The sequence below is a fragment of the Podarcis bocagei genome (genome assembly GCF_964188305.1).
Source record: "Podarcis bocagei genome assembly, chromosome: 10".
Lineage (NCBI taxonomy): Eukaryota > Metazoa > Chordata > Lepidosauria > Squamata > Lacertidae > Podarcis > Podarcis bocagei.
The window spans coordinates 24,164,619-24,741,334 of NC_138135.1; the positions used below are offsets into that span (position 1 = coordinate 24,164,619).

Here is a 576,716-nt window from a genome sequence, read left to right on the forward strand (position 1 = left end):
TTTTTCAGACTACTTGTGCACTTCTGTAGAATGAGGACCAGGCAAAACTTTACAACTGGATCCCAGAGTACCCCATATTTATACAGATTTGTCCCAAAAGCTCAAACAGACTCAACACTTGCTATTTATGCACCCATCACCCCGTGGCTTCCAGCTCCATTCCTGAGTTTCACATGTTATGAGCTTAGGAAGCTGCCTAATACTCTCCAGGGTTTCAAAAAGTGGTCACTCAGCCCTGCTTGGGAAATCCAAGGGATTGAACCCAAGACCTTCTCAGGCAAAGCAGATGCTCAACTCTCGGAGATATGGTCCTTCACAGGAAGCTCTGAAGTGTGAGTGTTCAGCTGTATGGGTTTAGAATCTCCATGTGATCAGGAATCCTAGACCCTTCAAACAGAGGGCAGTCCTCTGTAAAGCACACATGTCCCCCTTACATGTGTGACATCAGGTGTGTGGCAGGTGGACATGGCTTGCTGAAAACAGCTTCATGAGTCCAATGGGGAGACCTGCAAAGCCATGTTTCATCCACAGGCCAGAGGTTCTCCATCCCTGATGTAACAGAGCAATCCTACCAGGTCTGGGAAGGCAGAATTGAAGGTGGTAAAAGCACCCAATTCCAAGTGTGATAGGGCTTGTTCCCGCAGAGTGGAAAGGAAGGAGTGTCATTTTCCCCACTCCTTTGAAAAGGAAGCTGTGTCTCCATTGACATATTATTTTGGAATCTGCAAATAACAATATAAATGAGCATCATTTTCTCACCAAGGACAATGGGACTAATACTCCAAAGGATGAGCATATTGTCTCAGAAAGTGCACGTAAGGAAGCTTTGAGTTAAAATGTGAACTGAACTGAATTTCCCCCCATCTATACATTACAGAATCAGAAGTGGATCTGGAAGCTTCCCTGGGACTCCTTCTATTTGTCCCCTCCAACATCAGAATTCTGACATCACAGAAGAACTGGCTGCTGACATTTCTGCACTCACAGATAAGGAGGCTTACAGTGTCAGATCTCCATCTCGAAGAGCAGAACTTTCTCTCTTCTGGCCCTTGGAAAGGAAGATCTGAAAATCCCATGTCCCATGGAACACTCTCCCAGGGACCAGAGGATTGTGTTCTAAGTTGCCTTGATTACGATTTTATCTCTTCTGTTGTTATTTTTGGCTGTTTTCAGCTGCCATTTTTCAATTTTATGGCTTTGTTTTCAATTGGTGCTCCTGCTGTTTTATTTTAATTTTAATTTTCCAGTGTGTTATATATGTATTTGTTGTTGCTATGATTTTATTCTACAGTGCCTCGAGAGATTTAACTGAAGACTGGCATAGACCACATTTATAAGCAACCTAACAATCGAGTACTAGCATACTCTCTGGCAATTCACAAGTGCTCAGAAAACATGCTTGCAGGAGTATAGTTGCCTCTTGAAGTCACTGCTGGGGACCTTCCTGTCCCAAAGGTCTTCTGTGGCTCTTGCCCTTGTCAATGCAGCCATTGCACAAACCAGTGGAGATGCTTCTTCTCCATCTCTCATAATAGTAGAATATGGGGCCATCCAATGAAGATCAGTGCTGGAACACAGCACATTGATGAACCATGGAATATGCTATTGCAATAAGGGAAAGTGCCCATCAACTTGGGTGGCTTCAAAAGAGGACTTGGCAAATTCATTTATGAAGGAGAAGACTATCAAGAGCAACCAACCACAATGGCTATGTTCTGCCTCCACTATCAGAGGCAATATGTCTCTGAATGCTAGCTGCTGGGAATCACAAGTGGGGAGAGAGGCTATTGAGCTCAGGCCCTACTTTTGTGCTTCCCAAACTCATCTGATTGGCCACTGAGAGAGCAGGATGCTGGAGTGGATGTGTTGCTGCCTTTGTATCCCTGGGCTTACATTTCACAGAGTTCCATGGGAAGAGACAGTGTTTTTTTCTTTTAAACAAATGTTTAGGGGTACTCTCATTTTGACTCAATAAAATCACCATTTTATAGTTCAAATCGGGGGAAATAAATACAGTAATGGACAAAAGTATGAAGAACATGCATTACCTCATGTTACACAGCTGACAGCTCACAATCACTTCCACATTGGAAGTGCTAGATTCCAAATCCTACTTCACACATTAAATGCTCACTTCTGTCTGAGACTCGGGAAACACTGGGACAGAAAATGAGGCTGCCATCAGGGGCAGCAATGGAACTGACGATTCACCATGCTATTCAACAGAACTAGAGAATTCACCATGCTAGAGAAGACAGTTTTTGCTTTTTGTTTTAAAAAAGTTTCTTGTCCTGTTAGATTCACAAAATGTTTAGGGGTAGCCCTGCATCCCCCCAGAAAAAAAAGCACTGGGAAGAGACATTGACTGTTAAACCACTGTGAGACTTTCAACTCTGTAAGGAGAATAGGGGTCTCGGCACCCTCAACCAGCTATGGTCCCTGTGATTCCTTGGGGCTTCCCCAAATGACTGTTTAAAGTAGTAGGATACCATTTTAAATGTTTAGTGGTGATGGGTCCTTAGTCATTGGCTCTGGCTCCATCTACTATATGTTTCCCTGCTTTCTAACCTACCAGTCCCAAAGAGCACCAGTCACCACTGCAAAAAAAAGTATCTGCTTCATTCTCTGACAGCTCACATTCCAAAGGCACTGGAGAGCCACTGGCAGACAGAGTAAACAACACTGTGATTTTTTACCCCCTTCTTCCAAGGAGCTCGGGGTTTGTAGGGCAGCAGTTGAAGAAGGAGCAAAAAGGGTTTTCTTGTGTGTGTGTGTTTCTTGTGGCTGATTAGCTGTTTTCCCTGTGTAAAGGTCAGAGGGGGCAGGGTTTCTGTTGAGGCAGGGGATTAGCTGTGGGAGGAGCTTATCAGAGTTTGTAGGGCAGCAGTTGAAGAAGGAGCAAAAAGGGTTTTCTTGTGTGTGTGTGTTTCTTGTGGCTGATTAGCTGTTTTCCCTGTCTAAAGGTCAGAGGGGGCAGGGTTTCTGTTGAGGCAGGGGATTAGCTGTGGGACGAGCTTATCAGAGTTTGTAGGGCAGCAGTTGAAGAAGGAGCAAAAAGGGTTTTCTTGTGTGTGTGTTTCTTGTGGCTGATTATCTGTTTTCCCTGTGTAAAGGTCAGAGGGGTCAGGGTTTCTGTTGAGGCAGGGGATTAGCTGTGGGAGGAGCTTATCAGAGTTTGCAGGGCAGCAGTTGAAGAAGGAGCAAAAAGGGTTTTCTTGTCTGTGTGTGTTTCTTGTGGCTGATTAGCTCTTTTCCCTGTGTAAAGGTCAGAGGGGGCAGGGTTTCTGTTGAGGCAGGGGATTAGCTGTGGGACGAGCTTATCAGAGTTTGTAGGGCAGCAGTTGAAGAAGGAGCAAAAAGGGTTTTCTTGTGTGTGTGTGTTTCTTGTGGCTGATTAGCTGTTTTCCCTGTGTAAAGGTCAGAGGGGGCAGGGTTTCTGTTGAGGCAGGGGATTAGCTGTGGGAGGAGCTTATCAGAGTTTGTAGGGCAGCAGTTGAAGAAGGAGCAAAAAGGGTTTTCTTGTGTGTGTGTTTCTTGTGGCTGATTATATGTTTTCCCTGTGTAAAGGTCAGAGGGGGCAGGGTTTCTGTTGAGGCAGGGGATTAGCTGTGGGAGGAGCTTATCAGAGTTTGCAGGGCAGCAGTTGAAGAAGGAGCAAAAAGGGTTTTCTTGTGTGTGTGTGTTTCTTGTGGCTGATTAGCTCTTTTCCCTGTGTAAAGGTCAGAGGGGGCAGGGTTTCTGTTGAGGCAGGGGATTAGCTGTGGGACGAGCTTATCAGAGTTTGTAGGGCAGCAGTTGAAGAAGGAGCAAAAAGGGTTTTCTTGTGTGTGTGTGTTTCTTGTGGCTGATTAGCTGTTTTCCCTGTGTAAAGGTCAGAGGGGGCAGGGTTTCTGTTGAGGCAGGGGATTAGCTGTGGGAGGAGCTTATCAGAGTTTGTAGGGCAGCAGTTGAAGAAGGAGAAGAAGAAGAAATCCATCTTCTAGATTTAGGGGAGCTAGTCTCAAACGTTTGTTGGGGGAGACCTAGGTTTTTTTTTTTTTGTGTGGGCGAAGTTATTTGTCCTGTCTTCAAGCTTTTTATGATGGAGGACCTCTGTAGCCACCCCCAACAACACGATCTCAAGATGGAAGGGGAGGGAACAGCTGCAGTCGCCTGCGATTCCTGCGCAATGTTTGCCATCTTGCCAAAGGTTGCAGGCAGCTTCACCTGCAGCAATTGCATGTTGATTGCCCTTTTAAAAGACAAAGTCCAGCAACTGGAGGAACGTGTAGCTACGCTCCAAAGAATTAGAGAGCTGGAGCTCTTCTTGGAAGCAACAGAGCACACCGTCCCCACCAAGGAGGAGACAGGGGACTCCCCTGAGAAGGAGGCTAGTTCATCAACACAGGAGCCAGATATATGGAGAAACGTGACTCAAAGAAGTAGGAGGCCCAGGGTTCACTCTGATTGTTTAGAAATACACAATCGCTTTGAGGTCCTCTCCCCTAGCATGGAAGACGAAGAGCAGACTCCATTTGAGGATCTCTCCCTCATTACAGTCGATCAGGTATATGAAGACGAGCAGCAAAGTCAGTCCTCAGGGAATGTGCAGGCGACCTTGGAACGGACAGCTCACGGAAGAACCCCGACCAAACCCAAGAGGAGGCGTGTAGTGGTGATAGGGGATTCCCTACTGAGGGGAACAGAAGCAGTGATCTGTGGGCCTGACAAGATGTCTCGGGAAGTGTGCTGTCTCCCCGGGGCTAAGATCCAAGATGTAACTGAACGACTGCAAGGAATCATAAAACCCACTGACAAATACCCCTTCCTCTTGGTTCATGTGGGAACCAATGACACTGCAAGCAATAGCCTCCAGAAGATCAAAAGAGACTACGAGGCTCTCGGCAGGAAATTGAAGCAACTAAATGCACAAATTGTCATCTCATCTCTCCTCCCAGTTGAACGACGTGGCCCAGGGAGAGAGGGGAAAATAGTGGAAGTGAACAGCTGGCTTCGCAAATGGTGTAAACAGGAACGGTTTGGATTCTTAGATCACGGACTGCAGTTTCTTGAAGATGGACTTCTGGCAAGTGATGGGCTGCACCTCACAACGGTTGGGAGGAATGTTTTTGCCAAAAATCTCAGAAACCTCATCAGGAGGGCTTTAAACTGACTAATGTGGGGGAGGGAGACAGTGCTCCTGAAGGTAGGAGTCTATCAATTAATGAAGATGATCATCCAAATGTCATAGACCAAATGGAGCAAACAGCACGCGGACCTAGTGGTGGGAGGAAAAAATCCTTAAATAAGAGACACGGGGGAATGATTAATGGACTTCAATGTCTGTACACTAATGCGCAAAGCATGGGAAATAAACAAGATGAGCTTGAGCTCTTGGTACAGCAAACTAAATATGACATAATAGGCATCACTGAAACCTGGTGGGATAAGTCCCACGATTGGAATGTAATAATGGGGGGATACAATCTATTTCAGAGAAACAGACCAGACAAGAAAGGAGGAGGAGTGGCGTTATATGTCAGGGATGTGTATACCTGTGAAGAGATCCAAGATTTAGAACCTCAAAGCCAATGTGAGAGCATTTGGGTCAAAATTAAGGGAGAGAAGAATAACAGAGACCTCATTGTGGGAGTTTACTATAGATCCCCAAGCCAAACGGAGGACATAGATGATGCCTTCCTGGAACAGATGGCCAAGCAGGCAAAAGGAAGGGAGATAGTAGTAATGGGGGACTTCAATTACCCGGATATTTGTTGGACGTCAAACTCAGCCAAGAGCATAAGGTCAAACAGATTCCTCACTGGCCTTGCAGACAACTTCATTGTCCAGAAAGTGGGAGAAGCAACAAGAGGAACAGCCATTTTAGATCTGGTCCTAACCAATGTTGATGACCTGGTTAGTGGGGTAGAAGTGGAAGGATCATTAGGCGCGAGTGATCATGCTCTTCTGAAGTTTACTATACAGCGGAAAGGAGCAGCCAAGCATACTAGGACTCAATTTCTTGACTTTAAGAAAGCCGACTTCATAAAACTTAGGGAAGTGCTGGGTAAGATCCCATGGACAGCAATACTAAAAGGAAAGGGAGTTCATGATGGCTGGGAGTTTGTTAAGAGGGAGATAGTAAAAGCACAACGTCAGGCAATACCAATGAGACGGAAACATGGAAGGTGCCTAAAGAAGCCAGGGTGGCTATCTAAAGAACTTTTAACTGAATTAAGATTAAAAAAGGATGTGTACAAAAAATGGAAAAGGGGGGAAACCACCAAAGAGGAATTCAAACAAATAGCCAGCACGTGTAGACACAAAGTCAGAAAAGCTAAAGCACAGAATGAACTCAGGCTTGCTAGAGAGGTTAAAAGCAACAAAAAAGGCTTTTATGGGTATGTTCGTAGCAAAAGGAAGAACAAAGAAACAGTGGGGTCACTCAGAGGAAAAGATGGTGAAATGCAAACAGGGGACACAGAAAGGGCTGAACTCCTCAATGCCTTCTTTGCCTCAGTCTTCTCCGATAAAGAAAACAATGCCCGACCTGAAGAATTTGGAGCAAATGATTCAGCAAAGGAAACACAGCCCAGAATAACTAAGGAGACAGTACAAGAATATTTGGCTAGTTTAGATGTATTCAAGTCTCCAGGGCCAGATGAACTGCATCCAAGAGTATTAAAAGAACTGGCAGATGTGATCTCAGAACCACTGGCAGTCATCTTCGAGAAATCCTGGAGAACAGGCGAAGTCCCGGCAGACTGGAGGAGGGCAAATGTTGTCCCTATTTTCAAAAAGGGGAAAAGAGAGGACCCAAATAATTACCGCCCAGTCAGTCTGACATCAATAGCAGGGAAGATTCTGGAGCAGATCATTAAGCAAACAGTCTGTGAGCACCTAGAAAGGAATGCTGTGATCACCAATAGTCAGCATGGATTTCTGAAAAATAAGTCATGTCAGACTAACCTGATCTCATTTTTTGACAGAATTACAAGCCTGGTAGATGAAGGGAACTCAGTGGATATAGCCTACCTTGATTTCAGTAAGGCATTTGACAAGGTGCCCCATGATATTCTTGTAAAGAAGCTGGTAAAATGCGGTCTTGACTCTGCTACCACTCAGTGGATTTGTAACTGGCTGACTGACCGAACCCAAAGGGTGCTCATCAATGGTTCCTCTTCATCCTGGAGAAGAGTGACTAGTGGGGTGCCACAGGGTTCTGTCTTGGGCCCGGTCTTATTTAACATCTTTATCAACGACTTGGATGATGGACTCAAGGGCATCCTGATCAAATTTGCAGATGACACCAAACTGGGAGGGGTGGCTAACACCCCAGAGGACAGGATCACACTTCAAAACGACCTTGACAGATTAGAGAACTGGGCAAAAACAAACAAGATGAATTTTAACAGGGAGAAATGTAAAGTATTGCACTTGGGCAAAAAAAAATGAGAGGCACAAATACAAGATGGGTGACACCTGGCTTGAGAGCAGTACATGTGAAAAGGATCTAGGAGTCTTGGTTGACCACAAACTTGACATGAGCCAACAGTGTGACGCGGCAGCTAAAAAAGCCAATGCAATTCTGGGCTGCATCAATAGGAGTATAGCATCTAGATCAAGGGAAGTAATAGTGCCACTGTATTCTGCTCTGGTCAGACCACACCTGGAGTACTGTGTCCAGTTCTGGGCACCACAGTTCAAGAAGGACACTGACAAACTGGAACGTGTCCAGAGGAGGGCAAGCAAAATGGTCAAAGGCCTGGAAACGATGCCTTATGAGGAACGGCTAAGGGAGCTGGGCATGTTTAGCCTGGAGAAGAGGAGGTTAAGGGGTGATATGATAGCCATGTTCAAATATATAAAAGGATGTCACATAGAGGAGGGAGAAAGGTTGTTTTCTGCTGCTCCAGAGAAGAGGACACGGAGCAATGGATCCAAACTACAAGAAAGAAGATTCCACCTAAACATTAGGAAGAACTTCCTGACAGTAAGAGCTGTTCGACAGTGGAATTTGCTGCCAAGGAGTGTGGTGGAGTCTCCTACTTTGGAGGTCTTAAGCAGAGGCTTGACAACCATATGTCAGGAGTGCTCTGATGGTGTTTCCTGCTTGGCAGGGGGTTGGACTCGATGGCCCTTGTGGTCTCTTCCAACTCTATGATTCTATTCTATTCTATTCTATTCTATTCTATTCTATTGATCCATCCAAGGGGAAGGGCCATAGCTCAGTGGCAGAACATCTACCTTGCATGCAGAAGGTCCCAGATTCAATCTCAGGTAACTCTATATGGGATCAGAAACATTCCCTGTCTTAAAAAGAAATCTGGAGAGCAGCTGCTAGTCAATGGAGGCAATACAGATGGGCAGGGTACAAATAAATTATTATTATTATTATTATTATTATTATTATTATTATTATTATTATGAGCAAAATGTTGTGTTTTTTATAAGGTTGTCATCTGTTCTGGGACCTTATGGCAAAGACATTAATTGTTAGGAAACGCAATAAAGAGACGCGAGTCCTAGAATATTGATATCACTACTGTGAAGGAATGGGCAGCGGCGTAGCGTGGGTTGTCAGCACCCGGGGCAAGGCAAGTAATTTGCGCCCCCTAACCCGGGGCAAGGCAAGTAATTTGCGCCCCCTAACCCGGGGCAAGGCAAGTAATTTGCGCCCCCTAACCCAGGCCAGGCAAGTAATTTGCGCCCCCTAACCCCTAACCTGCCGCCGCTGCCAGCTTCTCCTTGCTGCTGCCTGGGCTGGTGTGGTTCTCTCCCGCGCTCAGCGCTGTGCTGGGTGGCCACTGCACTGTCCCTCCCCCAGATAGTCCCTCGCTCTCTCTCCACACCATACGCCTGGCACCCACCCCCTCCACAGTGGGCGGCGGATTCTCACAGCCAGCACTGCAGTGAGAGAGAGTGAGTGAGCCAGGTAGGGGCAGAGAGCTGCGAGTGCGAGCGCGCCCCCCCCCCAGATGTTGCGCCCAGTGTGGCCGGCCCCCCCTGCACCCCCCACGCTACGCCACTGGGAATGGGTGAAAATAATGTTTCTGAAAGTTTCCCCGTCATTCCTCAGGTAGGCCAGAGAAGCGATTGGCAGCACTGAGTGACTGCAGAAAACACACATATCTCCTGAAGGCAACTTTCTCGGAGCAGAGCCGAAGCATTTATTTAAAGTATATGTTTATTTCCTTGATAGCCGAAGACAGTCTGGGGGCCTCTTGCGATGGTATCGCAGGGAGGACTGCAAACTCAAATTCCAAATTCCCTTTGATAAGGCTGCCAGACTTGCCTTGCCTGTCGTGGCATATTTATGCAAGAGAATAATTGAAAATGCAGAGTTTATTTCATGGTGCAGGTTGAATGTTTCCAGCCTTACCCCCATCAATCTTTTCCCCCTCCCTGTTCATTTATAAGCTCATCTTTACTTGGCAGCAAAGACTGTCCAAGATTTTATGGGCTGTGGTTCATAAGGCAAACCAGCAAAAAGGAGAAAGAATAGCCACCCCACCCTCCGTCTTACGCTGGTGAAAAGTAATTCCCATGCTGTAGAAATTCAGGCCAAAGAACTGCATGAAGGGGTCTAAAGAACACAGAGTTCCTTTTCCTGAAGCCCTGCTGAGTTCATTTTCCAAGGTGGAGCCTAGATTCTCCACTAGCTCTCTGCAGCAGCCTTACTTTGCACTAATGAAGTTGGCTGGTCTCTGCAAACTCTATTACCCGCCCCCTCCCCACAGTGGAAAATAGTTTGATCAAATTTTGAATTCAGACACTGCCAGACTCCTAATGAAGATGCTATTGGGAACAATGCAGGATGTGAACACCACGTTCCACACCATGCCATACCCTGGGTGGACCCCCTGTGAGCTCCTCAACCCAGCCTCACCATCTCATTCCCCAGAAATAGTTCCTGGTAGCAAGGCAGGAGCTTTGCTGGGGGGGGGGTATAGAGACAACTTGCTAAGAGGCCTCTGTGCAAGGCTTCCTTCCTTCCTAATGCCTAGAATGCTGTCCTGGAAGTAGCAGGAACCCTGAGAAACATAGCATTGACTCCATATTGAGGATTGAGGTACCATGGGAATCTTCAATTTCCCAGGCTCCCCACCTCCCCAAGTATGGGATGATGCCACCGCAGAACTGAAGGCACAAGGAGGAGCAGAGTTAGGAGAGGAAAGGAAGGTTATTTAATCTTGTCCTCTCTAAAAGAGGGCATGTGTTGCGGTGAGACCTGGAGACTGACCTCCTGTGTTGTGGGCGGGTTGGATTGGTTAGCCACAACACCCGATTGGTAGGTCCCTCGATGTTGGGTTCAATCTGGTCAATGGGGCGCAATCTAAACAGATCGAGGGACCTATATAAACCCATGCAAGTGACCCAGAGCTTCCTCTTTCGGCTTGTGCATTCGGAACACCCTCCCACCTCTCCCTAATTTTAGGGCATTGTGAGATTGACCTTGCTATGCTGTCGTATGTCATCGGTCATTGGGACAGGGGCATGGCAGGAATTTCCCCACTTGGCTGATTGGCTGTTGCCATTTGGGTTTCATCTGCCGCGTAGCAAATCGTCACAACTTGTAAGGTTGCGGATAGGCACTGGTTCAGGTGATAGGAATGGGAGAGCAGTCTCACCATCCCTGTGTGAAGGGTATTCCGTTAAAGGAATCCAGGGATTTGATGGTTTGGTCAACCCCCGAGAGGGGGTTGTGCCCGTGCCTGAGTCCAGGGGGCATCTGGGTGGTGAACATAGTCTGTTCCTGCCTTTTCGCCTACCCAGCTTCACCCTTGGCTGATCTATGCTGGTGCCCTGGGTCAGCGCTGGCTGCAAGGGTGCAGGGAGCTAGTCGAACCAGAGCCTATGCAACCACTCACCTTCTGTAATCAATAAAGTTGTGGCCTAAATTCTGCCAAAACCAAAACTAAAATTTGAGTCAAGTGTGAATTTATTTAGGGGGGAGGTCTCTGAATCTGAACATGCAACTTGGAGACACAATGCCCCTGTGACTCAAATAGAAGTGACAGAGCATGTGCATCTCCAGTGTCTATAGAGACATTCATATTCGTCTCATCTCCCCACTACTCCATAAGTACCCAGGGCGCACAGGTCAATTCTATACCTCCCTGCTGCTTTCAGATATCAACCCTGTTACAACATACAATGTTGCCAGATTCTGCACAGTGGTGTGTGCCACAAACTAGATTCAATGAACACTCACATCAGAGTGCTCTCTAAACTGATAGTTATAGTCTTTTATACACTATTTTTTCATGCTCTTTCACATCCATTAATGCTCTTAGCCCTTCTTTTAGATTCTTTTAATTTCCTTTAGATTTTTATAGTTCATTAGATATACCTTCTGTTTCAATACTTTTTAGCTTTCCAAAACGTTTTATAGATTCTAAATGATTGTACTCCACCCTACCTATGCTGGTCTATGAGTGTAATAAGGATTTGATTTATTGACTGATTGATTGATTGATTGATTGATTGATTGATTGACTGACTGATTGAAGAAGTACAGAAGTGTCTCCAGCAGCAAATGCAAGAGTGGCTGTTGCCATCAGGAAGTGGGAAGGAACATTTATCCCCTTTAATGTTAATTTCACTCCCCCCCTTCCAAAAAGCCAAAATGTTACCCCAACTTTGCAGGCTGCAAATGGGCTTGGCAAACTGGGAGGACATTTTGCCCGCTTTAGTTTTATTTTAATGATGATGTTGGCTGCATTGCTGTTTTGTATAAAAAATTTAAAAGAATTGTCTGACTTAAGAACGATCTACAGTTTTCCTTCTCACCACAACTAGCAATTTGTAAAGGCCAGAATTGCCAAAACAGTGTGTGCTGCAGCAGGAAGGTGACATTCACACATTGGAAATAAATTGTATTTCCTGAACAAATGTGTGCTAAGGCTTATTTTCTTTAGTGATATCCTTTTGCTGCTTCGCCAATATTAAGGAAGCAGGAGGCACAGGTGAATGCAAAGCACAATTTGGAAAGGAAAACCCCAGTGCTCTCTTAGCTTTATTTGCACACACATTTGGCCACCTGAAAAATGAAAATAACAATATTGACTTACCTGTTAGGACTGGTGTACTGTTGATGAGATAATGTATGGTTCCATAAACCTGTCTCCAGTGCCCCATATGCTATAAAAAAGCATCATTCAGAGTAGTGGTTTGCATGACCCAGTAAAGAGATAATAACCCGGTAAAATTCAAAATCAGTAACAAGCGCACATTTATTCAAAATATAGTTAAAATTCAACAAAATTAATGAACTTGATCCAGTGCTACCAGCTTTTGAAAGTCTGGTAATCATTTACACATCCAGTGTTCCTTGCTTCTTAGTCATCCCAGGAAATCCCACCCCTCAATGTTGTGGTACCACCAACTTTAGGAAGCACCAATGTAACATACAGTAAGTATTTCAAAATTTGCATCATATAAAGAAGGAGCTGCAAATTTGATGCAAATGAAGAAGAAGAGGAGGAGGAGGAGGAGGAGGAGACTGGATTTGATATCCCACTTTATCACTACCCTAAGGAGTCTCAAGGAACGCGGGTGGCGCTGTGGGTAAAACCTCAGCGCCTAGGACTTGCCGATCGTATGGTCGGCGGTTCGAATCCCCGTGGTGGGGTGAGCTCCCGTCGTTCGGTCCCAGCTCCTGCCCACCTAGCAGTTCGAAAGCACTCTTAAGTGCAAGTAGATAAATAGGTACCGCTTTATAGCGGGAAGGTAAACAGCGTTTCCGTGTGCTGTGCTGGCTCGCCAGAGCAGCTTCGTCACGCTGGCCACGTGACCCGGAAGTGTCTCCGGACAGCGCTGGCCCCCGGCCCCTTAAGTGAGATGGGCGCACAACCCTAGAGTCAGACACGACTGGCCCGTACGGGCAGGGGTACCTTTACCTTTAAGGAGTCTCAAAGCGGCTAACAATCTCCTTTCCCTTCCTCCCCCACAACAAACACTCTTTGAGGCAAGTGGGGCTGAGAGACTTCAGAGAAGTGTGACTAGCCAGCAGCTGCATGTGGAGGAGAGGGGAAGTAAACCCGGTTCCCCAGATTACGAGTCCACCGCTCTTAACCACTACACCACACTGAGAAACCTAGGACCTCTTTGGGGTGATGCATAACTGGCAACCTCCTTGTTTGACGCTTGGTGCTGCAGAATTTTCTTCCAGTCGTCTCCCCTTGCTTTCTTTGCCCTTCAGCAATCTTGATCTGTGCTTGCGGACTGTTTTCTGTCGCAGCCACTATTCCAGAGCCTTTTATTCTCCTGTTGAGAGGCCAGAAGGCTTGCTTATATTAGAAGCAGAGCTGATAAGCAAGCAGAGAGCAGCAATGGCACCCAACCAGGCCACCCACTAAACTGCCCGTGGACAAAGCATCCCTTATCATATGAAGCTTGTCTGTGTCCCCTGCCTCACTCTGCCCTTAAAGGCTGCCAGGCGTCAGGACTAGCAGCAAGACACATAGCACTGATAGCAAGTGGAGAGAGGCAAACTGGAAAACCAGGTCTCTTGCTGGGACCCTGCAAGCATTCAGACTGAGAAACAGGTTAGCTCGCCCATGGGGCACAGAAGGAGTCAAAGCTATGGCGCCATGCCTTAAAAATAAAATAAGAAATTCCAGCCAGACAACATGAGCAGCTTTTTCGATCAATATACTCTGGTTGATATTATAATTGTTTAAATTATAGAAGCAAATGTCTGTGACAGTCTTTGTAAAGATTAAAACACCTTCGACTGTGCAGAAGGTAAGTTTCACTCATTAGCTTCTGAATGGCGAAACATACAGAACTGAATCTGCTTCCATCTCTTCTGAAATGCTGGAGAAGGTAGCAAAGACTGTCTTCTACTAGCAGTTGCTGCAAAAGGCAGGGATTTTCAGGGCAGACAGGTTTGCTCTGCTTGCCATTTGCTCCCAGAAGGGAGGAGATAGTGAAGAAAAAGAAGTCCTGTTGACAGCACGGCTGTTCCTTCACCATCACTTCCCCTCTGGGGGAAACGTGGCTGCTATTCTCCTCCTCCTCCTCCTCCTCCTCCTCCTCCTCCTCCTCCTCCTCGTTTTGACTTCCTCAGTATCTCAGTATTACATTTACAGGAAAGTAAGTCCGAATGAATTCAAATCCAAGCCTTTTTTAAAAAAATGCACATGACAGTCACCGGTGGGTGCAACTGATCATTAGAAGGAAATCAGCAGGTGAGGAGGTGAAGTTCAACTGTTTCCAGCCCTGCTGAGAGCCTCACAGAAAACTGCTGTTCCAAATCTGCTGTTTGTCTTGAGAGGAAAGCTCCCATAGGCGCCAGCGGGAGAGTCTGTCCCAATGCAAATATCATCTTCAGAGGAGAGATTTGTTTTGTCAGGATTTCAGCAGGGAGGAAGTGGTTAAACCTATTCTGCCCACCCACTGCTAAGCACTGTAAAGGTAGGTAAAGGTACCGCTGACCATTAGGTCTACCAGCACACACACACACACACACACACACACACACACACACACACAGTGGTTGCTTGCTTGCTTACTTATGTATTTAAAATGTGCATGCTAAATGCAAATGCAAGTGCAAAGACACATTTGATGTCAAATCTAGTTTGGACCTATGGCAGAATTGCTTCTGAATGAATGCATGCATAGGATCTACTAGTTGCACATCTGCCAGCAGCTGCCTTTGGCTCTTTCTTCTCGCTCTCTCCATCTCTGCAAACAGACCATTCTGCGTGTTCCTTTATTAGTAGGATTATGTATGTCTATTGATATATGCACAGATGGAAGATGTTTAAGACTCTGTGGTCTCTGCAGAGACAATCAAGAAATTTGCTCTCCTACAGTTCAGAAATATATATTATGACAAGTGAGTTAAGCAAAGGCTGTTGGAGTTTGAGAGCCAATGAGTGGTATAATGCTTAGAGTGTTCAAATCCCCACTCAGCCACAAAGTTCACTGGGTGACCCTGGGCCAGTTGCTCACTCTCAGCCCAACCTACCTCACAGGGCTGTTGTGAAGATAAAATGTGGAGAAAGACAATTGTGTGTTCTACCTTGAGATCTAGGGTGGAGCCTTCCTGGAAACACTGCAAGGGATTCTGGGAAAGCAAAATGGTTACCTTCAGTGCTATTTTCTAGGAAAAAAAGGTGCTGGAACTCACCATAAACACCTCTCTTGTTCTCTTATAGTGGCAATGGTGCCCACCTGACAGGTGGCAGAACTGAGTTCTGATGAGTTCTGGATGAAAAAAAACAGTCCTGGTTACATTAAATCAAGAAATGAATTTACTAGCATAACTAGTTTGGTCCCAAAAGGTGTCACCTGGAAACACTGCAAAGGGATTTTGGGTCACACCCTTTAGGGCCAGAGTAGCCATGCTAAGTAAATCAATATTTTGATTTAATATAACCATTTCATTTTGGTTTTAAATGCAAATAGTTCTTCCTGGAGAAGAGACAGTAATTGCTGGGATTACAGCAGAGAGGTGGTGGTGGTGGTGGCAGGGTTAACCCTTTTCTGTCCTGGGTATGAAATCACTCATCCAAAGCTGCTATTTGCATTGGGAGGGAAGCTGCCACTAGCACTAATGGAAGGTTTCCTCCTAATACGAAGAGCAGTTTTGGAGAATTGGTTTTCATTAGGACCACAGGATGGGAGGTCTCCCCACCCCCGCAACACCTGCTGCAATCTCAGTGATTGTCCCCACCCCAGGCAGATGCTATTTGCATTTTTTTTAAAAAAAGTGTCACTGAGTATCACATTTCATTTGACCCTTAGATCACACATTACAGCTCTTTGGGCCATCAGAATGACTTGGGTCAGCCCGGAAACCAAACATCTTTATATAAATAGAAGCTGCTTTCCTCCACCACTGCCCTTTCCCTGAAAAAAGAAAAAAAAAGGTTGCCACAGAGATTGCATTGCAATGCAATGAGATCTTCCATATTATGGGGGACTCACCAGAGACATGTGTTGTTCTGAAACCAATTACCTTGCAAAGCTTTCTCTAGATTGTGTTAAATCATCTTTCCTCGGAAGTTGTGTACAGCACCATATGCTCTCCGGGGTGGGTGGGTGGGTGGGTGTGTTGGGTGGTTCTCAGTGCTTATAACAGGCTTGTGTCAATGAAGCTAAAGTTAGAGGATTTCTTTCTTATAGACAGAACAATGTGAGGCACAAATATCCTTTGGGACAATGACTTATTGATGTGGTGAAAGTCTCAGCTTGCTTGCCCTGTGTAATGTCAAAATGTCCCTGGGAGTTGCTTTTGTAAACAGAAACACACCTTGACAGCCACTTAAAAGATTTCTCCGCTGTCTAAGCATGAGCGCAAGCCCAGTAGCATAGGGGCACTCACAGAGCATCAACAAACACTAAAAGCTGTTGAAATTATGCATTGGCATCAATTTGTTTTGGGTCGTCGCAGGAGGAAACGGCAAGATATTTGATGGCATGAGTATCGGGAAGAAGTCTCCTCCACCTGATGCTCCCCCCACCCAATGGACTACAACTCCCATCAGCCCCAGCCAGAAGAGACATAGTTCACTGGTGATGGGAGTTGCAATCCAGCAACATCGACCAAGGTAGCAGGTCGAGGAAATTTGCCTTGGAATGATACTTGTAAGTACGGAATGTGAAGCAAGCTGGAAAAATAATAATAATAATAATAATAATAATAATAAAATAATAATAAATTTTATTTATATCCCGCCCTCCCCAGCCAAAGCCGGGCTCAGGGCGGCTAACAACAATCAAATAATCAAACAATCAAATAATAACCAACACCCATTTTTAAATGCACATTTTAAAACTCAGGGCCACTACTAAGCAAGCTATTGCTGCGAGGGATGAAGATGCGGCTGGAAGCTACAGAGGAGGCAGCACTGGCACCAGGAGATGGCACTTTCCATTTTGCCTCAGGCGGCAAAATCTTCTGGGCCTGCCTTGGCTTATATTTATGGAAAGTGAATAAAGCCTTCTGTAACCAGACTGTGGTTGCAGGAGTAAAACTCATGCTTGTGGTGTTCACAACATTTTGGGGTGGCTACTAGCACTCTGTGAGAAAAATAATAATGACACAGATTCCATATCCGTCAGAACAACTCTCCACAATAGCTCTATATTCAGAGACAATATAGGGAAGCAGGTGGCGCTGTGAGAATGCGGGTGGCGCTGTGGGTTAAACCACAGAGCCTAGGACTTGCCAATCAGAAGGTCAGCAGTTTGAATCCCTGCAACGGGGTGAGCTCCCATTGCTCGGTCCCTGCTCCTGCCCACCTAGCAGTTCGAAAGCACGTCAAAGTGCAAGTAGATAAATAGGTACCACTCCAGCGGGAAGGTAAACGGTGTTTCCGTGCACTGCTCTGGATTGCGAGAAGCGGCTTAGTCATGCTGGCCACATGACCCGGAAGCTGTACGCCGGCTCCCTCGGCCAATAAAGCAAGATGAACGCTGCAACCCCAGAGTCGGCCACGACTGGACCTAATGGTCAGGGGTCCCTTTACCTTTACCAGAGACAATGTGCCAGGTCCTGGCAACTAGCAACATGGACTGAGTACTGCTATCATATGGTTCAAGATGGCAATTGCTTGACCATGGAGCAAGATGAGGGAGAGAAGGGAGAAGAGAAGGGAGGCTGGGCCATGGAATCAGCTCTGCTGAGAGAACAACCAACTTTTGTCTCTTCCTCTCCTCTCTTCCTCTCCTTGAACAGTTTTCCATAGCAGCTGGCTGTTCCAATAACTAGCATAAGTAAGAACTGGTGCCTGAATTTTCTTCTTTTTTTCTTCATCCCTCTCAATCCCTTTTCCTTTTGTGCCATGTGCCTCTTAGTTTGTAAACCTGAGGTAAAGAGCTGTCTTATCACTGATCTTCCTTAGCTGCTATGAGAACCCTTTGTGGCTGAAAGGTAAGGTTAAAAAGGCTTCAAAGAAATATATACCGAGCTATAAGGATTGTGAATATTTGTGCATTCTTCAGAACCTTTGAGGGTATCTTTGGGGTAACTTTCAAGGACAAAGGTACTCCCTTCACCTTCAGAACACTCAATATCTGACAAGAGAGACACCTCCTTTGAAAGTGTCGTCCAGAAACACTCTCAAAGAGCAGGGGGAAAAGATCCACTGAACTTTATTTCATGCAAGGTAGGTCTGCTTATGTGGAACTCTGTTGTTTTGTTCTGAAATGCCAGCCATCATCAATATTTCAATAGAAGAAAACTGACAGGTTTACGTAAGTCAATATAGCACAGAGAAGCTGTGGCAAGATTTACTTCCAATAAGAGGGAAGCCATGCCGTGTCACACAAGGGACAATTGCCCCCCATCATGCCCTGTTTGTGAGCTCCTGGGGAGTAGCTAGCTGACCACTAATGGAGACAGTGAACTAGGCTCGATGGCCTTTTGGCCAAAAGGCAGTGTGTCTATGACTTTTAAGTCCTAGAGCTTGCTTTGCATAGAGAAGCCTTCCCCAACCAGGTGTTTTCCAGATGCTGCTAACTACATCTCCCATCAGCCTTGACCATTCACCATGCTGCCTGGGGATGATGGGACTTGTAGTCCAAAACATCTGGAGGGCTGCAAGTCGAGGAAGACTGGCATAGGGATTTGGGTGCAGATATTGCTTAAGGACAAAGATGAACAACATCAGCACTGACCCACTGTCAACCCAGCCGGATGGGTGGGGTATAAACAGACTATTTTCAGGTAGGGATGACCTTATTAGCTCTTTTAGCATTCAGTTCGTGTTGGCAGAAAGTGAAGCCTGCCATGCAAACATATTTTCATACTTGTCCCCTGTTCATTCATGGGAGGGAAAACATGAAACACATTAAGAAATCATTATGGACTAGAGCCTTAAGTTGTTTTATTAAAAGGTGTAAATTACAACCAAGTTAGTTATTTCAGGGCAGGTACAATCTGGGGACAGAGACCCACTCTTGCTGTTATAAAATGTAAAAAGTCTGTTTTACACATCATAAGACGGCCAGTCTGCGCAGCATATGGACAGACCATTCTGACATCATGGAACCTCGATAGAACACGTCCTGTGGGATTTCCATGTGGGTCATAAGTCCTGCCCTTAGCATGCAGAGTCAGGCCTTAAGAAGATTGGACTCCAAAGGAGGAAAGGGGTGAGGGTGGGGATTTGGGATGAATCTATACTTTCCAATATACAATAGTAAATCAGGTACTAAATGACATTACTGCCTTTTTATGGCAGACTTCTACAAATGCGGTTAAGGTTATACACTTAAAACACTAAAGTAAAAAATAAAAAAGAAGAAGAATAAAGAGGGCGAATTGGTACGTTTATTTCTTCCTATTGTACAATTAAGCTATAAATAACTTCTGGATAAAACGCCTAGGTGTCAATGAAACTTGTTAACCGATTACATTCGAGGAAGTCCCTTTCCCACGTAGCCCAGCACATCTTCACTATTCCAGTGTCTTCTCCTGTTTCTTGCCTTCTTTTTTCTTTTTCTTGGGCTCTGTTGACACAAGAAAAAATGGAAGTGTTACAAGAGCATCAGAAACAACTCCACAAGGTGCCATAGCTGGACATTTGCTAGGGCCCCAGGATTAGTTAAGGAATCACTGCCCTAACAGTGGTCCCATTGCTCACAAAAGCATCCCAGAAGATCAGATGCAGCCTAAGAGAATGCTCACTTTGCATGCCTTGTTTCCTCCAGGTTCAGGGGCCATCTGCGAGTGCCTCCCAAATCCTGGTGCCAGAAAGGATCAGAAACACAGCCAAAGTCAAAGAAAGAAGAAAGGTTTCTTCCCAAACATCTAGAGTGGCCCTGATCCTACTTGAATTGAACCGAAAGCCTTGCAGAGTCTTCAATTTGGGTCAGGAGGAGGCATGAGAAAGAAAAGCACCAAGGCAGACTCTCCTTGCACCTGCTCCGACCCTGGGGAAATCTAGGGCTGCCTCAACCAGCTCCAGCAAAACCCCAGTTGACTCAAATTAGCCTGAGGAGTTGCAGGATTCAGGAGTCATCCAGAGCCAGTGCACATCCCTGCCAGTTACTAAAGCACACCTTTTTTTTCTAGTGGTATGTTTCACTCTGACAACCAAAACAGAGTTGATTTTAGACTATGAAAATGTGATAATTACATTCACTTAGAGCAGCCCTGGATCAAACTTTGTAATATCTAAAAGCTGTACCTGAACATTTTTTAAAAAAAACCCAGAAATAGTACCTCGGGTTAAGAACTTTGCTTCAGGATGAGAACAGAAATTGTGTGGTGGTGGCGCAGCGGTGGCAGGAGGCCCCATTAGCTAAAGTGGTGCTTCAGGTTAAGAATGGTTTCAGGTTAAGAATGGACCTCCAGAACGAATTAAGTTCTTAACCCGAGGTACCACTGTAGATATTAGGCTGCAGGGGCAATGATCACAAGTGAAAAGTGGGAAAATAAAAAATGGCAGCTGCCAGCCTGATGGGTTTTATCCTACCCCCAAATCACTAGAGAAAAATTTGTCCCTACTTTTGTGGCTTGCAGATGAGGCCATGAAATGGAGGGAGATTTGGATAGAAGATCCTGCTTCCTAGGTTTCTCCACAAGTTGCTGTTCTGAGCATATCTTCTTAGAAAGCAGGAACCCATAAGGTGGCCCATACCCTCCAAGTGCCACAAAATGCTGGGATAGTCATGAAAACCCTTAAGCCATCATGGCTTCTCTCTTAGTCACAGAGAGCCGGCCATTGGGGGGTGGGCAGGGTAGAGGCATTGGGAAAGAGGAAGGAGGGCTTCTTCCTGAAGCCTAGTTAGTGCTTACTAGGCTTTGGGAAGAAGACTGTAGGACCCTGACAGAGCCCTCACGCCTCCGTCCTGAAGGACTTGCTTTTCAACTTCCATTTCCAGGCACATGCTGGAATGCAGCAGAGAGATCTACCCATTGAGCTTCCTCCCCGCAGGGCTTCTCTCAGTCAGGAAAGGAACGGTGGTTGGCCAGTTATGCCTGTGTTTCTCGCTGCCTCCTTCAGTCCCTTCACCAGGCAAGGCAGCCAGCCTTTGTTGACTTCACTCCGTTTCTCTATGCCAGTTAATTCCACTGAACGAGGCAGAGCTTACTTCCAAGTAGACGTGTTTAAGATAGAAAACAAGAGTAAGTTATTCATAGGACAGGGTTGTGCAGGGCTAGGTTTCTTAGGGGAGGTGAAGCAGTTGCTCTCGCCGAGCTCAATGAAATTGAGTAAATATGCAAAGAGTCCTACTGCACACAAACACTGACCTGGGATCAAGTGGGACTTACTTCTGAGTAACCTTATACAGAGGGCGAAGCTCCAGGAGGCAATCTTCCGCATACACGTCATGAAAGTAAACGTTCCTAAACAATAATGAGACCTGATGTCATGGATTGACTGGACACAGAGGAATGGTGGGAGGCACCAGCTGGGGGACCACCAAGGGATGAAGGTTTGGAGCCTGGGGAGTGGTGGCGAGACAACAATAAATGGTCAGAGGCAGAAATCTGAGAGGAGGAGCTGTCAGAATCTGAAGTGGTAACAGGTTTTGTTGAGAAGGGAGTGTCTGGTAGAGAGAAGTCCAGAATCAGAAGCTGCAGCAGGAAAGGACGAACGCCAAGAGATGGAGATGAGTCAGGCTGGTGAAGAAGCCAGAGACAGGTGTGTCAGTGCAGTCTCAGATTGCTTGGGAAAGACCCAGAGAAGGAGATTATTTAGGCAGCTATTGTAAGGTGGGGATCTTCAGCCTCCACAACTCTCCCATAGGGAGAGAAGATGTGCTGTGCTCCAGTCGTATGCAGAGTACTTTGTCTCTGCTAGAAGTAAAGAAAAGCCAGGACTCCATTCCCAAAGTCTTTTTCCTCTCAACTTCATCAGAATCCAGATGGTTCTCCAAAGCAGCCTCTGTGATTTTATCTCCTCCTCCTCCTCCAAATCCTTGTACGGAGGTTGTTTTCATTTCCACATCACAATCTGCTTCCTTCAATTTAGTGATTCCGTGATCCAGTCTTCCCAATGATTCCTCAATTTGGTCTGAAGCTTCTGAGTATTCCTCATTTCCACCTCATATTCATCTTCTTCATCCTCTGGCTCGTTTCTTCATCTTGACCAAACATTGATCTGAACATTTTCGGTTGTTGAGTCATCATCAACTGTTTAACAATACCAATGGTCACTTATTGATCCAAAAGTACCTTTGTCATACTGGATGCTTTTAATGTTCAGGATATCATTAGGCACCCAGTCCACCTTAATCCCGGCCCCCTTAAAATCACAGCTACAATTGTACATTCCTTTCTCATGGCTAATGATGGGCAAAAGGGGTGCCCAACCCTTTAAAACAGTGATACTGATGTAGGATAGAATGCCCCTATTTTCAGCTGAGGAATGTTGGAAGGCATGCCATCCCACACTGCTTCCTCCACAGACGTGTGCTGGCAACGGTGCCAATTTCTGGTGAGATCTCAGGATATCTTGCTGAAATCTCATGAGACCTCACTGGAACCTGCCACCACCACAGAATCCAGGTAAGGGGGGCTTCTGCAGGAGGTGGCAGCAGAGTAGGGTGGCACTTTCCCATTTCACGTCAGGCAGCGTAATGGGATGAGCAGCCCCTGCAAGAAAGCAATAATCTACTCCATAGGTAGCCACGGTGATGGACTATGGATGTTGTGGACTATTACTCCCATCATCCTTTACCATTGGGCATGCTGACTGAGGCTGATGGGATATGTAGTCCACAGCATACCTGGAGCACCACAGTGGTCTACTCCCAATGCATATATTCAATGCCACTTTATAGACACCTAACACACAGGAGGATGTTTCTTAAAATAAAAATTCAAAAAGAATATTCAGGGGCTCAGAAGCAAGGGAGGAGTGATGAGGAATAGTCTCTGGTTCAGGCAGAGGCGTTCTGATCACAAGTGCCAGCTCTACTTGGCATGCGAGATATTATCTCAGGGTCTAGCTTAGAACAAACCGAAAATAGCAGGCAGCTCCTGGAGAAACCAGGTCACGGCTCAGTGGAAAGCAAGAGAAAGGTTTTTACACATACATCTATAAACACAGAGACACCAAGACACCTCCCAGCTTTCCCTCCTTATTTACTGTAGAAACTGGGTTTACTTCCCTGAAAAACTTATTTGACCCTGGTTCCCACCCCCAGTCCCCTTTCTCTGCTCCACATCCTGGCTGTATTTCCCCCCTGTCTGCTAAGGGTATAGATTTTTCTTTCTTCCAGAAGAGAGGCAAAGACAGAGAGATGGCAGATGATGGAGGCCAAGCTACCAAAAGATTTATTGAGGCAAGCCGGTCCAAACATGTTATAGGATCATAGAATTGTAGCATTGTAGAGTTGGAATTTCACTACTTTTATTTAGAAGCATTCATGGTAGTTGTTTTTAAATAATCTGTTGATATTATCTCATTTTGATTTTATAGTGCCTGCTATTTTTAAGTACTATTTTTATTGCTATTTTTTATGCATTTATACCTACTTTTTTGTAAACAACTTAGTTATTAAGCAGTATATAAACCTTGTTAAATAAATAATTTACATAATTTGGAAAATCATATCACACGAAGTGGCAGGCCTACACGGAGTGATCTGAAATTAGGACTAGTTCTAACACTGGGCAAACTGAGATGTCTGGACCAGGAGGCAGTGGGGGCAGCAGCCATAACCTAGCTGTTCCTTCTAACGCTCCACCCACCTACTGCTTCCCAGGAAGTTCCTCTCTCCTAGGACCAAATTAGAAAACTTGTGGCCAAATTAGACAACTGCATGATTTTTTTGCTCAATTTTACACCATAACTAGGGGTTCTAGTTAAACTTAAAAAACTTATGCAAGATGGAAGGCTGGTTTAGGACACAATCCACCATCCCATGATTTTCTCTTGATCAGCCACAGACTAATCTAATTAGCATCCATTTCAGTTTTGGAAGAATGCTGTTCCAGTCTAGGCTACACAGTTGTCATGGACTGGCTGGATGCAGAGAGTGGTGGGAGGCGCCAACTGGGAAACCCCCCAAAGGAACCCCCCAGGGGAAGAAGGCTCAGAGCCAGGGGATTGGTGGTGGGACAATGATAAGTGGTCAGAGGGAGAAGAGGGAGCAGGAGAAAGGTGTCGGGAGCAGAAGAGGCAACAGGGTTTAGTGAGCAGGAAGAGACTGGGGCAGAGAGCAGTCCAGACTCAGAGGCAGAGGCAGACCAAGAGGCAGAGATGAGACAGGCTGGTGAAGAAGCCAGGGAGTCTCCCCCTCCTGCTGTAACCAGCTCCCCTTCCTCCTGGTCTCCCAGAACACAGAGAGATATGAAGATGGAAGTGAAAAGAAAGACAAAATGAAGGAATGTTAAGTTTCTGGGGAAGGAACCAGTGGGAAGGCAGGACCATCAGTCCTCCTCATACCTCCCTCACTGGAGCAAGACCTACTGGGAAGAGTTGCTGTGATCATTAGGCCTGCACTGTTTTGGTTTCTTTGAATATAGAGTTAACTTCACTGGCACCAGGTGTTTTATTGCTAACCTACTCCTGACTCCGGCTCCTCACAACAGTTGATGCCAAAATTCAGGATTATTGCATGCAGTTTGTTTCACAGTATAAGCAGCTATTCTGAATGCGGAGTCCTTCATATTGACTCCTTAATGGAAGATAACAAAACCAGAACAGTCCAATGAATCAAGTTTACAGGGCTTATTGTGCAGGAATTTAAATTCCTCTACAAGTGCACTGATTTCTCCAAATGTATAATAATAATAATAATAATAATTTATTATTTGTACCCCGCCCATCTGGCTGGGTTTCCCCAGCCACTCTGGGCGGCTTCCACAGAAACCAAAAAACACTAAAATATCATACATTAAAAGCTTCCCTGAATAGGGCCGCCTTAAGATGTTTTCTGAATGTCAGGTAGTTGTCCATCACCTTGACATCCGATGGGAGGGCATTCCACAGGGCGGGCGCCACCACCGAAAAGGCCCTCTGCCTGGTTCCCTGTAGCTTCGCTTCTCGCAATGAGGGAACCGCCAGAAGGCCCTCGGCGCTGGACCTCAGTGTCCGGGCAGAACGATGGGGGTGGAGACGCTCCTTCAGGTATACTGGGCCGAAGCCGTTTAGGGCTTTAAAGGTCAACACCAACACTTTGAATTGTGCTCGGAAACGTACTGGGAGCCAATGTAGGTCTTTCAAGACCGGTGTTATGTGGTCTCGGCGGCCGCCCCCAGTCACCAGTCTAGCTGCCGCATTCTGGATTAGTTGTAGTTTCCGAGTCACCTTCAAAGGTAGCCCCACGTAGAGCGCATTGCAGTAGTCCAAGCGGGAGATAACTAGAGCATGCACCACTCTGGCCAGACAGTCAGCGGGCAGGTAGGGTCTCAGCCTGCGTACCAGGTGGAGTTGGTAGACAGCTGCCCTGGATACAGAATTGACCTGCGCCTCCATGGACAGCTGTGAGTCCAAAATGACTCCCAGGCTACGCACCTGGTCCTTCAGGGGCACAGTTACCCCATTCAGGACCAGGGAGTTCTCCACACCAGCCCGCCCCCTGTCCCCCAAAAACAGTACTTCTGTCTTGTCAGGATTCAACTTCAATCCATTAGCCGCCATCCATCCTCCAACCGCCTCCAGGCACTCACACAGGACCTTCACCGCCTTCACTGGTTCTGATTTGAAAGAAAGGTAGAGCTGGGTATCATCTGCATATTGATGGACACCCAGTCCAAACCCCCTGATGATCTCTCCCAGCGGCTTCATATAGATGTTAAAAAGCATGGGGGAGAGGACGGAACCCTGAGGCACCCCACAAGTGAGGGCCCAAGGGTCTGAACACTCATCCCCCACCACCACTTTCTGAACACGGCCCAGGAGAAAGGAGCGAAACCACTGTATAACAGTGCCCCCAGCTCCCAACCCCTCTAGACGGTCCAGAAGGATGTTATGGTCGATTGTATCAAAGGCCGCTGAGAGATCCAGCAGAACTAGGAAACAACTCTCACCTTTGTCCCTAGCTCGCCGGAGATCATCAACCAGTGCGACCAAGGCAGTTTCAGTCCCATGATGAGGCCTGAACCCTGATTGGAAGGGATCCAAATGGTCCGCATCCTCCAGGCGTGCCTGGAGTTGTTCAGCAACCACACGCTCAATCACCTTGCCCAAGAATGGAAGATTTGAAACTGGGCGATAGTTGGCCATACTGGCCGGGTCTAAAGATGGTTTTTTAAGAAGCGGTTTAATAACCGCCTCTTTCAGCGGATCTGGGAATGTTCCCTCACAGAGGGAAGCATTCACCACCCCGCAGAGCCCATCGCCCAGCCCTTCCCGGCTAGCTTTTATAAGCCAGGATGGGCAAGGATCAAGGAGACAGGTGGTTGGTTTCACTCGTCCAAGCAGCCTGTCCACATCCTCGGGGGTAACGGATTGAAATTGATTCCATGCAACTTGACCAGACAGGGCTCTAGCACTCTCCCGCCCCAGCCCTGCTCCCACGGTGGTGTCTAGCTCCTTCCGAATATGAGTGATTTTATCTGCAAAAAACTTTGCAAAATCGTTGCAGGAGATCTTGGGGTCTTTACAAGGCCCCGATGGTAAAGGTGGTTCCGTTAAATTGCGGACCACCTGAAAGAGTCTCCTGCTACTATTTTCTGCAGATGCAATAGAGGCGGCGAAGAAAGTCTTCTTTGCCGTCGCTATCGCCACTTGGTAGGCTCGACGTTGAGCTCTAACCTGTGTCCGGTATGTTTGCTTCGGCAGGTTGGAGCCATGATTCAGCATCATTTGTATGGCTTCCGTGGCTTTTTAGGATGCCATAACAACTCACAGTTGTTAAAACTGAGCCAGCCCCTCCTCTTACAGAGAAAAATAAATTGCGAAAAATAAAGGTAGTGCTTCGACTCTTGTTTTCCATTTGTGGCTTTAAATTGTGGGTTGCTTCTAGTCCTTGGGCACTATCTCTTCAACATAATTTCCTTCCCCCTGCTGCTTTTGTACTAAAGGTTTATATACATAAAGTAAAGGTGATGGCTTAGAAAAGGCCGCCTGCAGCTATTCGGCACTGCTGAGCATTGCTATCAAATTACTAAGAAGTGATGCTAATCCATCACGCCTAGACCCAACAAAATCCACAGGGCTTATTCCTATGTTTGGTTAGGATTGGGGAATTCATTCCCAAGATTTCTTGCTTAACAGGTTTATGAACCGAGCCTAGTGTTGGGATGTTGACTGTTTGCCAGCTGTAATTGAATGACCCCTGGATCCTGGCATATGACAGGTCTCTTCGTATCACCAACATTTATAAACTCTAAGTGCTTCAGTTGGCACTATAAACACGAAGCAGTCACTTAACTCTTGTGGCTTTGCTCAAGGGAACTCGGGCTCTCTGGTTTTACAAGAATGATGAAGCATCTCAAAATATTCCTTCACAATGAGATCGGCTTGGGCAAGGAAAACTGCCCCATTTCATGGTGATGGGCAGGCTGCCAACTTTTCTCTGATATGGCTGCTATGCCTTTAGCAGATGTATGGCAGGCAGAAACTTTGCATGTGCAGCACGCTGACAAATGAAATGGGGAAAGCCTCCCCTGTCGGATGTCTACTTGACCCACATCTCTTCAATTCACAGCCTACAAGAATAATGCTGGAAATCTTAAAGTCCGGGCCATGAGCAGAATACACCAAACAGGTATCCTTTACAGAAAGATCAAGATCTGCACTAGATCCAAACTACACAACTTCACGGTCCCCACAAAGCCTCATGCTGCTCTTTCTACAGCTCTTTTCTGTGTTGCACACTGCTCTGCATTTTCCCACGTCTTTGTGTGTTGTTCCGTTCCATAGTGTGATGGGATGATGAGCTGCTTGTGCGTAAAATCCTAGTCCCTCAGAGTTTGGTCAAGTCCGCAAACCTCTGTCTGTGACGGAGCGCCTTAAGCATGGCTCCGTCAGTCGCTGGCAGATTCCGACAGTGGTTGCTTTCGGAATCGTTTCCAACATAAAAGTTCCTTAACGGAAACACGTCTTCTGGACTCTCGGCGTGACAGTTTCCGGCGAGGAGAGGGTGTCCCTATAGGAGGTCCTGAAACCTCCCCACTGTCTTCGCTGGAAGTGTCTCTGAGCCATCCCTCCTGCTCACTTTCCCTCGGAGCCCCTCCTCTCCCCCTGCTGGTTCCCTCTTCAGCTGCTGAGTCTCTCCCAACCTGTGTGAGCCCTTCCACCTCCTGTCCTTCCGATGGCAGTTCCCTGACACATAGGTTTTGCAAGAAGCGAGGCTGTCGAAAACGTTGCCTGTGAGGCAATGAAAAGTACCATGCTTTTGCTGTTGTTGAAGCACAGTTAAACCTTCTTCTCTTTCTCCTCCTAAATTCTTTTATTACATTTACAACCCGCTCAGCCTCTCAAAGGAGCTTAAGGCAGCAATAGCTTGGAGGCAGAGCTCGTTCCTTGTTACTTTGTGGTCTGATGTGCTTCACGCTATTGGTGGTGGGAAATAAAATACTCAGCAAAAATGATACCAAGACATGGCGTAAGTTGTCATCTGCCTGATAGATGGGAAGAGAGAAAACAGCACATGGCTGCCATTTTCAGCAGCAACCCACCATTTCTTGTCACATAAAGTTCTGTCCTAGAATTCAAGCTCTTTCTGCATTCCCTTCTCCTTTTCATTCCTATATATATATAAAACAACAAATCATAACTGCCAGAACTGAATATACACAGTTCTTCCAGATGAAGACAACCCGTTAGATATTCTCTGCAGATTGAACATGTCCTCTTTCCCAAAGTTTCCCAACAATTTCAAGCTTCTTTCACCTTCTCGTTCTTCCTGAATAACCTTCTGCAGCTTCAAAATCTGATTGCTTTGCCGTTGGAGTCACCATCAGAGCGTCAACATTAGTCTAAACTCCATACCCTCCAACATTTCTCCAATTAAAATGGGGACATCCTAAGAAAAAGTGGGACATTCCAGGATCAAATCAGAAACGAGGATGGCTTCTCTAAATCAGGGATGTCCCTGGAAAATAGGGACACTTGGAGGGTCTGGTATATAGAACTTATAAGTAAATAAATATATGTTGACATAACAGAAAGATGAATGAGCACCACAACAGTTTGGAAGCATAGCAACTGTCTTCCAAAGGTTAAAAAAAGGCTGGAAAGAAATTGAAAAGAAATTTATAGTGATTTGCTAAAGTCTCCAAGAAGGCTTGCTTGCTTCCTTTTATAAAAGGGCAGTATGATTGTGTTGTTGTTTTTTGTCATGCCAGCTGCATTAACCTACTGATAGGATCTGTGTTTTCAACTGGTGGTGCAGCTATGCTTTTATTATTCCACAGGTGTGAGAATTGCCTCTTGAAAATTCCTGTGAGATGCTTACAGAGGACAAAGGATGGAGTGAAGGAGACAAGAAGGAAGGGCGAAATGAAATACAAGAAAGAAAGAAAGAAAGAAAGAAAGAAAGAAAGAAAGAAAGAAAGAAAGAAAGAAAGAAAGAAAAGGAAGGGGGTGTAGAAGCCAGAAAGGAAGGAAGGAAATGATTTACCCATTTAGAATAGTAATGAGAATAAACATTTGCTTATGCTGGATCTTTTTATCACAATAAGCATAATAGCTCCAGGCACTCTTGCTGGTGATGGGCACTCCTGAATGCCAAAATATGCCACTGAAGGAAGATGCAAAGAAAAATATATATGCATTGCTAGTTCACACAAGCAGCACAAAAAGTGTCCCAAACTCTTCCTGAACAGAACCACTTCAGGGTGTCAAATGTGCATGCGTGTTTGATACTGTTGAATGTTCTCCCCACAAAAAAAGCTCCCTGCATATATTCAACTAGCTTAGACAATACTTTTCAACTGTGGGTCCCCATATGTTGTTAGACCACAATTGCTGTCATCCCTGGCTGGGGATGTTTGGAGCTGTGGTCCACCATGACTTGGGGACCCAAGGTTGAAGAGCACTTGTCAAGCAGATGTCCCTTCTCTCTGAAGGAATCCTTTACAACATGCAATGAATTTTTTAGATGGAGAGAGCATTCGGAATATGTCCCCAGTCCTCCCACAGTCAGAAGTGGTAAACTCCAGAATCCTACCACCACCATCCACCTCATTTGACATATTGTGTAAATCAGAAATAATAAATTATTTGCTATTATCATTTATTACATTTGTGAGTTGCTTTATATTGCACAAGGCAACCCAAAGTGACTTACAACCCTCAATCATAAATACATGAGGGGAGAGGATGCATTAAAAACATCCAAGTCACTTTTAAAGATCACAGATAGTTAGGCCAAAGGCCTGGTTATAAAGGAAAGTTTTTGCCAGGCGCCTAAAGGTAATGACGGCACCAGGTGAGCCATCCTAGGGAATGCATTCCACAAATGGAGGGCCACCACTAAAAAGGCCTGTTCTTGGTTGCTTCTTCCATACTCAGATTTTCACACAATTGCCTTTTTCATATATTTTTTTAGAATGTTTTAATCTGATTGTAATGACATTGAGTTTGCCACCCTGGGCTCCTTTGAGATAAGATACAAATTGAATAAATAATAATAATACTTTTTTTTAAAAAAAACCTTTTGAAGCTGAGAAAATCCCTCACTTTTTTGTCTAATTACAGTGGTGCCTCGCAAGACGAAAAGAATCCGTTCTGTGATTCTCTTCGTCTAGCGGTTTTTTCGTCTTGCGAAGCAAGCCCATTGACGGATTAGCGGATTAGCGCTATAGGCGCTATTAGCAGCTTTTAGCGGCTTATCTGCTGATCGGATCAGCTGATAAGCGGCTTAGCGGCTTAGAAAAAGGGGGGAGGGGAAAAAACCAGCAGGAACTCACAAGACATTGTCGTCTTGCGAAGCAAGCCCATAGGAAATTTGTTTTGCGAAGCACCTCCAAAACGGAAAACTCTTTTGTCTAGCGAGTTTTCCATCTTGTGAGGCATTCGTCCTGCGGGGCACCACTGTACTGTGAGCAGCAGCTTATTCTTTTGATTTCTGTAATGCTAATATATACTAAATTTCTGTGAGTCCACCTAATGAACAACATTAAAGACAGAGGGACATAATAATAAATCATGAAGATGCATCTAGAAACACAATAATACCACATGAAGGGAAATGCAGGGCCTCGTTTCCTATTATGGTTGTATTTTTCTAATAGGACTGATGGATGAGTTTTAAACTGATTGCTTGGGTGGGGTTTTTTTGCGTGGACAGGCAGAGTCCCCCCTGTCATGTGGAATAACGACTCAAGACAACGTGCTATGTGGGTAGACCTTGGCTCAGGCATTGGGCGTTCTCCCTCCCCAGTCCCCAGCCGGGGACCTAGGGAGTATCAGGGTTTTCCAGTGTGTGGGGGGGGATGGGCCAGCTCTGGAGAACATATGTTCAAGCAGAGATAGCCACCCCCGTTACGCCGCCGCCACAGGGGAGAGCAATGACGACCTTTCAGCGTACGGTCTAAGCCTCCCTTCAGAAACCCCTTTAACAGGGAACCCTGGTATCACCGCCACAAAGAGGAAGATGGACTAAAGGATTCCGCCCAAGGCCTGATACCGCCAAAGTTGTGACGTTTTGCTACGGGAAAGGCAAAACCTGCCAATGCAGGGAAATTCCTTTCCAGCCCTTTAACAGCGACCTTAACGTAGCAGCGCCCGCATACCTGTGAAGAAAAGTTAACCTGTGAAGAAAAGTTAACCTGCAAAAGAAGGCATTAACTGAGGGTGGGTAGGGTGGGAGAAGCTCTGGAGCCAAGTGAGGATTCCCAGGTAAGATCCTCCCTCTATTGTGTGGGCAGGTAATCCCTCCCCTACCTGGCCTGGTCTCCTTGGCAACGCTTCCCCCAGGTGGGATTGGACAACTGACTGAGGTAGGCGGAGACCTCCAGGTATCCCACCTAAGGGAAGGCAAAGCCAAGCCTATGCTGATGGAGCCGCTCCAGATCCAGGGGCTGCGCGTGTCCACGCAAAGGGCGCCCCCCGTTTTAAGCGGGGAATGGTCATTGCAATTAAGTGTTAGACCTGAATTCTTCTTTCACTTACCAAAATCATAATTTGGGTGCTTTTACAGGGATATTGAAGGGATGGAACTCTTTCACCTCAAGGATCAGGTAAACCAACTAAAAAAAAAAATCAGCCAAACTCCTCATTGTTAAGATGAGGCTGGCTTTTATATTTTCACCTTTGGATGTCTGAAGTATAGAATATGTAACTGTATCCAAGGAAGCTCTAAGACATTTTGCTGTCTGAATAGAAACAGTAAATGTTGCTCCCTCCCCAAATCAAGGTATAAAGAAACCAAGGCCAGTCAAGTTGTTTTGGTATGTGAGGCAGATAACCTTACAAGTACCTCTTCTTGGGAATAAAAATATTGCAGTTGCAATGGCAACTAGTATACACTACTATACACCAAGACTCACAACTTAAATACCAGTTTGCTGCTCTTTCATCTTTAAAAGCAGCTGCCCTCCATTCCTGTTTCCTGAGGCCTTCTTATGATGGCCCCCCTATTGCAAGAAGGTCTTAAGAAACAGGAGGAAAACCTCATTTCCCATTCCCCAAAGTCTTAGAACTTCTTGCAGTGACAGTTCCCTGAGGCAAAAAAAGGCCCCTATTAAAGGTAATAGGGACACGGGTAGTGCTGTGGGTTAAACCACAGAGCCTAGGACTTGCCGTCAGAAGATTGGCAGTTCAAATCCCCACAACGGAGTAAGTTCCCATTGCTCGGTCCCTGCTCCTGCCAACCTAGTAGTTCGAAAGCACGTCAAAGTGCAAGTAGATAAATAGGTACCACTCTGGCGAGAAGGTAAACGGCGTTTACGTGCGCTGCTCTGGTTCGCCAGAAGCGGCTTAGTCATGCTGGCCCCATGACCCGGAAGATGTACGCCAGCTCCCTCGGCCAATAAAGCGAGATGAGTGCCGCAACCCCAGAGTCGGCCACAACTGGACCTAATGGTCAGGAGTCCCTTTGCCTTTTAAAGGTAAATGAAAGAGATGTGGGGACAAAATGCCTGAAATAGCTAGCAAGGGATGTGTGGACAAGAAGCAAGCAGAAAACTAGATTTAAGAAAGACAAATCTGAGGGGGTTTGAGGAGCCACTTTAAAATGTTGGCAGGGGGGTATGGCCTGTAGCACATAGGTGAGCTATCCCCAGGCCTTTTTTCAGCTGGAACTCACTGGAACTCAGTTCTGGCACCTATCAGGTGGGCGCCATTGCCATTCTAAGAGAACAAGGAAGGCATTCATGGTGAATTCCAGCAGCTCTTTTTCTAGAAAAAGAACACTGGCCCTCTCTGATGTAATGTGCATAGTTCTCCTAAAATACAAACTGGAAATGGTCCTTCTTAAAGTGCAGTCCTATACAGCGAAATGGCCATGTGCCTTACTTTACAAAGGTCAATCCTCCATTTGACGGTCTGTCAGTCCTCTATTTTGAATGTGCCCCCCCCCTTTTAAAAAAGGGTTGTCCAGTGTTCAGTGTAAATACAGGGTGAGTCTTTTAAAAGAGGCCCCTTGGAACATGTGTACTCTGTATCCATGGGGCCTCTTTTAAAGGACTCACCCTGTATAAGGAAGGAAGAACAGCAAGGAACCTGAAGCTGCCCATTAGCAGTTAGCTTCTGAATGGCAGATTTAGCAAGTACCCCGAGAACCTGGTCACATTCGTTGCCTATAGCAATGATTAATGAATGTGCAGCAATACATATGTTAGCACATTTTCTGCATATAAGTTATACACATTTTATGCAAATCTGGATAATCTTGGGCTGAGTTTGAGCTGAGCAAACTTAATACAGAGCAACTTGGCTCCTCTCATTTTACAGGGCTGAACTGAGTGGCTGTGGGTGGCTGAGAAGACCCATTCTACTGAGATTCCCTGGGAGAGTTCAAAGAAAGAAAGAAAAAAGATCTTCCTCCTTTTCAGCCCACTAGATGAGCTCTCTCATAGATTTGGTAATTCAGCCAAGATACTCGTAGGGTCACCCTTCACAAGAGGCACTTTCAGGTGCTCTCCGTCTCCAAACTCCTATTAACAAGTCTCTGCAAATGATCAAGATGAGTGGTTCTCTCCCTGTGACTGTTTACAGCTGACGTTTGTGGGTACTATTTTTTTAAAAAACAAGCATCTTTGTTTAAATGTGGGCTGCTTCATCTTTGGAACCCTGGTGGAAAGACACTTGTCAGGAAACAGCAGCACCTGCTGGCAGAAGGCGGCACTGCAGGCCACAGCAGTAGCAACACCCGGTCGACACAAGCTGCGAAAAAGAGGGACACCTAGGGGTGGAATTAGGACCAGAGACATGGCAACGTGTGATGAGTTGCCCATTCAGCTGCTCCCCTTCCATGGAAAAGCCTTTCAAGGGTTATCAGTCTAGATGGACTCTAACAAGCGTCAAGCAGCAGCCATAGAAGGAGATCTCAGGGAAGCAGCAGTCACCAGAAAAGAACTCCCAGGATACAGCTTGAAGCCCCACAATAAAGCACATCATTGTTGGTCAAGGTCTGGTCACTGCCTAGATGGGAGACCACCAGGGGACTCTGCCTTGAGTTCCAAGGAAGAAAGATGAGCCATAAATGCAATTAATGAATTAAGAATTGATGCTTCAGCTGAGATTCCTGCATTGCAGGTTCCCCAGAATGATGTCTTCTAAAAGTCAGATAGTTGTTTATCTCCTTGACATCTGATGGGAGGGTGTTCCACAGGGCAGGCGCCACTACCAAGAAGGCCCTCTGCCTGGTTCCCTGTAACTTCTCTTCTAGCAGGGAGGGAGCCGCCAGAAGGCCCTCAGCGCTGGACCCCAGTGTCCAGGCTGAACGATGGTGGTGGAGAAGCTGGACTCGCCTTCCACTCTCTGTACACAACTGTACATCTGGAAGGAGGTGCTTGCATGGACACCCCTTTCAGGCATCAATGAAAGCGTCGAACACAAAGGTTGCAGCCCATCACTGTCCCCACCCTGTGTTTATTGCCTTTGTCAGTGGAATATCTGGAATATCTAGAAGGGCTCTCCTATACTGGTGGTTTTAAAAAACCTCATGAGCAGACCCCCATTAACACTCTGTATCCAAGGGAATTTTTTAAAAATTAAATTTTAGGTGGTACTTATTAATTTAACAATAGTGATACCTTTTTTGCTTTGTGGCATCGTAACTATGTTCCAGTGTTTGTGAGACACTAATAGATCTGAAACTACCATTTGCTGACTTTCTGGAACACATTTCTTACAGCAAACAGACCAGATGATTACAGTGGACGCTCAGGTTGCGAACGTGATCTGTGTGGGATGCACATTAGCAACCCGCAGTGTTCACCACCTGCAGCGGCGCGTCTGTGTACGCACGGGTTGCAATTTGGAACTTCTGCACATGTGCAAAGCACATGTCTCAAAGCGGGCTCTAGAGAAAGCCCATCTATAGGCTTCGTTAGTGATGTTAGTTAAGTAAGGGGCAGCTGCAAAATTAGGCCAAGCTTTTAAACATCTATACGTCTCCGGGAGTAGGGCGCCTTCTTGTTGTAATTCGATATCATAAAGTCTCCGAGTGATAATAGCTTTTGCCTTGTTCAGAGTTCCAATAAAAAGATTTTCAGGGTTTAGGCCAATTTGTTTGATCTTGTTAGTTATTTGCATAAGCCAAGGAGGGTAGGGAACTACAAAGCACATGTGCGACCACCGAAACCCGGAAGTAACCTGTTCCGGTACTTCCTGGTTTCAGCAGGTTTGTAATCCAAAAAATCGCAACCTGAAGCGTCTGTAACATGAGGTATGACTATATATGGTATAGAAGCATTCAACACATTCTCTTAATTACTATATTTCAACTTTTTAAAAACAAAAGCAAAAGCAAAACAAAACTTTACTGCCACCACATCTGTGTAAAACCACCTTGTGTTGCATAATATACCGGTAATTGCCATTCTACTGTTTGCAGTATTGGCAATAATATCAAATTCTGCACCACTGCGGTGCTGCTCTAAATCTATTGGCATGCAGACTATAAATTGAGCTACCAATGTTAATTGCAAGGAAACAATGTTTTATTTATTTAACTTTTAATTTTATTTATTAGATTGGTATAGCACCCTTCTTCCAAAGATCACAGGGCAGCTCACAACACAAAAATACAAAATGAGAACACAAAATACATGATAAAAAATAACAAAAACCAACCAATGACCCCTCTCCCGCAAACACTTTAAAAGGACACAGAATGTTAATCAGTCAAAGCCAAAGGTCTGGTTAAACAGAAACACTTTTGCCTGGCAGCTAAAAATAAATAATGAAGGCACCAGGTCATCCTCCCTGGGGAGAGTGTTCCACAGATAGGGAGCCACTGAAGGAAAGGCTCATTCTTGTGTTTACACCCTCTGGACCACTCCTGGAGGAGGCACATGGAGAAGGGCCTTAGGTGATGGTTGCAGGGTCCAGGTGGGTTCTTATGGAAAGAGGTTGTGCTTAAGGTATTGTGGTCCTGAGCCATTTCAGTCTTTATATATCAAAACTAGCACTTTGAATTGGGCCTGGAAACTAACTGGCAGCCAGTGCAGTTGAGCAAAGATCAGTGTAAATTCGCCCCGGTGAGCGAATTTCCCAAACCATCTTCAGAGGTCTTCTTATCCTCTCTATCTAGAGCAAATGTTTTGCATGCAGAAGATCCCAGATTCCCTCTCCAGCATCGCCAGGTATGGCTGGGGATGTCACTGGTCAGAAACCCCAGAGAGTTAGTTGGTATAATCAGTGTAAACGATACTGAGTTAGATGGATTGATAGTCCGACTCAGTAGAAGACAGCTTCCTATGTTCCTATGTTTTTTTTGTGTGTGGCTCACATGTCAACACTGAACAGGAATCATTGATCTTCACACAGCACATAGTCCAACTATGGCTTTCGCTCCCGTGGGATGTAATGACGGACACCAACTTAGAATCATAGAATCATAGAGTTGGAAGAGACCACAAGGGCCATCGAGTCCAACCCCCTGCCAAGCAGGAAACACCATCAGAGCACTCCTGACATATGGTTGTCAAGCCTCTGCTTAAAGACCTCCAAAGTAGGAGACTCCACCACACTCCTTGGCAGCAAATTCCACTGTTGAACAGCTCTTACTGTCAGGAAGTTCTTCCTAATGTTTAGGTGGAATCTTCTTTCTTGTAGTTTGGATCCATTGCTCCGTGTCCGCTTCTCTGGAGCAGCAGAAAACAACCTTTCTCCCTCCTCTATGTGACATCCTTTTATATATTTGAACATGGCTATCATATCACCCCTTAACCTCCTCTTCTCCAAGCTAAACATGCCCAGCTCCCTTAGCCGTTCCTCATAAGGCATCGTTTCCAGGCCTTTGACCATTTTGCTTGCCCTCCTCTGGACACGTTCCAGTTTGTCAGTGTCCTTCTTGAACTGTGGTGCCCAGAACTGGACACAGTACTCCAGGTGAGGTCTGACCAGAGCAGAATACAGTGGCACTATTACTTCCCTTGATCTAGATGCTATACTCCTATTGATGCAGCCCAGAATTGCATTGGCTTTTTTAGCTGCCGCGTCACACTGTTGGCTCATGTCAAGTTTGTGGTCAACCAAGACTCCTAGATCCTTTTCACATGTACTGCTCTCAAGCCAGGTGTCCCCCATCTTGTATTTGTGCCTCTCATTTTTTTTGCCCAAGTGCAATACTTTACATTTCTCCCTGTTAAAATTCATCTTGTTTGTTTTGGCCCAGTTCTCTAATCTGTCAAGGTCATTTTGAAGTGTGATCCTGTCCTCTGGGGTGTTAGCCACCCCTCCCAGTTTGGTGTCATCTGCAAATTTGATCAGGATGCCCTTGAGTCCATCATCCAAGGCGTTGATAAAGATGTTGAATAAGACCGGGCCCAAGACAGAACCCTGTGGCACCCCACTAGTCACTCTTCTCCAGGATGAAGAGGAACCATTGATGAGCACCCTTTGGGTTCGGTCAGTCAGCCAGTTACAAATCCACTGAGTGGTAGCATAGTCAAGACCGCATTTTTGGATGGCCTTAAAGGAGGATCAGGCAAATTAATTGAGGATATAGCTATCAGTGGCTACTAGGCACTATATCTATGCCATATCTTTTCTATCAGAGATAGCACACCTCTTAAAGCCAGCTGCTGGGAATTGCAATGTTGTACTCATGTCCTGCTTGTGGGCTTCCTACAGGCATCTGGTTGGACCACTGCAAGAACAGGATGCTGGACTAGTTGGACCATTCGCCCAATCCAGCAGGCTATATACATATATATAGAATCATAGAATTGTAGAGTTGGAACGGCCTACAAGGGTCGTTTAGTCCAACCCCATGCTATGCAGGAATCTTTTGCCCAAGGTGGGGCTTGAACCCACAACCCTGTGATTAAGAATCTCATGCTCTACCAACTGAACTATGTTCCCTCAATGTACAGCTAAAGAACAGTGGTGGGTATTTTCTAGCTTCTACTCTTGGTTTGCATGGAGTCGTCATGATTCCTTCCCCCACTCTTCCTCAAATCTTCTGCAGTACAGAGACAAAACGTCAGCATGAAGTCTTCCCTGAAGGTAAAATGTTTGAGACACACAGCTTTAAAGGGCTCCTGCCTCCTTTGTTTTCTATCCTGCATCCGTCTCATTATCCAAAGCAAGTAAACCAAAAGAAAACTGCGATATTTGATTAGGCTCTCCTGTTTTTCAGGTGGCAGCAGGAACTCTGAACCAGTAAACAAGCATCCATGCAGCGCACCTTTTGTGATGGGCACACAATTCCTTGTCTTAGACACAGTGGTACATTTCACAGCTTCAGTTCCTGCTATCAGTTCCCCTGTGCACACAGCACTTGTTACAGCTGCAGAGTTCATTAAAAGACCCAATTAATTAGAACTTCTCCTTTTTTAAAAAACAACCTTATTTATCTGGGATTGACACAGGTATGCCTGTGAGCATGCAGATCTCTGTGTTCTGGGGCTTACATGGTAAATTATTCCTTCACATTTTTCACTTTTCTGAAGCTGTCCAAAATCCTGATCATCAGCAGCAGCAGCAGCATCATAAACATCATTACAGTAATAAGTGTCTAACAATATCTGGGCATTGTATATTACAGTTAAACGGCAAACAGAAACGTGTTCCTGGCTGCAGAGTCAAAGTCGAAAATCAACCACTAGGAAGGGTAAGGAAGTAGACATGGTTTAGAAAGAAGGAATCCAATGAAAGGAAAAGTAGAGGTGGAGGGGAGGATTCCAAACCATAAACTAGAACTGCTTCAGTGTTTATAGAAGTTTCAGGGCAGAATAAATAGGTTTTTAATTTAAAAGACAAGAAGGGGAAGGACAGATAATGCCCTTCTTATTATAAGATCACCCTAAATATAGCTCAAGTGTAAACCAAGCACACAGATTTATCTTATCAGAACATTTGTCATTTGGGGACCTACAAAACAAAAAGAATCTTTCCACAACTTTTTTCAACAGCTTGCCTTTCTTCTTAGACCTTGACAAAATGGCTTAGTTTTATCTTTACAGCAACACTCCCTATCCTTCACAGCCAAAGGAGGTGTTCCCTTTCTTAACTTATTTATGTATTAAATACCTCTCAATTGTAACAAAACCTCTAAGTGTTTTATGGTGGCAAACCTTACTCTCAGTCAATTGTCTATAAATCCTAGATCTCCTTTATCAGTAGTTTCTTTCAGACAATATAAGATGCATTGACAAGATCTATTCTAAAGGAATGCCATAGCCAGTCATTTCATTGGTAGTCTTTAGTTCGACCTGGCTAGAGGGTGATGCAACAATGGAAGCTGCAGCAAGGGGTGCTGAAGGATTCTGTCAAAAACAGAAATGGCAGAGGAAGATGCCAATGTAAAGAGATGGCTTGATTCCATCTTTTGGTTCCATCCTTCCTCTTTCAGACTGATGCGTACCAATACATCTGATTGAGGTTTCATGCTTTGTGGGTGGTAGTTAATGAAACCATGCAAGGGTAAGGTAAAGGGACCCCTGACCATTAGGTCCAGTTGTGGCCGACTCTGGGGTTGCGGCGCTCATCTCACTTTATTGGCCGAGGGAGCCAGCGTACAGCTTCCAGGGCATGTGGCCAGCATGACTAAACTGCTTCTGGTGAACCAGAGCAGCACATGGAAACGCCGTTTACCTTCCTGCCAGAGCAGTACCTATTTATCTACTTGTACTTTGATGTGCTTTCGAACTGCTAGGTTGGCAGGAGCAGGGACCGAGCAACGGGAGCTCACCCCATCGTGGGGATTTGAACTGCTGACCTCCTGATCGGCAAGTCCAAGGCTCTGTGGTTTAACCCACAGCGCCACCCGCGTCCCTCCATGCAAGGGTACCATGAAGTTATCAGCCAATTTTTGCAAGTGTGGGGTGTAGGAAAAAATAGGGGAAATTAAGCAAGTAGTAACATCTGAGACAAATAGCTCCAGTTCTGCCAGTTGAATATGAGGCATTGTCCCTGGAGAACACAGTGCAGGACTTTCTGTCTGTTCCACTGAGGAATCGTTGGCCTGGACTAATCAGAAAAGTCTTCTCTTGAAGATTGAATGGTTGCATGATGGCTTTGTGGACATGTTCATTGTTTTGCACTCGGTAAAACTGGGTTGTCCATTTCCCTTTTGTGGCCTGAGTTTTTGTTCCTGCTTACACAGTCTGCAAAACTCTAGTCAGCTCTCAAACAGGCCTGTGCCCCCTGCTTACCTGTCCTTTTAACTAGAGATGTTGAAGACTGAATCTAGGGCTAGCTGTACTGCAAGCCACTCAGCTATAGCCCTTCCCTGCCAAGGCAAGAGTTCAAAGAGACCAAGATGGAATGATGGGAAAGGCTCTACATCAATGATTTTCGAATGTGTGTTACCTTGAGGTTTAGGTTTGGTAAGCTTCCCACAGGGCTTTGAGATGGTGACCGTCTTCTGGCAGTCTGCATTGTGTAGGGCTCGCTTGAGGTTCCCAGTTCGAGTCTTCAAGGCAGTGTTTAGGTCACACTCTCCCCATGCCTGGAACTGGTATTTACACTCCGCTGCAAAAAAGATAAAAATATAAAAAAAGTGAGCACATAATATTTTATTATCAGCAGTTGAAAGGTAAGAAAGGTAAGAACAGAATACTTGAACATCCTTGTATGTAGGGTAGCTTCCTTCCCAAACAGGGCAAAAATGGTATTGCATTTTGTTGCAATTACTGTTGCTAATATTTATGTTAGGTCATCTAGGACCAACCTCTTTTATACCAGGCATAACAAGGGAGCCTTTAGCCCTCCAGATGTTGCTGGACTGTAGGGCCACACTCTGAGGCCACATTTACACCATGCATTTAAACGCCTAGGATACCACTTTAAATAGTCATGGCTTCCCCCCCTAAAGAATTCTGGGAGCTGTAGTTCATTAAGGGTTCTGAGAGTTGTTAGGGAAACTATATTCGCCTCACGAGAGCTATAATTCCCAAAGGAGCTTCGCAATCAATCCATCTTCCCAGGGGACTTTAGTTTTTTTAAGCCAAAATCTGCATTACAGAATTTGGAGGAGTGCAAAATCCAAAGGGTAACTGTGTTTCACTCCGCACATTGGTCTGGGGAGCCACAGAACTTCTCAAGTCACACACACACACAAATGCAAAAAGTGAATTCCTCATGCCCAGAATTTTTCAACATGATCATGAAACCAAATGAATTATCTGTCTGCCCACCTGTCTGCCTTTACTTATGTTTTACTACAGAAAATTGCCTTGTGGGATATTGCATTTTCACTAGGTTTTCCTTTCACCCTGCATCAGAAAAATAAACGCTCCACAAATCTTAATCCTAATGAAAAAGAAATGCCTAATTTAGTAGGATGATATGCTCAAATCTCCAGCAAATGAAGGCAACAGAATGTTGCTCCTAATTACTTTTCACCATTGCTTTATCATTTAACTGTCTCATCAAACTGACTTCCTGTTGCTCAAAATTTCCTGTTCTCCCAAAGACTTTGATGAGCTAATTAACCTACTCAGTCTGACATGGCCATCTTAAAAAAATAAAATCACTCTGATTCTTTTTTGAACTTTTGGAGAAATGAATGGAGCTTGAAAACTCACTTTTGTCCTATGACGTCTCCACAGCTTCCTTTTTCTGATATGTCATCACATGGTGGCCACTTTGTGGCCGGCGCCCACGGCGCTTCCTCAAAATTCCAAAGGCGCCCTCTGGCTCAGAAATATTGGCAATGCCTAATCTAACAAATGGTTCAAGGTATGTACTCATACTTAGCCTAATGGTTAATCTCAACCCTGTAAACATTACCTCCAAATTGCTTCTTCCAGTTGCAGGGGATCTTACACCTTTGCGTCTTCATTGTTTGCTTACAATCAACTCCAGTCCGGGTGCCCTCACGGGTCCCTAAACCACAGTCTCCGCTGGTAGGGACACAAACACTCCACTGCCATTCTCCACAGTCAGATTTTTTCACCTTCTTCTCTGGAAAGAACCACAAGGAACACAACTCAGAAGAAAATAAAGGTCAGGGTGCACCTAAAGTAATTCGTGTGGACTGACTGCTTGGGACAGGAGGTGACTGCAGTGGTGTAGCGTGGATTGCCAGCAACCATGGCCGCGCCAGGTGGAGGGGGAGGAAATGGATGGAGTACACATAGGCATTCAACTGCCTAACAGCATTTGCATCACCCAGCGATCACAGCAGCAGAGATAAGAAAAGAAGAGTTGTTCCATTGTCTGGAGAGGTCACTTCCTGGTTTGCATGGAGAAGTTGTTTTCAACAGAGCCTAGCAACGGAAGCATGGAGCTGTATTAAGGCAACACTGAGTGTCAAAACTTTGCACCCCTAACAATTTTGTGCCTGGGGCAGCTGCCCCTGTGCTATGCCACTGGGTAACTGCATCCTTGCTGTACTCTACTGAATACAAACCTTGAGGCAAGTTTGAGATTCCCCTGCTTAACCACTTATATATGATCAAACTGTCTAAGATCAGAGCTAGTTCTTTGCTAAAATTAACTGATCTTGGGGTTCAGCAACCCTTTCTTTCTCAAAAGTTTTCCCCTCCCTCACGTTGCGATGCAGCCATTCTAAGACCTTCCTGAGTCAGACAGTTTTGAAGATATGATGCTATATTTCTTCCTTGCTGTAAGCCAACGACTCCAGGGATGTCAGATTCTGCTGCATTCAATTCCTCCATTGCCATTTACAATGAAACACAGCATCAGCAACTTGTCACTTCAGCAAGTCCCCAGTCACTTTGTCAAAAAAAAGTTAATGGTTTCTTTGTATTTCATAACAAAGCACAAAGTACTTGACATTCTCACATCAGTTGAATCTGTCCCCTAGGAGAAGAGAGAGTTGAGGAGCCTGCCCAATAAAACCCTAATATTTGCCATAAGGTTTTGAATGAGGCACAAGGCAAATTTTGAAAGAGGCACAGGACCTGAAAAGCCTGAGTAGTTTTCCTGTCCTTCGGATGAATCCTGAGAACCAAACAAGACATTTTCATCCCATAGCATAAGTAATATGACCAAATGATGACCACTACCGTGAATAGAGACATGTGACTCAATTTGCAGTGGGCTCAACCAAAGTTACTTAATTTGGGCTCATTTCAATCTAGGCATGAATTAAGCTGGCCTCGATTCTGAGCTAATGAGAAATCACTCTCCTGATGATGTCATCAGAGGGTGACCACTCCTTGAGGTCTCCCAAATCCCATTTCCTATGAGCCCCACACTTAAAATGAAACAAAACCCTGGTGGTGGCAAGGCCTCACAATGGCAATGCCTTACTATCAGAACTTTGATATCCAAGTAAGATCTACAGGATGCATGGGAAACTGCATGCCCTATGGATCCTTGTGCCTTGGTTGCTGTGATGGCACTCCTGAAAGTGTCATGCAAACCCTATGGAAAGGCTTCCCCCAGCAGAGCTGAAGTTTGAACATAGGTTTATGGGGGGGAATTCAGGCCAAAGTACCAACAAATATTCATGAGGATTTTATTTATATATAAAAGAAAATTGCAAATGGTTGCAGAAATAGTTCTCAGTAGTGGTGCCCTCCCTGTGGAACACCCTTCCTTCTGATGTCAAGGAGATAAATACCTATAGAACTTTTAGAAGACATCTGAAGGCAGCCCTGTATCAGGAGGGTTTTAATGCTTGATGTTTTGATGATGTTTTTAGATATGTTGTAAGCCGCCCAGAGTGAATGGGGAAACCCAGCCAGATGGGCAGGGTATTATTATTATTAAGAACTTAATTTAAGATTGGGAAAATGAGAAACCTGGAGGGATGAAATGGACAAATTTGTCCATATTTTCTTCATACATAGGAGTGGGGTGGCAGTCCAGCACTCTAGCCCGAGACCACAATTGCTGTCCATCCATCATCTCCTGTGATGTAGTAGTGCACCTACAAAGTGTTTTAGGTGACTGATAAAGGTTAAGGTAAAGGGACCCCTGACCATTAGGTCCAGTCGTGGCCGACTCTGGGGTTGCGGCGCTCATCTCGCTTTATTGGCCAAGGGAGCTGGCGTACAGCTTCTGGATCATGTGGCCAGCATGACTAAGCCTCTTCTGGTGAACCAGAGCAGCGCAGGGAAATGCCATTCACCCTCCCGCCGGAGCGGTACCTATTTATCTACTTGCACTTTGACGTGCTTTCAAACTGCTAGGTTGGCAGGAGCAGGGACCGAGCAATGGGAGCTCACCCTGTTGCGGGGATTCGAACTGCCGACCTTCTGATTGGCAAGTCCTAGGCTGTGTGGTTTAACCCACAGCACCACTCGCATCCCCAGATGACTGATATGCCCCTCCCAAAAAAAGTGGTGGTGTTAATGACAATGGGCAGGATTCACCTTAGTGAAATCAGAGGAATCTTGCACACAGAATTCTGCAGTAGGACATTCTTCTTCCCCTCGTCTCCCCTAAACTGGCTTGGGGGGAACAGGAGAACCCCAGAATAGGATGTGGAGGGAAGCATATCATTCCATCTGACAAGCTGAAATGCTTGTGATGATGGAACGACCAACATAGCAAGATGTTGAATTCTTCCTCCCAACATTTCCCCAACTAGTCAAGGTGGAGAAAAGGGGAGGGGGGAGAAAACACTTTGTATACCAACACATGTATAAAACAGACAAGGAAAGTGAAAACTTCCCAACTTTTTGAAATTACTCGTAATAAGCAATAGCATCCTTACCTGGTTTTTCTTTTTTCCCTGCCTCGGTAGTGCTCACGGCTGCTAGCAGGAAAATAAACGCGAAGAGGACAGCTGTAAATACACGACTCTGTTCTTGCCGTTTCTGCATTCTGGGAATAAAGAGGCGGGTAATATATCAGAAGGCAATACATGGTATATGCAGACAGTATATAGGTAAGATGCTCCAGAGCGACTAAATAAACCACTGTTTGTACTTATGGTGTACTGCTAATGGAATAAAGCACATTCATGTGCAAGGAGATCAAGGATCTTATTAGGAAGCTAGAAGATGAGCTCCAAGTAATGTCCCCCAGATTGGATATATAGTCAAAGGTTCTTCTAGTGACCTGGGAGGCCTTGTGGTGGCGGCGGCAGCAGCGGCCTAGCAGGCCTTGCACCAGCGGCAGCAGTGGCAGGAGGTGGCAACAGAAGCACAACATTGTTGGCAGGAGGCTGAGCGTGAAGCCCAAGGCTGTGTAGCTTCAATGGTCAGGAGACATTTGTCATTGATGCTGTGCCGCTCTCAGCTCCACCCTCAGCCCCCTCATTATTGGGGGTGCTGAGCCCCCCTATAAAATTTATTGAGAGGACTGAAGACACACCTCAGCCCCTAGGAGTTGGCACCTGTGGCTTTCGTAATTCCAGGACTGTCCCTGGAAAATAGGGACACTTGGAGGGTATGTGGTTTTCTCATTATAGGTAAAGGTAAAGGGACCCCTTACCATTAGGTCCAGTCACGGACTACTCTGGGGTTGTGGTGCTCATCTTGCTTTATTGGCCGAGGGAGCCGGCGTACAGCTTCCAGGTCATGTGGCCAGCATGACTAAGCCACTTCTGGCGAACCAGAGCAGCACACAGAAACGCCATTTACCTTCCCGCCAGAGTGGTACCTATTTATCTATTTGCACTTTGACATGTTTTTGAACTGCTAGGTTGGCAGGAGCAGGGACCGAGCAATGGGAGCTCACCCCGTCGTGGGGATTCAAACTGCCGACCTTCTGATCGGCAAGTCCTAGGCTCTGTGGTTTAACCCACAGTGCCACCCGCGTCCCATTTTCTCATTATGGATTGGCATAAATGGCTGCAAATTGATTTGGGTCCACTCAAGCCTCTCTGTAGTGATCTGTCACTACCTCAGCCCAATCCAGATCCAGCACAAATGGTTAAAATGAACAGTTCAGTTCAGTTTGGGATTTAGACAAATTGGTTGTACAGCCCTACTGAAGAATGTTGAAACACTGTGAATATTAAGGTTGTTGTTGCTGCTGCTGCTGTTATTGTATGTGTATTAAGGAGAGAAAAAGAATGATTACTTTGGCTGCATCAAATATGCTGATTTTTCCAAGAATATAAGAATTGTCAAAAAAATTGGCCCTGCCTGACTTATGGCATACTCCCCCCCCCCCAACTTTATAGAAGCTTCAGAACAATATGAAGAGGTTCAAAACAACTGCCCCCCAAATCACTAGAAGTGGGATCCATTTTTTTCAGCATTTATGAACACTTATTATGAACAAGCTAAGTAGTTACTGAGTCCTAAGCAAAACAGTTTTTAAAAAAGCTTTTAAAACACAATGTTAATGCATCAATAATAAACAGCAATTTATAATACCAGCAAAACCCCCAAAGCAATAATCTAAGAGCAAATATAAGGTGATTCTAGAGCACGGTCCTGTGTATGTAGCATGAAAAGCCTATTTGCAAATGGGGGGGGGGACTGAATTTCTTAAAAAGAAGGTGCTTTTGATTTTAAATTGTCTCTTTTGCATTCTGTTCTGCCTAAAAGCCTTAACCCATGAGAAGCTCAAAGGCATTTTTAGCTGTTTGTGTTGAAACAGCCGCATGCTATTCAGTTATCAGCTTTTATGCTAACCATGGCATCTGGATTCCACAGCATTTCTGTTGCTGCAGTTCCCCCTTCTCCGATTTTTGCTGTGGTGAATGTGGGCAGACCACATTATCTGGTTGCAAGGCAAAACCCACATTTTTGGTATTAAGTCGCACTGAACTCAATAGGACTTTCCTCTGAGAAGATGTGTGCTGCTTGGGCATGATGGGACTTGTAGTCTTAAACATCCAGAGGGCACCAGCTTGGTCAGTTAGTGTAGAATTAGGGGGCAGGTTGAGATATAATCTTCTTCATCCTTTTTTCTAATGCTGTTTTGCCACTGATAGTGCCCACTTCTCCAATATGCCTTTATTTCCACTGGCCAAAAGATAAGCTCAGCCTTTCCCAATCTGCTGCTGCCTTCGTGCTCTTGGGTGCCCAGTTCCCACATACCCAGCAGCCAAAGGAAGCAATGGTCAGGGATAAGTCCAACAATACCCAGAGGGAACCAGGTTGAGGAAGGCTTGAGAGTGCTTAGCACTCCCCAACGGATTTCTATAGAAACTTTATAAAGAAAATGGTGGCAGGAAAAGAGAAATGATCAGCCTATCAAGAGTTATTAGAGTTGCATCAAGGAGATGATAAGAATAAATAAATTAATGGAACAATTAGTAATGGGAGGTCACAAGTTTCAGTGGTTTTCTTATTTACAACTAGTAGATAGATTTAAGTTGGATTAAAATATGGGCATGGAACAAAGTAAGATGGATTTTGAGATGCAATTGTGTAACGATGATGAACATGTTATATCAAAAATGTATAAACACTGGCTGAAATTTGAAATGGAAGAGGAACAAGTTAAAGAATGCATGATTATATGGGCACATCTTTTGCATACAGATACTGTATGGGACGCGGGTGGCGCTGTGGTCTAAACCACAGAGCCTAGCAACAGGGTGAGCTCCCATTGCTCGGTCCCTGCTCCTGCCAACCTAGCAGTTCGAAAGCACATTAAAGTGCAAGTAGATAAATATGTACCACTCTGGTGGGAAGGTAAACGGTGTTTCCATGCGCTGCTCTGGTTCGCCAGAAGCGGCTTAGTCATGCTGGCCACATGACCTGGAAGCTGTACGCCAGCTCCCTCAGCCAATAAAGTGAGATGAGTGCCGCAACCCCAGAGTCGTTCGTGAAATGGTCAGGGGTCCCTTTACCTTTACCTTTACCTTTATAGATACTGTAGCTGACAGAGAATCAGAAATCTTTTTTTCTTTTCAAAGAAAAAAAAAGGGAAAAAATTGTGTTTGAGTAAACACAATTAACAAAAGAATAAGTATAAAAACTATAAAGATGAGGATAGACGGATAAGAGACAATAACAATTAATACAGAAATACCATATGAAGATACCTGAAAGCAAGCAGGGGGAGTCAATATGGGGGGGGCAGAAGAGGAGGTTGAGGGAGGTTGGGAGGGGGGGCAAAATTGGGGGAATGTATATTATTGAGTTTGATGATCTGATATGTTGCAATATGATAAAAATGTAAAACCTAATAAAAATTATTTAAAAACAAAATCTTTTTCTTTTCATTTCTTCTTTCTTCTTTATTTTCTCTTTTTCAGTTTTTATGTTAACTTTAGTACATTGTTTTTTCTTTCCTTTTAAAGATTTAATAATAATAAAACCTTTCATTTGAAAGAGAGAGTACTCCCTTAATACTATGCTATGCAGGGGTGGCCCCCGATGCACCTACAGAAAAGGGGATATGCATCATCAAAAGAAAGAACAAAAGACAGCAGAGATTTGAATACAATTTACATATACTAATGTACAGTATATGTATAGATTCAAATTTAGAAACTGAACCAAGAAACAGTCCTCTACCCCAAGAATGCATAACCTGCAGTTCTCCAGATGTTGCTGTACTACAACTCCCATCATCCCTTTCCATTGGCCTTGCCTGCTGGCACTGATGGGCAGAGGACTCTGACAACATCTGGAGATCCACAGGTGCCCCATCTCTTCTCTACCCACCCTCCAACTGCCCACCCTATGGAGATGGGGGCAACTGGAGGACAGTGCACTCCCAAATAAATTTTATGCAGACTGATATGGGGGAACTGACTTTCATCGCTCTGATTTCAGCACAAGACAAAAGCAGTGCATAAACGAGCCTCCAGTCTTCAAAAGCAAAGGCTTTAAGTTCATATTGAAAAGAAAGTAAAAGGACTCTGTCTCTAATCCGACAAGGGAAGAAGCAATTCTCACCATGAAATGTGTTTGAAAATGTCATTTGGCACTTTTAAGTGTCTCCTGCTGGTTGCCTTCTCGCTGAAAAGTCACATAATTGCTATTGATGTGCACTACTGTGAAGGGAAGCCCAGTATCGGGAGAATAAAGTGCTAACTTCTTCGGTGTTAGAGGACATATTTTAATACATAAAGATGTTGATTGCAATAAAGCTAATTGTATGGCCATGAGATGATGATGTAACAGCATCTCTGAAAAGCCCCATTATGACACTATAGTAATCTGTGAAGAAGAATCCGTTATGTACACTCCATTCCCCAAGCACCATTTGACAAATCTTGCATGAGGGGTCACCAACGTGGGCACAAATGTACCCACTGGTACCTCCTACGTTGCCCATGAAAGGTTTCTGTAAATATTTGCTCAAGAATCCGCAATGCATGAGGGACTATTTGTTCTTCCTGCTCACTGCTTGTTTGCACTTGCTTTGCCTCTCAGGCACTGAACATGCCCTATCAAACATGCCCACGTTTCATTAGATGCCAGGATTGGACACCCACTCTTCCATCTGTTCTGAATTCAGGAAAGGTGTGAAAAGTCACCCTCCTTGCAGGATTGGCATTGGCTATCAAACTGTTACTGGGCCAAGTTCAAGGTGCTGTTACTTACATATGCAGCCCTATGTGGCAGCTAGAGTGGTGACTGGGAGCGGCCACCGAGACCATATGACGCCAGCCCTGAAAGACCTACATTGGCTCCCAGTATGTCCCCAAGCCCAATTCAAAGTGTTGGTGCTGACATTTAAAGCCCTAAATGGCCTCGGTCCTGTATACCTGAAGGAGCATCTCCACCTTTATTGTTCAGCCCGGACACGGAGGTCCAGCTCCAAGGGCCTTCTGGCAGTTCGCTCCCAGTGAGAAGTGAGGTTGCCCATGTGCCCACTGGGTCAAAAAGACTGATTCCCCCTATATTCCATGCTTTCTAGATTTTGTGTTCCCACCTGGGAAATGGTGAATCACTCTACTTCCAGCCCATAGCATTTTCCCTTCACCCTTTAGTCCATTCCATACCTTTTGACTCATTTATTTGTGGCATTAAAAGAAAAGGTTTTTTTGTAGGAAATCACATTTAAATGCTCATTAAAAATATTTTAAAATGCATTCTTTCTCAGAGCAGGCATTGATATTTCTCTCTCTCAAAATACTTGTTTTCAAGTATACTTTTTCTACCTTTCTTCCCCCCCAAAAATATGACCTTTGCATTGGAGTGTTTGGGAAGTGCAAAGCTAGAAGGCAACTAAGTTCCGATTCACACATTAGTCCAGGGGCTTATGGAGCAAGTCACTTCAGACTGGAATGGACAAAGATCAAAGTCTTTTAGCCCACCCACACATCAACAATATCCAGATTTTGTCCGCAACAGGGAGAGGCAATTACAGAGTCCAATGATTGCTTCCATTCACTCCGTATATATGCAAGACCTGGGGATGAATGGTGTCAATGGCTCGAGTCTTGAGGAAAGTTCAGCCACCTTCCGATATATCCACATTAGACTGTGAAACCAGGCATGCCTCTTATGATAAATCTCATTTCAAGGTGAGACGATCCCATATTGGACCCTAAGGCATATGTTCCGCTCTTCAATTGTTTGGCAGCGAAAAAGTAGCCTCGCATAGTGCTGCATTTGGGAGCAGCCCTCTGCTGAATTTCCCACAAAGATGGATATTCCCTGCAATGGAGAAAGGCAATATATTCACCCCAACCTCCACTGCATCCAGTCTCGTGATAGTGTTGACACACCTGTTCATGGTCATCATTCTTGCAATCTGTTGCTGAAGAATAAATTTGCCCCTATGGATAAGGCAAGTGGGTTGCATGTTCCCTGGCATTGAGATGCTCACTCATGTGCATCCCACTGAAAGTCATGTGACGCAGGGGAATGGCACCTGCAGCTAGATGCACATTTAAATGCACCACATTACTTCCAGTGGGATAGGCTTTTGAGTGAGTACCTTAATGCCAAGAAGAATTGGCTTAGTTACCACAGTGTTTCCTCTTACGCTTTGATGCCCACCTGCTTGTGAGCTTCTTGCATCATTTACCTAAGTGTTGTAACATATTGCACAAAGGAGAGAGATTATTTCAATGCAGGGAGATGCACAGAACTCCTGCACTAGCCCAACATGACTTCACAGCAACAAACCATCCCTTTTTTTTTGCTGCGGAGAAGAGAAAGGGATGGTGTGCTGTGCCAAAAAGACATCCTGGGTCTTTTGCTTTTGTTTTTGGTCAACTAGCCTCCATGGGAAAAGAAACTGCATCCATAAATTATCAACAGGGAGGGAAAAATTGGGTGAAGTTCTCATTGGTGGATGTAAGCTTTGCCTTGCTTTTAAGTTGCTGGTTGCAAGTGCTTATAAATATCTCTGAGAGCATGAAGAGCTGCTGGTAGTCAGAGTCCAATAATGGACTAGATCAGGGATGAGGAGCCTACAAACGCCCCCCCCCCAATATGGACTACAACTTTCATCATCCTTATTGCCATGCCATCTGGTGCTGATGGGAGTTGGAGTCCAAAACACCTGAAGAGCCAAAGGTTCCCCCTTCCTGGGCTAGATAGATACTTGTAGTTTGATCTCCCTAAGAAGGATTCACCTACTATGGAATTATTGTTGTTGTTGTTATTATTATTATTATTATTATTATTATTATTATTATTATTATTATTATTATTAATACCCCACCCAACAGATAATAATGATAATAATAAAAAGCGATAGAACATAAAACATTAGAAACATAAAACATAAAACATTAGAACATAAAACATTAGAAACTATCCTTCTAAAAGTCAGATAGTTGTTTATTTCCTTGACATCTGATAGGAGGGTGTTCCACAGGGTGGGCACCACTACTGAGAAGGCCCTCTGGTTCCCTGTAGCTTTGCTTCTCGCAATGAGGGAACCGCCAGAAGGCCCTCAGAGCTGGACCTCAGTGTCCGGGCTGAACGATGGGGGATGGAGATGCTCCTTCAGGTATACTGGGCCGAGGCTGTTTAGGAAGTCGCAGAAACCTCCAATCCTGATTTGTAACATTTTGTTGCCAAAGCATTATGGGAACACTGCAGATAGTGAAGCTGCTCAGCCCTGACCTCACTCTTCTCTGAACCATTTCAGAGAGTCCTCCCAAGAGTTGTTGCTTTCACTTTGGGAAGGGCGAAGCAGGAAGCAGTTCCTATGTCTCTTGATGATCTCTTTAGGAAGGGGAGACGTCTGCTTGTACGGCTTCACTCATCCTCGCGTGACAAACTTCATCTGCTTAGATAATTCCCTCTTGTGCCCGATTGCTAGAAGTACGGTGGGTAATTAGCAGGTATGAAACAAAAACACAACTAAGCAACACATGAACTGCAAGCTGCCAGTCGTGTTTATCATTTACACAGTGCTAATGATGTAAAAGGAAACTGTAAAGGCAATTCTTTAAAAAGCGGGAGGACTCTTGGCAAAACCTGTTTCTGGGGAATGATGCTCTTGGGGTCGTTTTCATGATCCAGGAACAGCAGCTTTAGCTATTCATCAACGTTTGTTAGGATGTGTTTAAATTTAATTCAAAATAATAATGCATGGGTTGGTGGGAAAAGCTGCCAGAACCACAATTTGATAGCTCAGGATGATCAAGTACAAATGTTTTTAATGGAAGGTCTGTTGTATTCACATGCTGCCAGAGGTTTTAACGTCCAGCCACTACTAATTCCACTTTTTCTCACAATAGGTCATTAGGAGGTGATCATTCAGGATAATTAAGTCATTCTGTGCTAGAGTAGTACAGGAAAACAGGTTGTGCTTCTACTTTAGACCTAAAGGGCTTTCTCTGCTGGACACAACTGTTTCAGGGAATGCATCCTTAAACCAGTAGGGGGAGCTGGAGTTTTCTGAAAAGGGGTTTCTTTGGACCCTCAGAGCCCATTATGGCAGTGTGGCTGTGATTTGTCAAAAGGAGGGCCTGAGTCTATTCTGAGTGCTGCTTCCCATCTCTTCCTCAGCAAGTTGTAAGAACAAAACTTTCGTTGTTGTTGGTATGAGGCCCAGCATAGCTTATCTAGTGGTGGCTAACTTTGCTCTCACAAAACTTCCAACATTTTACAATGAAAACAGGGACATTCCTATGCAGGAGAAAGGCTGAGGGCAAGATCTGGAAGCTATTGCACAAAGGTCCATATGACAAAATACAAGCAAGGCAGGCCACAGGCTAGGATGGGGATGGGGACTATTTTTCTGCCCAATGGCCACATTCCTTCATGGGCAACTTTCTGAGGACCACATGCTACGAGTGGGTGGAGCCAGAGGCAAAAGGGAGCAGAGCCATTGATGGGAATTTCATCTTCATACAGTAGGCAACTTTCTGCATGTTCACAGTCCTCTTTATCCTACATCCAGATGAGCAAGAGTTTTTAGTGTTCAGTGACACATTCCAGCCAGGCCAGAACACTCAGATGTTGTTTGGGGAGCATGGTTGAAATAAAAACACAGCATTGAATTCCTGCGCCTACAAACTTTGAGAGCTCAAGTAAGAGTGGTAGGAGACATGGGAGTAGTGAAAGGTGGGGAATTCAATCCACATTGAAAGGAGGAGCTACCCAATTCCCACTTTTTGGAAGAATGTGAGAACCAAAACATAGTTATCTTCAAAATTCACACTTATCTGAATTTTGCGATGAAGTTATCCAGCCAAGTAATGTGTACAGAAATGCATATAGTAGAGTCAGGTGTGTGCAAAAATGCATACTTTGTAGAAAATAACATGCGGAAATGCATTATAATGCAGTAAATTGCTTTGCAAAAAATGTGTGTGTTGGGCAAAATTGCATACAAATATAAATATTAGGAGACATTTGCACTAAAATGCTGATGATTTTTCATTAAAAAGAAAATCAAAAAGTGATGTAGAAATGTGAAGAACTGAACTTAAGATTGGAAAAATGAGAAACCAAGAGAAGTCAAATTGGTCACATTCACCCATCACCACACGGGAATGTTGTGGTTGTGGGTTGTCTGTGCACAGAGATGTACACTAAGGTAGATTAATGTGGTAGGGACTTCAAGTCAGTAATAGCCTGTCAAATTAAGCCATGGCGTGGGGGGGCACACATCACACATCTCTTAGAACAGGTGGTCCCATTGGGTTCCGGAGGGTTTTAGTCAATTGATTGGTTATATTAATTATTACATTGATTCATTTTAACACAAGGCTTTTGAAAAACCACAGGTGACAGGAAACACATTGGGAGAGGCATCCCCCACCCCATCTTCTTCCACACATGAAGGAATGTCTTTCTAAGATGGGTCTGACATTTTAGCACCCTCTGAAAGCTAAATGCACCCATGGGTTTATGGCAGAAAATCATAAGAAACCTGAAGGTGCTAACTGGAACACTGGAAACGAGCCCCAACCAGAAATTAGCAGTGGGACCACATAACACCAATCCTGAAAGACCTACATTGGCTCCCAGTACATTTTTGAACACAATTCAAAGTGTTGGTGCTGACCTTTAAAGCCCTAAACTGCCTTGGTCCTGTATAGCTGAAGGAGCGTCTCCACCCCCATCGTTCTACCCGGACACTGAGGTCCAGCGCTGAGGGCCTTCTGGCGGGGCCCTCCCTGGAAGAAGCGAGGTTACAGGGAACCAGGCAGAGGGCCTTCTCAGCAGTGGCACCCACCCTGTGGAATACCCTCCAGTCAGATGTCAAGGAGACAAGTAACTATGCAGCCTTTAGAAGACATCTGAAGGCAGCCCTGTATAAGGAAGTTTTTAATGTATTATTATTATTATTATTATTATTATTATTATTATTATTATTATTATTATTATTATATTTGCTGGAAGCTGCCTGGAGTGGCTGGGGCAACCCAGTCAGATGGGCGGGCTACAAATAATAAAATTATTATCATTATTAGTGGGCCTTAGCAGGACCCTGAAAGCTGCCTGTGGGTTCCAATGTCCTGAATCCTAGGATTTTTGAAAGAGATCTCTTATTGCTACCTAACTGTTAAGAAGATATGCATTTTTCCCTATTTTCTGTCTGGTTCAACAGAATATATTTAGAGAAGTGTATGTTGGAAAGGACCCTGAGCCCTGGAGGTTTGGGCAACTGGCACTCTCCCTCTCTAACCATCCTTTCCCTCCACCCCATCAAGTAATACAGTTCCTATCTCCAGAAAAGGGTGGCTAGTTCAGTTACAGAAAGGTTTGATCTGTGTGAAATAAAGAATCCCACAAAGGCACATTCTGTTCTTTCATCCCTGCTTGGCCTAATTGGTTCATGCAGCTAATCAAATATTTCATTATCCCGGATAAATATTCTCCTTTTGTTCTGCTCCTGTTTCTGAAATAGATGGATTCACAATGCCAATGCAGGGCTGAACGATTCCGTGTAAGGGCTGAAGCCAATGCTCTTAAATGTGTTTTGGATACATTTCCATTTAAATGTAAAATCAATGTGAAAGAACGACTCCTCGACTAAGCACCAAGTTAAGGTAGAGGGATATAAAAGGGTCGATTGCCCCAAAGCAAGGAAATGTCTAGTCTAAAACAAGTCCTTGTTGAGAATATAGGAACTGTAAGACAGGGCCTTTCTCGGAATAGCTTTATGACAATTCAAATGTAGAATTGTTTATTAATTGATGAAAGTGTTGTAAATCATGCATAATACACACACACCGAGAGAGAGAGAGAGGTCTCCCTCCATTTTCTCACCATTCTGCTGTCTGCATTGCCTTCCCTCCCCATCACTTCATCCGAACATTATGACAGTATGGCAGGGCCAGAGGCATTACTTTTGCTTTAAGCAAACATTTGCCTATAGCATCTTCTTTACACTTGGACCACTGAGATGCCAGGAAGCACTTGGAAGCAACCCCTGCTCTGATTTGTACCACCTTGCACAGAAATTGTTTGAATTCAATCAGAGAGAGAAAGAGATGGTCACAGATATAGGGTGGTCACCAGTGCTAGTCCTACTCAGAGAAGACCCATTAAAATAAATGGACTTGAGTCATGCCTACTAATTTCAATGGATCTGCTATGAGTAGGACTAATACTAGGTGCAACTAATAATCCTGAACCTTCTCTCTCCTTGCCCCTAACCTGTTGTTCTACCTGCTGAAGGAGGAAAGTCCATGATTTGGTTGGGGGGGGGGAAGGCTCTGCTTCTTCAAAGAGTCCTTCTTATCCCTCAAAGTCTCACTGAGGCCATTAGAGAAGGGTTTAGATGAGGAAATGGAGCTCAGCTTCCTCACTGGGCCATCTCTCCTGCTGCCTTCTTCCTCAAGCTGAGGCTTTTCAGCTAGATGCACAGCTTGTAGTTCCTCCACAAAATCCACGGACACTCTCCTCTTCCCTCCTCACACCAAGTGTCTTCTCTCTATTGTTGTTGTTTGGTCATTTAGTCGTGTGCGACCCTTCATGACCCCATGGACCAGAGGCACTCCTGTCTTGTCTTCTCTCTATAATACCTCTTGATTCCATTCTGCCTCCCAGTTTTTCTCATCTACCTCTGAGACTTGGCTTCTAGATGAAGTCACTCCTGTCCGGGGTGTCCATGTGACATCAGATTTGGGTAGCTGTGATTGGACCACATGCAGTCCTTGCAGCAGCAATGAAGGGGGGTCGGCTAAACCAAAGAGTGCGAGCTGAGGGTTAATTTGTTCTAAAAGTTTTAATGCAGTCAGTAGATACAGTGACAGGAGTCACACAGGGATTCTTCCAGAGAGCACTGGATGAAAACATGGGTCTAGAGGAGCCAACTGGTAGGGGGCAAGGTCCCTTCAGGCCCCCCTAAAATATTTGAGGAGGATGCCCCCCCCAAAACAAACTTGATGGGCATTGCCATTTAAATGGTGTGCATGTGCCACATCATGTGATCAATTATTTGGGATGCCCCCCCCATTTTATTCAAGTTGACATCCCTGCATGGGCCATAATGAGGACAGGGCATGTTGCATGCTTAGCAGTTGCATGGAGCAAAATGAATTTCCTCCAGCCTTGGTTTATTTTGTATAGAAGGGGCAGCAGATTCATTCTGTTAGAAGCCTATCCTGGTATGTTCTGCTGCCTTATATAGGACTTGGTCTGTAAACTATTAGGTACAGCATTTTTGCCGCTACAGTTTTGTTCAGCCCTGTTTAGGGAAGCTTTTAATGTTTGATGTATTATAGTATTTTAATATTCTTTTGGAAGCTGCCCAGAGTGGCTGGGGAAGCCCAGCCAGATGGGTGGGGTATAAATAATAAATTATTATTATTATTATTATTATTATTATTATTATTATTATTATTATTATTAGTTTGACAGGTCCTGAGTTTTCTGGATTCAGTCTGTTTTCTTCAGCTGCTTCTGCTAACATGCCTAACCTGTGGCCAGAAGGGATGGCAGGAGAATCATCAGGGAGTTAGGGTTGCCATGGTGGAAAATCCCAGGCCCAACAAGGACCATACGGTCTGACTCTGTTCAAGGCAGTTTTACATATTTAGAGCAGCAACGGGGAACCTTTTGGCCCTCCAAATGTTTTTTGGCTCCAACTTCCACTTGCCAAACAACATCTGAAGGGCCATACACCCTCCCATCCCTGGTTTAGAGTTCATGGAGCAAGTGCCAGCTTCTGAAAAGGGGCAAAAAAATAAGACCACCACTCTTTATTGATAATGCACAAGAGAACCAGATAAAAGGAAGAGTGCTTCAGAGCAGTTTAAAGGGGTGAGTGGAGCTCACAAGACAGTTAAAGAGGAAGTGAGAAATAAAATGAGAGAACCAGCAGTTAATAAGAGCTCAGTAGCCGGAGCCACGAAAGCGTGAGATGGATAATGAGAAGGAAGAGGCTGCCTCAGACAACTGTGCTGTCAAGTTGCTTCTCCAGAGGAGCATGAGGGACAAGCATTACTGAGAAGTAATGGTTCATTTCACCATCGATCCCTGGTGGAGGAAAAGGAAATAAAATGCAAGGGAAATAGGCATGAGGTAATCAGCAGAAGTCATTTGAGTTAGCGGAGTTTATGAGAAGCCCTGAAATGAGAACCTAGGATTTCTTCTAGCAGAACAGGGCTTCTCTCTCCCTCCCTCCCCCTTTTTAGAATATGTCTATTCTAAAAACAACAACATTTATTTGGAAACAAAAATACCCTGCCTTATTGTGCATAGAAAGCCCAAGGACCACATTCTCTTGTGCATAGGAACATAATGTGAGCCTGTTGGATCAGGCCAATGTGCCAGCTTGTTCAGCATCCTGCAATAAACAACTATTTTACTTTTAAAAGTCATCTGAAGGCAGCCCTCTTTAGGGAAGTTTTTAATGTTTGAAGCTGTACTGTTTTTAATATTCAGTTGGAAGCCGCCCAGAGTGGCTGGGGAAACCCAGCCAGATGGGCGGGGTATAAATAATAAATTATTATTATTATTATTATTATTATTATTATTATTATTATTATTATTATTATTATTATTACTCAGAGTAGGCACCCAGGTGCCCACAAGAGCACTCGCCACTCCTGTGGTTTCTAAAACTGGCATTCAGAAGCAGTACTGCCTCTGACCATGATGGGGGAGCATAGCCATCCTGGCTTGTAGCCATCCTTGTCCTCATACTTTCTTTTCTCTGTCCTGAATCTTCATTGTGAGCAGCCTTCCAGCAGCCAAGACAAAAGTTGGGCAGGGCATGTAGCTCTTACCTTTTGTATCTACATTTCAGCCATGCAAGGACCAGAGAGGTTTGTGTACACATCCATCCATCAATCTGAGGAAGAGGCTTTATTGCAGTTGAAAGACATTGTCTAGCCAGGCAAAAGCTGTTGAGGAGGGTGCACAGCATCAGTGAGGGGTTGTTTGTGGGGAGGTATATAGCCTGGGCAGAGTCCTGAGGGCCGGATGGGGAGACCTAGGGGGCTGCATTCAGCTCCTGGGCCTGAGGTTCCCCACTCCTGGTAACAACAACAACAACAACAACAACAACAACAACAACAACAACAACAACAAAGAACATTTCTATCTGTCACTTCTTTTTCCGTCTCCAGCTTTAACTAGATGCATTTGTTCCAAGTCAGAACTCCTAGCAGACCAGAGAGTTAATAAAACAGAACATTACCCCCTCGTGTCACACACTTGTCCATTCAGAGCCGCTGCCTCACCCTATCTCTTTACATTTATGTTAGCCTCTGATGTCTGCTGAAAGAGAACTCTACCCCGGCATTCACCTTTTCTCAAATGTAGAACATGCCATCCCATAAAACATCACCTTAATCATGACAACTGCATTTCCAAACATGGAACTGGGCATTTAATGTCTAATTGAAAGGTTCATGGGTGTTCCAATGAACCTACAAAATTAGCAAGAAGCAAAGGACTCGCAGCTTGGTGAAAGAGTGCCTGCTTCGCAATTCAGGTTCAACCTCTGTCACCTGTATATATCAAGCAGAAGGTGATGGGGGGAAACTCCAAACTGTGACTCCAGAAAGCTCCTGCCTGCCAGAGCAGTCAATACTGGACTAGATGGGCAAATAATCTGACGTGCTATAAGGCAGCTCTCTATACTTTGATGAGAACTTAATCATTTCAGCATCAACCACTGCATGATTATCTGCAATGGGGAGGCATGAATGGAGCTGTCCCTGGTACTGAAGTGAAGTATGCATGGAGGAATCTGCAGGATGTGAACTGTGGAAGACCCTAGCTGTTGCACTCTGCGCTCCCTGAATTCCCTATCTCCTGTGTCTCTGTTGAGCAAAGAATGCTGTGGTGGTTTTCTTCATTGAACCATTCATTTATTCGGTGTCTATTTGTTGTTTTATTGTTTTATTTTGTGAAGTACTTTGAAATCTCATGAATAGTGGTGTAATTAAAACATACAAACAAATAATAAAGCACATTAAATGGAGCCAAATAAATCCAGCAACATTTGTTTATTTAAAGCATCTAGATGCTGCCTCTCATTAAAACAATATGAAGGTAGTATTCAACAGAAGTACCACCTTAGAGACACCCATAAAGGGACTCCATCAAAATCTCCTTACCCATGCTGGAGTTACACATATAATGGCACTACCAACATTTGCCAGTTATGGGGGAGAAGAACTCTGAATATGCTTTTCCTTCATTATATGACCATAGGCACTAGTGAAGCATGCTGGAATGAAACATAGATGCCAACTATAAGCTCTGATGATGCTCCAAAGTGCATGACTCCCATGCATGACTGCTGCTGCTTGTGGGCTTCCCATAGGTATTTGGTTAGCCCAAGAACAGGATGAGATTAGATAGGCCACTGGTCTGATTCAGCAGGAATTTCTTATGTGCTAATGAAGCGAGCCCTGTTGAGTTCAATGGGACTTACTTCTGAGTAAGTGCTTATAAGATGGGCAGCTCTGATTTTGAAAATCCTCCCATGCTCTCTTCCACCAGTCGGTCACTTTCATCATCCATCACTTTCTTTCCTCTTCCATATCCAAATGAATGGCAACACATGTGGCATAATAACTGTGTAAGAGTGTGTAAAAGTGTGAGATAATGTGGAGATATTCTCACTGGTGTGCATTTTAAAGAAAGAATGCATGAAAGACTCATTTTGTGTCAGTTGCTTTTAGAATCCATATCCTGGAGGTGCAAAGTCCTGTTATCTTAACTGATTTATTTTTGACAGCTTTCAGGCATCCACGTGTCCAGCCTTCTTGCAAATGCTTTACCCTCCACTGCAGGGTTGGGGTCCCCTGCTGATGGCTCTCAGGCAGTGGCTGATATGATCCCTCAACTTGTCACCCCAAATTATCCTTTTCCTTTCTTTCTTTCTTTCTACCTCCCCCATACAGAGCTCTGCCAAAGCACGGCTTGATCTTTCCCCTTTTAGTCCTAACTGTGCCTCGGGATTCTTTGTTTAATTTTTATCTGTGAGTCACTTATTCCTACACTATTTTTGCTAACATTCCCGTCCCTGAAGCCCTTCTGAGAATAGCTACTGTAAACAAGCAGATAATAAATATATATTCTTTTCTATTAAAATTTCCCATGCTACTACTTAAAACAAATTAAATGCAAATAAAGCTGCAGGAAAGCACAAAATTGCCACTATTATTATTATCGTTATTATTATTATTATTATTATTATTATTATTATTATTATTATTAACAAAAAAAGAAGACTTATGATAATTGCTAGTAATTTAAATATCACTTCTAACAGTAGCAAAGTGCTTAATCAGAAGCAGGGCTCAACAAAGCATATCACTAGTGGCAGGAAGCAACTTCTAATGGGTTCTTGGTGAACAGATAGCAATTTGTTTGTACCTCACAGACTCATCGGAGAATATAGTTCTTTCTTCCTCCCCCCTTTCCTTTTGTTTAAAAATGGCAAGATAGGAGATTCTAATTCAATCTAATTGATGCTTTTGAATTGTGGTGCTGGAGGAGACTCTTGAGAGTCCCATGGACTGCAAGAAGATCAAACCTATCAATTCTTAAGGAAATCAGCCCTGAGTGCTCACTGGAAGGACAGAACCTGAAGCTGAGGCTCCAATACTTTAGCCACCTCATGAGAAGAGAAGACTCCCTGGAAAAGACCCTGATGTTGGGAAAGATGGAGGGCACAAGGAGAAGGGGACGACAGAGGACGAGATGGTTGGACAGTGTTCTCAAAGCTACCAGCATGAGTTTGACGAAACTGCGGGAGGCAGTGGAAGACAGGAGTGCCTGGCGTGTTCTGATCCATGGGGTCACGAAGAGTCGGACACGACCAAACGACTAAACAACAACAATTCAATCCTAAGAAGCTCTTTCAGATAGTAAGAGTGGTTTTAAGCAGAGGTTGGATGGCCCTGTGTCATGGATGCTTTAGCTGAGATTCCTGCATTGCAGGGGGTTGGACTAGATGTGGTCCCTTCCAATTATTCCTCATCACAATTTTCAACCAAAAAAATCTAAATTGGAAAATACCGTATTTTTCACTCTATAACACGCATCTGACCATAACACGCATGTAGTTTTTAGAGGAGGAAAACGAGGAAAAAATATTCTAAATGAAACAGTGGATGTATGATTTTTATGGTTCATGCTGTGGCCACAGACATGTGATCTGACAGTGAGTTTGGGGTAGCCCAATGCAAAAATCCTGAGGATCCATGTGGATCCGTGCTTTGTAACCACGTTTTAAGTGGGGAGGGAAGGAAAAGAACTCAAGGGACAAGGAGCTTTTCCGCGGGGAGGAGGGAGGGAAAGAGCACTGTTGCTTTAAAGGTATACTTAAGGTATTTGCCCTGTGCCTGGGGTTTTTTTTCCATTTAACAGTTTGCAGCCTTTTCCTTCCGCTCCTTGTTTTGAGGCGGAATAGATTTGAGCAAGTGAGGAGGACTTGGATTGCAGGGGATTCGCCATTAGCTGTGTAAAAGTGCTCCTCCTTGCAGCCTGAATGATAAGCAGCCACCAGCAGCAATAGAATGGAGCACAAAAAAGCGGTAGGGGCACTAGGACCCAGACAATGCTCAAATCTATCCTGCCTGAAAACAAGCTGCTCCATCCCAGCCGATCAGCTGAGACGCGGGGATTTGCAAAGTTTTCCCCTCTCCCTCATTCCCTCCCCAGCCTTTTTCTTTACTTCCTGGTTTTCACTGCGCTGGCTCAGAGCTCGAGGTTGGTTTTATTTTGCTGCTGGTTGCTTAAATTTTATCTTTCCTGCCATCTCTCTGCAGCCTCATTGCTCTGTTTAGAGAGCGCGCAGACCTTTGCTAGCGTCTGTCCCTCCTCCCGTGTAAGCGGCTGCTGCCGGCTTTGCTGCTATGGCTCTCCTTCCCTCCCTCCTTCCTGGCTCCAGGTCACTTTAAAGAAAGCAAAGTGAGAGCCTCGTAGAGTGTGTAAGTGGCTCCCGCTTTGCCTGACTGATGGCAGCCATGGCTCTGATCCGTGCATTTGCTCCTTAACACGCACAGGCATTTCCCCTTACTTTCTTGGAGCAAAAAAGTGTGTGTTTTGGAGCGAAATTTACGGTAACTGGTACAGGCCTACAGGGATCTGCACCCCAGTCTCTGCGGGTCAAATCCACCACCCTTTTTCTGTATTTAAGACTGAATCTGCACTGGGATTTTCAAAGGCACAACTCTTCAGTGCTCCATTGTTTTCTTTATTATTACTTAAATTCATGTTTGCATAATCTGTCATTTGAGCCATCACAATTATATATAGCCAGCAAATATTCAGTTCACAGCTTCAAAGTGATGAAGCCACAATTCAGATGATAATGAAAAACAAAACCCCTCCCACTTCCTTGAATAGAGCTCATAACGCTCAGAGTCCATTCCAGTCACTGGGAGTTCTGCATTGACTTCCCTGATGAATTATATTCAGGTCAGTGGATACGAAACGAACAATACAAAGTCAATGAGAAACTCCCTTTGATTGGTATGAAGTCTTTAATATACAGCTGTGCATTGATTTTGTACGGTTTTGTATTTTGCTTTGTCTGCAGCTAATGGGATGGAGAAATGTAATTGCAATTTTTTGGTTGTTGTTTCTAGAAAATGGAAAATGACTCCTGGTTCGGGTGCTGTGCTGCATGCAGAAGGTTTTGGTGCACCATCTGAAATGAAATTGACTCCAGGCAAGTGGGGAAATTAGTGCTACCCCACTTGCCCTTAAAAAAAAAAATCTAAAACACAAGTAGCAAATGTGATGCCATCCAAATATTGTCAGACCACAATCAGTCTCATCCAGCATGGTTAATGGCCAGGGATGATAGGGGTTGTAGCCCAACAACGTATCTGGTGGGCAGCATGTTGGCTACCCGTGGATTACAACATGCCTAGGGTGAGATTTGCTTCCCTCCTCTGCATTGATAAAAATCGAATGAAAGAACCATGAGGGAGGTGCAGGATTGTTTAGGGTGAGTGTCCACGTGCCTCTTTTATACTGTGAACTATGTGCAGGGAACTCAAGCCTGTAGCCTCTGAGCTACTTGATGGGTTCGTCCACACTTCGGCTTGTGCTGTGCCTAGAAAGCATGGGTCCAAGCAGTTTTTCAATTGACCTGCACCTTCTAGGCATGGGTCCAAGCAGTTTTCCCCTTGCCCCACTCATTGCCAAGCAATAGATCAGAAGAAACTAGAGGAAACCCGATTTGCTATTTACTCTAGCTGAGTGCTAGGCTTGTTCCACTTCCTTCTTGAGTGTTTTGTGTTGGAATGTGGCTGGAATGTGTCCTTGAGCTGTGATAATACCTCTTTCTTGCCTGAAAGGAGAGGTCTGTTTTTGTGCTTTGATGTAAAGCCCACCCTGACTTTTGCATGGCTGGGATGTAGCTTACCTGTAAAGGTAAGAGTTACACCCACTAAACCATTACATCTGCAGCACAATAGGTCAAACGTAAGGTCTACTAGTGAAGTCCTAAACATGTCTACTTAGAAGTGAGCCCCGCTGTGTTCAGAGGGAGTTGCCCTCATAGATGTAAGGCAAAGATTGGAAAGTGTTCCAAATCAGCATGTATGCATATTTTAAAAATCAGTGTAAACAAGGCTTCAATTCTGTTGCATAAATTGTGGAATTTATCTGGTATACCCAGAGGAATGGAACCCTACCCTAGATTTGATTTGTTCATTAAGTCTCCTATATTCATGGTCTATTCCCTTGACTGTCTTGAAAAACACAATGTTATTAGAAAGCTGTTTAAGATGGACACATATGACCTTTCACCTCTGCCCTCTATTAATCTTTCCACAGATATGCAAGCTGCTTCGATCCATCCTGGAAATTGTTTCCCCTTTTGGAATATATATATATAGAAGAAACACTCAAGATATGGGCTGGGGGGAAGGGGAACAACTATAAAGAAACGAGAGAGAAAATTAATTCATCGAAAACAAATGCACTGTTGCAAATGACTTCTGTTTTTCAGCCCACCATGTGATTGTAATTACAGAGGCACAGAGCTGGCTTTTCAGTCACTTTCTGGGTAAGTAATTTGTTTTCAAAGAACTGGACATCTGCAGAAGAGACTCACTTGCACATTGCAAAAGGAGGAAGCAATTGCAATAGTTCCCCCATATGTTGATTAGTCATGTTAAAATCGCTCCAAGGATCTTTCTCAGTCCTGTGCATAGGGTATCAAACTAAGCTGGGTCACTCATGACATAAGGAGGTGACGTGTGTGACAATCCTGGAGGATTGTTCTGGCCTAGGCTGACACTACCACCCACCTTGCCAGTGCTGAGCTCAGGCATAGGCAAAATCAGCCCTCCAGATATTTTGGGACTACAATTCCCATCATCCCTAGCTAACAGGACCAGTGGTCAGGGATGATGGGAGTTGTAGTTCCAAAACATCTGGAGGGCTGATTTTGCCCATTAGACAGATCCCATCCCAAGACACAGCTTCAGCTACATACGCACTGCAGTGCACATTTGAATGGTTCTATGACTTTTACCCCCCCAAAAAAAGCTACCATTGTGCTAAATGGGGTGTAACTAGCTGCTCCAGCCCCGGAGTGATGGGGGCGGGGCGATCCACCCACAGGGGTGCCACATGGGGGCGTCGTAGCGATCTGTCCAGGGGCGCAGTGTGGCAAGCTGCCCATGGAGTCTGCCTGACAGGTGCAAGTCCCATGCTGCCATTTCGAACAATGCAGGGGCCTGAGCCACCACATCACTCCTAGGAGAGACGTGTGGCTCGGGTGCACTGCAGACCAGACCCGGGGTGGTCTGCACCCCCTGCACCCGGCTTCCTATGCCCCCTGTGTGCTAGATCATATTACAGACAAATCTCACTTTGCGGAGGGAGGGATATTGTGATCCTAAATAGATGAGATGAGGAGGAGCTGTAATCAGATCTGCTGCCGTTTTAATTTTTAGCACAGACCAAAGACTGGGGTTGTGGGGAAGGAAGCATTTTGGATTGGGACCCAAGCATGGATAGAAGAGCTGTGAATATAAATCAAGAAATAGTGTGCATGTGGGTGGGTGAATGGATGTGGAGACTGAGATTACGCAAGCAGAAGCCTAGGGTAGATTGCAGTATATTATTACGCAGGTAGAAACCTAGGGTGCCTAGGCAGGGAGGAAGGGCTGGCAATCTAAAACTACATAAATCACACAACTCTAACATGCTTTATTTTTTCAGCCCTTTGACGTGAACTTCCTCCCCTTGTAATTATCCTTCTATATGACACCTTGTTTAGTCCCTGCTGATTTCTCTGCCCTCTTCCCCCACCTGGCTGTTAGTATAAATAGACATTATTTTTGATGGGATTTGTTAATGAGTCAATCAGCAGTTTATGCCTCCTTCAGGTGAGGGAATTCTATCCTGATAGGAGTGTGTTTGAGAAAGAGGGTGTGGGAGGTGGAAACAAACACAGTGGGAGCTTTGCAAAAAAGCACATGTAAGAAAATATTATAGCCCAAGGAAACTAGGCTTTTTTGCACAAGATATAGGCTTATGTTATCTATTCTCTGGTGGGGGAACAAATAAGCTTGCTTCCTTTTTCTTGCTTGTCAAGATGTTGTTTCTTACTATTTGCAGTAAACAGTCAGCAGTTTAGCTAGACAGAAAGGCAGATTCTGCTCTGGAATCAAAGAATCACAGAATTATAGCAATGGAAGGGAAACAAGGGACCATGCATATTCCAGCCTGAGAACAATATTAAAAGGAGTGGGAAAATTCGTGTGATGATCTGAAGACAGAGTATGCATCCATATATCCCTCCATACACCCTTAGATCTGCTCTGTATCTCCCCTTTACTAGTGCAAGACAAGTGAGGATGCAGACAATGTTTTCCTTGGGCACCTTCTCTTAAAGAATAGTCTATCAATATCAATAGCCTTTGGTTACCGCCCTACCTAGGCTGTGCCATTGGGTAAATATGTCTCTGTTTAGGCGAGCCTTCTGCAGGTAGGCAATTCTGACTGACTCTTGGGTATACAATTCTTCATAGGGTAGAGCCTATTTAACTCTCTCTCTCTCTCTCCTGGGATATGTGTGCATGGATTGTTTTTGAATTGCTTTGAATTGCTTTTGATGATTTTGAGTGTAAGTTTGGTGTGTATAAAATATAGATATTATGTGGGCCACAGACAGCAGGAAACTCTTCAAACAGATTCATAGCCAGTCTTCTTTCCACTGGTCGCTCCATTATGAGATACATTATGTGGGAGTCTCTTAAATTGAAAGGGATTTCTGAGTCAATATGATTCATTGGTTAAATGGGGCAGGGGGAGATCTCCTGCTTCACTCAACCAGCGGTATAATGAAAGCTGCCACTTCTCTTGCCCCTAGGTTGCCAGACCATAATTACGTGCCAAAATACCATACAGTATTTTCAGGATGAAGAAACTGGCAAAGATAGAAAGTGTTCTCTTGGCAGCGGTTCCCTGTGGGGTCATGTCAACAAACAATCATTTGCTCGCTTCCACAGGCCTCCCATTCTTCCAGCCAGACCATTCAGGACAACTCCAGATCAAGATCTGTCACAAAGCTCACCTTCAAAAGACCCCCTTATTATCAAGAGCCCAGGCGCCAGCAGTTGGGAGTCCCCTGTCCAGCTGAGAACCTGCATTCACAATTTCAACTCAAAATATTGTAAAGGAGCACATATTAATAATTTTAGTCTGGGCATAACAACAGGGCACTGTTTGGGCTACAACCCTTGCAAGCATCGCCTGCTGGTCCTTAAACTGTGGCCTGATTGGGGGGGGAGCTTGCAAGACCAATGGGGGGAGCAATGCATGACATCCAGATGTTGGGAGCAGCTGTGGGTGGAGACAAATGCGGTAGCTATGTTACTTTGACCTTCCTTCCCCTCTGTGGCAGAAGGAGGAGGTGAAGGAGCTAGTCACTGAAGCAGTGACACAGTTGTGTCTGTGCTTCACCTCCACACTTTTTGGACATTGGGGGGGTGGCACCTACCCTAAAAATATAAGGGGGTGGCAAAGGGGCTAGGCTCCCTGGAGCTGGTGCCCCCTGGTTAAGCTACTGGTCTTAAGGGCATCTTCAAATCTGCCATGTAGGAATATGTCATAATCTGTAAAAGACAGGTGAACAAGAATAGTTTCCCACCATAACTAGAGAGCCGTTGCAATGAAAGTGACCCCCACCCAAAGCAACAGGACATTTGTGGTATTAAAAAATATAGCATGATTATAGCAGGAAGCTGCAAGACCTGCACTGACTGGAAATGAAGCAGCAGAGCCACTCGTGAACTTTTGAAAGTGCAAACTGTATCGAAAAGGGGAATCATGTACAACCAACGCAAGCACAGATCATCATTACAAATGCACAATAAAATGAAAGCGTACAGGGGTCCTCTGCCTTTGGGAACAGTTGCAGTTCTCAAGCATATAGCTCTCTATATGCAGCTCTGTATCGGGTGTTTATATACAAGCTGCAACAAGATTAATTACATGCTAGCTTTCTCATTCCACGCGGAGGACCCTTGCTATCACTCTCTGCTAGGCAAGCATTCCAGCTTACAGGTTCCCCAGTTCCACTTTACTGCAGTGAATGCGCAAACTCAATTGGACAAGGAAATGGATCCCACTTGAGGGTGAATGGGTGGGTATTGCAAGGATCAGAAGGCCTCCTTCTCTGTGTATTGTTTCAGCACAGAATAACAACACTGGGAAACAACAGAGGAGGAACATCCAGCTAGGTGGACTCCCCATTCCCTGCCTATCATTCCCTATGGTATCTGCAGAATTTACTGGTACCCAAATGGCATAGAATGATTTCTTGCTACGGTAGTCAGTTTGAGATTTGTGGCAACTGCCTGTGTCCTCCTATGCCCAGAGATCATGAACAGTGTTTATTGCCAGTTTGTGTGTTTCGGTTTGGCATATGGTTTTGTGCATCACCCCAAAGGAATCTTGCGAAACCATGCCGTGGAAAGGAAACGGCTGGCCTCTTTGACAAAATTAGGTTAAAAAGTCACAGTGGGTTTGCTGTGTTTTGCACGGTGAAGGATGTTGACTGCAAAACTCCAGCTCCCAGAGTCTTCTCTCTTGCTTTCTCTCTCTTATTAAGTGCACACATTTCATTGTATATGAAATATGCTGTTGTGTTCAAGCAGTCGCCGTTTCTTATCAGGAGTCCTTGTGATTAATTCAGTGAACTTCTTTCTCTCTGCCAGCACAATGCATCACAGCCCTCTGCTGGAACATGCTAGAGCTACTCAACGCAAGAGAGTTTTCTGGTTCTGGTCGAGAGTACAAAAGCACTTCCCGCCTGCCTTTTGCGGTGTGAGACAACCTGTGACAGAAGATGGCTTTGTGTAAGATCCAAATTGCCTATCTAGTATAGCAGGAATGACTTAGGCACCAGTGCAAGCTGTCTTATTTGGGGTGCACACGGCATATCTATCCCTTGATTCTAGCCAGTGTGGAAGAATACTTTGAGGAACTGAGTGATTCCAGATCAGTCCATTGTATGCTTTCTGCAGAAATGAAGTGAACAAAGCCTCTCTGAGAAGAGTTGCTAGGGGGTGAGTACTGATTGGGTCCTGTACACATGTGAAATCTAAGGCTGCAGTTCCAACCGTGCTTGCCTGGGAGCAACCCTCATTGGGTTCAGTGGGGCTTAAAGCTGCCCAACACTACAGATAGAAGGTTTAAGGTGAATCTTGTGACCGGTGTGCACACCCAGTAAAAACCATCATTCACTCTCATATATGATTCTGCCCCCGCCCCCATCATTATACTTTTAATTTTCCAGCTGGCATTTGAGTTGCCAAGCTGACACCTGCTTTAGTGACTCTCAGGAAAATCTGCTCTCCCCTTGTCTGTTTTTTAAATAACAACAACAACAACCAGACAGAGGGCCTTCTCGGTAGTGGCGCCCGCCCTGTGGAACGCCCTCCCATCAGATGTCAAAGAGATAAACAACTACCTGACATTCAGAAGACATCTTAAGGCAGCCCTGTTCAGGGAAGGTTTTAATATCTAACGCTGTACTGTTTTTAACACTTGATTGGGAGCCGCCCAGAGTGGCTGGGGAAACTCAGCCAGATGGGTGGGGTATAAATAGTAAATTATTATTATTATTATTATTATTATTATTATTATTATTATTATTATTATTTCTTATTACATTTATGTTAAACTGCTTTGAGCATTTGTCTGAAAGGGAAAGGTAGGGTATAACTAATGGAGCAAATAAAAAGAAACTTTAAAAACTATATCCGTTGTGCTGTCACACAAAAGCCTGCTTATCACAACTTATTTAGTTATTAAATTTGTATCCCATCCTTCCTCCCAAAGGCGCCCAGGGTGGCAAAGACTTTTACATGGAAAAACAAAATACAATGCAAGGTTGTAGGAGTGGGAACGCCAGTGTTCAAATTCCCACTTGGCTATGAAACTCGCTGGGTCTATCACAAGCTCTCAGCCTAACCTACCTCACAGGGTGGTTTGGAGGGATAAAATGGATAGGTTAGAGAGCCATATTTGCCACCTTGGACTCTTCAGAGGAAAAGCAGGATATAAGCGGAATGATAAATGAATAAATGCACTCTGTGCTGTAAAATTTTGTTGCAGGCCTTATTTGTGGCCAGTGGAGTTGTAGCCCTTGTGTTGTAGCCCAGCTCTTGAGCCCTGGCTCTTTATTCCTTGGTCAAGACTCAGGGCACCTATAGATTTAACCCTTTGCTCACAGGGAGAAATCTCCAATTGGCATCATCTTCCTTCCGTGTGTGTAGGTAGAAATTTAGCCATGTTAAGGGAAAGGAATCCTGAGAGCCACACAGATATGTATTATTATGCTAGCAGTTCTAGCAAAGGAGCTTTCCTGGAAAACAAACCTCAGTATAAATATAAATCTCAACCATCTGTAGAAGCAGCTTGGGGTGAGACCTGAAAAGTCATACAGAGGTACCAAAGAAAGCCATTGGTATTGGTGTGTGTATGTGCTTGTGTGTGTGTTGCAAAGCCTGAATGCTGAAAAGCAATTCTTTCCCCAGTCCCCCAACTTGGAGTTAGCGGCACATTAATCACAGTTGCAGTTTGCAGAGAAGTATAAATCGCACACAGCTGAGGCTTCGCTGATAACTGAACGTTGCTGTTTTAACTCAATCTGGAAGAAAAAAAACCCTGAAAAAACCCACAGAACCTCTGGTGGTGTCCATTCATCCTCTTGCTCAGCAAACACCTCCTGTTTGCAGCTTGGAGGATACTCAGTTCTGCTGCAGGACAAAATTGAGAGCAGTGGGAGAGCATGAGCAGATCTGCAGAAGAACCTTGGAATGTCCCCAAGAGTTTAAAAAGGCAGGTAGCATCAGGCAAATCTGTTGCTATACACATACAAAGACACACAGACACACAGACACACACACACACACACACACACACACACACACACACACAGCAGCACTATATAGAATAAGAATCAACTTATTTGGATAAATATAGCTGCAATCCTGCATATATAGTTCCCATATATAGCTCTATTGAACTCAGTGGCCCTTACTTCTGACTGCATAAGTTCAACTTGCCAAACAGCTTGAGCCCCTCAGCCTGCTGAAATGGAGGCTTTCCCTTTAAGCAATGCAAACCATCTTGCAAGGAAGGGCTGCTATTGAAAAGGCTAGTCAGAAGTAGGGAGCCCATCAAAGAAAAGGAAAGATGTGTCCAGTGCTATTTTTCTAGAAAAAGAGGTACCGGAACTCACCACCGCCTTGTTCTCTCATAATGGTAATGGCACCCACCTGAGAGGTGCCGGAACTGAGTTCCAGTGAGTTCTGGTTGGAAAAAAGCCCTGGATGTGTCTCATCTCTACATCAATGTTTCCCAGACTTTTCCCCTCATTTACTATTTGAAAATTGCTGGTGGTCTTGGCAGACCACTTACTGCTTTTCTGTCTGTTGTAGCAATTGTAATATGCTGTGCCAGATGCTATACGGTTTTTTAAATTGTATTTTTGTTCCTTCTTTTATTTTAATTGCATTACAATTTTCATTCTGTGGGAGAAAAATTAAAATAGAATTCCAAATCAATATGAATATTTAATATGGACAATCCCATGTACCACCTGAATGAAGCTTACAGACAACTGGTGGTCCACAGACCGTAGTTTACGAACCTCCATTCTGCATTCTTATTTTCCTTATTCCTTCTTACTTCCTCCATGCTAATCTCAGGTACTCTGGCAGATGAAGCCATTGCTCCTTCTTGTGGGGAATCCTGAAGATGTGCACCTTGGGATTCCCCCTCCACAACACCAAGGTAAGTAAATGGGCCACTGGAGCAGAGGGAGAAGAAAGCAGCCTTGATAGCCAGGCATTCACAGGATCCAAGCATATGGGGTCCAGTTCATCTCATTCCTGTTTGCAATACCTTTATTAGGTCAACCAAAAATATCACGTCGTTGTGGATGTCCTTATTCAAACACACATAATACCTGTTGGGATGTGAGCACACAATCACATCTGAAGGCAGCCCTGTTTAGGGAAGCTTTTAATATCTGAAGGACTACTGTATTTTAATATTTTGTTGGAAGCCGCCCAGAGTGGCTGGGCAAACCCAGGCAGATGGGTGGGGTATAAATAAATAAATAATAATAATAAAAATAATAATAATTATTATTATTATTATTATTATTATTATTATTATTATTATCCTTTTGATGTAGCAAATGAATCCATGTACAAGTGAGTATAGATCATGGATGTGTCTACTGTTGGAAGTGCAACACTGGTTTGAAATTCAAGGGTTAATTCTGTTAGTGTTCAAGGCAACTAAGCAAAAGTGGGAGGTGTTGCTTGGCAACCAAGCAGAGTGGCATGATCTTCCCTGAGGGAGCACATGCTCTGACTGACTTTTGCAGTTCTGAAGGAGGTCTTCCTTCCATGTGCAAGGCCTGAACGAAGAGAGGCAAATCCTCTCCGCTTGTTTCTCCTCAAATTATATACTGTTTTTGTTCAGTTTGCTTACTCGAGTGTTATCAGGATTTGTTTTCTCTCTGGACTCTGTCTGCATTATTTAAGGGACTTTGCTAACACATGTGTATTGATGAAATCAGAGCACAAAGGACTCCTGATGCAACTGTGTGCACATCAAGATGCCTCTTTGGAATGTCATTCTCAGCATGGGTATGCTCTGTGCTGGTGTTTACAGTGGTACCTCGGGTTAAGAACTTAATTCATTCCGGAAGTCCGTTCTTAACCTGAAACTGTTCTTAACCTGAAGCACCACTTTAGCTAATGGGGCCTCCTGCTGCCGCTGTGCCGCCGCCGCGCGATTTCTGCTCTCATCCTGAAGCAAAGTTCTTAACCCGACGTACTATTTCTGGCTTAGCGGAGTCTGTAACCTGAAGCATATGTAACCCGAGGTACCACTGTATTAGTAAACTGTAGGGAGAAGTATGGCAATTGGTGGATAAAGTGTCCACTCCAACATTAACTGCAGAGATTTCCCAAGTTAAAATGGATAGCATACAGGGTTCTGGGGCAGAGGGAACCTATGGAGCAAGGGGAAATCTACTAATCCACAGAGTTTCTGTGTGAGTAGCATACCGGGTTCTGGCTACACACATTGCTTCTCCCTACATCTTTATCCTCCCTGCTACAGTGAAACCAAATATTAAACCTTCTGCCTTTCCGGTTACTTCCTGAAACCAAGTCACTATCGGGGGACACAGGCTGAGTGTTGTGCTAATTCTGCTATTGCTGATCTCGCAAAAAGAGAAAGAGAGAGAGAGACAATAGGGCATTTCAAACATCATGGCTTGATATTGTGCGGAATGGGATGGCAGCCAAGGAATCAGGACATCTGGTAATGCAGCCATCGTGCAGAAGTCCTTGGGGACTGGGAGAGAGTCTTAATTAAAACAAGGAGCTCTTCTCTTTTTGCATTAACCTATTGTTATCTTCGCTGAAAGACCAGACTCATTCAATCCCTCTCCTTCCTCTCTGACATTGTTTCATTACCCTCTCTCGGCAGCAAGGCTTAAATTGATATCAAGTCCATTTCATCTGGTGTGCAGATCAAGTGAATGGGTGAGAGCACTGGTTTATTAGGAGAGAGGGGGTTTCCAGCTGAGTAGATACCAAATGGACCATTGACGATGGGACTAGCATGATGCTCCCTTCTCTTCTGCACTGTTTGAGAGTGGTATGAAGGTATATGCTTACCACTGGGTTCTGGTGTACCAAAAAGTATTATAATTATAATCACCCCTCTACCCAGGAGTTCCAGCAATCATGAACACTGTATCTTCACAACAGCTTTCTCAGGTAAAAAGTTATTTTCCCAAGGATAGCCTTCATTAATGAATTTGGACCCAGCTTCAATTTTTAAATCTTCTTCTGTGAGTTTCTGCTTTATTGCTGCATTCTTCATTTTCGGTGTTCAAAACTCTCTCTCTCTCTCTCTCTCTCTCTCTCTCTCTCTCTCTCTCTCTCTCTCTCCAGCAGTGTTCTTGAGTATCCAGATGTTGTCATACTACAACTCCCATCATCCCCAACCACTTGGCTAAGCTTGCTAGGGGATGATGGAAGTTGCAGTCCAATAACATCTGATGGGACTCCAAGGTTGAAGAGCACTGCTCCACAACTTCCAGTTACAAAATGCAGCTTTAATTAGTATAGTTTAGGTTAGGATTCTAGTTCAGAATGTGCTTTTCTGAGTGCTCTGCTCCACTCACCCACCCACATGTGTCACTGTGAGAATAGCTACGTTCCAGCCCATGCCTTATTATTTATTCCCTTGCTAAAGCTTATTTCACCTATATGGAAAGTTATGTGCCGAACACTACATTGTCTAGCCTGCCTCTCCTCGCACATCAAGGTGTTCTATGACTCTCAGTGGGTGATTGCCTCTGTCTAAAAATAAATGGTGTTATGATTAGTTTTCACTTGTATGTTGATTTAATTAAATTCTGCCATCATAACATGCACTGGGGTGCAACGGTGTCATCCTCATGTTATTAAAAAGGGCCATCTTTGGTTTTTTTCTGAACTCCGTTTCTTTCCTCCTTTCTCAGTGGTTTCATTTTTGATTGAAACTGTTTTCAAGTCAGGATCAGCTGCAATAAAATAAACCTACAGAACCCAAAAATGGGGGAGGGAAAAAGAGAGCAACAGCTGGAAGTCAAAATTGTGGCCAAAATTGTCAAATGGCTTATTTTTCAGCAGACAAAAAGATTTCAACAGAATTATTGCTGTTGCACATTTTCAAAGTGCGACTAGCTTGCACCACTACTTTATTTATTACATTAATATTCCACTATTTTCTCCAAGGAGCTTGAGGTAGAATACAAGGTTCTCCCCTTCCTCATTTAATCCCTACAGCAACCCTGTGAGGTAGATTAGGCTGAGGGACTATGAAACATCAAAGATCGCCCAGTGGGATTCATGACTGAGTGGAGATTTGAACTCTGGTCTCCCAGGTCCTAGTCTGACACTCTAATCCCTACATGACTCACTCTATCTATCTATCTATCTATCTATCTATTTATCTATCATCTATCTATTTGCACCTAATGAAATATAGAGCAGTTTGCAGCTTTTTTTTTTACTAGCCATACATTTTAATCATTGTTTAGTATTGTTGTTTTTTTAAAATGATGTTCTATATTTTAGCATTCTCTGCTACCTTGAAACTGTTGGAAAACACAAAGGTATATAAGTGTGTGTGTGTGTGTGTGTGTGTGTGTGTGTGTGTGTACCCTTTCCTAGAAGTTGACCCACTGAATTCAATGAAATTTACTTCTAAGTTGACATGCATATGCAATCCTATGCATATTCTACTTGGGATAAATTCCCAGTGGACACAGTGAGGCTGACTTTTGTGTAAACGCAAATAAGATTGTGCTAATTCCTTAATGATGTTAGAGAACAACCCAAAAATTATCATGCTTGGTGTGGTGAGGCAAGACTTCATAGGAAGTTCGGATGCACAGGATTCACATGACCCTGTTCTCGTGTCGTTATAGCATCCTCAAGACAACAGTGACAAGAGGATAGGAAGTCCCAAATCAAAGACTTGGAATGTATGAAAGCAAACAAACAGGACATCCCCACCCTAAGCGGCATAAAGTCACCAGTTTTACTGTCTCAAATGTACAATCTGTGTACAAAATACACAGAGGGGCAGAGGGAAGCATGATCATAAAATGATAAAAATATCAATTGTCTGATTTATACCCATATATGCTATCAACTTGTTGTCACATGAAAATACAATTCACAAAGGTGCATATGTTGATCGTGTTAAATCGTGAAGGTCAGTCAGCCCACTCTTTTCATAAAGGAAATTATTCATGAGTAGATATACTCAAATAAGGCATCACTGCTCATGCAGCCATTACCTGAGTGAATTTACCAAGGAAGTTATCTGCTAGTTTCTATGAACAGGAATCTTCCAGACCAGCCTCCCTCAGCCAGTGTGGTGTAGTGGTTAAGAGCTGTAGTCTTGCAATCTAGGGAACCGGGTTCGCGTCCCCGCTCCTCCACATGCAGCTGCTGGGTGACCTTGGGCTAGTCACACTTCTCTGAAGTCTCTCAGCCCCACTCACCTCACAGAGTGTTTGTTGTGGGGGAGGAAGGGAAAGGAGAATGTTAGCCACTTTGAGACTCCTTCAGGTAGTGATAAAGCGGGATATCAAATCCAAACTCTTCTTCTTCTTCTTCTTCAACCTAGTTCTCTTCAGGTGTTTTGGCCATCAATCTCAACCGGCATGACCAATGTTCAAGGATGAAAGGAGTTGTGGTCCAAAATATCTGTAGGGGAACCAGCTGAGGAAGGCTGCATTGGAGTGAATTAGAAAGTTCTTCAATCTACTAGATACAAACTTCTAGTCTGTATCTCCTATTTTGAGTTCTTACAACTGTATCTGTAAAAAGTGACTCAATACTTGTGAAAAAGAAAGGGGTGGAGAGGGAAAATGTAGTTAATTATAACCTCTGTTTTAACTTGTCCTTGGACACAGCATCATGTCACGAGGGATCCCCGCAAAAGCAAGAAACAGGCACATGTTTCTTGTCTCACATGTAAAAAGGGGGAAAGGGGGCAACGAGTTTGGCATGATGTATGAAATCCAGTCATACCTCTTGTTACGTTTGCTTCAGGTTAAATCTTTTCAGGTTGTGTCCCGCGACGACCTGGAAGTACCAGGTTACTTCCAGGTTTCGCCACTCGCGCATGCACAGATGCTCAAAATGATGTCATGCGCATGCGCAGAAGTGGCAAATCGTGACCTGCGCATGCACAGATGCACAGACGCGGGTTGCGTTCTGCTCATGTTGCGAACGGGGCTCCGGAACAGATCCCATTCGCAACCAGAGTACTACTGTATTAGATAAGATGGATCATAGAATCATATAACCTTAGAGTTGGAAGGGACCCCAAGGGACCCCAAGGTTCATTTAGTCCAGCCCCCTGCAATGCAGGAATCTCAGCTAAAGCATCCATGACACATGACCATCAAACCTCTGCTGAAAAACCTCCAAGGAAGGAGAGCCCACAACCTCCCCAGGGAGCCCATTCCCCTGTCAAACAGCTCTTACTGTTCCAAGGTTCTTCCTGATGTTTAGTCAGAATCTCCTTTCTTGTATCTTGAAGCCATTGGTTCAAGTCCTAGCCTCCAGAGCAGGAGAAAACAAGCATGTTCCCTCTTCCATGTGGCAGCCCTTAAGATATTTGAAGATGACTATTTTTTAAAAAAATCCAAAAGTACATTGAATGTCCATTAAAAAAAAAAAGTATGCCCAAAGGAAAACTGGGCAGAAATAATCGAGAGCAGCAGGTATCAAAGGAAGGCCTGCCAAATACCTGACTTACTCTTGTGCTGAATAAATCTACCACAGAGCTTTCCCCACTGCATGTGTGTGGTGTGGAAGATGCACACTGCATTAGGAGGCAGCAACAGAAAATAGAGAGAAAAGCCAGAGTGGAAGATAAGAGATGTTTTGGCGACATCTTGCCTTATCTGTCCTCTCCCTGAGAAAGCTGTTACAGAAGGGACATGAACAAACAAGGTTTGCTCTGGAGCTGTGTGCTCTTAAAAGTTGTCTCTTTATTTGTGGGCAGAGAAAGGAGGGGCAGAGAATTGAGATTGGTCCCTTAGGGCAAATGGGGCACTGCCCCACCAAACTCAGTCTTGATCCCCAAGCCCACCAGCCTCCTTGCTCACATCCAGATCAGTAGGTGCCCCTGACTCTTCACTTCCTCTTCCTTAGTCTTCCTGAGTGTTGTCCTTGCCGAACTGGGCAGGGAACAGGATGGGGACAAAACTAGAATTAGTCCACATTCCCACAATACATTTAAAGTGCAAGCATGCCACTTTAAATAGTCGGAGCTTTCCCAAAAGAATGCCAGAAACTGTTCAGGGTGTTGAGAGTTGTTTAAAAAGGTAAATGACCCCTGACAATTAAGTCCAGTCATGAACGACTCTGGGGTTGCAGCACTCATCTTGCTTTACTGGCAGAGGGAGCCAACGTTTGTCCGCTCCACAGACAGTTTTTCGGGGTCATGTGGCCAGCATGACTAAACCGCTTCTGGTGAAACCAAAGCAGCGCACAGAAATGCCATTTACCTTCCCGCCGGAGTGGTACCTATTTATCTACTTGCACTTTGACGTGCTTTCGAACTGCTAGGTTCAAGAGTTGTTAGAGGGCTCCAATTCACTTCTGAGAGTTACAATTCCCTGTGAAGAGGGATTCATACTGAAAACAGCTCTGGAAATTGTAGCTCTGGGAGGGGAATAGAGGCCTCCCATTCTTGATCTAGTTCATTATTGTCTACACTAACTGGCAGGAGCTCTCCAGGATTTCCAAACCCTCCCTGGAGAAGCTGGGGATTGAACCTGAGATCTTCTGCATGCAAAACAGATGCTTCTCCACTGAGCTATGGCCCTTCCCACAGGTAGAAGTTGCAGCAGGAAATAAAATCCTGTATGCATTTTGGTGGGGGAGCTGGGGAAGAACCTCTTAACAAATCACTGTTTGGATCCAAATGACAAAATCATCTCTGAAGTATGGAATTCAGGCCTGGCAAATTGAAAGCACCCTTCAAATGTTCATTTCTGCAATCAAAGAAGCAATCAAAGAATTCAAAGCGGTGTGTAAGCAGGGGAACTCTTTATGTGAACTCAGCCATCATCCAGCCCTGTCATTTAAATATGTTTCTCCTCCACAAGAGGCACAAAGCTGCTTCTCTGGAGTGTGTGCTAGGAGAAGAGCGAGGGTAGCGTTTCTGCAGGTAATTAGCCCCGGCTGCTAATCACATCAGCCAAAGATGATGAGCAAATTAAAACTTCAGCCAAGCAGTTAGTCTGAAGGTTTCCTTCTGAGTCCCAGAGCAGCAGAGCTGGTTACCGTGAATCTCTGAGCTGTAAATCCAAGCAATGGAAGGAGATCAGGGCTACGTTCCCACGGGAATTGAAAGGCTGGCTGTAGATCCAGGCTGACAACATCTAATCACCAAAAGGAACTGGTGGACCTCTTGCTCCATCTGCTTGCCAAAGGCCCCAGGATGTGAACAGCCAATGCAGAGATTTGAACTTCAGACCAGTTGTTGAAATCCAGCCCAATGAAATGAGAGCCGAAGGGTCAATTTTTTTTTTAATTTTTTTTTTTTACTTTTATTGTCATTGCCCCCTCTCGGGGACAACGAAATTACTTGGCTGCTCCATCCACCCAGGTAGGGCACTCCACACAAAATCAAAACAACTATAAAAACACTAATTAAAACAATACAGTATAATACAGCAAGGAAGATTAGATGACTTTCAAAGTCCAGGCTTCCCATTCAGGGCTGAGATCGCTCTGGGGAAGAAGCTGTTCTTAAGACAGCTCGTTCTTGTCTTCATCGTCCTGTATCTCCGTCCCGATGGCAGGAGCTCGAAGAGACAGTGACCAGGATGCGATGGATCTTTTACTATGTCCAGTGCCTTCCTATGGCACCTTGTGGCATAAATCTGCTCTAAGGTGGAGAGTGGGCAGCCAACAATGCTCTCTGCTGCCTTAACAACTCTGCACAACCCCAACCTGTCCCGGGTAGTACAGCTTCCGTACCACACACATAAGCCATAAGTGAGCACGCTCTCAATGGCACAGTGATAGAAGGCAAGCAGCAGTTTCTGCGGAAGATGGTTTTTCCTTAGAATTCTCAAAAAGTACAGTACAATTAAATGTGATGTCAAACTGGTGCGACTGCAGTGAACGTGTCTCCCTTTTCTTCTTCTGAGACCCCATCTTCACTCTGCATCAAAGGCATCCTACCACTTTAAACAGTCATGGCTTCCCCCAAAGAACCCTGGGGAGTGTAGTTTGCTAAGGTTGCTGCGTGTTATCAGGAAATCCTGATTCCTCTCACAGAGCTACAATTCCCAGAGTTCCCTGGGAAGAGGGATTGATCATTTAAACCACTCTGGGAGGGGAATAGTGCAGATGGGGCCATAGTAACGGCCATGGTGGGGGGCTGATCTAGATTTGGACTACAGTGTGGGAGAAAGGAGGTTTAACTCTGCACACACACACACCAACCCTGATAAAAATTATCGTTCTATTAACTGTGTAGTGCTGGTGGAAGCTTCACTGCTGGGGCAGGTAACAGCAGCTTTGGTGAAAGAGCTACTTTCATCAGGACCACAGTGTTGGGAAGAGCTCACCAGCACAATGTTGCCCTTCTCCCTACCATCCCCCAGATGCTCTTTGACATTCGAGGTACAGGGATGGAGGAGAAATGTGCTTCAGTTTGCATTTAAAGACAAGCCTAATTCATGCTTTCCCAAACAAGACACAAACTAACATTCACACTGCTCTGAATGTTGCAATGCAATTCTCCAGTCAAATATTGTATACCCAAAATGCACAAAGTGTGCATTTAAGTGCATATATTCATGAAAATGCATTCTACTAGGGGAAATTGCTTTGCAAAAATGTGTTTGCGGGGGGGGGGGTTACACACAAATTCTAATTAATTTTCATGAGGGCTTTTTTAAAAAGAAAAAAGAAAACTGATGTGAAAATGTGAAAAACTGAACCTAAGATTGGGAAAATGAGAGGCTACGAGAGACCAAAACTGAGATTTGCATATCATAGCATGCATACTGTTATTGACTTTAAATTGTTTAAACTGTTTTAAAAGTTGCATTGTTTTGAAGTTGTAACCCACCCTGGGAAGGGCAGGTAAGAAATCAAATAAATGGTCCTCATAAGGATGATTAATAATAATGCTTTATTCAGCTCTCCTTTGAGAATCAGGCATTTCCTTAATGAAGGAGGAGGAGAACAAGTCTTTGGCAATGGAAAGAGGAAGGGACCGAGTAAAGGGCAAGAGTTTAATTTAGCTTCATCTTCTTGCAGATAAACATTTACGTTGGTCTAAAGGCCACTGGAGAAGTTAACTGCGCCCATTCTGCGTCAAAGATGTGGGATTTCTGCCACCTGCTTCCAGCTCTGTTACGCGGGCTGTCCTATCCCTTTTCCTCCCCCAACTATTTATGGATTCCTCTTCCCTTTGCAAGCTGGGCTTGTAAGCAGCTTTCTGCCAAAACAAGCTCTGATGATTAAGCTAACTACTTCACAAGGCTCAAGGCTTATACCTCCCCTATTTACTGTTCCAGAAATAACTCAGGAAAAATAAAAGCAGATCTAAAAACCTCAAATATGCAGAGGAATATTGGGAAGGTGTTGGAAGAGCCAGGTACCCTCTCCAGATCATGTTGAAGAAATGTGATGTCAGAGGAGCGGAGGGTGGTCTGTTAGGGCAGATGGGGCAGTGCTCCACCAGGCTCAGTCTGGTCTCAATCAGCTCTCAATGACCCAGTGGCATAGTGTGGGTTGCTAGTGCCCGGGGCTGTGCAGGTGGGAGGCAGGAAAATGAACAGAGTACGCATGCGCATTCGACTGCCTAACTGTGTCTACATCACCCAGGAGACTGCAGCCGCAGAGATAAGAAAAGAAGAGTTGTTTCGCTGTTTGGAGAGGTCACTTCCTGGTTCACATGGAGAAGATGTTTCCCACAGAGTCCATCGATGGAGGCGCACAGCTGTATTGGGGCAGCACCGGGCATTGAAATGTTGTGCCACCTATCCATTTTGCACTCCGGGCAACTGCCCCTGTAATGGCCATGTTATGCCACTGCACCGACCTGTCTTACTTACAACCAGTCTAAAGTGTGACACTGCCTATCAGTGGGGCTCCACACCAGATTCAGCTGAGGCCCAAGCTAAATCGGGCCTATTCAGAGGGATTCAGGACTTGGTCAAGTTGGGCTGAGACAGCCATGGATCACTCCCAAGAGAAGGTGGGAACCTGACACTGTCTCTCTTTCCTGTCTGATGCCCTGTTCCTGAAGCAGCACCCTGCAGGATCCATGCCTCCATACAACAGCTGTTTCACAGAGGTATCAATCCTGCAAGGATTGTTATCCTTCACAAGCCAGTTCCCTGCACAGCTTCCAAAGGAACACCCCATATAGAATTGAACCCCTGCCCATACACTCTTGACTGGCGGGGATGAAGAAGACACAATTTCTCCTTCTTCCACCTGCCATTGGATGTGTAATAACAATAATCATAATATTTGTACCCCTTCCATCCAGTTGGGTGCCCCCAGCCACTCTAGGCAGCTTCTAGCATTTACGAAAACATAATAAAATATTATGTTTAATTAACTTTATATAGAGAGTGAGAGAACTAATTAAACATTAACCCCACCCCAAAAGTAATACAGGACTGGATCCAGGATGTGGTGGTTGGTTCCTGGGTTGCTCTTGCACGAATGGACAGGAATGGATTGACAAGGGGGAAATCCCCACATGCCATCCCATTCTAGATGTTCCCCTACCATCAGGAACAGTTTTGAGCTGTGCTGGATTTAGGGCGGTGTGGGCAGTTCCCCTGCATAGGGCACTGACCCAAGGGGGCACAAAATTCAGAAGATCCAAAATTGATGAGTTCCATTGAGAAGATTTTCAAGCGACATATTACAAAAGTCCACCCCTAGATTTGTGGGGAGTGGGGCTTAAGGGGGCCATAAGAACCTGTCTTGTTCTGAGTCACACCCTTGGTCCATCTTGCTCAGTATCGTCTACACTGACTGGGAGCAGCTGTCCAGGGGTTCAGACAGGACTCCCTCCCAAACTAGAGAGGTCATGGATTGAACACAGGACCTGCTGTATCTGCAAGCAAATACTCTGCTACTGAGCTGCAGCCCTGGAAACAGAAATGCCCTGTTCCCTATGTGGAAGAAGAGTTTGCTTCCAAGACTTCTCTATCCAGGATCCTCAGACCCTCCAAGTGTCGTTATTTTCCAGGGATGTCCCTGATTTAGAGAAGCCGTCCCAGTTTCTGATTTGATCCTGGAATGTCTAGGATGTCCCTATTTTCACTGGAGAAATGTTAAGGGGTATGGAGTTATCTGACTTCTGAGCTGTCTGAAGGCAATCCTGTATGGGGATGTTTTTTCTAATGTTTAATATTTTATTATGTGCTGTTATTTATAGTTAGAGAGATGATAGATGATAGATGATAGATGATAGATAGATAGATAGATAGATAGATAGATGATAGATAGATAGATAGATAGATAGATAATGATAGATAGATAGATGATAGTTATATGATAGGTAGATAGATAGATAGATAGATAGATAGATAGATGATAGATAGATAGATAGAGATAGATAGATAGAGATAGATAGATAGATATAGATAGATAGATAGATAGATAGATGATAGATAGAGAGAGAGAGAGAGAGAGAGAGATAGATAGATAGATAGATAGATAGATAGATAGATAGATAGATAGATAGATAGATGTTGGAATCTGCCCAGAGTGGCTGGGGCAACCCAATAAGGTGTGTGGGGTATAAATAATAAAATTATCATTATGGAATGGGACATCCCTATTTTCATCAGAGAAATGTTGGAGGGCATCCTTCCCTGTAAACAGAGATAAGACTTTTCCTGTAAGAAGAGCCTCAGGAGCTGCGGCCTCACATAGTTGGACCCTGTCAGGGCAGCATATAAGAGCATTCTGCACTGCACACTGAGCTCAACACACATTCTGTTGCCATTAGCTTCCATATATTCTACATTTTCTTACAGATGCACGGAGGCATCTGCCTAGAAGAAGGGAAAGGGCACGAACTTTTCCCTTGGTGCGGCATCAAGGCCTCCTGGGAGCTTCCCAGTCACCAAACGCATTCAACAAACAACCGTCTCCCTGCAGTAATAGCCCCACGCTTGAATGGTGCCACAATAAATCAGCATTCTGCGCACATTACAATACATGGTCTCCCTGCAGTGTGCTGCACCCTGCTCTCTGCAGCTCACTTTCGATTCCATCAGAAGGCACCGTCTCCCTTCCAGAAGATGCCCAGTATTCTAGCCACCAACCAAATAAGAGAAAAGGATCAACATTACCATCCACTTCAGAGTAAGTACATATACATATTTTTTGCAAAACAGTCATAACTCGGACTGTCAGCTCCCTGAAGAAAACATAAACCCTCAAAGGCTGTTGGGGATGTTGAATCCCTGTCCCTGACCTCCACATGTTGATCAGCTCTGAGTTCACAAAGCTGGCAGGCATAAAAGCTGCGGACAAGCAGGCTTTGTGTACACAGAGCTGATCAAGGCTTGGAGGTCAGGGGGAGATGACAGAACACCCCGTGTCCACCTTTGCGCACTCTGTCAACACATTCCAAACATGTGTAAAGGGCTTTAGCTGATGAGTCATGTGCATTTTAATTGATTAGTCAACTAATCCGTCCAATTTGCATATGAACCACGCAACCATTCTGAAGGAAATAAAGCAAATCTCTATAAAATGAAATGACAAGTAATGGGAAATGCAGCATTTAGTTCTTATACCGCAGCCAGGATTTCAAACAAATTAACTGGTTCACATCTGCAGAGCCTTAGTTTTGTGCAGGAGACACTTTCCTTTTCCTTCTACTTCAAAGATTCCCCCTTAAGACCCTGGAAGGTAAGGTGAAGGTAAAGGACCCCTGGATGCAGAGAAATGCCGTTTACCTTCCCACCGCAGTGGTACCTATTTATCTACTTGCACTGGCATGCTTTCGAACTGCTAGATTTGAACTGCAGGAACTAGGACAGAGCAACAGGAACTCACCCCATCACAGGGATTCAAACCGCTGACCTTCCAATTTGCAAGCCCAAGAGGCTCAGTGGTTTAGACCACAGCGCCACCTCCAGTTGATGTAGACCATTCGTCTGAGTCCTTATAAAGCAGATAACTATATTTATACCTTTCCCCCCCACCACGGGAGGTCTGAATGATGGCAACATGAGAACAGCGGTGGCTCCTCCCCTCTCTGGGGAGGCACACCTGGTGCCATCTTTACATATCTTTCAGCGCCAGGCAGAAATATTCATTTGGCTTTTAACTACATAGGGGCTTTTGGCGAGGCCGATTTTGTGAAATGCTGGGTTTAGTGTGTGTGTGTGTGTGTGTGTGTGTGTGTGTGTGTTTCCTTAAAATATTGTAAGTCACATTCAGTTGCCATGGCAAAAAAGGGACTAGTAAATTAATAATAATAATAATAATAATAATAATAATAATAATAATAATAATAATAATGTGCTCTTTCCTGACTAGCATCATTCATCACACATATTTCTTTCTTGTGACAGAAGAATGCCAAAGTATGTATTTACTGTGTGTCCTCACTGGGGGAAATGCTCATGTACTTTTAACCAGCGCACCACCCAGGGGGAGGGAGAGCTATGCTTAAACCTGTACCCATTGTAGTGATTGACCCTCTTGACTATCATAACCTTTCTTGAGCACAAGTTGAATCATCTAAATGCTTATCTTTCTGTTTTCAACTTTAGAGACTTTCCTTCCTGCTTGGATCCTACACATAGCAGAAGAAGCACTTTTCATAAGCACTCAAAAGTGCTTAGTTTACCCCAATAATCTTTGCCACAAGCCAGTAAAGTAGGCCAGAGTGCTTATCCTGCATATTACGGTTGGGGGAGGAGTTGGGGCTGAGAGACAGTGGGTGAGTTCCCTACCCAGCAAGTTTATAGCTAAGCGAGGACTGGTGATTTTTAGCATAGGTAAGTGGTGTCCCCCAAATGTTTCACAGCTCACATCACTGGCCATGTTGGCTGGAGCTGACTGGAGATGGGGATCAAGCAGTGTCTAGAGGGTGCTGCATTTGCTAGCCTGGTATAGCTTGTCACACCATTTCCTACGTTTCTCAAACAACATGGCAGGTATCCCCTAGGCGAGAGGCGGGGAACCTTTGTCTGAGAGCGGCATTCCCATATGGAGTACTTTCTGTGGGTTGTTTGTCAGTAGTGGGTGAGGCTAAGGATTAAGGGGGGTGGGGCAAGAGCACATTTGGGTGCATTGCAGCCATGTCAAAGTTTTCTACTTCTTCTTCTTCTTCTTTGGCGATCACTCATAGCCAAGTAAGATTGTCTTCCATAAACACGGTTTTAAAAGTGAGTAGGTAAGTGACTGTGGAGGCCAGTTCTGGATCCACACGGCCTTCCACAGTGAGGACATAGGTTTCTGGGTTGGAGTTGATCATGGTGAGGGTTTGCCAAGCGTGCCTTCCTCTTAGCGTGTTTCTCCCTTTCGTCCTGAGTTCAAGCATCTTCAAAACCCATGACACCTTTGGTAAAGGCTGTTCTCCAATTGGAGTGTTTGCAGACCAGTGTTTCCCAGTTGTTGGTCTTTATACTACATTTTTTTAGATTTGCCTTCAAAGGGTCTTTGAACCTCTTTTGTTGACCACCAGCATTGCGCTTACCATTTTTAAATTCAGAATAGAGTAGTTGCTTTGGAAGACGATAATCAGGCATCCACACAACATGACCAGTCTAACAAAGTTGATGTTGAAGAATCGTTGCTTTGACACTGGTGATCTTTCCTTCTTCCAGTACACTGGCATTAGTTCACCTGTCTTTCCAGGTGATGTGTAAAATTTTTCGGAGACACCGTTGATGGAATCTTTCAAGGAGTCGGAGATGGCATTATAAGTGGTCCATGTTTCACAATCATACATAGTACAATAGCTTTCTTGTCAGGGAACTGCCATCAGAGGCGAGAGGAGAGGTAAGACGCTCCAATGATGCAGGGGAGGGAACTAGCAAGGAGAAAGAGAGAGCTTCTGCTGGGAAAGGAAATCCAGGGGACACCAGGGAGGAAGGAGAGGCGGAGAGTACTGCGGAGAGGAGGCTCCGAGACTCTTCCAGTGAAATCAGCGGAGAGAGCACTGGACCTCCGCTTGGCACGCCCACGCTGCGCAGAAGGCTTCCGCGCAGAGAATCTAGGAGGAGACTGGGCGTCAAAGAATTTCTATGTTGGAGGAAGTTTAGGAGACGCCCACTCACGGATTCTGCCAGTGACTAAGACAGTCGCGTTGCAAGGGCTGTCAAACCAGGGAAAGTTTTAGCTATACGACTACCTTGGAGCAGTTTGCAGTTTACGCACAAGCAACCCCAATTCCCATTACATTTGTAAACAAGCATTTTGGTTTCCCTGTGAATGCCCTGCATTGCAGCCATGTCAAAGCATTCTACATCACAACCACAACCACACACCTCCCCATTCAAACTAGCAAAAGGCATTGTTTCAGTTCAAGACACATTTTGGCTGGGGAAAAGGAGAAGAAGGTTAGTGAGGGGCATGACCTGGAGAGAGGGTGTGATTTATGAAGAGTCTTAAAGGATAGATATAGAGGCATGGGGGGGGGGATATTTGGCCTGTTGCTCTGGGAGGGGAATAGGGATCTCCAGCAACTCTCAGCACCCTTAACAAAGTAAACATCCCAGAATTCTTTGGGGAAAGCCACTAGTGTTTGAAGTGGTTTCATACTGCTTTAAATGGATGGTGCGAATGTGGCTACTGTGAATGGGATGCAAGCCAAATCACACACACACACCCCACCATCCCTAATCTCCACTTGAAGAAATGAGATCTGTTAGCATTGTCGAGGAAGGACTATCCATCACTCGGGAGCAGACTTGAAGAGTTGGGCCGCCGAAACATGGCACATGGCTACACAAATGAATCACGGCTCTATTAAGTCGCCAAATGTAATCCTGACAGAGACGGCAAGGGCTTAACGTTCTCTCTCCCTGATCTCTTCCCCCTTCGTCTCCTCCCTCCATCTCCCCCCCCCTTTTTTTTTTTTTGCTTTGATTCTTTTGACACCCAATTTCTTGGAGAGTTACTCTAGGTTACATTGTGCCACCTCTAATGGAATTCAAAGCTTTAATTCAGAAAGTGGCCACTCTTGACCTCCAACCCCATTGCCACCCACTCTGCCACCCCCTTCTTTCTCCGTCACCATGGCAATGAATAGCGAGTGGGGGAAAATGGGAGCAAGTGAAGTCTAAAGCTTTTCACACCAAAAAAAAAACAAAAAACAAAAAAAAACAGAGAGAAAGATGAATGAAACTCATTCATCACTGAGTGAGAGACCCAGAGAGAAGTACGACTGGAAAAGCAAATCGTAAGAGAGGGGAAGGGGGAGAAAGAGATGGAGGGAGGGGAAAGGGGGGAAGAGAACACGGGAAAGAAAAAGATGACTTCATGCAGGAAGTTATGTGATCTGAGAAAGAAAATAAAAGGACATACTGGTAAGAATGCAATCCTCTTTATAAATTAAGGGCTTCATTCAACAACAAATCAAGAAGATGAGGCAACTTGCCCAAATTTTTTTTGCAGGGAGGGGTTGTTTGCATGAGTATGTCATAAACCCAATTGAGCATTTGGGATGCTCAAATTCGTGCCATGCCAAAATCTCAATTTTTTCAGACGTTTTCCACCCCTCCAAAACAGATCATTATTTCCCATGGCGCTTTAGAATTTCCTCCAAATTTCTGTGGCTGCAAGTGTTCTCAGCTTATCAGTGCAAGGTAGCACATTTTTTTCTTCCCAATAAATACTTGCCCCACACTTTGGTTTTTTTTAAATGATATTTATTAAGGTTTCAAAGAAAAGAATTACATGAATTTAAAAAAGAAGAAAAAGAAACACAAAAATAAAAATAAAAGAAAAAATACAAAATACAAAAAAGAAGATAAAAAACACTTTAAAAAAATACATCAGTCTTTCCATACCTTACATTCATTTCCTTGTTTCCCTGACCTCCTCACGCCTCCCTTTTTTGTATTCCAATTCAGTTAATTAATTCAGCAATTTCTTTCCCTCTTTGTTTTTATCTTAGTCCTTTAACAGAATATATTATAACTTTGGATTCTCACCTGTTAACAATCCATTTTTACATACACCTTTCTAACATTGCTGCTTAAACCACTTAACTTCATTCTGACATCAATTCCTCCAAATTTCTGTGGCTGCAAGTGTTCTCAGCTTATCAGTGCAAGGTAGCACATTTTTTTCTTCCCAATAAATACTTGCCCCACACTTTGCAGCCTCGCCAGCTGCCCATGCTTCCTGATCTGAAAAATCCCCACGAGAGTTCTCTCATGACGCCACCCCCTGGGCTTTCATTGCAGCACAGGCACCTGGGAAGGCTGCATTACATGAACTGCTGATGAGGTGATTTGCAGAATGAAAGAAAGGACTCTCACAAACACCCTTTTGCCACCTTGGGTAAGTCAGGTAAGCATACGGAAGGGGGAAGGAAATAATTCCTCATTTTGATGGAGAGAAAATTCCAAGTGGAAATTTATTCCACCATTCCAATGAATGGGGAAGAATGTGGACACAGAAATCCCTACTATAACTCTTCCTGTCACTGGGATTGCGTAAGCACAAATTTGGCTTTTTTATAGATAAATAAATAACCAGAAATAAATCTTTAAAAGTACAATTGGACATTACTGGTAATAATTATTTCTCCAAACTTTTAAATTTAGATGTCTAGTTTACTGGTGCTGTCCATTCTTCTTCTTTGGCGATCACTTGTAGCCAAGTAAGATTGTTTTCCACAAATATGGTCTTAACTTTGAGTCTGTAAGTGACTGTGGAAGCCAATTCTGGATCCACACCTCCTTCCACAGTGGGGACATAAGTTTCCGGGTGGGAGTTCATCACAGTGAGGGTTTGCCAAACTTGCCTCCCTCTTAGCTCATTTCTCCCTTTTGCCCTGAGTTTGGCTTCTTCAAAGTCCAAGACACCTTTGTTAAAGGCTGTTCTCCAGCTGACTTGTAGGCCAATGTTTCCCAGTTATCCGTGCTTAAACTACATTTTTAAAGATTTGCCTTGAGAACATCTTTAAGCCTCTTTTGTTATCCACTGGTATTTCACAGGTTGTGCTGTTAGAATTCTAGCCTGTAATAGTTACACGTGACTCAGAGTAACAGGGCTGAAATCCCACCCATCCTCTTTGCTGCCTCATTCATAAGAAATGGAAAAAAAACAACTACCTGACTTTTAGAAAACATCTGAAGGCAGCTCTGTTTTGGGAAGTTTTTAATGACTGATGTTTTAATGTATGGTATTTTTAATCTTTTGTTGGAAGCTGCCCAGAGTGGCTGAGGAAGGAAGGAAGGAAGGAAGGAAGGAAGGAAGGAAGGAAGGAAGGAAGGAAGGAAGGAAGGAAGGAAGGAAGGATAGCATTATTATTATTATTATTATTATTATTATTATTATTATTATTATGTGCTAGGGGAGTCTTTTTTCAATTTGGATGAGCAAGCACTAGATTCCAGATAGCGGGTTCACCATGTGTGAACAGAGTTCTGACATCTCCTGTTAACCCACACAAACTCCATAAAACACCATTATGGGATGATGTGGCATCGCTGTAACAGGGACTTCTGGGTTTTTAAAAAAGGCAATTCTCAGTGCCAGCTACAGAGTTATCTCCCCTACCACCAAAGCACTCATCAGAGCAATATTAGTGCCATGATTCTACAGGGATTGTTAGTAAAAAAATAAAATAAAATAAAAAGCCACCGTGAAGAGGAGCAACTATATCTGGTGAGCTTCTGGGGGTTTTACAGGGCTTTGCACATCTGCACTTCATGACGTTTCCTAAAATACCATTGCATTCACACTCAAGTGAATGTTCCCTTTCGTTGTAAAAGCAGATATGTGCACTGGTGCAGGGAGCCCCCTGTCCACCCCCTTTACACACATAAGCATGCTGATTAGCAGGACATGGGGGGGGGGCAACAAAAATCATAACTTATAGCAGATCTAGATCTAGATCTCCCAAGAGTTGTTATAATAGCAAATGGGGATGGGTGAATCTAACCATTGCGGGTTCTCTCATTTTTCCAATCTTGACTTTAGTTCCAGTTTGTGATTTTTTTTAAAAAAAGTTTTCCTGAACGTTCATCATCATTTCATTGCAAATTTATCCTAATATACACATTTAGTATGCAATTTTCCCTAATATAATGCATTTTTGTACATACCGTATTACTTGGCTGGAGAACTATTACAAAATTTAGAGAAGTGCTCGTTTCAAACGATGGCTGTGTTTTGTTTCAAATATTCAGTCACCCACCCAGCAGCACTTAAGAAAGTGCAGGTACAAAGACAGGACTCAAAACTATTAAAGATCCAAGTGGAAATTTATATCTTTGAAAATCTACAGCAGAAACTGTTCACGGTCCAGTTTCTTCTCCACAAGTTCTTCCTTAAGTGTTCTCTTTTTGTGTTTCTTTATAAGCAAGATAATTGGATTGGAATGGACTTAGCAGACAGATTTTTTTCCCCTGTACTGAACAGACTAACTTAAGCAGCTTTTAGGTAGAATGCTGTGAACGGACACTGGATTAGTGCTGTCTGTCATCATAATGTGAATTTTATTTTTACAAAAACATTTAAAGATTTTCTTATAACTGCCAAACCTCCATTGGGATAACCTAACATTGCAACTCCTAGACTGGAGGGATGGTTGGGGCTTGGAATCAGGTCTCTATTGAGGGCCACATCAGGAATTTAGCATGAAGTTGAAAAATGCACACAACACCCACAGAGCACAATTCATCAAGTAATGCAACCCTCCTTGAAATTAAGCTGGTAAGCATGGACAATTCTTGATAAACATATAGGCCTGGCATCCTTGGCCACGCAGTGCCAGAGCATTCATCAGTAATGTAGGAGTAACACCTATAATGTCATGGCTTGTGGCGTATTGGTAAAACAGAGGGATTGAACTATTCAGAAAAAGTGCTTGCACAAAAGGTCTTAGACTGGGATGAAAGGGTAAAAGAACTGCCCTTCCAGCTCCATCACTGAAATCACCTGCCAGAGTATCACTGGTCATTTTCTGAGTTGGTGAGTCTCATTTGATAACAACAAGGAACTGAGCCTTTCGTGTCATCAAACCATTCCTTTGAAGTATTCTGCCAACAGATATTCAGCAGGCATGTTCTGTTGCAACTGATTAAACAACTGCTGAAAACTTTTCTATCCCATCAGGCTTACACAAGCAAGTAAGAATACATCTCTCCACAACAGTTATCTGTTTATGGTCTTAACCTTTTTTGTATATGGTTTCTATTGTACCTGTTTTATGTGAAGTCGTTGTGAAATGCTTTGTGAATTTACGGTACATACATATTTTTAGAAGTAAATATAAAATAAATGAGATACACTAGCTTGATTTAATTATAATATCACCTGAGCACTTCTCTCTCTCTCTCTCTCTCTCTCTCTCTCTCTCTCTCTCTCTCTCTCTGAAACACTTCACAAATTTGTGTGCCATCCCTGCTCAGGGGCAATGCTAATTTTCTCTGTATCGTTCCAATTTTAGTATATGTGCTGCTGAAGTGAGCACAGCACTTAGCTCTCTTGGAACGCTTCTTCAATAACTGTCCATCTTAAAAAGCTAAATGTTTTCTCAGTTTTGCCTTGTAAGGCTATGCAGTGAAGGCACGCTTGTTTGAGAAATTAGCTTTTGTCATACTGGACTTGTGGGTTCTTTTATTATGAACTTCCCATCAGCCTCAGCCAATGTGGACAATAGTGAGGGATGAGGGGAGCTGTAGCCTAATAACATCTGGAGGACCAAAGATTCTCCACCACTTTTCTAGATTCAGGGAGAAAGAATCTTAAATTTTAAGATAACTGGATATGACATAATATCAATAATGAAATAAGGATAGTTTTCCCAATCTGGTGTAGAAAAGGACAGATCTGTCAATTTTGGTATCTCATTTTTCCATTCTTAAATTTCATTTCCACATTTCCGTGTCAGGTAGTGTTTCTTAAACAAAGTCCTCATGAAAATTCATCAGCATTCCAGGGTGAATTTCTCCTAATATACACAATTCTGCATGCCCTCTTCACCAATATATAGATTTTTTATGCAAATTTTACCCTGGTTAATGTATTTTTGCACACATTACTTCGCTGCAAAAATGCATTGCAAAATTCAGGAAAGTGTGAATTTTGAAAGAGCACATGCTTTTTTCAAGAAGTACCAACTAAGTAAGTTCACCTTTAAATGATCCGAATTTCTTCCTCCATCCCTGGCTTGGTGCTTTCCAGATGCGTTTGGACTCCAACTCACAGCAACCCCAGTCAACATGGCCAAATGCTGGCCATGCTGGGAGTTGGTTCAGTATCATCTGGAAGGCCACAGGTTCCTGTTCTAAGACTTCATAGTGCTGCATGTTGGGCTCCATGATTTTATAATAATTACTTAACACATTAGTGAACAATGAAGGGGGGGAAAGATGATGCGATAAAGGTTCATAAATGTGCCATGAAGGGTATCCTAACTGAGTTATGAAACCAGCACTTGCCTCCTAGCAAGCAGAGATGGTATTGAAAATTAGAACTTATGCAGTCAAAGAAAGAAATTAAAAAAAGAAAAGGTCCCCTTCTAAAAAGAAATTGGATATCCAGCCCAAGTGATGCTGATGGAAAGGAGCAATGTTGGCAGGCAAAATGTAAATTGGAGATTTAAGAGAAGCCTAGTAGCAAATTTGAAGAACGAGGAGGCAAATGCAGGCCGACAAGTCATAAGGATTTCTTTAAGTACACCAGAAATAAGATGCCTTGTGGGAGAGATGGTGGGCCGAGAAGACTGGGAAGCTATGGAGGGGCAATCAAAGGGGATAAAGAGATCGTCCAGAAACTAAATCATTGCTTTGCTGCAGCTTTTTCTGCAGATCACAAGGAAGAAATGCAGAACCTTCAGGGTCAGGCAGGTATGCAAGCCATGAAGCAGCTGGTATGATGCAGCAGCAGTCAAGATTTCATAGGATTTGACAAGATGACTTGCATTATTGCAAATTGGCTTTATGGAATCACCTAGTCCAGTGACGGCCAAATTTGGCCCTCCAGCTATTTAGGGACTACAATTCCCATCATCCCTGACCACTGGTCCTGTTAGCTAGGGATGATGGGAGTTGTAGTCCCAAAACAGCTGGAGAGCCAAGTTTGGCCATCACTGACCTAGTCAATAAAAATGGGCAAATTTCCCTTTTCACACCACCATGAGAATCACTCCTTCATTTTTCAGGTGTGCTAACTTAGCAAATCTGGGTTTTGAACACAAACCCTCTTCAGGAATTCGGAACCCAGGAATAGCGAAGGGGCTTCTGAGACACTGATGGTGGAGAGCTATGGATTTATTCGGATTATCCCCAACCCACCAACTGGACTTCAACACAATGAAGGATCAAGGCTGAGATTCCCCTGGAGTGAGTCCTGCCAGTTTATTATTATTATTATTATTATTATTATTATTATTATTATTATTATTGATTGTTATTATTGTGTTTCATTTATGAATCACCTTTCACCTACCAGTAAGTCTTGAGGCACTTCACAGGCACGTAAGAAAAACCACGAAACTTAAGTTTAGAAACAATATAAAAGACAACTAAAGATTAATAGCAGAAACTGCATTCCAAATGCCTTGCCCAACATATTTTGACTCTCAAGAGTCTTTGTCAGTGGAATATTTGGACAGCTTCTCCTTCTGCACAAGGAGTGTTATAACACACTGAAAATGCACAGAAATGTAAAACCATACAAGATTATCCAGTTATTATTGAATATCCTATTGGCCATCAGCCAGATACTGTACTCTTGCATATATATGTTAAATAAATATATTAAGTTTCCTTAGGCCTAGTTGGGGTTTTTTTGTATTTAGTGTGTGAAGGATTGTGTTCTCCAGCACCAGCTTGATGAAGCTAAGCTGGTCTGGATCTGGCCAATGTGTGGATGAGATTCCTTGATGGGGGAAGAGGTGGAATACAAATGTAATAAATAAATCAGAAGTACCGTACTGTAACCCATTCTTAGCACAGAAAGGTTGCTAAGAATGGGGGAAGAATGGTAGGTAAGAATGAACAATGCTGGCCATTCAGTAGCAGTCAATGCACATTACAACTGTTAAGAGCCACTGTCTGGACTTGATGGTTGTCAGGGCATCAGGAGCAGAGGCACAGGGGAGAGAGGAGATGGAGAGCGAAGAGGAGGGATCTGAGGGCAGCGTAGGGGAGTGTGGCAGTGACCCGAGAGATTCCATGAGCTTCTCCAGCGAATCAGAAGATTCCCAGAAGGAGGCGCCGATGGTCAGGGCAAGGGGGGTCCCAGGGGGGACACACCAAAAACGGGGGGCCAGCGGGGACTCCCAAAGCAGCAGCTGGAGATCAGGACCAGCTTCCCCACCAGAGCATAGTGGGGGGGAAGAGTCCCAGGTGTCAGGGGCAGCGTCTCCTCCAGCAGGAAGAGAAGATGAGTCGGGACTGACCACGCCTCTGTCGGAGAGTGGGGGAACGGAGGGGAGGTCAGGTCCAGCTAGCCTCACCGAAGGGGGAAGCAGTGACAGGAGCAGTGTAACGGTCAGGAGGAAGGTTGTCGGCTGGGCGCGCGTGCCAAGTTCAAATGTACAGGCGCGCGGGACAGCAGAAAACCCGGATGGGGAACCAGGTCCTAAAGCCCGCCGGAGGCAGGGGGAAGACTCAGGGGACTCCTCAGCATCAGAGGAGTCCAGGAAGGGCGAGACCCCAGCTGACAGGCGGACCCAGAGGAGGAAAGAGCAAAGGAAGAGGTGGAGCAAGGCTAGAGTCTTAAACTGGTGTCTGGGGGGAGGAGACTCAGACGGAGCTTCAGCGGTCTAGAGTTTCAGACGTAGAGCTGCGCGCTGCTGATGTGAAAGACAAACTGAACTTCAATAAAGACTTTTGTATATAATAACGAACTGGCGTTGGTCCTTTGTGAGCTGGGACCTCGGGCAGCTCTGACAATGGTTTTCCTTTTTGCCTTGATTCTTCCCCCCCCCCCAATGTGCGGCATGTACTACATTTCAAGCCTTCAGACGGAGCCAGTGTTGTTTGCTGATTTTTGCACAGCACCTAGAGAATTTTCAAAGCTCTGTAAATAATGCATAACTACAACTTGCTGGACAGCCAAGTGATTTGTCTGTTGTCGGGCCAGCTTGTGTAGGGAAGAAAAAAATGATTAACTCCGCCACCGATCACAATAAGCTAATCCGGCCAGAGAAGGCAGTAATTGATCATTTGGCCAGACATCCAGATGTACTGCATGTTGAACTTGTCGCATGGCCAGGACTAATTTCAACCACATGAACATCTCGCCACAGCAGTGTGCAGGCAATGCAAAGCTATGCAGTTGATTGAAATGATTAAAGATGGTCACATGGGGACCAACCACCTTCATGGGTTGGGGTCAAGGGTCAGCATGAACAGGCCCTTGCCAAGGATCAGTACCCCAACAAGGGGTCTACTGACAAGAGTCCCCTGGACCTTCTCTTGCTCTTCACCATTGCAACCTGCATGTTCGTATGCACCTCCCTCTGGCCCAGAGAGAATGAGCTCGCAAAGGATAGCAGTGGCGAGGAAGAGGAAGAGTAGCTGTCATTGTGTGCTTCCTCACTGGCTCCGCTGGGCAAGCAAGCAGGTGTTAGGAATGAGGAAGTAGAGTAGCAGCAGCAGCAGCTCCCAAGAACAGCAAGATGCTGGTAGAGTTTTCCAGACCAAAGGCGGCATTCTCTCATGGTCAACATTCTGGAGGCCTCAGGGCCATGGTGAGTGTGGCCAGAGGCAAAAGTGGATAGGCTTACATATAAATGTGGGTGGGGCAGTGGATATGACTCTTATCTTTGTAGACTAAGCAAATACCAGCCATGCAAAACCCAGAGGGTTTGGCTCAGATGCCCACACACATCCAGGCAAGCAGAAGGCAGGGTCATGACTCAAGGCCACATTCCGGCCAGGAAAAGGCAGTCAAAGAGGTTGCAGAGCAGGACTGGTGAGGGAGATGGCTGAGAGGCAGATAGGGAGGCCTGCCTCTAGGCCTGAGCTTACCTACCCCTGGGGTAGAACCACCGGAGGGGGAGCAACTGCAGATGTCCTGTGGAAGCCCCTCCCCTTAAAAAAAAGAAACTTGGTGCTTGCACTCACCCCCTGAAGTGGCAGGCCAAATCAACTAAAGTCAACTGAAAGTCAACTGAAATGGCCTATATATAGTCACATATTTCGGGATCCTAAATTACCAATACTGCCCTTGAGGCTGACAAGTATTGCCTAATGCTGCCTGTAATGTTCATTCTGTAAATACCCACAGCAGAGTTATTTTCTGCTTCCATGGATGGAAAGAACTACCCTGAGTTACAGTAATTAACCAACTCAATGGAAGCATCATGGGACCAGCCCAACTCTCAAAAGTCGGTGGAGTTTCCGGCAAACAGCAGCCTCAAACCTCTTCAGACGAATAACCACAAAAGTGCTCGGGAAATCCAAACTCTGTCAAAGAAACGTTGGCTTTCCTCAAAGTGATCCTCAGGTAAAATAGTTGCAGATCACGGCCAAGAGGATTTGGGAATAAATGGAGAAAGTCATCCCAATGAACTGGCAACTTTCTTTAAAATGCATCTCTGCTGCTCAATTGCAACAGCTCTACAGTGACTTCTGGCTACCACCAAGACAACCATAATTCTAATATGCCAGATATAAGAATATCTGGATCTCTTTGACATACACATTCCAGAGGCAAGGCAGAACAGGGTGGAATGAGCTTTGAAATATGACTGAGCTATTATCTTAAATTGTCCTTTCTGCTAAGTGTGGTAGACAGTGTATCCCTGTAATTTAATTATAATGATAGGGCATACTCCAGCCAAAGTTAAGCACTGTTAAGGCTCATCTATTTCAATGGGAGAATTAGAAGTATGTGCTTAAATCTCCTCCACTAAAATTAATGGGATTTAGGCCATGTCCCAGCATTACATTTAGCCACAACAATATAGCTTGTTCCTGTGCAAAGTCATCTGGATGCTCACCTGGAACATCTATGCTCATACAAATCTATGGCACGGCTCTTTTTCATACCAGCTCTGCCTATCCTGAGAACAGGAGAGGGCTGGCATAGGATGTAACTGCAGCTTGGACTTCCTCTAGTCTGGTTCTAAGAGATCTCCATTGGCTTCCACTATGTTTCTGAGTGTTTAAAGTCCCAAACAGCTTCAGCCCTGTCTATCTGAAGGAGCATCTCCACCCTTATCATTCAGCCCAGACACAAAGTTCCAGCTCCGAGGACCTTCTGGTGGTTCCTTCACTGTGAGAAGTGAGGTTACAGGGAACCAGGCAGAGGGCCTTCTCTGTAGTCACACCCGCGCTATGGATCGCCCTCCAGTCAGATGTCAAGGAAATAAACATCTGTCTAACTTTTAGAAGACATCTGAAGGCAGCCCTGTACAAGGAGGTTTTTAATGTTTGAGGTTTTTGTGTTTAAATATTTTGTTGGAAGCCACCCAGAGTGGCTGGGGCAACCCAGTCAAATGGGCAGTATATAAATAATAAAATTATTGTTATTAGTGTGACCTCAGCCTAGGACTTGCTGATCAGAAGGTTGGCGGTTCGAATCCCCATGACCGGGTGAGCTCCCGTTCCTCGGTCCCTGATCCTGCCAACCCAGCAGTTCGAAAGCTCGTCAAAGTGCAAGTAGATAAATAGGTACCGCTCTGGCGGGAAGGTAAATGGCATTTCCGTGTGCTGCTCTGGTTTGCCAGAAGCGGCTTAGTCATGCTGGCCACATGACCCGGAAGCCAATAAAGTGAGATGAGCTCCACAACCCCAGAGTCAGTCACGACTGGACCTAATGGTCAGGGGTCCCTTTACCTTTACCTTTAACTAAGATGTTGGTCCAACAAGCAGCTCCTACCACACCCCCGGTACGCTGGACTTGGATATTTTTAAAAGGGGAAGGGAGGAAACTCACTACAAAGTAGCACACATACACACATAGTCTTACATATACATACTATGCCAGGGAGCTGCTGGTTTGGATTAAGGATTTGTTTCCATAGAAAAGTAAGTATGCTTAGACCAGTGGAGATCATTATGGTGCCCCCCAGGACTCCAATTCCCATCAGCCCTAGCCAGCATGGCCAACAGTTAGTGTTGCTTGGAAGTTGTAGTGCAACAACACCGCTAGCTTACATGTTGAACTCTGGTGAGGGAAATTCCACACACACACACCTGTTTTTCTTTTGTGTGGGTATGTGCCAGTGCATGGGGTTAGAGCTGTTTTGGACCCACCCAATATCTTTTGGGAGGTTCCCCCACAATGTTGAGGGGCTGGAGGAGGGCAGGTTTGGAGATAACAACAACAACAACAACAACAACTTTTATTTATATCCCGCCCTGGCCAGCCGAAGTCGGGCTCAGGGCGGCTAACATCAGATATATAACATTGGTATAATAATAATTAAATAATTAAATTACCTCCTAAAAACAGGTCAAAATCAAATTGAAGTCTAATTAGATGGCTTTTCACAGGGTTAGGGTTGGGAACAGTAAGTGCTCACCGGGCCAACTGTTTACGCTGATCTTGTATGGGCCTGTGAGACTGCTGGGAGGCCTCTTTCATATTAGTTCTTATACAAAAAGAAAAGAGGAGTCAGGCTGAGCCCCGATCAAAGGCCTGGCGGAACAACTCCGTCTTGCAGGCCCTGCAGAAAGATGTCAGATCCCACAGGGCCCTGATCTCTTGTGGCAGAGCATTCCACCAGGTTGGGACCAAGGTCAAAAATGCCCTGGCCCTGGTCGAGGCCGGCCTAATCTCTCGGGATGAGGCCCGGGATCTCCAAGGTGTTATTATTTGCAGACCGTAAGGTCCTCCGTTGGGCATACCAGAAGAGGCAGTCCCATAGGTATGAGGGTCCTAGGCTATATAGGGCTTTAAAGGTTTAAACCAGCCCCTTAAACCTGATCCTGTACTCCACTGAGAGCCAGTGCAGCTGGTATAGCACTGGATGAATGTGATCCCGTGGCGAAGATCCCGTAAGGGTCTTCTCGAGTTGAGTGTGGTGTGGCTTCAGTGGCCAGCTCCTCTTCCTCCTGCCATGGTAGGAGAAGTCACCGGCCATTGTAGCCAAGTTGCATTCAGCTCCGCACTTGGCCTCTTCCCGATGATGCGACAATGCACACATGATGTCACGTGTGTGTGTGGTGTGTTGCACGTGTGATGTCACACATGCAACGCCAGGCCCCCACAATATCCATCGCAAGCTGATGCCTCTGGTGTGTGTAAAGCAGCTTTTCAACAATCTTGCATTTCGTCTAGAAATAAATGGTGCTACATCTAACGGAAATGCTGATGCAATTGGAGGGAAATTTAATGAAGAAAACCCATGACCCTTGACTGAAATGTACTCTGATTTGGGAGGGAAACCGCTGGTCGGATTTTCTTTCCTTTTTCTACCCTTGCCTTGGTTCTCACTGTAGGCTCAGCTGCACCCAGGCGATTTGTTAGTGGAAGTGCCAGAGACTCTCACACAAAACAAAAACACCATTGTGACCTCCGGGAACAGAGCAATCCAAACAAACAAGTGAGTCAGGTGACCCAGGCCACTGGGAGACAATCAAGGCATCTCAGAGGCCTTCCTTCAGTAACAGCAAGGATTCCTAGCAAGAGGATGGAGAAGCAGGTTGGCTTAAAAAAATAAATCATTCTCTCCTGACAGCAGAAAGCTAACGGCATGAGGTTGTGGTGTCCATGGTACCAATTGCAAATCTCACGGGTGCAAACTGTGGAAGGACACTTTAGAGTGAGTGACTTGGGCACATCAACAGCTTGAGATCCAAGCCCAGAAGTAGGCATATTTGTTCCTCATCAGGAAACCCATATAAGCACACTGATACCCTGATCAAGCTTTATGTTATGACATCAAGGGTATGGTTGTTTAACACAGCATTGAACAAGGCACTGTGACAACTAAAAAGTAATTAAAAGGCAGCTGAAATTTACAGAAGCCTGAAAAGTACCTTGAACATGACCCTATGTTGGTGTTTTTAGTTTTTTTTAAGCTGACAAACACTATAGATGAAGGTGACTCCAAGCCAAGAAAATTGTAGGCAGTTGATGGATTCCTTACAGATTGTTGGCTTTTACCTACTAGGCAATCATCAAAATAAAGATATTGAGAGATCAGTGATGGGCATATTCTGTTGTTACTGATGATAGGCCTTATCTGAGCTTAATAGAAGACCGAAATGTTCCCTGAATCAATTTGAAAAGGCTATTGACCTGCTTTCTGCCAGAATCCCTCTTTACTGTAAACATATGACTGACCCCAAGAGAAATAGTTTTCACAAGCTGCCTGACACTCAATACAGTGGTACCTCGGGTTACGAACTTAATTCATTCTGGAGGTCTGTTCTTAACCCAAAACCATTCTTAACCTAAGGCACATTTCTGCTAATGGGGCCTCCCGCGGCTGCCATGCCGCTGGCGCATGATTTCCATTCCCATCCTGGGGCAAAGTTCTCAACCTGAGGTACTACTTCTGGGTTAGCGGAGTTTGTAACTCAAAGTGTTTGTAATCCGAAGCGTTTGTAACCTGAGGTGCCACTGTAGTCACAATGGTACAGATACACAAACACACTACAGTTATCACTATTAGAGGCAAGGTTTGCATTTGTCAACATTTCCTAGATGCCTGTCTACAAAAAGAAATCAGTCATCAAGTTTGTAAACATTCGCATCAAATCTCAGACTGCATGACTACTGTGTACAACTGCTACACTAAGGGACTGCTTTGCAACCCGCTTTGAGGTCATTGTTTTTTTGTAATCAAGTGGTGCATGAAATTTTGTGAAATGAATATGCAGACAAAAAACACCCAAGAAGCAGCTCAAGATTTATGTATTGATTCATTTCATAGTAGTATTGTACGTAGACATTTCCGTTGCCACAGAAAGCTTTGGTCAAACCTCACTATTAATGACAACAATCACATGGGGGTACATGATCATATATAATTCCAGGGCGTCCGTTCCTTCCTTATTTCCTTCTGTACATCCATCCATCCTTCATTCCTTTCTTTCCTTGGAAAAAAATAACCCAACGCTGTCACAGCTACGATCACATTATGGTCACAGCTGCAATTACGCCAGCCTGCAGCACACTTAGAAATGTCAACGATGCATTCTACGTGCAGCCAAAACCAGGGCACAGTACAAAATGCATGTGTTGGATAAAACCGCATATATCAAATGTGCGTCCACCACACAATGGCCTGAGTATATAGTACTAAATATAGATAAAACCTTAATAAGTAGCAAGAAATCTGAATCCCACACCGAGGGGAGTGGGAGGAACTTGACTGACAAGACTTGATATTTGGGAGGTACACTCAGAGATGCTGAGAGTCTAGCCCAGGGGTCAGCAAACTTTTTCAGCAGGGGGCCAGTCCACTGTCTTTCAGACCTTGTGGGGGGCCAGAGTATATTTTGGAGGGGGGGATGAACAAATTCCTATGCCCCACAAATAACTCAGAGATGCATTTTAAATAAAAGCACACATTCTACTCATGTAAAAACACACTGATTCCTGGACCGTCCGCTGGCCGGATTTAGAAGGTGATTGGACTGGATCCGGGACCCGAGCCTTAGTTTGCCTACCCATAATCTAGCCCTTTCCCTATGCTCTGGCTCAAACAAAGAGCATGGAAGAAGCCAAACTACCTGAGATATTTGTATCCACCTTGTCCTTTAGGCCCAGCGCCTAGGGGTGTCACAACTCCAGCTGAGAGATACGCCACTTTCCAAAGCCAGTATTGATAACACATCCTCCAGAACCACTTTTGAATTAGTTCCCACCTACCCACCCAAGAAATCCACTGGAGATATCCAACTGTTGTATATATTTGGAACCTCTTTGCGCTGATCCTGTTCTGAAATACAAAATGAAGCCAGCATGCAAAAAAGAGCTATTTTGCTTACTTCAAAAGTTACATGCACAAAAGGTGTGATTGCACTACACCAAATGCATGGCATTTCTTTGTGCCATTAACTATGTCTGGCCTTCCAGATGTTGTTGGGCAACTTTCATCCTCCCTCACCACTGGCCATCCTTGCTGGGGCAGATGGGCTGCACAACCCTATCATAAACTGTTTTTCTGATGCCCTCAGCTGAAGTGTATTGATATATCCGCTAGTAATATCTAGGGAATTTTTTTTTATTTTCAACATCAGATTATTATTATTTGATGTTGCTGTTTTGTTTTATTTTTATAGGTGTTTGATTTTATTGTTTCTTGGAGAACTGCCCCAGAAATTGGTACTGAAAGGTGGCATATACATTTGTGAAATAGGTAAAAGGTCAATGCGGAGGGACACCATGCCATCAAAAACTGAGGTCAACAATGGCGCTTAAGAGCACAGTGGAAGATCAGATAAAACCAAGGTGGCTGGGTGATGGAAAGAGAAAGGCACGCCGTGCTCAAGCTGGAGAGCGGCTGAGAGAAAACCAGGAAACTGAATGATCATGAGGGCTACTAGTTCCCTGTGGACAAGGAAGATAAAATCCCAGGCAATTGCACAAAAGATATGGGTCAAGCACTAGCAAGGCACCTGAATCCCACGAGGAATTATGTGCATGAGCATGTTAGGTTACAGTGTCCTGGTTTCATACCAGATCACATATTGATTGCTGTATGCTTTTCTTGGAGATAAAAAGTCACAAAATGAATCCCATGCATGCAACATATATTTCTGCTAATAACATATTGCCAATCCATTAATTGAAACTATATTCTCCAGCAGAAAATACTTGCCTACCTTTAGAGGAAATAATGATAACCTTACCAGAAAGATATGCTTCTTTCTCTCCTTTGGTTTAAGCAGAGAAGCAGATTCACATTTTGGAAAATATGATTTTGAAGGGCAAGGATATTTGACCATTGGAACCAAGGCATATTAGACTATTCAGATGAATTACGCTTGGGTGATACCATTTTAGAACGAAGGGCAGGACTACAGTTTGAATGCTCCCTCACATAAAAACGTATCTTTCCACAGAAGTCTGGAACATTGAGAACAGTAGGATAGTACACTTCTCCATGATATTCCCATTGAAGGAGAATTTGGATGTTTTGGAGCATTCATTTGTATCATACCAATCTTATTTTCTGAAACTGGACAGTCCTATGAAATATGCCATGTTCTTTACATTTAAGTGTAGATACAGTTTTATTGAAAATGAGGAAAGAAATCCACAGTTTCTCCAGAAAAATGCTAGACTTCCTTCTTCAGGGTTTTGTAGTGGGGGAAGTGAACAGCCATCTTTTATTAACACACTAAGGTTGGAATAACTTGTCGGCCATTTCCATTCTACTTCTGAAATGTTCATTCCACTGAACATGGAAGGGACAGTGGGATCATAATGACAGATCCACTGTGTGCAGGTTCCCGGGCAGATTTTTCCTGTGACTGGGAGTCCTGCAGGATAGGTCAGGGTCCAGGCTGGTCACTGCAACACACCCCACCCCAGCTGTGTGTTTGTGATACACACAGTGGATGTCTGCAAAGACCTATGATCCTAAACAATGGTGGTTTTACACACAAAACACAAAATCAGCTGGAGTTTTCCATTTCATTACACAAACTTATCTCTAATAAGCTCGACAATCTTCATAAGCTCACAGCAGCTTTGGACAATACAATCAAGTCACTTGTGATACCGCTTCCCCATTTGGCTGACGGCACTTGTCTGCCAGGCTGGACAAATCATCAGTGTTGCAAATGTATTTGTTCTCCCGCAAGTCCACTCTATTCTGTTAGAAACACACATTTCTAGCTGCATTTTCTTTTAAAATGCTCTTTTAAAAATACATCTTATACTTAAAAAGAAATGCTGATCACTGTATTGGCACATTCTAGAAGTGCAAAATACGGCGAACAACTAAAGTCTGATCTGCACAAGCCCCAGAAGTGTAGATTGGGTTAGTTTGCATCAGAATTAAGGATGGGCAAATATGTCAGTTTTGTTTTCCATCAGTTCTCCCCACCCCCACCTCATCTTAGGTTCAGTTATTCACATTTGCACTTCATTTTAGGACACATTTCTCCCAATCTACATAATTTTATATACTATTTTGCTTATTATATATATTTGTTGCAAGCAATCTCATGCAGTTTTGCAATTTTGAAAGCAATTTCCCCATATATAATGCATTTTCAATTGTTATTTTCAGTAACGTAAGTGTTCTGGTACAGTCCGGTCGATTACTTGGCTGGGGAACTGCAAGGCAAAATTCAGAGAAGCGCAAATTTTGCAGGATGGCTCTGTTTCAGTTCTTGTACTTTGGAAAGTATGGACAGTGGCATCGCAACGGGGGGCGGTACGCCGCTGGTTCCATGTTTGTGGGGGAGATAAGAAATCACCCCGTGGGGGCTCACGGCAGCACGAGCAGCCATCGCGCCACTGCAGACACCTTTGGAGGATCCTCCGTTCGCAGCTGTGGCCGCGAACAGAGGATCCTGGCACTGGCAGCAATCCGCTAAGTACAGCGCATGTGCGCTGTCGCGCACATGTGCTGTATGTAGCGACGCTGCACATGCACTGTGTAGCGGTTTGCCCCCGGTGCCGCTCCAGCACCGTACAGATGGTGCCAGGGTCCCTCCTTCGCCGCTGCAGCCACGAACGGGGCTGTAGCGGCGACGGAGGGATCCCACTACCATCCATATGGCGCTGGAGCGGTGCCAGCAGCAAACCACTACACAGTGCATGTGCGGCGGCGCTACGTATGGCGCATGCGTCATATGTAGCGACGCCACACATGCACCCTACATCGTGATGCCCGCCCTGGGTGTCATGACGCCTTCCTTTGCCCCTGAGTATGGATTAGGTAAATTCATTGTTACTTGGAAACTGAATTAAATTCCCTCCATCCTTAATCAGAATCCACATAGGCTAAATCCCTTAAGCAATCCTCTTTGCTTGTAATGTCTGGAAAGTCTCACAGTGTCTGAGAAGGATCTTATGTACAACATTATACATCTTTTTCTGTTCAATTGGCTAGTATGTTAATGGGTCTGGTGAAGCAATAAAACTTCCAGCACATCTGCAAAGCTAAGCAGGGTCTAGTATAGTTTCAAACTGGATGGGGACCGTATGCTTTGCAGAGAGTTGGACTAGATGACCCTCCCAACTCTACAATTCTATGATACTGCACATTACTTAATGCCGAGTAGGATATACCTTAGTGCCTTTGGAATAATATTTGTTGAGGAGTATGAAGCTCAACACTGGTTCACACAGAGCTAATAATTTTAGAAGATCATGATGTTTTCTGCAGAAAAAAGAATTCTCCCTCACTCTTAGCTGCCCTCACAAAATTGACCTTAAAATGTAACTGTAGATACTCCACAAAATAAATGCAAAACTAATAATCACCTGTTAGTAATTTAATCAATGTAATTCTCATTGGGGTGACATGTTTTTCAAGGAAAGGAAATCTCAGGATTCATCTTCCTATTAAAGGGCAGTGTTTGACCCTAATCAGTTGCCATTGCACTGAGGACAGCCCCTGACTCCATCATTGCTTCTTGTCTTCCTTGAGTGCATCCTCTGTCCATAGAAAAGTCCAGACAGAAACTCAATACTTTCCTCTCTATTTCCCTCCGCTTCCTCAAAGCTTTTTAATATTTATCCATATTGATCCACCATAATTTCAGAGTGATGTTATTACCAAATAGCTAAATGGAGCTCTCTGCTGTTTCATCAAATCCACACTTAGCTGAGATCATGGAACTTGTTCCATTATCCTATTAGCCTTCAGGGGTAATTCCCCAGGGGGTCCACTGAATCTTCTTCGCTTCTCATGTGTCTGGCAGAGAAAGAAAACAGCTTGTAGGGTCAGCCACAGATGAAAGTAGGGAGAGAGGGCATTTCCTTCCACCACCTTCGGACACCTCAAGTGGAGAAATCAACTCCTCTGAGTTTTATGGAAGCAAAGGTGGGAAGGAAGCCTTCCTGTGCGCTAAATTCAGAGGCAGCCAATATGGCGCTCTTCAAATGTTGGGCTCCAAACTCCCATCAGACGCAGCCAGCATGCTCAGGAATGGTAACAGTTGTGATCTAGCAACATCTATAGGGTACTGCATTGGCTAACCCTGTGCTAACTCTCCTTATTTTTTGCACATATTGAAGATGCAAGCCTTCTAGTTTTGAGATTTATTTGTTTTTTTTAAGTTTGCTGTGTGCTTCATTGTCCAGGGGTCTTCTTTCCACACCAGCACTTCTTTCAACATTTCCTAAATTGAATCTTACAAAGTGTCTAGATGGATTTTGAAATATACTCTGAGAGAATTCTCAGTTTCATAGAGTTTATTCCAGTTTGTAATAGAAACAGTCAGTCACTGGGTGTGTCTGTCAGTGCTTGTGTGTGTCTGGACCCTCCCAGACCCTAGGGTATATATCCTTTGTTCACACCCCAGGTCACACCTGATAGGCTGATTCAAACTTCCCTTCTGGGCCAGACTGGACAGCTCCAACGGCCAGTCAGATTACTATAATCTAAAATCCTACCTGCCTATTATTCTGGGATTGAAGCTCCAGACATAACAGATTTCTCACATGGCAGCAGTGGGTTGATAGTGGAATTAGGGCACCACTGAATTTTCACGCAGTTCAGATTTTCACTGTGAGAGGAAAATCTGTTTCTACCTCCCCACCCCTGTGTGCGTGTGCTTCCCCAGATCTCTTCACAGCCACTGATTCTGAAAAGGTTCAGAAAATGGCAACCAAAGCCATCAAGGGTTGCAGCATTTGGGGCTTGTAAGTTTAGAGAAAAAGCATCTAATAGGCGGTATGATAGAAGTGCATACAATTATGCAAACTGGGGAGAAAATGGACACATCCTCTAGCACTAGAACCTGCTGACATCCATGAAGCTGAACACTGGACAATTCAGGACAGAGAAAACAAAGAACTTCTTCGCCTAGCACATAGTTAAACTATGGCCTTTGCTCCCACAGCGATGGCCACCAACTTGGATGGTTTTAAAAGAGGTTTACAAACATTCATGGAAGAGTAGGCTATCAAAAGCTCCGAGCCACAATGGCTACATTCTCATTCCAGGGCTGAAGGTAGTATGCTTCGGAATACTGGTTGCTGAACACTATAGGAGGGGAGAGAGTTTTTGCACTCAGGTCATGCTTGTGGGCTTCCAATAGACAGCTGGCTTGTCACTGTGAGAACAGGATTCTGGACTAAGTGCGCCACTGACTTGATTCAGCAGGCTCTTCTTGTGTTCTTAAAATAAAACAAAGCATGCAAGCAAGCAAGAATAGGTGTGTTCAGGCTTTTATCTTTCCCACAGCAACATATCGATGGTACATTTTTCAAAAATCACTATTTCCATTACACCTTTGGCCTAATTCTTCAGTCCTCATTCTCAGCTGAACCAAAGCATAACAGTACAATCCTATGCATGCCTCCTCAGAGATCGGAATGTTAGAGAACTTTGATGAAAATGGAAACAGGAGCGGAAATTGCCATTGTTTGCTTATTGTCCCATGTCTAGAACAGAACTCCATCCAGTGAATACAATCAGTGTTGGATGTTGTTGTTGCTTTCAGTGCACAAATGATATGCAATTGGTTATGTTTTTCTGCATTTGCATTGTGTTTCTTTTGAGTTGAAATGGATATGGGGTGGAACTACATAATGACAACATAATTTTCGCCACAGTGGACAGCAAGACAAATAACGTAGACAAACTGCAACAGAACGGAAGCAGGCCTGCATGTGATGAAAACAGTGTGGAACAAAAAACAATGAATTCTTGCAACCCTGCACAGAGGTGAACCCCACTGAGCACAATGGGACTTACTTCAGCTAATTGGGTATAGGATTGCAGCCAAGCAGAGCAAAACTAATTTTCCTTTATGCCAAGGGTGGAGGAGATCTACTGATATAGCTAGTGCCAAATCTATTGACCTGCTGTTTTGTAATGCTCAGAGCAGGAGGCAAGAGGCAGCATTTTCTCTCTCCCCCCCCCCCGCCCCCATTAAATGCAGTCAAAGGCAACTAACTATGCCAGCCACAGGGTTAGCATACAGTTTGACCACTATAGTTTGGGGAAGCAAAAGAGCTGGAGATGTGGGACATACCCCTGGCCCCCAAGCCCAACAGCACTTTTGCAGTATCTATGTCAGTGGAGCCAAGGCACGTCCAACAGTGTAACACTTGTCCCACCAACATATCTCTCCCATTCTTTCAGCCTCCAGGGGAGGACAGCATTTCCCCCTGATTATTTGTAATTCAATTTTATGCCCTTCATCCCTGGCTAACATCATCTCTCCCTCCCTTCCCTTTGTTACCCTACTTCCTTTCTAAATTTTGGCAACCTTCTTTTTCACTTACATTACCCTGAAAAGTGTAATGTGGTGAAGGGAGGGACAACTGAGTGCCCATTTGGGGGGATATAATACCATAGCAATACAGACAGTAGACTCTCGCATAGCAGAGTGACAAAGTGAGATTTGCACTGCCCAATGAACCAATGATTGCCTCGGCTCTCACCTTTTTATCACCATCACTTTAACCCAGAAGCAGTTGAAATGGTATCATCCAGATGTTATTGGACAACAACTCCCATCATTCCTGACCACTACCTACTCTGGCTGGGGCTGATGGGAATTCTAGTCCAACAACATCTGGAGCCACCACATTGGCTCCCCTTGTTGGCCAACAACAATCCAAGTGTCTTGCCCCTGGATCCCAGTAACATTTAACTAAAGCAGAAGTGTAATGTAAGATCAGTTCAGAATATGACACTCCATGTCATTGATTATCACTGGTGTCAATGATGTCATGTCATACCTTGTGTTAACTGTGACCATAGTAGGGTTCACTTGAACAGCCTCTGTACACTTTCATGTGCATTGGCCAAAGCCAAAATGGGCTGCAGTTAGTGTCACTGTGAAAGAGCTGTCCATGCGCATAGCAAGGTGCCCTTGAAATGTTTTAAACTGCAACTCCCATCCATGTTGTCTGGGGTTGGTAGGAGTTATAGTCCAAATTTTTGGACGGCATCAGATGGACAAAGGCTGATGTATGGCGAGAGATGGAAAAGAAGTGGAGAAGGGGCAGATGCCTTAGCTTTAAACTATAGTTAAATCCAAATTCTCAGATCCCATTGCATACAATTTTAAAACACCAGGCCAGATTTAAATATAAGTGAAGACTAGTGGGTCAGTATTTTTTAAGGAAAACTGGATTTAGATATTTAATTTTAATAAAAGCTACTGCAGCCTGGAAACCAAGAGTGGTGGCAGGAATGTTGCCCAGGTGGTCTTTAAAAATTGATTTTAAGATTAGGGTTTGGCAAGGGCAGGCTGGGGTATCTAGAGCAGCCAGATCTAATTCCAACCCATCTTGGTCTACTGTTGCATCATCATTTATTATTCACAGTTCAGATAGCTGATCTCCCAGAGGAAGAGTTCTCTTTAATTAGCATCAGCACCACAGGGTGAATGGTCATTTGACTGATTTTGCTTGGCAACGAAACTTTAGGACACCTACCACTATTCTAAAATGCAGTTAAGGAAACATTTAAAAATAAGTACACAACTAGTTTTGCCATAGGGTGGCATCTACTTGAGCTGACTTTATCCTGACTTTATCATGATTGTATGATCATATATCATCACAAAATCATGATTATATTATTATATGGCCTGCTTAAAATCCTTTAACTTCACCATCATTAGGAACCTCATTGAACCCCTTGCCAGAACAGATGATATCCTGTTGCACTCAGGTTTTTGCTTGTGGGTGGGCTTCCCTTAGGCATCTGGTAGGTCAATGTGAGGACAGAGTGCTGGGTCAGGTGGGTGTTGGGCCTGATCCAGCAGGACTTTTCTCAAGTTGTTTAAATCTCTATGCACCACACACAACAAGAATGGGGAGCCTGTGCCACCCCAACCCCATGAGAGGTTGTTGGACTCTTATGATCATCCTCAACCATTGGTCTGACTGAGGCTGATAGGAGTTGAAGTCAAGCAAGTTCTGAAGAGCCAAGGGCTCCCCATTCTTGGCACAGAGGGTTCAATTGAGTCCTGGGTTCATATCCTGACTGTGTGGCTTTAGTTAAGCCATCATCTTTCAGCCTAGTTCTCTTCACAAGCTAGTGGGGAGAATAAAATGGAACAGCACCGCATATGGAAGACTGGAAATCCAAAAAGCCCAACGTTAATGAGGCCATGGAAGACTGTGTGATTGCTGCCCCTCCATTCCTTGGACCTTCTTCTCATCCTATCCTCACACTTTCTATGGAACAATATAAAATTTCCATTTCCTATAGCAGGTGAAAAGGAAGTACGTCAGATGCCCAGTCTCCTGCTGCTTTGCTAACACTACAGGTGAAATTGGGTTCCCTGTGTTGCAATTGAACAATCAAACTGCCAGTGAATAGTTTGAAAGTACAGTTTAGTAAGATGGCAACCATGTTGCACCTCAGTAAGCCTGGGTCTGGTCAGTGTCACTGGGACACTGTCTAGACTTCCTTGGGTGCCACCTTAGCTTCCATAGAAAAAAGTTAAGATATAAAATTTAAAAACGCAATCACACACATATACACACTACCCTAAGTTCTTTCAAGCTTGGGAAGCGGATGTGGCATGGAGAAAAAAGCAGCTTTTAAAAACATCCCATTCGTGACAGTTGCATTGTATAAACATCCTTGTAAAACTCCCGCTAAATTAGATTCTTGAAAATAGGGTTGCAGAAGCAGCTTTTTGCTGCTTTTTTATGCTAGAAAACCTCACTTGGCATCCAACCATCTGCAGTCTTGTCCCCGTCAGCCTCTAAATGTCATTTCATCCAATGGAGCGGAAGGAAAAGTGACCAACACTAGCTGGTACCGATGAGAGTATATGGAAAGCTCCACCCCTCTGCTTATGGCTGGGTACAAGAGCGCACACTCTCCACGGGTAGAGATGTGGAGGAACAGGTTCTTCTGCACGTCACTCAGCTCTCCTTCATCCCATCTCAATACACCAGCAGGGCTCAAACAACAGGAGGAATCCAAGGGGAACAATTGGGCCCTCGTTCCACTTCTAACACTTCTCTTACAGCCTGTTAATGCAGAAGATACCAGAGAGAAAAGCCCAGGAAAAGTCCCCACACATTTTGCCCCTTGTAATTTGCTCAGAGTCGACCCAAACTGGTTCGCCTGGTCAGTGCATCATCATGCCACCCATCTAGGACCCAATAAATTCATGAATGGTGCTCATATTATCTGCACTCAGTGTGAACTTCTGCTGGGGAATACCAAACACTGCTATTGTTACACAGAAGGAACAGCACCCTCGCTCTGTTGGAAAACACAAAACACACATCCAGAAGCCACTCCAAAGTCCCCCATCAACTTTCTTCAATCCATGGAAACATTGGAAGTTAAGGATGTCTGTTGCTGAGCATCCACCCCCGTTTACACTGAAAAGAGGGGGGAAGAGAGATCAAGCAGTTGCCTTTGCAAACCAAATCCACTTGTACTTACTTTGAGTTGCAAAATCTCCCGTCTCTGTTAAACAGTCTTCAATCCCCCGTGAGGACTTCTGAGCTTTCACTACACCTTCACTCGGCAAATGCAGCACTTTCCCGCTTCTCTCTCTTTTTCTCCCCTTCTCGAAAATTATTGACTCCTTTTCTTCCTTTGCCCCTTTTCCAATGTCCCTCTGCTCCTCCTCCTCTTCTTCTCAGTTTACCCTCTTCCTCTTTCAATTTCCCCCCCAGAATTTCTCTACTCAAGGCAGGGAACCTGATCCTTGCTTTGACTATAGAAAGAGCAGACTGTGAGTGACTGAGTGAGCGAGAGAAAAGAAAGGGAAGGAGGGGGGGAGAGCAGAGCACAGTTCCCTCATGTGATCTGACTGGGAAGCTTATTAAAAGCAGGTCACTCAAGGGGCAGTCTCTCCCACCAAGACCGATGGAAAGGCAGGAAGCAGGGGGGGGGGGGAATCGGAGAGGAACTCTCCATCAGGAATGACATCTTTTTCAAGGGGCTTCAGTCAGTGCAGAGGGAAAGTAAGAGGATACTATTCAGTTCCTCAGAAACTTCAGATGCAGGAAGCACCCAATCAGTTTGTAAGCTTTTGCGCAACCAGTGAGTATCAACCCTTTTTGCTCAGTCCGTAGCAAAAAGTCAGCACTTTTTCACAACAGCTGGCCGAGGTGCATTTTGCCAAAGCTCATCAGAGCTGGAAACAGCTTGAACAAACAGTCTACGCAGGTGAACACTGCAATTTTAGTCACATACACGAACAAAGGATCACAACAGCTACATCTGTAAACAAGGGCCCAGTGCCAACAATTAGGGATAAGTGATTCTGCCAATTTCAGATTTCCTCAGCTTCTCATTTTTTCAGATACAGTGGTACCTCGGGTTACATACGCTTCAGGTTACATACGCTTCAGGTTACAGACTCCGCTAACTCCGAAATAGTACCTCAGGTTAAGAATTTTGCTTCAGGATGAGAACAGAAATCGTGCTCCGGTGGCGCGGCAGCAGCAGGAGGCCCCATTAGCTAAAGTGGTGCTTCAGGTTAAGAACAGTTTCAGCTTAAGTACGGACCTCCAGAACGAAATAGGTACTTAACCCGAGGTACCACTATATTAAGTTCTGCTCTCCACATTTCCACATCACTTGGTGTTTTTTGAAGTCCTCATGAAAAACCGCCAGCATTTTTCAGTGAATTTCTCCTCATATACAATTTCCGCCAGGCACCAGGCGAACCTTCCTGTGGAGAGCATTCCACTAATGGGGAGCCACTACAGAAAAGGCCTGTTTCCATGTTGCTACCATCTGGACCTTGTGTGGAGGAGACACACGAAGAAGGGCCTTAGATGATGAATGCAGCAGAGTCTGGGATAGGGAGAGGCAGTCCTTGAGGTATTGCAATCCTGATCCATCAAAGGCTTTAAAGGTCCAAATCAGCACTTTCAATTGGGCCTGGAAGCTAATTGGTGCAGTAGGGCCAGGATTGGTGTGATATGCTCAAACCATCTTGACCCAGGGAGCAAGCTGGCCAGCTGAAGCTTCCAAACCAACTTCAGAGGCAGCCCTATGTATAATGTGTTGCAGTAATCCAACCTAGAGGTTACCAGAGCATAGATGACAGGAGTTAAGCCATCCCTGTCCAGATAGGGGTGTAGCTGGGCCACCAGCCGAAGCTGATGGAAGGCACTCTGTGCCACCAAGGCCACCTGAGCCTCAAGCAAGAGCAGATGATTCAGGAGTACCCCAACCCACATACCTGCCCCTTCAGAGGGAATTATGATATGCCTTATAATATGGCAAATGAAGACAATTGACAACATGCATCTGGGGTGCAAGGTTCAGACATGTACTAAGCATTATTCTTAGCCTTGAAAGGCCTCGTCCACAAGACTTGAGTCCCATTTTGCCCTGCAAACATCCCACCCACCCTTGGGTTAGGGTCTCACTGTCACTGAGCTTTTTGAGTCGCTGGTTGACAGGGCCGAAAAGGATATTTCTTCTTTCCAACCTCAACTGGCCTCTGGTTGGTGCATTTTCCACCTTTCCCTCAGTGAAATACAGCTTAGTTGTATTAGGCATTGGCTGGTTTGGTAAGAACCATGGGTGGAAAGGGCATAGGGCAGGAAATACTAAATAGTAAGCTTGGGTTAGGGCCTCTGCTTGGCAGGAATCTCTCACCCTGGTCACCCAGTGAGATCCTGGAGGCTTGGCTCGCACCACAACAGAACTCGATTCTCAGAGACTCCCAGGGAAGGGGCTATGCACTTCCCAGCCCCAGCAGAACAACTGTTCCTTACCCAACTGCCATGCCAACCTCAATAACGATTTGGCCTGATTATCACTCAACACCTGATGTTCTGTCTCAGTTTATTTCACCACCCCTAAGAGACCACATAATACGCCTGCTTGGGCAAGCAGGTGGACCAGTGAAGCCAAACCTCCTTGAGAAAAAGTGTTTGTTCGCCGGTGATGGCAAAAAGCAAAACATTCCTCTGCTTAGGTTTTGATTCTTGCCCTCAGGGCTTCCTTCAAGCTCTTCAGTTTCAGATGGATTATGTATAAAGGCGGTGTTTTTAAGGAGAGGGTGGGGGAGGAGAGGTAAGCGATAAAAGTTGCCGAAGTCAAATCCCTACTTTCAAATAGACTGAGAAAACAGCCTGCAAGGAAAAGGGGATCAGAATCGGTCAAGAATAAGGCATGCTGGGAAATCTCCATAGACTATGAAGCCTGAGCCTTCCTGAGGCAGTTCATTGAGTAAAAGGGAAGGTATGATGGAGTTCCTTTGAAGAAGGATAGAAAAAGCTAGCATAAGTGTTCATCTGAAATCTGCTACTTTCTTTCAAACATCTCCAGTAGGCTAGTCCTCCAAGGGGTGAGGTAGGTACCCAAAAATATCTGTGGAAGGGAACATAAGAGGAGCCTTGCTGGATTAGGCCAAAGGCCCTGCACTCTGGTCCAATCAGATGCCCAGATAAAAGTCATAAGCAGAACCTGACTACAATACAACTCCCCTCTCCTAGGGTTGCCATATTTCAAAAAGTAAAAACCAGGACATCCCAAGCTTTTTTTAGCCAAAGTGATTTTTGGTTTACTTGCCAAAGATCCAGGACAAACCTCCGCCTTAAGGAAATTCCCCCTTGACGTCACTTCTACCTTTGAAATCCCGGTAATATCCGGGAAAATCTGGACGTATGGGCAGCCCTACTCTCCACATACAATGCCCAGCAAGTGGGATTCAGAGACATGCTGTTTCTGACAGTGGAGATGGAACATAGCCATCATGGCTGCTGGAAAATTGATTGCCTTACCCTCCAGGAATGCGACTTAATCCTCTTTTAAAGCCGTCCAATATGACATCTTGTGGGGTGCATGTTTCCCCTCAGAACTGAAGATGTTGGCACACTTGCAATTATTCTCGTAAAAACATAAGTGTTCTCCTTTAATAAATGCCCAAGTGTGGGATTAAGGAATATGATTCCAAAGAACTTCACCCGTTTCGAGACAGGTATGAATGTGTCTATTATGAGGCATATAATATACCACCTTAATCTGATGTCTCAGATGCAGCCTAGTTTGGGAGGGGGCTCATATATAATTTTGAATGCCTTTCATCAGGAACCACCATCTATGGCGAGGTACTTATGGTAAGTACATAGCATCATCAATTGCCCTCTGTTCTGTGGCTACAGAAGTAAGAGGGAGCTTGCAGTCTCTAGCCAGGTGTCAAAGAGATGCTGGGAACTTTCCCCCCACCCCATTCCATTAAGACTCATAGAACTGTAGTGTTGGAAGGGACCTTAAGGGTCATCTAGTCTAGCCCTCTGGAATCACAGCTAACACGCATCATAAATAAGATCTGAGGCCTGTTGGGATTTCTGCGCACTCCACCTCATTTCATCAATAAGTATGTTTCCTAGATCACTGCACTACTGAAAGTATGCATTGAAATGACATTCCTTATGTCATAAGGAGGTACATAAATCATCTCAACAATCCTTCTTTGGGGATGGTTTACTTATTGCATTTATAGTCCACCTTCTTCTCCAAACTGCTCCCCCTCCCCATTTAACCCCCACAAGGACCCTTCAAGGGAGGCTACTCTGAGAGACATGATCACACCTCAAGGACACTTTCCAGCTAGGTAAAACTCTCAAGGAGGATGTGAAGCAGTGCCAGAAGGCTGCATGGCTAGGGAGGATGTGGGGTGAGTCCCATGGGCCGGGTTAAGAAACTTGGAGGGCCACATTCAGCTTTGGGCATTAAGTTACTCATACCAGCTCCACTCTGACTGGCAGTCAAGTTTCTAGTCGTAGAGGAGATGCTACAGAAGAAACCCGGGTCATTCTGCATGTCCTTCTACCACTGATCTATGGATGGCCCTTCTGGTATTTATACCCAAGTGGTATGTACTAATCTTGGATCCTAAAACAATAGGCAAGTAGGATCCTAGAAAGCAACAACTGATTGGCTTGCAGGGAAAGACCAATCAGGCTCCAGGAGGGAAGCAGAATCAGCCAATCAGACGGGACTCCTTGTGTAAATAATATATATAAAAGCCTGAGGTTTGAGGGGCAATTCAATCACTGTTTTACAAGCTACAATAACGAGCATGAAATCACTACAGGACTCTGAGTATATTTCACCAAGCATATCTCTCTCTCTCTCTCTCTCTCTCTCTCTCTCTCTCTCTCTCTCTCTCTCTCTCTCTCTCTCACACACACACACACACACACACATCTTATTTGATCTGTCTGAAAGGCTTACTAAGTGGAATAGGGCCACACCACACCAACAAAAGTTTTCTCTCTTTCTCAAAGCAAACAAAATTGCACACATGGCTCCATCAGCAGGTCAACTCATCTTGATCTTATCCCTTTGTTCCAGATGGCCCAGAAATATCAATTTCTTTCTTTCATCCACGCCAGCCTTTAGCCTCTGCAAGCATGATAAAGCTGGGGGGGAGAGAGCAACCCCATTCCAGGAAAACAAGAGAGAGAGAGCACACATGACCATTTTAAAGATTTACCCCCACCTTCTCCTCCACTGTTGTTTTCAGAGTTATTGAGCTGCCAAGCGTCAGCTGTGAGTGCCCACAGCTGCCACCTCATCTACCATGATCAGATTTCCATTAGCGATCCTGAATTATTTAGCTGAAATATCGAGCATGGGGCTTGAGCTGCTTTCGGTCTACCTTTCATAACATGCCTGTGCCATGACAGGAATCTCTTCTTAGAAATTAGTCAGCCTCTGGGGCTTGAGGGGCAGGCGGGTAAGCTGATGGAGGAACCTATGGAGGTTTAAACAGAATTGAGCGCACAGCCACCCACCATACTATTTCAGATCCTGCACGGCAGAGACTGGCACAGGCTGTGGTCTAAAGGCAGATGAGGTGACCAGCTTCCTAAGCTAAGCAGGTCTGGGTCTGGTCAGTGCCCGGATGGGAGACTGTGTGGCAATCACATGTACCCAGCTTTGGGTTCCATGATGGAAGAAAGGTGGAAGCAGGAAAACAGGCCCAGAAAGACTACCTGGGAAAAGCAAAAGTCTTTCTATGGGCACATCCACTTTCAGATGTGCTTGCAATCCTCAGTAAAGAAATGGGATGGTCTCTTTTGCAGATGCACTTCTCTGACATTTTGCAGACAAAAGGCCAAAACTCAGTTAAGTGATCCGAAAAGCATTCTTTCCCCGGTTGATAAGATTTTCATTTTGCGTGAACCATTAACATCAAATAACTTCTGCACATGTGACTAGAAAATAGCTGGCTTTGTAATTTTGAACCTGGAGTCAGCACCAGCTGGTACTGTACGAGAGAAAGAAAAAGTGACCTGTAAGGTAGCAGCTTTTCTGTGTCATTCTCAAAAATAAGTTTAAAGTGTTTCAGTCTTTACAACCCGCAATGGGGTGACATCATTTAGCTGCTTCAGGATAGCCTTGTATGGTCCTCCTTTTTGTTTGTGGTGATTCTTTTTTCTGTTCTACTTGCAATACTTTACATGGGACAAATTTCCTGCTCTCTGGGCTTTGAACTCAGAGACTTACAAGGAAGCAGATACAAGCTTCAGTTGGGTTGCCCCGAGTTCCTGATTCAACAGCAATTGGAGCAAGAAGCAGCTGCCTAGGTCACCTTGCCCTCAGCACCCAGGCTTGCTCCAAGTGACCTTTGTCTCTACAATGACATCAACTCTACTTAACCATTTTCAAAGTAAGTCTTGCTTGCCAGGAGCATTGAAAATTGCCTTATCCCAAGCCAGATCATTGGTCCACATAGCTGAGTATGGTCTACATTGAGTGACAGCAGCTCTCCAGGATTTCAGATATTCCCATTCTTCCTTGGAGCTGCTGAGGATCCACCTTGGGACCTTCTGTAGGCAAAGCAGATGCTCAGCCTCTGAGCTGCAGTCCTCCCTCAGGTATCCTGGACCCAAGCCACCTTTCAAAGGCAGTCATCCAAACTGTGATGTTTATCCCTGACCTAAGTTATGAGAAGGAGCAGGGTTCTGTAGATATCAAATTCCCACGTGCCTCTTTCCTCTTCACTGTTTACAGTGATCCATGAAGAAGTCTTGGATGTTACGCTGCAGCCTTCCGCTCTCCTGATCAGCAATTCTCAGGCTATTTCTCACAAGTGGGACAGGAACAATACAACTTCTTGAGATGACGGCTCCATTAAGGTGGCATAAATTAGGCATAAATCGCACTATTGTCTAACCATTGTTGGCAGCAACAATGCTGCAATATTTGTGTTTCAGGATTAATACTGGATATACCTTCAAAGGCTGTAATGCCATTAAACATATTTGTATTGTATTGTACCTTCAAAGGCAGCGTAATATTTAATAACAAACTCCTGCTATTAATTTCATCCTATTTAGTCATTGCTGGTTCTCTTGCACTTAAACGTAATGCCTGTTGCTCTGGGAGTAAAGGAGCCTGAGTTCCTGCTTTTCCAGCTGAAATGCAGTCGTGCTTTTATGCAAAGGCTGCATCTGCAAATGGCACATAGTGTGTGTGTTTTGTGTTTTAATTGTAGACTTGGAAGGGACCACTAGGGTCATCTAGTCCAACCCCCTGCAGTGCAGGAATCTTTTGCCCAACGTGGGGCTCAAACCCATGACCTTGAAATTAAGAGTCTCTTGCTCCACCAACTGCTATATCAAAATTTATATACGCCATTTGTCCGTAATAAAACTTCTAAGCAGTTTACAAGTAATATTAAAATTATCAATAAAAACAAGTATGCATAAAGGTATATATGTTAATGAAAATAACACAAAAAATGCATTATAGTGGGGGAAATTGCTTGCAGAAATGTGTATATTGGGAGAAATTTTCTGATGGAGGCTTCTTTAATAATAATAATAATAATAATAATAATAATAATAATAATAATAATAATGGATTTTCAAACAGATGTGGAAATGTGGAGGACGGAATTGAAGGCTGGAAGAATGAGAAACTAAGAGAAACTGAGGAGGCCCCAAATGTTGTTGCTCTTTGAGCAGATGGAAAAGCCTTGCAGTCCCACTGCTCTCCTGATGGAATAGCTGCTGCAGTTGAAAGGTGAGGGCAGAGCCTGATGGAACTGGTCTATACTGGAAATGAGAGGTATTTTCTGGCCTCGCTGGGAGGTGTTTCATCAAACTCCATTCAGAGAACTTCATCACGTCACCGTGACCTTGAAGATACCAGAACAGCAATGAATTCCTCAATGCTCGAATATGTGTGTTTTGCAATATAACACTTTCCAGCTGATGAATATAGGACTGGTCCCCAGAGTGGTTAGCATTACACCTTTTGAACATTTCCTCTTAAGAGGATGCACAGGAAGAGTGAGAGAAACAAGAGCTAAACACTCTGAGCAACTGATCTGCTCTTCCAGAGAGAGAGGGATCAGACTTTCAGCTTCTGTTGGAATTTAAAAGTGCTCCAAGCTGCATCCCCTCTCTCTTGATTTTCATGTAGTGACTCAGTCAATTACAGATAAGATTTCCAGGAGGAAAGCATTTATTCTGTACCATAAGCTTAAAAAACAACAACACACAGCACAAGAAGCAACACAATGTATTATGGTTCAAGAGTGCGCGCGCACGCACACACACACACACACACACACACACACACACGAGAGATGAGAAAAATGGGGTCCTGGAAAGCAGGGTGATTACAAGCTGCTCAAGAGAGGCAGCTTATGCTCTTTGTCAAGAGCATAAGATGAGCCTGCTGGATTCTGGACATGGCCCTTCTAGTCCAGAATCCTATTTTCACAGCAGCCAACCAGATGCCTATAGGAAGCATACAAGCAAGACCTTGAGTGCAACTGCACTCTGCCCACCAAGTGGTACTTTGAGATTCCCAGCCACTGGTATATACCACCTCTGACAGTGGAGGTAGAACATAGCCAACACCTTTTGTAACCCATAATTGAATATTTGTATTATTTAACTTGGGGAAGGACTTGCAAGCTGCGCAGTAAGCAAACAAGGAGTGTATTACAGCTCCATCTGAATGAGCTGCTGGTCAGAGGAGACAGTACTGGTCTGATTGGGCAAACAGTTTGAGCTGGTAAGAACATAAAAGCATCAGAAGAGCTGGATCAGGCCCATGGCCCATCTAGTTCAGCATCCTGTTCTAACACTTGCCAACCAGATTCCTGTGCGAAGCCCACAAGCAGTGTTAGAATTCCTGTTCCATGACTGCAGTCACGGGATTTTTGTCTATCACATGACGGTATATGTTTTGACTCCACAGAGTGGGAAGTGATGGAAACAGGATGTTTGTGTTACTGTGTTCCGTGAAGTGGGACTATTGTCCTTTGTTCTTTTTCTCTTTGCTGTCTGATGCTAGAGAGAGAGGGAGCCATGTTGCAGTGCTCTCTGTGTGTTTATATGTAAATAAAGTAGATTAGCCAAAATGCTGAGTTGCTGAGGTCTGTCATACAAGTTGCGCAAACTCTGGGGATACCTAAGTGTGCCAGTGTCAGTTGGCATCGGTCGCTGTGATGTTCGGTCTGAAGAAAGCTAATGAAGCTCCTGAACAATCTACCAGGAAGGAGGGAACATGCCAGTCAGGCATGTGTCTCTGCCAGAGTCCTACTCGAGTGTAGGCTGAGCTCCTGACAAGCAGCACTCACCCGTCTTTTGGCTTCCAGCAACTGGTATTCAGAAGCATTGCTGGCTCTAACTCTGGAAGCAGAGCAGAGCAGTGATGGCTAGTAGCCACTGATAGCTTTAATTCCCACGAATCTGTTGTATCCTCTTTCAGTGACATCCAAGTTGTCATTACTGCTGTGTCTTTCTTGCTGAAGTACAGATGGAGGAATTTGCCCATTGCTCTTCCTCTTGGGACCCAAAATGGGGCTGAAAGAAGAAGTACATGAAATGCAGCTTCATCTGCCCTCACTCACATCAGTTGGATAGGCTATGTGAGTCAATGACATCATCCTGTTCACTATGTGATTTCCTGATTGGCTGGGATCACCTTATAGAAAAAATAAACCCTTCACAGAAAATGGTGCTGAAACAACAGCACAGTGCAGAACATTGACTATTTAAAAATGGATGGGAAATGCAAGAGATTAGAAGGGACAACATAGGATAGCAGCAGAGGAAAAGGTGGATAACTTTTTGCAACCAAGGGGCTGGATCCTTAGGTTACCCAACCCCCATGGACCATTTTGACAGGTGATGTGTTTTTCCTTACCTGTGCAGCTTGAAATCGAACCACATGTGCAAAGGCACAGGGCTGGTGATCAGTTGACTGCGAACCCCACTTTGGGTAGAAAGCCAAATCGCTACCTGCCCCATTTTAGAGTGTTCAAAACATTTCAGCTGTATTGTCACAGATATCCCTGTAACAACCCTGCAAGGTAAGTATTATTATCCCCATGTTGATGATATAAAGGGCTGAAGCTGAGAGAAAGTATCTTGCCTAAAGCCATCTGTTGAGTTCATACCAGAGGCAATATTTGGACTGGGAACATTCAGATCTGTTGCTCAGCCTTTCAGCCAACTGCTTTACACTGACTCTTATTTACACTGGGCTCCTTAGAGAGTTTCTTCTACTAGCACCGTCTTCTGCACAAATCTCTCATTGTTCATCAGAAACAGCAGAGCAATCTCACGACAGGAGAAGAAAAGCAGTTGTTCCCTAAAATATAGCACTCACCTGCTTCGGGAGGTAGAGTGGAGACTAGATTTTGCTTTGAGCCAAGAATGACAGTGGGAAGAGATCACATCCTGCTTTATGCCAGTGGCTCTCAAACTTTATTATACTGAAAATCAACATTCATTTCTCTGTGGACCACCACATTTCCATACCTTACGATAATCACATGTGGGAGCAATTGAAAGGTCCCTTACCTGAACCTGCTGCTTGATGCTGCCTGTTTGGTTCAATTTGTCCTGATAAGCCAGGGATGGGGAATTGGATTGGGTTGGTGGGCCAGAATCTAACCTCCCCCAAAGCCTGTTGGCTGTTTTGACAGATAGGTAGCTTGACCATCTGTCAATCACCATGGCTCATACTGATTGGTGGGGCTTGGAAACCCTACTTTTGGCAGGGAGCCACATCTTTACCTTTATAGCAGGTAGAGGTATAGTGATCACAGCTTGTGGGGAAATGACCCCATGGACCAAATTATGCCTAGAGGTCAGTGTTTTCCCACCACCGTGATAAGAATTTCTTCCTCTTCAACATCCTGGTGGAATGTGCTGCCCTTCCTACTGCAGACTTTCCGCGGAAAACTTCCGGGTACCTGGTCCAAATGCTTCCTGCCCTACAACTGGCTTTTTCTCCATCTGGTTCCGTGGATCATGCTAGCCTTCTTCGTCATTTTGCAAAGGAGTGTCCTGCCTCATGAGAAGTTCAAGGGAACTGGCTGGTATAAGTTATACAAGAAATGCGAGCCCCATCAAAGAAGTGGAAAGGAGAAGTAGTACAACAGAAAAGATGAACACCTGAAGAAGCAAGAGAATTATAACACTAATACAGGATCTGCCAAACTGGTACCATTCAGATATTTTGGACTACAAGTCCCATCAGCCACAGCTTCCTGCTGGAACAATTGTTTATAGAGTCACATCCTGCAAACTGTGGCCTGTTGTTAGACATGACAGTTTCAGGTATAGGTAAAAAAGGTAAAGGACCCCTGGACAGTTAAGTCCAGTCAAAGGCGACTATAGGATTGTGGCACTCATCTCACTTTCAGGCCGAGGGAGCCAGCGTTTGCAACAGACAGATTTCAGGGTCATGTGGCCCACATGACCAAACTGCTTTTGGTGCAAAGGAACACTGTGATGGAAACCAGAGCGCACAGAAACGCCATTTACCTTCCTGCCACAGTGGTACCTGTTTATCTACTTGCACTGGCATGCTTTTGAACTGCTAGGTTGGCAGGAGCTGGGACAAAGCAATGGGAGCCCACCCCGTTGTGTGGATTCGAACTGCCAACCTTCTAATCTGCAAACCCAAGAGGCTCAGTGGTTTAGACCATGGCTTGGTGACAGTGTATAGGGTCATATTTTTAACTGTTGCATGGCTATCTTTGCAAAGTGCAACTAATGTTCCAGAACTAATTGATGGTTTTGTTAAGATGGATCACTCATCATTATTACACAAGACTTCTTGTTTTCCTGGAGCAAGGTGAGCATTGACCTGTTTATGTAAACAAGTCAATCACCATCTTTCTTCAAGGAAACAGCCAGCCTCATATAACAATTAGGGACTGTTTTGGTTGACTTGGTCTGTGTGCTCAGCAAATTCTTTTGAGTTCCTAATCATTCGTACCTGCCTGAAGCACTCATCTTTTCCTGTTGAGAGGGGAAAGCAATCACTTGACAGCATTCTACTTCGTGATTTATTTTTTATACAATTCTGCAAGAGTCTCCAAGATAGAAAGTGTATCTTTTAAAAAATTAACATTTCTATTTTTGTTCTTTCCACTCCAGTTGAGAACCTCTGTTTGTGAACTCAGTGATCAAGTTGGCTTTGTATGCATTGGGAATTGAAGACAAAAATAGGAAAGAAAATACTTTTCCACTTACAGGAGAGAGAGAAAACAACCTCTGCAGACTTTTCTCTCAACTCATCCATTCCATCTGAACTCCAGTTCTGGATTAAAGCACAGCATTGCCACTCTCCCCCTGCCCTCCACAGCTTTTCTCTGCCAGCTGGCAGCCCCTCGATACACATCTCAGGGATACGCTGCAGTGTGGTCAGATGGCATGAATGAGCCCTTTGTGATATTATTGCAGCACTTGGAACAGATGTGAGGTTGAATGATATGATATCAACAAGTTCTGGGGCTCTGGATGGTCATAAAATCTTAACTGGAGACATATTTTGTTGTTCTCCTTTTCAGCTTGCATCTTTCATTGTGGGACTGAAAAATGTTCTAAAAAGAAAATGGGGAAGGTTCAAAACTTCCTTTCCAGCAGTATCACTAGGGATGTGCCAGTTGTAATTCAGGAACCGTTTATAAAACATGCCCTATCCTCTCTTCCCCTCATGTGTGATGACATAAGAAGAGCCCTGATGAATCAGACCAAAGGACCGTCTAGTCCAGCATTTCTGTTCTCACAGTGGCCATCCCAGATGCTTATGGAAAGCCTACAAACAGAGCCTGAGTGCAACAGCTCTTTCTTCACCCATTATTCCTAGCTGCTGGAATAGCTCAGTCAATAGAACATGAAGCTCTTAATCTCAGGGTCATGGGTTCAAGCCCCATGTTGGGCAAAAGATTCCTGTATTGCAGGGGGTTGGACTTAGATTACCCTTGTGGTCCCTTCCAGCTCTACTGTCCTATGATCTTATGATGAACTGTGATCCAAAGGCATACTGCCTCCAACAGCGGAGGAAAAACATGGCCATCATAATTAGTAGCCATTGACAGGCTTAGTCTCCATGAATTTATCTAATCCTCTTTTAATGCCATCCCAATTGGTGACCAGCACTACATGTTATGGGGACAAATTCCACGGTTTAACTATGCACTCTGCAAAGAAGTCCTTTTGATATTCTCAAAGTACTCAATGCTCCCCAGTAGCTCACAATGATTACTGGACTGAAGTTGCCTGCTCCAGGACCATCAGGAATTATGAGGAATTCTCAGTTCCTGGTGTTCTTACAGTGAATTCATACCAACATACAAGAAGGCACTCCAGCAGCCCTCTGGCAGTGCTTCCATGTGACAGCCATTTAGATACAGTGGTACCTCGGGTTACATACGCTTCAGGTTACAGACTCCACTAACCCAGAAATAGTATCTCGGGTTAAGAGCTTTGCTTCAGGATGAGAACAGAAATCGTGTTCCAGCGGCGTGGCAGCAGCAGGAGGCCCCATTAGCTAAAGTGGTGCTTCAGGTTAAGAACAGTTTCAGGTTAAGAACAGACCTCCGTCTGCCCCTAGGTCCTTTTCACATGTACTACTGGCAACCCAGGAGTCACAAATCTTATATTTGATGCATTCTGAATGCATCCTGCACAATGAAATTCATGACAATCTGGATTTGAAAACAGCTCAGAGCCAGAGCATTATAATTAATAGGATGGACAAACAATGCCTTGCTGAGCTTCATCCCCCGCAGTCGGTAATAAAACAGAGGGTCAAAGACATAAATCTGGCTTCTATTATCGATCAGAGCACATTGCCACTCAGCTAGGCATAATGACAGTCTCATAAAACACTATTCATTCCCATATAAAATTGTCCCTTCTGTAACACAGAATGATGATATTGATAAGTTCTGCGTGCCGGGCATTAGATATTGCACCCATAACATAATAGTTTTAATAGCATTCAAGGCAATAAATTCGATGTGACGACAGAGCAATGCAGGAACCAAGCGCCTGCAAGGAACAGCGAAGCCAAGAAAACAAAGCATGGCTGTCCTTTGTTGTTAAAGACGTCAGGTGAGTCCTCCTGGATCAGCATCTTGTTCTCACAGTGGCCCACTGGATGAGTTGCTCCACAAATTAATTTTGAAGGAAATTGCATTTCAATACCCCAGCTAACCAGGCTGTTTCTGTTTTACAGCCATGTTTCTGAAACACTGGGCCAGGGCTAGGGACAAGGGAGAAATCTGACTCTGTTTGCATTTACAGGCTGACCTACCTGATTTCCAAAGCAATAGGTGAACAGAAATACAGACACTTTTTGAAATCCACATTTCTCTGAATTTTGTATTGTGGATCTCCAGCCAAGGGGAAAATATTTTTATTTTATTTATTAAATTTATATACCACCCTTCAACATAAGATCTCACAGTGGTACACAGAATGCATATACTGGGGTAAAGAGTGCATAAGCGTGCATATATTGGTGAAAATAGCATGAAATGCATTATATTAGGAGGAATTACTTTGCAAAAATTGATATATTATGTGAAATTGTATTAGAAAGATGCATATACTAGGATAAATTCACAGATGAGTTTTCATGAGGACTTTTTAAAAATAAAAATAAATAAATGCAGATTGCAAAATGGCATCCATGTTCTCACAGTGGCCTTGGTTCAATGTCTCCCTTTCCTTGATCTGCCATTTTGAAATACAAATCCTTTCTGTAGGTCCATTGAATTACTAATGTGGATGTCAAACAAAGAGCACTTTGTGTTTTAAGGGAGGCTTCCTTTTTGGCCTAGAAAAGCATCCTTTTCCAGGCCAGGTTAGTGACTTGGAAACACCAGGGCAAGGCTGGTGGTCCTGATTAGCCCAACACAAGCTGTGATTGGGCTTAGGAAGGGATGGTAACTCAGCTTTCGAAAAGCATCCAGCCATATGTCACTCTTTTGGGCATGAGACCATCTTACTGTTTTATCATCTAGATCAAACTCCGCTGACCTGGTGCGCTTCAGATCTTTTGGACCCCAATTCCCATCAGCCCCAGTCAGCACATGACCAGAAGCCATGGAGTTCAGTGCTGTGGGCCCACTGTTGCAGAGCTCCCTCCTGAGTGAGGTTAGACAGACCCCTTCCCTGTTGAACTTCAGAGGCTTTGCAAAGGTTCTAAGATACATTTTGGTTATTCTTATCCTTTGTAAGCTTTTTTTAAAAAAATGTACAATGACAGGAGTAACTATGAAGTTAGTATTATCAACACGCCCACATTAATTGACAAAACATGAAAAAACCACCGTAACCATTATTTTTTTTTCCAAAAGAGAATCACATTTATTGTGATCTATTGATAACATGAAATATTGTTGCCCCCGCCGTACTGTAGAATGGGACAGCCGTTTTAAGAGTTACAATGGAACCAAAATGCAACAAAGACAATCTAGGATTAGCCACATTTCACATCATCGGGTCCTGACCAGGCCAGTTTTGTAGATGGCTATACTTTACAATCAGCCTTCCCCAACCTGGTGCCCTCTGGAGCTTTTAGCCCAGCGATTTGCATCTGTCCCAATCAACTTAGCTATGCTGGCTGGGCCTGATGGGAGTTGTGGGCCAAAACAGCACCAGATTGTGGAAGGCCAAGATAAATCCTACTCGTCCAAGAAGTATATTCCTCTTATAAGAGCATTGTCATCCAAATACACCAGCTTTGTAAAAACAAATTAAACTTAATTCATATTGTTTACATTAAAGTGGGTTTCCAGCCCCACACACGAATAAGGAGTCTTTCCCAAACCTTTCAAAGACTTCAGCAGTTGCTAAGGGCCAAGTCACATCTGATGGTTTGAACTTGGGTGTCCATATGTGAGTACAAAATGCATGTCAAGTAAGGAGGGTGCATATGTGCGATTTAAAAAAGTGCCAGTGGTCTTTCGGCTGATCTCTGGTTATTTGTGTGCATTTTAAAGAGAAATGCTACCAAAAAGGGGGGGGGGGTATGCATGCAACCTTCATTTTGTTTGATGAGGCACACAGATTTGGGCTTCCAGACTCAAGTACGACATTTAAATGAGACTCAACTCTGAGAGATGGGATTTAAAGGGAAGGGAGGGGGCATTCTTAAACAAATGGATATCTCCTTGGGTATCTCTTTCTGGGTAAGACTGCATTCTGTGTGTGCTGAGCAGGTCATGTGAAGATCCTACCATGGTCAAGTGATGCAATTGTACAGTTCTCTTATGGGAAGATTGGATAGTCCCCTAGCAAATGACCAAAGTCAACTGAGCTATGTCATGAAACCTGTTTGCCATAGACAAACCTTCTTCACTTACACACACAATCCTGCCACCTGCCCAGTGTTCTAGTGAACCGACCATGAGACATATGGAAAGGTTTAATATCTAATGGATGAGAACACCCAGTACACTTCAACTACAAAACAGATGTTACAGCAGGGATGGAGACCTCCATGTTATTGGATTCCAGCCAGCATAGGCATTGCTGGCTCCCAGTACGTTTCTGAGCACAATTCAAAATGTTGGTGCTGATCTTTAAAGCCCTAAATGGCCTCGGTCCTGTATACCTGAAGGAGTGTCTCCACCCCCATCATCCAGCCCGGACACAGAGGTCCAGCTCCAAGGGCCTTCTGGCAATTCCCTCGCTGTAAGACGTGAGGTTACAGGGAACCAGGCAGAGGGCCTTCTCGGTAATGGCGCCTGCCCTGTGGAACGCCCTCCCAGCAGATGTCAAGGCAATAAACAACTACAGTATTTTTCACTCCATAAGATGCAGTTTTTCCCTCCTAAAAAGTAAGGGGAAATGTATGTGCATCTTATGGAGCAAATGCAGGCGGAAGGCAGGCAGGAAAAGCCCCCAAGTCAGTCCCTTCTCCCTCCTTGGGGAAAAGCCCCCAAGAGCCACGCACCCTTAAAGAGCGCGCGGCTCTTGCTGGCTTTTGCGGGAGGTGGGGGAAGTGACGGGCTACCCTTCTCCCTCCTGGGGGGAAACCTGCAAGCGCCGCACACACGCTCCACGTGGCTCATGAAAGGGAGTGCTGAGCAGAGCCTGGGATGCATACAGGCTCTGCTCAGCGCTCCCTTTAAATTTTTTTTTTCTTGCATTCGCCCTCTAAAAACTGTCTTATGGTCGGGTGCGTCTTATGGAACGAAAAATATGTTTTGCTTTTAAAAGACAACTGAAGGCAGCCCTGTTTAGGGAAGTTTTGTCTGACACTGTATTGTTTTTACTATTTGGTTGGAAGCGGCCCAGAGTGGCTGGGGAAACCCAGCCAGATGGGTGGGGTATAAATAATAAATTATTATTATTATTAATAGTTAGGGATGAATGGAGGTGTGGTCCAATAGCATCTAGAAAATCACAGATTCCTTTGACCACCATTATGAGAGGAGAGAGATTCATCTATGCAACTGGCTGCTGACTCTTCTCTGGACCAGAAGATGGACCTTTCTATTCCTGCTGACATCTGAGACTGGCCTTATCTTCCTCTGCAGTGCTTCTCAAAGGAGTTTATCCCACTGTATATTAAGCTTGGGAGTTTAAAGTAAAATCCTGTGGAAGGAGAGTACACCTTTAAGAAGATGCAGGTGTGAGGAAAATCTCCGACTGACTCAGTGTGTCATGTTTTCCTTGGACTGCATGCATATATCTTGCTCCTTTTGCAACACAGACATGGGCATGACTAGTGGGCATGCATCCATGACTTGAAGCAGTATCACACACTGCCGGTTCAGTGCTTTAGCACTATGCCAGATGTTCAGGTGGCTGCACTGGAATAAAAATGAGCTTTTTAAAGCTTTCTGCCCAACATTTCACCATATGGCTTGTGTCACATGCTCTGCTGGATTCGGAGTAGAGATCGGATGTGCTCAGCCAGTAAATCCAAGCGCTATCAAAAAGTTGCATGGACACACCAGCACAGTGAAGTACAGACTGGGGGAGAAAATGGACAGCCAAGTGAGAAAGCCAGTGTGATGAAGTGAACAGAGCACACTCCTTAACTCAAACCAGGCAGACTGGTTTGAATCCCTGCTTAACCCCAAACAGAGATGGATTTAGGGGAGCATGACCAGTTTGGTCACACTGGGTGAGGAAGAAGAGAAGAGAAGAGTTTGGATTTGATATCCCGCCTTTTACTCCCTTTAAGGAGTCTCAAAGCGGCTAACATTCTCCTTTCCCTTCCTCCCCCACAACAAACACTCTGTGAGGTGAGTGGGGCTGAGAGACTTCAGAGAAGTGTGACTGGCCCAAGGTCACCCAGCAGCTGCATGTGGAGGAGCGGAGACACGAACTCGGTTCCCCAGATTACGAGACTACCGCTCTTAACCACTACACCACACTGGCTCTCAAGAGGTGAGGAGCCTCAGAGGTGCCACAGGAGATGCTGCAACTATTATTTTGAATGGAGTGCGGGAGGCACCAAATTTTGGCATCACACAGAGCCACTGAAAAATGAGACCTTAAGATCCTCCACTGCCCCAAAACTAACTGGACGACTTTAGGTCCTGTGCATGGGTTGTTGAGAGCCTTAATAGGAATAAATCAGACCACACATGTTGCTCTGAACTCATGATTCAATAGTTTGATTCAGAAATATCTGAATCAAGTGTTTTAATGAGTTGTCCATCTTTCTTTTCACTGTTGCTTGTGTTATGATGTTGATATGTTTGATATACATCACTCTGAGTTAACTTTGGACGAAGAGGGATCAACAAATATCTTAAACAATAGTTAGTCCTGAATATGCCACACAGCTCATTTTAATAAGATCCATGCTCCCCACCACATTTCCATTCATTGGGAAGGGGTTGGTAAAATTCTTTCACCACAAAGGCAGTCGCCATGGTCCTCTAGCTCCCAGTGTACAGGCATGTTGCTTCTTAACCATAAACTGTGTTTGCCTAATGCTGTGTTCCATCATACTTCTGTGGAACAAGACCTGACTACAATACTGCTGGATAGTGGGGTTCCTTACAGGCCGTGGCTCTGCTGAAATAAACACAACAGAATCTCAGCCCTAACCTCTCTCCTCCTTGGAGGGAAAAGAGAGATGCAAACACCCTTGGCTGCTTTTAAGCTATTTCAGGAACATAATAGCAGTTCTATCTAGCTCACAGTTGATATGCCGGCTGCCAGTTGCTGACATGTTGCTTTTGCAAAGTGCCTCCGGACACCTTGAATATTAAAAGGCACGATTAAATGCCAATTTCTGATCCAGCTCCCATGCTGGATGTTGTTTCCGCTACACAGTGACTGCCCCTGACTGAGCTCCCAGTGGGTGGGTGTGGGTCTCCCGGAGGAGGAAGGTGGCCTTTGCAAAGGAAGAACAATGCTACCATTCTGACACTAACATCCTTTTCTATCTGTAGTGGAAGGGTGGGGGGGGCAAATGTCCTGAACTGGATGCACAGGCTGAACTGAGAGAGGCTGAGATCAAGCTGGAGTCTGGCTATGGGAAATCAAAACCACAGTGGAATTGAAAGCCAACCCCCTATGAGCTACAGCAGCCCTAAGATATTTTTCGTTAACTCCACCTTGATATCCTACAGAAGCACATAGCTTTAATGGCTCATGGGGAGTACCTCGTACCAATGGAGCCTCTTGCTACCATTTTAAACTTGCTAAATTAAGCAAACGCCTTGCTGTCTTGCTTCATTTGTTGTAGCTGCATCAGAGAGTTTACTGTCAAATACTGAGTATATACAGCATTGTGCCAATACAATTGGTGCTATGGCAAGCAAACCACATTCAGAATACTATGGTGTTCTGCCCAGTCTTCATTCTTTCATTTGGGACAGAAGCTAGAATGGCCACATAAATAGATGGGGACAGTTCTTTGTAAGACCACCATAAGAGAAAAGATCAGAAAGATCCAGGGAGCGCAGCTCAGCTGGTGTCTGCCCCAAGGTTTTGTGGACAATAGGTTCATCTGCACTGGGATTATGTCAACCCAAGCCTTGGGGAATGGCCCTGAAATGGGAGCGGGTCCAATGCTGGAGTAAAATACTCTGATGGGTATTTTTGTTGTTATTGTTATTATTTCTGTGTCTCCCCTCGATCCGCAGATCTCAAGCTGGTTCACAACATAATTTTGTTCAGTGAAATTGTGAGAGGATTTATGGGCAGTCACACTGCAAGAGATACAACTATTATTGCCAGCAGCAAAATCATCCCGAATTCATCCTAGGGTTGGGCTTTGCTTTTTTTCTGATCAGAATTGGCCATGGGGGGGGGGGAATCAGGCTGAAATGTTCTGCTTCTGTGGCAATTAACACCATATGCTTCATGTAAAAACGGGGCAAGGCAGCTGTTGGGTTTATTATTATGGTAATATCCTAGAGACAGGAAATATAGCATGAGGGCATCATTTCAGGCCTCATCACAAAGTTCTTACCTTAGAGAAAGCAGCAGAGGCAAAGCAACTGCATACCACTTGTCCCATAATTATTGGGAACGTTGTTGTTTTTAACTTCTGTATGTCTGAATGCATACAGCAGTTGATATTCTACACCATAAGGGAATTTTAGGCTGCAGTCCTGAACACACTTCCCTACTGAATTAGGAGAGACTTGAGCAAACACACTTAGCACTGCAGTGTCAATATGTGTATATTTTGTGGGAGAGAGTGTGTGTGAATGAGAGAGAACAAGAGAGAGGGAGATTTATGTGACTTTCCTCCCTTTCTTGTTGCCACCAAGCCAAGTTTTGACAGCAAATGTTTTCAGTTTAGTTTCAAGTAGTCATTAAAAGCAAAAGCTGAAGTTCATTAATCAAATACTCTGCATGGCTATTTATTTTTCTCTGATCTCTTGCAGCCTAAAAATGTTTTCTCAAGTACCCAAATGTGGCTAATTCCAGACAAGATTCAGGGACAAAGCATGGCCAGCTTGTTGTGGTCAGCAAAGAGGGAGCTGAGATGTCTTGCTAGAATGACCCCCAAAGTGACTATGATGAGCACAGTTTCTCAAGGAAATTCAGCATATCCATAGGTTGTGATCAGATTTTGCCAAAAACAAACTCTGAAGCAAATTTGTGGAGTTTCCTCCTAAGACCAAACATCTGGGAAATTTTGCAGAATGCCAAAGGAATTTGAGTAAGAGTAGCATACTCTTTGAGACAAGTCTACAACCTGACCTAGTTCTGTCAGGTCCACCCTTACATTGTAGCCTTTGTGCGCTCTCAAATTCATAATACATTTTGTGATGGGTTTGGAAACAGCTCTGGTGCGTATTCAATATGGCAACGATCTGGCAATGCAATCTCTGAAGGACAATGAGGTGAGAACTTATTATTTAGAGGTGCAGCCTTTCCAAGGAAACCCAGGGCTCACCTCAAAGCGTTGCCTTCCTCCCGAGCAGCCATGAAGATTTAGCACACCGATAAGCAAACACCACTTTACTGAGGTGCAACTGTGGAAACTGAAGAGGAAGGAATGTGGAAAGCAAGCGTGAAGAAGGAAAAATGTTGGGTCAACATAAGGAAATTCAAAAGGTTCATGGCAAGGAGTCATAGTTGGAAAATGTTTGGTGGGATTATGGATATCTGTGTTACTTTGTTTCTTCCCCTGCACTCTTCCTTCCTTCCTTCTTCTTTTTCCAAGTAATTTCTACAGAGGAACACGAGAGATGTTCATGCTACTTGCTGAGAGCAGTAATAGTAAGTTTCCTTGGCCCATGGATTCCACAGACCTTTGAGTCTCCTTCTACTACCCCGCAGGCTAACATCTGGGAACATGAGAGTTCCGTGGCAAGTCTCCGTAGCCCTTAGAAATTGGTGGCATCTTCTCAGATATTTTGCATGAGAGCGAGAGATGCATGGATTCCATTAGCTCCTTCCTCACATGACACCCGAGAACGCCTCAGGCGCAGCCTCATGATCTCCTAGGGTTTTCTCTCTCACACACACCACAAATATCACACTGCAGTCTCTAGGTCCTCGTGGGGAACCACTTGGTGGTTCTGATGACTCTCCAAATACGAGGCTAGATCTGGGTCCCCAGCCTTCTGCGCCCTGTCTCGAGGTGTCCTACCCTACAATGAGAGAGAGACAGACAGACAAAGAGAAGAGGGGCTTAGAAATAGCCTGGGGAACAACACAACACTGAGCAGCATCAAACCAAACAGATGCTTGGTTTGTTTGGCTACAACAAATGCATTACCCTCTGATGTGAATAACTGAAATTAGAATAGTATCCTGTGTAGCCCTATTGACAGCCCCATTGTTGTTGTTTTTTGTAATGGTGGGCAGACAGGTAGTTAGATGAGTCATCACACAGAGCAACCCACCAGATGTCTTTGGTTTGATTGGTCACAAAGGTGTGCACTTGGTTTAAAGCAACGGTAGTCCCTGTAAAGAAACTGATTAGCTAAGAGACCGTAGTCTCAATCGTACTTACTTGGAAGTAAATTAATTATAATGAATGTCTGTGAGGGCCTTTCCTGAAACAGTTTGTAAATGAATGAATAGATAAATAAATAAAGAAAATGTTCACTTGGCACTTCCCAAATAAGCTTTTGCCGTTTCTCTGGCTGAGTTGGATGCATCTTGGTTTCACTTGTCCACAGCATTGTTGAAATGGGTTTGTTTGGTTTGGTTACCTTGGAATCCGTTTTCCTCAATGACGCTCCTGCCTCCACCAATAACTGGCAGATGCCACGGTGGCGCTGGCAGGCTGCCTTGTGCAGTGCCGTCTCACCCCTGTGTGTGTACAACAGAGAAAACTATCAATAAGAATCACTCTTTTTTTGCAATTAATCACTTTTACCAGGGCACCCTTATAAGTACTGCTGACACAGACACTTTTTAAAGTCTTGATCTCTGGCTCCTTGGTGCTGTCAATTGTGTTCATGGATTTATTTTTATTATTATTATTAGCATGCTGAAAGCAATGTACTGAATGCTAAGTTGCTGTCCAGACTAAAGCTCCAGTTTGAACCAGCTACAAGAATGCTCCCCCCCGCCCTGTTCATTGAATTCCCTAACAGTAGTGAGCTTCCCCCTTTCCTGCCTCTGAGTTACCCCTCTCCCCCCCACATCCTCTGGCCAGTCTGTTTGGCTTCTGCCTAGGGGTTGTGCTCTTTAATTTTTTTTTTGAAAAACACTTTAAATCTGGAATCATTTATATCACACAGTTCTTTGCCTTTAGGGACTGAGTGACACACTCCAACTCGAGCACTCCTTTCACACCATCCTGGAAAAAAAGATATGCATTATGTTGAAACCTCAGTGCTCCAATTTAAATTAATATCAAAAGGCAACTTCAAGGCCATGTCTCTGCTTGGACTTGAATCAAAGGCTTTAGCAGCGCCTGCAAATGCAAAATTGTAATTCTCATAGGCTGTCTAATGGACAGGTTATTTGAGTCCCCATATTGGAACCTTTGCAGGTACAGAAGGGAATAAATTGTGCCTTTCCTTTTCAAAGGCAGAGAGATGCTGGCATAAGCTAAGCAGAACCAAAGTCTATTAGCTATCTTTGCATTGCTTGGAAGGATTGGAGCTCTAGAGTTCTTGGGAGTGCTTTTTCTCCTACTCTTCCCTTTCTTTTCTTCCTAGGCTGTTACAGCAGCCATCAAAAAGACACCAGAGGGCATTAATTAATCTAGTACCACATTTGAGCTAAGCACTTTGTGTTTAATAGGAGGGATGACTGATGGCACTTAAGAACAGGATTATTGGCTCCCAGAATTCCTGATGAGTTTTACAAGGGTGTGATTAACTTGTTGGGAATGGGCTTTTTGATGTTTCATAAACTGGATTCTGCAATAGGCAGGTGGATTGATTTCGTATCAGATACAAACAGGTTCAGAATATAATGCAACAAGTTTCAGATAAGAAGATGCAAATGCAGAGATTTTGATAGTCACAAAATAACACCCGAGGTAAAAACCCAACACCAGCAATGCTTTTTCCATTTTTCAAATTCGTGTTTCATCAAAGCGTATTCTGAGACAAATTTTCACTTAACTTCAATGCTAGCTCTATAAAACAAACACACAAAAAACTATATTATACCCTTTTCTTTTCTTCAGACAATGAGTGCAGTGAGGAGAAACCAGATATTATTTCCAGAACATTTCTACTAAAACGACTAGGATAATGTTAGCAGAAAACACTGGGGGGGTGGGAGAATTAAGACATGACTAATGTCACATACACAAATTCATAGCTGCATTAACTAATCTGGAGTAACTTCTACTCCCTGGCTTCTGTCTCCTTTTCTGTTTTCATCCCCCACACCCAATTTCTTCCACAGAACTCAAGACAGCATACGCAGGGTTCCTGGGCAACCTCCCATCTAGGCTGTGACCATAGACATACTTTCTTTACTTCAGCAAGGCTGTTGCGTCATTTGGCTTTCATCTACATATGGGGACCAATGACTGTTATGGATTGGAGGGATGGAGGGAATGGTGTCTGTAACATCTGAAGGGCACCACACTGATTTCATTTATTTATTACATTTTATATACAGTGGTACCTCGGTTTAAGAACAGCCCTGTTTACGAATTATTCGGTTTACGAACTCCGCAAAACCGAAAGTAGTGTCCCGGTTTGCAAACTTTACCTTGGTCTAAGAACAGAATCTGAACGGTGGGAAGCCTCATTAGGCAAAGCGAGCCTTGGTTTAAGAACGGTTTCAGATTGAGAACGGACTTCTAGAATGGATTAAGTTCATAAACTGAGGCACCACTGTACTGCCTTTCCCCTCCAAGGAGCACAAGGTGGTGTACATTGCTCTCCCCTCCCCATTTGTTTCCCCATAACAACCCTGTGAGGTAGGTTAGACTGGAGACAGTGGTTGGCCCAAGGTCACCCAGTGAGCTTCATGGCTGAGTGGACACGGACACGGAGACGGAGCAATGGATCCAAACTACAAGAAAGAAGATTCCACCTAAACATTAGGAAGAACTTCCTGACAGTAAGAGCTGTTCGACAGTGGAATTTGCTGCCAAGGAGTGTGGTGGAGTCTCCTTCTTTGGAGGTCTTTAAGCAGAGGCTTGACAACCATATGTCAGGAGTGCTCTGATGGTGTTTCCTGCTTGGCAGGGGGTTGGACTCGATGGCCCTTGTGGTCTCTTCCAACTCTATGATTCTATGAGGTTTGGACCCTGGTTTACCAGTTACTAGTCCAACACTCTAACCATTACACTGCACTGGCTTGCCTGCCCTAGATTAGAATCTCCATTTCAGTATATACTACAAAAGAGAGGGGAATAGTACATCTATCTTTTCAGTGTCTACTCTCTGTGTTTTCTATGCATTAACCACCGGAATTCGCAGTACAAGAGGGAAGTTAGAGGAAGCTAGCGAAAAAGATCTGCATCGATCAATGTGAAGCTTGCCCCTTTATCTACATATGCTTTGCGGTTTAGGAAAGACATTATTATGCAACTGGAAAGAAACAGCAGGAAGTCACTGCTTTTTGGGTTATTTTAAGAGGTGCTTGGTTAAAAAAATAAAGGAGACCAATGGACACACCTAAAAGTGAGTTGGAATGAAACCAATGAAATAGAAGAGCCAAGTGGTCAGGACTTACGTTTCACTGTCTGTCATATCCACTAACTCAGAAGGACCTGTCAAAGGAAACAAGGTAAATCACATGGCAATCCTCAAGTTCATCAACACAAAATGGATTCCAATTCAGGGGCATGCTGAGGATTTTCACTTCCTTCCCCTTTAGATGGTACATATCAATACACTAAGTGGAAATATATTATTATTATTATTATTATTATTATTATTATTATTATTATTATTATTATTAATACCCCACCCATCTGGCTGGGTTTATGGGTGGCTCCCAACAGAATATTAAAAACATGATAAAAGATCAAACATTAAAAACTTCCCTAAACAGGGCTGCTTTCAGATGTCTTCTAAAAGTCAGATAGTTGTTTATTTCCTTGACATCTGATGGGAAGGCATTCCACAGGGTGAGCATTACTACCAAGAAGGCCCTCTGCCTGGTTCCCTGTAATCTCACTTCTTTCAGGGAGGGAACTGCCAGAAGGCACTCGGACCTGGACCTCAGTGTCCGGGCTGAACAATGGGGGTAGAGACACTCCTTCAGGTATACTGGGCCGAGGCCATTTAGGGCTTTAAAGGTCAGCACCAAGACTTTGAATTGTGCCCAGAAACATACTGGGAGCCAATGTAGGTCTTTCAAGACCAGTGTTATGTGGTCTCGGCGGCCACTCCCAGTACAAGGAAATACAATGCAGAGTGTTAAAATTCATTGGTGTTTGGTGCCTATTGAGGCTAGTAGGGTGGGAGGAAGACAAACAGTAGATCAAGCCAGAGCCAGTGGCAGGTAGGGCCAGCTAATGCTAGTTTGCACCCTTTCTCTTCCTGCCAAGTTCTACAAGAGCAACCCTAAGACAAAGGAGAAGGCAGATGATGGTTAATGTCACCCTTTAAAGTAGTTGTAGCTATGAAGGCAGGCAGGTGGGGAGTGACCGAGGGCAGACAGAGGTCAGTGGGGCAGTGTTCCATTCACCTTCAGTTACTAACCTCCATTGATAAAATTCTAATTTTGAATCTGGGAGAAATTTAGTATGTCTTTAAGGTGAAGAAGACAAATGTAGAAATTTTAAGAGGATGGAGCTTAGGGATGGGGAGTCAGCCTTGATTTTTAGCCCAGTGCCCTTTACTTGTTTATTATTTAGTATGATTGTTTCTTGTTTCGTCGCTGTCATTTATAAAGTGTCTAAAATTGTTAAGCACCAAGCAGAAAGTTAAAACAGAGAAAGAAAACAACAACCCACCTAGGGGTTTGCCAACGAAAGATAAAGATACAATATGGTGGGGCTTGGGGAGGAAATCAAATGGAAAGAAGAGTTAATTAGTTCATCCAGTGGAAATTATTCAGTACTAAAGTCCACTGAGTTAAATAGAGCTCACTCCCAAGTCATAGCTGTCAACATTTTCCCTTTTTTAAGGGAAATTCCCTTATTCTGAATAGGATTCCTCACAAGAAAAGGGAAAAGTTGACAGCTATGTCCCAAGTACAGATGCATAAATGTGATATATTTAAAGGAGGTTTGAAGCACACGCACACAGCCCTGACTGTAGTTTATCTCTGACAGAGCTATAACTCCCAGCATGCTTAGCTAACCACAGTTCCCAGGATTCTTTGGGGTGAGGAGGTGCTTAAAATGTATAGTGTGCATACAACCTAAATGTGCATGGGATTTCAGCCTTTTTTCTCAAATGCCTGCCTCTCCAGCAACCATCTCATGCCCCCCTCTCTGATTCCTCCCCTTTTCTGGACCTCGCTTTCTTATATATATCAATCTCCCCTTTGCTGCCAGACGACCATTCCAAATCCTCCTCTGGCTCAGGACAAAAGCCGCACAGATGTGGGAAAGGCTGGCACTGGGGAAAGCTAGTGGCACTGTCATCCTGCCACAGCAGGGAGCTGGCTGCTTTTACCCAGGGACAAGGAGCAAAGGAAAGGGGGGGGAGCGGGGCGGGAAGGCAAGGAGAAAGGGAGTGCCAACTAACCCAATGGAAATCCGGAAGGGAAATGCATGAGTGAGATTTCTATCAAGGAAAACAGCAGGGAGGGATGGGGAAATAAAAACAAAACGGGGAAAGAGAAAGAGAGAAATATGCAGGGAGGTGGAGAAGTAAAGAAAAGGATCAGGGAATTAAAGGAAGAATGGCGAGGGGAATCTCGCCTGAAAAGAGCTCAGAAGGGGAAAGCAACAGGAGGGTGCCCTGTGGGGACCACTGTCTGTCCTTAACAGCTCCAATTGTCAGCCCATCTCAAATTCATAATTCTTTCCCCTTTATCCTGCCTTTAGCTGCACCACACACACAAACACACACACTGGTGGTTTCCCAGGAAGCAAAGCACGTCAAAATCCCTATGGTGCTGTGTGTATGTGGGCCAAGAAGGTGGGGCGAAGTTGTGGAAAATCAGGCATCTGCCCCCTCACAAGGAGACAAAAGAGGAAGCTAAAGGTTCCCATTTCAGCCAGATTTCCAAACAACATGGCACCCATAAATGCAATCCCCTCCTTCCCAATCAACCCTCTTTCTTAACACAGACAACATTAAGCCTCTGTCTTCCAACCAAGAATAATGCAGTTACTCAGACCCTCTCCACATGCACTCCAAGCTACGGGAGATGCATTTCTCCATGGCGATATCCCATCCATCTATGTCATGTGTGAATACGCAATCCCATGGGTGGGAGCTGGCAGGTGGCGGAGAACCATACAATTGATTCTGCTTATGTGGCTGCACTAATAATGAGGGCTGTGTGTTTGATCTGGAGGAACCTCAATACTCAAACCAAACTGAGGAGATTCATATGGTTCCCCAGTCATCTAGCAACTTGCAAGAGAAACTAAGCAATGGAAGGATCCCAGGGCTGTGTTTATCAACATGCTACTTTGTATGTTGTTGTCAAAAAGCATCTCCCAGGCTGCAAAGAGCCCTGCACGGCTGCAAGTGAGCCCAGAGTTTTCCTTTAAAAAGTTCATTGGAAAGGAAGTCCAAGCAGATGCCATTGAGCACCTCACTAATAGAAGATAAATGCAACCTCCCCATCCCCTATTATTTTTTTCCCCTTGAAGCTCTGGTCACTCATCCCATGTTCTTCAGAGGCATGTACTGAGGCCACCACTCTCAAATGGTTGAAATAGACCTGCTGCTAAGGTCATCAAAGCACCACATCAGAATGTATGGCTATCTACTGAAGAAGTGCCAATATGCTTCAGCCTTTCCAAAGGGATCATACAAAACCAGTTGGCCAGAGACTTTATCCCTATTCATGCATCAGTTGCATGAAGAGAGAGTAAGATTGTGCTGATTGCTCTCCTTCCAGTGTCCCAGGCCTGCAGGCAACATCGGTGACACTCTTTCTCAGTGCCGTGTTAGTTCATCATGTTGTTATTGAACAAATAAGGTTTGTGGTGAGACACAAACCAACACATGTTTGCATCACTGGCAATAATGGTTCTACAATACCACTACCAAGCATCTGAAAAGCTATTGTCTGTGCACTTTGCCAGTGGAAGGGCTAGACAGAGTGATTTTTTACACACGTGCCTTCCAACCAGGTAATTGATCAGAGCCAATAAGGCCCCTTGAATGTGAAGAGCTTGGCACCCACCCCCTCACTCACCGTGGTCTAGGATGTACTTCACAATCTCGCCGTGCCCAGTTTTGGCTGCGTGGTGAAGCAAGGAACAGTGGTCAGGTCCCTGGATTAACAGATTAGCTCCTTTTTTGCAGCAGTCTATGAACTGGAATAAAAATGCATAGAGAAAAGTCTAAGTAATGCAAAGTTGTGGTTTCCTTTTGCAGATGTGGTGTTAAACAAATTGCATTGCTAAAACAGAAATAGCTGTTAGGCAAATGTTTGCTGGGCTTCCCGATTTAGCTCTGAGCAATGGAGAAATAAGCAAGTATCTTTAACAGCATTTCATGAACAGATACGCCTTACAATGTAATATAAAATAGGTTGGACAATGGCCTATCAACTTTTTGTTAAATTTGTTTGTAACTGAGGTGAGGAACCTCTGGTCTGTTGGCCTATTTGGTCCCACCATGTCTCTCCATTTGGTCCACCAGGCCATTTTGGACAAGCCACCACTCACCTGTCCTGCACCAGGGATCATATATGATGTCTGGTATGGAACAGGTAAAGTTCCAGCTGTGCTGAAAAGGGGTTTGCAGGCACCACTGATCACCTGATGGGTAGCACCTGCAAAAGCCTTTGCAATGAACTTTGAAGCCCTGCCCATCAGCTGATTGTTGGGGCTTCAACACGCAGCACAGGGCTCTCTGAATAAGCCAACAATCAGATGAAGCCCCAATAACCTTCAGCATAAGAGCCCATCCTCCCTAGGCCAGTGAAAGTCCTGAGAACTGGTTTGCATGTGATGGTCATAGAAAACTGCTGCACACATTAGCTGTCACTGTGACGAGTGAGTTGCACGCATACCAGGCAGATAGGAGCAATTGAGGAGGGCATGGAGATAGGCTTGTGAGAAATGTGGGATGGAGAGAGTCCTGGGAGCTGCTTAGAGAGGCCTGGTAGGTCTATATTTCGTCCTGCTTGTGAGCCTTCCATAGGTATCTCCTTGGGCACTGTGAGAACAGGATGCAGGACTTGATTCTTATATTACGTTCTTCACTAAAATGTGTCTCCCAGGCCATTTCACAAGCTTCACAAAGAGAACATTTTAAAGCACTGTAAAGGTAAAGGTAAAGGGACCCCTGACCATTAGGTCCAGTCGTGACCAACTCTGGGGTTGCGCGCTCATCTCGCTCTATAGACCAAGGGAGCCGGTGTTTGTCCACAGACAGCTTCCAGGTCATGTGGCCAGCATGACTAAGCTGCTTCTGGTGAACCAGAGCAGCACACGGAAACGCCGTTTACCTTCCCGCCAGAGTGGTACCTATTTATCTACTTGCACTTTGATGTGCTTTCGAACTGCTAGGTTGGCAGGGACTGAGCAACGGGAGCTCACCCCGTCGCAGGGATTTGAACCGCTGACTTTCTGATCAGCAAGTCCTAGGCTCTGTGGTTTAACCCACAGCGCCACCCACTGAGCCAGCTCCAATTCATGGATTGCTATTAGCCAGAAGCAATAACTTCTCATGGCACAGCCCACCTCAAATTCTTGTGTGAACGAATAAAAATCCTAGTCTGTGGTCAGAAAGCACATAAAATATCCAAGCTAAGCAGATTTGGATCTGTTTAGGAGCATCACTTTCTGTTCCATGACGGGCAAAATGTGGGATATAAATGTAAGAGAATCAATAACACGGCATAATGTCATTTATGGCAGTGATCCCTTGATCAGAAAAAAAATGTAACCTCTGAAATGTGCCTTAGTAATTGAAAAACAGGTGATGCAATGACAGACATAAGCAGCATAATGACAGGAGTTGGGGAGGGGGGAAAACCCTCCCCTTTCTACCCCGGCAGGAGAGATATAGGAGAGGATTGGCATTCCTGGAACCTGCTTAATATCTGAACTGCATTCACAGCAAATACTGAAATTGCAATGAAGTGCAAAGGAGAGCAGAAACTAATGTACTATTAGACTGGCCATACATCAAATCATAAGATGATAGACTGTGGTGCCTGTTACTTACATGGGTAGCTACTTGCATCTGCACTGAACTATGTGTTTAGGAGTGTTTGGATGTTGTAGTATTGCTAAGACTAGTCTCTTGGGGAAGTTGTGAGTGTTTAGCATTTAATAGCAGTTCTTCAGCTTATAAAGTAACTCAGCATGCTTGAGGGTGGGTGTGTTGTGCAGGATAAGGCCTTGTAGGTATTACTTTATTTCATCGGAGGCATGAAAGATTTCCAGATATGATTGGACACATTTTTGTTCCAACAAGCTTTTCCAACAGAATGAATAGGTTTCTATCATGGATAGCCACTTGCTATTTTTTCTGAGCTGCTGATCTTTTCTGTTCTGTTTTAAACTGTTTTCTAGCTTCTTTTGCTACATTTTGTACATTGCCTTGAGATGACTGTGGAAGGTGCTTAAAACTTACTTATGTACATACTTTCACTCAATGAGATCTCTTGTTCTAGAAGTGATTCTAGTTGGCATTTGGTGATCAGATACGCATCCATTTGGAGTTTGAAGAAGGATAACAAATTATCCTGGCCTCAGTTATCCACGCTTTGATAACCTCCAGGCTAGACTACTGTAATGCACTATATGTGACACTGCCTTTGAAGACTGGACTCATTTTGGACTCACAGCTGTCCATGGAGGCGCAGGTCAATTCTGTATCCAGGGCAGCTGTCTACCAACTCCACCTGGTACGCAGGCTGAGACCGTACCTGCCCGCGGACTGTCTCGCCAGAGTGGTGCATGGTCTAGTTATCTCCCGCTTGGACTACTGCAATGCGCTCTACGTGGAGCTACCTTTGAAGATGAAACTACAACTAATCCAGAATGTGGCAGCTAGACTGGTGACTGGGGGCGGCCACCGATACCACATAACACCGGTCTTGAAAGACCTACATTGGCTCCCAGTACGTTTCCGAGCAAAATTCAAAGTGCTGGTGCTGACCTTTAAAGCCCTAAACGGCCTCGGCCCAGTATACCTGAAGGAGCGTCTCCACCCCCATCGTTCTGCCCGGACACTGAGGTCCAGCGCCGAGGGCCTTCTGGCGGTTCCCTCATTTCGAGAAGCAAAGCTACAGGGAACCAGGCAGAGGGCCTTCTCGGTAGTGGCACCCACCCTGTGGAACGCCCTCCCATCAGATGTCAAAGTGATAAACAACTACCTGACATTCAGAAGACATCTTAAGACCCTGATCAGGGAAGTTTTTAATGTGTGATATTTTAGTGTATTTCTGGTTTCTATGGAAGCCGCCCAGAGTGGCTGGGGAAATAAATTATTATTATTATTATTATTATTATTATTATTATTATTATTATTATTATTATTATTATTATTATTACTGTTCAGAAATGTTAAGTTAATGCAGAATGGGAATGGCCATTATGAAAAGACTGTGCCTGGACTATGATAACTGCACTCACTCCCAATGCATTTCTGGGCCCAGTTCAAAGTGCTGTTTTGACCTTTCATAGCTTAGGGTCAAAGCACCCATATATAGTGGTACCTCGGTTCTCGGACATAATCCGTTCTGGAAGAACGTTCGACTTCCGAAACATTCAAAAACCGAGGCACAAAGGGCTGGCTGCAAATTCAATTGGAAAAAAATTGAAAAACACGCAGCGGAAACTGTTCGGCTTTCGAGGCACATTCAAAAATGGAAGCAATTACTTCTGGGTTTTCGGCATTCAAAAACCAAAACGTTTGGCTTCCGAGATGCACGAAAACCAAGGTACCACTGTTATGAAGTTCTTGACTAGAGGGTCTCCTGCTAGTGCCCCCATCATCTAAGGCAGCCTTTGCCAACCTGGTGCCCTCCAGATATTTTGGACTACAACTCCCATCAAGCCAAGCCAGTTTGACAAAGGCTGATCTAAGGTGAGGCTTTATGGCCATGGTGCTCCAGTTCTCCTCTCCAGTGAGGTTTGCCTGGTGCCCATCTTAATGTCCTGGTTTAATTTTCCAAATATTTAGATGCAAATGTAAGCTAGCCCACCAGCCATTTTAATCCTGTCCATAGATTCCTTGGCTTTCGGGGGTTGTTCTATTTCTCCATGTTTACATTTTTAGTTATTTTTTATCCCTTTTTTGGTTGATCATCCTTGAGATATAAAAACTTGTATTAAATAAATGAATGGTAATAATAACAACCATGTAAGGGGTATAGGGAATATCAATGACTTCTTTTACTTACTTTTAGAAAATCACCAGCTATTACTGACTGTAAAAGTGCTGCAAAGAACAAAAAGAGAACATTAGCATTAATAATCATTCTTGACACAAATGCAGTCATGTTGCCTGATTCTGATAATTAATACAAAATAAGAGGCTCGCCCCAAAGGCCTTATATTCTACAGGCATGACCTTTCCAGGCCTTTGTTATGCATTGCAACTTAGATTTAAGAGCATTTTCACACCTGAAACTTAAATTAACACATATTTGCAAATGTAAAAACAACAACAACAACATCTTGTTCCATATTCTATTCTGCATCAAAAAGCATCACATGTCGTACAAGCTGCATATGAACTTCCAAAAGATCCTCTCTCTCTTTTCTCTCACTTGTGAAAAATGGCAGCTCTGGATTTGGTGTGGTGCGGGCAGTTCTCCTGCACATGGCATTGAGCCGAGGGGGTGAAAATTCGAGAGGAGCGATAATTAAGAAGATCCATTTGGGGGCACCAAATTTTGGCCTTGCGCAAGATGGCATATTACAGAAGATTGCCAAAGTCTGGCCATGAAAATCGTCTCATCACATTGGCCCCTGTTTCACACATTATGTAACACCAAACCCATATTTGCCCCTGAGTGCAAGGAGTTGTTGAAATTACCAGAACTCTGGTGAATGTACCTGTATAACCCGAATATTTTCAAATATCCACTTGCCGCATAAATACTTTACATATTTAGGAGTACACCAACCAATGTAACACATTAAAAGGTGCTTAGTGACATGCTTAACCAGTAAGGGATTCTTACAGAAGGCTTCAATTCAAGGAGGGCCATAGCTCAGTTGTGGCACATCTGCTTTCCCAGCAGGAGGTTCCAGGTTCAATCCCCGGCATCTCCAGGTAGGGCTGAGAATATTGCCTGCCCCAAACCTTGGAGAGCTGCTGCCTGTCAGTGTGGACAGCACTGAGCTAGATGGAGCAACAGTGTCTCCGAAAATTTTTGCACAGCACCTGGGAAGACAGGCGAAATAATGCCAGTGTACTGGAAGAAGCAAAGATCTCCAGTGTCAAAGCGATGATTCTTCAACATCAACTTTATTGGACTGGTCATGTTGTGAGCATGCCTGATTAACGCCTTCCAAAGCAACTACTTTATTCCGAACTTTTAAAAGCATAATGCTGGTGGTCAAGAAGGCAAATCTTTAAAAATGTAGTATAAACACCAACAACAGGGAAACACTGGCCTGAAAGCACTCCAATTGGAGAACAGCCTTTACCAAAGGTGTCATGGGCTTTGAAGGCTCTCAAACTCAGGACAAAAGGGAGAAACGCACTAAGAGGAAGGCATGCTTAGCAAACCCTGACCGTGATCAATTCCCGCCCGGAAACCTATGTCCCCATTGTAGAAGGACGTATGGATCCAGAATTGGCCTCCGCAGTCACTTAACGACTCAAAATTAAGACCATGATCATGGAAGACAATCTTACTCGGCAACGAGAGAAGAAGAAGAAGAAGAAGAAGAAGAAGAAGAAGAAGAAGAAGAAGAAGAAGAAGAAGAAGAAGAAGAAGAAAGGGTCTGACTCAGTATAAGGCAGCTTCCTGTCTTTCTAAGAAACCATATCCGTATATAAAGGATGTTAAGCCAATCAGTTATTTGTTTGTTTGTTTGAATTTATAGCAAGAGTGGGGAACCTTTTCACCCTCAAGAGCCACATTCCCTCATGTGCAACCTCTCAAGCACCACATGCCAGTGGTGGGCGGGGCCACTGCAAAAAGTGGGTGGAGCCACAGGTGCGACTCTTACCATGGTACAGTAAAAGTCAGGTGTTCCTACATACAGCCACACTTCATGCTCCTCTCTCTTCATGCTCTATCCAGGCAAGAAAGAGGCACCATCATAATTCAATGGTATATTCCAGCCAGGAGAAAACCAATTGAGGAGGGTTCAGAGCAGGAAAATTGAGGAGGGGAGCATGGGAACATGGCTTGAGAATAGTCATGGGAGCCAGATGGAGAGGGTTGAGGGCTGCATTTGAACTCTGGGACTGAGGAGCCCTAACCCTGATTTATAGTTGGCCCATCACCATGCAGTTTCCAGGTGGGTTACATTCAAGGTCAACACTAAGTCATCACTTAGACCAGTGTTCCCCAACCTTGGGCCTCCAGCTGTTTTTGGACTACAACTCCCATCATCCCTCGCTAGCAAGACCAGTGGTCAAGGATGATGGGAATTGTAGTCCAAAAACAGCTAGAGGCCCAAGGTTGGGGAACACTGACTTAGACCATATCAAACAGCAAGCAGAAACTCTGCAGAAGGAGTTATGCTCTGCAAAAATATGCATCTTGAGCAGCCAGTGATGGGGTGAGACACAACTTAGCAGGGAGGGCATATCACAACCCAGAGGCCATCACAGTGAAGGCCCTCTCATGCACCACAACCCAATGAATGTCAAAGGTCAACTGTAAAAATGCAAATTTCAGAGGCTTATCAGTTCACCTATTGCTTAAAGAGGTATAGTTCTGATGGATTTGCCTTTAGATGAGAATTGAAATTATTTTGGTTCCCCCAAATATCACCTTTGCCTAGTGCAGAAACGGAACTGACTCTAGCACCACCATATTCCTGACTAGAAACCCTCGCCTTGACTGGAGTGTGAAAAACGAAGAAGTGCAAGCAAATTGGCAGAGAATTTTCTCTGTGCAGCACTGGGCTGGCACCTCCGTGGAGAGAATTCCACAAGGAGCTCATTATTACTCCAGGAATAACACCACAAATGTGTAAAAGGGAGAGGGAGAAAGAAAGAAAGAAATCACTGCAGGAAGAACTGAAGGACGCAAGCAAAGAAACTAAGCAGTGTTGCTCACTCAGAGAGCCTATGTTTGCGATACAAGATTCAAATGCTTCTTGCATCAGACTTTTGTGTAAGAGTCTCAGGAACATTTCCTCACTTCATCTCCCATGTGCAGCACAGGAAAATGTAACATCCAAACCAAAAGGGTTATAAAACAAACAATAAAACTACAGTAACTCTTAAGGCAGGTTTCATGACAACTTATTTACAGGTTTTCCGAAAAGCACCCAGCAGCTCTATTAACTGGGACACGTGTGTTGCTTTGCTGGGTATTGTGGGGTTGTTTGTTTCTTTCTAAAGGGGCAGATAAATGAATAAAAAGGGTGGGAGAATCTTTTCCTGTTCAGCAGATACTATACCTCCAGCAGGTTCAGCCAAGCAACTTATTCAAGTCTACTTGTGGAAACTCTAATTCCAAAATTATTTATTGCTGCTTTATAAGATAAAGGGACCTCTGATAGTTAAGTCCAGTCACGAATAACTCTGGGGTTGTGGCGCTCATCTCGCTTTACAGGCCAAGGGAGCCGGTGTTTGTCTGCAGACTGTTTTTCCAGGACATGTGGCCAGCATGACTAAACCACTTCTGGTGCAATGGAACACCAGCACCAGAGTAGTTCATGGAAATGCCATTTACCTTCCCGCTGGAGTGGTACCTATTTATCTACTTGCACTTTGACGTGCTTTCAAACTGCTAGGTTGGCAGGAGCTTGGACCGAGCAACGGGAGCTCACCCCGTCACGGGGATTCGAACCCCCAACCTTTTGATCAGCAAGCCCAAGAGGCTCAGTGGTTTAGACCACATCACCACCCACGTCTTAAAACATAACTCAATAAGATGTGTGGGGTATAAAAAGTAAAATTATCATTGTGGAATGGGACATCCCTATTTTCATTGGAAAAATGTTGGAGGGCATGTAAAACTGGTATAGCATGGTGGTTAAGAGACTGAGATGTGCATCACAAGAGCTCCAGTTCTACTTTTGCCTTTGCCAGATAGTCTACTAGATAGTCTTAAGCAAGCTCTTCTCCTCCAGCCTCAGTCTGCCTATCAGCTGTATGGGGAACAACAATACTTCATTTACCTGAAAGGATAGTTGTAAGGATTTCAACTGAGCAATGCATGTAGAGTGTTTTGAACTTTTGAAATCACTATACTGATGTTAAGTATTATTTATTAGCGCGTTTATTTATGACGTATTGTATTGCTAAATTTTTATAAATTGTTATCTATTAAGACATTGCTAGGAGACCTCAAAGCAACAATTCACATGCAACCTGTTTTCTCACACTGGAAGCACGGATCCATAAATCCATAAAACTCAGCTTGCATTGTTAGCCTTCATTATTTCTATTTTTGTCTGTGCAGTTCCGAAGGAGGGATGGAGCTGTCAATACATTGGGATTTTAAAACCCAAATGAAAATTTCTCATATAAACAATAATAGAGCTATTCATCCATTACAAGCATCCCTGGAAGTGTTAACTTTACTCCCTCTGCTGGCCATGAACAAAAACATCTCGTCCCTGTATAGAATATTCTACTTGCTTTTCAGCAACATTAAGGGGCGAACTGGACACTACGGTGGGGAAATGGCCCTAAGTGGTAGAAGGCAAGCTCCAATAGAAGGGTGTGGAAGCAGTTTGAAGGGTAGGGTATGAGGGGGATACTGAACATCACACACAGAGAGAAGAAGAAGAAGAAGAAGAAGAAGAAGAAGAAGAAGAAGAAGAAGAAGAAGAAGAAGAAGAAGAATAGTAGTAGTAGTTTGGATTTGATATCCCGCTTTATCACTACCTGAAGGAGTCTCAAAGCGGCTCACATTCTCCTTTCCTTTTTTTTAATAAATATTTTATTAAGTTTCACAATAAAAAAAGTGTACAAAGACAAAGAAAAAACGAAGTCACAGAAAACAATACAATACAAAAATGCAAACATTAAACACATCAAATAAAGAAAAAAGAAAAAAAGAAATAAAAACACATATATTAACAAAAAACAAAAATTTCCCTCTTTCTTAATTTCTCATCTTCAATTAACTTATTTTCCCAACTTCCTCACATCTCCCATTCTTGTATCCCTTTTTAAAAATCAATTCAGCAAATTCATATCCTATTAATTTATCTGTTGTTAATCCAATCTTACATTTTACTTTGTTGCTAAAGCCCCTGCAGTTCATTTCAATGTCCTTAACATTCATAAATTTTGCAATATTTCTGCAAATAAATTTTAAATTTCTTCCAATCTTCCTCCACCGTCTCCTCTCCCTGGTCTCGGATTCTGCCAGTCATCTCCATCTCCTTTCCCTTCCTCCCCCACAACCAACACTCTGTGAGGTGAGTGGGGCTGAGAGACTTCAAAGAAGTGTGACTAGCCCAAGGTCACCCAGCAGCTGCATGTGGAGGAGTGGAGACGCGAACCCGGTTCACCAAATTATGAGTCTATCGCTCTTAACCACTACATCACATATACAAACACACACACCTGAAAAGTATTCTCAGTCCGTGGCTGTGGGTATGCATGTTGGTGTGTGATGCCCGCAAGAATTTCTCCAGTTTTTCGATGCACCCCAGACCTCCCTAGAAGTTGCTGGTCCCTGCTTTAGAATACTGATTGCCAGATAGGGTGGCTATGTGTCCTATTCTACAGGGGGCAGTCATCTTTTTGTATGGATTCCCTTATTAAAGGGCTGCCCAATCCAGGCAGTGGTGGAGATTAATACTCTGTCACCAGGATGCAGAGAGCAGGTGGAGGCATGGCTGGTGCATGTCCCAGGGCATGGCACGCCGCCCGCAGGGGCGTGGCGCGCATCCTGGGGGCGTGGTGCGCCACCTGCGGGGGCAGAGGGGGCAGCCATGATGGCACTCCACTGGGATCGCACTGCTGGGGGTGGTGTGCTCCCCCTGCCCCCCTCTTCCTTCGCCAGTGAGTCCAGGTCCAGCTTAAAAAGAAATAACTTTAAGAAGAGAGAGCAGGGGCCTTGAAGGTGCCCATCAGTACTTAACCCCTGGGCAGAAGACTGAACAGGCAACCCAGCTGCCCTGCCACGGTCTCTTCCGCTATGTTGAGATGCCCTGCGCGTACTCTATAGAGATGTAATACGTGTATACATATAAATGAGCACCTGTGAGTTTTATGCAAATTAGAGTCCTCTTTTCTGGTGATACCATTCCTTTTCATTGGGAAAGTGAGTGGCCGAGTGTTGGGAGGGACCCCCGAGACTCACCTAGTCCAACCCCCCTGCAATGCAGGAATCTCAGCTAAAGCATCCGTGACAGATGGCCACCCAACCTCTGCTTTAAAAATCTCCAAGGAAGGAGAGTCCACAACCTCCCGAGGGAGGCCGTTCATTATTCAGAATAGTGGTTTGCATGACCGACTAAAGAAGATAACAACACAATGAAATTCAAAACAGTGACCCTAAATTGCACATTTATTTGCAATTCAATTAAAAGTGTTTGGCCTAAACAATTCAACAAAATTGGTGGAGTTGATACCAGCTTTTTCAAAGGTCATTTACACCCTGCCCCCCCCCCGTCTCTTCACTTGCCTTGGAGCACTGCCCCCAGGTAATCTCATTGCCCCTCACCCACCCCCCTGGGTTCTAAACTATGTGAGCATGGTTGCAACTCAGGCTTCAAACCGTTGAAAATTGGCTTGGCTCTCAGCTCTAGGAAAAAAAGAATCTGGCTGGCACTATCAGTGTGCAATTATGGGCGAAAGGAGGCCTTTAAATATGCATTTATTCAGAGGGCGACAAGTGTTGCTGCCTCACAATACAGAGCATGAATTATGCACACGTTTTATCATGCCATAAAGTATCTCCAGGCCTTGAAGATGTCACCAAGCATTATTCCATTCAACAAACACGGAGACCAAGTCATTATTTTCTTGACTTTTCCCTAAGATGAGCATTTGCAGCAAGAAATAGAAGTGCTTTAGTGCTCTTTGATTGGGTAAGTGGATTTGCTATACACAGACACAGACACACACACACACACACACACACACACACACACACAGTCCACAGAAAACCTTGTGTGACTGACAAAAGTGCAGACCTAAGGCTTCTACCCATCTAACAAACTGGCAAAATACAACGCTGGCAACACGGCGCATTTCCCTGGGCTGGCTAGATCATCAATAGACCTCCATTCTTCTAGCAGGGAGAAGCCGGGAGGATGAAAGAGGTAACTTGCTTTTCTATGCATTTTTAAACCTTTGTGGTCTTTGCTGAAGCTGCCAGTGTAAAAAAAAAAAAACCCCAAACCCCCCTGTCAATTAGGTAAACCTTGCACAATCGGCATTGTTAAGAAACAGACTCTCTCTTTCAGAAATGTTGGGACACTGGCAACAGATGTTGGACTGAAAGAATAAGTTCTGTTCACTGTAATTTACAACAAGCCAATGCCCTAGAGCTGCTGCTGTTTGTTTATTTTTTAAAAAAACATTTAAGCATTGCATAGCTCCGGAAAAGTGTTCTCTCAGTTACCTATTTGGCTGGTAGCTCTAGCACAGCTTTCCCTTCTCATTTTTTGCCAATCAGTCTACAAAAGCCACCCTAAACTGCAGTAATTTCATTTCAACATAGCACTGCAGAGGAGACTCTAAAACTGCAATGAAAGCATACATGGTGGCTACAAGATGTGGCTCTCATAGTCCCCATAAATATTTCCACTTCATATGTGAGCATGTACTAAACTGGAAGTCGACAACCTTTTTGGACCAGTGGGCACGTTTTGAATTTTGAGAGTACGCTGCAGGCACCAGTCATAAAATGGCTGTCATGGGGTGTGAGGAATAACACAAAATAAGAAACAACCACCCGCAACCATCAGACAGGTCTTGCTGGTCCTGATTGTGGAAATCACACAATACTGATCACACACAAATAGTGATTCTGCTACTAATAGCAACAGGGAGCATTCTGTTGGATTTCAAGCCTTATCAGAGGAACTGGCCACTCTCCAGGCACCCGGCTTGATCTCCTTGTTGACCTCCCTGTCTGCGTTTCCTGGCAGGATACAGGCTAGGTCACGATCGGCAATCCTCCTCAAGCGTGAGAAGAACACACCACTCTTCCCTGCTCCCTGCTCCCCCCAGGGAGGGGAAAGAGATAGGCAGAAATGTATTTACATGCCTTTATTTCTGTCTTTGCAGCATTACCAGGTTTCTCTTACGCACAGCAACCCAGGTCATGTGGGCGGGGAGGGGGGGTTGCAGTGATTTTTAGGAAGTCATTAGTCTGCACCAGGCGTCCTATTGGGAAGACCCAGTTCTCTGAGTGCATGTTCTGGAAGTTGGGCAATAGGGGCAGTACAGGATTCCTTTTGGTGTACCGACCTCCCCGCTGCACCAAGGATTCCCTGCCCGAGCTGCTTCAGGTCGTGGCGGATGTTCTCCTGGAGACACCTAGCCTGGTCGTCCTAGGGGATTTTAACATCCACGCCGACACGACCTTACAAGGGGCCGCTCGGGACTTCGTGGAAAGCATGGCCTCCATGGGGCTGTCCCTGAATAAGTTGGGCCCAACTCATAGTCATGGACATGCCTTAGACCTGGTATTCACCTCTAGCGACGTGGGTGATCTGACACTAAGTAAAAATGAAACCAAAGAAGTGCCATGGTCAGATCACTTCCTGGTGCAACTGGACTTCTCCGCGACCCTTCCCCTCTGCAGGGAGGTGGGACCAATTCGGATGGTCCGCCCCCGCCACTTAATGGATCCAAATGGTTTCCAGAGAGTGGTAGGGGATGCTTTATCCCATGTTGATGGCCTTTCAGCTGATTCCCTGGTGGCCCGCTGGAATGCGGAGTTAACCAGGGCTATCGACTGTCTGGCTCCGAAGCGCCCTCTCTGATTGCATGGAGCCCGGACAGCCCCGTGGTTTTCTTCGGAGCTGAGGGCGATGAAACAATCGCTGAGACGGCTAGAGCGTCGGTGGCAGAAAACTCACTCCGAATCTGACCGGACACAGGTTAGAGCTCAACGTCGAGCCTACCAAGTGGCGATAGCGACGGCGAAGAAGACTTTCTTCACCGCCTCTATTGCATCTGCAGAAAATAGTAGCAGGAGACTCTTTCAGGTGGTCCGCAATTTAACGGAACCACCTTTACCATCGGGGCCTTGTAAAGACCCCAAGATCTCCTGCAACGATTTTGCAAAGTTTTTTGCAGATAAAATCACTCATATTCGGAAGGAGCTAGACACCACCGTGGGAGCAGGGCTGGGGCGGGAGAGTGCTGGAGCCCTGTCTGGTCAAGTTGCATGGAATCAATTTCAATCCGTTACCCCCGAGGATGTGGACAGGCTGCTTGGACGAGTGAAACCAACCACCTGTCTCCTTGATCCTTGCCCATCCTGGCTAATAAAAGCTAGCCGGGAAGGGCTGGGCGATGGGCTCTGCGGGGTGGTGAATGCTTCCCTCTGTGAGGGAACATTCCCAGATCCGCTGAAAGAGGCGGTCATTAAACCGCTTCTTAAAAAACCATCTTTAGACCCGGCCAGTATGGCCAACTATCGCCCAGTCTCAAATCTTCCATTCTTGGGCAAGGTGATTGAGCGTGTGGTTGCTGAACAACTCCAGGCACGCCTGGAGGATGCGGACCATTTGGATCCCTTCCAATCAGGGTTCAGGCCTCATCATGGGACTGAAACTGCCTTGGTCGCACTGGTTGATGATCTCCGGCGAGCTAGGGACAAAGGTGAGAGTTGTTTCCTAGTTCTGCTGGACCTCTCAGCGGCCTTTGATACAATCGACCATAACATCCTTCTGGACCGTCTAGAGGGGTTGGGAGCTGGGGGCACTGTTATACAGTGGTTTCGCTCCTTTCTCCTGGGCCGTGTTCAGAAAGTGGTGGTGGGGGATGAGTGTTCAGACCCTTGGGCCCTCACTTGTGGGGTGCCTCAGGGTTCCGTCCTCTCCCCCATGCTTTTTAACATCTATATGAAGCCGCTGGGAGAGATCATCAGGGGGTTTGGACTGGGTGTCCATCAATATGCAGATGATACCCAGCTCTACCTTTCTTTCAAATCAGAACCAGTGAAGGCGGTGAAGGTCCTGTGTGAGTATCTGGAGGCGGTTGGAGGATGGATGGCGGCTAATGGATTGAAGTTGAATCCTGACAAGACAGAAGTACTGTTTTTGGGGGACAGGAGGCGGGCAGGTGTGGAGGACTCCCTGGTCCTGAATGGGGTAACTGTGCCCCTGAAGGACCAGGTGCGTAGCCTGGGAGTCATTTTGGACTCACAGCTGTCCATGGAGGCACAGGTCAATTCTGTATCCAGGGCAGCTGTCTACCAACTCCACCTGGTACGCAGGCTGAGACCCTACCTGCCCGCTGACTGTCTGGCCAGAGTGGTGCATGCTCTAGTTATCTCCCGCTTGGACTACTGCAATGCGCTCTACGTGGGGCTACCTTTGAAGGTGACTCGGAAACTACAGCTAATCCAGAATGCGGCAGCTAGACTGGTGACTGGGGGCGGCCGCCGAGACCACATAACACCGGTCTTGAAAGACCTACATTGGCTCCCAGTACGTTTCCGAGCACAATTCAAAGTGTTGGTGTTGACCTTTAAAGCCCTAAACGGCTTCGGCCCAGTATACCTGAAGGAGCGTCTCCACCCCCATCGTTCTGCCCGGACACTGAGGTCCAGCGCCGAGGGCCTTCTGGCGGTTCCCTCATTGCGAGAAGCGAAGCTACAGGGAACCAGGCAGAGGGCCTTTTCGGTGGTGGCGCCCGCCCTGTGGAATGCCCTCCCATCGGATGTCAAGGTGATGGACAACTACCTGACATTCAGAAAACATCTTAAGGCGGCCCTATTCAGGGAAGCTTTTAATGTATGATATTTTAGTGTTTTTGGTTTCTGTGGAAGCCGCCCAGAGTGGCTGGGGAGGCCCAGCCAGATGGGCGGGGTACAAATAATAAATTATTATTATTATTATTATTATTATTATTACAGAGAAACACGTCTGCTCACTTCAGACACCAACAGCAGAGAGACAAACTCCACTTCCTGTACTTCCTGTACAGGTCAAATGACACTCTGAGCTAACATCCGGTGCTCAGCACAGTGAATAGACTGCCCCTTTGTTCTCACGGTACAGTCCCAAACATTCCCATAATGTTTTGCTTTCCAGCCAGCTGCAGCTCGCTGCTGCATTGCTCCTTTTCCGTAACACATTCCTTGGTACCAGGGAAAATATACAAGGTGGCCATAGCACATTCATTTCACATAAATTGCTTAGAAGGTACCTGCCTTTCTTACTCCATAACTTCATTTCTATGAGAGCTAGAATCATAGAATTGTAGTGTTGGAAGGGACCCTGAGGATCATCGAGTTCAACCCCCTGACATGTAGGAATAGGCAGCCGTCCCATTCAGGATTCAAACCTGCAACCTTGGTGTTATCAGCATCATGCTGTAACCAACTGAGCTATGCAGGCTGAGATACTTGCTCCTTCTTTTTAAATGAAAGCTCAGGGTCTTGGGAAGCTGTCCAGAGCACCAGTGAATGCCTTTTTGGGAACCACAGTGCTTGTGGGCACCATGTTGGTGACCCCAATTTGCTTAAGGTAGGTGACACAGATTAAACTAACCAAATATTAAACTAACCAAAACTAAACTAACCCAGAGGGGTCAGTTTATCAGTTCTGGGGTTGTAGTGCAGTGTCTTAAAACATTATCATTTAAATCTGAGGTCAAAAGTTCTAATTCCGCAGTATGTCACATTCTTGTTCCTGTTGTTCACTTTCAATAGTGAGCATTCTTAATATAGGCTGGATCTAGACTTATCAAAGAAGTGTTTCAGTTAAATGCGTTGCAAACTTTGCGTGAGAAATCGGGTTGACAAAAACCAAACTCCACAGCGCCGCCTGGTGTCACAGTGCTAGAATGCATAAACAATGCATATAAAGCATTCTTTCTTTGCCAATGTAGCTGAGTCCAAAGCCTTAAACTTTATTTTAAAGCTTTACTTTAAAAGTTTCTATTTTTAAAATTAACGGATACTTTTAGTGGAAATGTTTGCAAATGAATGCAACTCGTAACATTCATAGGCATACCTTGAACTGATAAAAGGCAGGGACACTTTGTGGGAACTACAATTTATAACCTCTTGATATAAGCCATTGTTTTGAGACAGTGCCTCAAATAACATTTCTATTCTTAGAAATAGCAATGTCTTAAAGCCATCACACTACAGTTGCAGACCTGATAAATGGAGCATTTCCTTTATTCCTGTAGTCTTCATTCAACAAGGATAGATGAAAGAAAGTCTCTCCCCACCCCAATTCCTCTCCCTCTCTCTTGTTAGATGAACAGTAGCAAGCCAGAAAGTGTTTAAAATGGGGGAGGGGGCAGGACAAAAAGGGAGGGCTTACAATGGTGCAGTCCCATACATGCATAGGCAAACTTAAGCCTCATTTAGTTCAATGGAGCTTACTACCAAGTAAGCGAGTATAAGATTGCAGCCCAGACAGAGCATAGTTATACCACATCTTCCCCCAAGTGGAATGTTTTATTTGTTTTGTTAATTTTTGCTCAGCCTTTTTACACACAGAACACAAAGTGGCTTATATAAAACCAGAATAATTCAAGCAAAGTAAATATAGTACCTTACATCTAAAAAAGAAATGAAAATGCAGGAAGAATTTGTGCATATGTTTATTCTATTTTTTTTTTTAAGATTTTTTTTCTGTGCATTCAAATGAATGGGGAACGATGCTGGGCATTGTTGAAGGTGCCAAGAGCAATCCCTAGCATCTCCAGATAGGGCTGGTAAAGACATCCTGGAGAGCTGCTACCAGTCAGTGCAGACAGTACTGGACTAGATGAGCCAACTTGCAAAGTAGAGATGAGGGCCAATTCAACACTATGTTGCTTAGGTGTACACCTAGCAATTTAATGTGTGAATGACATGTATCAATACAGATGAGTACCACCTGAGTACCAGGATTGGCTGTTGCTTCCCGTAAACCTGTGCAGAGGGTTACAGAGCCTACAGAACATGTGAAAAGGTCCTCATTGTGAAGGTGTAGAGTGACAGTTTTGTTGTCTAACTCAAGGATGGGGAACCAGTCGTGCTCGATTTGTTGTTGGACTACAACTCCCATCATCCCTCTATTTTTTGTTGGACTACAACTCCCATCATCCCTCACTGTGCTTCCTGGGGCTGATGGGAGTTGGAGTCCAACACCAGTACCTGGAGGGCCACAGGTTTCTTTTCTTAGCCCTGGTCTAAGAAAAGCTGTGAGCAACCAGAGCGCCAGACTCGCTGGCTTCTCCAGTGTATTCTGTAAGACAACCATTTAAAGAAGAAGAAAACTAACCCAATGACAAGTTGATGCCACTTTTGGAAGCGATGAAAAGGGAGAAAATAGTTGTCAAGCTGAAAGAAAGATGGGGGTTGGGGAGGGATTACGGGAGCAGGAAGATGAAGGAGATGTGTGAGTGGAGAGAGTACGATTTTGGCTGGCTATCCCATGCACTTCATTAAAACACTGTTATGCTGGCAAGGGGAGACGAGCAATTGAGTAATGGCACATTTAAAAGCAAACACAGAGTGAAAGGCTAATCAAGGCTTCGTATGCAAATGCTTTCACTCCTAATTGCAAGAACTGCTGGCCCGCTCAGAATGCATTTGACTGGAGACTGAGATTCCTCCTTTCTCCTTTGTCTGAAGGGCTTCTTGACCGTCTTTGGTTCTAATAGAATACTTAGAAGTGAGAAATGCAAAAAACAAGCAGCCTTAATGTTTTTAGATGCAGAGAAAGCATTTGATAATGTCTCCTGTTTAAAGTTTTGGAATATATGAGCTGTGGAGAAACTTTTATAAAAGGAGTTAAGGCAATGTATACAGAACCATCAGCAAAATGATAGTAAATAACGTATTGACTGAGAACTGTAAGATAACTAAAGGCACTAAACAAGGTTGTCCGCTGTCACCTTTATTGTTTATATTAGTTTTAGAAGTTTTGAAGCAAAGAATAAGAGGTAATCAAGAAACTGAAGGAATAAGGGTGGGACAGAGACAATACAAATTAAAAGCATTTGTAGATGATGTGGTGATATCTGTAGAAGAACCAACAGAGTTAATTCCAAAAGCATTAGAAGAGATAGAAAAAGATGGAGAAATAGCAAGTCTTAAAATTAATAAAGATAAAACCTGGTAAAAAAGATAAATGATGAGAGTGAAAATAAACTACAAAATATATCAGGTCTAAAAATTGAAAAGAAGGTTAAGTATTTAGGTGTATGGTTAACAGATTACAGCTGTATAAAGATAACTATCTGAAAACATGGGAGGATATTAAAAGAAATTTGCAAATATGGGATAGAATGAAATATAGGATAGAACTTTCGTTGCTAGGGAGAGTGTCGACCATAAAGATGAATGTACTACCAAGAATGTTATTTTTGTTTCAATCAATACCGGTGATCAGCAAGACAGTTTGCTTCAACAAATGGCAAAAAGGTATTTCTAACTATATCTGACAAGGGGAAAACCTGAGAATACAATATAAAATACTGATAGACACGAAAGAAAGAGGAGGTTTCTCCCTACCGGATATGAGATTATATTATGAAGCATCTTGTTTGTGCTGGTTGAAGGAATGGTTGCTACTGAAGAATCCACATATTTTAGATTTGGAAAGTCATGATAATATTTTTGGTTGGCATGCTTATTTGTGGTATGAAAAGGCAAAAGTACATAAAGTCTTCACAAACCATATAATTAGGGGGGAAATGTATAGAATATGGGATAAATACAAAAACTTATTGGAGATAAAACACAACTTTGGCTTTCACCTTTGGAAGCCATAGTGGTGAAAAAGAAAAATATGATGGAAAGTTGGGCGACTTATAGAAATTTGCTAAGAGAGGAGAGTAGAGAACTTAAATTAAAAGAGTTTAAATTAAAAGAGTTTAAGGATTTATCTTGGGAATTATAGGATTAGAACTACCCAAACAGTATAGAAATTTATTTATGTATGCGACTACAGCTGCAAGAATGTTATTTGCCCAAAAGTGGGAGGATGAAGAGGTCCCGGCGAAAGAAGATTGGATACAGAAACTAATGGAGTATGCAGAAATGGCAAAACTTACAGGAAGAATAAGAAATCAAGACAACAATCTTTTTAGAAAGGAATGGAAGTAGTTTATTGAGTATTTACAAACTGTAAATAGATCAAGACATTGGCAGGATTATTATAAAAACCTGCAGCTTTAAAGATATAGATGAGATATAGATGAGAATAGACAATTAAAAAGAATAAGTGAAGGCAATTTGGAGTATGCAGGAAAGGACAAAAATGTAAGGAACCTCAGAAAGAGGGGAAAGGGAGTCGAAACTGAAAATGTTAAAACTGTTAAAACTATGATTAAATAATTGATGTAATGTATATAAACGAAAATGATAAATAAAAATTTAAAGAAGAAAAAGAACAAACTGCTGGCCCACTCAGAATGCTTTTGACTGGAGACTGAGATTCCTTCTTTTTCCTTTGTCTGAAGGACTGCCTGACCCTCCTTTGTTTTGCTGTGCTCATTCAGTGGGACTGCCTTTATATGGGGCTACTAACCATGGAGGACGTGGGTGGCACTGTGGGTTAAACCACAGAGCCTGGGGCTTGCCGATCAGAAGGTCGGCGGTTTGAATCCCCACGACGGGATGAGCTCCCATTGCTCGGTCCCTGCTCCTGGCAACCTAGCAGTTCGAAAGCACATTAAAGTGCAAGTAGATAAATAGGTACCGCTCCGGTGGGAAGGTAAACAGTGTTTCTGTGAGCTGCTCTGGTTCACCAGAAGCAGCTTAGTCATGCTGGCCACATGACCCGGAAGCTGTACGCCGGCTCCCTCGGCCAATAAAGCGAGATGAGCGCCGCAACCCCAGAGTCGGTGACGACTGGACCTAATGTTCAGGGGTCCCTTTACCTTTACCTTTACTAACCATGGAAGCTATTTACAAGAGATTCCCTGTGTGACTTCGAGCTTCTTGCAAGCCAGGGCACCTCCAGATGACCTGTTTATTAAGCATTCATCCTGATTTGTTTGCAGAGAAATCAAATGGCACTGACTATTTAATGAGCATTCATTCCGATTTGTTTGTGAAGATAGGGTGGCATCAAAGCAAATATCACCCCACACTTCTCAGTGCCATTTCCCATCACTTTCCTTATTGCAAAAGATCAGATCTTTGGGAGGAGCAGGTTTCTTCCGCAAGATCTCCCCGTCAACTACAACTGCACAACCTGAATTTGCCAGGCTGTCTCCCACAAGTGCCATATAAGAACGCAGGATCAGAATTATAACCCAAATTCCGGCATCACAGAATAAGACAAAAACTGGGAAGAGGCATTGTCTTCAAGTAGGCTTGGAAACAGATTGCCACTCAACACTTTCAGATCCGCCTGACCCTGCATCATTCTTCCCAGAATTGCAGATTTTGCTATGAAGGAGGCTCAGAAAATAAGCCACAAACCATCTGCCTGTCCCGTTCAGCTTCTCTCACCAGCTCCCTTGGGCTGTGTGGCACTTCACTCACCTGTTCAGAATTCCCACACATCCCACAGGGCAGCCCTTGCTTAAACCGAGAGTTTGACACTTGTTTCTTTGTCAGCAAAGCCTCTACGGGAATTGCAGTCCGTGCAATAGGTTTGTCTTGTCTTCCCTCCCCCCCCCCTCAATGCCTCTGACAAGGGGAAGCTGTAGCCTGAATGCAAGTCAGCTATCAGTTCTGACGGCTAAGTAAATGCTAGTCAGGGCTGCATGGCTTGACTTGTACAAACTGCAGGATGAAAGACTTGCCCCACAGAGTTGTCTGCTGAGAAGTTTGAGGGCACTGATTTGGTGTGAAAAGCCACGCAGCAAAGTGGCTAAGGATCGCCAGCCTTTGGGACCTTCCTCTTGCTAATCTTACAAATTCAACTCCATTGCAATGTCTGTAATATACCCAGGCCAAGATTTTATTTATTTCATAAAATTTACATACCTCTTTATTTGATTTTATATTTTTGAAAAGGCAAAGTGGTTTACAAACAAGATAAAACAATTAAATTATCATTTTTAAAAAACAAAACAAAACACCAACAAGCCTGCTTTTAACAACAATTTAAAATACTTCTGAAAAACTGATGCAAAAACTTTGTGAGGCTGGAGAGAGAGAGAGAGAGAGAGAGAGAGAGAGAGAGAGAGAGAGAGAGAGAGAGAGAGACTTTTATGGTTAACTGGTAGTCATTCATCCAGCACAGGAACGAGGACTCTACAGGACAAACTGTACCTGCCTCATTCCGTAATATATGGCTGTGTTAACATTCTCCTTCATATTGATATTGGCAACTTTCAGTCTATCTCCACTTCAGTGCTTTCACAAACTTTGCTAACATGGTTTACATCCGAACAATGCCTTTGCATTGACAAAAAGTGGGGGGGGGGGGCGAGATGTTCGGTTTGTAACTTTTTCAGTAAAAAAAAAGGGGGGAGAAACTACAATACAATACTAGAAAAACAACAACCTCATGTTAAATATTTTATTGCTTTTCCCATATTAGAAGCAAAAGCGGGAGCGGGGGGGGGGGACAGGCCCTCTTCCCTGCCACCTCCAAAAAACAAGGGGGGCGGGGGGCAGGTTGGGGAGAAGCCTCAAAATGTTGATGTTTCTGCGAGAAAGGATCATAAGAAAATTCTCCTCTTTGCCTGGCCTTTAAGGAGGATTTTAAAACCAAACCACACCGGGGTCCCTACGGTTTTCATTGTCTCAGAGATTGCCTTGAGTGTTGCTTTTTTTCTTAAATTCCCTGTAAGAGTAATATATCCAAACCAAAATAAGTCCCGAAAAGAAAGGAGAAAGAGTGCCCTGAAGTCTCAGCCACACTAATTAAAATGTGGTGTTCAAGCTTTGTTGTTAAGTGCCTGGTGCAACATGAGTTATAAATGCAGTCTAGAAACAATTAAAGTTTGCCTTACTGATTAAGATTCATATTCACTGCTCAATCAACTAAAGTTTTAATGGTTTCATCTGCGGATTAAAGCTTGCAACTATAGGGGAAGGGGCACAGCTCAGCATTGGGGCATCCGCCTTGCATGAATAGGATCCCAGGTTCCATTCCTGTTACCTCCAAGTAGGAAAAAGATTCCTCAAATCTGGAGAGTCGTTGTCATTCAGTGTAGACAATGATGAGCTAGATCAGTCAATGGTCTAACTTGGCATAAGGCACATTCTTGTTCACAGCCTCCAATAGCAGATCCAATGAGTTTGTTTATTTACATTTCTAACCCACTTTTCTTCCATTATTCAACGCAAGGCAGCATACCTGTGATTCCCTGACGGTTTCACATTCTGGTGCTGACCAGACCTGCTCAGCTTCAGGAGAGCAGTGGCCTCATGTGCTAATGCAGGGGTCAGCAAACTTTTTCAGCAGGGGGCCGGTCCACTGTCCCTTGTGGGGGGCCAGACTATATTCTTTTTTGGGGGGAGGTGAACGAATTCCTATGCCCCATAGGAATTCCCAGAGATATAATAACCCAGAGATGCATTTTAAATAAAAGGGCACATTCTACTCATGTAAAAACACACTGATTCCTGGACCATCCGCAGGCCGGATTTAGAAGGCGATTGGGCCGAATCCGGCCCCTGGGCTTAGTTTGCCTACCTATGTGCTAATGCTTTTGGGAGACATCTTGCTAGCTACTATTGGAAACAAAATGCTAGACTAGCTTTGGTTTGAAAATGAGTGTTCTTACATTCTTGGACATGTGTTGCCTAACCAGCAATGCTCTGCTCCTCTCTGCCATACCCCCAACAGAGATCTGGGGAGCCATGAATCCCCCCCAAAAAACAACTATTCCATAAGCCAAAAGAGAGCCTCAGCTTGCTGGGACTACCATTTAAGCACAAAGGAAGATGCCATTCCCTGAGTGGTCCTATTGGTCCACCTAGCTGAGGGTTCTTCACAGCCAGGGTTTCTGACAGAAGTCTCTTCCATCCTACCTGGAGATGCTGGGGATTGACCTAGGACCCTCTGCATGCAAAGCAGTTGTTGTGCCACTGAGCTATGACCAGTGCCAGATTTAGGGTGGTGTGAGCGGTTCTGCTACGCAGGGTGCCGAGGTGCAGGGGTGCAAAACTGAGAAGATCCATAATTGAGAAGATTCATTGAGGGACGCCAAATGTTGACATCACACAGGGAACCACATCACGAAAGATTACCAAAGTCTGTCCCTGCTATGACCTTTCTGCAAGGAGAAGGGAATGCAATGAGCGATGGCAGAAACAAATCTTTTGTATTTCTTGACTGCCCCCGTGACAGCACATCATCACTAAGCCTGAGAAAACACAACCCAGGGAGCACATCAGCCTGCTTCAGGCTAGCATAGTGAGGAGCCAGGGAGCATCATCCCCAAAGATGATCCAGGACACAGGGTTTGACCTTGGAGTACAGAGGAGGCAGCAAAATGCTTTGCCCATCCAAGTCTGCTGCTTTGCTGGAGGGGACAGCTGGGAAAACACGTAGGACTGCTGCAACCAGCCCCCATTTGCCAAGTGAAGCCATCACTGCGACATTGGGGCAAAGCCTAGGCAGAGCTAAGTTCCAAGGCGATTCCTCTCCTGGTGGATGACAGACAGTATTTATTTATTTTTTTATATAAAATTTTTATTTGGTTTTCTGGTTTTATAAAGACAAAACATACACAAAGAAAAGACAAAAGACAAAAACATGTATAAAATCAGCAAATCCCCGTTTCATAAACTTGTTCCCTGACTTCCCCCCACCTCCCCTCGTGCATCCCAGTTTCAAGATTATATCAGCAAGTTGGTATTTCTCCTCTTAACAATCTTATTCATCTTGTTACCTTTTTTATAATAAAAATTAATTTTCCTAAGTTGGACTTAAGTTCTCTTCCATCGATTTTCATTTTAACTTAATTAAGAGTCATATTAACCGAACCTAGAAGTCTTAAGAGTTTTTAAGAGTCTCTTCTTCCCTCCCTCCCCTCCCCGGTTTTGTCCCTTCCCAATAAAGATCCAGATTCGAGATTCTCAGCCTGGGTTCCTCACGTCCGAGGCTTTCAAATCCCTTTCAGTCCCTCTCCGCCTGTCCTGTTGGTAGTCCTTTATGTCAGTCGTCAGATCTGGGAAAAGTTCTTTCACCATCAAAGTGTGTCCTCTTCCCACAAGGGGGTTCAAAAGTAACTGCTGGAGAATTTCCACAAAGCCTATCTCTTCACGATCAAAGTCCAAACTGAGGCCCCAGTCGTATTTCTTTATTTTAGTTTTCTGTATTCCATTTTGTCCCGGGGCCTCCTCCTTCTTCTTCTGTGTCTTTCGCCGAGTTGTAGTAGATATGTTCCCAGCATTTCCTTGCTTGTGTTCCGCAGATGTCAGCTTTTGGTTGTTGCTTCCCAGGATTACTTCTTCTTTTTCTTGTTGTTTAGTCTCTTCCAGCTCTGTAGGTATTGTTTCCCATTCAGCTGTGGATTCTTTCTCATTGAGGTCCTCAATACTAAGAGCAGAGTTGCCTGTTCCCAAGGTCATAGTCTCAAGTTGTTTATTCATGGCCAAGCTCTGTTCTTGTAAGATTCCCACCAATTGAAACATCCTTTCGATTTCCACTAATAACTTTCCTTCCACAGCCATTGTATCCATTGTAGTTTCACAGAATTCCCCCTAGGGGGAATCTGGTTACTTATTAGCCTTTTCACCAACAATCCTTTAACTGATTATTATTACTTTGTTTCCAACAGCTTTAGCTCAATTATAACTCATCTTAGTCCAGAGGGATCTTAGATGACAAATTTTCCACTTAAAATCGGCCGTTTGACAGCTTTGACAGCTGTCAAACTCCGCAGCTCTTACACAGGCGCCAAGGCAGGACGTTCCCGGGCCCGGGAGGGGGGGTTGTTTAAAGCAAAAAGAAGGTTCCCAAAACTCCACTCTCCAGCCCAAAATTTCCCTTAGTTAAATCTCGGAAGTTAATGTCCTTTTTAACTCACCCCACCAGGGGTAGGCTCTCCAGCTTAGCTCTTGCGCCGTTGCTTAGATCGTCTGCAAGGGGGGGGTGCGGACTTCCTTTTAGACACCCCCCGCTCGTCTCCAATTCAAGGTAGAATTTTTATAAAGTCCCAATCCGTCTTACTCACGGGCGATTCTTTCGGTCCAAATTTTCAAGGAAGGAAGTCAGCGCTCTCTGGTTATGGCTCGCGGCTTCGCTCCACCGAGGTAGCGATCGACTCTCAGTGCCACGCCACCCCCGTATCCCCTCCGCAGCCTTTAAAAAGGCTCTTTGCGAATCAGGGGGGGCGCTTAAGGCACCCGCCGAGTCTTCAGTCCGCAGGCTTCCGCGCCTGCAGTTTTTAAGGGTCCCCGCGTCGCCGGCGCGGCAAAGACCCATCCTCAGTGGAGCCGATTCCCTCCGGAGCTCGGAGGGAATCCGCCATTTCCAGATTGCGTCAACCCGGAAGCTTCAGGCTAGCATAGTGAGGAGCCAGGGAGCATCATCCCCAAAGATGATCCAGGACACAGGGTTTGACCTTGGAGTACAGAGGAGGCAGCAAAATGCTTTGCCCATCCAAGTCTGCTGCTTTGCTGGAGGGGACAGCTGGGAAAACACGTAGGACTGCTGCAACCAGCCCCCATTTGCCAAGTGAAGCCATCACTGCGACATTGGGGCAAAGCCTAGGCAGAGCTAAGTTCCAAGGCGATTCCTCTCCTGGTGGATGACAGACAGTATTTACAAGCATCGGAACTAAATGTTCTGACCCTGCTGCATCATAAAAGGCTCTCGCCTGTAACCATTCTTCTACCCTGTAATACATTTCTCAATCAGCTATTTCACTGTCATTAAACAGAAGCTTTTAATGTCCTTGGTATGATAGGTGAAGAGTGCTTGCGGCTTTGATTCTCCATTTCAAAGTAAGCTCATAAATGCTTTTATGGTTCTGGAGTGGTTAGGGATATTGATCAAACTGTAGAGCTGGTCCCCTGTCACAGAGGCACAGGTGGTAAATGGAACATGAGAGGAATTTGTGCAAAGGAGGGAAACAGGGAAGGCAGAAAGGAAAGGGAGATGGTAGGGGCAGATACTGGAGATTAAAGCCGAGAAGATCCATAAGGAAGCACTTCATATGCTGCCTGACACTCAATTAATAGATAAAATGACAGGGTAATACGATAATGTAAAGAAAACCTATAAGCCTGGCTAATAAATCACTGCCCATTGACAAATAGCATGATACTGGTACCCAGGACAACCTATTAAAATGTAATGTTTCCTCTGAAGCATGGGAATAAGAGGCAATGGAGTCAGGGTTTGGCAAGGATCAAATGCAACATAATAAACATATCACTCAGCCGTGGCCGAACGGGAGGGAATAGCGTGTGCTCTCTTGACATTGTGAAATGACATTTCAAAGGCTGGAAGGAAGGAGAACTTTCTCTGCTCGGAAACTGGGCCACAGCTCATCAAGAGCTTCTCCTGTGTAAGACGCATTGAAACGAACACATTGCTACCTGTGCAGTATCAGTTATGATTTCCCATCTTATTAGCGGACCTTGGGTTCAGTCTTGCAACAGTAGGAAACCATACAGAAAGTCCCAGGGTCAGCTAAAGCAGGGTGAAGAGCCTGTGGTCCTCCAGGTGTTGCTGACTCCAACTACCATCATCTCTGACCATGCTGGCGGGGATGAGGATGAAGGAAGACTGGTTCCCCCACCCTTGTGTTAAAGGGTCCAAGACAGCAGGACGAAAACAAACATGGGAATCTTAGGAATCTGTTGTTTGTTGGAACAGGCAGTCATGAGTTATTCAGGCCAATGAAGAATCTGAAGTATCTGAAGAAGTGTGCATGCAGATGAAAGCTCATACCAATAACAAACGTAGTTGGTCTCTAAGCTGCTACTGGAAGGATTTTTTTTATTTTGTTTCGACTACAGCAGACCAGCACGGCTACCTACCTGTAATTGGGCCAATGGGTGTGTCCTTGTTGTTCCATTCCCAAGACCCAAACATCTATCTTTATTTGCCCAGTGAGAATGAGCTCAGAGGCAACCTCTTTTTTAATTCTAACTCCATGGGCTGTATCCAGTGCTGCCATTCCATTTGCACCAGAGATGTATACATGCAGGGAAAAACTTAGTGCTTTTTCCCTCTTGCCTGCAGCTCCCCATGCACCCTCAAAATCTGCTCCAGAGAGGAGAGAATGAAGTCTCACTGCATGAGCAGAAAGCTCAGGTAAAGTCCTATGTCTTTTGCACCTGGTTCTGGTTTGTAGAGACACTGGGGATTTACTAAACAAACCAAATAGATCTTAGACTCCTGAAGTATGCTCATCCCTGCCTTACAAGGCATTGTGTGGATTAGTAGAAATCACTTCTGAATATCCTAGGTAGACAAATGCCAAATATTATGCTCACCCAACTTTCCCCATTCAGACCAAGGGCTAGCAGTCACTTCTCATCCAATTAACCTGAGCAAAATTCATATTTATCAAGCTGAGTTTGCAATAGGATAATTAACAACAACACGCAAACAAATAAAATAGATTCTCACCTTGATCTTCTGAAGAAACCGGAGACCTGGAAGTAAACCAACAAAGACCCATCAGTCTTTTTTTGGTAAGATGAAAAGGAAAACAAATGAAATTCAGTGCACTTTCAGGGATTTCTGCAGCAGCACTTAGTAAAGCAGAGTTTGGCTGATGCTAAATACTTCTACAGGTTATGTTATGTTCAGCTCCTAACAATTGCTGAAATTCAGATCCCGCTTCATTCCATCTTTGCATCAGAATGAGCCTCATGAAACATCCACCTAGTTCTGCATCACTGTGATTTTGGAAAAAGGAGTACTTTATTATTATTATTTGAAAATATAAGGAGAAGAATGAAGGGTGTAAACAGGTACAGCTGGAGGGATAAACTGCTGTCGTCTCTCTTCCCCTGGGTCTTCGGGCTGCCCCCCAATGATGAGCCTGGTTACTGATCTCTAAGACCTGCCTTGAAATATCTGCCTCCCCAAGGAACAAGCTATTGCCACCCATTATCTCAACCTCATGTGTGCAGTCAGTTTCTATCTTCAGCAGTCTCAAGTCAGAGAAAAAAAATAACGGGGGAAATTGCTTCTGTGGATCAGGTCAGAGGTGAATTGATAACCAAAGGTCCATCAAAATCCAGCAGTGGCTCCACTGAGATTTTCTAGCCAAGCTGAATGCAGAGCGAACGTTCTGCGGCCAGATTTTCCAACACTTTACTTTTCTCTTCAAAGTAACTGCTGGTGTGCATCACAGACATGATCAGGGAGAAGAACAGTAGCTTAGTGGAAAGGGCAGGGGCAGGGCAGTGGTAAGGGAAGTATTGCTTAGGTGCATTGCTGGGAGTACTGGGTTGGCTCCGACAGTGTGCCCCTGTAACAAAGCTACACTGCCTTCCCCAGCTAAGAAGCATTGATTATGCTGTCAGGAAGGCAACTCTGTGGCACCTGCCCCATAATGCCAGTCATGCTCCAGGAACACATGCTTTTCCTCCCAAAGGTCTCAGAGTCAGTCCTTGGAAAATCCAGTCTAAAAGCACCAGGAAGCAGGTGATGGGAAAGACCTCTATCTGAGGTAAAAAGGTAAAGGACCCCTGGGTGGTTAAGTCCAGTCAAAGGCAACTATGGGGTTGTGGCGCTCATCTCACTTTCAGGCCAAGGGAGCCGGTGTTTGTCCACAGACAGCTTTCCAGGTCATGTGGCCAGCATGACTAAACCACTTCTGGAGCAATGAAACACCATGACAGAAACCAGAGTGCATGGAAATGCTGTTTACCTTCTCACCATAGCAGTACGTATTTATCTACTTGCACTGGTGTGCTTTCAAACTGCTAGGTTGGCAGGAGCTGGGACAGAGCAACGAGAGCTCACCACCATTGTGCAGATTCGATCTGCCGACCTTCTGATTGGCAAGCCCAAGAGGCTCCGTGGTTTAGACCACAGCACCACCTGCATCAGGTCTACCTGAGACCTGTGGCCATCAAGGTGTTGCTGGGCTACAGCTCCAATCAGCCCACCAACATTGGGAGGGGTACAGATTCCTTACCCTGTTTTCTCAATTTAATTCCCCTCCCATGAAGCTACTATTAGCTACCGTTTTCGGTGGGGAGGAATAGGTACCAAATCAGCTAGAGACATCTTTTTGTTAAAGCCCCACCTCTACCATTCCTTTAGCTGTGTTCCCTGGGAGAAGCAGGCGAAGGGGAACGCATGTTACACAAGTGCTTATGAGATCAACTTTTCCACCAGCCCCCTACAGTTTAGTGCCCCTTGTAGCCATTCAACGGCAGAAGGGACAGCTAACCAACGGCAATTGCAATTACCGGGATCCAGAACGGAACAGCATACAATAATCCATTTTGCAGCCATAACTGAGCATTTACTTTAGCATCCTTTTTGTCTCGCTAGCATTTCTATCACAGCAAGACAGGTAGAGGTAATTAGCTCTGCATCTGAAAAGACCAAAAGACGGGGGGGGGGATCACCATGGCAAGTGCTGCTAAGAAAATTATAAAGTTTATACTCCTGCTATTATGGTGTGCACCTGTTGGGACCAGGCCAAGAATAAGGCATAAGATAGATGCAAAACTACAGAGTAGGAGGGGGGGAGAGAAGGTATTGACAGCTGGATCTCCAGGTGGGGGTCACTAAAATGTGAGGTTTGAGTTGGAAAATGGATAAACTCAAACCTAAAATGGGGCAAGCGGTAAGATGGGGAATATGATTTTGAGGAGATATGGAAATTGTTTGTAGAATTTGTACTGTTAAAACAGAAAAGGGTCAAACGAGCGCAAGAGGTATTGAAATTTTGGCAGGTTGGATAGTTACAATGGAATGGTCTCGGGGTGGGGTGCATATTTTTATTCTTATTTCATTTATTCTTATTGCTTTGTCAAAAAAAATTTTTTTTTTAATGGAGCAAGCAGGAGTCAGTAGAAAATGGTAGAAGGCTTGGCTCCTTTTATTTGTTAACCCTGACCAATCCAAAGACATGACTACCAGCTTCTTTCTAGGCTTGGTTTGCCATATTTTGAAGAGAGAGAAAAGAGGACACATTTGTCGACTTCTATTTTTAACTCTGGATCACTACGACGACTCTACCCATGAAAAACAGGGCATGTCCTCGAAAAAGAGGACATATGGCAACCCTATCTGGGCCCAATGCAAGGTGCTGTCAAAAGCCAAAGTCAAGCGCAGGTCAGCAATAGAAAGCACATTGTTTGTGCCGAATGGACCTGGGGCTTTGTGCCTTCTTCCTAAGGCCCACTGACTGAAGGCCAACAGTGGCCAAGGGAGCTTAGCATTAAAGGAAAACTCTGTGCCAGTCAGACTGTTCCTGGTGTTTTCAGTCTTCTGGAGGCTTGTCGCTTGAGGAAGGCGGCAGTGTAGGCATGCCTTTGTATGGGAAGGAAGGGATTTGCAACCTTGTGAGCTCAGTCTATGGGATTTGAGGTTTCATGGAAATTCAACCAGCCTCCTCCAGGCACAGTCTACAGAAATTCCGGCAACCGGGTGTATTATTCATAAAGACAAAAGCCTCCAGAGAAACGTCAAGCCGATGTAAAGCAGCTATTTTTACCAATAACCCTGCAACTGAAACCCTCTGCCACCCACAGCATCTGAAAGAAAAGCCTTTAAGAATCTAAAAGGCTGAACAACAATACTTTTATAGCACTGCCATGGAGTTTTATGGCCTTTCTCTTCTTTGCCACTCGAGTAATTCATTTTACACATACCCACTAACTCCTTCTGATAAGCACTTCTGCCAGTTAGCTGGCCAAGAAAAAAAGAGGGGGCTGAATGTTGTTTCTCTTTTTAAAACAAAACACCTCACTCTCTCTGGTTCCAATGAACTCACTAGTTGTTCCTCTGCAATGGATAGAACATGAAAGCTATTTTTTAAAGGTTATATACATCCAGTCCATTAAAGAGAGACAAAAGTAGTTTGAGAGAGGTTTCATATCTGATGGTATGCAGTTCACACCCATTTTGTTTTCCCATGCACACGTTCACTTAAAGAGGTATTTTAGGGTTTTGAAACAATAAAATCTCCTCCCCCCCCCAAAAAAAAGCAGCAGTCCTTCTTTCAAACCACCTTCAGACATTCAAAAACAAATAGCAGCAGAGCATCTGTCTCCAGCATAGGATAGGCTAATCTGTCAACTCTGGTTTCCCTAGTTCTTTTCCAATCTAAGTCCAGTTCTTCAGGATGCATTTATTTTTTATTTTTAAAGGGGCCTCATCTGCCTCTGACAGTTCTGAGTCTTCCTAAACGGCCTCATCCAGGTCCAGCTCTGAGGGCCTTCTGTTGGTTCCCTCCCTGTGAGAAGTGAGGTTACAGTGAACCAGACAGAGGGCCTTCTCGGTAGTGGCGCCCACCCTGTAGAACGCCTTCCCATCAGATGTCAAGGAAATCAACAACTATCTGACTTTTATAAGACATCTGAAGGCAGCCCTGTTTAGGGACGTTTTTAATGTTTGATGTTTTGTCATGTTTTAATTATGGAGCCGCCCAGAGTTGCTGGGGAAACCCAGCCAGATGGGTGGGGTATAAATATTATTATTATTCCTCTTCTCAGAGCTCTGACCCTTGCCTTGTGGATGGCACAGAACCACACAAATTGCTAACCCCTTCCTCTAGATATTTCTCAGGCTCCCTTGCCTCCTCTACACATCCCTCGGAGTCTTGCTGGTCCCTGATGCCTGTGTAGTTCCCTCTCCCAATTCCATGTTATTCTCACAGCAACTCTGTGAGGTACGCTAGGCTGAGAGACTGTGATTGGCCCAAGGTCACCCAGTAGACATATAAACTATGTGCACTGTATGTATAGTACCTATAAAAGAGCCGTATCCCACACTGTGCTATATTTCTGCAGTATACTTCTATAACTATGGGATACATCCAACTAAATTCCACTCAGTGCAGATCCATTGAAAAATGAATGGATGTGGCTAACTTAGGCCTGCTCATTCCAATGGGTTTACTCTGAGTAGAACTTGGTTGGCTCCATTTGCATTTCCACACAGTTATATACATATTGCTGCAGGTTCCTGTCAATGTGATGATTACTTTAGGAAAGCAATAATATTGTATGTGTGTATTGGATATATAAGCGTGCATAAAATATCGCACAAGAATAATTCATGTTTTAGCAGAACCAAGGGATGGGGGTGGGGAATCAAAGGAGTGAGGTGGGAATTAGAAAGAGATCTCTGTGGATCTATGAGTTTGAGAATCTCATTAAATTCCCATTCCTAGTCGCCATCTGCACATTCAACCATTCTTGTTAATAGTCTGGTGCATTTTTTAAAATCTCTGCATTGTACTAGTCCTGTTCAACCTCCTGGCCCGTGCTTTTCCCTGGCAGGCAGGGTTAGACTCATTGGCCCTGTCTCATTTGTCACATTCCTGGTGGCCTAACTCTGCCACCTTCCAGTGGATTGAGGGTGAACTTCTTTGGTGGGCAGATTTCCATGGTAGGGCAGGGTCCCTGCACAATTTAGAATCCTGATTGCGTAACATCCCAAATCTTTAAAAGGACGGGTAGCAGTTCTGGTGGTACCTCCTCCCCTCTGCAGCTCGGGTTATATCCACCATTGGTTCAAGATTATTATTATTTTTGCCACTTCTGTCTGCTGCAAAGTTTCAGCCAAGTTCAGGAAGCGATTACACAAGCTGCTATCCTCAATGTTCTACTGCCACCTAGAGGGTTTCTCTTTTTTTAATGTATTTTTATTAAAGATTTTCTTGGTTTACAAAATGGTTGTTGTTTCTAGATTTTGCTGATTTATTTTTTGTAACCTGATTTGAGGTTTTTAAAAATGAAATGACATTTATGAACTAAATAAACAAACAAAAAATTTACTTCAGCCTCCCTCAACACTGGGTCCCCAGATGTTGGACCTCCAACTCCCATCATCCCCAGTTAGCAATACCAATGGTCAGGGAATGATGGGAGTTGTAGTTCAGAAACATCTGGAGACCCAAGGATGAGGAAAACCAGTTGACACTGACTGGCAGCCGTTTTCTGGAGTTTCAGATGGGGCAAATAGTCCTAGTCCAAAATGGAGATGTGGGTGGTGGTGGTTTGAATCTGGAATCTTCTACATGCAAAGTAGATGCTATGCCCATCCCTGAGGTATCCTAGACCCAAGCCATTTGTTTCTTTCAAAGCCAGAACTTTGCATTGTACCCCAGATCAGAGTTGTGAGAAGAACTCCACAGAGATCAGATTCCCACGGGTCTATTTCCCTCTTCATTATTCAGACAGAAACTCATTGCACAAATGTTTATGACCCTGAAATTTGTTCGCACTTTTCCTTTATGTCTCTCTGACCATTTCACTTGAACAGAATACTAAACAGAAAAGGGGAAAGAAAGAAGAAAGAAAGAAAGAAAGAAAGAAAGAAAGAAAGAAAGAAAGAAAGAAAGAAAGAAAGAGATATCGCGAGTGAAGTTTGCGAATGCTTTTGAAGAAACCACCTATTCTTATCTGGTCAAGGCAAGTACTCAGACCCGGATGGAGGGGAGAAAATAATTCACATTATTGTGAGGAATGGGAAAGGCCTCATATGTCTATCTTCTCTGCCAACATCGAGTTTGTATCCTAAAATGTATTCCAACATTTTTTAAAGTCTTATACTTCACTGTCAAAATGTTTTTTTGTTTGCCTTTGCTTTAGTCACTGGCAATATTCGAAGAGCATTTAAAATCTAAATTGCAGCAAAACATTTTTGTGCCAGGGCCAGTGATGTTCTTAGCCAATCTGCTTGAAATCAGTCCCAAAGAAAGGTTAGGAGCTTAGTTGTTCATTTCAGAGACGGAAGGAGGGAAGGGGAAAAGGAAAGGAATGGAGGTGGCGCTAGTCAACAACAAGCTTGTTTGGAAGATGCCAATTTGTAAGCTCCTGGCATGTGGGTGCATTTTGTGTGTCACTACCTGCCAGAGCAATTTGTCAGCAGGGCAAATTTCCTCCACGATGCGTCAGGTGCAGAGATGCTACAAAAACATAATTAAGAGTCTCTGCTTCCAAGATTCGGAGGAGGGGGAAAGAGCAATCTTGCTTCCACTTCACGGAATTTGAATTATATAAAAAACATTATTCACTGAGAATAGGAATGGGAGAGGATGGCAGCAATTCAACACTTTATAGTATACTCTTTTTTCACCACCACATCTGGACAGCACCCAAAAATGTTCCTGTTCTCACCAGAAGCAGCTGTGTGCCATCTACCCCTGACCTCAAACACCAGGAGGGCTAGAGGGCCAAATGCAAGGAAAATGTCATTCGCCTAGGTTTAATTAATGCAGACAGAATTTTGGTTTGGTGTTTTGCCCAAGGACGATGGCAGGAAATGACAAGCAGCCCAACATCAGTTGAAATTAGGCAAACTCAGTTTGGTTGGAGGAGTCCTTCCCAGATGTAGGGCATATGGCTGCATCCCGATCCCATTCGCACAACCAAACTGGCATGTTTCGAATTTAGATCGCAAGGAGCACACATTGTGGCAAAGCTGTCATTGCTGTTGCTCAACAAGACTCTTGCTAGCATATTAATTTGTTCACTTTCAGTATTTATACCCAGCCTGCTAACCAAAGTTCTTGTGATAGTTTGCAATATATTTAAAATACAATAAAACAGGCCCATGTTACTTGGGTATACTTAAGTTTTCCCTCACTCATCTGATGTTCCAATGACCACTCTTACAGACCCTTCCAGAGACGTCCCTGTCTTAGAGAAGCTGTCCCAGTTTATGATTTGATCCCAGAATGTCCCGCTTTTCCCTAGGACAGGCGTCTGCAACCTTTAAGACAAAAAGAGCCACTTGGACCCATTTCCGGAAAAAAAACAAAAACTGGGAGCCACAAAACTCGTCATTATAAAAATAACTTTTTTGTCACTTTTTTATTATTTCTTTGTTTGACCCCTCAGAATTACTCCTCCTCATAGAAATAAACATTAAATTAACAAGTTCCCTTTTTTGGTGTGTGTGTTCACTCCCCTTCAAAACAGTGACCAGCGTACATGCCCCCTTTCAATGCAGTGACCAGCGTACATGCCCCTTGCATGGGCCCCCATGCGACGTCACAGCCAGTACAGCGCCTGCCACAGTGGGGAGTGTCGGGGCGCACAATGCGCCTCCTCCCCTCGCTAGTATCCGCCCCGGAGCCACGGCAAAGGTGTAAAAGAGCCACATGCGGCTCCGGAGCCGCAGGTTGCAGACCCCTGCCCTAGGATGTCCCTATTTTCATTGGAGAAATGTTGGAAGGTATGGAGTTATCTGACCTCTGAGCCATTTGAAGGCAATTCTGTTTAGCGAAGTTTTTTGGTGCATTTATGTTTTATTATGTTATTATATATGTTTGAAGCTGCCCAGAGTGCTGGGGCAACCCAATAAGTTGTGTGGCATATAAATAGTAAAATTATCATTATGAAATGGGATGTACCCATTTTCATCAGAAAAATGTTGGAGGGTATGCTCTTACTTACTAATTATTGACACTTATAACCCACAAAAACAACACTGTGAGATAGGTTAGGCTGTGAGTTAGTGACACAAGGTCACTCAGTGGAGATTTGAACTCTGGACTCCCAGGTCCTGGTCCAACCCTCTAATTACTACACTGCCTCCTGTCTTCTCAATGGCAGCCAACTTTGGCAGTCATATGTTAAGTCCTTCACAGGCCAGGACTTCCTGGCCAGGCTACTGCTGACACCTGTCAGAGCCCCTGCCCCTGGTGGCAGATGCAGTAAATGCTGAGGGAACAAATGCGTGAGAATCCTGCCCCAGTCCTCACATATTTCAGTCCTCATTTACCACAGTTCTACATCACTATCAAGAGGAGAAGAAAGGATGCTTAAATCAGGATTGAGGAGCCAAAAGTCTTGAATACCTTCTATTTTAAAAAACCAAGTCAATTTCAGCAATCAGTTTGGACAAAAAATGTATAAATTGTACACCAGATATAAATTAGAAAAACTCCCATGTGTCTCAAGATCAAGACATGCATCATGTAAATGTGGCCTTCACAAAACAAAGTCTGAAGTCTGACCACATAGGAGAGAGGGAACATTTTTTTTATTGTATATGTGAATAAACCAGCAGGTCATTCTAAAATTTGCCAAATAAAGCAATAAATTTAAAAATCAGCTGCTGAAGAGGTAGTCTGGAGCCATGGTCAGATTCTAGACAGTCAGGCTAGGGTCAGAGTTAAAATCCCCATGGTCTTCTCAACCTAGCCAACTTCAAAGGGGTGTTCTGCAGATTTATTTTATTTATAAGCTATTTAAACAGTTTGCATGCTGCCGAAATGCAATCATCTCTACATGGTGTACAAGAAGCACAATGCAGAGAGGTGAACGCGGATGCCAATCTGAGCTCCCCGAAGGAAAGGTGGGGTGGAAATGAAATTGTGCTAAAGGTAAAAATTGTGCAGAAATTGTGATGCAAGACAAACAGAAGGAAAGAGAGTGTGGTGCAATTGCTTTCATTCTATGCGCTTCCTTCTTCTGCCTCCATGTTATAATTCTGAACCAGGAGGGCAAGAATGTACATGGGCCAAAAAAGGGGTGAAAATGCAAGTAAATTTGGGACTCTAGATTAATGTACCATCTTAAGAACCATCACTAGCTGTTCTTCACAGAGTGCACTCCTGTCTTTCTTGTCCGTTACAAAAACTGTCATGGATGAGCCTACAGTTACAGTGGCACCTCAGGTTAAGTACTTAATTCATTCCGGAGGTCCGTTCTTAACCTGAAACTGTTCTTAACCTGAAGCACCACTTTAGCTAATGGGGCCTCCCACTGCTGCCCCACCACCGCCACACGATTTCTGTTCTCATCCTGAAGCAAAGTTCTTAACCCAAGATAATATTTCTGGGATAGCGGAGTCTGTAACCTGAAGTGTATGCAACCTGAAGCGTATGTAACCCGAGGTACCACTGTATTCAAGTTGCTCTGGAATGCTGCTAAGGGTCAGGGAATGGATTCTCTTTCTCTCTCCCCCCCCCCCCTTTTGTCTTCCCTTCAGAGAAGCTTCATTTATGGCCAGCTAGAATTTGAAAGTGTTGCTGTTTAGATTTATAGCTCAGGCATTCCAGAGGCCCCCAGCCCTGGGTCTTGGAGTTGTGATGTGCTTTGCCCACATGATCCAAGAAAGGTCAGGACAGCCTGGTGAGTGTTTCAAAAATAAATTTCCAAGATACACAGAGAGCACCATAAAGATTTGACATGGCCAATTTAAGCAGACCTAAAATGCTTCTTGTGACAAGTGTGTGTGTGTGCGCGCACGCACGCGCGCACGCGCGCACGCATATAGTTATGTACGGTGGTACTCTTAGTTTTTTAACAGAGTGCATTCCGGAAGTCTGTTCGACTTCCAAACCATTCAGAAACCAAGGTGCGGCTTCCAATTGGCTGCAGAAGCATCCTGCAGCCAATCGGAAGCCACGCCGGACACTCAGTGTCCAAGGCAAAGTTTGCAAACTGAAACAGCTACTTCCGAGTTCCAAGTTGTTCATGAACTAAGCTGTTCGAAAACCAAGGTACAACTGCATGTGTATAAGCATTCTCCCAAAGGTGTCCCACAAGACAGCAGATAGAGGTTATTCCTAAGGGTTTGTTCCCGAAGCCTTTATCCCAATTGAGTATAGCTGCAAAGCAGTGGAGGTTTAACACCAAAGTTTTCCTTCTCCTAGGTGGGATACCTTCCCAGATTGATGAGCCCCATCTGCCCCTCATTTCCCTCTGCAGAATGTACAGAAACAGCCTTCCTGACCATTGAACCCATTATTGGTCTCTTCCGCAAAGTCCCTAACTCACTGAGGGTTGAAGACTCATCGTCTACCCTTGCCTGGTTTAGCCACCCAGTCAAACTGTTTCCTGGGATGTGGCCGCTGTCACATGCTAGATCTGAGTGAGATCTGAGTGTAGGGTGGGGACCAAGGGGGGACATGTCCCCCACCAGAGGTACTGCCCTTCACCTAACATGCCATACATACACCAATGGTCTGACTCAATATATAAAGCAGCTTCGTACATTCTCTTCTTCCTCGTTCAAATGTTGCAACATTCCCTAGACTTTGCGGTTCAGATATGCCCTGGCTTAGTTTGAATCAAGGGTGCACAACGTAGATTTAAAAGAAACAAAAAAGATGAAAAAGTATGAGGCAGATTGAGAGAAAGCAGAGAATGCAGAGCACATCAGAACAGTGTATCGAAAACGCATTGTAAAAGAGCAGGTAAAATTGCCTTTGGTGGTGGTTGCAATGCAGCGTCAAGCAGAGAAATGCAGAGGGCTCTTACTGCGGCATGTGCGTCTTGCTGGCCTCCTTTTGTTTCTCAGGTACCTCGTAGTGAGGGGACATCTTCCCCAGGCCGCTGTCGCTCAGCATGCGCTTTCGAACAGCAGGATTCCACCGATCTGATATTCTGAGAAAAAGATTTCCAAATGGAAAACACCATTATTCTCAGATGGGAGTTTTTGCTTTATTTTTGGGTGGGGTGGGGAGCGGGGGGGTGGGGTAGTGCTGCTCGGTTCACCTTTTCAAATGTGAACCTACTTAATTAGCACTTCAGGAACCCACACGCTAACTGAAACACGGCTAAATTCGTGCTTCTCCAAATGTTGAAATTCTGTGCTCATGCCAAAAACAATGCATTGGGGGGGTGGAGGTGTAAAGTCATGCCTCGTATTGTGTTTGCTTCAGGTTGAGCATTTTCAGGTTGCATCCCGCGGAGACTCGGAAGTACCGGAAAGGGTTACTTCTGGGTTTCATCGCTCGCGCATGCGCAGATGCTCAAAATGACATCACACGCATGTGCAGAAGTGGCGAATTGCGACCCGCGCATGTGCAGACGCAGGTTGCGTTCTGCTCAGGTTGTGAACGGGGCTCCAGAACAGATCCCATTCGCAACCAGAGGTACCAATGTATTAGTGCACACAAATCAGTAAACTGAATGCAAAAATACATAAATTAGGGATTTTTTTCTAACAGGTGAAGTTGCAAGCCAGCCTTGGTATATTAGGGAAAATTTACATGCTGACTTTTTAGTGAACTGCTTTTAAGTTTGTTTTGTTTTGTTTTGTTTTACAATCAAGCAGCAATTGCAAACTGCAGCAGACATGGGGCAAACAGAAGACGGGCTAAATGAGAGACTGAGAAAATTTCACTCCCACCTCTAAAGTGGGTGCATATTTTTCCCCACCCCTTCCTTGCTCCAGAAGACAGCTCAGGAGCTTGTCACTTCCAAAGGGAGAGGATGAGGGGATCACATGCTAAGACAGCAAAGTGAGGGTTTAATAAGCCAATTCTTCCTCTTTACTGGTTTGCAAGCTTCCTCTTTTCCTATGTGCAATGTGGGCATTAGCAAATCATCCGCTGAAGGAACAGTATTTTTATTTTGGTGTGTGTGTGTGTGTGTGTGTGTGTGTGTGTGTGTGTGTGCAGCCTGATTGGCCTAGGAACCCGCCTGCCTTTTGCCTGCTTCACATTGTTCAGTTCATTCAGCATTCCTGCAGTGGTGTGGATGGTGCTTGTTGCAGCATGAAGCATGGACAGGGAAGGAAAGAATGGGTGAAGAGATAATGAGGGAAATGAGGTGTTATTGGGTAGAGGACACCCTTCGGAGATCTGCCAGTACTTTGTGTTTGGGGTGACATGGAGGCATCCTCGAGGGCTGGCATGCACACCTAAGATGATTGCTCAGTACCCCGGCAAGGAAGGTGTTTGTTTACTGCTCCACATCCTTTGCTGGAGAGCTCCTGTCTGAGGCTGGAACATGTGCCCAGGAAGGCTTGAGAGATGCTTCCCTACCAGAATGAGTTAAACCCTCACCTGCCTGTACTTCTTGAATTTAGTTGAAGCTGGGTTAATTGGGTTGAAGTTGGTTTGCTGCTTCTCCAACTTGTTCTATTTCGAATAAATATAACTCTAATTCCAGTACTGTCTCTGAGGCTCCTTTGCAGGTGTGGGGGCAAACTGAAACTGTCTGATTCATCCATATTACTATTCCCAGAAGATGATCATTCCATGCCTTGCTTCTCTGCAGAGTTGATTATTCACAACTCTTCTCATACTCTTGCATGTTTCCTTAACCATTATTTTCACCTGCCAATCTTATAAGGTTGCAAGAGGGCTCTTCAGCTGAACTCCTGATACTCCTGCCATCTGGGTTGTCACTCATGTACTATTTCAGACACAACACTGATGAAATGCAATTAAGATTTGTTGTGAAAATCTAAAAGGCATTTCTTACAATGCACAAGAATCTTCAGTTTGAAGTAGATAAGACAGATGTTTCATTGTACCTTCTTCTTTTTTTCTGAACTGTGACCATTTCTGGTGAAGAAACCTCTAAGCAAAATAAACAAATAAATTCCCAGGATGCCTTTAGGAAAGTAGCACCAATCAAACAGGTTCTAAATTCTTTGAAGCAGTTTGCATAAAATTGCATAAAACTAATGTTCCTTTATTTAGTCTAAGTCAGAGGAGCAAAAATTCAGAAGTCACTGGCAGTTAAAACCATCAGGACCAATAACTGGTATCTGGGTAACCTGAAGCAAGCAGGATGCCTAATTCCCATGTAGGCTGAGTCCTTGCATCTCTCAAAGGAGCAAACATTAGTCACACATCTCTGGTTTGAAATTTAGCCTGTATGAACACTTTCTCCCTTTTTGTACTCTTCACAATGATGAATGCATGAAACTGTCCTCTGGAGCAGCTCCCATTATACAAAGGAAAGATATGTACAGAGACTTCCAGATCCCACTTCATGCTGGGGGGAAAGAAGAAATTTACCCAGAGGCCTGCTCCACTACCAGATCAGGCATTCCTGGAGGCGTCTCTGCAGGCTGCGTTGCCACCATTTCTGGGTCCAGAATAAAAATCTCGTCCTGCGAAATTTCAGTCACGAAGTGCAAATGTTCCTGCAGCAACAGCATGAGAGTGAATGATTAATCCATAGTTTGTGCACAATGAACTCAATGGAATTCAATTTCTAGACATAAAGAAAGTGTTCGCCATGATTAGCAGGTCATGGCCATTACGTGGAAGGGAACTGAAAATCCTTCCCATACAAAAGCTTTCCTTGTAGATAGAAAATACAGAAGGAAACTTATTCATGCAATGCATAATTAAACGATGGCACTCACTCCCACAGGAGACAGTGATGGCCACCGATACTTTAAAACAGGATTAGACAAATTAATGGAGGAAAAGTCCTATTGATCAGCTACGTTGGCTACACTCTGCCATCATGATCAGGGGCAGTAATGCTTTTGGATGCAAGTTGCTGGAAACTGCAGGAAGGAGAGAATGCTCTTGTGGTTGGGGGCTATATAGAGGTTTCCCACAAGCATCTGACTGGATACTGTGAAAACAGGATGTTGGAACTGATGGGTCGCTGGCCTGATCCAGCAGGCTCTTCTTATGTCCTTAGATAACCAAGCATGTGTGTCCAAACACCACACAAAGAAGTCCATTAAGGGGACAGCACCAGAAATGTCTTTTATTTCCCAACACACCATATAATGCAAAAACAAACAACCAAAGCCACCCCTGGATCTTGTGCATGGTGAATGGCTGGCCTTAAGGAGGAGTCAATATGCACAGAGATTTCAACTGACCACCACAAGCTGGGTGCTTTTACTGAAAGACTTGAACCAATGGCTTCAAGTTACAAGAAAGGAGATTCCAACAAAGCATCAGGAAAAAAACTTTCTGACAGTAAGAGCTGTTTGACAGTGGAATAGTCTCCCTCGGGAGGTTGTGGCCTCTCCTTCCTTGGAGGTTTTTAAGCAGAGGTTGGGTGGTCACCTGTCATAAATGCTTTAGCTGAGATTCCTGAATGACTCTTGGGGTCCCTCCCAACTCTCTACAGTTCTATGATTCCATGACTCTTGCAAACAGTGGAGAGTGGGTTGGAACTGGGCCATTGGTACATAGTGTTAGACTCACTGGGTGGCTATAAGTCACCATCTCAGCGGGGACAGCTGCCCATTGGGACTGGCTGGGCAGAAAGCAGGGAGACCAAAATCAGGTGAAGCCAGCACTAATGTCAGGCAGAGCCAACTAATTCTAGTTTTGTCTCCATCCTACTCCCTGGATGTTCACACTGTGACTAAGGAGGAGGAAGATGATTGGCAGTGCTACTGCCAGGATTGCATGTAAGTAAGAAGACAGGCTGGTTGAGTCTGGCTGAGCAGAGGCTGAGGTTAGTGGGGCAGTGCCCCATTTGCTCCTTCTCCCAGTTTCAATTCCCTCCTATAAAATGAAGCAGGCGACCATAAAATATTGTTATGGGGCTGAAAAAATGCTAAAGGGAAATGATTGGGGAATAGGTTCTGTTGAATTCAATGGGATTTATTTCCAAGTATACACACATTGTGGATGTGGGTGGCGCTGTGGTCTAAACCACAAAGCCTCTTGGGCTTGCTGATCAGAAGGTTGGCGGTTCAAATCCCCACAATGGGGTGAGCTCCCGTTGCTCGGTCCCTGCTCCTGGCAACCTAGCAGCTCGAAAAAACATCAAAGTGCAAGTAGATAAATAGGTACCACTCCGGCGGGAAGGTAAACAGCATTTCTGTGCGCTGCTCTGGTTCACCAGAAGTGGCTTAGTCATGCTGGCCACATCACCCGGAAAAACTGTCTGTGGACAAACATCAGTTCCCTCGGCCAGTAAAGCGAGATGAGTGCTGCAACCCCAGAGTCGTTCGCAACTGGACTTAACGGTCAAGGGTCCCTTTACCTTTACCTTTATACACACATCACATTGAGCTCCACACATTCTATAGGACTGCAGCAGAAATATATACAGTAGATGGGATGCTGGAATGGATGGACCATTGGTCTGATGCAATAGGGCTCTGCTCATAGTCCCAGAAAGCATCAAACACACCTTTAGTTAGTTTGTTGCAGCTGCACAGCCAATAAATGTTGTTTTGTTTTTTAGAAAAGGAAGCCTAAACAGAATTACTACTGCTGTTTGCGAAACTTCCAGTAAGTGCTAAACATGCACACAAAGTGCTACATTTCTGACAAATGTCGGTACCATTAGTTTGATGTGCTTTTAAAGCATGGAGATGTATTTTGTACTGGCTTGTAACATTATCATAATTTCCAGAGTTATCTTATCTCCCATGCAGTGGATTAGGATTTCAGGCAGACTGTAAACAGCAAAAGGAGATAAACGCAGAGATTTACTTTTTAAAATGCAGCTGTCCCGAGCACAGAAAGATAAGCAAGAAAGGAGACGAAAGTTGTGCTATTAGACATCAAACTGGGTTTGAGCCAGGAAGACAGAGCAGATCCTTTTTGCCTCTGAATGTTCTTTTGACTTTGGCTGTCTCCTGCCAGTTCACACAGGGTGTTTTATTTAATTCATACTCTACTGAATGCAAGAGTCTCCGATATTTTTGAATTTGAGGTTCCAACATTTAAACCACCGGCTCAAGTTTTCTCTGAGATTTGGAGTCCTGGGTTGCAAAAAAATGTGCAGCACATCCTAGAATTTTAATTCAGCATTGCTTAGAATCATAGAATTGTAGAGTTGAAAGAGACCCCACGGTTCATCTAGTCCAACCCCTGAAGTGAAGGAATCACAGCTAAAGTGTCCCCGACAGATGGCCATCCAACCTCTGTTTAAAAACTTCCAGGGTAGGAGAGTCCATCTCCTTCTGAGGTCACTGAACATCACAGATCAATCGTATCCTATAGATGGACACTTGATCATCTGCCCCAATTCTGCAACTGATAAACAATTAGATATAACAAGATGTTGCTATTTGGTTATTGTCCTGTTATCTGAAGTATAATGGTAAATCCAATCCTGTACCTTCTGACATAATCTTTTAAAGCAGTTCCTTTGCCAACCTAGTGCCTTCCAGATGTTTCAGACTCCAGATGTTTTTGACTGGGCTGGCTGGGACTAGTGGGAGTACAAAATACAATCAGAGCACTACGTTGGCAAGGATTGCTTTAAGGGGAATGAAAGGAAGAAAAGGTGCTGTGGCATACCTGAGATCTGTCGATGCGGTAAAAGCGATCGGCCGAAGTTGCTGGAAATAAGAAGGAAATAACTACATTAAAGAAAAGGTCTGGAGGAAAAATGTTCTTAAAGCTTGCTATTTCTTCTTCTTCTAAAAGTTCAGCAAAAATCTTAGCGGTAAAAACTCTTACATACCAAAACAACAACAACCCAGCACCCAACTATTCTATTTTGATGCTTCAACCATGCTATTCATTTATTTTATTTATTAAATTTATGCAACACCCTTCATCCGAAGGCTTACAGTATAAAGTGCTGGCAAAGTACATGTGCACGTAAAGCTCACTGAGACCCTGGGGTGTTTGATCTTGCAGCCTTTGTCTGTTATATAATCATACAGCCTATAATAAGCATGAATAGGATTACCCTGTAACATGTGACCATGTGTTGTTTGTGCGTGTGATTTAAGACATTTGATGGACAGATGGTATATTAGCAATCATGTGTAGAATGGACCTGCATTTCAGTTACGCATTTTATTTTGAAACTTTGTAAGACCAGCATGGGAAATAAATAAGTAGACAAATAAGGCAAGGAAATAGTGTTGCAATACTCTTGTTTGATAATAACATATTTCCAAAATGGCAGGATTTTCCCAGGGGTTCCCCCTTGTCTCTTCTGGGGTAGGGGGGAGAAATGTATTACCAAGTGACATCTCAGCTAGCAGGTGCTACAGGACACCAGCCGTACTCTCCATAATTAACATTACACACATCGTCAACAACAACTGATCGTCTTGATGGTGGATGATAATGGAATACACACATGTATTGATTTAACAGACAGTAGATTCAAGATTCATTTTAAGGACAGCTAGAAAAGCTTCAGTTATCAGAGGCTTCTCTAGGGGAATGTGACAGGTATGGTCACACTGGGTTCAGAGCTTCTGGATGCTGGAGCAGGATCTACCACTATTGCTGTATTTATTTATTTATTTATTCATTCATTCATTCATTCATTCATACAGACATACATACCCCACCCATCTGGCTGGGTTTCCCCAGCTACTCTGGGCGGCTCCCAACAGAATAAAAATAAATAAATAAATAAATGTGATAAAACATCAAACATTAAAAACTTCCCTAAACAGGGCTGCCTTCAGATGTCAGATAATTGTTTATTTCCTTGACGGGAGGGTGTTCCACAGGGTGGGTGCCACTACCGAGAAGGCCCTGTGCCTGGTTCCCTGTAGCTTCACTTCTTGCAGTGAGGGAACCACCCGAAGGCGCTCAGCCCTGGATCTCAGTGTCTGGGCTGAACGGAATGGGAGACAAGAGGCAGGGGGCACTGGATTTTGGCGCCACACAGGGTGCCACTGAAATTTGAGACACCAAGGTCCGCCACTACAGTTACCCTTGGCAAAACTCTGAAATGTGAGTGTCTAAGTAGATTCCTCAGACTGTGTATACACGATACCAGTAAAGCACATTCATTTCCTAAAAGAATTCTGGGCACTGTAGTTTGTTAAGGCTTGCTGGAAATTGTAACTCTGTGAGGGGTAAACTACAGTGTCCAGATTTCTTTTGAGAGAAAGAATGTGTTCAGAATGTGCTTTAAAGGTTTAGTGTATAAACAGCCTACGTCCTCTTTGATGCAAGGATGAATGAAACCATCTTCTGCACTTACCATCTAGGAAGCACCATCTAGGAGAAAGCCTCTGAACCGACAATGCTCTTGGGAAAGAGGTTTCCTGGTCCTGGATAGAACAAGAGGAGGAGGGAGGAAAAAATTAAGAAATAATGAGGAGGAGGAGGAGTTGTTCTTCATTTTTGGCCATCACTGCAAAGGACAACTTATAGGTAAAACAGAAAGGCCCCAAGAAGCTCAGAGACAAAGACAGACATTGTGGAGGCAATGGTGATAGGAGAAGAAGAGTTTGGATTTGATATTCCACTTTATCACTACCCGAAGGAGTCTCAAAGCAGCTAACATTCTCCTTTCCCTTCCTCCCCCACAACAAACACTCTGTGAGGTGAGTGGGGCTGAGAGACTTCAAGGAAGTGTGACTAGCCCAAGGTCACCCAGCAGCTGCATGTGGAGGAGCGGAGACGCGAACCCGGTTCACCAGATTACAAGTCTATCGCTCTTAACCACTACACCACTCTGGCTCCCAGTGTGGAGGGGATTGAGGGTTGTGGACAAATGCCACTACGTGTGCTTAAAGGATTCAGAAGATAATTCACAGGCCACACAGAAGGAGGGACTCAAGCAAGGGAGAGAGATGGCACCATAAACATGTTCAGGCAATTAGTTAATTAAATACAGTACTAGATCTGAAAGGCAATTTGCTCCCTACCACCACCAATGCTCCATGATTGTTACAGTCAAATCCCCAGAATTAGCTACCTTGTCAACTCCCCTCCCACTTATTTATTTAATGCAGAGAAGTGTGTCCCCTTGGGCAAAGAACAGTTTTTCCGAGTCTTAATATATTTCCGTAACACTGCACCATTCGCATAGTTGCAAATAATATGAAATATATCAACGTCGGGCAATAAGAATTTCTTCCTCCTTCTGAGTTAGAAGGTTAATGGGAGCGAGTCTTGACTCACAGGATGGATTGGACTGAGTTTGCTAGGCCTGGTGCAAAGGTGAGGAAAACACACTTAAGACACTTATCCATCACATTTAACACTGAGTAATATAGCGTATCGCAGATATCAGTTATCTTGTGGGGATGCTGCAATAGCAGTTTTATTTTATCATAAATCCTGCCACTGAAATGTTGGTGCAGATATGGTTATTAACTGCATTTAACCTAAAAGTTATTTTCAAGGTGATAGCTGGAGGGATTGCTTTGTCTAACAACATGTTTCCTACAAAGTCCTGTTGATATTGCAGAGTTAGCTTTCAAATAAACATGCTTAGGATTGCATGTGAAAAATGGCTTTACTTCAAGTAAACACAGAGTTCTGGTGATGGGGAAGCAGTGGCGGGGTCAGCAAACTTTTTCAGCCGGTCCACTGTCCCTTAGACCTTGTGGGGGGGGCCAGATTATTTTTGGGGGGGGGGGATGAACGAATTCCTATGCTCCACAAATAATCCAGAGATGCATTTTAAATAAAAGGACACATTCTACTCATGTAAAAACATGCTGATTCCTGGACCGTCTGTGGGCCAGATTTAGAAGGCGATTGGGCTGGATCTGGCCCCTGGGCCTTAGTTTGCCTACCCATGCTCTGGGTGCTGCCTAAGGTATGGTCCAGCAACAGCTACAATACAGTGGTACCTCAAATTACAGACGCTTCAGGTTACATACGCTTCAGGTTACAGACTCCGTTAACCCAGAAATAGTACCTCGGGTTAAGAACTTTGCTTCAGGATGAGAACAGAAATCCTGCTCTGGTGGCACAGCAGCAGTGGGAGGCCCCATTAGCTAAAGTGGTGCTTCAGGTTAAGAACAGTTTCAGGTTAAGAATGGACGCCAGGAACGAATTAAGTATTTAACCCGAGGTACCACTGTATTAAACTTTTGCAAATATTGCTTTATTGTGAATTTAAATGCTTAATCAGGATTGTATATGGAAAGTGAGCTCCCACGTGCCTATCTGCCAGGTGATAGTGGCAACAGCCACTAGGGACACTTCCATGTGGGAAACAGTACAGAAAGGGAAAGGCTCGTGGGAAAAGCACATACTTTGCTTGCAAAATGTGCCAGGTTAAACCCCTCGCATTTCCAGGTAGGAAATGAGGGGCTCCTGTCTGAAACTCTGGAGAGCTGGTGCCAATCTGTGTAGCTAATACTGACCCAGTCTCAGCACCAATCAGTTTCCCAGAGAAAGAGCTTCCATGGAATCTCCTAAGCAACACTTTCCAAAGGAATCACCTCACACATTCAGGTGTGAGCCACTGAGTGACATGCATGCATGAATGAACTCCTCGGGGTAGATTCACATGACTGAAAAATTGCCCCCGGCTGGACAATAAAATCAATGAGTGAGCCAAACAGCCATGCATTTGTCAGATTATTATTTTCCCCAATTGGTTTTTAGGCTGCAATGACGATTACACCCACACACTTTCATTGCAGATTGAAAATCTATCTGGACATGCCATGCCATGACGGATGGTTGCTCAGCCAATTGTACGATACCTGGAGCTTGCCACACAGCCAGGCCAATTTTCAGTAGTGAGAATCACTCCTATGGGTATTTTTGAACTTTTGTGATGGAGTATACCGGGCTATTGTGAATCGATATGAGAATAATTGCATATAAGCTGAGCAGTCAGTAACCGGGGCAATAATGTATTGGCAGTGTCATAAGAACATACCTAGAGGAGCAGACCAAAGGCTCATCCAGCCCTGTGTCCTCTTCTCACTGTGGTCAACTAGATCCCTGTGGGAAGCTTGGCAGCCAGATACAAGCACAACAGCACTCTCCCATGTTTGTGCTCCACGGAAACTGATGTTAAGAGGCATACAGCCTTCAGCAGTGGAGCAATTATACAGCATCATGGCTAGCCATTGATGTCATTGGTCAAATCTTCTGAGTTATGTTAAATGGGTGTTTAGTTTTAAAATACAGCCTCTAAAATGTGCACCGAGGAAAGTAAACAAATGTGGAGCACTAGCCTGTCCCATGTTGTTGTTGTTTAAACATTGCAGCCTGCTAGAGGCTCTTAGCACCATGGCCAAAAATATGCAACTGAACTGTAAATACCATCTGGATTGTGGTCGACTCCAAAAAAACAACTGTTCTTGGCTCATGCATTCTTGGTGTGCAAGAAGCCAGCCCTCTCTGCCTGGGCAATTTCTAAAACCATACTGTTACAACAATTAGGGTTTAATTCATTGAAAGACTCCATCTCTAATTTCTCACGACCAAGCTGATGCTCATTAGCTTGGCATGAGATTTCTGCTGGTGGTTAATGGCCTTTACGTTGGTCCCATGAGAAGCTGCAAGATTCGTCTTATTAGCTGCTGCCTCCGGGCTTGTTTTAAGTCGTCTATCTATCATCCACTTCCCTCCTTCGTTATGCAGGATGGAGAAGTAAATGATGCTCCCGACACCCTTCTCATACAAGCTCCCAAGAGATTCAAAGATATGGCAAACCCAGAAGCCAAGCCTGACTTGTGCTGCTTTTGCAAGAACTATTTCTATCACATAAATCCTCCATCCACTTCACACACCAGAATCAACCAAAGCATGGCTTCTCCTTCCTATGTTTAGGCATGAACCCTGCTCTGAGTGCGAGTTTCAGAGAGTTTACTTTCTATGGAAAACAGCAAGCCCTGGGGAATTATGGCGAATTTGTAATACCTTAATTAATTGATTTAACCACGAACCTCACTTGGTGAGTGTCAACAGGATTATAGCTAAACCATGTCCAGTGTAAAAGAGGAGGATGATAGCAGCATGCACATCTATGCAGTTTGCAGAAGTACCAATTTTAGGGGGGGTGTTAAGGGGGCAACCCCTGCCATCCCCAAAAATAAAATGGTCCAATAAGGACTGAGCATGCTCAGCTGCCTCAGCACACTGAAAGTCTGGAGAGGGGCGGGGAAGAAAACTGCAGGTGGGACAGGACAGATTCTTCCGGAAGACAGAATTTTTCGCTGGCTGGGGCACTGGGCAGCAAACCTCCATCTGACAGCATTTTGCTGTAGACCCAAGCAGTAATTGTTCTTGCAGCACAGGAATTCTCAGTTAATCCTAAAAATTGTGATGTGATGGGCACCAAAGGACAGAAAGGAGGAAGCTCCAGGGTACATTGTACAACTGAAAGTGGTGGAAATAAACCACAGGATAGACCCTGCAATATTCGATGCATCCCACATTGCAGACAGAAAGGTTCAGCTATGGCTGCACTTTAATCTGAGAGGCATCCTTTGGAATCTCTTCCAGGATTCTGGGACACAGCACCTCTCCATCCCTAGCCACATTTTTGGGGCACCCCAAAAAACTGCATTGATTGCTGGCGCAGTGGTGCCAGCCTCACACCTAGACCTGCTGGCTCTGCTGCAGAAAAGAGTGCAGTTGTTGCTTGGCTGATCTACTAATTAACTTGAGTGCAGACACTGCTTTAGGTAAAAGATGCAGAGAATGAGAAATATGTGAGAAACACTGACTTTGATAACTCTGCTGAAGATCGTTTGACAAGAAGAGAGGAGGGGAGATTCCTGGGCGCAGCTGCACAGCCAATGCAGCCTTCGCTTTTGGCAGTCATCCACTCGGAGACGGAATCTATTGACTCTCTCCCTGTAACTTTGTAGAAGGCAACCCAAACACAGCAGATGAACCAGAGGGAGGTGGAGCTCTCACTTACATGAGGGTGGGTGTCTATGTATTAAACATACTGCAGCAAGCTACACACAGAAAAAGGAAGGGAACACAAATCAGCATCTGGAGGCAAGTTTCTCATTTGCAGCTGGGTTCATGGTGATGCTATCTGCTGACTCTCCCCATTCCAAACTCCAGGGAGCCCCAGGAATGAAATGTACTTTGTTTATGAGATCTAAAAGTGCCCCAGACACCTTATTAGTGAGACAGGAAGATAGTTCTATTAACTAAAAGGTACTGTCCGCGCAGGTACTGTCCGCCTTTCTCTCTATAATTCATAACAGGTTGATAACAAGACAATGCTGCTTTGGGTTGAGAGCTCAAAGAGATGCTCAGAGAATACATAAATAACTCCCTGGGAAATTGAAGAGAATCTAGGAGTCCATTCAAAATGAGTAATAATCAAGTACTGATAATGCACTAGAGGATTCGAAGAGGCTTACTTGCGGAACTGGGTGGGGGATTCATTGATATACATCAGGGGTGGGGAACTAGATCTGCCTGGGAGGCCAAATCATGATTTTCTCAACCCTTTGTGGGCCACATTTGACAGGTGGGGAGAGCCACTTACTTATCACCTGACATCGCAATGATGTCAGGTGACCTTCTTTGCTCCCAGGGGTCTTCAGAAGCCCTTTTCAAAGCACTACACTGAGAAGCACTTTGCAGGTGGGGGGAAAAGCTTGACTTCTGTCCAAGCCAATCTGATTGGTACAGGTGGAGACATCCATCACCAGAGGGAAGGCAATGTGGCAGTTCATATTTTACCAACCACAAAACTTGGAAAGCACCAAAAACAGGGAAGAGGAGAGGAAGCAACTCCATATGCTTGAAACAAGATTTTTTCCAAGCCCAACACATTTCAGAACAGGGCCTTTCCTCTGTAGCACTTCTTAACAGCAGTCCTCATCAAAAGCAAAGAACTCTGCAGTGAATCCAACAATAATTCCCTTGCTGTTGATGAGAATTGCTGTTCAAAAGCCCCTCAAGGAAGGATTTGTTCCGAAATGTACAGGTCCTGGAAGAAATCTCATTTCAAGCATCTGCAATGACTTCATTGTCCCGCCCCCCTCCAGTTCATATTTTACATTATCCCTCTCCACAATGTGGATTAAAAAGAGACTGGAACCATTTCAGTGGCAAACAGTCAAAGACGATGACCCTCACCTATGAAATGCTAGCTGCAAGGAAGAGTGTCAAGGCTCCAGGTTAGTTGCAACAGAAGTATAGTCCTGACACATAAGAGATGAGATTATAAACCCATTTCTGGACTGTAGAATTTCAGGTTGCTGGTGGGGGGTCATAATTAAAAACTTTTATGCACCATGAAAATCTATGGTGTTAGGGGAAACACGAGTCTGGAACCTTTGTCCTGATATTCACTTCTCACTGCAGATGGGGGTCATATAAGTACTACAGTTGTTATTGTAATTATATGTATGTTTTAAACAGATGTTATCTATGTATATAATTTTAATTTTATTAATGTTTAATTTTTTAACGGTTCCCCCTCCCCAAAGTTTTTAGTGATTCTTGTTTCTTTCTTCAAGTTTCCTTGAATCCCACAAGGGAAAAGGTGGGAGGGGTATAAACAAATACATAATAATAATTAAATACTACAGTATATATTATACTGTTTCTCTCTGGTCGGGGACAGAGGGTGGCGCTTGGGGGGGAATTGCCATCGCGCCACTCCTTGGTGTGTGGAGTACCTCAGGGTGCGATACTCTCCCCGATGCTTTTCAACATCTTTATGCGCCCCCTCGCCCAGCTTGTCCGGAGTTTTGGGCTGGGTTGCCATCAGTATGCCGATGACACCCAACTCTATCTGTTGATGGGTGGCCATCCTGACTCGGCCCCAGACACACTGACCAGCTGTTTGGAAGCTGTGGCTGGATGGTTACGTGGGAGCCGGTTGAAGCTAAATCCTTCAAAGACAGAGGTCCTGTGGCTGGGACGGGGCAATATGGGATTGGGGGGGCAACTCCCATCTCTTGCGGGGGCGCAATTAATGCCAGCACCTTCCGTTAAGAGTTTGGGTGTAATCTTCGACACCTCCCTTTCCATGGAGGCGCAGATTGCAGCTATAACAAAGGCTGCATTTTTCCATCTCCGCCAAGCTAAGCAGTTGACTCCTTACCTCTCTCGCCCTGACCTAGCCACTGTGATCCACGCGACGGTCACCTCCAGACTGGATTATTGTAACTTGCTCTACGTGGGGCTGCCCTTGAGACTTGAGACTGACCCAGAAACTCCAGCGGGTGCAGAATGCTGCAGCGAGACTCCTTACGAGGTCTTCGCTGCGAGATCACATTCACCCGGTGCTATACCAGCTGCACTGGCTCCCGGTGGAGTACAGGATCAGGTTTAAGGTGCTGGTTTTAACCTTTAAAGCCCTATACAGCCTAGGACCCTCGTACCTACGGGACCGCCTCTCCTGGTATGCCCCACAGAGAAACTTACGGTCTTCAAATAATAACATCTTGAAGGTCCCAGGCCACAGAGAAGTTAGGCTGGCCTCAACTAGAGCCAGGGCTTTTTCGGCTGTGGCTCCGATCTGGTGGAACACTCTGTCACAAGAGACCAGGGCCCTGTGGGACTTGACATCTTTCCGCAGGGCCTGCAAGACAGAGCTGTTCCACCAGGCCTTTGGCCAGGGCACAGCCTGACTCCCTCCCTCGGCAATCTTCGCGAAGCTCTGGCCCAATGGTTGCCAGTGGCTTGAATTAATTAATTTTATAATGAATGATTTTAGAGTGTTGTTTATGCTGTACTTTTGTACTGTTTTATTGTTGTTAGCCGCCCTGAGCCCGGCTTCGGCTGGGGAGGGCGGGATATAAATAAAATTTATTATTATTATTGTTATTACTTTTTTATGAAGGGACACTCAGTAAAAAAAAAAGCAGTTTCCTTGTGTTACTGAGGGTCCTTGGAAGAACAGTTTTCACTGTTTTGTTTTTAAACTGTAGTAATTCACACTGGGGCTTGCTGGTGAACAGCAGGTAATATATTAAATCATGATGGTGGTGGTGGTAACGATAATACCTATTCCATGCAAATATTTAATGTACCTATTTTTTGGAAATGAAACACTCTGAAAGAAATGATCCATTACTAACTTCACCTTTTATTGATTTTTCACGCTTTGGAAAGAGCAGCAAAGACTGGCCTGAGACCATCCCGACTGATCTTAATGGCATGAGCCCTTATTCTACATGAGAAAATTCAAAAATGTAGAACACCTCTCTCTCTCTTTATAAGGTAGGTCCCCTTGCTGGTGCTATACTTTATTAAACTCTTCATTTTAGCGTGTGCACAAGCATGCTGGGGAAAATGATGTGGAAAGTGCATGAGGGTGATAACAAGAGAATATTCCTTAAGGCGAAACAAGATTAAAAATGCAACTCCATGAATCAGACGAGATTATATTTAAAATGCATGCTGGAGGATGAACCTTCAAAAACAGATTGTAAATGCAAACAGAAACTGCTGCAGGTGATCTTTGCATGAACTGAAAATATTATATAAAAAGGAAGCGAATGTGGCTTTGCCCTCTCTCAAGAGTCATGTCCTCTTTTGCTAGGAATTATAGGTCAAGACTTGCCAGGAAAATATAGAGGACTATTCATGTATGCCACAACAGCAGCTAGGATATTACTAGCCCAAAAATGGAAAGAAGACAAGATACCAACTAAAGAAGAATGGCAAGAAAAACTGATGGACTATGCTGAAATGGCGAAGCTAGCTGGAAAACTTAGAGACAAAGACAATAGAGACTTTTAAAAAGACTGGGAACCATTTATGTTGTACCTGGTAGTGGACTCTCTGTGTTGTTGAACTTACAGATTGTAAATCCTAGAGGGAGAAAGATCAAAACAATGAATGGTTAGTCCCAAAACCAGCCTCAGCCTCCATCGTTTTCCAAACATCCTTGCTAACTTGTTGCCATATACAAACTTCTTCATTTATTAAAATGTTGTGTAGGCTCCTATGATGTAAGTAATGGGCCCCTATATAAGGTGCCTACATTCTGCTATTTATAATTTGTAGTAGTTTGCATCATATATTTACACCTATTATTATTTCATGTTATAGCAAGTTTCTAGAGACTAGATTATGAGTCTTTGTAAACTGTGTTTCTAAAGGAACTTTTGTTATTGCCAAATGCCAATGTGTTTGCAATACTAAGTTTTTTATGAATAAAAAATCATTTTAAGTTAGAACTTAATAATTATTTCACTATTAATATACTTCTTCTTAATTGTATTTCACAATAAATATACTTCTGCTTAATTGAATTTCAGTTCAACAATTACTTTGATAAAATACAGTACATATTTTGTTATGTGCAAATGGCTTTAGATACCCATGAGGTCCATAAATTACCATATAGCATATATTCAGCAACAAAAAACAGCGACAATTTGTTGTCGACAAAGGACAGCTGGACATATAAAGGGCCCCATTACCTTCAGTAGCTTAGGGCCTCATGAAACCTAAATCCGGCCCTGAATACCTGTGTACATGTATGTGATTTGCAGCAACTTACCTCCTCTAGGCGATCCACATACATGCGACAGGTCTCCAAATCACAGTCTCCTCTGACAACTATCATTCCCAGAGGAATAGCTACAGGAATAATAATAATAATAATAATAATAATAATAATAATAATAATAACAACTACAACACATTGCAAAACAAAGAAATCACAGTACTGTGCAATCTTTTTAGAAGCACAATCCTATACAACAAGGCTCGTTTGACCTGTGGTCCTCCAGATATTGGTGGACTACAACTCCCATCATCCCTGAAAATTGATCATGCTTACTGAGTTGGAGTCCAACAACACCTGGAGGGTTATAGGTTTGCCTACGGTGTGCCTGGTGCACACCAACCTAGAAAGCCAATGGGTTTTACTCCAAGGAAACATGTACTGGATTGCAGTTATACTTTAAAACAGACGTATCTCAACTGTGGTCACCTCAGCATAGTTAATAATAAAAAATCAGGATTCATTCAGAAAATCTAGTTAAGGCTGTTCACGACAACATAAAGTGACATTACTATATTTCACATTATTCCCACAGAGAGAGAAAGTAGAAATTTTCATGCTACATACACCATTGTTCATTGGAGCAGACTTTCATGAATTTTAGTAAGGTAAAGAGCATGGGGAATCAAAGTAAAGCAATTTATTTATTCTTTTTTTAAAAATATTTTTTTATTTTGATAAAGTAATAATAATAAATAAATAAGAATAAAATGTGCACCCCACCTCTGAGACCATTCCATTTTAATTATCCAGGCTCTCAAAATTTCAAAACCTCTTGCAATGTTTTGACCTCTTTCCGTTTTAACAGTAGAAATTCTACAAACACCCTCCATATCTCCTCAAAATCATTTCTCCTGCGTATTCCCCATCTTACCCTAATAGTGTGTGTTAATTTATCATTAATAGCTAATATCCCGCACCTCTTTATACCACTCTTCCATTTTATATTCACCTTGCCCCTTCCACTTCCTAGCTATAATAACTCATGCAGCTGTCAATAAATTTGTGAGCAAATCCAGTAAAGCAATTCAAAACACTATGGAAACGCTGGTTTTCATTAACATCTGGTCATTTATCCCCATTTGTAAAAAAGCAAAAATCACAGAAAAGAAATTGTATGTGTCCTGGTCTTCTAGGAGCTTTGGACACAATCCACCAGGAGGTTCTCCTGTTCAATCCCCACTGAACTGAATCAGAGCTGTGTAGGAGCAGGGAACCTGTGACCCTGCAGATGTTGCTGGACTACAAGTCCCATCACCGCTCACTATTGGTCCTGCAGGCTGGGGCTGATGGGAACTGGAGTTCAATAATATCTGGAGGGCTGCAGTTGTCCATCCCTAGTGTAGAACCACAGTGGTTCTTGCATAGCTCCCATTCAGTGTGCAGTAGAATTTCTTAGTGAATTATGCCCTTTGCCCTAATCCTGCTAATCCTTCCACCTTTGCAAGAGTGTGTATGAGCATGGACTTCTCTACCCAGCAGCACTGACAACAGTGCTGAAACAGTTAAAGAATAAACTAACCCAGGCATCATTGGCACTGTATTTTTGTAGTGCACAGAAACTGAATAACAACAACTCTATTTCAAAAATACATACTCAGTGCATTTCAAATACATGGGAGAGCTTTAAATTCCTCAAACAGATGAAAAACCTTCAAGATTACATATTGATGCATCATTAAACAATTTAGTTTTCTTCTATCGAACTCATCACAAACTGCTTGTGGTTGATCATATTATGAGCTCTAAGCTGGCTGCAATGGCTTAAGAATTAAAGGACTGTTTCTGACATTCATTTCTGCCATGCTGGAAATTAATGAATAGTCTGCAGTTGGCACTTTGTTTAATGCAGAGCTTTTAAAAGCATAAGAAGCAACAGCAGGCTAAGATTTTCCCCCATGTATTTTCACTCTGTTTACCTTTCCATACATCTCATGGGAGCTTTAATTTAGCTCCTGTGCCAGTGCTCAGAATACAAGGCAGGTGGGACCTGGCCCCCTTCTCTTGTAACCCATAGCTATAATATTTGGAAGGCAGTTGAATGGGAAAATGAATGATTTGAAGAAAATGAGAAGGAAACAGTGTATGAAGCTTCTGTATGTCATTAAAAGCCCCCTACCTTTCCCCCAATAAATCAAGTGTTGCACAATGCTACTTTAAGCAACAAGGATACTCTTCTCAACATTAATCAGTGCAGCCCTCCTAATGTGGAAGTACTTTGTCCTATTCATGTGAAAGGGGGGAAATACCCAGGTAATAGACCACTGGCATCAAGATGTGTTAAATGCAGTCCATGGGTGAGATGCTCCAGAGAGACTTTTCAGAAGATGCCTATCAAGTTAGATCTGCAGACACTAGCCACTACTGACACTATCAAAACAAGTGACCAAGCCCTCCTTGTGCCTCCCACTTCTCTTCCATTAACTGGGCAGGAACTCAACTGCAGGTACATAAATATTGGGATGGGTTTTTTTTAAAGCAAAATTAACAAACAACTGCAGTGGCATAAGATTTCATGGACTACAGCCCACTTCATCAGAAGCATTAAGGAAAATCCTCATTTGCCAAGTATCTATACACACATTTACAGAAGAAAATATTAAAATATAAGCAGTGTATCCACAAAGACCATGAAATGCAATAACTCATTTCATGCATTATCCTCCAGGTGATCATTATCATCCAGCTCTTTTGCCTGGCTAGAACGTCCACTTGAACTATAACAATGCTTCTTGCATGTCTGAATGAAGAGATGCTAACTGTAGAAGCCACTTACTTTTGCGTGGCTGGACTGTACAAAGGTGAGCATCAGTGTCACATCCATTGCCCTGCACACCAATGGCACAAGACCCTTGAAATTAGGGAATACAGACCCCAGTTTGAAAAAGGTTCTCTTCATCCCTGTTCTTAGTGCAAATGTCAGAAGTTTTCGAAAGTAACATCAAGGCACTGAAATGGACATGGCTGTCAAACTTTGCTTCTTTGACAGAGTAAAGTCTGCTTGCATACTATTATTGGTTAGCTTATCATGCCATAAAAAAGAAGTATTTGAAGAACTATGATTTAAGGGCTTGCTGGGATCTCGTTTTGATGCTTCCTCATTAGCTGCTGGTTTCTATCTTTTTACAACAATAACCAGTACATCACTGCTGTTTCTGTAAGTGGGCTAAGAGAGAGCTGGTTCATAAATTCTCGTGCTATTTTCTTCTATTAAACTTTTCAGCACGGGGGAAATGAGTGTGTTTTTATCAGAAGCAAGAGCTCCATTTCGCCTACCGAAATATTACGCCGAAACAAAGCAGTCATTCCATTTTTGGCCGAGTGCTGTTGACAGGGGCTACTTAATTCTGAGCACGGTGACATCACATCGCTCGTGCCTTCGGTAATCTGGACAAACTCCAGGTTTAAATGAGCCCTTGGCAAAGTGCTCACTGGTAGAAAATACACACACACACACACTAGCAGCCGCTAGTAGGCTTATGTGGTGGTGGGATGAAGTGCTCTGTGAGTTCTAGGAACTGCCAATTTAATTTCCCATAATGCTCCTGGTGCATCATCATCCTGGGTCCTTGTGGGGAACGTAAATCACAGCTCCCAACTGACTGGTACTTCTACAATACACTTTTAAAGAAGGAAAGGGACACTGTGGCCCCAATAGCTGCCAGAGAATGCATACTGGTTTTGTGCCATCCTGGAACTGCATCACTGGGGAGAATGAGGAGAAAACACAGGTCAGCAGTTGGCAATGCATTCATCATGGCATATGGTTAGACCTAAGCACAGAAACACTCCTTTGGGTCAACCAGACTGGCATAGAAACTAGGAGGTTTGTCTTCTTCTGCCTTCTGGAAAATCCAGAGCAGTAGCTTTCCTTGCTGAACATCAGGCTCCAGCTTCTAGATGTGGTGCACTGGCTTTACAGACTCTGAGCTAGAGGTCAGAGTCAGACCCTCTAGATCTATATTTGGGCACAGCTGCTTGACTCAGCCTGGCCTTGCTAGTAGCATACAACTGGCAGTTACTATGTGATGCCAGGATGGGGAACCTGTGGCCCTCCAAATGTTGTCAGTGTACAGGTCCCATCATCCCTGTTCATTGGCCATACCTGTGGAGAGCCACAGGTTCCCCATTCCTGGTGAAAATGCTACAATTAAAATAAATTATGCAAATTGAGCCTATTTGTATAGACTGGATTATTTCATGCAACTGCCTCCAGAATTCAAGTCACCCAGGACTTCCGAGGAGGAAAGGATTTGACACTTGGAAGATACAACAGCAAAGTCTTCTATGGATAAGTAGCCAAAGGGATGAATGAAGCCCCTTCTATCTGGTGAATTAAACTCATTCTCAAGTGCTTTTTCAATTTCTGATGTTCACCCACACATTTTTGAGTACCTGTGTTCAGCCATTAAGACAATAAGTCTCATTTAAAAATTAGAAATTTAAGATTTTTGTTACTTTCTCCACTAATTCATTTTGCTCCCCTTTGATGTAACATTCACCTATATGGAGATTTTGGAAGTCATTCCAAAATTACTCACCGGGTGGAAACTGTTGCATCAGAAGAATGCTTACCATTAAAGAACAAATGAACTAAGCAATTTGGTTGGACAAATTCATCTTTGAGGAATGATTTGGTTACACTGAAGGAACTTGGATTGGATTACCTCACCTCTCAAGCACACACACACACACACACACACACACACTTACTGTCCTAAGTGAATACCTGTACCTCTTATAAGAATATTATTCCATTCTATCACCAAAGTGCTCTTATGGGAGACAGAAAGAACTAAAATAAAATAGTGGAGTGAGTAACAAAAATGGGGTAAAATAAGGTAAAAAAATATGGTTGTTTCAATATTACAAAGGAAAATATGGAATCATTTAATTTCTTGGAAGGATTTCAAAAATGAGTTGTCTACCTCCAGTGGAGCCCAGATTAATCTTCTCTGAACAGCATGTATGACGAGTTGGATGCAGGAGTAAAAAAAATTCAATTTCAGATGAGGCCACTGATAGAATCAAATTGGTATTTCAAGCAAACAAGAAGAGCAAAATTTATTTACTCTGAGTTTGGATGATCCAGGTTATTACGCTGGTGTCGAAGTATTTGATGCTCCATCATGAAGACATGTCTCAGGCAAAAATCTTAATAGCTTTCCTGCAGGGCTCCCAAAGGGATAATAAAATGGCTCATTCTTAAACGGGTTTCTATGTTATGATTTTCATCATTTACTTAGGCAAGTAAATGATGAAGGTAGGCAAGATTGAAAGGGGAACATTGGGAAAGAGTCATGACCCACACATTTGGAGACTGATCTACAGCTTTTTCCACAAAAGAGAGACATCCACAATAAGCTGAACTGGACATCCTAGTAAACCATGACTTAATGTAGGGGAAGCCAAAGTGATGCCCTCCAGGTGTTGCTGAACTACAACTCCAATTATCTCATCAGCATTGGTCATGATGGCTTATGCTGATGGAAACTGAAGTGCAACAACATCTAGAGGGCCCCACATTGCTTATTCCTGTTTTAACATGATGGGAGAAGCCATAGCAAATCAAAGGCTCATGGTCTCCTCACCCTTCTCACTCCTCCTGTGGCACATAAACAAGGAGATGAAGCTTTCACTTCCATTTTTTATTAACCACGGTTTAGCATTACACATGAACCCTAAACTGTGATTAATCTTAACTGTGGTTTGTTAAACTAAGCTGTCTTCATAACTCTTAGTTTGAAGTGGGCTGGTTTAAAACAAACTACAGATAAGGTGAATCATAGTTTGCCAGGTTCAAATGAAACAAGCTGTTTTCTTCAAAAACTGAAGACTTCCAATACCTTCACCACTGGAGAAGGGAGCATGAGTGGGTAAGTCAAAGGCTATTTATTGTTAGATTTATATCCTGCCTTTCCTCCAAGGACCTCAAAATGATATGCATGGTTCTTCTGCTCTCTATTTTTCTCCTACCCTCACAACAGCCTTGTGAGGTACGCTAGACTGAGAGACTGTTGCTGGGCCAAAGCCACCCAGTGAGTTTCATGGCCCAGTGGGGATTTGAAGCCTAGTCTCCCATGTCTTAGTCCATTGCTTCCACTGGCTATAGTGGTGCCTCGCAAAACGAAAATAATCCGTTCTGTGATTCTCTTTGTCTAGCGGTTTTTTCGTCTTGCGAAGCAAGCCCATTGAAGGATTAGCGGATTAGTGCTATTAGCGGCTTTTAGCGGCTTTTAGCGGCTTATATGCTGATCGGATCAGCTGATAAGCGGCTTAGCGGCTTAGAAAAAGGGGGGAAAGGGAAAAAAACCAGCAGGAACTCGCAAGACATTGTCGTCTTGTGAAGCAAGCCAATAGGAAATTCGTTTTGCAAAGCACCTCCAAAACAGAAAACTCTTTCGTCTAGCGAGTTTTCCGTCTTGCGAGGCATTCGTCTTGCGGGGCACCGCTGTATTTTCCTTATCTTCTCCACAGAGCTGATGATCACAGCTAGGACAGAAAGCAAGTCTACAGTCCCCAAATGTCTTCTTCCATGTCCCTCCAATAAACAAAGGTTTATCATGATGTCCAAACTGCCCCGTTGTGTTGGAGGTACTGTCGTGCACCACGCCACAACATTACAAAGGTGAATCACCTCTGCTGTTGCAATCTGGCAATATTTTTCCTCAGGCAAATGATTTTCCTCAATGAAGAGTTCTGCTCAGCACCATCCAAGACATCTCTCCCACCACAAACCAGGCAGTCGACATTAGCTAGCATAATTTCAATAATTAATATGCTTTCTCCCCACAAACCCTAACAATTATCTTCATGAAGAATGTTTGGCAAACCCATGACGAAGGCTTTAATTTTCTGGGTGGAAATATGTAGCAAGAGCTGGCACTAGTCTTGTTAGAAGAACCTGTGTTCCCATTATTGAGACCATCATCTTTCAACTCTGGGAAAGAGTACCAGTGAACAGTGAAAAGGGTGTGGGGGGGTGTGGGGGGGTATGTGTGTGGTGTGTGTTGGGTGTGTGTGTCTGGGAGCATAAAACTGTCTAAACAGAATAACCATATTCCTACAAGAAGATAAGCAAACCAATTAGAAGATTTGCCATCCAGTAATTACCAGGGAATCCCATATTGTACAAAAAGGAAGCTGCAGCTTTGTTACATAACAAACAGCCGTCCTTGTAATTGAATATGAATAATGAGCCAGATGCATGAACAAGACTCTATTAAACTGTTATCGCAAGCAGCCACATCCTGCACTGATTAATGACTCCGTGCATGTCACCAAGGAAAAGGACTTCATTTTAAGGTGTTGCCGTCAACAGCACCGCCAGATTGGCTGACCTCTCCCTTGGACTTCTGTACCATTGATTGAACGTGACCATTAATTGCTACAGTACTTTCTCCCAGAAATTGTGTATTGTTTTTCTCAGCGTAGCTGTGAAGTTTGAGGCTGATAAGGTCTTAACTGAGAATCAGGAAAATTAATGGGAATCTTCTCCATGACTACAAGGGTATTTGCATGAGGCCCTTAAGGTATAAGACATTTGTATCGTTCATATGCCAGAATGAAGTGTGTGATTCAGCCTTTCGCCATTCCATGCAGACTTGCCAGATGTCTCAAGAAAGTGCACCAGCAGGGAATGATGGCAATACCTATAAGGTATGGGTTTCTTCCAAACAAGTGGCCTGCTTGCTCTGAAAAGAGGAGTTGCTACTTTTGCCTTATCCACCACAGCTAACCATTGCCACACCAGATCTCTATCTTCAGGGCTTTTCTTGATTCCCTGTTTGCTCAACCATTACAGTCATACCTCATGTTACGTTTGCTTCATGTTACTTTTTTCAGGTTGTATCCCACGGTGACCCAAAGTACTGGAAAGGGTTACTTCTGGGTTTCACCACTCGCGCATGCGCAGAAGTGCTAAATCACGCTTCGCACACGCACACAAGCACCAAATTGCACCGCACACCTGCGCAGATACGGCACTTCAGGTTGCAGGCTTTTCATGTTGCGAACGGGCCTCTGGAACGGATCTCATTTGCAACCAGAGGTACCACTGTATACCTATAATGGTCACATCTGCTTTGGAGATTGCTTCTTGCAACAAAGGACTAAACGTCATAGAGAGATCAGCTGGTTTCTGTTTATAGGAAGCGTCCAACTACAGGAGCAGCATTTTAAAAGAAAATGTGCTGGTAAACACAAGGGAAGTCCCAACTGCCTCTTTCAAAATGGCCAAGCTATAGGTTTGGAGGGCAGGAGATGCTATAAAGGCACACAAACCTTCTGGCCCAATGTTTTCCCTCATAAAAGCCACCTTGCCAGGCATCAGGAATGCACTCGGCTTCTGTGGAGCACAAAGCAAAGAAGGCAGGACATGACAGCAAATGGCTGTTGACTAAGCCCAGCCAAAACATGTCAGCCCGATATCAAAAGGCTACCTATATACATAGGAGAACACATGAATGCGGTTATACTAATCAGCCATATGTTTATATATATATACTTACAAGCTTCCCGAAGCTTTTCCTTGTCATAATGCAGTCCCTCATAATCCTGTAAACTAATTCTGTTCACTCTGATCCTCAGGCGCTCTAAGACGGCATGGGGACTGCAAGGAAAAGCGAGAGAAATGTTAGGCAGAGTCACAGCTAACATCCAGAAGAGAGAATCTGATTTTTCTAGGATGAGCTGCAAGAGGAAGAGAGGAAGATGAGAGAGGAAGAACAGAAGCCAAAAAGCAAAAAATAAATAAAAAATAAAAAAATTGAATCCCCACGAGCACTGAGCTGCCAATCTCAAAACACGAGCTTTCTGCAAATAAAACAGTTCACCCTTTGATTCAATGGAACAGCATTCCTTGAAGGTCACAGGGGTCAACAAGTCCTTTTGAGAAAGTCAGAAAAGTTTCTGTTACAAATCTGGCGTGCACCTGCTGGGTTTTTTTCCATTAAAATTTTGAAATCTGCCCAGCTGTAGATTAGGACTTCCTACAGAGGACCTTCTGTGGGAGACCCAGCTGTCTAAGATGAGGAGGAAGGCTACCTGAGAGGCCCTTCTCTAAAGTAGTTCTCAAGTTGGGAAAAGCTTTTCCCCAGAGAGGTTTGTCGGATTATTATTTAATTAATTAAATTTATTAGACACCTTCCCTCACCACAGGCAGCTCAAGGCATCTTTACAAAAATAAAACCAACCAACCAATGAATAAAAAAAAGACCACCCTATACATTCATTAAAACTAAGGAGGGAAATAAATAAGGAAAACATTTACCGTAAATGAAAATATTGAAAAACCCCTTTTGTTGTTGTTGTCTTTTCTGAATCAGGAGACAACCTTTCCATTTCGCCAAGCTTTTAGCTACAATTTTGATTTTGCTGACTGTTCTCAACTTGATTTTATATTTTAATGGATTTATTTTATACACACACACACACACACACACACACACAAACACACACGGCCCTAAGAATATAATTTAACAATGGCATAACAGTTCCTATAAATGAATGAATGGACAAATGAATGCAATTGCTGTGCTTTTAGCAGTCCTCAATATGATGAACCCAGCACAAATGAGCTTCACTTGAACTTGTTTAAGATGCTAGCTCACACCTGCAAGCAGCTCCTCTTAGCAGCTTAGCACAACACACCTGACCCAATTTCTCTAGACAAAGTGACAGGCATAAAATGAACTCCAGATACTTTAGGAAACATTCTAGATTTGCTATTGAATAAAAAGACATTCAAAGTTCACCCCTGCCAATAACTGTTTGAAGCGAACAGCACATACATTCCAATGAATGATTAGCAAACAGTTTAATAAGGAATTTATTATAAGCAAAAGTCTCATCAGTGCTGACTCCAGGTTTTGGAGGTACCTTAGACAAGACATCCTCCCTGATCGAGTCTACCTTCTCACTGAAACAGATCCAAGTGGCTTTTGAGCAATCAAGCAGTGTATAATTTTTATATAATAATATCTGACCATGCCAACCCTCAGTAACTTAAATCCATTCATATCAATGGGTCTACTACTCTGATTCAATTAGCTATCACTCTGTAATGCAATAGCTACGTTTATACTCTGGGCAATGGTTTTATCACAGGGGAGGGTAATGTACATTGTTTTGCTCACTTCAATATGTGCTACACTTTGGGGGTGGTGTCTGTTTATTCTGCCCTCATGGCACCACTGCAAATAAGCTAGAGGAATGTTTCTCAAAAGAACCAGTTGGATGCAAAGCAAACAAAGAATGGTATATAACCATTTTTATTTGTTAGTTAGTTAGTTGGTTAGTTTGTTTGTTACATTTATACCTTTCTCCAAGGAAATCAAGGTTACATGGTGTTCCCTTCCACATTTTACCCTCACAACAACCCTGTGAGGTAGGTTAGATTGAGAGGCAGTGACTTGCTCAAGGTCACCCAGTGAACTTCTTTTCTGAGTGGAGATTTGAACTCTAGTCTCCTACTGCACAGTCCAACACTCTAACCACTGCTCCACACTGGCCATTTTCCTTGCCTTCTCCACAGAGGTGATGTCAGCGGTTGGGAACAGAAAGCATGCCTATAGTCCTTAAATGACTTCTATGGGATTTTGGTTTTTTTTAAAAAAAATGGGCTTAACATTTATTAATATTGGTCTCAGGGCAGGTTGTGACATGTGGCTCTTTGTTATTTTATGCATCCAGCTTCAACAACAACAAAACAGCACTTTCCTTTCAAAAAGTAAACTTACACCGTATGAATTATTGCATCATTATTCCTTAGCTTAAAATCTACCAGACCTTTTGGACCTAAGGCGATATATTTTCACTGACCTCTGGAGTCTATGGAGAAGGCAATTAGCAAATATCTCTGAGGAAGCTGAATTTGTTCCTTGGTTGATTGCTATAAACAGGTCTGTCACCTCTGGACAAATTTGAAAAACCTAGAAACAACCTGAGCGCAAACTCCCTATTAAAGCAGCACCTAAAGGCAGAGACTGTCTGGTCTTGGAAGTGACAGGAAGTAACAGTCAGTAACTACGGGTTAAGACCATGAACTGAAAATACATATATAATATATAATTTTCTCGTTGTTGTTCATTGCAGCAAGCAACGAGGAAGACAACACATTTCTGAGCTTCAGAGGTTATGCTGGAATTTTAAAGGATTCTAAGAATAGCGAACCAAACCAGCTGAAATAATTACGGTTTTCACATTGCTCTGGACAGACAATAATTCCCCAGTGCTAAATAGCAGCTGCCATGCTGCCCAGGTGCCCTCAGATGTCAAAAAAAACCCCCTCTCTCTATGCAAGGCAAGCTGTCATGATTCGTCTGAGACAGAAAGCTGCACCCATAACTTCCTGAGCAGCTTCAGGGGACAGCTGTCTGCTTTAGCTGGCATTCGGACATCTCATCTAACAGGGTAGGATCTACCTGCTGCTTCTTTTGTTTTTGTAGGTAGATCTGGAGATTCAGAACTCTGGGAATAGAGGAGAAAGCAGCAGGCGAATAACAGCAGGCTGCAAGCCAGGTGATTCAGCCCCTTTCTTGACTCAGGCATTTATTTAACATTCAAAAAGAAGTTGACTGAGAAATTAAGATCAATATGATGGATGGTGCCAGTGCCCTCTAAAGTCGCAGAAGGTGGGAAAATCAGGGAGGGGGCGTAAATTAAATATTGACAAGACTTTTAAAGAATTATATGGGCTACATTTTTTATTTTACTTGTGTTGACCTGCGGTTGTTGCTTTGGGTGGTGACTGCGTGGTTTTGTGTGGTTTCTCATTAGATGGTACAATATGAGATAAGGTATAAAAACACATTTTTATATGGAAAGGTGATTTTAAAAATGCCAGAGAGCAGATAACGAAATGAACCAAGTCCTCAGACTTCAATCAGCACAAGTATTTAATTGAATAGTCCATGTCTGAAGAAAGAGAATGTATTCCAGCAACGTTGCAGTGAAAAACTGAAAGACTAATAGACACAGAACAAAATAAGAAATGGCAGCTTCCTCAGTGCTTTAGAAATTGTCTCTCTCTTCCCCTTCAGACAAGCACCTTGTCACCACTATCTGGATATGTTGGCGTAAGAACAAGATACAGAGATGAGTACCCTATTCTTTTAAGTTTTGAATGCTGCCTAGGCCATTTGGATAACTAGTTGTTGTTGTTCCTCAGAAGACCTGAGGAAACTCATATATAATATCAAATATAAAGCTTACATTTAATTTTGCAACTGTATCTTTAGGGAAAGGATGTCCACAATAATACTGAAGAATCCATTTTTTACAACTTCCAGCATTTTTAAGACAGGGATTATATTGGCCGATCTAATTCTAACATCTTTGTTTTGAAATCATTGGCCACTTCTTGCAGAGCTGCCATTTATTTTATACAGCACTCAAGTTGAGTGAAGATTTTCTGTGGTCCCTTTCAGCCTTATCCACATCCTTTAGAAAGCTGCTGGGAATCAAATTGAGTGGGGAAGAGTGTTCTTAAACCCAGGTCCTGCTTGTGGACTTCTCATGGGCATCTAAGTTGACCCCTGTGGGAGCAGGATACTGGATGATGATGGGTCTTTGGCCTCAACCAGTTCTTCTCATGTCTTTTTCTGTGTCCACCAGTACTGGACAAACAAATCCAGAAACTAGGTTTACGAGATGTTGCACGAATGCAGTTCACTGTAGACTTTGCAGTGATTTCTCAGTCATAAATTACAAATCAATGTGGGCATTTCTGAGACCAGAAAATCTCTGGGAAATGCAATAGCTATGTATTCATATAAGAGGTTCTGTTTCATTGCCTCCTAAGAAACATGTTAGCAAAAATGACAGTCATTTGTATTAGGCAGTGCTAATGACACTGAACGCTGTTGGAATTCTCACTTGTATGCCAAAAACCCTGCCACAGAGTTGGGTTTCCAAAGTGGTGGAATGATAGATGGGAGACATGAATGGGGTGGTCTCTACCTATATGGATAAGTCACAGAACCAGAACCTGACCAAAGATGGAAGACTACCAAAGACTTTTTTCGAACTAACTGACAATATGGATTTGATTGATCTATGGAGGACGAGAAATCCCCTAGGTAAAGAAGGAACTTTCTTTTCTGAGGCCCATCTGTCATGGACAAGAATCGACCAAATCTGGACAACTAGAGGTCTGGCACCTAAGACCACAAGAGTAGAAATCTGCCCAAAGACATGCTCCGACCATAACGCTATGAAAATAGAAATGAGATTTACTACTGCCGATTCCTTCAGATGGAAAATGAATGACAACCTGCTAAGAGATCAAGAGATTGTAAAGAAGGCCCAAAAAACTTTAAAGGACTACTTTGAAATTAACCTCAACACCTCGGTGGAAAAAAGAATAATCTGGGACGCAAGTAAAGCTGTTATGAGAGGGTTTCTGATACAACAAAATACGATCAAGAAAAAACTTTGGAATGGGAAAAAGGATAAGATATTAGAGAAGATAACAGCCGGAGAGAAAAAATTAAGACTGAATCCAAAATCAAAAGAGACTTTAAGAGAAATTAAATTTCACCAGTCACAATATATGAAACTGATCAACCAAGAAGTGGAATGGAAAATTAAACAAATGAACCAAAGATCTTTTGAATCTGCGAATAAATGTGGGAAGCTGTTAGCTTGGCAGTTGAAAAAGAGACAAAAATTAAACTATGTTACCAATCTAGAAGTGGAAGGAAAAAATATTCAGAAACCAGGAGAAATTAGAAAGTGCTTCCAGAAATATTTCAAAAAACTGTACACCCAAGGGCCTGAGGAAGTGGCTGAGATAGAACAATTTCTGAAAGATAATGGCCTACCAGAATTATCTCAAGAGAAGAGATCACTCTTGAATTGTAAAATAACACAACAGGAAATTGAGGTTGCCATACAGAACATGCAGTTAGGCAAATCCCCAGGCCCTGATGGACTTACCTCCAAGTACTACAGGATGTTAAAGGACTACTTGACACAACCATTAGTGGAGGTTTGCAACCAGATTATGGGGGGAGGGAGGGCACCCGATACGTGGAAAGAAGCATTCATCACTCTGATACCTAAAGTGGAAACTGAAAAGACTCAACTTAAGAATTACCGTCCCATCTCACTCCTGAATGTGGATTACAAAATATTTGCAGACATTTTGGCAAATAGATTTAAAAAGGTTTTAAATGAAGTAATTCATAAGGACCAAGCAGGCTTTCTCCCTGGTAGACATTTGTTTGATAACACCAGGAACATTATTGATATTCTGGAACTTTTACAAACAAACATTAACACTAAAGCAGTGTTAATTTTTATTGATGCGGAGAAAGCCTTTGACAATATTTCTTGGAAATTTATGAAGAGAAACTTGGAAGGGATGGGAGTGGGAAGGGGGTTTGAGAACGGAATAGAAGCAATCTATTCCGAACAAAAAGCTAAGTTGATAGTGAACAATGTGGTGACAGAAGAACTTCAGATTGAAAAAGGAACACGCCAGGGGTGCCCCCTGTCCCCTTTATTGTTTATTTCAGTCCTGGAGGTTTTGCTGAACATGATAAGGAAGGATCGGCAGGTACAAGGAATACGGGTCGGAGTGAAACAATATAAACTGAAAGCATTTGCAGATGACTTGGTTTTAACATTACAGGAGCCAGAATCTAGTACAAAAAGAGTTTTAGAACTGATACAGAAATTTGGTCGGGTGGCGGGTTTCAAGTTGAACAAACAAAAAACTAAGGTGTTAGGGGAAAATTTGACAGCTACTGAAACAGAAGAGTTTCAGAAGGAAACAGAACTAAACATTGTTAAAAAAGTGAAATACCTGGGGGTTAATCTCTCTTCCAAGAACCTGAACCTATTTAAAGATAATTACGAGAAATGCTGGTTAGAAGTTAAAAAAGATTTAGAAATTTGGTCAAGACTGAAGTTATCCTTGTTAGGCCGAATTGCAGCTATAAAAATGAACGTTTTGCCAAAGATGTTGTTTTTGTTTCAGGCCTTACAGATTGTGGACAGAGTGGAATGTTTTGGAAAGTGGCAGAAGGATATCTCTAAATTTGTCTGGCAGGGCAAAAAGCCCCGAATAAAGTTTAAAATACTAACTGATGCAAAGGAGAGAGGGGGATTTGCCCTGCCGGACTTAAGGATATATTACGAAGCTGCAGCCTTCTGCTGGATGAGAGATTGGATTTTGTTGGAAAACACTGATGTCCTGGATCTGGAAGGCTTTAATAACTCGTTAGGTTGGCATGCGTATTTGTGGTATGACAAGGCAAAAACACATGGAATGTTTAAAAACCATATTGTCAGGAGAGCAATATTTATGGTCTGGAAAAAATACAAAGACTTATTAGAAAGCAAAACTCCGAGGTGGGTATCACCAATAGAGGCCAAGGCTCGGAAAAAACCCAATATGGAGGCCGGATGGCCGAAATATTGGGAAATAATAGAGAACATTGGAGACAATTGGAGGTTGCAGAGCTTTGAAAGGTTAAAGGGTAAGGTGCAAGATTGGTTTCACTATGCCCAAATTAATGAGGTTTTTAAGCTAGATAAAAAAACAGGATTCCAGGTGGAAAAATCGAAACTTGAGACAGAATTGTTAGAACCAAAGACCAAGCTATTATCGAGAATGTATAACTTGCTGCTTAAATGGAACACTCAGGACGAGACAGTTAAATCAGCCATGATAAAATGGGCTCAGGACATTGGTTATAACATCATGTCTGAGGACTGGGAAAGGTTATGGACCACCGGCATGAAGTTTACGGCATGTAATGCCTTGAAAGAAAACATTATGAAAATGGTATACAGGTGGTACATGACCCCAGTCAAGCTTGCTAAGATTTACCATTTGTCCGATAATAAATGCTGGAAATGTAAGGAGGCTGAAGGGACATTCTTTCACCTCTGGTGGACCTGCCCAAGAGTGAAGGCCTTCTGGGAAATGATATATAACGAGTTAAAAAAGGTGTTTAAATACACTTTCCCTAAGAAACCGGAGGCATTCCTCCTGGGCATTGTCGGCCAGAAGGTGTCAAAGAAGGATAGAACTCTTTTCATGTACGCTACTACTGCAGCAAGGATTCTTATCGCTAAGCATTGGAAGACTCAAGATTTGCCCACACTGGAGGACTGGCAGACGCAACTGATGAACTACATGGAACTAGCCGAGATGACTGCAAGGATCCGAGATCTGGGAGAAGAAGCTATGGAGGAGGATTGGAAAAAATTTAAGGACTATTTGCAAAAGTATTATAAGTTATATGAATCTTAAGACGCCGTATGATTTGGAATGTTAGCCCCAGCAACAAAAGTGGTTTATATAAGAAATTGGATAATTTTTATGAAAGAATTAAGGTTTAAATGGGTAAAAATGACAATATGCTATATTTTAAGAGTAAATGGAAAACAAGAGATTTAAACTTAAACTGCAATTGAAAGTAAAAAAGAAACACATGAAACAAGGTTATAATTTGCTGATAAATTTTATTGTTAAGAATGCATTATGCGGGAGATGTGGGGAAGTCCGATAGAATTCTGAAATAAGTTGATGAAATGGTTGAGATTCTCTGTCTTTTTTCTTTCTTTTTACTGTTTATGTTCTTTCTTTTCTATCTGTAATTTGGAAAAAACGCAATAAAAATTATTATAAAAAAAAACAAAGTGGTGGAATGATAAATTCACAGTAACTTTCTGCCCAGCATGAAGCCTAGATGTATGTATTCTGGCCGTCAGCATCAGTAACCAATGAGCCAAATGAACTCTTGCACAAATGGGTTTGTACACAAGCAAAGCTGCGAACTCTAAAAATTCTTCCCAAGCATGTTTTCCTCTATGCCATGGATATTTTTCATTTATGTATCCGTTTCAGTCACTGTGGTCCCACTTTGCATATTAACAATTCCCAAGGCAATTTGCAAATAAGAACAAAAAAAAAACATGCACTGACAAAAGATCAAAATTTACAATTAATGATACAGATTGTAGCAAATAACTAACTCCCCTTATCTGGGGAGGGGGGAATGGAGCCATAGAAATCCCCTGAAAAAGGGAAGTCCAAAATTTTGGGGCTGCAACAGAAAAGGCCCTGAATTGTGGCCCTTTTAGCAGATTCTTGCTGGCAAGATCTGCGGTGGAGCACATTTGGAGGAAGCATATACACAGAGAATCAAATCCAATCCATTTAAGTCCATAATTGAAATTGGCCTTGAAACAGAGTAGTAGCTGGTACAGTTCTTTTTCAGACATCATGTTTAGGATCCTATAAAAGACTCTGAACCAAGCTCCAAAGGAGAGAAAAAAGATCAGAGCAGCAGCAGATACCTCACATCTGGAGGCTAAATGTGGCCCTCTAGGCTTCTCTATCTGGCCCTTAGGGATTTCCAGAATCAGAGACCTCTTCCCAAACCACACCCATCTACATCCCTGCTCAGTTGCCAGCCTTGAGTTTTTAACTGTGGCAATGCTTCTTGTTTGCCCAGCTAGAGAGGGGTGTCTGCACAGAAACATCTGGATTCAACTGCACCAGTCTCTTTTGCCTTTGGCACCACTTAGAAGATTGTCCATGAGGATATGTGGACCTTGGGCTGAAAACACTTCTCCACCCATGGACAAGAGGACTAGAAGCCACAATGGAATGTAGGATGCTCCCTTATACAAAGCAAGACCATTGGCCAGCTCACGTTTCATGCACTCCATGGTTTGGGGCAGGTGACATGTTGATGCTGCAGATTAAACCTGGGACCTGCATGCTAAGCAGATGTTCTGCCACTGAACTAGAGTCCACATCTAAAGGCATCTGGCCAAAGAAGATACTCATGCCACTCCATAGTACAACAATGAGGACTTTGTAGCCCTTGAGATGAGGCTGGATTACCAATTCCTATCAGCCTCAGCCAACATGGGATGATGAAAGTTGTAATCCAACAACATTTGGAGGGCCGCAGAGTCCCAATGTCCTCACCCTGCAAACAAGACTCAGAGTCAGAGTTTCCAGCTAAGGAGGTTCTAGGCTCTGAGCCTATTGCTGGAGAAAATGAGATCACTGGGCTTCACAGCCAAGGGTCAACAGAACAACCTCTCATACCTCCAGGGCCTTTAAGGCTGGAACCTGGACCCTCATGGGTGCCTTCCATTGAACCTGAAGAACCAATTGCCTCATCACCAGTCCACTGGTGCAGGAAGTACACCATGTACGCATGAGGCTATAGAACAGAGGAGTGCCCATCTTCCAGTCAGAGGACTGACCCTATAAGAATCTGAAGTTACCCACAATGGGGAAGAGCATGGGAGAGGTAGTCTGGGGGCAGAGGCTGAAAAAGGCTCAGGTTGCTCTCAAACTTTATTATAGCATTTGGAGCTCATTTGGAGCTATCCATAGTTCTGAAACTCCTGCTCTGCCTTGCTTCATGGGATTTAGAAAAGGGCAGGACAGCCATAGATCCAGGAGATGGTATTGGAGGGATGAAGAGGAAGCCCACAATGGACCTGAAGTCCCTTCTCCCAATGTCTAGGGCTAAAGGATATGAAATCTATAGCAGGCCAACACCCCTGAAGTCCATCTCCCTTCAGGTGCTAGCTTCCTCTCATGTCCACATGGGGAAATGTACCCAGACACACCGCTCTGACAATATGACACACACCTGTGTTGAAGCTGTGTGACTCTAACACTGCCTGGTTAATTATCCAGACCCTGTGGAAATACTGCTGCTGTAGCAGCATTTGGAATGTGTATTTCTGCCTCCACTGACATGCAAAAAGAAAAAAATGAGAGAATCCAGGCTAGCGGTTGAACCCAGAGCACTCATCTGACATCTAAACAACATTTCAGCCACAGCAGCAGTTTGATTCAGCTGGATGAAAACTTTTAATTAAAAACACACCCTTATTCTACTTCCAATTATTTACAAGTCTTGTGAACCATATCTTATCCTTCAAGTGTCTGCGTAAAGTCAGACAAGGGAGGAATTCAGTCACAGATTTCTGACAGATTTTTTAAAAAGGAAAGAAAACAGTCTACATCACATCCCATTGAAATTCTAACTTAGCTGGTATGATTCAGTGAGAAATCTGCCTCCATTTAAAAACAAAAATCCCCTGAAATTAAACTTCAGAAAATGCACATCTCCCCTGGGCCATGTTTGCAGTGACAGATTAATGAATTACCTATCTTCTGGAGAAGAAATAAACATGCAAAACTAATTAAATCCCCTTGCCTTTAGAACAATAGGGAGAAGGAAAACAGTGGCCACAAAAGAAAAATAATTAACCTTGCTACTGAGATTTCGTTGTCAGAGCTTAGAAGTGATACATTAAAAATGAGGCTCTCTTTGACAATGCTTTACTCATTCAAAACATAAATAGATGCCATCAGAGGAGAGAGAAAAGAGTTTTGGGGCATCTTAAAGACAATGGCTCACGTCTCCAAAAGGGTACGGGAGAATGTGATGCTAACAACCAATACCAAGATGAAGGTCTATCAGACTTGTGTGTTGAGCACACTGTCCTATGGAAGTGAGTCGTAGGCAACTTGTAACTGCCAGGAGCAACTCCGCAACACCTTCCTCGTGTGTTGCATCCAAAAGATTTGGGGCATCACATGGCAGGACAGTCTCTCAAACAAAGATGTGCTCTCCCAAGCCCACATTCCCAATATGTTTGCACTCCTTTCTCAGTGATATCTATGCTGGCTTGGTCATGTCCACAAAATGGAAGGTGGTAGGATTCCCAAGGAGCTGGCTTCAGGCACCAGGCCCATTGGCAGACCAACTCTATGTCACAAAGATGTCTCCAAATGTCTCTCCCGTACCAGTCTCTGCAACCACAGCAGGCACAGTAACTCTCCAATGGTTTGACCCCCAAAGGCACACTCTTCCGTTGTCTCCTGAGACACAGTGTAGACATACAGAATACTTGGCCAAAGTTTCCCCACAGACTCCCTCTATTTAAATTACAGCAATTATTTACACATTTAGTCACATATCTGCTTCCTATTCATATAAAATAGCCAATTTTATGAAAATATCTGTCATCTATTGGGGTGATCCTCCCCTATCCGGCAGCCAGTAAACTGGCACCCTAACAGGGATACCCAAAATCCCATGAAATACAGCAGCTACGGTCTGTGACATTTCAGCGCAAAGCTCCAGCATATAAAAACTAATCAGAGATAGCATTCAATATAGCATTAACCATCAGTAGCACCATCCACAGGCTTTTACTGACCCCAAAATCAACTCTGTTGGCACTGAGTGACTGGCAAGGAATGCAAACACCTGAGCACATGTTCATTTGGGTGGCAAGTTAAGTCACAGCAGATGAGCATGCAATGCCTTCCGACAAATCCATGCAGGTGTGTCTAATGCCACAGAGTCAGAGACAACACATCACAGACTAATAGTGTACCAGCAACAGTTCTTTTCCTCCAATATGTCTCCAGGGGATTTACTTGGAGCAGGATTTACTTGGTGCAGTGCTTAGAGTGTTGGACTAGGACCTGGGAGACCAGGGTTCAAATCCCCATTCGGCCATGAAGGTCGTTGGGTGACTTAGGACCTCTTTACCTAACCTACCTCCCCACAAGGTTTTTGTGGGCATCAAATGAGGTGGAGAACCATATACACTATTTTGAGCTCCTTGGAGAAAACAGTAGGATATAAATGCAACAAATGCAAATGAATTTTCATGTGCTTAACTTCCCCCTTGAATTAATTTATTTTGTAGCAATGAGGCCCATGGAACGTACCCCCAAACAGCTACAAGGGAGACCGGTTCCTTCATGTTCAGTGTATTTAGCATATTTTGTTAATGTCCTAATAATATTATGAGTGAGGATTTGTACCTAGCAAAAATAGCACCACTCATGACCAAGAGGGAGTTATCAATAGGCTTGGGGAAATGTTTTTGTTTAAATCTAGCGAGGTTTTCCTAGTAGCTATTGAGAGTCTTATCTTCTATTAATTTGTCTAATCCTCATTGCAAACCATCCCAGTTGGTGGCAATCATTGCCTCTTGGGGGAGTGAATTCCATAGCTTAACTATACACTGTGTAAATATGTCCTTTTTTTAGTGTGGCTTGACACCAAAACAGCCCATCAAGGACTGAATATGCTCAGTAACTATGGAATGGTGGCTGAATGTTGAAGGTTGGGGAATGGGGAATGAAAATACAGGGGTACCTCAGGTTACAAACACCTCAGGTTACAAACACTTCGGGTTACAGACTTGGCTAACCTGGAAGTAGTACCTCAGATTAAGAACTTTACCTCAGGATGAGAACAGAAATCATGTGCCGGCAGCGCAGCGACAGCAGGAGGCCCCATTAGCTAAAGTGGTACCTCAGGTTAAGAACGATTTCAGGTTAAGAACGGAGCTACAGAACGAATTAAGTTCATAACCAGAGGTAACACTGTATTCAAAAAGGGCTGGCTGGCTGGCTGCCTGCCTGGAACCGTCCACACTGCAATATTTTGTTATGGTTTCAACTTGCTAAGTACAATCAATTCACCTTCAATACATTAGCCAATGTGTATGTATGTTGTGCTTGTCTGGCAATTATTCCTGGTCTCCATAGGTTCCCTTACTGCAGAATTCTCCATAGGATCAGGTATGAATGAATAAACATTTTGAGAGTTCCACAGATAACAAAAAATCAGGTTTCAGATGGGCTGGTATACAGTTGCAGATCGTACTGATTTCAGCTAGGCAGAGAAGGCAGCTAAGTGTTTGTTTTTTGTGTTCATATGAATAATTAGTATTGGGTACTTCAGATACTAGCAGTAATAGCCTTTCTTGGGTCTGTCTTTTGAGATGTAAATGGCATTAAAATCTCCAGCTCCCACAACATTTTATATGGATCAGAAACAGCCCATTACTGTTTCCTGCCCAGAATGTCAATAAAAGAAAATATGTCTTTGATTACTGTTTTATTAGGAAATAATTAACACTCTGAGAAAGTACAGGAATGTTGATGAATGCAGCAAGGTGCTGTTTGTGTGGGCAGCAATGATGAATAAGGTAATTCTGATGTTAGCCAAATATTTACAAAAGCCAGCAGATTGAGCTTTCTCTCTGCAGGCAAATGGCCATATAAAATGAATGTGGTTTGAATGCCAACTCAAAATCTTCAATACAATTTCAGAGAAGGTCACACCATTTAATGATGTAGAACACTGGCTAACAATTTGTAGACTTCACAATCCAAAATTCAAGACCATTTCCATAAGATAAATGGACCAAAATATTTGAAGGTTATTTTCAGCCAGCCACTCATATTCCTCAAAAACCAATTCAGCCACGTCATTCCAACAGGATTTCAGAAACAACACGCATTGCCAAGCTGAAGGAGAACATTTGAATCTCAAAGCAACTAGCATCCCAAATCCAATTTCTGTAGTTCCCCTTGGGTTTGTGCTTTAATTTATCAGACATGCTAATTGTCAGTCATTGTGCAGCTGCCTGATTAATCTATTCTTTTCAGATCTGGAGATACAGAATAGCTTTGACTAACAAATTAGCTGAGGTCCCTTTGTAAAAATTGCCACTTTCTTCAAGTCTTGACCTGACGTATAAAAATTAACTGAGACGCTGAAAATGTTAGAGAAGCTGAGCAGAGAGGTCAAGTGGATCTGAAATCGTTGCAAAGCTAGGAAACAACATGACGCTGGTAAGCACATTGCAGGGGGAGCGAGCACCGTATTCATGCACCTACTTCCCATCTCTATGTTGATAGCTATGTGGCAGCATTCTGATAGCCAGTGTGGAGCAGTGGTTAGACTGTTGGACTAGGACAGTGTTTCCCAAACTTGGGTCTCCAGCTGTTTTTGGACTACAACTCCCATCATCCTTAGCTAGCAGCACCAGTGGTCAGGGATGATGGGAACTGTAGTCCAAAAACAGCTGGAGACCCAAGTTTGGGAAACACTGGATGGGGACCTGAGAGACCAGGCTTCAAAGCATCACTCAACTATGAAGCTCAGTTGGGCTGGTCGCTCACTCTCAGCATAACCTGCTTCATAGGGTTGTTGTGAGAATAAAATGGGGAGGAAAGGACCTATGTACTCCACCATGAGCTCCTTGGAGGAAAAGTGGAATATAAGTTCAAAAAATAATATTATTTTGTTTTGCGGTGGTGTTATTGTACATTATTTGATATTTCATTGCATTATTCAATCTGTATTGTGTGTCACCTAAATGACAAAAGTTATATATTTTGGGAGCGAATTCCATAGGTTAATCATGTACTGTGTGACAAAGTTCTCTTTGTCCTCACTTTAAGCATGTCTTGAGGACCTAGAGAGGGGGTGATGTCTAGTTACATGTAAATATGACCCTGGCTTACAGATCTCCCTCCAGAAGTCAGGAAACTAGGGCTGGTTGTTCCTCGAGGCCTTTGTTGAAAGAGCCAAAAAGAAAGAAAAAGAAAATCAGGGAACAACCACCAAGTATTTAACTGCCCCACCAGCCAAATTGTGTGTAGGAATATGAAAAGGTAGTCAAGTTGCAATTCTGCCAGGCTCTACCCATAATCCCCAAGTTTCTCCTCAGCTCTGTCCCTGGCCTGCCGGATGCTCTCTGAGCTATGCCACAGACCCACCAGATTTTCCCCCATTATTGAGCTTTTTTTGAAAATACAAATTATGAAGCATAACAAAACAGATGCAAAGGGTGCGTAGTAACATAGCCAGTTTAAGACACCTCAATTACTACTTGTGTTGATAAACACTTTCCTTCTTCTTTAAGTTTCATTTACAAGGATTTTAGTTTTTAGAGTTTCGAGATTAAAAGAGAAAATACATAACTCAGAAGGTCCAAAGTCTAAAGCATATCAGGGATGGAGGCAGAAGACAAGCATTATCCTACAGGAATGTCAGGCAGTGCTCTAGCTCTGCTTAGAGGGCAAGTATTTTCAGTGACCTTACCACCACATGACCTCTGCCCAATTAAAACTCCTCTTTTGCACACTAGGAACTGCCTCATCGGACATGCTAGGTTTGGATGAAAGTGCTTCAGGGTGATGGAAGGATGAGCACATAACAAACCATGCAGGGTGGGAAGAGGTGGAGCAAGGAGAAGCGGAGGGCATTTCAAAGAAGGGAGAGAAAAGAGGAGTACTCACATGGCGAAGGAATCAGGGGGAGCTGAAACTCTCCTCAGGTCAGCAGAGGGCACTTTAGGGATGCTATAGGCAGCAGGAAATGTGCAGCCAAGAGAGGATCAGCACAACGGCATGGACAGACAGGGAAAAAGCCCAGAGAGAGAGAGAGAGAGACATACAACAACATTTAAACAGAAACAAAAGGAAGGCATCATGTTGAGGCAAAATGGAGGTGTGTGCTAAGCTGCAAGGCAGCACAACCATCAATGGAAAAGCCAATGGGAGGTATCAGCAAGCGCAATGGAGGAAAATGGCGTCTGGTTATGGGGCATGGTGGAACTCTGAGGCAACAAGGCAGGTAGCTGTCAATGGCAGGGTTAAGAATATAAGACTGTAAGGTGAGTCCTGCTGGATCATCCATTCCAACTTTCTATTCTCATAGTGGCCAAACAGATGCCCATGGGAAGCCCACAAGCAGAGCCTGAGGGCAACAGTGCTCTCCCCCAGCAACTGGTTTTCAGAGGTAGACTGCCTCCAATATTGGAGGCAAAGCATAACCAATGGTTTGGTACCTTGGCTGGGCTTCATGAGGTTCCTATGGTTTGAGCCCTGCAGCACTACAAGACCTTGGAGTATGAAAGACCTTGGAGTACAAAGACCTTGGAGTAGAAAGAGGGGTAACAGTTCTTCATCCTAAGAGGATGTATGCAACCATCTTTGGAGAGAGACAAGCACATCATTGCCACAAACTCCCCCAACCTCTCTCACTTGTCCACCCCACTTCAGTGGTTCCTTTCCCTTCCCCCTCATCCCTACAACACGTTTTGAATTTCTGAGGCAATCAGCTCCATGCTTTGGGCCAACCATGAACTGTTTCCATGAAGATGAGTCAAACAAGACACGGGCTCAAAAACACTTGGCCCAGATGGCATCTGAATGAGGGGTGGGGCTGCCAATGGAGCCACTGACGTGCATAAAAATGTCCACATGAAAATACATTGTGATGGCCTTCACACAGCACCTCTTCACCCTGGCTTTGGAGATGCATATTTTTAGGACTCACCTTATTTCTGTGATTTGGGGTGTTTAAAACTGTTTTTAATATTGTGTACTGTTGTGACTTAATAGTAATGCTATGTTTTGTTGTAACCTTAGGGTGAATTGTGTTGTTGTTGTTGTTGTTGTTAGATCAATAGCCCAAGTAAGAAATTGTGAGTCCACAATTGGGTCCACAGAATGGTCTGAAGGCATCACAGTCCCTGAAACTAAGCAGGTCTGGAAAAGCCAGTGGGAGATCCTTTCTGAACCCCTGGTTCTCTGGCCTGAGATCTCTGGAGTTCTGTGGTTAACAGTTTTTTAATAGTTCAAGTTTCGAAACGGCATTTCATCACACAGAATATCCCCCCCCAAAAAAAAATGCAAACCGAAAGAAAAAAATACAGAGGAAGCTGTTGTCCCTCATTGACTGTGTTACAGAGAAACCCATTTCAACTTTGTCTTTGGATCATAAAGTGCATGATGGGAAACTGGATGCTGATTATATAGCACTTTTCTCTTCAAAGTGACATTCAGATTACATATCAGGCCAGGTTCTCCAATCTGCCGGCACTGCAGCGTTGTCACTATCAAGTCAATTCCCTCTCTTTCATTTATCATCAGTAGGATGGGTATTCTTCGCCCTCCCCTCCGTCTATTAGAGATTCTGGAACTGGAGTTTAGCTGGCAATTCTGTTAATGATGCATGAGGCGGACTGAAACGCAGCTCATTCTTCTAAAGCAAAATTGACTCTCTCCCAGATTAACTTCAGTAAAACTTTGCCACCGAATTTAACAAGCGTGACTCAGAAGACAAATGGACAAAAGATAAGAGCCATAAACAAACATGATATCTCTTTGTTCACATCTATACCTCCTATTTCTCCCCTATCTGGAGACAAACAATATTGACACTGCACATTGGTGGCGCTTAAACTTTTATCCTAAGTTGCACCTTACCTTCTGCCTCTGAAAGAATTTCCCATCATTCTTATTTATATCCTTGTAAACATAGCTTTTGGCAACAACAGATGCTGACTCAGTGCAGTTGCAGAGAGCAGAGAGGTCCTAGTTTACCAAACCTTTAGCCACAGGAGGACTAGAAAGGAAGTTTGGTGTAGTGGTTGCAGGGGTGAATGAAGGCGTCGTGACACCTGGGGCTGCAAACTGCTATGTATGGCGCATGTGTGGTGTCACTACTTACAGCGCATGTGCCGTACGTAGCGATGCCGCATATGCGCTGTACATAGTAGTTTGCCGGCAGCGCCGCTCCAGCACCGTACGGACAGTGCCGGGATCCTCTGCTCGTGCCATCTGTACAGTGCTTGAGCGGTGCCAGTGGCAAACCGCTATGTACAGCACATGTGCGGCATCGTTATGTACAGCACATGCGTGTGACGCTGCACATGCGACACTGCACATGCGCTGTACATAGTGGTTTGCTGCCAGTGCCGGGATCCTCTGCTTGCAGCTGCGAATGGAGGGAGGATCCTCCGCATGCGGCGGCAGTGTGATGGCTGCTCATGCTGTCGCGAGCCCCCGCAGAGTGCCTTCTTGTCACCCTCCCACCCCGACATGGCACCTGGGCCACACTGCCGTTGCGACACCACTGAGTGGTTGTAGCATCTGATTAGACCCGGGAGACAACAGCTCAAACCTCCACTCAGCCATGAACCTGATCTTGGGCCAGTCACTTACTCTCAGCTTAGCCTACCTCACAGGGCTGTGATGATAAAATGGGGAGCAGGGGAACTATGCATGCCACCTTGAACTCCTTGGAGGAAAGGTGGGAAAGAAATGCAGTAAATAAATACATGAAATGCAAGATTTTTCCTGAAGTTGGGGAGGGAAAATTCTGGGGTAGAGCTAGAGCTATATTTCCCCCCATAATGTGAATACTGGCTCCCAGCTGCTGCACAGTCCCCTCCCCCACATGCCCAATCTAAAGCATGTGGAGAGATCAATTTGTGTGTACATGGTGTCCCCTGCTCAAATATATAGTAGCTCCAGGCTTTGTGTCCATCAATAAACAGCAGAGATGGCTGCCCTGGAGTAGCAGAATTCTAGGGGCCCTATCTCCTAAGATGGAAATCCCTAAACACACACACACACACACACACACACACACACACGTCAGATCCTTGAAACATCAGGGTCTGAGATGGACAATAGTATCCTTCCATACAAGTCGGTGGGGCAAAACTTAAAGGGGGGGAGGGGATGGCAGGATTTGACAATACCTATTGCAGAAACATGCTTGTGAGCCTGAACCAACCCTTTCCCCGTTTAAAAATGCACTTAGGCAGCCCACCCTTTGTGGGTTTTGCAGTAAGGGACACATCAGTGAACATGTGGGATTTGCATTGGCTGTGCAATAAACTATGGCTATACAAACTATGCTCCTTGCTGCTGCGAATCCTGCTGGCCAGCCGCACAACTCAGCAGCTTCAAAGGGAGAAGAGAATTCCCATGGCTCAGCCACTCTGCCCTTCTGTACTTTGGCTTGCTCTGAGCCAAAGAAGTAGCCACTGTTAAGACTTCCTGCTGCAAGTTTTGAAAGAGAGGTGGACAAAGTACAGACTTTTCTTGGAGGATGTAGGCCACCTCTGGTGGCAAGATCCAGGTGACAAATCCAGCCACTGAGGAACACATCGCCTGCTTCTGCTGCTGTGGTGGCAACAGTGGCTGCAATGCACTCCCTAGAGGTCAGACCTACCACCGCCTTGGCACCTCAACCCCCATGCTGCCTCCACAGTGGAATCTCAGCGAACAGGAGACACTGCTGCTCCTTCACCCCTAGGGAGGAAATGGTGGGGCTGCCCTCTGGGGCTTCCTGGGCTCCGCACCCACCTTTGATTCCCAGTTCAACCGTTGGGTAAGGTTGATTTGATTCCTCTCTCCTTTGTTCCCGATGTAGATATTCACTCTTCCTGGCCGGGGAGAGGCACCATTTTGTGGTTCACATCAGGTACCAAAGCACCTTGGGTCAGCACTGCCACTACCAAATTTAAGCTGTCTAGCTGTCTAGTGCCAACCTAGCAGTTCGAAAGCAAGTAGATAAATAGGTACCATTCCGGTGGTGCAAGTAGATAAATAGGTACCACTCTGGCGGGAAGGTAAATGGAGTTTCTATGCGCTGCTCTGGTTTGCCAGTAGCGGCTTAGTCATGCTGGCCACATGACTGTATGCTGGCTCCCTCGGCCTATAGAGCAAGATGAGCACGCAACCCCAGAGTCGTCCACGACTGGACCTAACAGTCAGGGGTACCTTTGCCTTAACCTAGCTGTCATAGAAGTGAGTCGCTATGCACAAAAGGACAATACAGCCTTCGACAGAGCACAGAAAGCTCCATGCAAACAGGAACTGCTGCCCCATCACCTTCAATGGCAGATGATACCCCAAGCATGCAGCCCCACTGAAACATGCACTCCCATTCAGCATTTGGAATGCTTCCTGATATTAAAGAAAATGGGGCGATTTCCAGCCATGCAGAGCACCCATAGTCCTGGAATACGCCCAGAGTAGAAGGATGCTGTTATGTAACTTGGAAGGGTCTGTCATCATCAACATCAAAAAGATAAAGCCAGCAGGAAGCATGCAAATTCACTCAACATATATTAAATGTGGACACTGTTTGCCAATTTAACCAAACATTCTGTAAATATTATCCCAGACTTTTAAAGTTTAAACTCATTTGCTCTAGCAATGTTTGCATGTGTTTCATATTCGCTTCCTGCAAAGAATTTGGGGGAGGAACGAAGAGGGATGTTTGCCGAAGGAAAACGTTTTAAGCAAATATTGTAGGCTGTAGAAAATAGTTTTCAGCTCCGTACAGCATAGCGACACTTCCTATCAACTAGTTTCATCTTGCATACTGTGCAATGGAGGCAAGCCTCAGCCCAATCCACAGATCGCCTAAACAGGATTATTTATTCTAATTTAGCCCACAAGTCAGGGCCAAAACTGGTTCAAACCCAGATGCTTCCGTTTTATTAGTTTGTGGGATCATAGCTGCTTTTTTTTCTCATCAGTGCATAAGAAGCAAGCAAACATTAATAAGATGTGTGTTCTTCAGTCAATATTCTTGCTTCTGTTGACGTGCTCAAAGCTCCCCATCCCCAGAATATTCCTTCATTTAGGACAGATGTGATGACCTACTCCAGTTAAAGTTACAGTGGTACCTCGGGTTACAGACACTTCAGGTTACAGACTCTGCTAACCCTGAAAATAGTACCTCTGGTTAAGAACTTTACCTCAGGATGAGAACACAAATCATGCGGCAGCAGCACAGCAGCAGCGGGAGGCCCCATTAGCTAAAGTGGTACCTCAGGTTAAGAACAGTTTCAGGCTAAGAACAGACCTCCAGAATGAATTAAGTTCTTAACCTGAGGTACCACTGTACTTCTGAGCACATTCATATGGCAGCTTCCTGTCCTCCAACTTGGACATTGGAGTTGATGGTACGTGGCTTCCTTGGTAAACAGAACCCTAAGGACCAAAGTAGATATCTTGGGGCCACTCACTATTCAGGAACCCACCCATTCAATATATGATTTGAAAAAGGGGAAGGGGTTTTGCTTTAACAATTTGAAAGACTGTTTTGGGGGCTGCTTTCTCTCACAAACTGGCCTTACCATGACATTTGCCATTGTTATGTGTCCCGCTGCCATCCAAAGTCTACTCAGCTCTTAAGTAGGCCCAAGTGGCAGCCTCATGATGGCGCATAGATGGGCTGTGAAGACTTTTTTTGTTTCACTGCCTCTTCAGTTAGCCCTCCCCACTTTCTTCTGTTTCCGCTCTATCTTGTGAAGTTTTCATTCTGTTCTCATTTTATATTAGGTTTATTATTATTATTAGGAGGAGTAGGAGGAAGAGAAGTATGTTATGGACCCTTTAATTAACGCCATAAACCACAAAAGTATGTGAGAGAGGAGCACTTAGCCTGACTCTCCGCCCTTCCGGTGTCCACCTATCGAATCTGGGGAATGATTTTTGGTTAGCTAGTGTCATTAGAAACATCTGGGATTGGTTGCAGCTTTGAGGGTATTGGCGGCGAGCCTTTAGCTCGGGTGGCGGTTAGGCATTGGAATAATGTGTTGCGCTGTGTGGAAGTGCTAGGTGTGGCCATCGCCTATGCCTTCAATTTTTAGGGGTATTCCGTTAAAGGAATCTGGGGGTCGTGTATTCCGTCCGATGCCTGCTTGGCGGGAGGCCTTGGCACGACCCTCGGTGACAGCAGGGGTGAGCCTATAGTCGTATCAGCATCGACAGGCTCCACCTACTGGTGAAGAACCCAATTGTTTCGATCCAATGCCTAAGCCAATACCTTTTCAAATGCTGTAACCAATAAAGTTGTGGCCTTTCTCTAGCCCATTAACCTTATATCACGTGTCCTTGTGTCTTCATTTCACTTCACCGGGGTCGGGTCCTCGAACCACAAAGACTCTCCTCCACGAAGGGGAGGGGAGGGGTTGTGGTCGGGGCTCGAGCTCCGGCTAGCAGGGGGCGTGGCCCCCTGCTGCCCACTCACCTGGCTGGCGCTCACGCCCCCCCGGTGGCCATCCAACCGGGGGCCACGGTGGGGGCGTGTTCAGCAGCATTTTGCTGCAGCGCCAGCCTTCGCCCGGCCTCATTCTTCCTGCCTTCGCCCCTCACGAGTCACCCACCCTCCACTCCCTTTAGTTAGGGCTCAGGTTTTTCGGCCTTGCTATGGACCTTAGGTTGGTCGCCCTGGTTGGCTGGGGGGCCTGGTAGGAGTTTTTCCATTTGGCACTAGGCTAATTGGTTTTTTCGCCTACCTCGTAGCAATCGTCACAACTTTTTCTTTTTTGTGGTATTGGGGGTAGGTTAGGCATTGGAATAATGTGTTGCGCTGTGTGGAAGTGCTAGGTGTGGCCATCGCCTATGCCTTCAATTTTTAGGGGTATTCCGTTAAAGGAATCTGGGGGTCGTGTATTCCGTCCGATGCCTGCTTGGCGGGAGGCCTTGGCACGACCCTCGGTGACAGCAGGGGTGAGCCTATAGTCGTATCAGCATCGACAGGCTCCACCTACTGGTGAAGAACCCAATTGTTTCGATCCAATGCCTAAGCCAATACCTTTTCAAATGCTGTAACCAATAAAGTTGTGGCCTTTCTCTAGCCCATTAACCTTATATCACGTGTCCTTGTGTCTTCATTTCACTTCACCGGGGTCGGGTCCTCGAACCACAAACTGGCCTTACCATGACATTTGCCATTGTTATGTGTCCCGCTGCCATCCAAAGTCTACTCAGCTCTTAAGTAGGCCCAAGTGGCAGCCTCATGATGGCGCATAGATGGGCTGTGAAGACTTTTTTTGTTTCACTGCCTCTTCAGTTAGCCCTCCCCACTTTCTTCTGTTTCCGCTCTATCTTGTGAAGTTTTCATTCTGTTCTCATTTTATATTAGGTTTATTATTATTATTAGGAGGAGTAGGAGGAAGAGAAGTATGTTATGGACCCTTTAATTAACGCCATAAACCACAAAAGTATGTGAGAGAGGAGCACTTAGCCTGACTCTCCGCCCTTCCCTTGGCACAGTCATTTGTGAGGCATTTCCTTGACTTTGTTAAAAGAATTTTAAGGTCTCAAATACAAAATAAATACCGGTATTCATAAATGCACACATATCTAAATATATGAACCATGTGCCTGAAATAGTATGGGAGAGCAATTCTGGAGCCATTCTGACTCTCCCAATGACCTCAAATATTCCTCTGCAGTAAGGGAAGCAAATGGGGAAAGCCTTCCCATTGTCTTTTTACTTGCAAATCCTGTCTTTAAGGTGTATTTGTGTATGAATAGGGTGGGCCTGTGACCTGGATTCAGGAACTAAAGTATTAACCATCACAAAAGAATGGCCAGGCTGCCCAGGTAATGCAATCAGTGACCATTATCAGGTATCCTGGCAAACAGGATTTCTGCTCGAGACCGCCTCCTCTGCTGTAGACCGCTTCCTTCTGTGATGTATGTATGATGTTTTAGGGGGGTGGTCTTGGGCTACAGGGTGGGCAATTTCAAAAGTCTATATAAGAGCTTGCGCACCATTGTTCAGGGTTCTGCTCCCTCCTGCGTGTGGTGAGTGGGGAGCCTGTTGCAACAGTTCCTTGAATAAAGATCAGGCTTACTCACCACTTTGCTTTTCAATTTACTCTGGTTAGCTTTTGTTATTTCTCCTACCAATAGGGAACCCACTTAAGGACTCTATGTGAGCTCTGAAATAACCCATAAGGGGAAAGGAGCAGGGTTTTTTTTTCCTTATAACAACTTCCATACAGGAAGCAAACCTGTAAGGGAGAAAGTGTCTGAGGCAATAGACTGAAGAGAGGTAAATTCAAGGTCACTTCCCCCCCCTTTAAGTAAGGCCCACTCTGCCTCTTGTGTTATGTATGTGAATGGGGAGGGCATGTGAGGGGGGTGAGGTATCTGCTACCTAGAGTGGCCACTTACACACCACCAAATAACTAAAAAGAGGGCATAAAAGGACAATTTGCAAAGGATTTGTGTATGCAGTGGTACCTCAGGTTAAGTGCTTAATTTGTTCCGGAGGTCCGTTCTTAACCTGAAACTGCTCTTAACCTGAAGCACTACTTTAGCTAACGGGGCCTGCTGCTGCTGCCGCGCCGCCAGAGCACAATTTCTGTTCTCATCCTGAAGCAAAGTTCTTAACCCAAGGTACTATTTCTGGGTTAGTGGAGTCTGTAACCTGAAGCGTATGTAACCTGAAGTGTATGTAACCCAAGGTACCACTGTACTAATTTATACATCTAGATGCACATTCAGAAAATAATTGCCATAATTTAAATGCATCTGAACATAGTGGGGAAGGTTGTGACCATGGATGCTCAGCCTGCTGTCTAGGTGCTACCTATGGTTGGGCCACTCCAAGGCCCCTGGTTACTCTCCCTTCTTAGGGTTCTTTCTCAGACTTAGATGGGACAGCTCTTCACATAGAGGACTCCTTCAATCTATCTTCAGATAGATGGACGCCCTCTGTAAAGTAGGACAAAAGTAAGGAAGAAATGGTAAGGCAATAGGACCATCTGCAGTCCAGTGTCCAGCACTCTAGGAAGGACATGGCTGCAAGGGTTTACAGAAGTCAGCATCTTTAGAAGCAAAGTGACTGCAGAGAGAAAGAGAGCTGGTGGAAATTGGAGTCTCCTCTTGGTCTTCAGGGGACTCTATGCCTAGGTCCCTTAGCTGATGCCTGATCTTATCTCTTTCTCACACATAACCCCTCTCTCTCTTTTTTGCTGGGTTGTTTTCTGGAGATGAATTGACATAGAAGAGAGAAGGCAGATGATATAGGCCTTAACATTCCCACGCCGTAGCACAAGGGTAAGGAATCTTCTTCAGTCTGAAGGTCACAGCCTTCCAAGGGCCAGAGGCAAAACAAATGTAGATGTTAGCCTTCAATGGTAGGCTAGTTTCTACAGACACTCATGTTCCCCTCTCTGCCTTCCAATCCAGGCAAGCAAAGGTCATTATCAGAGTTCAAGGACACATTTCAGTCAGGCAAGAACATTTAAGGAGGGCGCAACACTGGGCTGACAAAGGGTGTGGCCCGGGAAGAGTCCCAAGGCAGCGGCGTAGCGTGGGTTGTCAGCTCCCGGGGCAAGGCAAGTAATTTGCGCCCCCTAACCCCTAACCTGCCGCCGCTGCCAGCTTCTTCTTGCTGCTGCCTGGGCTGGTCTGGTGTGGTTCTCTCCCGCGCTCAGCGCTGCGCTGGGCGGCCGCTGCACTGTCCCTCCCCCAGATAGTCCCTCGCTCTCTCTCTGCACCGCACACCTGGCACCCACCCCCTCCACAGTGGGCGGCAACCCAGCGGCTCGGATCGGATTCGCACAGCCAGCACTGCAGTGAGAGAGAGAGAGTGAGCCAGGTAGGGGCAGAGAGCTGTGAGTGCAAGCGCGCCCCCCCCCCAGATGTTGTGCCCAGTGCGGCCGGCCCCCCCTGCACCCCCCACGCTATGCCACTGTCCCAAGGGCCAGGTAGGAGGACCTGGAGGTTCTCCAGTTCTGTTGTAGTGCATGAACTGAAGCATGGGGTCTTTTCTCCAATACATATTTGGTCACTTCTTGCAGGAAGTAAAGCTGTGCAGACAACATAGTATTTTGGGGCACTGAATGTGTTAAAAACCCACATAAATAAAATAAATGAAAATCAAATCCAGTCACAACCCATTCGGTAATGATATTTTCAGAAGGAGCCAAAAAGACCACACACAATTATCATCTTGAGACAGATTCTTATTTCCTAGCCCATAATTTAAATCAGTTCCCTTCACTGAAAACAAGCAGAGAGGGGGAGAGAAATGAATAGCTGCCAATATTGTTGAAGAGCTCATCTGTGTTTCAGGGGCAAAAAAGGGATGGTGTGAAGAGGCTCTGTTAAACAAGGGCATTCAACTACTAGGATTCCATATCTGGTGACAACAATCCTGATATTGGCTTTGTGTTGTTGTTGTTTTTAAAAAGGTGGGAACTGACTATTGTTGGTTCTGATCGTCTTCAGGAGCAAACCTGATCTTGTACACTGGCACTAAGCTTCTGAAAATTGTAGAAGGGCCTGTTTGTTCATGGATGGAATAGCACATTCAGGTCTAGTAACTATAAAAAAAGAATTGCATAATGTTTGATTAAAGGTAAAGGGACCCCTGACCATTAGGTCCAGTCGTGACCGACTCTGGGGTTGCGGCGCTCATCTTGCTTTCTTGGCCGAGGGAGCCGGCGTACAGCTTCCGGGTCATGTGGCCAGCATGACTAAGCCGCTTCTGGCGAACCAGAGCAGCGCAAAGAAACACCATTTACCTTCCCGCTGGAGCGGTACCTATTTATCTACTTGCACTTTGACATGCTTTCGAACTGCTAGGTTGGCAGGAGCAGGGACCGAGCAACGGGAGCTCACCCTGTTGCGGGGATTCGAATCACCGACCTTCTGATCGGCAAGTCCTAGGCTCTGTGGTTTAACCCACAGCGCCACCCACGTCCCTATAATGTTTGATAAGTAACATACAATCCACTTTTCTACAAAAAAATGGGGGGCTACGTGGGCCCTTTTTTTGGAGTATGCGTACTGTCACATTTTTACAAGTATCCTGACCCTCCTCATAACAATACAGGAGACAAAGTCAAAGTTTCTCCTCCACCATCTGCAATATAGGAATGATATTGATTTGCCCTAGAAGGTTGTGTTCTACACATTATGAGGTTATGTGAACTACCTTGAATCCTCTAATACAATACATAAATGCTATGTGCTACCAATTTAAAAGTTTCTGATGTTGGAACTGTGGGAGTAATAGCCCTTTGGATGAAAAATAAACTTTGTTCCCACAAGGAACACAAGGGGAAAGCTCGCAGTCATTTGGTAAGGGGAGGGAAGATATTGTAGGGGAAACATTTCAAAACCCAGTGAGTTTTCCTATATTAGGGAAATGTCACCAAATGCCTGGGCAAGATAATATTCGGTGAAGGGTTTTTTTTAAGGAAAGGGAAATGTTGGAGGGGATGGGTTGTTCATTTCAGCTTAGATTGAGAGTCTTGCACTGAGGGTTGGATTAACTTCAGGCTAACAATGTCACAGAGTGAAGGCTCTGCGAGGGTGAAATTATCTGGAAAGGATACTATGAGAAAAGTGTGCTGTGCTTCATTAAAACTCACCAGTAAATGTTCCATGAACAAGTGGCTGGAAGGCTAGGGTGATGGTATTGTCCTGAGTTATTCTGACATTTAAAGTACTGGCAGCCAGTACTGAATTGCAGGGGAGGGAAGGGTTGTTATTATATATTGAGAGTAAGAAAAGGGTTCCTGCTCCTCTGGCTGTATAGCTGTCTTTGCATGCTAAGCACAAACAAAGGTGGGGTATGCGGTGAAAGGAGGAGGTATGTCATATCATTTGGACAGGTGCAGAATGACAGGATGTCGTTTGGCATAGTTCGGCCAAAGTCTTTGATCCATCACTGACTTGGCTCAACTTTGCCATTTCCCTTTCCCCAAGATGCACATGGAGCTAACTCACTCATTGAGCATAGGCATCGATGTCCTCCTCTTGCTTTTCTGCACCATATTGGCCTGATTCCTCAGGGCGATTCGGATCAGTGAGGGAGCCAGCCGGCAAGGCTCCCCGTCCACTTGCATGGGGATGGACTTGTACGTCAGCAACGTCACTTCCCGGCATTGGTGTAACCTTTCTCCGTGGCCTCCCACTTGGAGAGCAGCCTTAGCAACAGAAAGAGAAAAAAGAGAAAAAGAGGGGAGGAATCAGTTCAATTTGTCAAATCTAGCTAAAATGTACTGTTATTTGCAAGACCCTATGAGCTCCAGGATTGCTTTCAGCAGGTGATTCAGTACCTACCAACTTTGAGAAATTTGATTCGGTTTGCATTTAAAGGCCAATCTACCTTATTCACATTTTTGGAAACAAATGTGCAAACTGAAACCCAGCCATGCTTTGAAATTTGCAATTCTCCAAATTGTGCAGTGCAGTTCTGCAGCCACGGAATGTGCACAAAAATACATATAATAAGGTGAAAGATTATGAGGGTGATGGTACTCGATCCCTGTCCGAGGCTTACTAGAATCTGCCTTTCCTTGGTGAACACAGGTCTTTTTAAAGTCCCAAATGGTTCTTTTAGGGTGGATGGTGGCTATTTATGAGCTGTCTGCTCTTGGCTTTTTTGCTTCTGCCTTTCCTCAAGACAATAAACATGCGCCAATAGGAGTGCAAATAGTAGCTTGAGGGAGGGCAATTTTCATTGGGACCACGGTGGTGCGTGGAAAGGGTTAAACTCCCTGTGCCTACCCACCAAGGGTCCTGATTGGGGCTCCTCATGGTCACTAATTCCAATTAAAATGGATAAAAGCAATGTTTAATGCCACATGAAGTTTAACCCTTGAAGTCACACACCAACAACATTTGCAAGCTTCAGAGTTTGACTTGCTGTGCTTTTTAAAAGGCACTTGGGAGCAATAAAGGTATATGGGTGGGGGAGACAGTTAGCAATAGGTAGGGGAAGGTTGATGCCCTGGAGAACTGATTGTTCCTTGCTCTTCTAGTCCCCCTCTCCTTGCAGAATGAATAATCAGGAAGGAAGGAAGGAAGGGCAAGACGTGGGAGGAGGCAATAATTATGGCATCAGATATTAAGATAGCAACAAAGTCCCTCCTGCAAGCCATTTTTTCAGGTGTAGAAGGAAGGGGTGTTCACCCATCCTTCACTGTTCCCTCAAATGGCAAACCAGGAGTGAGGAAGATTCACTCTACATACTCAGTTATAGTTGGAAACCTGCCATTTGGTTTATTCTCTGTGAGTTAGCTCTTGCTCTGGTTGACTTATAGACAGGAGGCAATCGATGAAAAAGACTCACCAAGGAGGCCATGGTGAACCCAATGACCTCAATGTAACCATCATCATGCCGCTGTGGTTCAAATTCTCTGTGATCTCCTGGATTCCCCCAGGGCATTGTGCCAGCACAATACCTGAACAGAAAAACATAAGGAGAGCTCAGCTGGTTCAAAGTAAAAGCCTGTTTAGTTCAGCTTCCAACCAGATGCCCATGGAAAGCTCACAAGCATGAATGTGAGAGGTTGAGGATACATGGGATTTGAGCAAACACTGAACATCTGGCCCACTTGGCTTTTAGCAACAAAACCAAGCATAGGTCTTCTACAAATATCTTTCAGATAGGATAAGGTTTCAGAAGGAACACCTCTGCTTTATACCAGAGTTGTATCATGCAGACCAGGGTGGTCAATTCTCCATTTGCAGTGCTGGTGCTGGTTGCACACTCATACTTATCCCACAGTTAGCTGTTTGAATAAGGTCTGAGAGAGTAAGGCAAAGAGGAAACTCATCTTTATTTTCAATGCTCCATATGGTCAGTCCTCCCCACCACCTCTTTGGTTTCAACTCTTCACATCACCAAAGTACAACAATTTCTCAAAAAGTGAGTAAGGTCCTCCAAGTGAGGAAAGAGGACAATGGGAGGCTGTTCCCTCCCTTCCTTTGGTTTATTCCAATTATGTCTTCCAATTCAGTGTGAGAGAGATTAAGAGGGGGGATAGAACTGTAACAACTGCCCTTTCAGGTAATTGCTAGAGATCTAATCCTAGATCTATGGGGTAACTGTCTATTTTTCAAAAATGGTTTCCCCTCCTAGGGTTCCCTCACCTTGTCACAAGTCCTCCCAGGACAAGTCCTTACCTGGGTATGTTTAAAAACACTATACATTGGAATTTCAGCTCCTGAATCTTTGGGGTCAGGTCTGTGCCATCACACTGCCAAAGAGAGTGAGAGAGAGCACACAAGTATGTATTAAGGTTTATTATAAAATAAACACCTGTGGATTTATTTCAATGAGATCTTGGGACTTAAAAAAACAACAACATGTAAGGCCACATCACACAAGAAGCCCAGATGAAACAAAGAGGAACAAGCCCACACTGTATTTATTTTTGCTATGTTCCCCTGGCAAAAGCAAGTACTCCAGATATGTTCATGTGGTTTGATCCAAGTGCCATTACATCTAGTGGGAAATACACTGGGGTACACACTGGAAAAATAAACATGGTAGGAGGGAAGGTTGGTGTAAGCCAGAAAGCACACTTGCTGAAATAATTTTATTGCACCCACTTTCTTTCCTTCCTTCCTTCTTCCTTTTTTTGTTTCAGTTAAAGGCATGGAAGTCTTGTTCCGTCTTAAAACTGACAACACTGGAACAATAAATCTGTGTAACAATAAATCTAGGTACCAGCCCAGATTCCGAAGATTCACTAAGTATAAGTGAAACTAATTTCCACTTGTCTTCACGAAACGTATGCAGCTTTACAATCAAGATGAAACTTGTCTCATCTTGTTTTACCAGCCAAATCTCCAACACGTCCTTAAAAAGCATAGTTCCCCTTTTTATACTCACCACAACTTTCACATGCTTGGATAAATCTCTGGAGCTTCTCTGAAGGAAGTCTGAAAAGGCTGCCTAAATTATACAGAAAAGCGGACGGGGGACAGAAGTGTGATATAATAATTTCATCTGAATTTCATTTTTGTTGCTTCAAGGATCTGGGTGAAAACAAGGCCTTGTTAAGTGAAGTTGCCCCACAGAAAGAGGCTGAGTTTCAGGGCACAGTTAAGTGCTGAAGTTGCTCTCAGTGAATACAACATTTGTAATTGGCAAAGTTTCCTCAAATCAGAAAGCGACATGGAATAGGAGCCCAAAATACTCCAAAAGGTTAACCAGTGAACTTTTGGAGGCACAGGGATGGAAACTGCCAATTACCCAATTTCATTATGATGTCAGGTGACTTCAAAGGGGCTCAAGATTGAGCCTGAAGATTGAGCCAATTGGTTGGTGTCCCAAAGAATAGTGGTGATGATCCTCAATAATTAAAGCAATAAAACAAGCAATAAACTGTTCCCCCCCCCCAAAAAAATAAACAAAATTTGGATTCTGGAAAATGCGTTTCAACTCACCCCAGCATAAAACATTTTATTTCGAAAGCGGCTGTTGAATTTTTCAGGATTTGCTTCTGTGATAAAGAAGAAGAAGAAAACAGCAGAATACAAGGAGTCTTTACTAAGTCAATTAAACAGTACGCTGCCCTTGATGGTTCAGTTCCTTATTTTCCTTCTGGCAGGCAAACAGCTGAGTTTCTGGCCATTGCTGGCTGCTGACTAAAGAGGCGGGGTGAAATGGATGCATCTTTGTTTTCTGTGTTCCCTAGATAAGGGAGTCAAAAGGAACCGATGAACTGTATATCAGTCTATTATGGAAAAGGAGGGGAAATGCCCATCTTTTTCCTTTCTTTCAAGAAACCATTGTGTGCTGACTGGTGAGGTGAGATGGCCTTATGCACAACTGAGAAGTGTTAATTTGGATTAATAAATGACATGTAATTCCATTATTAATGGAAGACCTACCCTTTCGCTTCTAAGAAAAAGGAGAAAAGAGTATTGATGCATATATAAGAAAAACTGCTCCTTTCCCCTTATGGGGTACCCAAGAGCCCATACAGAGTCCTTATGTAGCTTCTCTATTGGTAGGAGAAAATAACAGAGGCCAACCAGAGACTATTGAGAAGCAAAGCCCTGTTGCGACTGTTTAATAAAGATCAGGCTTACTAGCTGCTTTGCTTCTCAATATTCTCTGGTAGGCCTCTGTTATTTTCTCCTACCAATTGAGAACCTACATAAGGACTATACGGTCTTCTTGGGTACCCCAGAAGGGAAAAGGAGCAGTTTTTCTTATAACAACGCCTTATGCTTTTATATTCTATTTTGTGTTTTAATATCATATCTTTATGTTGTGAACCACTCTCAAATCTGCAGATCATTGTTGAAAAGCGGCACTTAAGTACGCTCAGGGCTTGTCCACAAGTCTACTTCTCCAGTGCCAAGAAAGCACAAGTCTGAGCAGTTTTCTGCTCGGACTCACACTTTTGAGGCACACACCCTTGCCACACTCCTTTCCCAGGAGAAAGCTGCTCTTTAGTGCTAAATTGGAGCAAACATCAATCTGGAGAAAACCAAATTGCCATTTGCTCTGACTGAACACTAAGGAGCAGTTTCCCCCCCGGGGAGGGGGAGCAAGAGGATAAGCCTTCAATTAAACAAACAACCCTCCTTACTTATTAGAAAACAGCATCTGACTGAAACACACAGAGACACCAAAAGGAAGTCCACAAACAATAAGGACACTAAAGCAAACTCCCAGAGGGTCCCCCACACTAACATTACGTATAAAAATTCATTTTATTATAAATTTTAAGGGGTGGGAAAAAATCTTTCTGGCCAAATTACTCACCTCCAAGCCTACAGCGTGCTTTTCCCCAAAGTGGTTTCACTCTCCTCTAAAAGTGTGTGTGTGTCTGTGTGTGCACACACAGAAACACACATACATGCACACACTGGCATCCCTGGAATAATGTCCATTCATTCTTTATAGCGCAATATGACTTCATGATTAAATAATGCTTCTGCTAAGTGAGAAAGTAGCTCAGGACCTCATCCCTACTATATAGTCCCAGGCACATTTGGCATGCACGCCAGCACATGTGCACATGGAAATGAGCACGCAGCTGTCATCACTTCATTCCTTTGCCCTTCCATGGCCCTTCATTATTATGCTTACTGCTCACAGTCATCTTAAACACGATAAAATATGCATTCGCTCTTTCCGTCAGGCATTCAGATCTTTATTTAGCCTGGCATTAGGATGTTTTTTTTTAAAATGGGGGGGGGGGACACATTTTTGCATGGCTTTGTGATAACATGAAAAGGAGGACAAGTATGCTTGTAGTTAAATCAGCCACATGCCAAACAAAGCAACTGAACAACAACTTGAGTATCAGCAGTGTGATTTCCTAGCATACAGACATCTATCATAATGACTGACCATTAGTGCTTGGCTGGGTTGTGCTGTATGGAACTACATGAGTATTAAGAGCAATGTTTCAAAACAGACAGGAGTACTTTGTTCACATGAACAAAGACAAATATTATTATGCACTTTAGTAGGGACTGTTCTGGAGTGCCAGTCTTGCATGTCCTGTGTCTTCACAATATACCCCCAACCTTTTCATAGCATGGTGTATCATTTTTAGAAGAATCAGACAAGGACAGCCCAGATTTTTGCTCTACTTCCTGGGCAAAATGTAATCCTTTTTACAAAAGAAGATCGGTAGGATTTCCAATAGTTTATTGGCAGGGGCCCTATTTCTTTGACATTGCATAGCAGGCAGACATTTATCAGGTGAAACTTTTTGCAGCAGCAGTAAAGATCACCATGCAAGGAAAAAGATTCATCTACTAAACATCTACCTTCTGTGTAGCTGGTAAGGGTACATTTATTGATTGGTTTTATTGCTCACCCCATAACAGAGAACCTTTATGCTGTGTGCAATATGTTAAAATAAAAACAACTTCAAAACAAAGCATAATAGCTAAACCACATGAGAGAGGAGAAAAACCCAGTGTCAGCGTGACTCATTGTATAAAATAATATAAAGTTACCTTGAAGAGTTAAAAGCAGCCCAAACCCCCAACTACATGAGCCCTGCCAGAAAGGAGTTGGCAATCCTTAAGGAAGAGGTGGAGCTAGGTCTCCTCTGAGATTTTTCTCATGAATAAGCAGCTTAGAGGTATAGACTCTTAGGTCACCTCCAGATTTTGCAGGAGGGATTCAAATGCATACCACAAATTTAAGTTTAGACTATTAAAGTAGATTGGAGCAATATGGCACAACGAATCGACTTCCTGCTTTAAAAGACAGATTGTTTTGCAGGTAGGAAAGTGATGGTTATGCACTAAAAATGTAGGATAATGAGAGGTTTATGGGAAGACATTTAGCCTTCCCACAAACAGATCCAAATGCAAACATTGCATGCATCATGTAATCCCTGCACACACAAAAACCAGCTGATTGATAAGAAGCTTGTGTGGAGAAACCTTCAGCTCTTAAAGAGAGACCTAAATCATCTCCTGTTTTCCTTTAACTCAAGGCTTGGGCACCCCGCAAGTCCAATATGGCCAATGGGGTCAAGGATTATGGGAGCTGAGGTCCAAGAACATTGAGAGGGCCACAGGTTCATCATCCCTGCTTTAACTCCTCTATTGTATTCTGAGGGATAGGAACAGTCTCCACCTCAAGCTCATCCCACACTGTACTGCAGTGGAAGAAGCCACACCTGTTGCAGCTCTGCCTGCTATATAAGGTAAAGCACCTCTTTGAGGAAGGCTTTCACAACCCATTCATTTTCCACCCTGGTGCTCAGGAAGAGAAGATATTGTTTTTGTTCTCTCACCTCGAGATTCATGGAATTCCAGTGTAACGTGAGCATCAAATCCCAGGCTGAAGTAATTATTGAAAACACTGAGGGGAAGCTGCAATGATAAGACAAGGGGAACAAGGGAAATGCTGTGTGTGAAAAGAAAAATTAAGAATATTCAATGCCAAATGTTAGGACACTTTGGGCAAGACTGCCTTGTTCTTTGTTCCACTAACCCAATATTTTATGATCTGACTGCCAGCAGCTCTGCAAGAAGTATTATTTTCCCAGCTACAGCATTTAATAATAATAATAATAATAATAATAATAATAATAATAACTGAACCTGGGTTCTTCTGCACATGCTCTACCACTCAGCGACAGTCCCCCATATGAAGTGGAAGGAGACAAAGGAGGACTTTGTAAAAGGAGCACAAAAAGGTCACCTGCAGCATGTAGGACCTTTCTCTTAAGCAATTCAGATTTCTTCTCTGGAAATGCCTCCTGCTACAGGTGAAGCTTGTAAGAACAGCAGTTCACCTCAAGTTTACAAGACTGGCTTAGAAGGTCTGCCTGGTCCAGAGCACCATTGAAGTTGCTACTGAACTGTTGCTAATTAGTGGCGCTCATTAGCCAAGCTGCAGAGGCAGTAAAGAATACCGTTTCACTGCAACAGCTCACAGGTGCCTGAATTGGGACTGTTGCCATCATCAGCCTAGGAACTGGTGGGCCCCTGTCCACTGGACTCAAAAGTTTAGTTCTTTTGATTTTACTTCTTTTAAATGATCAAATGCTGCTAACAGATAGGGGTTATTTCGTGATCATTGGCTGACTCTAGTTCTGCCTTTCTAGAAACAGTAAACAACCATGTAAATAATTGCAATTATTTAAGCCAGAAACCTACTGTAAATTCTTCACATTCCTGAACAGCATTCCCCTGTCATCCTGCATGAACCCTGATTTTCTTCTTTCGGTTTATTCCGGTAGAGGAAGATCTCACACTAACCTTCCGTGCTCCATCTTCTAGTTCATCTTGGGGCAAATCAGGATTTCTCTCCACCTGGAGGTTCCACCGGTCCAGTTGGACAATGGTCCCATCTTCTACATGGCAGAGAATTTTTGCAACAGGCTCATCTGTGTATCCCTAGAAATAAGAGATATTCACAGTCCAATGTCAACAACTGGCATTTGTTCATATTAGATGATGTATTGCAGAGATCTAACCATACCGGATCATCAGTGTTATTCAAAGATTGTTTGTGAACTTCATATTCCAACCACTTTTCAAGAGGCAGTGAGAGAGAGATTGGGGGGGGGTATTACTCCCAGAAATTCCCAAACATTAGACCAAAAGGAGATTAATAATAATAATAATAATAATAATAATAATAATAATAATAATAATAATAATATTTATACCCCGCCCATCTGGCTGAGTTTTCCCCGCCACTCTGGGCGGCTCCCAATCGAGTGTTTAAAACAATACAGCATTAAATATTAAAAACTTCCCTAAACAGGGCTGCCATCAGATGTCTTTTAAAAATAGGATAGCTGCTTATTTCCTTGACATCTGATGGGAGGGCATTCCACAGGGCATGCGCCACTACCGAAAATGCCCTCTGTCTGGTTCCCTGTAACCTCACTTCTCACAATGAGGGAACCACCAGAAGGCCCTCGGTGCTGGATCTCAGAGTCCGGGCTGAATGACGGGGGGTGGAGACACTCCTTCAGGTATACAGAACCGAGGCTGTTTAGGGCTTGAAAGGTCAGCACCAACACTTTGAATTGTGCTTGGAAATGTACTGCGAGCCAATGCAGATCACTCAGGACCGGTGCTATGTGGTCCCGACGGCCACTCCCAATCACCAGTCTAGCTGTCGCATTCTGGATTAATTGCCGTTTCCGGGTCACCTTCAAAGGTAGCCCCACATAGAGTGCAGTGCAGTAGTCCAAGTGGGAGATAACTAGATCATGCACCACTCTGGCAAGACAGTCCGCAGGTAGGTGGGGTCTCAGCCTGTGTACCAGATGGAGCTGGTAAACAGCTACCCTGGACACAAAATTAACCTGCACCTCCATGGACAGCTGAGAGTCCAAAATGACTCCCAGCTGCACACCTGGTCCTTCAGGGGCACAGTTCCCACATTCAGGACCAGGGAGTCCCCCACACCCGCCCACCCCGTGGCCCCCCAAAACAGTACTTCTGTCTTGTCAGGATTCAACCTCAATCTGTTAGCTGCCATCCATCCTCCAACCACCTCCAGGCACTCACACAGGACATTCACCACCTTCACTGGTTCTGATTTAAAAGAGAGGTAGAGCTGGGTGTCATCTGCATACTGATGAACACCCAGCCCGCACCCCCTGATGATCTCTCTCAGCAGCTTCATATAGATATTAAAAGCATGGGGGAGAGGATAGAACCCTGAGGCACCCCACAAGTGAGAGCCCAGGGGTCTAAACACTCATCCCCCAACACCACTTTCTGGACAAGGCCCAGAAGAAAGGAGTGGAACCATGTATAACAGTGCCCCCAGCTCCCAGCCCCTCAAGACGGTCCAGAAGGATGTTATGGTCAATGGTGTCAAAAGCCACTGAGAGATCCAGCAGAACTAGGAAACAACTCTCACCTTTGTCCCTAAGCCCACCAGAGATCATCAACCAGTGCAACCAAGGCAGTTTCAGACCCATGGTGAGGCCTGAATCCCGACTGGAAGGGATCCAAATGGTCCGCAACCTCCAGGTATGCTTGGAGTTGTTCAGCAACCACCCGCTCAATCACCTTGCCCAAGAATGGTGGATTTGAGACTGGGTGATAGTTGGCCATATTGCCCGGGTCTAAATATATTTTTTTTAAGAAGCGGTTTAAAGCCAGCAGGGAAGCAGTTGAAGAAGGAGCAAAAAGGGTTTTCTCTTGTGTGTTTGTGTTTCTTTGTGGCTGATTAGCTGTTCTCCCTGTGCAAAGGTCAGAGGGGGCAGGGTTTCTGTTGAGGAAGGTGATTAGCTGTGGGAGGAGCTTATCAGAGCCAGCAGGGAAGCAGTTGAAGAAGGAGCAAAAAGGGTTTTCTCTTGTGTGTTTGTGTTTCTTTGTGGCTGATTAGCTGTTCTCCCTGTGCAAAGGTCAGAGGGGGCAGGGTTTCTGTTGAGGAAGGTGATTAGCTGTGGGAGGAGCTTATCAGAGCCAGCAGGGAAGCAGTTGAAGAAGGAGCAAAAAGGGTTTTCTCTTGTGTGTTTGTGTTTCTTTGTGGCTGATTAGCTGTTCTCAGTTTGATCCATCTTTTAGATTTAGGAGAGCTAGTCTCAAACGTTTGTTGGGGGAGACCTAGGTTTTTTTGTGGGGGGAGTTATTTGTCCTGTCTTCACCCTTTTTATGATGGAGGCCCGCCGTAGCCACCCCCAACGACACATTCTCAAGATGGAGGGGGAGGGAACAGCTGCTGTCGCCTGCGGTTCCTGCGCAATGTTTGCCATCTTGCCAAAGGTTGCAGGCAGCTTTACCTGCAGCAATTGCATGTTGATTGCACTCTTAAAAGACAAAGTCCAGCAACTGGAGGAACGTGTAGCTACGCTTCAAAGAATTAGAGAGCTGGATCTCTTCTTGGAAGCAACAGACCACACCGTCTCCATCAAAGAGGAGACAGGGGACTCCCCTGAGAAGGAGGCTAGTTCACCAACACAGGAGCCAGATATATGGAGAAACGTGACTCAAAGAAGTAGGAGGCCCAGGGTTCGTTCTGATTGTTTAGAAATACACAATCGCTTTGAGGTCCTCTCCCCTAGCATGGAAGACGAAGAGCAGACTCCATTTGAGGATCTCTCCCTCATTTCAGTCGATCAGGTAAATGAAGACGAGCAGCAAAGTCAGTCCTCAGGGAATGTGCAGGCGACCTTGGAACAGACAGCTCATGGAAGAACCCCGACCAAACCTAAGAGGAGGCGTGTAGTGGTGATAGGGGATTCCCTACTGAGGGGAACAGAAGCAGTGATTTGTGGGCCTGACAAGATGTCTCGGGAAGTGTGCTGTCTCCCCGGGGCTAAGATCCAAGATGTAACTGAACGACTGCAAGGAATCATAAAACCCACTGACAAATACCCCTTCCTCTTGGTTCATGTGGGAACCAATGACACTGCAAGCAATAGCCTCCAGAAGATCAAAAGAGACTACGAGGCTCTCGGCAGGAAATTGAAGCAACTAAATGCACAAATTGTCATCTCATCTCTCCTCCCAGTTGAACGACGTGGCCCAGGGAGAGAGGGAAAAATAGTGGAAGTGAACAGCTGGCTTCGCAGATGGTGTAAACAGGAACGGTTTGGATTCTTAGATCACGGACTGCAGTTTCTTGAAGATGGACTTCTGGCAAGCGATGGGCTGCACCTCACAACGGTTGGGAGAAATGTTTTTGCCAAAAATCTCAGAAACCTCATCAGGAGGGCTTTAAACTGACTAATGTGGGGGAGGGAGACAGTGCTCCTGAAGGTAGGAGTCTATCAATTGATGAAGATGATCATCCAAATGTCATAGACCAAATGGAGCAAACAGCACGCAGACCTAGTGGTGGGAGGAAAAAATCCTTAAATAAGAGACACGGGGGAATGATTAATGGACTTCAATGTCTGTACACTAATGCGCAAAGCATGGGAAATAAACAAGATGAGCTTGAGCTCTTGGTACAGCAAACTAAATATGACATAATAGGCATCACTGAAACCTGGTGGGATAAGTCCCATGATTGGAATGTAATAATGGGGGGATACAATCTATTTCAGAGAAACAGACCAGACAAGAAAGGAGGAGGAGTGGCGTTATATGTCAGGGATGTGTATACCTGTGAAGAGATCCAAGATTCAGAACCTCAAAGCCAAAGTGAGAGCATTTGGGTCAAAATTAAGGGAGAGAAGAATAACAGGGACCTCATTGTGGGAGTTTACTATAGATCCCCAAACCAAACGGAGGACATAGATGATGCCTTCCTGGAACAGATGGCCAAGCATGCAAAAGGAAGGGAGATAGTAGTGATGGGGGACTTCAATTACCCGGATATTTGTTGGATGTCAAACTCAGCCAAGAGCATAAGGTCAAACAGATTCCTCACTGGCCTTGCAGACAACTTCATTGTCCAGAAAGTGGGAGAAGCAACAAGAGGAACAGCCATTTTAGATCTGGTCCTAACCAATGTTGATGATCTGGTTAGTGGGGTAGAAGTGGAAGGATCATTAGGCGCGAGTGATCATGCTCTTCTGAAGTTTACTATACAGCGGAAAGGAGCAGCCAAGCATACTAGGACTCAATTTCTTGACTTTAAGAAAGCTGACTTCATAAAACTTAGGGAAGTGCTGGGTGGGATCCCATGGACAGTAATACTAAAAGGAAAGGGAGTTCATGATGGCTGGGAGTTTGTTAAGAGGGAGATACTAAAAGCACAACATCAGGCAATACCAATGAGACGGAAACGTGGAAGGTGCCTAAAGAAGCCAGGGTGGCTATCTAAAGAACTTTTAACTGGGTTAAGATTAAAAAAGGATGTGTACAAAAAATGGAAAAGGGGGGAAACCACCAAAGAGGAATTCAAACAAATAGCCAGCACGTGTAGACACAAAGTCAGAAAAGCTAAAGCACAGAATGAACTCAGGCTTGCTAGAGAGGTTAAAAGCAACAAAAAAGGCTTCTATGGGTATGTTCGTAGCAAAAGGAAGAACAAAGAAACAGTGGGGTCACTCAGAGGAGAAGATGGTGAAATGCAAACAGGGGACACAGAAAGGGCTGAACTTCTCAATGCCTTCTTTGCCTCAGTCTTCTCCGATAAGGAAAACAATGCCCGACCTGAAGAATTTGGAGCAAATGATTCAGCAAAGGAAACACAGCCCAGAATAACTAAGGAGATAGTACAAGAATACTTGGCCAGTTTAGATGTATTCAAGTCTCCAGGGCCAGATGAACTGCATCCAAGAGTATTAAAAGAACTGGCAGATGTGATCTCAGAACCACTGGCAGTCATCTTTGAGAATTCCTGGAGAACAGGCGAAGTCCCGGCAGACTGGAGGAGGGCAAATGTTGTCCCTGTTTTCAAAAAGGGGAAAAGAGAGGACCCAAATAATTACCGCCCAGTCAGTCTGACATCAATACCAGGGAAGATTCTGGAGCAGATCATTAAGCAAACAGTCTGTGCGCACCTAGAAAGGAATGCTGTGATCACCAATAGTCAGCATGGATTTCTGAAAAATAAGTCATGTCAGACTAACCTGATCTCGTTTTTTGACAGAATTACAAGCCTGGTAGATGAAGGGAATGCAGTGGATGTAGCCTACCTTGATTTCAGCAAGGCATTTGACAAGGTGCCCCATGATATTCTTGTAAAGAAACTGGTAAAATGCGGTCTTGACTATGCTACCACTCAGTGGATTTGTAACTGGCTGACTGACCGATCCCAAAGAGTGCTCATCAATGGTTCCTCTTCATCATGGAGAAGAGTGACTAGTGGGGTGCCACAGGGTTCTGTCTTGGGCCCGGTCTTATTCAACATCTTTATCAACGACTTGGATGATGGACTCAAGGGCATCCTGATCAAATTTGCAGATGACACCAAACTGGGAGGGGTGGCTAACACCCCAGAGGACAGGATCACACTTCAAAACGACCTTGACAGATTAGAGAACTGGGCCAAAACAAACAAGATGAATTTTAACAGGGAGAAATGTAAAGTATTGCACTTGGGCAAAAAAAATGAGAGGCACAAATACAAGATGGGGGACACCTGGCTTGAGAGCAGTACATGTGAAAAGGATCTAGGAGTCTTGGTTGACCACAAACTTGACATGAGCCAACAGTGTGACGCGGCAGCTAAAAAAGCCAATGCAATTCTGGGCTGCATCAATAGGAGTATAGCATCTAGATCAAGGGAAGTAATAGTGCCACTGTATTCTGCTCTGGTCAGACCTCACCTGGAGTACTGTGTCCAGTTCTGGGCACCACAGTTCAAGAAGGACACTGACAAACTGGAACGTGTCCAGAGGAGGGCAACCAAAATGGTCAAAGGCCTGGAAACGATGCCTTATGAGGAACGGCTAAGGGAGCTGGGCATGTTTAGCCTGGAGAAGTGGAGGTTAAGGGGTGATATGATAGCCATGTTCAAATATATAAAAGGATGTCACATAGAGGAGGGAGAAAGGTTGTTTTCTGCTGCTCAAGAGAAGCGGACACGGAGCAATGGATTTAAACTACAAGAAAGAAGATTCCACCTAAACATTCGGAAGAACTTCCTGACAGTAAGAGCTGTTCGACAGTGGAATTTGCTGCCAAGGAGTGTGGTGGAGTCTCCAACTTTGGAGGTCTTTAAGCAGAGGCTTGACAGCCATATGTCAGGAGTGCTCTGATGGTGTTTCCTGCTTGGCAGGGGGTTGGACTCGATGGCCCTTGTGGTCTCTTCCAACTCTATGATTCTATGATTCTATGATTCTAATGACCGCCTCTTTCCGCGGGTCTGGGGATGATTAAGAATGATATAAAACCGAGTGATAGGCCAAGTTCTCAGGCTCAAACTAGATGAGTTATTTAGTGTTGCTGGCTTGTTTTCGTTTTTTTGTTTTGGAATAAAAAACAAACTTGAAGCACTGTGACTGGGAGCAGATATGAGGTCGGGGTGCCTATTTAACCCTTTTGCTTCCAGCTATTTGTCTGATAACACATAACACCTAAGTTGTTTTCCCTTAAAGGTTTGGAAATAAAATCAGTTAGTGGGGAATGTCTTCTGTCCATAGAGGTAGGGGTGAGCGAGAAATTCACTTCAGTTTGCATTTTATTGCAAACTTAGCTAATTTGCACATCTTAAAACAATAAATTAACCAAAATGCAGCTATCCTTTGAAATGCCTTCTTTTCTCAATGCTACAATGCAGTTCTGTACACAAAAAAGAATGTGTGCAAACATGTGCGTTTTAGGGGAAATTGCACTTAAAATGCATATAAAAAAACTCTTTAATAATGATGGTGGTGATATTAGTGAAAACAACATAGAAAAATTCATTATATGTGAGGAAATAGCAAGGGAAAGGGGAAATTAAGCAGCCCTTTCTCTTCCATGCTTCACATATCTCTTGAAAGTGGTACCCAAGCAAAGAAATGTGTACTTTGTATCCATCAAGGAATCGTCTACTGGGTTTGATGATGGAGAAGCCTGCCACCTCCTAAAGGGAATATTCAGACACCTCTTTAGCTTCTCCTGCTTCAACTTGATCTCACACCTTTCAGATGACAGCCAGTGAATGTCTGATAAAATATTTTGAGGCATAACATGCAATCCGCTTACCCCTCCCCAGTTGAGGGTGCGAGCCAGGTCATTCCCGGTGCCAAGTGGAAGTACAGCAACAGGAGGCTGGGGGTTCAGCTGCAGCTCATCCAGGATGGAGAGGATCCAGCCCACCTAAACATCAAATATTACAGGAAAGGAAATGATATCATAGGCTATGGGGCGGCGAAGACACACTACTTGGGATTCTCCAAATACATATCCCATCCATTCTCTAGTCTGTGCAATTTTATTTCTGCTGGTGTGTGGTTTATACTATGAATTTAAAGAATCCAAAAACCAGGATATCCCACTCTCAGCCTAACCCACATCACAGGAGTATTAACGGGGATAAAAGGTCGAGAGAAACACGTACCCTGCCTTGATTTCCCAGCAGGTACATTGAGGTACAAATGTAATAAATCAGTACAAACAAATTATTTCACTCATGTCTCCTCCCTGTGCCATGGCCCTTACCCAAATCACCCACAAACACTACCATTCACAAATAGTTTCCTCTCCACCAAGAGGAAGACATGCAAGTTTTCCTGCATGTTTTCCCTGTCACAGCTAATAGCAGCTTGGGGAGGGCTTTAAGTTTGGGGAGGAAATCAATCAGGGGCAGAAGTTGGGACAGCAGCACCCCCATAAGAATATAATAAGGCCCTACTGAATTAGGGCAAAGGCCCCATCTATAGCCCGGCATCCTGTTCTCACAATGGCCAACGCTCTCTCCCTCTCCCTGCTCCTAAATTCCTTTAGGGTTCATCTCCCTTTCACCCTCCATGTTGTACTACAGCCCCAGTCCAAATTCTCCACTTGTTCTCAGCAGGCTGCATTTTGAGAAATAAAGCTTTGGGGGTTTCAGCTGAGTTTTTTTAAAAAATAAAGTATATTATTATGGATCCTAAATGCTCTGCATGATCTTTAGAAAATTGGATAAGACACCCTCCGAATTGTTCCGAATCAGAAGGCTGCCTGAAAGAGTCTAGAATACAGATTGCCTGAAGTTGACGATGTTGCATTTTATTGCCAGAAGAGGAAAAGTTAACAATTGGGCAGGTACACTGGAAAATCTCCCACTTTCTGTTTCTTTCAATAATGCAAAGTAATATCTGGTCTCATTGAATATTCACTAAATCCATTTGAGCAAGATTTTCATTTCTAGATTTAATGGCTTTTGGAACAACGAGACGTTAATTTGTTTCTAACATAACCTCAGCATAGATAAGTCATGTGTCTCTCATATTAATGAGAAGATGCTGCCCCCATTAGCTCAAAATGTGAAATGGAAGGAATGTGGAAACAACAAACCCAAAGCCAGCGTTTTAAAATACAGCTGTGTGCATCACATATCTCAAGCTGTACAAGATCTCAGGGATCTCTGCATGTAGAATCAGACAGTGGGGCCTTTGTGATGTGTGGTTTCATTTATGCACACGCATGGGCTGAGCATAAGATGCAAGATTCACAGCATTAACACTCCAACAGAACTTGCTCTCTTGCTCAGGGAGACGGGGAGTGGGGCAAAGCCATAACTTTGAATTCAGCTCAGGGAACAGGTCAAACATCTGCCTCTTTTCCCTGCCTAGTTCAAGACTGCCAGTTATTTGTTCTCCTTCACGGAATCTAATGCAGGCATAGGCAAACTCAGCCCTCCAGACGTTTTGGGACTACAACACCCATCATCCCTGACCACTGGTCCTGTTAGCTAGGGATGATGGGAGTTGTAGGCCAAAAACATCTGGAGGGCCGAGTTTGCCTATGCCTGCTCTAATGACACTTCCTCCAGCTAGGGATGGCTGGCTCCCGCTTCTGCCCATCTTCAGTTAGTCATTTCTGTTGTCAGCCAGTCACCTGCTATCTTTACTTATGCAGCCGGATACTTTACAGACTTGGCTGCAGCCATTGGCTTAATAAAGAGACTGGTTCGACCAGTTTAGCAGCCCCTTCCTCCCTTCTTGCAGACATAAATCATAAGCTTAGAGGAGATCCCAAAGATGACATCCAGACTGACATCCCCCAATACTATAACTATGACAGAGGCAGATGCAGAAGATGATCTCCCATCTGCCAGAAATGTCTTCTATAGCAAAGAAGAGCAGACATATACTGTACAGCATTCCAAGGCCTGGTTCACACATTGCTTGATTTATTGACACTTTATTCCTGCATGCTGAGGCAAGCTTCACACATGCATGATTTTACACTCCATAGCTGTAGCACGGCGACTTGTTTGCATGGATGGACCATCTCAGGTATAACAACCCAAACTTCTCATTTCCCAGCACCTAACAAAATGCTCTCCATTGGAGTCATATAACGCTGTCACTGTTCATATACGGTAATAAAGAATAGAGAAGTCAAGTCATGTGCATGGATATGTGAATTGACCCTTAATGACCAGCAGCTGCCTGCATGAAGTAACTTCACTATGAAGCCTTCTGCTATTTTCTGTCCATGCTGCTGCACCCATGAGGAACAAGGCACACATCAGAAGCTAATTTATACCACGTCAGACTATTCGCTCCTCAACATCATCGCCACTTTTTTTTCTTAGCTGGTGTGTGCTGTATGTCAGTGTTGCTGTGACCCCTTTCATGCATTAGGCTCACAGCAATTTCCCTCCTTTGCTTATTACAAAAAAAAAAAGTTGTGGGACTTACCGTTCCATCCCCACCACAGGCCAGGATTCGAAGATTTGGCATTTTTCTGTACAATTCAAGCCTATAAAAAGAAAACGAGCATGAAGAAAAAAAAAAGCTTATGAGATGATTCAACCTAGGGGCTATTAGTTGGCAGACCCTGCTCTGAAAAAGCAAGGAGAGATATGCCAACAAGCAACTGTAAGCAAGTGAACTTCCCAGGTACGACAATAAGGCCAGGGGTCAACAGGTGTGGGCAGGTCAGTTAGAGCAGCTGACAGAGAACGATGAGACTAGGACATTCCAATAAGTATAGCATAAAATAAGTGGGGTCCACCAAATGGACTCTCTGTTGGTTTCTGTTTATGCCACTGTGCAGTGCTCTTGGAGTCACAAGACTCTGTTTTGCATTCCAGAGATTCCAGGCTGTTGGAAGTCTCACGGAAGACAGGAGACGGATGTGATGTTACTGGTTTCCTCTTCCTTTGTTGTTCGGTTGCTCTCTGCTTTCACAGAGAGAGCATGTATATTTCTTTTCTGTCTGTGTAGTTAGAAATAAAACCTAACAATGTAGCTCAAACTTCTTGTCCCTTCTGCTGCTTTGATACTCTGCTGAATGGGGAAAGTGGCTGGAGCCTTATAAAAGGCTCAGGTCGTTAATCGTCGGAGGAGGAGATTCCGAAGGCTCGACCAGAGGAGTAGCTCGGTCATAGCAGAGATTCCGACACTCTCTCCCTGACCCCCCCCCCCAGGCTCAACATGGGAAAAGGGAAGCAACATCACAGGACAAATGAGATGGATGGGTAGGACTCCAACAGCATTCAGCATGGATAGGAGAAAGGGCACCATTTCACCTAGGAGCTTCAATCAAAATGCCAAAACTTTATTAACTCTGGAGGGAAACAGAGGCAATAATTAAGCCCATACCCAGAAACTGTGTGGTACAGGTGGCCTAGTGGAGTGGAGTGAATCATTACAGAATATTACAGGCATAAATAAGGGCAGACTAATATGTTAAGTTTTTTATTATTATTTGACTGAGTGAAAAATTAGATAAACATTATTTTTATTATTAAATGATTAGTTTTCTTATCTCATCTTTCTTCCATCATAGAAGTCAAGGCAGCATTCACCAGGTTCGTTCTTGGCCTCCCATCCAGATGCAGAAAGTCTTACACCTGCTTAGCTATGTTGCTGTATCACATATCTTCAAACTTAGGGTTGCCATACGTCCAGAATTTCCCAGACATACCTGAAATACTGCTATCGGAAGCAGTGTCCGGATGGAAATTGATAAAAATGTCTGGGGAAATCTGGACATATCCATGTCGGCAGTGTCATCTTTGGCAATTTTCCTTTAAAACAGCTCAACAACTGTTGTGTCCAGATTTTCACTGTTTGAAATATGGCAACCCTATTCAAACTACATGTGTGGCTTTGTGAAACGTGGCACAATTTCTGCCAGTGATCCTCTTGGCTATATCAATCCTATTTGCTTCTTTTATATATTTAACATCCACACACAAAGCAGTCCACAATTGAAAGTGCTATGAAAGCAGCACCTTATAGGAGGTCTAGTAACTATCAGAGAGCACCACCTTGTGGCATTGAAAAATATGGTCTGCATTTCAGATAATGAAAAGTTGCAACACGGAAGTTTACCATTAGTTAGTTTCTCCCTGCAAGAAGTCTGATTTGTGTAAAATTCATGCTCAATTCACATGCACCAAGATGCAGTTGCTGACTTGTCTCACAGAAGTTGTGTCTGCCATTCACTTGTGGGGTAAATAAATGCACTTCCGTGCAGCTGCTAAGCTACGTATAAGCTAAACAAGCTATACCTTAGGGCCCTACTCTCTTGGGAGGCCCCCCAAAAAATTAAAGGGGAAAAAACCAGGATGTACATTTCCAAAATATAAGATAAAAAACATAAAATAAAAGTTTTGTTATTGCCAAATGCCAATGTGTTTGCATTATTAAGTCTGTTATGGATAAAAATCATTTTAAGTTAGCACTTAATAATTATTTCACTATTAATATACTTCTTCTTAATTGTAGTTCACTATTAATATACTTCTGCTCAATTGTGTTTCAGTTCAACAATTACTTTGATAAAATACATATTTTGTTTTGTGCAAATGGCTTTAGATACCTATTAGGTCCATAAATTACCATATAGCATATATTCAACACAAAATTGATGATTTTAGCTTATGAATTTTATTGTTTAATGTCTTGATTTGTACATTGGGGTACTTTTGTAGCTCTGTTTAGAGTACTGTTTAGAGTAATGTTTTGATAATATAAATGTTTTAAGTCTTTTGTATCAATTCAGTATATTTTGTTTTAATTGTCAAATGATTCTGTGTACATTGCGGCAGCCTTTGGCTATGTGCAATAAAACTGACTGACTGACTGAACACAAAAAAGGGCCCCATTACCTTCAGTAGCTTAGGGGCTCATCAAACCTAAATCCAGCCCTGCTCAGATCTCTCTCTTTGACCTAAAGTTCAGCCCAATTCTGATCCTCTAATACACAATCTCAGTATTGAATTATATAGAAGAATTGTGGAACACATATTCTGTTGTCATTTTCAGGTATGCAAAGTCAGAACGCATCATGTTGCATGCTCCTCTTCCAACTTATTTGCATTCCACAGAATGCTTATGAAGCACACCTGTCGCCAGCTATATATCCATGCACTGGATTTATCCTAAATCCTAGCTTTATCTGGTTAGGTTGTAGGTTGCTGGTAAGAAGCCAAGCATTTCAGCAGAGATGCTCTTGTTATAGAACTCTCTCCCCAGGGACTGACTGTGACAGAGACAAAGGGAGTTTAACTTCCCTTCTTTTCATAAATTCTTCTGGACCACCTTGTGAAAGATGTGCTTATTCCAGCCAATATCTCTTAATGGTTGCTTCAAAATGCCCATCATATAGAGGTACCCTTCAAAATACCTGTGCTAATGCTTTAAAAAGTGCAGAACAGCAAACCACATCAAACATCTCGGAACTTACGCATCTCTTGGTCCTTCCTGAGAGAGGTCAAAGACCTGACGTGGGTTCAAGTACCACATGAACATCTGGAGAACCTTAGTACCCTGTCAAGAAAGAGGAAAAGAAAAGAGTCAACTTCTCTGAAGCACAGTTCTTGAATCCCTGGGCAAATGCTGCAGCAATATTATTATTTTTAAAAAAGAATTCTGAATTCAGGCCAGTAAAATGTTCTCTTAATAGCCTGAGACAACTGCTGGGGCAGCTCCTTCTCTATCTTCCCCTGCTTAAAAAAGACCTGCATGTGCATAAGAACCTAAGATGAGGTTTTGGGTCAGCCCAAAAGATCCCAGACACAGAGATCCAACACCGAGGGCCTTCTGGTGGCTCCCTCACTGCAAGAAGTGAAGTTACATACAGGGAACCAGGCAGAGGGCCTTCTCAGTAGTGGCACCCGCCCTGTGGAATACCCTCCCATCAGATGTCAAGGAGATGAGCAATTATATAACATTTAGGAAACATCTGAAGGCAGTCGTGTATAGGGAAACTTTTTAAGGTTTAATGCTTTACTGTGTTTTTTTATATATATGCTAGAAGCCGCCCAGAGTGGCTGGGGCAACCCAACCAGATGGGTGGGGTACAATTAATAAATCATTATTATAACTATTATTATTATTACTTGTGCTATCAGCTCCCAGTTGGACTGAGAGGACTCTGTCACTCTACATTTTATATAATGCATTTGTTTTAATATTTTAACGCTGCAAACTGCCTCAGGTGCCTTGGCAGAAAGGCAGCATACGAAGCCAACCGATCAATAAAATGCATTACCGAAAGCCAAATCCTCCACTCCAGAAGCATTTAATTCAAGATGGAAGCATTTATTTCTTTTTTGAAATCAATTCATTTTATACCCACGCCTTTGACAAAGACGCAACATGCACAAAGTAGCCAATGTGTTCGGTGTTCCGTGTTTACCTGATTCCCTCCACTTTTTGGATTCACAAATACAAGCAACGGTTTCATGAGTGGGGAAGAAATGGGTTTTACCACAAAAGGACGGCCTTTGTTCTCCTAGAAGAAAGAAAATTAAAATGTGACAGAAGACACTGGAGTGTGCTTTAAGCGATGAGCATGTTGACTTGGGATGCCATGGGAGAAGGAAGATCACAGGTTCTTCCATCCCTGAATTAGATATGAAAAATTACCAGTGAGAGACACCAGATAATTCAAGATTTACGAAAGAGCTGTGGGTGATAGCTTGCATGTTCTAAATATGTTCACAAAAAGCTACACATGTGCCATCATGTTAATAGCAACATTGAAGACATAACATTCAAGGGAAGAGATGGACTTAAGTCTTTCAAACTATGAGTCTGTCCTCCATGAGGACATGAAGGCAGTTGCCAAGGGAGAATGGACTCTCCCAGTATCACTTTATGTGACTGAAGAAAGGCAGATGGGTGAACGTTTGGTTTCCTGACCCCAAACAGAGTGCTGTATGGGTTATATACACACTCCTTCCACCATCTTGATTGACAGTGGTAGCGGTCAAGACTACAACTACTTACTTGACATGATCTTCTTCCTTCTTCAATAGTTCTCCACTGTGATACCAATGGATCCTTTCAAATGACACTATTCACCCCAATCGGCAAAAGTTATGTGTTGCCCTATTTGTGCCAATGTCTTCTTACTCTTAGACCATATTTACAATATAAAATTTCATTGTCATATCATCCCCTCAGGGAACTTGAGCAATGTAGTTGTGAAGGGGCGGGAGAGAAAGATTAGTCTTCTCTAAAAGAGAATTCTAACAGAGAACTCGCCAGCCTCCAATCCCCCTGTTTCTTTGTGGGATTCCATAACAAACTAGAATTTATCCTCTTGGATTTCATTATCAGTCCTGTAACTGCACACTCAAAAGGAAGAGGGACAAGAATAATTACTTCAGCTGTTACAGTTTATAATAAAATATATCTGGCCTGGGAACAGTGGAGACTGAAAACACTCTCCATTGACTGACAGGATTATGACATCAAGAGTTTACATTTCAGAGAACCTCCTAGCTTTTTCGGATACCTCTACCTGTCAGGCCCCCCAGATAGTTCTAGGAACCCCAGCTAATGTCAGACCCTTAAAGTGTGCATTAAAGATTTACCTCATTGCTCCTTTTGCTGGCTTTCCTCTTGAAAGACGTCCTCTTCTTCCGCCTGGTCGAATTTTTCAGTGAATTCTGTATATATGTTTTTTTTAAGGGGGGAGGGAGGAGAAGGGGAAGAGTATTTAAAAAGAACAAACTGAAAAGGAAAGTATCCCTATAAGAAACACCTCTGTGGCAGTACCTTTGGAGAATGATAACACCACACATGCGTGGGTTGAAAAAGACATGCGCCTCATGCTTTGACACTGTCACACCACCGGTTATGGAGAAAGCCACACACTGACTGAGACCACCAGACTGGTACTTTCAGAACTGGAGACTTTCCAAGGCTGCGAGGGAGAAGAATACTAGATGCTCCCATAGACTCACATAACAGCACATGTTGTACCTGCCAACCCTCCCAATTCAGGTAGGAGACGCCCGTTTTCCTTCCGGGGCTCCAGTCTCCCGCCCAATCAGGTTCGTCTCCTAATGTGGAGACCATCTGTGTAAAAAGGTGAAGCAGAATAAGATAAAACGAGCTGAGCTTCATGGGATTTATTGGTGTAGTTATTCATTCCTTTCCAAGCTACGCCACTCCCACTTTACTGTGCGCTCCCTTCCAAAGAAGCCTCGTGTGATGTTACTTTTTCTCTCCCTCCTTTGCTTCTGTTTCCTTCTCTCTCTTTTTCCCTTCAGATGTCCTCTACTCTGGGTCAATGAAAGGACTGCACACAGATGAAGGTGACGGCTGGCTGGTGAAGGACCCTGTGGGACAGACAGGGGAAGGGAAGGACCCCCAGGCAGGATGGGAGATGGGGAGAAGAAAGAGAAGCTCCCAGGTGAGAGCTGCGAGGGTCCACATTTTTTCTGTGTGAGACAAGGTTTGAGACCTACCTGTGAGATCAAAGAAGAGTCACAACAGCAGCACTGCCACCATACAAATATATGGTTAAAAATATCAATGATTAAGATGTGGATCCCAAAATACAACATTTGGGTTGAAGGAGAGCCCCAGGTCTGAAAGGTTGATGGGTACTGCTCTATTTGAAGGGATATATGAAGACAACCTTCTGTTGGAAGGGATTCCTGTATCTGAAGAGCTGTCTGGCTGGAGTCCAGTTTAAAGATAATCATAAGAAAGAAAAGTGAGGGTCTTGAAGCTTCCTCTGGTCAGCAAGTTGAAAAGCCACATAAGTCACCTAGTCAGAAGCTTCCTGCCTATGGTGGAAATGTATTGGGTGGGATTCAACTGATGAGCTCTGACAGTGGGAGGCAGACTTTGGCGACAGCAATGGGCTTTCCCCGCCTTTCCTCCTCCCGCATGTCCCGTGTTCTTGTGACACTGTAATAGATTAACATTGCATTGCAGGTGCATTTCAGGATGAAAACACTCAATGATGACTTTCCTATGCTTGTTTTACTTGAGGGAAATGTGCAAAAGAAATACACAGAAAATTATGAATATTGTAAACATGTCTGATTTTCCCCAAATGCTTGCTATTGCTGTTACAAAACCCAAGTCGTGAATTTGGGTTTAACCCAATTTCTTACCAACAAAAATGCAGCAAAACTAAGTACCTAGACAAGTTTTATTTTTAAAAAACCAAGTATGGAAGTGAGCAAGGCTCAGCCTCATCCATCTCCACGCAACGAGTGATCGCCAAAGAAAGAAGCATACACCCTGCTTTTCTCAACCCTTGTAGGTGAAATATTTAGGTGCTCTAAATATCCCAGAAATTCATGCTAGGTAAGAAAGATTATGAAAATTGCAAAGAAAAGCTAACTTTTCTTGCTTTTCTAGGTCACACAAACCTTGCCAGAAGCACTCTTGCTCTCTAAGTCAGGCTAACTGGATGCCACTTAAAATTTGATTTTTTTTATATCATGTGTTCTTAAAACTATAAGATGTGCATTCATTACTCAGAAGAAAATGGGCATGCAGATTCTGTACTCATTCATCAGACTGCCTGGGATCTGTCTACGTGCTGTTTAGTTAATTGTTTCCTTCCCCTTCTCTCCGGGACACATATATTTTTTCACTAGTCAGGCATAATGGCAGGAGTATCTTGCATGCTGGAATATGGTCCTCTCGTTCACCGTGTGTGTGTGTGTGTGTGTGTGTGTGTCTATGTGTGTACATCTTTGCACATCCATAAGCATACATAGAACAAATGGATTCATGTGCCCATGTTTTTCTATCTCAGGATTCCTTAATATTTTAATCACAATTTATGGGAAATGCCTCTGCATTTAACAGAAAGAAATACCATTTCAGATTATAGCAGGAAGGCTGGAAGGAAGTGTTGTATTTGAGAGGCCTGATTAAACCCAAGAGTATGTGTCATAAATATTATTTTATGCATTGCCTGGAAGAATCAGAAAATAATAATTTTAAAACCCTGCATGCCAAAGGTACAAATCTCTTTTCATAGGAGATAGAAAGGCGGGAAGTGATTACTTGGCTTGTGCAGATAATTACCCACACAGGCCAAATACCGTATTTTTCGCTCTATAGGACGCACTTTTTCCCCTTCAAAAATGAAGGGGAAATGTGTGTGCGTCCTATGGAGCGAAGACACCATAGCCCCGCGACCCTCTCCCAGCTGGAGAGGTGTTGCGCGGCTATGGCAGGAACCTCTACAGCCCCGTGTCACCTCTCCAGCCGGGAGAGCGCACGCGGGGCTAAAGCAGCCTCCCGCGACCCTCTCCCAGCTGGAGAGGTGACACGCAGCTACGGCAGGAGCCTCTATAGCAGCGCGTCACCTCCCCAGCCGGGAGAGCGCGCGCGGGGCTAAAGCAGCCTCCCGCGACCCTCTCCCAGCTGGAGAGGTGACACGCAGCTATGGCAGGAGCCTCTATAGCAGCGCGTCACCTCCCCAGCCGGGAGAGCGCGCGCGGGGCTAAAGCAGCCTCCCGCGACCCTCTCCCAGCTGGAGAGGTGACACGCAGCTATGGCAGGAGCCTCTATAGCCGCGCGTCACTTCCCCAGCCGGGAGAGCGTGCGCGGGGCTAAAGCAGCCCCCCGCGACTCTCTCCCGGCTGGAGAGGTGACGCGCGGCTATGGCAGGAGCCTCTCCGCTGCGCCTTTCCGCTGCTCCCTGACCTGCTCTTTGGGGCAGGTGGTGGGCTTCCCCCCCCCCCGCCAGCCCCAAAGAACAGGTCGAAAGGAACCTGAAGCCTGGAGAGCGAGAGGGGTCAGTGCACACCGACCCCTCTCGCTCTCCAGGCTTCCAAGGTAGCCGCCTGAACGCACCTTAAACGGCACCTTGTTTTAGAGCGGGAAAACAAGAGGGGGAAAGTTCTCCCCCTCTCTGTGCAGCGCCTCCTGCAGCTTCACTGAAGGGGCGCTGGGCAGAGAGGGGGAGAATTTTTTTTTCTTGTTCTCCCCCCTCTAAAACAAAGTGCGTCCTATTGTCCGGTGCGTCCTATGGTGCGAAAAATACGGTAATCATCTTTTTTTTTTCTTTTAGGCAAAGGTTGAAATATATTGGCATGCATATTTATTTTATTTTAGTAGACATGTGTATGCTGTTTTTCTAGGCAAAGCCAGTCCAAAAAAGCTTACAGCAATAAAAAGCACATTTATTTAAACAATCAACTTTACTTAAAAAAAAAGGATAAAACAAATTCCAAAAAAATATAATAAAACCAGCCTAGGCCAAGGTAATAATTTATAGTGGGGTTGTAAAGCTGAAGTGAGTAAGAGGACCAATTTCACTTTCTAATAGAAATCTAGTGGTCACAATGACTTTGACTAACATTTCATTTCTGTTTCAGAGTTTTATAAATTCCTCTTCTCATGGCCAGCCATCCACTGCAAGTGTTCTACTTCTTTGGATATATTTAAGGTGCAGAAAACACTGCCAAGGCAGGCCAGGATGGTTGCTTTGAAAGAGACTCCGTTGTTAAAGTCCCTTTCATGATGACCACCCACCTTTTATCCCCCCAGTGCAAAGTGCCAAATGGTCTGTGTTCCAAATCTCGCCAGGCACAGGAAGTGAATCATAGCCACTGGTTATTGTTTTTCTTTGCTTTTTGGATTAAAAAGTTAAAGATCAGAAGAAGACATACAATGTTCCTGTTGGGTCATTTATGACCTCGTGTACACAGAAGACTGCACTAAAGAGAGTAAACTAGCAGAGACATCCAAAGATGTCGGCCATCTTGTGTAGCGGAATCTGCTTGTGCAATGGCACTTCTGGTTTATTTTCTCCAACCTCTGCTGTTCCCATTTCAAATGTCCTCAAAATATGTTCCAGGTGGTCGCCCAGCCCTCTGGAGCTGATTTTGTGGGCATGCAGAAGGAAAGGAAAGGAAGGAGAAGCCCCATTTTGCAAGCAGAAGCCCACTCATACTACATTGGAGCTCGCCCAATTTCTTCAGGTCAAAGTTCACCAAACCATCTTTCCCTTGACAATCAAAGGTACCATTTCCAAATGTATATACACAAGTTACCAGGGGAGGAGGTGGAAACACCCCTCACTTTCCAGAGAGAACTAAATGCTTAAGCATTCAGAAACACCCACCAGATAGTAGAGGAGAGAATGAATGGAGGGACCAATGGAGGGACAGAGTAGGGACAGGGTTGGCCCTACCATTAGGCAGAGTGAGGAGGCTGCCTCAGATGGCATATGCTTTGGGGCAGGAAGCAGTGGTGAGGAGTTGGAGGGCAGGGCTGAGTGTGCTACATGGCCCCCTAAACAGGAGGGTGCTGTTCTATCACCAGTTTCAACTCTCAGTCTTGGCAGATGAATGGGCAGCAGGGAGCCATCTTATCCTTTGCCTCAGACGGCAAAAGTCCTTGGTCCAGTCCTAAATAGAGAGCTGAGCAAATGCAGCCCTGAACCAACAGCCTCAGAACCTTTAAAGGTACAGGCAGGATCTCCAGGATGCAATCTGGCAAATCTAACTCTATTCCAGGAGCGGGAAACTGGATCCATCCTTATCTCCCCCTAAACACACCGTGGTCCAAATATGACATGTGGGTGGAGCCACACACATGTCACTCACCTGATGCCACAATGAAGTCATAGATTCATTGCCTTCATTGTGGAGGGGGTAACAACGCTCAGATTTTTGGGCATTGAATTACAAGAGGATCTGTCCTGGAGTGTCAACACAAGGGGGCTTCTGAAGAAGGCGCAGCAGAGACTGTACTTTTTGAGAATACTAAGGAAAAACCATCTTCCGCAGAAACTGCTGCTTGCCTTCTATCACTGTGCCATTGAGAGCGTGCTTACTTATGGCTTATGTGTGTGGTATGGAAGCTGTACTACCCAGGACAGGATGGGGTTGTGCAGGGTTGTTAAGGCAGCAGAGAGCATTGTTGGCTGCCCACTCTCCACCTTAGAGCAGATTTATGCCACAAGGTGCCATAGGAAGGCACTGGACATAGTAAAAGATCCATCGCATCCTGGTCACTGTCTCTTCGAGCTCTTGCCATCGGGACGGAGATACAGGACGATGAAGACAAGAATGAGCCATCTTAAGAACAGCTTCTTCTCCAGAGCGATCTCGGCCCTGAATGGGAAGCCCGGACTTTGAAAGTCATCTAATCTCCCTTGCTGTATTATACTGTATTGTTTAATTAGTGTTTTTATGGAGCAGTCAAGTAATTTCATTGTCCCCGAAGGAGGCAATGACAATAAAGATATTATTATTATTATTATTATTATTATTATTATTATTACCCCTCTTTCTTTTCTTAATATTAGGCTTGCAACCACCCACTGGCCAGCTGCATCTTAACCTGTCCTATGACCAAATGGGGGAGCCTGGTGGTACTAATTCAGCCCATGGGCTGGAGGTTCCTTACCCCTCCAGCTACATTCAGACAGGGAAGAAGGATAGAAGAATTTCATTATTGCTTCCAACAATGACCCCACGAAGCCTAGTATTCTAGTTCTCCACAATCCAAAACAATATGGTGAAGGAATCCTCCCAAAGGAGTAACTGGAAAGACTGGATAATGGCTTATAACACTTATGAGTGCAGAAGGTGGTGGGTTTGTGGACGAAAGGAAGTGAAGCATACCTGTCTGGCAAACTATTAGGTGTTTAAGCCAAGCGAGCCAACCAGCAGTGTCAAAACAGACATTGGCATGCAGTTACCTGAGGTTTCTTCACCTTAATGATCCAGGTGGGAGGTACGATAACAGCCGCATGAGCTCCGAGGGAACATGGCTCTTCAATGTGCTGCAGCATGAAGCAGGTAACCTTATTGTGAAACTTGAGAAAGGAAAAGAGAGGCACCAATGAAACAGGGAGAGAGGTGTGAGAGAGAAAATAATGTTGTAAAACAGGGCTGAGAAGAAGAGGAGGAGGAGGAGGAGGAGGAGTTTGGATTTGGTATCCCACTTTATCACTACCCTAAGGAGTCTCAAAGCGACTAACGATCTCCTTTCCCTTCCTCCCCCACAACAAACACTCTGTGAGGTGAGTGAGGCTGAGAGACTTCAGAGAGAAGTGTGACTAACCCAAGCTCACCCAGCAGTTGCATGTGGAGGAGCAGGGAATCGAACCTGGTTCACCAGATTACGAGTCCACTGCTCTTAACCACTACACCACACTGGCATAGATCTTTCGGACCCAGCAGGCCAGATATTCATCTCTCCATGTAAGAGCCAGCATGGTGTAGTGGTTAAGAGCGGTAGTCTCGCAATCTGGGGAACCGGGTTCGCGTCTCCGCTCCTCCACATGATCTTGGGCCAGTCACACTTCTCTGAAGTCTCTCAGCCCCACTCACCTCACAGAGTGTTTGTTGTGGGGGAGGAAGGGAAAGGAGAATGTTAGCCGCTTTGAGACTCCTTAAAGGGAATGAAAAGTGGGATATCAAATCCAAACTCTTCTACACTTCTTCCATCCCCACAAGCCAATTTTCACAGGCAGGTGGGACATTCATCTGACACCATCATGGCATTAGATGATTGGTGCCTGTCCAAGTCCCTTGAACAGGGCTTCCAAAACACCTGACAACCAGCTGGCTGCCAGGCGCTTGGGAACTGCTGCGCAAAAGGATCTGCCAGCTGCTTGGCTCAGGAACCACTAAGCACAGGGATTGCAAAGCAATATATACCGGGGGGGGACACACCTATAAAAATGAGGTGCTTTTTCTTTAAATGAATGCTTTTATGCTCTTCTGTGTACGCTCAATATTTTGCATTTCCCCTTTTCTGACTCTCTTGCCAGGTTTTTTTGTATGCTGTATCAATAAACAATCATCTTAATGGATCAAAGGAAGGAAATAAAAGGAAAAATAATGCCCTATTAGTGCCATGAGTTCAAGAAAAAGGAGACGTTCTTCAGTATGTTTGTGGGAGAGGAATGCAGCACGTCCACCTCTCACAGTACAGATACCTGGCATTTTAAGGAGAGCCAAGAGGAAAAATAACAAAATAAGCCAGGTAGAGCCTGCCCGCAGGATCTTTTCTTATTAAAGATTCTGCCTGTGCAATCAAAGCAGAACCATCCAAGCCATGCTGGCGAGACGGTCACAAGCACTCACACAGTTCACTAGGCAAAAGTCACTTACTGCCTGCTTGCACCAGGAGCAGCTGATGGCCACAATCTCTTTACTGTGGAAGGAGAATTTTTGCTGAAAGCCCTGTAACGACAAGGTGAGTTTATCACATCCATCACCTAACAATCACATTGCACAGCTGTCCTGCCTCCCCCCCAAAAAAAACACACGTTTGTTGTGTACTGTGTGCATGGTAACATTTTGTTTTGTTTTCCTTACAAGTGAGACTACAGGGGAGTATCTTCCTCTTTTGTCAACCAGACCTTGATTAAATTGTGGTAGGACCACCAAGGGGCAGATAAAATAGGCAGGCTGCAAAGGAGACAGCAGATCTGGCCTCCCAGGAGCATGTCACAGCTGTTGCTACAGTAGCAGCTGCAGTAGCAGCAACAGCAAGGCATTCCCTGAAGGTCAGATCTTCTATCCCTGTGGAACCTGCTGCCTGAGGTACTTGCCTCAGCTCGCCTTATGAGTGGACCGGCCCTGCTTTTTAAATGGTGCAATGGAGGTATAAGAGAATCCATTTCTGGGGAAACTTCATTCAATGGGCAATTCACCCATAATGTTAATGAGACTTAAATCTAGATGTCCAGTCTCTGGTATTGTTCTTCTAAGCCCTGAAGCCTTCAGGATTTTTTTGCAGGGGAAGTCTCCAGCACAGCATCCTCAGTTATCTCCCCCAACCTTGGAGACGCAGGGCATGCAAATTTCTAACCCTTTTTGGCTGCATCTGAACTCCTTGCATACTTTGTGCAAAGCAGAAATAAGAAGGTAAGATGAGCCCTGCTGGATCAGGCCAATGGCCTGTCAAGTCAAGCATCCTTTTCTTGCAGTGGCCAACCAGATGCCTGTGGGAAACCCACAAGTAGGACCCAAGCACAAGACCACTTTCCCCTTCTGTGACTTCCAGCAACTGGTATTCAGAGGCATCACTGCCTCTAACCTTGGATGCAGAGCCTAGTCATCACAGCTAGTAGCCACTGGTGGCCTTCTCCTCCATGAATTTGTCTAGTCCTCTTTTAGAGTCATCCACGTTGATGGCCATCGCTGCATCCTGTGCAAGCAAGTTCCATACTTTGACTATGCGCTGCGTGAAGTACATCCTTTCATCTGTCTTGAATCTTTCTGTATTCACCAACATTGGATGTACACGAGTCCCAGTGCTTTGAGAGAGGGAGAAAAGCATTTCTCTATTCGCTTTCTCCATGCCATGCGTACATTTATAGCATGTCGCCTCTTGCCTTCTCTCTAAACTAAAAAGTCTCAAACTCAAATTCTGTCTATATAAAGAACCAAGAAGAGGGAATGGAGGGAAGTCGTGAGGTCTAAAGAACCTCAAAGGTAAGGTTTTGAAAAAGATATTTGTGAATTTGGGGGTGGGAGGGGGAAGTACTATTGTGATTAAATGTGGAATTCAATTGTGAAAATTGTGGAATTCAATTGTGAAAATAAATTGTGAAAATAAAAAAATATTTTCAAACTCTGCAACCTTTCCTCAGGGGGGAGTCTCTCCATCCCATTAATCATTTTGGTTGCCCTTTTCTGAAGCTTCTCTAGGTCTATGGATGATAACACTGTGAAATGGTAAGAGCAGGAGCACAGAGGATCACTTGTTGATTTGGGGACATGAGCAAATGTCCAAGTATTCTGCCCTCTTTAACCAGAGGACCTGCTTTATTTGCAAGCAACAATAATCAAAACTTGGACCTCGTACATGCTCTTTGGAACCCAGCTACAGCCTCTGCCCAAATCCTCCCCATTTTTCAACACAGGTGTGGGGAACTGGATCTGGCTACTAGACTGGAGCCTTATCTGCCCCATCCCTGTGGGGATAGTTTGACCACTGGGTAAAGCCTCCCATATGTCAATCACCTGACATCAGATGTCAGGTGACCCGCTTTGCCCACACAGACTCAATGCCAGGACTTGATTGACAGCACCTCCTACTCCCACCCCTTGGATCCAGTCACATCCTTACTTGCCCCATACCTGACATAATATATGGCACTAGGTGGAAGACAGAGGGGCAACGCCTTGGCAAAGTGGCCCACTAACTGGAGGTATCTTATGCCCGGTTCGACAGCATCTGAATACCTTCTGCCTTTACCAAACTCCTGCCTGACACACACATATATAATAGGAAATTGTTTCTTAGGGATGCAGTGAAGAGCCAGGCTTCAAAAACTGCAGGAACTTTATAATTGGTTCACGTCTTCCGGGGGCGGCGCGAAACTGTAATGGCGGTCCTCTTCGAGCTCTGAAGAGGGGCTCCGCGGAAAAGGGTCGTTCGCTGCGGCATAGCGACGACCCATCAAGATAAACCACGGGTAGAGTGAGCCCATGGCCGTGGGACTCGGCGGGCACCAGAAGCTGCTCCGAAAGCACAGAAGGGACCCCGTAAGGAGACCCGGAGTGAAGGAGGGGTAGCGGTGCTGTGAGTTCATCGCTCTTTCCGCGGAAGCGAAGCCGCGCGGCTGTTACAGATGAGCGCTGATCCTTCTTCCTAAAATCAACGCTAAACTGCAAGCAACATACCCGTGAGTAAAGGGGTTTAAAATTTGGCAAAAGAAATTTGGTTAATTTGGCTGAAAGCGGGAGACGAGAAAAGGGAAGTCCGTCTTCCGACATTGCTGACAAGATCAAAGCAAAGCTTTTAGAAACGGAAGCATTTGAAACGGGACTTTGGGAAGCTTAAACTTTTTCGTGCCATAAAATCTGCTTATTTTATTGAGCTGAAGGTGGAAATGGACTTTGACTAAAAGAAGCAGCAAATGGTGACTTTCCTCCTATCTTTTTTCTCCTTTGGGCTGCATTTTTAAAGAGCCAGATTGTCGGGCTGCCAGAGAGAGAGACTGTGTCAAGCTGCGGAAACAGTTGCAAACTGTGCTAGAAAGTAACTGTTACATTTGAGCAGAAAAGACTGAGTGGGATACTGTTACAAGCACCTTTCGTGAAACTTTGTCGACTTATAAAAGGTGCTTTGGGAAACCTTGAGTTTATGAAGGGACTTTTGGATTAACGAATTTACTGTTCTGAAACAATTTGGAACTTTAATGGCGGATTACTTCCTTCTTTGTCTTTGAAACCGGGTGGTACTCCCCCTACAGGGCTTTCGGATTATAAAATCCTGGGAACTGACTTTTGTTTTGAATTCCATCTCACTGGTTGTTTACTCCTGAATTTGTCTTTCCCATGGAACAATAGACAATTTGACCTTGAACATTGACAGATGTGTAATGAGTGGTGCAGGGAGAACAAGAGCGTCTAAAGCAAAGGAAACTAAAGAGGCTAAGGAAAAAGAAAAGGAAAAGGAAAGAAGACCAGCACAATTTGTACAAACAACATTGACCCAAGGACGCCGTTCGTCGGTTCCAGCTGTACTGGTGTCTCATAGAGAACAAGGGGAAATAACTGAGAAGTCCACTGAGGAAGAGATGGCAGCAGGTGGGTCAGATACACTACTAAAACAAATATTGGAGCAACTATCAAGTTTAAATCAGAAGGTGGACGATCAGTCTGTGAAGATAGATAAAGCAACTTCCTCGATCCAAAAACTGACTGACCAAGTTTCCCAGCACACGCAAGCCATAGAGAAATTGCAAGGAGCAACAGCGGAAAATCGAGAACTAGCTGGAGAAGCAATCCAGAAAGTGGGAGTCCTACAAAAAGAGGTTGAAGAAATAAAAGGAGAAGTTAGGCCCCTGCACAAACAGGTGGGTGAACAACAAGTCTATCTGTCAATGGTGGAACTGAAAAATCGTGAGAGCAACATTAAATTGAGAGGTATTCCGGAACTCGAGCAAGGAGATTTGATTGGATACTTAACACAGGAATTCTCGAAGTTCTGGGGTTTAAAGGAAGACACAGATTTTAGGATTGTCTCGGCATATAGATTGGGAAGACTGGTAAGGAAGGACAGATCCAGAGACTGTTTGATAATTTTAAGAACAAAGGAAGAGAGAGACAAGATCCTAGGCCTTCACTTCAAAAAAGCAATTGAAATACAAGACAAAAGGGTGGAAATTTACAGAGATATCCCGAGGCAGCTGCTGGACCTTAGAGCCACCTATACAGAATTAGCAAAATTGCTGAGACACAACGCAATCCCCTATAGGTGGGAGTTTCCACAGGGATTATCCTTCACCTACAAAGAAAGGAAGGTTAAAATAAGAACACCTGAAGATAACCAAAGGTTCCTTCACGACCACGGAGAAGATCTCCAAAAAGGAGCGGATTGGCTTCCAGTTTTACCAGCACCAGCACCGCCCGGAAGTGGGCCAACGCCTATACCTTCGGGATCTGAACAAAAGGAAGACACCCCATCTTAAGAACTTCTTAAATAGAACAGGATGTCTCTGCAGCTACTTAGTTGGAACATAAATGGCGGGAATTCTCCGGAAAAAAGGAGAAGGATATTTCATATCCTAAAAAAAGAACAATTGGATGTAATATGCTTGCAAGAAACACATGTGACTAGGCTCCACAGGAAAGTATTAATCAATAAGAGACTTGGCCAAGAATTTATCTCATCAGATAAAGTTAAAAAAAGAGGTGTTGTAATTTATGCAAAGGAGAACCTGTCGCCAAAATTTTTATTTAAAGATGATCATGGAAGAATCCTCGCAATTGAAATCCAAACACAAGGGGAAAAGATTTTGATATTAGGAATCTACGCGCCAAATGATGGAAAATCAGAATTCTACAAGAAGCTGCATGAGACAATGATGGACTATTTGGACTATGCTAATATTATTGTGATGGGAGATATGAATGGGGTGGTGTCTACAAATATGGACAAATCCCAAAATCAAAACTTAACAACAGACGGCAGACTCCCTAAAACTTTCTTTGAAATGACAGACAATATGGACTTGATTGACATTTGGAGGACAAGGAACCCCTTGGGTAAAGAAGGAACTTTCTTTTCTGTGGCCCACTTGTCATGGACACGAATCGACCAAATTTGGATATCTAGAGGGCTGGCTCCGAAAACGAGAAAAGTGGAAATCTGCCCAAAAACCTGCTCCGACCATAATGCCATAAAAATGGAACTGAGACTTTTCCCAACTGGATCCTTCAGATGGAGAATGAATGACACCTTGTTAAGAGATCAAGAGATTGTGAAGAAGGCCCAAAAAACATTAAAGGACTACTTTGAAATAAATTTGAACACTACGGTGGAGAAAAGAACAATCTGGGACGCAAGTAAAGCTGTAATGAGAGGGTTTCTGATTCAACAGAATGCGATAAAAAGAAAATATTGGAATGGAAAAAAAGAAAAAATTTTAGAGAAAATAAGTGAAGGAGAGAAAAAATTGAGAATCAAACCGAAGTCTAAAGAGGTGCTAAGAGAGATCAAATTTCATCAAGCACAATATTCGAAACTGATCAATCAAGAGATTGAGTGGAAAATCAAACAAATGAAGCAGAGATCGTTTGAATCAGCAAATAAATGTGGAAAGTTGTTGGCTTGGCAGTTGAAAAAAAGACAAAAGTTAAATACGGTTACAAATCTGGAGATTCAAGGAAAAATAGTTCAGAAACCAGAAGAAATAAGAAAGTGCTTCCACAGATATTTCAAAGAGCTCTACGCACAGGGGCCTCAGAAAGAATCGGAAATGGACCAATTTTTGGAAACAAATGGACTACCTAAAATAAGTCAAGATAAAAGATCAATTCTTAACAGCAAAATAACTCAACAGGAAATTGAAGGTGCCATCCAAAACATGCAGCTGGGCAAATCTCCAGGCCCGGACGGACTCACCTCCAAATATTATAAAACTTTGAAGGATTTCTTGATACAACCGTTGTTGGAGGTTTGTAACCAGATCATGGAGGGGAGGAAGGCACCGGAAACGTGGAAAGAAGCATTTATCACATTGATTCCCAAGTCAGAAAGGGAAAAGACTCAGCTTAAGAACTACCGTCCCATCTCACTCCTGAATGTGGATTACAAAATTTTTGCAGACATTTTAGCAAGTAGACTTAAAAATGTATTAAATGAAGTAATTCACAAGGACCAAGCAGGCTTTCTCCCTGGTAGACACATGTCGGACAATACCAGGAACATTATTGATATATTGGAGCTGCTGCGAATTAGAAATACAAGGGCTGCTTTAATCTTTATTGATGCGGAGAAAGCATTTGACAACATTTCTTGGATGTTTATGAAGAAGAACTTGAAAGGGATGGGAGTGGGACGGGGGTTTGAAAATGGATTAGAAGCAATTTACTCAGAACAAAAAGCTAAATTGATAGTGAACAATGTGGTATCGGAGGAACTTCAAATTGAAAAAGGGACACGACAGGGGTGCCCTTTATCCCCTCTGCTATTTATTTCTGTTCTGGAGGTATTGCTGAATATGATTAGGGAGGACCAGCTGGTGCAAGGTATAGAGGTCGGAGCGAAACAATACAAACTGAAAGCCTTTGCAGATGACCTAGTCTTGACAGTACAGGAGCCAGTATCTAGCACAAAAAGAGTTTTGGAACTTATTTTGGAGTTTGGTCGGGTGGCGGGATTTAAGTTAAACAAACAAAAAACTAAGGTTTTGGTTAAAAATCTGACACCTACAGAGATAGAGGGGTATCAGAAAGAGACAGAGCTAAGTGTGGTTAAAAAAGTGAAATACCTGGGGGTATACTTGTCCACTAAAAATTTAAACCTTTTCAAAGATAACTATGAAAAATGTTGGTTGGAAATTAAAAAAGATTTGGATATTTGGTCAAGATTGAAACTTACCTTGTCAGGCCGAATCGCAGCTATAAAGATGTGTGTTTTGCCTAAAATGCTATTCTTATTTCAGACCCTTCAGGTCGTGGACAGAATGGAATGTTTTGGAAAATGGCAGAAGGATATTTCTAAGTTTGTCTGGCAGGGCAAAAAGCCCCGAATAAAATTTAAAATACTAACCGACTCAAAAGAAAGAGGGGGGTTTGCCCTGCCGGACCTAAGGTTGTACTATGAAGCTGCAGCCTTCTGCTGGTTGAAGGATTGGTTCTTGTTGGAAAACACCGATGTCCTAGATCTGGAAGGGTTTGATAATGTGTATGGCTGGCATGCATACTTGTGGTATGACAAGGCGAAGGTTCATAAATTGTTCAAAAACCATATTGTCAGAAAATCAATTTTTGCCGTCTGGATGAAGTACAAGGATTTATTAGAAAGCAAGACCCCGAGGTGGCTATCACCTGTGGAAGCCAAGATTTCTAAAAAAAAGCCCAATATGGAGGCCTACTGGCCAAAATATTGGGAACTGATTGAAAGAGTTGGAGATAACTGGAAGCTCCAAAGCCAGGACAAATTAAAAGGTAAGGTGCGAGATTGGTTACATTATGCTCAAATTCAAGAGGTATTCAAAATGGACAAAAAAGTGGGTTTCCAGTTGGAGAAATCGAAACTGGAGACGGAGTTGTTAGAACCAAAGACTAAGGTACTTTCGAGGATGTATGACTTGCTGCTTAAATGGAACACACAGGATGAGACAGTTAAATCTGCTATGATAAAATGGGCACAGGATGTGGGACACAACATTATGTCTGAGGACTGGGAAAGGTTATGGAACACCGGTATGAAATTCACGGCATGTAGTGCCTTGAAAGAGAACATTATGAAAATGGTATACCGGTGGTACATGACCCCAGTCAAGTTGGCTAAAATATATCATCTTTCTGATAATAAGTGTTGGAAATGCAAGGAGGCAGAAGGGACATTCTTTCACCTCTGGTGGACCTGCCCGAAAGTAAAGGCCTTCTGGGAAATGATACATAATGAGCTGAAAAAGGTATTTAGATATACCTTCTCTAAGAAACCAGAGGCCTTTCTCTTGGGCATGGTGGACCGGAAGGTGCCAAAGAAGGACAGAACCTTGTTTATGTATGCAACCACAGCAGCTAGGATTCTCATCGCTAAGTTCTGGAAAACACCAGATTTACCCACACTGGAGGACTGGCAGACGCAGTTGATGGACTACATGGAGTTGGCAGAAATGACTGGCAGAATCCGAGATCTGAGCGAAGAAACAATGGAGGAGGACTGGAAAAAATTTAAGGACTATTTGCAAAAACATTATAAGTTGTTTGAATGTTAAGATAGCGCACGATTAAGAAATGTCATGTTTCCGCAATTTATTTTAAGCAAATGATAAAGTAAGTATTGATAGAAAAAACGAGAAATATTTGAAACAAATTATTATGTTTATTGAATGTCAAAACTAAATTATAAATTTTTGAAACTGGTAACATAATACATTTAAAGGTATAATAAGATGGGAAACAAGATAACAAATTGCTGAAATGGCTAGAACAATGAATGCAATGCTGAGAGGATGTGAGGAGGTCCAAAAGTGAATTGCTGAAAGATGCTAAGGAAAGTTTCATAATATTTTTTCTTGTTTTTATTTTTCCTTATATATATATATAAAAAATGTTTCTTGTATGTTGCCATGTAAACAAATTTGTTAATCTATGAAAAGAAACGCAATAAAAAAAATCTTTATATAATTGGTTCACGTAGAAAGATAAAGAGATATGTTATTGGGGTATTTTTTTGAAGTGGGGGAAGAAAGAATAAGAAAGATGGTGAAATTATCTTGCTTCACAAAAAAGTAATAATTCAAAACAGGCTGAGAGGACTGGGTGATGCGAGAGGCAGAGATGCTGCTTGGAGATAATGGGACTCTGATTCTTTTCCACAGTTCTTGCAAATTGATTTTATTTTTTTTCTAATTCACTAAACTTGAGAACCGGGGCTGTAATGAACGTGGAAAGATGAGCTTGGCATTTAAGCAGATTTGAAAAGCCTCAAATTGATAACAATTTTGAATATCATATTGTTTAATTGCTCGAGGGGCTGAAGGCTTTATTAAGGCTTCCAGCTCTTGAACCATGTAAGTCTCTCATAATCTTGAGATTTGAGTCTGCAAGGCTCTTCCTGCGTTGCCAGTGCACAATATCAGAACACTGTGCAATCAGACTTATTATCTTTCATACTATTTCATGTTTACTAATGCTCTACCAAATGATTGTACTGTGTGCATCAGCCTTCCCTAAGATGGTGCTTTGGACTACAAAACCTATCAGTCCCAGCCAGTACAGGTGAAGAGGGATTTAGAGTAAATCCAGGGATCTTGGTGCATAGCGGTGGAATCATGTGCATGCCCTTTTCATGTGCTTCAAGCAGGCACAATGCATGCATGTGTGTGTGAAGAAGGGGCCAACTCTTCCCCCAGTCTACTCATATCCCATAGAATAGTCTTACCCCAACCTGGTGCTCTTTGGATGTTTCAGACTACATCTCCCATCAACCCCCAAAGCCCCAGCCATCATTGCCTATGGCCAGGGATGTTGGGAATCGTAGTCCAAAACACTCAAACAGCACCAGGTTGGGGGGAAGGCTGGTGTATGTGTGTGTATTGCTATTTATCACACCCAGAGATCACCTGACAATGAAGGGCAAAATAGAAACTATATATGATGGAAATGAACTAAAGGTGTTGGAAGCTACAGCAAATGTTACATGCTTCCTTTCTGAAATCAATTGTGTTTTAAAAAAAACTGGAGGGGGGAGTGGAATATGGGACAGAGCAAGTCCATGGAACCATTAAGGAAAAGAACAAGGGAGAAGCTCTAACCCTTAAAATGAATTGATGTTATGTCAAGGAGCATGGCCAACTAGAGCCAGTGTGGTGTAGTGGTTAAGAGCAGTAGTCACGTAATCTGGGGAACTGGGTTCGCGTCTCCGCTCCTCCATATGCAGCTGCTGGGTGACCTTGGGCCAGTCACACTTCTTTGAAGTCTCTCAGCCCCACTCACCTCACAGAGTGTTTGTTGTGGGGGAGGAAGGGAAAGGAGAATGTTAGCCGCTTTGAGACTCCTGAGGGGAGTGAAAGGCGGGATATCAAATCCAAACTCTTCTTCTTCTTCTTCTTCTTCTAAATGATACGCAAAGCTTTAAATGCTGTAGATATTAGTCAGGGCCGGTCCTGTCATTGGACAGAGTGAGGCAATTGCCTCAGGTGGCAGAAACTGAGGAGAACAGCAGAAAACACCTTGGCTGTTCTTCCTGAGTCACTCCCCTCCGTCAGAGTCCACAGCTATGTGCCCCAGGCCTGTCATACACCCTGTTTGCGGACCTCAGATTCACTAAGGAATAAGATTCAACAGGCAATATGTTACTGGGACAAGTTCAAGGTCTTGCTATAAGGCCCAGAACAACTGAGGACCAAGTTATTTCTGGGAATGCCTTACCTTGTATACCCCCTGCCCAGTCACTTCAATCCTCAGGAGGGACACCTTAGTTTCACATGCTCCCAAGGTTCAGCTTTTGTCCATCAAGATCGGTGCATTTTAGCACCTTCCTCCTGGAATGTGCTTCCAATGAACATCAGGTAGGCACCTACGGTACTGACATTTAGGCACCTGCTTAAAATGCATCTGTCACCCAGAGATTTATTTATTTTTGGTCAATAAAATAAATTGCCAATCTGATCGGCCTATGTATATGGACTCTGGGGTGTGTGGTGGCAGGCAGGATTCATCTTCAAGCAGCAAGATGAATTGTGCTGGTCCCGACATTATCCTTACCTTTCCACACTGCTTGCACTTCCCCTCCTGCCGCCGCCTGTGTACCCAGTGATGTCGGACAAAGTTCTGCAGGGGGAGGCAGTGGAAGCAAGGAATAAAATTAATACAAGAAAACACAGCCCAGCATCCGGTGCAGAACTTTGCATTCCAAAGCCACCATTCACATATGGCAGCCTAGAGATCGCCGCTGGCATTGCTGGGAGGCAATTCAGAAAGGAAGGGATAGGAGCTGTCAGCTGCTCTGAAGCACACATAAGAGAGAGATGTTCCATAACAGAAAATAAAATAAGGCATTTTGGCTTTTGGTATTCAAAGCAGTATTCCTCCACATCCCATTTTTTAAAAATGTAAGTTGTGTCACACACACAATTTATAATAATAATAATAATTTTACTATTTATATCCATTCTCCAACCACCTTCAGACACTCACACAGGTCCTTCACTACCTTCCATAGTTCTGATTTGAAAGAGAGGTAGAGCTGGGTATCATCCTCATGCTGGTGAACATGCAGCCCAAACCCCCTGATGATCTCTCCCAGTAACCTCATATAGATGTTGAAAAGCATTGGGGAGAGTATGGAGTCCTAAAGCACCCCACAAGCGAGAACCCAGGAGTCTGAACACTCATCCCTCAACACCACTTTCTGGACACAGCCCAGGAGAAAGGAGCAGAACCACTGCATAACAGTGCCCCCAGCTCCCAGCTCTTCCAGATGGTCCAGAAAGATGTCATGGTCATTAGTTAAAGGCCGCTGAGAGATCCAGCAGGACCAGGAAACAGCTTTCACCTCGGTCCCTAGCCCACCAGCGATCATCGACCAGTGCAACCAAGGCAATTTCAGTTTGATCCTTTCACATGGTTTTGCATGTAGTGTGGTGGGGTTTTTTATGCATTGTGATTTACTGTTATTTCTATTGGTTATAGTTTAGCAATCATTTATTGTAACTGTTAAGAGCAAATTTCTGTTTATTATTTACTGATACTTTGTGAGTTAATTTTATTGTGCACTGTTATATTCGAATATATTGTTGAATATTACTTTACTTGATATAAGTTGTTTAATTTAAAGTTATTTTTTATGACTTTGTCGCATTGGATCCGATTATTATAAGATGTGTGATCTTTGTTGTATATTCTGTTGTTGTAAATCGCCTTGCACATAGTAATATAGAAAGGTGGCATACAAATTAAAAGTAAAATTAAATGATTTATTTTTTTAAGGCTATGTCTGCACCAGATGGTTTCTGAAGGATTTGGTCCTGCTCCCTGAATTATCTACTAGCTATTTATGCTCCATGGTTATTCATCTTCCTAAGCCTAATCTACATTCTTGACTCCATCTTTCAAGGCTCGCCCACACTCCTGCTTATCCCATGCCTAGAAAATAGGAGTCCAAGTGGTTTTGCCTTTGTCTCAGCACTTTCCCCTGGAGAACACACACTGTAGCACTAAATCGAAATGACCGACAAACTGCGGGAAACCCAATCAATGTTTGCTCCAATTCAATGGTCAACCATGGGTTTTCCTGGGAGAAAGCAGATAGGCAAATGGAAGTGTGAATGAGCTCTAAGACTACATATGCACTAAGCCATGCTGCTGTCAATCAATCTGCAATGCGCTTCTCTTTTCAGAATGAGCCCAGTTTCTCATGAAGCAGGTATCAGGAGCAAATGATACACAACTAGTGTATCTAGTATTCTGGGATGAATTCCCCATCCTGGAGAGTGCTTATGAAACACGGTGATCCCGTGGTCTTCTTCTCCCCTCCCCAGTGGACAACTGAAGCAGCTTCTTCAAGGCTCTGCTCAAGCAATTTGGGACATTATCTGATGGGGGGGGGAGAGAGATGCTGTGTTGGCCAGCAGGCAATAGCTTTTTCTACCTGCCTTGCTTTACCCTCCAGCCCTAGAAGCCTTCATAAGGGAGCTGTTTCCAGAGGAAGAACTGTGAGGGGAAGGAGACACTGTTTGCCACCAGGGCGTGGTTGGTTTCTCACCTGTGTTGCCCCACCTGCAGCCTGAGGAACCTTCAAAGAGGGAGTTGCTGCCAGAGGCATTATATGTATGTGTATTTTAATGAGCCAAATAAAATGAAAATTATGAGTCAAGGAGATGTGGAGAGTGTGCATTAGCTTAACAGTGCTTAGTTTATTTTTTGGTTGCTATTGTCTTCATGTTGTTTATTTTGTTTTATAGATTATAAATGCTGCATTGATTTGTTAATCATATAATGACTTCTGCTTTAAAGCCACTGTTCGGCTTATTATTCAGTTGTTGTTGCTTTGTTAACAGTGTTTTACACATCGTATCTGTTTCACTGATGATTTGTTAATTATTCTGTATGATTTGCGCTGTATTTGTGATGCTCTATTATGTTTTATTATATCATTATTATTTGTTCTTCGTAAGCTGCTTTGGGGTTCACTCGAATGAAAAGTGGCAGAGAAATATAATAAATCGAAATCAAATCAAGGTCTAAGACTTCTCCCAGACAGCAAGCAAAACTGCCTTTTAAAGTGGTTTGGGGGAGGGGGGAGCCTGAAGAAGCCCATTTGAACCATGCCAAGTGCACCTTTGACATTGTGTTTTCATTCTTCTGCTGTGCTTCCCCAGTCTCCTTTCTTCAACCCCACCAAATATCTCCACCTCCCATGTGGCTTTCCTAAAGTCCTGCATGTCACAAGAGATGAAGGAGAGGATGCACAGCAGAAATAGGGAGGCGAAAGGCAGCAATTGCCTGCTGTTTTTAGGATTTAAAGGCATATGAGACCAGGGCCCTGCAGGATCTGATTTCTTTCCGCAGGGCCTGTAAGACAGAATTGTTCAGCTTGGCTTTTGGCTTGGAATTAACTTGATCCCCTCCCCCTCTTTCTTTTTTCCTTTTTCCTTCTGTGATGGAACTCCTACTTGGGGACTTCCCTGGCTTTTTTCTGGCCCATGTAGGACTGGTCTGGATAGTTAGCCTTGGTGAAGACGATGTTTTCATCCCCAAAAAAGTTTTTGAGTTTCTGCTGAAATGAGGCTGCATTTTAATGTTGTATTTTAATCTTGTTTTTTAAGTTGTATTTCAATCTATTGTTTTATATCTGGTGTTAGCCACCCTGAGCCCAGTCTTGGCTGGGGAGGGAGGGGTATAAATAAAATTGTTATTATTATTATTATTAACACTTTCTGGTTTTCAGCCTGGAAGGCTGAGCACCAGGAAAAACTGAAAAGCAGAGAAGCAGTTTCCAAAGCTCCACTGGATCTGAAAGTATCCCTCCGCACACACACACACCCCCCAAGAACGAAGCAGTTGCTTATAGGCCACAATCCTGCAAAGAGACTCATAGGTAACATTCACAAACCACTAACCTCTCTGGGAGATCTAGAACCGCCTTCTCGGAAAGTTGGCTTGCAACGAAAGTTAATCTGCCAGGTGGGAAGCAAGAAGACAGGAGTAATAATGGCAGGCCTATCCCCATGATGAAACAGGCCACCCCTCCAAAGCACCAAAAGAGGTGGTAAAGGGCTGTAACTTAGTTGTAGAGCATCCACTTTGAATGCAGAAAGCCCTAGCTTTGATCCCTAGCGACATCTTCCAGTAGGGCTGCATGAAACCCTTTAGAACCTCTTCCAGATATTGTAGACAGTACTGAGCTAGGTGGACCGGTGGTCTGCCTTCCTAGGCCACTTCCTATGTTCCTATAGTTCCAGGCTCAGTATAGTACAAACTCAGTATAGTACAACGTATAGTACAAACTCAGTATAGTACAAACTCAGTATAGTACAACGTGGACTAGATGGTCCACGTTGGATGGCAATGGATCTCTAGGACTGGGCAGCTGACTGGCGGGAGTACAGGTGATAAGCTTTTTCTGGACCTGGTCCTTGGAGCAGGGGCCTAGTGCCACCACGAAACAGCTGCCCCATTTACTTGCAAGCCACAAGGTGCCTTAGCCAATCCAGCAGGATTGCTGGAGGAATCCTTCGGACCACCTGCCCAGCAGCTGCCAAAATCTAGCAAAGGTGTGCAGTCGTGTGTGCGCAGAGCAATACGTTTGGCACCAGCTTGGCTGCAGGAGTTGCAGGAAGGAGGCGTACAAGATGCCATCCCATCGTCTGAGGGATTCTACTCTGGATTTCTGTGGGGTTCACTCCTTTGCCATTTCTTCTGCCGAAGATATCTCACAAGGAAGCAGAAGTTTAGGATCAGAGCCTTCCTTCTCCAAGATGGGCTACCTTCCCACACTGGTCAGCCCCATTGGTCCCTCACTTCTCTCTACGGCATGTACAGAAACCACCTTCCTGGCTGCTGGGCCCACTATTGGTCTTCTCAACTCTACCAGAGCCTGTCTTCACATGCAAAGGAAGTCCCTAAGTCACCAACAGTTGGAGACCCGTCAGCTACTCTCACCTGGTTGAGCCAGCCAGATGAAGCCATTGTCCATGGTTTGGCTGCTGTCACATGCTTACAGCTTCTAGGAGCCACAGGTGAGAGCTGAGTGCAGGGTAGGGACCAATGGTGAACAAACTATCCCAGAAGGAGGATGACGTATTCCCTACCAGAGGTACTTCTCCTCCCCAAACACCTCATACCCTCCACTGCTCCAGAATTTCAGGCTGGGGTCTTTCCCAGCCCTACCTGGAGATGCTGGGGACTGAACCTGGGACTTTCTGGATACAAAGCAGATGCTCTACCTCTGATTCTTGCCCCCTTCTCTTTAAATGCTCATCATTACAGTTCATGCTTCCCCCCCCCCCCAAAAAAAAAAACCAACAACTCTTAAACATGTCATGCTTTGCATTATGGACAATAAAAACAGCACATCTGCACATCATAAGACAGGACTAAATGCATCTAACGAGGGCTATTGTTAGTTTGCTAGCTAAGTTTTTATGCTGAGGCATTTAACAATTCATAAATCATTTCGTGAACAACATTCATCCCCTCTTGACAGTGACAGATGTGCATATATAGTGTCAGAATTCAAACGCTAATGTCAGCAAAATGCCTGGAAAACCAACATAAAACTCAGGCTTCTGAGGTACTTGTGTCTCTTACAGTGGCATATTGAGCATACTGCTGGAAATCATTAGAAATACACATTCTTCCGAAGCATATAGTAGAGAGGAAAATTGTAGTTTCTGGTGGGAGCCTCTATTATGATATGAGTATGTTGTACATCCTGTATGACACCAAAGCAAGAACTAGATATTGCAAATCAGAGTTGTTGTACAGCTCCCATCATCTCTCACCATTGGTCATGCTGGCTGGGGCTGATGGAAGTTGGAGTCCAATGACATTGCAGGGGTTGGACTAGATGATCCTCAAGGTCCCTTCCAACTCTATAATTCTATGACTCTATGACATCTGGAAGGACACAGTCTCTCCACCTTCAGTTGTTCATCCTGTGTGACAGCCCACCCCGTGGGAGCAAAGTCTGGGTCTAACCCTGTTTCTGAAACCCTGAAGCCTAGAGAGTCACTTTTGCTTGCTTGTTTGTTTCTTAAAATGAAAGTTGAGATTCTGTGACCCAGCAAAAAATACAAGTACTCTTGACCTACATATGGCCTGGAGAATGCATGTCAGCGCGCCCCACTCCAAGCCGTTAAGCCGCCTCAAATGCTACCATTAAGCTTTTGACCCTTCTATAGATCTTGCCAAGATAGGAAAGCTATCTAAATTGTAATCATATTGTTTAAAATTCAGCCTAGATGCTGGGCACTGGGCCAGGCAATGGATTAGCCGCTGCCACAAGATAAAGTTTGAGGCAGATTTATATGCCGGATTGACCTTGGGGTTTCTTTCCTTTATAAACTAACTAACCTGGCTATTTCAGAATCTTTTGTGTCTGGAGGCATGTGGCTCTCCACTAGATGTCATCAGTACTGAACTTGTAGGAAGAAATGATTATAATTCCCTGTAAAGGTCAGCAAGAAAATTCAACCAGCATTTCATTTCAGAACCTGCTGTTCTGCTACCCTCTAATGCTTCCCCTGCTCTGCACAGTAACAGAAAAAAGAAGTCATGTGTATTTTGATGTTACACACATATCCGCCAGTTTTGATTTATGCATCAGATTAGGGCCACATTCACATCATACATTTAAGGCAGGGCCATACCATTTTAAACAGCTATGGCTTCCCCCAAAGAATTCTGGGAGTTGTAGTCTGTTAAGGGTGCTAGGAGTTGTCAGGACTGGAGACTCTTATTTCCCTCCCAGATACGGTTGGCATGTATCCTCTTTTTCCAGGACATGCCCTCCTTTTCAGGATTAAAATTTCTGTCTGGGCAATTTTTTTAATTTGGCAAAATGCCTGGGTTTTTTGGTTTGGTTTTTTGTTTACAGTAACCCAAGAAAAACAAAATAGTGCATTAAACTCAGATCTAAGGCACCCGGCTAAGGTAGTTAGCAGCAGAGAGTCACAACAGAGCAGCATCTTAAATTAGCTTCATACTGTAAAAATCCCTTCTCTTGTGGCTGAACTAAAATGACACTGACTCTGCTACAAGATGTTGGAGAAGAAGTCTGGGAGGGCAAGAGTAAACATTCCCCTGCCCTTAAGGAGAGTCCATATGTACATGTTAAACAGTTTAATTGTTCTGTGCACACTTACGTTCACAAAGATGTGAACATGAGCCCAAATACTTACAGATTACTTACAGAAACATTGTAAAATTAATGAATGTTAGAATGATGTTGGATAGAAATTAAGTGGTTTCCAGCTGTAATGCTTTAAGGGAATATGAAAAAAGGGTTATAAATAGGTAAAAATTTAATGCTATTATTTTTAAGATTAAGATTAGGATAATTAAAGAGGGTAAGGATTTGCTGAATCAACAGATGGAAGTGGAATACAAAAAAGGGAGGTATAAGGAGGTTCGGGAAACAAGCTAAAGGAAAACAAGTAATGGAAAATCTGTGTGTGTGTGTTTTAAACTATTTTTATTTTGTATTTTTGTTATTTTTTATGTTTATATCTTTTTTATTTTGTTGTTATACTTTAAAAAATCTTAATAAACATCTTATATAAAAAAAGAACATGAGCCCAAATACTTTCATGTGGCAAGTGAGTGAACAATATGTATTTATTCTTATTCTTATTCTTATTTTGTTGAAAGTTAAGAACACTGCTACTAGCAATATATCACAGCTTCTATATCCTACATATAGTAGAGGTATTTAAAACGATAGTCGTCATAGCGATCCATAGTTAAAAGTAGAAGTTGGCAAATGTGTCCTCTTTTTTGCTCTTCAAAATATGGCTACCCTACTCCCAGAGCTACAATTTACAGAGTAGTTTAACAAACCAATCCCTTTTCCCAGAGAACTCTGGTGTTTTAGATGAATGGTGTGGATGTGGCCAAAGTCATCTCCAGACCACAAAAGCTTCTGCTACAGTAAATGTGTTAAGGTGCAGCAGAATGAATATACAATAAGGGTCCCTGTGTATCAAACAAAAAGAGCAAACAGACCTTGAAAAATGAAAATATTCTTGTAATGTACTCCTGAAAAGGACAAATATGACAATGAAAAATAGCATTGAAACTAAAAACCAGTTGTTCCATAGCATTATTTTTCATAGTTCTAGTATTATTAATGTTTATTGCGGGGGTTGTAAATTACAAGTACATTTTCATATTGGTGGGTCTTTATGCTGATTGTGTTTAAAATGCCAGGGGTCTCTTTGCTCTCGGTGCAAGAAAGTAATACAGATACACCCCTTTGGATTCATATGATTCCTTATGAAATGGCTTTCCTACATGGATACCAATCCGCTTCCTCCTGGACTCAGAAAAGGAAGCACGCCTGACCAAAAAGAAAAACCACCCCAAAGAAAATCTAACTCTTGCATAATCTGTCCATCCCGATTCTACCCAGTAAGGATTTCTGGGTAACACAAAAACATGAAGATGTAAAATAATATCAGAGATGATTGGGCAGTAGAAAAGCCAATCATTTAATTTGTGGAACAAGCTTCCATAAGCAGGAGCCTAATTCATCACATTGCATTCAGTGCATTCCTGAACAACAAAAACTTTCAGGTAACAAATGATGCAGGTTCCTAGAGACATTGCTTTCCTCTGCAAACCAGTATGGTTGCTCTTCTAGAATTCATCACAACTAAAAGATTCTTCACATTTTCTTTTCTTTTCTTTTTGCAGGAATAGGGGTAGTTTATGATGGATGGAGAATTATTGCTATGGTGAAAAGACCTGGCATTAGCCTTACAGGTCGAAATGTCCTATATAGTAATATTATGCAAGTAAATAACAGGGACCTTTGCCTAAGCTTGTTCCCTGGCACAAATATCCCAGCAGGTGGCACCATCTTACCTTATCTAACTGCTCCATGCATGCATTGTGGACAACAATCTTACAAGCAGCACATTTTCTTCGAAGAGCTGATTTCTGAAATATATATAGTACCCATATGCTCATCAATATAGGAGAAGATAATATGGTGTGAACATTTTTCTTGCTCTTCCACGCTCCCTCCCACTTTTATTCTTGTCATACATTCAAGATTTTCTGCTCCTGGTTGACAGTATGCAATTGGACAATGTGCATTGTTGTCAAAATAATAAAACTTCTACCCTGTCTATTCGCTTCCAAAGGCGACTTGCTCAGTAGTTAGGAAAGAAACATGTGGGTTATAAATAAAAGTACTCGTAAACACTGAATTGCCAAGATGTTTGGACTGAATAGTAAAAGGTTTCAATTGGTGGTTAGAAAGCAGCTTACTCAAAGAGAGTATACAGGCAGGAGTAGCTTGGGAAATGGGACGGAGCAGCTACAATAGCTATCCAACAGGTTGGTCTCTGTTGCTTAATAGGAGTGAGAAGGGAAGAGGCAAAGTGGTGGGGAGGTCAGTGCAGTGCAAATACACCAGCAGAGCCAATCTGGCATTCCTGCTGGTGTGTTTGCACTGTTCTGGCATCCCCACTCGCAAAACCACACCCACCTGCCCATCAGCTGGCGTCTCTGGGGTTCCGTCTTACTGGCTGCTGATTCACCAGCATGTTCCTTGGAGAGGATGCCTTGTCAAAGCAGCCCCTTTCAGCCAGCAAGAGTGATTCCCGCACAGCTGGGTGCTGCTTCCCAAGCTTGTAATCCAAAGCATCATGTTGAAGGAGGTGGTGTTATACAAACAGTTTCCTACTGTATGTGCAGGGATCATGCAGATCATACATAAAACAATTGTGCCGTTATTCCTCTGTGCATTGGGGGAACACATACAGAAGGGAGCAGGGTCAATACAGCAAGCTTTGCCCTGTCCCCCAACTATACACATTCCCTGAATACTTAAATGGATGTACCAATCCATCCCTCAGTCTGTTCACACACCTAAGGCCATATGAAAAATGTGGGTAGAAATTATGGGAGAAAAGGGAACACTTACAGAGAACTTGACCTGGCAGCTCTCCTCCCCCAGGTAGCACAGGTCCCCAGAAACGTTCGTCTCTAGCCAGAGATGTTCGCCATTCACTGCATTTTCCTGAGAAAATGAAAATGTTTTTTCATTCATTCAGTTAGCTACTCAGAGGGATGGGGAAAACCAACCTTCTCTATAGTCATTATCAGTAATGTTTAATAGCAAGAAGACCCAAGGTAAACATTTAAGGAGCTGCCTTCAAATTATAGACCAGATTCTCCCTGATACAGGGTTTTGCAAAGCAAATCTATGCGTGCTTACCTGGAAGAAAGCCCTCTTGGACTCAATTGTTCTTACTTCTGGATAACATTGAAAAGCATATTAAAATACAGGAGTCTCCCTTACTTTATCAAGATCAGCTGTAAGTCTGGTGCAGTTTGGGGATTTTTTGATATTTGCTTGATCATTTATTACATTTTTCAATCTGCTTTTCAAAATGCAAAAAAGCTGCAGTGACAACCAAAAAGCACACTTCTTCTTTTTTTTACAAAAATATAAAACATTCAAGGCACATTGAAAGCCATATTTCATCCACAAGGGTGAAAGCTAAGTTCCATACACAAGGTTCATGTCTGGACTTTACCAGTGTAGCAAAAGCCCAGTGTTCTTTTATTTAACATATTCCCCACTTCTCTTTATGAAGCATAACTTTAGAACTATCAACAGATAGTTCCCTCTGCCCAACATCCTTTGACACATTCATATTGCATATTTCAATTTCTCAATGGTCCCGTCCCCCCCCCCGCTAAACAGAATTTCATTTTCCCACTTCATTCTCAGGGCACCGCAGAGTATCTTTAGGATTGTCCTCTGCATGAGGTTAAATTTACTTCTTGTTGCCAGGTGGCCAGGGGCAACATGTGCTTTTTTCTTTCCAGTAAATATTTCTTCTGCACTTTGCAGCCATGATGCACCATGATGTCTTCCTCCAGGCTTTAATTGAAGCATAGACACCTGTGAAGGCTGCAGAGCCTTTGGGTGAGATGGTGTGTTGAATGAAGGAAGGAAGATTCACAAACACCCCTTGAGCATATCAAAGGTAAGTAAGGTAATTGTGACAAAAATCCTGCACCCATCTATGAGAATTTCACCCAACATTTGATTCATTTTGATTAGGTTTGAATGCAATTGTTTTCCTCATCAACTGATGGAAAATGGTGGTAGTAGTAGTAGTAGTAGTAATAGTAGTGGTAGTAGTAGTAGAAGAGGAGGAGGAGGAGGAGGAGGAGGAGGAGGAGGAGATTTTTTAGCACAGCACTAGTTATAATATATATATATATATATATATATATATATATATATATATATATATATATATATATATGCTTTCGTAGATTTTCACGGGTACAGGAATGCAGGTTTTGGTGTCTTCGGGTGTCTTCCCGTGTAAGAGTTGGGGTGTCTAGGCGACGTTTCGACGAGGTCTCACTCGTCATCTTCAGGCTGGTGCTTTCGGCTTCTTGTTACTAGAACAGAGCAGGGTCTCAGTGTTTGAGTTCCTATAAATACTGTTGAGGGGGTGTGGTGTATAGCCTCCAACGTTCTGGGCAGAGAGGAAGTTCCCAGGTTAATGTGCCTTTTCTTCTTTTGTTCATTAATTACTTGAGGGATATCTTGAGTGATTACTTGAGTGATATTCTGAGTACCACTTAGGAGGGTCATTAGGTGTGGATTAGTTGCTAAAGCTTTCGTGTCTTGACCTCTTGACCTTGTAAAGAGTTTTTCTGAGAAGATGGCTGTACTGCACTTAGTTGTGCTCTGGCTTGGCTTCGTGTATAGGGGCGAGCTGTGGTTTTGTGCCCTGTGCCAGCCAAATCCGTGTAGGGATTGCAGGGGGGTGCAGCATCCGGAGGTGCCACTATGGTTTGGCTACTGGATGGTGTCTGTAATTTATCTGTGGAGAGGGTCTGGGTTTGGGTCTGGTGTGGTTGATTGGAGATGGCGTTCTGTGTGCCTCTGGTTCTGGTGTCGGTTTTTGTGGGGAGGGCTAATTTCCAGATGTCTGGCAGGCGGGACGTGTCGTCACGCTTGTTCATGTTGTGAGGGTGTTTCTCTATCTCGATGGCTTCCATGATTATTCTCTTGTGGTGATGTTCCATGTTAAAGAGCAATTTGGAATCTGCAAAATTAATTTCGTGTCCTGTTTCTTTCATGTGTTGGTAAAGAGAGGAAGTTTTTTCTTCTTTTTTGACGGCATTCTTGTGTTCTGCGATACGTGCATTTATTCGTCTGTTTGTTTGTCCAATGTACGTGGCTGGGCAGACTTTGCAGGGTATTTCATAGACCCCTTGGTTTTCTAACTGGATTTTATCTTTTGGGTTTCTGAGGATATTGGCTATTTTTTGGTTGGTGCAAAAGGCTGTTTTGATATTGTGTTTATGGAGGATTTTGCTAATTTTATCTGTAGTGCCCTTGATATAAGGAAGGAGGGCCATGCCATTGTTTTCTTCTGTGTCTTGGTTTTTGGGGGGTGTTTCTTTTTGGATTAGCTTCGTAACCCTGTTTTGCTGGTATCCGTTGGCGAAGCCAAGCCAGAGCACAACTAGTGCAGTACAGCCATCTTCTCAGAAAAACTCTTTACAAGGTCAAGAGGTCAAGACACGAAAGCTTTAGCAACTAATCCACACCTAATGACCCTCCTAAGTGGTACTCAGAATATCACTCAAGTAATCACTCAAGATATCCCTCAAGTAATTAATGAACAAAAGAAGAAAAGGCACATTAACCTAGGAACTTCCTCTCTGCCCAGAACGTTGGAGGCTATACACCACACCCCCTCAACAGTATTTATAGGAACTCAAACACTGAGATCCTGCTCTGTTCTAGTAACAAGAAGCCGAAAGCACCAGCCTGAAGATGACGAGTGAGACCTCGTCGAAACGTCGCCTAGACACCCCAACTCTTACACGGGAAGACACCCGAAGACACCAAAACCTACATATATATATATATATATATACACATCAATCATTCCAGCATTCATGGGCTCACTTTCTGTTTGTCCCACTCTGCATCCCATAAGGCCCAGAGAGCATCATTGCCTGTCCTGCTCAAAGAGAAGGAAGACACCAACCAATTGTGCTAGTCATAAGGAATGTATCAAATATGCCTACTAGTTTTTATCTGATAACTATCCATTACTTGCTTTTAGGACCACAAAATGGGACACGGGTGGCCCTGTGGGTAAAAGCCTCAGCGCCTAGGACTTGCCGATCGAAAGGTCAGCGGTTCGAATCCCCGCGGCGGGGTGCGCTCCCGTCGCTCGGTCCCAGCGCCTGCCAACCTAGCAGTTCGAAAGCACCCCCAGGTGCAAGTAGATAAATAGGGACCGCTTACTGGCAGGAAGGTAAACGGCGTTTCCGTGTGCTGCTCTGGTGCTGGTTCGCCAGAGCAGCTTCGTCACGCTGGCCACGTGACCCGGAAGTGTCTGCGGACAGCGCTGGCTCCCAGCCTCTAGAGTGAGATGAGCGCACAACCCTAGAGTCTGTCAAGACTGGCCTGTACGGGCAGGGGTACCTTTACCTTTACCTAGGACCACAAAACCCACTATTTATAATAAAACTCAAGAGAAAAGAGACATTTTCGTTCAAGCTTTCCCATCTTTGCATACCCAAAAGGCAGATCAGAAAGCATGAAATGCCAAAACCATGTATAAAATCTGAATGTAGGGTTGAATTCATGGGTAGACATTATTTGCCAAAGGCATTACATGGTACTTTTTTGAAATGTGCTGTGGGAATTGCTAATGGTCAGAAGCAGTTAAGGCTTTCGTTCTTCACATCTGACAGGTTGCGCCTCCAGCAAGTCTGTGCTTCAAGATTTTTGTGTGCATCTATAGACTGGCCTTCCCCACCTTGGTGCCCTCCAGACATTTTGGACCATCCTTGCTAGAACGTTTGGATTTTTAGTCCCAAACATCTGGAGGGCATCAGGCTAGAGAAGGATGATCTATACATGGTGGCTTCTGGATTCTTTTTGGCTGGTGAGGGAGAAGGTGCCTACACTGTGTCTCTGAAGAACATCCCATGGTCACCTGAGCTTTCTTTGGAACCTTGGTCCCAGGGTATGGTCTGAAGGCACATGAAGCCACCACAAAGCCACCTGGGTCAATGGCAGGATGGGTGACCACCTTGGAATTACATGTTCCCAGGTAGGTTCCAAGATTGGGGGGGAAAGTGATCTATAACTAACTAATATTAAGCTGAGGATATTTATTTTCAAACAATCATAACCCAGAATAATAATAATGCAGCTTAAAGGGGATTCCAGCTTCCTTCCTGCCATAATACCAGCTTAATTTCAAACAAAAAAAATATGATGTTCTGCTTTAAGCAAAGAGAATCCAGAACTGCAACATGATACAAAATGCATTGATCACGCCTAATAGTTTGGCTTCTGCACTGCAAAAAAAAAAGTCACGAGCAATATTGTTGCTTTCCAACCAGATGGCGTCCAACAGCAGATTACTTTCAATTAACTGTGCAGCTTTGTGTCTTTCTAAACCATTTTCAATATACTGATAGTTTCAGTGTGCTGAAAGAGGAATTTATCTTACTATAAAAGTAGCTCATTAAAGAAATGGAGCAGACTAGTGAGGAAAAGGACAAATTCTTACTCCATTTCAGCAAATCCTTTTACTTGCTCTGTGGAGTAGCTTTTTCCAGAACAACATTATTTAAACTATATATAGTTGGTCAGAAAAACGTATAGCAACCAGGCCATCAAATCTATATTTTAAAGAGAAGATTTAAAACAATATTTACTTTGAAAAGAGTCTATCTGCCTTTCCTTATTCTAGTGCACATCGTTTCTTCATTACATCCCTAGCTAGATTTTTTTCTAAAGGTAAGAATGGCCTATTTCTACAATCCAGTTGGGAAGACATCTCGTTTCTCTTCATGCAGGCGTCCTTGAAAAGGTGAGAGCACTGGATTCTCAATTGCCCTTGTAAATTACACCACCATTCCCAAGAGGGGAAACGTAAAAGGGTGCTTCGTCAAGAGCCTATTATGTTGGTCCTCCGCAGTCAAATATAGCTTCCTAGGCCACTGAAGGTACAATTTAAATTGTGCTATTTTTTTCAGCCAACAGACCTATCAATGCTTAAACTTAGAAACTGCCATATTTCCTTATGTCCTGTCATGATCCCTGTGATCAGCCAAGAGTGACCTCTCAGTCAGAATATCCATTGTAATATTCACCTGAATGGCAAAGAAAGACAGCAGAGAGAGGCAAGTTTATCTTTACTACTTCCACCAATTGACATCCAGGAGGGATGTTACAGTTGCCCCCTATCTGAATAAGCTATATTCCCCAGATATATAGCTTTCTTCTTTAAAAACAGCCTCTGGTCTTTGTAGAACCCAAGATCATGAAGCTGAGCCTGTGAGCAGGGTTCTCTTCATTCATTTTGGGATAAGCCAGACTGTTCCAGACTTTTAAAATTTATATTTATCTCACCTTCCCTCCCAGAAGTTCAGTCTGGAACACCTCCCCATTCCCCATTTTATGCTAAGAGCAATGCTGTGAGGTAGGTCAGGTTGAGAGATGGCAATGGGCCCAAGGGTACCTAGGGAGCTTCATGGTGGAGTGAAGATTTAAACACTGGTATTCCAGGTCTTAGTTCAACACACTGTAACAATTACATCACATGGATGCTCTCGCTCTCATTTTAGTTAATGAATGAGGTCACAGCAATTACTGACGTTTAGGAAAGAAGATCTACACAATTAGACAAAGGCAATGTGTGCACTCCCATTTATTCTGTATTCAGTTCACTCTCACTGCTGGTTTGGAAAACGGTGTACAGTGGATGCTCGGGTTGCGAACGTGATCCGTGTGGGATGCACGTTCGCAATCTGCAGTGTCCACAAGCCACAGTGGCACGTCTGCGGACACACGGGTTGCGGTTCAGCGCTTCTGCATATGCGCAAAGCGTGATTTAGCTGAAACCCGGAAGTAACCCGTTCCGGTACTTCCGGGTTTCAGCGGTCCGTAACCTGAAAAAAATGCAACCTGAAGTGTCTGTAACCCGAGGTATGACTGTACACACTATGTTAGACCCAATCCATATCCTGTATCTGTCCTGTAATTTATTATGAAGTACTACTTTTTCATGTCTTTCCTGCTTTGATCTGAACAGAGTAAAAGAATGACCTAACTTTAAGCCGGTCAAATGCCCTCCAATGTTTTGGGAGAGCAAATTGGCGTGCACGCCCTACACCATTCCACCACTCCTGTCGTTCGCCTGCTCACTCGCGCCCACCTCCGCTACTGCCCACCCACTCACCCCATCCCTCAAGCACCCACTCACTGCCATCTGTCTACTCCCTCCCTCACCGTCCCCCCTCCTGACCACTTGCCAGCTGCCATTTCCCACCAACCCATCACCTCTGCCACTGCCGCCTTGGCCAACACTATCATGGCCTCAGGAGAAGCCACTGCAGCCTTGGGGGAGGCTGGCACATCCTCAGTTGAAGCCAGTGTGGCCAGCCCAACCGACACCAACACCAGTGTAATTCCAGAAGCCAGCTTCCAGAAGTGTTGTGACGGAACGAGGAAGAAGAGTGGCAACGTGTGGGAGCAATCTAGGTCTGCTTCTGTTTTTTGGCCCTGCACCCTGGTGTGAGCCAATTGACTCGCACCACAGGGCAGGATGTAAAAACGCCCATCTTTTGGTCCTGTGCATTTGTCAGTCCAAGGTGTCCTGCTTAAAATGAGACACCTGTGCAATATGTAATGTGTGAAAATTCAAAGGGAATGTTACAGGGACACACCCTTTGCCCACAGAAGATTAATGTTGGTTCGTTTTAAGTCTTTTGTGAGGGTCTTCCTTGATGGAGAAGTGATTGCCAATAGAAAAAAAATTAGGTATCTGGGATCTTAAAGTAGCTGTGACTGGACAAAAGCTGCCCCTACCTGGCTCCCAAATGCAAAGGTATCAGGAAAGAAAGGAGACTAACTCAGCTATTATACCCTGTCTACATAAAGAAGACATTCTAGAGGTTTCCTGCCATGCAACGCTCTTCAATCATTCAAACACCAACCTACAGTTATTTGAACTCTGTCTACTAGAAATGTCAACCAAGCTATTATTTGAGCCAAGGACATAACAGTACTAAATATCCAGAACAAAAAAGAAACACCTACACTCCATTCTAGTGCCATTCTGAGCTCCTTCACTGGGCCGTTGGTGATGGCAATGTTGAGGTTTTGAACAGGAGCCAAATGCTGAAGGCCGGATCTGGAAATTGCTTTCCTGCAAGAAGAAAAAAGAAGGAAGCTGTATAACTGAAGCTATAATTCCAGATTATTTCATTTTACCCTTATTAATCTATACATAGGAAACCAAGGAATGTACAGTTGAATAATTCATTGTTCCACAAACAGTGTAGGTAATGACTCTTCCATGGATTCTGTGTAATAATAATATTTTATTTATTTATACCCCGCCCATCTGGCTGGGCTTCCCCAGCCACTCTGGGCGGCTTCCAACAAAATATTAAAATACAGTAATCCATCAAACATTAAAAGCTTCCCTAAACAGGGCTGCCTTCAGGTGTCTTCTAAAAGTCTGGTAGTTGTTGTTCTCTTTGACATCTGGTGGGAGGACGTTCCACAGGGCAGGTGACACTACCGAGAAGGCCCTCTGCCTGGTTCCCTGTAACTTGGCTTCTCACAGTGAGGGAACCACCAGAAGGCCCTCAGGGCTGGACCTCAGTGTCGAGGTAGAACGATGGGGGGGGGGCGTCTTCCTTCTGGATAGGCTGCACAGGATTGCACTGCTCAACCCTTTCCATACATTCAATATCTGTGAATGGTGGTTGGGTGGGGGGTGGAGAGCTGCTGGTGTACTAATGGATCTGTGATCTGGACCTGCTTCCATCCACTCTGGGAAAATCCCAGATCAATCCAAATTGGCCTGATTTGCTCTGGGATCTTTGATATGTCCAATGCCAGTGCACATCCTCTACAGACACAATAGCAGTGTTTCAGGGAAATGGAATAATGATTCATTTCATAACTACCATTCAGTAAAGTAAAACATTCAATTAAAAGAAAAACATTTCAGCCAAGAGCAAGAAACTAAAAATAGTTACAATAACTATGAACAAACAATATAGCAATATACAATGAACAATTATAACACAATGTGTGTATTTAAATATAAAGATACACAGAGACACATCTTCTCTATTTTCTGCAATAGGCTTTAGCTAGGCTGATGTTCTGGCTCACCCACAATATGAACCTGAAACATTTTCTACTTCTCTTGGCTTAAAAGAGATAAATGTGACTTCCTGAAAATGCTACAAATGCTGTTGGGTGGAGCGTCACCCAAAGGCACTTCCAACATAGCTAGGATGGAAAGCCAAACAATCCCAAGGCCAGTAACTGCAGCCTCGACCTCTAACCTCTCTAGTGGACATTCAGCATGTTCACATTACTCATGCCAAGGCTCTCTGTATCCCTGCACCCATCCTGTTCTATTTATGTATTGCAATGATGCAAATGCCTGTCGCCTGTTTCTTCTTCTCTTTCTGTACTTCTAACTCAGGCGTTGCCAACATGAAACTCTGATGATGCTGTTGGACTCCAACTCCTTTCCAAGCCCCAGCCAACACAGCCGATGGTCCGGGATGATGGGAGCTGTAGTCCAACAACATCTGGAAGGCAAGATGCTGGCGATTCTGATCTAGAATATGTAGTTGACAGTCTTGTACTGCTAGTGGAAGCCCATGCAAGGACTTCTCCTAGCGCAACCAGGCTTCCCTCATCCCATCCCACCCCACCATCCTCTACCTGCACCCCCAAATGGGCTCAGTCAGGAGAACCTTCAGAACAGGGGAGGAGAGACCTTGTTCCATCAGGAAAGCAGAAAGCCTTGCGCTGATGGAGCTATCTCCTTAGGCCTGTGCTGAATCCCTCCCACTGTGCCCAAGCAGAATTAATGTGTACAGTGGTGCCCCGCAAGACGAAATTAATTCGTTCCGCAATTTTTGCCATCTAACGAATTTTTCTTCTTGCGAAGCACGGTTTAAACGGTTTAACAAAGTCGCAAGACGTTTTCGTCTTGCGAAGCAAGCCCATAGGGGAATTCGTCTTGCGAGGCAAATCGCGAATGAAAAAACCTTTCGTCTAGCGAGTTTTTTGTCTTGCGAGGCATTCGTCTTGCGGGGCACCACTGTACTTGATGCGCACAGTACAAAATGCCCTTCTCTCCACTGTTGAAACAATTCTTTAAGTCCAGCTGCGCAAGACGGGTCCTTCACTGTCTAATAACAACGTTGCCTTCCCATTACAATGGATTGGTTTGAATTATCTTTTGGGTTACAAGTAACTGGGAAATCAAGACACAATCTCTGAGATTGCACTCACCAAGAGAGGGCAGACAGAGCCAATTTATACATTATGAATTGGCCCTGAAATGTGCCACTAACACATGAGGAGTGTACAGAGAAGGCAGAAGTAATAGCAGCAGCTTCTGTGAGCAGAAATTCCCTGACCCTTCATGTGCCCCATGCATGGAAGGGGTTTTCCATGCGCAGAACACTATGCGCACAACCAGAATGGACCAGCAAACAGTTACATCAACAGTTAATTTACAGTTAATTAACAGTTACCGTTAATTTTTGCACTTATCCAAACTGATTCTTCCTGTGTTCATTGGACCATTTTAAACAAGCAGGGGGAGAGGATACCCGCCCAACATATTTCTCTCCTCATCGCTGGCCCAGGACAATTTGCTGCCTGAAGCGGAGTCTAAAAGGCACCCCCACTACCACCATGGCAAATATTTTAAAACAAGGTCTGGGAACATTTTTCAGTCCAAAGGTTACATTGCCTCATGAGCAGCCTTTCAGAGTCCACACAGCACTCTCCTTCCAGGCAAGCAAGACAGTTAAAGGACACTCTCCAGCCAGGTAAAAAGGAGTGTGCAGAATCAGGCCAGTGAGGGGTGTGACAGGAGTGTGTCCTAGGCTGAGACCTGTGGGCCAGGTGGCAAGGCCTGGGAGGCTACATTTGACTCCCAAATCTAAGGTTTCCCAACCCTGCTTTAAAAGGTCTTGCCACACCCTGCACCTTCTACCTAACTTATGGGGCACGAAAGGTGATACAGCTGGTAGCCATTTTAGGCATGTCCAATCGATGCTTGACCACTGATGCCCAGGTCCTTTGGGACCCAGAAGAGTGGGAATGGGGGCAGAAAGGGGTGGGGCGGGAGCTGAATAGGGTGGGATGGGGTGGGCTTATGCATGCCCTGTCAATGCGTGTAGGGGCCCGGAACAAAACCCCCTTACAAAATGGTCGCTGCCTGTATATAAATATATCTACAAATAAATAAACTCTCCCTTTTCTTTCATGGTGCCAATGGAAGCAGATTTCATCCACTTGCTGTGCAAAAGCCCGATCCTTCTCTTCTTTGCTTTCTTGTTTTGAACAACCAAGGTCAAACATACCTAATGTCTCTTAATGGGGACATTTGACTCCCTCTCAGTTCCATTTCTTTAAAACAGGGGTGACGAACACAGTGCCCTCAAGACAGCTTTGCTGGACTACAAGTCCCCTCATGCCTGATCATTGCTCATGCTGGCTAGGACCAATGGCATACCCTCCAATATTTCTCCCATGAAAACAGTGACGTCCCATTCCATAATGATAATGTTACTATTTACACCCCACACATCTTATTGGGTTGCCCCAGCCACACAGGGCAGCTTCCAACATATATAAAAACATAATAAAACATTAAACATTAAGGGGGGGACCCTTCCCTATACAGGATTGCTTTCAGACAGCTCGGAAGTCAGATAACTCCATACCATCCAACATTTCTCCAATGAAAATAAGGACATCATAAGGAAAAGTGGAGACGTGGGTGGCGCTGTGGGTTAAATCACAGAGCCTAGGGCTTGCCAATCAGAAGGTCGGCAGTTTGAATCCCCGCGATGGGGTGAGCTCCCGTTGCTCGGTCTCTGCTCCTGCCAACCTAACAGTTTAAAAGCACATCAAAGTGCAAGTAGATAAACAGGTACCGCTCCGGCGGGAAGCTAAACGGTGTTTCTGTGCACTGCTCTGGTTTGCCAGAAGCGGCTTAGTCATGCTGGCCACATGACCCGGAAGCTGTACACCGGCTCCCTCAGCCTGTAAAGCGAGATGAGCACCGCATCCCCAGAGTCGGCAACGACTGGACCTAATGGCCGGGGGTCCCCTTACCTTACCCTTAAGGAAAAGTGGGACATTCCAGGATCAAATCAGAAACCAGGATGGCTTCTCTAAATCAGGGATGTCCCTGAAAAATAGGGTCTGAGGTGGGAATTGTAGTCCACCATTAATTCTGGAGTTTATATAATTTGGTATTTGAATGGTTGGTATTAGGAATTGTATTATAATTTGGCATTGATATAATGCGGCTATTACTGGATTATTGTAATTGAAAACTAATAAAAATTATAATTTAAAAAAAACAACAGCATTCTTTCTGGAGAGCATCATGTTGGCTACCCTTGGTCTAGATTAAAACGTTAGCTGCCACTTTGACAAACAAGCAAACGAAAAGGCTAATAAGCAGTACTTCTGTCTTGGCAACACAAAGCAATGCAGCAGAACTTGTGATTGACAGACATAACCCCATTCCAACTGTATGTCATAAGGCCTAAGCATTCTAACAGTGCCTCCCCGCCCCCCAAAGAAAAACAAACAGGTTTTCTTTCACAATAGCATTCCAGTAATACAATAGCTATTTACAAATGGCCATCTGTCAAGGCTTCTTTAGCTGTGATTCCTGCTTTGCAGGGTCTTGGACTAGGTGGTCCTTGGGATCTCTTCCAATCCGACAATTCTGTGAAATTGTATAAATCTCTCAAACTAGGTAGCACTAAAGGTCAGGAGTTCCAGGGCATGCACGAAAAGCCAGATTGAGAGAGAAAGAGGCACTCGTTAAATAACACATTTCCAAATATATTTCTTTGCCACCTCATTATCATCCAGCTGGCTTTCTGTACTACAGTATGTCGGAGAAATGTCTGCTTTATTAGCAATGTTCTAGCACACCAGCCCAGTAGAGACATCACCTTGCCAACAAAGGTCCGTATAGTTAAAGCTATGGTTTTCCCAGTAGTGATGTATGGAAGTGAGAGCTGGACCATAAAGAAGGCTGATCACCGAAGAATTGATGCTTTTGAATTATGGTGCTGGAAGAGAGTCTTGAGAGTCCCATGGACTGCAAGAAGATCAAACCTACCCATTCTGAAGGAAATCAGCCCTGAATGCTCACTGGAAGGACAGGTCCTGAAGCTGAGGCTCCAATACTTTGGCCACCAGAGAAGACTCCCTGGAAAAGACCCTGATGTTGGGAAAGATTGAGGGCACAAGGAGAAGGGGATGACAGAGGACGAGATGGTTGGATAGTGTTCGTGAAGCTACCAGCATGAGTTTGACCAAACTGCAGGAGGCAGTGGAAGACAGGATTGCCTGGCATGCTCTGGTCCATGGGGTCATGAAGAGTCAGACATGACTAAACGACTAAACAACAACAAAGCACACCAGCCCACTTTGGATGAAACAATAAACTATAGCTGGTCATTATGAGAATCCTTTGGATCAATTCATGGGTGGGCTTGCTACTTGCTCTCCCTTCTCCTCTTCCTCTCATAATGGAAGCAAATGTAAAATTTCTGGTTATGGTTTGGCGCAAGTATTTTTCCCTTTTCATCCAAATACAGGAAACTATGGTTTGTACAAACCATAGTTAAATAACATACCAGGATGGAAACCCTCCACCTGTTGCCATTAGGGAGAGTTTGAATGTGCCTTTCCTCCCTCTGTGACAATAATGACTATATTAGGGCTGTAACCCTTGATCAATTTTAGAGTAATTGACTACAAAACTTTTAAACTGACTAACAGGTCATGCCTGATTAATGAAGCAACTTACATACTTACAGAAATTGCAGGTGCCTGCACTATCTTAGAAGAGGCATTCCCCATGTACATATGTCATCTAAAAATATTCAGAACTATTGTTTTAGTTCTTTAAAAGTAGATGCAGAGTTAATCAAACAACTAAAACTAATTTAATTAGATGACTAAAAATCACCCTTAATTGGGTGAAACCATTACTATATATTGATTGCAGTAAGCCTTTAAGAAAAATCAATTACTCAATTCCAACCCCCATCATTCCTGGCTGTTGGCCTTGTTGGCTGTGACTGATGGAAGTACTGTAGTATCTAGACAGGTTCCCCACTCCCTGTTCTAAAGTGAGTTGCATTCAATTCTATTAATTAGCAGCCCTAGGGGACTGAGTAACAGAAGGAAAATGATAAATAATAAAAGTGAATAATTAGCAAGGTAAATTCTGCAGCCAATATCATTCCCAGAATCACTGTTAAAAGAATTACTGTGGCTGCATTATTTGCCACAGCTCATCCAAAATCAAATCCTGAACTGGATTTCACGGGCATCCAAATGTCTACCCAGCCTCCAACAATAAGCTATCAATGAACCGTGGCCAGCTAAGGTAAACATGTCTGATGAATGGCTACAGGTGGTCCTATGTCACACCTCAGATACAATTTCAGGTCAGGATTAGAAGTGGGTGAACTTCTTGTAACAATACCTCAACACTGGCTGAGACCTCTTGAAAGGTGATCTAGTGATGATGTACTTTCCAAGAGCACACTTGGCTATGTTTCTCCAGAAACAACTTACGTAAATCTGCCAGGTAAGGATTTATGGTTCTGAATCAGGAGGTAAACAATGCTGGACTGTTATGGAAACATTTCTAAATCAATTTGTACTTTAAGACTTCCGGCTGAGATATGGGTTGCATGACAGCCTCAACATAACAAAACAAAAAGGCTCCTTCAAATCCATTGCTTTTCAGGCTACAGATTTGGGGATGGGCTCAGCAGCACTGCAGGAGTAAGAAGTAAGAAGTAAAAGAAGTAAGAAATTTGATTCTGAACTGATTTTAGAATTTACTTCAATTAATTGACTGTGGCTTTATGTAAACTCTGCTATTTTTACTATTGTTAGCCGCTCTGAGCCCAGCTTTGGCTGGGGAGAGCGGGATATAAATAAATTATTATTATTATTATTATTATTATTATTATTATTATTATTATTATTATTATGTTGAATTTGCCAGTGTTACCCTCATGCTGACATCTTCTTGAAAGAAACATTGGAGGGTGAAAATTCTGCTACCCCCCAAGTCCCCTGTTTCAGAGCGTGTGTGTGTGTGTGTGTGTGTGTGTATCGCAGAATAACTTCTGGATTGGGAGTAATCTGGTGATTGCCAAATGTCCAAGAGCACTCTGCTTGCCCTAGCCTAAGAGTAGCCAATGCTATATCATCAGACTACAATTCCCATCAGCCCTGACCATTGGCCATGTTAGATGGGGCTAATATTTGATGTCCAACAAAATCTGGAGTGCACCGTGTTCGCTACCCCTGCCCTAGCTTACAACAGCATGTTCCTGATATGTTGCTTCCTCTTGTGTCTCGACCTCTGTTCTAATGATGAGTGGACTGGATCTAGCCTACTTGAGGGAGTTCTTCTCCTTATGGGAGATCACTCATAGATCCTTTTTAAAGGAACCACAGGGGAAGCTTGCTCTATGATCCTGTGCCACAAGAGGTGTCATCTGGGATGGGGAAGGAGAAACAAAGAGAAGGACTTTGGATCACCAATTTTATGGGATACTTTCATGAAGAATCCTCAGACCTGAACTTTAGAAGCCTTTTTTCCTTACATGACTTCTGTTGTTGACTAATTTATAGACTTCTATTTTTATACAGTTATTAATAGTGAATGTGAACCAAAAAAAAAAGCCTCGAGAAAGCCAGGATATAAATATACTGGTGACTGCTCTGGAGGTCAGATGTGGTCCTTGAGGACTTCAGCACATGAAGCAGTTGAACTTGAGGAAGGAAAGAGGACAACATGGTGAATACCAGTTTTGCTTGCATCTGGATCAAGATACAATGGTTTAAGCTCTACTTACAACCCACGATCAAACCATGGTTTGCAGTCCTACCTTGCACTCTACTTACATTTGAACCCACTACATCTTTCTGGTTTAAGAAACCCCAGAAGCACTGAATTAAGGTGCAAGAGAAGAGAAGAAAAAAAGAGAGAGCACGCAGACACTGTACTCATTTTTAGTTGGGGGGGGGGGAATGTGATCTGTTGTACAAAGATAATTTCATCTGAACTGGGCCAATATCACCTCCATGATGGATGAGTTGCTGCTTTCAAACTGCTGGGTGGGCAGAAGCTCGGACAGAGCAACTGGGAGCTGTCATGGATTCTTTAGTTGAGACTCCTGCATTGCAGGGGGTTGAGCTAGATGACCCTCAGGATTCTATGGTTTTAGTGGATCTGCTCTGAGTAAAGTTTAGTTGAATACTTGCCATGTTCTACCCCCAGTGTCAGAGGTAATACACAGTGGCGTAGCGTGGGTTGTCAGCACCCAGGGCAAGGCAAGTAATTTGCGCCCCCTAACCCGTGGATTTGCGCCCCCTAACCCGTGGATTTGCGCCCCCTAACCCTAAACCCCAGATGTTGCGCCCGGTGTGGCCGGCCCCCCCTGCACCCCCCCACGCTACGCCACTGGTAATACACCTCTTAAAGCAGCTGCTGGAAGTTGCAAATGGAGATGCATCATATTGGTCTGCTGTGAAAAGCAGACTCAGCAAATTCCACCGTCATCTGTTCACCTTTGTCTTTGCATAGAATTACAGTGTGAGAGAGATCTGACATTCTACATTCATACAACTGAGAAACCAATAAAAGAAAAACTAGCCCATGAGTAGGCAAACTAAGGCCCGGGGACTGGATCCAGCCCAGTCGCCTTCTAAATCCGGCCCGCGGACAGTCCGGGAATCAGCGTATTTTTACATGAGTAGAATGTGTCCTTTTATTTAAAATGCATCTCTGGGTTATTTGTGGGGCAGAGGAATTTGTTCATTTCCCCCCAAAAAATATAGTCCAGCCCCCCACAAGGTCTGAGGGCCCCTGCTGAAAATGTTTGCTGACCCCTGAACTAGCCAGTCATTGTGAACAAAAACTGAACATCACAGGCAACAACTGCCATTTTAACGGTCTTGCTACATTCCTTAACTTCACATGCCCTTCAACATTTCTCTGACAAAAAATAGGAACATCCTATTCCATACCCTCCAACATTTCTCTGGCGATTTTCACTGACAAATTACTCAGAGCTCAACTTGTTACATCACAGGATCCACTGTTGATTCAATAAGGGCAGAGCTTGATTCTCTACCCTAAGCCTTGTTTTGATCAACCCTCTCCTAACACTCTGGGCATGTAGGAAATCCCATATAGCAACCCTCAAGGGAACTGCTTTGCATACAGAGCTGTGCCTGAGTCTCTAAGAGGCATAAAATGCAATTAGCCAACAGCATTAATCTCATTAAAATATCTCCCCGGGGCATTAGTACTACCTATTTCAAAAAAGGAAAGAGTGTCTATTGCCCAGGTATTGAACGCGTTTAGCAGACTACAATCCCTTTTGCTCATCTTGCACAGTTCAGTCCAGTATCGAAGCTGGGTGCAAATGCACCCTCTTATTGGCCCCCTAACATCTTCCCTTTGAAAACTGTAGTTTCTCAGCTCAGCACTCAGAAGACTGACAAGAGGTTTGCCCATTAAGATGTTTAAAATAATCTATCAAACTGCAATACTGATGTCCAGGGCAGAATTCTGGCTCATTTCTGCATACATAGAGGTTGTAAAGCATAGAATCAGACACATTGTGCCTCTTCCATATGTTGTTGGAAACCAGCTCCCATCGGCCCCAGCTAGCATCATAATAATAATACAGTGGTGCCCCGCAAGACGAATGCCTCACAAGACGGAAAACTCGCTAGACGAAAGAGTTTTCCGTTTTGGAGGTGCTTCGCAAAACGAATCTGCTATGGGCTTGCTTCGCAAGACGAGAATGTCTTGCGAGTTCCTGTGGGTTTTTTTCCCTTCCCCCCTTTTTTTCTAAGCCGCTAAGCCACTTATCAGCTGATCCGATAAGCTGATAAGCCGCTAAAAGCTGCTAATAGCGCTAATAGCGCTAATCCGCTAATCCGTCAATGGGCTTGCTTCGCAAGACGAAAAAACCGCTAGACGAAGAGAATCACAGAACGGATTCTTTTCGTCTTGCGAGGCACCACTGTAATAATAATAATAATAATTTTCTATTTGTACCCCGCCTTGCCCGGCTGGAGCCGGGCTCAGAGCGGCTAACATCATATAAATAATACAATATGCATAAAAACAAGCAATCAATCTACAATCCTCAAAAGCAGTTAATACTTGCCAGGACCAACTGTTTCCACTGATATTATAAGGACCTGAGAGCGGGCTGGGAAACCTCCTTCATGCTTGTTCTTATACAAAGAGAAAATGAGTCAGACTGAACCCTGACCAAAGGCCTGGCGGAACGGCTCCGTCTTGCAGGCTCTGCGGAAGGATATCAAATCTCCCAGGGCCCTGGTCTCTTGTGAGAGAGCGTTCCACCAAGCCGGGGCCAGTACAGAAAAGGCCCTGGCTCTGGTCATCTCCCTGGGGCCCGGAATCTTTAGGGTGTTGATATTTGCAAACCATAAGGTCCTATGTGGGACATACCAGGAGAGGCGGTCCCATAGGTACGAGGGTCCTAGGCTGTATAGGGCTTTAAAGGTTAAAGCCAGCACCTTAAACCTGACCCTGTACTCCACCAGTGCAGCTGGTATAGCACTGAGTGAATGTGATCCCGTGGTGAGGACCCCGTAAGGAGTCTCATCACGGCATTCTGCACCCTTTGGAGTTTCTGGGTCGGTTTCAAGGGCAGCCCCATGTAGAGTGAGTTACAATAATCAAGCCTGGAGGTGACCGTCGCAAGGATCACAGTGGTGAGGTCAGGGTGAGAGAGGTAAGGGACCAACTGCTTAGCTTGGTGGAGATGGAAAAATGCCACCTTTGTTATAGCTGTAACCTGTGCCTCCATAGAAAAGGAGGCATCGAAGATTACATCCAAACTCTTGACGGAAGGCGTTGGCACTAATTGCAAGGGATGGGAGTTGGTCCCCCAATCGCATATTGTCTCGACCCAGCCAAAGGACCTCAGTTTTCGAAGGATTTAACTTCAACTGGCTCCTATGCAGCCATCCAGCCATGATGGTCCCTGATGGCCAGGAAGGGTGGGAGCTGTAGTTCACCAACATCTGGAGAACACCATCTTGACTAGCCATGTACATGTCTCCCTCCTCTTGCAATGGAATGATTGATTTAACTAATAGCCGAGGTAAGAAAATAGATTTTCAGAAAGCACATGACTATTCCCTGATATTTTTTCTCAATCTGCTAAATGGGGGGAAAGGATAGTGCTTCTGTTGTTGTTGTTGTTGTTGTTGTTGTTGTTGTTGTTGTTGTTTCAGTAGCATAATCCTTCCTATCTTTTCTTCACCTGTGCTTTTCTTTCCAAAGGATACAATGAAGGGGACATGCAAGCACTCACTATCTGGGGCTAAGTAGAAAGAACTCTGGGTGGAGTATGAAATGCAAATCCTTTAATGAAGGATGCTTCCCTACCTACATTGTAGACATCAGCATTCCTAATACTGCCTCATCTTCCTTAAAAAAACAAAACAAGACCATTTGGTCAATCCTCCATGGATAACATCAATTTAAATTAACTGAAATCCCATGAAGTCTCTTTGTGAAACTGATATAAATAAAAACTTACCTAAGAGGCACTTTGCCTTGATATTTGCTTTTTATAGTCCCCCTTTCCTCCAAGGAGTTTGAGGTGGCATTTTTGGATCTTCCCTTCTCCATGTTTTCGTCACAAAAACCCTGCTATATAGGCTAGGCTGAGAGATGGTGACCTGCCCAAAGTCACCCAACAAGCTTCACGGCTGAGTGGGGATTCAAAGTCACCCAGTCAGCATTATGCCTGTGCAGAAATCTGAATTCTGACCTTCCCAGTCCTACACTACTCACTATACCACACTGCCTAACCTAAATGCCTATTACATTTGTCTTTTCTGTCCATAAACCAGTGTTTTCCCATGCAACCAAGTGTCCTACCATTTATGTAGGAAATGTTGTTTGAAAGCCAGAAGCTCCCCAATCTAATACCACCATAAGACCCATCCATATTTGAGAGATAGGGCTGGTTGCCATGACAACCGTAGCCATTTTCACAGCAAGATAACATCATTAGACCTAAAGAGACTACAAGCATTACAGCTATCTATCTATACACAGAGAGGGGGGGAGGATTGCAGACCCACCAGGGAAATCCCTGATTTAGAAAAGCCATCCCGGTTTCTGATTTGATCACAGAATGTCCCTATTTTCATTGGAGGAATGTTGGAGGGTATGGAGTTATCCGACCCCTGAGCCATCTGAAGGCAACCCTGTGTAGGGAAGTTTTTAAACAAATTGTTTAATGTTTTATTATGTTTTTATATATGTTGGAAGCTGCCCAGAGTGGCTGGGGTAACCCAATAAGATGTGTGGGGTATAAATAGTAAAATTATCATTATGGAAAGGGATGTCCCTATTTTCATCAGAGAAATGTTGGCAGATATGACATTGTAAAGGCCATTCAGAGAACTATCTTACATGGCCTAGTAGTAGTGGTACCCTCCATCTCAATGTTTCCCAACCTGATGCTCTTCAGCAGCTTTAGACTCCACCTCACGCGAAGCTCAGCCAGCACAGCAGAATACTGGCTGGAGTTGACAGGAATTGTGATCCAAAAGGGAGACTGCACACCAGATTAGAGGCACCAGGTCTAGTCTGGCCAGCAGTGCTCTCTGAGGTACCTCCCAGCACTGCGATGTCAGAGCCGCTTAACTGAGTAGTAAGGCTTTTCAATCACCTCACATTGCATTTCAGGAACATAGGAAACTGCCTTATATGGAGTCAGACTGCATCGTTCCATCTAACTCAGTATCCCATTGCCCTGGACAAACAGAAAAGCCTTGGGCTGTATGGGGAAAGGGCTTCAGAGGGTAGGGAAGTGAGAAGAAGGAAGGGTGTATTGGAAATACCTTTTGAAAATACCAGCAAGTAACATCCTCAGATGCCACATTTAAACCCCAGAAATTGTCACCAAAAGGCATTTTGCATGCCAAAAATGTGATTAGATGATATAAATAACAGAGAGGCAGCATGCAACTTCCAGAGTACTGCCCTGCCTTGGGCACCTGGAGCTGCTTCCGAGCTTTAATAGAATCGGGAGATGCTCTACTCATTATATGCACACATAAACTCCAATAATCCCATCCAGCGAAGCTTGAGATACAGGCGTCATTCTGTGCATCAAAGACACCAGACAGAACTGCAAAATGCACTTGACAGATAATAATACCGTTCCTTCACACTAGGAAAACATTAACTTATTGCCCTTAGCGGAAAAACAAACAGCTGGTTGTCATGAGGCTTATTTTGATTAATTGTGTGTGTGTGTGTGTGTGTTAAATGAAGATTTCAATGTATGTACATTTACTATTCATTTGAATAAAATTGTCTTGTTTAAATTCATCTTGCGCTAACAAGGAACGAACCTGCTTTATTCCAAGTATGGGCGTTCTGGTGTCATTGTGGAGGATATTCTTTCAATTTGGATAAGAATTCACCTCCTACAGCACCTTACATATATCAAGCATCCTCATATTTTTAAAGGGGGGCGATTAAGCAGTGAGTCAAATTCTGGCATGAAACTCCATGTGTAGGCAAAATGGCACTGACATAATGTGCTCAGTTACAGCGCTTTCCAACACTGGCTAGGATATTAGCATCTGCTTCCTGAGTCTGGCTTTTGATCGGGCCAACATATTGTTTTCTATCTATAAAGCTCAAAGCAGAATTATTTATCCTCACTTTCAGAGTGAGTCAGTTGCAGAATCAGCATCAAATCCAGGGGCTTTGAAGCTCCCTCAGAACTGCATTCTGTGTAGCTCCGGCTGCAAATCTTATGTACACTTAACCTGGGAGTAAGTCTTACTGAACACGGGGGGACTTAGTTCTGAGCAAACACACATAGGGTTGCACTGTTGCTACCAGGAAATGGGAAAGATCCTTTGCCTGAGATCCTAGACAGTTGCTGCTACTGTGCTCAGAGAAGGCAATACTGGATTAGGTGGGCCAAAGGTATAACACAGGTTTATATGCTAGACATCAAGGCAGAGGAACCTCGGGTCCGGGGGATGCCTGTGGCCTTCAAGGCCTCACTACTTCGCCCTCAGAAGTCTTCCCTGGTCTCATCCTTTCTGGCCCTGTTTGCACTCTCCTTGGGTGCTTCTGCCTGGCTGGAATGTTGGATAGGAACAATACAAGGATGCTTTGGGGTGAAAATCTGGATCGAACTACCCTTCCTAGCCTTATTAGTTTTCAATTTTTTTAGAAAAAAAAATCCAATATATGCCACATTGTATCAATACCAGATTACCCCACACATTTTTTCATTAACATTAAAAAGTAATCAAAAAGAACAGATTTTTACCCTCCCCCCAAATCCCCAGACTTCCCTCCCTCCCCTCTTCTGGTTCTTTAGATAAACCAAATTATCTTAAATTTCAGATTCCTTTACTCAATTTTCCAACTATGCACTAAACAATAAAATTTGTGGTATGCAGCACAGATATTTTAAACATTCAGACCACTTCATACATTACACATCTATGGTTTCATGCTATTTCCCCTTTTAAAATTATCCTAACTATTGCTTTTTGCAAGCACTTAATCCATGTCTGCTGATGCCCCAATTCATTTACAACCGCTGGCCCCTAAATAAAAACAATTTTCCTGATTGTTACCCATTCTTTTTTTTCTTACTTTGGCATATTTAAATCTCCTCCAAAAGAGGCTCCCCATTAGGACAATTCCCCATTTCAGGCCTCCTTCCTTCCAAATTTCTCTTTCAGATCCACTCTCCCTGTTCTGTCAGCAGGAAACCAGAAGTCCCCCTCACCTTATGGTTTCTTAAATGACTGGCTTTGATTCAGAAGGTTCCACGGAGAGAAAATCCCCATTATGACATTCTGGATTCCAAAATAAGAGTATATATCCGTCTTGGCTCAAACACAAGTCAAGCTCAGAAATGATAGAAGCAGGAGCATATTCCAGCAGACTCTAGAAGCACCACAAAGATTAAACAAGGAATGGATTTTGAATCTGGACACAGAGCTAATGTTTTCTCGCATGTGTACCTGCCACCTGAAAGGCAGACAAAGGCTTTCATAAAAGGTTGAGGACTAAATTCCCTCCCCATTTGCTAATTCCCTCCTCATTTGATTTTTATCATTTGTCCATTCTTTCTCACTTCGTCCTAACAAGGTTGTTTTCATTCCAGAGATAAACTGACTGATAAGCATGGCTCACAACAGATTGCTTGGCATTATGTAGACCAGGAATGAGGAACCTGTAGTGCTTTTGGTGTTATCTGACCTACAACTACCATCAGCCCTAGCCAGAACAGCCTATTTTCAGGAATGATAGGAGTTGTAGCCCAACAACAATGGTTATTCATCCACCTTGCATGTAAAGGTAAAGGGACCCCAACCATTATGTCCAGTCACGGACGACTCTGGGCTCATCTTGCTTTATTGGCCGAGGGAGCCGGCGTACAGCTTCCGGGTCATATGGCCAGCATGACTAAGCCACTTCTGGCAAACCAGAGCAGCACACGGAAACGCCGTTTACCTTCCTGCCAGAGCTGTACCTATTTATCTACTTACACTTGACGTGCTTTCGAACTGCTAGGTTGACAGGAGCAGGGACCGAGCAATGGGAGCTCACCCCATCACGGGGATTTGAACTGCTGACCTTCTGATCGGCAAGCCCTAGGCTCTGTGGTTTAACCCACAGCGCCACCCATGTCCCTCTTACCTCCCAAATTCAATCCCCAGCATCTTCAACTAGGGCTAGAAGAGACTCCCTGTCAGAAATCCAGATAGCTTTGGCCTGACTCAGTATAAAACAGCTTCTTACATAATTAGAAGAGGAAAATCCTTGTTGATCTACTGCAAATCACTCAGAGATGTACAACTACACCTGGACGAGGCAACTGGTCCATAAATTTTCAGTCTGCAGAGAGAGTGGAGGGGTTCATGCTGGTTTAAAGCTTTCAGCTTCCTTCTCTACCCCTCAGCAAAAAAAAATCATCATGACCAACTTCAACATCCCAGCAGTTTCTCTTTCATTCTGACTACCAGGAATAGATTGTTTCCAAACAGTCCTCAGCAGGGAACACGTAAAGTTGTTAAGAAATATGCTTCTGAGGATGTCAGCCAGTACTCTGCAATCAGTTGCCGTATTTGCTTACAAATTCCTGACAAGTTCCATCCCCAACCCCCATGGTAAGAGGAATAGCTTCAGATTCCTGATTGCGTGGGAAATGATCGAAAGGGACCTTATACATGCATGAAGAAGTACCATGCCTTGCAGGCCTTCCCCCTCCAGAAGGTTTTTACTGCTGAGATTTCATCCAGTGAAGGAAGCAACACTCTCTGAAAATGGAACATCACCTTAACAGATCAGTGTGGCAAGAAAAAAAGCTTTGAATGCAAGCGCTGTCCCCCATCCACCCAAGTAACAAGGTCATGTTTTGGGGGAAAGAGTTGACTAGGTGTCAAAGGAGCCTGTTGGTCAGTAATCACAGAGTTCAAAGTTGAAGTTTACTCCTTATTAGCAAAAACATGATCTCCACAAACTTGGCTGAATGTCAGGCCTAATGTTGGGTGCTTCTGCCTGGCTGGAATGTGGGACAGGAACCATACAAGGATGCTCTAGGGTGAAAATCTGGATCGAACTATCCTTCCTTGTTTCTGAAACAATTTGCTTTGATTCAGAAGGTTCCACAGAAAGAAAATCCCCATTATGACAGCTCTTTCCTAGTGGTTTTACTCCAGTTTCTGAGTGAATCTCCTCACAACCGTCTAAGTCCTCTCCTCTCCAGGACTTTTCCCAAGCAATCAGAGACTGCATGCAGCCAACCTCTCCTCTACCCCTTTCATGCCTCTTCTGGTGCTACGGAGACAAGGAGGGAGGGGACCTTGTCGCAGCAGGAGGGGGTGCCCACTAATTCTAGTTTTTCCTACCTTCTTCCCTGTTGAATTCTGTAAATGCAACACTGAGTCTGAGGAAGATGAGAGCAAGTGCCATCCACTCAACCACCTGTAAGAATGCAGGCAGATGGGGGCTGGCTGAGGGCAGTCTGAGGTTGGTGAGGCAGGATCTCATTTTCCTTACTGGACTAGACTCCACTGCTGGGTGTTCTTACACCAGTTCCTATCGCTCAGTTCAACCCACCTCGCAGGGTTGTTCTGAAGGTAAATTGCGGGGGGAGAGAGAGACTTATGTACACCACTGCAAGCTGCTTGGGGAAAAGGTGTGATAAAAATATAATAGCTTGTTTATATAGTGTGACCAATTCAAGTCTTCCCACATTCATGTTTCGCAGCTAACTCATATTGCAGTTGGCGTGTTGCTATATAAAGGACCATATTAAGGTCTTGCCTGTGTTTAAATGAGCCTTAGCTCTTGCTCTGTCTCCTGCAGGCTTCGGACCAGAAATCTGAAGGATTGATGGCACTGCAGTGCCTGGCAATTCTATCACAAATATGCTCAAAAAACTCAGTTTCTAAATGCAACCAACATTTGTAAGCCAGCCCCAGCGTAGGAAGGGCTGACAGCCATTGTGCTCCTATTGCTTTGTGTACTCCAAAGCGCATTGTTAGAGATAAAATAAGGGTGGTTATTAGCAGATTTATCATTTTTACTCAGCACGAGCAAAGTTATTGTTTCTAAAGAAAGTGCCTTCCTGTAAGAATAGGGGGAAGATAAGAAGCACACTGAACTGGGTTATCGTTGTGTAGGGAAGCCTGTAAATATAATGGTTCTCTGCTCAAGCTCTCTGCACAAAAGGGTTATCAAGGCACCCCCAGGATTATCTTGATTTACTAACATCTCCATTCCCGAGAGAGCACATGTTCCGTTCTTTCTCCCTGATCGAGCCCAGAGCTGCTTCTTTTTTCAGCCTGAGCTCAGCTCTGGCACCTCTCAGGTGGCGCCATTGCCATTCTAAGAGAACAAGGGAGAAGTTTGTGATGAGTTCTGGCACTTCTTTTTCTAGGAAAATAGGACTGATCAAGCCACAACTGTCAGTCGGAACAACTGTGGGGAAGGGCCATGGTTCAGTTGCTTTGCCTGCAGGAAGTCCCAGCCTAGGTTCAATTCCTAGAATCTCCATGGAACACTGGAAAAGACTCCTCGCCTGTAATCCTGGATTGTAGCTCAGTAGACAAGACTGAACTAGAAGGACCAACAGCCTGATGTGGTATAAGCCAGCTTCCTACATCACTATGTTCCCATTTAACCTCAAAAATAAATACAGTGGTACCTCAGGTTAAGTACTTAATTCATTCCGGAGGTCCGTTCTTAACCTGAAACTGTTCTTAACCTGAAGCACCACTTTAGCTAATGGGGCCTCCTGCTGCCGCCGTGCCGCCGGAGCACGATTTCTGTTCTCAACCTGAAGCAAAGTACTTAACCTGAGGTACTATTTCTGGGTTAGCGGAGTCTGTAACCTGAAGTGTATGTAACCTGAAGCGTATGTAACCTGAGGTACCCCTCTAAATACATACATACATACATACATACATACATACATACATACATACAGTATCTGCTAACAGATTACTGGAGGAACAACACCTTCTTTTAACTGACCAAGAGGATTCTGAAATAGATAACACATTAACAGTGCCATCCATGCACACCTGCTCATACATGCTGAGTTTGCTTGTAGGATTGTAACTTAATCAGCTAAACATCAAAACCCTAATCATCATCATTTTACCACATGAAAAGAAAAACTATAAAATACCTATCTCCCCATGTTGTTTGTTTGCTCTTGTAAAGAGAAGTTGAGCAAGGTACCAAAATGCTACCAGATAAACAAAGGACATCTAAACTTCAAAAGCTGTTTTAATTGCGTTTCCATGGCAATAAGGGCTTAGCTCCTTAACACAAATGACTTTAATGATTAGGTGCTTGAAGCTGCACAAAAAGGAGAGAGGAAAGGGCATAAATTACAAGCTATTTGGTGATGTATCATTTAGGACATGCCCTCTTAGAGATGGGCTAAAATACACACACAGCTTTGAACTTCAGCAGACAGATCCTGCTGTGTCAAAACAGAGGAGAACTGCAGATGTATTTTTATCCGGAGCAAAACTAAGTTTGCTAACTCTGGGGATGTTCTCTGCCCCCCCCCCCCAATAGAAGTATGTTGCCATTTCCATAGGAAGAAGAGTGAGAGAATAGAAATGGTTAAGGGCTGTAGCACAATGGTAGAGCATTTGCTTTGTATACAGAAGGGCCCCGGTTCAATCCTGCGTATCTCTGGGTAGGGCTGGGAGAGACACTTCCGCTTGAAACCTTGGAGAGAGGCTGCCAGTCAGTGTAGACAATACTGAACTAGATGGACCAATGGTTTGCCTCAGTATCATGCGGCTTCCTGTGCTCTCATGTGGATTAAATTAAAAAGATGCCTGCTCTTCTCTAAGTTCCAGGGGCAATGCTACAGAGTTAAGTTTGCTTTTGTACGAAAGAATAAGGGTGGATCTACACACAGAGGGGGAAACCCTATAAATAAGTCAGAAATTAAACTGTTATGACAAAAGAAAAAAACGCTATGTAAAATCACATAGAAATTTTCTTTGCTCTCCAGCACCACCTGGTGTTGCATGTTTATAACGCATTCAAAACACTGTTTTTTGACTAATGTATCTGAGTCCTAAGCGAGCACTAGAGATCTATGGTGTTCTTGTAATATTTAGGCCTGAGCAGAGCATAGTGGAGCTGTGACCCTTTCAGCAAGCAGCACAGCCAATATCCTCCATCAGATTTCCAGACAGCTCCTGCTTAAGTCTCCACACACACACCAGTTTTTGCTACCACTTCTCTGTCTCTCAAACCTGGCTTCAAACTGTTCCTTTGCCCCATTCCAGTAGCTGGTGGGCTTTGTTCAGGGTTCATACGCTTTTAATAGTGAACGAAGATGCAATTTCATCAGGTGTGGCTGCATAGCTCACAGTGTGCAGACATGATGAATCAAATCTGGGGACGATGTTGCTCCCCCCCCCCCCAACTTCCTTGTGGAACAGAAGCGACTGAATTCTAAATAAGCTCCTGTTAACAGCTTAGAACAATGGCTGCCTGCCAGACCACGAATGTAATGTACCTGGTGAGGCACTGTTAAAGGAAATGGAAGTTCAAAGACTCTTGGCATGTAGCTTTCCGAAGGAGAAATCAGCATTCAGTGAGCACACATCTCTGCCAGAGATAGGTGCACCTGTTTCAGAAATATGAAACCTGTTTGCTCACAATGAGAGCAAGCTGCAAGTTTACCTGCCAAAAGTACCATGTTTGGTGGGCCAGAGAGAAATGAACACACTTTGCAGATGTATTAGAAAAGGATTGGCAACTCTTACAGCCCTGTGATTGCAAGAGGGGAGTTGGAAAGGAGGGAGTTATTGGAACCCGGAGGACTGTGGGATATTACTTTGATGGCCTAGCAAATCTCCTGTTGTTAAGGAGATTGTTCTCAACAGTAAATAACCAGAGGCTGTTTTACCTTCCCCTCTCCCTGCAATGATCATGTCCTTCAAACAGTCTGCAAGTGGGCTAGTGGGGACCCAGAGAAAGGGCAGAGAGGGGGCAGAACTGGGTTTTTGTTTGGTATCAGAAGATCTTAGGGTTTGTGTTGTCTCCTTAAAGACTGCATGTGTGAGGAGTGTTTACAGCGGTGAGCCTCCACATACACTCAATCTGTATAAATATATATTGATACATCGCTATAAAATTTTTATTAAAGTTGTTGTTGTTGTTTGTTTGTTTTATACTGTTTTGATTTGTAGATTTCCCTTAGTACAGTGGTACCTCTGGTTAAGAACTTAATTCATTCCAGAGGTCCGTTCTTAACCTGAAACTGTTCTTAACCTGAAGTACCACTTTAGCTAATGGGGCCTCCCACTGCCACTGCACCACCGCCACACAATTTCGGTTCTCATCCTGAGGTAAAGCTCTTAAACCGAGGTACTACTTCTGGGTTGGCAGAGTCTGTAACCTGAAGCATTTGTAACCCGAGGTACCACTGTATAAGCAAATATTCCTGGTACTGAAAGTTTAACATACAGAAATTGTTGAAATATCTACATTTCCCTATGTGTATAGACCACTGGTACCAAAACCTATGGGAAACTGCCCTATTACAAAAGTTAATAAACTTAAACTAGCATGGGGACAAGCAAAGGAGTATGCCTTCACCCTGGTATGGTTCCCCTTTATCACATACACAGCACAACAGGAAAACGGCCTATCCCACCCAATAGCATACAAATCAAGATGGCTAACCTGACCCAACAACCTCCCCTCCGCCAACAAACATACAAACAAGTAAGCCACACAGCAATCAACTGAATGAAACCAACCAAGTTTGGGACCCGCTAATCTTTCTCATTGTCAGTCTTTGCCCCCAACCACAAGACATCTGTGGCAAAAATGTCTCTCACTAAATGTTGACAAACTGTGAAAAAGACTATGAATTTAAAGTGGAGACAATAGATGTACCTTTTCCTATTTATCTGTTTTGTAACACAAAAAACCTTAAGGAAAACCAACTCTTAAAAAGAAAAGCAGTGTTTTCCCCCCTTTTTGCTTACCTCAACTGTGGAAACTGATGACATGCATCACTCCTCCTGCTAATATAGCACCTAGTTGTGGGTTTAAATTATCCTTCAACAAACCCCACACCCTGCTTTGAGCCCTTGGGGTGGGGGGCATGACTGCCCCATGCTTCAATCCCAGAAATACAGGCAGAGGTTGGTGGAAATATCAATTACTATACTTTTGTTAGGTGCTCCAAAGTCGGTCTAATGTTGCAATTTGATACTAATTGGCCAATTAGTTTAAATATAACATGAAGCATTAAGGAATGCTTTAAAAAGTGAAAATAGCTACATGTACCAAGAGGAGAATTGCACAACTATGATTGCTTTAAAAAGCCATCTTGGGATAGCTCTGAACTCATGCAGAGCCAATTAAGTGTAGCCTCTGGCCATGTGGGGAGCTGAGCACTGGAAGACTTTGGCATCTTCTCATGAATTTTGTCAAAGTGGGAAATGCAATAACACCTGGCTTGCTGCATGACTAGAGATGGCCAGTTCTGTGTACATCATTGCCTTAAAACTAGCACAACGATAGGATATCCATCTTCCAATATCTGAAGAGCTGCCATGTAGCTGATGCTGCAAAATTGCTTTTTGCTGCTCCAGAGGATACGACTCGAACCAGTGGAACAAAATTACAAGAAAAAGGATTTAGACTATTAGGAAGAACTTCCTGACAAAGCAAGCAGTGGAACAGATTGCCTCAGAAGGTACTCTCCTTCGTTAGAAGTTTTTAACCTATCAGGTATGCTGTACCAATGGATTTCCTGCACCAGCAAGGGGGTTGAGGGAAATTAATCTGAGTCCTCCTCCAACTCTATGATTCTGTTATTCCCTCCCCTCCCCCCCCCCCCGGAACTCTGAGAGCAGAGAACCCCTGGCACCCATTCAAAACAATGGTTCCTACAAATTCTTGTAGGGAAGATGCTATAGATAAACATATCTGGTTTTGTGCTGTTGCCATCATTGTCCAACCAGCTCTTTGCAGCAATGGAGACAGGTCCAGTCAGGGAATGTTGGGCAGCTGAGAACTCATCCAGTCCAAGTGAGCAGTCCATGAAGCAGCAGGGAGCTGCTGGGCAGACATTGGAAAGAGACATGTGGACCTATTGCCTGGTTCAGGGGACAGCAGACTGGTCTCTAGCACCTTACAGAACTGGGTTGCAAGGAATCGGATCCAAAGTAAACCCTTTTATCCATGGCTGCAGGAAGACTCTTTGTTTTGACCTGCCATCGAAACTCTGCAGACTTGCTTCTGGAAAGGGCATCTGCTTTGCATGCAGAAGACCCCAAGTTTAATCCCTGGTGTCTCCAGCTATGGCTGGGAAAGAATCCTGCTTGAAATGTTTGAGAGCTGCTGCCAGGCAGTATGGACAATTCTGCACTAGATGGACCTGACTCATGTTCCTGCATTCTGCCAACACTCAGGATTCTTGCTGGGTTTATGCTCCTGTGGCACAAAGACTCTTGGTTCTGCTTGACCTGAGCCCTTTGCCATTCCTGACACTGTGAAGGTGAATCCAGAGGTCACCAGTAGCCTTACAATTACAAGTCCCTACACCAATGGCAGCCAAGGACTTTGAGTAAGTAACCATGGGCTCTGTTCGCTGTCATTTCCGCAATAGCTCTTTGCAGATCTCATCCACAATTCTCTTGATTGCTCACTGAATTATTTAAGGTCACACTTTTGTCCAAAGGATCTCATTTCTAAGAGTTTATACATAGTTGACAAGCAATTAATAGATGGCTTTAATAAAGGTTTAACCAGTTGCAATGCATAGTTCAGGGCCTTGCTATGAGCCGTTATCATTGCTTATTGCCACATGATGCAATCATTTGTAGCATACAAGTAGTACAGAATTATTTTGGTTTCAAATTGTCAAAAGCACAAACATCCGCAAACTGTTACGGAGCCATGGGGATTGCAGTGTGCATTAGATCTGTGGATGGCATCAAAAATTAAATTTTCAGAAGTATAGATAAGGTCGGGACTGATCCAACAGCCACACCTGCCCAATATATTAAAAGCAGCATCCTGCTAAACAGTCACAGCTTCCCCCAAAGAGTAATTGGAAACAGCAGTTTGTTAAGGTTGCTTAGTTGTTAGGAAGCCCCTATTCTACACACAGAGCTACAATTCTCAGAGTACCATTCCACCACCCCTCATCCAAATTCCCCATATGCTATTTGCTGCATTTCATTGAGAAGTAGGGTCCCAAACAGGGACTGCATTCTCATGAGAGCACCAATGTGGTGCAGTGAGGTCCTGAACACCAGCCTACCTGGCAGCAAGTCAGTATGTCAATTCCAAAGTCCAAAGGTCAGGAAACATAGTCCATGGCTCATCTAAGTAGGCCAAATCTGAGGTTCATCTGTTAGGATACAGTCCAGAGTCAAACCCAAAGCACAGTCCCATAGCGGTCCATAAGCATCCAAGTCAAGGTCCATCAACCTGGGCAGTTGAGCAGACACAGCACCTCCCCTCTGCTTCCCTTTTGTACTTTGCATGCTGATTGAAGCATCTGGGCTTGATGAATCATAGAATCATAGAATCATAGAGTTGGAAGAGACCACAAGGGCCATCGAGTCCAACCCCCTGCCAACACATGTGACCCTCACCTGTTCTGAGCCTACTCCAGCTGAGGAATCACACACCTTCTCCCAGAGCTGGCAAGGCCCACCTGGCCAGCTAGGGAGCTTGGCTGTGGGCCCTTGCCTGCCTCAGCCTCCTAGAGTGCTGCTCTCTTTGCCTCAGAGCCTGCCATATTTTTTGGAGACAGGGGGCCCCTCTAGCTCTAGTGAAGGGTCCTGCTGCTTTGGTTCTTGTGCACTGACCTCCATCCCCTTGCCATCCTCTATCACCTTGTGAGTCCTTCCCCTTTGCTCCAATCCCAGTCCCAGCTACACCCCTTTTCTGGATCCTCTTTCTCCTCTTCCTCCTCCTCTCCATCATCCTGCCAGTCCATGACAAGCAGTTACAGCAGAGGGACGCACACTCAAAGTCCCCCTTGTCTCTCAGTGTAACCTACCTCACGGGGTGTCATGATGAGAGGAATGGGAGGGAGAGAAACTAATATTCTACCCTGAGCAACTTGAAGGAAGTGTGGGATTTAAAATATATATGATGCACATCATTTTAAATGCAACACACTGGGTGTTCAGGGGGGAGTTGAGCCCTCTTATCAAAACTTCCACATGAGAAAGAGCAAGCACAAATTCTATCAAACACTCCTCCCCCCCACACACACTTTATAATTCAAATAGTGCTCTTGACCCCCATTATGTCCACTGGATTCTGTGTTCCATTTATATATTGACTTCCTCAGAGAGGTCCATGAAAAAGCCACCGTGTTTATCTATTAGGCCATTTATGGGGAAGGAACATATGGACTGAATGTAGAAGGTTCCAGCCTCAATTCCTGGCATCTCTAGGGAGGGCTGGAAAGGATTTCTGTCTGAAGCCCTGGAGAGCTACTGCCTGTATGTGTAGACAATGGGCACATTCCCACTATCCATTTAAAGAACTATGATAGCACTTTAAACACTCATGGCTTCCCCCAAAGAATTCTGGGAACTGCGGAAACATTAAGGGTACTGAGAGTACTTAGGTGATGCCTATTCCCCTCACAGATCTTCAGCTCCCAGAGGGACCTAACAGTAAACCACTCCCTACATACAGCTTGTATATATTACAAGTTTACTCTGGGTGAATGCTAAGGATGGGTGAAGGTGTCAATTTTTTATTTCTCGTTTTTCCAGTCTTAGGTTCACTTTGTCACATCTCCACATCAGTCTGCATCACTATTTTTTAATTTACCTTGAAAATTCATCAGCAAATGTCTCCAGATATACGGATGTTTGCCTGCAATTTAATTTTGCCTAATACATGCATTTCTGCAGAGCAATTTCCCCAAACATAATGCATCTTATATATATGATGCATTAGATCTTAGATATATGTTAAATGTTCATAAGTGTACCAACCAAACACACAGATAGATCAGCACAGGAAGACCAACCTGGAACCATTTTTTATTCCCAAACTGACCAAATGTTTTCTCTGCAAGGTCAAAGGAAAATGGAAAAGCCTCCCCATTGTCTTTTCCTTCACAAAACCTGTCTTAAGGGTATGTCTGTGTTTGAATAGGGTGTGAGCCTGTGACATGGCCCAGGACTTACAAAAGACTGGCCAGGCTCCCCAGGCAATCCAATCTAGTAAGCAGGGTATCCAATCAAGTAACCTGCCAGACAGGAGATAAACAACGACAGGAGGAAAACAATATTCAAATTTCTATTTTAGACCGCCTTTTTCTCTGATGTAGATATGATGTATCTGAGGGATGGTCTTAGGTCACACCCCTTCTGTGATGTATGTATGATGTTTCTGGAGGTGGTTTTGATCTACAAGGTGGCAATTTCAAAATGTCTATATAAGGCCTTGCGCACTATTGTTGTAGGTTCCTCCCCCTTTCTGTGTGTGAGGGGAGCACCCTGTTGCAACAGATCAATAAAGATCAAGCTTACTAGCTGCTTTGCTTCTCAATGTTCTCTGGTTGGCCTCTGTTATTTTCTCCTACCAATAGGGAACCCACGTAAGGACTCTATATGGGCTCTTGGATACCCCATAAGGGAAAAAGGGCAGAGATTTTGTTTACAACAGTAAGTGAGTCTTCAAATGTGAACGGAATCCCATTTCTCTCCCATCACTGGTAAAAACATAAGGAGAGCCTGCAGGATCATCAGGGCGGTGGCCTTTCTAGTCCAGCAGCCTGTTCACACAGTGACCGGTGGGAAACCTGCAAGCAGGACCTCAGCCCAAGAGATTCTCCCCTCCTGTGGTTTACAGCAGCTGGTATTCAGAAACATTGTTGTCTCCAAATGTGGAGGCAGAGCAGAGTCATCATGGCTAGTAGTCACTGATCATTTTATCTTTCATTAATTTTCCCAGTCCGTTTTAAAAGCCATTCAAGCTGGTAGCCATCACTGCCTACTCTGGGAGCAAGTTCCAGAAATTAACTACATGCTATTCTTTTTTCTTTCCTGAATCTTCCAGGACAGGGTTGGTAAATGCAGAGTAGGGTGGTGGTTGTTTTTTAAGCTTTGAACTGCTGTCTGACCTGAAGCACCTCTTTAACAAGGACACCTGGGAATCAGCAACAGGGCTGTTGAATAAACTGCATGTTCTCAGGTCAAGCTGTGCTGCTTTGAAGAAAAGCAAATGCTTACTGATAGCATTTAGGGACTGCCCTCGGTATCACCAATGCTGTTTTTCTTTTTAAAGCTGAGGAGTTGCAGGGTGGGGGCTTAGATCCAAATTACTTCCAACCAGACCCTCCCCAGATTGATGCAGACAATTCAAAACATGGGGGGAAACGTGTTTTTAACAGCATGGAATAAATCCAATTTAGTTTGCGTTTAAAGGTTAACCTACTTAATTTACACTTTGTGAAATACAAACTGAATAACAGCCACCCTTCGAAATTCACATTTCTCAGAATTTTTCAGTATACCTCTCAAGCCAAGTAATGTGTACAAAAATGCACATAGCAGGGCAAGGTGTGCATACAAAAAAATGCATTATACATGGGGAAATTGCTTTGCAAAAATGTGGAGATTGCGCAAAATTGAATACAGAAATGCCCTTATTGGGAGAAATTCGCAGTAAAATGCTGGTGAATTTGAATGCAGTGTGGTTTGGGGGGGGTTAATGCAAGGTGACCTGGGACTGTGGAGAACTGAACTTAAGATAGGATAAATGAGGAAAAGAAAGAAGCCAAAACTGCCAGATTTTCCCATCCGTACTTGAGATACTTGACCAGCCTCATCCTTCTTGTCGTTTAGTCGTTTAGTCATGTCCGACTTTCGTGACCCCATGGACCAGAGCACGCTAGGCACTCCTGTCTTCCACTGCCTCCCACAATTTGGTCAAACTCATGCTGGTAGCTTCGAGAACACAGCCTCATCCTACTGAGTTTTTATTCTCAGTTATAGCAGTAATCCCCACCAGCAGTTACAGGAGAATTCCCTGCCTAGGATTTCCAGGTTCTCTCATGGCTATTGTTTGAGAGCACACATCATGTTAGTAATTTTCCAGTCATCAGGAGCAGCTGCTGTTTGTCAGGATATATCACATAGCCTCATCAGTACTTCAGCTATTTCACACTTTATTCTCTGTGGAAGCTTCGTATAAAGATCACCCAGTCCTATTGATTTACTGCCTTGGAGCATCTCAGGTTACTCTGTAGGATATTTCCAGTTCTTATAAAACCCTTTATTACTGAAACGGAAAGGAGAAAACAACAGCCAACAGCCATCGCCAACTTCTACAGTAGACCATCCCTAGCCAAGTTGCTCAAAGGCCAGAATAAACTTCCTCCTAAACATGGTCAACAATGGAGCCCAGAGAGCACCACCTGAGAGCACTCTTGGCAAGCACCTATTTCAGCCACCAAAAAGCTCCTTTTTTATAGAGCCTACCAGATTGTGGAGAAGAAAGATGCACAGAGTCAGGGTAGGAACTAGAGCAATGCACAGCCAGAATGCAATACTTAAAGAAAACCAACAGCATGTGTGATTGCAGGAATCTCCCCTAAAGGCCTGTACCACAAATTGACCTGATTTGGTAAGGATGCAAACTCAAAATTACCGTCCTTCATTTTCTCACTCTACTTAAGATTTCAGTGACACATTGTGAAGTAGCGCTTAGAATGGTGGAACAGAGAGAACCAGTGGGATATGGATATCTCTGGATACAAATTCTACAGAAAGGATAAAGAAGGACATCATGGAGTCAGTGTCACTCTGCACATCAAAGAGAGCACTGAGTCCAGCAAGTTAAAAATCCCCAAAGGGGCAGATTCCCCCAAAGAATTATTGTGAGTGATGATACTGGATCCCAAGAGTAATTTCATACTGGAGATGTGCTAGCATTTCCCAGATCAAAATGCTCAGGGAGATCTTGAGATGAAGAATAAAACCAAAAGAGGAAACATCATAGTAATGGGTGACTTCAACTATTCTCACATAGGTTGGCTACATGTGCATTCCAGAAACTTCTAGATACCCCAAATGACTGTGCCCTTGAGCAACCCAACCAGAGAGGCAGCAATCCTGGACTTAGCATTTACTTTCACAAAAACAATCTAGCAACACATGTAATGGTTTAAAAGAAAGAGGTTGATCAGTATACATCACCTCTGAGCAGACGGCACAGTTTAGTAATGTTGTAAATAAACGAGCAAATGAACAAAATGAAAAGCAATGGATCCTGCGGATTTGCACAAATTCTGGAAATCATGTCTCACAATGCACATATTTCAGACAGCTATTTCTGAATTCACTGCCCAAAGATGTACTCTAAGAGGTAAAAGGTAAAAAATAAAGGACCCCTGGACAGTTAAGCCCAGTCAAAGGTAACTATGGGGTTGCGGCACTCATCTTGGTTTCAGGCCGAGTGAGCTGGTGTTGTCCGCAGACAGCTTTCCGGGTCATGACAAAACCTCTTCTGGCGCAACGGGATGCCAGGATAGAAGCCAGAGTGCATGGAAACGTCATTTGTCTTCCCGCCACATTTCCTGCCATATTTCTCTACTGGCACTGGTGTGCTTTTGAACTGCTAGGTTGGCAGGAGCTGGGACAGAGCAACGGGAGCTCACCCCATCCCGGGGATTTGAACCGCCAACCTTCTGATCGGCAAGCCCAAGAGGCTCAGTGGTTTAGACCACAGCGCCACCCACGTTCCTTTGTACTCTATGAATACAAAGGAAGCTGTACTCTACCAGAGCAGACTATTGGGTTCATCTAGTCCAGATACTGTCTACTCTGCCTGGCAGCTGCCCTCTAGGAGTTAAGATAGGGATCTTTTCCATCATCTGTTACCTGAGTTGTTTGCTCCCTGGGGATGCCAGAGATTGAACCAGGGACCATTTACATGCAAAGCCACAGGTGAAACTGGGCATAGAACTGATTGCATGAATTCAACTAGCATGTACAGATTTTGTTATGCAAACTGTAGTGACAGGAAAACCGGATTAGCCTCTCATCCATAGTGAGAAGTTGAGCTCCTCTGGATGTGGTCCCAACAAAAACTGCATCTCTGAAGCCCCTATTTGGATTCCAAGGGAGCTCCCATTGGCATCTGTAGTTGAGTGACAGCTCCACCTCTGCTTCTGCAACCAGCTCTGGGTGGGGAAATACCTTCTAAACACTGATGGTCCACTGCTGCTTCAGCTGGAAGGTGCCATTTTCCATTTTGCAGCAGAAACAAAGCACAGAATGACTAGCAGCCCCTGGAATGAGGGCTCATGGCAGAGGTGTGCATGGTGAGAAAATTGAATAGCAAGGTGCTTTTCTCCCTCCCTCATAGTACTAGAACTTGGTGCCATCCAACCAAGTTCAATGTTGGAAGAATCAGGACAGGCAAAAGGAAGGACTTTTCACACAGGACATGTGGAGGTAGTAAAGGTTACCAACTTGGATGCTTTTTTAAAAGTAGACAAATTAATGGAGGAGAAGGCTATCAATGACTACTAGCTATGGTGGCCATATTCCACCTCCACTGTCAGAGGCAATATGTCTCTCAATGCTTGTTGCTGGAAACCACAAGAGAGGAGCATCCTGTGGGCATCTTGTTGGTCACTGTGAGAACAGGTTGCTGGACTAGATGGTTTATTGACCTGATTCAACAAGCTCTTCTTGTGCTCTTTAAGTAATTCACACAAAACTCTCTCACAGAAAGAAGAATCTCAAAGCAGAACTCAATTTTTGACAACTCCTCCTTTAGCTCTGTAGCTAAAGTGTTTCTGCTCTATAATTCTCTCATAGGTGAGATTTATTTCTTAACAGCAGCCGCCCCACAAAACAGAGAGTGTTTGTGATGCTCTCCCTGCAATTCTTCTTAAGTGCTTTCAAGCTTGTCACTTTCTTGTGAGCACTCAAATACCATTCTGATGGGTGGGCTAAAGTAGAGGAAACACCAAACATGTTTTCTTTGGGAAAGCTCTCATGGAGAAGATTGGCTAATGATACACTGCACAGCAATGGTACCCATGAGATGAGAGATACCGGTACATAGGAAGTTCTCAGGGCCAATGCTGAAACTGCTCTCAAAACAGATGGAATTCTTCTAACGATTTGTTTCCTCTCAGAATATGCATGGTATTTTGTTACTTCCTCTATAGCTTTGCCAAAATACAGAGAGGGACAGCCTACACATTTCCAGAGAGCAGGGCAGAGAGAGGCATATAAAAAGGGGGTGGGGGAATTTTGTCAGAGAGAATGTTGAAAAGCCTTGAAAGGGTTTCCCCTGCTCCTCCCCCCCCCTTTTTTACCGAAGGTGGTTTCGAATGTAAGGTTTCCTTTTATTGTTCAGATCTCCATGTAATTGTAGCTTTCCAGGTGGAGCATTAGCTCGAAAAAGCAACAAGCGTAATCAGTGAGAATTTAAAGAACAGCTGGATTTTAAACAGAACCGAATGAATGTCAAGTGATTTGGGGCACTTGACTTCATTTAGGAAAGAGGCATATTCTATTGGCCATTATAGGGTCGGCAAGATCAGCAGCGATGCTTCTAGATGGAGTGTGTTGTGGGTGTCATGTGTGCTGACAGACAAGCCTGAAAGAACTGTGCTGCTCCCTTCCAATTGCTACATTATCTCAGTCAGTTATCTGGATCCTTGCACAGCCTTCTTGATATAGGACATTTCTATTCTGCCCCAGAATACAAAGTTCTCTGGACAGCTTGCATGAGTAGCAGCCAGCATAGTGGGGGGTGGAGATACCTACCTGGATCTTCTATCAGGTCTCTGCTGCTTACAGGTGGGAGGGGTGAGGTGTTAGCAAGGTTAGTGCAGGACAAACGCATCAGCTGAGCTAATCCAGCGCTCCTGCGGAGACACTTTCACCCTGTCGCCCTCCTACTGCAAGTAAGCAGGAGTGATTCACTTACTGGTAAGTCCATCCCACCACCAGACCATCCAACTTTTTCTGGTCAGGATGTGCATCTTCCGGGACATGCTCCTGGGTGTCATGTGACCCTCACTTCACTCTTGCCCCTCCCCCAAAGCACTTTTTCCATGGGTGTGAGAGTGCAAGAGATCGTGGCAGCCAAAATGGCCACCAAGATCTCGCACAAAAAAACATGGGTTGTAGTGCTTTTCCTGGGCCACTTGCAAAGTATGCATCATGCCATCCTCCACTGACTTACAACAGATAACAATGAAACAAAGCACAAAGCAAGACGCAGTGCTACAAAACCAAAGCAACATAAAGAGAACTAAAATCATAGAATCCTAGAGTTGGAAGAGACCACAAGGGCCATCGAGTCCAACCCCCTGCCAAGCAGGAAACAAACGTCACATGCCCCAAAGTTAAAACAGAGGTTTAAAAAGGAAAGGTCCAGTTTAAAATGCCCAAGTGAACAAATTCCTTCACCTGGTGTAAAAGCACACCACAAATATACACAAGGCAAAATTCCCTGGGAAGCCTATTTTTTAAGTGGGTTGCCACTACCAAAAAGGCCCTCTCTCCCTGGTGGTCGCTAGTCTAAAGCAGTAGTTGCTGTTTCCCCTTGAAATAGTGCCTTTACATCTAGGTATATGTTCATTCCTTGTTACCCTTTCTTCTCTCTCTCTCACCATCTTCTGTTTCTACACACACACACACACACACACACACACACACAGCATGCACATACATATTTTAAATTTAAATTGTAAGTCTCTTAGAGGCAGGAACCTTTTGTTAACATTATTTTGTAAACTGCCAAGTATATTGATGCTCCTATAAATTATAATAATAACATGGTGGCATTTGGATGCAAACATGGGTGTTGTGTCCAAGAAAGGGGGAACACAGCACAAAGAAGAAACTGATGTTGCTCTGAACAGAGGCAGATTTAGGGCAGCACAACCAGTTCTGCTGAACTGGGTGCCAAGCCTAGGGGATGCTGCAGGGTGCCACGACTATGACATAGTGAATTGAGCAGAACGGAGGGTGAGAGGCATGGGGCACCAAATTTTGGGCTGGCATAGGTTGTCACTGAAATTTGCAAGACCAAAGTCTTTGGCAGACTCTAACCTTGGGTTGCCAGAGCACATGGCAATCAATGGCCCAGCCACTGTGCGCACACCTAATTAGAAAGGGGCACTGCTGACCTCAGGAAAGTCAAAGCAGCTTGTATTGTGACCAAGGCCTCAAACTCATTGCTTCTTATCAATGTTACCTTATCAATCATCTTAAAGAGCTGCTTCTGTTAAAAAGAGAAGGACACTGGAGAACTAGCCAAACTCCAGCTAAAGAGGAAGAGGCAGAGAAACAGAGACAAAATTCCCAAATAACTGGAGAGGCAGCAAGAAGCAGGATGGTAACATGTTAGTCTCTCTAGCTACAGGTAAGATTTGTGTCACTTTGCAGAAGCACAGGAGGCAGGGAAAACACCAGGAAGACATTATAATCATGGGCTATTAAAAGTTTATAAAAGATTGGAAAGAACACAAAGTCCCAGTTCCCATCACTTACTTATCCTGATCCAGAAACCAGCTATGGATATAACACATAGGATATTATGAGACAGGCAAAGGGTTTCCCTTGCTTAACCCCATTTCACTGCTTGGCACAGTGTGTCCCTTTCTCCACTGAGATGCTGACCTTTCATGCAGGGGTGGGGAGGATATAGAAGCTTCCTATGTGCAATAGAGGGGATATGAGCTTTTAAGGTATGCGTTCCTCTCGAAGAAATTAAATTTAAAACTTTTAAGGCATAGGTGAGCATGGGTACTCAACCAGGATACCAAATATTTCCTTAGAATGTTAACGGATGACCCTTTCCTAAGACATCCTTTTATTCAATACGCCTTTTCGTTTTGAATGGTTCTGGCAACCGTACAAGTCAGTAACCTAATGGAAAGAGATAAGAAGCTGCAAAAAAAAAAAAAAAACCCACACATAAACACACTTACCGGCACTCCAAAGGACTTGATATGGCAAACCTGCTGTCACTCTGCTTCTTTTCATTTTTGTGGAAAAGATTGAAGCACCCCACATTCATATCCAAGCCACAGTCCAAAAAAACCCCCCAAGCCTACAAAAACACTCTCTCTTAACAGAAGGCGAGCCAAAGGCTTAGGGCTTTGTGGTATTCCGTTTCTCCTCGTCCACTTCAACCCCCCCACACACACCCCAAAAAAGAAAGGTTATGAACTAGCAAGCACAATGTAAACAAGAGCAAAGCTCAATGTCCACAAAACTCTTACAAGGAAGGCACAGGAGCATTTGAGGCCAGCCTTTGAAAGAAGCAGGATGCAAGGTGATCAGGGTGAGGAAGGAGTCTCTTTAAATGATGCATGTCCAACCAGTAAGCATTGCATGTATACAACTGTCAGTCACAGTCCTTCACTTGGAAAGTAGATTAAAATAGCAGGTGGTGGCGATGGAACCTGATCTGCTGTCAAGAAGGGGGAAGCTAACCAGGATATATACCTTTTGTTCTTTCCTCCACATCCTATTTCATGCAAACCACCACCACCCCATCAAAATTGAAAGGTTGTCCAAGTGATAAACACATGCCACAGTCTGACTGATCTGGTGATGACTGGTAAACGTGGATCCTGCTTTTTGTATATTCCATGCCAGGGCATCCATTCCATCAAAACAATGCGCATCAGAAAGTAACGCCAGGAAACTATGACCAAGTGAAATGTAGCCTGCGAAAACAGGACAGCAGGAGCAGAGGGGCTCTCAAAATTAGGGATAGCTCAGTTGGTTAGAGCGTGGTGCTGATAATGCCAAGGTTGCAGGTTTGATCCCCGTATGGGAAAGCTGCATATTCCTGCATTGCAGGAGTGTGGCCTAGATTATTCTTAACGTCCCTTCCAACTGTACAATTCTATGAAACACATGTAGGTATACAGAGAATTTGGATATTCTCATCAGAACATGTCTTTCTTTGTCATTCCTTTGACGTTTCTCCGGCAAAGGAATTCCAAACTTAAATGGAAACTTCATTTTAACAGAAAGCTGCACACACACACACACACACACACACACACACAGTAAATTAAAAGCACATGTACACATAAAGAATCCTTGGCCCTGTAGTTTACCCACAGAGAGAGAAAGAGAGGTATAATTTCCAGCATCCTTAAAAAACTACAATTGGGGAGGATAGAACTAGCTTTCAATGCATGGTGTGTGCTTGATTTTGCTCATTGCCAAGTTGCTTCGCTGGTCTCAATCTCCCAACAGAATTTACAGTGTTACTGAGAGTCAAGTAACACCCGCAGCACAGTTTGACTTAATAATCTTCCATGCTTCCCAAGGGTCTCAGGTACTGATGTGAAGAAATTCTTCTAGCAAAACTCTTTATTCATTCCCTTTCAATTCATCGAGCGTTTTGTCTGCACAGATCAGGGCCAGCCCAAGATATTTTGGCACCTGAGGTGAACCACAAAATGGCACTGCCCTCCCTGCGAGGGAAGAAGGGGTGCGTGAAGAGGGTGGGCCGGCACTGCTCAAGATTCAGGGTAAGGAGTTGAGAGTCACAACTTCTTTACCTAGAAACTCCCATCATCATGTATAGCCTGGCATAGTTTAACCCAGCATGAAACATACACCCGAGAGTCAGTGAGTTTCTGGCCTTCTCCGGGCTCAGAAAAAGGCTACAGTTTGGCGGTCCAGATCAAACAGAAGCAGATTAAGGTCCAAAGGGCCAGAAGTAGATGCTGTGGTTAAAAATGGGTCGGCAATCATGTTCTGGATCAAGCAACCACAAAGCTATTCACAAACTTCTCTTGGTAATGTGACTACACTCAGTAGTTGACACATATGTTAAGCCTTTATAGGGCCTGGCAGCTCCTGGTTGGCCCAGGACACAATTCAAGTCAGTCCTGGAGCCTAGGTGGCCCCCTGGCACTGCAGCAGTCATGCAGAAGGGGGCAGGCAGAGCTTTGGTCTGCACCCTCACTGCTCTGGCAGAACCTACAGGGACAGTCCCAGACTTACAGAAATCATCCTGGTTTCTGATTTGACCCTGGAATGTCCCGCTTTTCCTTAGGGCGTCCCTATTTTCATCAGAGAAATGTTGGAGGGTATGGAGTTATCCAACCCCCAAGCCATCTGAAGGGAGCCTTGTATAGGAAAGTTTTTTAATGTTTAATGTTTTATTATGTTTTATTTGTATTGGAAGCACCCAGGGAAGCTGGAGCAACCCAGTCAGGATATAAATACAGTGAACTCTAGGGTTGCGAACATGATCTGTGCAGGATGCACATTCGCAACCCGCAGCGTTCGCAACCTGCAGCAGTGCGTCTGCACAAGTTGCAATTTGGCGCGTCTGCGCGCACGTGCGACCTCCGAAACCTGGAAGTAACCCATTCCGGTACTTCCGGGTTTTGGCGGGTCCGTTACCTGAAAAAACGCAACCTGAAGCATCTGTAACCCGAGGTATGACTGTAGTCAAATTGTTGTTGTTGTTGAATAGGACGTCTCTATTTTCACTGAATAAATGTTGGAGGGTATGTTACTGAGCTATGGCCCTTCTGAGAACAGGAAGCAAACTCTCACACTAAAAGCAGTGAGTTTAGAGGGGGGATTGTTGCGACTGCTGATAAGGGTTTTTTTGGATTTAAAACTGGTGCTGAACAAGAGACGCAAAAGCGCGATGGCAATATCCCTTCCATCGCTCTTCACAGTCAAGAAAAATGGCGGAGATTTGAAAAGTCGACGGGAGGAAATTAAAATTGGGAAAAAGTCACAGCAACATTGTGCAGGGATTGGTTAAATTAGCAATCATCTCTGGCAATCAATAATAGCAGAGACATAGAGAGAGATACGGTTTTTGCGCCTCTTCGGATCCGTGTTCCCCTACCTCTGCCACCCCCCTCAACCCCCTTCTCGTTCTCCTCTGAGCACCTGCCTCCTTTGCTTTGCTCATATTGTCATTAGCTTCATGGATAATTGATAGCTGAGCCCGTCCAGCCGATGCTAAGAAAAGAATGGCAAGGAGGGTAGACACGCGCCTGCTATAAATAGACTCACAACATGGTGAGCCTGTCCCAGCTTCTCCCCCTGGGTCCTAGCGCCAGCTTCTTTTCGATAGCCGCGGTGGAGGGGAAGAGCGAGGTCTATGTGCCGCGAGATGTACCAGCCAGAGGTTAAGAGTTTACATTCTTTACAGATTCTATAAATATAGATGAACCTAAAAATACCCTCCTCAATTAAATTTTAAAGGCTAGCTTTGCAGGTGCACTAAAAATAAGAATAAGCTTTACCCCCCTTTTTAAGAGCAAATATGAGAGTCAAAGCACTCCAGGAGCTCTCCTTGGTTTAAATAGCACGATGGGAGAGAGGCTTCACCAGCAACATGACAGGGTGCAATTGGGGTTGAGGGGTCTGGCTGGAGGGTCCTATTCTAAGCAGGGCGTTGCGCTTAGATCGAAGGGTGGGGAGCTTTTCCCCCCAGTCATAGAATAATAGAGTTGGAAGGGACACAGAGGGCCATCTAATTCAAAGGCTCCCAAACTTATTTGGCCTCCCACCCCCTTTTCAGAAAATAATTACTTAGCGCCCCCCTGGAAATCTACTTTCTTTAAGTGAACAAAGAGAAATATGGGAGCAAACAGAAAGTGCACTGGCCAAATAGGCAGGCAAGCTGCAATCCACTTCTGGGACCTGGGTGAAGCTGAAAAGGATTCACTCAAACCCAGGAAAACCCCTCACCTCCAGTATGACTGCAGGATCCAGGGGGGGCATTGTCAGTGTCCTGCAAGGCGCCTGAGCTGACTGAAAGCGTCACAGCAGATGAAACGTGTACAGTTTTTCATTTTTCTTCTTCTCTTCTTTATTTAAGACTAGGGAAATGGTGCGGACCATAACTGGGATAAAGATTGGCTTGACTTCTAAGACCGGGAATGTATCTGAGCATTTCTCAGTTCTGTAAAGTGTGGCCCTTGCTCTTGAGAAGGACCCCGTATCTTGAACACCTCCATCCCACTCAGAAATATAACAGGGAGAAGCTTTTTCCCTTCGCTGCATTGCCCTCTTGAAAACTGGGTTCTTTAACTTTAGACTAGACATTAATCCTATCATGGAACTATTAAAAGTACAGAGCAATTCCAAGAAAAGAGGGCAACCCTAGAGCCAAGCCGCAGATTAAAGGGAAGGGGAAACTAAGGGAAGGTGTTCGCACTTTTTCCCCTGTTGCTCTTTCTTTACAAAGATGCTTGGGGAGGGAAATACAGGCAGGTAGGCTTGCTGGTTAATGCATAACACACATGTGCCCACCTCAAGCCCTGCCCTAATCTTGTGCCTTGTTGCATTTTTTGGCAGTGGCAGTGGAAATGTTTTATGGCAGATTCAAACAGTTTTACCACAGTCTGGTTCAGTGATATATCTGATCCACTTCCCCTTGGGGAGGAGTTGCGGTGGACCGTGTGGCCACTGACTCCCCTTCAGGGGTGGGGGACTTAGTCCCCCCCCCCATTGCCTGGGGGATCCCGGCCATGTCAGAGCCCGGCCAGCCAATCCGCTGGCCGGGGGGGGCATGGCCGGGACCAATTAAGCAGAGGCGCGAGCCGGAGGGCGTCCTCTTTGGCTCGCTTCCTCCATTACCCACCCTCCCTCCCTAATTTTGCAGGTTTTAGGCACTGGCCTTGCTATGGACCTCAGTTGGTCTCCGTTGAGGGGCCTGGTAGGAATTTTCCCACTTGGCAAATTGGCACTGGCCATTTGGTTTTCGCCTACCTTGTAGCAATCATCACAACTTTGTTAGGGTTGCAGGTAGGCATTGCCTGACCTTGTGATAGGGGAGGGGAGGTGTGGCCATCACCTGCCCCTCCAAGCTTAAGGGTATTCTGTTAAAGGAATCCGGGGGTGTTGATCTTGTCTGAAGCCCGGGGCTGGGCTAGGGCCATGACACGACCCCGATGGGAACACCAGGAGGAGCTCGAGTTGGTATGCATCAACAGCGCTCCCCCTTCCGGTGGTTTGCCCTTACCGGACTTCCTGCGCATCGGGCAGGAGTCAGATAAAGTCGGGTCCATTCAATGCCTAAGCCAATACCGCTCACATTCTGTAATCAATAATTTGTGTCCAAAATTTGCCCAATAACATTAACCTAATATCTGTGTCCTTGTGTGTGTTATGTCTCAATGAGGGGGTGGCTTTAGGGTCTCAACACGTAAACTCTTTGCTTTTGGACAATAGCCTGTTGCTGCATTCATCTCAAGAAGGAGTTGAGCTCCCTAGACAAGCTGATATATACACCAGCTTTTTGTATTTAGGGTGGCCACTTACTCATCATCCCATCTCTCCCCCCGCAAAAAAAAGGCAAAAGATATTGCAGTTTTGCAAAACATTTCCATATGCAAATCAGGGGTGGATCTACTATGAAACTAATGAAGCTTAAGCTTCAGGGCCCCCAATCCCAGAGGGACCCCAGAAAAACCTTCAGTCCACATTGATTGAAAATGTTGGGTCTGGTCCAAACTGGGTCCAATTTGATTCGCATGACACAAATTGAATAACTTCTTGTTGTATATATTTCAATGAAGGTTGAGAGCCAGCAGCACAGATGGAGACAGAGCACAGCCATTGTGGCTAGTAGCCACTGGTAGCTTTATCCTCCGTGAATTTGTCTAATCCTCTTTCAAAGCAAAGTTGGTGGCTTGTTTCTAATCACCACGGCAATGCAAAACCCAAAGCAAGAGATTGCTTGCATTATGTGCATTATAATAGGGTTGCCATATTTCAAAAAGCAAAAACCAGGACATCCCAAAAGTTGTTCAGCTTGTTTTAGGAAAACCTCAAAATTGTTGAGCTAATTATAATTACAGCCCTAATTATAAGGCAGGAAACTCACAGCGCAGGGGAGATAAGGCACTCTGGACAAACACAGAGGTGCTATGGTCTTTATTGCTTCACATATTCCTAGGCTAAGGCAAACTCCATAGACAGCTTTCCCTAACCTGGTGCCTTTCCTCACACACACACCCCACCCCGCCCTCTGACTGGGGTGGATGGTAGATGTAGTCCCTAACATGTGTAGGGCACCAGTTTGGGGAATGTTTCCTTAAACCAAAGAAACTAGACAGCCCACATCCAAAGTGGAAGAAAAGAATCCACATTTCTAAAAGCAATTCAGTGTCAGAGGGAGCAGGGAAGAGAGAAAGGGACCATTTAAAGCTTTGTCTTGTGTTTTGCAAGTGAAAGAAATGAATGCCACAATGAAAGCTTTAAATATTTAATGCTTTAAAAACCAAACAGGATAAAAAATCCCCCAAACATAGCCTTGCAATACCGGGTTGCTCTTGAGCAAAACAAATGGGTTTATTTACTGACAGCTATGCTAATAAGCAATAAGCAAAGCCCATTAGAGATGAAATGACACAGGTTCATCTTACAGGATAGTGGAGCAGAGAGATAAGGCAGAAAACGCTTGACCTTCTTTGTCTTTGCTCATCCTCTTATGGAAGGTGGTTTAAAGCAAAATTAAAAAGAGCAGGAGTGGGGAGGCGGCAGTTCGCAGTGGCTCCCTGTTTCCGACTGCCCTGTTTATGCCAAGAGAAACTGAATGGCATCCCCATTTGCACCCTTACTCTGGTTCATGGGATGTAAAAGCTGTGGCCTCCAAAAGTTCAACATTCATGTGGCCTTTCCCCCTGTCCCTTCAGGAATGTCTCCACCTCCATCATTCTGCCCAGACACTGAGATCAAGCGCCGAGGGCCTTCTGGCAGTTCCCTCGCTGCGAGAAGCCAAGTTACAGGGAACCAGGCAGAGGGACTTCTCGGTAGTGGCACCCACCCTGTGGAACGCCCTCCCACCAGATGTCAAAGAGAAAAATAACTACCAAACTGTGTATCTGAAGAAGTGTGCATGCACACGAAAGCTCATACCAAGAACTAACTTAGTTGGTCTTTAAGGTGCTACTGGAAGGAATTTTTTTATTTTACCAAACTTTTAGAAGACATCTGAAGGCAGCCCTGTTTAGGGAACCTTTTAATGTTTAATAGGTTATTGTATTTTAGTGTTCTGTTGGAAGCCGCCCAGAGTGGCTGGAGAAACCCAGCCAGATTGGTGGGGTATAAATAATAAATTATTATTATTATATTATTATAGGGAGTGCAAACCTGTGGCCCTGCAGATGTTGTTGGACTACAATTCCCACCATCCCCAGCCAGTGAGGCCCATTAATCAGGGTGATGGGGATGGTAGTCCAACAATACATGGAGGGCCATAGGTCCCCTATCCCTAAAGACAGAGGAAAAGGAACCATGTGAAGGACATGAGCACAAAGCAAGCTAACACTGTCAACTTTTTCTCTGACAGGGTCCAGTCAGTGGCAGGGTGGGAGGAAACTAAGCAGATACATCTTTCCTCATCATTGCATCTCTTCACCGAGAAGAGCTTCACCTCCTGGGTTTCTGTTTATTTTATAACCTCTTCAAAGCCTTGCTGAGGGATGGATAACTACAATGCTAACAGAAGATGCTCCGATTAGGAATGGGGATCTTCCATAAGAACGCAAGGTGAGCTCTGCTAGAGTAGACCAAAGGCCTGTCTGGTCCACCATTCTGCTCTCACAGTGGCCAACCTCTGGGAAGCCAACGAAAAGAACATGAGCAAAATAGTCATCTCTCACCAGATCCTTCTGAGCTTGAGCTCCCATCAGCTCCAGCCAGCATGGCTAGTGGATAACTGAAGAGACGGATGAGCTCTTCAAGTGACTAATAAATCCACTTCCTCTAGGTTAGTATCAACCATAATTATGCTTTGGTGATGCCTTGTATCAGCTCAGTCTCTCTACATCAGTGTCAACTGTCACTAGGAATGGAGATACCAGATGTAGAATTTCTCACATTTGTTGCCTTGGTGCACTCAGATGCAAGGCATGATGGGGATGATGTCCCAGATTGCTTTTCCCCTCGAATTGCACACTAATAGATGTGTAACCCTTAGAGAAAGGCTCTTAGCTCAGTTGGTAGAGCATCTGCTGTGAATGAAGAAGGCCCCAAGTACAATCCCCAGTTAGGGCTAGGAAAGACTCATGGCCTGATACCCTGGAGAGCTGTTGCCAGACACTGATGGTCAGTTCCTGGTTGGCCAGTTGGTCTGATTTGGTTTAAAGGCAGCTTCATGTGTTCCTATGTAACTGCAAAGGGAAAAACCTCTGTCACTACCCAAGAGATTATTTCACACAGGTGGCCCTGTGTCTTACTTACAAAGGACATTGGAAGTTGCCCTCTATTTTAAGGGCCACCGGGTTTAAGTCTAGCTGAAAGAACACTAAGAAGGGCAAGCAAAGATCTTGAAATTGCTCATCAAGAGGTAGCAGTTGGACAGCAGACTGAAAAGGTACAGAGGTCACCTGCCTTCCCTAACATACTGAGATGGATTGTATTTTTTTAAATCATGTTAATGATTTCTAGATTTGCAACTCTGCATATAAACTAGTAATAATAATAATAATAATAATAATAATTTTTTATTTATACCCCGCCCTCCCCAGCCAAGGCCGGGCTCAGAGCGGCTTACAAGCAATAATAAAAACAAGATGAGTGATTACAACTTAAAAACAAAAATAAAATACAACATTAAAATAATGGAACATTAAAATATTAAAATGGAGCCTCATTGCAGGAGAAGGAAAAGAAAAAAGAAAAAGGGGGCGGAGGGAATCAAATTGGCTCCAATCCAAAGGCCAGGCGGAACAACTCTGTCTTACAGGCCCTGCGGAAAGAGATCAGATCCTGCAGGGCCCTGGTCTCATGAGACAGAGCGTTCCACCAAGTTGGGGCCAGTGCTGAAAAGGCCCTGGCTCTGGTTGAAGCCAATCTAACTTCCTTAGGGCCTGGGACCACTAGGGTGTTGTTATTTATGGACCTTGAGGCTCTCCGTGGGGCATACCAGGCGAGGCGGTCCCGTAGGTACGAGGGTCCTAGGCCGTGAAGGGCTTTAAAGGTCAAAAGCAGCACCTTAAATCTGACCCTGTACTCCACCGGGAGCCAGTGCAGCTTGAAAAGCACTGGATGAATATGCTCCCATGGCAGAGACCCTGTGAGGAGCCTCGCTGCAGCATTCTGTACCCGCTGGAGTTTCTGGGACAGCTTCAAGGGCAGCCCCGCGTAGAGCGAGTTACAGTAGTCAAGCCTGGAGATGACTGTTGCATGGATCACTGTGGCCAGGTCGGGGCGGGAAAGGTAAGGGACCAACTGCTTGGTGCGGCGAAGGTGGAAAAATGTCGCCTTGGCTGTTGCTGTGACTTGCGCCTCCATGGAAAGGGAGGCGTCAAGGATTACACCCAAACTCTTAACGGAAGGCAATGGCACTAATTGGGCCCCCGCAAGAGAAGGGAGTTGGTCCCTCATCCCCATGCTATCCCGACCTAGCCATAGGACCTCTGTCTTCGAAGGATTTAGTTTCAATCGGCTCCCACGAAACCATCCAGCCACAGCTTCCAAGCATCTGGTCAGTGTGTAAGGGGCCGAGTTGGTGTGGCCATCCATCAGTAGATAGAGCTGAGTGTCATCAGCATATTGATGACAGCCCAGCCCAAAGCTCCGGATAATCTGGGCAAGAGGGCGCATAAAGATGTTAAAAAGCATTGGGGAGAGAATTGCGCCCTGCGGCACTCCACACACCAAGGAGTGGCGTGACGACATTTCCCTCCCTAGTGCCACCCTCTGTCCCCGACCAGAGATAAAAGAGCACAACCAGTTACGGGCTATGCCCTGTATCCCCACGTCTGCAAGGCGATGGTCCAGAAGATCATGATCGACCATGTCAAAGGCTGCTGACAAATCTAAAAGGATCAGCAGTCCTGACCCGCCTCGATCCAGTTGTCTACGAATATCATCTGTTAGGGCAACCAGAGCCGTCTCCGTCCCAAAACCAGGACGGAAACCGGACTGAAATGGATCTAATGCCGATGTTTCCTCCAGAAACCTACCAAGCTGTTCAGCAACCGCTCTCTCAATTACCTTACCCAGGTATGGAAGATTTGAAACTGGGCGGTAATTGGATAGGTCTAAGGGATCTAATGAAGTTTTCTTTAAGAGTGGACGCACCACTGCTTCCTTCAGTTCCCCTGGGAATGTCCCCGTGTCAAGGGACAAATTGATAATTTCAACCAGGGGGGTCCGCGCAACATCTGGACACTCCCTAATCAGCCAAGACGGGCACGGATCAAGGAGGCAGGTGGTGGGCCTACCAACTTGGAGGAATCTATCCACATCAGTAGGGAGTATCCGATCGAAATGGTCCAACACTGGACCTGAAGTCAGTCGAGGGGCCTCCAGTTCAGTCACTGTGTCTAAATTGGCAGGGAGGTCACGGCGGAGCAACAGGACTTTCTCCGCAAAAAAGCTCGCGAATGCCTCACAGCTGTGGGTCGAATTTGTGGTTAAATTTGGTTGTCCTCCTAAGGACGTTATTGACCTAATTATTCTAAAAAGTTGTGCCGGGCGAGAGCTAGCGGATGCAATGGAAGCTGCAAAGTAAGATTTCTTAGCAGCTTTCATAGCCATCTCATAGGCTTTCATAAGCGTCCTATAAGATGTTCTTGAGGCTCCGTCACGAGTCCGTCGCCATACTCGCTCTAGCCGTCTGAGATCCTGCTTCATTTTCCGGAGCTCCTCAGTAAACCAAGGGGCCCGGTTTCGACGGGGTCGCAGAGGGCGCTTAGGCGCGATCTCATCAATGGCTGCCAAGAGCCGGTTATTCCAGTCCTCAACAAGGTCATCTAATGAGTCGCCAGGAGGAGCAGGGTTCCGCAAGGCTTGTCGGAATCTATCAGGATCCATCAGTTTTCGCGGACGAGCCCAAATAGGTTCGCCACCCGAGCCGGGGAGGAGCGGGAAGTCAATCTTGGCTTTTAAAGCGTAGTGATCAGACCATGGCACTTTCACAGCAGGGAGCATGATCACATCTATGCCAGCCCCAAAGATCAGATCCAACGTGTGGCCTGCTTGATGAGTGGGGCCCAAAACAAACTGGGAGAGCCCTAGTGTTGCCATGGAAGTCACTAGGTCTAGAGCCTGTGAGGAGGGAGCGGCATCGGCATGGACGTTGAAGTCTCCCAAAACCAGTAGGTTTGGGAACTCCAAGGCCCAGCCCGCCACCACCTCCAGCAGATCTGACAGGGTGGCTGCAGATGTGCTGGGTGGTCGGTACACCAGCCAGACAGCCAAGCTCTCCTTGGTGCCCCACACGAGACCAACACATTCAATGCCAGAGATCGCCGGTGATGGCAGAGCTCTGAAAGAGCAATCCTCCCGGAATAACAATGCTACTCCTCCCCCCCGACCTACAGTCCGCGATTGATGGAGAACAGAGAAACCTGGGGGTGTTATCTCATGTAGGGAGACTACTTCGCCTTCCCGTACCCAGGTCTCCGTCACGCAAGCCAGGTCAATCCCCTGCGAGACAAAAAAGTCACGCATGGTGGCAGTTTTGTTGCCTATGGACCTGGCATTGCACAGCACCAATGACGGAGGTGTGTAATCCTTGTTTTCCCTACCCTCATCCCTTGGGATGGGGCGTAGATTGGAAGGGGTTCGAGGATCACTGCATCTCGAAACCCTTCGCCGATAGAGATATCTAGCCCTACCGCCATTCCTCCCTAGCCCTTCAATTGTGGAAATCCTAGATCCCATACTAGCCTCCCCAATAGATGGGTAACATCCCCTCAATAACAAGTCATCCTTGGGCCAGGACTCCTGGGTCAAAATGGTATGGGAAAGAGGTGGAGGTCTGATAGGGTAAGTATCCCTAGAAGATAAAACCCAACCAACCGCACCCCAAGCGGGGGGGACAGTCCCATGGTGTTTCATTAACTGTCAATCTCCCTCTCCCTCCTGGGTTAATTGGAGGATTGTTGGTTCTATCTGTGGCTGTGGAAGTATTAATGAGGTATGTGTTATAAAATGTGGATCACTGGCCAACAAAGAGCCAGATTCGAATTCGGAAGATCTGTCCATCCTGTCTTGCCAGGAGTACAGTAGAGAAGGCTGATCATTCTGATAAGTTTTTGGAACATTAGGCAAAGGTCCAGATGTAGAGTTGGTGCTGGATATCTCCAGATTGTCAGCAACATAGAATTCTTTAGGTGTTGTTGCCATAGAAATGTCGGAGGTGCCAAATTCCTCATCTAATTTGGTGTCGTTTGAAAAGGGAACAGGGAGTTGCACTGATGTCTTTCTATGGGATAAAGAGCTATTGGACGTCTTTAAATATTGTGCTCTAGGCTCTACTGTCCTTATATTTTGGGTAGAAATCTCAGTCTTTATACTCATTAGCCTCTTCTTCAGGTCTTGTAATTCTAGGCTTACAGAGTTCTTTTCTTCCTTCGGGCAATTAGTATTTCTAGTGTTGAGCTTGGTTTCCTTTATCCGCATTAGCTTTGACTCTATGCAAGGGACCAATTGCCTCCTTGTTTCGTCTTTAAATACCCTCACTGGGCGGAGAGAGTGGGACCACCATAGAGTATCCTTTATCTCCATGAGTCGAGATGGGAGGGTTGATGACCTAAAGGTCATAAATAGGCGCATGGTGTTTCTCAAGGTAGGCAGGAAGTGGAAATTTTCTAGATCTACATTTCGGTAATGGTAATTCAAGAGCTGAGACAAGGACATAGTAATTTGTCTGCGGTTCATCCACCTATGAGTGTATCGGTGAATCTCAAGCATTATCTGGTTCGTTTGCAAGACTTGACAGGACCTCACTTCATCCATAGTTTGAGTTGGTGAGTTGATAACAGAGTCATTTCTTATCATCCCTTGGGCATTTAAAGGGGAGGAACTAGTATCCAATTGTTTCTCAATGTTAACTATTCTGGTGAGGATTTCATCCAGTCTTTGGAGAACCAGAACCATAGTATCTGCAGACAACATGCAAATCTCTTGGTAGGGGTGCGTATCCCGAATTGGTTGAAAGCAGGCTCCTCTGCCTTCTAGAGGCATGGGTGGGTCAGCGTTAGGAGTGGGAGGAATCCCTCCTGCTCCTGTTCTTGCCCTCTTGGACGGATTAGCTTTCTCTGGGAGGAGGAGGGTCGGGTCATTGAGATCCTCCTTAAGGGGGGGTGAGGTTCCCCCAACGTTGTTACTCAGTATATGCAGTATATGTGTTACTTAGTATATGCAGTTCAATGCCCTCTTTCGTCCTCTTTTTCAGAGATGAGTTAAGTGGCTACCCTATTTTTCATAGACAGAAATGCATGAGGTTGCATTGATTTGCTTATGGGGAAAAAGCAAGAGCAACAAACAAAGACTAATTAAGGAAATTGCTCAAGTGCCCTAAAGCCCAGGTTGGAGAAAGTGTCATTTGATGGGTCCTCCTCGTACTGCTTGCAGGAAAAACCCAGTTATTTTCCATGCTGTGCTGATCTCACCAAAAACTATACTTAATCTTCTTTGTCCTTCCCTTGTCCTCAGAGCAAATATATATATGACTAAGTAGTTAGGCTTTTATAATGTTATTTTCAAATATCGGTTTCAGAAATTAAGTGCATCATTGTGGTGAAAAGCACGGGCTGAGATTCCTGAACAATGGTGTTTAGAAACAAAACAGGTTTGGCAAGGTAAGAGTGCACAGGGGTGCTAAGCGGGCGTCGAGGGTGCGCTTGAGAGCCCTTCTGACAGAAATGCACACAAATTTCATTATTTTATGTGACAGTCACATCTAGGAGCAGAGGAAGCCGAGTCAGACCATTGGGTCCATCTAGCTGTCAATGAAGGCCGAAAGTGGCTTTCCAGAGTCTGAGACAGGAGACATTCCCAGCCCTATCTTGAGATGCTGGGGATCAAACCCTGGGGCCTTCAGTATGCAAGTCAGATGCTCTCCCCACTCAGCAAGACCTCTTCTCCAAGGTATGAGCCGTTTATCATTTTAGGTTGCCACCGTGCCACGGAAAAACTCTTCCTCTAGAAATTATGGAGTGTTAAGATGACAGCTCTCAAACCCAGCTGCTTTGTAATATGGGGGACCAAGATCGACACCAGAGATGTATCCTGGCAGCTAGCTGCCAAGGACAGGCATGTACTGATGCCAGGCTTAGTGCAGACTCTTACCATGCAGTATGATCTTCAGAAGATTTAGGGGGCACACCAGTTCAGAACATTACATTTTTAATTCCCCCCTAGATTTTTAAATCTTTCCGCAAATGGGAAACTAACACATCAAGGAGTAGACAAGTACAAAACCTTTCTCCCTGGATGATTTTGTTGTGTTTGCTTTCCCCTGCAGGTAGTTGTAGCTAATGTCTACTTGGATCAACGTCTACTTTAAGCACCTATTCTTTTTTTTTAAAAAAAAAAAAAAGCTTTTAATTTTCCCATGCTTGAATCATAGGGTAGCTACTTACACGCTGTCCATTTAAAAAACACATCACTACAAAAGAGGTCACGAATTTGCCAGTATGCATATGCTAATTAAAATACATATCGGCATACACATGCTAATTAATATATACAGACGTGCTTTCAGAAAAAGGTCTTCCCATAAGCATCTGTTTTGGCCTCTGCGAGAACAGAGTGCTGGACTGGATGGGCCTGATCCAGCAGGGCTCTTCCTGTGTAATCACAGTGATTTATATAGAGATACCATGCCTCTCTCCATAGTGAGGAAGACAGTGGTTACGTGACCTGTGTGTGGCTGCTCAGGCTGCTGCCCAGGTGCTCAGTATTAGTGGGCAACTCCAAGGCCACTGCTCTTGGCCTTGGAGGAAGAGTGGCAGTGCAGTGGTAGAGACCTGATGTGCCTGCAGAATGGCCCAAGCTCAATCCTCAGCATCTCTAAGTAGGGGTGGACATGCCCACTGCCAGTCGGTGGTAGAAAACGCTGAGCTAGATGGATCAGTGGTCTGACTTAGTGTAAGGCAACTTCCTACGTTCTCCTTTCTCGTGGCTCTTTAAACTGGACTGTGACTGGGCAGCCCTTCAAACAGAGGCGGGTCCTCTGTAAAGTCGGGCATGCGGCCAGCCTACTAAGCTGTGCAGATGCTTTTCAAACACTCTTCTTGTTGGGTTTCTACTGCTGCTGATTAGAGGCAGCTGCTGTAGACGAGGTCACTCTGTTGGCTCATCTAGTCCAGGACTCTGATTGGCACGGATACTCCAGGGTCTTAAACAGAGGGCTTCCCCCATAACTTCCTACCTGTCTCTAACAACTAAAGATGCCAGGATTGAACCTGAGGACTTCTGTGTCATGATGCTGTCAGGCAAGGAATATCCACAGTGAGACGCAAACCCTTTATTGTCGAAAGTATGGTTACAAGTTAGGGAACAGCATGTCCATCAGTCCTACATCTCTCAGCTGCTCCTGATGAGGCAGTTGCAGCAACAGAGAGGCCCTGACCTCAGTTTATGTATCTCCTCCACTGAGATACAGGCAAGCAGATGCAGACTACGCCTGCATGAAACCTGTTTCTGCTCCTCCCTCTTCAACCCTCTACTGGTCCTGGGAGACAGTGGAGCAGGCGAGGTGGGGGCAGGAGGAGGAGGTGTGGAAACCCTTGACTCTACACCAGCCTGACCCATATTGCACCTGTTCTCCACCCTCCGGTCCTGCAGCTTTCCTGCCTCTGACTCTTGTCTCCTGGCTGTTACAGGCTCCCCCAGATCACTGACCACTTCTTCCAAGTCAGTCTCCAATCCCATTTCTCCCAATGCCCACACATCTAGCCACTACTCCTCAGTGCCCAGCCAGTGCCCAGTCCTGGACACACTGCATGCATCCTACTCCCTGAGCTATGGTCTCTTCCCCACCCTGCCCCACATTATAGATGGTGTTTGTTTACACCATGTTATGCCTGTTATTTATACTTTAATGTAAGCCCCTTTGGATAACCATTTGGAAGGGCAGAGGGCAATTTTATGGAACCAATACATTTACGTAGAGTTTTGGAGAGGTACCCAGAAGCAACCGGACCTCATTTTACTTCCCTCCGCACACAAAAAAATAAAATATGAGAGAAGCATTATTTCCTGTATTGAAGACAGACTGTGCAGCAACCTCTCCTTCAACAGTGAAGAGTCAGAGATGAAGCTAGGAAAAGGTCAGGACTGTTTCCTTTAATGTTGGGGGTTTGTGTTAAACTAGCTCACTCCGCATTTGCCTCTCCCCAAATCCCCACTGAGGCTGAACCAGTTGCCATAGGAACCCTAATCTTTATCTGCTTTGCCTGTTAAATGATCTGGTATCAGCACCATCCTTTTTGAATCTTCTTGCATTCCTCTCTTCCAACCTTCTTCCTCCCGCAGGAACTGAACAGAGGGGAATGACTCTCTCTCTCTCTCTCTCTCTCTCTCTCTCTCTCTCTCTCTCTCTCTCTCTCTCCTTGCTTCCCATTTCCTCAGTAGCCCTCACTGGGCAATGAAGTGTGTTCAATTTGTGTGCTGTGAGGGTTTTGCTGATGTGGAGAGGGTCGACAGGTCAGGCAGGAACAGAAAGGTTGGCTGTTTGGGAAGCAATCTGCATCGCAGTGGAGGACGTGCAAGGTTTTCCTGAGCATGTCATGTCAGTTTTCCAGGTAGAGGCAGTCAGTCACTTTCGATCACAGTTGCCTCTGAGCACTGCAGCCAAGTCAAATTGTTCAATGTAAAATTAGCAATTGTATTGTTAACGGGGGGGGGGGGAGAGAGAGAGAGAGAGAGAGAGAGAGAGAGAGAGAGAGAGAGAGAGAGAGAGAGAGAGAGAGGAGCACCGAAGCATGATTCAGAATAAGTCTAAAAGGGTAAACCAAGAGAAATAAATATCAAGCTTTCCTAGAAATGTCAGAGAGATGTTCAAGAGAAATGTGTTTATGCAATAGCACAGGTACCTGTGAATTCTAGTCTTTGTTTTACATTTCTGGGAATCCCCAAAATAATGTTTGATAGGCGTAACCTAGAGATTAAAAATATGCCCTGACAAATAGTGAGCATCTTAAATCATCTGTCTCTTTCCCGAATCAAAACGCAGTTAGCTCATCATGGAGCATGCTAAAGCCTTCCATCAATCTGGTTATCTCTGCCAATCAAGTGAGGTGCAAACAAAGTGCTATCTCCAGCAATCACTCAGCCACAAACCGAAGATAGTAAGGAAATAAGTGCATGTGCATAAAGTAAGAAAGTGCTATTTTAAACTACATTGCTTCTTCGTAAGGTTGTACTTGCAGACGGCTTCTTTGCACCCACTATCTAGTCTTAGCAGCTTCCTTCTGCAAATCCTAGTCATCTGCTTTATTGTTTGACATCATGTTCTTATTGCCCTTTTAACTCTTAAGGTTTATTTAAGGTCTTTAGGTTGCAAAATGGATGGATGGACGTCAAAAGAGATCCGTCAGTTTCAGGAGTGACTTATCATCTAAAATAAATAATTCAGAGCAGGAAATTCAACAGGAACATCAGCAATTTGCACTGCGTTCTTTTCTTTGCATTGGCCAAACGCACACCAATAGTCTCCTCTCTTGTTAAAGAAGACTCTGAGGCCTTAACCATCATGGACACTTAACACACATTTAAGCAGCATCCTTAACTAGACCCCAGATTGAATGTCCATCAGTCCTTATAGAACAATGTCCCAGAAACTTCACACAAGGAAGTGTCAAGTCTAGAGCTGTAGGCAGTCTGTTGGTAGGGTGGCCATGTGTCCAACTTTACAGAGGACAGTCACCTCTTTGAAGGCATCCTTTATTTGAAGTGCTGTCCAGTTTCAAAATAAAGAACCCTAGTAAGGGAGAGCAGGAGGGGTCCAGAAACTCCCCATCAGCAGTGAGCACCTAAATAGCAGTCCAAGCGGGCACACAGCTCACCTGGCCACAGTATCCTATGCTACGGTGAGATATAGACATTTCTATTTAAGTTATAGGGACACGGGTGGCGCTGTGGGTAAAAGCCTCAGTGCCTAGGACTTGCCAATCGAAAGGTCGGCGGTTCGAATCCCCGCGGCGGGGTGCACTCCCGTCGCTCGGTCCCAGCACCTGCCAACCTAGCAGTTTGAAAGCACCCCTGGGTGCAAGTAGATAAATAGGGACTGCTTACTGGCGGGAAGGTAAACGGCGTTCCGTGTGCTGCGCTGGCTCGCCAGATGCAGCTTGTCACGCTGGCCACGTGACCCAGAAGTGTCTGCGGACAGCACTGGCTCCCAGCCTCTAGAGTGAGATGAGCGCACAACCCTAGAGTCTGTCAAGACTGGCCCGTACGGGCAGGGGTACCTTTTACCTTTACCTTTATTTAAGTTATAGCAATTACTTCCAAATTTGTGTCTACACATATAAATCAGCACATATAAATCTTATGCAGATCTAGGTCCTCTTATTCTGATGAATTTCATTTCATTATTTTTTTGTGATAGGTGTGTGGTCACTCAATCTGTTGGATGTAATCCTAGCTGCCTTGATAAATAGATAAGGAAGCAGGTGGTTCTAGCCAGAAAGGGACAGAGAGGGCCAATCAAACAGAGAGCAGTCTGGGGAGACCTAACCCAGCAGAGACGTGTGGGCTTCTGGCACAACGCCTAACAGACTTGTGTGGCAGTCCAAACCCCAACAAGGAGCTCAGTGGTATGGCATCTGCCTTGCATGCAGAACGTCCCAGGTTCAATCCCTGGTATCTCCGGGGAGAGACTCCTACCTGGAACTCTGGAGAGGTGCTGCCAGTCAGTGTAGACAATATTGAACTAGATGGAGCAGTGATCTGATCCAGTGATAAGGGAGCTTCTTGTGTACCTAACAAAATGGCAGGGCTACCACCGCACCCACAGCCCTGGGATGGAAGGAGAGGCCAGGAAAAAACACTGTGCCAGCTCCCAAATCTAGCCCAGTGCCATTACGTGACAGTGGTGGACAGGATCCGACAGATCCCACATCAACTCATCCCCCTCCCAGAAATACCCTGTTTTGAGGTTTTCCACAGTTTGTCACCTGAGTAGTGGCACCAAGCTTGGTGCAAAGAGGAGGGGAGAGTGCATTGCAGAGTAAGTATATAGTTCAAGCTTCTAATCAGGCTACAAGTCAGTAAGAAGCAGACCAAACTGAAGAACTGGAGCAAGCAAGATCAAGAATAGCCCACCACAGGGAATAGTGCTCTGTCCTGATTTAATGCCCCTGAGAACATGGGAGCACACATCCCAGAAAAAAGGAACCAAAATTCAAATAACAAAATCTGTTTCACTTAAGAAATCAGCAACCAACAGGAGAACAAGTTCTTAGAATGATGGGTCCTTTCCATAAATAAAGGGTCAAAGGTAGCATTTCCCCATACAAACTATTTTCAACCCTCTGGTTTCTGAATACCCCTCTATTGCTTCACACACACACACACACACACACACACACACACACACACACACACTTTTCCCTTTGTCCCTCTCTTCTCCTCATTTGTTCCCCTTCTTTCCGTCCTTCCTCTAGTCATTCTCCCTTCCTTTTCTCTCCCCCCATTCCCCTTCCTTTTTTTCCTTCTGTGATGTCTTCTGTCTTATATACCCTCAGTTCTTATCACCACTATTTGTTTTACTTAAATACCCCTCAAAAAATTCTGTTTCAAATAAAGAAATCACACAGCAACTAGACACGAAACATATGAATAGCAACGGCTCTGTATGCTTTCAATGTGTAGGTCATAACCATAACTACCATTAAAAACATTTATGTAGCATCAACAGATCTCTTGAGTGCATTAGAGTTCAAGTTATTTTTCTTCCTTCTTGATTTTGCAGTGAAAACAAATTGAATACAAATAATGGCCACTTCAGTATGTTATTCATACTCCCATTTAAGAAACAAAATGCTTTATGGCACTTGTGTTTCTTTCATCACAGCACAGGCATGACTATCTTTTTACGCAGGAGCTGAGGACCCCTGCAACTTTATTTTTCTAAAAAATATTGAATATTTTCAATAGTTATTACTTGAAAGTTTCGAAAGGATGACAGGAACCACTGATGGGAGCATAGCTTTCAGATGCATCAAAACCACCACTCTAGCTCTGAACTACAGACCTTTGGCTTTTGCCTGCTCAAAAGAGCAGGACTTGTTGCTTCCTCCAACTCAAACTACAGTAACTGACCACTGGTCTCCTTGAAATACACATGTAGAGGACTGTATACACTTACAGAGCCACCCAAAGATCCAGCCTTGCCCATGTTATTTATTATCTGATATTATTTTGTCTTTACCTCTCTGTTTTCACACATGAAAGCATGTATCCTAAAAATACAAAAAAAGAGAAGACACTGAAATAATTTGGGTCCAGACAGAAGCTTCACTCTTGGTCTTTCCTCGGCCCTCGGCCCTCGCCCCTCTCTTTCATCATTATCAGAATATTTTTCTTTTCATCACAAACTCTGGAATCCCTACCTACATTGATTCCCCGCTGGTTCAGACAGCCAGAAATCTCCCAGATTACTGACATTCTGTACCAAATCTTCTCCATGTTGATTTGGCAGGGATTTCTTTATCCCCCAAACAGCCTTGAAATCCTTTGATATAATGCAGATTCCATTCCGAGGCATTGCAAATAAATAGTATACATAAATAAATAAATCATGTGCTGATATTTAGGGCAGTTTATTTCCACTGCTGTTCTCCCCTTGGGGTCCCACACAGACACACAAATTCAGCTGTGTAGTTTTACAGAGAAATGCATTAAAAAAAAAAATTCAGCTGATTTCACCTAGGTCCCATATCAAAATGGCACTGAGTCAAGTAGGAGGAACAAATGGCAAATAATGGCATGCTTTCTGAAAGGAGGAGGTGGTGATAGGGAAACAGTGGGCAATTTGATATTTATTATTTTGTTATTCGGCTTTTGTTGAATTTCTACCCAAGAACATTCACCTGCATTTCTTCTTGTTGCTACATAGGATAATGCATGACTGTGACTTTGGATTGAGTAAGTAGAGCATTTTTAACTTACTTCAGAGTGTGGTCTGTTTCACTGCATGAAGGCAGAAAGGGGAGCCAGCTGCTTCCAGCAGCTGGAACATATTACAAGAAAGTTAATAACCTCTTCCTATCTTCTTTAATCCGCCTAACAGTGGGATTTAAACTCTGCTACAGAGGCTCTTTATGTCATGTATGGACTAGCTGAGATTCCTGCATTGCAAGATGTTGAACTAGATGACCCTTAGGGTCTCTTCCAGCTCTCCAAGTCTATGATTTTATGTGCTGGCCCCATGGTTTTAAAACAGTTTTTCCCCTTTGTTAGCTAACACATGGGTCAGTAGAGGATTAAATATACAGTGGTACCTCAGGTTAAGTACTTAATTCGTTCCGGAGGTCCGTACTTAACCTGAAACTGTTCTTAACCTGAAGCACCCCTTAGCTAATGGGGCCTCCTGCTGCTGCCGTGCCGCCAGAGCACAATTTCTGTTCTCATCCTGAAGCAAAGTTCTTAACCTGAAGCAATATTTCTGGGTTAGCGGAGTCTGTAACCTGAAGAGTATGTAACCTGAAGCGTATGTAACCCAAGGTACCACTGTAATTAATATACCCTCTTAGCAATACCCTCTCTCTGTATTCTCTTCAGTCTCTCTTTTCTCTCTCTCTCAAAAAAAAATCTCATTCTCCAAGTCTTTCCAGCCAACTCTCCTCAGAAAACCTTTCCAGAATTTCCTCAGGGAAACTTTCATTCCCCTCCAGCACTTCCTAAAGGCTTGATAGGGATGTGCACTCCAGGTGTCTCATAGGACTGTACAGGGTGAGATCTTCAGAAATAACACTCATTCCTGGCACATTTAGTCTTTACCTTACCCACAAGGGCTCTTGCAGCCACATCCTAGCCATCTTTACCGAGAAGTGCATCCCAGTGATTTCTAGCAGGACTTGGTCCCTGGCAAGCATGCATCAGACTCCTTTCTTAAATGTTTGCACCACATGCTGTTGAATTGGCTCATTTCCCCTCCCCATCCTGCCCCCCTAAGATGCCTTTCCTTTGCACATGATCAAGCCTGAACATATATACCTGTCAAAAAGGTAAAAACTGGTCTTCATTATCATCAGCTGCATGCACTTGCCAACAGCCGTGGTACTTTTGCTAAGTTTTGTAGTAATCACACTCGGTGCTGTTTTTAGCATGCAACGTGGTGATTAGCCACCAACGGTACCTTGCCGCTGATTTTGTAATATGCAAATGAGCCCCAAGAGAGCAGCTCTTCTGTTCCGCCCCCTCATTATGCCATCAGCCTCTCAATGACTCAGACTTCTTACATCTTCACTTTTCTGGTTCATTACCTCCAACACAATTCTATTACATCTCCACACATTCTAATGCATAACCTATACGTTTGTATCAGCGCGCCTTCTCCCTCTGGTTATTTTTCCTTCCACAGCATCCTGACCTTACACTTCCCACTCTTGCTTTATCAGATGCTAGGCTTTGGGAGGACTGTGAAAGTGGAGCGTTTGATTCATGCTGCAGCATGATGCGCAATTTAGTCCTCCCTACTGTCCCCTACACACAGAGAGAGAGCCAGCAGTGTGGCAGCTTCTTCCCTGTGGTATAATCCCACAGTGCTCAGGTGGTGTGTATGTGTGTGAGAGAGAGAGAATAATGTGACTGTGTGGGTGAGGCCAACCATGGGAACCTTTCCCACAAAACCAACCAGCACTCCCTGCCAGCCATGGTGATGGGAGGAGGGCTCCATTTGCTTCAGGGCTCTTTCTTCCTTGACAGTTCGGCCTCCTCCTCAAGGTGGTGAGCCAAGGCAATGTAGTGGTTAATGTGTCAGTCTGGGACCAGGAGAGCAGGGTTCTAATGGCCATTCACTGGGTAGCCTTGGGCTTGTCACAGACTCTCAGCCTAACATAGGGTTGTTGTGAGGATAAAATAGAGTGGGGGAGAATTGTGAGCGCTGTGGTCTAAACCACTGAGCCTCTTGGACTTGCCGATTGGAAGGTTGGCCGTTTGAATCTGGACAACAGGGTGAGCTCCTGATGCTCTGTCCCAGCTTCTGCCAACCTAGCAGTTCGAAAGCACACAAGTGCAAGCAGATAAATAGGTACCACTGTGCCAGGAAGGTAAACGGTGTTTCCGTGTGCTCTGGCTTCCGTCACGGTGTTCCATTGTACCAGAAGCGGTTCAGTCATGCTGGCCACATGACCCTGAAAGCTGTCTGTGGACAAACACCGTCTCCCTTGGCCTGAAGCGAGATGAGCGTTGCAACCCCATAGTTGCCTTTGACTGGACTTAACTGTCCAGGGGTCCTTAACCTTAACCTTTACTTTGCCTTGCGCCCCTTAGAGGAAAGATGGAATACAAATACTACTACTACTACTACTACTACTACTACTACTACTACTATGCTTTTAATCAGCTTTATCTACATTACAAAGATTTCTGCAAACATGACAAGAAGGCTGGCAACATTAACCCTGTCATGTGGGAAACCCTTGCAGACAACCACAGTGCTTGTAGACAGGCAGACAAGTCATGTATCCATAGCAGTGAACAGAGGAGGAATGACCGCTGGAAGGAGTGCGGAGAAACGCCCTGGTGCACCTGCAGCAGCACAACCTGATGCCTCCATCTGCCCCAGATGCAACAAGACAGGTCTCTCCCACATCTGTCTTTACAGCCACAGCAGGCGCTGCAATCCTTCCAACAGTTTGACCCCACCCCCAAAGGCGCATTCCTCCATTGTCTCCCAAGACAGACAGATGCCAGCAACATTTCATCTTGTAAGTTGCTAGAATACCTTTTTTTGTAATTCTACAACAAGAACAACAATGAAAGTTTTTATTAGTAGTGTTATTGTTACAGAGTTAGGACAGGAGAGTAGACGGGAAATTTGCTTCCTGGGTTCCTGACACTGCCCTGCTGTGTGGATTTTGGTGCAGGAGGGAATCCCTAGGGGTTCCTCACAGGGTCCCCTCCCCTTCCTGCAGACAGGACTGTCCCACAGTGTGAAATCTAGAGGTTACAAAAATGAGCTTAGAAACAAGTCCCTGTGCCTGGGCTTCGAATCGATGGTCCAATGGCCTCAGCCAGCTCTGACACTCACACCCCTGTTGAGTTCCACCTCATTCCTGGCTCACAACACCCTCTGCTAACCCCTACAGCAGGCCTATCTTTAGCAGTGGTCGGGTCCACTTGAATTAGGGTGTGCAACGAAAGGATGAAACCAGAGAACTCATTTCAGTGTCTGGAATCAAAGATGGCCTCTGCTCTCTCAAGGTGAAAGATCAGTTCATTAACTGTGCTGCAGCTGTGTAGCTCTTTTAAGATCTTCTGCTCGGTTGAATAGCTCCCTGTAAGTCATTGTGCTCTAGAGGACAGTGGTGTGTGTATGGGGGGGCAGTATGAGGATGCTGGTTTTGTTCTGACCTTTGCTGCAGCAGGCTAGGCACACAACTTTAGCGAAACAAAATACACAGCATGAGAGGAGGAGCTTTGCCAATGAAACACACATCGACTCAGAGATACCACACTTAATGAGGCTGGATGCAGAATGGAAAAGGGGATTTTTTTGCCAGGTTTTATGCTTGAAACCAGTTGAGGGCCGTGAAATAGTCAGCGTGAAATATTAATCAAATACTGTCTTATCTAACAGCTCTGGTTTCGTCAGGAGCTGCTCCTCAGCCTTAACCGTACCATGGAGGAAAACAATGAGTGAATCTGAATCCTACATCCCATCATTCCTGGCAAAAGGAAGCAGGAAGAGGCAGCTGGCAGGTTTTGTTCACAGTGTCTGTTTAATGCCACTTGGCTGTACTTTGAACCAGTTGGTTCAATCCTTCTGACCTTCCTGTATCTGTGGGTACATACTTTTTACTAACTGGTAATATAGAGGCCTGCTTTGCACTTCACACCATGTCTTAGTTCTTGGCTTACAGAAGGGATAGGGAACCTGTGTAGGGAACCAAATGCTGTCGGACTCCGTCAGCATGGCCAGGGATCCTGGGAGCTACACTTTTCACAGGATTCAGATCTGCCTGCCATCATGTCCAATTTTGCCCTCATTAACAGGAATATGAGTTCAGGCCATGATTTCCTATGCTTCCTCTGCCTAGCCACATGGATCCCCAGGAAGAAGCTTGTTGTCCCTTGCTAATTGCTTCCTTGCAGAAATCCCTGCCAAGTGAGAAGGGACACTTGGGCCACACATTTCCGGCCTGAAGGACAGAACGAACCAGTCCCTGCTACAGGGACATCTGTACCAGGCTGCTGGCATGGGAAGTACTCCAAGATGAAAAGCCTTCCCTATTCCAAGAGTCCAAGATATTAATCCACGCCAGATTTTGCAACTTTGTCCATGTCGGTATATTCACATCATATGAGCATGTTCCATAAAAAATCCTTGCAAAGTATTGACCTGTTCACCAACCAAATCTGCTGCAAACTTGAGATCAAACATGGTTTAAGACAGAGTGTTTTGCCCAGTATATATTTTTTAAAACCCTCTTCCAGCTAGTACAATGAGTAAGAATGGGGCAGTTTTGGGGTATTTGAATTAAGCACTAGGGCAGTGAGAGATTATACTTTCTTGGGCTGCAGATGGTGACAGCAGCCAAGAAATTAAAAGACACCTGCTTCTTGGGATAAAAGCAATGACAAACCTAAACAGCATCTTAAAAAGCAGAGACATCACCTTTCCGACAAAGGTCCATATAGTTAAAGCTTTCCCAGTAGTGATGTATGGAAGTGAGAGCTGGACCATAAAGAAGGCTGATCGCCAAAGAATTGATGTTTTTGAATTATGGTGCTGGAGGAGATTCTTGAGAGTCCCATAGACTGCAAGAAGATCAAACGTATCCATTCTGAAGGAAATCAGCCCTGAGTGCTCACTGGAAGGACAGATTGTGAAGCTGAGGCTCCAATACTTTGGCCACCTCATGAGAAGAGAAGACTCCCTGGAAAAGACCCTGATGTTGGGAAAGATTGAGGGCACAAAAAGAAGGGGATGACAGAGGACGAGATGGTTGGACAGTGTTCTCGAAGCTACAAACATGAGCCTGACCAAACTGTGGGAGGCAGTGGAAGACAGGAGTGCCTGGCATGCTCTGGTCCATGGGGTCACAAAGAGTCGGACACAACTAAATGACTAAACAACAACAAAAATGTTCAGTTGAACATTAGGAGGAACATCCTGATGCTAAGAGAAGTTCAACAATGGAACCTTAGTAATATTAGTAGTCCAATTAGCTGAGTGTTGTCAACACTGACTGCCAGCTCTCTAGGGTTTCAGGAAAGGGGCATTCCCAGCCCTATCTGGAGATACTGGCAATTGAACCAGGAACCTTCCGTGTATAAGACAGATGCCCTACCACAGAGCCATGGGTGATAGGCTCTCCCTTCCTGAAGCTCTTCCCCCACTGGGGATGCTCATGCAGCAAGCAGGCAGTTGGCTAGAAGGGTTTCAAGTCCCTCTCCAAGATTATGATAGGGGAAAGGGATGTGGTAGAAGAAGCTTGATTGGTTTTAGGGACAGCATTGAGTGGTGCAGGTGAAAATCACCAGTTCTTCAAATGAAAATGACATCAAGTCCAGATGGGACACACATCTTGAGAAAGTGCAAACTCTTCAGCCTGTATCATCCTCCGCTCTATATAAAATCCTTTACTTCTAGGACTGGGAACATGTGGCAATCCAGATGTTCTTGGGCTATAACTCCCATCATCCCCATGTTGGCTGGGGCTGTCCAGAACATCTGGAAGATACAAGACTGGGGGAGGCTGCTCTAGGAGATATTACATCCTGTACTTTTGGTATGGTGGGGGGGACTGTGGCCCTCCAGATGTTGATGGACTACAACTCCCATCAGCCCCAGGTAACATGGCTGATGGGCTGGGATGACAGAAGTTACAGATGAATATGTCTCTAAAGATTTCCTCACAAGTTAGCACTATCTAGCTGGAGCTTTGCTTTTCATTCACAGTCAAGTGTGTATAGTCATGAAAGCCAAGGATGCAGTTTGTCTACTATTTTTAAACGTGTCTCATTGTTTGTCATTTTTTTTCCAGTTTTCTTTCTGCTCCATTTCTGCTTTGAGTGTTTTGTTTCATTTCTTTTCCATCCCATGGGACCTATGATTATTATGAAATTAAAAAACATACCAGCTGCAAGCTGTGAATGAAATGTGTTATGAGCTTGATCCCTCTTAAATTGTGAAAGAGAAAAGATGTGGCATTCCTTTAAAAATAAAAACTGCAAGAAGGATCTCTCGTAAACAAAAACAAGTAAAATTGCTGAAGGGGTCCTCAGTGGGAAAACACAACTTGCCCCATGTTTTTGAGTGCCCATTCAAGATGACGGTTCAGAATCAATATTACCACCTTAGCTCACTGTTCTGTACGAGTGGGGGAAGGCTGGTTTGCTTTAATCATAGAGCTGTAGAGTTTGAGGGGGTTCCAAGGGTCATCTAGTCCAACCCCCTGCAATGCATGAATCACAGCTATAGAATCCTTGACAGATGACCATCCAACCTCTGTTTAAAAACCTCCAATAAAGGAGAATCCACCAGTTTTCAAGCTTTAATCCCTAAAGCAAATGTATTTAAAACAAATGAAATATTTTTACATCCTGCCTTTCTTATAAAATAATCAAAGGCAGACCACTGTATTTTAATATTTGTTGGAAGCTGCCCAGACCGGCTAGGGAAACCCAGCCAGATGGGTGGGGTATAAATAATAAAATTATTATTATTATTATTATTATTATTATTATTATTATTATTATTATTATTATTATTATTAACAAATCAGTTAAAATCAACTCCACAGCCAGCAAAGAATCAAATCAAAAATAGGGAGGGGGGCAGAGCAGGTAAAAAGCAACACAGACCCATAAAACCCCCAGCAGACTGAAAAAGAGAACGGACTGAGAGTGAAAAATCTAGGATGGGGCTCAGTCTAAAGACTGCACAAAAGAGACACCCAAGGTGTGTGGTACCTCAAGCCATACACACTCTGGGTTTGGTGGGATTTTAATTTGAATAACATAAGCAAGATTTAAATATGACGTCACTCACCAAGTCTGCCTAGTCTGACAAAGCTCATTTATTTCTGCAGGAAACATTCGGCTTTGAGGCTTCACTCATCACATCGTGGTGAGTTTGTTGTCACTTCAAAGGGAAGGACTGGAACCATTGGGTTCAAATGACCAGAATAGGGATTTGAACAAAAGCATTCCTGATGATGCAAGCTGTTCGATAGTGGAAGGTGGTGGATTATCTTTCATTAGAGGTCTACCAATTAGGGATCCTAGATGGCGTCGTTAGTGGAAACATCGATTTGAGCTCCGCGTCAGTTGGGCGGTTTTTATTAGTTTTTATTAGTTTTATCAGTTTTTTATTAGCTTTTACCAATTCTAGTATTTTATCATTCGGTATTTTTTTCTTAATTATTATAATCACAAAGTTTAAGCTAAAAGTTTTAGAGAAAGCCCTGGAAAGTCTCGGAGAAAGCCTTAATTAGCTCCAGCTCAACTCAATCTACCAATTACTTATGTATGTGTCAGGGACTGGCATGGCTCTGAGGAGTTGGGGGCAGAGGTGGGGGGGCAGAGGATGACCATGGGAAAGCAGGCAGCAAAAATGGAGGGGGGGGTGCCTCCTGCGAGGCAAGAACCTGGACTGGAGGAAGAGGAAGTGAGCAGTCAGAGATGGGGGAGGAGGCACAGGAGCTGTGGTTGGAAGAAGGGGAAGAGGAGAAGCAGTCAGAGACAGAAGAGGAAGCGCAGGGTGCACCAGGAACAGAGGAAGAGATAGCACAGGGGCAGGCAGCAGTATAATCCCCTCCATCCCCTCCTCTGCTGTCCCCCAGGACCAGGAGGGGTTTAAACTTGCAGGCACAGCAACAGCTTCAGTGAAGGAGAAGTTGCAGACTGCTTTTGTGCGTCCTGCCAGTTGAGGGTACAGTGGTACCTCTGGTTAAGTACTTAATTCATTCTGAAGGTCCGTTCTTAACCTGAAACTGTTCTTAACCTAAAGCACCACTTTAGTTAATAGGGCCTCCTGCTGCCACCGCGCCACCGGTGCACGATTTCTGTTCTCATCCTGAATCAAAGTTCTTAACCTGAGGTACTATTTCTGGGTTAGCGGAGTCTGTAACCTGAAGCAGTCCCGCTCAGAACACAAGCCTGGGGAGGGGATGCCAATTGCTAAGTCGCCAAAAGCCTCTGTGTGTGTTCTGTGTACCTTAGGAGCTACTGTAAGTGCATGCCTTATCAATAAAGAATTACATTACCAGCTGTTTATCCTCCTTGAGCTGGGTATGCTATGGACAGCATGTGTGCGTGACGGAGTCTCTTTATATGCTATCTGTTCTATGTATTTGAGAGAGGAGCTCACCTTTCTCCAGTGGTCTGGGTTACCCCTCCACATCATCTTCCTATAGCTGCAAATCAGTCACAGGTTTAATCACAGGGCATTCACATTAGAAAGATGGCCATGCACACAAACACAAACTCCCTTTCTTAAATTAGCCACAGTAGCTCCACACTGGATTCCAAGTTATACCTGGACTGGCTTTGAGAAGCAGCACTGCTATGTACTAAATCCTTCCCTTAAAATAATGTTCCATAAGTTCATTAGCACCAAAACCTATACCAGGCCTTTGGCCCTTAACTATCTGTAGCCTTTTAGAAGTGTGTGGGATGTTTTTAGTGTATTTCTTTTTCTTCTTGGTTTTAATGTATCTATGGGTGGGGGGTTGTCAGGTTGGTTGGTTGTAAGTTGCTTTGGGTTGTCCTGGGCAACATAAAGTGGCTTACTAATTTAATTAATTTATTATTATTGTTGTTGTTGTTGTTGTTGTTGTTGTTGTTGTTGTTGTTGTTGTTGTTATTGCTCACTACATTATATAACTGTGATAGCTGACAGTCAAATGAAATGTGCTCTCAGGGAAGCATAGTTATGAGCAGAATGGAACAAATCTAGCACACACACACACAAAAATTCAGCCCGTAACAATTACACCCCCCAAAATTAATTTCACGGTTACTTTTTGAAAAGCTATGTTTCATAGCTTTGAGGCCATAGCAGAGAAATATGGTGGATTTTTACTTTTATTTTTTGTTACTAGTGCAAACAGGATCCAAGTCTTTTATCACTGTATATTTCTAGAGAACGTTAAAGTACTTCAAAACAAAAAACCAAAGGTAGCTGTAGTACCAAAGCTAGCTCTTGCTCCAACAGAGATGAAGAGAGAAATATAAATGAATTCCAATGTATTTAAAGAGTCCTGCTATTCTCTGACACTACGCTGAATACTATTTTCATTAAACAACTAGCAAAAATGTGCCACTCATTGAAAGGAGTTATGATAAAACTGGGAGGGCAGCTCAGAGGCTTATAGATGCTCTGGGCAAACCCAACCAGTCCCATGAACACTTTGTTTTCTCTTGCCAAACTAACAGGAAGCACAACAGGAAGTTGTAGCTCAGGATCCTAGTCCATGTGGCCTAGGATCTGGAAATGGTACCCTGATCCCAATATCTGTTGGTGATTGGTGGTCTGATTCCAAGAGTTGATCAGTTCAATCGTTTTTATTATTATTACTCTTTTATATATTTCCATTTATTAATTGCCTTCCACACATGACTCAAGGCAACATACTGATTGCATGGAAAACAGATAAAAACCAGTTTAAAGCAATGCAGAACAAAGATTTTTAAAAATTACATGAAAAGGACAAGAAAGACTTTAAAAGAAAATGGGAACCATTTACAACATATATGAAGAGGCAACATAAAGAAATGGACTCATTGGCAGGGTTTGAGTAAACAATCACAACTGTACACAACAAAAAATAAGACTATATGTATTGAGGAAAATTTGGGGAAACAATACACAGGGTGAACAATATGGAAATAAAACAAAATGGGAGTATGAGGGAAGTCCAGGGGAGGAGGGTCAAAATATGAAAAATGGTTAAAGATATATTGTTAGAAGAAGTATACATGGAAAAATCAATATATATTTTTTTATAAAAAAAACCACACCCAACAATACAAAATGGATAGCCATGGCAGAGACCTATTCCTCCAGCTGGGAAAACTTGTCACAACAAAACATCCCCAAGTGTTTCCAGAAAGTGCAGATAGCTGGTGCCTGTCATATGTCGACAGGAATGCTGTTCCACAGAACAGGAACACACCCACACTAAAAGCCCTGCTCTGAATTATTGTAGAGTGGGCTTCTGAGATCTTTGGAACTTGCAGGAGAAACTCTCCAGTAGACCACAGGAACCTACTGAATATATAACAGATAAGGAGGTTTCAAGAAATCTTGAGCATCATCTTCACATGAAAGTACCATGACATTGAGAATCTGTTGAGTCCTTTGATGTTTACTGACCCATGCTCTAGTAAAGCTTCCCTACACAGTTTTCCTCAACACTACACACATTTCAAGTGAGGAAATGACAGATTCTTCCCAACTCCAGTAAGCAGCCTGCAGTCGACATATTTTGAAACTATAACCCAATCAAATTCCCACAGAGAGTAGGGTCCCATCCAGAGGAAATTAGCCAAATTCCAAATCATAGCAAATTAAATCTGTGGGACTCAAGCTAGTTTCGTGACTGGCACCCCACTGATTTTAACAGGGCTTGGGGGTGTGACTAACTTTCTCTGGATCGGGGCCAGAGCCCTTGCACACACACAGAAAAGACAGCAGAGCATTTTAACTACAGAAAATGAATTAGATGGATCTGGGCCAGAGGCTTTTTGCTCAAGAATCACGGGAGAGCATTTCAAATACAGAAAAGGAATGCGAAACTCTCCCACCTCCTTCTGTTCCAAGGGTGCTTGGCTTTCCATCGATCCAGCATCCCAGGAGGCTTGGCAGTCCCCAGAACTGGCTGCCCATTGCTGTCCTTCCCTTTCTGCATCATTTCCTCCTCATCCCAGTTGTCAGCATTTGCCATGAAGCCCCTGAAATGTCAGTGTGGTGTGAAAGCAACACACACTCAAGACCTTCCTCCCATTAGCCAAGAGTACAGAACAAAGGGTGATTGGAAAGAAGACTCACATTGTGTCGAGGGGGGAGTGTCTTCACTTCCTTTCCTTGAGTTTAAATTTAGGTCTAATGTGAGTAGGAATCGCCCTTTATTAGGACAAAAACTTGTGTGTGATTGGTTTTCCCCATCATCAGCTTGAGACACTGCTTGGTTACCAAGAGTGAGAAGTGGAAAAGTTGAAAGAGCTGGGCATGTTTAGCCTGGAGAAGAGACAACTACATATAATAATAGCCAACTTCAAATATTTGAAGGGCTACCACAATGGAGCAAATAGTTGTTATTCCATAGGACAGGTCCTGAGCCAGTGTATCTAAATTGCATCAGAAAGGATGTAGGCTAAACATTAGGAAGAGCTTCCTGATGGCCAATCTTTATGCTCTGTTCAACAACAGAGCAGACTGCCTTAGAGAAATGGTGGAACCTCCTTATTTAGAGGTTTTTAAGCAGTGGTTATGTTGACACCTGTTCAGGATACTTTAGCAGTGGGTCTCCTGCATAGGCAGGAGGTTGGGCTACATGACATTTGGTGTGCCTTCCAACTCAAATGTATATAAATCCATAGCATAGAACTGAAGTTGCTTAGAGGCACTTGAGCATGTAACAATTAAATTTGATTAATAAATTGATGATGATGATGATGATGATTTCTAATTCTTATTCTTCTGATACCTTTTCCCAGGTTGACTTGAACCAAAAGCTCAAATCTAAGCCAATATGCTTGATGGCATTTCTCCCTTGCTCCTTAGAGAGGATTCAGAAATTAATTCCATAGGACAGCTGGACTAGATATGTCTTCCAGACATCTCAAATTGAATATTGCAAGGCTTGATCTAATCTGTCCACCCCAAAACTTTCTTTCCTACCCTATCAGTTATCCAGTATGTGCAACTGTCAGAAATACTGTTATCAATCCATTCTCTCAGGCACGCAGTTCATTTATGACCAGAAGCTAAAGGCAGGATCACCAGTCCAATAGGCAGTCAAGAGTGATGCTAAGCAGGGACCAAGCAGCTATTTATACAAGAGGAAGAAAATGACCTAGTACCGACCGGAAGTCCCCGGTCAGTGCCAGCGCTTAATGGCGGTCCTACCTCCGAGCTCCGGAGAAGGACTGCTTCGCAAGTTTGGGTCTTACCCGCTACGGCGAGCGGGGGACCCCTAAAATCTCAGGCGCTGAAGCCTGAGAACAAGGAGACTCGGTGGGCACCTTTGCGCCCCCCGGTACCGTGAAAGAGCCTTTTTAAAGGCTACGGATCGACATCGGGAGTGAGCGCGGTGCTGAGAGTCGTTACCCAGCCTGCGAAGTGAAGCCGCGTCGCCATAAGCGGAGAGCGCCGATTCCTTCCTGAAAAGAAAACTTGGACGGAATTCCCGTGAGTAGGAGCTGAAAAACAATCGGGACCCTTTAAATTCTGAAAATTGAGCTAAAAGCGGGGAGATTAAATCAAGGAAGTCTGCCTCCCCCGACTGCATGAAAGTGAAAGCAACGGAACTTTAAACTTGCATCCGTTGAAACCCGCTCCTTAATTAATTAAACCGGACATTCAGACCTTAGATCTCCCCTCTAGCTAGCAGGGCAGAGGGGAGGTGAATGAGACTTTAATAACTGCATGATTTACCTGAAGTAAAAATCCTCCGCTGTCTCATCTACTGAAAGTAAGAAACGGTCTGCCTTTTTAGAACAATAGGACACTGAACTGACTTTTTCCTGCAAAAGTGATACTGTGATACAAAGTTTACACAGTGACTGGCTACAGTATATTACAAGAAGAAACAGTATAAACTGGAAAACTGTGGCAATTTGTAGTTACAAGCTTCTAGTAACATTGACTTTGACTGTGTTAATCTCTCTTTTTTACATCTTTGGACATTCTCCTTTGTTTTTGTACTTGGATACTTTACTTTATGGCCATTTTGATTTGCTCCCCCTAGAGGGTAAAGTAAAGTTCGGCACGGCCTAGGACAGTGGAATTTTCCAACGGGGAATAGCTCCCGTGGGAAACGACCTTGACATGAGTGGCGCACAAGAAGAGATAGTCACAAGAGCCAAGATCAGGCAACAACAACAACAACAGCTGCAACAGCAACAGACAAAGAAAAGAGGCTCAATTTCAGCTGCAACTGCAGGGCCAGCAGGAACAACAGAACAAGAAAAAGGAGCAGCTGCCTCTATGGAAGCTGTGACAGACGCTCTGCTCAAGATAAATCAAACTTTGGAGTCTTTGACAAAACAGACTTCAGAAAATACACAAAAATTAACAGAAATATCGGTAAGACTAAACCAGAACACAGAATCTATAAATAAATTGGTGGAGGAAAACGCTACCACACGTAAAATTGCCAAAGATGCCAAAGCTACTGCTGGAGAGACGCAAGAGAAATTAGAGCCGATTGCTAAGAAGGTTTATGAGCACGACGCAACTTTGGCCTTGTGGGAGTTACAGAGGAAAGAGAGAAATTTGAAATTAAGATCGATTCCGGAGAATGAGAGAGACAACCTTGCGGAATACCTGACACGGGAGTTTGTGGATTGCTGGGATTTGGAGGAAGACGAATTTAAAATTACAACAGCTTTTAGACTGGGTAAAAAGCAGGACAGAAAGACCCCGAGAGACTGCCTGATTACATTTAGATCTAAGGAGGAAAGAGACAAAATATTAGGACTACATTTTGAAAAGGCTCTGCAAATTGGCAACTCAGCCGCACAGATCTTTAAAGACATCCCAAAATATATTTTGGATCTAAGAAACTTTTACAAGGACTTGGCTCTTTTGTTAAAGAAAAATTCCATCCGTTTTAGGTGGGAATTTCCACAAGGACTGTCATTTGACTACAAGGCAAAGAAGGTGAAAATAAAGACAATTCAAGATAAAGACAAATTTTTGGCAAGAAATCAGGAGGACCTGCAGAAGGGGACTGTGGACGTACTTGCAGAACAGAGGAGAGCACTAGATATCCTGAATCTCTCGATTGGACAAAAACCACCACCATCAGAAGAAGAGCAACAACTCGGAGCTGTTGGAGGAGCTTTAGGAAAATAACAAGATGGCTCTGCAATTCCTTAGTTGGAATTGTAATGGGCTCAATGGGCCTTTGAAGAGAAGACAAGTATTTCATATATTGAATAGAGAACAATTGGATTTGATATGCCTACAAGAAACTCATATAACTAGAGCCCACAGGAGACTACTCACAAACAAAAGGCTAGGACAAGAATTTGTTTCATCAGATAAAGTTAAGAAAAGAGGAGTTGTAATATATGTGAAAGAGAAATGGGCTCCAAAAATGATATTCAAAGATGAACAAGGGAGATACTTGGCAGTGGAGATACAAGTACAAGGAGAAAAATTCTTAGTTGTTGGAATCTACGCACCAAATGAAGGCAAATCTGACTTCTTTAAGAGACTTCATGAAACCTTGACGGACTATCTGGATTACAATATGATAATTATGGGAGACATGAATGGCGTGGTCTCCACTAATATGGACAAGGCACAAAGACTAACAGTTAGTAAGGAAGGGAGACTTCCTAAGACTTTTTTTGAAATGACGGAAAACATGGACTTGATAGATATTTGGAGAACAAGGAACCCTCTGGAGAGAGAGGGAACCTTTTTCTCTCAAGCAATGATGACCTAGACCAGAATTGACCAAATTTGGATCACTAGTGGTATGGCCCCAAAGATTAAGAAAGTGGAAATCTGCCCAAAAACTTGCTCCGACCATAATGCCGTGAGGATGGAGATGAAACTTACAATAACTGGTCAATTTAGATGGAGAATGAATGACACCCTCTTTCGAGACAAGGAAATCCTCACGAAGGCCCAAAAGACTTTAAAAGACTATTTTGAAATAAATCTGAGGGCCGACGTGGAGAAAAGAGTGATCTGGGACGCAAGTAAAGCGGTGATGAGAGGATTCTTGATTCAACAAAATTCAATAAAGAGGAAAAAACAAAATGAGAAAAAAGAAAAGATTTTGGAAAAGATAAAGGAAGGAGAGAGAAAATTAAGAACAAAACCAAAGTCCCAGGAGATTTTAAGAGAGATCAAGCTATATCAAACACAATATATGGAATTGATGAACCAAGAGATTGAATGGAAGATAAAACAAATGAAGCAAAAGACCTTTGAATCAGCAAATAAATGCGGTAAACTTCTGGCATGGCAACTGAAGAAAAGGCAGAAATTAAATACAGTTACAAGCCTAGAGGTGGATGGAAAAAATATATCTAAACCTAATGAAATTAGAAATTGTTTCTTGAGTTACTTTAAAAAACTTTACACTCAAGGCCCGCAAAATGAAGAAGATATAGACAAATTCCTTGATAAATATGGACTACAAATAATCTCTCATCAAAGCAAGATGGATTTGAACCAGAGAATTTCAGAACAAGAGATAGAGGCTGCCATTCAGAATATGCAATTGGGCAAATCTCCAGGACCAGATGGACTGACTTCCAGATACTACAAATCGCTGAAGGAATGGTTGATTCAACCACTAAAAGAAGTTTGCAACGAGATTCTTGAGGGAAAAAAGGCACCTGAATCGTGGAAAGAAGCATATATTTCACTCATACCAAAGTCAGAGACTGAAAAGACACAACTTAAGAACTACCGCCCAATATCATTACTTAATGTGGATTACAAAATCTTTGCAGACATTTTGGCAAAAAGACTTAAAAGAGTGTTGATGGAGAAGATTCATAGGGACCAAGCAGGTTTTCTCCCTAAAAGGCATCTAGCAGACAATGTAAGGAATGTAATAGACATTTTGGAAAAGCTAGAGGTGAACATAAACACTAAAGCAGTATTGATTTTTGTGGACGCGGAGAAAGCCTTTGACAATATTTCTTGGAGTTTTATGATAAAGAATCTTCATGGAATGGGGGTAGGTCAAGGTTTTGAGAATGGTATGGCTGCAATATATTCTGAACAAAAAGCTAAATTGATTGTAAATAACGTAGTGACGGAGGAACTTAAGATAGAAAAAGGAACACGACAGGGGTGCCCAATTTCCCCATTACTTTTTATTTCAGTTCTGGAGGTGTTGCTGAACATGATAAGGAATGACCAGCAGGTTAAAGGAGTGCAGGTCGGAGCTAAACATTACAAGTTAAGAGCGTTTGCAGATGACCTAGTATTGACTTTGCAAGAGCCAAACACTAGTACGAAAAAGGTCTTAGAAATAATACAACAGTTTGGCCAGGTAGCTGGATTTAAGTTGAATAAACAAAAAACCAAAGTTTTAGGAAAAAACTTAACAGATACAGAAAAGGAGAAATTCCAAGAGGAGACAGGGTTGACAGTGGTCAAGAAGGTGAAATACCTAGGGGTTTATTTGACATCTAAAAATGTGAATTTGTATAAAGACAATTATGAAAAATGTTGGTCAGAAATTAAAAAAGATCTAGAAATATGGTCAAATTTGAAATTGTCAATGTTAGGCCGAATTGCTGTGATTAAAATGAATGTATTGCCTAGAATGTTATTTTTGTTCCAGACCTTGCAGATTCTGGATAAGATGGAATGTTTTAAGAGGTGGCAGAAAGATATTTCGAAATTTGTCTGGCAGGGCAAAAAGCCCAGAATCAAATTTAAAATATTGACAGATGCTAAAGAAAGAGGGGGTTTTGCCCTGCCGGACTTGAAATTGTACTATGAGGCAGCAGCATTTTGCTGGCTGAAAGAATGGATGCTCCTCGAAAATACAGACATCTTAGATCTGGAAGGTTTTAATAATTCTTTTGGTTGGCATGCATATCTATGGTATGATAAAGTCAACAGTGCCTTTAAGAATCACATTGTTAGAAAAGCATTGTTCAATGTTTGGATAAGATACAAAGATCTGTTGGAAAACAAAACCCCTAGATGGGTCTCACCAGTGGAGGCCAAGGCAGTGAAGAAACTCAATATGGAGGTCGGATGGCCGAAGTATTGGGAAATCTTGGAACAAGATGGAGATAAGTTCAAATTGCAAAGTCATGAGAAATTGAAACATAAGGTACAAAATTGGTTTCAATATCATCAAATAATGGAATTTTTCAAACAGGACAGGAAAATTGGCTTCCAGATGGAAAAATCAAAACTAGAAACTGAATTGTTAGAACCCAGTACTAAGAATTTATCTAGAATGTATAACTTGTTGCTGAAATGGAATACACAGGATGAAACAGTCAAATCAGCTATGATTAAGTGGGCACAGGATGTCGGTCACAACATCATGTCAGATGACTGGGAATGGTTATGGAACACCGGTATCAAATTTACGGCATGTAATGCCTTAAAGGAAAATATTATGAAAATGGTATACAGGTGGTACATGACCCCAGTCAAGCTGGCAAAAATTTATCATCTGCCCGATAACAAATGTTGGAAATGTAAAGAGACTGAAGGTACCTTCTACCACCTTTGGTGGACATGCCCGAAGATTAAGGCTTTCTGGGAAATGATCTATAATGAAATGAAAAAGGTACTTAAATGTACTTTTTCTAAAAAAACCAGAGGCCTTTCTCCTGGGCATTGTCGGCCAATTGGTGTCAAAGAGGGATAGAACTTTCTTTATGTATGCTACCACAGCAGCAAGAATACTTATCGCGAAGTATTGGAAGACACAAGATCTACCCACTCTGGAAGAATGGCAGATGAAAGTGATGGACTACATGACATTGGCCGAGATGACAGGCAGAATCCGTGATCAACGAACAGAGACGGTGGAAGAAGAGTGGAGAAAATTTAAAAGCTATCTTAAGGACTATTATAAACTTAATGAATGTTAAAGTGTTCTGGTTTCCAGAAACAAAGGGATACAGTGACACAAGGTCAGAATATAGAGAGGACTAAGATGACAGAGGTCGAGAGTAACAGTTGGGAGTTGCTATAAAAATATGGACACTGGGATGCAGAAAGGGGGGGTATGGGGAAGTCTGAGAAAAGAGGTTTAGGAAAATAGGTGATGAAACTATACATGTATGTTTGTTTGTTTTTTAAGTGTTTGTTTGTTGTTTAAAACTTTGTAAAACCAATAAAAATTTTATAAAAAAAAAAGAAAGAAAATGACCTAGTAGAGCAGGAACCATAGAAAGGAGGATCAGCCTCTTGAAGAAGTTCAGCACTGGAAATCAAGGACAGAGGCAGGTAGGATGCTGTGCTGAAATACCAGGTGAAACAGACAAGCCCATGAAGAGGAGGGAGCTCTGCTGGGAAATGCTCATCTCTCCACGGTGGACAAGAAAAGAAGCATGTATCTGGAGATTTGGAAGAAAACTGTTTGAGCTCCCTTTGCTGCAGCAGTGGGAAACCTTTATCAGCCCAACGGCCCTAGTCCCTTGGGGGGGACGGACACATGACAGAGATGGGGGCGGCAGAGGCAAAAGTGGATGGAGCAATATATATAAATTTTACCGTTGTGCTCATTTCTACACACACATTCACACCACTATCAAAACCCCATTCAAGCAAGCAAGAAGCAACGTCACAGTTCAAGTGTGCATTCCAGCCAGGCACAAACACCCAAGGAGAGTGGAAAGTTGTATCAGTGAGGGGGGTAGCCAGAGAAGAGGTGGGGTAACCCTTAGGAGAGTCCCATGGGGCAGGTAGAGAGGGCTAGAGGGCCACATTTGGCCCCTAGACCTGAGGTTTTCCACTACAGCTATGCTCTAACATACATGACACATAGTGAGATAATCCTCAAATTCCAATCATCTGAGGCACATAAAAAAGTCCACATGGGATTAATGAATTTGAGTTGGATGGTTAACTGTGAAAAATAATTTCAGGGACACATGGTTCACATATAACAGGGATAGAGAACCTGTGGTTTTCCAAATGTTGGTGGGCTCCAACTCGCATCATCCCCATACAGCATGGCCAACTCTTCAGGGCAATGGGAGCTGTAGTTCAACAACATCTGGAAGGCCACAGGTTCCCCATTGTTGTAGTATATGAACGACAGGTCAACCAGACATCATTGACCAAATTCACAGAACTTCCTTTTGAACTGGGTAGAAATAAAAAAAAAACATGCAAGCCAAAGTAAGAAATATTGGGCAACGATCAGAATTCATGGTGGACCATGTTGTCAACCCATGAAGTAGACAGTGCTTGATCCGATGGACTATCTGATCTGATGTAGGACATCCTCCTTTGTGCTATTTGGACGTTTCTACTTCAGGTATCAAAAAGGTTCACTGCTCAGAGAAGGCTAAGTATGCAGCTGTTGAAATAAATATGTCTTGGATCAAGCCAATGCCAAGTCTAGTCCAGTATCCTATTCTCCCATGTCCAACCAGATGGTTCTGGAGAGCCTGCAAGCAGGACCTGAGTGCAACAGTCACATCCCCCCATGGGATTCCCGGGAACCAGTATTCTGCCTCTGACGGTGGAGATAGAGCATAGCCATTGTGGCTAGTAGCCATTGATGTAGCCTTATCCTTTTCATTTCACTGAACTGTCCACAGCTAATATATAGTATATGTTTTCTCTTGATGGATAGGGCCCCACAGATCAGATCTGTTTTTCTTCCACTTGCTGCCCTTAGTGGTACCCAGACTCTGCCACCTGAGGCAGACACCCTCCCTTGACTCATTCTAAGGCTACCTCTGTGAGTAGGTTAGTTGCTGGATTCGACAGCTCACACCTGACCTTTTATCATAGTATTTTTCACCGCCTGGGTAGCTTTTACGGGGAGGGAGTGAAAAGAGGGACTAATTGGCCTGCGTACCACTGACATGGGAAATCAAAGGCGCAGCTGGAAACAGAGTTGGCTCTTTCATGAAACACAGTGATAGTCTTCCCAGGAGTGCAGCAATCCTCTCCTGCGATGCTCAACACCAGTTCAAGCTGCTTGGTAAGGGAAAATTCCACATCCTGTTCCATTTTCCAGCTGGGAATTTGGATGTGTGTCAGTTTAATTTCACATTTGTATTGTTGCCATCCTGAGTGTTTGAGGCAGATAACAACCAAAAGATTTCAAATTATTTATTTTTTAATTAAATGTCCAATGATGTTTTATGTTAAGATATAGCACATCACAGGGCCATAGGGCCCCTACGTTTTTTTCATGTGTGGACATATTCTGCAACGTGTCACTGATGCAATAGTAAGGTAAAAAGGTAAAGGACCCCGGACGGTTAAGTCCAGTCAAAGGCGACTATGGGGTTGTGGTGCTCATCTCGCTTTCAGGCTGAGGGAGCTGGCGTTTGTCCACAGACAGCTTTCTGGGTCATGTTGCCAGCATGACTAAACTGCTACTGGCACAACAGAACACCATGACGGAAACCAGAGCTCATGGAAATGCCGTTTACCTTCCCGCCACACCATGACCTAGTTATCCACTTGCATTGGTGTGCTTTTGAACTGCTAGGTTGGCAGGAGCTGGGACAGAGCAACAGGAGCTCATCCAGTCGCAGGGATTCAAACCGCCAACCTTCTGACTGGCAATCCCAAGAGGCTCAGTGGTTTAGACCACAGTGCCACCCGCATCCCAGGATACAATAGTACTGCAGTAGTGGTGGATTTATACTTGGCAATCCAGATGTCAATCCACTCTGGTAGCTGTTTGCAATGCTTTCCCAATAGTATTGCATTATTGCTGTGTGGTGGGCCATAACAAAGGAAGGACAAAAAATAAACATTTGTGGTATAAAAAGTGACAGGATTTCAGCAGGAAGCTATGGCATCAATTGGAAACAAAGCAGCGTGACAGCCCCGAAATTTTGTAAGTGCAAAAGAACACTGAAATCGGGATCACATGTAGCTGTCCTGATATCATCATGAAAACAAATACTCGTGAATGTGCAATAAAAATGGATGTCTAAGGGTGTCTATAAAATAAATCCACCAACTAAATCTGATCACTGGAACTTTGTATATTCCAAGAATGAATAAATATGCTTTGTGTATTCCAAGACTTTTTTTTTTTTTGCCAAAATGGTTTTTCTTATCAAGTTGATAGTAGTACATGAAATCCTCATATTCCTCAGAATTTAAGAAAGAGGTATGAGGGCAAAGAAGTCAGGATTACATCCCACAAGATTCTGGTGGCATTCAGACCTAATGCCAAACTACAGTGCTGGTGCTGCTTGTCCCTGCCTTTCCAGCGCAGGAGGGGGACCACCCCTGCCATGACCACTCCTCCGCTCCAGTAGACGAGATGGGATATATTCACTGTATGTCAAAGAGCAAAGTGTCAAGCCTAATGAGCACAACAGCTCATGCACAGTAAGTCGTACCCCATGAATCAGTTGCTGACACTGAAAGCCCCTACCTCCCCACAACCGTCAATGTCCCCTCCTCTCCAGGGCTTTTCCCAAGTCTGTTTCAGCCCCCTTCTGGTCCTGGGAGATGGGGGAGAGGAGCTTGTTGCAGCAGGAGAAGGATACAGTCATGACTCTTCACCAGCCTGAATCATCTCTGCTTCTTTGGCCCCCTCCTCCCACTCACCGACTTTGACTTCTGCCTGATTTTGGACTTCTGTCTGCCACAGGCTCTCCCAGCTTACGAAGCCCTGCTACCTCTTCAGTTCCCGACACCTTCTCTTCCAAGTCTTCTCCCTCTTCTCCCTGTGACCACTCATCATCATCCCACCACCACTCCCTGGGCTCTGAGCCTTCTTCTCTTGATGGTTCCCCAGCTGGTTCCTCCCACCATTCCTCTACGTTCAACCAGCCCACGGACATCTTATTTCACACATGTGACATCTCACCAAGGTAGGGTACAGAACATAAAATAAACAACCCATACAGCAATCCACCAGACAATGAAACACATCACCAAAAGGCATAAATGGTGTCAAATAAGAAACTTAAAGCCCGTAACATGCCATAAATATTTCAAATAAAGATACCTCCAAACCAGTCAGACATGAGCTATTTCCCCAGACATTCTTATGACAGCTAGAGGATTTTTGTATTTGTCTCTTCATAAGGCAGTGGGCAGGGAACCATTTCTGCCTGAGAGCTGTTCTGGGCACCTTCAGGAGAAAACATGCCGGGAAAGGGCAGAGCCAGAGACAAAAGTGGGCAGAACAACAAATGCAATTTTTTACAGGCAACTAGTTTCTTCACTGCTGGAGGAGACTCTTGAGAGTCCCATGGACTGCAAGAAGATCAAACGTATCCATTCTTAAGGAAATCAGCCCTGAGTGCTCACTGGAAGGACAGATCCTGAAGCTGAGACTCCAATACTTTGGCCACCTCATGAGAAGAGAAGACTCCCTGGAAAAGACCCTGATGTTGGGAAAGATGGAGGGCACAAGGAGAAGGGGATGACAGAGGACGAGATGGTTGGACAGTGTTCTCGAAGCTACCAGCATGAGTTTGACCCAACTGCGGCAGGCAGTGGAAGACAGGAGTGCCTGGTGTACTCTGGTCCATGGGGTCACAAAGAGTGGGACACGACTAAATGACTAAACAACAACAATGAAGTTTCTTCACGCTCTCTCACTCATGCACCTCTGTTCTCTCATCTATTATTCAAGTTCAAAAGAACCCATTCCAGGACTTCCGGGTTAGCGCGATCGGCAAATGGTGGATTCCCTCCGAGCTCCGGAGGGAATCGGCTTCGTAGAAGATGGGTCCTGCTGTGGCGACGACGCGGGGACCCTCAGAAACCACAGGCGCGGAATCCTGTGGACCTGGTAACTCGGCAGGCACCATTTGCGACCAGCGAAGAAGCCTTTTTAAAGGCTTCAGAGCCGGTGACGGAGAGCGGCGTGGTGCTGTGAGTGGATCGCTTCTTCTACGGAGTGAAGCCGCGAGCCATGGCCGGAGAGCGCTGACTTCTTCCTTGAACATTTGGGCTGCAAAAGTAACAACCTGTGAGTAATACGGAAATTGGACTTAAAATTTCTATTTTAAATTCGGCATGACCGGGGGATGCGTTAAAAGGAAGTCCGCTCCCCGTTTTGCAGACAATTTAAAGCAAGAATTGGATAACCTAGGTCGAGAGACCACTTCTCTCTTTGTGAGATAAAAGTTATTAATTCCACGATTTGGCACTATAAGTACTTTGCTGGAGGATAAGAACTGATTTTAAGGAGCTGAGATGCAACCCCCCGGGATCCGGGAGTGATCCGCAAGAGAGCCTGTTGAGAAGGTATAAAGAGTTTGACAGCTGTCAAACGAGCTGTCAAAGTTACAAGAATTGGCCTTCTGCTGTTTCTGCTGGTTATTTTTGATACATTTAACGTGAAACTGTTGAAAATAAAGGAAAAATAAGAACAAAGTAATCAGACTGTTGGAGAAGAATATTAAGTAACCAGAACCCCTCTAGAGGGGGTTCTGAGACATTACAATGGCTGCAGATGGAAAATTACAGGCCGAGCTGGAAAAGATGTTCTTTCTCATGGGAAAATTACAAGACCAGAGTGCAGCTATGGCTACAGATGTTTTGACTTTGAAATTGAAAGTAAATAATTTTGTTGATGGTCCCAAGGACTTGACTCAAGAAAACCCTGCAGTCGAACAGAAAGAGATATGTGCAGACTTAAAGGAGTGGGAAGGAGGAGCTGAAATGTTGCAGGTGAAAAAAGACAACCAGCGGCCTGTAAGAATGGATTACAAAGAAAACAAGACCTGGATGATGAAAATTTGGTTTGAACTTGAGAATGAAGATTGGAGGAATCTCCCCATGGGGAGATTGGAAGACCTATGGATTATAAATTTGATTAAGGTGAAAATTGGAGCTTTTGGGACATTTGGGACATTTGGACTTAAAAGGAACAAGAAACACGATTTGGGCTCCACTTTTGAATACGGAGGTCTGGTTGGAAGAAATATAGACCCCATTGGGTCAGAGCTTCTCCGAGATTCGATGTCTACTATAAAAGACTACCAACAAAACCGGCAGAGAGGGACTGAAAGAGACTTAAGGGCCTCGGACGTGAGAAATCCGGGCTGAGAGTTGACAGATTGATGGGCATTTGTTGAGGATCGAGACCGGGAAAGGGGGGGGCGAGAGTTTGGGAATCCAAAGGGTGTTTAAATATATGCTGTTTTTTGTTACTTTCTTTTGTAAATAATATAAAAATTGGGTAATTTGTGGAAGGGGAATGGGGTCGTCCTTAGAAAAGTATGTTAAGGATGGGTATTTTGGTTTAAACTGAGGTTTATAAGTTAAATTTGGTCAACTAAGAAGAAACAAGTAAAATATTAATAAGGTAAAAGAGGGAGGTAAGAACTTGCTGAGTAAACTATTGAAGTTGGAATGCAGGAGGGGGAGGTGTGAGGAAGTCCAGGAAAGTGGTTAAGAAATTAGGGATTTGAAATTATATGTGTTTGTATTTGTGTTTGTATGTTTGTGTTGTGTATTGTTTGTGTGTGAGTAAACTTTGAAAACTCAATAAAAATTTTATAAAAAAACCAAAAACAAAAGAACCCATTCCAGTCCTTCAAGGAAGGTGTAGAGCAGGGATCACCAGAGATAGGGTGGGGCTGAGGAGGGGAGAATCCTGAGGGACACATTTTGCCCCTGGGGCCCAAGGTTCCTCATCCCTGTTGAAAAGGAACTACATTCACCTTTGGTTTATGGTTGTGCTGTTGTTTTCCCTCAAAACCTGCATTTCATCATCAAAATTTGTAACGATATCCAAGACTTGGGAAGCACCGTAATAAGTACCGCTGAGACGATAACATAAAACAGCAGCCCAGAGTCATAAAGAACATCCCCACCACAGCAGTCGAAGTTCAGGGCAGGGCATCAAGCCATCACTCTCTAAACCTTCGTCTGTCTCTTGTTAACTGCTAACTGGATAGCAAAGCTTTGAAGGCCAATGATGAGGCGGCTGCAGCCGGCTGGCACTTATTTCCTCTCTCATTCTGAGATGGGCCATCAACCACTTTTATGGGTGCAACTGTCCTGAGTTCATCAAGACCTCTGGTGCCTACGCAGAGCGTGATCAGTTTCTTTCACCTTGAGTAAATGTGCTGTGTCTGCTCCCAAAGCCCTTCTGCTTCTGCATTGGCCAAGTGAGAGTTCCCCTGTCATAGCACAGTATTCAAAATATTATAAATGGGTAAAAGCTTAATGGTAAGGATTTGCTGAACTAACAAATTGAAGTGGAATACAAAGAAGGGAGGTATGAGGTCTGGGGAAATAAGCGTAAGGAAGATATATTATGGAAAATTATTTGTTTTTTAACTGTTTTTATGTTGTATTTTTTATTTTTTTCATTGTTATATTTTAAAAAACTTTAATAAATATCTTTTTAAAAAACAAAAACAAAATATATCTCCCTTATAATATTTCCCCATATATTTATAAACAACAGATGACCACCTCAATAATGTAGACTTCTCGGTAATCTTTCCATTCAGCATTTTTTGTTCTCAAACAATGCCCCCCCCCCAAAAAAAGAAAAAGAAAGAAAGCTGACTCATTCCTCTAATGCAGGCTATTCCGTGATTCATTTTTTAACACTTTGATTCCTGTGTGGCTCACTTTGCCCAGTAAGCTGCCTCACTCCAAGGAGGGGGAGGAAAGCAAGCACAGGCTTTAGAGGTAAAAATCTAAAATGAAACAAAAAAAATGCACCAATTGGGCTGCTTCCAGAGGACCTTTCATTGAACATTCTTATTTGTCTGTAGGGAGAGTAGATGGTGTTGCATCAATGAAAGTGTTATTTTCCTGAAACTTTCCTTATTGCAAGTGGGTTTATTGTGCAAGACCTCCCAATTGACTGCCATTGTGCAACCTGAATTTGCTGGCATGTGATTGAATCCAACCCGAAAAATAAAAGTCTGGAAGCGCTCTTGGTTCCAGACCACTCAGTAACATATCTCACAATAACTAAGAAGGGAAAGGAATATTGTTAAGAGCAAACCTTGAGCCTGGAAAAACAGGACAAGTCACCAAAATGTCACACGGCCCCTCGGGGGCTTTGCATTTTCAGATTCCAAACCTGCAAGAGAAGGACGCCAGTGACTCATTCCTGAAATGAGGGTCTGGGGGTGGCCTTGGCCAAGCACCTTCTTGGAAACCCCTTTCTATCTCAACGGGAGGACAACAGCAGTGCTCTGAGTCAGCGCTGGGTGGCTAAGGAGCTGCCATATAAATTTCATACAATGCCTCTGGCAAAGCATTGTGGGAAATAAAAATGGCAGGCAAGCCAGGATGCTGGAGGTCCTGTAGCTGCCTAAAGGTGCTGATGCTGGGCCTGATTGTAGGAAACAATAAAAAATGGATATGTATGTATCATGAGAAAGAATGGTCACCACTTGAACATCTGAGTGTCAAAGAGACAGCCTTCCTAATTTGTTCAGAAACTGGACTAACAATCTGAAGCCAAACTAGAAGCAGACCTTAAGCTAAAGTCTACATATGTTTTTTTCTTCCATTTTTAATGGGAGGTTTTCAAGTGCCATCATCTGAGAATGAGTAATTTCTTCCTGTAAGGCACTTGTACAAATCATACTAAGTACAGTTTTATCATTCCAGACAGCATTCTGAGGATTTTCAGAATGCTCAGACCTTTTATAGAATTTTTTTTTCTTAATGTAATATTTAACCTGCATTTTGAAGATTCGCATCACGTCTCCTTGGGGTCAGATAACAAAATGGCACAGCTACCTCCCCATTTACTGCACCTGAGAGCTCCTGGAGCCTTGTGCCTCATCTCCACCTGTTCAACTGAACCTGTGACTTGCTGAGCCCAAACTCCAGTAGGGTAAACTTGGGACAAGCTTTGCTGGCATCAAGGCTAACAGAATTTAAGAAGAACAAAAAATGTTTCTGTCCCAAGTGTGATGCTCCAATCAAAGGCTGTCTTCAGTTTTAAAGAACAGTTAATGGTCTGTTTACTTCCATACCAGGCCATATAACAGGCAAACTATAACTTATAAGAAATACAGCAGACCTATGTTGACTCTCTCCCAATGACCACAGTACATAATAAAAATATTTATACCTTGCCCATCTGGCTAGGTTGCCCTAGCCACTCTACAGTAATCCCAGTTTGTTTAGGCAATACTATCCAGTTATGTAGAATGTGGACAAGTGTTTTAATTTGGGCTTTAGCTCCTCATTTGTTTTAATTGTTTTTGGAACATTTTAAATCACTGCTTTCAGCTGTTTTTACCAATAATTTCATTCTTTTTGCAAACTGCTTAGAGGGTTTTTTTTAAACACACACACACCAAGTGGCACATACATTTTATGAAATAAATAAACATTATGTAGCTCTGTCACTCATCTAAGGGGAGAGCCAGTTTGAGTGATAGAATTATCACCATCATTATATTATCTGTTTATTATCCTGCCCTTCCCAGAAGCCCAGAAAAAACAGCAATATGAATAGGAAAGGAGAGAATAGACTCATCCATGAAAGGAGTGGAAAAAACGCCAAACTGGGATCCATGAATCACGCATGCAAACCATCCCTTCTATGTGTGACTTGGCTGTTTTAAAAGAAGCTCGAAGACAGCTAGTGGAAAACAATGAGCAGCATTTTTTAAGAAACCATAATGTGCATCTTCTGCACTTCACTTAGTTGTTCTTTTTTTGGAACCCCTGTTTTTTGTATGAAAACAGGAGCCTTATTTTTGTAGAAGAAAGGTCATCTGTTCCAGCTGCTTATTCCCTCTGTAACTCTCTCTTCATGATACCAGTGGTGTTCCCACAGCAACCAATTGTGATGTCATAAATAGGATTATAATTCTGAGGTGGAAGCCTAAGGAGAATTAGCTTCTGTTTATTGTATTTCTTTCTTAAGTCCAGAGCAGCTGTCACAACTGATCAACCGCCGGCCCATCAACAAGCAACTCTGGCTGCAGGCAGTGGCCAATATACCTATGAATCCATAAATAAAATTTTATACAAAAAGAACAGAAAACAGTCTAGACCTCAATCAATTCTGCAAAGCTACACCATGTAGAAATTTCAACTCCTGCAAGCAAGTGCTTACAGCCCAAAGCATATCAACCGATGCTTGAATTCACAGATCAGCTGAAACTGAGATTCACGTTCCAATTCAGATGCAGCTAATCAAATCCATCCTCCAACATCCGTAGGGAATTCTACAGAAATATTAAGTGTACATCAGTGACTGACCAAGCCTAATTGAAGGTCCACTCACACAACACTCTTAGCATGTTGTTATATTGGTTACCTGTCTCGTGTTGAGTGCTCAAGTCCACAGCCAGTCAGTCATGCTCTACCATGTCCCCTAGCTGTCAGGATTGAGCTACTGGCAGGCGACAGGAGCCAGGGGTTGAGCTAGAAGTCAGAAAAGTGAGGAAAGGAGCAGAAACACACCTGCCCAGGAGGGCAGACTGAGTCAGTTCAGAATTTGAGAGTGCAGTCACATCCACACCATATGTGTGGTGTAGTGGTTAAGAGCGGTAGACTCGTAATCTGGGGAACCGGGTTCATGTCTCTGCTCCTCCACATGCAGCTGCTGGGTGACCTTGTCACACTTCTCTGAAGTCTCTCAGCCCCACTCACCTCACAGAGTGTTTCTTGTGGGAGAGGAAGGGAATTGTTAGCCGTTTTGAGACTCCTTCGGGTAGTGATAAAGCGGGATATCAAATCCAAACTCCCCTTCTTCTTCTTCTTCTTCTTAAAGTGCATGGCTTCAAACAGAGAATCCTAGGAGCTGCTGTTTATTCATCACAGAGCTAAATTCCCAGTTTGAATCTTCAGCCTGAGAAAACATTCTGTGAGAAAACATGCTAAAGGAACTCATCCCCTCAGAAAACTGAGCACCAGCAAGTTTGGACAATGCCATTGGTCTCTGACTCTGCTGGGTCTCGACCAGTGCTTTTTTTTCCCCCTTAAAAAAATGTTTAGGGGTCCTCTCATTTTGACTCAAGAAAATCACCATTTTATAGTTCAGATTGGGGAAAATAAATACAGTAAATGGATAAAAGTACAAAGATTCACAAAATGTTTAGGGGTATGTGTATCCCCAGAAAAAAAGCACTGGCCTCGACACATTTTCTTAATGAATCTCACCCTAGGGGTTTTTTTTGGGGGGGGGGGGTAAGAGAGTGCACAATTTGAAATGTTTGTGATTGCCCGAACTCTACAGACTCATGAGCAGCGTTCTGCTGAAATTTTCTGGTATTATCCTTCAAGAGGGCATAATTTGGAATCTAAATGTGGGGGGAAATCAGAGAAAATAGCTTTCAAGAGTATGATAATTTTTAATGAGGAGGAGATATGAGAATAAAGTCCAAATTGACTCCATGCATTGATTGGAAAAATAATTGCTTGGCATATTTTTGATATATTTTGGTCTTTGTCTGGATTCCATTGTCTTAGATGATGTCAAATGCCTGCACCATGGGTCATTGTCTAATTTTTATCCTTTTCCTTTTCTTTAAAAAAAAATCCTCCTGGGTGGGCTGGATCTAGACACGTCAAAGAAACGTTTCAGTTAAACGTGTTGTAAACTCATACAGGGAAATCCAGTTGGGAAAGGCGGGACTCCACATCACCATCTGGTGTCACAGTGTTATATTGCATATACAACGCATATAAAATGCTTTTTATTTACCAATCTAGCCGAGTCCCTGGAAGCACATTTTCATCCATTTTAAAGAGTTTATAGCATAATTTTATCTATGCAAGCTATTTATTTAAGTCTGAGAGGGAGCATTTGCATCAATGGGATTATACCACCAGCATTAGTGTTAACCAAAAGAACTACACAGGACTTCAACCGCTCACCCTCTCTTGCTGTTGCTAGCAATAGAACCGTAAGCTATTAAAATTAGCTATTAAAATAGGAGAAAGCAATAATACGAGCAGGGAGAGGGGGACTCAACTGTATGCCGATGATATAGCTTCACCATTAACAAAGCCTCCGCAATCATTAGAGGAATTTTTGAAAAGCTCATATGGACTGCTAGCAGGATACTGATTGAATAAAGGGAAGAGAGAAATCATAGGCATAAATGTGTCAGCAGGCTCTAGAAAGCAAATTAAAGATAGATTTGTTTGTAAGTGGGTGGAAAAGCCTGTAGGATAGTTGGGTATAAAAATAACCAGATACAGTATGAGATTTGTATGCAATTAACTAAGTGTGCGGCATTATATAATTTGAATCTCTGCTTCAAGAATGGCAAAATTTCTGTTTCTTGCGGTGGTTCTTTCTTTTGCAATCTGCATTTCTTTCCTTTAATATTTGATTTGATTTTGAGCTTGAAAGTTATATTTTGTCACTCAACAGTTATATCCAATTCCACAATACTAATCTTGCGGTGGTTCTGAGGTCAAAATAATACTAGTCATGGCTTTCGCTGAAGAACTCTGGGAGATATAGTTTGTTGAGGGGGTTGCAAGTTGTTAGGAGGAGACACTTACTTCCATTGCATGGCTACAATTCTCAGAGGAGTGTAGCAATCAATCCCTCTTCACAGGGAAATATGGGAGAAGCTATGAGTGTTCAAAGTGCTATCTTAGTGCTTTAAGTGTATGGTGTGACTGTGGCCTAAATTTCTTACTTCAACATTTACCAACAAAGATATCCAAATCAGCAAATGGGACCAGTTTGTTTTTCAAATTCATGTGGGAAAATATAAAGCCAAGACTCAAAGCAAAACTTCTGCATAATGAACAGCAACAGCAAAAGTGGTCTCTAGATTCCAAATCTGAGTTTAAGACACAAATTGTATATACTGGATTTGGATTAGATAATTGATCCAAACTCTTCTGTATCCCAGTCTCTGCTGAGCATAATAAAAGCTCCACTGCTCACTGCATTATAGTGGGGGGAAATAGTAGTTCCAGAATAATCAGATTAGAATTACAAAATTTGTTAAGAATCTGGGGTCTATATAAATGGTTACTGAACCCAAGCCTGTCTCCTTTAGAATCTATGATGTAAAGGCTTTGAAATCTGGAGAAATAATTATTTCTTCAGGTTTAAAGACTTGGCATATCAGGAGAGAGTGCAGCTAGGTCAGTGGTGGCCAAACTCGGGCCTCCAGATGCTTTGAGACTACAACTCCCACCATCCCTAGCTAACAGAACCAGTGGTCAGGGATGATGGGGATTGTAGTCCCAAAACATACAGAGGGCCGAGTTTGGCCACCACTGAGCTAGGTCAGTGATAGCCAACATGGTGCCCAGCAGATGTTGTTGGAAGAATTTCCATCAGCCATTGTTGTTGTTTAGTCGTTTAGTCGTGTCCGACTCTTCGTGACCCCATGGACCAGAGCACGCCAGGCACTCCTGTCTTCCACTGCCTCCCGCAGTTTGGTCAAACTCATGCTGGTAGCTTCGGCAACACTGTCCAACCATCTCGTCCTCTGTCGTCCCCTTCTCCTTGTGCCCTCCATCTTTCCCAACATCAGGGTCTTTTCCAGGGAGTCTTCTCTTCTCATGAGGTGGCCAAAGTATTGGAGCCTCAGCTTCACGATCTGTCCTTCCAGTGAGCACTCAGGGCTGATTTCCTTAAGAATGGATGCGTTTGATCTTCTTGCAGTCCATGGGACTCTCAAGAGTCTCCTCCAGCACCATAACTCAAAAGCATCAATTCTTCGGCGATCAGCCTTCTTTATGGTCCAGCTCTCACTTCCATACATCACTACTGGGAAGACCATGGCTTTAGCCCAACAAATTTTGAAAGGCACCTCGTTGTCTACCCATGAGTTAGGTATTTTTAGCCCCTAGACTTCGTGTTCTTTCTGGGAGGAGGGATTTAGACCTCCATGTTAATTACGTACATCTGTTGTGGAACCTGCAAGCAATTCCATGCTTTACAACTGCTTCCACATCGCTGGTATGTTAACGCACAACATCAACACAACATTTTGCCACCCCCGAGAACATTTTAGATGTTTGCCAACCCTGATAAAAAGAAAAGAAATATCCCAATCATGTATTGTTTTGCCAAAGTAATCCAACCCTTTACGCCAGGGGGGTGGATTCCATGGAGATATCCCATCCACCCAGCTCTCCTAATCTCCCACTGGTACAAAAAAACCCGCATATGGTATATCACTTCAGTGATAATAAATGAAATCAATAAAAATTACCCACCCACATGATGGAAATGTCAAAAAATGAAAGGGGATTTTTAAATCACATGCTATGGGAATGCAAGGTGGGAGGGGAGTAAGGTTCTGGGAAACATGAAAAGCATAATATCATCACCATACCGTGGAATTATTCACTGTGTGTGGCAATGCCAGTGGGGAGGAAATAAGCATTATTTTGTAATTATGTGCTTGGTCATTTACATATAAATTAAACAGTAAGGCAGTGAGAGAAAAAACTTGCTTTATCACCCTTGCTTAATAAGAAGAGTTCCAGAAATCCTATTTTTTTAACCCTGCCTTGTCAGAGAGCTGTACATCAGCAGTTGTACCCTTTTTCATACAAGTAGCATTTGTAGTCTAATAAGTTGTGTGTGCGCGCTTGCGCACAGCCAATTGAGCATTGTATATAACTCACAATGACTCATGTTGCAATCATGCCCTTTTTCATAGTCCACATATGTGCAGCCTCTTCGAATTATGTGCAGCTTCTTGAAATAATGCTACTATCTGAGCCCCTCTGAATCACACTCCTAGAAGCTTCTCAGACTTGTGGATCAGCTGCTCTCTTGTGGCTGTGCATAAGGATATCAGAAGCACTGGGAAGGGGGGCTTAAGCTTCTATATACTGCATCGTGCTACTAGAGGGGGAATGCACCAGCAATTAAGTTTAATAAACCTGAAATGAGCTTGCTCAGCACAGATGTTTATTAACAACTAAAATCACTTTTTTAAAAAAACCCAAGATGTGTTCAAATTTATCAATCTGTGCTGCATCATATGTAGCTAAACAAAACATTTTTAAAAAATAAAAAATTGTTTGCAGATGGCTATTACATTCCAAAATTCTAAATATTACAACCAGCTGATTGGTCAAAGCTATACCAGTATTTTAAAGCTTTTATAAACACTGTGTGTGTGTGTGTGTGTGTGTGTGTGTGTGTGTGTATCAGCTCTGTGCAGAGACCAAATAACAAGGAGAATCAGGATGATTAGAGGTCTCCTGTCTTCCCAAGCCAGTTTGGGACACTCACAAAGCCTGGCCTCAATCAATATTTCACAAACCAGGAAATAGGAATGTTAAAAGCTCACATGCTATAGCAGCCCATGTGATGGGCTGAGCTACCCTCACAACGCCAGTGTCATTGCAGGTTACCTGGACAGCATGGAGCAGGTGGGACAAGGCAGCAACGACGTCAGGACTCTGGAGGTTGAACCCATCTGGCGCTCCTGCAAGTGTGTCCACACAGCTCCAACCATGCCGCCACCTGCCGCATCGCAGTCCTAACCAAGTAAGCTGAAGTAATTCAGGAGGAAAGGTCTGAGACTCCATGCCATGATGGCCACACTACCTTCAGGATCAGAAGCACCATGACTGAATAAAAGTCACCAAGACACAACAAGGCCTTTTGTTGGTTGGCCTCTGTGCGAAACAAAATTCTGGACCAGATGGCCCTTTGTTCTGATTTATCAGGTTCTTATGTTTTAGGAAACCATACAATCTCAAAAAGAGATTTTAGGACAGACAGAGATAGGGCAAACAGAGAATCAAGTAATCTGAGAAAGGATGCCAGACCATTGACCTGATCCAGCCCACTCTTCTGACGTTCTTAATCATCCTAAGGCTCTAGAGCAGCGGTTCTCAACCTGTGGGTCCCCATATGTTGTTGGACTACAACTCCCATCATCCCTGAGCTCTGGCCTTGCTAGCTAGGGGTGATGGGAGTTGTAGTTCAACATCATCTGAGGACCCACAGGTTGAGAAAGGCTGCTCTAGAGCATTTTCCCCCAAACCTGGGTCTCAACTGTTTTTGGATTACAATTCCCATCATCCCTGACCACTGATCCTATTAGCTAGAGACGATGAGAGCTGTACTCCAAAACAGCTGGAGACTCAAGATTGGGAAACCCTGCTCTAGGGAATATCAGATTCCTGGACACTTACCAATCTGACCCTACCTACCCATGACACTGACTGAGATTGGACTGGTTGGTGATCAGCAACATCTCAATATTAAGATTTGTTGATTGCATTATGTTCTTTGATGCCATTTATTCCATAGAACCACAGTTATGTCTGAAAGGCTCTTGTAAGCCAATTCTTGCCCAGTATTTTCTAAGCATTTTAGTATTTTTCAGGAAATCAAAAGACAAGGGAAAAAACCCTTCCAAAAATCTTTTACACAAATCCAAACAAAAATCTATATGCATTTTGGAGGATTTCTCCTAATATATGCGTTTATGTACATAATTTGTTGTGCATTTCTGCAAGCAATTTCTCATAATGTAGACTTGCACATCCCTTTTCACAAATATGTGCAGACTTTTGTGTTGGAGAACTGCGTCACTTAAAGCCAGAGAGATGTGAAGTTTGAAGGACAGCTATGTCTCTCTTGGCTTGTTGGTTCAGGAAGTGTGAATTAGGTAGGTTTGCTTGTAAATGTGAACTGAATCCATTTTCTGCCTATGTGGGAGTCATATTTCCATGCTCTGCTCCCACACAACTGTGAACTACATCTGATTGACACAGCTAGGCAGATGGGGTCAGATACATGGGTGCTGTTTCTATGGGAAAGATCCATGTGACCAGGCCCACCTACATACACCGAGATGCATCCCCAGCTGTGGTTGGAACAGATGGTGGAAACATATCTGCACAGGGAAGACGTTGCTCTGCCCTGGTGAGTTCGACTGGGATAGCCATAGTGCTGCCGCCTTCCATATGTTTGCTGAACTACAATTCCCATCAGCACCAGCAGCATTGCCAATGGTCAGGGATGCTGGGAGTTGGAGCCCAGCAACATCCAGAGGGCACTACCTTGATTACGCTGGAGTAGATTACTTTCCCCCTCAAATAAGTCACAGAAGATTCTCCACTCATCTCCTTTTGCCACAATAGGTTCAGGATTTCAAAGAACCCGAGAAGAAATGACACACCTGCCATCAAATATTACGTGCCATAAGGTTAAGAATTCCCAACTGGCTCTTTCAATTCATTTAAATGGACCCATTAGTCTAAGTAACAACCAACTTAGGCTCATTTAAGTCACGTCCCAAGAGAACTGCTCTCTCTCCTGGGATCTAGGTGTCAGGAGCAATAAAAGGAATCTCAACAATGATTGTTTGACAAAGGCAAAACCTGAAAGCAGAAACTGTTATATACTTCTCTATATATACAGTAATAATGAATGCCCAGTGCTGTACGTGGGGTCAAGGGAAGTCCCTGTCTCCAGCATAATTGAGCCACCCCAATCAGCATTGAAATGGGAACATTTTAGCCACTGTATGCTCCAAAGCTTAACATTTAGGAACACAGAAAACTCAAGGTGCTTCTGTTACATGCTGTGAAACTTCACAGAAAACACAACTTAAGTCACTCTGAAAGAGGGCGTACTGCTGTGTTTTTATGTTTTGTTGGAAGCCACCCCGAGTGGCTGGGGCAACCTAGTCTGATGGGCAGGATACAAATAATATGGACGTGACAGTACAAAGGTACTGTGGTCTTGAGATGTTTATAGGTCAAAAACCAGCACTTTTAATTGGGCCTGGAAACTAATTGGTAGTCAGCGCAATCAGGCCAGGATCAGTGATATATGCTCAAACTATCTTGCTCCAGTGAGCAACCTGTTTGCTGAATTCTGCACCAGTTGAAGTTTCCAAACCAGGCAAGTCTTTAGCATATGCACCACCAGGGTGGAAAGATCCGCCCAGCACCCCCAAATTTAGTTGTGAGTGCCGTTGTTGAGTCTGACAAGCACCACCGCTGGCGAGGCACAGCACGTCTTTGGTAAATGAACGCACAAAATCAAAAGTTCTTTAGTGAAACAGTAGGTATACATTTCAGTAATACTTAGGTATATATGTATTTTGTTTTTCTAGCTTGATCAAAATTATTATTTCATAACAGGTAGATAGTTAAGAGCTTAGGCAGCTTCAGTGGTGGGCACCTGGCACCCTCCGAATTCAGTCCCTGGGTTCCCCACACCCCTTGCACCCCCAGGTAAAGACGGCCCTGTTCCAAATTCTTTAGAAGCAGCCCCATGTATAACAAATTGCAGTAATCTAACCTAGAGGTTACCAGAGCAGAAGTTAGGCTACCCCTGTCCAGATAGGGGCACAGCTAGGCCAACAGCTGAAGCTGATGGAAGGCACTCCAGGCCACTGAGGCCAAATAGCAGCAAAGGATCCCAAAGTTCTCCTCAAGCAAGTACCAGTAATTTCAGAGGGAGTGGAACCCCATCAAGAGCAGGGAACCTCCCATCGATCCAGTCTAGGCAACCACCCACCAACGGTACCTCAGTCTAATCTGGACTGAGCTTCAGTTTGGTGGTTCTCATCCTGTCCATTACCCCTAAGTTACAATATCATGTAATTACCATTGCTGGAAAACAACCTCAAACATTGCAAGATGCACATTCACATGTGCGACTTGTAGGTTTCATCAGAAATGTGGTAGGTTTTTCGGCTCAGCAGTTGGAAGTGACAAAAAGCACAATATTTCTGTTTGTGTGTGTGTGTTTTCAAATTTCAGGAACAAGTCTAATCCCCCCAATCATTTCTCTATCTAAAACAGATCCTTATGCAAGCTCTTTAGTACACTACAGAAGGTTCTTACTCTGTATAGAATTAATCCTTGAAAACAAACCTATTACCTCCTTGTTTTATTATTATCCACTTATCAGTGTAACTCTGTCACTGAATAGCTAAATACTGACATCTTCTATTGTGCCTGTGTGTGTTTAAATGCTGCGCTGAAGAAAGATGGTGAAATCATCTCACTACCTGCCATTGATTTACCACCACCCTCTTATTTATGGGGTTTTTTCCACACAATTAAGGCAGTTCATATGCTTACAAGTAGTAAATTCTGTTCATTGTGTACAGCTTTGATATGAAAAGATGCTTGAGCTGTCTTGTAATAGGCCCAACATCTCCATCAAAGCAAATCAGATTTCTAATACCTAACTATGGCTTTTGTTAAGTTTCAAACCAAAATCATAAAATATAGCTTTGCTCAGTCTCTTGTAGTTGGTTACAGTGGTACCTCAGGTTACATACCCTTCATGTTACATACGCTTCAGGTTACACACTCCGCTAAGCCAGAAATAGTACCTCGGGTTAAGCACTTTGCTTCAGGATGAGAACAGAAATTGTGCAGCGGCGGTGCAGCAGCAGGCACTATCAGGAATCCTGGATGGGCTCTGCCATCACATTTGCACTGTGCTGACCTCATCAGTGCTGTGCTCCCTCTCATCCAGTTGGATGGAGTTTCAGGGGAGCAATGCAGTCCTACTGCCATGCCCATTTATGCTATATAAGTAAGGGAGCGAGTGATGCTGTGGTCTAAAACCACTGAGCCTCTTGAGCCTGCCAGTCAGAAGGTTGGTGGTTAGAATCCCCATGACAGGGTGAGCTCCTATTGCTCTGTCCCAGCTCCTACCAGCCTAGCAGTTTGAAAGCACAGCACCACTGCAGCAGGAAAGTAAACAGCATTTCTGTGCACTCTGGCTTCCATCCAGAAGCAGTTTAGTCACATGACCCGGGAAGCTGTCTGTGGACAAACACCGGCTCCTTTGGCCTGGAGTGACAACCTCATAGTCACCTTTGACTGGACTTAATTGTCCAGGGGTTTTACAAAGAATAAATGGTTTGGGGGGAAAGGAGGTGGCAGCTTGCAGTTGAGAGTCAGTTGTTTATTCTGATAGTTGATTCTTTGAGAATGTGGAAGTGTGGTGACTTCAAGGAGATGCTGTCTGGAGGAGTTTGTGAAGACAGGCAAGCTGGTGTCCATCCTTATGCACTGCTATGAAGGAGTTTTGAAAACAAAAAGGACTAAACCCTCTCTTGGGTTCAAGGGAGAAAAAACACATTGCATTTGTGTGTGCATGTGTGTGTGTGTGTGTGTGTGTGTGTGTGTGTAATACTTGTTGTTTAACTCTTGTCAACCTGACAAGTAAAGATTTATCTTCAAGTCTTGTGTAAGACGTCTATTTTATCACAAATAGCCAACACATTATTCTTGACCTTTGGCCAAGCTGGTTGGAACCAATGGGAGTTGGGGCCCAATGATATCTGAAGGGCTACAGAGTCCTCACTCATGATCTATAGTCAAATGCCTCATCCAGGGCTGGCCATAGAATAAATAGCATCCTATTTGAAAAGCCAACTTGTACGACTTAGCAAGTAGGTCCTACTGCTCCCGTGAGATGCCCTACAAGCAGTTCATCGATGACACCCAAGTGAGCGATGTCTTCCCAAATGTCTGGGCAGCACTACAAATTCTCCTGACACTTCGTGTTGGAACAGCCAATGAGGAGCATAGCTTCTCAAAGTTGAATATCATCAAAATGTGCTTGTGATCAACTCTGGTGGACAAGAGGCTCCCATCATTCCTATCCACCAAGAGCAACATTGTTTGAAACCTTGATCTCTCAGTACTGTAATACAGTTTGCACAAGCCAAAGCTCACAAAGCAGTGGAAGCACACTATAACAATACAGGTGTTTTTTCTGGTAGGGGACAACTCAATGAAGATGTCAACCCATTGTGCAACAGCTGTGAATTCCATGTTTGGAATAATTAGGCAAGGGATTGAAAAGAAGAACTGCCAATATAATAATGCTGTTATACAAATCACTGGTGTGACCAGGCTTGCATACTGTTCTGGTTGTCATACCCAAAATAGGATACTACAAACATTAAAAACATAGATGAAAATCCTGCTAAGTGTGATCCAATTTTGCTGCCACCCTGCATGTCTTTGCTGATGTACCAGCTAAGTGCTATTTGTCATTTTAGACAAGGTAGATTGACAGGCTTGACAAAATTTGCTTTGGAATGGAAGACTTTTTATTAATTATTGGAATCAAAGACATCATTCCTTATCAGTTCAACAGGGTATTCTGGATCTGTTATATTGTCTTTATATGCAATTTGCACAGGGTGTTTGTATTTTGAAAGTAATAAAAGTGACAATAACATCAACAATCCAGTTTTGAAATGGGACCTCTTACAGCTTTTTTGTAAATTTCATTAGTATTATGTTTGCTGTGTTTATGGTGCTGATTTTTATCTTGAACAAATGATTTTAAGAAAAACTCAAACACACTTTAAAGCTAATCATGGAAATTAAATTCTTTTTTTACCTAAACAATGTGTAGAACTTGCACAGGCAGGGGGAGGTTAAAGCCACTGCTCTTCTGTCCACCCAATTTCACTCACTCAACACCAAGCCACTAAACTCAGACTGGTACCCCTTTCAGCTTGGCATCCGAAGCAGAGCCTAGCTCACCAACCCCTAAGGCTAGTCCTCAACTCATGTAGCCAACAGCAGCATCTAAGGACAGAAGAGAGTATTACTTTCTTAACACAAGAAGCAAATGAATAGTGACACCTAGTGACAGAACGCTGCATTAGTTCTCCTAAAACTAAGGATGGAACTGTGCACATTATTGGGGATATGGGATTGGAACTGAAAATGGTATCCCTAGGTCAGGTTCTCCCCAGATGTACCATAACGTACGTCGATACATCATGTCACTACATCCTTGGGATAGCTCAGGCGGTAGCATCCGAGACTCAATCTCAGGGGGTTGTGGGTTCATACCCCAAGTTGGGCAAAGGATTCCTGAATTGCAGGGGGTTGGACTAGATGACCCTCATGGTCCCTTCCAACTCTACAATTCTATGATCATTATAGGAGCATCGGAAGTTGCCTGATACCGAGCCAGACCATCGGTCCATCTATCTCAGTATCATCAACATTGACTGCCAGCTGGGTTTCAGGCAGGGACACTCCCACCTGTACCTGGTGACACTGGGGATTGAGCCTGGGACCTTTTGCATCCAAGGCATAAGCTCAGCCACTGAGCTCTGGCCCTTTACCATTTCCTCACCCATCATTTCACACTAATGCCAGTGGTGCAGTTTTGGACACTGGACTTAATGTTTCATTGGAAGCCCTCTTACATAATAAAACTTATTCATTCACTTGTTCAAAACATGGTAAGCCAGACCCTTCTGTTCATCCTGGAGGTAGGACTAGTGTCATGGACTCGAAATCATCAGATGGAATGTCCTCCTACAACAGTAGCTGAAGAGAAAACAACAGATCTACTTACCAGTACTTCCCATGTGGATCCTCTGGCACTAGAACCCACGTCATGTCCCTGGAATTCCAATGAGATATCTCTGCCACTTAACTGTTGATCAGACCACATACTCTTAATAGAATCAGGGAAAACTCCAGGGGCTTTCCCTCCAAGAAGTTCATGCAGGCTGAAAGCAGATCGCCTAGAGAAGGCATCCCCAAACTCAGCCCTCCAGATGTTTTGGGACTCCCATCATCCCTAGCTAACAGGACCAGTGGCCAGGGATGATGGGAATTGTAGTCCCAAAACATTTGGAGGGCCAAGTTTGCCTATGCCTGGCCTGGAGGAAACCAACAGCTGCAGAAAAATGCACTGTCCTTTTAACAGAAGAGAGACAGCACTCTGAGGATGGAACTTTCATCTTGACTACCTAGTCCAGATGATGAAGCTCTGCCAGTTGCTCCAAAACAAGGCTAAGACAACTTGTTTTTTTCTGCCAGTCTAAAGTCCTGATCTTGCCTTATATTGTGTTCCCATAATGTCTCAGAACTTTGCCTGCTGGTTTCCATCATGCTCAAGTCATCTTGGACCCCCTGTAGTGAACACCACAATGGAAAGCAGACTTCTTCCCACAAAGTCGTACCCTGATACCATCACTGATGCATTTGAGGGCCCTTGACTTCTGCCCCAAAGTTCTGCCTAATGGCACCCACTGACCTTTGCTTCCTACCGACAGGGGAAATACCCTCATGGCATCACGTTATCATATTTAGGGTATATCTGGGGGGAATTCCACTTGGGGATGCCATTTTCAGAATAAACGTAGAGCAGGCAGAGAAGAGCTTTTAGCGAAGTGCAGTTGTGAATGGGGTAACACTCAAGGCAGCAGTTGATGGTGTGAGAGGAAGTGTTACAAGCACATCAATGCCCTCATTTTCATCTGGGAAATGTTGGAGGGCATGAGATAGCTGATTGACTTTTATTAGCTTGAAGGATTCTCTTGGCAAGCCAAAGAGCAAGTAAAAAGATCAGAGATGGAGGTAGCAAGGAATGCAGGCAGTTGATGACACCCCTGGTTGCTGGCACACCATCAGTTAATTCCAATTAGCCAGAGGAAGGACAAGTGGTTTGGGAAATTAATTTCTACCATTTGGCTCTCTTCCGTTAAAAAGAGTATAAAAGACGCCCAAGGATTCTACTGCAGTGACTCAGTTTGCTTGGTGCCCATTGTTTGTGAGAGTACTACTCCAATTCAATACAAAAATCAGATATCGAGAACAAGCGTTAAGCACAGTAATTCCTAACAAATTAAGGAGGAAGGAGTGGGAGAAGGGGAGAGACTATACTAGGGTTGCCATATTGCAAAAAGTGAAAATCCAGACAGCTATTTTTGAAGATTTTCCTGGACATTTCACCAGTTTCCACCCAGACAACGCTTGTGGGTGCAGTATTCCAGATACGTATGACAACACGAGACTATACTGATGTCTGCTGAACTCTAAAGCTACAGGTAAATGGGATTTCCCCATATCCCATCAAAATTAAGTAATATTTGGCCATTCTTATAATAAAAAAGCAAGCTCATTGGTGGAACAGATTCTCTTCTTTAGATTAGGCTCCTCTTGTGCCTTTCCTTTGATTAGGATGAAAATGGGCAGCTTGAAAAAATCAATAAATAAGATTTTTTTAAAAAAACTTGGACATCTCTCATCCATGCCTCTTGTGTAATTTCTCTTGTCCCACATCACATGGGAAGCTTGTGGTCAGATCTCCTGGTCTAATTTTTTAATACTCTGGCAGTACCCATTGGAGTTCCTGGTTTAGTTTGAGGCTGTGGCAAAACAGGAGGAGATTTAACACTTCCCTCTCATTCCATGACTCCAGACCAAACTGTCCCACTCTGGAGTTGATATTAGCCAATGTTTTGCCCTCTGTGGCAAATAGAAGTTGTTGAGGCAATGAGTTGGCGTGGGGAAATAGGTTAAACCTCTGCCCCCCCACACACACACCATGGCCTTTTTTTGGTGAGGGAGGGGGGTTGGCTGTTCTTAGAAGACACTCACGTTGGGAGATCCAAACCATGGACTTTTCCTCCCATGGAGCTTGTTCTTTGACCATCAAGCATGATGATCTTAAAGCATGGCTGGGAAATGAGATGCCTTTCATATGTTGTGGACTAAATTTTCCATCATCCCTGAACATTGATCATGTTGGTTGGAGGTTATGGGACCTGGAGTCCCAAACACCTGAAGAGCATCAAGCCCATTATAGCTGTCTTTAATTTAATGCTACGTAAGCGAAGAAGCTGTTTCTCAGAGCTTAAGATCCAGGTGGCTTATTTATTATTTAAAATATTTATGACCCACTTTTCTTCTCTCTCCCCCCACCCCCACAAAAAATAAATAAATCTGGGCATGTGGGAGTAAGAAAGAACCTTACTTCTGAGTAGACGTGTATAGGGTTGCGCTGTAAATGAATATAGCAAATGCAAGAAAGCCACAAATTCAACTCGTTATAACAAAACCAGAAGCTTCTTGTACAAGAAGCTTCTTGTAAAAGCAAAGCAGAATTTAGAAGGGAATTCCAAAGAAATGCAACCCCTGTTGTGAGGGTGGAAATCCTTTCACAGAAAATATCCCAGGAGAATTATCTTGGAAGAAAAAGAACATTGGACTATATTTCCCCCGAGGAAGATTTTAATCAAAGCATGTTGGGCTTTTTATTCTGCAATAATAGACCAATTCTGAACAGCTTGAGGCTCACCTCTCTTTCTGTATCTGCGGTGATGAAGGCCTACATCTTAACCCTAGTGATGTCAGTTTGTGAGGCCATAATGGATCGGGCAACTCCAGGCCAAAGCAGCACCTGGAGTTGTTCATAGAGTGGAATGGGGATCCACCTCGGATTCTCCTGGGGCACCTGCACATTTTTTATCTTCCTCCATCCAAAGGCAAAAGGTGGTCTTCTAAACCAGAAAGAGAGGGGAGGCAAGTTCTATCTTTTCTCACACTCCAGGAAATTGAATTTACCATAGGACCATACCAATGAAAGGATGGGCTGTGCAGATCAGGGAGGCTTAGGGTGGTCAGGTGCAAGAGAGTTCCTGCATCCTTAATAATCATGCAGAAGAGCAAATTTCAGCAAGTAGAGCTTGTTGTGTAAGCAATAGCTGTGGAACTCCCTGTTTTGCAAGAGTCTAGTCCTCTTTTGTATCTGGCTACCCTAGATACAAAAGAGGACTGCGGGTGGAGCTGTGCGTTAAACCACAGAGCCTAGGACTTGCCGATCAGAAGGTTGGTGGTTCAAATCCCCGCGACGGGGTGAGCTCCTGTTGCTCCATCCCTGCTCCTGCCAACCTAGCAGTTCAAAAGCACGTCAAAGTGCAAGTAGATAAATAGGTACCGCTCTGGCGGGAAGGTAAACGGCATTTCCGTGCACTGCTCTGGTTCGCCAGAAGTGGTTTAGTCATGCTGGCCACATGACCTGGAAGCTGTATGCCGGCTCCCTCAGCCAATAAGGTGAGATGAGCGCCACAACCCCAGAGTCGGTCACGACTGGACGTAATGGTCAGGGGTCCCTTTACCTTTACCTTACCCTAGATAAAGCTCAGTTCTCAATGGCTGCCCATTGGGTTCTATTGGCTAAAATGAACCAGCTGTAGTCTGGTGTGCAGCTGGAGGGATTCAGGAGAAATTTGTCCGAAACCTCTGCCCCAGGCACTGTGACTCGTCCTTCTGCTATTCATCTTAAAGGTGGACATCTCACAAGGTGTGCCACTTATATGGGGCAAAAGGATCTACTCTCATACAAGTGTGGGAAACCAAACAACTCCGGTTGTTGCTCAGGTGCAATGCCCATCAGCCCCAGCAAGCATGATAGATGGTCAGAGATGATCAGAGCTGCAGCTCAGCAACAGCTAGCAGGGGTCAGCAACCTTTTCCAGCCATGGGCTGGGTCCACTGTCCCTCAGACCTTGTGGGGGGGCCGGACTGTATTTTGGAAAAAATAATGAACAAATTCCTAACCCAGAGATGCATTTTAAATAAAAGGACACTTTCTACTCATGTAAAAACACACTGATTCCTGCCCGGACCGTCAATGGGCTGGACTGAGAAGGCAAATGGGCCGCATCCGGCCCCCAGGGCTCAGGTTGCCTACCCCTGAGCTAGAGAGCCAAAGGCTCCCCATACAGGCTCTGAAGGCAACATTAACAGAGACCAGAAGACAAAACTGCATGCTCTCTAAGAAAATTGGTCCGCTCATGGGGGGGGGGGTGAAGTGGCTGCCTCATGTGGCAGATGAGGAAGAGGCGGCACCACACCTGCCCCACTGCTTCTGCCACTGGAAGAATGCTCCCTCTTGCAGGGAGCATTCTGGCACACGGCATCTCCACTCATCTCCCCTGCCCCTTAGACAGAGAAGACAAGCGTCAAGGCCTAGTGGAATGCTCCCCCTCTTGCCAAGTTCAGCCAGAGCGGGGGAGTTTCAGCGCAAAGTGGAAATAGAGGGCGCCTCCGGTGGCAAAATGGGATGGGCTGCTGCTAAAGTTCATCACACTTAGGCCCACTCCCATTAATAATAATAATAACAATAATAACAATAATAATAATAATAATAATAATAATAATAATAATAATAATAATAATAAATAAATAATAATAATAATAATATTTTATTTATATCCTGCCCTCCCCAGCCAAAGCAGGGCTCAGAGCGGCTAACAACAATAAAAGTAACACAGCATTCTAAAATCAATTCATTTTAAAATCAATTCAAACTCAAATTAATGGCAACCATTGGGCTAGAGTTCTTTGAGGATTACCAAAGGAGGGGGTCAGACTGTGCCTTGGCCAAAGGCCTGGTGGAACAGCTCTGTCTTGCAGGCCCTGCAGAAAGATGTCAAGTCTTGCAGGACCCTAGTCTCTTGTCACAGAGTGTTCCACCAGATCGGGGCCACAGCCAAAAAAGCCCTGGCTCTGGTTGAGGCCAGCCTAACCTCTCCGTGGCCCGGGACCTCCAAGACTAGGCACCACCCGTGACACCAACACCTTGTCCCAAGTAGGTTTAGCTAGTCAGACAGTGAACCAGGTAGCTATTGCAGTTATAATCCCACTCTCTTTTTCAGCTCCAAAAGGTCCGAGAACTTGCTTAGAGGGTTTTCTCTCCTCCTGTATGATTTATGCAGTCGTGATATGGACAGGGCAGAGCACAACTGCAAAGCAAGCTGCACCATATTAAAGCTGCCAGCCAGAGACAGATGTAATTGTTAGCATGATGGCAACCTGAAGCAGGATAAATTATGCAGCGATACATATTCAGGACACACAGTTATGCGTACATAAATATGAATGGCCACCGTTGAAAGGAAAACATGAATAATTTAAAGAATAGGCATTCACCAAAAGGGAGGAGGGGTACTAGCAAAACAATTGATGATGATGATGTATTTTCTTATTCATCCATAAAAGCACCAATTTGTCAAACGTGAAGAGACCTTTCCACATAGCAAGAATCATATCTGATATTGAAACAAAAATATTTAGCCCACAACTTATTTCCCTATTATTTAATTCTATTATGCTAGACATTGCACAGAACAGAGATTTGGCATTGTACTTTCAAAAAGCGTTTGATAAACAACCTCCCCTAAACTCCCTGCATAAGCTTGGCAGTAATGGACTAAGAGGAGAAGTGTACTTTGTGCGTCAGTAACTGGTTAAGAAGCAGAAACTAGGAATAAATGGAGAGGGACGTAGAAAGTCAGCTCCTCCAACAAATCATACTTGGACTTGCGCTTTTTAATTTGTTAATGATCTAGAGTTAAGGGTGAACAGTGATGCAGTCAAATTTGCTGATGGCACCAAATTGTTCAGGATGCTTAAAACAAATAGGGATTATTAAAATCCTCAAAGGGATCTTTCCAAATTGGGTGAATGGGCAGTAAAATGGCAAATGCAATTCAGTGTAAGGAAGCGTAAAGTGAGGCACACTGGGGCAAAATGGCCACTGGAGCAAAAGTTGGCTTCGTTGTTGTTTAGTTGTTTAGTCATTTTCCGACTCTTCGTGACCCCATGGACCAGAGCACGCCAGGCACTCCTGTCTTCCACTGCCTCCCGCAGTTTGGTCAAACTCATGCTGGTAGCTTCGACAACACTGTCCAACCATCTCGTCCTCTGTCGTCCCCTTCTCCTTGTGCCCTCCATCTTTCCCAACATCAGGGTCCTTTCCAGGGAGTCTTCTCTTCTCATGAGTTGGCCAAAGTATTGGAGCCTCAGCTTCAGGATCAGCACTCAGGGCTGATTTTCTTAAGAATGGATAGGTTTGGTCTTCTTGCAGTCCGTGGGACTCTCAAGAGTCTCCTCCAGCACCATAGTTCAAAAGCATCAATTCTTCGGTGATCAGCCTTCTTTATGGTCCAGCTCTCACTTCCATACATCACTACTGGGAAAACCATAGCTTTAACTTTACGGACTTTTGTTGGCAAGGTGATGTCTCTGAAGACAACTAAACAAATTAATGGAGAATAAGGCTGTCAAGCTACCAGTGGCTTTCAGCCATGATGGCTAGGGTTCTACCTCAAATGTTGAGGGCAGTATGGCTCTGAATACCTGTTACTGGAAATCACAGGTACAGAGGCTGCTCTTGCTTGTGGGTTTTGCATGGGCATCTGGTTGGCCACTGTGAACAGGATGTCAGACTAAGAGGGGGCTATGGGCCAATTCAGCTGGGCTTTTCATATGGAATCTTCACAGGAATAAAGCCCAGGGGTTCCTGCCAAGGGAGAGGAGAGGGGCCTGGTTTGGATAGATCTCTCACCGTATTTCCATCTCATGCCAGTTCTTGCTTTTCCCCAAAGTGCTCCATTTCACTCCATTTATGGGCAGATCTTTAAGAAGCATGTAGGTACGTGGAAGTTGCTTTTGGAAGGAGGTTTATTTGATTTTAAAACATTCTTCTACCCTAACTCTCCACATTTCCTGAAGCAGCTTACAAAAACCATCATAATAAGTCATATCACATTAAAAAAAAAAAACCAGCAACGGAATCAAATATTAAATCATCAGAATCACAATTCAAGCAGCGCCATTTGATGGCTTTTAATTAGAGCTTCCAACCAATTCGACAACTGTAGAGGTTTAATCATTTGCCTTTTAATTAATCAATTAAATACAAATTGATCTGCATAGTCACCAAACCCTCGGTATGCAGGCCTTTTCGAGGTGCTGGCAGAGGTTTGACATAACTTGCTGTTTAATACACCCAAAGGGCCATCCTTAATATTTGCTTTATTATCCCCTATTGCAGTAACATACCTGGACCAAAATACACTCAAAATTAAACAGGTGTGCCCTCAACTTGAAGCTCTGCTGATTAAAATGTGACCTCAATGATTCGCCAACAAAAACTAAAACTGCCAATTAAAGCATGCAGCCCTACATTTGATGACACAGATTCAAAAAGCAAGCCTAACAAAGGCTTCCTAAATCTCATCAAGCACATTGGCAAACCTCCTCCAGTCATTAATTTTAGAAATTCTCTCCTTCTCTCCATACACAATCAAGAGTTTACCCTTTTCTTATCAGGAATGGACAATTGGTTGCCAACAGAGAGGCCTTGGATAAACTTTATCTGGACTCCAGAAGCCCTAATCAATTTTAACCGAGGTGTGCTTTTAAAGTTACTCTTAGTGTAATGTCCAAGGACAGAATCAATGAAACTATTTTATATGTGTTTTATTATACTGCTATATCATACACCAGGGTGGGGAACCTGTGGTCCTCCAGATCTTGCTGGACTACAACTCCAATCATCCTCAGCACTGGCTATGTTAGTTGGGACTGATGGGAGTTGGAGTTGACCAACATCTGGAGGACCACATGTTCCCCACCCCAGTCAAACACAGTCAGGAAAAGCAAGGAACCACTGCTGGTCTGCCTTTCTTGGGTTCTCCCACCACACCCAATATATCTGTTTCTCAGCCTCCCCAATTAATGACTCCATGACATCTGAGCATGTGCTCCTCAGACCTAGTTGCAACTAAGTAAGGCCAATTTGATTACAGTGGTGCCTCGCAAGACGAAATTAATCCGTTCCGCGAGTCTCTTCGTCTAGCGGTTTTTTCATCTTGCGAAGCAACCCTATTAGCGGATTAGCGCTATTAGCGGTTTAGCGGCTATTAAAGGCTTAGTGGCTATTAAAGGCTTAGCGGATTAGCGGCTAAAAGGCTATTAGCGGCTTAGCGGCTTAGAAAAAGGGGGGAAGCGGGGGGAAATCGGAACACTCGCAAAACATTTTCGTCTTGCAAAGCAAGCCCATGGGGAAAATCGTCTTGCGAAGCAGCTCAAAAACGGAAAACCCTTTCGTCTAGCGGGTTTTCTGTCTTGCGAGGCATTCGTCTTGCAGGGTGCCACTGTACAGCCAGACCATTTGTTTTGAGGTCAAATTATTTCATTCTGAGTGCCCATTCAATTTCCCATACACTAGTCCTAAGACAACAGAAATATATTTGGGGTCATTCAATTTTCCACACACACATCTTGGTCATGCTTGATATGCAGGTATGAAAGCACAGAAATTGAGAAGAAGAAAAACATAAACACAGTTTCTTACTGCAACAGGCTTGCAGATATGAGATGTGATGAAAAAATTACCTTACCTATATCATATGTATTCTATATCAGTAAGTTTATACTTTAGCCCAGCTCCTCAAACTGACACTATCCAAATGTTTCATACTATACCTGCCATCATCCCCAGCTATTGGCTCTGCTGACTAGGGCTCATGGGAACTGTAGTCCAAAACTTCTGGAGGACAACCAGGTTGGGAAAGACTGGCCTACCCCACTTGGTCTACACCCCAAGGCCAAAAAATATCCCACAAAATGGTAGTTATTTGAGATTCACCTCAGCCTTAGCTAATTTACTGAGAATTACCACAGGGCATTTGTAATCAGTGCAGCAAAAACCTTAGTTGGAACTGGTCATTCTGAAGAATAGTTGCCCACCAGTCAAAGCTGACCTGTCCCATGGCAGCTGCTGGCAGCTTGTAAATGACTCAGTGGAGACAGTTCTTGTGATAATGAATATTTTATCCTTGGCATATTTCATTGCAGGTGCCATTCCAGCATCAGGAGGGCAGTTATATGAGGAGCCACAGAAGATTCACCCTCTAAGGCCTACATCATCCTGGATCTAGACCTGATCTTCTCTACCCTCCTTTTCCTTACAAGACTTGCTATGAATTCCAAAACATCTCAGAAAGTGCCAGAACCTTGGGGAACCATGACTCTGGCAAATAATGTAGTTAAACTTCTTGTGTTACTCCTGCTCAAACACAACAAAACAAAACCTTCTTGGTCCAAACCCACACAAGAGCAGTTCTAGCAGCCTTCCGAGTTGACACAGCAAGCAAGCAAAGATGGCTGGGTGGGAGCACTGGGGGAAATGGAAACTCTCCCTTCCTCAACTTGCTTTGTGTTTTTAATATCTGGGAAAGCCTTAGTCTGACCATCACTGAGTCATGACTGGGCTGCATAGAAGATGCCAGTCAATTAGCAAATTGGAAGCAGTGCATAATGGCACATCGACGCAATAGATTCCCAGCTGTACCTTCCAAACAGTCAACATCAATCAAGGCTCAACACTGTCCAGAGTCCCTGACTGGGCTTTGTGCCAAACCATACTACTGTCTTTCCTGTCAGCATTGCCTATTTGATTAGGGGCGCCTTAAAAGCCAAGTATCCTGTTCTCTCCCAATATGGCAGTGTATCAGATTACACAAAGCCTACAGTAACTCAAAGCACAAGTGGGTCCCCCATCCAATCTACCAACACTCCCGCTTTCAATGAAGTATGCCAAATATTGAGAATTATCCTGCCTCCCCTTTTGAAAACCCTCAAGAGCCCATAGCCCAAGAGGCATGTCTCTTACACAAACACTCACCCAGAAGAGCAGAGTCAAAGCTCCATTGCAGTCCAAACAAACAGAGCAAGATTGAAGCACAGGGAATCAGCTCAGGTTCAAAGCATGACCCAGGGGCAAAGTGAAGCAATAGTCAAGGCCACAGGGTGTCCAAGCAAGGTGCAGCTCACTAAGGAGTGGGTAAGACTAAGCCTGGGAACAAGGAGCTAGAGACCTTTGTAGCTTCCACAGACTGGTAGGTTCAAGAGGCAAACCTTATATACGGGCTTCCTAACCACAGCTGCTAGTAGTGAAAACATTTCAGGGACTGTTCATTCAGAAGAGATCACTTTCTCAGGAGTTCTTACTCTGGGTCCATAGACACATGCTATGTGGTTGCTTTTTGGTTTGGACTTCTGGTGTTCTCAAGGTCTGGTAAGCGACTCCACTTCCTCTGGCTGCTCCAAGGTTTTTTCAGCATGTCTCTCATCAGAGGGACTCTCAAGGCATGAGGATGCTCAGCAGCTGTTTGAGGAGACCCTGCCTGCTGCTCCAAGGTCTTCAACCACTGGGATGTCTCCTTTGTCCTCTGGTTTCCTTCAGGCATCTGGTTAGCCTCTGTGAGAACAGGGTGCAGGACTAGATGGGCCATTGGCCTGATCCAGCAAGCTGTTCTTACGTGTCTGTTACCAGGTCAGGGCTAGGCATGACACCCCCGGCCTTTGTTTACTTTTATCATACAGCTGGTAAAGGCTATTATGAGCTATTAGTTAAGCTTTTAAGACCAGAACAACACAGCAACATTAAAAGGCATGGAAGCTCATAATTGCAATGATTGACCTTGCCAAACCTGAACTGCTAAACCAAAATGAGTTTCTTTTACAAACTGATTGAGAGGAGCTGTGCCTAATATAATTTGTTAGATGGCTGAGATCTCAAGGGTCTTAAAAGAACCCCTTGCCAGGCCCTTTACCCCTACAGTTAAGCAGGATACATTTTCACAGAACCAGGAATGGCTGGAGACATTTTGCTGCCTGAGGCAATGTGAGACACCTCACTGTCACCCCCATTTCATGTCATAGAGCTAAGGTGATTGGCAGTTGAGTCTCATTCCAATACTAGCAGTGGGAATAGCTGACCACAATCAGTGATGAATAGAGTGTGAGTTAATAATACAGTGGTACCTCAGGTTAAGTACTTAATTAGTTCCGGAGGTCCATTCTTAACCTGAAACTGTTCTTAACCTAAAGCACCACTTTAGCGAATGGGGCCTCCTGCTGCTGCCGTGCCGCTGGAGCACAATTTCTGTTCTCATCCTGAAACAAAGTTCTTAACCCGAGGTACTATTTCTGGGTTAGCAGAGTCTGTAACCTGAAGCATATGTAACCCGAGGTACCACTGTACCCTAATCCTTGGTCCAAATAACATGAACTTTGTGGTCTCATTAGGGAGGCCTTAGTAGCCTTAAGGAAACCCCACCCTTTAGATCAGCATTTACCAACCTGGTGCCCCCAAGCTGTTTTGAATTACTATTCTCATCAGTCCCAGCTAACACTGATGTCTAATGCTGGTGCTAATGGGAGCACAGGCACGCTGGCTGGGGCTGATGAGAGCTGTAGCCAAAAGCATCTGGGAGGCACCAGGACAGCTGCTTTAGAAGCTATTTACTTTATTTACTTCAATATGTAGGAAACCAGCCCTGTTGCATTTGCAGGAGGTGGGGTGGGGTGGGTGATTCTGCTCAATTCTACTCAGTGGCAACCTGGACATGCCCTTTCATCACCACTTAAGGATCAGGCTTGTAGTTTCAAAGCTCTTTGGGTCTAGTTTTACTGCTGGCAGCCCAGGTAACAGCTGTGGCCTGGAATGCTTCTCTCAGCAGCTTCAGGTGATTTTCCTTCCAGAAGACAAAAGATCTGCCTGATGTCATTCATGCCTCAGTGACTTTCTGATTCTACTGCTGCAATGCATGCACCTTCCCTTGAAGGCAGTCGAGAAACTTCACCTGGCCCAAAACATTCTGATAGGTATAAGCTGCTAAGATCATATAATACAGTTCTGCTTGGTGCAATATTCAGACAGAATCTAAGTGCATGGGGTAAGCAGATCATGGAGGTCAATATCTGGCCGGTAGACTTCCCTCCTCCATGTACTGAGTATTCCAAGATTTTAGTTATATCCACAGGGATGAACTGTGACTGTAGTGTTAGATGGGAAGATTTGTTTTTTAACAGGAGCCCATCCAGATGCACGGAGGTTTTTTCACCACTGAATTCTGCAACGTGTCATTGGTGCAATAATAGTGGATTAATGGTGGATTTATATTGGACCAGCCACACATTCCACTTTCTTAGCTGTTCCATGATGCCTTCCCAACATTATCCTTTTATTGCCATCTGGAGGGACACTTGCATGATGGCACAACAGATATTTTGTTATTAAGTGGTTCATAAATGATTTTAAACAAACAACCCCAGTTAAAAACAACACACACACCCGAACATTTGCGGTATATAAAGGCTACAAGATTTCATTGGGAAGTTATGGGATGCACACTGATTGGAAACAAAACAGTATGCCCACCTGGAAACTTTTGCAAGCAAAACGGTATTGAAAGCAAGATGGCATATAACTACCAACATCATGAAGAAAAAGGATGGGGCCCCAGGACTATCTGATTCCTCATGTTAACTCATCTAAACTAATTCCATCTGCCTTTAGATAACTGTTCTAAAAGCCACATTGAGTTTTAAAATCATTTCAAGAGCCTCTGATCGTCCTGAATTTTGTCTGAAAGGGTTTTTCCCCTCCAGCCAGGAGTCAGATTTATGAATAGTCAACTTTGATAATGTCTATAGTGATGGCTCTTTATGACAGGGAGTCGTGATTGCTGCTGAATTTCCCTGTTGGTCTGGTAGCACAAGATTCTGTATCCCTGTTGCTATAATACCACCCCATTATGGAACGTGAAAAGGTTTTGCCAAACCAGAATAAATGATGCAAATTGTAAGACTTTCTGAATCAATTGCATAAAATAAAAAGCAGGATGCAAATGTGCTCAGTTTGCATGCCCCTTAAAAGCTGCAGATTTCAGCTGCTCCTGGAAAAGAATCATTTGAGGACTGAATATGACTGTTGCTGCTATGGTTATTATTGGCATGGAGGTCATGCAGCCATTGACTGGTGGATTTAAATGTCCCATAGGTGTTGGTAACTTAGCAGGCTTATTTTACGGGGTTTTATACAGCTCTCCGGCAGGGCTCTTAGTAAAGGCCTGCAACTGAGCTTCTCCTCTTTCAGGGAAGGATGGGGGAGTCAATACTAGAGGATGGGCTGTATTTAAGGGTACTGGGTCCATTTAATTCACAGAGGCTGAATACAAACACATCCAGGATGTACCTCGACTGTAATTATGACACTGCAAGGAAAGGAGCAGAGAGATGTAAACACATCATTAAATGCAAAACCCTTTGAGCTGCTTTGCAAACATCCACTTAGCATAGACTCAATACAGTGTGCGACTACAGGCAACACAATACACTTAATTGATTTCAATCTACCAGGCACAACACACCTTTTGCTTCAATGGAAAGTGGCTACAATGCACTTTCTAAATCAAATGCTTTGATTGTCTTTCACTGAGCATCGAGATGATCTGCCTCTTTATACTTGCACCAGTACAGACTCATTGGGGAATTAATTACTCTGATTATGCGACATGCTACATTGGCTCAAACAGCAAGCTTGTTTGCATCCAAACTATACTGTTTAGCAGGGCTGGAATATATGCCTCCCGGGACCAATCAGGTACATTAGAAGAGCTGCTACACAAATAGTTGCAAATAGTTCTTTGCAATGAACCTGGAAGTGGATAGTAACTAAGTAAACCAGTGTGGCATAGCAGCTAGAGTGCTGGACTGGGACCTGGGAGATCAGGGTTCAAATCCCTGCTCAGCCATGAAACTTACTGGGAGACCTTGAGCTAGTCACTGCCTCTCCGCCTAACAGACCTCACAAGGTTGTTGAGACAATAAAATGGGGAGGAAGAAAACCATGTATGCCACCACAACTAACAAATATGATATATAAATAAATGAAGGATTTGAAAACCTGCCCGGCCGCAATCAGCAAGGCAGCCCTCAAACTCACAAACAAGGATCCCCCATAGTTGCAGATGAAATGGAGCAGAGGTGAATATTCATGAAAGCGACTGATGTGTCAGGAATTTATATTTTCTTTTGATTACATCTGTGCGTTTTAAAAACAGTCATTACGAATACTGTATTTACAAACGAGATGGATGTGTCATGAATTGGTGTTTTCTTTTGACAATATCTGTATATTTTAAATATAGTTTTACAAAAGGGAGAGGGTGGGGAGGGGAAATGGAATAGAACTCCACACGCTGGAAAGGCTCCACAGTAAGTCAGCAGTATGAGCCTTGAGAGTGCAAGGAGCTCCTAAGGGTAGACATGACATGTTGCAGGATCAGTGCCACATTTTGAAAAATGGGAGGGTGGAGCATATTCTGGACCTCATGGAAAGAAAATGGTTTCTTCTCTCTGCCTCCTATTGAACCAAAAAGACAGAACCATGCAGAGCAGTACATGCAAAAAAACAAACAAAACAAAACAAAAACCATGAAGAACTACTGCTTACTCTACCCAAGATCTTTCGCTCCTAATTTAAGCTTAATTCTAGTTATCCCAGATGCAGATAAGAACATGGACCACCACTTCTCTCCTGCACTGCAGTCAGGAAATGGTCACTGCATTTGTGGACCAATCAAGAGATGGTATTAAATGTTTCTTTGCATTTAATATGCAGGTTTGGTTTTGTAAACCCAAGTTGCATCATCTGATGGGTGGGTGTGTTTACAGCCATAAGGATCACAGCAGGTGTGGTGGGTGGGATTTAACTATTTCCTCCCCTAACTGCTGTCTTGATTGAAGTCCCTTCTGCTGAAATTAATATTTTGCTTAGAGGTGAAATCTCCTGTTGGTGGTGGCATTGAGGGTTTCCTCCCAGGTACAAATCGCACTTATTTCCTTCATAAGTCTAGCAGGAAAGGAAATGGTTAAATCCCACCTGCTTCAATCCCTGTAATTATCAGGGGGTGGGTTTCCCTAGCTTATGCTACTTGCATTTTTTTTTAAAAAAAAAATAATCCTTGCAAGTTACATCCAAATACAGATTTAACATCATATCTAGTTGGGCTTCTAACGGCACACCATTGGTTGTTAAGCTATATGTTGACCCTTAGGGGACCTATCTTGTTTCGGGCAACCACTCTGTAGCTTTCTTAACCATGGAGATCTCAGACCCTCCCAGTGTCCCTATTTTCCAGGGATGTCCCTGATTTAGAGAAGCTGTTCCGGTTTCTGATTTGATCCTGGAATGTCCCACTTTTCCTTAGGATGTCCCTGTTTTCATTGAAGAAATGTTGGAGGGTATGGAGTTATCTGACCCCTGAGCCTTCTGAAGTCAATTCTCTATAGGGAAGGTTTTTTAAAAAAATAATAATAATGTTTTATTATGTTTTTATGTATGTTGGAAGCTACCCAGAGTGGCTGGGTCAACCCGGTAAAATGTGTGTAGTAAAATTATTATTATGGAATGAGACATCCCTATTTTTATCAGAGAAATGTTGGAGGGTATGAGATCTGCTGCTGTAGGCAGTACTGAGCTAGATCTGACTCAGTTCTGGTGTGACTTCCTTCTTTCCTAACAGCTGCACTGGCTTCCTTTTCATTGCGGGATGGAGGAGGGCAATTGTTGGTTATCATCTTTAAAGCCCTAAATGTCTTGGACCCGGGATCCCTTAAGGGTAAATGAGCCTGCCTGTCCTTTAGGATAAATGCAAGAAAGGAATTTCCCCCTTTCTTGCACTCAGAGTGGTATAGATGGGTAGCTAATTAGCTCTGAATGCTTTCCCCCACCTCCTCTGCCCGAGCACCACTGCTGAGCTGGAATGCCTCCCACAAATCCCTTTTTTTTCCTTTCCTCTTTATTATTTTTGCAATTAATACCTTTAAAAGGGTGGTGCTGTGATGTGGTTACAAATGCAAATCACTATGTAGAAGGCAGGAAGTTCTATTTGGATTAAGCCACAAAGGCTGCCTTACATCAGAGCACAACAGCAGTTACTCAAGCCACCTGGACAAGTTTCAAGAGGTAGTGTGTGTTTGCGTGTTTGTGTGTGTTCAGTGCTGACAGCTAACACATTCATCTGTATTCATGGGTTTGTATTGAGCAGGAGAGGCTCTCACTGCACTCCGGTGATTGTAGAGGACTCGGGAGGAACAGCTGGGAGCGGCCCTCCAGCATCTGCTCCCTGGTGTGGTTGCTCACTCTGTCTAATGGTAGGACCGGCCCCAGTCTTGGGAGGCAACAGGAGCTGCTAGGAATGTTACCTGTCCCTGCATAGCCCAGCACAAGGTTCCATCCCTTGGTCGTGCTATGTGTGCTATATATGCACATCTCTCTCTCTCTCTCTCTCTAAGCACTGAACCGCCAAACAGGTTTGGGGGCTGGAGCCTGCTGAGCTCGGGCTCATACTAAGCCCTGACAAATGAGGAAGGAGTGTGCAAGCCTCCTTCGCACTTCTTAATGACAAGTCTCTTTTGCTTTCCTTCTCCGCTACCTCTGCCCACTTTCCACTCACTGCCGAAGTTATTAAGCTCCATTGCAGGAGTCTGGGTTATTTTGCAGAGAAGGCTTTTCTCAATAATGGAAGCCATAAATGCAGATGAATGGTGTGCATTAGCTGTCAACACTGAACACACACGCACAGGGCGCCTCCGAGCCAACCGTTTGAAACTTGTCAAGGTGCCTCGAGGAACTGCTGCGGTGCTCTTGCGTAAACCAACCTTTGTGGCTAATCCCAATTGAGCTTCCTGCCTCATTGTGCAGTTATTTACATTTGTAAATCCATCACAGCAGCACCCTTTTTAAGGCAGTAATTGTGAAGAAGAAGAAAAATGAGGAGGATAAGAAAAGGGAAAAATTGGATTTGTGGGAGGCATTGCAGTTCAGCAGTGGTGTTTTGGCACAGGAGGTGGGGAGAAAGCGTTCAGATCTAGGTATTTACTGAGACTCTTTGCTATAAATGCCGGAAAGGGGGAATTCCTCATGGGATAAACTTGTTTCAAAAGGCACTAAGATGTGCAAATCAAGAGGTGCAGAAAAGCATTCAGCTTTCTTTTGCATGCTGGCAAGTCAAACAGAATTAATGACATACCTCAGGAAGTTGTTATTTAAAGGTTATTGTAAATGCCTTCTGTGCTTAAAGATATGGAATTCACTGCATGCCCACACACAAGGAAAGACAAACAACTTCTGCTATTCTGCCCCCCCTCTATATATATATACCCTGCACTAACACATATTTCAAACATCTTTCATTCTCTCTGCTAGTGTGGGTTTGCCTCCATCCAGATGATCTCATTGGCATAAGAGCTCTGATGCATGAACAGAACATATGGGCCCATGAAGAGAGAGGCAGAGAGGAGAGAATACTGAATCTGAAACTTCCATATAGTTACTATGGTTAACAGAATTTCCAGATTAAGCTGCTGACTACCTCTGAATACCAGGTGCAAGGTTGTCGTACCAGAAAGCCAGTCAGTGAATCCAGTGGCTGTAGCAGCCTTCTCCAGCCTATTGCCCTCCAGTTGTTTTCAACTATAATTCCCATCAACCCTAGCCAGCATGGTCAATGGTCAGGGATGATAGTGATTGTAGTCCTACAACATCTGGAGAGCCACAGGCCTGGGAAAGCTAGATTTTCTATCACAGAAATCTGAATCCAGATGTTATCTTCTTCAGCCATGGTTTAATTGTATACTATTCAGCAAGTCAGCAGTTTAATCTTGAAGACAGGATACCATGGTTTCTCATGAGGTGAACGGACTATGGTGAGCCTGAGGCTCACACTCTTCCTCTCCTCTGTCCATTCTCTCTTATGCAGTAGAGAAGCAGGCCAGAATGATCTGCTTCCAATTTTAAACTAATCACAGTTCCTTGTGATGTGCAAACCCAAGGAACTGTGGTTTTTTGAAACTATGGTTAGTGAGAACAAGCTAGCATCTGAAACCACTATAATTATGCCCTTTTCTCACAACTTATAGCTTAAACAAACCCCCCTTTCTTGTCAAGAATTGGTTTATTTAAAATCAGGAGAAACAGTTTCTTTTTCTTCTTTTTATGGGCATGAGAGAGGAAGGGAGGGAAATGGAGAGGTCGTGCATCTCAGGCTTGCTGTGGCTTGTTCACATTGTGAGAAGGCATAGTTCCCTATTATTTCTGAACTAACCCACTGTTTCTCAACTTCATTCCATCCTATGCAGAGTTCAAATAGTAGCCTCTTGCCTCCTGTCTTGTGAGTTTCCCCTTTCTACCCTATGTGACCAAGGACACAACTCACCAAGGAGGAGCAAAGTCCCTAAATAACTTCAGGATAAAGCATATCATACTCCTTCTGAGTTAAGAGGTTGGACAACCTTGCCGTTAGAAAAACCTTGAGGATTATAGATTATAGGGCAGAGGGGTAGGTCCATGTCATGGAATGGTTAGACAGAGGAATGGTGGGAGGAACCAGCTGGGGAATCACCAAGGGAAGAAGGCTCAGAGCCCAGGGAGTAGTGGTGGGATGTCAGTGAGTTGGAAGAGGGAGAAAATTGGGAAGAGGAGGTGTCAGAAATTGAAGAGATAACAGGTTTCAGTGAGTTAAGAGAGAGTCTGTGGCAGAAGAAAGTCCAGAATTAGAGACAGAAGCTGAAACAGAAGAATGGGATGAGGGAGGCCAAGAGGCAGAGATGAGTCAGGCAAAGTCATGGGTGTCTCCCTCTGCTGCTGAAACAAGCTCTTCTCTCCCCATTGTCTCTCAGAACCAGAAGAGGCATGAAAAGGGCAGAGAAGAGTCTCTGATTGAGGAGGGGGTGGGGACTTTCAGTCTCAGCAACAGATTTTCATGGAGGAAAACCACCGGTAATGAGCTGCTGTGCTCATTAGGCCTAACACTCAACCAAGTCTGTGGAGGTTGTGTTTTTGGAGTTAACTCCATCTTTGAACTGTATGATTACTGACCAGTACACTCCTGTGACAGTCCATTATTACCTTCTTGTCCTGCTTACTGGCTTACTCCAGGGGTGGGAAACCTTATCCAGCACGATTCCCTTCTTGAAATCCTGCTGGAGGCCACGTAATGGGTGGCGCCTGAGGCTAAAGTGGGGAGAGTGGTGAATGGAAATTTCGCCTCTGTATACAATGGTCATTTCTATAAACACTCAACACACGCCTCCCTTTCCTCCATCCAGGACAGCAAGAAGCATAATCGGAGCTCAAGGATACATTCTGGACAGGCAAAGGACTCAAGGAGGCTGCAAGGCAGGTCCAGTGAGGGTTGTGACCTGGAGAGGAAGGTTGTAGCTACAGAGGGTGTGGCTTGTCACCCATTCCTGAAAACAGGATGCCAGACTATTTCAGTAGTCCAGTTGGACAATGCTTTTATGACGATGTATATTCTTTCCCATGCTTCAAAATGTGGTAAATTGGCTTTGTTTCAAGCTCTTCTGCTTTTTCTACAGATTGGGAGTCTGAACACCTCTCCCAGAGCCCTACCCTGATGGTGCTACTGATCTTGATGATCCATTAGCCTGACTTAGCAGAGCTTCACTTACGCACAAGCTGAGCAAAAGGCAAATGGGGTTTTTACCCCCCAGGAGTGCAGAAGAGCATAGCCACCTCTGAAATGAAGAAAGTTCCAGGAACACACACACACACACACACACCAATACATTTCATAGCATCAGAGGGCGGTAAGTTTTCATTAATATTTTTTATCTATTAAAGATAGAAAAGCAAAATTCAATAAAATGCGTGCAGCAGTCTGCACTCTCCAGCCCCACTGATGCAAATGCAGAAATCAACTAATTGCCTGTGGTTCTGCATTAGGCACTTCTACCTGGATCATTATCAAACCCACCTGTAGAACTCGCCATCTCTGACTGCTGCAGGCCGCTACTAAGAAGCCTGGCATTAACTTCCATGTTTCAAAACTGTTGGAAAAGGGGAGCAGGCAGGCAGCGAGCGGCAACAGAAATGTTTCAGGGATGGTTGTGGCCACTGAATGTATTGTTTTGCGTCACTGACTAAGGTCAGCGGGGAATGAATCACTCCAGGTTTTGCACTCATCAGCTAGGCTGTCATCTCTTGTTTACAAAGTCAAAAGAGCCAGTCCATGTGTGTCAAGTGGTCTGCTGATGCTACCTTTCAGAAAGCAACAGATCTCTCTCTGCAAGCATTTCAAAGCAGGCTGTTTGAAAACCATCTCCACACACAAGCTTACAGCTTTGAAATCCCATCCTTGTACCTCCAGCAGGTGCAGAAGCTGGCCAAAATGACTAGTCAACACAAACTTGGAAATCTCCTCTCATTTCACCTACATGGGAGGCGAGATAATCAAAACAGTTATTCTGCCAGCATTGGCTAGGCAAGGCTCCATTATCTCAGGGGTGGATAACCTTTCTCAGCTCAGGGGCCACATTCCCTTCTAGGCAATCTTCCGGAGGCCACACACAAGTGCTGGGTAGGACCAGAGGCAAAGGTAGGTGGATCAATGAAAGTAAATTTACCCTTATGCAATAGGCTAGTTTCTACACCCTCTCTCTATCCAAGGAAGCAAGAGATATTATCTGAGTTCAGGAACACATTCCAGCCAGTCAAAGACCTTCAATAAGGGTGTGAAGCAAAGCTAGTAGGAAGTGTAGAGATGCGAGGAAGTGTCTGTCTGAGGAGAGTCCTGATGGCCAGATAAGGAGGGTTAGAAGACCACATTTTAGTCCCTGGGCCTGCAGTTTCCGACACCTGATTTATCTAACCCGGAACACAAAATTCTTTCGGCAACTGAACACAGAGTTATGTTCAGAGAGGCAACTGAACACAGAGTTGTGTTCAGAGAGGACCAGGTGAAAGGGAACAGAACTTGCATATTCCTTGGGCTACCCCAGTGAAAAATAGCAATCCATCCAAACCAGGCACCTAATTTTATGTGCATCGTTCCATTTATTTCATTGAAACTATCACATACTTGCACTCGTTTACAAAATGGGGGTACCAAGGTTTCTGAATTCCTCTTCTCCTTTGAAATTAGCACAGCATATTTAGATGCCCAGAGAATCCCTGGGTGTGTTTAAGCTTTATGCTTATGTTTGTCTGTATTCCCCAGGATGCTCTCTACAGGGAGCTGGCTTCAGGCACCAGCCACGTTGGCAGACCAGCTCCGCGTTGCAAAGAAGTCTGCAAACATGACATGAAGGCTGGCAACATCAATCCTGCTGTGTAGGAATCCCTTGCATATAACTGCGGTGCCGGGAGACAGACAGGTCATGCATCCATGGCAGTGACCAGAGGAGGAATGACTGCTGGGAGGAGTGTAGAGAGAAGAAACACCATGGTGCACTTGTAACAGCAAAACCAGACACTTTCATCTGCCCCAACTGCGACCAAACATGTCTCTCCTGTATCAGTCTCTACAACAACCACAGCAGGCACTGCAACCTTCTGACAGCTTGACTTCACCCCCAAAGGCACACTCCTCCATTGTCTCCTGAGACAGACAGATGCCAGTCAATCATCTGTATTCACTCAACTCATCTCTATGGCATATTTGGTAGGATCACCATGATGCTACCTTCATAGAGTGTGATGCCCCAAGTTATTCAGGGGCCTTTATCTCACTCTTGAACTAATTTTGGTTATTTTTAATTAGAAATTGCTAAGAGACGTTTTCTCAAAATAACTGGCCGTGTCCTTACACAAGCATTTACTGTCATACAGCACTGGAGCCTGAGGCTCATGTCATAATTTACACAAGATACTGATATTTCACAGAGTTAACCCCATAGCATAAACCAAAGCTAACGCTTAGACAAAATTGCTCAGATATTGAAGCTGGGACCTAGAGACTTGTTTGAGAAGACTGCAGGGGAAATCATAAAAGTAGAGCCAAACATTTACCAAAAACTTTAATTTAGCTTGTCTCTAACTTCAGGTTTCAGAGGGCCAGATTAAACAAATCACAACTTACAAATTAAAATGAGATGGCGTGATTTTTATTTTGGGCAAGGTAAAAGAAATACTCCTGAAGGAAAACAAGGAAGTGATGGAAAATATTTTGCTGGCAACTTGGATATTAGTTGCTGGGGTTGATCAAGAAATGGGAAATAGCTATTTGGCAGAGGGTGCTTATACATAAGATCATAGATGCTCAAAGATTATGGGAAGATGTAGCAAAATCCCAAAGAAATGTATTAGAATCTTGGTATGAGTTTATAAAATACTGGAATGACAAATCTCAACATAATACTTTTATGGTAGCACTATTAGAGATAATTTAATTTGAACCAATACATATTATGTAAGCTAAAATCTAGAAACCCTTAAATTTATAAAACATATTTTTTCTTTATCACACTCTGACGGTTGTGTTAACCCTGAGAAACAGAATGTATCTGGGGTGCAATAGGCTTTTTTCTCTTTTCTTTTCCTTAAAGTATGTCTATATTGTAGTTTGGATTTTTGTGTTAACTTCCAGAATATTAATAAGCATCAGCAATGCAATGTTTGTCTTTTCCTCCTTTTACCATTTGCTGAAGTATGTTTGGCAGAATCGTAACAATATTTTATTATTTTTTAAAAAACGAAATGAAAAATACAGCTGCATTAAAGTAAAAGAAGTAGGCACACAATGTAACCATCCACACAGCTGGGCAAATACTAACACTTACATAATGGTTCATAACTGATGTGAGGATTTCTTCTTCAAAAGATTCCTGAAGCCTTGGACAGGCTACCCAAAATTGTTCTCTGTTGCTTTTCCAAGGAAACATTTTCATCCCCACCCCACCCCCACCAATAAAGCAACAGGTAGATTCAGTTGTCTTCTTTTAATTGTTTCTATTTTTAAAACTGGGGATCAAAAACTTCCAGAATAACTCCACTTCCCTGGCAGACAGCACTTCTGAACCCACTCTGGATAATCCTGAAGTTCCTGATCGCAAACAGACCTTTTTAAACCCTCACCATCTTTTCTGAGGCACTGCTGTCTGTTTGGAGAGGGATTGTAAACAAGATCAGGATTTCTTTTTTAGCACAAGCCAGATTGGTTAGAGGAGGGGGGAAACCAGTAGACAATTATGATGCTACCCTCACCCTAATCCCTGGCATTGCTTGCAACATTATTCTGGCAGCGTGACTCCCACATCCTGCTGTTACAGTGCTACCTACACATACATTCGAGCATAACAAATTGGCGTTACTGCATAACGTTAACTCTTTAGCAGCTAACTTATATATCACTTGTCTCCTAATATATACAGACGCAGCTATAGATTTTATAATATTTTCTCACACATGTAATCCCAAAGGGAATTGCTACGGTATCACATACATGATGCTATCAATGTCTAACATATAATGCTGTCAACAAAGATTAGGTCTACATGTAGGAATGTGAAGTCCTTTGCGGTACCACTCCAAGTGCCAATACAAATACATCAGTTGCCTTCCTCCCCACCCCCAGCTCTGGAAAAAAATAATGCAACATTTGGGGCAGCAGCTGTTTTGCTGCCGTGTGTGCATAAACTGACCTGACACAGAAACACACATTATGCGCGACACAGAATTCCTGGTGCACTGATTTCAACCATAAGATTATCTCTCTCCAGGCAAGGCTGCCCACATACCATGTAGCTTTCAGAGGAGGGGGGGAAGGGGGGTAAAACCTCATGAAACCGCATGCCTCCAAAACAACCATCAGAATCCTCAAAGCTTTCTATCCTCTCCTACAAGAACGTTACAGCAGTAGGTCCTGACTTATTGCAAGGTTGAAATCTATCATCCTGAAGCTTCCCTCTGCATAAAATCATGCCATTAAAACTCTGAATTAGCACAACTGAAGTAAATAGCCCCTCGCTGGTCTCATGTTCACAGTCAGGTAGATGAGAATTTCCAAACTGGGTGTGAAACCTGCCACCCAGATCGAAGGAGCAGTGGGGCAGGGGGTAAAAGTGAGCTAAGGGCAATGACCTCGTCTACATTAAGTAATGACAAGTATACACTAAATTCACTTGCACTTAAGGTATCTATCTCCCTGAGAGATTACAAGGGAAACTTGGAAGATTGGAGCTAGACAAGACTTTCCCTATCACTCTGTCCTAGGGAACTTCTGACGATGGGTACATTATGAGGCTCAAGGAGACTCAGCCACAGACACACGTGTATGCCCCTTCTCACGTGGGAGAAAGCGCACCCGGAATGACACTCCTGCTTTGCCTCCTTCACCCACCTGTAGGACACCTGTTTCCTGAAGGTTAAACTCTTCAGCTTCTCTTCCAAGGATTCTTCCTTCTGAGCGGTTAGTGCGGGCTCTTCCGGGTCCTCTGTTCCCGCGGCTGCACTCCTAGGGTCCCCGCCACCTTCAGCTCCCCGGCAAGCGTTGCTGCTGCCTCCCGCAGCCCCCTTCTCCTCGCCGGCTGTGGAAGGCGGGTTCATCGCGGTGCTGAACGGACAGCAACCCGCGAGGAAAGCGGAGGAGAAGGCGAGGGGAGTTTTGCGGTCAAGGGCTGCCGGGGACTGGGGTGAGAAGGGTGCTTCCCTCCCTGCCTGCCTCTGCTTCTGCCGGAGCGGGGCTCCCCTCAGCGAGCCACTGGTCCAGGCGGCTGCAAATGGCAGCACCTTCCCGCAGCATCCATCGGCGGCCGCACTGGCTGCAGCGGGGCATTGTGGGAAACTCCCTACCTCCCGCCTCCGCTCTGGCCAATCAGAGCCTCCTCCCCTCCTGCTGCTCCTCCCGCCACGCCCGCTCGAAAAGGACAGCAGGAGCAGCTGCACCTTAAAACCTGGCCAGACTCCTCTGTTTTGTGTGTGCGTGCCGGATGGGGGTGGGGGGTGGGGGGGGAAGAGTTGGGGCGGGGCTACAGACGGACGCCCCGTTTTGTGCAGCATCCAGAAGCGTTTGGACTGGAGGGATGGAGGGGCATAAGTTGCGTGGACGTCTCCAGTGTGTTAGGATGAGGTGGAGTGCTTTTTAATTTTTATTATTTAGCAGTCCTTCTCGGGGGGAGAAAACTGGAAGCATCAGCGCAGTGGAGAGTGAAGGGTGTTGAGAGCCCGTTAGGTAGCAGGAATAAAGAGCGTGAGAAAGCGCTTGCTGAAGATTTTGGACAGCGGCGTATATGTTGCCAGCGGTCCTCCAGCAAGGGTGAAACCATCACGCGTTATTAAGCCCAGAAGCAACTTTCCTGCTGGAACAAGAGCTTACTTAAGCCATTAGATTCGCTTGAGGGCGGCAGGGGTGGGAAGATAGCCTATTAGCAAACCCATAGCCCTCTTTCCACCAGTGCAGAATCACCACTGAGTACAATACCAATGTGTGTGTGTGTGTGTGTGTGTGTGTGTGTGTGTGTGTGTGTGTGTAATCCATAGCAGTGTCAATGAACCTTCATGTGTACCTGCTGGGAGCAACCATCCCTTTCAGCAAAAGCTCAGTAGCACTAATGCACATAAGGCATGATGAGAAGCAAAGTTATTTAGGCAGTCTTGATGAGATCTGGTATTCCACCCTCTGGCTAGTTCCAGCTTCACCCCTGCCTTGGGGATACATGGCTGTCAGAGGCAGAGTGGTGGACCTAAATCCCTTTTTAACGGAAGCTACTATTCCACATTACAAGCACTCAACCAGCCACCAATACAATCCACATAGAATGATGGTAATGGAAGGGAACTTGAAGCCCTTATAGTGTAACCTCCTGTCAGAGCTCTAAGTCACCTTTTCTTTTAGCCAAGTGAGAAAATAGATAGGATGGAGACTAAATTACACTGGAACCTGCATGGTGTCTTGCATGGAGACTCTACAGATTGTGAACAATATTGCATATATTTTGGAATTACCCCATATTTCAAACTTTCTGCAAGGTCTGATCAGGGAAACAAGTGGTTATTTATTGCATTAGAACCAAAAGGACTTTATGAGTGATTTTTTGAAGGGAATTATTAATGATGATTTGGAACGGGTTATTAATTCAAATGCTCGATTTTTAGTAGAGACCAAAGAGGAATGGTTATGTGAATATTTGGAACTGGCCAAATTGATGGATATAAGAAGACTAAAGCCAATGAATACAGTCAAGAAGGAACAGAGGTGCTTGAATGATTATTTAGAAAGATAAGGTTCTAATGTAAAAAATTGGCTGTGTCTAGAATTTCCTCGTGAATGGAAAAGGGGAAACATACATATCTATATATTAAGATGAAAATAATACTGAAATACAGATAAAATATGAAATGTGAAAGGAAGTGTTGTGAGAGTGATGGAAGTCTATTATTATTACTATTATTTTGTAAAATAGTGTTTATTGTATTAAAATATTATACTTTTCTTTATTCTTTTACTGTCTACTTTTCTTTGCATTTTTTTCTTCTCTATTTTTTTCTTTCTTTATATTATTCTTTGATATCGATGTATTTACTTGGTATCGATGTATTTACTTTGAGAGAGAGACCGACCAGTCAAGCTTCTAAGATAATGAGCAGGTGATTTCAGAGATCAAATTGAGCTTGTGCATTATGACAAGAACCTTGACTTGGTAACATATGTTAGTTAAAGTGTCACATGCTTTAGCCATCAGAACTCTAGCTGCTGCATTCTGCTCCAGCTGAAGTTTCGAGACTATGTCCAAGCATGGTCCCACATACAAGGGCATTGCAGTAGCCTAGTCTTGAGGTTACCAATCCCTAGACTACAGTGGCCAAGAGATCCCGATCTATATATGGCTGCAGTGGGCATACCAGCCAAAGCTGGTAAAAGGCACTCTTAACCACAGCTGTGTTGGACTGCTAATAAACATGTATCCAGGAGTACTCCAAATGTACTTGAGGTACCTAGGCCTCTGCTATTGGTAAGAAAATAAACAAAGAGAGAAAAAGCACAAGTTTTTATATAGCAAAATGTTTGTATTTTTGTTTTGCTGGCTTTAATATTCTTGAATTCTTTAAAAAAAATGTTCTAAGCTTTAATAAACTTAAGCAAATCAATGCTCTAAGAAACACAATCCTTCCTGCAATAAATTTATTTTTAAAAATAAAACTAGGTTATTAATCTAGCATATAACCTGCACCATTTGCTAAATTCGCCTTCTCTCTTTCTCTCCCCCCCCCCCCAGTCAATAAAAATATATTAGGGAGAGGTAGGTCAGAGCATCCATGCTGGCCTAAATCCTCTCTCACGCAGGATTTATTTATGCATTAATCTCCTTTAATTTTCACCCCACCCCCTGCCTGCTTTTAGTGCAAAATAAAACATGCAGTTTTAAAGAGTCATCACTCAATGCAAAGATTTTAGACACAGATGGATTGGCATTTCATTAGATCTGCCCTAGGCCTGCTGGACATCTATCTGCAAGGGGGTGGATATCCACTGGTCAAAGGTGGTCCTCAAATATACCTGAGATAAATGCATGCAACACTGAGCATTGGCTGAACTGCAGTCATTTTTCAGCTTTACAAGCTCTCCCAATACCCCACAAATCTTGTAAACAAAACACAATGATTAGTTCAGTGTTTTCTATGAAGCAAAAGGCAAGTCCATGACTGTGAGACACATTACTGCTTTTGATCTCTTACCATTTGGAGGTAACACTGGACAATAGGCTGTCAGCATGAAAAGGAAGCTAGAAGTACTCCAAGCATTGAAGCATGGTGTTTGGGTTAAAGCAGGTGACTGCTGTAAATACATGTGGAGGAAAATAAACAGCACAATGATAGGAGATGCCTTTTCTTTAGGAAAATATTTATTTGCAAGGAAACAGATAAAGCAATACATATTTTCACTGTACTCAGCTACTTTAAAAAAAAGAACTTAGTTTGCTGCTTGGTTTAAAACCTGTCTGCTAAATAAAAGGTTCTTTACACACACAAAACTCTTACCCAACCCACCCACCCTCCCACCTGTTTGAAATATGAATGATCACATGTGGACACACCTAAAAGAGCAGTGCATGTAGAAAAAGTATAAATACAAAAAGAAAAGGCATTTAACATAGTAAAAACAACACAACAAAGAACATTAACAGTTTAAGTAAAAAAAGGGGGGATATTATTGTAATTTACCCAAACTTTCTGAACTCTTCTCATGCTTTTTGCTAAATTCCCATATTTTATAAAGACAATTCCATTTAAATGCAGACTAGCAAAAAAACTATATTTGCCTATTCACATAGCTGCACGAGTACTGGAAATGAAAATATTTGGGCAGAAGGAGGCTGACTTAGATGGCCTAGTGTAACAGTTGCGGCTCCTCTATGGCTACATAGAGTAGTTGCAATCCTGCACCCAGTGAATATATGCCTTGACCCACTGCATTTTGTGGATCCGAATGCATGGAACTTACAGAACTGCAACTTTTATGTTAGGCAATAAATCTAAGCTATATCGTCTTGTAACACATTCTGGTATTTAAGCCAATGGGAAATGCTTGCTTGGATGAGATCTGCGTGTGTAAATTTGAGTTTCCATGCACACTAAATCTGGCTGAATGTATTTAGATTTATGGTGCAAAGTGAGGTAAGTGGTATCTTCTTTGGTGGAAGCCCTGTTCAAGATCATCTGCCATGATTGGTCATGCTCCTTTAATAAACCACCTCCAGGTTTTCAACCTAGAGATGTATGAAGACAGACTCTTTGGAATTAAGAGGAGAAATCCACCCTATGGGGCAGATGCTTGGGGCTTGCTCAAGGAATGCACCTCCTTCTCTCCCCCAGCCACAGCGCCTAGGTTCTTTGAAAACTTCCAGATTCCACAGAGTTTGCCAGCAGTTTCGGGGCACTGGTGCAATGCACTGGGAATCCAAATTTCGAACAGAAATCCATGGAGAAACCCATCGCACCCATAATCCTATTCTCAGCACAACCTCCTCTAGCAGTTTAGAATAGGGCCTGCTGCTCAGCACATCACAAAAAACTGAGGTGTAAAAGTTTAGCAGTCTGTGTGCTAGGCCATCTAAGTTACAGCCCTGAAAAGGCATTTGGAACTGGAATACAGAGAAACACGAATGACACCCAAGATAAAGGGTGGAAATGCTGTTTGAATGTTACAAGTCTGAAAATCAAGAGATACACTGCTGAAGATAGATCACCAATGTTCTTGGGGATTAGACATCAAATAAGTTGCACGTGTTTCTACATACATAACGGACAAGAATGTCCCCATCACGGCTAATGCTACAAAATTAAGATATATCATCATTTGATTGAATCAAACCAAATATGCCTGTGTGGTGCATGACTACTATAGAACCGTAAATAGTCCTCACCAGTTATGACCAGACAGCTCTGCCAACATGCCTATACAACATCACAGATGAGTGCTCAAAAACTCACCTCTGTACCAAAATCCTACAACATGAAGTTCAGGTGTGTGTAAATAAAACTTAAAAGAGAGATGCACATTCACTCTGTTCCCTGCTAATTCCTATATTGCCTCCTTATTCTCTTATATTGATACCTACAAAATAATGGAAACAATGGTAGAGGAAGCCATTAAACCAGAGAAAGGGGAAGAAAGTTATGAATTAAGGCTGGTTTCCTCAACCTTGTGCCCTCTAGAGGCAATTGCCACAGCCCATTTAGCTTGGCCAATAGAGATGATGTAAGTGATAATCCAACAGCACTGGGAGGGCACCTGCTTGAAGGGGGCTGAAAGAAGGACCAGTGAGACAAGCTTTTCTTTTTAACAACACCTGCCTTAGTAGGGTGGATTTTAAAGTGTCTTCCCTCTTGGGAAAACTGAGGTTCTGCCAGAAACTTAGCACTGGTTCCTCAGTTATCAAGGTGGTTTAGGGTGGTGAACCAAGATACTATGGGGAGATGATTGTGCTTTGTGTCCAAGAAGTCACACACAACTGCCTGAAACATCAGGAGAGCACCAGAATGATGAACACAAAATTGAGCTAGACAGACATATAGACTGAGCTGGTATGAGGCGCCTTCCTGTCCCACACTCTGATCTTGTCCTGCAATCTAGTATCGTAGAACAGCATACAGGTGGGTCACACCAAATTCATGGTTATATTGAAGCCCATCAGTTTTGGTCAACACTCCATATCAACTAAGTGTGCACCCTGAAAATGTGCTTCAGCATTTTCTGCAATGGCCATAGCTTTTAGACATATCCAGTTGCAGGATGGAACTGTCTATTTTGGCTAGAAGCTGCATCTGAATGCGGGCAGGTAGATAGTGTGAATTGTCCCACTGGATCTCTCCTGTCCCTGTGGTTGGGTTGCTCAGATCCAGCCCTCAGTCTTACGGGATTCTCTTCATAGATAAGTGGTTCCCCAGAGGTCCTGGGTACATCTAAAAGTTGCCTCCCCAGGGTCCTGTGCAAGTTTTCAGCATTTCCTCAGAGAACTAGTTAATGTGAACAATGCTTACATTCTCAAACTCAGGTATTTCTTGAAAACCAGATGGGGAATGGTACCCATAGGCTTTCCAGTTTACAGGCTAACCATTTTGTGTGTAGACCCTGTGACCCCTCCAGAAGATGTTCAACTGCAAATCCAATCACCTCTGATGATGTTGATGGTGGGTGATGGGAGTCCAATGACATTTATAGGACCACACAGGCACATGATGATCACCTCTCTTATATCACCACATCGAACCATTCTCAAGAGAGAAGACTGGGTGCTTGTGTGGCAAACTGGACTTGAACATCTAAACCTGTGAATTCTAGTGTGGTCATTTGAATATTTCTAGCCAGCCGCAAAGCTCTGCATCAGAGATCCCCATTTTGCCAAAACAGCAACTAAAACATACAAGTAGAATCTGTAAATTTTGCATAGAAAAATATCAAAGGGAACGAATTGTACACTTGTATCATTTATGTGATCCAGGATATAAATTGTGACTTACGTTCCTAAATAGATTATTTTGTTACTTTTTGATATAGGACTAGAGTGCTGGTGTTCCATCAGGTGAAATAATTAGCAATGGAAGGGTGATTGTGCTGCTGTTGTGCATGATCACTGTGATAATTCTATAGGCACTTAAGCCTTAATTGAGTTATTACAGTCTGCACTTTCATTATTTCCCCCTTTGATCTCACTGTTTAGTTTTCCTCTCTACATACCAAAATACATTAGTTAAGGTGGTAGTCAACTAAGTTTTACTCAGAATAGGCCTGTTGAAAATAATGAACATGACTAAGTTAAGACCATTCATTTCAATGTGTCTACTCTGAGTAAGGCTTAGTTAACAACTAAGCCACATTCTTTATGATGGCACAAGATTATTGTTGTCTTGGGGACTATTAGGAAAGAAGAAATCTAAGTAGATGGTGAAAACTGTCAACATGTTCAAATAATTTAAGATAAATAGCTGGTTTTTAATTTAAGTTACATTTATTTTAAAAGACGTTCAACACAAATTTCACAGGACCTTGTTTCTGATGGATTTCTCTTTTCCTTTTTTCATTTCGCAAGAAATCAGATTTGGATCCGGAAGCCCTGGCTTTGAACTCCTGCTTGCAAAGACATCCAGAAGAACTCCACTAGTAAGTAAATATGAACTTAGGGAAGGGCTGCATCTCAGTGGTACAGCATCTGGTCTGCAAGCAGAAGGTCTGAGGTCCAATCCTTGGCATCTCCAGGTAGAGTTGGGACTATCTCCTGCCCAAAATCCTGGAGAGTCACTGCCTGTCAGTAAATGCAATACTGAGCTAATTGGACCAATTGTCTGACTCCATATAAGGCAGCTTCCTATGTTTTGTAACTTTGGAAAAACAATCTCCTCCCCCCTTTAGTCACTATATCAGTGGCCTACTGTTTCACCTTCAAAAAATACAAGGGGGAAAATGGCCTCTTTCCAATTAGCAATTAGAGGAGAATTATTTTTGTCACTGAGTGGGGAAAAGAATGCTAAATATACAGAGTCTTATGCTTTGTGTGCAGTGGTGGGAGTTTGCACAATGGACTTGTGACATGAGAGATCCCAAGTTCTTCGTGGATATCCTTCCTGATGTGGCAAATTAATGTTACTCACTCACTTGACTGACAGCCAAACAGCGTCTAGACAGCATGTACTCCTCAAAATTGAAGGTTCAAACAAAAAGAAAAGAAAAGAAAACCCCATGGATGGAATAATTCCTAAAAGGGGAACTTAGGCATTTTAAAATTTGACATTTAACCCAGATTTATCATCAAGAATTGGACGATGTTGCTAAGAATAGCTGAAGAATAATAAAGAAGGGGGTGGGGAGCACATCTTCAGCTTGGAGTAAAATGGAAAACCAACAATTTGCATCAGCTGAAATCTGGCTCGGAAGCATTTGCTTCAACATTAAATTGCACGGTAAAAATAGCAGATATAAAGGGAAAGCTAGCGCAGAATCGAAGCATATGCACAAATAAAACACACCATCTACATGCTAGTCAATGATTATGCAATATTAAGAAGCGTCACTGACCGAAGCGTGACTTCCATAAATATAGAGTTTACAATAATGCCCCTTTCTTTTATAAGCCCACCCATCAGCTTTCTTTTAAAAAAAGAAGTATAATTGCTACAAGTATGTGGGATCAATGACAGATGATGTCATGGAGTTCAATACACAGTGTGAAATAACCACTGCTTAATGTTTGCATGTATAGCTGTTCTTGAGAAACCCTGCAGGACAGCAGCCAAGGGCATCGTCTTCAATTGCCCAAACAGGCAGCTAAAATTTTAGCAGAGGCCCTTGGCGGGTGGGGAAACCATTGTTCTACAGCAGGTGTAGGGCTGTTGCTTCCATCAGCCCCAGCTAGCATGGCCAATGGCCAAGGAAGTGGAGTTGCAGTTCTGCAAAATCTGGCAGGTTCTGCACACCTTTTGCACTGTTAAGATATCCATCTATGCAACTGCTTCCAATATTAATTTAAGATGGTGACTGGTATGGAAAGTGACACACAAATGTAGCCAACAATCCTCACCACAAGTTATTCAGGAAAGGGTGGCAGATGTTTGCTGAATTTTCCGGAGACAGAATCGGCCCCTGGCACTCAGGAGAGGACGTTGCGGTCATTTTAGCTTGCCATAGCAGAGAACAAGTAGAACATGAGATTTAAACCTTTGTTGGTTTTCATCACGACGTCTGCTTTAAGTGAGTGCATGCACAATGGAACAGAAAGCGTAATAGGGCACAAAGAGGCCAGGGTAGTGGGTGAGGACATTGCATTGCATCAATTTTTAAGTTGAATGTCAGGAGCCTAAAACAAGTTATAGATTTTTTTTTCAAAAGTCACCCAGAGCATTTGAGGGATTTCATGTCCTTTGCTTGTCATTCCGGCTGCCAGCTGATATCATGAGGCAACTAATAAATACTATTTACAACAGGAGGGGTGGCAGGGATGGCAGAGGAATCTGAGTCGCCTGGGGACCTCTCGCCTGTATGAGAAACGGGTACAAATTGGTTTCTCCAAGCAGATTTGGTTCAGGCTGGCTCCATTTTCTCATGCAGACCAGACAAGAAAGAGACTAACTGAATTTTGTCTGTTTTCTTCATGAAGACAGATGCAAGCAAAGGAATCAGTGACTGCTTTGTATTTCCAGCATACAATTGGTACATGCTCATAGAAGGGAATGGAAAATGCTGTAAGGGGGAATGAAGGCAATGTAGCTTTTGCTACTGAACATGGGTATCTTTGGTTAATAAGGTAGCATCAAGAAAATGAGTTATTGCATGACCAGGCTACAAGACATGGAAACATGTGGATCTGACCGATTCCTATCAATTTTGCCCTCATTTTATAGGAAGGGACAAGTTTGTAGTCCTCGTGGAGGGAGGAAAAAGGTTTAAGGCAATGCTGGCTACAAGATTTGAGACAGTGCGATCCTACAGATGTCTACACACAAGTAAGTTCCATGTTTAATGAAGCTCGCTCCTAGATAAGAGAATATAGAACTGCAACTGGTTAGGGTAGAAGACTCAATCTAGCACATGCACCAATGTTGCATGAGGGATCCTACACTTAGAGCTTGCATTGAGAGAAAAGTTCCCATTCCTCACATATAGCTTAGTTCTCAGTGACGAACACAATTGGAAGTTTTCGAGAACAAGCATCATAAATTTTTGCCAGACCTCTGTTAACCTATCAATTCCTGCCCATTTTCACCACTAAGGTAAAAAATCAAAAGGAAGTGCCTTCTTTGTGGTGGCATTTCTATTGCAAAACAGGGGCAGGGGATGCAGAAATGGTCCAGGACAAATTATCAGGAAAGCGTAAGAGACATGTTTGCTACACCATGGTGACATTTCCCTGTAAAAAGGATTTGAAGAGTTTGGATTTGATATCCCACTTTATCACTACCTGAAGGAGTCTCAAAGTGGCTAACATTCTCCTTTCCCTTCCTCCCCTACAACAAACACTCTGTGAGGTGAGTGGGGCCGAGAGACTTCAGAGAGGTGTGACTAGCCCAAGGTCACCCAGCAGCTGCATGTGGAGGAGCGGGGAAGCGAACCCGGTTCACCAGATTACGAGTCCACTGCTCTTACCAATACACCACACTGGCTTTTATAAAGGAATAAAATGATGGTGTTAAGAGTCACCTAATCAGGGGAGGCTGCTCTTGGATGAATTCAGAAAACCCTCTATAAGTCATTAAACCACTTTTGCACATTTTGTTACCCTTTAAGAGACCCGAAAGAAGGCATCTAGTCATTTTTGCGGTGATGGTGAGGACTGCTTAAGTTATCCCTTCTGCACCTCCACTCAGAGGCATGCCTACTCCCACCATCTTCCAACAAGCTCTCCTTCCATTCTTCCCCTTGGTTGTAGAAGCAGAAAGGCAAACTGAGTAGTGTGAGTCGGAGGCTGGGGGTGGGGAGAGGAGGGGAGAAAAGAACATGGACTACGGAGACCAAAGCCACTTCTTCCCAATCCAGTGCAGAAAATCAACCAGGCACTTTCCTCGTGGCCTCTGGATTTACTGACAGAGACAAGTTCCTCAGACCTTTGGTTGGAAGAAAGAGAAAGGGTGGGAGGGAATCCCTTTTTTATTTTCATCTCAAGATGTAGCGTTAACTCTTCTGTCAATTTCGACAATCTTCAGAGTTTCGTTTGCATCCAGCTCTGAGTTGACTCTGTAAAGCAAAGGTAGGAAAAGAAGTGGCAGTACAGTCATACCACATGTTATGTTTGCTTCATGTTACGTTCAGGTTACGTCCCGCGGCAACCCAGAAGTACCAGAAAGGGTTCCTTCTGGGTTTCGCCGCTCGCACATGCACAGAAGCGCAAAATGACGTCGTGCGCATGTGCAGACGCAGCGAATTGCAATCCGCGCATGCACAGACGTGCCGCTGCAGGTTTGCTCTTTTCATGTTGCGAACGGGCCTCTGAAATGGATCTCGTTTGCAACCAGAGGTACCACTGTACTACAAAACGGCAACCAAAATCGCAGTGCAGGCTACTTTCTCCATTGCTCTTATCAGCAGCCGTGGCAATTTACACAATGCAAGCATGTGCTCTGCTGCACAGCAGAAAGATCTGTGGCAGCCTTCCTGCCAGCCTCGCTCCCTGAAACCATTTTGAACAGGAGATGCCAAGATCTGGCACCTGGGACCTTCTGAATGCAAAGAATGCCGCACGATCCGGGGCTGCAACGCTTAGTCATTTACTTGGTTAGATGAATCCCCGAAAAATGGAAAAGGTATCTCTAATTAATCAGGCAGTGTTTTTCATTTTTTAAAAAATAAAAATGCACAACTATTTTTAATGCATTATTTTTAATACCAGTGCCACCTCTAAGATTCCCACCTGCACAAGAGAAAAGGAAAGAGCCCATCTTCTCCTAAGAGATGCCTGCAATTGTGAATACATCATTGAAAACAGAGGTAGCCACCCAATGTTCTCCAAAAGTTGCTGGACCACAACTGCCACCGTCCCTGGCCATTACCCATTCCTGTGGGGGCTGATGGGAACTGGAGTCCAACAACATCTGGAGAGAGCTCTATGTTGGCTACCCCAATCCAGCCCAGCTCCTACTCAGTACAAGAAAGCCACAGCCAGAACATTCCCAACAGGTGACTGTCCAGCCTCTGCAAGGGGACCTCACCATGCCTTTCCATTGCTGAACAGTGTTTACCCTTAAGAAGTTTCTTCTCGTGTTCAGCTGAAATCCACCCTCTGATTAACTAAAGCCCATTCAACAGGCATCATCTGGACAAGGGCTGTGGCTCAGTCATAGAACATCTGCTTTGCATGCAGAAGGTCCCAGGTTCAATCCCTGGCACTTCCAGGAAAGACTTCATGTCTGAAATTCAGGAGTGTTGCTGCCAGTCAGTGTAGGGAATACTGAGTTAGATGGGCCACTGCTCAATGGTCTGACTTGGTATGAGGCAAATTCTGCAATAAGCTTTTGAGAGCTCATCCAGAACAGTAAAAGGTTAAAAAGGGGGCTTTGGGAGATATGGGTCCTGTCCTCCCCACACCCTCATACACTGTCATAGGACCAGTAATCACACCATTCAAAGTTGGAGTTTACTCCTTATTAGCAAAAACACAATTTCCACAGACTTGGCTGAGGATCAGGCCTAATGAGCACAGCAGCTCATTCCTGGTGGTCTTCCTCCATGAAAATCAGTTGCTGAGACTGAAAGTCCCCACTTCCTCACAGCCGTCTAGATCCCCTCCTCTCCAGGGCTTTCCCCAAGGAATCAGAGACTGCGCCTGCATGAAGCCTAACGCTGCTCTGCCCATTTCAGCCCTCTTCTGGTTCTGGGAGATGGGGGGTGGAGAGAAGCTTGTGGCACCATGACTCTGCTCCAGCCTGATTTGTTTCTGCCTCTTGGCCTACCTCCTCTCTTGCTTCCACTTCTGCCTCTTCTTCTTATTCTCTGCCAGAAACTCTTCCTGCTCATTAAACCCTGCTAGGTCTTCAGCTTCTGACACCTCCTCTTCCCAGTCTCCTCCCCCTGACCACTCATTCTGGTACCATAACCACTCCCTGGGCTCTAAGACTTCTTCCTGTGGAAGTTCCCTAGCTGGTTCCTCCTACCATTCCTCTGTGTCCAACCAGCCCATGCCCTCCACTGCCTTGCCACCCACTCACCTGTGCTGCTGAAACTCCACCAGCAATGACTTCTCTAGCCTCGTTTCGTTGGCTATCATGATCTCTGTGACTTGGTCGTGCGGTGACCTGGACATGGATTCCGAAGGCAGAGCTGAGTGCTTGGAGGCCTCCAGGTGCCTGTCCCAGCTGTTGCTGCGATCTGAGAAGTGCTGTTCCTCCAGCGGGTGAGGAGGCCCCTCATAAGTCAGAAGACTCCTTGACCTCACTGTACAGAAACAGGTAGGAGGGAGAGGGGATGAAGAACAGAAACCATTTTGGGCACAAAATGCAATGCAAATCCCCTTATGTCAGATCTAGCTCCTTAGGGCAGAGGCAAATCATAGCTCCCTCTCCTTTTGGAAACTGAATATCTGCAGAACCACGAGAGAGATGCTCACTCACCTATAGAGGCTGTATATGACTCTGGGATGGAATGCTGGGATGGCAGCACTGCCTTTGTGATGGAGGACGTGGGACCGTAACTTTGGGAAAAGCTGCCAAAAATTATTGCGAAGCATAAAACTACCACCTGGCGGGGGGCGGGGGGAGGAAGGAAAGACACAGAGACTCAGTTACACTTGAGCCAACGAACAGAAATAAAGTCTTACAGCTCGAACATCAAATACAGAGCAATATCAAAACCAAGAAAATGATGTGTGGTTCAGAGGTGATTTCCTTCCCCAGGCTGCATTAATCATGAGACAGGATGCTTGAAACTAGGAGCGCAGATGCAATCCCGATTCAGCTCCACAGAAGGAGAGACGTTCCACATTAGTATGGCAATGCTGGAAGCTCTGCAGCCATTCCGCTCAGCCGAGCTACTTACTCGCAAAACTCAAAAAGGTAGGAAATCCATCTTGGCTAGACTAGGCTGTGACATGAATTTCAATGTTGTTTCATAACATCACAGTGGGCACTTCCCAGGCTCCTCGCGACTCAACAGGCACACACAACCATGAGTTTAAAAAGCAGCCTGACAGGACATGTTGGAAGAGGGAAAGCTCAGGCAGGAAGGGGAGAATTAATAGGAGCTCAAAGTGGGGGCTTGACTGGTAGATGAAGGGACAGCTGCTTAAAAAACAAAAACAACACCAAATTGCCCCTGTTGGATTCATACAGCAAGGACGGGGGGAGAGAAGCACATTTCAGTTTTCGCCTGCCAAATAAAGCCAGCCTAGAAGCAAACGACACAGGTCTCTGGGGACAATATGACTTTGCAATGCTGCCGAGGGAATTGCATGGTTGAATGCTCACTGGCCAAAGAAAGCTAGCACATCAGGAAGAAGCACTTTTTAGCTTGAGATGAGAAGTGCAGGGGGTTTTTTATGTTAGGCAGAACATGTCATATTGGGGAGAAAGAAAAGCATACAGGAGATCTGAGATGGTTATTTTGGGCCTAGCCCACTGTGCAAAAGTTAAAAAATTGCATTTCTTGCTCTACACACTTCCGCCTTTGGCATAGCCCACCGCTCGCATGTGGCCCCTGGGCTGAAAAAGGTTCCCTGCCCCTGCGCCCCACCATGATGCTGTTCCAGCTAAACAATGTGACCCATCGATGGCCCAGGGAGGGACCTAAGGAGAAAAGGAATAGGCAGGACTCACCATGAGGCAGGTCCCCGTTTGCGTGCCGGCAGCTTTGCACGAGCGAGACACTTTGCCAGCCACCATGGCTTGGAGCCTCTGCAGTTGCTGCAGGAGTGTTCTGAAAGATGGAGAGCGGCAGAAATCAACATGTGTTGGTCTGGGATTCTGCATTTCATGCATCACTCTTATTCTTTGCCCTTTGTCATATTCATACAACACTTCTTGATTTGTTGGGCCTGCCAATGAAGAGGCACACGCCCAGAATACATAGAGGACTGTTTCTTCTTCTGGGGCGCTAGATCGGTTGAACCTGTACAGAGCAGAGGGCTCCTCCAGACAACCTGTTCATTGAGCATTCATTCCTACTACCTTGCACAAAGCTTACATGGAGGTTAACCTATGTCCGGCCTTTCTTGAGCATGCATCCCGATTAGTTTGGGATTAGGTTGCAAGAGAAGGAAGATCCATCCTGATCTGGTCACAGGGTGTTTGTAAGATCGTAGGAGGAGCTTGCTGGATCAGGCCTATGGCCCACAGCATCCTGTTTCCACAGTGGCCAGCCTGATGCCTTTGAAAACCCGTTAATCACAAAACCTCCCCGATAATCATTCACACTTTTCAGGAGATTTCCCCATCACTTTCCTAGCTGCAAAAGTCTTCTTTTTTAAAGAAGATTTGTTGAACTAGGGCAGGTGTGGAAAACCTATGGCCCTCCAGATGCTGCTTAACTACAACTCCCATCATCCTCGACTACTGGCTACATTGACTGGGGCTCATGGGAGTTGTAGGTCAGCAGCATATGGAGGGCCACAGGTCCCCACCCCCTGTGCTAGGGCAACTGAGCTCAGTCCTCAACTGTCTCTGGGTGCCTCCGGACTGTCACTCTTCTGTGAGAGGGATTTAAGTGTGTGCCAGCAATTTGGGTTTGACCAATTACGAGTGGGCTAAAGCTCTCTGTTGACCTGCCACAACAAACCACTTAAAAAAGTAAAAAAAACCCAACAACTGCACACTTTATCTGGCAGCCTGAGCCCCTATAGTTTCACTCACAAGGAAAACAACATATATGTTTTCAAGATGCATGAATTATATTCTACACCATGAATGGACAACCTGTGAGCCTGCAGAGGTTACTGAATTATCCCTAACAATTGGCCATGTTGCTTGGGGCTGATGGGAATTGGGAATCCAAGTGCACACATTCCCCAACCCTCTTCTACACACTTCAGTCCGATCTTTCTTTACATGCTCAAGTTACAAAATACATCCCCAGAGGTGCCTTTATAGCCAAATGCAAATTTGCCTTTTAAAAAACCCCAACAACAACAACAACAACAACAACAACAACAACAACAACAATAACCAAGCACCTCTCTAATTAGGGTCTGGATGAATTCAAGGACTCTAGAAGTTCAGGCTTAAATTAGGACTCCCAATGCTCCCAACAGAGATCTATGTGGACCAGAACTCTTTCTTAAAATTATTAATAACCCCTGCCCTAAAAAAAAATCTGCTCACCTGCAGCCTCCTATTTTGTAAAATTTAGGGGCTTTTTCTCAATGAAACAAGAGCATACTTTGAGCAGAAAAGTAGTAAGGGAATGCAGTGCTGAATCCATTCCCTAGCTGCCATTTCACAGAACCAAATCACTCCTGCTTACACACACCTACCTTTCTTATGCAAGCATCCCTCTCTCTGTTTTGAAGCCCATGTGGGCAGGATGTTGCTGGAAACTGCAGGAGGTGAGAGTGTCCCTGTTCTCAGGTCCTGCTTATGGGTTTCCCACAGGCATCTGGTTGACCACTGTGAGAAGAGGATGCTGGACTTGATGGGTCATTGGCCTGATCTTATGTACTTTGTTAGGGACGCGGGTGGCGCTGTGGGTTAAACCACAGAGTCTAGGACTTGCCAATCAGAAGGTTGGCGGTTCGAATCCCCGCGACGGGGTGAGCTCCCGTTGCTCAGTCCCTGCTCCTGCCAACCTAGCACTTCGAAAGCACATCAAAGTGCAAGTAGATAAATAGGTACCACTCCGGCGGGAAGGTAAATGGCATTTCCATGTGCTGCTCTGGTTTGCCAGAAGCGGCTTAGTCATACTGGCCACATGACCCGGAAGCTGTACGCCGGCTCCCTTGGCCAATAAAGCGAGATGAGCACCGCAACCCCAGAATCGGTCACGACTGGACCTAATGGTCAGGGGTCCCTTTACCTTTATGTACTTTGTTAGGAGTGGCAAATTGCTGGCTGGAGAAGGGGGACAAGAGACCCTGACACGTCTCTGTTCAACATTCCTCTGAAGCAGCTTTTCTCTTTATACAGAAGCCAGAATTAGGGCTCTGTTGCACACTGTGATATGCTTGAGTTGCAGAAACCCCTTGGAGATGGGAGGCTGCCACCATGTAATTGAAAGCAGAGGAGAAAAGGCTCCACAAATACGCTTGCCGTGTTCGCCGCGGGGATGGCTCTTTCTGCCCTCTGGCAAGTATCCCATCCGTCATCTAGCATCACCCAACGCCAATTCTCCCTCTCAGCCAGGCCTGACTCTTGGGGAAAGAGACAGAATCTCTTCTGACTTTGCCTCCAAAGCTCAGGGCAAAGTCAGAGGTGAGACTCTGCCCTTTCCCAAGAGGACTGTGGTGGTGGTGGTGCGGCAGGAGACCACAAATAATCCCCAGTTTTCCTGGCCAGCCCAAAAGTGGAGACCCCGTAGGCAGGGCTGGGAAACCCTGGAGAGTTGGGGTCAACAGTACTGGGGTAGACCCAGTCTACAAAGCTCTGATTCAGCTTAAGTCAGCTTCCTATGTGCACTGTGCTGAATAGGAACATAAGAAGAGGATCAGCACATCTAGGGCAGCATCCTGCTATCACAGTGGCCAACCGAATGCCTGTGGGAAGCCTTTTAAAACAGGACTTGAGCACAACAACTCTCTCCGCACCTGGGATTCCCAGGAACTGGTACTCAGAGGCATAGCTCACTGCCGCAGCATGTGCTTTGAACGCAGGAGATTCCAGGTTTAGCATCTCCAGGTTAGAAAGGATCAGGTGGCAGGAGAGGGGAAGGACCAAAGGAATAACAAGAAACTGAGATGAGCAGCTGGGTCATGGCTACTGGGTCATGTGCTGGGTCATGTGCATGGCTACTTTACAACTCAGGATAAAACTTCTATCAAACTTGAATGCTTCATTTGGATATAAAATGTGGTGCTAGGGGAATAAATCAAAGTCAAAAGCCTCGCTCATCTGCAGAGAAAAGACATTCTTCAGTTTACTGAAAACAATTCATTTTGGCAGCTATCTACTGAAAATGGAAGGGGTAGGCTGAGTGAGAAAAAGCCATTTAAGAAGTTAAAGAGGGAAAGGGGGGTGGGGAGTAGATGATACGCTAAGAGGCCCCAGCAGTGCATCTTACTAAAATTCACAATGGTTTTGGTGAAGCAAGTAGATGCATAGCTCAAAGAGGTGGGCAGGGGGGAGGAGAAAAAGGTGAGAGCATAAAACAGGAACTCTGAGGCTGAAAGAAATGGCCTGACACACTTAGTGGGTGCAATTCAAAGAGCTGCCTTCTCCAAAGCAGTGTGTGTGTGTGTGTGTGTGTGTGTGTGTGTGTGTGCATGTGTGTGTGCGCGCACACACATTTGCACTTCCCTGGCCAATGAGGGCTCAGCCATTTCACAGCTTTGCCTCCTGCCTTCCATTTAGCTTTATTTTTTCACTGTGCCCTCAGGGTAAGTGGGCCATGAGGTGCAAAGTGAAGACTACAAGCAGCCCCCCCCCCCAAAGATTGACAGTCAACAAACCAGAGGAGTGTAGCCTGCAGGAGAGAATTCATGATCACAACTGAGGTGACCCAGGTTCAGAAGTTCACTGGCTGGCCTTTGGCCTTTGGCCTAGCTTAACAGGGATGTTGTGTGGATAAATGGGATAACTCAATCTACTAGCCCATCCATAGAAGGAAAGGAAGGAAATGGTCATAATCAACCATGGTAGCAGAAGTGCTGTGGCTAGAGTGCCTTGAGAGTGGACAAGGAAAGCCTTTCTAAAGCCTATTGTGGAAGAGAAGGGCAGCTGATTGACAAGGAAAGGGTGGAAGAGCTCTTCCAGTCACCGTCTTTTTGATTTTCTGCCTTCTTTACATCCACTGTGTTTTGATGCTGAAGGATTGGGCAAAGTCAATTGTTTCTCCACACCCTATTCTAAAGGAAGCAGCCATTTCAGATAAATCAGTGCTGAATACCCATCCATTCCAAACCAATGTTCATGCAGCACAGACACCTGATCACCAGAAGGTTTATCAAGCAGTGCTAGCAGAAACCAGGGAGATTTAAAACCTTCATGTTTCATTTAAAATATCAATCGTGTGTTTTCTGGGAAAGCAGAAAACTAAGAAGTTCTGGTGGGTTGTTGTTGTTTCTGTCACTGCCCTGTAAATAAATAACTGTTCAGTTGTACCTTGGTTCTCGAACTTACGGTAATCCATTCTGGAAGTCCGTTCAACTCCCAAAACCGTTCGAAAACCAAGGCGTGGCTTCTGATTGGCTGCAGGAGCTTCCTGCACTCAAGCGGAAGCTGCCTTGAACGTTCGGCTTCCAAAAAACATTCGCAAACCAGAACACTTACTTCCGGGTTTGCGGCGTTCAGGAGCCAATTTGTTCGGCAACTAAGCCATTCGAGAACCAAGGTTCCACTGTACAGAAGTCAATTATGGCATTTCTACAACTCGCTTTCTGAAGCCCCCTTTACACAGAGAGAGAGACCCTTTCAAAGACAGGTTTACTATTAAATTTAGTTAACAACCAGAAAAAGGACACTGGCACATCAACAAGGAAATGTCCAATTAAGTCTCAAAGCCATAATCTTAAGAGGCAATCTGTTTAATAGGAATGCTGGATAATATATCAGATCAATTTCATTCCGCCAAAATGTGCAGCATCCCAGCAACGGCCCCTTCAAAAGGACTTGACACCAACACATTTGCAAAAGAAAAAAGAAAGACCCGTGCTGGGCTGTTTGCCCAGCCATGCACATCTGCAGCAATCCCAAGTGTATCAAATGCCAATGCCAAATGGAAAGCAAGAGTAGCTAAATTTCTTTTTGGATGGAGGGCTGCGTGCATTCTTGGCCAATCAATTGTTTGCACACAGAAAGGACCAAAAACACTGCAGAACAAACAAAGTCACTTATATTGGATGCTGCCACTGCTAGAAGAGTACAGATTTTTGCAGATTTTAACATGTAACATCTTGTCAAACACTGACGAGACTGGGGATGAAAATAGATAAGCATATCTCAGTTGACCAAAGATGGTAAAAATCTCAAGAGCATCTTTATGCTATTTTAATGCAAATGGAGTTGAAGGAAGGTTCACTTGCAAGACATCTGAACCAGAAAACTCCAATCCAAATATTAAATTTAAAAATATTAGGACAGCCAGTCAGTGAAATAAAAAATATCACCTATTTTTTTACTAATGATTAATCTGTTCAGTGTAAGCAAATCAACAAATTGCAATGCCTCAATAAAGTCCCCTTTTGCAAAAACTGGAGGAAGGGAAGTTTATTTTCAACTTAAATCCACAAAAGAAAATGGCTTGCATTTAACCCAGTGCTAAGGTCAAGGCTGTATCAGTACAATGATTTTCCTTGCACAATGGAACCTTTTCCCCCTCTCCTCCCTCCCTGTGTGTTGTTCCCTAAATCTCTTTTTGGGGTCCTTCAACCCTCAAGAGCAAATTTGGGGACTGTGCAGAATACACACTGGTAGACAAATTCCCATTCCACTCCTTGCACTGACTTTTGCTAGCGTGGCACGTTTGTTAAATACGGCCTTTATACATTATCTTTATCCAACCAAATTCAAAACTACTGTCACTAGAGTCAAAATGTTGCTTAGAAACCCAAACAAGACCATACCTTCTCAATACAGACGAGGAAGGTGAAGGCTCAATGCCTTTCAACATGTTTTTCAATGAAGCAGTATCAGCTACAGTGGTGCCCCGCAAGACGAATGCCCCGCAAGTCGAAAAACTCACTAGACGAAAGGGTTTTGCGGTTTTTGAGCTGCTTTGCAAGACGAATTTCCCTATGGGCTTGCGTTTTTTGCAAGTTTGTTTCCTTTTTCTTAACACAGTTAATACAGTAGCAACTTGACTTCGAGGAGCAACTCATAGAAAACGGTGTGGTAGCCTTTTTTGAGGTTTTTGGTGATTTCTGAAGCAAGACGAAAAATTCGCTAGGTGAAAAAACTCGCGGAACGAATTAATTTCGTCTTGCGAGGCACCACTGTATATAGCAAGAGTTGGAAACCTGTAGCCTTACAGACTTTGCTAGACTATAGATCCCATCAACCATGCTGGCTGGGGCCAATGGAAGTCCAAATCCAACATCATCTAGAGGACCACAGGTTCCTCAAGCCTAAGCTACAGCTGAGAAAAACAGGAAGCTGCCTTTGTCTATCAGGGCACACTATACTCGTCTGTCTAGCCCAGCTTTGCCTTGTCTGGCTGACAGGGGCTCTGTAGGGACTCAAGCTGGGGTTCTTCCACATCACCAGCTGATCCATTCTTAGCTAGAGGTGACATAAATTGAACCTGTCGGCATACAATACTGTTGTAATATGGCTCCTCCTAACCAGCAGGTAAGGGACGCGGGTGGCGCTGTCGGTTAAACCACAGAGCCTAGGGTTTGCCAATCAGAAGGTCGGCAGTTCGAATCCCCGCGACAGGGTGAGCTCCCATTGCTCGGTCCCTCCTCCTGCCAACCTAGCAGTTCGAAAGCAAGTCAAAGTACAAGTAGATAAATAGGTACCACTCCAGCGGGAAGGTAAATGGCGTTTCCGTGTGCTGCTCTGGTTTGCCAGAAGCGGCTTAGTCATGCTGGCCACATGACCCGGAAGCTGTACGCTGGCTCCCTCAGCCAATAAAGCGAGATGAGCGCTGCAACCCCAGAGTCGGTCACGACTGGACCTAATGGCCAGGGGTACCTTTACCTTTACTTTCTTTCTTTATTTATTTATTATAAGATATTTATTAAGATTTTAAAAGCGTTACAAAATAAAAATAAAAAAGTAAGAAAATACAAAATAAAAATAGTTAAAAACAACTCATTCTTTCCATTACTTATTTTTCATTAGCTTATTTCCCGGACCTCCTCACGCCTCCCTTTTTTGTATTCCAGTTCAGTTTGTTGGTTCAGCAAATCCTTACCCTCTTTGTTTATCCTAATCATTGATTACCTTTACCTTTACTTTAACCAGCAAGTAGATAGTGCTTGATCCTTCTCCCCAGTCATCTAGGCCATTTTTAATTGTTCTCCTGTCCCAGACAGGTTGCACAAATAAAAAGGTTCAGCATAGGGGGAAACAGACCAAAAGGAGGGTGCTTTGCAAGGTATAATCAACGGGTGCAAGAATGGTTAAGCAACCCCACCCGTAAGCCTACAATCTGCAAGGCGTTACAAATGCCTCTTCTGTCCCGATACCATAACCATGAACTTGGGTAAGAGGAGCTGAGTTTGTTATGGCAACATGCCATTCTGCCTTCAAGAGCACAAAAGCCGTGTGTGGGAGACGCTTTCTAAACTCCAAGGCTGCCTCCGCGGTACGAGATCCAGAGATTCGGAACACTTGCTATCCAATTAGCAACACACACCAAGTGTCAGTCAGACTTGGAAACCACTTCTGGGTCTTTATCCTCAAAGAGATAATCCGCTCCCAGATGCAGGCACACACTCCAGTGATATCGTCCAACAAATGCATGAGCGCATTCCTTTATCTGGGTGGCTTTTCAAAAAAAATGTATGTCAGATTCACTGCCCTAGTCCGGCACAGTGCATGAAGCTGACAGAGCCCAGGTGCATGATCCAGCAAGAGAAGAGACGTTATTGATGGGATTTGCTCAGTCCTGACACCACGTTCCTTTCTCACTGTCAGTGCCTTGATATGCAACACCGCACTGGCCACTTGCCAGCTGCAGGTGTAGGCGGTATTGCCCAAATTGCCATATAATTGGTAGCAATGTGCCCATATGTTTAACACACAAACACACAAACCATATTTCTGAACTAGAGAGTTTGGTGTATTAGTTAACCATGGCAAGGAGCCACTGATATCCTCATCCTCACTCAACAAATTTCTAACTTCTTATCCTCCCATGAAGTTCTGATTCCAATTTCAGAGGCTCTGAGTATCAGTTTCTGGAAATCACAGAGATTAAATGGGCATGTCCCATCCCACCCTGTGGCCGAGGGCCTGATACGACAGAGTTGTATAAAATTTTGCATGGTATGGAGAAAGCAGGTAAAGACGAGTGTTTTCCCCTTTCTCACGATACTAGAACTGAGAGTCATTTCAATGAAGCTGAATGCTAAAGGATTTAGCTCAGACGAAAGGAAGTGCTTCTTTTAGACGGCACAAAGTTAATTTGTGGAACTCACTGCTGCTAGGTATACTGGTGGAAAACAACTTGGATGGTTTTGAAAGGGGGTTAAACAAATTCATGAAGAATAAAGCTATAAATGGCTGCTGGCCATGAAGGCTATGCCTTCCCTGCTGGTTGCTCTGTGCTTCTGAATCGAAGGAGGGGAGAGTGCTATTGTACACAGGCCCTGCTAGGGGTTTCCCACGGCCATCTGCTTGGTGAACTAGATGGGCTTGTCTTTTGCTCTTATTCCACTTCCAGCTTGCAATCTTGCTCATGCAATTGGCGAGTCAATATAGCCAGCTGCGAGTGCTTTATAACTCACCTGTTTGTGTTCTCCAGAACTTCTACCTTCTTGCGAAGCTCACTGTTCTCATTTGAGCAGCACTCGACCCTTGGGAACAAGCAGACAAAGAAAGGTTAAGCTATTTCCTCGGTTGGGATGGAACAAGCAAAGTGGGATATGCTTTCTGAACTGCTGCTAGTAAGCAGGCAGAAATCTATCACAATCCTTTAACTCAGAAAAAGGTGACTCTCCCTTGCCACCACGGCAAGAGTGTGTGCATCAATTTTGTAAGCAAGAGTTGCGCTGCACGCTGGAGAAGGAGATGCAGAGACGCTGGAACAAGAGAAGGAAATAATCTCAGCAGCTTATTCTGTGCCAAATTCTGTTCTGAGCATAGGTATTTCAGACCATGACAGGGCTGCAATGATACCTCCAAGTGCTCGAACAGCTATAGCTTGTTTTCTTGTGCTAACAATAGTAGTATTTCCATGAGGAGCCACGAGGGGGCATGTGAAACACACACAGCTCCAAGGCTTTGTGGCCATGATGGTTCCTTGCTGGCATCAAAATAAACATGGTGAGAATATAAATCTGGCTTGAATAGAGTCATGCTGCTGGCCCTTCTACCGTATTCAGAAAGGCAGCAGCTCTTCAGGGCCTCAGTGAAGGGGTCTCTGAGCTTTTTATCCCAGAGAGATCCTTTCAGCCAAAGATAGTCCATGCATTAAAAACAACAACTGCTCTACCACTGAGTTATGAAGCCTCCATTTTGTCTACCCCTTCCACAGCCGTCACTGCAATCTTGCTATTTCCCCCTCTATTTCCAATGTTCAGGCTGTGAGCGCAGTTGCTTACGAAGCCAAAAAAGCAACACCCAGGCACATGAGGGAAGCAGCAGCAGCCTTGGGGGTACCCCAGGCATTTGCAGAAAAAGAAAACAGGGAGGGGGAAAAACCACAAACAGCCCCATGAGGACGTAACATGCTTATGTCACCATGGAATGCTGGCTGACTGACTGTTTCTTGGGAAAGAATGGGAACAGAAAACCAGGCAGGAGAGGGAATGGAATGGGGAGGCTGGGATTCTGTATTCCAGAACGCAACTTTCTCTTGTACGGGTCATCCTGGCAAGCTTACTTTTTCTCCAAGCTGTCCATGTATTCTTTCTTTTTCCTCCTGCTCTCCTGGGCAGAGATCTACAGGAGAAATGCAAAGCACCGATTACACACCTAACAGAGGCCATAACTAAAAGAAGAATTAGAACTCAGGAATGGATAAGGGAAGCAACTTCAGCTTTAAGCTGTAAAATCATGTCACCCTTATTGGTTGTTTTTAGGGTTGTTAATCAATCATACCAGCTATTGCCAAGCAATCTATCTATTATATCAGTTTTTAATGTGTGCATGCTTGCATATGAATAAACCATCATTTTGAAGGGGGAAAGCACACTGTCTTTCATCTCATGTCACACTGGAGTGTTGCCCAGGCCACTCCAGCTCCTCCCAACTCTTTCTGGCCCCTCCCACCCAGTCTGGGAGGATGGTGGCCTCGGGACCAAGAACAAGTTTTGGAGAAGATAAGACTATGTTTGCTGCAATTTGCATTGGTCTTTCCCCCCCTATTTCTATTGTTAGGCCTTAGTATGAATGATTAGCAGATCGCTCCATCTTGATGTAACACAAAGCTGATTAACAGGAGTTATTTTGCTTGGCCTATTGAAATGTTGTTCTACGACCCTTTAAAAATCTCACGGCGACCCTGTTAAAATTTTGCAGACGTGCCTTTCATAATGCTAGCAGATTGTCCTGAAATGTTGTTCTGCTTTATCGTGTTTTGTTCTATTGCATTGGGCAGATTTTGCCATGGGAAAATAGTGTAACCAATACCCTGAACAAATACACCGAAGGCGATAACAGAGTTCCTTGGTATGAGAAACAAAACAGGGCCAACATTATCTGGCGCTTGGCCAACCCCACAGGCTCAGTGGAAGGAAGGCTGCCAGAACTTGGAGCCTGCTGGTCCTTCTCACTGCTGTCTGCTCACTTGACCTCCAAGTGAGCAAGCAATGGCAGGAGCAAGACGGAACAGCAGCCTCACCTTCTGGGCAGCCACATGGACTGGGTCCAGAGAAAGGCAGCAAGAAAATTGGTGCCGTCAACAGTAGCAGACTTGCCCAGGGAAGGTGGCTCACCAACAGCATCTTGCCCAAGTCCTCCCTCCCCCGACAAAAAACGCCCCCCAACAACCATGAATATAAGTCCAAGTGGTTTAATAGCAACTCATACCTTGTTTTTTATTTTCCTGCGGATCTTCTTCAGTGCTTTTTCTTCCGCTTTTGTTAGGGGCAGTTTGGTAGGGATAGGGTACCCTTCTGCAATCAGGGTCCTCTTCTCCTCCTCTGTCAAGATTAGGGGACCTGTGCCCTGCAACTTCTATGGCAAACACAAAGACAATGGGTTAGAGCGAAGGGGGAGGATGAGGAAAATAAGGTTCTTAAATATTGACTGCATTCTCAGAGCAAAGGCTTCTGTCACAATTGTATTCGTAACAGTGAACTCACGTGCTGGCAATATGCATGCAAAGAGCTCCAGAAAACACTGAAATGGGGATCTATTTTCCAAAGGTGTGTTGCTCTAAAGGCTGCTGCTCAATAAAGTCCATTTTGCTATGTGCAATATACTAAGCAGAGCCTGGAAAGCCACCTGTTACAGGTGCTGAAATGTGGGGTCTCCTGTGCCATTGTCAACTGGACTAGATTACCTTTGAGGTTTCTTTCCAACTCTGTACATAGAGGCATAATAATACTATGGACCCATTGGAAACTGGAAACCACTGAGCTTGCTTTGCCGGTTCTGTCCTTCCAGCTCTTTGGGTTCTACAGATCCCCTCTACTGCTTAGGTGAGATTCTGCTGTTGTGTTCATCATCAACTGCCCAGCCTCAGGAACAGACTCCTTCCCATGCCAACATATCCAGGACTGACGGTTTAGACAGAACTGCATCCACAAACCCTGTTTTTCTTTCCATCTATCCTGTAAAAAGCTGGGGAGCATTGTGGCCTAAGAGCTTACACTCACCTTACAGGTAATGTTGCTGAACTCATAACTCCCACCACCTCTGACCACTGGCCACGCAGGTTGGGGTTGGTAGGAGTTGGGAGTCCAAAAACATGTGGAAGGAAATGTTTTCAGTCCCTCGATTCAGGTGTGCTGAAGTTCCATTTCTGAACAGAAGCACCCAAATGCAATGTGTGTATCTGAAGAAGTGTGCATGCACACGAAAGCTCATACCAAGAACTAACTTAGTTGGTCTTTAAGGTGCTACTGGAAGGATTTTTTTTTATTTTGACTATGGCAGACCAACACGGCTACCTATCTGTAACCAAATGCAAAGACTGTCTTAAATAAGGGAAGGGCGGGAGCTCAGCTGAAGAGTATCTCATTTACATACAGAAGGTCCCCATTTCAAACCCCTGTGTCTTCAACTAGGGCTGGGAAATTTTCCTGTCTGAGATCCTGGAGAGCTGCTGCAAGTCAGCCAGTGCAGACCAGGGTTTCCCAAACTTGGGTCTCCAAGTTTTTGTACAACTCCTATCATCCCTAGCTCACAGAGTCATGGATAATGGGAACTGCAGTCCAAAAACAAGCTGGGGACCCAAGTTCGGGAAACCCTGGTATAGACAATTCTAAGCTGTAAAGACCAATTGCCTGACTAGGTATAAGGCAAGCAGAGAGACCAATTGAGCTGCAGAGCCAAAATTTTCTTTGCAAATAAGAAGCCCATTTTCACCTTTCCGCAGCAAGTCAGATGTCAAATTCCAGGTCCAATTTTTCATGTGCTAGTGGTCACTCGGTGCCGGGACTTTTGCACCCTCCAGTGATACCTGGTATCAGTTAGAGCAGTGTTCCCCAACCTTGGGCCTCCAGCTGTTTTTGGACTACAATTCCCATCATCCTTGACCACTGGTCTTGCTAGCGAGAGATGATGGGAGTTGTAGTCCAAAAACAGCTGGAGGCCCAAGGTTGGGGAACACTGAGTTAGAGAACTAGCCTTCATCTGCTAAAACAAACCAACCTTGTTCTTGGAACAGGAGGAATTTTGAACGAGATTTCCATTGTAATATGCAATCAGAGTGATGACAGTAAAATATAGCGAATCAAACACATGGCATTCATTAAGAGAGAGAGAGAACTGTCCCCTACATGTGGTGCCGTTAAGAGAGGGGAATTGGTGAGTGCGGAAGCCGTGTGTGAGGTCACTTTAGCTGTGGCTTGTAACTGTTTGGGACTTGATGGTGGGAGGGACCTGGTTGGGCTCTGGCCGCCCTCTGAGTCACTTCCGTGGCTGCTGGGAGGGGTTGGAGGCATGTGCAGAGTGTCCATTGCTGCAAGAGACAGAAGATGGAGCAAGGGAGACAAACAGAAAGTGTGTTTTAGAGCATTAGAAAAAAATGGTGGACCAGCTCTGATACAACTTTCTCAAACTAAGACAAAAAAAGCCTTGTCCCCCCGCCCCTTCCCTCACATGCTTGGCTTATTAAATCACAGTTCCCATGGCACCAGAACCAGGAAGTTAGGACTAAAGCACTTCTTACAAAATAAGATCTACGTGGGGCTACCTTTGAAGGTGACCCGGAAACTGCAATTAATCCAGAATGCGGCAGCTAGACTGGTGACTGGGGGCGGCCGCCGGGACCACATAACACTGGTCCTGAGAGATCTGCATTGGCTCCCAGTAAGTTTCCAAGCACAATTCAAAGTGTTGGTGCTGGCCTTTAAAGCCCTAAATGGCCTCGGCTCAGTATACCTGAAGGAGCGTCTCCACCCATGCCCTGTGGAACACCCTCCCTTCAGATGTGAAGGAAATAAGCAGCTATCCTATCTTTAAAAGACATCTGAAGGAAGCCCTGTTTAGGGAAGTTTTTAATATTTAATGCTGTATTGTTTTTAACACTCAATTGGGAGCCGCCCAGAGTGGCTGGGGAAACTCAGCCAGATGGGCGGGGTATAAATAATAATAATATATTATTATTATTATTATTATTATTATTATTATTATTATTATTATTATTATTATTATTATTATCATTATCATTATTATTATTATCATCATCATCATCATCATCATCATCATCATCAGAGCCTAGGCTGAAAGCTTTGCTACAACCACAGTTTCCAGGTTTGCAGATCACAGGAAATGGCAGTTTTAACAAAGCACAGTATCTTTCTTCAAGTCAGGCCAATGAGGAAATTGGAGGCTGCTATGACTAAGACCAGTATATCTTTGTTGGCATCTGTCAGTTGAGAGACAATGCAGCACGCCTCCAGGAGTGAAGTCAAACCGCTCTGTTAGCAGCACTAAAGGACTACAGTTCCCATCATCCCTGACCACTGGAATGATAGGAGTTGTAGTCCAACAACAGCTGAGGGCCCAAGCCTTTTCTCCCTTGCTGCCCATCATGTGGAGAGAAATCAGCGATACAAAACAAACCTTCCTTGGAAGAAAGGTTCAGGAACTGGTCCACTTCATGCGGCTCTAGTTTGATCTCTGGAAAAGCTTTGTGACTCAGCGGCTTGGTCTAAAAAGACGAAAGGGTTGAAAGAGACATCAGACTTTTGGGAGAGAACCCACCTTCTTTCCACTTTCATAATTTGTTAATTCAGATGAGCAAGATAATCAGCATAGAACGAGGAAGCCGTGCATCCCATTTTACAGAAAACAGACCTGCTTTAAAGTCTGCTTTAAAGAATCCTACGAAAGGGGAGCAGCAGGAGCCTGGAGGTTGCATCAGGAAAGCAGACTGAGCATTCACACAGGCTTCCTGGTTACAGTTCTTCCTCACCATGGAGGAATTTAAGTTTCTACTTAAATTATAGCAATGCTTTATCAATTTGCCTCTGCAAAATAGATACATATTCATGCATGCAAATTATATGCAAGTCCGCACCCTCTTATGCAGCAGTGCATTTCTACTTGCCTAAATGGCCAACCTACCATGGAAAGGACTGTGGCAGGGGCACCTGTTGCCCCAGCTAGACATGGGGCAGCTCTATAAAGCCTGCCTGCCTTGGGGTGGGGCTGCCCCAGAGGGGTTACCACCGAAGGGGCAATACCAAAGGGCCCTGTCCTTTTGGAGGTAGCCCCCCTGTGCTAAAGTTATGGTTTTAATGGGGATAGGGTTTTAACTTGGGGGTGTTGTTCAATGGGGGAGGGGTTAATTTGTATTTTGCATTTCTATTTTTTTTATTTCCTAAGGCTGATTAATATTCTACAGACATTTAAATGTGTCTGTATGTGTGTGGCGGTATTGTTTTGTTGTTTTTAACTACTTACTGGTGCTTATACCTTGCATAGTGGCACCTTGTTTTGAGTCTGGGATCCGTTCCGGAGCCCTGGACACTCAACAAAAAGGACACTTGACAAAGCGCCGCTCTGCGCACGCACGTGGAGCAGTTTGTGCTTCTGCACATGCATGAGGGCAAACCCGGAAGTAACTCGTTCTGGTACTTCCGGGTTTGCTGCGGACGCTGGACGGGGCGGACTTATACGGAGGTACCACTGTATTTTTATCCTGCTAACCACAATGAGATCTCGTGATGAAGGGTGGTATATAAATCTAATCGATAATGAATAATAATTCTCCGACCAACACGGATGAAAGTATAGACAGAAATCATGAGATGCCGAAGAGTCCTTGTGGCAACTCCCTTCTGCAAGGATGCAGAACTAGGCAAGGGCAGTGTCATACTCTACGAAACTAAGCCCCCCCACCCTGCAGCAAAGCAGGCAACCGTTTGTATAGAAAAGTGAACCACTGCCTAAAACAAGCAGGTCTCCACTTCTGAATGCTCCCATTCCCCCCCCCAATATCATTTGTATCCCACCTTCACTTTGAGGCTCTCAAGGTGGTCCATAGGGTTCACCCCCTCCCCATTTTATTCTGTCAACAACCCTGTGAGGTAGGGCTGAGAGATGACTGGACCAGTGGGGATTTGAACCCAGGTCTCCTGGGCCCTGGTCCAACACTCTAACCACTACATTACACCTCATTAGCCGATGACACCATCCGTGTTGAGCCAGTCAAGCCACCATGAAGGGAAGTAACCCCAAACAGTACCATGCCATCGTCTTGCATCTGAGGCTCTTCGGCCTCCAGACTCGCGGGGCTGGATGTGGCAGTGAGGCTGACTGAGGGAGCAAGGCCTGGTGCATCTCCCGTGGTAGGTTCTGTCTTGATGGTTGCTGAAGACAACTCTGAGCCCAGACACCAGTTGTCATTTTCCAAGTCTGCTGGAAAAGGGATTGAGGGGCAGGGGGAGAAGAGAGAAGAGAAGAAGAGGAGGAGGAGTTTGGATTTGATATTCCGCTTTATCACTACCCTAAGGAGTCTCAAAGCGGCTAACATTCTCCTTTTCCTTCCTCCCCCACAACAAACACTCTGTGAGGTGAGTGGGGCTGAGAGACTTCAAAGAAGTGTGACTAGCCCAAGGTCACCCAGCAGCTGCATGTGGAGGAGCGGGGAAGTGAACCCTGTTCCCCAGATTACGAGTCCACCACTCTTAGCCACTACACCACACTGGCTCCTGTGAGAGAGAGAGAGAGAAAGGCACAGGCATATATTAAGAACCAGCAGTCGGAACCGGCAAGACTTTCGCAGAAATGAAAGGGGAGAAAGAAGCTCACAAAAGCAAACCCCAGCCAAGGACAGGAAGCCTGGAGAGAAAGCATTTAACTCATTAAGCAAAGCCTTTCTACCCTCCCCTTCCAGGCTATTACTTCATACAGAAACCTGGGGCTTTAAACGGTAGCCTAAGCATAGCCCTGGGGTGAAGGTGGATTGGCGGAGGACAGAAAATGAGGTAATTACTGAACGCTGCAAGCAGAAGCCGCAAACAAGACTAAACAAGCCATTAGACAAAGCAGCCGGGGGTCCGCACATGCCAACAGAACCCGGCTGCCGCTGGCATTGTGCTTTCTTTGCATCAGCTCCCAAGATCTGAGCAGAAACCACTTCCAAAAAGCAAGACCCACTTTGCTCTCTGGAAAATGGGGTCCTCACACCAACAGAGTTTAACATATCAGTGATCGCTGGGATAATGCCAGGTTGAGACACCTGTGGCATTCTGTAGGTCATTGGAATCCAGCTCCCACCAGACCCACCCAGAGTGGACAACCATTGGGAGTGATGGGAGTTGTAGTCTTGCAACATCTGGGAAGGCTGCAGCCTCCTCAGCCACCATAGATTGTCTCGACTCAAGGCATTCTGGTAGCCTTTCCATCTATCAAGGTGAGCAGCTACCGGAACCCTCATCCCCCCTGGCTTTTTACCAAAACGTATCACCCAGAAGCTGTATCGGAGGCAGTATACATGTTGTTATGACGCCTCTTCAGCAGAAATGAGATACGCAGAAGATCTCAGCTCAGGGAGATACTTATTGCAGCAGAATGCAATTACCACGCGCTTTGGCCGCGAAGGCAGAAGAAGAGTGGAAATCAAGAGCGAAAGAGCCCTGCGGCCTGCTGCTCCAGGGGCCTTCAAAATGAGCAGCAACGAGAAAGGAAGGAAGGAGGGAGGGAGGGACTGCGTTGGCCTGATGCTAGTAATTACTTTGTGGTGTAATCTTAACCTCCCCTGCTGGCAAAGGAAGATGTAATTTGAATAACGATAGGCCAGGCCAAAAAGATTACAAGCAAAAATAAATATGTATACATCCTGTAATTAGACACTTCAAAACAGTAATCCAAGCTCTGCCAAGAAGAATAACTGTATAATGAATGGTAACCATAATTTTTATATATAGAATCTATGCTCAAGAGATTCTTGGTGCGCAAACACACTCACTCACACACACACACACACACAAACTCCTCTGAAGAGCCGATTGTACTGTATATCAAACCCATGGCATACATTACGCTCTTTAATAAGTTAGCTGTATTTCCTTTGATATATATGCATGTTGTTCCTCCATAAGTCCTTCCAAAGAGGGCTTTCAGTTTCCTAAGTATGAAGTCCATATCTTGCTTTATAACTTGACCTTGCATTTCTGCAATGCTGTACATTTAGTTTTCCAAAGGAATACCAGTCTTTAATGCCCTCCAATGCAATATAAATCAATGGTGTGCAAATTAGTTTAGAAAAGAACACCCTGTTACCACGTAAGCAGCAACAGGCAGCAGGTGTTTAATTCTATATCCAATAAACGTGGTGCTTCAGGACTCCATGTAAGAGTCTTGCTCGTCCTTGGAGGTTTATGTGCAAGACAGAGGAGACAAGAAATGTTTATTCTTTCCTATAACTTCCTTCCCCTCCCCTCCTGCATTCCGCAAAAGGAGCCCTGTCCACAAGAGACAGGTTTGCTAAAGAGCTGGCTTACATTGGCAATACGGACCATTAATATTCCTGCATTGCAGGGTGGACTAGACCCTTGGGAGCACCTTCCACCTCGATGATTCCAATAAATCTGAGCTCAATAACTCTTCAGGGTCTTAGGCACAGGCCTTTCTCCACAGAGCTAACTATAGGGCAAGGTAGGCATCTTGGGCAGATGTTGCCTGGTCTAAACAAATCAAAACCAGGGGGGAAAGTCCACTCCTTTCTCCTGCACAAGCCCTGCTTAAATGAGAGCTATGCAAGAATCCTAATTGAACTGCTTATGAAGAAAAAGGTCCTGATGAATTCCACCCCACTTGAAGTTATGGGTAAGGATGCTGATGTCCTCTGCCTTCAGCAGAAGCATGTTATTGGACCAGCTCTGACTCACCTGAGCTCCTTTCAACCACAGATATATTAAAAACATGCACCATACACACCCAAATACTCGCGACATTCCATGGAAGACGACAACCTGAAGATACCATCCAATGAGGAGATCTGTCCACAACATAGCTGTCAACTTTTCCCTTTTCTTGCGAGGAATCCTATTCGGAATAAGGGAATTTCACTTTTAAAAAGGGAAACGTTGACAGCTATGGTCCACAATGTCAGAACTGGGCTTGAGTGTGGTGGCACCTACCCTTTGGAACTTCTTCCCATTACATCCCTGCCACACACCGTTTTTGTTGTGTTTCGGTGCCTGTCAGAGATTTTTCCTTTTCAGCAACAAGCCTTCCAAGATGAGACTTTTATCCCCGTTGGTATCTGAATCTGTTTAGAATTGTTTTTATACATGCAATAGTTTTTGTTTTTATATAGGCAGCCGCTTTTATTGTATTGTGATATTGCTTCAAGTGGCTTCACAGGAAGCTATTCATAAAAGAAATTAATACTAATATTACTGTGCCGGTTACAGCGTTTGAGGCCTCCCTGTGCCATACCATGCAGCGTCTTCACTCAACATGCCAAGGCAGACAAAAATCCCTTTGTGCTGCTTCTGCCATGCTAGCCTCGCCGCTCTGTTCTGCCAGGTGAGAGGCTGCATTCATCTATAAATAGTTTCTTTGAGCGGTTGTCCAGGGCCAGGGGTTTCTTCCCCACCCACGCACCCTCTCCCTTCCTTCTGCTCCAGCTACCACCACAGATAATGAAAGACAAGCTGCTGGCTTGCTCCTGACAAAGGCACCACTGTGCAGCAACCAAACACTGGAACCTTATTCCAGAGAGGCAGCGTGGAATGATTAAACAGAGAGGGGAAGGAAGGTTGAGCTCAAGTGCATGGGGGAAATGAACACTTTTAAAAGGAAAGAATCACCAGTTCCACTGACAAGACCAAGGCTCCATTTTTTGCTAGCGTTTGGTCTCAGAACCTGATGTCCCCATAGCAGAGCTGCTTCTTTAAGCATGCAAAAATAAAATGAAACTTATTTGAAAACAAGTTCTTTTAAAAAAAAAAGAAAGATGCGATTAAGACATTTAAAAACTGTCTAAAACCATTTAAACAACAACAACAACAACAGTCACATACCCTCAAAGTTACTAATTTCAAGGTTGCCATGGTCAGTATCAATGCATGTGTTTCTCTATTTTCTCTATTTTAAAAATGAGATGGTACTCATATCTAGACAAAAGTGCTGTGGGTGCCATCACAAAATGGCTGCCACAGGCAACAAAATAAAAAAATTCCTTCCAGTAGCACCTTAAAGACCAACGAAGTTAGTTCTTGGTATGAGCTTTCGTGTGCATGCACACTTCTTCTGTGTATCTGAAGAAGTGTGCATGCACACGAAAGCTCATACCAAGAACTAACTTAGTTGGTCTTTAAGGTGCTACTGGAAGGAATTTTTTTATTTTGACTATGGCAGACCAACACGGCTACCTATCTGTAACAGGCAACAAAGAAAGACACCAGTGAGTATAGTCACAAAAAAGCACTTCAGGAGGCTGGCGCGACCTTGGTAAAAGGTAAAGGACCCCTGGACAAATAAGTCCAGTCAAAGGAGACTATGGGTTCATCTCGCTTTCAGGCCGAGGGAGCTAGCACTTGTCCACAGACAGCTTTCTGGGTCATGTGGCCAGCATAACTAAACCACTTCTGGGGCAACTGAACACCATGATGGAAACCCGAGCCCATGGAAACGCTGTTTGCCTTCCCACTGCAACGGTACCTATTTATCTACTTGCACTGGCGTGCTTTCAAACTGCTAGGTTGGCAGGATCTGGAAGAGAGCAATGGGAACTCACCCCGTCGCGGGGATTCAAACCGCCAACCAGCAAGCCCAAGAGGCTCAGTGGTTTAGACCACAGTGCCACCTGCGTCCTTGGTGAATTTTGTACAACTGAACAGCACACGTACACAGACAGACATCAATCAATTTAGTATTTTAAGTGCCAGTATCAAGGACAGATTTATTTCAAGGCAAGCTGTGTCAGGCCTTGAACAGGTTTGGTGAAGTAAGTATGTAAGGCCCTTGCAGACAAAAATAGTTTGGTATCACTGTGACATCTGGTCTGCCATCAGTTTGGCTCGAGAGTAGCCAAGGGCGATAATCTGAACCATGGGTCAGCTCCAGGACAGAGAGAGCTACCTTATACTAAGTTAGATCTTGGGTCCATCTAATTCAGCCTTATCTATGTGTAACTGGCAGAGGGTACAGGTGGGGTCAGGGATTGAAACTCATACCTTCTGGGTGCAATGCACCCCCACTGAACGACATCCCTCTCCACAGTGTACTGCTTTGACGCTGTACTATTAGAATGACCTACTCAGACCTCCTAACCTACATACATACAACAAACCACAGAGGTTCTATAAAAGTATAAAATAAATCAATCTATGCATTGTTTTTTGACCTATGGGTTTCCCAATTCAGCTAGCATGCTGGAAAGGGTTTTGTTTTTGTTTTTGTTTTTTAAGTCAATGAAATTGAAAAACAGGTTTATGGCCCATCTGGAAGGCCAACAAAACAAAGTTTTTAACTGACTTCCGAAAAGCTGAACTATAAACACAAATTAAAGTAATCAAAACAATTTAGCACAGAGTGCAACAATTTGATTAAAATAATGATCTGTTTAAAAGCCTGGGGAAATTGAAATGTTGCTGCCCGATGCCAACATTGTTTGATGCCAGCCACAGACATTTAAAAAACAAACAACCCCAGGCTATTTTAATACATTATTAGTTTCATCAGGCTGTAACCTATTTCAACTTGAAACAAAAAAGTAAAAACAGCTGCCCCACAAGCCAGGGCCACTTCAAAACATTATTCTGAGAAACCAAATCCCCAGGTACAATGCACAAAGCGCATAGCATCGTTTATGAATGACACGTGTTCATAAAATGCCCACAAGTGGCTTTTGTCATGGTTGCTTTAGCTGAGATTCCTGCATTGCTGGGGGTTAGACTAGATGACCCTTGGGGTCCCTTCCAACTCATGAATTCCTCCATCTTTAAAGAAAATGCATACCCTTGAGGGCAAAAACGCAATCCTCTTATTGGTGCATCTTGGGGACAAAAGTGTGACCATCATTTATTTAAAGCAATCTAACTTCTCTATGAGGGGGAAAAAATCAAAGGGGACTCTGTTGCCATAGGAACCAGATTCAATTTTCAATTATACTTTTTTTTTTTTTAAGGGAGCCTTTTGCCCTTTAGACAGAACTGAATCCACATGGGGAAGAAAGGGGAAAAATATGAGGTGGATTCTGGGGGGAGGGGGGGCATTTGCATGCCACTTCTTAAGCTCTTATCCACCTCCATTCTCTGCAGGAGTTTTATGTAGGCATCATCGCTTGGAGCAGTAAAGTAAGTGTTTGATGAGTCACCAGATGTATGACTCATCACAAGACTTTTTTTTTTAGGTGGGGGAGGAGAAAAGGATGCTGGGAATGCCTGCTTCACACTCACAGAAGAAAGCCGCATGGAAATGGGAACCAATGACTGCATAATTAAAAGCACACCAAGTTAAAAGGCAACTATATAAAGTGAGAAGGGACGCGGGTGGCGCTGTGGGTTAAACCACAGAGCCTAGGACTTGCCGATTAGAAGGTTGGCGGTTCGAATCCCTGCGACGGGGTGAGCTCCCTTGCTCGGTCCCAGCTCCTGCCAACCTAGCAGTTCAAAAGCACCTCAAAGTGCAAGTAGATAAATAGGTACCGCTCCGGCGGGAAGGTAAACAGCGTTTCCGTGCGCTGCTCTGGTTCGCCAGAAGTGGCTTAGTCATGCTGGCCACATGACCCGGAAGCTGTACGCCGGCTCCCTTGGCCAATAAAGCGAGATGAGCACTGCAACCCCAGAGGTAGCCACGACTGGACCTATCGGTCAGGGGTCCCTTTACCTTTACCTATATAAAGTGAACCAGAAATTACTCCGGATCTGCACGATAAATGTTATTCTGTTTCGGAAAATAACATCAAGTTCATTATATATCGGCCTTCCCTAAAATGATGCTGAAAGTCTGCTTTTCCTTCTAGTTTCCAATGCTCAGGCCATGAATACTGCTGTTGTAACGCACTCCTGACCTTAGGGTGAAGGGCAGGCAATCATTAATAGTAACAATTTAGTCAAAAAGATACCCCGCACTCGACTTCCAAGGCACGACTGTACAGATGTACAGTCCTAAACTAGATGTGGGGAACCTGAGGTCCTCCAGCTGTGGTTGGACTACAATTCCCATCATCCCTGACCATTGGGCTTTCCTGGCTGGGGCTGATGGAAGCCAGAAGCTGGACACAGCCCAGAGGTTTCCCCATTCATGATATGAATGGTAAGGGGACTAATATGTCTGAAGAACATCCTCATTCTACCTCACACAATCCTGCCTGTCTGCTACATTCAACATTGACCCCACCGGTTTCACATGCTAGACTGGCTGGGGCCCAAGACAGGGTCTCTTCTATTGCATAGGTCTGGCCATCATCTCCTTTCACCACCTCCAGCCTTGCCATCCAAGTAATCGTCTCCTAAACTTAAGAAGCCTCCTTGCAAGTATTTTCTTGACAGAAAGATGCTCCAGGCCCTTATCATGTCAGCTTCCATTGTCTCAATCTTTGTCTCGATCTACTAGTGGCATGATCACAGGGGCAGCTGCCCTGGGTGCAAAATTCTGAGGGGTACAAACATTTCTAAAGAAAAAGAAACAGAAAATAGTAGGTCGCTGAGCTATTGCCCCTTCGTTGCAGCCTATCAGTGGGTGGTTATGAGGACACTTAATAATAATAATAATAATAATAATAATAATAATAATAATAATAATAATAATAATGTATTATTTATACCCCAACCAACTCGGTTTCCTGCTCTTGCTCTGAGTGCTGGAACCCACGCTATGCCACTGAGACCTATGGTACCCTTTTCAAAAGAGACAGCTAGAGCTGTATGTGGCATTCAAGACATGGCTGCCTGAAAGAGGTATATAAAAAGAATTATGATAGTTGCAGTTTGCACCCTTCAATGTTCAGGCTTCATTTTCATGTCACTTAAAAGAATCCTTATGTTAGAAACGTGTTGGATATAGATATTAAATGTACTTGATCATTCAAGAAACAAAATACAAGTCGTGAATTACCACTTGGAATTCTGGCAAGTATGATAGCTGACAGTTACTGTTATATAAAGCTGCTCTGAGATGGTTTTTAGCAGCACATACGGCTGGTTTTCACACTTGTATACTAATTCACAAGAGTTGACAAGGGCCACAGAACTGCAGCAGACCACCTGCAAATTCTATTCAGTCTCCTTTCCTGTAATATTTCATATTCCTTCCTATCTAGCTCATCTCTTTCCATCTGCCTTTTTAATTTGTGAGTCTCAAAATGCACCTGAGCAGACTCCATTGCAGTATCCTTTCTTGCATCTTAAAAAGGAACTTGCTTCTTAACTTCACTGAGTTTGAATTTGAACACCTTCACTCTGCCTTATTTTGCAAGTCACCTTTCAGAGAAGACTGGGACACCTATATAGCACACACACACACACACACACACAGCAGATCCATCTTTTTAAAAAATGCAAATATAGGTCTGCTCACCAATTCAATATGCATTCAGTGAGCCTTCCCTAACCTTGTTCCCTCCAGATGTTTTGAACTACCACTCTCATCAGCCACAGTCAGCACAGCACAGTTGTCCAAGGCAACTGGGGGGTTGGGGAAGGCTGGGTTAAACCATATTCAAGGATAGGAAACATGACTCTCCTCTTTCAAAAATCATTTGGCATTAGGGCAGAAAAACCATATATGCAGGGACTCAAAAGCCACCTTGCCTAACATTCTAGTCTCCAAAATGCACAATTCTAGAAGTAGTTTCTCAACTCTACCATCAACCTCCTTCGCCCTACTTCTTTGAGATAACCTGGGTTTAGTTTCCTTTGGAAGGAAGTCAGAGCAGGTTTTTTGGCAGGTCCTGCTATAGGAACACTCGCTCTTGGAACACAAGTGGCTGATTTAGATATCTGAACAGCCAGTTTGCTCACTTCCTTACTTGCTTGTGTTTTGCTGGTCAATGGCAGACATTTCTGACAGAAAGCATGGAAGAAAAGAGAGAGAGCGGAAAATCAGGGAGCAGGAGAGCTCTGACATTTCCCTTTTTTTGGCTATTGCAAATTGGCTGCAGAAGTTTCAGGCAGAAAGCATGGATGAAAATGTCAGTGGCTTGTCCTACACTCGAGTAGGACCCTGGCAGAGAAAAATGTCCCCTTAGGAAATAATGGAAACCATCATGCAATGATGCGAAAGTTTGCCTAACAAACAATTTCCTGGGAGCACATTGTGTTTGAAAAGAGGGACCTGTGTGTATTTGAAATTATTTACAAATATACAGGTTGAGAAGATGTGGAAGTAGAGTGTAAACACTCCGGTTGATAACCAATTCCACATCAGATCTCCAGAGAGGCAGCCAGCACCTCAAAACAATTACTTATAAAGGCCAAACTCAGTTATCTTGGTCAGTCTCACTTGACCAACTCAAATGGAAGATTCCATTATTAGCCTTGACACAGAGACACGTAGAGTACACCATATCTTAGGAAGGCAGGGAGAGGAGCCCCCTTTCAGGTATTTCCCAGCCATTCAGAAAATTAAAAGAAGATCATCTGAAAAATCAGCTCCCATGGAAACACAACCAACTAGAATATCCCAGACTGTAAAAATTCTTTTGTGAAGTCCAAAACTCGTTAACCCATACCTTCATTGAAGTTATCATCGGCTGAAATGTGGGTTAGTGGGGACTGCGGCCGCGAGTCACCACAAAGAGAGTAGCTGTGCTCTGCTTGGATGAGGGGAGCGGGAGATGCAGGTGACAGCTCCACTTCCATTATCTCATCTTTGTCGGACAGAAAGGGGTCGTTCAAGAGCTGCCCCAAAACGTCCTGGGAAAACTCATCGAGGAGTTCAGTGAAATGCTGCGAGAGAGAGAAAAGGAAAAAAGAATACTGAAGATGTCCTTTCACTGTGACATAAAGGCATTCACCAAAATAACAAACACTGGCAAACAAATAAAAGTGATAAGCATCAAAGTCTTTTGACCATTTGGGGCCCTACAGTCGTTCAGTGCCAAATCCTGGGCAGCAATTTCATTTGTGGTTCTTGGACGGTTTGCATCCTCACAACAGTCATCCATCAGTGTTAGTGTCATCCATTTAGGGTTATCATATATATGCAGGACCTGTTGGTGCAAATACAAGCAGGGCAACTAATGAGCACATTAGCATCAGGAGACATTGCTAATGGGGACAATCCAGGAAACACACCCTGCATTTCAGTGAACACCTTTTACAGTGTCCTGAAGAGGGAAAACATCCAACTAAAACGAGGCAACAAGCTAGCTAGATGCAAGTTATTTTAAAAACCATTTCAGGCTGTAAACACACCAGACATTGAAAGCATGCGACTTCTACAAAAGACTTCTGGGAACTGTAGTTTGTAATGATGCTAGGCATTTTGGTTCTGCAAGGGGTGAACTACCATTCCCACCGTTCACTGGAGGAAGCCGTGTGCTTTCATTGTACGGTGTGTACACAGCCCTAAGACCATGGTAAATGCAGCGGTTTCCAGCTTGAACATGTCCTTGAGGCACTAAGCAAACTCCAGTGTCAGTTTGATGCCCCTGTATGAAGGTCTTGATGACCTCAAGCCAGAGTTGAAAGTCCAGGTCACTCTGAACTGAAACTGCCTCCAACAATCCTAATGTAGTTGTACCAAAGGGAAAAGCACCCAACCTGTACTTGGGAAAAGGAGTGGAGGAAAGAAGAACCAGGAACCTAGGAAAATAAAGGAAATGTGAATTCTGCCAGCCCAATAAATGCAAGCTGGGGGTTACACTGCACCAGATATGTACCAGTTCAATGTGCACAGAAAAGGACAGAGAATGTTCCTCATAAAGTGGGAGCGTTTTCTTTTATTTAAGTCATTATCAGGTTTTGCCTCCCACATGCCCAACCCTGCTGATGTGCTGAAGCTTATAATAATGCAGAAAAATGGAATTCCGATCCTTGGAACTTCAATATGAAGAAGGGGAGGGGGGAACCAAGGCTTTTAAAAGGACAACTTGGCCATGCCCCAGCTGGAGCCTCCAGCAGCAGCTCAGTCTGTCCGGCCACATACCACGCCTTTCAGACAAAACATTCCTTTCATGGAGCCTGCCGCTGGCATAAGAAGCTATTTATGTCTGATTGCAAGAACCCCTGTAGGGGAGGCCGAGGCCCACACTTCAGTTAACTCTCAACTTCTCTGCATGAAATCCCCAAAGCAGCTCAGAGCACCCTGGAAGACGTCTAGCAACAAAAGTTAAGTCGATGCAATACCAGCAGCAACAGGATGTCTGCCTGGCACTGTGAAATGGAGGACAAACCAGAACCTGACCTACTTTACCCTATTTAGGTACTAAGCATCATATCCTAAATAAGAAGAGTGTCCTCTGTTCTCCCTTACCTAACTTAAACACCACCATCCATGCACAAGAAAAGGTATCCACAGGCTTGTTGGGAGAACTAAAAGATTTGCATAAGTAGAAAATAATATTGGGAGTGAAAAAACCAGCTGAATCCAGACTGAATGGCTAAGTTGGAAGAACAAATGCTACAGGTCCCACTTGTTAAAATGTCTTAAAACGAAGACCTAGTTATTTGTAGAGCTACAAAGAACACAGATCACAATCAGTAACCGCCTTGTTCTTTGCAATAAAACCAGTTTATCTGCTGTTATTTTAGGATGAAACTATAAAACTATCAAGGCAGAGGAGCCAAGCTTTTTTTGGCAACTATGCCACAAGTCACATTCTATTATTTTTAGATAGCACCAGTCTAGTATGAGCTGAAATACATTTGCAGGCCTTCATGCCTGTAGCCCACTAAGTCAGGGTGTCAGCAGCAGCACAGTGAGTGTGAGGTAGGCAAGTGTCTAGAACTGAATAGTCAGACCAGACCCACCTGCTCCAGATGCCCCACTTACCTCCTACTGCCTCTGTCACGTTCAGCACCACCACCCTAGGGTCACAGGGGCCCAAGTATTTACCAGCAACTCCCCATCTGGGTCTGCAACTCACACACAAGCCTTAAATTTGGGTGCACCACCCATCATGTCCATGCCCATGGCCAACAATCCATGTGCCCAAGTGCTGGGTTAGACTGATGGGGTCAGGAGTCCACAATTTTCTGTTGTTGTTTTTTTTTTATAAAATTTTTATTGGTTTTACAGAATTTTTTAAAGACAAACAAACACCTAAAAAGACATACAAACACGTATAGTTTCATAACATTTTTTCATAAACCTCTTTTCCAGGACTCCCCCATACCCCCCCCCTTTCTGCATCCCAATGTCCATAATTTTTTAGCAACTTCTAAATATTCCTTTCCAGCCTCTGTCGTCTTAATCTTTTCTATAATCTGGTCTTATATCACTGTATCCCTTTTTTCCTGAAAACCTCAACATTCTAGCATTCATCAAGTTTATAATAGTCCTTAAGATAACTTTTAAATTTTCTCCATTCTTCTTCCGCCGTCTCTTTTCCCTGATCACGGATTCTGCCTGTCATCTCAGCCAGTGTCATATAGTCCATCACCTTCATCTGCCATTCTTCCAGGGTGGGTAAATCTTGTGTCTTCCAATACTTTGCGATGAGTATTCTTGCTGCGGAGTCCACAATTTTCTGTTGGCCTTAGTACCCAAGCCAAAGTCTCTTGCTGCCAGAACCCTGCACTTTCCCCCATCCCAGACCTTGTACCTCCTGATTCCGTCACCAGCTCAAAGCTTGATCCTGGGTTGCTGACTTTTGATTGCAAAACCATGGTTTGGGGTTGCTGTTTTGTTTTACATTCAAACAGTGTTTTACCAACTGGACATGCCATTCATAATGGTATCTACGTTCACACAGAGAGTGTGTGTTCTAGCAGGCTTTCATTGCCTACATAGCTAACTAGCTAGCTAATGTCATCTACTATCCATTTCATTTTGGTGAGATTCCAGGCTCCACCCACCTACTTCCCAAAAGGGATCAGATCATGGATGGGGTGTGCATGTTAGAAATATATGAATCATGCAAAACTTAAGCTTCACATCACGTCTGGGTGGAACTAAATCCCTTCGGGAATACCCTTTGCTAGGTTTTCTAGCCTGCTTACAGATCTAACTCTTAATGTTGGAAGAGTGGCAGGTCACCATCATAATGGGGATGTCCTGAATTCCCACCTGTTTTAATTTGATTTCTTTCCACTTGGCTATCTGAAAATCTGGGGTCCGTGACAGTATTCTGGATCCACCACATTATCAAGAAATGTTTTTCCCCAAACTGTTGCACTCTCAAATCACCCCTCCTGTCTCTCCCTTAACTTGGTCAGATTCAGGCATTTAATCTTCCTTCCACAGAGCATTCTGTTACCTGCATTTACAAGTTGTTTGCCTGCTCAAGTTAAAATCTAAAGATGGATTCACAGGAAATTGTGTAGTGAATCTGAATTTAGCCTAACGTGTTGAGGCCAGAACATGCTCATGTACATTTTTCTGCATCTCGCCTTGATTGGCTTCTGGTCCCTTCTGTGTTCCTACATTACACTCTTGAGAGCATTACAGCAAAGAAGGTCATTTAGAAATATGTGGTACACTCAGTTTTGAGTTGGGTGTGTGCTTGCTTCTGCGTGCATAAGATGACTTCACCCAACATTTGCACATGACAGTGTTTACCCCCCAAGGAGTCCAACGCCCACAATCTGCACGAAGGGTGCACTCTGTGTTTATTGCTGCTTGCCCAAATAGATACTCAGGGAGAACAGCTGTGCTGCAGAATTGCAGACAGCAGCATCAAGAGGTAATGTCAAGATGAAATGCCCCCTCTCCAGAATTCAGCACCCACCGACAAGTAGAAAATTTTGCAGAGGAGGGTGGATGGGGATGAGAGCTCATCAATTTTGGTATGGTCAAAAACGGTCTATTTCAGGGTAGATTTTGAATGGTTTGCCCAACCACTTGCGGTGGAAATAGATCTCTTTGGTGTAGCCAGCAGATGCTATGCCTCCATCATCCTAGGGGGATTTTGGAAGGAGAAATTATAGCTACCTCTGCCCACAAAAACTCACTGCAACCATGGGCAGTGGCAAATTTTTAAAATGAAAAAGGAGAAAGCAACGTAACTATTCACCACCAACAGTAAACATCTACAAACATACATAAATACTGACATCTATCAAAAGTTTGTAGCTATCTCCTGAAATCAGGAAAGAAACTGCATACTTTCCCTTTTTTATTACACTTTGCAACGGAGTACTGGTGCACCTCTGCAAAAAGGCAAAATGTACGCTTAGAAATGTTGCAGTGTTGAGTGCTCTTGTTCATTGTTAAAACCAGTCATGACCTCCTCCATGTTGCCCCCTCCCCTCCCCTCCCACTTTGTTTTCTGCCCCCTAGCCCGCCAGGATTCTGTACCCACTGAGCATGCTCATCAGAGAACACCCCCATCAGAGTCCCATCAATGGACTCTAATGAGGGTGCCCCCCTTTAGGGTTTTGTTTCTAAATATCTTTTTGAACTAAATGTTTTTTTCATTTTGCACTTCTGGAAACTTCAGGTTTTCCCCAAGCCCATTGATACATATTGCTTGTGTATGGGTATTATGGTTAAGCAACAATATTTACACCTAAGCACTAGAAATAAAGGGAATGAGGCATTTTCTTCTTCCAAGAAAGCAAGGTCTTTCCCCTCACTTTACACATTTACAAAATCTGTCATCAGCATTCCAACATTCTCCTTCCCTGACAACCAGAGTGCAACAAAATGCACAGTGCAATAGCTGCTGCAGCGAAACTATTACAAGAATAAAACTGGGGGAATCAACTCATCCCTAATATTATCCGAACTTACAGTGCTATTGTGTAGATAGCCAAAATGATGAATTTTGTAGTTACTTCTTCAAGGTACCTCCCATTATATTCCATTTCTTATGTTTGCATTACCATAATCTGGAAACTTTCCGCCTGGAATTGTCATTGCAGCCTGTCAGTAAAAGCAAGGTATTTCTGTACCAAAAGTAGCCGTTTTATTACTGCTTGGTCTATCTAGCAGGACCACCATCCGGCAAGTATCACCCCTCCACTTTTGCACAAGCTCAAATCGATAAGCATCATTGGCTTGCACAACACATCACATCAGACTTCCCAACCCTGATTTCTTTGTGCAACAGAGAAGACACAGAAAAAACTGTTCCACAACTTAGCAAGTACAGGCACATTAAGATTCTTTTGCGATTATCACTTTGCACTTCCACTTTGAGTGAAGGGCGGAGGGGGGGAATGTTTGCAAGGTTTTAATAGCCCTATAATACTGGGAAAGCAGCTGACGAAATAATTACCTTTAAAGAGTTTTATGGCTAATTGATACTCAAGACCAGTGCTAGATTAAGAAGATGTGAGGTCCAAGTGTAGAATTTATGTTCCGTGGCTCCACTTTATCTCTCCTCTTCAGTGCATTCCAATCTCTGCCCCTCCTCACTCCACCTTGCCCTGTTAAACTCCTGAGATCTGTCCTGGTGCAGAGATCAACAACTGATTTTTTCCTCAGCAGGTCAAAGCCTCTCTGAAGGTGAGAGGCAAAGAGGGACAGCAACCTACTGAACATTGTCAGCTAAGTCTTACAGGCTCCAGTGAGAGGAGGGAAATTACCCAATCTCAGGCAACTTGTGCATAAACTGAAAGATCCCACTGCCCAAATTCAGGCAATGCCCCCATCTGACTGCAGCCCCAGGCCACAGTGTTTGGTAGGTCCCTTGAACCCTCCTCTGGAGAAGCTATTGCAGGGCGAAGAGGAGAAGGGCAAGATTCTGCAAGCTGCCTTCCACTTCCGTAAAATTAGCTACTCACCAAGGAGATTACTCACATTTTAAGATTCCCACACAGCTGAGAAAATGGCAACGGTTCCAAAAACATCACACAGGACAAGTTCACTACCAGTGACTCGAGTCAGGATAATTAAGCCCTCAGCACTGTCAAAATTACCTTAGCCAGCTTAACTGGGGCTCTGCTCTCAAAAGAGTACTTTAGCAAAATGGTTAGCCCAGTCTTGCTGGGTTTATTTATCCCAAGGAGCCAGCTTATCTGTTTGATCTTATTTAGCAGCAAACCAACGCGTGCTGAGCAGCTCGTTTGTCCTCAAGTGCGACAAATTAAGGCCATGTCTTCATGTCATCGGGATTCACAAATGCAGAGAGAGGCAGGATGGCATGCAATATCACACCACTTAAATCAAGAATATGGTGTGGAATGACCAGGTGTTGACAACTCCTGATCACATGCGCTGTCTAACCCAGCCGTCACCACCAGTCAGCAGAGCAGCTTGCACAACTCAATGGCACATCAGTGTGCTTCTCTCGTGTATCAAGCGAGAACCGTGCGGGCGCCTCAGCATCAAAACTGAAGTGTCTGTTGCCCCCAACCAGCGATATTAAAACTTTACTAAGAATTATTTTAAGTTGTTTTGAACAACTTTTAATAATAACAGCCCCTCCAGAGCCCCTCCAGACATTCCTTTTATTGTGCATTCATAAAGATTTGTGCTCACAGTGCTTTTGGGAAATTGTGACCCACCTCCCTTGTAATGCTGTTTGTTCTTGCAACTATTTCAAGGTAGGACAAGCTCAGTTCTTGTTCATAAAATCATAGAATTGTAGAGCTGGAAGGACCACAAGGGCCATCTAGTCCAACCCCTTACAATACAGAAATCTTTCACACAATGTAGGGCTCAAACCCATGACCCTGAAATTAAGTCTCATGCTGTACCGACTGAGCTAATGATGTGTGGATGGTCCAGTATAAATCCACCACTAATCCACTATTATTGTCTCAATGGTATGTTACAGAATATGCCCCCTCCCCAAAAAAATAACCACCACCATGAGTTTGGAGAGGCCCTAAAATGTATTAAGGAAGTGCATGCTGCAACTGTGGTTGAGATGTTTGTGGTTTTATTGATTTACTGTTATTATGCTTTCGTTGTGCACTGATTTCAGTAGCGGAACAATATGATAAATCAGCCCTTCCTTTCCTGTGGCATCTCCCCTTGCAAAGACTGCTCAGTGATGAATGAGGGGAAAGACAGATTGCGTAATTACAGTGGTACCTCAGGTTAAGTACTTAATTCATTCCGGAGGTCCGTTCTTAACCTGAAACTGTTCTTAACCTGAAGCACCACTTTAGCTAATGGGGCCTCCTGCTGCCGCCGTGCCGCCGGAGCACAATTTCTGTTCTCATCCTGAAGCAAAGTTCTTAACCTGAGGTACTATTTCTGGGTTAGCGGAGTCTGTAACCTGAAGAGTATGTAACCCGAGGTACCACTGTATTTTCATCCCTCCTTCTTTCCCTCCCTACACAGGGTGGTATGAACCATCATCCCTTCCCCTTTATCCTCACAGCAGACCTAAGAGACAGAAATAAGTGAGACACGCACTTGTCCAAGATCAATAATATTTCTGTGGGCAAATGGGAATTGAAATCTAGGTATCCCCAGCCTAAGCACACTTGAGAACACCCCGCAAATTTATAAAATCTTTTGACAAATTTGCACATTACATGTTTTATTTTTTCTGTAAGCTGCTTTGAAACATATGGTGGAAACTAGAGATACATTTATTTTCTAAAAAGATAAAGTCAGGCCTCGGTCCTGTATACCTGAAGGAGCGTCTCCACACCCATCGTTCAGCCCGGACACTGAGATCCAGCACCGAGGGCCTTCTGGCAGTTCCCTCACTGCAAGACATGAGGTTACAGGGAACCAGACAGAGGGCCTTCTCGATAGTGGCGCCCGCCCTGTGGAACACCCTCCCTTCAGATGTGAAGGAAATAAGCAGCTATCTTCTTTTTAAAAGGTTTAGGGAAGTTTTTAATATTTAATGCTGTATTGTTTTCAACACTTGAATCGAAGCCGCCCAGAGTGGCTGGGCAAACTCAGCCAGATGGGCAGGGTATGTATGTATGTATGTATGTATGTATGTATGTATAAATAAATAAATTATTATTATTATTATTATTATTATTATTATTATTATTATTATTATTATTATTATTATTTGTCTCCAATCTACTACCACCACACACAATTCTCTCTCTCTGTCTCTGTCTCTCTCTCTCTCTCTCTCTCTCTCTCACACACACACGGGACAAACCTAAGTTACTGTGCCTCAGGAGCATATGTTATGGCTGTGATACCTCAGTTGGTAGAATATGAGACTCTTAATCTCATATTTGTGGGTTCAAGCCCCATATTGGCAAAAAGATTCTTGCATTGCATAGGCTTGGACTAGGTGATCCTCGTGGTCCCTTCAAGCTCTACAAATCTATGATTCTATATTCCCCTCCTCCCCTTGCTAGAGTGGCCATGCATTCTGCCAAGGACAGTCCTCTATTTGAAGGAGTTGTCCACTTGAAAGGTTCTCCAGTCCAAGTCCAGAATCCTAAGCAGGGTGAGTAACAGGAATCTTGAAGTTGCAAACTGGATAAACTAGGGGTTTCCCCATATCAAGAACCGAGGGAGCAAACTTAAACACACAAAGGAAAAGGATAGATTGGGTGGAGCCTAATGCTCATATCATTAACTACGATCTGAGACAAAGATAGCTTGATTCAACCATGGGAAGACTGTGGCCACTGCTGGAACATCAGGGTTCTTGAGCTGACTGGCGGATAGCAAATGTATCATTTATCCCTTAGCTCAGATAACTGATATGCTTGGGGATCTGGAGTGGTATAAGAAGGCTGACTCAGGCATCCAACTCACATTTTAAAGTTCACTCCAATATTCCATGTCACTCCCCTTGGCAGCTCTCACAGCGTGATGTGTGACATTTGGCTAACTACTGCTAGCCTTTGTATGACAAACACCACTGTTTGGGTACCCAATAAAGGGCTGCATGGTCTGTAGTCTGCACTTGGGCAGGAGAAGTTGGATAGAGAACAAAGGGAAGGATGGAAATGAGTGGCACGGGTAAGGAATGACTGGACAAACTGGGGTTCCCAAGATGCCTGGGGAGAAGAGAGACAGATAATTCCAGCATTTTGACAGTGCAAGACCAACAGGACCTCATAGCTTTATACATGGTCTTGCTCATAAATTCACTTGCACATAAATGTTAGTTTTAGGCCATCGTAAGTCCTTCATTTTTTTAAAAAAAGAAGTTTTGTTAAGTTTTTTTGCCACCTTTACTAGACAACCAGGCAAGTGGCTCTTTCAAATCTGCTTTAAAAAAACGGATCACCAAACAGACACAGAATGTTCTCAGTTAAGGAGCCCAGCAACATGGCTCTTGCTATCCTCTTTTTCCACCTTAGGGCAGATAGATAAACAAGCTGTTGCCTTTCTCCATGACATCAGTAAAAGCTTATTCAGATTCTAGTTCAGACTGAACATGCAGTTGGCTGTTAAGGAGGGAGGGAAAAACCACTGGAGTGTCTATGTGCTGGCCAGAATCACTGTGATATCATGGTTAGTCACGCATCCTGGGGTGAGAGCAGGCTTCTCTAGCTCACAACATCTGCCTCTCTCTTCTTCTGCTCTCCCCCTCAAGTCCCTGCAGACCTCCCACCAAGGAGCAAGACCATCATAGCCCAACTGTGAACACTGATGCAGTTCAGCGGTGGGGGCTGGTGCCCATTGAGACCGGTGAGGCAGAAGGTGGAGATGCCAAACAGTTGGTTGAGCCAGAACCAATGAAAAACGCTGCCAACTACTTTCTAGTTTTGCTCTAGCCTCTGCCCTGCTGCGTTCTACAAGGGTGACACTGGGACTAAGGAGGAGGAGAGCTGGCAAGCAGTGTTATCCCCTAGTCTGGTTGTAAGAAAGAAAACAGGCAGGTGAGGGGTGTCTGAGGGCACACCAAGGTTGCTGGGGCTTTGGAGAGCCATTGCCCAAGTATCGGGCTAGACTGGGGTGATTAACCTTTTTCAGGTCAAAGGCCACATTGAACCATGGTCAAACCTCAAAATAGGTATGGTCGCTAAAAAAATAATAATAAAGGACAAGTTTGGAGGGAAATGAGGGTCACAATAAAAAGAGCCTGATGCAGCCTGTGGGTTGGCGACCTATGGGTTAAATGGCCCAATGCAAAGGAGATGCAACAGCAAAACCCACTTTAAAAGGCAGACAGGCAATTTTGTTGTCTTAAAATAATAATGGAAAAGTGAGGGGTAGGGGAACCAGCCATCCGAAAAAGCCTCCCCGCTCCCTGCTCTAACCTTAGCAGGGAAAGAAAGAAAAAAATGAGTAAAAGTCCTAGACCACATTTTGGACTCCACCTTTCATTACTGGTCTGTTAGGCTAGACTGGAATGCATTCCTTGGGGCGGGAGAGCTGGCCCGGCTCCAGAAGAAACTTAAACTGATTGTATCCTCCAGCAAGGAAGAATGCTTCACAACAGGCACACACACACACACACACACACACACACACACACACACACACACCCCATAACTGCATGGTTTCCCATCCAATATTTTAGGCTGCCTATGAATGTTTTAATTACAGAGCACCACACAGCTGGATAGAGAAATTTTATTTTAAAAACTGCCTACGGTGACGAGACCATTTCCAGACAACTGGGGAACGCTTATGACTCTTTGGCCTGAATTGGATTTTGTTTAAAAAGAAGAAACAAACACACAGAGACTGGATGACCCAGAAACCTTGCATATTCTGACATCTGTAGTTAATGTCTTGAAGAAGTCTAATACTAGCATTCTGCAACTGTAATCAAAAAAATGTTTGCACACACAAAACACTAGACTACCGTTTTTCTTTCAGGATCTTGAAAGTAGCAAAACGGAAAGAACAGCAATAGTAGGAAAGGAATCAATTTTAACTTTACAACAAACAGTAAAGTGGGAGCATTTTTTTAAAGCTGGCATTTATATATTCCACCCTTCAGTAATTTGCACTTTCTGAAACAATATGCCAACAGAAACACAACCATTTCTAAATTTTGCATATTCCAGTAAGGCTTTCTTCCCCATCTACACACATACGATATCCAAGTTTCCTCATTTAAATCCACCTTCCCTCACTCCCACTTGTGCAAAGTTCCCTTCCTTAAAAAAAAACAAAACCTTTTTCAGTGAACTTTAGCTATGACCATCAGAAGTTGCCTTAAGTTGAGTCAGACTATTGCTCCATAGAACCCCGCATTGCCTACACTGAATGGCAGAGACTCTTCAGGAAATCAGACAGGGGACATTCCCAGTCATACCTGCAGATGCCAGGGACTGAACCTGGGACCTTCTGCACATAAAGCAGATGCTCTCCTACTGAGCTACAGCCCTTCCCTTGAAGGAGGACTTCAATCTGCTTCAAAAATTTCACACTGCCTTGGAAGAAAGGAGAGGCTGCTGGAGCACTTCCAAATATGCATGATTGGAGCTGATGAGGCAGGAGTACTTCAGGAAGTGAACGAGATCTTCAGGGCACTGGTGACTGTGCCAGAGCACTTCATTAGGGCAATTTAAGCATTGATAAGTGCAAGGGCTTTTTAGTCTCACATTTCATTGCTTGAGAACCCAGGACTGTAGCAGGCATACAAGGAAGAAAGTGAGAAATGGGGGTGGCCAATGAGAGGGGTGTGGTCTAGTGGAAAGCCAGCAAGGTGGATCTTGCCCATTCCTAATAGAGCAGTACATCCAAACTGTGGAGTACTATTTTGGCTCCCCTAATAACGATTTCATTGGGTGACATTCACTACAAACCTGATGGCCCAGGAAGAAAAAATAATGGTGGGTCTGTCTTTTTGTAAAATGAACAAGCATTGCTACCAACAATTCAGACATGCCAATTATAGCAACCTTAGCCTTCCATAGCTAATTAAGCAGACCAGTTATAGCAGTGATTCCATGGTTTTGGGAAATGTTGCAGGGGAAACAGCATGAGCTGACATATTTAAAACAGGAACTCAGGAACTGCCAGCAGGTTCCCTTCTCACTTCTGCAACCCAGGAAGACCAAAATGCCCTGCTATAGATAGCATAAAATGTTGTGCGCTGGCCAGTTACGGTATTTAGTACAGGGGAATTCAAATGGCTCTCCAAAGCTCCCAGCCACATTGCTTGCTACCCAGAAGTCAGGTTAATTATGCAGCCAGAGATGGGACTGGGAGAAAACTTGTAGTGAAGAGGAAGGTATTTTAGCAAAGTTTGTTTCCTAAATCATTGGTGCAAAAAAGCTGGGAGGGAGATAAGAGGATAAGGCCCTGGCAGGAGTCTCACACTATAGCAGCTGAAGACAGACCACAACTCAGTGGCTGAAGACCTCCTCTGCTTGCAGAAAATCCAAAGTTCAATTCCAGAGATGCCAGTTAAAGGTGACTGCCAGGTGATGGCAAAGACTTCTGCTTGAGATCCTGCAGAGCTGCTGCCAGTCAGCTAGTCAAGAGTACATGTCACGGACAAATAGCCTAGCCTAATATAAGGCAATGGGACGTGGGTGGCACTGTGGGTTAAACTAGAGAGCCTAGGACTTGCCGATCAGAAGGTCGGTGGTTCGAATCCCCATGACGGGGTGAGCTCCTGCTGCTCAGTCCCTGCTCCTGCCAACCTAGCAGTTCGAAAGCACGTCAAAGTGCAAGTAGATCAATAGGTACCACTCCAGCGGGAAGGTAAACAGTGTTTCTGTGCGCTGCTCTGGTTCGCCAGAAGCGGCTTAGTCATGCTGGCCACATGACCCGGAAGCTGTACGCCAGCTCCCTTGGCCAATAAAGCGAGATGAGCGCCGCAACCCCACGACTGGACCTAATGGTCAGGGGTCCCTTTACCTTTAATATAAGGCAAGGAAAAGCCATGTCTCAGTGACAGAGCATCTTATTTGCCTGCAGAAGGTCCCAGGTTCAATCCCCAGCATCTCTAAGTAGGGATGGGAAAGATTCCCTGCCTGAAATATTGGCGAGAAGAGCCAGAAGAACTGGATGTACAAGAAATTTAACCTGTTAACCCCTGAAAACCAGAGTGAGCAGACAGTGCCTATATCCCAGGCTTCTTTGTACCAGCTCAACTTGCAAGTCCTGTTGTCAAATGAACTTTATGAACTTCCTGCCCTGCACTGTGAAAAACAGAGATTTGAGGCTGGGGAGGAGTGGGTGCAAGTTTGGAAGAAAGCCCCAACACATTATCTGATGATGCATACCAACAAGGAACTCAGGGTGCAATACCTTAAGGACCGCCTCTCCCCATGTGAACCAACCCAAACCCTGAAAGCATCATCTTAGGCCCTTATTTGTGTGTTTCCTCCGTGAAAGGTCTGGTGGGTGGCAACAAGAGAACGGGCCTTTTCTGCAGTGACTCCCTGTTTGTGGGATCCTTTCCCCAGAGAGGCTTGCCTGGCGTCTTCACTACATATCTTTAGGCACCAGGAGAAAATGCTTCTCTGTAACCAGGCCTTTGGCTGATGAATGTTCTATGGCCTTTTAAAAGTGTTTTGTGGGAGGGGGATCATTGGTTTCTTTTCGTTGTTGTTCTATTCTGCATTTTGTGTTCTCAATTTGTATTTTTATGTTGTGATCTTCCCTGTGATCTTCAGGTGAATGGTGATGTATAAATTTAATAAATAGTAATAAATAATAATAATGTTTACTATTCCTGATAGGCAGAAAGGCTCTTTCTTTTACTCTAGCTTGCAAGGTTCCAGTTAGTTCTGCTCACTCTACTCCACAAGAAAGGAGAATGTGAAAAATGTACTGTGTAAGCTGCAAGCAACACCACAACAGAGACTGCAGGTCATATACTTTCAAAAGGGAGTAACATCACACCCTCCCAGGTACATTATCCACCTCCTTATAATATAAAAAGATTGCTGGTGTGTTGTGTGAAGTCACCTCAATACCAAAAGCTTGCTTGTACTACTCAAAATAAATGACACTGTAATCCTAAATGTTGGAGTTTCAGCATCCACAGTGGGATTTCCCTCAGAGAGAAGCATGCATTGGGTTTCCAGAGAAGAGTCTGAAGGCACACAGCTCAGCTCTATTCCTGAAGATAAGCAATTCTTAGCCCTATATGGCCTTGCCTGAATGTGAGAGTCAACTGTGAGTGCTGGGGATAGACAAGAAAGGAGTAAATAAAAATCTGCCTCGCTTGGTAATGAAACCTGCTGTGTGATGAACCTGGAAAGTCTGTAATGTTTAGGAGTTTGGCACAGGAGATTGGGCGGCAGTAAGCATGTGCATCTAATTAAGGTTGTTTTCTAAATGTGTTTCTTCCTGAGGCTCATACTTCAAGAAGTATTTTGTTAGTCATGTTGCCAGACCCTTGAGAAAGGTGAATTTCTTTCACTTACTATGAAGGCTGCAATCCCACACACACTTAATTGGGAGTAAGTCCCCACTAAATTCTGTACAGACATGCACAGGCTTATTTATGCTAGTCAAATCAAGGCAAGCTCAGGGATTTTTGCTGACCTTGACCATTCAAAACTGTGTCACTACACAACTTGTGTGTTATGTGCCAACTTGGGTTTAATGCATGCTGGGCAGCATATGAATAGCACATTAAATGGCCAAGAGTTGACCGAAATACTATTTTGCCATTTTCACTTATTGCTTGCATTTAAACTGACTGACTTGCAAACCAGGTGAGCTAAGCCAAGCTATGCTTTCCTGTGACCATGCAGGCTCCTGGAGAGGAATTTGTAGTTGCTTTGCATCTCACCAGTCCTGTTAGTTCAGCACATCAGTCAAGCCAAAGCATGGCTTGACACTTCGTACGAACCTGGGATTGTGGTTCAGCTCTCTCCTCCTGAATCATGATGTATAAGCAAGTACAAGCCTTGCTCTAAAAGAACCAAGGAGGAGCAAAGCACCTGCAATCTCTTTCCCAGGAGACACTGTGTTTCTGCAAAACCATGGTTTGGCTGAGTGTTGCATGTGAATGTGGCCAGTGATAAACTATTGTTTATTGTTACGAGAATGAGCCTTGGGCTCATTCATTCCCCCTCCCTTAGGAGACAATCAGAAATTTACACTTCTTTTTTTAACTGCAGTTTAGCGCTCTGTCCCAACCTGTCTTGTTTCATTAAACCATAGTTAAGACTAACTACAGTTTGCAAACATCTGTCACACTGAGCCTCTTAGAGGAAGTGCAGGATTTAACCATAGCCGCCGCCACCTCCAAACAATAATCTGCCCACACTGCTCAATGAAGTCGTGCAAAGAGTTGAATCCAGAGATAGAACCCTGCTTGCACAATTCAGCTTTCCAGGAAATGGAAGTTGCAGAATGCATAAAAAAAATACACTTCCCCCAAAAGAGACACAAAGCTTTTGATTCCTGAGTATGCTGAAGCTATCCAATATAAGAAATGCTGGAGAAGCTACCCCTCAGAATCAAGAGACCATCAGGAATAGCATATTATGGGCACAGAGGGTGTGAGTTTTATAAGCAGAAGGGGCTTTCCACTCACACAAGGTATCTCTGGATCAAAGCATAATTGTGTCATCTACGAGTGACACAGATTCCCCGCCACAAACTGAGAGAAGTATTTTGGTCTGCCCAACCACCATCAAGAATCACATCAACAAATCCTTTTGAGTGAGAAACACAGCCACAAGCTTCTTCTCAAACCAGAAAAGGAGATGAGATTACTCAGTTGCACATGGAAGTGTGTTCATGCGCACACATAGCACCACATTCTGGCAAAAGGTGAAATCATTTGTTTCCTAAATCTGAAGAACTGCATACATTTGCAGAAAAGCAACTCTGATTGACAGCGCTGTTTGAGTACAGTGGTGCCTCGCAAGACGAAATTAATTCGTTCCGCGAGTTTTTTCCTCTAGCGAATTTTTCGTCTTGCGAAGCACGGTGTCGGAAAAGTTTTGGAAAAGCTTCAAAAATCACCAAAAACCTCAAAAAAGGCTACCACACCGCGTTCTATGAGTTGCTCCTCGAAGTCAAGTCGCAACTGTATTAACGGTGCTAAGAAAAAGGAAACAAACTTGCAAAAAACGCAAGACGTTTTCGTCTTGCGAAGCAAGCCCATAGGGAAATTCGTCTTGCGAAGCAGCTCAAAAACCGCAAAACCCTTTCGTCTAGCGAGTTTTTCGTCTTGCGAGGCATTCGTCTTGCGGGGCACCACTGTAGGTGGTTTTCCACTTAGAGGAGCCTCTGTTATAAATCAGCTAGCTCTGTGATTTACCGTATTTTTCGCCCCATAAGACGCACCGGCCCATAAGACGCACCTAGATTTTAGGGGGGGAAATGAAGGAAAAAATTTTTCCCCTCATTTTTGGAGGGGAAAAAGTGCGTCTTATGGGGCGAAAAATACGGTAAGTTTTTGTATTCATTCCATGAGACAGTGCTTCATGGGTTGCTTTGTTTTTGTTTTTTTACCCTAGACCAAAGTTCGTTTGTGAACTGAGGAATGCCAATCACCATCTAAATAAAGACTGTTAAGAATGTAAAAACTTCCTTCTTCCAGGAGAACTAGATAAGGAATTCTGGAGCAAAGTGGAAGGCCAAAGCAACTCACATGAGCATTATGCTTTGCAAAGGGAGCAGGTTTTCTGAGAGATATGAAATGCAAGGGGGTTGTACCTGAGAATTTCCGCCTGTCATGCAATTGAAGACTTGCCTGGGGCAGGTAACTCCCTAAGGTGCTAACAATAGATTCTTTAGCATCAGGACCAGCATAAATGCTATACTTATTGCTGCACTGATCCCAGTTCTCACTGAGGTGATGAGCCTGTTTGGGGCCTCTACAATTACAGACTTGGGATGGGTGGAAAAATAACTTAAACATGCCTACAAATGTAAAGCTTGCATGTCAGGGGAAAGAGTAGACTATTACAACTCTTCTACCGCAACATGTTGATTTTATTGTCGTTATTACATTTATATACTGTCATCTAACATGGATGCTTTAGCTGAAATTCCTGTATTGCAGGGGGTTGGAATAGATGACCCTCACGGTCCCTTCGAACTCTACAGTTCTATGATCTATTAAGGTTGCATGCACTCCATACTTGGCAGGGGGTTGGACTCGATGGCCTTTGTGGTCTCTTCCAACTCTATGATTCTATGATTCATACATTTAAAGCATAAGTCCTCAAAGCATCCTAAGAGCTGTAGTTTACCATTTACCGATCTAATTCCCAGCACCCTTAAACTACAGTTCCCAATATATATTTTTTGAGGGGTGGGGTTGCTTTAAATGTGCAGTGTGCTTTAATCCACTGGGTAGTTTTACAGATTATTTTAATAATAATAAAAACTGTAAATACAGGTCAGCATCCCAAAAACTCTGCAAAGGCATATGCTGGGGAGAGCTTTCCATCAAACAAGCTTGCCTCTATTATTTGAAGTTGTACTGGCTACACGCAGGTTTACCACCACAGTGGGAATTCAGCCACCACAACTGTCTCTGCCTGTGCCGTGAGAGGAGAGTGGGAAGCAGGGCCCAGGGTTACAGATGTTTATTCTCTCACCAATACTGAAAATCACATGTTATATAATTAGCACAAACCTGAAACTGAAAAACACCCTTTATGTTGCTAATCAGGGTTGGCTCTCTCGCTCTCCCCCGCTCATTCCCAGCAGCATCAATTTTAATTCCATGCCTGCTTTTAGAACACCTGCCGCAACAATGCATCTTTAATATTTCATCTACAACTCAGGTGCTACTATGATACGTTGACATGCTGCTCTGTTTTCTAAACAACTTCCAAATTAGTTCTACAGTTGAAAAACGTCAAGTTGTCACGGAGTCAGACACCTGCAACCCCAGAAGCATTAAGATATTAAGAACAATATTGATATTGGGGTGATACCCACAGTTTAGATAAACTTGGACAAACTTATCCGGCCTGAACTGAACACAGCATCATACTCTTACTGAACACTATCTATGCATAACTACAGTGGTGCCTCGCAAGACGAAAAGAATCCGTTCTGTGATTCTCTTCGTCTAGCGGTTTTTTCGTCTTGCGAAGCAAGCCCATTGACGGATTAGCGGATTAGCGCTATTAGCGGCTTTTCGCGGCTTATCAGCTTATCGGATCAGCTGATAAGCGGCTTAGCGGCTTAGAAAAAGGGGGGAACCCGCAGGAACTCGCAAGACATTTTCGTCTTGCGAAGCAAGCCCATAGGAGATTTGTTTTGCGAAGCACCTCCAAAACGGAAAACTCTTTCGTCTAGCGAGTTTTCCATCTTGCGAGGCATTCGTCTTGCGGGGCACCACTGTACCTAGAGGCAGATCCCATAGAGTTCTATGAGACTCACTCCCAGATAAGTAGGACTATCATATTAAGTACAGTACACATTCTCAGAGTATTCCCCCAAAACACATCAGCACCACAGTCCTGGATGAGGCCAGTGGCTCAACTAACCCAACACCCTGCTCTCACAGTTCCCAACCAAAGGACTGTGGGAAGCATATCATATTCCTTTAAAAAAACCACCAAAATCAGACTCATGATTGTGGCAGTAATTATAAACTTCAGCGAGCATGTTCTTAGTATTCAATAGACAGATTGAAAACAATAACTAGCCATGACCAAAGTTTGAAAAGCACGATTTACCAGAAATAATTGCACTGAACAGGGCTCGAAGGCATGCTGACATATCAAGTTTTATTGTGTTCCCTCAATTCTCAAAGAAAATTGTAGAATCACAGAACTGTAGAGATGGAGGGGGCTCCCATGGTCATCTAGTCCAACTCCCTGCAATGCTGGAATTGTGACCAAAGAACCCATGACAGATGGCCATCCAACATCTGCTTCAAAATCCCTAATAAAGGAGATACCATATTATATTTTATTCTGCATCTTTCCTGTGCCATCTGTTCAATACTGACTTCTGACTCTCACCCACAAACAGGTGCTGTTAGTATAAAGGTTATTATCAGGGTTACAGCCATCACAGTGTTTCTCAACCTGTGGGTCCCCAGATGTTGTTGGACTACAACTCCCATCATTCCTAGCCAGCATGATCAGTGGTCAAGGATGATGGGAGTTGTAGTCCAAAAACATCTGGGGACCCACAGGTTGAGGACTGCTGCCAGGACTCTAGACCCAGGCCCAAAACATGTTTCCTCCAAATCTGAAGGAATGGAGGCAGTGAACAACTAGCAGACAACTAATTCTGGTCACATTCATACCATACATTTAAAGCACATGGCTTCTCCCAAAGAATCCTGGGACCTGTAGTTTGTTGAGGGTGCTGGAAAGTGGTTGCTCTGTAATAGGTTCCATGAGTCTCTGAGGAAAGTCGGGTGCTTTAAATGTATGGTGTTGGTGTGGCCTCCCTGTGTCTGAACAAAACACATTCCCAACCCCTCAAAATCAAGTGCAAGGGCCAAAACACAGATTCAGACTTCAGATGGAGAGTTAAGTTGTAAATGCATAAGCCAAGTTTCCCAGCTTGACCCCTGCACCCCAAACTTTAAATGTAGAACTGCGCCCTGAAAATTCACACTTATGGTGGCATTCAACTAAGTTTTACTCAGTCCAAATATAAATCACTGCATGAAAGTGGCCACTTCCAGTGGTATCTAAAATATAGTTCCACAATATCCAATTCATGCCATAGTACAATAATCAAGCATCCACATTCTGAAATGGTAAAAGGTCTTTTTACAGCCTGACTTATCTCAAGACAGCACAGAAATCAAGGACTCAAAATGTGTACATATTTTCCTCAATGCCCTCTTCCCAGACAGATATTTTCCTATTATTGCCATTCACCATAAGCCTTGCGGTTCTCTTTCAGCATTGTTGCTTTCAAGACTTCCTCTTTCCATATGAATCATTTCCTCCCTACTGCCTAGTTCAGCATCAGGGTTTTGCACACCAAATCCTTTTGCATTATTTGTCTGTATTTCCAGTGCTTTTGCCCCGATAAGAAATTTGTGCGATGAATTATTTTTTTCTTACCATTTCTTCTACATTCCATCATGGACAAATACACGCAGTTATAGAGGAGTCTTCCTCAACTGGTATCCAGTTCATTGCTATGGATTATGATGTTCTTTCAGATTAGGTAGTTAAGAGAATGGAACAGATTTCCCTTCTATGCTTTTTAGCACAACAAAAAAAGCAAAGGTTTTACCAAGCTAGCCTGGGCAATCTTACACAGGAACAGCCAAGACTAAAAAGTCACTAGAGCTGCAATCATGTATATAGACTAGCTAAGACAGGGGTCAGCAACCTAAGGCCCATGGGCCACAAACGGCCCATGGGGGTCATTTAACGGCCCATGGACCCCCAACACCCACTTGGTCGGCTCCCGTGCGCCGCACTAAACCAGCGCGGAGCAGAGTGGGGACCACCTTCCGCGATGCTTGTTGGCCTCCCATTGGCTGCAGGAAGCTCCTGCAGCCAATGGGAACCTGCGCACGCCTCCTCTGCACTGGAAGGAACGCCAGAAATAGCGTTTGCACATGCGTGCGCACTCCGGCCCACCACAGCGTCTGCGGGACCGTGAACCGGCACAAGCCACAAAAACTTTGCCAACCCCTGAGCTAAGAGAATGCAAATTATCGCTGAAGGGTAGGGTATAAATGTTGGTAGTAAAGGCTCCTTGGTACAGAAAGCTGCAATTACTGACACTCCCTCCCAATAATCCAGCCTTTCTCAACCTGTGTTGGACTACAACTCCCATCACCCCTAGCTAGCAAGGCCAGAGCTCAGGGGTGATGGGAGTTGTAGTCCAACAACATCTGGGGACCCACAGGTTGAGAACCGCTGCAATCCCACATTCCCCTGCTCTCATCTCATCTCTCTGCTCTTGATGCCACTTGCTGAACTGCTTCAAATACGCCTGTTATTTCTTGCAAGCGAGTCCGCGACTTGACATTGGCTCTACTTCTCCAATGTCACAATGAACCTTGCAACCTTTGGACCACATTGTTGATTATGGTCAAAGCCTTCAATACTGAACTGTGAAGTCCATGAGTGACTTCCTTAAAACTACACAGAGAAAACTACACAGACTTCTGCAAAACTCAAAAGATGTTGCCAATGCATACTGGGCTTCCAAAATAGCACTTTATGGTTGCAGAAGCATTTGATTGAGCATTTGAGTCTTTCTAGGGAGAGGCAACCCTTTCTGCTTACAGGAAGATATTTTTAAAGGTTTTGGTGCTATATCATTTCTCTCTCCATGTTCTTCATAACAATACCGTATGTAATCTCTCAAAGGACCTGTTGATGGCATTTTATCATTGTACTGTTGAGAGTGTATTAACTTATGGTCTGTGTGTGTGGTTTGGGAGCTGCACAGTCAGGGGAAAAACAATGCTGTCCAGGGTTGTAAAGACTGCGGAGAGAATAATTAGGTGCACTCTTCCCACCTTGGATCAAATCTATGCTTCCAGGTGCCATAAGAAAGCTGCAGAGATAGTGCAGGATAGTGCACACCCCGGAAATGATCTCTTTCAGCTTCTGCCTTCTGGAAGAAGGTACAGGGTTATAAAGACTAGGACTAGCCGCCTGAGAAACAGTTTTTATCCAAATGCAATTTTGGTTTTCAACGCAGTGTAAGGTAGTCTCTGTGGGAGTATATTGTATTTAATTATGGGGTATCAGAGTTTTTAGGGGGTTAACCAGGCTGGGATAGCTGGGATAGCAGGCTTGTTGGTTTTTGAATGTCTGATGTAGATTTTTTTCAATTTCGTTGTTCTGTATGGGACAATGACAATAAAGATTATCGTATCGTTTTCTAGCATTCACAATAGACACATGGCATAACACAAGGGAAGTCTGGGACAGCAAGCCAACACATGCAGCAATGCCGGGGCAGTGTTTGCATGCACACGCCCCCCCCCTCCCCAACAGAGTTTCCTTGCCTAGCCTTGCCTAGGATCTTTCTGCTCTCCCACTGAGCTAAGGCCTTTCTTTAGCAAGAGTGTTTCTTCTACCAAAGGCTTGTTTTTCTGCTGTGGATTTTTGCCTTCAGGGAGTTGTGAATGAGTAAAACTTTCCAGCTGCTGATGGAGAAAGCAAGCAGGGACGGCCAGAGTCTGGCATTCGCACACAATGGAATCTCACATCTGGAGCGCCAGCAGGCACCAGGTTACTTGGTGCTTGCTCACTCCGTGAAAGGGTCTTTTGTTACTTGTGGGGCACGACTTATGAATGCAGCGTTTTCTACATCTGGTAGTGGTGGTCTTTGTTTTTATACAGGAAGGGTTGGAAGGGGGATTTAAAGAGCATGTTTCGTTCTCCAGTTGTTTAACCAAGGAGGTTGGGTTCCATAAATCCCACCAAAGAAGAGGAGCAGAAGGAATACAGTCATAACACACATGTCTCATTATCCCCGGATCTTTTTTCAAATGGTGCAAGACGGAAATAAAATTTCACATTTCATACAGTTCTCAAAGAAAGCCTCCTTTTGGAAAAGAAAGCTACTGATACACAGTATCAGTTCGGAAGTTGAACGGAATCCATTCAACTTCCAAAAGTTTTGGAAACCAAGGCGCTGCTTTTGAATGACTGCAGGAAGCTCCTGCAGCCAATCGGAAGCTGCGTCAGACATTTGGGTTCCAAAGAACATTCACAAACTGGAACACTCATTTCTGGGTTTGCGGCTTTCGGGAGCCAAAACATTCAAGTCGCAAGGTACGACTGTGTGTGTATATATATATATATATATATATATATATATATATATATATATATATATATATTTGCTTTCGTAGATTTTCACGGGTACAGGAATGCAGGTTTTGGTGTCTTCGGGTGTCTTCCCGTGTAAGAGTTGGGGTGTCTAGGCGACGTTTCGACGAGGTCTCACTCGTCATCTTCAGGCTGGTGCTTTCGGCTTCTTGTTACTGGAACAGAGCAGGATCTCAGTGTTTGAGTTCCTATAAATACTGTTGAGGGGGTGTGGTGTATAGCCTCCAACGTTCTGGGCAGAGAGGAAGTTCCCAGGTTAGTGTGTCTTTTCTTCTTTTGTTCATTAATTACTTGAGGGATATCTTGAGTGATTTCTTGAGTGATATTCTGAGTACCACTTAGGAGGGTCATTAGGTGTGGATTAGTTGCTAAAGCTTTCGTGTCTTGACCTCTTGAGTTTTTTCTGAGAAGATGGCTGTACTGTAGAGCACAACTAAGTGCAGTACAGCCAGCTGGGTGACCTTGGGCCAGTCACACTTCTTTGAAGTCTCTCAGCCCCATTCACCTCACAGAGTGTTTGTTGTGGGGAGGAAGGGAAAGGAGAATGTTAGCTGCTTAGAGACTCCTTTAGGTAGTGATAAAGCGGGATACCAAATCCAAACTCCTCCTCCTCTTCTTCCCCAGCATTTCCAGGTAGGGCTGGGAATGTCCCCTACCTGAAACCCTGGCAAGTCACTGCCAGTCAGACACTACTGAGCTAGATAGTCTGGTTATATAAATATTTGCAATAAATAAGGTGGCTAATTTGGAGATATCAAGAAAGACACGTTAATTTCCTGCAAAGCAATGTAGATGCATGCCTCATTCCCCTAAGTTTGAACATGGAGTCGTTTGTTGTTGTTTTTCAGTGTGCATATAAAAAAACCAAGCTGTGTACAAAAAAAGGGACAAGGCCACAAACCAGATTCTCAACAGCAGCTTCAGAAAGACATAGAAAAACCACTCACTAGATAAGCTCTTCAGATAAACTTTACCTTATCACAGGGCTGAACATTTTCATTAGGAAACAGGAAAGCAAAGTCAAAGCAAGTGGGTGTTTCGACTTCACTGCTCTTTCCAAGTAATTTACCTGAAGAGAGATAAGGGAAGCTCAAAGTTTCCCCAGCTCATCCCCAAGAATGATCTCAACTCTGAACTTTAGGTGGAAAAAAGCAGCAAGGAAAGCCATGTGGCCTGCTGGAATCTGAACCATGGACTCCTTGCCATCCTCATCCCAATTACGTACACTCCTTTGACCAAAATACAGAGTTTGTTTTCCTCCCACTGTTTTCTCCAAGTAGTTCAGAGTGATGCATATAATCCTCTTCCTTCCTTTTATCATTACACCAACCCTGAAAGGTAGGTCAGGTCGAGAGAGGTTTATGTGTGGGTCCCAAGATTACTATGCAACCATCGTGTACACCTAATAATAATAATAATAATAATAATATTTGTGCCCTGCCCACCTGTCTGGGTTGCCCCAGCCATTCTGAGCAGCTTCTAACATATGTAAAAGCATGTTTACTTGTGAGATCGCCTTACTGCATAAATGCCCAGCCAACCACTTCAATCAACTGCAGTTGGAGGAAATTGCATCTATTAGTGGGGCAGCACCTACACTTCGGAACTCCCTGCCTATTGACACTACGCGAGTGTCTAAAATTCAAGAAATATTTTATGTTCCCCCATTTGTCACTCCAGCTTAAACCTTTGCTCCGTTGACACAAAAATTGTTTGATATACAAATACCAGAAACAAATATGAATGCAACACAGCAGTCCAAAGATAAACCAAAAAAGGTTGAGAAGAGAAATACTGGGTTGGCCATGTGCCAAAGAATAAGAAGCTAAAATAATCCGCCCTTGTATAATTGTATACTGTATTCCTTTCTTATGGTGCAACTGGACAAATTGGCAGGAGATTCACAACCTAACCTTTCCGGTCTCGTTCCATTTGTGAAGTTAAAAGCAGCCACAGGGTGTGGGTAAAATAGACAAGAGGCTTGCCTAGTCTTGCCTTTCTTCTCAAGCAACAGGTGAACTGGCTGTCTCCTTAGTTATCTATTTTCTTAAAACAGGTTGTTTTACAAGTGCATCTTCTATATGGCAAAAAAAGCAAAAAATGGAGGGCTTATATTAACTTACATATTTAATTTTAAGATTTGTGTACTGGTGGTCATTGTATCTGCAATATAAACTGATGGTGGTCTACTGTTATTGTTTGTATATTATTATTATTTTGGCTTGTTTTCCTTCTCTTATTTAATTTTATGTTTTTTCCTCCTTTCGTCGTTAAATCTGCAAAAATTTATTTTAAAAATGTATAAATGGAAAGATTATCACAGTCAAATTCTATTGGCTCGTTTGCTAAATTCCCCCTCAGTTCTCCTCCTTACACCTCTTTTTAAAAGGAAAAAAAAATGTATCTCCTACAAACTGCAGAACAGCAGGTTGCTTGAGAAGAGGGCGGATAAAAACCACAACATGAGGAAGAGGTTGACTCAAATGCTCAGGTAAGCTGTTGACATTTCCAAGTTCCTGGTTAGAGTAACCTGCCTTTTAAATTTGCCTGCAAGCAATGAGGCAACAGACATTTCCATCCCTGTCAATATGTTGACATTGGTTGACCAACTAAGTGGTCCAGCAAAGGATCAACATTGTAAAAGATAACAGGGTTTAAAGACAAGCTGCTCCTTTATTTTTCATGCATAATCACAAATTTTAAAAGAGGAAGAGTGAGTATTCTCTCTACCAAACTTGCCAGTCGATAGGGTGTTGGGGAAATCCCATTGAACTCAATGGGGATTACTTCTAAGTAGACATGCACCGGATTGCACTGTTCAGTTCTTGTCATTGCAACTAACTTTGTTCCACTGGCGTCCATGAGGCACAGCAGTGACTAATTTTACCTGGACTCAGGCCAGGGTCTTGTGAAATGGCTGAAGCAGCTGTGCTTCAAACCAGGTGTTTCATACTGCTTCCATCCCTATCCGAAGTTCGATTCGGAAAGCAGAGTCAGCAGAAGAGGCCTGATTTGTGGTTATCTGTCGACGCTAACCCTCACTTTCTTTCTTCACTTTTGATTCACCTGTCAAGAGGAATTAGAAGACTGGCTCTATTCAGAGCGACTTGCAAAGGTTCTTCAAATTACCTTTCCAGAGGCTCGCAAATATGTGCAGCTGCGGAGAAAACAAGGTGTCTATTCACCAAGGAGAAATGCTGGATTCTCTGGCACTTGAGAATCAGCTAAAGACAGAGTTTTAAAGTATTTCACATGAGCCAATTGCCATAGTTTTGGTGCATATTCAATGTCCAGACCCCAGACACAGGAACCCAGATTGGTTTGTTGGAATACAGTGGTACCTCTGGTTGCGAAAGGGATCTGTTCCAGAGGCCCGTTCGCAACCTGAAAGGAACACAACCCACGTCTGCGCATGCGCGGGTCGCGATTCGCTGTGCATGTGTGAGCAGCGAAACCCGGAAGTAACCCTTTCAGGTACTTCCAGGTCGCCGCAGGACGCAACCTGAAAATGCTCAACTTGAAGCAAACGTAATCTGAGGTATGACTGTAATAGCAACCAATAGCTCTTCCAACTCTGCAATTCTATGGTTTCATTATGATCTAGTCGAGATTCCTGCATTGCAGGGGGTTGGACTAAATGACCCTCATGGTCCCTTCCAAATTTACAATTCTACAACGGCGTTTCCGTGCGCTCTGGCTTCCGTCGCAGTGTCCCATTGCCAGCCTAAAAGTGGAGATGAGCGCCGCACCCCATAGTCAAATTCGACTGGACTTAACTGTCCAGGGGTCTTTACCAACAATTCTAATACCCTATTATTATTATTATTATTATTATTATTATTATTATTATTATTCCTGAAACAGCAGTTGTAGTGGCCAAAATGAAGTTGATAGTGGGAAATAAGGTGAAGCTAAGATTCAGGGTCCTGTTTGGATTTTGTTGGTTTAAAAAAACAACCATTGCACACAACAATTTTAGTTTTCATTTCTGACATTTAAAAGTGTTAACAATCTACCCTAGCACCTCAGGATATGACAGAATTGCTAACAGCAAAAAATAACAATGAGGATTATATACATGCAACCAAAATGCTTCTCCTGCTAACAGGCTAGCTGTGTGGGTCATGGATGATAAAAATATTTAGCAGGAGTTAAATGAAAAACAACCAACGTTTGTGGGTTTGCATTCCAGCATTTGAAAGCCTAATGAAAATGTGGAGGGGAATTCCAGTGGATTAATATTATGCTGGAAGGCAACACCTCCCCAACCAGTTCTTCAGTAAAACAGAGTTTAGTAGAATTTCCTGCTGCTAATGCCCTTGCCAACTCACAAGCAGAAGACCCCACAGAACATGCCCCTGCCTCCAAGTCGTTCCACAAAAATAACATTATGCAAGGTAAAAGAAGAAGCTTCAAGTGATAGAGAAAGAGAATAATATCTGACAGTTTTATGTTTTATAATTATATTAATTGCAAGGAATTGCAATACAGAAGACAATGATACTACTAGAAACGAGCAAAACTGGAATCTGACAATGAATTTTAATTCATCTCACTGTTGTGGTTTATTCTTTGGTGAGGAGAATCCTATGCAAATTAGAGCAATTCATACAGGAAAAAATTCTGATGCGCTAGAGCCTGGTGTAGCCAACATGGTGCACTCCAGATGCTGAACTCCAGTTCCCATCATTCCTGATATCTGGCCATGCTGGCTGGGGCTGATGGGAGTTGGAGTCCATCTAGAGGTGGTGCACTAGGTACAGACTTGGGAAATTTTTCCACCTCATATCTCGGATACAGCTGAAAACCATTACCAGCTTCCATGTATTTCAAGAAAAGTGGAAAGAGGTGGGGGGGGGGGACACCAAGTAGTTTATCAGGGCTAGCAAAATGTGTCTGATCTCTGGGTTAGGAAGTCAGGAGCTGACTCAGACTGTTGGTATATAAATTCTAAAAACAGCAATAGATTTTTGTTTTAATTTCAAGAAGCCCACAATGATCTACTCTGCACAGCAGAGTAATTCTAATTACGGCAGGGTTGCCATACGCCTGGAATTTCAAGGTTGGAAGTGGCATCCGGGGGGAATTTTCATCCTGGATCTTCGGCAACATAAAATTCCAGTCTCCATCCCCACCCCAAGCTCAACCACTTTGGGAATTTTCTATTTGTAAAAAAGCTAAAACATTTGTTTGTGTCCGGATTTCCCCTAAATTAGGGTATCAATGATGATGATGATGATGGTAGTAATTTATTATTTATACCCCGCCTATCTGGCTGGGTTTCCCCAGCCACTCTGGGCGGTTCCCAACAGAATATTAAAAACACGAGAAAACATCAGCCATTAAAAACTTCCCTAAAGAGGGCTGCCTTCAGATGTCTTCTAAACGTCAGATACAGTGGTACCTCAGGTTACAGAGGCTTCAGGTTACAGACTCCGTGAACCCAGAAATAGTACCTCGGGTTAAGAACTTTGCTTCAGGATGAGAACAGAAATTGCGCAGCGGCGGAGCGGCGGCAGTGGGAGGCCCCATTAGCTAAAGTGGTACCTCAGGTTAAGAACAGTTTCAGGTTAAGAACAGACCTCCAGAACAAATTAAGTTCTTAACCCGAGGTACCACTGTAGTTGTTTATTTCCTTGATATCTGATGGGAGGGAGTTCACAGGGCAGGTACCACTACCGAAAAGGCCCTCTGCCTGGTTTCCTATAACCTCACTTCCCACAGTGAGGGAACCACCAGAAGGCCCTCGGTGCTGGACCTCAGTGTCCAGGCCGAACGATGGGGGGTGGAGATGCTCCTCCAGGTATACTGGGCTGAGGCCATTTAGGGCTTTAAAGATCAGCACCAACACTTTGAATTGTGCTCAGAAACATACTGATTGAATATTTGAAGCTCTACAAGCAAAGCAGGTTTTCTACCAATGACGCAAATGCATCATTACGTCACTTGGGGAAACCCCTGCCATTTTGATAGGCAAGGTGTGTGCACTGGGAGAGCTTCCCTCTTAGAAAGACCACAAAGGAGTATCCTCAGGAATGAGATGCTGTATTTCTGCCAGGAGGGCAGAATGAGACATGCAGGGGAGGGAAAACAATGTCAAGAATGGTGGCGTGCAGGCTTTGCGTCCTCTGCAATGTTGCCCTGAAGGCTGGTATTTAAATCCCTTTCAACAGAAGTGAATGTGGGGAGAAAGTAAAGGGATAGCATGGGATGCGTACTAAACATACCCTGGGCTTGTGAGCTTCATTCCCTTCCCAACTTCTCTCCAGATTATCTCAAATCATAGCCGGTTTACCCCACAGAACTCAATGGGAAACACTGGGAACCAAGACAGACCCTTATCTACATAGTCTTATCCTGGGGCCCGTTTTAGGTCACACTAGCACAAGGTGCCCCAACATCAGTGCCGGATTTATGTATAAGCTAAACAAGCTATAGCTTAGGGCCCCCCAAAAAATGTAAAGGAAAGAAACTGGATGTACATTTCCAAAATATAAGATAAAAAACAAATAAAATAAAACCTACATACAACAGTGTTTTGTGTTGTGTAGCCTCCTATGATGTAAGCAATGGGCCCTGCCTGCTCCCTAAAATATCACTGGTTTTCTCATTTCTATATATAGGGTGCCTACATTTTGCATGGACTGGTTGCATGGCAACACGTGCAAATGGCTTTAGATACCTATTAGGTCTGTAAATTACCACATAGCATATATTCAACACAAAAAACAGTGACAATTTGTTGTTGACAAAGGACAGCTGGACATATAAAGGGCCCCATTACCTTCAGTAGCTTAGGGCCTCATCAAACCTAAATCCACCCCTGCTAGTTGTTATTGGCTTCCCAATGCTCACCAGCCCCAGCAGGTGGGCCATGATACAAGATGATGGAAGTCACAGTCCAACAACATCTGGAGAGCATCGCCATGGCTACCTTCCACACAGAGGTGCATATGGCTCCATCACTGTAGCTCTTTCAGGAAATGCTAAAGAATCAACCCTTTACACACCTCAGATGTGTCTTTTCAGGACCCGCCATATTCCCACAACTAAGATTTAACCATCTTAAATTCTGGATTTAAAACTGTAACCAGGGAAGAATGAGTGACAAATTTAATTACTTACTTACTTACTTAATTAATTAATTAATAATAAACCCTGTGCTAGCACCTAGCAAATATACCTGCCATGGATGCACTGAAAGAACGTCCTTGTGATAAAGCCCAGCTGAAATTAATTTCCATATACCCATTACAGATCACACACGGAGCCAGCCACACTTCTAAAATGTTCAGTCTAGGACAGCACAGACTGGCATGCTGAGCTCCAAGAATTAATGCCATAAGCAGAGAAAGTGGTTGAACTTAATTGCCTCTTGACTGCTGAGCTGCACTGAGGCTATCACATCTAGATCCCCTTATTAGGTACTTTGGTTTAATTGCAATGGGGAGTGTCCATGCCGTTGCCAAGTGTTGCCAGGAACGCTACTGTGTGAAGAGTGCAACCAGACTCTGCAGTCCCAAATCAGCCACACGGGGTGCGTTCCTAGTACCCTATGAATGGCAAGAGTACCATCTGATGCCAAAACTATGATAAAAGCACCATCTTCTGTTGAAATACCCAGGCTTGATACAAGGGTATGCTTGCTTTGGGGCAGCACGGATCTTTTCACCAGCAGAAATAAAGCGTAAACAACCAGGGCCAGGGAAACTTAGCCTCCTCTAATATTTTGGATACCCCTCATCCCAGGATATTGAGAGGCGGGGTGTTGTGTGCCAGAGAGCTAGGGAAATTCTCTTTGTGAAATGCAGAGAGACTTGTTGCTCTCTCAGACACCGCACTAGTCTGGATGGATAGGACATTTGCCATGTGGAAATGCATTAGTATATATGTGTATATGAACTGTGTGTGCAGCCAGTGCCAACTTGGAGACTGTTTTTAAAACGTTATGTCCTCACAGCGGGTGGAAGCACTTTTCCCCTCTGACTTTTCAAAAAGTTGGTTCTCTTCCTGAGGGGGAAAAATCATTCTGCTTTCTCCTCAGATGCCTTTTCCTTCTAAAAAAGAAAAAAAACTCAACTTTTTACAGTGGGGAGGAACTTTGCACATGCTCCAAGTCATTCTTGCCTTAAGTGCCAAGCATTCTCAAAATAAAAGTGAGATGGCAACAGAAAAAGATACACACACCACCAACTTTGCTTGCTCAAATAGATCTCCTTTTTCTCCAGCAGTCTGGGGATAAAGTTGTACGTGCAGAGACTGAGTTTGGATAAAGTCGCTGGTGCACACTTTCCAGCTAGAGGAAAAAACCCCAACATCTGGCACAAAGCACTGATTATCTCTTATTTGCTTTCATGGCTACCACTGCAGAACCACCATAAATATTCTTTGGAGACGTGGGTATTTACTTCCTTTCAGCAAACTAAAAGCAGGCAGGGCAGAGGGAACACCAGAAACCAGGTCTGCAAAAGTTTCAGAGCTTGGAATGCTGCCCAAAGAATGAGACCGTTATTGCAGTTCTCAGAAAGACGGCTATTTTCTTGCTGACAACTCTTAATAGGAACCTCTTAATGTGCAGAAACAGGAAAGAGTCCAATCAAAAGTTTCGTAACAAGCACTTCTGAAGAAATAGGAATCCCCACGCTTAAACCACACACACACATATATATGCTGGTCCAAACAGGCCTTGTGGGCAGTAATTAGATTTGCATCAAGAAACACAGATAACCCTTCAAAGTACAGGTATTTCCTCCTTGCGTCAGCATCTCCTAATTCCCCCCCTGCTGAAATTCCAAACTCCAGGCTCTCCACCATTTTTTAAAAAACCATAAAGCTGTTTTGAGAACTCTTCACTGCCCCTACAGCAGACAACACCTGGCACTTATTCTAACACCCATGAGCAGACAGAGCAGAATTCTCTTTTTGAAAGCAGAGGGAGGAAAACTTAAGTCATGAAAGGGAGTGGGGAGGTGGAGAAACAAAGTGCAAGAGATGCCAACTCCAGATGAGCTCAACATAACTTTTTTTCCAAGAAAAAAAGAGACTCCTCCCACATAATGAAAGCCCAGGAAGGGGTTGCTAATAGCAGGGTGACTTTCTGAAGCCAGATGTGCACCAGCCAAAACTTTTTCTTCCACCCACGAAGAGTAAACCCCCCCTCTAAGTTACTTTTTAAAAACCCACACACTGTGCCTATTTTCTTACAGGGTGGATAACTGCATCAGCAAGCCAACAGAATAAAGTTTCGTTGTGCCGCCCCATTTTTCCATGCCTTCCACCACTACCAGCGCCCCAGTGTTTTGACTGTGTTCTCACCGTGCTGTAGAGCAGGGCATCAGAGTCCACCGGTTCCGACAACTCGCTCAGCTTTCGGTCCCAGTGCAACAGGTTCTGCTCCCCGCTTTCCAGCCCATCCATGGCCATTTCGGACCTCAGCAATACCAAGAGCGGGGGGGGGGGGAGGAGAAATATGCACTCTTGGAGCCCCTCGGAACGATCACAGAAAACAAACTTGTGCCATAAGACTGAAAAAACGCCGCCGCCCCCTGCCTCTGTGCGCCTTACTCCCTTAGAAAAGGAATAAAATAGAAGCTATATAATAATATAACTGAAAATGTCAGACACTCTCGCCAATCTACAACTAGCAAAAAATAAATAAATGCAACTGCCAGCTAGTTTTGCAACCATATGTCCTAGATCTCGGGCGCGCATCTGCTTTCAAGCAAGACATCCGTTTCCCAACTGGCAGATACCTTCCCCAGAGCTCCTGAAACCCCAAACTGCCACCAGCTGCTGCCTTCCCTCCAGCCCCCACCAGATTCTTGGCTCCGCCCCCCGCTCTGGCCAATCAGCGACGGCAAGCTCGAGAACTTCGAAGGCGAGCGCCCAATCAGAATCCAGACGATGATTCCCTGGCTCTTCCACCCTCCCCATTCCGCAGCCGCTTCCTACACTTCCCCAGCTGTGGAATGTGGGCGGGGAAGTCCCGATTACGTCACGCAGGGAAAAGGCCCTCTTCCCCCTTCCCCGCCTCCTTCGACCCTCTCTGTCCCTGACCAATAGCCTTCCGCCCTGGATGTTCCAGCCGCTCCAAGGGACCGGCAACGTTCGGAAAGTGGCGCGCGCCGCAGCCAATGACCTAGCGACAAGACAACAGCTTTGGGGAAAGCCCCGCCTACTTTTGGAGGAGCAAAATAAAAATAAAGCCTTGAAAGTAGACCCGGGGGAAATTAACCTCTTAACTCTGGAGATAGGAGGGAGGGGACAGGAAATGGGCTATGATTCTTCCTTGCAGCTCAGTGCCCAGGACCAAGTTGTCGCTGAGTTTCTCTGGAACCGGATTGATTGCTTTATAGGGAACTGGGAGCAAAGTTCTCTTTTCTTGAGAAAGCAAACATCAGAGCAGAGCTGAAAAGGTGTGGGAGGGGAAGCCAGATCCGAAACGGGGGCGAGGGATGAATATATGGGCACATCAAAAAGAACATTTGGGTAGTTGAAAAACTCAGGACAAGTCGAAGTTAGGTTAGGAGATGTAAAAAGTGACTGATAAGAATTTGGAAAGTGAGTTAAGTAGTCGAGGCTCCCCTGGGCTCGCAGGACTCTGAGCAACCATGCCCATTCTTCCTCCCCCTGCTAAAGATAACTCCCCCCCCCCCAGACTCATAGATCTGTAAGCAGGGCCAGATTTACATATAAGCTAAACAAGCTATAGCTTGGGAGCCCCACTCTCTTGGCCCCCAAAAAAATTAAAGGGGAAAAAATTGGATGTACATTTCCAAAATATAAGATAAAAACAAACAAAACCTACAGTGATAAAATATATATTTTGTTATGTGCAAATGGCTTAGATACCTATTAGGTCCATAAATTACCATATAACATATATTCAACACAAAAAAACAGTGACTATTTGTTGTTGACAAAGGACAGCTGGACATATAAAGGGCCCCATTACCTTCAGTAATTTAGGGCCTCATCAAACCTAAATCCAGCCCTGTCTGTAAGGATAGCCCTGCTAGATCAGGCAGTGATCTAGTCCCGTGTCTTGTTCTCACAGTGGCCAAGCAGACATCCATAGAAAGCCCACAAACAGGACCCATACTAGAACTCATAGCAATTCGCTTCACTTTTGTACCTCATAAACCATGTTTTCAGGACATAGAACCTTCCTCCTAGCATGGTATATCCCCTTCTTCCACCCACACACAGCCAGATAAATATGATGTGGTTTGCTGAAAACTGCAAAGGGGGTGGGAACTATGGCATGGACTCACGAAAGTGAGGGACTTATTAAATAAACATACAAGGGACACATGTCAGGAAGCCAGCTCTATCAAACCACAGTTTCCCAGCTTGTAATGGGGCCAGCCCTACTGTTCATCTCAGTGGGGCAGCTTCCTCAGGCATCACGAAAGGGCAGCAAATTGTAAGCTATTTAATTTATCATTGTTGTATTTTGTCTTGACAGGGAGGGGGAGAGGCAGTTGTGGGATTTTCTGCCTCAGAAGCCAAAACAAATTTGGCTGGCTTTTGATACTTATGTACCTTGGACTTCAGGGGGCGAGGGCACCATTTGGTGCTCCGCTTCAGGCAACAAAATGATTTGGGTCAGCCCTGGCACATGTCCCTGTATGTGTACAGACACGTTTCTCCCCACATACTTCACAGCATTTGGCAGGACACACTTAACATGTACACAACAACAAGACTCCCATGTAAAGTGCAGATTACAGGAAAACTGAGGTGGGGTGGGGAGAGAGAGCAATATAGTAATGGCATAAGTACACTTCAACCAAAGGGTGGAGTTGGATGTACTTCTGTAAGAGTAACAGTGACACCTTTTTCTGTTCCAAGGTGCATTTCAAAGGGTGCAACAAAAGCAAATAGTCCACTAGTTCATTATGTAACTGTTATGAAAGAGCTGGTACATTTGCTTGTTTTTTTCTTCTTCCTTCCCTCTCCACCTTTATTCCTTCCACATCATGGCATTAGATTGCAAAGCATGGCTTTTAAAAATAATAATTTACCTTGAATGCACTGGCAGAAAGGTGGTGTACAAATCAACAAGCATGACCCAGTTCTGCAAGCTTTCAATACAGTACACATTGAAGGACAAAAGCCACCTTAGGAGAGCACTGATTAATTGGTCTTCATTACATCACCTGCCTACCATATGCATTTCCCAATCCCCAGCTTATGGGATGTCAGTGGTGAATAGTCCTGAGGCTCTTCCAGACAACCTGTTTTCCAGTTTGTTTATGTGGAGATCAGTTGAGCTTTCTTTCTGATTTGTTTGTGGGGAGATTATAGCACAATGAAGATCCGTCCTGATTTGAATGGAGGATGGTTATGTGTCTTCCTTTGAAATCATTCACTTATGAAGTGCATTTCCCTATCACTTACCTAACTGCAAAAAGTCCAGGGTTTTTAGAAATGGATTCGTTGCAACAGAGCTCTTCCATCCCTTTTAATTGCACACCTTATAGAAATCCTTGCTGCAATTTAAATAGCAATACATTTCCTCATAGTATGCAAGACTGTGACCTGTCTGCCTGCTCAGTCTGCTGCCCAGGTGCTAAGTGTCAATGGGCAACTTCAAGGCCCCATCAATGTAGCTTTTGTTTCCAGCCCACTCAGGCAAATGCAACATAGCATGTGAGCAGAGTAATGCACACATAGCTGCAGTGCCTGCTGGAGTGAAAAAGGAACTAGAGGAGATAGCCAGCCTGATCAGCAATAACCAGAGCAGAAGGTCATGAGGATGGGAACACCATAGGGGATACGGGGGGGGGCGGGACTATGCAGTCACCCAAAGCCCAGCATCCTCTGCCTGAGGCATCTACCCCTTCAGCCTAGTGGAAGGGCCAGCCCTCCTAGTTTTACCTAGACTTTACATGCAAGTATTCAACAACAAAAGTGCTGCCTCCTCAAAAAGTGCAGGTGTGACATTTCCTATCTCAAGAAGACGACAAGTGTGCCAATGTTATCAAGAACTCTACCTAAAGCCAAGATTATAGCAGCCGACTGGAGGCTGGTTTTCACATCATGAAACACATTCTGAAATGCTAGGCCAGAGAGTGTGAGGCGGTGTTTGCATTTCTGATCCTTTTGCAAGCAAAATTTCAACTGCGCTCACATGACCTTTAGCGGAGTTTGTATTAAATAGCATTCATCTTTTTCTGCTTAAAAGATGTATGATTATGTAGCTGGGCAGAGAAGTGCTGTGCAGCTGCCACGCATTCGGAAGAAGTTCTGGTTGCACTTATTACTGATATACCTTTTCTGCTGAGCCTTTTCCGATGAGCATGGAATAACTGGCCCTGTTTGCATGTAAACCTCTGCTTCTCGCTTGCCTCCCTTCACACTGTTAAAAGCTGCACACTGCACTGTTATAGTTGTGCTAATGTTTCCGATGTAATTAATGTAAAGTATAATTATATGCGTTTTGGAGGGGGTGGGACTCCTTGAAAACAAACAGTAATTATGTGTAGACAAGAAGATTTAACCTGGGGGATTTCTCCATGTAAAGCAGAAGCTGTGGCCTGCCAGATGGTGTTGGACTGCAGCTTCCATTATTCCTGACCATTGGCTGGGACTACTGGGAGCTAAAGTGCAACAACACTGAGCAGGCCACAGGTCTACATTCTGCCACACAGCTATGACCCCCTCCCCAGTCAGTTCACCTTCACATTCTCACAGCCTGTACAAGTGATCAGTCTTAAGTGGCTGCTCTTTGTAGAATACAAATCCCAACACATGGTGCAGAGGCACGAATGTTTCTGAAAACCAACATAGAGGAGGTTTTGGGTCCTGCTTGGAGGTGTCCCACAGGCATCTAGGTGGCCACTGAGAGAAGAGGATGCGGTTCCAGATGGGCCACTGACCTGATCCAGCAGATTTTCCTTGCGTTCTTACGTTCTAGAGGCCAAAGAGTCTTCCAGCCTACAACTAACCCGCAAAGAACACAACCAAGAAAGTTGCTGTTTTAATAAAGGGCTCTGTACGGGTGGCGCCGTGGATTAAACCACAGAGCCTAGGACTTGCCGATCAGAAGGTCGGTGGTTCAAATCCCCCAACGGGGTGAGCTCCCGTTACTCAGTCCCTGCTCCTGCCAACCTAGCAGTTCGAAAGCACGTCAGAGTGCAAGTAGATAAATAGGTACCACTCCGGCGGGAAGGTAAACGGCATTTCCGTGCGCTGCTCTGGTTCGCCAGAAGCGGCTTAGTCATGCTGGCCACATGACCCAGAAGCTGTACGCCGGCTCCCTTGGCCAATAAAGCAAGATGAGCACCACAACCCCAGAGTCGGTCACGACTGGACCTAATGGTCAGGGGTCCCTTTACCTTTACCTGTGCCCTTTTGGCCAAAACAGAGCCAACTAGCATCTAGCTCAGGAACATCCAAGGTATAAAGCAGAACAAGTGAGGAGTCTGGCTTGGAGAGAGCCTCAAGAACCAGATAGAGAAGCCCAGAAGGTTGCTTTTGGCCCCTGGGCCCAAGGTTCCCCACCCCGTTCTATCTGAATCAATCATCTTATTCCGTATGATGAGTAATTAGGAACTAAGCAACAGCAAAAAAAATGATGCCCCATTCTATGAATAGCCCCCACCCTTCTGCTGATATCCTGTATCATGGGTTGGGGAACCTGCAGCTCTCTAGCTGTTGTTGGACTCCAATTCCCAACAGCCCCTGCCAGTGTGGCCAACGGTCAGGGATGATGAGAGTTGTAGTTCAGCAACATCAAGAGGGGCCGGGGTTCCCCATCCTTTCTCTGTAGCTACTCAGTGCAGCGTATCTGAAAGCACAGCACTCCAGAGCTGTCACTGACAAAGCTCTGCAATCTACGAAAACTCACTCCAAGAACGTCCAAAACCTTGCACTGGGCAATGTGCCTGCCGCTGTGCTTTTAACTGAACCATTCCAGTCAAGCACAAGGGCAAGGGCAGGGTTTCCACATAACTCAGACTGGAAACTGCAAATGCTATCTGGATAAGGGCCAATGACTCCAACTGGCTCAAAGGCCAAGTTATTTCCCGGTGAAAATATTGCAAAATTCACAGTGTTGCTTTGTAATGTCTGTCATTCTGAAGCTCCTTCCCAGCTTTCCAATGGAAAAGGATGTAGAAAGCTGCCTTAGAGTGCAAGAAGGGCCACACTAAATCAAGCCAATAGCCCATCTAGTCCGGTATCCTGTTCTCTCTATAGCCAACCATTATGTCTATGGGAAGCCTACAGGCAGGACCTAAATGCAACATTGTGCACTCCCATTTGGTATTCAGAGGCAGCCATCAGGCTAGTAGCTGTTGATAATCTTATTCTCTGTGAATTTATTTTATTTTTAAAAAGAAAAAAACCTCAAAGTGGTTTTAACGCTATATAAGTTGGTGGCCATCACTACCTCTTGTACCTACTTCTTTTTTAATATATATTTTTATTGAACAATTTTAGCAAACAAATTATCAATCAATATAACCATTTACATTCCCCCCTCTTTTTTTCCTCCCCCCCCCCCAGGACTTCCCTCAGCTCCCCTCTCTGGTTTCTTTGCACATATTGTTCTCTGCATATTATAAAATTGTACATATCATTGCCTTGTTTATCATGTATTCAACTAATAAATTAGTGGATGTTTATTCAAAACCTGCCAAGGAGTCCAAATCATTTTGTTGTCTTTTTAGATAATTTGTAAAAAGTTCCCATTCTTCCTTAATTGTACCTTCTTACACATGCAAAGAGGGACGCGGGTGGCGCTGTGGTCTAAACCACAGAGCCTAGGGCTTGCCGGTCAGAAGGTTGACGGTTTGAATCCCCACAACAGAGTGAGCTCCCGTTGCTCGGTCCCTGCTCCTGCCAACCTAGCAGTTCGAAAGCACATCAAAGTGCAGGTAGATAAATAGGTACCACTCTGGTGGGAAGGTAAACAGCATTTCCATGCACTGCTCTGGTTTGCCAGAAGCGGCTTAGTCATGCTGGCCACATGACCCGAAAGCTGTATGCCGGCTCCCTCAGCCAATAAAGCGAGATGAGCACCACAACCCCAGAGTCGGCCATGACTGGACCTAATGGTCAGGGGTCACTTTACCTTTACACATGCAAAAACATAGCACATAGTACATTGCAGGAACATGGGAATATAAGAAGCTGCCTTATGCAGAATCGGACTGTTGATCTATCCAGCTAAATATCGTCTACACTGACTAGCAGCTGGTTCCTAGGGTTTCAGGCAGCACTCTCTTCGAGGAGACGGTAGGGATTGAACCTGAGACCTTCTGCATGCAAAGCACGTGCTTTACCACTGAGCTACAGCCCTTCCCTTGCAGAGATTGGTTGGCTTCAAAGCCTATCCAGAACAACAGACCTGGACCAGACTTTGGCTTCTTGAATGCCCTCTGCATAAAGATAAACAGCCAGAGCGGGGGGCAGGGAAATACATCGTCTGTTATGTCCGTCCACAGAGATCAACATGCTACGCCTCTGTTCTTGCTCACAACTGAACTGGAACAGTTTGAAGATAAACGATGACGAGCGATCACATGAACCGGTTGAGCGGCTTCTCTTATCAGATTAAAGTTCCCTTGCTAGGTATTGGCTCATAGGGCAATCCTGTAGTCACACAGTGACACATGCAGAGCCCCAGTGATGTAGATGGCCCAGGGCATAGGGGGCCAGGTCCCACATCGCAGCCACTGCAGGCCGGATAAGCTGGTTTCACACCACAAAGTTTCGTTGCAAATGGTTCTTTGTTTTCTTTCCATCCCCCTCTTGCTCCTAAAACATTCCACTCTTCATTTAACGGGCTTCCTCCCACCCTAGTTCTTCTAGCGCCCCCCCCTTTTAAACAATTCCAGTTTTCTGCATGATAAACTGGCTTTTAAAAAAAGAATCAGATAGAAATTTACAGAGCCCAGATCCATCGGCTGCTATGAGCCACTGTAAGTAAAAAATGCACCTCCGTAATTGTCAAATAATGACTCCTTATCATATCCAGAGACAGTCTATCCCTAGTTATGATATGATGAGGACAAAGAATGGGTAAGGACTTGCTGCTTCATTGCCCTGAAAACATCTAACTGGCCACTCTATGAAGCTGAAGGCAGGATTAGATGTACCATGACCTGATCTAACAGAGCTCTTAAGATTTTAACTGCATGTATAAAAACCTTATATGACCAGCTGGAAGGTTAAACCAATTCCCTTATTATATGCAGCTGCTACAGCTGAATGTAAGACAAGTCTGCTAGATAGGCCAAGGGCCCATCTAGTAATATGAATGAATTTATTAATACGGTCACAGACCAGCATCAACACACACAATATCACAGATCATATCAAAAATACAGAGGGCAATTTGAATATAACAGATCATATCAGAAATACAGAGGACAATTTGAATATAACAAGGATTTAAATATAAAAATTAAAATTAATTATTAGCGTGCCCCCTGTAATTAACATTTAGGGGTTTGGTCATTATGGGAAACCACTTGCTTCCTGCGATTAATTGCAGACGCACAGAATTTGGCTACATTTAATGTAGTCTTGGGATTCTTGTCCTCTAGCAGAAGTTTTAAACTATGGTGTTCCGATTCTTTCCTGGACTTTTGCAAAACAGGTGTAATAAAAGTCAAACGTATATCCTCATAAAGACGACAACGTAGTAGTACATGTGAAGCAGTTTCAACTTCCAACGAGCCACAAAGGCAGACCCGTGCTGTGTATGGTTTACCCTCAAATCTGCCCCATCTAGTAACAGAATAATGGAATTGTAGAGTTGGAAGTATCCTCTAGTCAAATCCTCTGCAATGCAGGAATCACAGCTAAGGAATTCCTGATAGATGACCATCCAACCTCTGCTTTAAAATCTACATGGAAGAGGAGTCCACCACCCTATGAGGGACTCTGTTCCACTGTGGAATAGCTCTTACCATCATCAATTTCTTCCTGATGTCTAGTTGGAATCTACTTTCTTATAATTTGGATCCATTGGTTCGGATCCTACCCTCTGGAGCTGCAGAAAACAAGCTTGCTCCATGTGGCAGCTCTTCAAGTATTCAAAGATGACTATCCTATCACCTCTCAAGCCTTCGATTCCCCAGGCTAAACATACCCATCTTAGAATGGTCCCTGCCTGGCATTAGACAAGCCTCTAGACTAGTTCAGATGTTCTCTCACCTTCCCTGACTGCTGGTCATGCAGAGTGGGATGAAGGGAGTTGGATTAAACAACATCTGGAGGCCACAGGTGTCCGTCCCCCCATTATAAACACATACATACAGGAAAGAGCGAAGCTGAAGTACCTGCATTTCAAAAGACTGCTTTGATCCCATCCCCCAACCTGCAGAAGCCGCCAAATCAAGCAACGTTGAAAAGGTCAAGGACCAAGCAAGCCATCCAAAACCCAAGAGGTCAGAATGACACCCATTTGCAAACTGGAGTGAGTCCAGCCTCCCTCCTGTTCATAGGTTACATAAGTCGACAATGAGGGAATTGTAAGTGTGGCAAGGTAAAGTGATTGGCACCACATCACTCTAGAATGTAAGGAAGGCTTCACACACGCAATGAACAACTTGCCAGCGTCTACAGCAACCTCCCCCCCAAAACTGATGCCTTCCGGAAGTTGTTAAGACTACAAATCCCATCAGGCTCAGTCAGCAAGGTCAAGAATACAGGTGTTGCAGTCAAGGAGCATCTGGAAGACCACAGGTTCTCCTCATCTAGTCCCGGGAACTGTAGTTTGTTAAGGGTGCTGAGAGTTTTTAGGAGACCCCAGTTCCCAGGGCTACAACTCCCAGAGTTCTCCAGGAAAAGGGATTGACTGTAGCTCTGTGACATCCATAAAAGGCCTCAGTAAATATACCCTTAAAGATTTACAATACACAAGAGACTGTTTGCTGTTCCTGCTCAGTTCCTATTTGCACTGAGCTCAGCTACTCCTGCGTTAAACACACCCAGTGCTTTTTTTCTACAAAAAATGTTTAGAGGGGTACTCTCATTTTCCTACTCATATTGAAATACTGCCCCTCAATGAGGCCAAACTTAGAGTCACAAAATGTTTAGGGGTATACATCCGCCTGCGTTGCCGTCCCCAGAAAAAAAGCACTGAACGCTCTCCTTTAAACATGCCCATGTCTCCCTGGATGCTCACCTTCCTACCTGTTCTTCTTCATCATCATCATCATTTTATTTGTATGCCGCCTTTCCATAGCTGAAACAATGCTCAAGGCGACTTACAACATGACAAGATTTACATACCGTAATTACCAACATAACATAACAGGAGGTGCAAACAGCTTCTCTCTGTAAGCAAGCTCAGTGGTGGCTGTTTGTAGGCATCTTCCCCATCTCCCCACACTGCTAGGACAGCTGGTACCTGTAGCTCTCTGGTCCCTTTTCCCTCTACCTCCTGCCCAATCCTCTGAATGGGAAATGCCAAGGACTGGGACTTTCTCTGTGCCCTGCTTTCACTTTCCAGTATAGAGAACCTTGAACTCAGGTGCATTAAACACACATGGAAAATACAGGCCCATTCATTCCAATTGTGGCTGGCTGCAGGACAGCCATAGGCTATTATAGGGAAGAGGTTCTGTGGCTCAGTGGTGGTGGTGCTGCTTTGTCTACAAACACAGGAATCTGCATTATGCAAAGTCAGACCGTTGGGCTCATCTACGAAACAGGGCTCTCCCCCAGCACTAACTGGAGATGCCAGGGGCCTTCTGTACACCAAACAGAAGGTAAGCCACTAAGCTATGGCCCTCCCCACCCTTTTGCACGCAGCGGGTCCCAGGTTCAATCTGTGCCCTCTTCAGCCAAGGATGAAACACCAGGAGCCACTAGCCCAAAACTGAACTGAATGGACCAGGGGTCTGAATCAATACCAGGTGGCACCCTACCTTTGCATCACCCTAAAATATTTTAATATTGAATTGTTTTTCGCCGCAGTGGGTTGTGTAGACAGATGTATACCTAAAAAGCTATCCCCTTAAAAGAAACAAGATAGGGAGGGGGATGTGATAAAAGCAAACTACCCAGGTAATGTGCATTCCACAAACACATCTCAAATGTTGTCAGTGAGCCAGCCTTCCTGTGCTTGTTTGTAATCCCTCATTTCCCCCTAAAAGATGGATAAACAATATCAACCCTGGCCACTGTCAAAACAATCCATTTCAGAGTGAAATGTATTATTTTCTGCAGCGCAAGGAGCCTGTAAACCGTTTCCCCACCTGTTGAGCAGGGGGAAAGGAAACAAACAGAGACGGTTTTGCCAGGCTGTACCATTTGCAGATGGTGGGAAGTTTAAAAAATAATAATTGTGTGTTCCTTTTCACCTATGATACTGTTCCTGCGCTGGGGATTCTGGCAGTCCCCCACCCAAGGAGCTAAGCCAATCTCAGAATGCTGCAGCACGGTTGCTGAGAGAAGCGAGACCTGGTCAGCACTGAATTGTAGAGTTGAAAGGGACCACAAGAGAAATCTAGTCCAACTCCCTGCAACACAGGAATCTTTTGTCCAACGTGGGGCTTGAACCCACGCTGCTGAGAGCAAGAGTCTCACACTCTACCAATTGAGCTATCATTTAACACCTCTGGTTCAGTGGTCTAAACTGGCTGCCAATTTGCTGTTGATTATGCCTGAAGCGAGGGACATGGGTAGCGCTGTGGATTAAACCACAGAGCCTAGGGCTTACTGTTCGGAAGGTCGGTGGTTTGAATCCCCGCGACGGGGTGAGCTCCTGTTGCTCGGTCCCTGCTCCTGCCACCTAGCAGTTCAAAGCACGTCAAAGTGCAAGTAGATAAATAGGTACTGCTCCGGTGGGAAGGTAAACGGCGTTTCCGTACGCTGCTCTGGTTCGCCAGAAGTGGCTTAGTCATGCTGGCCACATGACTATGTCGGCTCCCTCGGCCAATAAAGCGAGATGAGCGCCGCAACCCTAGAGTCGTCCGGGACTGGACCTAATGGTCAGGAGTCCCTTTACCTTTACCTATGCCTGAAGCTGTCAGAAGGGTCCTGCTCTTTCATTTGCTCTCCTAAAGAGGCAGAGAAGCCACAGGGAAGCAAAGCAGAATCCAGCATTCACAAACTCTGCTTTGCAAACACTGGCCAGAGTGTGCTCTGAGTCACACTGCCAGCATGTGTTTGCCCCCACATTCAGCTGCCCCCGCTTCTACAAACAACACCCCGCTCCTCCCAAGGTGGCTCCCCTGCACTTTGTCAGCTTTCGCACATCCCTTTGCCAATGCAGCCATGCTTCAGTCGGGAGGGCCTGAGGCCAGGGCAGGGACAAGTCCATGGAGCGATGCGGAAAGGATGGCACAATGCATACCTAAACAAACATTGAACAGAGAACCGACAGGAACATAAAAAGGTCACGAAACTAAACATGATCCCAGAAGAATGCAGTTCAGGGACATGTAATCTCTGTGTCTATCCTGTAACACCTAGAGAGGAAAGGCAAAGCGGAGCTCAGTGCAAGTCGTAGATTCAATCCCTGCAGCTAAAAAACAGCTGACCTCTGTCTGACGCCTCCTGAAGTTGCCCCAATCCTTCCATCCCAGCAGAGTTGCTTCCTTCCTGTTCATTTTGCCCTTAATTTTCCTGACCTTTGAAAGTGGTTTCCCCATCTAGTTATACTTCTGTGCTCTAGGCTTGGAGAAAACAATTCCTCCCTGCCCCCCAGCTGACCAAGAACAAATTGGTAGGCTTCTGGAGAGAGCGTGAATCTGCACACTACAAGCAGAAAGGAATTGCTTTCACTTGCTTTCCGGAACTGTAGCCGTATTGGTCTGTTGTACTATAAGAATAAGCAAGTCCTCTGTATACTTTTATTTCAAAGAAACCCTGTATGCTTACATCCAAGTTGACCGGCACAGGAATGGGGATTCAAAACTGTGTTTGCCTTGGAAAGGTTGTAGCAGGGTGGTCTTTATTCCATCTTAGTTAATCCATTTAGCTCTGTGTATTAGTAGCTCTAGCTCTGTCCACTGCTCCCAACAGATTACCCATGAGGGAATATGGCCCTTGACATAAAAATGTTCTGCACCCCTCAAGTTAAGGGATCTCAAGAAACAGGCTCCTCGCAGTAAACCTTACTGGTCAATTGGCAGCCTCATAATTTCAAGGGGGTCATGCTGGGTCTCAAACAGAGACCAGGCTATACAAAGGGCAGAATACAGATCTGAGAGGCACTTAGGGACGCTGACCTGGGACACTGGAAGTTGCTTTATAACGAGCCACGCCATTGGTCCATCTAACCCAGTGAAGCCTCCTCTGACTGGCTCCACCAGGGTTCCAGAAATAAATATTTCTCAGCTTTGCTCATAGAGGGCTAAAAAAAGGAGAACAGAATGCAGTGGAGAAGGCAGAGCTTCCTCACACATTTGCTTACACACAAGTAATCAGAATGCCGGAATATGGCTAGTCCTGCTATCAAATATGGCTCTGGTCTGGGCCTTGCTGATTTGCATAGCTCCCCACCATCCATGAAACCAATCACAACATTTTCCACAGCACTGAAGTGAAAAACAATACACATCTCTCTCTCTCTTACACAGACCCTGCTTTTGCAAGCTTTCTCTACAAAGTGAAACACAGATGTCAAAAGCCAATGGCTTCTTTTCTAGAAAAACAGTGCCGGAACTCACCATGAATGACCACCTCGTTCTCTTAGAATGGCAATGGCGCCTACCTGAGAGGTGCAGGAACTGAGTTCCGGAGAGTTCTGGCTGAAAAAAAAGCCCTGCAAAAGCCTGAATCAAGAAAAGAGGGGGACGGGCTGCAAAAATAGACACAGAACACTCACACCAACCTCCTTATTTGTACAAAAAGTTATTTTTAATCATGGAAAAGAAACTATAGGCAGACACATGATCGCAGAATTAGGAAATGCTACCAAAAGAAGAAGAAAAAGGAACAGCTGAAAACCCGGTCCCAGGACAGACCGCTCATTCCTTTTCTCTAAGAAGGTCGCTCAGGAAAATAATGTTATCTGCAAGGAGAGAAAAAGAGAGATGTTACGCATTCAAACATGGATGAACACAAACACAGAGTCAAAGACCACTGATTTATTAGTCACCTTCTAAGCGACCATCCCAAGTTGATACGCACACATTACTGTATTTTTCTCTCTATAAGATGCACTTTTCCCCCTCCCAAAATTAATGGGAAATGTGTGTGCGTCTTATGGAGCGAATGCAGACTCCATAGCTTCAGCGATAGCAACGCGAAGCCTCCAAAGCGCAGAGGGAGCGCTCCCACTGCGCTCCGGAGGCTTCGTGTTGCTTTCGCTGCGCAGCGCCCCTTCAGCGAAGCAGAAGGAGAAATGGAAGGGGCTCCGTTTCTCCTGCCGCTTCGCTGAAGGGGCGCTGCGCAGAGAGGGAGAGATTTTTTTTCCCTTGTTCTCCCCTCTAAAACAAGGTGCATCCTATAGACCGAAAAATACAGTAAGTTAAAAACTATGAAAACAGCAGAAGCATTTAAAACAAGACTAAAGCCAGATGCCCATACAAGAAAACCACCATCCAGAGCAGGCAAGTTCGCAACTCTCCAGCAGGCAAGTAGAACGCATTCACATACCAGCCAATGGGTGGATGCTGCTGAGAATGACTACTTAATGTGCCAGCAGGGCTAGTCAACTTGACCCCACAACCCGCCTCACATGGGTTCTCAGTACGTGGGGAGAGAGCAGAGAGTGCAGCCGTTCCAGGACTACCTATCCAAAATAAAGCTAATGGCTTTTACACGGTGAGCTGCTTACAAATGTTTTGCAACTTTTGGGTTGGTCCTAATAACGGGTTGCATCCAGCTAAGTTTTACTCAGAGCACACCCACTGAAATCAATGAACCCAAGTTAAAGATGTTGATATGTTTCAGTGGGTCTACTCCTGAGTAGGATTAACACTGGCTACAACCCAAAGTTATTACCAACATACCGTGGGGTGTTTTTGGCCGGTGTTTTGTTCGTTAAAAGGGAATTATTTTCTCCCTCTTTTCCTTAGCCACCTCTCCAAGCTGCCTCTCATCCAACAACCACCCTGTCAGACAGAGAACGCAGGAAGATGGGAGGAAACCTATAATCGGTGGCACAGCCAGACATTCAAGTATTTCCTGCTAAACTCCTGAAATCTGAACTTTCAGACAAGGCTCGCTTTCTTTGAGAAAGCAAACAGAGTCTGACCAGCCTCTTAGTCGGCTGAGGGGAAGCGTGCAAAAGCTCACAGACAAGAAAGTAGTAGTTCTCTGGATTCTACCCTCCTCTCAATTTCTGAATGCAGCTCTCAGCTCAAAAGACACACCAGGATGCATTTAGAAAACAAACGAACTTGTATTTTAGGACAAAGTAAGTTTTAAAATGTGTACAATGGGATGAAGTATGACTGAACGCTCATACGTCATGAGGAAATACATTTAAGGGCATGCATTGCCTGCAAACTTTCTAAAATAAAAACGACTTACACACCAACGAGAAAATGGGAGAACTTGAAGAAGCATGTGCAAAACTGACGCAGAGCAGACACTTAGCTGTCTTCACTAAGCGACAACAGCGACACCTTGTGGCACGGGCTAGGCATTTAAGGCATTACTCAGTTCTATCTAAATCCGCCTTGTTGTTTGAAGCAAGGAAAGAGAAAGGTGGTTCGGATGCATGGGCAACAAGCACAGCCCCCTTCCCCACTTGCCCTGCCTAGCTTGTCATGGGAAGTTCTTTACCTGCTATGATTGTTGTGGCTTGCCGCCTTACGTTGTTCTTGTCTACGTACTCGCCGTAGTCTATCTTCCCTTCCACGTAGATCCGAGCACTGCCAGAAGCCAAGTATAAGACAACAGGGGAGATTAATGGTGACATTTTGCTGGTGGTGCTTTAAGAGCTACCGCTAACAGATAGCGCTCATCTGATTATTCTGTAACCACAGAAGGTGAGAGAGGGAAGGAAGATTTCAAAAGCCACTGCGGGGGGGGGGGGGGCTGCAAACCGGAGGGTGTCTCATCACAGCAGGCTACTGAAATGGGTCCTCCTGGGTCTACACACACACACACACACACACACACACACACGCTATTTTAAGTCGTGAGTGGGCTTGCAGACTCAGACTCCTAGAATTGTAGAGTTGGAAGGGACCACATGGATAATCTATATTCCAACCCCTCCTGAAATGCAGGCATCTTTCACCCAACATGGGTCTCGAACCCACAACCCTGAGATTAAGAGGGTCTACCAACTGAGCTATCCCCGAGGGCTTATCTACTAATAAATAAATAAATAAATAAATAATTTTATCAGCTCAGAGGCGACAGATGGATGGGCAGTTGTGTTATAGGGAGTCTCCGAAAATCTTGCGAAGCAGTTCCTCTTCCGGCGAGAAGAAAAGCCCCACCTCCAGTGGAGAAGAGGTGCAGGGACCAGGGGATGCTAGGGAGAGCCTCAACACGGAGCCTGAGCAAACCGGAGAGGCGGGAAGTACGCCCTTGCCAGCGCCCATTCTGTGCAGTAGGCTCTGGTGCAGGGAGGGATGGAAAAGGTTGGGGGCGACGCGACTTTTATGCTGGGAGAGGTACAAAAACCGACCACTCCCAGATTCTGCTAGCGACTGAGCCAGACATGAACTTACAACGCTCTTCACTGTAAATAGTTTGCACCAAGAATAAAGCCTGGAAAAGACAGGTCGGAGTCTTGCCAGTTTACTCTCGAGCAACCACACCTGCATCTGACAACATCTATATTCCGTCCTTCAATCAAGGAGACCAAGGAAGCATACACGGTTCCCTCCTTCGCCCCATTTTATGTGAGGTAGCCTAGGCTGGCAGGGAGTGACTGGCAGAAGGTCAGGCAGTAGGCTTCTGCATGGGGGCTTGAATCTGGGTCTCCCAGCCAAAATATACTATCCAGTCTAGCTCACGCTGGCTTCCGGTGTAATGAACATCGTACATGTGATATCTGGTGGCTTAGCTGGATTTAGATCACAAATAGGAGAGGACAGTGCAAATAAATATATAAGCACCATCAATTACTATGTTTATTACCAGTTCTTCACCTGCAGGTCCTAGGGTGAGTTAGAACAACTTAAAATTTCAGAATTAAAACAAGATAGTCACAAGAAGAGGGTGGGTCCTGACCGTCGGGTGTCTAGGGCCACCACAACAAAAAATGCATTTAAATCGCTCCATATTTCATCCATCATCCTTATTGGGAGTTAGGTAAGCCTTAGTATCCCTCCTTATTGTAGACTTGTGTCTAAGGCCCAGATTGGCTTGCTTAAGAAGATCTAAGTGATTTCACCACCAGGGGCCTCCTGCCTCAGTTCATACATTAGGCCAGACCACCAACCCCAGGTTTTCTATACCAGAAGTGGGGGACCTGTGGTCCTCTGGATGCTGTCGGACTCCAACTCCCACCAGTCCCAGCCAGCATGGCCAACAGTCAGGAATGATGAGAGATGTAACTGAGTAACACCTGGAAGACCACAGGCCCCCATGTCTGCGGAGCAGGGAAGATTGGTATACAAAGAATGTCAGCAGTAAGCTCCTGAGGTTTTGTAACGCCCTTCTGATACGCAGATTTCCCCCAGTTTAACTCACCCCTTCTTCACATACTGATACGCCACATCTCTTAGCCCCGGCCTGAACACAGAGATTCTGTGCCATGTCGTCTTCTGTGTAATATCACCTCGGTCAAAAGGAAACACAGAACAGATAAACACCCGTGGATTCATGGTCTTTTCCAGAGGGTGGGTTAAATCAGCCTTTCTGCAATGTGGTTCCCTCCACAGCTGTTGTTGGGACTACCAACTCCCATCATTTCTGAACTTCAGCCATGCTGGCTGGGGCTGATGGAAGGGGGAGTCCAACAACATATGGACAGCACCACATAGGGCGAAAACTTTCATGGGGTGGAAGAAGCGTTCACTTCAACTCCATCGCATTTTCTTTCAATGTGCGATCATGGAGTTTCACGGTGCAGCCACCCTGTTTCTCAACAACAGACACCCACAACAGTGCATTCGGCATCTGTGTGAAGGAGCCCCACAAGTGTGTTGCCATATGTGCACAGAGACCCTCCAAAAAAAGATTATTAGCCCCAAATCCCAGCACTCCATGGCCTTGCACAGAGGAACTCTCGCACGTAGAACCCTTTGCCCGAGACATGGAGGGTATGGCTTGTCCAGGACACCCATGCTGCACTGCGACCCCATGAAGTTCCTCAGTGCCAGAGAGATGCTTGCCTAGAAACCCCTAAAGTGAGCCATGTTCATTTGGGTAGGGGACTTTTTCCAGCAGACATTTGGTTTACAACATAGGCGAGTTAGTTCCTGCTGTTCAGTGTTAAGAGTACTGTATGGGGGGGACGGACAAGTGCTTGGAGGGCACTGAGTGGGTCAGGAGATGGCGGAGATGGAAGGTGAAGGTGGCCTCAGGAATAAGGGCTCTCCAAGAATTTGGGAACAGGATGTTAAGCTAAGGTCAGAAATAGCAATGGCAAAAGGTCAGGAGGGGCAGGAGGGGCAAAGAAAAATGAACCCCCCTGGAGTGAAGAGCAATGAAGGACACAAGGCAGGGTAGGAAAAAGAAAAGAGAGTCAGAGAATGGAGGGGTTTGTACACTGCTTAGAAAAGACTGTAATTAAGTTGTATATAAACTGCTGAAATAAATAATAATAATAATAATTAATTAGAATTATTATAATTTTTATTATTTTATTATTTGTTGAATTTATATACTACCCTATATCGGAGGGTCTCAGGGTGATTCACAATAAAATATAAAGAAAAGATAAAGATAATGGTTATGGGATTTTTGTATTTTATAGATATGCTTATGTATATTATTACCCTCTTTATTATACTCTCTGCCCTGTGGTCTTTTTGAGAAAGGGTCTTAATAATAATAAACTGGCATTATAACATAGGTTTTGATTAATCCATGCCGAAATGAAGGAGCTGAGACTTTCATCTAACACACCATAATGCCAGAACAGGCCCCTAAATATGTCACAGTTAACAACGCTGAGCCCTCAGCAGCGACAGCAGCTCACCTCCTTGAAACGATTCACTTTCTCCCGATCGCCACATCTCGTTGGTTGCAAGGCTGAAGATGGTGACCGGGTTTTTGCCTTCAACTTGCCTCATGACAGGATCCTGTCCTACACGGCCAAGTAACTGGATACGATTCAAGGCTTTGAAGAAGAAGAAAAAGAGAGCAGGAATAACTTAAGAGAAGGAACCAACATGGTTGTGTTGACACACCCTTGGCAGCATGAAAGACAGTTAAATGGCACAATGGGATGACCTGATACTGACTCCGCATGACCCACAGAGCTCGCCTGTCTCGTCTCAAGAAGAGCTACTTACATCTTTCAAGGACTAAAGGCAGCGCCGGCGACTCAGACTCGTGCCTCACAAACTGGCGCATCACCTAGAAGAAAGGAAAACAATGGGCAAAGCTAATACAGCAGGGATAGGGAATCGTGTTTTTTTCTGTCAAGGGCCACACTTCCCTGGAAGTAATTTCATGGGGGCCACGTGATGGAGCTGAGGAGTTCCTAGAGTTCCCTCGGAAAAGGGATTGATTGTAGTGCTGTGAGAAGAATATGGGTCTCCTAACAACTCCCAGTGCCCTTAAATAACTACAGCTCCCAGAATTCTTTGGGGGAAGCGATGGGTGTTAAAGGGGTAGAATGGTGCTTTAAATATATGATGTGGACATTGTCTAAAAGGGTCAGGTCTGACTGGGACTCTCAGACCCTGCCACAAGGGAGTAGCAAGAGGCTGACAAGTAGCTGCTTAAAGCCAGCATTGTTCTGTGGCACCCAGGGCATATTGTGCCACACACTAGGCTGAGGAACTTTTTTGTTTTCCACTTGAGGGTGACATTCCTTTGTGGGTAATCTGTTGGAAGTTGATGGCAAAAGCGGACAGGGCTACTGCTTTTCTCTCCCCCTGCCAGAGGTCTGAAGTATTTGCCTGCAAAGGTCTTTTGCGATTAAGCTGGGCTGCAATTTTTCGTAGTTTCTTTGCACCACTTTTCACACGGCCTACCCAGATGGTCAAATAGCACACATACAACCATAAGCAACTTCCAGCTCCTTGACTTTGCTTTTGATATGTGTTTCTTACTTCACAGAAAACAGCGCTTAAAAACTGTGCCAAAAGAATATGGAATTGTTACCTGCAGTAAGGGCCTGCGCAACATTTCTGCTGCTTTCTTTAAGTCTTCTTATGGGGGCTTTGCTAGTTCCTCTGAAAGACAAAGCAGTTAAAACAGTCAGTTCCCAGTTCCCAAACTACCTTACTCAATTTGTCTCCTCTTATCAGAAGGAGACATTAGTACACAATAAAGCTATTCCTTTTGTCTTTTCTGCACACTTCACATTCGGTACAAGTCCCATCTGCACTATGCATCTAAAGCACAAAGCATAGGGAGCATAGAAACAAGCCAGGAGTAGCTGAAGAAACACAGCAGCTCACCAGAGACCTTGCATAAACATGTCTTAACAGACATGGAAGAAAAGGGGATAACTTTTGTGGTGCTCGATCTACCACCAGCCCCAGCTAGTGCAGCCAACTGTCTGGGCTGATGGGAGTTGTAGTAACATCTAGAGGGACACAGTTTCCTTATTCCTGGTTTAAAGTGAATCGTTTTGTGGCAAACCCCCAAAGTAATTCAGAGAATCTTGACCCTTCTCCTTAACCCAGCATCATAGCAGTCATTAGACAAGACAAATTAAGTGGATTTCTGGCTGTTGCCCCAGGGTTATAATCAGGACTAAACCATGCCCTTAATCATCCCAAACAATCACTAGCTGCCACCACCAAAATATCAATACTTTGGGCAGGGTGTGTGTTGGTGCATTTTACAGGCTCACCACCCTGTCAACCTCTGCTCACCCTAGCAGGCTCACATGTAGTAGCATGGCTGAGAAGAATGAGAGAATAATCTGGGGTGAAAAGATACAATGATTCAAAAGATGACATATTACTTTCACCGAAGAGTTACAAATTATGAACACAATACACAGAACATGGCAACACAGCCAGCTAACTAAAGCGTTCGTTCTCCCTTGTTTGTGGTGAAGGTTAGACAAAGCTGGTTAGTTACTAAGCATTCGTTTCAATTTGCTTGCAGGGGGGTTACATGGCATTGCCTCAAAGCAAGTGCTATTTTCCAGTGCATTTTCCTTCCACTTTCCTTACTGCACAAAGTCTGATCTTTGGAGGCAGCTAGTTTACTGTGCAAGTCCTCCCGGAATTGCAATTTCCAGAGTTCTCTAGGAAGAGGGATTGTCTCTTAAACCACTCTGAGAATTGCAGTTCCGTGAGGGGAACAGGGGCCTCCTAACAAATCTCAGCACCCTTTACAAACTACAGCTCCCATGATTCTTTGGGGAAGGAAGCCATGGCTCTTTAAAGCGATATGCGGGTGCTTTAAATGTGTAGCGCAGATGGGGTTTTAACCGCGTGCTTTAAAAACTGCATTAAGAGAGCATAAATTTGAAGTCGCTCTCTCTATAAAGTTCACGGCAAACCCAACGTGGTGGTGAGAAAAATAAGCTTGTGATGCTGACGGCTCTGGGAGAGATGCGCGTCGAGGAAGAGGTGGAGATGCGCTCGCGGCAAGACCCGCTTTGGGGAGAAAAGAGAAGGGAGCGCTCCTCGTGCAATACGAGGGATCAGGGAGAAAATTAAGATGCACATATGAACAGGAGAGGCACGTCGTTATGCGCGGCAATTAAGACCAAAACGCGGACACGTGCATGGAGTCACGCGGGCAAAAGCAGCGGGCGTTACATGAGGATGTAAGAGGCTGGATGTAATAGGTGGGGGGTGGTGAGCACCGTGCAGTTTATTTGCAATAAATAATAATAATAATAATAATAATACGCGATAAAAGTAATATATTTATTTATACCCCGCCTTTTTCCCGGGCGGGACTCAAGGCGGATTACAGGTAAAATCAAATTACAGGTAAAAATCAAAGCAAGGCTTGCTTTAAACAACAATAACAACAACCACAACCTGGGGATCTACTGCATTAGGAAAAATGCACCCCTGAATACTCTCTCCCCGCGCCCTCTGCACCCTCTATTTACCTGGAAGGAAACGAGGCTCCGCTTGCCCTCCCCAGATTCACGCGCTCGGGGCTACGCGGGTCCAAAGAGATAGAAAATGACAGAGAAACCCACCGCGGGTCCGCGCGGATACTTCCGGTGTCAAATGGAACTGGGACCCCCTACAGCGCAGACCACGCCGGGTTGAACCATAGAGAGGCGCAGGGGTAGAGCGACGCCACACCGGAAAGAGGGCGGAGGACCCAACAGCGCCTATAAATCGGAAGTTGGGGCTGTGCAGCGAGCAACCAACCAATCAGCAGCAGCCTTTCCCTCCCTCCTCCTCTATAGCCCCTGGACCAGTTTCCGGATTTCAGTGGCGCTATTATTTCCATCCCCACCAGAGGGGAGAGCGAGGCCGGGGAGAGACCAGGCGGGATCAGGCCCGTCGGTTTCCTGCCGCCTGCAAAAGCGGGAGTATTTAAAAGGGACTCAGGAGAAGGAATAAGCAAGGGGGGGTTGTCCTTGTTTCTCCCTATACACACACGAGAAAGCCAATGCCAGTCCTACTTCAGAGTAGACCCGTTGGAACTAATGAATCCGAGGAAGACTTCGCCCAGGCCAGCCACCTTTTGGGGGAAACCAAAATGACGCACCTCTTTAAAATGCTGCCTGTGCGTGTCTTCTGCTTCTCTGGTAGGGGGGAATAGCTGGACTTGGAAATTGGGTCCCCTGAAGACCAGCAGCACTCTTAACAATTGCCCTCACAACCCCCAAAGGGCTTTGTGAGAGCTATAGACGTGTATGAACGCAGGTATGTTGCTACCCAGCACAGGAATCGGCCGACATGGTGCCCTCCACATGATGACAGTTCTGCCCACAGCCATCCCTGGGTGGGCTTTAACCCCTTAGCGGAATTAAAGCTATATCTACTAAAAACATACAGATAATTACAATAAAACCAGCACAGCACCAGCCCTTTCATTAAAAGCAGCCAGTTCCCAAAGGCCTGTTATTTCAAGGTCGTCACCTGCCGGCAGAAGGACAGCAAGGAGGAAGCCAGTCTGGCTTCTCTAGGAAGAGCCACCATGGCCAAAGTTCTGGACTGATGAGAGATGCCCTCTAGAACCCTCTGGAGAGCACTATATTGGTTATGCCAGCTGTAGCCCGCCCCCGGTGCAGCCTTTGCACAGCAAAAAAATGTCATAATGTTTGCAACAGACATTACTCTGGCAAAGCCCACAGTGGAGCAACTCAAGACGCATCCTGGAATCGGCCACAAGAGCTGTGTGGTCACAGGTAATGTCATCAGCCCTCCCTTGAATGATCTGAAACAAAATTTCCACACACATACACTTTAGAAGAAAACAAAATTAGAAGCTTTATTCACAAATGTATCACTTTCTTTTTTTAAGAAAAAGAATCATTTCTCAATAGCTATAAAATTTGTGCTGTCCTGCAGCTAGTGAAGTAAAGCTATCTTCAGGAAAGTCAGGGGAACTCACACAGAGAGGCTTGAAACCCCCAAAAGACACTGCTGCAATTGGCCAAGTCTTCATGACTAGGCTAGTCAACAAAGCAGTGTTTTGCGTTCAGGAAAACCACAACAGAAGTTAACACTTCAACAGGGGCATAAGGTTTACTTTATTTTATTTATGAACACTTTACATAACATAATCCCCAGAACATCAAGGCGCTCTAAAAAGCATTTATAATTCCCTTCCAATGTGCTTGAAACACCACCACCCATCCCAGACGACACTTGGCAAAAATACAGATCGATCCTTTACCTGTCAGTAGTCAGCCACCCACATTAAGAACAGCAGGTGCTCTATCCTGGACACAAAAAAGACAGCCATCAAGGCCAGGCTGTATCCTGTCTGCTATTGCTCATGGAAAACAATCTGTTTCCAAATATAGACTCATTTTATTCAACCCCCATTGGCAGCAGGGCTAACCTGTTGATTTTAGAAGGATCCTGTTCATTAGGTCTGTTGAATGTTAAATATATATTTTGCATTGGTTACTTTCTCTGGCTCTCTAGGTGGGACTTAAATGTTAGTGATGGCAGGGCCCTCCCCAACTGCAAGAGGAACAAGCCATCTGCTGCCTGAGTCTTATTCCATTTGAAATACTGCTAGGGGCTGTGTGTTGTCGTTTTTTAAAGTGAAAAATACAAGAGGTCTTGAAAACACAGGATAACCTAAAAGCTAGAGAAAGGAAATAAAGTTGTACACTCTTCTGATAATCCTGGGAGGGAAAACAAACCCACTCGTTTCAGGCAAAAGGAAGCGACAGACAGGTTTAAAAAGAGGTTATGTTGTAATGTGATGGGTAGCAACTATCTCTTACAGGTAGCCAGATTTAATACTATGACAATCGCATGATGGAATAAGTAAAAACACAGTCCCTTAAATCTGAAGGTGTCTTGTTTCTAAGGGGTGTGTTTTCAGTGATTTGAGGAGCCTAAACCGTCAAAAGCCACCAGCAGTAAAGCTAAACGACCGGGCATTTTTCCCTCCAACCAGACGCTTCTTGCTGTTTGGGTGCTTTGAGTTGGCTCCAGATTCTTGAGGCCTGGCACATTCAAAAAATTTGTCCTTTCTGAAGCTCTGGGCAAGACGGGCTGCTCTCAGCTCTCTGAAAAAAGAGGGGAGAATTTGGTATGATTTAACACAAGGGGTTGCCAACGTCGCACACACATTTGCACATACACTTTCCTTCCTGCCCACAGGGCCCCCTTCCACTGTTGAAAGTGGGCTTTCTACTGTTGATAGCAGAGTAAGTTGTGGTGTGGTACATAACAGTGTGCTTGGTTGCAGTGTGGATGGGCAAAACTCTTGCAACTTTATTGGCTCCCCCCCCCCCAAGAATCCTGGGAATTGTGGTTTGTTATGAGGTCTTATAACAAGTCAACACCCACAACAAAATGCACTTCCCAGGATTCTTTTGGGGAAGCCAAGATGGATAAAAGTGGCATAAGAGTGCTTTAAATTGCATGGTGTAGATTTGCCACAACCTCCTTTCTTCCCTTTGCCCTGCCCACTCAAAACTAGCATGAAAAGTCACAGACCCTCCTCCTCATTTTAAAATAGCAGCAGGAGGTAAATAAAGCTGGCTTGGAAAGTCAGTCTGGGTAATGTCTACTAGGAAGAGGTTCTACTCCCAGTGAAGGATTGTATCAGAGGCATGTGGAAACCCAGATGTCAGAATTCTATGATGAGGAAAAGACATGGCTGGGATTTTTTTCCTGACATAAGCCACAGTTGCATTTAGAACAGATAGAAGCAGCATTGACCATCCAAATGCTGCTGAACTACAACTCCCATAATCGCTGACCACGCTTGCTTGGGGCCTGGTGGTTGCTGAAGCTCAGTCAACATCTGGAGAGCCAATGGTTCTTCACACTTGATTAAGAACATGTTCTCCCTGCAAAGGAGAAGTCGCTTCCAAGCCAGGTAGTCCAATGCCCTTGTTGTTTGCAAATCTTGATTGTCTACTGAAGCGTGAAGGTCTTTTTTTTTTACCTTTCCAGCATGGCAATTTTGAACCTCTCCACATTCAGCTGTTCCTGAAGCTGGGCAGCTTTCCCAAGAGAAGGCCGGAGGATGGAGTGTTTGGTTAGTGCAGTGGCTGATGGCCTCACAACCGGATCAGGATGAATCATCAGCTGATGCAAGCAGGGGAAAGAGATTTTCATATTCAGTGATGTGGTTGGGTAATTTTAGATGCTGAATTTTCAGGGGGAGGGCAGGCTCTTTAGACGGCAATGTGTTTTGGGCATTACTTCAGCTATGCGGTAAGCCTACCCTGCTACATAACTGGATAGCTCAGTTGGTTAGAGCGTGGTGCTGATAACTCCAAAGTCGTAGGTTCGATCCTCATATGGGACAGCTGAGTATTCCTGCATTGCAGGGGGTTGGACAATGAGCCTCAGGGTCCCTTCCAACTCTATGATTTGAGCACCCTCCTCATTCTGCTGAGTGGGGTCCTCAAAGACCTGATCTGACGGCACCATGGCTCATATTATTGATGCGTGGAAATGTCACTGCTCTCCTCATGCTAGGAACTTAGGAAGCTGCCTTCTACTGAATGAGACCATTGTCAATTCAGCTCAGTATTGCTTAAACTGGCTGGCAGCAGCTCTTCGGGGTTTCCACCTGGCCCCACCTGGAGATGACTGGAACCAAACTGGGGACGTTCTACATGCAAAGCAGATGCGGTACCACTGAGCAACAGTCCTCCCCCAAAGGACACTCACACTGAGCAGTTCTGCAAAGCCCCGCGACAGCTGCTGAGGGATTAGCGGAAGGTTGCCTTGGCGGATGTGATGCCACAGGGTGCCGTTGGTAGGCAGGGAACCACAGCCTGCTGCCAGAGAGATGGTCAGTGCAAGGGCAAAGATGTCTGCTTTGGGCAGGTAGCAGTATTGCTATGGAGGAAGCAGAAGATTTTAAAAGGAAAAAAACATGGACCCAAGTCTGATCATGTTCAAATCAGCATCTCTCTTCAGGAAAGGGGATTTTAATGGGAAGTGTATAAGTTCCTGCTTCTGTTGAAGCCCCCATGAGCCAAAGAAAGCCCACATCATTACCTCTTGCAAGACTTCATTGGCCAAAAATCGGCTATCACCCTCTTCCACCTGGGGATTGGTTATGGATGTCACATGTCCAAGGTCCCCTAAGAAAAAGAAACTTGTGAGCCATGAAATGCATTAATATGTGCCAGCTGTCTTTGCAAGCTTTCTGCATTCAGCGAGTCCTACACAAGACAGATTAGTCTGCTGGAGAAACTCAGCATGTGCTACAGAATTTAATTTTATTTTTACTTGTCTTTTTATTACAGATTCATTTGCCACCCTGGGTTTCTTTGGGAGGAAAGACGAGGTATAAATTTGTTGAGTAGGGGAATTATACACCAGGGCTGTGGTCCTCCTGATGTGGTTGTAGTCCAACTCCCACTAATCTCAGCCAGCAAAGCCAATGATGGCAGTTGTAATCTTGCAATCTCTGGAGGGCTCTTCTTGCATGCTGGAACCTATGGCTGGCTTTTCTGGCCTGAGCCTCTCAGTGTTCTAGGCTCACACATACAATATATAATATTTCTTCAGTGATGTCTACACTTGAGAAGGAAGCTAGCAGGCTGAAGGCAACTTTCAGGTTATATTACTCAAGCCCAGCAGCACCCTGATTAGGCAAGGGTGGCAATCCATCCATCAAAGCAGGAATCATCCCATGGGTGACCTTGTTGGATATGTTCTATGCATAAAAAAATGGAATAAACAACCCCCAAACAACCTAATGCAGTTATGTGCATTCAGTTGATTCTTGCTGAACCCATTCTAATATCTATTCAGGACCCAGAACAGTTCTACTTGCCCCTCTTCCCACTTATCGTGGCCCTCTCTTCCATGGGTCCCATCTGAGAATTTGGAGCAAAGAGATTGGTATATACACCCTAAACACCATTCTAGTCTTAGCCCTAGAAGCATAGAGTATTTACACTACCAACCAATTTTATACACCACATTAGAAGAGGCAAAGCCGTCATCTTCACTGTCACTCTCCTCCTGACCAGCAGGCCCAATCAGCTTATGACATATAAAGATATTGCCTGTAAATGCAAAGACAGAAAAACAGCACGGAAGCTTGAAATGTCCACACAGATAAACTGCAGTCTGCATTCCACAGTCACTTTCTAGCCTGCCATTAAATATCCAATCCAGGGAAGAGAGAAGTCTAGGAAATGCTGTCAGATAAACAAGTGGATTTCCTTTTGGATGGAGCTGTGATTGATTTTACGGTTGTAAGCATCATCACCCCCAAATTCAAGTGAAACATAAGATGTATTTCCAGAGTTTTCCAGCAATCGGGGTACAGTAGGGCTTGTATTATTTTATTTCAAAGAATCCTTGAGGAAAGGCGAGTATTGCAAAACTGCCCCTTGTTTAATGCAGGAAATCCACATTTAGAATATCCCCATTGCTATATAGTCTTTGCTGGAAGGGGTCCCAACAAGGGACAGCCCACCATCCCTTTAGATAATTGGTTTCATTGTCAAACTGCCTTTACCATCAATATGTTTCTCTTGATGTTTGATTGAACTATACCAGCCCATTAGAATTAGGCAGCAGAGCCTTTGTCCCCTTCTGTGTGTTTTCATCCACAGTCAACACTGACCTCCAATCAGACTTTTCTTCCATAGGCTGAACATACCTAGAGTTCCTTCAGCCTATCCTCATATGGTCCATTTCAGCTTCCTATCTGTTGTGGGTGCATAGCTTCAGTGAATTAAACTGTAATCTCAACCCTGTCCACGCAGAAGTTGGTCCAACTGAATTCAGTTGGCCAGGTAATTGGGGTTATGTCCAAGTTAGTAACAAGCTAGGCTCAATTTTCCTTATTCCTTAGAACAAAACCCTAAACAACGACTGGCACAGTTCCTATTTAATGGCCCCCATCCCATCTAAAAGTTCAACTGTGCTTAACTCACTTTTCTGAAAGGGTTATGGCAATGTGCTTATGCACATTCACAAATATTTGATGCCTAAAGCATTGACCAAACTGCGGGAGGCAGTGGAAGACAGGAGTGCCTGGCGTGCTCTGGTCCATGGGGTCACGAAGAGTCAGACACGACGAAACAACAGCAGCAGCAACAAAGCATTACTGAACAGAAATGCTTACTGGGTTTGATGTCCAAGTGAACCAGGCCAGAAGTGTGAATATATTTCAGTCCCATGGAAACTTGCAGCAAGATCTCCTTCAGCTCAGATTCTTTGAAATAATCCGATGTATTTGCCTTTTCCAAAAGCACATCTTGAAGGCTCCCACCTGTGGAAAGCCAAGCGATCACAGCAGACAGAGTTCCTTGCCCACTTATTCACAGAGCCTTCTTCTGAAGCAGATTGCTCTATTTTAGAAGGCAGGAATTTAGAAGATCTGGTTAACAGTTAAGTGGTAGCCTCACACTTCTGCCTCGTAGAGTTTTGGTTTGAATCTACTAGCTTCCATCACTTGCATTTCAAAGGGTTTTGATTGACATCTTCTGCATTGGCTCTTTTATATAAGGAAACTCCCAATATTTGTGCTAGCCAGGCCCCCATGTAGGGTTTCTCTCAGTACTGTATCTTTTTACATATCTTAAATTCAGTTTACCACATTTCCATATCAGTTTGTGATTTTTTTTAATTAAAATAATTTCACCAGTGTTTTAGTGCTAATTTCTCCAAATACATATTTTGTATATCAACCTTTGCAAGCCATTCCCTAAATATAATTTTGCCTTATTTTAACCTTACATGTGCATTTTATGGACACCTGCCCTTAGTATATGCATTTTATACACATCATTTTGGTTGGAGAACTGGGCAGAAGTGTACATGCAATGGGAACACCCATTTTCTGCAGATCCTTCTGCTAATGTCGAATGAACGCATGTGGATTTGGTACACTCTGCAGACCTCGTGCAAGGGTGGTCCTTAACCACACCATTCCTCATGTTTGGTCCTTTAGAGAGCCCAGATTTTGCATCGGGGGTGGAGGTGGAGAGCTTCAATTCCTTATGGCAGTTTGTGAGTTTAGAAAGCAACAGGGTGGCAGCTTATCTTGCTCTTCTGGACTTCCAAACTCCATGAGCATCCATTAACCTCAATTTAAGTACACAAAGGACTTCACAAAGTGCATGTGAATGTAAAGTTTCAGTTAACATGGGAAGTTGAGCAGTATCCTAAGCCCCCACCTCTACCCCCAATCCTTACCATTGCAGTGCTCATTCTGAATGATCATGTGATCATCTTCTGCCCAAGCCGAGTAATAACGCACAACATGGGGATGATGGCCAAGCACAGCATGGGCATAGACTTCCCGCAAAGCCATTTGCCTAGAGAGAATGAGAGAGAGAGATGACCCATCATTCAAAGAACAATATTGTTGCAAGATCAGGAGTTTGGACAGGGGAGAGTTAATGGAGTCAGACAAGACTTCCTGGAGAACTTGGCAAAGTTATTCCTTAAATGGCTGGGAAATACCTGGAAGGGGATATGCTTCTCCACCCCCACACTTAGAGAAACCATAGGCGCCGACTCCATGGGGCTTGAGGGGGCCCGAGCCCCCTCAAAAATTCGTTTGGGGGGGCTCTGCCCCCCCAATAATCTTGGGCGCCCCTCCAGCAGAGCGCCACCGCCGCCCCTCCCCCAGCCCAAAATGCACAGGGTCGGGCTGCATGCCTCCTGCCCTCCCTCCCGAGCAAAAGCTCCACCCAATTTCCTTCGGAGCTGATTAATAGGCGCAGCACGCTCTCCCCTATTCGCTCACGAGGAGGCGGCACCACTTTATTTGCATATTCATGAGCTTATTTATTATTCATGAGCTTTCCCGGGCCCCCCCAATATTTTTTATAAGTCCGCGTCCCTGAGAGAAACAATAGAAAGGTAAGCACTGGTGACCCTGAAGTCTCTCACCGCTAAAAGATCTCTTTTTGGGGTGTGGGGGGGGGGGGAGGAAACAATACTGTTATGGAACAAAAGTTCTTAATTCAATACTAGATTAGATTTCATTGCTACGCTGGGCACGGACTAAGGAAAGGCAGGCCCTGAATGACATGGGGAAGGAAAAGGTTCATTAAACGGATGGCGGATTTCATTTTTAAATGCTTTCGGTCTGCTTTTCGCATGACCTTTTCCAATACTTGGCTAATCTCAAATCCAACTTATTTACACACTAGCATCTTAGAGGATGTGCAGTGTGGTTTGGGGAATCCAGAAGCAAACATTGCCTTTTGAGCCTATTGTGGGAAGAACAATGACAATACCTATCATGGTCTATTTAAAAAAGGGTGGGGTGGGAGAGGTAAGATAAGCAGCCATGGTACAATTTCTAGCGTCATTCAGTCCAGAAATTTATTGACCAATCCAGCCAATCATTTCATCATGGTGTGTTTGTGTGTGTTCTGCGGTGGTCACTTACTCATCTGAGGAACCAGCAAGAGGTCTCTTGGAGCGCTTGATGGCATAGACGCACCCATCCAGCCTTTTGACGCACTTGAACACGGAACCAAATTCCCCCACACCTATTTTCTCCAGTTCCAAGAATTCCTTCTTGTAGCGGGAAACCATGTTGCTCTCACGTAAGAGGAATCTCTGGAGGAGGGAGAGAAGAATCCACGTAAGTTTAAGACAGGTTTGCCCATCAAACCCCAAGCACGACATGAAGAGACCTTGCGATGTGAGGCCTTGGGTTCTGGTTCCTGGATGCAGTGATGTCCTTCCAGAAATAGCCAACATTGCTTTCCCATCATCCTTGACCGCTGGCTACCTTGGCTGGGCCTGGTGGGCATTTGAGTCCAGCAAGATCTGGAGTTGGCACCAAGTTGGCTACCCTGCTTTACACACACAGTATGGTATCCTGCTCCACTGGAAAAGCCTCCTATCTTCTTCCTGATTTATCAGTGAAGGAAGATCACCACCCTTCTGCTATGCCACTTCACAAACTACTTTGGAAAGTGCCCTTAGTGTCCAGAGTAGTTTGCTATGCAGCATGGTGCAGATGAAACAAAATCCTCAAGTCATATCTTTTCCGCTTGCAGGGTCAAAGCAGCTGGAGAGGAAGGACTGGGAATGATTTTTTGCAGGGGGGAAAAGCAGTGCAAAAGCGAACTATTAAAGACACCCCCTTCTTTGCAACCGGTTCACCACCACCTGCTTTCAAATTGCAGCCTCAGTGTCAACATTTTGCAAAATATAAAGCCTGATAAATCAAAGAACTGCACCCAGTATGTATTTATGCCCTTGCAGAAAATGCTATTGTTAGCACCCCTCCTGCAAAACATATTCCACGACAGATGTTCAGGTTTTAATCAATGGTGTTGGCACCGTTTCTCTGCTAAGAGCTTCTAGTAGATCATAGCACTAACCTAGAATTAAACTTGGAGAGGCACAAACATCAAAGCCTTCAGGGCAGATGGAAATGGATCCAATATGCTGAGTCAAAATACTGCCAGCAGCCGTGCCAACATAAAAGTGCCTGCCCTGCCCCATTTTGTTTCCCTTGGCATGTGATTGCTTTTGACGGCTATGGTCAGCACTCTGTTCCCTCTCAGCCCACAACTCTGGCTGAATAATTCACTCTGCGTGTAATTTATAACATCAGTGCTGACTCAGAGGCAGAGGGCAGGCTATGTGCACAGGAAGCCACAGGTTCAATCCCTTAGAAAAGACCCTGACCCAAAGAGCGGCCAATATTGGTAAGATGGAGAATGAGTCTCACCTGGTAGAAGGCCGCTTCCTATGCTCCCAGCAGCATTTCAAATTAATGAAGCCTGAAGAGTTAGATATGGACTGGGACAAGTTTCTTACTAAACCACATTGCCTGCAAGTTTGCAGGTGAAGGTGCTGCCTTCAATCCCCAGATCAAACTAGTGGCCCCCGGAACGCTGTGCTTCTTCCCCCATTCCTGGCACTCTCCAGATGTTTTGGACTACAGTCCCCATCATCCCTGACCACTGTACATGCTAATTGGGCCTGATGGGAGTTTGAATCTACCACCATCTTAAGGCAGATACTGCATTACACAGACATCACTTCACTTCTTTGATTGTTATCGATGCTAAGGAAGTACTCTTCAGGTTGTTGTATAATTTATTAGAGTTTACATTACGATGGGGGGGGGGAAGTGGGGACATTTCACTTAGCTTAATTGAGAAAGAGACTGGAGCACATTATACGGTCAAACCTAAGCTAGCTTTATCAAGGTACACAGCAGGCAAATAAGCATTTTGTGTAAGTTGGAATTTGTTGATATTTGGAATGGAAATTTAGGAATTTGTTGATTTCTGACCAGGATATGGTCAACCCATGTACAGGGTTGCATCTAAAGTTAGTCCAATGCAGACGAGACCCATTAATTTCAATAAACATTGGTAGCTTGAGTCTGAGTATTTTAGTTATTTTTGCTTTTGCATCCCACATTTTCTCCAAGAAGCTCAAGCTAGCATACGTGGTGTTTTCTCTCTCTCCGTATTATTCTCACAACCACCCTGTGAGGCGGGTTAGACCGAGAGACGGTGCCTGGTTCAAGGTCAACCAGGGAGCTTCACGGCTGAGTGGGGATTTGACCCTGGTTCTCCAAGTCCTAATCTAATACCTGAAAACCTCCACCAGGTTCATTTATGGCAAGTGCATTACTACCAGGAGAATCACTGAAAATGGGCAGGAGAGGGTAGAACTGGAAGAAAACAGGGAACTGAACTTCCAAGTAGTTTTAAAGCTGAACTAAAGTAAACTTTCAACTTGGCCTTCAGCCTATACCTCAGCTTATTAGCCGTACTTTATAACTTAAAACAGAGATCTGATGCAACGCGTAGTTTAGTTTTGAATGGTGTTCTTCTTGAAGCCTGTTAAGTAACTATCTGGTGTTGTAATAACTATTGCCTTGCACCACTGATTTTTTTCTCCCCACTCCATTTCATTAAAATATAAAACTATGGGCTTTCTTTGAAAATGTACAATGAAAAGAAAGCCAGTGCTAAGATTACTCTTTGTGTTACAGTAATACTGTTGTCTGCTGCCAGAGGCTCACAAACAGTTTTCCCTCTTTCAGTATTAAACCGATAACTTATGGCCATGATACTTTTTGTGCACCTGTTTGAAGAAACACACTACTCACCTTGGCTGGCAACCCTGGTTCCACCTGGCTCTCTTTTTGGCTGGGATCATCCCTGAAACGGTAAGTTTAATCACGTGACGAAGCATCCCAGTTGCAAAGACAAGACGCAACTCCCAACTCTATTATTCAGTTTCACCATTTAAATATTTCAAACACCAGCTTCAGGAACTTCTCAAGCCACATGAAGTATTTATGTAGGCATTTCTGCATAAGAGACCACTAGAAAAAAATCACTCAAAGACCACAGAGGCTATAACCCTCAATTTAGGGTGATCGACATTCTAGTTTACAATCAATTCAGATTTCAAATTAATGCACAGCTGCCCTGACATCTGCAGACACAGAGGGTTAGTGATGCAGCATTTTAAAGGCATGAAATCCAATCCCAGTCTTTGTGAAATCCGAGACACTTGGAAACAAGTATTCATCCAACTCTGACAGACCTGAGGTTAGGGGATGGATCTGGTGATACCTCCAATCCATGTTGTTTCATAGGGATAGACAGGATTCTTGTGGGGGAGGGGGCAGAACCGATGTGATTGGTCACTTAAGTATTTCTATTGTTTTACTTGATCTAGAGAGGGACAACTGCTATGCCCATGTTAAGTTTTGCATGTATTTATTTATAAGCCTGCCCTGTCCCATTTCTGCAGTAACCTGGCAATTTCTGTTTTTTTAAAAATGCTGTAGGAAAATTTGTGTTTAATCATATCCTTAAACATCATAACACACATATTTAAATATTTATTTTATATTCCATTCTATGCATTTCTAAACCAGTTTAACCCTTGAATAAAGTGCTCAATGCATTTTGGTACATTTCTTTCTTTTTGAGCTGGCAGTACTGCAAAATTCAGGGAAGTGCAGAATCCCAAAGATCTGTGCTATTAGTCTGGGAGGTACAGATCAGTTCAGTTTGCTTTAAAATGCAGACCAAATGACATCCTCCACCATCCCTACCTGCAGAGAGCTTAATTTTTGAAATCCTACTCCCCCCCCTTCCTGTGCCTGAAGATACAGGAATAACTCCTGCAGTTGAAAGCAATTAAGCTTCTCAGTTAGCCTTTGGCATCCGAACCCATATTGATGCAATGCTGATTGCTTAGTGACAGTTGATTATGCATTGACAATTGACAGCTGCTGGTTGGACCAGTGAAGGCCGAAACCTGTCTTTCCACAGGCTATCCGATTAGATGTACCATGACCCATTGTCAGTAATCTTTACAGTCAAGTGCCATTATGCTTTTCACTCATACAATACTCCCTGCATGCTAGCTCCCCCAGCTAGGCATGGCTTTGAGAATCAGGGGGGAAGGAATAATCTTCCTATTGTTTTTTAAAATCTATTTTTTGTAAACATACAAAACACACGCAGCCTATTATTTAACACTAAGAAACAGACACAACGCGGAACACTTTCCGCATCCCCCACCCACCTCCAGGAAGATTGCCAATTCTTAGCTTTGCGGTGTGCTCCAGTGGTTTAAGAGAGTCACACAGAGAGGTTATTAGAGTGGCGCTTTTATTGATCAACACAGCACTTGCTGGATGTCTCCTTTACATGCAGCAAAGACAAAGGAGCCCTCTTTGGGTTGAGGCAAAGGCTTTCAAAGCTTCCTATTGTTAAGAGAACCTTTCTGCCAAGAACTCCCAGAATCCTGGCAGTTTTATCCAATACCCTGCTTGATGCAAGAAGTCCAGAGCATCCCCAACAGCAATGGAGTGTGATTTGAAGTGAAGCAGCCTAACAAGATCAAACAAATTGGTCTAAACCCTGAAAATCTTTTTATTGGAACTCTGAACAAGGCAAAAGCTATTATCACTCGGAGACTTTATGATATCGAATTACAAGAAGGCGCCCTACTCCCGGAGACGTATAGATGTTTAAAAGCTTGGCCTAATTTTGCAGCTGCCCCTTACTTAACTAACATCACTAACGAAGCCTATAGATGGGCTTTCTCTAGAGCCCGCTTTGAGACAATGCCCTCAGCAGTGCTGTACGGCAAATTCACGGGGGTTCCAATGCATGCGCGTCTCTGCCCTTGTATGTCTAATAAGGTAGAATCTGTCACACACATTCTTCTATTTTGCGAATTTTATAGTGAAGAACGAGTTCAACTTATTTTACCGCTTCTATCAAAATTTATACCCCTTCAATATTATTTGGAATCCTCCCCTGAAATTCTTCGAAAATATCTCCTGGAAGATTTCTCAAGCTCAATATCTTATGAGGTGGCTAAATTTTGCACTTTAGTAATTAGGAAGCGTAAATCTCTTCTGTTGAATGGCACACTGCGAAGTTCCCTTGTGTAACCTTTTTTCTTTTCTGAGGTTGTTGCTGATTTCCTGTTGTCTGATCTTGTGGTGTTTAGTGTCACAGGCTTTGGCCGCAATAAAACTTGACTTGAGTGAAGCAGCTGAGCAGGACAGCCTCCCCACACCAGAGCCATGCTCCCAGGAAGGCCTCCAAAAAATCAAGAAGCTGTATTGACCTACAAACCCACTGAACTTCAACAAAACATCTTCTACCTCAAGGCGCTATGCCCGGGTGCCCAGTTTCTGGGGAGCACAAGTAGGGAGAGTGCTGTTTACTTCCTGTAGATATCTGGCTGGCCACTGCAAGAACGGCATACTGAACTAGATTTCATTTGAAACACAAACCATCCTGTGAAGAACTGTGAGGAAGGAGGAGGAGTGATTTGCTTTGCATGCAGAAGACATCCCAGGTTCAGCCCCTAGCAACTCCAGGTAGGATTGGGAATGTCAACAGCCTGAAACCCTGGAGTCTGAACAGATGATTCTCAGTTTGGTGGGTCAATAGTCTGAGATGAGATAAAGGAGCCTCCAAACCACCCCCTCCATAGATGACTGTACAGCCTCTGGAGAGAATTCTGATGTGGATTGTAGGGTGGTTCATGTGGCCAGCCCAGTTGGACCTCTTCAACCACTGTGAAGGCGTTTTTCAGAACACTCTGCCGAGACCATATAACACCGGTCTTAAAGGATCTACATCGACTCCCATTACATTTCCGAGCACGATTCGAAGTGTTGGTGCTGACCTTTAAAGCCCTAAACGGCCTCGGCCCAGTATACCTGAAGGAGCGTCTCCACCCCCATCGTTCGGCCTGGACACTGAGGTCCAGGGCCTACTTGCGGTTCCCTCCCTGCGAGAAGTGAGGTTACAGGGAACCAGGCAGAGGGCCTTTTTGGTAGTGGTGTACCCTGTGGAACACCCTCCCATCAGATGTCAAGGAAATAAACAACTATCTGACTTATAGAAGACATCTGAAGGCAGCCCTGTTTCAGGAAGTTTTTAGTGTTGGATGTTTTCTCGTGTTTTTAATATTCTGTTGGGAGCCGCCCAGAGTGACTGGGGAAACCCAGCCAGATGGGCAGGATATAAATAAATTTATTATTATTATTTATTATTATTATTATTGCAAAGGAATGTCAGAAATTTATAGCAGGCAAGCTGTCAGAAGCTTGTCCGTTGTTATCAAACTTCTCACTCATGAGGCCCTGCAACACAGTATTAAAAACCAATGGACTACAAGATGGCTACCCTCGTATCTCCCTTTTGCCCCCTATAGAATATAAATTCTTAAGAAAAAAGAGAAAACACTCACAGCTCCCCTCTGGCTTTCCTCTTGCCACTGGGATGGAAAACCATTTGCCGATAAGACTCCGGTGTGAAGGGGTTAATGTTAACTAAGGAAGCGGGGGGAGTTTCCTCGGAGTCAGGACAGGAAGTGAACCTCAAGTTCCTCATCCCTTTGGAGGGGAACTTTCCCACAGGTGAAGGGAAAGCTGTCTTGGACAAGAGGCTCTAGATTGAAAACAACAACAGATAGTCAGCGGAGAACAGTCTAGTCCACTAGCATCAACCTGCAATAAAGAGGAAGGTCATAATGCTTGTTATTCCCAAACTCACCAATACCTGGACACCACATTAAGCCAGGGGTAGGTAATGTAGTGTCCGCCAGATGTTGGATTCTCAACTCCCATCAGGCCTAGTCAACCTGGCCTATGGAAAGGGACCATGGAGCTGTCCAACAACATCTGGAGAACCAGTTTTCCCACTTTTGTTATGCTTTGCAGTGCCAGTGGGTTAGGAATGTAAAAGACCTTCCTTGCTACATCAGACCAAGGTCCATCCAAGCCAGTGTTAGGATAATGGAAGTCCAGCCACATCTGGAAGGATCCACGATGGCTGCACCTGCTACACAAATTGCAGCTGGAATATCAGAGTCATGTGAAGGCTTTGACTTCCCGTCAAGTCGAATCCTTGTCAGCCATATGGATTTAAATCACAAAAAGGGGTCTTTCAACTATGTTACTATCACAGCAGGCTATTTTTGGCAGCAAAGCTTAAATACAGAACTGCAAATGCCAGGAGGATCTGCAGGCATCCAGCTTAACAAGCAGGAAGATGAAGGGGATTTTCTAAATTGCTCCATTTCAAACCTTAAGAGAGCAAAAATGCAATTAAGAGACTCACTCAGGATTGTGTCTTTATAGCTCGCAGAAGCTCCCCATCCAAGCCTGGGACTTGGAAGTGACAGAAGCTGCTTTGAAGTAAAGCTTGTTCCTGCAATGCTACTTGAAGTCATTTTGATGGTAAAAATATATACATACACTCACAGTATGGTGCACCCATTAGAAAGAACTTCAGCAGAGACTCTCAACAGTCAGCTATTCATCTGAGAGAATGTAGGTGCAGCTTTTACAATGACAGAGGGAGAAGAACCACAACTGAAGGTGTTTCTGTCTACCTAGCCCAGTATCACTTGTTAAGCAGGTGTACAATTCATTTACACCCCACCTTTCCTTCAAGGAGCATAAGGCATCAGGCATGCTTCGCCTGCTCCCCAATTGCACCCTCACAACAACCCGGTGAAGTAGATTCAACTGAGAGAGAGCGGTCACTCATGGCCAAGTGAAGATTTGAACTTGGGTTTCTCCAGTCTCAGTCTATGACACTAACCACTGCACGGCATTTCCTTTTATAGGTACCATACTACTGGGACATGGGGCACTGGACAGGAGAGGTTAATGGAACCAGAATGACTGCAAGTGTTCCTTAACAGTCAGTGGAAAAGTTGCCAAGTATGTCCTGTTAGGATGGCCGTTAGCTAAGTGGTAGTGGTTGCTTTCTGAGTAGTTTGGAAATATATGGAAGGTGGAACTGACTATCACTCCAAGCAAAAGATGTAATCTAGGTATGTGTAGGTATCTGTGAAAGGGAACAGAGATGATAAAAGGGCTAGGTGAGCATGTGAACAGACCTGGGCGGGCTTCAGGTTCATGTCCTCCCCTGATTGAGTCTGGTCTCTGTAAGCTCTCGTTTCCATTCTAACCATAGCTATGTGTTATGTCCAAACCCTGACCTACTGTACTTTAGCATATTACTTTGGTTTACTGAAACATGGCACATTGATGCTTTAGTTTATGAAGTTGGCTAGTTTCAATATACCACACTTAAGATTAAGCAGGGGGCACACAAAATGCTAAATAGCAGTTCAATGAAACCAGAAACCGATTTCTGAGCTCCTTATGACCACTAAGGAGATGGAAAGCAAAAAAGAAAAAGAAAAGCCCAAGGCTCAGCCAGGCTCATTCACATAACCCTAAATTATAGTTTAGTGCTATATGTCTAAACCAGATCAGAGAAAGAGAGAGATGAGTTTGTGGGCTCTGTAAACTAACAGTGTTTAGTGGTGCTGGCTGCCTCTCTGGAAGTTTGATGTGGGACATTGGAATTTGCAATCGAGAGTGTTCATTCTGGTTCTAGGATGAAAGGTAAAGGTAAAAGGACCCCTGACCGCTAGGTCCAGTCGCGGACAACTCTGGGGTTGCAGCGCTCATCTCGCTTGATTGGCTGAGGGAGCCGGCATTTGTCCACAGGCAGCTTCCGGGTCATGTGGCCAGCATGACTAAGCCGCTTCTGGTGAACCAGAGCAGCGCATGGAAACGCTGTTTACCTTCCTGCTGGAGCAGTACCTATTTATCTACTTGCACTGTGACGTGCTTTCGAACTGCTAGGTAGGCAGGAGCTGGGACTGAGCAATGGGAGCTCACCCTGTAGCGGGGATTTGAACTGCCAACCTTCTGATCAGCAAGCTCTGTGGTTTAGGACGAAACTTGTCCCCAAATTCGCAGCAGTTCTTGTCATTTGAAAGAGTTTTCTATTTTTCTGGCTTATGCATATGATACTTTAGAATCTCAGTCCACAAACAGTTGAACTTATTGTATCGTTTGTGAGGTGGTCTGTGCACTTCTTTTTCTGTGAAACATTTCTTCAGCACTCTGCAGTCTTCCCAGCTGCCCACACTTCCTGATCTGAGGAAAATCCATGGGACGAGTTGCCTCATGACATCCTCCCCTGAGCTTCAAATTAAAGCACAGGAACATATGGAAGCTGGCTACCAAGCGCTTGAGATTAGTATGTCAAATGATTTTGTTCAAGGGAAGTCCTTAAAAAGAGAGTTCTCCACAATCATTTCTTTAAAAGTAAGAGAGACTTTGCTTAAAAAAACCCCAAGCATAAACAACTGGAAGGCATCCAGTAAGCAGCCTGCCCACCTTTCTGTGCTTGGAGAAAAGTCCAACCATGGTTATCACGCTGTTTTCAGGAAGCACACATACCCAAAAACACTGCTAAGTGCAGGACACCAGAGACATGGTGTAGAGGTTAGCATATCAGACTAGGACCTGGAAGACTAGAGCTGAAATCCCCATTCTGTTATGAAGTTCACCAGGCCCCAGTTCAGTCATGGCCTCATGGCCTACCTCACAGGGTTGTTCTGAGGATGAAATATGGAGGGGGAGAACCATGTACACCACTTTGTGAGCCCCTTGGAGGAAAATGGGGTCTAAAAGTTATAGTAGAAATATTAAGATTTGTGGAATGAAAAAAAGGATGCTCACAAAGACTCCTCAACCACGTTGAAAGTCTAAACTGCAACCAGAGCTGCCTCTCCCCCGTTGAGGATATTTATACATAATGTGCCATATAAATACACACACCACATCACCTTACCTTTGGAGTATGTGGGGTGTCACAGAGCTGGAGCTTTTGCCAGGTGATGTAGTGCAGCGGCGTCCCAGGATAATCTTCCAAAGGGAGAGGTTTCTTCCTCAGAGATTCCTTACCTTTCCTCACTGGACTTGCCCACGATTTCAGGAAAGAAAGATCATCCAACTGCCTCTGTGGGGTGACCGGAACAGGGCAGTTTACTCTCCAGTTCCCAGTCTCCCAGTTTTTCTGAGGGGTGACATGACTCGGCTCTTCCTCTTGCATGCTATTGTCTTCTTCCAACTCAGTGTCTTCTCCACAACTTGAAAAATCCAGCTTCTGGATGAAGTTATTACTGCTACTGCTCTCCCAGTCATCCATGGTAGCTGGAAAGAAACAAAACACACAGCCCATTGATTAGCCTTTTGCAATACCTGTCTCAGCCTAGGAAGTTATACCTAGCCTAAGGCTCCAGGAACAAATTCCTTCAAAACAAAGTTCTTAGATACTTTCCACTTCAATCTTCTCAATTGCGCAATTTCACACAATGCAAAGGCCACACAAACTACCTTGACTTTGTCCCCAGAGTTGTATTTGCTTACAAGAGCTAGTTTTCAGCTTTTACTCAATATACAGACATCCATTTTGAATAATCCCACAGCTACACTGGCATGAGAAGACATACTCCATTTGAAAATAAGACGGCATTTAAAAAAGAAAAATAGTAAGGGAGAGAAAGAAAGACTCTGAGGAGACCCAGGAATAAGGGTATTGTTATATTAACCCTGAAATTCTATGTACACTGCTTTGGGAATTAGCCCCACTGAACTCACTGGGAGCTTTTCCAAGTAAATGTGAATAGTCTGTGGCTGCACACAGGTCTCATATTAATCAGGAATAAGCATTTAGTCCACAGCTGTCCTCACACAAGGGGTTAAGTCAGTATATACAGAAACTAGGCAGAGAAAAGCCCCACATAATAATCCCTTTACACTGATCTCCAGAAGGAAGGCCCTATGCTACAGCCAGATGCAAAGGCACCCAGCCAGCTAGCAAACATTTTCTGACATAGCCCATTCTGACTGGAAAAACTGGCCCTTAATAATGCCCTCACAGAATTTATAACTGCTCCAACCCACTGCCATTAAAAACCAACAATTAAAAGCACAGCATCACCTGTGTTCAAAATGACCCCATACCATTTCCTGCTCTTTCCTTCCTGCTTAGCCTACTGAATTGCAGGTCTGGCCTTACAGTGCATGCTGGGATTGAGGTTTTGCAAAATGCCACTTAAGAGCAGTTCCCTTCCCTGTATAGCTTCCTGTTTTTCATCGTGGTCCATCCTGCAAGGACTTGCATCCATGCAGCTCCCTCAGCATTGGAAAGTGCTTGCCCATGAGAAGTAAGGGTGAGCAGTGACGTAGCCAGGTTTGCTGGCGATACAAAATTGTTCAGAGTGGCTAAAACAGAAAGAAGATGGCAAAGAGGTCCAAAAGGACATCTCCAAACGGAGCGAATGGACATGATTTCACAGATACGCTCATGGGGTCTGAACCAACCAGAAATGAGACTTGGGGGGGGGGGGTCACAGCAGACAGCTTACTGAAGATGTTGACACAGTGTGCAGCAGCAGTGAAAAAGCAGGCAAATTCCATACTAGGGATCATTAGGAAATGAAAATAAAACACAGAGCCATTATTGAAATCTGCGGTGTAACTGCACTTGGGAGCAGTAGCACGTACAGTTCTGGCCGCCTTGCCTGAAGAAGGATATTGTAGAGTTGGTATGGAGAAAGTGGTTGGAGAAATGTTCTCCACAACTCAGGGCCATCCACTGCAGTTGAAATGTTGGAAGATTCAGGACAGGCAAAAGAAAAGACTTTTGCACATAGTTAAAACCATGGAATTCATTCCCAAAAGAGGCAGTGTCGGCCACTAACTTGCAAGGTTTTAAAAGAGGATTAGGCACTTTTGAGGAGAGTAAGGGTATCAGTGGCAGGTATGCTATGGCATGATCCCTCTTTGCTGGTCTGTCTTTAGTATCTGCATGTTTTGGGTTTTCTGGCTGATTGACTCTGAAGCTAATTGTTGTGATTTGTTAGTATTTGTATTGTTATGTATTGCGTTTGTGTTCTGGATGGTAAACATCTTTGGAAAAATAGGCAGGATATGCATTCATATATATATATATATATATAACCTAGCTTGCAGTCCAAACCAACATATTGGCAAGTCCAGAGGGAGGTCCTACTGAACTTGGTGGAGAATAATTGTGCGTAAGCCAAAGTGCCAGAAAGGAAGTCCCATTTCTGATTGGACACCCCCAGAGATTGTGCCTTTAGGATGTAATCCTGTGCAGAGGAACTTGCAACCAAATCTTATGCGTATTTACTCATAGGTGGCACTTTGACCGACAGACTTTTTCTTTCGGATATGTGTGGTTGCACTCCTAACCCCGCTTACCACAGAGTAAGCCCCATTCAAAAGGCCAGCACTTACACGCAGCAACACGGTTAGAGCAATAGACTTGGGTGCAAATCCTCATAGCATGGAACGCAGCCTCACAGGGTTGTTGCCAAGAAAAGGTGGGAAACAAAGAACCCCCAAACTCGGAAGAAAATGTCATTCATTTTAAAGGCGCGTGGGTCCCTGTTAAGCCTTTTAAGAAAGGCAAAAGGCTACAAGCATTTGCAGTGCAAGCCCTTGAGCACTTTAATGGGGTGGGGGATTTACACGTAGCGCAAAACGGATCGGGCTGTTAAGCTCTCAGGTGCAGCGCTGCGCGTGTTTACTCGGGACTTTTCCTTCCCACCGAGCAAGCGTCCAGAGGCCGGTGCGCCACCTCCCAAGTTTGCGCGCGGCCGCCAGCGCGCACACGGGCTTGCAGCCGGCCGATTCCCTGCGCCCCAAGAGGATCGCGGGCAGAGGCAGGCGGGCATCCCTCCTCCGAGCTGGGCGTCAGCTGCCCGCAGCCCGCGCAAGGCCCCGTCTGGCCGGCCGGGCCGGGAAGCGAGGGGGCCGGGCGTCGTCGGAGCGCGCCAAGCGCCGCCCCTCGGCTCCGCCAAGCGCCGCAGCTGGCTGGCTGGTTGGCTGGCTGCTGGCTGGCTGGCTGGGCCATGGTGGAGCAAGCCGACGACGCGCCGCTGCTCTTCTGGGCCGAGGGCCCGGCCGTCTCCCTCCCGGAGCCCGGCGAGCCCGGCGGCTGGGGGGGCTCCTGCTCTGGCGTCAAGGGGGAGGCAGCCGCCGGCGGTGGCGGCGGCCCCGGCGGGCGCCTCCAAGAGCAGGAAGGAGCCGAGCAGGTGGAGGAGGACCAGATCTTGGCCGTGTTCGTGGTCACCTTCGATCCCCGCACGGGTAAGGGCTGCTTGCAGCGGAATCGCTTAGGGATGCCCTCACCGGATCTCCCTTTCCCCCCGTGGAGGAGGAAGGGACTCGGATTCGCACCCAGTCCCCCCTCCCTTGGCAGCCCGGGTTGCGCGTGGTGGTGGGTGCCTTTACAGCAGCAAGACCTCAACAGGAGCTTGTGTGTGTGGTTTCTCCCCCTTTGGGTTGCTTTCTGGCAGAACCGAGTTCCTCTGACCATGCACAAAGGGCGCTCCCCTCGCCCTCCTTTAAGCTGCAGTTGCACGTCGGCATACACCTTCCCAGGAAGGAAACCAACCGGTAGGTTGGCATTAGGGATGTGTCACCTCTTTTCCTACTGCCTTGTGATGCCCAGAGAGGTTCCTAAGATAGCAGCCATGAATTCTTGGGCAGGGAAGGTGACTTGCACCTGTTTGCTTTTCCACCAGGCTTTTCCTAATGGAAAACTTAATAGTGTCTCCACCCACTGTGAGTCATGGATGCCCTTCGTGGCAGCCACCTAAGTGTTAGCTGATGATGCCCGTTGAGGGTGAAAGGTCTGATTGGTTGTAAGCAGAGAAGACAGGCAGGTGGGGCCTGGCTGAGGGCAAACTGAGGCTAGTGGGACAGTGCCATGTTTGCCCCAATTGTGTAGCATCCCCCTCCCACACAGGTATCCCTCAGAAGGCATCTCCAGACGATGGAAGGGGATAGAGTCGTATGCCGTCTACCCACTGCATTCAGAGAGGCCCTGTTGGAAGCAGTAGGGCCTGCACCATTGACCCTTGACCTCTCAAACTGCAACTTCAGAGTACCACTCCTGGGACTTAGCCCAAAGCATTTGGATGCCTGGTGTGAAAAATACACATGGTCCCCCCTTCCCCACTGATGCGTCCATGAACATGGGGCATGATTCTCTGGGGCATTTTCCAGTGGAAGTGTCTTTGAATTGCACAAGTGCACAGTTGTGCTTGTTCTGGTGGAGCTGTCCCAAGAGGACTTCCTAGTACCCTTAGATGCCCAGGTTGGTCTGTCCGTCTCTGCTGCTCTTAATGGCAGACCTGAAGGGATTTCTCTCTCTCCATCTTCCGTAATATTTGAGTATGGGATTACCCAATTACATTGATGGGTGTTGATTGTGGATGGACAGAAAGGGTGCATTGCTTATCACTACATATCTTAACTTGCAGCCAGGGTAGCCAATGGGGTATCCTTCAGATACTGGTGGACTACAACTCCCATCAACCACAGCCATTGGCCATGCTACTTGGGACTGATGGGATTTGTAGTCCAGCATCATCCAGAAGCACTGTACTGCCTTACACAATGCACTGCCGCAGAATGTAGCAGTGGGCTGTGGGTTTGTTTAGGTAGCTTTTGGGGAGGATCAAACAAATTCACGGAGGAAGATGGGTCTTACCAGCCATTATGGCTAAACGGAGCCATACTCTTCTGAGGCAATATGCCACAGACTACCACTTTCTGGAGGGCTGTTGCCTTCAAGCCCTGCTTGTGGGCTTCCCAAAGGTGTCTTATTGGCCACTCTGGAAAGTGGAATGATGGACTAGATGGGCCTTGGGTCAGACACTATTGCATTCTCACCTGCAAAGTTGAAGATATGTTTTCTGTTATGTTCTGTATGAATGTTACCAATTCGGAGTAGTTGGAAGGACGTTCCTCTTAAGCAGATATAGTATGAAACCTGTTAGAGGTCACCAGCGTGCTTTCAAAGCCCTTCCCTTGTAACCAGAAGGGTCCTTTCCCTTCCACTGAAATGGGTGAATTCTGTTGTTGCCCATTGGAAAGGTTTTGGGGTGCCAGCAATAGTTTATCCAGTTTGTAAATGTGCCCATTGGCACCAAAGGGTTGGCAACCCTTGTGTTAAAATGAGAGATTCGTGGCGTCAGAAAGTTCCCAAATGCTATTGATCCTGGATGTCCTGCTCTTTAACTCCAGCTTTACAAGGATTGTTTGTGGTTACTTGGCTGATGGGGAGAAAAATACTCTGCACGTGCTTAAAGGCATTCACGCATATTCCTGGAGTTATCTTTGCTTTTGAAATTAACAGGAAGAATTAAGCCCAGCCTTGCTTTTATAAGGATAAGCAAAACTGAGTACCATTTTTACTGTCAAGTTTCTGCAGCATGAATCTTTTTGGAGTGGCTCAATATTTCCTCATTTCTTGTGTTGTGTCCTTTACCTACATCCTGTTGCATGAATATGTGGCAGGTTTTCAACAGTTTAAACAAGTTCTTTGGAAATATATGCAAATTGTGTGGGTTTTGTTTTTTAAAAATTAAAATCCTGCTTTTTCACTGGCGGTTACTGAAGGCAACTAACAACAACAATGCAATGAAATATATTAAAAATAGATAATAGCTGTGAATACACCATTAAAAAACAAGACAGGTAAAAAACATCAGACATTTAAAAAAAGCTAGTGAAAACCAATTTCAGTATATTCACAAGCCGGCTTGTAGGCCAAAAGCCTGTTTAAGTAAAAATACATGTTGTCTAAATAAAAAAGATAACATCATAGCTGCTGCAAGATAGGGTGACAGCTGCCAGCTTGTCTTTAAAAGAGGATTAGATAAAACTCATGGGGGATAAGTCTATCAGTGTCTACCAGCCAGGTTGGTCATGTTATGGGAGGCAGTATGAATACCAGTTTCTGGAAACCTCAGGTGGGGAGACTGCAATTGCACTCAGCTTCTGTTTGCAGTAATCTTAGGGGCATCTGCCAGGTGAAAACTGTGATAAGCTTTTGGCCCTCTCTAACATGGCGACAGGGTGAGCTCCCGTTGCTTAGTTCCTGCTCCTGCCAATCTAGCAGTTCAAAAGCATGCAGTGCAAGTAGATAAATAGGTACCGCTCCAGTGGGAAGGTAAACGGTGTTTCCGTGCACTGGTCTGGTTCGCCAGAAGTGGCTTAGTCATGCTGGCCACATGACCCGGAAGCTGTACACTGGCTCCCTCGGCCAGTAAAACGAGATGAGCGCCGCAACCCCAGAGTCGTCCGCTACTGGACGAAATGGTCAGGGGTCCCTTTACCTTTAACATGACTCTTAAGCTCTTATTTAGCCTTTTTAGGCCTTCCTAAAATGACCAGGGTATCCTACAACGGCAGTCCTACAATTCTGCTTGTAAGGAATAAAGTCCTATTGAACATGAGCAAAAATGCTAAAGGATTGGGCTGCGTGGCAGCTGATTCTTTAACCAGGGTAACCTGTAGCATTGACTGATGCCACGCTCGCCTTCAACAAGTTAGTTCAAGTAGCTTATATCTTATTTGGTCCTAATTCAGGTATTGATGGCTCACCTCTCTGCCCACGCTCAGCCAAGGCAGTTTACATGCATGCATCCAGTTCTGTCTTAGCCACTTGAGTTGGCCTTGCTTGAGAGACTGTGGAGTGGCTTCTTGCTTTTGTGAAGCTCAATAATTAATGCTTCGCTTGAAGAGCACTTAACTTCAAGGGTTCTTTAAATGCCTTGCATATTCCCGTGCCATGTGGTGCAAAATCTGCTGGGTTGATTATGAAACCCGTAATGAAAAGGTCGTGGATAGGTGTGTGATGGCATGTTAGTTCGTCCTTAGGATGTTGCTTCTGGTGGTGTTTGCATGGCTGCTGTGTTGGTGGTGGGTTGAGGAAAGGAGAAGTACTTGCAAAAAGAGCATGGTGGTCTCTAATCCTCCTGTTTGGTGAGGCTGCCTTTTCTCTCCCTCTGTGTTGGAAGTGCTTGGAGGGTGACTTCAGACTTCATATGCGTTCAGTGGTATGAATCTCTGTGTTGAATTCACTAAGAGATTTCTATACCTTTACCAAATATGATCAATGATTGCAAAGATAATATTGAAAAAACATAATGCTTAATAAACAGAAGCAGTTACTGTAAATTACATAATTAACAATATCATAACAATGACTTAATCCACCACCTTCTAAAAGTCCAGCAAAAGAACTGGGTTTTTACCTGGCACCTAAGGTTGGAACAAAGTGTACTTCATTGGGGAGGTTGTTCTATAGGTTTAGGGCCACCACCAAAAGGGCGCTTCCTTTTCTAAGGATGCAGACATAACTGCACTGTTATCAGAGTCTACATATTTTGGCTTGGCTTTCTAGACAGTCATAGCTGGTGGTTGCCACTGACCCCTTCCCCTCTCTGTTCTGGGAAGATGTGATGTGTCGGAGTGATGTGTCAGTTATGGTCACATTGTCCTTAGCTAGGGACAACATCTGGGATCCTTGGGCATCTTTGACATGGCCTGCGCTTGATATCTGTCCCAGGCTCCTGCCCCCCAGCACTTCTTATTTCCCCCCTCCCCAGTTTGGTCCTCCCAAGCAGTGCCTGGTAGCTGAATCTAGCCACCATTTTAATTTCCCACAGCGTATTGGGGAAGGCTTGCAGCTCAGTGACAGAACACCTGTCTTGCATCCTGAAGGCCCTAGGTTTAGTTCCTGGCATCTCCAGGTGAGGGCTAGGAATATGTAGGCAGTACTGAGCTATATGAACCAATGGTCTGATCTCAGTACAATGGTGCCTTGGATTCTGAATGCCTTGCGAGTTGAATGTTTTGGCTCCCGAATGCCGCAAACCCGGAAGTGAGTGTTCCAGTTTGTGAACCTTCTTTGGAGCCCGAACGTCTGTTTTCAGAAGCCACACTTTGGTTTCCGAATGTTTTGGAAGTCGAACGGACTTCCGGAACGGATTCTGTTTGACTTCCGAGGTACCACTGTATAATGTATCTTCCCATGTCACTGTATTCTCCTGCAACTTTGCCCACATTTTTTGTCCCCTTTGTTGCCTCCCCTGAGTTTTGGCTGCAAGTCTGTCCCTTGGATGTCTTCGGAGAAATAGTGGAGTCGTCTGTTGGTCATTTATGAATATAGACAGGCTCACTGACAGTACTAGCCTCAACCAGACTACAGTGAGGAGTGGGGTGTTTTTGTTTTTAGCACTAGTGAAAAATTCAAATTACAGTTTATGGATTTATGTCTACTTGCACAAACAGTCAAGCCGCAGTCCTATCCAAATATGCAAATATAAATGCATTTAAAAGTACAAGGAAGTTACAGCAAGACGTCATTTCTAGATATTAAAAAATAAAATGATTAATGACGAAATGGTAGCTTAAATATCACACGGGCTAAGATAGCAGTTTTAAATAGAAACACCATGCACTGTTTTCTCACGTCCCCTCATGTGACAAAGTTCTTTTGCCTCTTCTGTGGAAGGAAGAGAATGACAACATCAGCAGACTCCCTCTCTCCCCCTTTCCCCTTACTGGTTACGTTCTTTGCGAACGTTGAGGAATGGGAGGAAGTAAAGTCTGGATTGCCTCGCTACTATTTCCCTGACCACAAATTTGCCGTTCTAATCTTGGGGCTGTTCAAGTTCTGCTTTTGGGCTCAATTGAAAGTCTTCCTGATGTCAGAATTAGTCACTTTGTGGAGGACTTTCCTTATCCCCCGCAAACACACTCTATCAGTTGACATCAGCGGCTACTATTTACGATGACTATGGCCACATTCGCAGCGAACATTTCCCGGAGTGGTTTGGCACTCAGTCCTTCTTTGCAGAGAACTCTGAGAACTCTGCAGCTCTGTCAGGGGCAGAGGGGTCCCCTAGTAACTCCCAGCACCCGTCACAAGCTACAACTCCTAGGATTATTCAAGGGAAGCCATGGCTGCTTAAAGCGTGTGACTGTACGGTATGAATGTGTCAGAGGCAGCACAAATACCAGTTACAGGTGAACTGCAGTAGGAGGGGACTATTGTGCTCCTCTCCAAGATCTAGACCTCTTCCCTTAGGGCAGAACTTGCAGTGATACCCAAATTCCCGCTGTTTAAATTGCCTTGTTTAGTTATGGGAAGCGTTTTTCTTTTCCCATAGTGTCAGTGTGTCTGTAGCTCTTATGAGTACAGTATGGAATGCACTTGTGCCAGGGTTGTGGGCAGGGTGGATAAAAATCAATGATTAAAAATAATAATAATAATTGGATTTTTAAAAAATTTAATCAATTTTTTTGATTTAAATTGGATTTTTAAAATAAAATGCTTTTGAAGGAAAAATCTTTCTAGAGATAGTTTTCTATTTAAGTTACATTATAGTCCAAACTCTATTAATCAGGAAATAAGGATTTGTTTTAAGTTTTTCATGTGTGCTAAAACTCCGCCTAAGTTTTTTTTAAAACAAACAAACAAAAACATGGATACATATGCTATAATGTTATTGCTTTAGTTAAATAAATTGTTTAACTAAACTAAACTAAACTAAAATTGTTAGTTAAATTGTTTAAATTGTTATTAAGGAAATGATTATTTTCTCCTTCTAATAAAGTACAGCAGAAAAGTTGTCCAAATATAAACAGTTCACTTATTAAACCTCAAAACAATTTCATAATTATCTCTCTATGTATTTCTAATAGTATAACCAAATCAGTCTTTTTTGATATAACTGTATTATTCCAAAAATGAAACCTCCCTCTGGTTGTAAATATTAAGATTATACTAGCAAGAATGAGTCTTTTTGTAAAAAAGAAAAGAAAAAAGATTTAAATCAAGTCTTACTGACTAGTGATTTAAATCAAATCCACCCTGGTTGTGGGAGTAATTTATGGGTGCATCTCCTCAGCGAAGCGCATGCCACTCCATTTTGTAAATACTGTTGTTTTGGCTTTATTGTTGAGTGTGCATTCCGCAGAATGCAAGGGAGAGGCAGAAGCTGAAACAGGGAAGGGGAAAAGTTTAACTGGGAAGTCGTCTGCACTTTACATTTAAATCGGTATGATACCACTTGCAGGAAACCAAGGGTCAAGACTGTTTAAAGGGGCATGGTAAGGCTTCAAATGTACAATGCAGGTGTGACCCAGATATTTGCTGTTTGTGGGAAGAGTGCAGAAGCACCTCTCTTCCCCGCCCAGAAGAAATAACTATGCAGTGACTGACCTTCCTTTACCTGAGTCCACTGTTGGACAGAATGAAGCAGTCGCCTCAGGTGGTTGATTCTGGAAGTTATGAAAGGGCAGCAAATTGTTCACTATTTAATTTATTATTACCGCCAGGGGAGAAATGGGAGAGGCGTTTGTGGACATTTCTGCTTGCGGTTTCAAAATGTTTTGATTGGCTTTGTGTGCCGTGCGCTTTGACTGGAAACAGGGCACCATTCACTGCTTGGACTTGGGTTGCAAAATGTTTTGGGTTGGTTCTGTCTGGGTCAGCTTCAGCCGATATTGGACTGTGGCTTGGCCTGATGTGGGGGGTCTGGAGGACCTTATTAGACCCATGTGCTCAAGTTCCCTCCTGCTGATTGATGCTTTGCTGTTACTGACACCAGATATTGGACAACTACATGGAGCAGATATAAAAACAGAAAAAGACCAAGGGATTCCTCAGCCTCCCGTCATTGTGGTTTCCCTTTCAGTGCTGCCATGTGCAGGACTGGAGAATAATGCATAATAGCCAAGCCTCTCTACCTTCAAATCTCTGTGGTAGCATACCATACAATGGTACAGATGCTTCATGTTGCAGACGCTTCAGGCTACAGACTCCGCTAACCCAGAAATAGTACCTCGGGTTAAGAACTTTGCTTCAGGATGAGAACAGAAATCGTGCTCCGGCGGCGTGGCGGCAGCGGGAGGCCCCATTAGCTAAAGTGGTACCTCAGGTTAAGAATAGTTTCAGGTTAAGAACAGACCTCTGGAATGAATTAAGTTCTTAACCCGAGGTACCACTGTATATTGTTGCACTGCTTGGCTGACATATGGCACTGAACATGCAATAAGAACATAAGAGCCTGTAGGTTCAGGCCAGAGCCCATTTAGTGCAGCATCCTGCTCTCACAGTTGCCCACCAGATACCTATGGGAAACCTGTAAGCATCACCTGAGTACAAGGGCACTTTCCTCTCCTATGGTTTCCAGCAACTATTGTTTCATTGAGTTTGTGACTCCTGGACTCAGGGTTTGGGTGAAAACCTATTTTGAGGAGCAGTCCTGTTCTGTCGCAAAGGCAATAGATTATTTCAGACGCATCCCAAGTTTGAGTCCTGAGGAGTCTCACACCCAACCTCCTCTCCCTTTTCTCTCTTAAGGCTATCCTGGTTTGCAGGCGTGTGAAACCATGGTTTGCCTGTTTGGACAAAAACCAGGAAACTATGACTTGCAAGAAACCCAAACAGGACATGATTAATCTCCAGATGTGAGGGGAGCATGATGCCCGTTCATGTGATGTCCAAACTATATTTTGCCTTTACGTTAGAACAGCCCCAGGGTTACTTATCCTGTGTCAGTGAAGGTGATGGGGAAACTGCCAGAAGAGCATTTCTAATAATCTAGCTTTTATGAACAGGGTTCAAATGTGGGAGCGAGGGTGTGGGTTCAGTGATCCCGTCCCACCCCACCACCCCCAAATGACCAAAAAACCCCAAGCACCCTCATTCTTGTTTTAAACAGCTGTGTCCTCCTCAAAGCAAACAAAACTGATTACTTAGGAGGCTTCTAATTAAAGCACTGAGCTTGCTTGACACAGCACACTTCTTCCTACTTGGCATGTTATATATCACACACACACACTTGGTGTGACTTGGTGAGAGAATGCCTTTCCCAGAGGAGGCTGACCATCTCTTCGGTGCCATTAGCCAAACTTACCTGCGTCTGCCAGGCAAGGGCTTGCCTCAGCACCTTGCTCCATGAGCGTGAAATGGGTGACGTGGCAAGAAAAATGTGCGTCTGGGTGAGTAGGTGGGGAGAGATACAAATCAGTTGGGCAAGACAAAGAGCAAACAAAGGAGTGACTTCATGTGAGCCTGCCGGGCCTGGGGGAGAGAGCAGGAAAGGGATAAATGTTTCCCAAGCATTGGACGCACTATTTTTCAGGATTTGGGATGGGGGAGAAAGGGTCTACCCAGCACTTCCCGGGCTGCTTGTTTGTTCTCTTGATTCCATCTATGAGAATGGGAATTTCTGCTGGATTGTCTGTAAAGTTGGTTCTTTGCTATTTTTATTATTTTGGGTTATTGGGGTGTTGGGGTGTGTGTCGGTATGCATATTTTAACGTTGTGTTGTGTACCGCCTTGGGAGCCTTCAGGTTGAGAGACGGAATACAAATTGAAACAAGAGAATAAGTGGTTTATACATTTGGTCACCCAGTTCCAAATCTAGCTTTCTTCACCTGTTGAACTGGTGCAGTTAAAGCACCAGTTTTGAACAGTTTACTATACAACTTCGTCTCTCATCCCCCCTCCCCCCCCCCGGCTGCAAAAAAACCCCCACACCTCTAAACAAGATCGGGTTTTCATTTATAGTTAAACAGAAAGAGTTTGGATTTGGATTTGATATCCCACCTTTCACTCCCCTTCAGGAGTCTCAAAGCGGCTAACATTCTCCTTTCCCTTCCTCCCCCACAACAAACACTCTGTGAGGTGAGTGGGGCTGAGAGACTTCAAAGAAGTGTGACTGGCCCAAGGTCACCCAGCAGCTGCATGTGGAGGAGCGGAGACGCGAACCCGGTTCCCCAGATTACGAGACTACCGCTCTTAACCAAAGGATGAGAGTGCCAGAACTTGAACCCATAGCAGGGAGAGATGCAGTTAAGTGGTTTAACAAGTTGCCACCACAGCCCTGTTTAGCGTCAGTATTCTTCCTTCCTACCTCCCCATCCTGTTCCTTGTGTTTGTTCTGCTTAAGACAAACACAAATTTGGAGGCGAGATAACGCTCCAGGCAGCTGAGCATTTCATCCTGGCAAACAAGCTCTTCTCTCTGCTTCCCACACCCAGCTGTTCATCTCCAAAGCTTTTGGAAAACTGGTGCAACTCCCAGCGATACAGAGTCAGGGAAGCTCACTGGAGAACCTTGGGTCATTCGTTGCCTCTCAGCCTAACCTACCTTGCAGAGCAATGTTACAAACTCAGATATATAAGCTAATTCCCAAATGCCACCTTAAACACTAATTAATGTCACTACAAGGGAATGTCAATACGATACGATAATCTTTATTGTCATTGTCCCATACAGAACAACGAAATTGAAAAATAAATAAATCTACATAAGATATTCAAAACCAACAAGCCTGCCATCCCTAAATAGCCTAGTCTAGTCTAGGCAACTCTCTCTGTTTTGCAATGAATTATATTTATTTATTTATTTATTATTAATAATTTCATTTCTATATCGCTTTATGCTTTAAAGAAAAAACCTCAAGGCAGTTTACAGCACATTCAGAAATCAAATAAAGCAATCCGGAATAAAACAAATTCAAGCTTCCAGGAAAATACATATTTCAGATCCTTCTCTAAGTGACATTTTGCCTTCCCCATATCTATTTACCCACTTAATTTATAGAGCTGCCGCATAGCAGAAGTACCCTAGGAAGGCAGTGTGGTGTAGTGGTTAGATTGTCGGACTAGGACATGGGAGATCAGGGTTCAAATCCCCACTCGGGCTCACTGGGTGACCTTGGGCCAGTCAAAGCCTCTTTACCAGGGTTGCTGGAGGGATTATCTGAGGAGGGGGGGGGGTGAACCATGGTCGTACTCCTTGGAGAAAAAGGTGAGATATAAATGCAATAAATAAGCCCTTCTGCTTACCTGCTTAAGAAAGTTTTTTTTTGGGGGGGGGGGGCAGCCAGATAGAGATGTCAGCCGCCACCTTATCATCTAGAGATCTCAACTTGGTCGCAGTTGGACCTGCGCCAGTCGCAAAACGTGCCTGGCCCCTGGCTAATTTCTAACACTGTTGTAGGGATTAAACAAGGTGGGGAGAACTGTGAACATCACCTTGAGCTCCTTGAAGGAGATATCAAGGTAATAAATACATAAATAAACTCCCATTATTCCCCACCTCTTTGCCAATGCTGACTGGGACTGATGGGAGTTGCGACTCCAGTCGTGTCTGGAAGGCCACAGGTTCCCCATCCCTGAATTATCAGATGTTCTTCAATGTATTTTGTTGTAAAAGGAGGAATCAGAAGGAGGCCGCTTGCTTGAGGTGAGGCACAGCTTCTCAAGTGAAGTAGTTAGATACCAGAATGAAAGATGATGCATGTTAAACAGGCAGCTCTTGGGAGAAAGAGAATGTGGTTTCTGTAATAATAATTTTCTGCTACCTACTAAGTTAAGACGGCTGAATGTATGAAGCTTTGCTTTCCGTGAAACAAATAATATTGCTTAACTAGGCCCAGGGCTTACTCAGGCTCCTGAAGGAACATGATAGGCAACGCTTGATTTCAGCAGCTAAATATAATTTTATTGATCGATGTTTGCGCATGCAATGGGAAATTTCTATATAAAACACAACCCGATTGGCAACAACATAATAGCGAGACAGTTGACATCTTTGTGGGCTTGATAGCTTTTCCAGTGTACGGATCCCAGTGGATAGAGGGTTGTTGTTTTTTTAGGGCAGAGGATTGGAACAGGGAAAATAAAGCTCTTACTTTTGGGGGCCTAGAATCTAAGCTTGTCATTTCTGCCCATCTGAGATAAACAGCCTGCAATCATCAGCTAAAATTTACAACCGTTGCAGTGGGTGCTTTTCAAGTATTTTCCCCACCCTTTGCTATGCTGGTCGTGTTTCACCTTGAAAAGTATTGAGTGTGGCAGCGTCTATTTTGAGGATCAGCCTTCGCAGTCTCTCTTGGAGAAAAAAATGCTGTGTTTTTGGTGGAGCTAGGTTTCATAAGAGGCAACCTTCGACCAACGTCACCCTTGTGACTAAGTTCACCCAGGTGGCAGTGTGGTGTGGAAAGCCAGTCTGACACCATGGTTAAGAGCAGGCATAGGCAAACTCGGCCCTCTGGATATTTTGGGACTACAACTCCCATCATCCCTAGCTAACAGGACCAGAGGTCAGGGATGATGGGAGTTGTAGTCCCAAAACATCTGGAGGGCCGAGTTTGCCTATGCCTGGTTAAGAGTGTCAAATCATGACCCTGGAGACCTAGGTTCCAATCCCAACTCGGGTGTGATGGACCGGTTGGATGTGGAGGAGTGGTGGGAGGCAACAGTTGGGGAACCCCCAAGGGAAGAAAACTCAGAGTCTGGGGAGTGGTGGTGGGACGACGATCAGTGGGCAGAGGGAGAAGAGGGAGTGGACTGGGAAGAGGAGGTGTCAGAGGCTGAAGAGGTAACAGGACTTAGTGAGCAGGAAGAGGCTGTGACAGAGAGCAGTCCAGAATCAGAGGCAGAAGCAGAGGATGGAGATAAGGCAGGCCAAGAGCCAGAGCTGGTGAGGAATCACAGGTGTCTCCCTCTCCTGCTGCAACTAGCTCCCTCCCTTCCCCCTTGGTCTCCCAGAACCAAAAGAGGCATGGAAAGAGCTGAGAAGTTAGCTTCACACAGGCACAGTTTCAGATTGCATGGGGGAAACCCTGGAGAAGAGGGGACTTAGACAGCTGTGGAGAGGCAGGGGCCTGCAGTCTTCTCAACTGCTTCATGGGGGCAAGACCGACCAGAGATGAGTTGCTGTGCTCATTAGGCTTGGCACTCCTGTGCAGACCCTTTTTTTTTGCTAATTAAGAGTCAACTCCAACTTGCTCAATGTGATTTACTAGTGCCTGGCTCCTGTCATCAGACGTGGAGCTCACTGGGTGACCTTGGGCCGAATCATTTTCTCAGCCTAACCTACCTCACTGGGTGGTTGTGAGGATGACATGAGCTCCTCCGATGAAGGGCTGGATAACTGTGTAATCAGTAAAGATAACTAAAAGGACAAGGCCAAAAGGAAAGGGGATAAGGCGCAGGAGAGGCACAGATTTTAAGGAGGGACTATAACTCAAGAGGACTGAGGAGTGACAGGTTTTCCATGTGGAAGATCCATGGCATCTCCAGTTTAAAAGGATCAAGTCAAAAATCTTATCTTTGCTTCAGCCCCTTGAGAGTTCTGGCCTATCAGAGATAACACTATTGCACTAGATGGATTTATATAAACAGTTTAACCCCACTTTTCAGCTGACAAAGGGCTCCTAAAGTGCCTTTCAAATATCTCCATTAAATCAGCTCCTGCCCCCAGACTTGCAGTCTAAAAGACACGACACAAGAGGAAAAGGGATTGGGCAGGAGGAAGGGGGAAAGTGAGCTCAGGCATTATATCTTAGTTACGGAGGTCTTGTAAAGACCAGCAGCAATGGAAAACTGTTCAAGGAGGGAAGGAGGCAAAAACTGCTCTTCTTTCAGCTGAGCTGATGGAGTGGCTCTGCTTCCCGTCTCTCTTTCTGCTCTATAATAGTCATAATCATTTATTTATACCCCGCCCATCTGGCTGGGTTTCCCCAGCCACTCTGCTTGGATCTGAGAGGTCGGTGTGGGACTCTTGAGTTGAGGAGCAGTTTGCCATTCGTAGCCTCTTCTTCCTCCCCACGGCTAGCAGAATTAGTGACCTGGCATGACTGTTGCAGGCACGTCTGCATAATACGTTTGGGCCAATTGCCTTGCTGTTTGTGTCCAGGTGTGTGTTCATGCTGCGTTCTCCCCTCTCCTCCACAGGTAACATGGTTGAGTGGTGTTTGCCGCAAGACATTGACCTGGAAGGCGTCGAGTTCAAATCCATGGCCAGCGGGTCCCATAAAGTTCAGTCGGATTTCATGTGAGTGTACAAAACGTCCCCAGGGTCCTGCTTGTGCTGTTCAATTGTGCGTATCCTTCCATTGTCCAGAAAGCACACGGCACAGGCTGCCCCTGATGAAATGGACGAGGCGGTTACCATTGTAGACTAACAGGGTATATTTGTTATATAGTCATTTATTTGTTGAATTTATACCCCGCCCTTACTCCCCTGTTTGAGTGCATATTGCAAGGGCTTTTGGGCGACTGGGGGGGGGGAGGTTTGCCCTGTGCACAGATATACCCTTCACCCCCACCGGTGCCCTGGTTGATGCAGATGGAGTTACCCGTTGGAGGCAGCCCTTTAGTCGTGAGCAGAGCCAGAGCTGATGATGGGGAGAGCCCAGAGACTAAACATTCTGGATTAACTAGCCCAGCATAAAGCCCAGCATCATGGTGCTCTCAAATTAGAACCCTTATGGTTTTGATCTATGGGCTACTTTTAAAATGAGGATGCATTTTAAATTGCATTTTAACCTGTATTTTAAATTGTTTCCCCCACCCCCTAGTATATTTTTACTGTAATTTTACCGGTGTTATCTGCCCTGAGCCCGGCTCTGTCCAGGGAGGGCAGGGTATAAATAAATAATAATAATAATAATAATTTCCTAGTCCTGAGCAGGTCTACTCTGAAGTAAGGCCAACTTGGTTTCGTGGAGTAACTCTCGGAGAACTAGGCAGAGAGATTTATTTTCTTTTAGCACAACGGACCAATCCAGCTGCTGTTCTGGAAAGCAAGCAAATGCGATTTGCATCCAAATTCAGTGCATCTTTAGCACACACACATGCGTATCTGGAAAAATCATTGAATTGTAGAGTTGGGAGAAACTCTGAGGCTTATCTAGTCGAACCCCCTGCAATCCAGGAAGCACTGTGTCTCCATCCTGCTTTTTCTGCATGCCTGGCCCACCCAATTTGCCTATTTTATTCCCATTCCATCTTCCTTTCCAGTTACTTCCGGAAAGGCCTTTGCTTTGGCTTGGCCTGTTTCGCCAACATGCCTGTGGAGAGCGAGTTAGAGCGTGGCGCTCGGATGAAGTCTGTGGGGATTCTTTCTCCCTCCTACACCCTGCTATATAGATACATGCACTTCCTGGAGAACCAGGTCAGGTACGTTATTAGAAAAAAGGGAGAATGGGAGGGAGGTTGTTACTGGACCATAAAGTGGTTCGGGAGAAATGTTTGGTTCGTGCTGGAATACCGCGGTGGCTTTTCTGGGATGGTTTCAGATGTGACTTGGATGACCCGCTTTGCCAAGTCATTTTCCAGCGTGTAGAAGTCAGACCACCTCTGTCGTCTTTTAGGCACTTGTTGAAGACTCTTCCCTTTCTAACAAGCCTCCCAAGTGAATGTTGTTGGTATATGTACTGAGCATGAAACAAATTACAGTGGTACCTCGGGTTAAGTACTTAATTCGTTCCGGAGGTCCGTTCTTAACCTGAAACTGTTCTTAACCAGAAGCACCACTTTAGCTAATGGGGCCTCCTGCTGCTGCCGCGCCGCCGGAGCACAATTTCTGTTCTCATCCTGAAGCAAAGTTCTTAACCTGAAGCACGATTTCTGGGTTAGCAGAGTCTGTAACCTGAAGCGTATGTAACCTGAGGTACCACTGTATATATATGTAATTGTAGTTTTAATGGTTTTATGCACAATGCCTTTTTTGCTTTTATAAATGCAGTCGTTTTGACTGTTTTTATGTTTGCGATTGTTTGCAACGCGCTCTTGTTTCATTGCAAACCACCGCAAGGTGCCTCGTAGGAAGCAATTTGTAAGTGAAATACATAACGGCACTGAAAAGACGCATGCATGGAGGCTGGATGCTACTGTTTAGGCCACCAGGTGCTTAAGCTTGGAAGCTGTGCTGCACCAGGAGCCATGTGGGAGGGTGCTGTTTCACTCAGGTCCTGCCTTTTTGGCTTCCCGTAGGCATCTGGTTGCTCCCTGTGAGAACAGCAGGTTCTTCCTGTGTTCTTATAGGAAAGGAATCATGTGACCACCAAAGAGCCAGAACTGGCAAGAGGGACCCTCAGGTGCCACTGATGCAAAACTGATAGCGTTGGCTTGTAAATGGAGGGTTGTTCTCTGGTTACCCTTTGTGACTCGCTTTTCTGCTTGCCTTACAGACATCAGCTGGAGATGCCAGGGCATTACTCTCACCTGGAGGCATTTTATGATGACAAGAAAGGGGTCCTCCCTGCTGGCACTCTTGTTTCCCAGCAAACCGTTCACTGGCTGCCTTCCATCCACAGATACATGTACCCAGAAATGAAGGTGAGAAATAGGCTGCGGTTATTGATCTTCGCATGAAGGCAGAGCGTGCCAATGATCCACACTGGTCAGATGCCACGAAGTAGCTTCAACTAGTGGCCTCTTGCATTCTGTGACAGTAGGGCATGAAACTTAATTTTTGCAAATTTATTCAGTGAGGGGCCTTAAAAATGCTTTTGGATGTTAGTAATTCAAAGCTGATATTATGTTTGTGACTGGGCACATTTAGCTTGATAAGTCTTATGTTTGTTGAAGAAGCACATAAACTGCTTTTGGAAAACCAAATAATTTTAGTTTTGCCTTATGAAGATGTCATGTACTGCTAAATAAATAATAATAATAATAATAATAATAATAATAATAATAATAATAATAATAATAATAATTAATATATACAACTGTAAGTACTTGGCAATCATCTTTTAATGAATTCTCTGCAATTTTGCACATATTTTACTTACCAAGCAAAACCAAATTATATTAATTTAAGGTTAAAACTTTTTAGCAGCTCTCATTTTGGAATTTGGAAAGTTGGGAAATTCAGTGCACTCTATCACCCAGTTTATTGCTCTAATGCACAACGAGGAGTAGAGCAGGTGTTCTACAGAAAAGTGTTTTTGTTTGTTTGTTTATTCCATTTTTATCCACCTCCATCTCCTCCTCCAAAGAGTTCAGGGCAACGTACATGAATCTTCCCCACCTTCCGCAATGTACCCTCACAACCTTGTGTGTTAGGATAAGCTGAGAGAGAGGGTGTTGGCCCAAGGTTGCAAAGTGAGCTGTGTGGTTCATTGCTTCTGTTTGCCTGAAAGGATAGAAGTTTCTGGGCATTCGAAGCTCCAGGGTACTTCTCCTCCCCTTTCTCAGATGTATTGTTTGTTTTTAGCAGTCATCACCTCAGCAGCAAAAATGGGAGCCATCTTGTTTCTGTTTCATTCCTAACTCCCTGCCCCGTTTTTTAATCTGGCTGCAGATCACGCACCCTGCAGGCTGTATGTCTCAGTTCATTAAGTTCTTTGGCGAGCAGATCCTGACTCTCTGGAAGTTCGCCTTGCTTCGGAAACGCATTTTGATATTTTCCCCGCCTCCTGTCGGGGTGGTCTGCTATAGAGGTACGTAGAAAATGGGAGATGTGGTCCGTGTTATCAAATCACGCACGGTGAAAGTTTCTCCCCTCTGCTGTTTGTTTGTTTGAAATGTTTCTTTCTAAACGCCCTGTACCAACAGATTCCAAAGTGGCGTATGAAACTGTGAATAAAACGTAATCCACACAATATATTGCTGCTGGTTTGAGACAGCAAACACAAAACAACAAAATGCAGCGAGAGAAAAGAAATGCCTGCAGCCAGAGCAAAACAGGGCAGCATTTCAAACAATCTGAACGCTAATGCGCAGGTTGTCACATCTGACAAACTATTCACCCCTCTGGTTTCAGATAGTACATGGTAGGCCAGGAGACAAATTTCCATGACCTTCTAGAGGCTATGCTGGCTCATTTACCCAGAGCAAAAGCCTCCAGAGAGGCTAGTTTGGTCAGAACAGAGTATATAATTCCAAAGTTAACAATAAATACATTACTACAGTGGTGCCTCGCAAGACGAAATTAATCCGTTCCGCGAGTCTCTTCGTCTTGCGGTTTTTTCGTCTTGCGAAGCACGGCTATTAGCGGCTTAGCGGCTATTAACAGCTTAGCAGCTATTAACGGCTTAGCGGCTTTAAGAAAAAGGAAACAAACTCGCAAGAACTCGCAAGACATTTCGTCTTGCGAAGCAAGCCCATAGGGAAATTCGTCTTGCGGAATGACTCAAAAAACGGAAAACTCTTTCGTCTTGCGCGTTTTTCGTCTTGCGAGGCATTCGTCTTGCGAGGTACCACTGTACTGATAAATGAGCTGCCACGGCTGCTAGAGGGCCATGAAAAATTGTGTCCTGAGCTTTTTAGATTTATGTACTCATGTGCAATCTGAAACCATTGGTTGCCCGGTGTGAATTTTTTTCCAGCTCTCCTGACCCTAGTTAGGGCTTTTTTAACGTTTTACAGTGCAACCCTTTGCCTACTTAGCAGTAAGTAGCATGGAGTTCAGTGGGACTTACTGCCAGGTAAGTGGGTATAAGATTGCTGCCTTATTGTGACACCTCTTGGTTGAGTTTTGGGCATAATGGCCAGGGGGGAAGGAAGCACATGTTCTGTGCTCCATAGGTGAGAAAGTAGAGCTGTTCATTCATCATATAAATCTTAGCTGAGTCCTTGATCTTAGTTGGTACGCTGCGTCTTGTGGAAAGGATCTTCTTACTGATAACTCATAAATTGTTTCATAAAAAGAACTATCCTGTTTTTAAAACCAACACATTTTTAAAAACATAATAATAAAAGATTTGATGATAAGACAAAAATAACATTTGGATTTTTTGTGTGCCTGTTTGCTCATGAGGGCAACTGTTTCAGAAACGATGAGTGCCTCCACATGGCTCTGTTTACAGACTTGGCGCTGCTTGTGCATGCAAGGTTTGCATCCACACAACATTGTACTCATCAAAATGCCATCATGGGGACACGGGTGGTGCTGTGGGTTAAACCACAGAGCCTAGGACTTGCTGATCAGAAGGTTGGCGGTTCGAATCCCTGCGATGGGGTGAGCTCCCGTTGCTTGGTCCCTGCTCCTGCCCACCTAGCAGTTCAAAAGCACATCAAAGTGCAAGTAGATAAATAGGTACTGCTCCGGTGGGAAAGTAAACGGTGTTTCCGTGTGCTGCTCTGGTTTGCCAGAAGCAGCTTAGTCCTGCTGGCCACATGACCCGGAAGCTGTACGCTGGCTCCCTCGGTCAGTAAAGCGAGATGAGCACCGCAACCCCAGAGTCGTCCGCGACTGGACCTAACGGTCAGGGGTCCCTTTACCTTTATATGTGTGTGTGTGTGTGTATACATACATACACACACCCCCCCCCCAAGTTTTAATCCAGATGTACAGTTTCTGCCAAAAATCCAGTAGGTTACAAATAAATAAAAAGGAAATAGTGAATCTGCATTAAAGGCAAGGGAGCAGGGATATGGGGTAGCATTTTGATGAAGACAATGCCATGTAGACTGAAGACCATGCCTTCTCTCTGCCCTTGTCTGCAGTTTATTGCTGCTGCTGCCTTGCCAATGTCTCCTTGCCTGGAATCGGTGGGACTGTTCCCGAGTCCAAGCCTTTCTTCTACGTCAACGTGGCTGACATAGAAATGCTGGAGACGGAAGTGTCGTATGTGGCCTGTAAGTATGAAGCCTCCCATGCGGGGGGGGGGGGGACAGTCCTCCAGGCCCCTCTAGCCTAGCCCTCAGTACTCTTCCTGAGGCCACGCCCCTTCCTGGCCCTGCTCTGCACTCTCCGCTACCGCTTTGCCTGGCTGGAACAGGCACCTTAACTGTGACACTGAGTCTTGCTTGCCTGGATGAATGATGGAAAGAAGAGTGTGCATGCATAGGACCCTCTGGCTTTTGAGCACTTGAAAGGCAGCCTGCTGTACAACAGTAGTAAGACCCACACCAATTGTTCCACCCACTTTTCCTTCTGGCTCTGCCAACCATTGGAATGTGGCCTCCAGAAGATTTCCCATGATGCAGTGCAGCTGAGGCTGAAAAAGGTTCCTCACACCTTTTCTATAGGCACATGTTTGCTTGCTTTGTCACCCCGAGATTCTGCAGCTCTGCTTGTGCAAGGGTTTGGGCTGAAGTCAGGAAGAAACTGTTACATACAGTATTATTATTATTATTATTAATAATAATAATTAATAATTAATGGTATATTCTTCATCCGTAGATCTCAGGGCAGTACACAACATAAAAATACACAATTAAAAATACAAAATACGTAATAAAAATAAGAACAACAGCAAACCAAGAATCCCCCCTCCCACAACACAGTTAAAATTGGATGTCAATCAGCCCAAAGGCTTGGTTGAAGAGGAATGTTTTCGCCTGGCACCTAAAGGTGTACAGTGGTACCTTGGCTTAAGAACGTAATTCGTTCTGGAGGTCCGTTCTTAACCTGAAACTGTTCTTAACCTGAGGTACCATTTTAGCTAATGGGGCCTCCCGTCTCCACCGCACAATTTCTGTTCTCATCCTGAAGCAAAGTTCTTAACCTGAGGTACTATTTCTGGGTTAGTGGAGTCTGTAACCTGAAGCGTCTGTAACCTGAAGCGTCTGTAACCCGAGGTACCACTGTATAATGAAGGTTCCAGCCGAACCTCCCGGGGGGAGCATTCCAACAACGGGGAGCCACTGCAGAGAAGGCCTGTTCTCGTGTTGCTACCCTCCAGCCCCCTCGTGGAGCCTTGCCTTAACAGTGGGTACCTAAGGAATCATGGGCAGCATTTTCTAGGACTGTTCTGTTTCATTGTGTGTGTAGGAGGCTGCATGTGGGGATGCTTTGTGGCAGAGTGGCATACAAATAAACTGATGGTTATGAATTCTGATTTCACTAACAGCCCAACCCGTTCTCTTCCTCTGTTTCCGGCAGGCACAACAGAGAAAATCTTTGAGGAGAAGCGGGATCTCTATGACGTCTACGTGGATAACCAGAATGTGAAGACCCACCATGAGCATCTGCAGCCGCTCCTGAAAATTAACAGCGCCGACAAAGAAAAGTACCGGAGGCTTAATGATCAGAGGTAGCAGCAGCAGCAGCTTTCCCTGGTGGATTCTCCCCATATCTTGAGTGTGGGGGCATTGTTTCCCGATTATTCCCCACTTCTGAGCACTTCATCTGGACTCCAGAGGATATGTGTGGCCTTGGAGGCCTCTGAGATGACTGGTCTTAAGACCAGGAGCGTGAAAATTAATTATTAAAAAAAAACACACCAGGTGTCAAAATTAAATAGTGTGCTTTTCTGAACTTAGACTTCCTTAGCTGTAGACTTCCACCAAATACTCATCTGTTTGCTGTAGTTCAGTGATGGAGAACCTTCATCAGCTTGAGGGCCAAATTTCCTCATGCACAACCTTCAGGGTAATGCAGGTAATGGGCTAGAGGTAAAAGTGGGTGGAGCCACAGGTGTGACTCTTATCTCGATACAGTAAAAGCTAGAGATACCCACACTCGTATCTCCATCCTCCACCCAGAGAAGAATACTCAAGGAGGGTCCAGAGGAGGGTCACTGAGGGGTGTAGCCTGGGGATAGGCGGTGTGGTCCTGGAAGAGTCCTGAACACCAGGCAGAGAGGCATTTTGCACCCAGGCCTAAGGTCCCCCACTTCTGCTGTGTGGCCTTGGTCATCTTGGGGCAAGTTGGAATACAGGGAAAGAGATGGTTGGTCCCCTAAATATACAAGGCTCTCAAGCTCTTCAGATCTTTGTAGATCAATGGCATCACTTGGAATTGCCTTTGGAAGTCTCTAGAGGAGTCATTCGAGAGGCAGCAGTTTTGATGTGACAGTCGTGTTTCTCTGTCATTCAGACAGATGCTGATGTACTCCCAGGAAGTGGACGGAGACTGCAGTTCTTGTGAAGAGGACCTTTTTATCCTGTGAGTTGTTCATGTGGGATTCTTCAGAGCAGGGGTGGGCAGTGGCTTGGCTGGCACGGGATTTACTGGTAGTGATACATGGGAGATTTGTGGCAGATCACCAATAGTTTGGGGCTGCCAGTTGTTTAGCAATAGTGGCAACAAAAGGGCAGCAGCACCCAGTTTTCCCCAAGCCATACTGTTTTTTTGTGGGTGGAAGGACTGTAAGGTCTATTGAATTCTGGAACTCAAAACAAAATTCCGAGGCTCAAAATCCTCTCGTTCTGTTTTTGCAGTACATTCCTGTTGGTGGTTCTGGCAGTCCTAGTAAAAAATAGAGCCTGAAGGTCTGCATATCCCTACTTTTTTCATTTTTTTCATTATTTTTTTAAAAGTAAGATTTTATTAAAACTTTTCCTAATACATTGCAATAAAATACCCCACAAATCTAAACCAAAACAAAGAGAAAAGAAGGCTAGTGTAGTATATCAAAGAGGGGATCTGCTTTGGGCTTCACACCTCTCCATTTTGCATTATCTCTGAAGGTTCTTCATGGAGCAGAACAACCGGATATTCCAGACACTGATGGAGGTGTCAGCCAGCCAGGACAAGACCTTGACAGCTGACCACGCCCGAGGAATGGGCTTGGACCCCCAAGGCGACCGTAGCTTCCTCATGGACCTACTGGAAGTCTATGGCATTGATGTCATGCTGGTCATTGATAACCCTTGTTGTACATAAAGCGGAGAGCGGCGGCGGCAGAGCAGGAGACGGAGAACACAACAAGTGCGAGAGGACGGCAGCCACTTGTTGCCAAGACTACTGGAAGCACCAGGGCAGACTTGCGGGAACTCACCACAGCTTGAATCGTGAAGGATTGCCTTTTATTTATGAGAACCCTCTACAGAAAGTGTTATTTATATTCACACACACACACTTACACACTTTTAACCATTGCTCTTGGAGATAACTTAAGTTGTGGCTTCTCTCTTCCAGGACAGACTGCGCAGTCATACTGCCCCTCATTGTGTTCTGTAAAACTGATAGTCTGCTTCCTCCCTTCCCTTCCTCCCTGCCTGCTCTTAAACAACCCAGCACATGCAGTTGTAAGAGCCTAAATTTGGGTGGGTGGGGAAAGCACTTTACTCTCTTGGGGACCAATGTGATTTTTTTAAAAAAATATAACACTGCTTTGAGCCTTCGTGATTTGCGTAGTTGACCTCCCCCATCAGATTTCCTTTGTGTTCTCTCATAGCGTGCACAGTCCTATCCCAGTGGTCCTCCAGGTGTTGCCTGATTCTCATCCTCCATCGCTCCCTGACCATTGGGCCATTGCCGGCTGCAGTCCAGCCTTACCTGGAGGGCCCCAGCCAATGAGCCGCTTTATGCAAAAGATACTTGAATTCTAACTGTATGTTGTGAATCGTGGTCAACCTTAAAAGGGTTAGGCTTTCGTTGGGACAGGTTTTAGGGGGTCAACATTTTCTCCCGTGTCCAGTCATTCAAAAGGAAAAGTCCTTCCCTTCCCTTGACTGAATGATAGGAACGATCTGTTGTTACTGCTTTTTTGACTAGCTTTGTTTAGAAGATCCCACTTGCGAGGAATATCCTCTTGCTAGTGCCTGCTGAGTCACGGCATTTGCCTCCTTGTTCAAAGGGAAGGTCCAACACCAAGTGACCCCTCTCTCTGACCCCGCCCTCTGCAAGCCAGAGCAGCCGGCTATGGCATTCGTACAGAGCCCCTGGTTGTCTCACGGACTGTTGACCCATACACCACTAATCCGCTGCCACCAACCAGGTCCTCCCTGGTAAATCACTTAGTCTCAGTTGGGTTCTCAAGTTAACAATGAAGATTGTAATTTATTGCAAACACACATAAACTTTAAATGCGTTCAAAACACTGTTACCCTTTACCCTTTTAGTCTTATTTTATCCTATCTCTAACTCTTCTACCTCCCCTCACACAAGAACTGTCTCTCTATTTCCATCTGTCTTCCAACTGCTTTTTCCCAACTGTCTAAACCTCTGGCTAAGCCTTTTAAAAACAGGTAGGCTCCGCCCCTCTGGCTTTTCTATTGGTCTACCTATTAACCCTTTCTCTCCCCCTGTACAGACATTTCCAAAAGAACGGGCAAACGCCACACTGACCTTGTCCCTTGCTCTCAGATGTGCTTTGCAGAATCTGCCGGCACAGTCTGCATCTTTAGCAGTGCACATCTCAGCCTTAGTCTGGATTATGTCTGCTTGACTTTGCTCCCCGTTTGCTTTTAAAATATTATTTAATTTCCTGTCTATCTTGATATATGTACATTCTCCTCGTGCCACAGCTTGGGAGGTTGCGCTTCCTGCAGGAAGCAATTTGTGTGCTTTCTTTCGCAGGGATTAACCATACCTGAGTCCCATCTGCATTGTGAAGGTCCTCCATGAATCTTAACCGGGAGCGTTGGTGGTGTGATTTTATACTGAAGAGTTAGTTGAAAGCAGTGAGGGCTGGCGGTAAATATCTCCCGGCAGTTCTGCTGCGCTACAGTGAGGGGCTTGGCTGTATCTTTGAGGAGAAGTAGATAATAGTGTCCTCATTGCACACTGACTCAGGGCTTCGCCTGCAGAGAGAACTGGACTTGTGTATGGCAGCTAGTTGGCTGCCCTCACTCCCAATGCAGTACGTGAGTGTGGAACTTCTCAGAGCCGCAAGTTTGCATTGTTCAACACAGACTTTTGGGCTTAGAATTTAGTTTGACTTGTGCCAGGGCTCACACGCAGTAACTTGCGCTGATTCAGGATCTGTCGCTTTTTGGCTTATTTGTACTTCACTTTCTCTTCCTGCCATCAAGGGCAGCCACAGCTCTGCATGTAAACACTGCAGAGAGCTTAGCTCACGGTGTCCTCTCGACGTTGCCAGACTACAACTCCCAGCAGACTCAGCCAGCATGGCGAGGGATGATGAGAGTTGTAGTTCCACCAACACCTGGAGCTACATCCATGTTGGCTTAGCCCATTTCTTCAGCTGGTAGCTGACGGCTGGTTTGACCTCATTGCTTTGAACCTCTGATCATATGCTAGGGATATAGGCAACCGTGGGTGCTGCACCCAATTTTTGAGATGCAGCCATAGCTTTTTAGCCACCATGCACATGAGGATAGCAGGATGGCTGAGGGACATGACAAAAGAACCACCCTTTTGAAACTGGCTGCTCATGTCTATTGGAGATTAACTATTGGAGTCCAGCTATTTTTGGACTTCAGCTCCCAACGGCTCCAGCCAGCATGGCCAATGATCAAGGATCATGAGAGTTGTAGCCTAGCAACATCTGGAGAGCTTTGAGTTCCCCGTTCCAGGTTTGGAGAGCACTTTGCTGGGCAGTGGGTGGAACAGGCCAAGACAATGCTGCTATCCCCGAAGCCCTTGCTATAAACAGAAAACGCAGCCAGAGTTAATTGTTAACCAGTGTTTTCATGCTGCCTCCACAGACTCTTGAGACTTAACTTGAGCTCTGTTGCTATCACTGAATAATTTCAGCTCTTCTGCCTGGAAAGTCGCTATTCGCAGGTGGCAGAAAAAGCTAGATTTAACTAGAGGAAGAAATATACAGTACATTTGAGCCATCCCCGGTTCCTATTTCTTTGGCCTTTGTTGTTTAGTCATTTAGTCGTGTCCGACTCTTTGTGACCCCATGGACCAGAGCACGCCAGGCACTCCTGTCTTCCACTGCCTCCCACAGTTTGGTCCAACTCATGTTCGTAGCTTTGAGAACACTGTCCAACCATCTCGTCTCTGTCGTCCCCTTCTCCTTGTGCCCTCCACCTTTCCCAACATCAGGGTCTTTTCCAGGGAGTCTTCTCTTCTCATGAGGTGGCCAAAGTATTGGAGCCTCAGCTTCAGGATCTGTCCTTCAAGTGAGCACTCAGGGCTGATTTCCTTCAGAATGGAGAGGTTTGATCTTCTTGCAGTCCATGGGACTCTCAAGAGTCTACTCCAGCACCATAATTCAAAAAAAGTCATAGCTTATACTGTTTCAACCACTATCTTTTCAAGTATTCTCTGTGCTTCCTTGGTTTTTAGACCTTCTCTTGGACTTTTAGTGTTCTGCACTCTTTGTGTGGAATACTTAATGGAGTTTATTATTATTATTATTATTATTATTATTATTGACAACACATCCCATATATTATGACTAGGGTGGATGCAATGGAAGAATCCTTTTGTGAGCCGCAATAGTGATGGCATTCATCTTTTTCTGTAGAGAAGACACATTCCTTCTACGTTTTAACCCATGTATGCAGAATCTTTAGCCCTCCAGATGTTGTTGAACTACATCATCCTTGGCTGGCGCTGATGGGAGTTGGAGTCCCAATAATATTTGGAGGGCAGCAGATTCCCTGCCTCTGTCTTAACCCTTTCCTCCTACCTCTTATTTAGCTGTTTTGTAGGGTGGAGTCTTCCTGCGTTGGGGCTTAAGTACCGGTAACTTATTTTACATAGTGAAAGATAATAATTGCTCAGCATGTGACTCCAAGCCGCCAGTTTCTCCATTCGCTCCCCTTGATATCCTTTGTGGTGGTCCTGATTCGTGCACAAACCAAGCCTTTGAATTTGGGGTCTTTGCCTAAGTTTTGCTTCTTTTCCCAAACCGCTAAGCTGCAGCAGGACAGTGACTGATAGAACATTATGTTTGTAGCTAAGTATGTAGATCCAGAGTCAGGCTCAATAGTTTGTGCATGGAAAGGAGAAGGGGCAGCAGAGCTCAGCTGTCCACTCCAGAAATTCTATTTTATATGTGTATGGGGTTCATAAATCTGTTCACTTGCTGTGTACCTCTAGAACACAACGTACCTACCACAGGTTAAACTTTTTGGTCACCTAGTCTGAAACGCAGAAAAAGCCTTTCATGCCTGTTTACGGCCATGCTAGGAAAAACCCTCACTGCTTAATTTGTGCATGGCAGCAGGCTGCTTTCTAAAGACACAGGAACAAGACCAGGAAAATAAAAGAAACACTGGCAATTTGAAGGAGCAGGAACTGTTAATGAAGTCCTACACACTACTTACAGGACTCCCTTCCCTTGTTCATTTGTTTTGCTGTCAAATGGTGGGTGTTTAAAGAGAACCTTTCCTATCTTAACGGAGCAATCCTGGGGAAGGTATTTTTTGGGGGGAGGGGGGATTCTTCATAGGGGGGAAAAGATCACCAGTTCCCAAGCTCTGCTGCTGTGGGTCAGCTAGGGTGGGAGAGGGAAATAGCTTTCTCTCTAAAAGATCTGTTGCCCTGGTTTTCAAATCCAAAACTCTCTGCAGCTTCCAATTTGCAAAATAAATAAATAAACCACAGCCTCCCCCACTTAGGCAGGAGGAAGGCAATTAATTCTTCTACCACTTTCTTCCCAGGCAACAGAATTAAGATTATTGTTCACAGCAGGAAACGCATTGAAGCAGGAACAGAGTGGATTCTTAAAAGGAAAATGCAGAGGAAAAACATGCAAGACAGGGTCAGAATATTGACCCAGGACCTTACTTGGAAAGATCTTTGTTGCTTCTTTCTGTGCTAGGTGTAGAGAGAACGCTGCATCCCTCCACCACCAACCCTGCTCACTTTGCTGCACGCCACACCTTGTCACGTAATGGCTATCAGGCTAGTGCTTAAATGCAAGGCTGGATATTCCACTTCCCCAGCTCCTATTTTGTATCTGGATCAGGTTTGTGCATCTCAGGGGCTCCTGGAAACCTGAAGTCTGCCCAGGGTTGCTGTAAATTGCACAGTTAAAATAGCCTCTTTGCTTGTTTTGCATAATTTAGTTTGCTTTTGCTAGGCAGGGGCAAAGAGGCATGTGCAGCACAGTTGCCCTGCCTGCTGGCCAGCCTGTGTTATTTCCTTCCACCTTGACTTCTGAAATTTCATCAAGCTGTGCTCACAGCCTGTCTTTGTAACTTTCAGGGCTAGAAAACCCTATAAAACATGACTCCTGATTTCCTAAAAACATCATTTTAAGGCCCATTTGCCCCACCATAACTGGGTAATCCAGCCAGATTTCCTCTTGTAATATTATTATTATTAAAAATTATTATTATTATTAAAAATAATAAATGCCCTTTACAGGAGGCTGTAGAAGCTTCAAGAGAAGAGTACCAATGTGACTTTTTACATCAGAAACAAACTGTGCAAACTAGCTGTTTGGGAGGAAACATGCTGAGCTATAGAAATGTTTAAAAACCTGTCCTCCCGAACTCTTATCTGTCTTTCTCCTTTCTGCACTAGGGTGTGGGAGAAGCAGGAAAAACAGCAACCTGCTAGTTCTCTTTCCTCCCATATGCATAATAAGATTTTGCTCCTGAAAAAGAGTGTAGGTGCCCTGCAATATGCTTATCTTAGCAATCGAAGTTCCTCTTACTTCTGACCCCCACAACCAGTTGCTCCCCTGGCATAGAGAGACACCGTGCAATAAACTTCACACACCCGAAGACAGCATATGGGGATTGCAATGGTAGTATTCCATACCCAGCTGCAGAGCTCCCTCTGGCAGTGGGACGGGTGACCCTTCTTCCAATCTGGTTTCTGAGGCAGCTTTAGCCTTTGTGCTTGATCAGCTGATCATAGCACCAACTTGGCTTAAATTCTTTTTCTCAATGAGGAGCCTTGCTTTGGCCCTTTGAAAACTCCCCTATACGAGATCAGTATCGTCTTTTATATATATATATGTATTTTTGTTGTTTCAAAATTGAGTGCCTGGCACAGGAAAGTGGTGAAGCCACTGGTTCTACTTTGCAGTGGTGCACGGATCGTTGTAAATAGGAGATATAAGTGGGAGCTGCAACAAAACATTGCAGCGCGAAGTGCTGTTCAGGGTTCCAGCAAGTCTGCCATGCCCTTTCCAGGATACTCCCCCCCCCTTCCCCACCCACCATTCAATGTGCACTGAGCATGCTCAGTCCTCATTGGGCTGTTTGGGGATTCCTGTTTTCCCCACCATTGCTTTTTCCTCTACAGATTTTCTGTGCACTTCTGCACAGTATATACTTGGGGTTCCCCCCAAAGCCTGCTGTTACCTGCCTTTCATTTGTGGTTGTGCCATTTAAGGCTAGGCACTGAAGAGAAAAAAAACGAGTTTCCCATTAGTATGTGTTTGGCAAATGAGCGATGCTCCCTCTGCTGTACAGGCTGAAAAGTGCAGTTTGCTATGCAGATGCCATTGAGAGGCAAGTTGCTGTTTATGTGTACGACATACAGTGCATACTGCCTCACCTATGAGATCGCTCCTTGTTTTCTAGGTATTTTCCCAGCAGTAAGAAGCAGGCAGTGAGCCACTTGTTTATAAAACACGGCACCTATTTTTAAACCTGTGTGTCTTGTGTGCCTAGAGGGGATATCACCATGGCACTGAACTATACTCTGCTCCTCCTTTTCCGTAACAAATATCTGTCACAGCCAGCTTGTCTCGACACTCCATGGCGATTATGGTGCACTCTTCGAAACAAGCACAGCCCATCTCACTGGGCAGTTCACATAGGGCATACAATGCAGTGGCAGCTGAATTTGTGAACTAACATTGCTTGGCATGACATTGAGCACTATGAAAGCTTGGGTCTGTGATGGCTCCTGTGTGCAAGTCAGTGGGATGAGCGGGAACCTACGAACCAAGGCAAAACTCCTTCTGTAAGTGATGGCTGTTGCGAAAAAGTGCCGCTTGCTTTGTTGTAGAGCAGGTTGTGTGGAACTTTTGGCCCTCTAGGCGTTTGTTTATTTATTCCAACACAGTGGTGTACGGGAATCCCAATACGATCAGACTAAAAATGAAGGAAAGCTGTAAAACGTCACTGAACCACAGCTCCCACCAGCCCTAGCAAGCACCATGGATGACAGGAGTCTATATTTCAGCACCATCTGGCGGGACAAAGGATCCCCCACTCCTGCAATAGAGTTCCAAAAGCTTATTGTGGGGTATACTGTAAATACATAGCATCCTCAACCCAGCTGTTTTCATAAGAGAAATTGGGAATCGGCCATCACAGTGGGCCACCACTGCAAGACCACCAAGCAATATACAGAACTGTGACTGGTTCACCTGATACTTTAAAAAAGTGTGCTTCTTTCAAGTAGGATCACGGCAGGAGCCCCGTGGGAGAGGGTTAAACTACATGTGGAAGAGAGAAATGGTTCTCTAATTGAAATCACCCCTACCTGCAAGGTTGCTAATGGTCTCACTGGGAGAAGAGCAAAGTATGAGCTGTTACCTGACTTTTCTCCTAGAAGGACTAATAGCTCAGGGAGAGATCTTGAGTAAAGGGGGATAAACCTCTCCTCCAGAACTGTTGCCTGAATCCAATGTTGGCTCATCAGTAGTTGTGAAAGTTTAAGAACAAACACCTGAGCACAGCAGGCGTTCCAGTCCCAATTCTCCCACATGTGGTTTGGCCACAAATCTGCTTGCGATACTTCCCCACTTGATACTGGAAGTATTTCTGGTAAAAGGGTGGATTGACTGAAACCCCTCCTGGTAGTGTCAGTGAGAGGTCATTCCTCCTCTCTTCTCCTAGGTAAGAAATCTGTAGGGTGTTGTGATTTAAAGCAGTATCCCTCAGCAGCCGAGTTTAGTGTACAACTACCAATTTGATGTGGCCACAAAGGCAGCACAGACTGTGATAATTCTAATATCTCTGATGAAGCGTGAATCTGATTTGATCGGCAGCTAGCCTCTCCTCACTAAGCTGTGACCACGCACCTTCCTTTAGCGGTGTCAATTGTACCAGTAGCTTTCTTCATTTTCCCGCAAGAAGGAAAGCACGAAGTTTGTGGATTGCCACTGCTTATGTGGAGCCCTAGAGGGACTCATGTACATACTATAATGGACTTTTTTTACTCTATTAAAGTTCACTTTTAACACATACAGCCTTTTGTGCCTGCCAATTATTCTGAAAGTGCTTTATGGGACATCTGTAATGAGATACTTCTAATATAGAGATATGTTTTGAGGCTTTTTATGTTAGTAATGGGAGAACATGAATGTATTTTGTCTTGGGAATCAGTGACATGGCCAAGCCCTTCTTGGCCAGGGAGCTGGTGATAATTTCCTTACAAATGTGATTGAGGGGTTCAAGGCTCCCACCCCATACCAGGGACCAGCATAGAGCTTGTGGCACACAGTGAATATTTCTGGAACACACTATAATTCTGGTCATCTCACTTCAAAAAGCTAGAAAAGGGCAACTAAAATGATCAATGGGGTGGAGTATCGCTCCTAAATAAGGAAAGGTTACAGCTTTGTTGCTGTTTTTTAGTTTACAGAATATATGAGTAAGAGGAGTTATAATAGACGTGTATAGTGTGAAGAAAGATACAGAAGTGTTTTTCTCCCTCATGATTGAAGCTGGATGCTGGAAGATTCAGGACAGACCAAAGGAAAGTAGTTCGCACATGGGTTTAAACTATGGCAATAGCTCCCACAAGATGCAGCGAATGCCATCAAGTTGGGTTAGAGTTCTCTGTGGAGGAATGATACTTTCAACAGTTATTCGCCATGAGGTCTGTGTTCTACCTGCATTATTGAAGGCATCTTAATTTTATATTTAATAGCAGGCGTGGAAACCACCTCTGCTATAAGCTGGAGAGCTGCTACTCATTGTAACTTGCCATAATAGCACCTTGGCCATAGGCAATGCACACTCATTTCAGATGCATCTTTCCATCACTACGGCTTCTCTCTAAGAAAAGTGCATAGTCAACTTGGATTGTGTGCATTTTAAGTATTCAGACTAACCCCCCCTCCCCCACACACTTCATTTCCTTTGTTAAGTGTGTCACCTCCTTGGGAAAAAAAGATGTGCATAATGCCAAACACCCGAAACAGCGCTTCTGCTGAAAATAGCAATTCTGAGAGTAGGGGAAAGCCATTCTTCCCTTAAGAAATGGCCAAATGAGACCCAAATAAATATGTATGGATTTCTACCCTAACACTTCCAAGGCAGGGAATTTAGAACTCTGAGATCCAGCTACTTGCACACAAAGCACTGGTCAGTCTGCAAAAAAAAACAGTCTTTCATTGTACTGGAGGAAAGGCATGCAAATTTTCCAGCTGCAGTTCTTTAAACTTAACCAATTTAACCCCCTTTTCAGAGACCCTTTCCATATGCGTCTTCTTTGGCACCTGACATGCCTGCAGGCCTTATCAGATGCAAACGCCAGCCTGCCAACCAGGAGCCAGAGAGCATCGTTTTGAAGTTCACACGGTTGGCTGGCGGCAGCAGCCTTCGCTAGGATGCGCCTTGAAGCATTTGCTCTTTTTTCCTGGCATCACAGAAAAAACGGAGTTTCCTGGGCAGCAGCTTCACTTCCACTGGCATCGCTTCGTACTCCTCACTGTCCACAGCCAAGAAGCCTTCCGTATCCTGCAGAGAAAGCAGGAAAGATGAAAGAGACATGCTGACGAAGGCTAGGTCTGAGCAGCTGGGGCTCTTTTCCTCCATGGTCACATAGCCAGACATACCAGAAAGAGCTGGTGTTCATCCTAGTCAGGGCTCCACTTCAAGTTGTTCTCTTCTGAAACACTTCACTGAGAAAGCACTGTTTATTTATTTTCTAAAATGGCTGTTATCACAGTTCAAGGGCGCATTCCAGCCAGGTAAAGCTGTCAAGGCTATGCCCAGCAGAGGGGCATGGCCTAGGTGATGTCACATGACTGACATGAGGGCTGCCTGGCTGGAGGGTGAGAGGCTAAATGGATTAGGGAACAGTCCTGGTCCCCCATGGCTGAGATTTCTCACCCCTGCTTCAACTATCTGCCAGACATGGTTGAGCCTCTCACTTAAGACAGCCTGCAAACTACCTCACCCGCTTTCTGCCCGCTGACAATTCCAATTCCGTAAGCGTCAGGTCCAGCACAGGCAGAAGGCGTTTCTTCTATAGAGAAATTCATGCCTTCTCTTTATCTGTCAAATGCACCTCTCTGGCTACAGAGAAGATGTCCTGGTTCCACATTTCGGTACTTCCCAGTTTGCATAGCGACCACCCAAGGAGGCAGTTCCAGAAACTGCCACCTGAAAGTCTTCCCCCATTGGATCCCTGCTATTAATGGTGGGCCTCCCATCACCACCTCCTAGAAATAGGTTGGACAGATTACTTCTGCTTAACCTCCTCTTCCCATTCCACCCCCCTCCGACCCCCCTTGCTTTGTCCTAAGCTGCAGAACTGAAAGGTCCCTTTTCATCCATTAAAAGCTATTGTCAATTTTGGGATTCCAAACAACCTACCCATCAAATGTACAGCATGATTAGGGGGCAAAATCAATTTACAGGGTCTTGAATCTCCCCCTGCCCCCACTCCTTTTCTCTGTGTCCATCAAATGTGATTTTTAACTGGGGATTATGCTCGGACAGGTGGAATTTGCATCTTGGGAATTTCTATGAACCTGGCTTCCTACCCATAACTACAGGATTCTCTGAAAGCTGAAATATAGGCTGCTATTTTGGAAGGAACTGATTGCCCACAAAAACACTTCTCCTGTTGCCACACAGTTGCCCTGGGAATAGAAAGGAACATGAAACTGGCCTAACTGAATGTAAGAGACACAAGAGGAGGTGGGAATACAGCAAGGAAGACTGTCACATACTGATTTTTTTAAATTAGGAAGGACTGGTGAAGCTGGCTTTGGGGCATATCCCATCCCAACGAAGCAAGTTGGAATGTAATCAGTCTGCCTTCATACAACAGAAGGAAATTTGCCTAATTCTAGGTGGGGGACAGGATCCTTCCACTACCTGTAAGGAAAGAATGAGGAAAGCATAGCTTTACCCTATGTTTTATTTCTCACCTCTGGAAGCTGCAAGATACACCTGCTAGCCTGAAGGCACTGGCTTCCTTCTGGGCACAAGTGGGGGTTCTCCATCTTTTGGCTTCTGTGCAAAACAAAGGAAGAGAGCAACCAAGTCATCATTATAGCTATGCTTAAAGCACAAAGGGGCTGCAGAGAAGCCGGCAAGCAGATTGCCTTGCTAGCCCGGAAAGGCACTGGACGACACAACTTCCTTCTTCTGCTATAGCCAAACAAACTAAATGAAACATTTTAAGAGACCAATGAACTTGTGTGGCAGATGGAATTGATGGGGTAGCAGCAAGCCTCAACTAGGAAAAACCCTCCCCTTAAATGGGAATTGCGAGAAAAGCAATAGACATATCTGAAAAACAAGTTACAAGCAGCATTAATTGAACCACCTGCTTTGAGCACATTATCTACAGTGGAGGTAGGGAATTTTGGGCTCCACAGGCCAGATCTTTATTATTATTGTTATTATTAAACATCTTTATCGAAAGTTCAAAAAGTACATATGTGCATCAGACATGGTGAGGCACAAACAAATTGGGGGGGGGGGAGAAACAGAACCCATGCAGAAGGGAAAACAAAGGGGGGGGAGGGGGGAAGCCCCAAACTGTATATTTTACAAAGTTGCTATTGTACTTCACCAGAAGAGTCTGATACACACATGTCCCTGAATCAGGAAGTGGTTTGCATGGAGTCCTGCCAAACTGAGCAGGATTTAACATCCTGCTGTTTGGGCTGCCTGTTGCTATTCACTGCTAGGAACATGAATGCCCCATCAGGGTTTATCACACCCACACACCCATCAGATTACATCACAAGTGGGTGGGTGGGCATGCTTTGGGGAAACCCCTCGCAAGCCAGCTCGAGACCACCTGGTGAGCCAAGATTTGCCCGCAAGATGGAGACCCTGCCCCCTGATTTACAGCCCAGAGGAACTCCCGCAGGGTAATCCTCGCACAGCCCCAAAAAGAAGCCCAATCTCTGTTAAAGAAGAAAATACATTAAGATTAGACAAATCGGAAGAGAAAGCTATGGATCAAGTGCAGCAGTGAGGAACCATGGCTGATTCAGGGGCTCGCGAAGCCAACGGCCTTGTCAGGGAGCCTAAATTAAAATGGATTACAAATTCCTCGAGCTGCCTCATCCTTTTAATAGTAGGGACTGCAAACCTGAATAATTAATGCTTAGAAGTCAGTTCCATCAAGATCAATGCAACTTCCCTCCAAATCTATGCACCCAAGACTCAGAGTTCATCACCCTCAACCAGACTGCGAGGCGAAGGGATCCTCTCGTTTTACACACAAAGAAGAGAAGCGCAGGACAATGTTACTTGCTCAAAGCTACAAGCTCTTTGCTGTGCTCACTTTGAACCAAGGTTCAAGTCTAGTAAGGTGGGTCACTGCACCAGCTTGGATCGCCAGCTCCTTGAGTATAACCCCATGTGTGCATGCCAGGGTGAGGAATCAAGCTGGGGACCTATCAGAAGCAGACCTGCTTTAGTTTCAGAGAGGTGGCTGCATCATGAGCCTTTGGACAATGCCCTGTCTACTAGGTCATTGTGGCAACACCACACCATGTCCTGACAGTGCATACTGGGGTTTAGGATTCAAAGGAAGGATATGGATAGAAGCCTTCCCTCTTATTCATCCTCTTCACTGACTTAACAGTGTTCCCATCTGCTGTCCTTGTCTCGAGACTCTCCTAGTTTTTAGATATGCTTCTATGGTTTGCATTTTTATTGTTCAATTGCTTTGGGATGTTTTACGGAAAACCATTCACAAATGAAATAAATAGCGACAACAACAATATAGGAAGTCGCCATGAGTCAACTCTGGAGCAATATGAAGAGATTCAAGGAAACGGGGAAATGATTTGCAGCCTTGTAGTGGTCATGGAAACTATAAATTAGAGACTGTGATTTGCCACCAAGAACTATTCCTTTGGTGCCCTTGCTGACTGAAGCTGACACACAGCTGGGATCATTAGAAAGGTTTATTTATGCCAGGGGCACCAATTAGTTTTGTCTCCGCTCTAGATTTTAAGTCCATTCTCTCCAGTTTTGCCCTTAATGCACCTTACTATACAAACTACCAACTAGCCCCAAAAGCACATTGATAAATATATTTTATGATAGCAATAAGGCATATCATTACAGGTTCTCTAGGACTCACCCTCTTTTAATGTATTCTCCTTTACTGATCGAATCTGGTTCAATGCAAATATTCATGAAGTCTTCTGTGCGCTAAAAGAAATGTTCAGAAATGGATGCGTTAAAACTAACAGCCACAGCATCTCATGTAAGCCCCACCATCTGCCTCTGAATGAATTCAGTAGCTTCTCCCATTCTCTGGGGGAAAACAGTATTTGGGAGCCAGGAGAATTCAAAGCAAAGAGTTACCTTTGTGAGCCATAGAAGGGCACTGCCAGGTCAAAAACTAGACAGAATGTGCATTAACATATTCTCATATTCTCTCTCTCTCTCTCTCACTCACACACACACACACACACAGCTGCAATCTCCTACTCACTTACCTGAATGCAAGTCCCACTGAACTAAGTAGAGCTTACTCCTGAGTAGACATTTACAGTCTTGCAGTGCCAGGGCAACAAACTCACGTCTGCAGTTGAAGCAGAGTGGTTCTTTGTAGAAGGAATAAAAATTAACCTCCAAACCTCCTCTTTTACATAATAGCACACAGAGTGACATCTTCTTACATCTTCATCCTTGAAGTTAAGGATTCTCAGATTGGCAAGTTCAGGTTCTGAACTTATTGTGGTGGCCTTGCAAGCAGGTTAGTAGGCAGGGTGGTACAGGTAAACCTATAGCTGAGTGCCCAGAGCTCAGAATGCACTCAGGAATTCCACCCAACCACAACGTCCTAAATAAAAAAGCAGTGCTCCGAGCCCAGAAGAGTCTCTTAGCAGCCCAGCTAGCTGCATCCTCGCTCCTTTGATCTACTACACACATACTGCCTAGCTGGCATTTCATTTAAAAACTGGGCATATCGGTAATTATCCTTCAATCTGTGGAGGGATGTTCAATTTAGCTCCTAGGTACTTGCTGTTATTCAGCACAAGGCATCTCAGTCTTTGCTCAGTAAAAAAATGGTACAGGGAAGACGTAAACAATAATCCTTACGCCTCTTGCTTTCAGGCTTATGTTGTGTGCTAAAGTCCTACAAGGGCGGTGCTGAACATACAAATAAATACAAGTCAAAAACTGAAAAGCTTGCGTAAACTATGCAAAGCAAGCACCCTTGAATGGTGCGCCTCAACTTGCATAATTATTTACCAGCCTTGCAAAATTATTCTATTTTTGTTAGTCATGAAGAAAAGATAAGAACTGCATGGGGCCCTGGAGCCCAGCTAGCTTCCTGATCATGAGAAATTGTTACCTCCTTTGGCTTCAGAGATCCAGCAGGCTTTGTCTACACACTTTCAAGTCTATTTGTGAAGCAGTAAGGTCTAGGTGGTTTGTGACTCCTTAAAAGCAGAAAATCTCAAGAAATGGAATTCTGCACTAAACATTCCATGCTCCAAAGGACTTACTGCACAGGAAATGACACACACATTTTATGTGCAAAATGGCCACAGGTACTCATAAAGTACAAAATGCATGTGTGTGTATATGCTTCTCTCTCTCTCTTTTTGGCACGGCCCATTTTAAGAAGCGCACACACGGCCCACAGGGTGTGGGACTTAGAAAGAGGCACAGCAAAACAGACGCACACATCTCAGGTTGCCACCATTTCGAATTCAGACCCGATATATTAGGCCTAAGCAGGCTGTTATCCCCTCAAGTTACAAAGCAACTACTTTTGTGAAAATGAAGGAAAGCTTAGCATTTTTTAATTTATTTCTCTACTCTTACTTTCAAGTCAAGATGTCTGTTCTGAGTAGTGACAGAGAATTCAATAGCGGACAGCTGCATTTCTCTCCAGGCCTCCGGGGTCACCTCCGTGGGGATTTCTGAAGTCCGAGAGGAAAGACACCATTAAACAGAAAGTTAGATAAGCGCTGTTGTATTAAGATCAGCAGAGGCCCAGATCCTTCTATTTCTTGTTACTTCACAAGGCCTTGTTCCATCTATATTTAATGCCGGCGGCTCAAAGGAACAACAGCCGCAGAAAAGGAAGAAAGAAGTTCAAAGTTCACACAACAAAAAGAAAGCAACTCGCTGGCTTAATTGGAAAAGGTGACAGATCTCTCAAGGCCCTTCTGCAGGGCCACAGCAGGGAGAAAGGATTCTTCTAATGAACAGCTTTAATATAACTATCCATCTGAGAGAGAATGACTGACCGCTTACCTTTGGGGACAGGTGTCCAATAATGTGCCAGTCTCTTGTAAAGCCTGATGTATAAAGGAGGTCTAAGGGTCTTCTGCTCCGGCTCCTCAGGAGGCCTTGGAGTTGGGTCCAAATAGGAAAGGGAGGCTAGATGCTTCTGAGGCCACTCCTTGGAATTTCCAGAAAGAAAAAGCAAAATAACCATTTCTACAGGGATATGCGAGAGCTAGACTGACCATTCATTCAGCAGCAGGCAGACTTGGAATTATGGTTGCCACCAAACAGCCACAAGGCAGAAGAGGCAATCTAGGGGCTGCTTAACCCACCTGCTGCTTTCTCCTCCAGCCATTCTACTAGCCCATTTCCCTGTGATGAGGTGAACAAGTGTTTCTGTCAGTTGAGGGGGACGGGGTGGCTGGGGAAAGTGTGTGTGAGGAAAGAACTCTACTTCCCCCAAAGAAGGTTACAGTCCTGCCACAGAGAAGAAATTCTGGTCTAGCTGATCTAAATTGTGTCTTGCAAAGGCTGCACTCGACTGTCACACTAAACTGTGGTTTAACGTTATGTGGATGAGCTGCAGCAAGACAGAGTGAACTGTTGCACTCTTCCCTCCCATGTAGTCAGGAGGAGGCCTTCTGAAGAGATTAACATCATGTTGAATAAACCCTGGCTTGTCCTGTTGAACCAACCAGGAATCCTGGTAAGGTTCAAAACAAGCCAAACCATTGTTATGAAGCTGCTTTATTTAATTTGTTCAAGAGTTCAAATCAACTCTGTTTCATTTGAACAGAGTTTGTTCAAAAACAGAATTCCTGGTTTATATAAAACAAATCACTCAGAAAGGTGGGGGGGGGGAGAGGTGAGACTGACGCTTTTGTTTGGGCTCACTGCAGCTTGTCCACATACCACTAAACCATGGTTTAGTATTACGTGCAAACTCAGACAGTACATGTGTTATGATGTGTCAGGGCATTTCACAGGAGAGTTATATGTTTATTATCTGCTAAGGAATCCAAAAAAGGGTGTGAACAGGGGGGAAATGCAGCTACTTTAATGTATGTCAAATCCTTCAGTACCTGAGAACTAGAGCAATTAACCTTTTTGCTCATTTTGTGACAGAAGGTAGGCTGAATGTAAGAGGCAGATTATCAACAGTCCTGTGGGCTCTATTTATAGGCACCACTTACGTCAATTGAATAAATCTCAGGGTGAATCATTAGCATAACAAAAACCATGAGAAAGGACTGCACTAGAGGAAGGCAGCCGAGCAACCTCAGCTGCATGAGAGGCTGTTTACCCTTCCATAATGCAGTTAATATTCCGTAGTAATTTCTAGCATTGCAGTATTATTTCAGCTGCATTCCACTAGCAGATTTTTTAAAAGCCAATTGTCTCTGACACCCTTTTCTGGCAAAATATGAATAACCAAAGCTTGGTCGGTTTTGAGCTACGTTAAAAAAAAGTCAACACTGCCTTAAATATGACCTGTAAGCACTCCAAACTACATTATATGCCACATACAGTAAGATCACACGAAGTTGCCTCACACAGAGTCAGACCCTCTAGCTCACAGCTGTCTGGGTGTGACTCTCCAGCAAATTCTTTTGTTTTGGACTAAACCTGGGGACTTGATGCACTCAAAAATGTGATCCACCACTGTGTGCATCACAGATCTTCCCACCATGATAGCCTTGTGTGACCCATATTGAAATCCCTTTACCTTCAATGTATTAAAGAAGTGGGCTGCTTTGATTTTCAGAGGCCCAAGATACCAGTACCTAGAAGAGAATAAAATGAACCCAAAAAGCAAAATAAAACTGGGGGCACGGGGAAAGCAGTCCTCTTTTCCAATGCAGTATCTACGAAAGCTGTTTCTTACAACCTAATCTTTGGACATTAGATGCCCAAGCAATGTGCAGCAAAGTATAGCTGGCACCTGGTTGTGTGCTAATGTACTCAGTGGGCTTCTCTAGATGACCTGTTTCTTCAGCATTCATCCTGTTTTGCTTATGCAAAGAGGTCAGACTATGTCTGGTATTTACTCAGCACTTGTTCCGATTTGTTCTACTGAGGATTCATCCCCGTTTGCTTGTGGGGTATTTCCTCATCTTCCTGTTAGTCATTTGTTCATCCCACACTTTCCCTGTCACTTTCCTCACTGCAAACAGTCATTGGTTTTTTTAAATAGAAAAGTGGATTGATTGCACAAAGCACTTTAATCCATTTTAATTGCACAAATGTAAATTTCTGGTATGTGCTTCAATCTGTTGCGAAAAATAGTGACAGTTTAGAGGCATCCCATGTCTTTCTCTGGAACCTGGTCCAGGGATTCAGAGGCAATCAGCAGCTATCTTAACACTTCACAGCCTGATCTGGTCCCAGTGGGCTCCTTGCTTGCATATTGTTGGAGATAGTGGAAAAACTGTCTAGAAGTACAAGATTGGAGAAACTGTCTGGAAGTACAAGATAGGGGCAAAGAGAAAACAAAGCAATAGTGGTCAACATACTTGCTGACTTTTGCTCCCGCATCTCTGTAAGACCCCCATCTTAAACCAGTTACAGCAAAGACGGGCTGGTCTTTGTTCCCCTATAAAGGAAAAACAAACGATCACTAACAAAAGTCAAATGTTATAAATTGCAGTAATCTGTGGTGATCTTGCCAACAATGGATCAGTGGTCCGAGAACAAAAATACCAACCCCTATATTCCAGCAACACATAAAAGAAAGGAATTGCAAATTAATTCCTCAATGTAGAGTGCTTGTTGTTTTAGCCACGAGTCATTTAATTTTGTGGCTATCAGAAGACTAAAGCAAGAATGACGAGTAGTTATCATTTAAATGAAAGGGAAATCTTCACAAGATGATGGTGATGATTAATCTGAATTTCTATCCCTTCATTGCTCTCAAGGAAGCCCAGGGCAGCAAACAACAAAGCGGTAAAAACAGCGCAATTAAAAACAAAACACATTTCACACATTTAAAAACAATTAAGAACATAAAAAATTAGAAAGGCTTAAAAACATTATAGGAGCAAATCCCCCTCTTCTCCTTCCCAGATGCCTTCATACATAGCTCAGTTGATAGAGCATAAGGCTCTCAATGTCAGGGCCACGGGTTCAAGTCCCTGCCCTGCACTAGGTGCACTGTTCTTTAAAGAATAATTTTATATTGTTGCATGCTCTTTAAAAACAAAATGGGGGTCAGAAAAGCACATGGCAAAAGACAGATGAAGAAAAATATCCCTCCCAGAAAGAGGAGGACCTAAGAAAAAAGATGGCTACCTTAATCTGCAAAACATCAAGTGGAACAGTCTCTCCTTTCAGTATGGACAATGTGGCGTCAGTAATATGCCTGAAGAAGAAGTCAAGAGGAAGACGTTATTCAGTAGCAGAGGGCATGCTTCCCTTGCAGATCATCCTAGGCTTGAGCTCAGGTATCTCCCTTTAAAAGGACCCTAGATGGCACCAGAGCTGAAGAGGACCTCCCCCCACAAGGTCCTTTGCTGCCAGTCAGAGTTGACAGCATTTGGGTGAGAGGAACAATCAGCCTGACTTGGCATAAGCACATTCACATATTTCTGCACAGACACAGAAAGAGGACACTGGCATCTAAGTTAGAGCTTTTATTTCGATTTCAAGCCTACTGGTACGCAGGCTAAGACCCTACCTGCCCGCGGACTGTCTCGCCAGAGTGGTACATGCTCTGGTTATCTCCCGCTTGGACTACTGCAATGCGCTCTATGTGGGGCTACCTTTGAAGGTGACCCGGAAACTACAACTAATCCAGAATGCGGCAGCTAGACTGGTGACTGGGAGTGGCCGCCGAAACCACATAACACCGGTCTTGAAAGACCTACACTGGCTCCCAGTACATTTCCGAGCACAATTCAAAGTGTTGGTGCTGACCTTTAAAGCCCTAAACGGCCTCGGCCCAGTATACCTGAAGGAGCGTCTCCACCTCCATCGTTCTGCCCGGACACTGAGGTCCAGCACCAAGGGCATTCTGGCGGTTCCCTCACTGTGAGAAGCCAAGTTACAGGGAACCATGAAGGGCCTTCTCAGCAGTGGCACCCACCCTGTGGAACGCCCTCCCACCAGATGTCAAAGAGAAAAATAACTACCAAACTTTTAGAAGATATCTAAAAGGGAAGCTTTTAATGTTTAATAGGTTCTTGTATTTTAGTGTTTTGTTGGAAGCCGCCCAGAGTGGCTGGGGAAACCCAGCCAGCTGGGCGGGGTATGTGTGTGTGTGTGTGTGTGTGTGTATTATTATTATTATTATTCAGTGGAGGCTGCGCTGCCATGAAATAAGAGAGTACCTTCTACTCACTCCCAACCATAGTCTTGCCCAATAATTTGTGGGTCTTGCATAAAGTTGACTACGGATGAGGTTCAAATTCCTGTTTTGCCATAAAGCTCACTAGGAGGTTGCAAGCAGAAAAGCAAGAGTTTCTGAACGCAGCATTTTGAGTCGGTTTCCTGCTGCACTGCCACAAACTGAACAGATCAAAATGCATGAAAAGGGAGGATGCCTACGTTATAGTTCTCAAGTTACACTGGCACATATCTTTCATAGTTGCATTTATATCCTGCCCCTCGAGTTAAAAACAAAAGAGGAATGTAAATGGGTAAAATTGATGGTAATTGCAGCCAGACGGGTTATAGCGAGTAATTGGAAAAATGCAGAAGAGCTAGGGGTGAACCAATGGAGGAAAAAACTGAATAGTATTATAATTTTAGAACACTTAACTGTGAAGATACATAGAATGAAAGGGCTTAAGGTCTGTGAGAAAGAGGAGAATTGGTTTGAGAAGATACTGAATTATTTGGGTAGGCTTGAACAATTTGGGGCAATTAAAATGTTAAAAGTTAAATAAACCTTGTGGAGGGAGGAGTGTTAAGGTATATAGAAGTGTACATGTGGTTGATTTGAATATGTTATTATTGAATATTATTGAATACAGTGGTGCCTCGCAAGACGAAATTAATCCGTTCCGCGAGTCTCTTCATCTAGCGGTTTTTTCGTCTTGCGAAGGAACCCTATTAGAGGCTTAGTGCTATTAGCGGTTTAGCGGCTATTAAAGGCTTAGCGGCTATTAAAGGCTTAGCGGATTAGCGGCTAAAAGGCTATTAGCGGCTTAGCGGCTTAGAAAAAGGGGGGGAAGCGAAAAAAAATCGGAACACTCGCAAGACGTTTTCGTCTTGCAAAGCAAGCCTATAGGGAAAATTGTCTTGCGAAGCAGCTCAAAAACGGAAAACCCTTTTGTCTAGCGGGTTTTCCGTCTTGCAAGGCATTCGTCTTGCAGGGCACCACTGTAGGTATATTATTGAATATGTATATTATTGAATATGTATGCCCAATGTATCAGCCACCTGGGGGGGTTTCACTGTTTGTGTTTTGGTGGTTGGAAATAAATAAATAGGACTTCCGGGTTAGCGCGATCGGCTAATGGCGGATTCCCTCCGAGCTCCGGAGGGAATCGGCTCCATGGAGGACGGGTCCTGTCGCGGTGGCGACGCGGGGACCCTCAGAAACCACAGGCGCGGAAGCCTGTGGACTTGGTGACTTGGCGGGCACCATTTGCGCCCCCCCCGACCCGCAAAGAAGCCTTTTTAAAGGCTTCTGAACGGGGGACGGAGAGTGGCGTGGTGCTGTGAGTAGACCGCTTCTTCTATGGAGTGAAGCCGCGAGCCATTGCCGGAGAGCGCTGACTTCTTTCCTTGAACATTTGGACTTTAAAAGAAACAACCCATGAGTAGTACGGAATTTGGACTTAAATTTACTATTTTTTGAATTTGGTACGACCGGGGGAAGCGTTAAAAGGAAGTCCGTCCCCCCGTCCTACAGGCAGTTCAAAGCAAGAATTGGATAACTAAGGTCGAGAGACTATTTCTATCTTTACGAGATAAAAGTTATTAATTTCACGATTTGGCATAAGAAGTTTTGTGCTGGAGGATAAGAGCTGAATTTTAGGAGTAGATGTGCAACCCCCCCGAGATCCGGGAGCGATCTGCGAGCGAGCTTGTGGAGGAGACAAAAGGAGTTTGACAGCTGTCAAACGAGCTGTCAAACTAGCTGTCAAAGCTAGAAAAATTCGTTTTTTTACTATCTCTGCTGGCTGAATTTGATACATTGGATTTTAAGTTGCTGGAAACAAAGAAGATTTATTTAAAAAGTATCTGGATTGTTGGAGAAAGATTACTAAGTAACCAGAATCCCTCTAAAGGGGTTCTGAGGCATTACAATGGCTGCAGATGGAAAAATACAGGCAGAGCTGGAAAAAATGTTCCTTCTCGTGGGAAGTTTACAAGATCAGAGTACAGCTTTGGCTACAGACATAACGACCTTAAATTTTAAAGTAAGCAAACTTGTTGACTGTGCCAATGATGTGACTCAAGAGAACTCTGCAGCTGAATTATCCGAAGATAATTCCGAAGATTTAGAGGAGCGGGAAGGAGGAGTTGAAGCATTGCAGGTGGAAAGAGACAACCAGAGGCCTACAATAAAGAACTACAAGGAAAACAAGATTTTGACAATGAGAAATTGGACTGAAATTAAGCATGAAGAATGGAGCGATCTCTTTATGGGGAGATTGGAAGAACTATGGATTACAAACTTGATCAAGATAAAAGTGGGAGCTTTTGGGACATTTGGACTTAAAAGAAGTAAGAAATATGATTTGAGCTCCGCTTTTGAAAAAGGAGGACTGGTTGGAAGCAATATAGATCTGGTTGGGACAGAGCTCCTCCGACACTTGATGATCGACATAAAGGACTACCAACAAAACCGGCAGAGAGGGACTGAGAGAGATTTGAGGGCCTTGGACGTGAGGAATCCAGGCTAAGAACTGATATTATGGACATATTTTGGGGATTGAAACCGGGAAAGGGGGGGGGGAGCTTTTGAATCCAAAGGGTGTATAATTTTATGTTGTTGTCTTTTTGTTAGTATGTTTAACAATTATTTAAAAAGTGGGAAATTTGTGGAAGGGAATTTGGGTCGACCCTAGAAAAAGATGTAAATATGAATTAATCAAGGTATAAATTTGGCTATTGGGGGGGGAAAAGGGGGAGATAAGAACTTGCTGAGTTAATTATTGGAATCAGGATGTATGAGGGGGAGGTGTGGGGAAGTCAGGGAAAGTGGTTAAGAAAGTAAGGATTTGAAATTATGCATGTTTGTATTTGTGGTTGTGTGTCTGTGTTTTGTTGTGTTTTCTGTGTCTTTATAAAATTTGAAAAACCAATAATTTTTTTTTAAAAAAAGGAAATAAATAAATGAATGAATGAATGGATAAATTTTTAAAAATTATACCCTGCCCCTTCTTCCTGCTGTGAAAGCTCCAGAAATTCAACTCTGTCTTAAATGCAAAATCAGAAGCGTTTCCAGCTTCATGGAATGGTCAAATAATAGGGGTGGGGCAGGGATGGGGAGCTGGGTAACAAATCAGTGTGAAAAGCACTTTGGGGATTGCTAAATCTGGGATGTGGTGCATCGCCTTCCCATCATACTTTTCCTGTTCCTCAGCAGTAAGTGGGTGTTATTTCAATGCCACAGAGAGGCCTGCTCGCTATTGCTCACTGTATCTTAATTAGCATTCAGTTCAACAGAAGCTTTGTAGGTATCCTTTATAGGTCATTTTCTCCAAGCCAACTGGCACAACATCCTTTGTTTGCAGCTCGGAGAAGACCAAGGCTCTTGTAACAAACCAGACTTATACTTGCCAACTTGACATGACTGAGGGTTCCCCCCTTGCCCTTTTCAAGTGGAAGCTGGATTCAACAGTGCTGGCTTTAATTAAATTGCTTCCAGGCCGGCCGACCTTTCAGTGAGAACAAGTGCGATGGAATTAGGGAGCAAGGCAACCAACCTTAGTGGTACCTTTCTTAAGCTAACACTCTTCAGAGGCTTTGGACTACAACTCCTATTAGCACCAGCCAACATGGCCAATGGTCAGGGGTGGGTGGAGAAGAAGTTCGTAACATCTGAAGGGCACCAGCTTGGGGAAGGCTGGTGTGGACCAGGGATGGGGATGACGACTTCAGTTCTAATTGCCAGGTCAATGAAGAAGTCCACTGTAGCCAGACCTTACAGGGTTGCTGTGAGGACAAAACAGGGAGGCTCCTCAGATGCTCCCTTGGACTCCTTGAAAAAAGGGAAGGGTACAAATGTGACAATAAATGTAAAATCTGTAAGTCTGTGTAACCAGGGAGGTTCATGTGATGCCTTCATTATATACCTTTATGTTCCTCTTCAACTAGGCCTTTGGCTGATTGATATCCGGTGCCCTTTTAAATGTGTTATGGGAGGAAGGATTCTTGCTTTGGTTTTGTTCTTATTTTTATTATGTATTTTGTGGTTTTTTTCTATGGTAATTTTATGTTGGGAACTGCCCTGAGATGATGATGATATTATTATTATTATTATTATTATTATTATTATTATTATTATTATTATTATTATTATTAATTTGTGCCCCATCCATCTGGCTGGGTTTCCCCAGCCACTCTGGGTGGTTTCCAACAAAGATTAAAAATACACTAAAATGTCAGCTCTATGGATGAAGGGTGGTATACAAATTAAATAAATAATAATAAGTCTGAACTTCTACAGAAAGTACCATTTTAGGTACATTAAGGTCATGATATAGATCTTTCTCATTTTTGAAGGTGACCATGTATAACATAATCTTGAAGTGCCTAAAATGGTCCCTTTTGGGGGGACAGAGGACCAGATTTGCAGCCCTTCCTTCCTTCCTTCCTTCCTTCCTTCCTTATACACCAGTCTCCTCCTCCTCCCTGCCATCCTCCTCCTTTTCACACTGATTCTCGTATGATACACACACACACTTACTGGACTTGGTTTGCACTCTCAGGATAAAGCGTGTGACTTAAGGTGCTGGTCTTTCCGAGGGGAATGAATCCGATGGGAATCTTACTGAAAGCTGCCTGGGAACAAGGGCAAAACAAATTTGCATCAGCGCCAGCTGAATCCAGCTCCCTTTCTGTGCAGAGGACAGCTGCGCCCGATTTCACTCCCCACCCCCCACCCCCAGGCAGGCTCTTCCTGAAAGGGAGGCAGTAATAAAGAATGACTCGGAACATCAGCCTCTCCGGACAGCCCCTCCGAATGCCAACTGGCTACAAAGCAGCCTTCTGTAGTCATTAGCCGCATTGTTACACACGCAGAGCCTGGCACGTCCTCTCCAAGCAATGTATAGATTCTGTCAGCAACCTGCCATCTCCTAAAAGACTGAAGGTGGCACCCGAAGCGTGGCTGCGCTCAGGCTGCATTTCATCTCCAAGCAAAGCGCGGCCGAGACAGGAAATTCGGTAATGCAGAATGTCTTTCTCCGCGAAGGGGAATATTAAAATAAGGCGCCCTGGCAATCAAGTCGGGAGGTTATTATTACACACCAATCAAGCAGCCCTTTTCCAAACAGACAGATTGACAGTCTTTATCTTTGACTCTGCAAATTGGGGGAGCAGGCAACAGAATGAGGTGATCTGCTAATAAGGGAGGGTCACATGCTGGGTTGCGGCTCGGACGCGACTGGAAGGTTCAAACACAGCTCTGTCTCTAGACATGCTGCCTGGCTGGAAGTCACTGCCTGCATTGTTCTCCCAGTCAACGCCCGGCTGCTAAGGCCACGTTACTATAGAGTACACATGTATGTGCACACACATGCAAACCAAGAGCTGTGCTCCTTCAAGTACGCCAGCAAATCAATGTTAATGACTGTGCAACCACGACACCTTGGCTCTCTGCAGAAGACTGCAGCTTGCAGCACAGTGATTCAGCAAATCCAACTCATTTTCTGAAGCGCTCCATCTGCTTCCATGCCTTTCTGTTGCAGCCTCTCTTACAACCAGTCTCCTTCCTCATCTCATTATCTCTTCTGTCCCCTTATACTTCAGAGCAGATGGCCCAGTGTCAAACGAACAGAGAGACACAGCGATTTTGCCTACAGTACTAACCACAGCCTGCCAAGAGGTGTTAGCTACCTGGAGATTGCGGTGCTGGCGAGTGCCGGGCCTTTTTTGGGTCACAGACTTGCACCAGCAGAACAGGTGCACAATATTCAGGGAGTTTGGGGTTACTGTGAGCTATGATGGGGTGCACCGTTCTAGCGTGCAAAGTGAAAGGGGGATAAGAAAGAAAATTCAAGGGAAGTGTTTTGTCATGGGAGGTAGCAAAACTTCATTTCCCGCCGAGCCAACATGCAATCTAGAAGCTGCATGGAAATGAAAGGGTGAGGTCAAGCATGCTGGAACTAGACAAAATCTTCAAACAAAAGCATAACTTGATCTCTACTGTCCTCTTAGTCTGAACTAGAACTGTACTGCAATGAAACAGAGAAGCTGCTCTTTAGTTATGCGCCATCAATAGCTGGGAAGATGAACTTTTTTAAAAAAAAGAATATAACATTGCTCATGGCTTGGCTTGACGAATAACCTGGCCAATGGCTGTAGAGTGTGATCTCTGTTTGCTTGCCCATTATTCTCCCTAGCTGGTTAAGGGATCCAGTTATTATCTCTTGCCTGGGAAAGCAGGCTGACGGAGGGGGCTGCCATCTCCTGAAACTCGCTCTGTCCAGTCGAGAGAATCAAGTTCATGGAGTTTATTGTGAGCTCCAACCGTTAGCTAAAAGGGTCTGTCACTGTACAGAGAGAGGAGGCATCTGATGACTACTGCCTCCGGGGCAACCATAAATGGACAGCAATAGGGAAAGACAGCAACCCTTCCTCACTGATAGGAAACAGAGACTGACATGAAAAGGCCAAGATTACACAGCACTGTAGCTCAGATCCACTGCTCCTTTATCCAGGAATTGCTCCGTTTCCAGGAGATGGGGGAGGAGAGGAATGGTCCTCCATTAAGCAGCAAAGCTGTCGCAGCATATTATTACTTTTCCTGGTTTCTTTTTTCAAGTGTAGAGATTTGAAAGCTTACAATTTCTCAAAGGAAGAAAGGTAATTCTTTGCACCGAAGCTGAAATATAAATTTTGTCTCTCCATAAGCAGGCAAAAGCTCTGTACAGCAGGCACAATTCTAGTTGCTAACAGCCTCCTGGGATCTCAGAGAGAATCATTAAATTGCACTTTCTGTCTTTCTCTTTTTTCCTTTTGGTCAGGTACTGATAAGACATTGTGGAATACAATTCTGTTAACAAGCAGCCTGATACGCTTTATGCAATGCACCCCTGCTGGTGTATGGATTTCACCCAAAGCTTGCTTCCAAAGGGAATGCAAACAGTCACTGGTTCCACTTTCACTTTACCTGACTACTGGTCCAGAGGAATACTTGTTTTGCAAATCTGGACAAATGCCTGTTCGAAAGTTTTGCATTCAAAACTACCCTGCTGTGCTTACCAGGAACTCCACAAAACTGGGGCAAGAAGCTACTTCCAAGACAAAGGCCTAATTAATTCTCAATAAGCCAACAAACCTGCAGCAAGGCTGTACCATTTCATATTGTATGTGGGGACTGCATGACTGATTGCTCTTGCTCCATATGAAACAAGTCTCTCTACACAGAAAGCCAGCATCTCAGTGAGAAGAATTTTGGGCCTAGCCTTCCTGTCAACATGCTACAATTCTAAAAATTGTTTTTGTATGGAGGAGCGTTCCATCACATGAAGCCCCCACATGCATTCTGGGGTGCTACACCCCAGACACAGACTGACTTCCCTGGGCCCAAGACAGACAGATGAAACTGCAAGCCACAAGCAGGGTCAGCCTAACCAAAAAGACAAGACAATGAGACTATAGAATGCTTTGGATTTTCCTGTTAAAAAGGCAACAGAAGAAAACACCTTACCTCATCCATCCTTCGGAGAAGGCCAGTTATGACCTGAAAGAAAAAAACTTTTTTAGCTACCATCGGTAAAATGAACCAGAACTTGCCTTCCTTCTTCAAATGAACAGATGACACACTACCAAACATTGATGTATCCTACAATTTTTGCTCCAGTTACCTACTTATTACATTTACATATCACCCTTTCCTCCAGGGCGCTCAAGGAAGTGTGCATGGTTCTCCCTGCTCACAATAACCCTGTGAGGTAGGTTAAGGCTGAGAGACAGGGACTGGCCCAAGGCCACCCAGTGAACTTCCGGGCTGAATGGGGATTTGAATCCTGGGCTCCCAGGTCCCAGACTGACATTCTAACTGATACACCACATGATGCTTCGAATGGTTATTGGGAATCAGGATGAGAGGAATCTTGGAGTGCATGAAGGTGGAGGAAAAGCTTCTCCTATCGAGAATCCTCCCCCATGGGGAGAAATGTAGAAGAATTCTTGCAGTACCTCTTGCAATGTTCCATCCCCTCCTGCAACGATTATCATGTCTGTGTTTTCCATCAGCTCCAACAACTTCTTCGCTTGCCCTTCATAATCTGTCTGTGATAAATACAGAGAGGCCAGAAACATGTTGGGTGGTATTAATACTCAGATCGGACCCGGTGAAAAGCAAGGACTTGGGTCCACTAATTTCCATGGGTCTCATGATTGCGACTAACATTGGGTATTGGCTGCCCAAAAAGAAAACCTTTCATCTCCATATGAACACACGTACATCTAATACTCAGCACAACAGCACACATCTTCTCATTTATGAATTTCAAAGTTTTGCATCATCCCTCTTAAAGCGCCCCCCCCCCCATATACAGGATGTAACACAGAGAAATCCCTACAATATATATGCTCAACTAAGATAAATATAACCCATGCTGTTTCTAAATTAGAAGTGCCAAACTCAAAACATGTAATCACTTTTTCCGTTCAAAGAAGTTGGCTGTTTTTGCAGGACTAATTGATGGTTTTTGACGTCTCTTCAAATGGGTAGCTTCTGAGAACCATGCCTTCTTATTCAGCCAACAATCTCTGCTAGATTATTTCTAAAAGCAAACAGCACCACCTATTGAACTAACCCACACTACATCCTGAGGCAATGGAGGGGGGGATTTGCAACCGTCTCCCATCCACGTATTGAGAGACAACATCCTACTTGACTCATGAACCCTTCCAATTTACAAGATAACCACATGGAATGATAAAATATTTTGTGATCCAATGGGGAAGATCCCATGCATATTGATGGGATTAGATAAATCACCTCTAGCTACTTGCATACCAAAGCTGGGGGGAAAGTTGCTGCTTGAAACTCTGGAGGGCTATTATCTGTTTGAGTAGACAGCCTTGAAATAGATGGACTAATGTGACTCAGTATAAGGGCAGCTTCAAATGCTCACTACTGAAATTCCTAGGAATGTGCCCATTAGCCCTGCCGACCTGATCCCAGGGTTAGGCATTTCCTGAGCAGAATGCCCTCTTGCCTCTGAGTGGAGAAAGGACATACTTCTGCTAGCACAATATAATCTCAAAACAGTTCAGTCTTCCCTTCCTTAGGAAGGCTCTCTTGTCTTTTTATGTTCTCATCAGAGATGCTGAGTTTTTTTTTCTTATCTGAGAGGCCATTAAAGGTGTTTAAAAAAGGACTGCTCAATCTCAAGTGCCCTGTGGCAATTTTATGAGCTCTCGTGCATGAGAATGAACTTTTCTCAGGCAGAGTCATCAACTCTTCTCTTTGCCTACAGGCCTTGGTGGCTCTCTCGCCAAAATCTTGTATATATTCTCCATCGCCCTTGAGTCAATGAAATGAAAGCAAGATAACAACATTCCCAAAAAACCCAAACCAAAACACAAAACATGGCACTGGCTTTTGTTGTTGTTGTTTAGTCGTGTCCGACTCTTTGTGACCCCATGACCAGAGCACGCCAGGCACTTCTGTCCTCCACTGCCTCCCGCAGTTTGGTCAAACTCATGCTGGTAGCTTTGAGAACACTGTCCAACCATCTCGTCCTCTGCCGTCCCCTTCTCCTTGTTCCCTCCATCAGGGTCTTTTCTAGGGAATCTTCTCTTCTCATGAGGTGGCCAAAGTATTGGAGCCTCAGCTTCAGGATCTGTCCTTCCAGTGAGCACTCAGGGCTGATTTCCTTAAGAATGGATAGGTTTGATCTTCTTGCAGTCCATGGGACTCTCAAGAGTCTTCTCCAGCACCAGCACTGGTTTTAAAATAAGAAAAAATACAACTCCTCCCCAACTTGAGCACTTAGACTCTTTATCTTTCATTTCACCTCTAGTGACAGATGGATTCTGGCCAATATATACCGGGAAGAGGAAATAGTCGCTAGGAGAAGAAAACACAAGTCCATTCTCTGTCTTTACCTTAACCACAGTCACATCCAGACCAGACAAGTGAAGAATTGGGGCTGCGTTCTTTTCAAAAAGACTCCTGGCTTTGCTAGAAAATTAACAGAAGTGTGAGGTCACTTTATGGTAGTCCACCCCCCCCCCACATAAAAAATACCCTCAATTGTTGACTAAAACCAAAATCATGTTCATAACAGCAACAGGCTATTCTGCAGATCCTTGGCAAAAA

The 576,716-nt window shown here is 44.3% G+C and overlaps 7 protein-coding genes and 1 long non-coding RNA gene across 24 annotated transcripts in view; 2 read left to right on the forward strand and 6 right to left on the reverse strand.

The window, feature by feature from the left end:
- Window positions 1–18,807: 18,807 nt before the first annotated feature.
- On the reverse strand, window positions 18,808–113,192 carry PTN (pleiotrophin). Its single transcript, XM_081212088.1, has 5 exons — window positions 112,856–113,192; window positions 45,097–45,206; window positions 42,198–42,371; window positions 40,776–40,937; window positions 18,808–19,449 (listed from the first exon to the last, which is right to left on the reverse strand). Exons 2-5 carry the CDS (start codon window positions 45,203–45,205, stop codon window positions 19,397–19,399), a joined length of 498 nt encoding a protein of 165 aa, XP_081068214.1. The 5' UTR covers window position 45,206; window positions 112,856–113,192; the 3' UTR covers window positions 18,808–19,396.
- Window positions 113,193–134,086: 20,894 nt separating this feature from the next.
- DGKI (diacylglycerol kinase iota) lies at window positions 134,087–409,800 on the reverse strand. Of its 7 annotated transcripts, XM_081212001.1 has the most exons (35): window positions 409,225–409,800; window positions 290,389–290,497; window positions 283,207–283,302; window positions 282,141–282,215; window positions 277,175–277,231; window positions 273,819–273,884; window positions 263,247–263,318; window positions 261,827–261,943; window positions 256,123–256,218; window positions 255,732–255,806; window positions 254,549–254,644; window positions 253,595–253,677; window positions 250,597–250,657; window positions 247,952–248,065; window positions 240,656–240,793; window positions 239,686–239,764; window positions 236,357–236,412; window positions 235,800–235,862; window positions 235,088–235,161; window positions 234,252–234,363; window positions 232,904–233,103; window positions 220,853–220,915; window positions 205,257–205,357; window positions 196,741–196,820; window positions 196,002–196,046; window positions 187,537–187,606; window positions 185,880–185,920; window positions 182,664–182,791; window positions 180,169–180,294; window positions 169,388–169,413; window positions 146,011–146,048; window positions 141,844–141,964; window positions 138,247–138,283; window positions 135,306–135,405; window positions 134,087–134,738 (listed from the first exon to the last, which is right to left on the reverse strand). In XM_081212001.1, the coding sequence occupies exons 1-35, from the start codon at window positions 409,428–409,430 to the stop codon at window positions 134,622–134,624; spliced, it is 3,138 nt and encodes a 1,045-aa protein (XP_081068127.1). In that variant the 5' UTR covers window positions 409,431–409,800; the 3' UTR covers window positions 134,087–134,621. The 7 variants fall into 7 exon arrangements, with proteins under 7 accessions (XP_081068127.1, XP_081068130.1, XP_081068129.1 ...); XM_081212004.1 differs by lacking the exon at window positions 256,123–256,218 and having other exon boundaries at window positions 261,842–261,943; XM_081212003.1 differs by lacking the exon at window positions 256,123–256,218.
- On the forward strand, window positions 387,825–394,443 carry LOC308596816. Its single transcript, XR_014012712.1, has 2 exons — window positions 387,825–387,964; window positions 394,091–394,443. It is a non-coding gene; the product is annotated as an uncharacterized lncRNA (long non-coding RNA).
- Window positions 409,801–416,023: 6,223 nt separating the features above from the next.
- CREB3L2 (cAMP responsive element binding protein 3 like 2) lies at window positions 416,024–481,587 on the reverse strand. 2 transcript variants are annotated; one of them, XM_081212068.1, is made up of 12 exons: window positions 481,097–481,587; window positions 448,855–449,071; window positions 439,414–439,586; window positions 437,787–437,874; window positions 436,499–436,680; window positions 434,583–434,729; window positions 433,435–433,493; window positions 432,338–432,406; window positions 423,618–423,717; window positions 422,418–422,544; window positions 422,016–422,241; window positions 416,024–420,048 (listed from the first exon to the last, which is right to left on the reverse strand). In XM_081212068.1, the coding sequence occupies exons 1-12, from the start codon at window positions 481,202–481,204 to the stop codon at window positions 419,973–419,975; spliced, it is 1,572 nt and encodes a 523-aa protein (XP_081068194.1). In that variant the 5' UTR covers window positions 481,205–481,587; the 3' UTR covers window positions 416,024–419,972. The 2 variants fall into 2 exon arrangements, with proteins under 2 accessions (XP_081068194.1, XP_081068195.1); XM_081212069.1 differs by having other exon boundaries at window positions 439,414–439,583; window positions 481,097–481,585.
- A 12,999-nt stretch (window positions 481,588–494,586) lies between these two features.
- SSBP1 (single stranded DNA binding protein 1) lies at window positions 494,587–503,071 on the reverse strand. 2 transcript variants are annotated; one of them, XM_081212089.1, is made up of 7 exons: window positions 502,857–503,071; window positions 500,936–501,006; window positions 500,119–500,182; window positions 499,803–499,943; window positions 498,350–498,437; window positions 496,484–496,572; window positions 494,587–494,762 (listed from the first exon to the last, which is right to left on the reverse strand). In XM_081212089.1, the coding sequence occupies exons 2-7, from the start codon at window positions 500,957–500,959 to the stop codon at window positions 494,719–494,721; spliced, it is 450 nt and encodes a 149-aa protein (XP_081068215.1). In that variant the 5' UTR covers window positions 500,960–501,006; window positions 502,857–503,071; the 3' UTR covers window positions 494,587–494,718. The 2 variants fall into 2 exon arrangements, with proteins under 2 accessions (XP_081068215.1, XP_081068216.1); XM_081212090.1 differs by having other exon boundaries at window positions 502,950–503,064.
- Window positions 503,072–504,170: 1,099 nt separating this feature from the next.
- WEE2 (WEE2 oocyte meiosis inhibiting kinase) lies at window positions 504,171–533,497 on the reverse strand. Of its 7 annotated transcripts, none has more exons than XM_081212059.1 (12): window positions 533,476–533,497; window positions 521,514–521,875; window positions 518,101–518,300; window positions 514,475–514,526; window positions 511,778–511,950; window positions 510,571–510,692; window positions 509,498–509,644; window positions 508,326–508,427; window positions 507,409–507,494; window positions 507,076–507,246; window positions 506,342–506,484; window positions 504,171–505,454 (listed from the first exon to the last, which is right to left on the reverse strand). In XM_081212059.1, exons 2-12 carry the CDS (start codon window positions 521,868–521,870, stop codon window positions 505,289–505,291), a joined length of 1,719 nt encoding a protein of 572 aa, XP_081068185.1. In that variant the 5' UTR covers window positions 521,871–521,875; window positions 533,476–533,497; the 3' UTR covers window positions 504,171–505,288. The 7 variants fall into 7 exon arrangements, with proteins under 7 accessions (XP_081068185.1, XP_081068180.1, XP_081068181.1 ...); XM_081212054.1 differs by lacking the exon at window positions 533,476–533,497 and adding an exon at window positions 524,301–524,523; XM_081212055.1 differs by lacking the exon at window positions 533,476–533,497 and adding an exon at window positions 524,364–524,522.
- Window positions 524,590–555,055, forward strand: DENND11 (DENN domain containing 11). Its single transcript, XM_081212074.1, has 10 exons — window positions 524,590–524,842; window positions 538,310–538,409; window positions 539,378–539,536; window positions 540,550–540,697; window positions 541,668–541,806; window positions 543,815–543,946; window positions 545,196–545,346; window positions 546,132–546,200; window positions 546,725–549,811; window positions 550,178–555,055. The coding sequence occupies exons 1-9, from the start codon at window positions 524,605–524,607 to the stop codon at window positions 546,918–546,920; spliced, it is 1,332 nt and encodes a 443-aa protein (XP_081068200.1). The 5' UTR covers window positions 524,590–524,604; the 3' UTR covers window positions 546,921–549,811; window positions 550,178–555,055.
- A 375-nt stretch (window positions 555,056–555,430) lies between these two features.
- AGK (acylglycerol kinase) overlaps window positions 555,431–576,716 on the reverse strand; it is a 40,135-nt gene continuing 18,849 nt past the window's right edge. For all 3 annotated transcript variants that reach the window (XM_081212060.1, XM_081212061.1, XM_081212062.1), the window contains 12 exons: window positions 576,503–576,578; window positions 574,583–574,675; window positions 574,092–574,124; window positions 571,125–571,219; window positions 565,553–565,622; window positions 564,778–564,857; window positions 563,991–564,048; window positions 562,292–562,439; window positions 561,857–561,954; window positions 560,157–560,227; window positions 557,977–558,061; window positions 555,431–556,555 (listed from right to left, as the gene is read on the reverse strand). In XM_081212060.1, the coding sequence (XP_081068186.1) occupies window positions 556,421–556,555; window positions 557,977–558,061; window positions 560,157–560,227; window positions 561,857–561,954; window positions 562,292–562,439; window positions 563,991–564,048; window positions 564,778–564,857; window positions 565,553–565,622; window positions 571,125–571,219; window positions 574,092–574,124; window positions 574,583–574,675; window positions 576,503–576,578 (1,042 nt within the window). In that variant the 3' untranslated portion in view covers window positions 555,431–556,420. The remainder of the gene's footprint in view (window positions 556,556–557,976; window positions 558,062–560,156; window positions 560,228–561,856; window positions 561,955–562,291; window positions 562,440–563,990; window positions 564,049–564,777; window positions 564,858–565,552; window positions 565,623–571,124; window positions 571,220–574,091; window positions 574,125–574,582; window positions 574,676–576,502; window positions 576,579–576,716) is intronic.

What these genes read in the sequence shown, in the direction of transcription:
- PTN (XM_081212088.1), bottom strand. Translation starts at nt 45,205, where the DNA reads ATGCAGAAACGGCAAGAACAGAGTCGTGTATTTACAGCTGTCCTCTTC. An exon ending in AGGGAAAAAAGAAAAACCAG is followed by an intron (nt 42,372 to 45,096) that starts GTAAGGATGCTA and finishes GGTTCTTTCCAG; the next exon opens with AGAAGAAGGTGAAAAAATCT. An exon ending in TACCAAACCTAAACCTCAAG is followed by an intron (nt 19,450 to 40,775) that starts GTAACACACATT and finishes TTGTGTCAACAG; the next exon opens with AGCCCAAGAAAAAGAAAAAA.
- DGKI (XM_081212001.1), bottom strand. Translation starts at nt 409,430, where the DNA reads ATGAACCCGCCTTCCACAGCCGGCGAGGAGAAGGGGGCTGCGGGAGGC. An exon ending in CCAAGCATGTGAAAGTTGTG is followed by an intron (nt 235,162 to 235,799) that starts GTGAGTATAAAA and finishes TCTCTTTGGCAG; the next exon opens with TGTGATGGCACAGACCTGAC. An exon ending in GGTTTCTTCAGAAGATCAAG is followed by an intron (nt 146,049 to 169,387) that starts GTGAGAATCTAT and finishes TGTTCTTTGCAG; the next exon opens with CACTTTTACAGTCAGTAATA.
- CREB3L2 (XM_081212068.1), bottom strand. Translation starts at nt 481,204, where the DNA reads ATGGCCATGGATGGGCTGGAAAGCGGGGAGCAGAACCTGTTGCACTGG. An exon ending in ATGGACAGCTTGGAGAAAAA is followed by an intron (nt 432,407 to 433,434) that starts GTAAGCTTGCCA and finishes CTTGTTCCCAAG; the next exon opens with GGTCGAGTGCTGCTCAAATG. An exon ending in GTCATATACAGCCTCTATAG is followed by an intron (nt 422,242 to 422,417) that starts GTGAGTGAGCAT and finishes GTTTCTGTACAG; the next exon opens with TGAGGTCAAGGAGTCTTCTG.
- SSBP1 (XM_081212089.1), bottom strand. Translation starts at nt 500,959, where the DNA reads ATGTTGCGCAGGCCCTTACTGCAG. An exon ending in TGCGCAGGCCCTTACTGCAG is followed by an intron (nt 500,183 to 500,935) that starts GTAACAATTCCA and finishes CCTTTCTTCTAG; the next exon opens with GTGATGCGCCAGTTTGTGAG. An exon ending in GCCTTTAGTCCTTGAAAGAT is followed by an intron (nt 499,944 to 500,118) that starts GTAAGTAGCTCT and finishes TCTTCTTCAAAG; the next exon opens with CCTTGAATCGTATCCAGTTA.
- WEE2 (XM_081212054.1), bottom strand. Translation starts at nt 524,427, where the DNA reads ATGCCCGCCTGCCTCTGCCCGCGATCCTCTTGGGGCGCAGGGAATCGG. An exon ending in AACCAGGGTTGCCAGCCAAG is followed by an intron (nt 511,951 to 514,474) that starts GTGAGTAGTGTG and finishes TCCCTCCTCCAG; the next exon opens with AGATTCCTCTTACGTGAGAG. An exon ending in GCTTTGCAGAACTGCTCAGT is followed by an intron (nt 506,485 to 507,075) that starts GTGAGTGTCCTT and finishes TGCTTGCATCAG; the next exon opens with CTGATGATTCATCCTGATCC.
- DENND11 (XM_081212074.1), top strand. Translation starts at nt 524,605, where the DNA reads ATGGTGGAGCAAGCCGACGACGCGCCGCTGCTCTTCTGGGCCGAGGGC. An exon ending in CGGGGTGGTCTGCTATAGAG is followed by an intron (nt 541,807 to 543,814) that starts GTACGTAGAAAA and finishes CCTTGTCTGCAG; the next exon opens with TTTATTGCTGCTGCTGCCTT. An exon ending in GAAGAGGACCTTTTTATCCT is followed by an intron (nt 546,201 to 546,724) that starts GTGAGTTGTTCA and finishes TTATCTCTGAAG; the next exon opens with GTTCTTCATGGAGCAGAACA.